Consider the following 542,399-nt stretch of genomic DNA (forward strand, 5'->3'; position numbering starts at 1 on the left):
TTTAACCCACTGAGCCACCCAGGAGCCCCTGACTCTTGATTTCTACATTGTGAGCTCAAACCCCACACTGGGTGCAGAGATCACTTAAAAGTAAATTTAAAAAATAAATAAAATAAAATAAGGGCACCTGGGTGGCTCAGTCGGTTAAACGTCTGATTTTGATCTCAGGTCTTGATCTCAGGGTCATGAGTTCCAGCTTGTGTTGGGCTCCTTGTGTGGAGCCTACTTAAAAAAATAAATTAATTACATAAAATATGTCATTATTTAAAAAATAATAGTACTTCAGAATTACTGTGGGAAAGTAAAAGTAATTTTTGTAAACATCTTTAAAATGCACTTAAAAAATAATAAAATGAAAAAAAATAAAATGCACTTACTTACAGAGCCTGGGTGGCTCAGTTGGTTAAGCATCTGCCTTTGGCTGGGGTCATGAACCCAGGGTCCTGGATCTAGCCCTGCCTCAGGCTCCCTGCTCAGCAGGGGAGTGCTTCTCCCTCTCCCTCTGTTGCCCCCCATACTCTCTCTCAGATAATTAAATAAAATATATTTTTTAAAGATTTTGTGTTTTTGACAGTAGGAAAGGGAACACAGGCAGGGGGAGAGGGAGAGGAAGATGCAGGTTTCCTGTCCAGTAGGGAGCCCATTGCCAGGCTCCATCCCAGGACCTTAGGATCATGACCCCAGCTGAAGGCAGATGCCCGATGACTGAGTCATCCAGGCACCCCAAAATAAATAAAATCTTTTAAAAAAATCCACTCATTCTATAAAAGACAGATATATTGGGGCACCTGGGTGGTTCAGGCGGTTAAGTGACTTTTTTTTTTTTTAAGATCTTATTTATTCATTTGAGAGACAGAGAGAGCACAAGCAGGGGGAGAAGCAAAGGGAGAGATAGACACTAACTCCCTGCCAAGTCAGGAACCTGATCCCAAGACCCAAAGATCATAACCTGAGCAAAAAGCAGCCACTTAACCATCTGGACCACCAAGGCACCCTAAGTGTCTGACGCTTGATTTCAGCTCAGGTCCTGATTTCAGGGTCATGAGTTTAAGCCTCACATTGGGTTCCACGATGGGCATGGAGCCTACTTAAAAAAAAGACAGTTATGCTAACATCCTTTAAGGAAATACTCATGTGTTAAAGGAGGTCTTTGACCATCGAAAGTTGGGTACAAAGTTGAAGGGTAAGTGTGTTCTATTCTTTTTTTTTTTTAATTTTTTTAAAAGATTTTTATTTATTTGACAGACAGAGATCACAAGCAGGCAGAGAGGCAGGCAGAGAGAGAAGGAGGGGAAGCAGGCTCCCTGCTGAGCAGAGAGCCTGACTCAGGGCTCGATCGCAGGACCCTGGGATCAAGGCCTGAGCCGAAGGCAGAGGTTTTCACCCACTGAGCCACCCAGGTACCCCCAACTTTTAAAAAAATTATTTATTGGGAAAAAATTACTTAGGGGGACACCTGGATGACTCAGTGGGTGAGCCTCTGCCTTCGACTCAGGTCATGATCTCAGGGTCCTGGGATAGAGCCCTGCATTGTGCTCTCTGTTCAGCAAGGAGCCTGCTTCCCCCTCTCTCTCTGCCTGCCTCTCTGACTACTTGTGATCTCTCTGTCAAATAAAATCTTTAAAAAAATAATTTATTGTATTATATTTATTTAAGGGTGTTCTTTTCTTAATAGAATATTAATTCTAGGGTGCCTGGGTGGCTCAGGGGGATAGGCCTCTGCCTTCAGTTCAGGTCGTGATCTTAGGGTCCTGGGATCAAGCCCCACGTGGGGCTCTCTGCTTGGCGGGGAGCCTGCTTCTTGCTCTCGCTCTACCTGCCTCTCTGACTACTTGTGATCGATCTCTCTGTCAAATAAATAAAATCTTTAAGAAAAAGAATATTAATTCTATTAATAGAATAATATTAATTATTCTAGGTAATGCGGTAGGTCTTTCTACTTCCCAAACTATGGAATTAACAGAACTAAAATAATGTATTCCAAGAGGAAGGAAGATAATTTTTTGCCTGCTCCTATTCTTCCTGCTTCATAGAGCCTTAATGTCTCCTCTGTATTAATTTCCTAGTATTGCTCTAAGATAGTACCACAGAGTGGGTGACTTAAACAACAGAAATCTATTTTCTGACAGTTCTGGAGGATAGAAGTCCAAGATCAAGGTGTTGGCAGGATTGTTTTGTTTTTTGTTTTTTTGTTTTTTCCTGAGTCCTTTCTCCTTGGCTTGTAGTTGGCTATCTTCTCCCTTTGTCTTCACATGGTCCTTCTTTTTTCTCCCTCACTCATGCTGGATTACTGCCCACACCAATGACCTCATTTAACCATAAGCACCTCTTTGAAGACCCTATCTCCAAATACAGTCACATTCTGTAGTACTAAGTTAGTATTTCAGCATATGAATTCGAGGGTGATGTAATTCATCCCTTAAGTTATTACAATCATGTCTTGGATTCCTTTCTTAGGGCATACAACTTTTAGTACTGCTCTAAATATTTCATTTGAACATTTTAAAAATCATATAAGACCTGAGTAGTAAAGGTAATTTGAGGGGTACCCGGATGGCTCAGTCATCGGAGCATGTAATGCTTGATTGTAGGGTTGTGGTTTTGAGCCCCACATTGTAGAGATTATTTAGAAATTGGGGTGCGTGGGTGGCTCAGATGGTTAAATGTCTGCCTTCGGTTCAGGTCATGATCCTGGGGTTCTGGATCGAGCCCCATGTCAAACTCCTGGCTCAGTGGGGAGCCTGCTTCTCCCTCTCCCTCTACCTTTCCCCTGCTTTTCTCTCTCTCTCTCAAATGAATAAATAAGTCTTTAAAAAAATAGAAATTAAATCTTTATTGGGCGCCTGTGTGGCTCAGTCTGTTAAACATCTGATTCTTGATTTTGGCTCAGGTCATGATCTCAGGATCATGGGATCAAGCTCTGCATGGGTCTCCACACTCAGTGGGGAGTCTGCCTGGAATTCCTCTCTCATTTCCTTCTGACCCTTCCCCCTGCTCTCTTTCTAAAATAAATAAATCTTTTTTTTTTTTTCGTTTTTATTTATTTATTTATTTATTTGAGAGAGAGAGAGAGCACATGAGTAGAGTTGGGGCAGAAGGAGAGGAAGAGGGAGAAGCAGACTACCCGTTGAGTGGGGAGCCCAATCTGGGGCTTGATCCCTGGACCCTGAGATCATGACCTGAGCCAAAGGCAGATGCTTAACGAACTGAGTCACCTAGGTGCCCCTAAAACAAATAAAACTTTTTAAAAAAATTTTTTAAAAGGCTCCCGGCTCTGTGGGAAGCCTGGTTCTCCCTCTTACAAAGAGTCTCCCTCTTGTGTTCTCTCTCTTGCTCTTTCCATCAGATAAATAAATAAAATCTTTAAAAAATTTTATTTTTAATTTCAAAGATCTTATTTATTTATTTGTCAGAGAGAGAGGGCACCTGGGTGGTTCAGTAGGTTGAGTTTCTGACTCCTGGTTTCAGCTCAGTTCATGATCTCAAGGCTGTGGAATTGGGCCTCCAATCAGGCTCCGGCCTGGGTGTGAAGTCGGCTTCAGATTATTTCCCCCTTCTTCTCTCTCTGCTCCTCCCCCCTATTCATGCTCTCTCTCTCTCTCTAAAATAAACAAATAAATACAACCTTTTAAAAAATAAAATCCTTAAAATACAATAAAGGTAGTTTGAAAATATGGAAGTGAAATGGAAAGATGTTACCTATAATCCCTTTATCAGTACATGGCCCATATTAATATACTTTTTTTAAAAAGATATTATTTATTTATTTGACAGACAGAGATCACAAGTAGGCAGAGAGGCAGGCAGAGGGAGATGGAGAAGCAGGCTCCCTGCTGAGCAGAGAGCCCAATGCGGGGCTCGATTCCAGGACCCTGGGATCATGACCTGAGCTGAAGGCAGAGGCTTAACCCACTGAGCCACCCAGGCGCCCCATAATATACTTTTTTTTTTTTAAAGATTTTATTTACTTATTTGACAGACAGAGATCATAAGTAGGGAGAGAGGCAGGCAGAGAGAAAGAGGAGGAAGCAGGTTCCCCGCTGAGCAGAGAGCCCGATGTGGGGCTCGATCCCAGGACCCTGGGATTATGACCTGAGCCGAAGGCAGAGGTTTTAACCCACTGAGCCACCCAGGCACCCCTATTAATATACTTTTGATGTATTTTTAGTCTTTCTTTCTTATGCATAGTGTTCTTACATAGTTGTACTCACTCAGTGATTTGGTTTTGGCTTTTTATTCCCAATGGTATAAAACAAATGTCTTTCCATGTCCTGGGAATGCAAATGTTATTTATAAAAGCTGTATAATATGAAATCTAGTAAGAATGACATTATTTGCTTAGCCATTTCTCTATAGTCAGACATGTAAGAAGCTTCCTACTTTTCTTTTTTTTTTTTAAGATTTTATTTGTTTATTTGACAGACAGAGATCACAAGTAAGCAGAGAGACAGGCAAAGAGAGAGAGGAGGAAGCAGGCTCTCTGTTGAGCAGAGAACCCAATGCCGGACTTAATCCCAGGACCCTGAGACCATGACCTGAGCTGAAGGCAGAGGCTTTAAACCACTGAGCCACTCAGGTGCCCCAAAGCTCCCTACTTTTACCATTATAAATAAAGTTGTGAAAAAAAAATAAATAAAATAAATAAAGCTGTGAGGGGCGCCTGGGTGCCTCAGTTTGTTAAAGTCTCTGCCTTCGGTTCAGGTCATGATCCCAGGGTCCTGGAATCGAGCCCCGCATCGGGCTGTCTGCTCAGGGGGGAGTCTCCTTCCTTCTCACTCTCTGCCTGCCTCTCTGCCTACTTCTGATCTCTGTCTGTCAAATAAATAAATAAACTCTTTTAAAAAAATAAATAAAGCTGTGAGAAATGTTCTTTTCTGCAAAACTGTTTTTCCTTATTTAAAATTATTTCCTGGGGCAGATGGCTGGCTCATTTGGAGGAGCATGTGACTCTTGATTTGGAGATCATGAGTTTGAGTGCCATGTTGAGTGTAGAGATTATTTTAAACAAATAAATAAACTTTAAAAATTTGAAGTAGGGGCACCTGGGTGGCTCAGTGGGTTAAATCCTCTTCTTTTGGCTTGGGTCATGGTCCTGGAGTCCTGGGACTGAGCCCTGAATCAGGCTCTCTGCTCAGCAGGGAACCTGCTTCCAGTTCCCTCCCCCACTTCACACCCTCTGCCTGCCTCTCTGCCTACTTGTGATCTCTGTCAAATAAATAAGTAAAATCTTTCCAAAAAAATTGAAAAAAAAATTGAAGTATATGTGACACACAATGTTACATTAGTGTCAGGTGTACAACATAGTGATTTTAAAAAAGACTATTTATTTGAGAGAGAATGAGAGAGAGAGAGAGAGTATGAGAGCGGAGATGGTCACAGGGAGAAGCAGACTCCCCATGGAGCAGGGAGCCTGATGTAGGACTCGATTCCAGGACTCCAGGATCATGACCTGAGCCAAAGGCAGTCACCCAACTAACTGAGCCACCCAGGCACCCACCACATGGTAATTTGACAAGCCTATATGTCATGCTATGCTCACAAGTGTAGCTATCATTTGTCACCCTACAATGCTATTACGATAACATTGACTATTTTCCCTGTACTAGACATTTCATCCCCATGACTTATTAATTCCATAGTTGGAAGCCTGAATCTCCCACTCCCCTTCACTCGTTTTGCCCATGCCCCCATCCTTTCCTTACTCCCTACATACTTTTAACGATTATCTGCAAGACAAGAATCTGTGTTCTTAGGAATGGACAGTGAGCACACTACTGTCATGGTGGCAGATGTTTTTGAGGTCTAGCTTAGACTATTAATATTTTTCCTTTCCCTGTGGGTCTTTTCTGAAGGTTCTTTCTGATATCTTAATGCTAGGAAGTTTATATTATGAAACTGGGATATTTCAGCCCCAATGTTTTAGGCATAACAACTTGGACAGCATGGAAATACAGTTGTAATGTACTATTTTAACCCCTTGAATCAGTGTCTCCTTCCCACTTTAAGATTTTATTTATTTATTTGACAGAGAGAGACACACAGTGAGAGAGGGAACACAAGCAGGGGGAACTGGAGACGGAGAAACAGGCTTCCTACTGAGCAAGGAGCTTGATGTGGGGCTCCATACCAGGACCCTGGGATCATGACCTGAGCCTAAGGCAGACGCTTAATGGCTAAGCCGCCCAGACGCCCCTCTCCTTCCCACTTTAGCCTGGACTCTTTACTCTTATTGGTACAGATAGTTCATGACAGTCTGTCTTGAGGTCTGCGTATAGTCAGCCACTAACAGCAAGTATCTGGTTTTTTAAATTATTTTTAAACTTTATGTATTTTTAAAAAATATTTTATTTATTTATTTGACAGACAGAGATCACAAGTAGGCAGAGAAGCAGTTGGAGAGAGAAGAGGAAGCAGGATCCCCACTGAGCCTTGAGCCGATGCAGGGCTCTATCCCAGGACCCTGAGATCATGACCTGAGCAGAAGGCAGAGGCTTTAACCCACTGAGCCACCCAGGCGCCCCAAAAGTTTATGTATTTTTAAGTAAGCTCTCTGCCCAACATGGGGCTTGTGCTCATGACCCCAAGATCAAGAGTCCCGTGCTCTACCAATTGAGTTAGGCAGCTGCCCCCAGGGCAAGTCTCTTTTGAACAAAAGAAAAAGAAACTGGAAGAAAAGAAAAAAAAAATTTTTTTAAAGGTTTCATTTATTTATTTGACAGAATTCACAAATTGGCAGAGAGGCAGGCAGAGAGAGAGGGGGAAGCAGGCTCCCTGCTGAGCAGAGAGCCGGATACAGGGCTCGGTTCCAGGACCCTGAGATCATGACCTGAGCCAAAGGCAGAGGCTTAACCCACTGAGCCACTCAGATGGCCAGAAAAAATTTTTTTAAAGATTTATTTATTTATTTGAGAGAAAGAGCAAGCATGGTCAAGTGGGAGGAGGGGCAGAGGGATAGGGAGAATTCTCAAATAGGCACCACACTGAGCACAGAGCCTCAGTGGCTCTATCCCAAGACCCTCCTGACCTGAGTCCACATCAGGAACTGGATGCTTAACCAACTGAGCCACCCTCATACTCCACTGGAAGAAAATTAACAATATGGGATATTGATAATAGCTAATATTTATTGTCCATTTACCATGTGCCAATGTTCTTAGCTTTTTACTTGTATTAATTTAGTCTTTTTCAATCTGAAGATTTAGATACATTAAAGAGTCAAGCAGTCATGGGGCACCTGCTGGCTTAGTCAGTGGACCATGCTACTCTTGACCTTGGGGTTGTAAATTTGAGCCCCATGTTGGGTGTAGAGATTACTTAAAAAAAAAAATCTTAAACAAAAATCTTAAAAAATAAAAAAGAGAGGCACCTGGGTGGCCCAGTTGGTTAAGTGTCTGCCTTTGGCTTGGGTCATGGTCCCAAGATCCCAGAATCGATCCCCACATGGGGCTCCCTGCTCAGCAGGGAGCCTGCTCCTCACTCTCCCTCTGCCTGCTGCTCCCCTTGCTTATACACTGTCAAATGAATAAATTTTTAAAAATCTCTAAAAAATACCTAAAATAATCAGTTTAGTGGGTTGTGACCTACTGGTTTTTTTAAACTTATTTTGAAATAATTTTACACCTAAAGAAAAGAGAATTTCCATGTACCTTCATCTTGCTTCTCTGAATGGAAGAAATCATGGTAAGAAATGAATGCTAGAAAAAAAAAAAGAAATGAACACCAGTACAAAACTTTAAACTAAAACTTTATTTGCGTTTTTTCATTTTTCCCATTAATATCCTTTAAAAAAAAAAAAATCCCAGGTTCCGGACGCCTGGGTGGCTCAGTGAGTTAAGGCCTCTGCTTTCAGCTTGGGTCATAGTCTCAGGGTCCGAGCCCTGCGTTGGGCTCTCTGCTCGGCAGGGAGCCTGCTTCCCCGTCTCTGCCTGCCTCTCTGCCTACTTGTGATCTCTCTCTGTCGAATTAAGAAAATAAGTAAATAAAATAAAATCCCAGGTTCCAAATCAAGAAACCACAGTGCATTTAGTTTTCATGCCTCCTTAGACTCTGTGATCTCCCTCAGTTTCTGTTTTCCTTTTTTTTTTTAATGACTTTTGACTCATTTGAAGAGTCCCTTAGTATAATGTCCCTCAGTTTGAGTTTTTCTACTGTTTTCTCCTGATAACCCTCAGATGGTAGATTTTTTGAAAGAATGTCACAGAGGTGAGGTGTCCTTTGCATTGCTTCATATCAGGGTGTTCATGATACCAATATGCCTTCTGCAGTTAACTTTGATCATTTGGCCAAGGTAGTGTCTGTCAAGTCTCTAAATTATAAGTTATTAATTTTTCTCATTCCATTCTCTATTTGTTAGACTTGAGTTATTAAGTGCAGCCCACATTTCAAGGTGGAGGGGAATTAAGCTCCAACTACTGACGGAAGTACCAAAGAACCTTTTCAAACACCATACTAGTTTCTTAAGACACATTTGGATTCACTGAAAAAATTTAAAGTAACAACAACAAACCCACCGTAGTAATTCATAGATATTTTGAGGGATATAAAATTTCTCCTCAAACTTTTGTACACTTGTCCAGGCACCTGGGTGGTTCAGTCATTGGGTGTCTGCTTTCGGCTCAGGTCATGATCTCAAGGTCCTGGGATGGAGTCCCACACTGGGCTCCTTGCTCAGTGGGGAGTCTGCTTCTCCCTGGCCTGTTGTCCTTCCCCCCTTCCATTTATTTATTTTATTTATTTGACAGACAGAGATCACAAGCAGGCAGAGAGGCAGGCAGAGAGAGGGAGGGGAAGCACGAGCAGAGAGCCCAACACAGGGCTTGGTCTAAGGACCCCAAGACCATGACCCAAGCCAAAGGCAGAGGCTCAACCCACCGAGCTACCCAGGTGCCCCCTCCTTCCATTTATTTATATCAGTATTGACTCATGGATATTTATGCTTTGAATCAATCAAATGCTATCATTATTTTGTTGCTCAAATTGTCCCATTTTTGGCCATTCAAAACTCTATTTAAAAAAATGTTTTAATTTTGTTACAGAAATTAGCCAATTTGTTATAGGCTAGCAGTGTTTGAAATGGTGGAACTCGGGGCGCCTAGGTGGCTCAGTCGTTAAGCAACTGCTTTCAGCTCAGGTCATGATCCCAGGGTCCTGGGATCCAGCCCAGCATCGGGCTACCTGCTCCATGGAAAACCTGTTTCTCCCTCTCCCACTCCCCCTGCTTATGTTCGCTCTCTAGCTGTGTCTCTGTCAAATAAATAAATAAAATCTTTTTTTTTTTTTTTTTAGATTTTATTTATTCATTTGACACAGAGAGAGATCACAAGCAGGCAGAGAGAGAGAGAGGGAGAAACAGGCTCCCTGCCGAGAAGAGAGCCCGACGCGGGGCTTGATCCCAAGACCCTGAGACCATGACCCGAGCCGAAGGCAGAGGCCTAACACTCTGAGCCACCCAGGCGCCCCTAAATAAACAAAATCTTAAAAAAAAAAAAAGAAAGAAAGAAAGAAAAAGAAATGGTGGAGCTTCTACTGGTCTTTCGATTCCTTCAATCCTCTGATGGCTGACTTTACTATGAGGGCAGAAGTGGTGTTGTAGTGTCCAGGTACCACTGGTGACGGTCTTTATGCAGGAGCCACAGTGCTCGCTCGCTCTTTCTTTCTTCGTTCCTTCCTTCGTTCCTTCCTTCCTTCCTTCCTTCTTTTCCTTCCATCCTTCCCCTTCTTCCTTCCTTCCCTCCCGCTCGTTTGTTCTTTCTTTCTTTCTTTCTTCCTTTCTAGAAGATTTTATTTATTCATTTGAAAGAGACAGAGAAGGCACAAGTGGGGGAGAGGTGAAGGGAGAGGGAGAAGCTGACTGCGGTGAGCTGGGAAGCTGCCGTGGGGCTTGACTGGAGGGACTGGAGATCATGACCTAAGCCTAAGGCAGATGCTTAACCATCTGAGCCACTCTTGAGCCCCACAGCTTGTCTTTTCATCTTGGTTTTGCCACAGAAGGAGCAGGTGTACTTGGGCTCCTGGCTTATTTCAATTTTCTTTATCTTCCTGAGGGAGGTATCATGACAGGTCCCCTATTAACCCATGATTCTGACCTTCTTGGTGCGTTTAGCCATGTTGCCACAAACTAGGTCTAAGCCCCTATTTTATTATTATTATTTTCAAAGATTTTATTCATTTATTGGCAGAGAGAGAGAGACACAGCAAGAGAGGAACACAAGCAGGGGGAGAGGGAGTGGGAGAGGGAGAAGCAGGCTTCCTGCTGAGCAGGGAGCCTGATGCAGGGCTCAGTCCTAGGACCCCGGGATCATGACCTGAGCAGAAGACAGGCACCGAACAATTGAGCCACCCAGGTGCCTCTATTTTTTAATTTTTTATTTGAATTCCAATATGGTTAACATACAGCCTTAGTTTCACATGTAAATATAGTGATTCAACAATTTCATACATCACCCAGTTCTCATCACAAGTCTACTCCTTAATCCCCATCAGTTATTTCACCCATCTCCCCACCCACCCCCCTATCTATTTTTTAAAAACAGAAATAGAGGGGCGCCTGGGTGGCTCAGTGGATTAAGCCGCTGCCTTCGGCTCAGGTCATGATCTCAGGGTCCTGGGATCGAGTCCCACATCAGGCTCTCTGCTCCGCGGGGACCCTGCTTCCTCCTCTCTCTCTGCCTGCCTCTCTGCCTACTTGTGATCTCTCTGTGTCAAATAAATAAATAAAATCTTTAAAAAAAAAAAAACAGAAATAGAAAAAAATGAAAAATATCAGGTTCATGTGCCATGATTATGTAAAATTGTAACATCAAGGAATGCTACATGAAGGTATACTGAAACACTCAGAGTAAATAAATATATGAATAGGTATTGGTTTGTGAAACATTTTCAGTTTTATATATGTATGTATGTATTTCCTCTTGTAGGTTTTGTAAATTACAGTCAAAAAGGATTAAAATAAAAGACACAAGGGCACCTGAATGGCTCAGTCAGTAGAACATACAACTCTTGATCTTGGATCATGAGTTTAAGCCCTATATTGGGTGTAGAGATTACTCAAAGAAAAAAAATCACTTTTGAAAAAAAAAAAAAAGATTCAAACCCCACATTATATTGAACTTTTTAAATCTAGCATTGTGATTCCCATTTTGGATTTGAGAAAACTAAGATAGGATGAGATTAAGTAGCTTGTCTAAGGTCACTCAGAATCTTCTAGAACAGGGATTGCAAACTTTTTTTATATATATATTTTATTTATTCATTTGACAGACAGAGATCACAAGCAGGCAGAGAGGCAGGCAGAGAGAGAGGAGAAAGCAGGCTCCCTGCTGAGCAGAGAGCCTGATGTGGGGCTCCATCCCAGGAGCCTGGGATCATGACCTGAGCCGAAGGCAGAGGCTTTAACCCACTGAGCCACCCAGGTGCCCCGGGATTGCAAACTTTTGTGTGAAAGGCCAGACAGTAAATATTTTAGGGTTTCTGGGCCACATGGTTTCTGTTATAGGTATTCAGCTCTGCTACTGTAGCGTGAAAGTATCCATAGACAATACATGAGTGAATAATTGTGAATGAGTTACAATGGAACTTAGTAGCCTAAAATTTGAATTTTGGGTAAGTTTTGTGTGCCATGAAATATTCTTCTTTAGATTTTGGGGGGCATTTATTTTTTATTTTTTTATTTTTTAAAGGAAAGGAATTTTTTTTAAGAGATTTTATTTATTGGGACGCCTGGGTGGCTCAGTTGGTTAAGCAGCTGCCTTCGGTTCAGGTCATGATCCTAGCGTCCTGGGATCGAGTCCCATGTCGGGCTCCTTGCTCGGCAGGGAGCCTGCTTCTCCCTCTGCTTCTGCCTACCTCTCTGCCTACTTGTGATCTTTCTCTGTCTCTCTCTCTGACAAATAAATAAAAATAAAATCTTTAAAAGATTTTATTTATTTATTTGACAGAGATACAGTGAGAGAGGGAACACAAGCGGGGGATTGAGAGAAGGAGAAGCAGACTCCCCATCAAGCAGGGAACCGAATGTGGGGCTCAATCTCAGGAGCCTGGGATCATGATCTGAGCCGAAGGGAGATGCTTAATGATTGAGCCACCCAGGTGCCCCTTTTTGCACCATTTAAAAATGGCTAATAAGGGGCTCGTGGCTGGCTCAGTGAGGGGAGCATGGAACTTGTTTTTTTTTAAAGATTTTATTTTTTTATTTAAGAGAGAGAGAGAGAGATTGAACGCATGTGCGCAGGAGCAGGGGAGAGGGGAAGAAGCAGGCTCCCCAATGAGCAGGGAACCCCATGTGGGGCTCCATCCCAGTACCCTGATCATAACCTGAGCATAACCAAAGGCAGCTGCTTAACCCACTGAACTTCCCAGGGACCTGCAGCATGTGACTCTTGATCTTGGGGTCAAGAGTTCCAGCCCTACATTGACTGTAGAGTTTACTTTGAGACAAAACAAGGGGTGCCTGGGTGGCTCAGTTGGTATCAGGGTCTTGATTTTGGCTCAGGTTATGATCTCCACATCAGTCTCGGTGGTAGGCATGGAGCTTGCTTAAGATTCTCTCTCTCCTTCTCTCTCTGCTCCACCTCCCCCAAACAAAACAACAACAACAAAAAAACATTCGACTTTGGGGCATCTGCTTGGCTAAGTCAATGGAGAATGGGGCTCTTGATCTCAGGTTTGTGAGTTCAAGCCCCACATTAGGTATAGAGCTAACTTTAAAACAAAAACAAAAAAAAAAAAAAAAAAAAAAGAGGGGCACCTGGATGGCTCAGTGGGGGTAAGCCTCTGCCTTCGTCTTGGGTTATGATCTCAGGGTCCTGGGATTGAGCCCCGCATGAGGCTCTCTGCTCAGCAGGGAGCCTGCTTCCCCCTCTCTCTCTCTGCCTGCTTCTCTGCCTACTTGTGATCTCTGTCAAATAAATAAATAAAATCTTTTAGAAAAAAAAAGAAAAGAAGAAATGGCTAATAATTCTTAGTTAAGTCTTTGTAGAAAAATAGGAGATGGGCTAATTTTGACCTATGAGTTGTAGTTTGCTGACCCTTGTTCTAGAATTCAGGCCTTCCAGGATTCCTCTAGAACCCAAACCTCAACCACTGACTTGGTTTATATAAGCATTGATGAAATCAAATAATGGTTTTCATGGTAGTAATAGTTTCTTAGGATTCTTAAATTCCAGTTATTTTCTGAGGACTTTAATAGGCAGTGTCTTGCATGAACTCAGCAATGCCATGTAAAATAAGCAGAATTTCACTACTTTAATTTTTTTTTTTTAAATTTTATTTTATTTGACAGATAGAGATCACAAGTAGGGAGAGAGGCAGGCAGAGAGAGAGAGAAGAGGAAGCAGGCTCCCTGCCAAGCAGAGAGCCCGATGCGGGGCTCGATCCCAGGACCCCGGGACCACGACCTGAGCAAAAGGCAGAGGCTTTAACCCACTGAGCCACCCAGGCGCCCCCCGAATTTCACTACTTTAAAGATCTATTTATTTATTTGAGAGAGATAAAGAGAGAGAGAGCGAGCTAGAGGGTTGGGGGGAAGGGCCAAGGAGAGAGAGAATTTCCAGCAGACTCATCACTGATCAAGAAGCCTGACATGGGGTTCTTATCTCACAACCCTGAGATCATGACTTGAGCTGAAGGCAAGAGACAGACGCTTAACTGACTGTGCCACCCAGGTGCCCCTTGTTTATTTTTATTATTATTTTTTAAGTAAGCTCCAGGTTCAATGTGGGGCTTGAACTCAGAACCCTGAGATCAAGAGTCTCAAGCTCCACCAACTGAGTTAGCTGGGCGGCCTGAAAAAGCCAGATTCTCATTAGAAGGTTGCTCCTGACATGAAACGTAGGTAGGGGAATCCTGGATGATTTTTATGGTTAAGAGTCATGGATCAGGGGCGCCTGGGTGGCTCAGTGGTTTAAGCCTCTGCCTTCGGCTCAGGTCATGATCTCAGGGTCCTGGAATCGAGCCCCGCATCAGGCTCTCTGCTCAGTGAGAAGCCTGTTTCTCCCTCTCTCTCTGCCTGCCTCTCTGCCTACTTGTGACCTCTCTCTCTGTCAACTAAATAAATAAAATATTTAAAAAAAAAAAAAAAAGAGTCATGGATCATTCATCTCTATCTGCTAAAGAGAGAGATCTGCCAAAGGGACCAAAATGTTCTATATGCTGGTGGTCAGGCTACCCTTTTCCCTCCATGGTGTACATTTTTGCTTCTTAAGGGTTGTTTTTTTTTTTTTTTAGATTCTGTACAGACCATTCCCACTCAGTTATCACATTCTTCTGCAGGTATAATGCATATGATTATGATCACTTACTTTGAGTCAGGAGATTAGACTTGAACTTAATCAGTGATTAGATTTGGAGTTTATAAATTTTGATTTTATTTTCCTAAATCTCAGCTACCCATTACTGATTCTCTCTGAGATGGACTTCATCTGGTTTCATCCACCTTCTTTATTGTCTGCCATGTTTACAGACTTAAAAGCCCAGGCTTCTGAGGATTTTTCCAGTGTATTTTCCATCACATTATGCTCTTACTGTAGTCCAGCCAAGGATATTTAAACAAAAACTGGTAAACTGGATGGTGATGTTTTTTGCAGTCACAGGATGTGAAATAAGTTTCAATGTATCTGAGTCAGGCTGGGTGGGCATGGGTGGTAGTGATATCCCCTAGGGGAGCCTATTGGGAGAGGATAGTTCTATTACATCCAGGAGGTAATAACTGTTATCAGTGAGGTTTTAGGACTTTGATGCCCTTATTTATATCTCTGATCCTAGATCTAAGGTGGGACTTCACCCTTGATAAATGATAATTTATTGAAAGTCTCCAGCATAGTGTGCCTGGTACAGAAGAGACATGTTTTTGAATATAACAAGAGGAAATTGAGGGACTAGAAAGGTGACGTATCTTGTATCAGTCACAGAACTAACCCATCTCTCTCTCTCTTTTTTAAAGATTTTATTTATTTATTTGACAGAGATCACAAGTAGGCAGAGATGCAGGCAGAGAGAGAAGGGGAAGCATGCTCCCCGCTGAGCAGAGAGCCCGATGCGGGGCTCGATCCTAGGACCCTGAGACCATGACCTGAGCCGAAGGCAGAGGCTTAAGCCCCTGAGCCACTCAGGGGTCCCTCTCTCTCTCTCTCTTTTTAAATATATATTTAATTTATTTATTTGAGAGAGAGAGAGCACAAGCAGGGGGAATGGCTGGCAGAGAAGCAGGCTCCCCGGTGACCCCGACTTTAGCCAAAGGCAGGCACTCAACCAACTAAGTCACCCCTCTTTTTTAATTTATATATTTATTTTTAGGAAAATCTATACTCAACCTGGGGGTACAACTCACAACACTAAGATCAAGAGTCACATGCATGCTCTTCCAACTGAGCCAAGCCAGGCACACTGGCCTCTCTTTTCTTTTTCTTTCTCTCTCTCTCTCTCTCTCTTTTTGGTCTCTCTTTTCTTAATGTTTATCTTTAATTAAAAAACCAGTACTTCTTTATGCAAAAATTAAAATGTTATAGATTAGTCCCTTTTTACTAGTACCCTCGATCACAAACCCTCCTTCCCACTCTACAGAGATAGCTCCTGTTACAACATTTTTCAGAATTGTTCTCTTCCACTTTTTTCCTTACAGCCTTTGCTTCTCAAGGGTGGTTTTATCTTTGACTCTCCCACACAGTTCTATAAAGCAGGAATACAAAGAGGAGGAAGACTGAACTGACCCTGCGCAATTCCAGCTCACTGTAGAAAGGGAGAGATAAGATACATCTACACATGAATGGTCGTGGTAATTTTTGTTTCAGTCTGAGCATTCTTTGATCAATTCAGATGTATAACAAAGGCTTCCCCTGAACTGAGCAGGACTGTTAAGGTTTCAATTGTTATTCATTAAGTAATTTAACCTACAACCGTCTATTAGTAACTAGGGTGTTAGTTGATAATTAGCATAGTGTCCTGCATAAAGATCAGTGTATGCTAATTCCCTTCCCACCTTACTTTAAAAAAAATTTTTTTTTAACATATCATAGAACTCACCATAGCCACCTTATTTTTAAGTATTTATTTATTTGAGAGCAAGCAAGCCAGAGAGAACAGAGATTGAGAGGGGGAAGCAGACTCCCCGCTGAGCAGGAACCCCCCCCCCCCCCAAGGGTTCCATCCCAGGTCTCTGAGATCATGACCTGAGCCAAGGCAGACGCTTAACCCACCGAACTACCCAGGCTCCCCCCGACCCCCACCCAACCTTTGTTTGTTATCTGCTGTGCCCAAAGGGTACATACTGGGTGTGAAAGTAATTACTACTGCATATTGAGGATTTAACTATGTGCCAAACAGGTACTTTACATGACCTCATTTATTTATTTGTTTTAAATATTTCCTTTATTTATTTGAGAGAGCACCAGCAGGTGGAGCGGCGGGTAGAGAGATGGAGAAGCATGTTCCCTGATGAACAGGGAGTTCAATGCGGGGCTTGTCCCAGCCCCTGGAATGATGACCTGAGCCAAAGGCCGTTGGTTAAACAGCTGAGCCACCCAGGTGCCCCTACATGATCTCATTTAATTTTCACTACCTGGTGAAGTGGTGTTATTGCAAAGGAAAGAAGCTCAAATTGAGGTAAGGCCAAAGTCCGTGTACCTAACCAGCCTGAGATACTGCCTTTGAGAATTAACTAGGTCAGTAAACGAGGAACTACTTTAAACTCCAAAATACTGGGGCGCCTGGGTGGCCCAGTCTGTTAAGCTCCGCCTTCTCTCAGATCGTGATTTCACGGTCCTGGGATGGAGCCCCACACTAGGCTCTTGGTTCAGCGGGAAGTCAGCTGCTCCTGCTCCCTCTGGCCTCCCACCCTGCTCCTGCTCTCGCTCTCGCTCTAATAAATAAATAAAATCTTAAAAAAACACACAAAACTCCAAAATACTATGCCACAAGTATAAAGTATTATCTCTTCAATTATGCTTAATACCTGGAGTTAAAATAGATCTGAGAGGAGGACTATTGTTTGGAGACAGAAAATCTGGTTTGGTTCTCTTCAGCTAGTAACAACTCAACCTCTCAACCTTTTTATTTTTTAAGATTTTATTTTTTAAGTAATTTCTGCACTCAAGGTGGAACACGAATTCACAACCCCAACATAAAGACTATCATACTCTATCTACTGAGTCAGCCAGGTGCCCCTAAGCCTTTCTTTACAGGGAGCAATCCCTGCCTCAAGGGGTTTAAGATTTAGTAAAAACTGTTGTATTGAGGGGCACCTGGGTGGCTCAGTGGGTTAAGCCTCTGCCTTCGGCTCAGGTCATGATCCCAGTGTCCTGGGATCGAGCCCGCATCGGGCTCTCTGCTCAGCGGGGAGCCTGCTTCTCTGCCTATCTGTCAAATAAACAAATCTTTTAAAAAAATCTTTTAAAAATTGTATTGACATGCAGTAAACAATCAATAAATGTTAATCAATTTACGCATAAGAGACTTGGTAAAAGAATTCAAGGCCCACATTTAATAAGACAGAAGCCCCGAGGCCCATCTGCCCTGGGTAAGTTTCTACTGAAGCCTGCTCCACGATGCTGCACCTGGGGTAGCCGTTGGCGTTTTCCCGCGCAGAGGGCGGAGCGGAGCGCGAGACTGGGAACCTAGTAGCGGAACCCCATCCCCCGCCGGGACTACATCTCCCAGCCGGAACCGCGTTCAGCGCCTGGCAAGCAGCGTCCACTGGTATTAGTCTCAGAAGTCAGTACTGTCCGTTTTCCCTCACGGCTTTGCCTCGGCACTAAGTCATAAATGCAAGGTCTATGAACCCGCGAGGGAAAGGCTGCGGTGGTAGGTACTTTCGCTGTGCAGCATATTGGCGATAGTATTCCCCCCTCCCCCCGCGCAAGGGGAGCTAGGCCTGTTTTGGATGGTTGGACCACGTCACGTGATGAGAGGAAGGCGGCTGCAGGGGAGCTACTCGTGGTGCCTTATGAGGTCATCACAGCGCGACAAGCTGCAGTTGTGGGCATTCTGGATACGGTATGTACTAGCCTCTTGACAACTCTGAGTACGAGAAATTTTATAAGATCTCCCTTATTTGCTCCTTCCCGGTGCCTAACCGCACCTCGGTGTTGTTGGCCTCTCTAGATGGCATGCGGGAGGCTGGAGGAAGCAACATGCTCTGTGGGCGGGCTGATGGGCCGGGAACGAGCGTCGCGTAGTGGCTCCTCCTTCGCGCGTGACGCAAAGGTCACGTGACGAGCCGGGGCGCCTCTGCCGCCGCCGCCGCTTTGTAAGAGGCACATTGGCAGGTAACGAGCGGCGGCGGCGGAGGTGGTTGGTCCCGAGTCCAGCGAAAACAGCAGCGGTAATTGGCACCCTCTCTCTCCTTTCATGTTCCAGAACCCTGAGTGTGGCAGTGTGCGTTTTTTAGTCCTGGGTTTAGCTCTTCTTTCCTTGAACCCTCTTGATACTGCCCCAGCGCCCACTCCTGAAGACCGGGCCAAAAGCGTCCCTCGTCAGCTTCAGGCGTCCCCAGTATGCCCAGGCCCGGCGCCTTCCTTCCTCTCTGTGCGGGCTGTCCTGTGCTTCTTCCTGCCTACCCCAGTCATAGTCGGCCTGGCCCAACCCAACCCCAGGGGGCGCCTTCCTCTCCCCCCCCCCCTTCGGGTTTCTGCCCTAGAGGGTGTGGTTTTCTCCCACCTCTGTCCCCGCCTGCCTGTCCGCTGGAGCTCCCGCGCCGCGCTGATGCTTCCCATCCTGACCATCTTTCCGTTTTCACGCCTGTCGCTAGTCTTGGGATTGGGCATCTTAGAGCCCAACTTCTGCGTACTGTAACCTTTCTCGGTTTACCCGGAGGAATAGTTAGATTCTACTCCTTTTTATTCTGGGAGGTTTTGGTGTTAACTGAGTCTTGGGGACTCAGTTTTTCTCTTCAGTCCCGGTCCCTCTAGTCTGGTTTTATCATAGTTTTTTAATGTAGTTTTGAGAGCACCCTGTAAACCAAAGTTCTGTGTTATTCTCTCTTTAGTGAATTACATTTCCGTTTCCTTTGCCTCTGAATCACTTTCCCACTTGGCTTTTCCACCTCTTCCCCTCGGTTTTCAATCTTATTTTTTTGCCAGGGCATCTTAAGTGCTGCCACTCTGGTCTCCTATCCTTGCTCTCTAGGAGTTGATCCCTCCTGTTTGACATAATCTTGTAGCTTCACCACTACCTTTGTTGGATATTGGTTTCTGCTTATATTCGAGGTATATGATCTGTTAGTATTTGGGCTTATTATCTTTAGCCCTTTTGTACAATAACAGTTGAGAGCTTTCGATAGTCTTTTTAAGGTATCCAAACATCTTTTATTCAAAGGGCATATAATTAACTTCTTGGGTGAACCCAGGCCTTTTATATTTTCTCTTCAGTTATGGTATACTTTTAATTAATTATTAATTAACGTTTATGGTGTACTTTTTAAACCAAGAGTTATGTCCGTAGTGTATTCCTCACTTTTTCTCATGCATTGTACGTCCTAATTTTTAGTGTCATTTTGTCTAATACAGGTGGAGGGAAGATGGACCTAATACCTAAGTTCTCTTGTATCCTCGGTATTGGGTGCCTAGATTGGCATGGTACTTAACTGTTTCAGGAAAGGGAATAAATTCCACTCTATGGAGACCATAGAGTTTTATAGTCCACCAGTATCTCTTATGTACTTGCAGGACCCCTTGGCTGGATCTGTCATCCTTCTGTTGCTGTGAACACTTACCTTTAGGCAGAACTGATTAGTCTCCCACATTGCTCTTCTACTTATCTCCAGTATGTTCCATGTGATTTTTCCTCATTAAGGCTGGTTCACATGGGTGATGAGATTTCCCCCATCTCTGTCTTGCTAGTTTTCCACAGCTCTGATTTCCCATTTGCTTCCATGTTGCTTCTGACCCTCAGAAATGAAACAGTTCAGAGACGGGAGTTTTTTTGTTGTGTATGAAATACAGCTGGAAATGGTGGCATGGAAATGAGGCCATGGGAAAGGGTTGTGATAATTGCCTCTCCTGCCTGTTTCCTGCTGTTCTGGTTTCCTCTAGCCTCTCTCTCTTTAAATGTGGGCTGTGCCAGCAGCAGTCACATGGAGCTGCCTTTAGAACAAGGCTAGAACAACAATAACACCTCATTTCCCTTTCCTGGTAACTGATGGCAGCCTGTGCGGTGCTCACCAGCAGTGTCTCTTGGTATTAGCCTGAGTGACTTTTATTGTTTAGGGAGAAATGGTAGAAAATGAAGAAACATGGTTAATTTCAGTAGGCCCTTGTGTTTTCATGGGAAGGAACTGGTTGCTCTCTCTACTCCTTTAACAGTACACTACATGTAGAAAGTATAAACCAGTGTTGAAGTTTTGAACTGGTATGAAGTGAAGCCTTCACTTTGGAAGTGTTAAGTCTTGAAGTATTGATTCCCCAGTCCTTTTTATTTTATTTTTGTAAGGATTTTATGTATTTATTAGAGAGCTTGGCTGTGTGCAAGTGGAGGAGGGGGGATGAGATGGGAGGGAGGAGCAGAAGGAGAACTAGTAGGCTGCTGCTGAGTGTGGAGCCCCACCCATGGTTTGATCCCACAACCCTGAGATCAGGACCTGAGCTTAAATGAAGAGTTGTATGCTTAATCCACTGAGCCACCCAGGTGCCTCAAGTCCCGAATCCTTTTTTTTTTAAATTTTTAAAATATTTTATTTATTTATTTGACAGAGATCACAAGTAGGCAAAGGGGCAGGCAGAGAGGGAGGAAGCAAGCTCCCTGCTGAGCAGAGACATTCCCCCCCCCCCCCCCATGCAGGCTCATTCCCAGGATGCTGGGATCATGACCTGAGCCGAAGGCAGAGGCTTTAATCCACTGAGCCACCCAGGCGCCCCCAAACCCTTTTTAAAAATGGTGACTTAGGATGTGCTGTTGTTATAAGACACTTTTTTTTTTCCTTAAAGATTTTATTTATTTGAGAGAGAGCATGAGAGGGAAGGTCAGAGGGAGAAGCAGACTCCCTGTGGAGCTGGGAGCCTGCTGTGGAACTCGATCCGGGGATTCCAGGATTATGACCTGAGCTGAAGGCAGTTGCTTAACCAACTGAGCCACCCAGGCGCCCTACTTTTTTTGGTTTTAGTGTAAGTCTGTTGAAGAGGTTTGAGGAATGCCTGCTCAAAAGGAGTCTGCATGAATTCACAGATTGTGAAGTTGCTCTTTCTTACATCTTATTTTGTTTATTAATCCTGTGAGGTCATTAGTTGGCTCTTCGTTAATTGAGTAAATGGAGTGTGGCGTGTATGGCACTGGTTGTGTTGACTGGTAAGGTGGTGGATCACTGATAGGTGTTACTCCCCCCACCCCCCCCCACCCCCCGCTCCCCAACCCGTAGGAGAGTGAAGATGTGACTTACACGAAGGCAAAGAGAGGGAAGACTTAGAGGGAATATCACGACATAAGCCTGGGGTTAGTTCTGAAATAATTTTGACTCAACTCAGGTATTTAGGAATGGAATCTTTTTTTTTTTTTTTAAAGCCCAAGAACGAAATGAATCAGGTTTAGGTGTTGTTGTTATTGCTGTTGTTTTTAATTTTTAAAAATAAAACTTTTTTTTTTTTTTTTTTTTTTTTTAATAGAGGATGTGAGTGAGGAGAGGGGCAGGGGTGGAGAGAATCTCAAGCTGACTTCAGGCTGAGCACAGAGCCTGTTGCAGGGTTTGATCTCAACCTTGGGATCATACCTGAACCAAAGGCAGATAGATGCTTAACTGACCTAGCCATCCAGGTATCCCCAAAATAAAAAATGTGGGGGGAAAAAGGTAATTTATTTGAGGTAAAAATTTTTTTGTCATAGATTTTTGAAGACCAGGTTTGTGAATTTGTTGCTGACATGGCATGTATGCTAGAGTGAGTTTTAATTTTCACATAACTCATTTTCTTCCTTTCTTTTTTTTTAAGATTTATTTGACAGAGACAGCGAGAGAGGGAACGCAAGTAGGGGGAGTGGGAGAGGGAGAAGCACCACGCCCTCCCCCCCCAAGGGAGCCCAATGGAGGACTCCATCCCAGGACCCTGGGATCATGACCTGAGCTGAAGGCAGGCGCTTAACGACTGAACCACCCAGGCGCCCCTGGATAACTCACTTTCAAACTGGGTGATAAAATCAGTTGAATTGGAACTTAGTATCTATTTGGAATTTATGAAATGGGGCTTAAAGGAGTAGATGTTTCATTTAAGACTATGCAGAGTTCTTAGAAAAGTTGTTAGGAATGTGTGGCTTGTTTTTCTTCATTTGGAACTCTGAAAGCAATAGAACTTATATTTGAATGGGTCTAAACATAAAATTTTATGAGAAGATTTTCATTCATAGAGGAGATCTTTCATTTGGATTTAGTTCCAAGTTACCGTTGCTGCAGCCTTGTTTCTTACTATTAACAGTTGTTATTATTAATCTGTTTTTACCAAGATGTCACATAGGAACTTTTTAAAAAATTTTTTTATTAAATTTTTTTTATTTTTTTATAAACATATAATGTATTTTTATTCCTAGGGGTACAGGTCTGTGAATCGTCAGGTTTACACACTTCACAGCACTCACCATAGCACATACCCTCCCCCATGTCCATAACCCCACCCCCCCTCTCTCGGCCCCCCTCCCCCCAGCAACCCTCAGTTTGTGAGATTAAGAGTCACTTATGGTTTGTCTCCCAATTCCATCTTGTTTCATTTATTCTTTTCCTACCCCCCAAACCCCCCACATTGCGTCTCCACTTCCTCATATCAGGGTCACATAGGAACTTTCAAGTTATACTGTATGGGGGCACCTGAATGGCTCAGTCTGTTGAGCATCCGACTCTTGGTTTTGGCTCAGGTTGTGTTCTCATGGGGCCAGGGATGGAGATCCTGTTTCTAGCTCTGGGCTCAGTTGGGAGTCTGCTTGAAGATACTCTCCATCTGCTCTCCTCCCCTGCCCTCACTGCTTGCACAGCGCATGTGTGCACTCTTTCTCTCTCTCCCTATTTCTCTCTCTCAAATAAATCTTTTTTTTTTTTAATTTTATTTATTTATTTGACAGAGATCACAAGTAGGCAGAGAGGCAGGCATAGAGAGGGAGGCAAGTAGGCTGGGCTCCATCCCAGGACTCTGAGATGATGACCTGAGCTGAAGGCAGGGGCTTAACCCACTGAGCCAGCCAGGTGCCCCTCAAATAAATAAATCTTTAAAAAAAGAATAAAGTTACATGGTGTGTCCACAGTCCAGTAATACTCAGAACATTACTCTAAATTTTTTACATGTAATCTCAATCTTATCAGGTCACTCTTAGATATTTTAGGAGCTCAGAATTGTTTCTTGTTAATGGTGTTTTTCTCCCTCTCTGTCTTCTTTAATTCTCTCCACTTGCTCCCTCCCTCTTTCTTTTTAAAATGTTTATTTCTCTTCCCTTTATTTTCTCTCCATTTTATTTTTCTGCTTCCTTCTGCCCTTTCATCCCCATACAAAAAAACTCTCAACACTCAGTCTCGACTGAGGAGGTTGTAGACCTTCTGCCAGCACTTGCCACGTAACATGCTGCTGTCATGGCAGGCAGATGAAAACCTAAAATATCTTTGCAACCTCTTTTCATGGGCTTGGGCAAGGTGCATAGTGCTGTCTGTGTTGTGTCTACCTAGCTGGAACATGCGCTCTTTGAAGGGTGTGATCTTTAATTTGCTAAGAGTGTTTGGTACTGTCAAATCATTAAGCAAGAGAATAAGTGGGCTTAAAAAAAATACAGGTTTAGGTGAAATAGGGTGTAGGGGAAAAAAAAAAAAGACTGGCTTTAGGATTGATTGACAGGCATTCCATTACATTGTTTTTAGACCAAATCAGTTTGTTCCTCCTCTTTTGAAATTTCCATCTTATGGAAGTTTTTTAGGGTCAGGCTGTCTGTTACTGTTTTACCTAAGAAAATACATTTTAGAAAATCTGAGAAAATCAAAAGATAAAAATGACTTAATCATGGTTTAACATTTTAGTAGAAATTCTTTTTTTAATTTTTTAAAAGATTTTATTAATCTGAGAGAGAGAGAGAGCGAGCAGGAGCAGTGGGGAGGGAGAGGAAGAAACAGACACCCTGCTTAGCAGGGAGCCCAATGTGGGCTTGATCCTAGACCTTGAGATCACAACCTGAACCGAAGGCAGACAGCTAACTAACTGAGCCACCCAGGCGCCCTTGAAACCCTTTCTTTCTTTCTTTTTTTTTTTTTTAAAGATTCATTTGTTTTAGAGAGAGAGAATATATGAATGAGGGAGGGGAGGGGTGAGGGGTGGAAGAGAGAATCCCAAGCACGTGCCAGAGTCCGACTGCGCTCCATCCCATGACCTTGAGACATGACCCTAGCTGAAATGAAGAGTTGAGATGCCACGCAGGCGCCCCAGAAATCTTTTTTTCTTTATGTAAAGTGTATATTTTAAAAAAATGTAATAATATTTTTATACTTAATGATTTTTATTGAGAAATAGAGAATACATACCCAAAAAGTTGTATGAGGAATAAAAACACATGTAGAGTTTTCCAAAACAAGAATAAAATGACTAGCCAAGAAGTAGAGTATTACTATTGCTGGCGGGGGGCGGGGGGGACACCTGGGTGACTCAGTTGGTTTGGCGCTTGCCTTCAGCTCAGATCCCAGGGTCCTGGGATCCAGCCCCGCATGGGGCGCCCTGCTCAGTGGGGAGGCTGGTTCTTCCTCTCCCTTACCTTTTGCTCTCCCTGCTTGTGCTCTCTCTTTCAAGGAAAATCTTTTTCTTCTTCTTTTTTTTTTTTTTTTTTAAAGATTTTGTTTATTTGACAGACAGAGACAGTGAGAGAGGGAACACAAGCAGGGGGAGTGAGAGAGGGAGAAGCAGGCTCCCTGCAGAGCAGGGAGTCTGATCAGGGTTTTGATCCCAGGACCCTGGGATTATGACCCGAGCCAAGGAGACACCTAACGGCTGAGCCACCAGGTGCCCCTCTTTCAAGTAAAATCTTAAAACAAACAAAATATATATATCTTTTTTTTAAACATTTTTTAGAATTTTTTTTAAGGTTTTGTTTGTTTATTTGACAGACAGAGATCACAAGTAGGCAGAGAAGCAGGCAGAGAGAGATGGGGAAGCAGGCTCCTCGCTGAGCAGAGAGCCCGATTCGGGGCTCCATCCCAGGACACTGGGATCGTGACCTGAACTGAGCACAGATGCTTTAACCCACTGAGCCACCCAGGTGCCCCCATTTTTAGAATTTTTATTCCATAAATAATACATAGTTTAATATTGCCATTTTCAGTCTTGAACTGTTCAAAGTAAACTCTACTCACAATGTGGGGTTCAAACTCAAACTCTGAGGTCAAGAGTCCCATGTTCTACCAGCTGAGTCAGCCAGGCCCCCCTCAATCTTGTTTTAAATGGAATTTTTTTTTTGATACTTATTTGACTGAAATGTTTTAGATTCATTCATGTTGATTCTGTCAGTCATTTTGAGTAGTGTGGTACTCCATTGTAAGGATATGTTACATCTTACTCTATTGTGATTGATGTTTGCATCATTTCCAGTTTCTTGTGATTAGAAATTTTTACTTGTCTCTTTGTGAACATTTGTACAACCTGACCCTCCCCCCAAAACAAACTGATTTCTTGAGACTGTGTAACTGGGACTGGAGCTTTTGGGTTGTTTGTAGTATGTATAACTTTATTAGGTGATCCCAAGCTGTGTTGTATAGTCATTTTTAAAGAGGGTCTTCATCTTAACTACAGAACACAGAAAATTGATGATTTTTTCAGTTCTCTTGAGGGTGTACATAATTGATACCATTCTAGAAGCCTAGGGAAGAAGTTTAATTCATGCATACAATGAACACCTTAGACATTAGTACTTAATTCTCAAGAGTGAGTTGATAAGAGTTCCATGTCCTTATCTAAATTGGGTATTGCTTTAATTTTTAAATGTTTTTGGCAATTCTAGTGGGATATTTTAGATAAACCTTTTATGAACACCACACAGCTGGATTTTGCTTTGCTGCTATCTCCTGCCAAATTCTCTTTCAACTGGAGCATGAAGACTGTCATTGTTGATTATAATTTCAGATATTTTGTATATATTTTTTGGCATCAAAGTCTTCGCTTGCCTTGTGTTTATTATTTTTCTGTTCTTTTTGCAGTTTTGATTATTTTTTTCTGTTTGGTTTCCTTCAACTTTTTAATATTTTTCAAATCTATGAAAGCTGAAAGAATATTATGAACACATGTATACCTTTGACCTGGAGTCCCTACTTAGTATTTTGCTACATTGACTTTTCTTTCTACTACCCACATTATCTTTTTTTTCTTTTCTTCTTTTTTTTTTTTTTTTTTTAAGATTTTGTTTATTTGTCAGCGAGACGGTGAGAGAGGGAACACAAGCAGGGGAAGTGGAAGAGGGAGAAGCTGGTTTCCTGCTGAGCAGGGAGCCTGACCAGGGGCTGGATTCCAGGATGCTGGGATCATGACTTGAGCTAAAAGCAGATAGACGCTTAACTACTGAACCACCCAGGTGCCCCTCTGCACATTATCTTTTGAGGCTGAATGTTTTGAAAGTAAAGTGAAACATCTTAACATTTATGCCTAAATATGTCCTTAGGAAGTACCTCTTTACAAGAAAGAGCTTCTCTTAAAAATAATAACGGGGGGTGCCTGGGTGGCTCAGTGGGTTAAAGCCTCTGCCTTCATCGGGCTCTCTGCTTGGCCGGGAGCCTGCTTCCCTTCCTTTCTCTCTGTTTGTCTCTCTGCCTACTTGTGATCTCTGTCAAATAGATGAATGGAATCTTTAAAAAAACAAAACAAAACAATAATCTAATTCTGCCTGGGAAAGTGAATAATTATTTAAGAATATATATAATGAATAATATCAATAGTACTTGATAAAAATTCACGTTTAGATTTCCCAGTTCACAAAATGTCTTTTTGTAACTTGTTAGTATCCAGAGTTTCTGCTTTCCCTTATTTATGTATTGTCCATGAAGAATAATCTTGAATGATAATCCATTTAAGTGATTATTTTGTCATTTATCAGGCATAATTGCCAGTCAGAGTATCTGATAAGTAAGATAACTACTGCTGGCATTTAGTTTTTTGTTTTTTTTTTTAAGATTTTATTTATTTGACACAGAGAGATCACAAGTAGGCAGAGATGCAGGCAGAGAGAGGGAAGCAGGCTCCCCGCTGAGCAGAGAGTCCAATGCAGGGCTTGATCATGACCCAAGCGGAAGGCAGAAGCTTTAACCCACTGGGCCATCCAGACGTCCCTATTATTTATTTTTTTAGAGATTTAAAAAAAAAATTTTTTTTAAAATAATCTCTACACCCAACGTTGGGTTTGAAGTCACAACCTTAAGATCAAGAATCACATGGGGCGCCTGGGTGGCTCAGTGGGTTAAAGCCTCTGCCTTCTGCTCAGGTCATGATCCCAGGGTCCTGGGATCGAGCCCCACATCGGGCTCTCTGCTCAGCGGGGAGCCTGCTTCCTTCTCTCTCTGCCTGTCTTTCTGCCTACTTGTGATCTCTGTCTGTCAAATAAATAAATAAAATTAAAAAAAAAAAAAAGATCAAGAATCACATGTACAGGGCCACCTGGGTGGCTCAGTGGGTTGAGCCTCCGCCTTCAGCTCAGGTCATGATCTCAGGGTCCTGGGATCGAGCCCCACATCGGGCTCTCTGCTCAGCGGGGAGCCTGCTTCCCCCTTTCTCTCTGCCTGCCTCTCTGCCTACTTGTGATCTCTGTCTGTCAAATAAATAAATAAAATATTAAAAAAAAAAAAAAAAGAATCACATGTACAGACTGAACCAGCCAGAAGCTAAGTTATTCTGTTCTGTTTATTTATTTCCAAGTGAGGTCTGTTCCCGGCATAGGGCTTGAACTCATGACCCTGAGATCAAGAGTCGCATACTTCTCTAAGCCAGGCAGGCATTCCAAAGTTACTCTTATTGTAAGTTTACTCACATTATTTTCTTTGGGTCAGCTTTTAGTAGTAACTTATTGAATGTCTCAATTTTTCCCCAATCAGGGGCTCATTTCATTTTGATTCGAAGTTTCTTGGTGAAATGCTTCTTTGAATTGCTGGAGACCAGCCTGCTTCCTCCTCTCTTTCCCTCTCTGCCTGCTTGTGATCTCTGTCAAATAAATAAATAAAATCTTAAAAAAAAAAAAAAAAGAAAAAATATAGGCCTTTCACTATTTTATTACCACAGAAGAGGTTGTGGTTTTGTTTTTTTTAAAGACAGTCTGTGCTATGTAATTGTTCTTTATTTTTTTAATTATTTTGTTTATTTGAGAGAGAGAGAGAGAGAGAGAGGGAGAACATGGAGAATGAGAGGGAGAAGCATACTCCCCACCCGCCAAGCAGAGAGCCCAACACACAGGCCTGGATCCCAGGACCGGGAGATCATGCCCTGAGCCCAAGGCAGATGCTTAAATGACTGAACCAACGAGGCACTCTATTTAATTGTTTTAATATAAAAAAATCCCAGCTGTAATAGTACATAGCTAGCATAAGATGAACCAGTTTATATACTCTGACAGTCTAGTCATCTGTGGGACAAAGAAATGACCAGTGTCACAAAGGATTTTATTGGAGTGTAGTTGGCCTTTGGTGATATTTGTATAATTGGTAAGTACTGAAAATCATTGAATTTGGCGTGCCCATGTAGCTCTGTCGGTTAAGTGTCAGTTTTTGGCTCAGGTCATGATCCCAGGGTTCTGGAATCAAGTCCAGCATCAGGCTCTTTTCTCAATGGGGAGCCTGCTTCTTCCTCTCCCTCTGCTTGAGGCTCCCCCTGCTTGTGTACTCTCTCTCTCTGTTGAGGAAATAAGTAAAACCTTTTAAAAAAAAAAAATTGAATTTTACACTTAACAAGGGTGAGCTTTATGTATTTTCTATACCTCAGTAAATTGAATAAATAGGCAGTATTTTGAGATTGAATACTGCCTATTTATTCAATAGGCAGTATTAATATCTGTTGATATTAAATCAACAGAAACAAATGTGGTCAGTGAACATTAATACTATAGTCACTGGTATTTATGGTAGCTATTAAGACCTAGCCTAAGCATTTGAGGTACCTTATTCTGTTTGGGGGTCCTCCCAGGCTTGAGAGAGTAACGCACTTGGTCAGGGTTACCTAACCTAGTAATTTGTAGAATGCAGGCCTTTGTGACTTCCAAAGCTTTGTTCTTCATCCTCCTTCCAGAACTTTGTTCTTAATCACAAAACTGTACTACTTCACCTGTCTGAAATACTACTCTCTGGGAATATAGCCAAGTGCTGGATGAAAAGTAAAACAATGTCCACATTTGTGGTACATAAACCTGGGCGTTTGCACTGGATGGGAAATGACGGGATGGAGATGCAGGTGGCACCCTTGAATGCCAGTGCCTGGTTACACTAGGCCCCACTACACTTTTATGCATTTTTATCTGTTTATCTAATTATGTAAGCTCTCCGTCCAGCATAGGCCTTGAATTCAGGACCCCAAGATCAAAAGTTATATACTCACTGAACCAGCCCGGAGCCCTGCTTTTATCTATTTTATATGTTGGAGTTTAGTCAGGCATTTAGTTGGACTTGGTTTCTGTGGATTTAAAAGAAATGCTGCCTCTGCTTTGGTTATTCACTCTGATTTTACTAGCTGTTTTAATCGGCATGGTGAGCTGATCTCTAAGCCCTTTGCCAGTTTAGGTGCATTCTGTGAGGAGGTCAGGCACACAGCACTGAAAAGTGGCAATTGATAACACTGTGAGAACTGAGTCAGAGGAAAGGTATAAAATTATATGAAAATTACACTTGAGGACTCAAGCTGCTGTTAAGTAGGCCTAAAATGCCCTAAAATTCCATGGAGTTATGGACATCAAGTAGAGAGTAATTGCTGTTTATGTTAAGGGACAGAATATAAGAAAATGGGGTATGTTCAGTATGCTGTTGAGAAAACATGCCTGTGGAAGGTGGAGGGCCAAAAAATAGGTGCAATTTGGGAGGATGGCAAGGCCAATTTTGACCAAAGTGTAGGAATCAGAAAGGATTAAAGAGGTTTTTATTTGTTTTTGTTTGTAAGATTTTATTTACTCATTTGAGATTGAGATAGCATGGTGGAGGGAGAGCAGAGAGAGAGAGAGCGCGAGGGGGAGGGAGAAGTAGACTCCCTGCTGAGGCTGGGAGTCTTATATGGAACTCAAGCCCAGGACCTCGAGATCATGACCTGAGCTGAAGGCAAATGCTTAACCATCTGAGCCACCCAGGTGCCCCAAGAGTTTGTATTTTATCAAGGAGTTGTTTTGTAAATAGATGATGGGTTTTTGCAGTGTTACAGAAGATTAAACAGGCCATTTTCTCACAGTTTCACAATTCAGATAGTTCTGACAAGTATACGAAGTTTCCGTGAGCCAGAGAGGAGGCAGTTACTAATAATATAATTGATGAAGTTACCTTATAATTGCTGGGTTATATATGTGACACTGGCATATCAGAAGTAGTACTGGACAAGGGCTACATGACTTATTCCTAGAAGACAAGGCGGCTTTAAATACACTGACATGTAATTCAGGCACTTACACTGAGTTGATGACAGACAGAATTGTAAAGGAAGGCATAGATATAAGGTCTTAAAATTTTTTTAAAAATTTGTCAGAGAGAGGAGAGACAGAGATTAAGCACAAGCAGGGGGAGCATCAAGCAGAGGGAGAAGCAGGCTCCCTGTGTAGCAGGGAGCCCGATATGGAACTCGATCCCAGGACCTTGGGATCAAGACCTGAGCCAAAGGCAGCTGAGCCACCCAGGCGTCCCTAAAACTTTCTTAAAAATTTTTTTATTTAATGTAGAGCGAGAGCATGCGTGAGCGTGTGCACAGCAGGGGGAGCAGCAGAGGGAGAAGCAGACTCCCTGCTGAGCAGGGAGCCCAGTGTGGGGCTCAGTCCCAGGATCCTGGGATCATGACCTGAGCCGAAGGCAGACCCTAGCCAACTGAGCTATCCACGTGCCCCAAGGTCTTACATCTTTTGTGACTTAAGTGGGTTTGAGAAGAAATGGTGACATTAAAAGAATGATTTAATGGTTTTGAGCTCTGGAATACCAAAAAATACTGGAAAATTTTGCCAAGTCTTCAAATGAGGTGCTTTTGGATGAATTCCATAATGGGTTTAGATATCTAGTAGGCAGTTAGATGTGTGCTGAATCTTTGGAGAAACACAAGGTCTTTCACTTTAGCTTTGAAGTTGTAGGTAATTCTTGATGCCAGAGCATAGAATTTCTGTGGGAAGGGAGAATGTGCTCAAGAATTGAACAGTTTTAGCAGTCAGGGCTGGGAGAAGGATATAATGCGGTTGAGGATTTGGGGAAAAAAAGAGAACCGTGTGTTGTGTCTGAGAAATCTAAGGAAGGGAATAGCAGGGTAAGGGTGAGGGAAACCAGACTAAAAGGGAGATGTTTATCGAGGAAGTGGAGGCAGTGAGTGTAATCTTTTTGAGATACTCAGCTTAAATAGTCATTGCTTACAAGATAGAACATGTGGTTTCCCAGAGTGCTTGGATGGTAAGCCTTTGTTTTTGAGATTAATGTGGATGTAGAGAATAGTTAAGCAGGTTTTTATACACATACTTGTGAGAAGGAAAAGGATAAGGAATATTTCTCAATAGTAGTGGTGGAAGATTTCCTTATTAAGGACTTTTGTATTTGGTATTTGAATGAAAACTGATCCTGGTGCCTTGTCCGGGCGGCGGTGTTCGCGCAAGGAGAGCGTGTTCCGGTCGCTTGACATGGCGGCAGCGGCGGCGACTGCAGCGACGAAGGGGAATGGCGGGGGGGGGCCGGGCCGGAGCCGGCGAAGCGGGCAGTGCTCGGAAAAAGAAGGGCCCAGGTCCTCTGGCCACGGCGTATCTGGTCATCTACAATGTGGTGATGACGGCCGGGTGGCTGGTTATAGCAGTTGGTCTGGTCAGAGCATACCTGGCTAAGGGTAGCTATCATAGCCTTTATTATTCCATTGAAAAGCCTTTGAAATTCTTCCAAACTGGAGCCTTACTAGAGATTTTACATTGTGCAGTAGGAATCGTTCCATCTTCTGTTGTCCTGACTTCCTTCCAGGTGATGTCAAGAGTTTTTCTGATATGGGCAGTAACACATAGTGTCAAAGAGGTGCAGAGTGAAGACAGTGTCCTCCTGTATGTTATTGCCTGGACAATGACAGAAATTATCTGTTACTCCTTTTATACTTTCAGTCTATTAAACCATCTGCCTTATCTCATCAAATGGGCCAGGTACACACTTTTCATTGTGCTGTACCCAATGGGAGTGTCGGGAGAACTGCTCACAATATATGCCGCTTTGCCCTTTGTCCGACAGGCTGGCCTGTACTCCATCAGTCTACCTAACAAATATAATTTTTCCTTTGACTATTATGCATTCCTAATTCTGATAATGATCTCCTACATTCCAATTTTTCCCCAGTTATATTTCCACATGATACACCAGAGAAGAAAGGTCCTTTCTCATACTGAAGAACACAAGAAATTTGACTAGCTCCTGCTTCCTGCGTACCCCCAAAAAACAAACTTTTCAATGACAAAAAATGCTGCAGACTTTTTGAGTTCCCAATACGTTTCTTAGGAAATAAGTAAGAACTATTTTTAAAAATATTAAAAAAATAAAAACCAAAATCCAGTGTCACACAGGCCTGGGATTTTATTTAAAACAACAGTAACAGCAACAACCACCACAGCAACTCTTACATAAAACATCCTGACCAGTCCATTCCAGCATGCTCTTTGAGCCAGATGTTCCCAGTATTTCTAAAGGCGCTGGAAGGGGATCTGGCCGTTGTAGAGCTGCCTGGTTCCTCCATGTATGTGATTAGTAAGATCTGTAACACTAACTACCTGAGAGTTACAGTCGGAGTGAGGAAGTTGGACCCACCAAATGCCCACCTCACAGTAGAGTTCCGTTCCAGTCTGCAGTGTGTTTCACATTCCCTTTCCAAAGTGCTTGACTGCATGCTGGAAACCGTATTTTTGAAGCGGCAAACTTTGTTCTCTGGAATGTTAGGAAGTTCTGGCTGGGACCTCTCCCCTCCTACCTAGTGAATGAATTATACCACGTATATGTCTGTGAAGCTTTGGGGTAGTACCTGTAACCGGAAAACAACTAGAACACTTTTGTTTGTTTTCAGTTGAGTCATTACTGCCTGCCACTGAGGAACGTGCTTGAATTTATTAAGTATGTGTACTTCGTAGAGAACCTGTCTTATCTAGGGCTCAGTCTCAATCATATTTTAACCCAGTGACAGTTCTCAGAAAAGGAAGGCTCACTTGCTGGTAAATGACAAGTACCTTTCACCATGTAGTCCTTCTCAGAACGACTCTGAGTATTTACCCATAGCTCTTCTCCCTTAGGGACCCAAAGCCAGGCAAGTCACATAAGGGGTAAAGAGTTTGTAATTGAAAGCACATGGAAGGTGTTACTTTAGAAATACAGACCTGAAGAACATTTAGGAAAAGGTTTCTACACCCTTATTACTTTATTTTTAGATTTCATTCAACTCTTCTGTTAGGATACTTTGCCTAATTATGGTCCTGTGTAATTCCCACCAGGCTGTAAGTCCAGAGCAGTGAAGTGTTCCAGTTGGGCAGACATGAGCTAAAAGCAGTATCATCTCCATGTGTTGGAGCTAAGAAATACTTGAGTCATGTGGACCTTGTCTAATTACTGTCATGTTTTCATACCATTTAATTGCTCAACTGTGCATTTAAGACTCTTCAAGAGAGAGCTGATGAAAATGTAAAGCCCAAGTTCAGATGTGCATTAAATTTTAAACACAGAAAAAAAAAAAAAGAAAAAAACTGATCCTGGTGTGTAAGTGACAAGTGTGTTAACATTTGAATGGATTGCATGACTATGTTTTGAAAGATACATTCTTCAGGTAACTGACATTTTTAAAAAAAGTTGCTTTGGGGTGAGTGAAATGGTAATAATGTTGCCATGAGAATAAAAAATACATTTTATTTATTTGTTTGTTTATTTATAAAAAGATTTTATTTATTTGACAGAGAGCACAGGCAGGGGGACCAGCAGGCAGAGGAAGAGGGAAAAGCAGACTCCCCACTGAGCAGAAGAGCCTGATGTGGGGCTCATTACTGGGGCCCTGGGACCATGACCTCAGCCAAAGGCAGAAGTTAACTGACTGGGTACCCACGCTTTTTTTTTTTTTTTTTTTAATATTTTATTTATTTGACAGAAATCACAACTAGGCAGAGAGGCAGGCAGAGAGAGAGGAGGAAGCAGGCTCCCCGCGGAGCAGAGAGCCGGACGTGGGGCTCGATCCCAGAACCCTGGGATCATGACCTGAGCCAAAGGCAGAAGCTTTAACCCACTGAGCCACCCAGGCGCCCCACGCTTTTTTTTTTAAAACAAACAACTCAAGACTATATTCTGGATTCATGAGGAAGGTTGGAGAACTGTAATGAAAAACTGTGGGTCTGAAGTACTTAAAAATCAGTATTTATAGTTTTGGCTTAAAGTAATAGCTACAGATTATATAGCTGCTTTGGAATGGTTTGATAATGGGTATACTGAACTTCTATAAATCAGTTGTGAGATAATTTGTATTTATAACAATTGTCAAATGTTTAAATGGTTCATGCATAGATGTGAAAAATGAGAATAACTTGAAATCATTCTTGCTTATCTGTCTTCAGCTGAGAATTGGAGATTTGTGGGGCACCTGGGTGGCTCAGTGGGTTAAAGCCTCTGCCTTCGGCTTAGGTCATGATCCCAGGGTCCTGGGATCAAGCCCCACATTGGGCTCTCTGCTCGGCGGGGAGCCTGCTCCCCCCCCCCACCCCCGCTGGCCTGTCTGCCTACTTGTGATCTGTCTGTCAAATAATAAAATCTTAAAAAAAAAAAAAAAGAATTGGAGTTTGTAAAGTTTTGTCTCCCGTGAAAGTATGGTTGGGATATAATCATTTTTAGCAGTAATATCTAATTTACTATATGAGAATGGTTAGTAGAGATGCCACTTTATCCAAAACCAAAACAATAAATTAATGTGAGGTATGAACTAGAACTTTCAAGTGATTATGAATTGAACAAGGTAACGTTTTTGAGTGTTGTTGTATATGGGATTTCTTGATGTTCTTTTCACAGCTTGGATTTCGGAGCTTTTCCTTTGTTGACCATTGTTTTTTGGCTTTTCTGTGCTTGAAGATAAATGAGTTAAACTGACATTTTGGTTTGGGTGATGTTTTGGCTTAGAGTATCAAGAATAAAATTCTTGATTTTTGGTATTAGTTGTGGTCAATATAACTTGATTAAAAGAAATATTTGGCTCCCAAGGATAGTGAGGTCAGTTAGCCTGTGATTTGACATCCTTCTTTCCCTTTTGATTGGGTCTTAGGAAGAGGAGATAAGCCAAAAGGAGAAGCCATCTCCCCTGCATACCTTTTTCCCTCAGAAGGCCTTGGGACAGAGCCACTAGTGAGAAGTTAATCTTGCTCTGATGGATGTGGAGTTGGAGGGTTGGGATGGAATGGGACTGAGGGTGTGAAGACAAAAAAATTACAAAAACATTTCTGTCTTTGGGCGCCTGGTTGGCTCAGTTGGTAGAGCATGTGAGTTCAAGCCACACGTTGGACATGAAGCCTACTAAAAATAAAAAAAACATGTCTGTTTTTATTACAGACTAAACTGCTATTGGTATTGTCTGTCCTTTTCTAATGACTCTTTTGAGACTTCACTTGATTCTCTCCAGAGAGGATAGGTAGGACTAATGTAACTGAGCCTGGTTGGGAAAAAGGCACATTAAAGTAGGATTAGGGACAGGAGAATTGGAGATGTGGCCATTCACCTGGCAATTTATTACCACTATTTTGTTAATACTTAGGAAGTAGGCACTCTTTTCCTTCCTTTCCTCCCTCCCTCCCTGGTAAAATGCATGCTGACATAAGTAGTTGCTGGCAGGTGGGTAAGGTGGTCTCTAGCCTAGAAGTCATTATGCAAAGTGCTGAAAATCAAGGTTTGAGGGCTTAAACTACTCAAGGGCTTGGTGGAAAGCCTCCCTCACCCCAAATAAAACCCATGAATGAGTTAAAAATAATGCAGTGATTTTATTTCATTTTATTTATTTATTTATTTATTTTAAAATTTTTTTATTTTTTAAAGATTTTATTTATTTATCTGACAGACAGCGAACACAAATAGGCAGAGAAGCAGGCAGAGAGAGGAGGAAGCAGGCTCCCTGCTGAGCAGAGAGCCCGATGCGGGGCTCGCTCCCAGGACCCTGGGATCATGACCTGAGCCGAAGGCACAGGCTTTAACCCACTGAGCCACCCAGGTGCCCCTCATTTTATTTTTTTAAAAGATTTTATTTATTTATTTGTCAGAGAACACAAGCAGGGGGAGAGGCAGGCAGAGGGAGAGGCAGCCTACCCACCTAAGCACAGAGCCGGTACTATATCCCTGGACCCCAGGATCGTGACATGGACGGGAGGCAGACACTTAAGTCACCAAGCCACTCAGGCATCCCAGGATGATTTTATTTATTTAATTTTTATTTGTTTTAAAGGAATGAATGAATGCATTTATTTAACGTGAGCAGGATGAGGGAGGGAGAAAGTGAGTGAATCTCAAGCAGACTCCATGCTCAGCGTGGAGCCCCACAGTGGGCTTAGTGTCATGACCCTGAAATCACAACCCAAGCAGAAATTGAGTCAGATGCTTAACTTAGCCACCCAGGTGCCCCACTGCAGATGATTTTAAAAGATTTTATTTATTGTGGTGCCTGGGTGGCTCAGTGGTTTAAGCCTTTGCCTTCGGCTCAGGTCATGATCTCAGGGTCGTGGGATGGAGCCCCACATCGGGCTCTCTGCTCAGCGGGGAGCCTGCTTCCTCCTCTCTCTCTGCCTGCCTCTGCTTACTTGTGATCTCTGTCTGTCAAATAATAAAAACAAAATCTTGGGGAAGAAAAAGATTTTATTTATTTGACAGAGCACAAGTAAGCAGAGTAGCAGGCAGAGGGGGAAAGAGAAGGAGGCTCTCTGCTGAGCAGGGAGCCCGATGTAGGGCTTGATCCCAGGACCCTGGAATCATGACCTGAGCTGAAGGCAGCGGCTTAACCAACTGAGCCACGTACCACGTGCCCCTGCAGATGATTTTAAAGTAACAGTTTGAGACCTTGTGTTGAGTGCCTGGATGGCTCAGTCATTAGGTATCTGCCTTCAGTTCAGGTCAAGATCTCAAGGGTACTGGGATTGAGTCTCGTGTTGGGCTCCCTGCTCAGGGTGGAGCCTGCTTTTCCCTTCTCCCTCGCTGCCCCTCCCTCCGCCCCCCATGTTCTCTCTTGCTTTCTAAAGAGGATTTTATTTATTTATTTGACAAAGATCACAAGTAGGCAGAGGAGCAGGCAGAGAGAGGGGAGAAGTAGGCTCCTCGCTGAGCAGAGAGCCCAGTGCGGGGCTTGATCCCTGGACCCTGGGATCATGAGCTGAGCTGAAGGCAGAGGCTTAACACACTGAGCCACTCAGGTGCCCCAATAAATAAAATCTTAAAAAAAAAAGAAGAAGAAGAAGAAGAAGAAGAAGAAGAAACATTGCATTGTTCTTGGGTTCAGAAACTATTTTTGGAAAAAAACAAAAAGCTATCTTTGAAAGTAGTCATACTATGCTGCCCAGAAGTACAGATATGTAAATAGTGCCACTTTAGAGAAAGAGGCCAAGGACAGGAAAGACAACGATAGGATTGATTATTTAGGAAAGCAAGTTCGTAGGTATGTCTTGGAGGAGTTAGAATAGATTGAGACTGGGGCGCCTGGCTGGCTCAGTTGGTAAAGCATGGGACTCTTGATCTTGGGTCATGAGTTTGAGCTCGATGTTGGGTGTAGAGTTTACTTAAAAAAACAAAAACAAAAACGAAAAGAATAAATTCAGACTAATTTCCCACATTACTCATCACATGATTACAATAACTGATGCAGAATCAGAAGTTAAATCATGTGTGTTGTACTGTATTTCTCAAGGATGGGAAGTATGTGTCACATTTTAGAAGGTACCATCCTTGCTCATAAGGAGTTTTCTTTCATAGTCCCATAATACTGAATTATGCAGCTGAACAGGATAATTAAGGTGCTATGATTACAGTGCTGTCTTGCTTTTACGTAGTTGTTTATATTCCAATGTTCTGTGATAAAAGCATGATACAGCCAATTCTAGTGGATGACAGTGATACAAAACAAATAGAAAACACTGAAAGGGGGTCTCTGGATGGTTCAGTGGGTTAAGCCTCTGCCTTCCGCTCAGGTCACGATCTCAGGATCCTGGGATGAGCCCTGCATTAGGCTCTCTGTTCAGCAGGGAGCCTGCTTCCCCTTCCCCCTCTGCCTGCCTCTCTGCCTACTTGTGATCTCTCTCTCTGTGTCAAATAAATAAATAAAATCTTAAAAAGAACACGAAAGTCTATTCACTAACCTATTAACTAGATTTATTTTATTTATCTTAAAGATTTTATTTGTTTGATAGACAGAGATCACAAGTAGGCAGAGAGGCAGAGAGAAGAGGAAGCAGGACCCCTGCTAAGCAGAGAGCCCGATGTGGGGGCCGATCCCAGGACGGTGAGATCATGACCTGAGCCAAAGGCAGAGTCCTAACCCACTGAGCCACCCAGGTACCCTTTATTTATTTATTTAAAAAATATATATTTATTTTTTATTTGGCAGACACAGAGAGAAAGGGGAGAGGGGCAGAGGGAGAAGCAGACTCCACACTTAGCAGGGAGCCTGACTTGGAACTCTGTCCCAGGATCCTGGGAGCAGGACTTGAGCTAGAAGGCAGACATGTTTTTTTTGTTTTGTTTTCTTTTTTAAGACTTATACAGAGAGAGAGCAAGAGAGATAACACAAGCAGGGGGAGTGGGAGCGGGAGAAGCAGGCCTCCCCTGCCAAGCAGGAGCCAAATGCCAGGCTTGATCTGAAGACCCTGAATCATGACCTGAGCCCAAGGCAGACAGTTAACTGATAGAGCCACCCAGGAGCCCTGAGAGAGTTTTTAATTTAAAAAAATTTTTTTAATTTTTAATTTTTTAAAAAGATTTTATTTAGGGGTGCCTGGGTGGCTCAGTAGGTTAAGCGTCTGCCTTCGGCTCAGGTCATGATCTCAGGGTCCTGGGATTGAGCCCTGCATCGGGCTCTCTGCTCAGCAGGGAGCCTGCTTCCCCCACTCCCTCTGCCTGCCTCTCTGCCTACTTGTGATTTCTCTCTGTCAAATAAATAAAATCTTAAAAAAAAAAAAAAGATCTTTTATTTATTTATTTGACTCTGGGATCATGGCTTAACCAACTGAGCCACCCAGGTGCCCTAAAAAATTTTTTTTAAATTGAGATATGTCATATACTGTAAAATTCATTCTTTTAAAGCATACAGTACAGTTTTGTTTTTTAATATATTCACGAGGTTGTGCAAACATCCCTTTGTAGTTTCAGTTTCATCACTCCCAAACAGCAGTCATGCTTATTTTTCCCTGCACTAATCCCTGGTAATCACTAATTTACCTTTGTCCCTGGATTTGCCTATTCTGGGCATGACGTTTAAATGGAATAATACTGTGTATACACACACAGTCTTTTTCTGTCACTTAGGATAATGTTTTCAAGGTTTGTCCATGTTGTTGCATGTATCAGAACTTTTTTCTTTATTTTTTAAGATTTTATATGACAGAGCACAAGTGGGGGGGGGCAGCAGAGGGAGAGGGAGAACCGGGCTCCCTGCTGAGTGGGGAACCCCATGTGAGGCTTGGTCCCAGGACCCTTCGATTATGACTTGAGCAGAAGGTAGACTCTTAACTGACTGAGCCACCCAGGTGCCCCTTAATTCAACTTTTAAAGTAGGCTCTGTACCCACTGTGGAGCTTGAACCCACAGCATAAGATCAAGAGTTGTATGCTCCATCGATTGAGCCAGCCTAGCACACCAGAACTTTGTTTCTTTTAGTACTTGAGTGGTAGTATGTTGTATGGTTATCTTCATTTTGTCTATCCCTTCATCATTTGATAGGGCATTTGGGTTGTGTCTGCTTTTTGTCGTAATGCTGCAATGAACATTCGTGTGCACATTTCTGGGCAAACATGTTTTCAGTTCTCTTGAGCATATACCTAAAAGTGGAATTGCTTGGTCATATGGTAACTCTTTAACTTTCAGAAACCAGTGGGAGAACTTTAAAAAAGAATATTGATATCTGGGTCTTGTTTTGAGTGGCTGTAATTTTCTTTCTTGCTTGCTTTCTTAAATTTTAATTTTTTATCTATTTGGTTTCATTTTTTAGAAGTTGCCTAAGTGATTATAGTGTGCAGCCAGGGATGGTGATGAATAGTGAACCAGTATTCAAGATTCTTTTTTTTTTTTTTTAATTTTATTTATTTATTTGACAGACAGAGATCACAGGTAGGCAGAGAGGCAGCCAGAGAGAGAGGAGGGGAAGCAGGGTCCCTGCCGAGCAGAGAGACCCATGCGGGGCTCGATCTCAGGACCCTGAGATCATGACCTGAGCCGAAGGCAGAGGCTTAACCCACTGAGCCACCCAGGCGCTCCCAGTATTCAAGATTCTTAAACTTTCTTGGACAATGAGATGCTTGGACAATTGATGCTTCTGGAGATACTCCTGTTAACAGTTGGACATAGGCAGAATGGCATATTTAGCTGTGAGTATACTGACAAACCTGGATTGAGACTTTCTAGTGTTTCAACTGGAGTTGCAGTTTTTCTGTGCTCCTTCTTAACTTGTTTCGCCATTCTCCAGGTTCTTCAGGCCCACTGTAGAACTACATGGTCAGAAATGGCAAGAGTTAATAGCATCCAGTAATTCCTTGTTGCTAGAGCCTGTGAGGAACTTTGAAGGTTTCAGAAGTGGATACTGAAACAGAAAGCAGACTGTAGATGTGCCCTTGTATATGTGGGTAAAGTACAGACTCAGGGGTGTGTGTATGTTGGGGGGGGGGTACCAGAGAGTAATACATAAGAAGGTAAACAATCTGATATTGGTAGAGCAAGATAAAAGTGATTTTGTATGTGTCTCTATTTAAGAATTACTACTGGATTTTTGAGGAAGGCATTATTAATATTTTGTGCTGGTAAAGGGATGATTTGTATTTATTTTATTTTTTTTAGGGGAGTTTTAGAAATTCTATTTTAGCCTGGTTACAGTCTTTCTTAGAATTAATAGAATTTTTACTTTATAAAATAGACCCTTTACTTCCTTGGCTGTGGAGTAGTAACCCTCTAAAGGAAGGTATTGGTTTGGTATTTGGGGGGGTGCTTGTTTGAATGTAATGTAAATTAAGAGAATAGTCTTTTGTTGTTGTTGTTGTTGTTTTTTTTTTTTTTTTTTTTTTTTTTTAATACTTTTTATTTATTTGACAGAGAGAAACCACAACCAGGCAGAGAGGCAGGCAGAGAGAGAGGAGGAAGCAGGCTCCCTGCAGAGCAGAGAGCCCGATGCGGGGCTCGATCCCAGGACTCCGGGACCATGACCTGAGCTGAAGGCAGAGGCCTTAACCCACTGAGCCACCCAGGCGCCCCGTTGTTGTTGTTTTTAAGGATTTTATTTATTTGACAGAACACAAGCAGGAGGAGCAGGAGAGTGAGAGGCAGGCTCCAGCTGAGCAGGGAGCCCGATGCTGGGCATCCATCAATCTCAAGATCATGACCTGAACCGAAGGCAGACGCTTAAGAGACTGAGCCACCCTGGCTCCCTGAGTATATACTTTTTTCTAAGAGTGTACTATTCTTGGGGCGCCTGGGTGGCTCAGTGGGTTAAGCCTCTGCCTTCAGCTCGGGTCATGATCTCAGGTTCCTGGGATCGAGCCCCACGTTGGGCTCTCTGCTCAGCGGGGAGCCTGCTTCCCCCTCTCTCTGCCTCTCTGCCTACTTGTGGTCTCTGTCTGTCAAATAAATAAATAAAAATCTTAAAAAAAAAAAGTTTACTATTCTTATAATCTAATACAGGTCTTGTGAGATCCTATGTAGTATAGCAGAAAGTGCTATTAAAATAAGAGGTTAAGATTGGTCATGAATAGGGGCGTCTGGGTGGGTCAGTGGGTTAAAGCCTCTGCCTTCAGCTCAGGTCATGATCCCAGGGTCCTGGGATTGAGCCCCGCATCAGGCTCTCTGCTCAGCAGGGAGCCTGCTTCCCCCTCTCTCTCTGCCTGCCTCTCTGCCTACTTGTGATCTCTGTCTGTCAAATAAATAAATAAAATCTTAAAAAAAAAAAAAGACTGGTCATGAATAATCAGAGACTTTAAGATTTTTTTCTTTCCTTTCCTTTCCTTCCCTTTTCTTTCTTTCTTTCTTTTTTTTTTTTTAAGGTTTTATTTATGTGAGAGAGAGAGAGCATGAGAGGGGAAGGTCAGAGGGAGAAGCAGATTCCCCGAGGAGCAGGGGGCCTGATTCGGGACTCTGATCCTGGGACTATGGGATCCTGACCTGAGCTGAAGGCAGTTGCTCAACTAACCAAGTCACCCAGGCACCCAAGATTTTTTTTTTCTTATTTATTTCAGAGAGGGCGAGAGTAGGGTGAGGAACGGAGGGGGAAGTAGACTCCCCACTGGGCAGGGAGCCCAGTGTGGGGCTGGATCTTGGGACTTCGTGATCATGACCTGAGCAGAAGGCAGCCATTCAACTGACTGAGCTACCCAGGCACCCCAGTTAGAGACTTCAAGGGGTGGTAATAAGGTAGCTGCTGAGCAGGGTTCTGGGTAAAAGACAGGGTTTAGAGCTGAGAAGTAAGCAGCGTAGGAATGGGACAGATATATGGAAGCAGCGGTAGATAAAATTACTTTTTCCTCTCTGACCTTAGGTAACCTGAAAGAAGAAATATAACTTAACATATAATTTTTGATGTCCTGTAGTGTTCAGAGTTCACAAGTACGTATCTTTTCCATGGGCGGATTGTATGCACAGAATAGCAGAGAATGTTCTTCTCTGTCAGTGGAGCTTGGGTGTATGGGAGTAAACCTTGTTCACCAGCTGCTTGAGGCTTGACCCTGCCCTCAGCAGCTGTGGAGAATAAAAGTATCAACTTGGTCAGCTCCTGGCATGTGGGGCACAAGCAGTTATAGTTGTATAGAGTTGGGTCTCATACTAGAGTGTTTTGGTACCCTAGTTTGTCTTACTGTCTCCTGAGTTGGGGATGTAGAGTTCCTCTTGTTTGCTGCTCTGGGGCTCCCAAATGAGTTGAAATACTTTTTTTTTTTTTTAAAGATTTTATCTTTAAGTAATCTCTATACCTAATATGGGGCTTGAACTCACCACCCTGAGTTCAAGAGTCACATGCTCCACCGACTGAGCCAGCCAAGCACCCCAAAATATATTTAAATTTATTATTATTATTTTTTCCAGTAATGGCTATATCCAAGGTGGGACTCAAACTCAGGACCCTGAAATCAAGAGTCACATGCTCTCTTGAATGAGCTATCTAGGCACCACTTTGAAGTTCTCAATATAAAACAGTCCTGTTCTTGCAGGAATGAATAAATGAATTTCAGTTGTTGAAAAAAAAAATGAGAGAAAAAGAAAAATGTTGAGAATAATGGCACCACACCCAGTGTGGAGCCCAGTGCTGGGCTTGAACTCAGTACTCTGTGGTCAAAACCTGAGTGGAGGGGCGCCTGGGTGGCTCAGTGGGTTAAAGCCTCTGCCTTTGGCTCAGGTCATGGTCCCAGGGTCCTGGGATCGAGCCCCGCATCGGGCTCTCTGCTAGGCAGGGAGCCTGCTTCCTCCTCTCCCTCTCTCTGCCTGCCTCTCTGCCTACTTGTGATCTCTCTGTCAAATAAATAAATAAAATCTTTTAAAAAAAAAAAAGAAAAAAAGAAAAAAAACCTGAGTGGAGATCAAGAGTCAGATGCTTAACTGACTGAGCCACCCAGGTGCCCCAATGGGTATTTTCTTTTCTTTCTTTTTCTTTTTTTTTTTTTTAAAGATTTTATTTATTTATTTGACAGACAGAGATCACACGTAGGCAGAGAGGCAGGCAGAGAGAGGAGGAAGCAGGCTCCCTGCTGAGCAGAGAGCCCAATGCGGGGCTCGATCCCAGCACCCTGAGATCATGAACTGAGCTGAAGGCAGAGGCTTAACCCACTGAGCCACCCAGGCGCCCCCGGTTTTAGGCTTTGGAGAATGAGTGAATGAATCAGTTTTTTTTAAGATTTTATTTATTTGACAGATTGAGATCACAAGTAGGCAGAGAGGCAGGCAGAGAGAGAGGGGGAAGCAGGCTCCCTGGTGAGCAGAGAGCCCGACGTGGGGCTCGATCCAAGGAACCCAGGATCACGACCCGAGCCGAAGGCAGAGGCTTTAACCCACTGAGCCACCCAGGCGCCCCTCAAATTTTTGTATAAATGAAGAACCGCTTTTCCTTGCCAGTCTAAGATATTCCCAGCACCACTGGTCTCAGGACTGAGTGAACAGCATCTTTGAGCGTTCTTGACAGACTTGCTTCTTGAACACAAATGGTGTATTTTGTTTTTAGTAGTTGAGCCCCTTAACTGAGTAATTCATGTTGCCTTGAGTTAGTTACATTCTCTTTAAAAAAGAGACATTCATTTTGCTGTTTCTGGAATGTAGATTTTTTTTTGAGTAGATGAAATATCCCCCACCATTATGTGAGCCTCCTGGTTTTAGAATGATCTTCCATTGCTGACACTTGGTGATACTATCTTAAATAAAGCACTTTGGCGGTTGGTGCTTTCAGCAAAATCTTCATAGTTCTCAGCATGTTATCAAAACGTATTCTGTAATTTCTCAGAATGATCAAATGTGCCCTTGCTTTTCTTTTAGGATATTACATGGTTTTTAGATAAATTTCTGCCCCTCCCCCTCTTTTTTGGCTTAAAGTTAGGGTCCTATTAGGATGAATTTATGGTATTAAGTTTCAGTAGAAGTGCAAGTGGCTGTTGTTAACCATTTTCAGGGCATTCTAAACTCTAGAATCACTTTAAAATGCCACTGTTTCACCTCGTTACCTTTTCTTTTAAAAAGTCCTTGAAAAAAATAGCAGTTAATAAAACATTTTCTAAAAATGTCCATTCTACAGAGGAAGTCTGTAGTTTAATCAAGTTAGTTTATTCTCCTGGATTACTTTCCTTATATAACAAATAATTTAAACTATGCCTACACTTGAGATAATCTAGGAAGCTTTATATGGTATTTTGCTGGCAGTGTTTTTAAGAAGTTAAATATGTAGCAGTTGTTAATCTATCCCATCTTTAGTTTGGATGAAGTCAGGTAAATAAGGGTTTTAAAATTCGATTGGATAGAAATAACCTGGTGTTTCCATCAGTTTAAGAACCTGAGATACGTATGTTTGAGTTTCTACTGGATTATTTTTAGAATCTCTTGCTCTTGTCTGTTTCTATTCTAAGAATTCTCTTGGAACCTGTTTGAGGGTAGTAGTTCTTGTGGGTGGAGAGTGATAGAGGGGATGGAACACAAGTGTAAACTGGATTCCTTTGGTCTGGCAACTGGGGCTTATTACAGAAGCATTCCTATTTACTACACATAACTCTGTTCAGAAGAAAGGACAGAATTTCTTCATGTGACAGTATGTTAAAGTTGTAGCTTTTTATAGTCTGCTTTCCTTGCCTTGTTCATTTTACAATTCACTGGTGGTAACAGTTTTGAAGGGTGTTGATAATTATTTTGATAACTTGGCTTTTATTTTGATTTGTGAATTCACTGTCTCCAGAAGTTTTATGTAAAATTAGTATGAGAAAGTTTTTCGATTCATAACATCCTGTTAATATATTTTCTGGTCTCTTTCTCCAACACCCCTTTTAAAAAGGATTCATTTATTTATTTGAAAAGAGCCAGCATACAAGCAGGGGGGAGGGGCAGAGGGAGAAGCAGAAACCCTTGCTGAGCAGGGAGCCCAACTCTGGCTCAATCCCAGGATGGGGGGCTCATGACCTGAGTTTGAAGGCAGATGCCCAACTGACGAAACCATCCAGGTGTCCTTGGGCTGTTTTCCCATAGGATTCTGTAGCACTTTTTTTTGTTTTTTTTTCCCCTCTGTAAACTCCCGGTTTTATCTTTGGAGGTTTTTTGCTGGACATTTGCATCATTAAGTAAAATTCTTTAAACTTCTAGTTTTAAAAGTAAGTTAGACCCAGTGTGGGGCATGAACTCATGACCGTGAGATCAAGAATAGCATGCTGTACCAGCTGAGCCAGTCAGGCATCCCAAGACTTTTTTTTTTAAAGATTTTATTTATTTGTTTGACAGAGAGAGAGAGAGATCACAAGTAGGCAGAGAGGTAGACAGAGAGAGGGGGAAGCAGGCTCCCCGCAGAGCAGAAAGCCCTATGTGGGGCTCTGTCCCAGGATCCTGAGATCATGACCTTAGCCGAAGGCAGAGGCTCAACCCACTGAGCCACCCAGGCGCCCCATTTTAATTTTTATTTATTTTTAAAATTTTTTTTTTTAAAGATTTTATTTATTTATTTGACGGAGAGAGAGATCACAAGCAGGCAGAGAGGCAGGCAGAGAGAGAGGAGGAAGCAGGCTCCCTGTGGAGCAGAGAGCCCGATGCGGGGCTCGATCCCAGGACCCCGAGATCATGGCAAAGAGCCTGATGTGGGACTTGAGCCTAGGACCCTGGGATCACCACCTGAGCTGAAGGCAGATGCTTAACCAACTGAGCTACCCAGGTGTCCCCCAAGATTAAAAAAAGAAAGATTTATCTGAGAGAGTGAGTAAGCAGGGGTAGGGGTTGGGGGGAGAGAGAGAATCTCAAGCAGACTCCCTGCTGAGCACGGAGCCTCCTGGAGGGCTCAGTCTCATTACCCTGAGTTCATGACCTGAGCTGAAATCAAAAGTTGTATGGTTGGGGCGCCTGGGTGGCTCAGTGGGTTGAGCCGCTGCCTTCGGCTCGGGTCATGATCTAAGGGTCCTGGGATCAAGTCCCGCATCGGGCTCTCTGCTCAGCAGCGAGCCTGCTTCCCTCTCTCTCTCTCTGCCTGCCTCTCTGTCTACTTGTGATCTCTCTCTGTCAAATAAATAAATAAAATCTTAAAAAAAAAAAAAAAAGTTGTATGGTTGGATCCCAGGCTCAGTTGGTGCCTTTGGCTCAGGTCACTGAGTCCCACATTGGGCTCCTTGCTCAGCTGGGAGCCTGTTTCTTCCTCTGCTTGCTGTTCACCCAGCTTGTGCTCATTTTCTCTCTCTCTCTCTCTCTCTTTCTCTGACATAATAAATAAAATCTTTAAAATCTTTAAAAAAAAAAAAAAAGAGTTGGTTGCTTAATCAACTGAGCCACCCAGGCACCTCAGACTTTTTTTATGAACAGGAATACAGCCATTCTGACACTTCAGTGTTAGTGTGGATTGCGGTATTCACAGAAATTAATCTGGTCTGAATTTGTTTAAGCATCCTTAGAAGCATGTGCTGGAGTCACCATTTTTTTTTTTCTTTTAAGTTTTTTGGGAAGGATTGTATTTGTAATGTTGATGCCAAAAATCTTTTGTAGTAACAATTTATATGTATAGAACGCATAGTAGTAAACCTTAAAGGAGAAATGTGGTTATTTTCAAACAACAATATGTAAACATACTAGCAGTGTACTTTCCATGTTTCACAAAGCATATAATTCTGGTTCAGCCATGGAACTGAGGACATTATAGCCTAATTACATCGAATGTGTATTGAGGATTGATGTTTGAAATGGAGAGAAAAAATCTTAATGTTTATACTAAGGCAGTGAATTAGTAAAATTGTAATAGTTTGAAACCTAAAAAGTTAATGGTTTTCCTGGTTGACAAATGAGGATTCAGGTATATTAAATCAAAATGTTTGGCTGTAATAGCAAGGCTGTTAAGATTTAAAGTCTTTTTTTCGTAAATCAAAAAATCTATCTCAGCATCCATTCCATTTAGCATAAGTTTATTTCTGTACATGCAGATTTTTATCACCAGATGGCACTCCTGTAAGAAGAAACTCTCATTTTGTTATATTTAATGTATCTAGTTTATTTTCATAAGTGAGAGCACAGAGGAATGAATAGTTCAAAAGATGAATGAGAAAAGATTCACATAATTCAGTAGAAAAGCAACTGTTGGAAATCTGTAAGTAAACTAAAAATGACTCTTTTTTTAAAGTTTTACTCTAGGAACACCAGTCAGATTTTGACTGTTTAATTTTAGATACTTAAGATAGAATTATACAGTGCTCTGAGGTGATTTTAGAAATAATCAGGTAATCCCTTTATTTCAGAAATACTAATACATATGCATATATGTGTGTATATATGTACATGTATACATATACAAATTTTAAAGGTTTTATTTGTCAGAGGGAGCACAAGCACCAGGAGAGGCAGGCAGAGGGAGAAGCAGGCTCCCTGCTGAGCAAGGAGCCCGATGGGGCACTTGATCCCAGGACCCGGGGATTGTAACCTGCGCTGAAGGCAAATGCTTAACTAACTGAGCCATCCAGGTGTCCCAGAAATACTAATATGTTTTAACATGTGTTGGTACTTTATGGTTAAAAAAGTGTATTTGTTCATATGTGTTTATTCATATTGGGAGAACACTAAACTCAGAGAAAGCTCTAAAAATAGTCATGGCAAAACAGTTAACCTTGTTCCAAATAATACAACCAAAACCATAAACCCAAACCAACCAAATACCAAAATGGTTCAATTCATAAAAAAGATTCAAAATGTGTACTGATATTGACAAAGAGGCAGATTGAAATATAGCAAGTTTTGGGGTGCCTGGGTGGCTTGGTTGCTTAAGTGTCTGACTTGATTTTGGCTCGGGTCATGATCTGATGGTTGTGGGATGGCTCAGTGAGAGTCTGCTTAAGGTGCTCTCCCTCTGCTCCTCCCCCCCCCCCCACGTGTGTACACTCTCAAATAGTAAATCTTTAAAATTAAAAAAAAAAAAGACATTATTTTAAGTCAGCATATTTGGCATGTGATATATTCTGGTTAATTAGGTATTTGCTATTATAGTTTCTGTAAAAGGCAGTGTAGTAATGTCTGTGGCCTTTATCTAGCATTCCAGTTAAAAGAGGACCTTTTGGGGCGCCTGGGTGCCTCAGTGGTTTAAGCCGCTGCCTTCGGCTCAGGTCATGATCGCAGGGTCCTGGGATCGAGTCCCACGTCCGGCTCTCTGCTCTGAAGGGAGCCTGCTTCCCTCTCACTCTCTCTGCCTGCCTCTCTGCCTACTTGTGATCTCTCTCTGTCGAATAAATAAATAAAATCTTAGAAAAAAAAAAAAGGACCTTTTGAGAAAATTAGTAAATAATATTAGGATAGCTAACTTAGAAAAAGCTTATCAGATCTTTTCTAGCTAAAATAATTTTCAGGGACAATTTTCCTTGTGGATACATGAATTTGTACACTGAATTTCAGTTAGTCTCCTTTATTTTAAGATACACAGGTCAAAAAGATACCTAGAAATGCTAGTATAGTGTTACTTCATTAACCTGAGATGTATAAGATTACAAATAGGGGAACATTGTTCCAAATCATATGAATGCTTGCTTTGAGGTCTTATAACTGATTTTTCTAGAAAACACAGTTCCATTTATTGTTCTTTTTGGAATCATTGTCTCTGCTATGATTTGTTCTTTCTCAAGTCATTCTTAATTTCTAAGTTACCAACTTTCTATAGCATGTCATTTCAACAGACTTATCAAATGTCTCTTACATTGGTAACTACTGAGTAGTGAAAGGAACAAAACAAATTTCTGGTATTGTTTATGATACTATGATTAGGAAGGCAAGTAAATTTAGAGAAAAAGAGAGCATAAACTAAAATACAAATTGTATATAAGTACTGTTGTATTTAAAGGAAAGCTAGTATATTAAAAGCATTAGGAAATACAATTCTAGAAATCAGTAGCCTGTTTTGGAATATTTTAAATGGACTTTGATAGGAACTTAAGGGCTTGTTAGTGTGATCTATCCTATTTGAATTATTTGCCTTTATAGTTTGGGTCACTAGGCCAGAAATGTAAATGATCATGAAACTTTGCATTTTTTCTTTTTAAGATTTTTTTTTTTTTTATTTCTTTATGTAACAGAGAGAGAGAGATCACAAGTAGGCAGAGAGGCAGGCAGAGAGAGAGGAGGAAGCAGGCTCCCTGCTGTGCAGAGAGCCCGATGTGGGGCTCGATCCCAGGACCCTGAGATCATGACCTGAGCTGAAGGCAGAGGCTTAACCCACTGAGCCACCCAGGCGCCCCCGAAACTTTGCATTTTAATTTTGCATGTTTGTTTATTAGGGCAGATTGTTCTTTTCTGATTCACTGTTTTTCAAGTATATATTACTTTACATTTTTATCAAATACTGAGAATATAGAATAGAATACTTAGATATTGCTGATTGTGACATGTATCGACTTCAGAGATTTTATGTGAAGAAGTATATAATCAGTGATCAATATTTTTAAAATACATAAATATGAAGAACAAAAAATAATCATGTACCATCACCTAGTTAAGGAAAACATCGTTATCTTTTGAAATTCATGTTCTGCTACTTTCCAGTTCCAACCTGTGAATTAGGTAAAGTGAACCCCTATCCAGAAATTTGAGTTTATACTTTCCTTGCTTTTCCTTATAATTTTAACACCTTTTTACAAACAAAATTAACGATATATTTTTATGTTTCTTGAGTATTTAATGTAACCATAGTATATATATTCTTCAGTCACTGTATTTTCTTTTTCAGTTTCCTTCAGCGTATGTTACTAAGACTCAGCCAACATGTATGCGGCTGTTGCCCGTTTTTGTTGCTTTGTAGTATTTCTTGGTAGGAATATATTGAAAATGGTGTTTGGACTATTGTCTTGAATGTACTAGTTACATGTTTTTTGGTATAGGGGTTTATATATATCTTGCGGAGGGGGTATATGCCAGGAAGTAGAATTGCTAAATCATAGAGTATATAATTGTTCACCTTTAATGAATAATGCCAGACTGTTATACAAAGGGGGTCTTGAATTTAGAACCCTGAGATCAAGAGTCTTCTACCCTTTTGACTGAGCCAACCAGGTGCTCCATAGTATTTCATTTCATTTCATCTCATCTCATCTCATCATTTCTTTCTTTCAAATTTTACTTATTTATTTATTTGAGAAAGTGAGAGGGCACAGGAGCAGGAGTAGAGGGAGAAGCAGACTCCCCTTCTGAGCCGGAAGCCTTCAGGGGCTCAATCCTATAAATTTACAATCAGCTAGTCAGGTTTTTAGACAATAAAACCTTATTAGAGGGATGTGTGGCAGGCGCAGTCAGAGGAGTGTCTGACTCTTGGTCTCCACGTTGTGAATTTGAGCCCCATTTTGATGTAGAGGTTACTAAAAAATGTAAATAAACAAAAAAACACACACAACCTTGTTAGAATTTCCTTTTTTTCTTTAAGATTTTATTAATTTATTTGTCAGGCAGAGATTACAAGTAGGCAGAGAGGCAGGCAGAGAGAGGTGGAAGCAGGCTCCCTGCTGAGCAGAGCACCTGATGCAGGGCTTGATCCCAGGACCCTGGGATCACGACCCGAGCTGAAGGCAGAGGCTTTAACCCACTGAGCCACCCAGGTGCCCCACTTGTTAGATGGGAATTAAGTTAAATCTGTAATTGAGGGAGACTTACCACTCTTTTTTTTTTTTTTTTTTAAGATTTTATTTATTTATTTGACAGAGAGAGATCACAAGTAGATAGAGAGGCAGGCAGAGAGAGAGAGAGAGAGAGGGAAGCAGGCTCCCTGCTGAGCAGAGAGCCGGACGCGGGACTCGATCCCAGGACCCCGAGATCATGACCTGAGCCGAAGGCAGCGGCTTAACCCACGGAGCCACCCAGGCGCCCCGAGACTTACCACTCTTACTGAGTGAACCTTTTATTTTATTTTATTTTTATTTATTTATTATTTTTTTTAATTTAATTTTTTTAAATTTATTTTTTAAATTTTAAATTTTTTAAGTTTATTTTTAAATTTTTTTAAAATTTAATTTTTTAAAATTTAAAAAAAAATTTTTTTTATTTGACAGAGAGAGATCACAAGTAGGCAGAGAGGCAGACAGAGAGAGGAAGGGAAGCAGGCTCCCTGCTGAGCAGAGAGTCCGATGCGGGGCTTGATCCCAGGATGCTGGGATCATGACCTGAGCCCAAAGCAGAGGCTTTAACCCACTGAGCCACCCAGGCGCCCCGAACCTTTTAAAAGCATTGGAACAGGTGTGCCTGTGTGGCTCAGTGCCTTAAACATCTCCCTTTGCCTCAGATCATGCTTCCAGGGTCTTGGGATCAAGCCCAGAACTAGATGCTTGCTTATTAATTAATTTATTTATTTAGATTTTACTTATTTATCTGACAGAAACAGACACAGCAAGAGAGGGAACACAAGTCGGGTGGGAATCAGAGAGAGGTAGGCTTCCTGCCGAGCAGGGAGCCTGATGAGGGACTCCATCCCAGAACTCAGGGATCATGACCTGAGCTGAAGGCAGACACTTAATGACTGAGCTACCCAGGTGTCCCCGAAACACATCTTTAATGAAAAACATTATTTAAGGGGCGCCTGGGTGGCTCAGTGGGTTAAGTAAGCGTCTGCCTTGGGCTCAGGTCATGATCCTAGGACATCCTGGGATCAAGCCCGAATCAGGCTTTCTGTTCCATGGGGAGTTTGCTTCTCGCCCCTCTGTGCTTACTCTGCTCATTTTCTTTCTCAAGCAAATAAATAAAATCTTAAAAAAAAAAAAAAAAAGGAAAAATATTATTTAAATGTGTTATTTTTACCTTTAGTGAGATGTGAATCTTGCAGCCAGGATTGTAATAAGCTGTAGAGCCTTTTTAGGCCTTTTAGCCTTTTCAAATTTATTGATGCTTATGAGAAAGGGCCCTGATGTTAGAGGTGGGTATAAACAGCTCTTCACCTGGCGACATCATCTGCATCATCTATGCCTTGAATAAATGGACTCTAGTTTAAAATCCAAATTCTTTTTTCTTTTTTTTAAGATTTTATTTAATTGACAGAGAGAGAGATCACAAATAGGCAGAGAGGCAGGCAGAGAGAGAGGGGGAAGCAGGCTCCCCGCTGAGCAGAGAGACTGACTCGGCCCATCCCAGGACCCTGAGATCATGACCTGAGCTGAAGGCAGAGGCTTAACCCACTGAGCCACCCAGGTGCCCCCAAATTCTTTTATTTTGTGGGATATTTTAATTACCGCATGGTAAATTTTAAAATTTTATTTGTCAGAGCATAAGCGGGGGGAGGGGCAGGCAGAGAGAGAAGCAGGCTCCCTGCTGAGCAAGGAACTGGATGTGGGACGCATCCAAGGACCCTGGGATCAAGCCCTGAGCTGAAGGCAGATGATTAACTGACCAAGGCATGCAGGCATCCGTTTGTGGATATTTCAGCAAGGGATTTATTCATTTTTACCCACATCTCCCTTGATTATTCAGGTAAGTTGTGATTCTGAATTTCTGTCATTTGATTTGCTTTCATGGTAACGTGTAGATTACAATGCCACTATATGTGTATGTTCAGGATTTCTGCTTTCAGTTGGGATCCTCCATGTTACTCCTCAATTCTTTTTACTTGTTTTCTATCAATTTCCCCTCATAATCATCATAGTAACTGTCAGACATAACTGTCACACATCTTTGCCATTTCTTGGATTCCTCTGTCTACCCCCCATCTAGTATTCCTTCTCTGCAAATGTTTTTGTCTGTTTTACTAATAAATTAAAGACCAGTACAACAAACTGTATTGATTATCTCTCCTAATCATAAAAATGTAGCTGCTGTTACGCTTCTCTTTTCTTCATTATGCTGGGCATGGGGATGGATCCCTCTTGTCCAAGTGGATCATTTTATCTTCACTGTTGTCTCAATGTATTACCTCTCAGTTACCTCCTCTTCAGCCCATGCATATGTCTGTCTCTCTCTATTTTTTTTTTTAAGATTATTTATTGAGAAAAAAGTGAGAGAGAGCATATGTAGGCTGGGTGGGTGCCAGAGGAAGAGAGAGATGCAGGCTCCTCGCTGAACAGGGAGCCCAAGGTGAGGCAGGGCTTCATTGCAAGACCTGGAGATCATGACCCGAGCTGAAGGCAGCCACTTAACCGACTGAGCCACCCAGGTACCCCCTCTCTTTTTTAAGTTTGCTTATTTATTTTTTTTTGTAATCTTCGCCCCCAGTGTGAAGTGCAAACTCTTGACCTGGATATCAAGACTTGCATATTGTACACACTGAGCCAGCCAGGTGCCCCTAGGTCTCTCTTATTCAGTAAATACATATTAATTGTGTGCACTGCCCATGTTAGGCCCCAGAAGAACAAGGGTGCTGGGACAGAAATAAACACTGTCCTCAGGGGACTTTCTGTATATTAGACTTGCTCAGTGTCCCCCCCGCTTTTTTTTAAAAGATTTTATTTATTTGATGGTACAAGATGGGGGAGGGTCAGAGGGAGAAGCAGACTCCCTGCTGAGTGGGGAGCCCAGCGCTGGGCTCAATCCTGGGACTCCAGGATCAGGAACTGAAGACAGACACTTATTTTTTTATGATTTTATTTATCTGTTAGACAGCACAAGTGTGAGGGGCTGCAGGCAGAGGGCAAAGTAGGCTCTCCACTGAGCAAGGAGTCTGGTGCGGGATTCGATCCCAGAACCCCGGGATCATGACCCAAGTTCGCTTGGCAGATGCCCAACAGACTGAGCCACCCAGGCATCCTGAAGGCAGACACTTAAAAATGACTGAGCCACCCAGGCACCCCAGTGTTCTTCATCCTTGGAAAACTCTGCTTTGATGCTCTATGTCTCGTAGCTACCATCTCTTTCAAGTATGTTTAGTTTGCTGTCTCTCTTCCTCACTCACCTTGGCTTTTTCCTCATCAGTATCGAGGCTGTATTGGTAGTAGTCACCAGTGACCTCCTAGTTTGAGTTCCAATGGACATTCCATTCAGTGATTTAAAATTCTTGAAATTTAAAAGGTTTTTCTTTCATGTTACTTTAAATGGTAATTTTCAATGTTGCTATTTTTCTGAGTGTGTATAACTCAGGAAAAGTTAGGGAGATAGTAAGGTGTGGTACAGATGGACTTTGGAGCTCGATGCTGTGTCTTACTTTCATAGTTAAGACTTCTGTCTCTTCTAGCCTGCCCTCTTGAAACTCTTCCTAGTTTAGGATTATAAAGGCAATGGTTATTTCATAATATAGTACATAGTTTGGTTTGTAGGCTGTGTACCCCAGGAAATAAGCCTGTATTGCATCTTAATGGTCTGTGTAGAACCTTTCTGATGAGCTTTTCTTTTCTTTTTTTTTTTTTTTTAAGATTATTTATTTATTTATTTGACAGAGAGAGATCACAAGTAGACAGAGAGGCAGGCAGAGAGAGAGAGAGGGAAGCAGGCTCCCTGCTGAGCAGAGAGCCCGATGCGGGACTCGATCCCAGGACCCTGAGATCATGACCTGAGCCGAAGGCAGCAGCTTAACCCACTGAGCCACCCAGGCGCCCTTCTTTTCTTTTTTTTAAGATACTTTGTTTATTTTAGAGATGGTGCAGGATCGAGTGGGGGTAGGAGCAGATGTAGAGGGACAAGCAGACTCAACATTGAGTGCAGGTTTGAGGTGGGGCTCGATCTCAAGACCCTGAGATCATGACTTGAGTGGAAATCAAGAGTCGAATGCTCAACCAACTGAGCCACCCAGGCTTCCTGAGTTTTATTTCTGATTCTTAAGATAGGGATTATGCCAAGTTCTGTAGAGTGCTTTTGAGGATAACTGGGAGTAATGTATATAAAAATATTTAACTTGGTAGTCAGCACATAGTAAATTTGAAAAAAAAGTTTTGTTGTTTTCAACATGTTCAGTATGTCCAAGGTAATCCTTTTCCTTGTTTGGACTTACTCCTGAATCTCGCTCTCCAGAAGCTGTCATTTCAACTCTTAGGTGTTATGCCTCCCCTTTTTTTCTGTTTATATTTACACTTCTCTTTTATCCTCCCAGTATTATATAGTAATTTTTTTTAGATTATTTATCTAAATAGATAACAGATTACAAGTAGGCAGAGAGGCAGGCAGAGAGAGAAGGGGAAGCAGGCTCCCTGCCGAGCAGAGAGCCTGATGCGGGGCTCAATCTCAGGACCCTGGGATTATGACCTCAGCCGAAGGTAGAGGCTTTAACCCACTGAGCCACCCAGGTGCCCCTATATAGTAATTTTTGGTTAGATCAGTATTCACTGTCCATATTATTATAACCATATAAATATTATAGTTGAGCCATATTGCCTTTTTTTTTTGACTTAATAATTGTTTTTTTCCCATAGCCTTAGATTTCTAGGTATTCACAACTGATGATCCTCTATACTTTCTTTCATATGTGCAAATTAACTTCTAAACATTCTCAAAAACATTTTCTTGGAGGCATCTCTGGTAGCACTTTCTTGTCCTCTGATTAGATTTCATTGCTTCAAGGCCTCCTAATAGCTGTATTCTTGATCTTTTTTTTTTTTTTTTTAAGATTTTATTTATTTATTTGACAGAAAGAGATCACAAGTAGGCAGAGAGGCAGGCAGAGAGAGTGAGAGGGAAGCAGGCTCCCTGCCGAGCAGAGAGCCCGATGCGGGACTCGATCCCAGGACGCTGAGATCATGACCTGAGCCGAAGGCAGCGGCCTAAACCACTGAGCCACCCAGGCACCCTATTCTTGATCTTTGTTCACTGTCATTTGTGTGAGCCTCCTCCTGTGTTGGACCCCTTTGTTATCCTCCCCCCCACCCCCCACATCTTGGTAACCAGTCATCTGTTTTCTCTCACTATAGTTTTGTCTTTTTCCTAATGTAAAAAAAAAAAAGAATCCTATTGAATCATAATGAATTGGAGGCTGGATTCTTTCACGTACATATTTGAGGTTTATCCCCAGCAAGTTTATCAATAGTCCATTCTTTTTTATTGCTGAGTAATATTCAGCTATGTGGTTGTGTTACAAATAATTCAACCTTTGAAGGACATTTGGCTTATTTTCCCGATTCGGGGGATTGAGTAAAGGTGCTGTGAATATTCAGATGGTTTTTCGGAAGGTGGCCCATGGTCATTCTAAGGTATAAGGGAGGCTGTGAAATTATGTATTGAGCTTTTTGCTCTCTTCACAAGAGGATCACAGGGAGAAATACTTTGTTGTGAGTAGATATTGGTAGGGAGTTCATAGTGTTAATTGTAGATAGCTTCTCCTTGATTTGTTCGTTCCTGGAGTGTCCTGGTTTTCTGAGTTACTGTGTATGTGTGTACAACTTGCTTCTGTCTTTAAATTGATTTTTTTTAAGTTTTTTTTTTAAAGATTTTATTTATTTATCTGACTGACAGAGATCACAAGTAGGCAGAGAGGCAGGCACAGAGAGAGATGGGGAAGCAGGCCTCCTGCTGAGCAGAGAGCCTTACACGAGTCTTGATCCCAGGACCCTGGGCTCAACCTGAGCTGAAGACAGAGGCCCCAACCCACTGAGCCACCCAGGCGCCCCAAAGATTTTATTTTATTTATTTATTTATTTTTTAAAAGATTTTATTTATTTATTTGACAGAGAAAGATCACAAGTAGGCAGAGAGGCAGGCAGAGAGAGTGAGAGGGAAGCAGGCTCCCTGCCGAGCAGAGAGCCTGATGTGGGACTCGATCCCAGGACCCTGAGATCATGACCTGAGCCGAAGGCAGTGGCTTAAACCACTGAGCCACCCAGGCGCCCCAAGATTTTATTTTTAAAGAGAGGAAGTGAGTGTACAGGGGCAGGGACGAAGGGAAAGAGAATCCTAAGAAGACTCCTCGCTGAGCACAGAGCCAGACATGCAGCTTGATCTCATGACCCCAAGATGATGACCTGAGCTGAAATCAAGAATTGGGGCTTAACCAACAGGGTCGGTCACTTAACGACTCAGGTGCCCCTGATTGGCATTTAAAAATTTTTATGGCATTTAAAAATATTTATTTTGGGGTGCCTGGGTGGCTCAGATGGTTGAGCATGTGCCTTCAGCTTAGGTCACGATCCTTGGTGTCCTGGATCATCCCGTATCAGGCTCCATGCTCGGTAGGGACTCTGCTTTTCCCTCCCGATCTCTCTCTCACGCTCTCTTTCTCAAATGAATAAACAAAAGAATTACCGGGGATATAACTTTTAAAAATTTATTTATTTTCAAGAGAAAGTATATTCGTGCAAATGGGGTTGGAGGGGCAGGGAGAGGAGAGAGAGAGAATCCCAAGCAGATTCAGTGCTCATCACGAAGCCCAACGCAGGGCTGTCCCACAACTCCAAGATGGTGACCTGAGCTGAAATCCAGAGTTGGATGCTTAATTGACTGAGGCACCCATTTAAAAACTTAAAAAAAAATTTTTTTTTAATTAAAAAAAAAAAGTCCCCATTAAAAAAAATTTTTTTTAAACCTCTTCTTTTTTTTTTTTTTTTTTTTTAAAGATTTTATTTATTTATTTGACAGAGAGAAATCACAAGTAGGCAGAGAGGTAGGCAGAGAGAGTGAGAAGGAAGCAGGCTCCCTGCCAAGCAGAGAGCCCGATGCGGGACTCGATCCCAGGATCCCGAGATCATGACCCGAGCCGAAGGCAGCAGCTTAAACCACTGAGCCACCCAGGCGCCCTTAAACCTCTTCTTAATCTATTTTAGAGAAAGAGCGTAAGAGAAAGAGAGCAAAAGGGAGGGGCAGAGAGAGGAGGAGAGTCTTTAAACAGATGCCATAGAGACCTTTGCAGGGATTGATCCCATGACCCTTGAGATCACAACCTGAGCTGAAACCAAGAATTGGGACGCTCAATCATCTGTGCCACCCAGGTGTCCCCTGATTGGTATTTTTTAAACATTTATTTATTTTTAAAATTTTATTTATTGACAGAGTGATTACAAGCATGGGGAGTGGCAGAGGGAGAGGGAGAAGTAGGTTTCCTATGAGCAGGGAGCCCAACGTGGGTCTTGATCCCAGGACCTTGGGATTATGACCTGAGCCGAAGGCAAATGCTTAACTGACTGAGCCACCCAGGTGCTGTGCCCCTATTATTTATTTATTTTATTTTTTAAAAGATTTTATTTATTTATTTGACAGAGACAATTTATTTATTTATTTGACAAGTAGGCAGAGAGGCAGGCATAGAACTAGATGGGGAAGTAGGCTCCCTGGTGAGCAGAGAGCCGGAAGTGGGGCTCGATCCCAGGACCCTGGGCTCAACCTGAGCTGAAGACAGAGGCTTTAACCCACTGAGCCATGCAGGAGCCCCTATTTATTTTTTTTAAAGTGGGGTCCTTGCCCAGTGCGGGGCTTATTAAACTCATGAACCTGAGATCAAGAATTGGATACTCTACAAACTGAGCCAGCTAGGCACTCTCCCCACCCCATCCCCCCTTCTTTTGATTTTATTTATTTTTTTAAAAGATTTTATTTATTTATTTATTTATTTGAGAGAGAGAGAGAGAGAGAGAGTGTGTGTGTGCACAGAAGCAGGGGAAGAAGGGTCATAGGAAGAGGAAGAGGAACAAGTAGATTGTGCTAAACCTGATGTGGGGCTCAATCCCACAACTTAATGAAATCATGACCTAAGCCAAAAAATCAAGAGTCAGGGACACTTAACTGACCCAGCCAGGTGCCCCTGTATAATCATGTTTTGATGGCATATCATAGTTGGTTATATGCTTGGCTCTTGTAACTATTCAGTATTTGTCAACTGAATAAGGGAGAATGATATGCACAATTGTTTTTGTCTCCTTGGAAGATATACTATTTGTAAGTGGGTTTTGTCATTAGATACAGCTTAATCCTGGACAGCACACATTTTGAATTGGATTATTGTCAGATAAAATCTTGGCTGGATACATGTTGCCTTTGGGCTCAAACAACCAAACAACCAACAGTAAATGGAAAGAGACAAGAAACTACATGTAGTATTAACTGCATTTAGTGGTTAAATAAATACTTATTAAGAACAATTGGTGATATTTGAGATTTTTGTTCGGAATTGCTATAATCATAAACCATAGACTTTCATTTTTTTTTTTTTTAAAGATTTTATTTATTTGACAGAGATCACATGAAGGCAGAGAGTCAGGCAGAGAGAGAGGGGGGAAGCTGCTCTCTCTCTGCTCTGCAGAGAGCCCGATGTGGGGCTCATTCCCAGGACCCTGAGATCATGACCTGAGCCGAAGGCACCCCTATTTCTTTATTTTTAACATTTTATTTTTATTTTTATTTATTATTTTTTTAAAGATTTTATTTTTGGGGGGAGCCTGGCTGACTCAGTGGGATAAAGCCTCTGCCTTCGGCTCAGGTCATGATCTCAGGGTCCTGGGATCGAGCCCCGAATTTTGGGCTCTCTGCTCAGCAGGGAGCCTGCTTCCTCCTCTCTCTCTGCCTGTCTCTCTGCCTGCTTGTGTTCTCTGTCTGTCAAATAAATAAAATCTTAAAAAAAATTTCTTTTTTCATGAGGGTCAGAGATGCAGAGGCAGAGGGAGAAACAGGTCCCTTTGGAGCAGGGAGTCTAATGCAGAACCTGATCTCAGGACCCTGGGATCACAACCTGAGCTGAAGGCAGATGCTTAACTGACTGAGCCACCCAGGCACCCCTTTATTTTTAGTTTTTAAAAAGATTTATTTAAAAAAAAAAAAAGATTTATTTTAGAGCACAAGTGAGTGGGAATGGAGGAATATGAGAGAGAGCTTTAAGCAGACTCTGTAGTGAGCACCGAGTCCACATGGGGCTCGATCTCACAACCCTGAGACCATGACCTGACCTGAAATAAAAACTCAGATGTTTAAAAAAAAAAAAAAAAAAAAACCTCAGATGTTTAACCAACTGCACCACCCAGGTGCCCCTAAGATTTTATTTTATTTTTTGTTTTTTATTTGAGAGAGAGAGTATGCTCAAGAGAGTGAGTGAGAGGGGTGCCTGGGTGGCTCAGAGGGTTAAAGCTTCTGCTTTCGGCTCAGGTCATGATCCTGGGGTCCTAGGATCAAGCCCCACATCGGGCTCTCTGCTCTGCGGGGAGCCTGCTTCCTCCTCTTTCTCTGCCTGCCTCTCTGCCTAGTTGTGATTTCTCTCTGTCAAATAAATAAAATATTAAAAAAAAAAATGAGTGAGAGAGAGCTTGAGCTGGGGGAGAGGCTGATGGTGAAGGACAGACAGACTCCCTACTTAGCAGGGACCCTGATGCAGGGCTTGATCCCACAACCCTGAGATCATAACCTGAGCCGAAGGCAGACACTTAACTCATTTAGCCACTGAGGCACACCTAAGATTTTATTTTTAAGTAATCTCGGCACGCAATATGGGACTCGAACTCACAACTGTGAGATCAAGAATTGCATGCTTCACTGTCTGAGCCAGCCAGGTGCCTCAACCATCGACTTTTAGATAGCATTAGTAAAATTGGCTTGTTACTAGTAAAATACAAAATCCTAATAGGTCGTTTCTTGAGAATTTGTGTTTTAGAGAGCTGTTAGGTTTTGTCTTGTATTTCCTCCATATTCCTGAATTTTATCCTTGCGTTTTACTATGGTTTTGAAGTTTTTGCTTACTACCATTCCGGCTTTCTTGCAGATTTTCTATTTTGTACATACGTTATTTTGTATATACTGTATATGATGACTTCGGTGAGCAGTGACCGTTCACGAGGTGCTCGGGAAAAAACACAGATTTCAGCGACACAGGCATCACAACTACAGAAACAAGTAGTACAGGTAAGTTTTTGTGGACCTCTTGTTTTGTATAGAGTTATGTTAATTAGAGTGCCCAAACTCTCCTTTATTGGTACCGTAAGATTTTGAATCTTGTTTTTCAAAAGTAGGTTGTATTCAGTGGGAAAGAGAAAATATCATGATTCAGGTACTGTTGGACAATGTTTCTTATCTATTTGATTGTGAACTTTTTTGTCTCCCTATTAGCATCCAGGCTATCTCCTTTTTCTTTTCCTTTTTTTTTTTTTTAAACGATTTTAAGTAATTTCTTTACCCAATATGGGGCTCAAAGCTAAAGCCCCGAGGTGAAGAGTCACATGTTCTACATTTTGAACCAGCCAGGCACTCCTCCTTTTCTTTGTTAACCTAGGTATGTGCCTGAATGTAATATGGAAATCCAGGATATATGGAGAATTTATGCTCTGAAGTAGAGAAATAGGTGAATTATAAGAGATTACGAAAAGCTGCTTTTTCTTTCAAGCATTGTTAGCTGGGGAAAGTCAGTTACTATTAAGATGACTTTTAGTGGGGCACCTGGGTGGCTCAGTGGGTTAAGCCGCTGCCTTCGGCTCAGGTCATGATCTCGGGGTCCTGGGATCGAGTCCCGCATCGGGCTCTCTGCTCAGCAGGGAGCCTGCTTCCCTCTCTCTCTCTGCCTGCCTCTCTGCCTACTTGTGATCTGTGTCTGTCAAATAAATAAATAAAATCTTTAAAAAAAAAAAAAAAAAAAAAAAGATGACTTTTAGTTAACAAGGTCAATATAAATAAAACATTTAATGTTAAATAGTCCCTCCTGGGGTGCCTAGGTGTCTCAGTCAGTTGAGTGTATGCCCCTTGATTTCGGGTCAGGTCATGATCTTAGGGTGGTGGGATTGAACCCCACATGGTGCTCTGTGCTCATGGTGTGTCTGCTTGAGATTCTTTCCCTCTCCCTCTACTGCCCCTAAAATAAGTAAATAAAAGAAAATCTTAAAAAACAAATAGTCTCTCCTTCTGAATTTGTTTATATTATTACTTTAAATGATGTGAGATAAGTTAAATAAAATGTTAAGTATAGTGCCTGATACAAGATTGAGCGTTTTATAGATATTGAGTAGATTTGCAAACCTTTTTTCAGACGTCCATCATAAATTTCAGATTGATGATTTGACCATTTATGATAGCTAATTACAAGTACTTTTTTTATAATCAGTCATAACCAAGTGCCCTGTGGACGTTAAGGGACACAGAGAGTAGACTATTTTTGCTTTACATTTTTCAGTATAAGATTAGTCTTAAATTTTGCTTCTGTCAGTAGACTTACAACTCTGCTCTTCAGTGCTTATTTCTAAATACGTTTATCCCGATAGGTAATTATTCACAACTGATACGAAAGATGACTTTTTTTTTAAGATTTTATTTATTTATTTGACAGAGCAGGAGCACAAGCATGGGGAGTGGCAGGGAGAGGGAGAAGCAGACTCCTTGCTAAGCAGGGAGCCCAATGTTGGTTTTGATCCCAAGACTCTGGGATCATGACCTGAGCCGAAGGCAGACACTTAACCGAGTGAGCCACCCAGGTGCTCAAAAGACGACTACTTGTTGCAAAAATTTTGACTATACTACACCCTCCTTTTGTAGGTAAATGCTTATGAGGCTGTTCATGAAATTTTTCATATCAAAGAAGATACAAGTTAGGAGTAATCATAGATGCAGCCCTGCTTATAATCAAATAAATGTAAATTAAGACAGTATTTTATTGTTTTTATCAAATCAGTCAAAATTTAAAGTGTAATCTTTATATGGGGAAAAAAAAGTGTAATCTTTTAGGGATAACTGGCTGGCTCAGTTGGTTGAGCATGTGATTCCTGATCTCAGCGTTGTAAGTTTGAGCTTACAAGTTTGGATGTAGAGAATACTTCAAAATAAAAAAAAAAAAATTTTTAAGTGTAATCTTTTAGGGGTGCCTGGATGGCTAAGTCAGTTAAACATCTGCTTTTGGGTCATGATCCCAGGGGGATCATAGTTCTGCCTTAGGTCATGATCCCAGGGTTCTGGTATGGAGCCTTGCATTGGGCTCCCTGCTTAGCAGAGAGCTTTCTTCTCCCTCTTGCCCCTGCTTGTTCTCTCTCTCTCAAATAAACAACATCTTTTAAGAAAATTAAAAAAAAAAAAAAGTTTGATCTTTTAAAGAGGGCCAAATGAAATGTTGAGAATGTAAATTGTTTCCATCTCCCACCCAAGTAGAGTCCTTGGGCTGATTTCCAGTGAATCAGAGTCTCCAGACTGTTCTCCCAAGGGTTGTTGTCACAGTTAGTTTTCATGGTCCCTTTTGGGGCAGCTCATTTTATGTAATTAGATAAAAAACTGCCCACTGAGCTGTGGGAAGGATTCTTAGACTCTCAGATTCCTAATTTCCCTTTTTATCAGACAGTGTGGATAACATTGTTAATGTTCGTTTATCTCATCTAAGACCATCTTAGATTCTGAGTAAAGTGGGTCTGTCACTTTACTAACTAAATGAATTACTTAAGTGTCTTTGAACCTCACTTAAAAACAAAACAAAACCCAAAAAACATGCTTTGAGATTTATAGGAAAGAGTAGTACACATAATTCTTGAATCTCCTTTGTTCAAATCTCCCAGATACTAACATTTTTACCATGTTTATATTTTCTCCTTTCTACAAAGAAGAAACTATATACAGTTTCCCTCCCACAACCTTTGAGAGTTATATACCACATCTGAATACTTCAGTATTTTTTTTTCAAGGACATAGTTATAGAACTGTTATTAAAAAATCAGGAAATCAGCTCATGTAATCTACAGACTATATTACTCTTTTCCCAGTTGTCTCAGTATTGTCCTTTTTAGCTAATTAAGTGCTTTATCAAACGTATTTAGATGTTCGTTATCTTCAGTCATTTTTAATGTGGAACTTTCTTTCCTCTGTTTCATAACATTGACCTATTTGAAGAATATAGGCCAATTACTTTGTAGAATATCTACCAGCTTTAGTTTGTCTGAGATATTCCTCATGATTAGAATGGGGTTATAAGATTTATTTTATTATTTTTATTACTTTTTAAAAAGATTTCTTCTTTTATTTGGAGAGTGTGTGCACACAGGCAGGGGGGTGGGGCAGAGGGAGAAGCAGACTCCGCCCTGAGCAGGGAGCCTGAGGCAAGACTTGTTCCCAGGACCTCAGGATCATGATCTGAGCTGAAGGGAGATGCTTAACCTACTGAGTCACCCAGGTGACCCAAAGATGTATTTTTTTTAGAAGGCGATTGAGTGTGCATGAGCGGGGGAAGGGACAGAAAGAGAGAATCTCAAGCTGACTCCCCTGCTTGAGTGGGGAGCCTGAACTGGGGATTGATCACATGACCTTGAGATTGCAACCTGAGCTGAAATCAAGAGTTGGGCTGCCCAACTGACTGAATTAGCTGGCCTCCCCAAGTAATGCATTTTTGGTAGAAATACCACAGAAGTGATGATCTTTTCTTTTTCTTTTTCTTTCTTTTTTTTTTTTTTTTTTTTTAGATTTTATTTATTTGACACACAGAGAAATCACAAGTAGGCAGAGAGGCAGACAGAGAGAGAGGGGGAAGCAGGCTCTCCGCTGAGGAGAGAGCCCAACGCAGGGCTGGATCCTAGGACCCTGAGATCATGACCTGAGCTGAAGGCAGAGGCCTAACCCACTGAGCCACCCAGGCGCCCCATGATGATCTTTTCTTGATGCATCGTATCATGTTGTTCAGGACATAGATTTATACTATATGCTGATGGTCATTTTTATCATCTGTTTAAAGTGGAGTTTCTTTAGTATTTTATAAAAAGATAACTCCAGGTTTTAATTTTTACTAATTTATTTATTAAAAATTTTTTAGAAAGATTTTACTTATTTATTTGACAGAGAGAGACAGTGAGAGAGGAAACAGAAGCAGTGGGACTGCGAGAGGGAGAAGCAGGCTTCCTGCCGAACAGGGAGCCTGATGTGAGGCTCGATTTCAGGATCCTGGGATCATGACCTGAGCTGAAGGCAGACTCTTAATGACCAAGCCACGCAGGCGCCCCAATTTTTTTATTTTTAAAAGATTTTGTTTCTTTGTGTGAGAGACGGGGGGGGGGGGGGGGGGGGGGGAGAAAAAGCACAAGGAGGGAGGGTCAGCAGGAGAAGCAGACTCCTCACTGAACAGAGAGCTTGATGGGTGACTACATCCCAGTATTCTAGGATCATGACCTGGAGCTGAAGGCAGATATGCTTAACCGACTGAGCCACCGAGGCGCCCAGATCTCCAGGTTTTAAAAATGTGATATGAAGGGGCGTCTGAGTGGCTTAGTTGGTTGAATGTCTGCTTTAGGCTTGGGTCATGGTCTTGGGGTCCTGGGATCCACAGCATCAGTCTTCCTGTTCAGCAGGGCTCCCTCCTCTGCCCCTTCTTCGGCTTGTGTGCTTCTCTGTCCCTCTCTCTCAAATAAATAAATGGTTAAAAAAAAGGATGTGGGGTATAACGTTTACTTTTCAGGATGGTTGTAAGGAATTAGAAATGGTATATGTTATATTCAGGAAGCGATAACATTTACTCATTGTATATTCCACCCAAGTTATGAAGTGATTATGATACTGTTTGAAATTATGTTGGAAAATACCTGGCTCCTGATCAACTGAGACAGGACCCAAAATTACAGTATGGAAAAACTGTTAAAACAAGAAAAAAAAAAAGTAGACTATGTTAATAATGTTTATCTTTGGGTGGTGAACATAACGATTTAAAAAATTGTATTTCATTATGTTTCCAAATTTTTGGGGTGGCAGATACAACAGAAAAATATTTGGCTTCCATAGGAAAGTTATCAAGACATTCTTCAGGGTAAAAGTAGCTTAGCTCTGGAGTGCCTGCCTAGCTCAGTCATGGAGCATGCAACTCTTGATTCCCAGGTTGTGTGTTCGAGTTCTGTGTGGGCAGGAAGTTTATCTAAAACATGAGGAGAAAAAAAGTGAAAGTAGCTTAGACCATTATAAGTCAAGTGAATGGAAGAGAGACTCAGAGGAAGAGAATTAGTACTTCTGCTTTTTCAGTCTGACAGTTGGATGGTGGATGTCACTAATAGTTGTAGGGTAGGGTGCATTCACCTTAACTTCAAATATCAGTTGATTTTGCTTTTTCCTTTGATTTTTCAAGTTGTACAGATTTCTTGACATTTCCCAGAGGTTGTCCTGACAAGTTTCCTGTCTTGAGTTTATGTTTGGGGTTTTCTTTATTTATTTTTTAATTATTTAAAAAAATTTATTTATTTATTTGACAGAGAGAGATCACAAGTAGGCAGAGAAGCAGGCAGAGAGAGAGAGGGAAACAAGCTCCCTGCCGAGCAGAGATCCTGATGCGGGACTTGATCCCAGGACCCTGAGATCATGACCTGAGCCGAAGGCAGTGGCTTAACCCACTGAGCCACCGCACCCCTGGGGTTTTCTTTATTGCATATTTAACATAATTTCTTTGGCTAGGGTAATCAACAAAGGTAAAAAATATTTAAAGTTCTGATGTAAATTGCTTTTTATTTCATTAATATCACAGGCTAGTATTACAGTACTGTAGTTGTTAGAACAGCTGTTAAGTGCATCAGGTCTCTTTCCAAAGTTAAGTTTAAATGGCTCTCTTAGGAAGAATACAGATGATACCACTGAAGAGAAATGCAAAGAATATTTGAGTCCTAGTGCTTAAGCTGAGAAAATTAAGTCTCAATAAATTAGCACTTGGTATTTACCTAATGTATGACTTTACATTTTATTTTTTATTTTAGGTATGTAGGTGTATTTTTTTATTTTATTAACACATGTATTATTTGTTTCAGGGGTGCAGATCTGTGAATCGTCAGGCTTACACACTTAACAGCACTCACCATAACATATATCCTCTCAGTGTCCATAATCCAGTCACCTTTCCCTAACCTCCACCCCCCAGCAACCCTCAGTTTGTTTTGTAAGATTAAGAGTCTCTTATGGTTTGTCTCCCTCCCCATCTGTATGTGTATTTTTAACGTAGGCTCCACACCCAGTATGGGGCTTGAAGTCATGATTCTGAGATCAAGTTGCAGGCTCTCCTGAGCCAGCCAGGGGCCCCCTAACTTTACATTTTAGAAATTTGGGGGTGAAACAATATAAGATGAAAATGTAAAAAATATGTGGAAGCCCTAGACTGTTGCGTGTAGCAAAATGCTATTATCAGTAACTGTTCTTACTGTCTTTAGTGAAAGTTAGTTCAAGTGTTTTCTTGTTTATACTTTGTAAGATAGTTTAATAGAGTCAGGGGAAGCATTTTTTACTCTCTGTAACTTGTGTACGATAAGGAAGCACAGGCATTCTCAGGCACCTTTTCAAGTTTAAATATTGCTGCTTTTAGATCTGCTATTGGTGACTGTTTTCCCCCCTGTCCTAATACTTATCATCCCCCACCCCTTTCAGAAAGATACTACAGCCAGAATCCTTGGTTTTAGCTGTGTCTTGTACTCTGCGTCATTGCTGCATGCTGTATTTTCTGTCTGAAATGTCTTGAACCAGTCACATTCTTTTTTTTTTTTTTTTAATTTAATTTTTTATTTGTCAGAGCATAAGCAGGGGAAGTGTGACAGGCAGAGGGAGAAACAGGGTGAAGTGTTGAAATTTTTTCCCCCCTAACTTTTTTTTTTTTTTTTTTAAGATTTTAATTTATTTATTTATTTGGCAGAAAGAGAGAGAACAGACACAAGCAAGCAGAGTGGCAGGCAGAAGGACAGAAAAGCAGGCTCCCGGATGAGTAAGGAGCCAGATGTGGGACTGGATCCCAGGACCCTGGGATCATGACCTGAGCCAAAGGCAGCTGCTTAACTGACTAAGCCACCCAGGCATCCCTCCCCCTAACATTTTATTATGAAAATGTTCAAATACAAAGAGTCATTGTAAAGAGTTGTATGGTGAAGACCCATACACTCAAAATTAGCTTTTTTCTTTCTTTTCTTTTTTTTTTTTTAAAGATTTTATTTATTTATTTGACAGACAGAGATTACAAGTAGACAGAGGGGCAGGCAGAGGGAGGAAGGGAAGCAGTCTCCCTGCTGGGCAGAGAACCCGATGTGGGGCTCAATCCCAGGACCCTGGGATCATGACCTGAGCTGAAAGCAGAGGTTTTAACCCACTGAGCCACCCAGGCGCCCCCCCCTTTTTTTTTTTTTAAGATTTTATATATTGTTTTGAGATAGGAGACAGATAGCAAGAGAGAGCACAAGCAGGGAGGAGAGGGAGAAGCAGGCTGCCTGCCAATCAGGGAGCCTCATGTGGGGCTGGGATTGTGACCTGGGGTGAGGACAGGCACTTAACTGACTGAGCTATCCAGTTGTCCCAAAATTGGCTTTTTGATATATTTGCTTTATTACATCTGACTAGCTATCCATTATTTTATCTTATTTTCTTGATGCATTTCAAGGTAAATTAAAGTCATCAATATACTTTAGTCCCAAGGTCTTTAGTATATATACATATATAACTAGAGTTTGATACTTCTTTAAGTCCCTCTTCTTTTTTTTTAAAGGTAAAATTTATATACAGAGACATTTTAAGTGTTATCAGATCATTTTTTGTTGGTTGCATGTACCTATATAGCTCAGTCCTCTCTCCAAATACAGAACATAAACTCATCCCAGAAGGTTCTGTGGATTTTATTATGTTTTCTTGGTGCAGACATCCTGCCTTTTAGGGTTCTGGTGATTTTCTTTATGTACTGCTGCTTTCTTTTACCTTGCCTCTAACTCTCATTTTATCTTTCTGTGTGCCTCTTTTCCCTTCAGACTCTGAAGTTTTCCCATAACTAATGTGGACTGTGTTCTCCCAGTTTTCTAGTCCTTGCACACATTGTAGTCCTTTTCCTCAGTCTTTAAGTATTTTCAAGAAAAAAATATCCTCTCCCTTTACATCCCTTCCTTCTTATGGTAACCACACTAACCACACTAACCTAGACCCTTATTACTATATTCTTAGAATGGTAAAATACCTTTTTCCCTAGCTTGGAGGCAGTATGATTGATACACTGGGCACTACGGACCTCGGGTAGTTAGGAGCCCTGTGGCCTTTAACAACCAACATAAAGTGTTAGTGAATTGCTTAGGGGTACACTATGGAGTTGAACTGTAATACTATGTCTAAGATCTTTGCTGGCGATAAAATTGAAGCTCCACTTCATGATTTAATAATTTTTTTTAAAGATTTTTTTTTACTTATTTGACAGACAGAGATCACAAGTAGGCAGAGAGGCAGAGAGAGAGAGAGGGAAGCAGGCTCCCTGCCGAGCAGAGAGCCCAATGTGGGGCTCGATCCCAGGATGCTGGGATCATGACCTGAGCAGAAGGCAGAGGCCTTAACCCACTGAGCCACCTAGGCGCCCTGATTTAATAATTTTTATAATGGGAACTTTTTTGGTCTTCTGGAGGGATAATGCTTTAGGGATGAAGAATTTCATGATGCTTGCTTGCTAGATTGCTGTTAGCCCTTTCCTGTATAACAGTTTCAATACGTTTTCTGAAGTTTGCATGCATATTGTAAGGGTATATATTTGGACATTTTCCATCTTTCTTCGTATAGGTATCCCCCTACTTTCCTTGCTTAATTGCCATAGGACTTTTCTTGTCTAATTGCTTTAATTAGACCCTCCAGTACAAAAGGTTAGGACAGACACCTTTTTCTGTTCTTGATCTTGGGAAAGCTTTCAGCTGTCCTTCAGTATTAAGCATTTTGTTAGCTGTGGTTTTTGTCGTTGCCTTTATTAGGTTGAGGAAGTTCCCTTCTATTTCTAATTTGTTAAGTCTTTGTTATCATGAAAGGATATTGGGATTTTATCCAATGCTTTCTCTATGTCTTTTGAAATATTCATGGGGTTTTGTGACTATTAATGTATTACATTGTTCAGATGTTAACCTTGAATTCTTGGGATGAAGCTTACTTGGTAATAGTAGTATATAGTCCTTTTTTTTTCTTTTAAATTGGAGTTGAATTTATTTATTTTTAAAAATTTTTTTAAAGATTTTATTTATTTATTCGACAGAGAGAGATCACAAGTAGGCAGAGAGAGAGAGAGAGAGAGAGAGGAGGAAGCAGGCTCCCTGCCGAGCAGAGAGCCCAATGTGGGACTCGATCCCAGGACCCTGAGACCATGACCTGAGCCGAAGGCAGAGGCTTAACCCACTGAGCCACTCAGGCGCCCAGTATATAATCGTTTTTGTGTGTTGCTGGTTTGCTAGGATTTTGTGGAAGATTTTTCATCCATAGTGGTATTTTTGTGTAGTTGTTTTTTCTTGTGATGTTTTTAATTTTGGTATCAGGATAATAAAACCGACCTTGTAGAATGAATTAGAAAGTGTTCCCTTCTATATTTTTTGGAAGAGTTCGTAAAGAATTGGTATTGGTGTTAATTCCTTCATCATGTGGTAGAATTTACCATCTGGCCCTGGGTTTTTCTCTGTGGGAACTTTTTATTTAAAGTGGGCTCCACACCCAGTAGGGTGCTGAAATCATGACCCTGAGATCAGGCGTCGCATGCTCTTCTGACTGAGCCAGCCACATGCCCCTGTGGGAACTTCTTGATGGCTTATTCAGTCACTTGTTAAAGAGTTTTTATTTATTTTGACACAGTTTCAATAGTTAACTGTCTTTTTTTAGAGGTTATACAATTTGTGTCATACATTTGTTCATGAAATTCTCTTATAAACCTTTTTATTCCTCTAACATAGGTAGTAATGTTACCTATTTCGTTCCTAATTTTAATGACGTCAGTCTTCTCTCTCTTTTCTTGATGGATTTAGCTAAAAAGTTTTCAGATTTGTTGATTCCCCCCCCTCCAAAAAATCAGATTTTTTCCCCTCTTTTCTACTCTTTTTTTCACTTATTTTTACTGTTTTCTGTTGTTTCCTTCTTTAAAATTAAACTATTTTTTAAAAAGATTTTACTTATTTATTTGTCAGAACGAGAGAACAAGCACAAGCAGGGGGAGCAGCAGGCAGAGGGGGAGGAAGCAGGCTCTCCCCTGAGCAAGGAGCTTGATGTGGGACTTGATTCCAGGACCTTGGGATCAGGACCTGAGCCAAAGGTAGACACTCAACTGACTGAGGCACCTGGGCGTCCCTAAAAAATATTTTGAAAGGAGTGCCCAGGTGGCCCAGTTGATTAAGTGTCTGCTATTGGCTTAGGCCATGATTCCACGCTTGTGGGATTGAGCCTCCATTGGGCTCCCTCCACAGTGGGGAGGCTGCTTCTTCCTCTCAGTCTGTGCTCCCCTCTCCCGCTGTGCTCTCTCCAAATAAATAAGTCTTTTTTTAAGATTTTTATTTATTTATTTGACAGAGAGAGACCACAAGTAGGCAGAGAGAGAAGAGGAAGCAGGCTCCCCACGGAGCAGAGAGCCCAATGTGGGGCTCGATCCCGGGACGCTGGGATCATGACCTGAGCAGAAGGCAGAGGCCTAACCTACTGAGCCACCCAGGCTCCCCATCAAATAAATAAGTCTTAAAAAAAAAATCTCTTCACCAAACATGGGGCTTGAACTCTCAACACTGAGATTACATGCTCTACCAAATGAACCAGCTGGTCACCCCTTCTGTCATTACTTCTTAATTTTTTAAAAATTTCTCCCTTTAACCTTCTATTTCTCTTGAAGCATTAACTGTTAAAAGTTTATTTTTGTGTTCCTTCTTTGTGTGTAGTCCTCACTTTTATTTCTGAGTAAGAAAAAGACCTAATGCTATTTATATATCATTTTCTTTATGCTCAGTGCCTTTTTAAAAGATTTTATTTATTTGAGAGAGAGAGCATGAGCAGGGGGAAGGGTGTTCTGAGGGGTGGGGATGGGGAGAGAGAAGCAGCAGACCCCTCTACCCTGAGATCATGGCCTGAGCCAAAGTCAGACCTTTAACCAACTGAGCCACCCAGGTATGCACACTGCCTTTTAGTTTTGTTTTTTTTTTTTTTTTCTAAAGATTTTATTTATTTATTTGACAGAGAGAGATCACAAGTAGGCAGAGAGAGTGAGAGGGAAGCAGGCTCCCTGCTGAGCAGAGAGCCCGATGCGGGACTCGATCCCAGGACCCTGAGATCACGACCCGAGCTGAAGGCAGCGGCTTAAACCACTGAGCCACCCAGACGCCCCTGCCTTTTAGTTTTGAGACAGAAGATAGCCTTATTCGCTAGGTAGGGTGGGGGGGGGGGGTGGGGTGGGGGTGTGTGTGTGTGTGTGTGTGTGTGTGTGTGTGTGTGTGTGTGTGTGTGTGTGTGTATTCATTGGTTATTGGAGTATTGCCTTACTCCTTATTGTTTTTCTTATAATAACTTTGTATGGGATTTGACCATTATTTTTCTGTCACTCATTTTTTTTTTTTTTTTTAGATTTTATTTATTTATCTGACAGATAGCACAAGTAGGCAGAGGCAAGCAGAGGGTGGGGGGGAAGCAGGCTCCCCGGCAATCAGAGAGCCGGATGCAGGGCTTGATCCCAGCACCCAGGTGCTCCTCTGTCGTTCATTGTTACGTGCAGTGAGTTTTCTTTTGTACTTTCAGATGGCAGCATGGTTCTGAGTTGCTTTTCTAATTTAAGAGTTTCTTTACTATGTAATTATGTTGGCTTACTTTCTGAGATTTCCTGACCCCACCCCTCCCCCAGTGTGGACCTTGTTTACTTTCCTCTATATGTGGTTTAATTTTGATTCTGCTAGTCATTTTCTCTTAATGAGCCCTGGATGGTTAGTTTCAAGAGTTGATAATGGTGGGGCACCTGGGTGGCTCAGCAGGTTAAGCTTCCCACTCTTGATCTTGGCTCAGGTCATTATCTCGGCTCATGTCATGATCTTAGGGTCCTGGGATTGAGATACTATATCTGTGGGTGGTTTTTCTTTACATGTTTGTATTTGGAGGCTTATGAGGGATACTATGTCATCTAGTTTTATGATAATATTGTTGTCCATGGGATTTTGATTTTGCTCTAAAGTTGAAGGAGTAGTTTAAAGAACTCTTCTTACATACTCTTTTTTTTTTTTTTAAAGATTTTATTTATTTATTTGACAGAGGGATCACAAGTAGGCAGAGAGGCAGGCAGAGAGAGAGGAAGGGAAAGGCTCCCTGCTGAGTAGAGAGCCCGATGTGGGGCTCAATCCCACTGAGCCACCCAGGAGCCCCTCTTGTTACATTCTCTTAATGAGATTTTTTTTTTTAAGATTTTATTTATTTATTTGACAGAGAGAGAAAGAGATCACAATCAGGCAGGCAGAGAGAAGGGGGGAAGCAGGCTCCCTGACGAGCAGAGAGCCTGATCCACGGGGCTCGATCCCAGGACCCTGAAATCATGACCTGAGCCAAAGGCAGAGGCTTACCCCTCTGAGCCACCCAGGTGTCCCTTCTAATGAGATTTTTAACATGGTGCCACTTTTGCTCTTTTATTTCCTTCTATATATTTTTTAAATTTTTTATTAATTTTTTATTTTTTTATAAACATATAATGTATTTTTATCCCCAGGGGTACAGGTCTGTGAATCACCAGGTTTGCACACTTCACAGCACTCACCATAGCACATACCCTCCCCAATGTCCATAACCCCACTCCCTCCAGCAACCCTCAGTTTGTTTTGCGAGATTAAGAGTCACTTATGGTTTGTCTTCTTCTATATTTTATATCTGTATACACATGTACATAGTATACATGTATTAATATATACATTATTTTTAGTTATTTCAGTATTCAGTTATTCCATTGTCAGTTTCTGGTAATGTCCCTTGTAGCATGTTTCCCCATTCTAGTATAGTATCATTACATACCCCTTTGGTTTGACCTGTATCTTTAGTCTAGCTAACTCTTAGCCTTTGTCTTCCAAAATTCTGGCAATTTAGAAAAAGAAAATAAGCCAGGTTTTTTTTTTTTAATATTTTATTTATTTATTTGACAGAGAGAGAAAGATCACAAGTAGGCAGGGAGGCAGGCAGAGAGAGGAGGAAGCAGGCTTTTCACGGAGCAGAGAGCCCGACGCGGGGCTCGATCCCAGGACCCTGGGATCACGACCTGAGCCAAAGGCAGAGGCTTTAACCCACTGAGCCACCCAGGCGCCCCAAATAAGCCAGTTTTAATATAAAATATTCTTTGGGCCTTCTGGGTTCCTCAATCAATTAAAAGTCCAGCTCTTGGTTTTTGGCTCAGGTCTCTGGGATCAAGCCTAGTGCCCAGCAGGGAGTCTGCTTCTCTCTCACCAACCGCTCCTTACCCTGCTCATATGCTTGCACTCTTTCTCTCAAATAAATAGATAATTTACATTATCTATTTGACAGTGAGAGATCACAAATAGGTAGAGAGGCAGGCAGAAAGAGAGGGGAAGCAGGCCCCCCGCTGAGCAGAAAGCTGGATGCGGGGCTTGATCCCAGGACCCTGGGATCATGATCTGAGCCAAAGGTAGAGACTTAACCCACTGAGCCACCCAGGCCACCTCTAAAAGAATAATTCTTTAAAAAAAAAAAAAAAAAATTCTTCAAAAAAAAAAAAAAAAATTCTTCAATGTGAATTTGTTTGATACTTCCTCATGATTAGATTTAGGTTATAGAACTCTGATTGGAATACCACACAGGACTTTCGAGTATTTCTCAGATTATGGTGGGTGGAGTTATGTCATATCTATCTGCCCCTCACTGAAGATGTTGATTCATTCAGTCCAGAGTTGCTGTATTTCCTCTAATTTATTAACTATGTTTTACTTAGCAGCTAAAAAGCAATCATGTGGGGACACTTTGAGACCATGTGCAAATAGTACGTTCCTCATGCAACTTTCCCCTTAGAATTAGCTTTTATTAATGATTACTGACTTAACTAATCTTTACTATCTTGCCACATGAAGATTTTCCAGCTTGGTAGTGTTTTTATCAATGTAACATTACTAAGTATATGTTAAAAAGATTACCCTTATTTAGTGACTTTAGAAATAAAAATTAGACTAAATAGAGACCATTTTTCATTGATTAAATTGGACTTTTTTTTTTTAAGTTGGAAAGATTTTGAGGAAACAGGCTGTTTTATTCTGCTGATGGAGAATAAATCTTTGTAGCTGGTGTGCAGAGAATTTTTGAACAGATGGTATGAATTGTTTTTCTTTCTTTTTTCCTTTTTTTTATATTTAAATTCAATTAGCCAACATATAGTACATCATTAGTTTCAGATGTACAAAACATTTTTCTAGATACTTCTTTGGTCAGCAATTTCACATCTTTGTATTTATTGCAAGAAATCTATCATGGATATGTGTACAAATTATAAGACTAGATCTTTGTAGTGTTTGAACAGAAAAGTTGTTATTAGCTCCTGGATTTTTTTTCCCTTCATTCTCTATGCTGATTCATTAATTTAAATGGTTTAACTTTTAAAATATTTATGTTGGGAGTTAGTAAAGGTTTTAGTTAACAAGGGTAATATTTTTACTTTATTATTATTATTATCATCATTATTTAAAGATTGTATTTATTTGAGAGAGAGAAAGTGAGGTAGTATGAATGGAGAGGGAAGTGGGGAGAGAGGGGAAGAAGGCAGCTCTCTGCTGAACAGGGAGCCCAACTCAGGGCTCCATCTCTGGCTCCTGGGATCAGGACCTGAGCTGAAGGCAGACACTTAACTGACTGAGCCTCCCAGGGGTTATATTATTTCAGTAAATTTTCAGAGTAATTTTAGGTTCATCGGAAAGTTGCATGGAAATAGTACAGAGAGTTCCTATATGCATGTTCCTCAGTTTCCTGTTACCATAATCAAGATACCTTTGTCAAAACTAACAAACCAAATTGGTATATTACTAAATAGCGCACAGAATTAATTAATTAGTTAATTAATTTAAAGATTTTATTTATTACTTGGTAGAGGGAGCACGAGTGGGGTGAGGGGCAGAGGGAGAAACAGATCCCTGTCGAGCAGGTTTCTGCTAAGCATAACCTTAAGTATGTAGGAAGGTAGATGCCTAACCAACTGAGCCACCCAGGCACCCCTAAAAATAGTATTTATTTAGTAAAATACAGATTTGCTCTTCAGAGCTGACCAGGATATTTTTTTTTTTTAAGATTTTATTTATTTATTTGACAGAGATCACAAGTAGACAGAGAGGCAGGCAGAGAGAGAGAGAGAGGGAAGCAGGCTCCCTGCTGAGCAGAGAGCCGGATGTGGGGCTCAATCCCAGGACCTTGGGACCTTGATCCCAGGACCCTGAGATCGTGACCTGAGCGGAAGGCATCGGCTTAACCCACTGAGCCACCCAGGCGCCCCAGACCAGGATATCTTAAAAGAATTGACAGCAGTGTTTTTTTGTTTTTTGACAGATATGCTGGTTCTAAGCCTGTGTCCTAGCAGTCTCCACTGTTTACTGTTCTTCTAATTTTCTGTTGTTCTTACTTACTCCATTTCCCCAGGGCAAAGAACATTTAAATGAGTCACATGGCCAGTTAAGATGAGTAATAACTAGGTCATTTGACCAAAAGAATGGGACTCTTATGCCATTTAATTTGATGTTTATTTGGCTTTTGGAAGCAGGTTGTAAACATTTGAGAGCTCTAATCACTGTTTTTGTTACCATAGCACTGTAGTACTTGACCTTTTTATCTTTTTGCAGGAGATTTTGGCATCTAACTTGTATTTTATGTGCTGAGATCTTTTTAATAATTTTGTGTGTACTTTTCAGGCAACAGCTGAACAGATGCGTCTTGCTCAAGTGATCTTTGATAAAAATGATTCAGAATTTGAAGCTAAAGTTAAACAGGTATGTTTGTGGCAAAGGATACTATTATTTTGGTAGTAAAATCTTCCTAGTCACTAAAATGTTACCAACAATGAGCTAGACATTGTGGAGAAGCACATTAACCTTGTCTGTACCTGTGTATAGAACGTACATTAAATATTTGGCAAGTTCTCAGAAAGTTTTGTTTAATGTTAAGAACCGAATTGCCTTCTCCAAAATTGGTGATGATGAATCCAAACATATGCTGGAAAAATATAACATTAAATTTTAGTTTGATGTCTTCATTTACAACTCCAATGAGAGGCTTTTTTGGTAATAAAAATTTCAAAGTCTTCTTCCCTGATAAGGCTGCTTTTCCTTTCAAGATTCTAGAAATCAAGCTGTATAACCCTTACCTCGGCCCAGACCCTGGTAGAGGTCTATAAGTAATTGCTGGAATGACTGTCCCACAGTGAACTTGTTACTGAGAGTTAGCTGGAAAAGGAAAGAAACCTTGGTTCTTTTCACTGCTACTGTAAAGAATTACAGAACAGCAGAATGAAAGTGAACAGAGTTTTATTAAAGTACATCCCAAGGGAGAAGCTGGCTAGTCAAGAGAAACAATGGCCTTGGAAACTTGGTAGTGTGGCCTTTTCTTTTGGGCAGCCCTAGAGTTGCAACAGTTGAGTGACAGGCCTGGATTATATAATAATTAGCCAGCTACCATATTCTTTCCCAAGTTGTATTCAAAATGCCTGCATGGGATACCAAACTGCAACATTATTTCTATTTTAGAGATATTAGGTCAAATAAGGACAAGCTACTGCTTTCTGCACAAGTGCAACAAGCACAACAAATGTAGCTCTTACTCCTGCCCAGGATGTTGTAACGACAAACCCGCTGCTAGATGGGTAGAATGGGGCGGTACCCAGTCTTCCTCATTTGGGGCTCTCCATCTTGATATCTAAGGTCCATCATCCTGTTGCTCATGCCTAGCTTCCTGCCTAACTTTTTAGCCCTTTACTGTGTAAACTCTTTGTTAATAATTACAGTTGCTGGGGTGCCTGGGTGGCTCAGTTGGTTAAGCGACTGCCTTCAGCTCAGGTCATGATCCCAGAGTCCTGGGATCGAGTCCCACATTGGGCTCTCAGCTCCATGGGGAGCCTGCTTCTCCCTCTGACCTCCCCTCATATGCTCTCTCACTCTGTCTCTCTCTCTCTCAAATAAATAAAATCTTTAAAAAATAAATTACAGTTGCTGTCATTAGACTAATTATAATAATTTTAGAGGGCCACAAAAAGGATTTATTAAAAATGATAGCACTTATTTTCCGGAATGAAATTTATGTATAGTTTGAGACCTAATTCTGCATATCATATTGTCTTTTATCTGACTCATATAGCAGATACACAAAAAGGAGCACTGGTCCAGGAGTTCAGAGTCTTATGGTTAAATTTCAGTTTGATCTCTTACTATTCCAATCACTGGGGGGTAATTTTGATATTTAATGTGCATCTTATTACTGGTATATTACAGGCGTTGGGTTAATAGAGACACTGATAAAAACTGACACTAGTTGATACCCAAAGACCAAAGGACTGGAAAGCTGTAGAGTGTGTAGAACTTTCACCATGATATGGCAGGGCAGAAAGCAGAGAGCGTGGTACAGTGCAAAGAGTTCTATTCATGAGATCAGGATACGTGGATTCCACATAGGCCTTCCTGTTAATTAGTTCTTTGACCACAGAGAAATCACTTCAGATGTTGGTGTCAAACTATTTTGAACAGGTGGTATACACTAAAACAGTTAAATATGTGTAAAACACAAGAGATATTTAAATCATACATTCGTTTGCTGGTAATTGAGAAGCTTGTATATTGTATCTAATTTGTGATTGTACTTGTGATGAAAATGTTAAAATAGCTTAATATCTCCTTTTTTCTTTTTTTAAGATTTTATTTATTTATTTGACAGAGAGAGAGAGATCACAAGTAGAGAGGCAGGCAGAGAGAGAGGGGGAAGCAGTCTCCCCACTGAGCAGGGAGCCCGATGCGGGGTTCGATCCCAGGACGCTGAGACCATGACCTGAGCTGAAGGCAGAGGCTTAACCCACTGAGCCACCCCGGCGCCCCTTAATCTCCCTTGTTAAAGAGAGTGTACCAAGGGGCTTTCTTTGATTACTTCAGCTTGAAGCTGCTTGCACAAGTACTATGTCTAGGAGTGAGTTTGTGAGAGCTGTAGAATTGCACTTGTGAGATCTTTGGGTATTGTCACTTACGATGTATATGGAGTCTTCTAATCCAAGCAGTGATAAACCACATAGGGAATGTTTTCTTTGTATAACATAGTTGGACTAGATGTTCTGTTATGGTGGCCACATATACTTTGAGTATTTCAGAAATTTGGGAATATACTTAGAGTAGTTCAGAATTTTGGGAATCCTAGGCCATTGAACTAAGTTGGAGTAGTCAGAGCTGATCCTGAGTATGCTGAGAATGTTGATGTATATATGTGTATGTGTGTACTGCTCATTAATAATCTGATACTTAGTCTTCTTGGAGGAGAGTTGATTTGTTGTTTGACTCTCTGTATTGATGAAAAGACAAGTGATGGTCACAAAAAGCAGGTAAACCTGTAAACCTGGAAGGAGGTCGTTTTCATGTGGAAGGATTGTGTAATTTCTATTTTTAAATAGAAAAATCTTAAAATTGGTATGCAGTGCCATTTTAAGGTCTCCTTAACCATTTTATAATTTTAACAGCTTATGGAAGTGACGGGGAAAAATCAGGATGAATGTATAGTGGCCCTTCATGACTGTAATGGAGATGTGAACAAAGCTATCAATATATTGCTGGAAGGGAATTCAGACACGGTAAGAATTATTAATAACTACTGTTAACTGATTTGCAGTGCTAAGATTTATCTCCAATTCCCTGTTGCATTTTGGACTTATCTTTTTGGGGGGGGGGAGGGCATTATGGGTTCCACTCCATGTTTAAGACCAGAAAGAACACTCACCTGAAATGACTGTTCTTGTTACACATGGTTTCTTCATGAAGTTGTAGAATCTGAAGACTTGAAAAGGAACTTGGTGATCTACCCCAGCCTTACATAGTTTCCAAATTCTCTGGGCCTGTGGACATTTTCACCATTTGAAAAACTTCTCTTGGTTTCACTGCTCATGTTTGTTCATCTCAGTTGTCATCTTTTATTACTCCTTATATCTCTAGACTAACCAAAAACCAGAGTTTGCTGTATATCTGTTTGCTTATGTGTGAATATTCTGTAGACACATTTTCATGACCATTTGACAGATAAAATAAGAAAGAAAGGTATTGTTGTTTTAAGCCTAGTAAATTTTTTTTTTTTTTTTTTAATTTGACAGAGAGAGAGATCGTAAGTAGGCAGAGAGAGTGAGAGGGAAGCAGGCTCCCCGCTGAGCAGAGAGCCGGATGTGGGACTCGATCCCAGGACCCTGAGATCATGAACTGAGCCGAAGGCAGCGGCTGAAACCACTGAGCCACCCAGGCGCCCTAAGCATAGTAAATTTTGAGGACTGTGCAGGCACACTAAAGCTTAGCCCTTTTATTTTAGGAAGGATACAACTAAAGCCGCACAAGGCAGTGTCAGCCCTAATTTCTTGATTCTCCATGGAGATTGCACTATCTTGTCTTGTCTCTTTTCTTTTCCTGTTTTTTTTTCTTTTCGTTTCATTTCTTTTCTGTTCTTTTCTTCCCTTTCCCTCCCTTTCCCCTTCCCCCTCCCCTGCTCTCCCCTTTTCTTTTCTTCAATTTTATTTATGAGATAGAGAGAAAGTGAAGGGAGGGGTAGAGAGGGAGAAGGGGGGGTCCCCGCTCAGGGCTCAGTCATAGAACTGGGGTATCATGACCTGAGCTGAAGGCAGCTGCTTAACCAACTGAGCTATCCAGACACGCTGCGCAGTGTTTCATTTTTGTTTTCTTTCAAAATTAATTAATTAACTAATTTGAGAGAATGAGCAAGGGGAGGGGTGAAGGGAGAGGGAGAAGCAGGCTCCCCGCTGAGCAGGGAGCCCAATGCCAGGCTCGATCCCAGGACTCTGGGATCATGACCTGAGTCAAAGGTAGATGCTAACTGACTTAAACCACCCAGGTGCCCCTCATTTGTATTTTCAGATCACCATTTCAAAACAGATTAAAACAAATAATGATTCTCCTTTAGATGGGGTATAAGGATGAACACAACCAGCGTGCCTTCCTTGTCACTGTTCGGGTTTAATCAGGTTCTCATTTTTTTTTTTTTATTTTTAAAATACATGATTTATAAGTATTTAGAAGTCTTACAGATAATTTAGATAGAACAATAAAATAAAACCCCCTCTAAACATATTACCCCTATATAAACATTTGGTCTCTCTGTCTCTGTCTCTCTTTCCTTTTCTCTACTTCCACATCTATTTCTCCATCTCATCTACCTATCTGTATTTTTAACATACATATTTTTTCAGGTTCTCATTTTTAAGGATAAGGTTGTATTAGGGACAGGCTATATAAAAATTGAACTGTTGTGACAAGCTCAGTAGTAAAATGATTATCTTTATTTAATATGAAATAAGCAGAATGAGTAATGTAAGAATGAGGTGTTTGGGATAGTATTTCACTATCTGTGTATAAAAGTATCTATGGGTAAAATTCCATGCAAGATAACACTAGTCTGTCAGTTTGTTGGGTAAATACATTATGTTAAGTGTCAAAATAAAAAAATTTTGAATAGTTTTTGTTTGCTGATACTTAGGCTTATATTTTCTGGGTTTATAAAATATGAGGAATGTGTTTACTTTTTTTAAAAGATTTTATTTATTTATTTGAGAGAGAAAAAGACAGTGAGAGAGGGAGCACAAGCCATGGGAGAGGGGAGAAGCAGGCTTCACGCTGAGCAGGGAGCCTGATATAGGGCTCCATCCCAGGATCCTGGGATCATGACCTGGGCCACAGTTACCACTTAATGACTGAGCCACCCAGGTGCCCTGGGAATGTGTTAACCTGATTGCTAATGGATGCAGTATAGAATGGCTCTTAATTTTTGTTTCTTTGTGTTTGTCTTGTTTTTGTAGAGAGGGAGAGAGATTGGGAGAGAGACATAGGGGAGAGGGGGAGACAGAATCTTAAGCAGGCTACATACCAGTGTAGAACATGACTCAGGGCTCTATCTCTCAACCCTGAGATGATGACCCAAGCCAAAGAGTTGGACATTTGGGTTGCCTGGGTGACTCAGTGGGTTAAGCTTCTGCCCTCGACTAAGGTCATGATCTCAAGGTCCTGGCATCAAGCCCTGCATCGGGCTCTCTGTTCAGCGGGGAGCCTGACCCCCACCCTGCCCTGGCCTATCTCTCTGTCAAATAAATAAATGAAATCTTAAAAAAAAAAAAAAAAAAGGTTCAAAACTTAACTGACTGAGCCACCCAGACACCCCTAAACTACCTCCTTTATACATATTTTATATATATATAATCGCTGTGAATAAATGAAATATTGCCAAATTGTTTATTGGAGGGCCGATTTTTTTTATATGTTTAAGTTAGGTTAGAATACTACTTTGTGTTGTCCTTCCTTTAGCTCTAGCTGACTTAATTCTTTCTCTGGTGGGGGGTGAATTTTCAAGCCCCCCCCTTTTTTTAAAAGATTTTATTTATGTATTTGACAGAAATCACAGGTTGTCAGAGAGGCAGGCAGAGAGTGTGAGGGAAGCAGGCTCCCCGCCGAGCAGAGAGCCCAATGGCGGGCTTGATCCCAGGACCCTGAGACCATGACCTGAGCCAAAGGCAGAGGCTTAACCCGCTGAGCCACCCAGGCACCCCTGAATATTCAAGTCTTAAATAAATGTCCAGTTCTCTGTGTTTTATTGAGTTTTAACTTCTCACACTCCTTTGGGACTGAATTCAAAGGAGGTAGTTCTGGGTTGAATGGTGAAGAACATCTTTGGTTACGTTGAGTGTGGAAATTACATAGTGAGGTTGGATCTAGTTTGGTTTCTTTATAGATCAGAAAACATCAAATTAGGGCATGAATAACAGACACAAGAGGCGTATACTGGTTGAGAGACAAGAAGGCTGTGGTAGAAACGGAGAGCCAGAGTGAAAGTCCTTTTGAAATTCTGGTTTGTTTAGGATCATTCTTCCATAGTGTTTGTCTTGTTGCCTACCTGATTGCTGTCTCTAGGAGCCATGACTAACCAGCTGTAAGGAATGCCTACCTTCCCCTGACTAGGATAGAGTTTATTGGAGTGGAGTTGCTAGAGAAAATAAACACGGTAGGGTTGCAAGAATGTTTAAAATAAACCATGAAAGCGAACAAATCTTGTCCTATTGACTAACCGTATTTTGTGCCAGGATCTTCTGAAACAAAATTATTATTTTAAAGATTTTATTTATTTATTTGAGGGAGAGAGGGAACGAGAGAGAAGACAAGCAGGGGAGGGACAGACGGAGAGGAAGAAACAGGCTACTGCCTAGCAGGGAACCAGATGCAGGGCTCACTCCAAGGACCCTAGGATCATGACCTGAGCCAAACATAGACCCTAACCAGGCACCCCTGAAACAAAATTATTCTTTGGTGGGGGGAGTTAGGTTGAATTGTCCCTAGTAATTTTTTTCCTTTTTTTAAAGATTTTATTCATTTATTTGATGGATTACAAATATGCAGAGAGGCAGGCGGTGGAGGAGGGTGGGGAGCAGGCTCCCTGCCGAGCAGAGAGCCTGATGCGAGGGGCTTGATCCCAGGAGCCTGAGATCCTGACCTGAGCTGAAGGCAGAGATTTAACCCACTGAGCACCCAGTTGCCCCTGTCCCTGGTAATTTTAAGAATGAGTTTGTTTTTCTCGAGGAGGAGCTGTTAAAATAAAACATTCAGCATGATCATAAGTACTAATAAAGCTTTTATTTCATTATAATGCTGTTTTGAGTGACAGAATCATTATGAAATATCAGTCTCTTGCATTAATGTACCCTTTTTTTTTTTTAAGTAATTTATTTGTGTTGTGTGGGTCCTGGCAAATAGGAGTTGGGGGAGTGATTTTTTTTTTTTTTTAAAGATTTATTTATTTGACAGAGATCACAAATAGGCAGAGAAGCAGGCAGAGAGAGAGGAAGAAGCAGGCTCCCCGCTGAGCAGAGAGCACCATGTGGGGCTCGATTCCAGGACCCCGGGATCATGACCCGAACCGAAGGCAGAGGCTTCAACCCATTGAGTCACCCAGGCGCCCCGGGGGAGTGATTTTTAATGAGCTGGCCTGGAAAGCTACCTTTCTGATTACTAAATGCAGTGTCTGGGAGGACCATTCTTCCTTTTAGAGTTTCTTCAGACCTATTCTACAAGTAGCCAAGTACAGATGACAAAGGTTATCAGAAGTTCCATTTATGTTGAAAGTTTGTGTGCATCCTCACAGACTGTTGTGCCAAGTGTGCGATACTTTCTTTAACATTTACAGTGGCATTAGACCAATTGCCCCTTAAGTTTGCTCTCCTTACTTTCCCCCACAAATAAGTTCTTGTCAGTCTTAGTAGATTTCACAAGCCCAAGACTTACTTGTGGCCATTGTTGGCTTAATGAAATGGGTTAAGATGTTTTTCTCAAATGTTTCACATACAGGGGCACCTGGATGGCTCAGTCGGTTAAGAATCTGCCTTTGGACAGGTCATTTTCCCGGAGTTCTGGGACTGAGCCTCTCCATCAGGCTTCCTGCTTAGCAGGGAGTCTGCTTCTCCCTCTGCCCTTCACCCTGCTTGTGCTTGTGTGGGCACTCTCTCTCTCACAAAAATAGGTAAATCTTTAAAAAAAAAAAAAAAAAAAGACAATGGAAATTGTATACATATACACCTGTGCTGACTCTACCATGTGTAATTTTTCTAGGTCTTCTAGAATTTACTTTTTGTCATGTTAACCTAAGAGGACAGGATTTTGTCTTGCATAGGTGCCTTGTTTATTCATATTAGCAAGCATAATTGAATTCATACAATTATTTCTCTGGAATAAACAAGCTTTATTATTTTCTCTATTTAAAAAGCAATGCAGAGGGATGCCTGGGTGCCTCAGTCAGTTGAGCAGATTTGCCTTTGGCTCAGGTCATGATATCAGGGTTCTTGGATCGAGCCCTACATTGGGCTCTGTGCTTGGTGGAGCGTCTGCTTCTCCCTCTCCCTCTGTGTGCATGTGCGATCTCTTCTGTCTCTCAGATAAATCTTAAACAACACCAGTGTGGAATGATAAATTAAATTCAACATCCTCATTTAGATAACTACTCCTTTCTTCAGTATATATATATATATATGTGGGCTTTTCTTTGAACTAAAAAATATAATCCTATTTTATAAACTGTTGTTAGCTTGCTACACTTATATCATGGATCTCTTTCTGTGTATACCTGGATAACTTTTTTTTTCCCTAAAGATTTTATTTATTTGAGAGAGAGAGTGTGCATGCATGCGCGAGAGCATTAGCAGAGGGGAGAAGAAGGAGAGGGAAAAGGAGAGAGGGAGAAGCTCAGTGCTGGCTCCATTCCAGAGCCTAGGGTCCCAGGATCATGACCTGAGCTAAAGGCAAATTGTTGACCTATTGAGCCACCGATTGAGGCACCCAGGTGCTCCACCTGGATAGCTCTAAGTGGCTACATACTGCTCCCTTTGTGCATGTTTTAGAGTATAATCTCTTAAGGTAGACATTTGGAGAATCCCCCATCCTTCATTGTAACGATTGTCTGTGTATAAAAGCTTGCACAATTATAAATTTAATAGAATTGCTTGGCTAAAAGCTGTGAACTAACTAAAGTTTGGGTATTATTCCCAGGTAGACTTGTAGGAAGATTAGAATAGATGGGTATTCACCAGAAGTGAATATGCCAGATTATTCTGCGAAACTGCCAATTGTTGATTTTTAAAAAAATATTGATCAAAACTTAAAGTTGGAAAATAACTTGTTTTAATTTTTATTTTTTTCACATCTTATGATTTTATCTGTAACTAAATACATGGGTTCAGTAGAGGTTTGTAGATGTCAAAAAAATTCTTGCCAAAAAAGCGTTGTAAATCTGGCCTCCACTGTTTTGAAAGTAATTCAGCTATGTTTCTTTAATTTTAATTAGTTTCTAGTGCTTATGTTGATTTGGATATACAATATTAGTAATTTCCTTTTGTTCCTGAGAATTTTTTTTTTTTTTTTTTTTTTTTATTTGACAGAGAGAGATCACAAGTAGACAGAGAGGCAGGCAGAGAGAGAGAGAGGGAAGCAGTCTCCCCGCTGAGCAGAGAACCCGATGCGGGACTCGATCCCAGGACCCTGAGATCATGACCTGAGCCGAAGGCAGCGGCTTAACCCACTGAGCCACCCAGGCGATTTTTTTTAAGCTTAAAATAGTTCTTGCTCTTATTTTGGGATTGAATCACTTCAAATCCCTTGTGAAATGAGGTAGATGATGACAAAGTAAACAGAAACAAATGGGCCAGTTTGGGGATTTCTCAGTAATGTAACTTTATTGATATCCTAATACCACTTATTTTTACAAGGACGAAGTGTTCTTTTCTCAGCAATTTATATATATATATATATATATAATTATGATTTCAATTACCATTAGAATTAGAGGAGAGGCAGAGAAGGGAGGTTATATAAATTATTTGACTTTTCATTAGAAACATGTCTTTTTATTTTTTAAAAATATTTTTATTTATTTATTTGACAGCAAGAGAGGGAACACAAGCAGAGTAGAGGGAGAAGCAGGCTTCCTGCTGAGCAGGGACCCCCCAACCCCCATGGGTTGATCCCAGGAGCCTGAGATCATGACCTGAGGCGAAGGCAGATGCTTAATGACTGAGCCATGCAGGTGCCCCGGAAACACATCTTTGTGGTTGAAATTTGGAGTACTTAGTTTAAAAAACAAAACAAAACAAAACCCAAATTTATTTGCCTACCTTTAAATTTTTTTAGGTTGTTACTTTGGTTAACTGAATAGAGCAAGTTATTGCTGAGGTTTTAGGGAAGCATTTTAATGTAATTTTGTATTCTTTGAGCTAATTTACTTATTCATATGTTTAAGGCCATTGCTTAGGTGGAGGTGGCATAGTCTTGGGGAAATGACCTTTATTTTTAAATCAGCATAGGAAAAGGCTCTGGTGGAACAACGTACAGTGTGTTGTTAATTCAGTTAGTTGCTATACTCTTCTGTGCTGTATCTGGCAACAGGAGCTTAGCAAGAGTTTTGCTGTCTTTATCATCAGAAAGTAGAAAGATATGGATAAGAATTAAAATGGTAGGCAAATGAGCTGCAGGGCATGGGTTATTAGGTCTGAAAGCACATATGATATGCACATATCCTTGATAATTATATACACTTTGAATGACAACTCTGGCCACTCTTGTCTTTGGTAGACTTCATGGGAGACTGTAGGGGGAAAGAAGAAGAATTTTGGAAAAGAAAGTTCAGAAAACAAAGAGAATAGAGAGAAGAGAAGTGAGAGAGAAATAAATCGTGGACGTGGAAACAACAACCGGAAAGGAAGAGGTGGCAATCGCGGGAGAGAGTGTAAGTACATTTCTCCTCAAAAATTTTTTTTTGAAAATTTTTATGCACACTGAAAAGCTGAAAGAGTGGTCCAACGAATGCCCATAAATCTAGTTCCTCAATGCAGTGTTTGTTATTATAGGTAACACTTAATAATGAGCTAACTGCATAGTTTATTAGAGCTGTAACCGATGCAATTTCATATTAGCATTTACCTGGGGTGTAGATAGTGTATTGTGTGTCTTAAGACTGCCTTCTGTTATGTATCAAGTACACCCTCTAATTTTAAAGTGAGGTTTTCATTCACTGATAGATAATGCTGTTTATTCTTCCCACTTAATGGATACTCATTATAATAGGTAAGGATTAGTTTAAGAGGGAGATTGTCAAATAGGGAAGATTTTTCTTAGTCCTTTCATTTGACCCGTATTTTGGCATCATTACCTATACACTACCTTCTGGGCAGACATACTGTCTTAGGGACTTTTGCTAGTTTATTTATTCCACAGATGTTTACTGAGTACCTACTCTGTGGCAGGTACTCTAATAGAGCAATGAATAAAACAGATCTTTGCTTTCCTAAAACTTTTAATGAAGGTAGAATGAGATGTGACAATAAGAAAGAGAAGTAATATGTTTTACAGTAATATGATATTTTAATGTTATATGTGAAAATTAAGCCACTAGATTCTAATGGGAAATTCTAATGGGAAAATTCTAATGGGCAAAACAGAGGCAGCAAGATGTTGATTTTAGGGAAGAGTTTGGCAAATTTAAATGGAGTCGCCATGGCAGTTAGGCCCTTAGAGAGATGAGGAGACCAAGCTGTGCTCAGAATTTATGTATTATATGGAGTCATTAATGCCATTGTAGGGGTGAGGAGAAGACAAGACTCTGCTGGCATATACTGGATAGCATCTTAGGAAAACCTGTCTCCCACACTAATTTTTTCAGCAACTCATTATTTCCTTGGTATTGCTGTTTTGCTGCTCTAGGCCTTTCCAGGCTTTGAACCTAACTAGTAAGCCAGTTTTGTTGTGTATTATACATAGCTGCAGAACAAATGTTTTTTGCAGCAAACTTGGTTTAGGGAAGGGCAAGTCCAACTAGAAGGAAGAAAAAAGTGGGTACCTAGTTTTAATTTCCTTACAGAATTTTCATCTACAAATTAAGTGAGCTGTGCTCTCAGTTTTTGAGTCACTTTTATTTGGTTTTGTTTTTACTGTTTTCTGATCCCTCTCGTTAAGTTTTAGCCTTTTAAAAAATAGCCTTTTTGTCCTTGCCTTTGATAGCTCTTACGTACAGTGATGTACATGAGGTGCTCTTTTCTTCCATAGTTAGAGGCGAGGAGAATGGTATTGATTGCAGTCAAGGGGACAAGCCTTCAGACCGTGGCAAGCGAGCTCGTGGCAGAGGTAAGACAGAATAAGGGGGAAGGAGATGAGGCAGGCTGTTGGTGTATGTACTTCATCAAGGCCTGGCAGTGTGCTCTGGGAGAAGAACTGATCTGCAGTCTTTGCATTTGTTCACTGATGGCTATGAATGAAATGTTTGGGTTTATGTAAGTTTGAGAAAACTTACTGGTTGGTTTCACCCAAGCTGAGAAAGGCCTTTTAATGAATAATTTAAAATTTGAAGCTCTGATCAAATAGTCATTAAATTCTTCTCTGTTGTGTTTTACCCATATGATACTGGTTTTAAAATGAAAAGTATTTGCCCATTCATTAGCTCTTTCTTATCCCCCAGTATTTTTTATTAGTGATCATTTTTTAACATTGATGAACTTGGGATGTCATTAAGCCACTTTAATAATGTAATTTCATGTACTTCAGAGTCGTGACTGAATTTTCTCAGGGTCATAAAATCAAGATACACGATGTAATATGCAGATCCTGCTTTGTTTCAGTGGATGAGCTACCTTAACTTTTTGTTTGATCCATTTTATTTCATTTTTCTTTTTAAGATTTTATTTTTGAGCAATCTCTGTACCTAACATGGGGCTTGAACGCACAACCTCACAACCCCAAAGAACAGGAGTCTCAGGCTCTCCAGACCAAGCCAGCCAGGAGCCTCTCTTTGATTTATTATTATCGTCATTATTATTATTATTTTAAAGATTTTATTTACCTATTTGACAGAGAGATCACAAGTAGGCAGACAGGCAGGCAGAGGGGGAGGAGGAAGCAGGCTCCCCACTGAGCAGAGAGCCCGATACAGGGCTCGAACCCAGGATCCTAAGATCATGACCTGAGCTGAAGGCAAAGGCTTAACCCACTGAGCCACCCAGGTGCCCCTCTTTGATGTATTATTAAATGCAGTTGTGTCTGCTCTCTGCAGAACAGTTCATAGTGGCAGAATTTTTTTTACCAGAAATATTATTATTTTTAAAGATTTTATTTATTTATTTGACACAGAGAGAAAGAGAGAGAGATCACAAGTAGGCAGAGAGGCAGGCAGAGAGAGAGGGGGAAGCAGGCTCCCCACTGAACAGAGAGCCTGTTACGGGTCTTGATCCCAGGACCCTGAGCTCATGACCTGAGCTGAAGGCAGAGGCTTAACCTGCTGAGCCACCCAGGCACGCTTTACTAGCAATATTATTAAGCATAGAAGTAATGCAGGCACTGTATGTTAATTACCTAAAATTAAAATTAAAAAAAGAACGTAGGCAGTATGCATACTACCAACTCCATTGGCTGTTCATTCATTCAACAATCATTTACTAAAATACTACATATGCCAAAGGTAAAACATTATCCAGAGATTAGAGAAGGCAAAACTATGTACTGATTTGCCAGGCAGAGGCAAAATAAGATTAGAATTACTTACTTGACAGAGAGAGGGAGAGAGTATGGAGTATACAAGCAGGAGGAGCAGCAGGCAGAAGGAGAGGGTGAAAAGTAGGCTCCCTGGTGATCAGAGAGCCTGATACAGGGCTAGATACCAGGACCCTGAGATCCTGACCTGAGCCAAAGGCAGAGGCCTAGCCAACTAAACCACCCAGGCCCCTATCTAACCAATTTTAATTGTAATGTCCTTTTCTAGCCTTTTAAAATTATGATCGATTTCAAATTTAGACTAAGTGGGGAGAATAGTCAGATGAACCATATGTCCCCTCCTTCTTAGTTAACAACACTTAAAGATTTCAGCCATGTTGGTTTTATAGATCTCCTTCCTACCTTCTCTGCAGAAATATATATATATTTTTAAAGATTTTATTTATTTATTTGATAGACAGAGATCACAAGTAGGCAGAGAGGCAGAGAGAGAGAGAGAGAGAGGAGGAAGCAGGCCCCCTGCTAAGCAGAGAGCCTCAGAACTCTGAGATCATGACCTGAGCTGAAGGCAGAGGCTTTAACCCACTGAGCCACCCAGGCGTCCTCTGCAGAAATATTTTATTTTACTTTTTATTTTATTTTTTAAAAGATTTTATTTATTTATTTGACAGAGATGACAAGCAGGCAGAGAGGCAGGCAGAGAGAGAGGGGGGAAGCAGGCTCCCTGCTGAGCAGAGAGCCTGATGTGGGGCTTGATCCCAGGACCCTGGAATCATGACCTAAGCTGAAGGCAGAGGCCTTAACCCACTGAGCCATCCAGGCGCCCCTGCAGAAATATTTTAAAGTAGATTTTTTGGGTCACTTTACCTCTAATTTCTATGGTAAGCACCTCTGAAAAAGGTAAGACACTTTCATATATAACCATAATGCTATTTTAGCAGTTCAAAAAGTCATAGTAAACTTTTGGTATCATCTAATATTTAACCCATGTATAAATTTTCCTGATTATTTGAAAAAATGTCTTTTCATGGATTTCTTTGAATCAGGATTGAAACAATACTTATATATTACGTATTTTGATTCTCTTTAAAGTATAGTCTTCTAACTTATTTCTTCCTCCTTTTTTTCTCTTTACTGTTAATTTGTTGTCCAAACCATGTTACTTTTCCTTTAGGATGTCATGTTTCACACTATGCATTGATTTTTTGTTTCTTGTGGTGTCACTTAGTTTACTTCTTTAGCCCCCTTATCTCCTGTAAATGTAAGTTAGCTTTAAAGATTTGAGTCAAGGTCAGTTTTTAAGTAAGCATAGAGGAGGTTATGTATTCTATATTGCACTGCATCTAAAAACATGTTTATGTTTTCCTTTTAATTTCTTTAGTGGTGTTTAGGTTAATGAATGAGTTGTCCATTTTTAGTGAATTTATTTATCAGTAGGTTTTAGGTTAATTGGATTTCTGAACATAATCCCTTATTGGTTTTTATGGTTTAGTTTTTATTTTTTTTTAAATTCATTAAAAATTTTTTTATTTGAGAGCATATGCGAGCAGGCTGGGAGTAGGGCAGAGGGAGAGGGAAAGATTCCTAGCAGAGTCGGTGTTGAGCATGGAGCATGATGGGCTCTATCCCACAACCCTGAGCTGAAATCAAGAGCTGGCTGCGCAACCGACTGAGCCACTCAGATACCCAATGGTTTCATTTTAAAAAGAATTCTCTTGGCATTCAAGATGAGGATTGCAGTATGTGTAATTCCATTTTTTATTTTCTTTGTGACAAGAGTAGTCTGCTCAGGGGAAGCATTGGGCCTTGCTTGGTCTCTCCAATGTTGAGGGCTATAGCTAGGCTTGTTTTTGTGGTCCTTACGTAAGTCTTTAGAGTTGCCTATCTACAGAATGATGTTCTCTTTGTGAGTTTTACCAAAGTGGAATAATTAATAATAGTTGATACTCACTGTGAGTGCTTTATTGTGTAGTAGGCCTTTTACTTGTAATTTACATGTATTTTCCTTTAATCCCCCAGTAAAACTCTGAGGATTGTCTGTGCTGCTGGTGGTATTCTCATTTTACAGATGAGAGAACTGAGTCTTTTTTTTTTTTTTTAAAGATTTTATTTTTTGTTTGACAGAGTGAGTGAGCACAAGCACGGGGAGTAACAGGCAAAAGGAGAGGGGGAAGCAGGCTCCTCGTGGAGCAAGGATCCCAGTGTGGGGCTCGGTCCCAGGACCCTGGGGATCATAACCTGAACTGAAGGCAGACACTTACCTGACTGAGCCACCCAAGTGTCCCTGGAACTCACATTCTTCAGGGAGATGAAGGGAGGAAGGGAGAGTGTCACAGTGGATAGTAGGCTGGTTATCTATCTTCTTGCGTCCTTCCTTCCTTCAAGGACTCAGATTTATTTATTTATTTTTATGGTTTTTTTTTTTTTTTTTTTTTCCGAGTATTAGAGGTAGACATAAATTGCTTTTTTTTTTTTTTTTAAAGATTTTGTTTGTTTGTTTATTAGATAGAGATTACATGTAGGCAGAGAGGCAGGCAGAGAGAGGGAGAGAGGAGGAAGCAGGCTCCCTGCAGAGCAGAGAGCCTGATGTGGGGCTCGATCCCAGGATCCTAGGATCATGACCTGAGCCGAAAGCAGAGGCTTTAACCCACTGAGCCACCCAGGCGCCTCTAAATTGCTTTTCTTTATGAAAAGATGGAAAGGCTTAATTAGGGAGTCCTCTGAAACCATGTCTGCTTGGAACTGTTGTTAGACACTCTGGATTGAGGGATCCAAAGCAAGTAAAATCTGATAGAATGATGATACTGGCTTGCTTTGAAATCCCTAATTCAATACCTGATCTTTTGCTTTTGGTTTTTTTTTATTTTCTTTTCTTTTTTTTTTTTTTATTTGACAGAAAGAGAGACAGCAAGAGAGGGAACACAAGCAGGGGAGTGGGAGTGGGAGAAGCAGTCTTCCCGTTGAGCAAGGGGCCTGACGTGGGGCTGGATCCCAGGGTCTTGGGATCACCACCTGAACCGAAGGCAGACTCCTAACAACTGAGCCACCCAGGCACCACCCCATCTTTTTTTTTTTTTTTTTAAGATTTAATTTTTTAAGTAATCTCTACACCCAAAATGGGCCTTGAACTCAAAACTGTGAGATCAAGAGCCACATGCTCTACTGGCTGAGCCAGTCAGGCACCCCAATCAGTACCTAATCCTTTTTAAGAAAGATGTAAAGTAGTGGTAAAGGACTTAGACTGACCTTTTATAAATCAAGTTCAACTTAAAAAAAAATTAGTCTGGTCTACCCCAACATGCTAACTTACAGGAGTTATAATTTATTTATTTATTTGAGAGAGAGAGAGAGAATGAGAGCACAAGCGGGGTGCAGATGGAGAGACAGAATCCCAAGAAGTTGCCATGTTCAGTGTGGAGCCTGATGGGGCTGGATCTCCATAACTGACTGAGCGACCAACTGCGCCGAGTTAAAATTTGTTATCATTGTTTTGTATGTATGATTTTAATTAAACTTTACTTTTTCAAAGAAATAAATTGTTTTGTGTATAGGATTTTTCAGTTTAACTTCACTTTTTCTGTGTCACCTGGGTAGCTTAGTTGGTTAAATGTCTGACTCACAGTTTTGGCTCAGGTCATGGGCTCACAGTGGTGGGATCAAGCCCTGCATTGATCAGCCTCTGTGCTCAGTGAGGGTCAGCTTCAGATTCTTTCTCCCTCTCCCTCTGCTTCCCTCCCTACCTCAAATAAATTAATACATAAAACTGTTTAAAAAATAAACTTTAAAATTTACTTTTTTTTTTTTAAAGATTTATTTATTTGACAGAGAGAGATCACAAGTAGATAGAGAGGCAGGGAGAGAGAGAGAGAGAGGGAAGCAGGCTCCCTGCTGAGCAGAGAGCCCGATGCGGGACTCGATCCCAGGACCCCGAGATCATGACCTGAGCCGAAGGCAGCGGCTTAACCCACTGAGCCACCCAGGCGCCCTAAAATTTACTTTTTGAAAAAAAAAAAAAAAAAAAATTTATAACACCTATATTTAGGTATATTTGAATACATTCTTGAAAGGATTGTGGTCCGTTTTGGAGATTTCTTTGAATTGCTTTGAATTCGACATCCAGCACAGGGCAAGAGGGGTAAAATATTCAGTATCTTACATGCTCAAAACCACAATTATTTATAAGTTAATAGTGGTGCATGACAAATAGTTTGTTACTTTAAGAGATAAATGTGTCTTTTGTTTTATATAATATGTCACTTTTCAGATTACTTGTAAGTCCTTTAATGTCTTAATTTGCTCTCTTATAGTCTGTTTAATTAGATTTTTAAAGCAGTTCGTTGAGGGGTGCCTGGGTGGCTCAGTTGGTTCGGTGACTGCCTTTGGCTCGGGTCGTGGTCCCGGAGTTCCAGGATCGAGTCCTGCATTGGGCTCCCAGCTCCATGGGGAGTCTGCTTCTCCCTCTGACCTTCTCTGCTCTCATGTTCTCTCTCAAATAAATAAGTAAAATCTTAAAAAGAAAAAAAAAAAAGAAACAGTTCATTGGGGGCGCCTGGGTGGGTTAGTTGGTTAGCAGTCCTGGGATTAATCCCAGAATCTGACTCCTTCTCAGCGGGGAGTTGGCTTTTCCCTTTCCCTCTGTGCATGCTCTCTCTCTGTCTCTCTCTGTGCATGCTCTCTGTCTGTCTGTCTCTCTCTCTCTCACTCTCTCAAAATAAATCTGTTTTTTTTTTTTCTTTTTAAAGATTATTTATTTATTTGACAGAGTGAGATCACAAGTAGGCAGAGAGGCAGGCAGAGAGAGAGGAGGAAGCAGGCTCCTCGCGAAGCAGAGAGTCCGATGTGGGGGCTCTATCCCAGGACCCCGGTATCATGACCTGAGCCAAAGGCAGAGGCTTTAAGCCACTGAGCCACCCAGGTGCACTCCCCACCGCTTTTTAAAGGATTTTATTTATTTGAGAGAGAGTGTGAGCACAAACCGGGGGAACAGCAGGCAGGAGTAGCAGGCTCTCAGCAGGGTGCCTGATGCAGGACTCAATCCCAGAACCCTGGGATCATGACTAGAGCTGAAGGCAGAAACTTAACCAACTGAGCCACCCAGGCATCCTTGAAATAAATAAACCTTAAAAAACAAGCAAACAAATAAAAAAAGCAGTTCATTGTTCTGTTCCTTTGCAGTTATTTTTGGTTTATTGGGTAGTATGCAGATTTTAAGGGTATACTTAAAAAATAAGTATATGCCATAAAGTATATACTTTAAAAACAGTTCTTTAAAGTCTCCATTGCATTTATTCTTTGATTTTGACCGTACTTGTGAGCTCCTCTTGCTGACTTCCCGTTGGCTCTCCCTTAGAATACTGATCTACATTTGTGATTAAATTTGCTAACATTTCGGGGCGCCTGGGTGGCTCAGTGGTTTAAGCCGCTGCCTTCGGCTCAGGTCATGATCTCGGGGTCCTGGGATCGAGTCCCGCATTGGGCTCTCTGCTCAGCAGGGAGCCTGCTTCCCTCTCTCTCTCTCTCTGCCTGCCTCTCTGCCTACTGTGATCTCTCTCTGTGAAATAAATAAATAAAAATCTTTAAAAAAAAAAAAAAAATTTTGCTAACATTTCAAATTGCTGCGTAGGTGACTGAGTCAGTTAAGCATCTGACTTTGGCTCAGGTCATGATCTCAGGATTCTGGGATGGAGCCCCACATCGGGCTCTCTGCTCAGTGGGGAGCCTGCTTCTCCCCTTCCCTTTACCCTTCCCCCCACTCATGTGCTCGCTCTCTCAAATAAAATCTTAAAAAAAAAGCTCAAATTGCTAATGAAACTTTTCTTCCTTATTTTTTGCCTTACCTGCATAGTATTGGCTTAAAAATACTATGAAACAGCATAGGTTTAATATGCTAATCTCTTAAGTTTTGGGATAATTTATATTATGAATTTGATAGCATAAAAAGTAAGATAGAATGAAAAGATAGCATAATAAGTATGAACTATAGCAAATGAAGTAAAACTAAATTTTCTCTATATTGTTTCCATACCATTCACTGAATGTTTGCTCTATAGTCAGAGGAATAGGAGTCAGTGTGATACGTACAACAAGTAGATTTTCTGTACTCTGCTTAAAAGTTTGTAGAGAAGTAACTTATGAGTTGTGTGTTATTTGTGAGAAAACAGTAGCCTCTTTGGAGGAAGGAAGTAGCAATTGTGCTGGGCCACTTTCTTCAGTGTCCTAGACTTTGCATTTTGGTGTCAAAATGTTTGGAACTATATAAATGGTGACTGTTCAGGGGTAATTTGGCCATCAAATAATACTGTGGTTAGTGTACAAAATGTGGAATTTAGTTGGTAGGTATTAAATATCTACTGTACGACTGGAAGTTCTCCTGAATGATACTTACTAAATCTTGAATTTAGATTGAAGATCATGTTAATATGTGAGATGTGGAGTATTTTGGGTAAAGTTTTTTTATCATGGGACATGAAATAATCAGTAAAAATTGTAATTCTGTGTTTGAGAAGCTTGTACTGCTTGTTAGTATTGTATATATTTAGGGATAAGTTTATATGGAGTAAACCCCAAGTTTACCATTGAAACAGTGAGGTTAGAAAGATGGTGAGGAAGATAAGTGGCATAGTGCCTTGAAGTACCCATCCTGGGAGAGAAGGAATATAAGAACAAAAAGAACAGAATGAAGTGTTTTTTTGTTTGTTTTGTTTAAAGATATTTATATATCTGTTTGTTTATCAGAGAGAGAGAGCATGTGCACATGCACACAAGCAGGCAGAGTAGCAGGCAGAGGCAGAGAGAGAAGCAGGCTCCCTGCTGAGCAAGGAGTCCGACATGGTACTCTATCCCAGGACCCTGGGATCATGACCCGAGTCGAAGGCAGTGGCTTAACCGACTGAGCCATGATGCGTGCCCAGAATGAGGTTTTTGACTACTAAACTTTACTATGCTTATGGGTCAGGGTACTCAAATAGTGTAATACCAATGTTTTGTGTCTGATTACTCCATACCACCCTGTTGTAATTAGAAGATCATTGGAAATTCCTTTGTTTGAAGATTTTAGGAATACAGAAGAGCTGGGGTGTCTTATCTGGGAGAAGTTTCTCTTTTCCAGAGTATTTGATCTTTGAGATGCTTCCCCTGGAATTAATGTGCTTCTTAAAGAAATGATCAGATATTCATGACTGAATTCCCTTTGTGGCACACTGGAACCCTTAGTTTTGGTCCTTCGAGAATAAAAATCAAGTCTGAGAACTTGCTTGGTTGGTTACTTAGGGACATATTTAAAAATAAAAGGCTGATTGAATGCTGACATTCAATTCTTGTTACAAATTGAACAGATTTATTGTTATAAAAACACATCCTAGGGAACAGCCAGTGAGTTGGAAAGCAGGGAGTGTATGTGGGAGTAGGATTGGTTAGTTTTATTACCTTGAGGTAGAGTTGATATATTTACTTTGGTTTTATTTAGGCAGATAAAACTGAAGTAAACAAAACTTCATAGACCAAGTAAAATCACCGTAAAATTTTACTTAATCATAACTGTCACATCTTCATGTTCTTTTTTGGACTGGTGATTATTCATACAGTTTTCCCCATTGGCTGGTAAATTTAACAGTGAGTAAGAACAGAATGCAGGCAATAAAAAATACAGTCCATGTGAATGAAGTGTGTGTGTAGAAGAATTTATTTTTTTTTAAAGATTTTATTTATTTATTTGACAGAGAGAGATCACAAGTAGGCAGAGAGGCAGGCAGAGAGAGAGAGAGGAGGAAACAGGCTCCCTGCTGAGCAGAGAGCCCGATGTGGGGCTCGATCCCAGGAACCTGAGATCATGACCTGAGCGGATGGCAGCGGCTTAACCCACTGAGCCACCCAGGTGCCCCCATGTAGAAGAATTTAAACTTAATTTTCCTGGTCAAAGTCTTTCACAATAGCTAGATACAAAACCACCTAATGAAACCAAACTTTTTTTTTGGCCTTTGTTCTTGGCTACATTAGCAGACCTCACTAGATAGTACGTTTATACAAAAATGAAGAGCAGCCAGATGTGACTTGAATCTCCTGGAAAATTATTCCTATAGAGTGGGTTTTTTGTTTTTTGTTTTCATAAGACTTTTAGGTATTGGAGGGGCACCTGGGTGGCTCATTTGGTTAAGCATCTGCCTTTGGCTCAGGGTTATGGTCTCAGGGTCCTGGGATTAAGTCCTACATCGGGCTCCCTGCTCAGCAGGGAGCCCGCTTCTCCTTCTGCTCCTTCACCTGCTCATGGTGTGCTCGCCTGCTCTCTCTCTCTCTCTCACACACATAAATAAAACTTGGCCAAGGATTTGGGTTAAAGCTGAATTACTGAAATGTCAGGCAAGTATGTGTACCAGCAGGCCCTTTAATAGCTTTTCATTAGTAAAAGGTTGACAGTCTTGCTGACCTTTCCTAGGACTTCTGGAACTACATTTCAAGGAATGTTCCTTGTTGGTATTGGCCATTTATATTCACAGGATGAGGGAGTAACTAATATTGTGTTTCTCCAACCACTCTGAAAAGCAGGCAAGAGATAACTAGAGAGGAGTTTATTGTTTCATAGAGAATAGTATATAGGCAGTATTTTTTGGAGTCTGTATTAGTATATTTATGTATTTTATTCACTCATTCATTTATTTTTAAAGTAAACTCTATGCCCTATGTGGGACTTGAACTCCTGTATGTGTGTGTGTGTGTGTATACGCATATATATATATATATATGTGTGTGTGTGTGTGTGTGTGTGTATATATATATATACACACACATACATATATACACACATCACATCTTTTTTTTTTTCCCTACACACCACATCTTTATCCATTCATTTGTCAATGGACATCTGGGCTCTTTCCATAGTTTGGCTGTTGTGGACATAGCGGCTATAAACCTTGGGGTACATGTGCCTCTTCAGATCACTATATTTGTATCTTTGGGGTAATACCCAGTAGTGCGATTACTGGGTCATAGTTTCAACTTTTTGAGGAACCTCCGTTACTGTTTCCCAGAGTGGTTGCACCAGCTTGCATTCCCACCAACAGTGTAGGAGGGTTCCCCTTTCTCCACATCCTTCCCAACAACATCTGTCCTTTACTGACTTGTTAATTTTAGCCATTCTCACTGGGCCATTTACTGACTTGTTAATTTTAGCCATTCTCACTGGTGTGAAATGGTATTTCATTGTGGTTTTGATTTGTATTTCCCTGATGTTGAGTGATATTGAGCACTTTTTCATGTGTCTGTTGGCCATTTGTATGTCTTCTTTGCAGAAATGTCTGTTTATGTCTTCTACCCATTTCTTGATTAGATTATTTGTTCCTTGGGTGTTGAATTTGGTAAGTTCTTAATAGATTTTGGATACTAGCCCTTTATCTGATATGTTATTTGCAAATACCTTCTCCCATTCTGTTGGTTGTCTTTTGGGTTTTTTTGTTTTTTTGTTTTGTTTTGTTTAATGGACAGAGATCACAAGGAAGCAGAGAGGCAGGCAGAGAGAGAGGAGGAAGCAGGCTCCCCGCTGAGCAGAAAGCCCCACGTAGGGCTCGATTCTAGGACCCTGAGACCATGACCTGAGCCACCCAGGCCCCCCTGTCTTTCGGTTTTGTTGACTGTTTACTTTGCTGTGCAAAAGCTTTTTATCTTGATTAGGTCCCAGTAGTTTATTTTTGCCTTTGCTTCCCTTGCCTTTGGCGATGTCTTTAGGAAGAAGTTGCTGGGCCAAGGTCGAAGAGGTTGCTGCCTGTATTCTCAAGGATTTTGATGGATTCCTGTCTCACATTAGGTCTTTCATCCATTTTGAGTCTATTTTTGTGTATGTATAAGGAAATGGTCCAGTTTCATTCTTCTGCATGTGGTGGTCCAATTTTCCCAACACCCATTTGTTGAAGAGACTTTTTTTCCGTTGGATATTCTTTCCTGCTTTGTCGAAGATTAGTTGACTGTAGAGTTGAGGGTTAATTTCTTGGTTCTCTGTTCTGTTCCCTTGATCTATGTGTCTGTTTTTTTGCCACTACCATTCTGTCTTGATGATTACAGCTTTGCAATAGAGCCTGAAGTCCAGAATTGTGATGCCACCAGCTCTGGTTTTCTTTTTCAACCTTCCTGTGGCTATTTGGGGTCTTTTCTGGATTCATACAAATTTTAAGGATATTTGTTCCATTTCTGTGAAAAAAATTGATGGTATTTTGATAGAGATTGCATTAAATGTATAGACAGCTCTAGGCAGCATAGATATATATTTTTTTTAATTTTATTTTTAATTTCTTATTTTTTCTATAAACATATAAAGTATTTTTATCCCCAGGGGTACAGGTGTGAGAATCGCCAGGTTTACACACTTCACAGCACTCACTATAGCACATACCTGCCCCAATGTCCATAACCCCCCTCCCCCTCTCCCAACCCCACCTCCCCCCAGCAACCCCCAGTTTGTTTTGTGAGATTGAGTCACTTATAGTTTGTCTCCCTCCCAATCCCATCTTGTTTCATTTATTCTTCTCCTATCCCCCTAACCCCCCATGTTGCATCTCCATAGAGTTGAAGGTCTATTTCTGGGCTCTCTATTCTGTTCCATTGATATGTGTGTCTGTTTTTGTGCCAGTACCATGCTGTCTTGATGATGACAGCTTTGTAATAGAGCTTAAAGTCCAGAATTGTGATGCCACCCACTTTGGCTTTCTTTTTCAATATTCCTTTGGCTATACGAGGTCTTTTCTGGTTCCATATAAATTTTAGGATTATTTTTCCATTTCTTTGAAGAAAATGGATGGTATTTTGATAGGGATTGCATTAAATGTGTAGATTGCTTTAGGTAGCATAGACATTTTTACAATATTTATTCTTCCAATCCAGGAGCACGGAACATTTTCCCATTTCTTTGTGTATTCCTCAGTTTCTTTCATGAGTATTTTATAGTTTTCTGCATATAGATTCTTAGCCTCTTTGGTTAGGTTTATTCCTAGGTATCTTATAGTTTTGGGTGCAATTGTAAATGGGACTGACTCCTTAATTTCTCTTTCTTTTGTCTTGTTGTTGGTGTACAGAAATGCAACTGATTTCTGTGCATTGATTTTATATCCTGACACTTTACTGAATTCCTGGACAAGTTCTAGCAGTTTTGGAGTGGAGTCTTTTGGGTTTTCCACATACAGTATCATATCATCTGCAAAGAGTGATAGTTTGACTTCTTCTTTGCCGATTTGGATGCCTTTAATTTCTTTTTGTTGTCTGATTGCTGAGGCTAGGACTTCTAGTACTATGTTGAATAGCAGTGGTGATAATGGACATCCCTGCCATGTTCCTGACCTTAACGGAAAAGCTTTCAGTTTTTCTCCATTGTGAATGATATTTGTGGTGGGTTTTTCATAGATGGCTTCGGTAATATTGAGGTATGTGCCCTCTATCCCTACACTTTGAAGAGTTTTGATCAGGAGGGGATGCTGTACTCCTTGAAGTTACTACCCTGCACTTTGTAATTAATAAATACTTTTTGGGGCGCCTGGGTGGCTCAGTGGTTTAAGCCGCTGCCTTCGGCTCAGGTCATGATCTCAGGGTCCTGGGATCGAGCCCCGCATCGGGCTCTCTGCTCCGTAGGGAGCCTGCTTCCTCCTCTCTCTCTCTGCCTGCCTCTCTGCCTACTTGTGATCTCTCTCTCTGTCAAATAAATAAAATAAAATCTTTTAAAAAAAAAAATAAATAAATAAATACCTTTTTTTTTTTTAAATTTATTTATTTGACAGAGAGAAATCACAAGTAGGCAGAGAGGCAGGCAGAGAGAGAGGAGGAAGCAGGCTCCCCGCCAAGCAGAGAGCCCAATATGGGACTCGATCCCAGGACCCTGAGATCATGACCTGGGCCGAAGGCAGAGGCTTTAACCCACTGAGCCACCCAGGCGCCCCAAAAATAAATACTTTTTGAGGGGAGTACTGAGACTATAGAAATATCCTTTTTTGTATGTGTTTTCTGTCCCTGGATTCAGTAATGCCTATTCCTCAAACTACCCCAGTTATATAAAACGAATTTTGTCTGTCTTGCATTAGCTAATTTGAATTGGGGTTTTTCCTTGAACCGTCCTGAACAGCCCTGCCTGTGATGGGGCTTAGAAGAAATTATCTTCCAGTTGGGGATTTTTTTTTTTTCCCCTAAAGATTTATTTGAGAGAGCACAAGCAAGGGGTGGGGGAGAAACAGAGGCAGAGGGAGTAACAGACTTCCCTGCTGAGCAGGGAGTTGCATGTGTAAATGCATGTGGGACTTGATCCCAGAACTCTGAGATCATGACCTGAGCCAAAGGCAGACACCTAACCAACTGAGCCACCCAGGTACCCCCTATGTGGGAATTTCTAAAATTGTCTCCACAAGGGAAGGGAGGGAAACATAAAATATCAAATCAGAGAAGGCTACAGACCATGTGAGACAACTATAGGAAACAAACTGAAGGTGCTGGAGGGGTGGTAGGTGGAGGGATGGGGTAACTGGGTGATAGGCATTAAAGAGGGCTTGTTATGTCACGAGCACTGGGTATTATATAAGATTGATGAATCACTGACCTCTCCCTCGGAAACCAATAATACACTATGCGTTAATTAATTGATTTTAAATGAAATTTTAAAAATTAAAAAAATAAAATTGTCACCATAAGAGGGGAAGCTTACTCAGTCCAAAGGGGGTGGGGGTCTCTTTGTGGAGGAGGAGATGGACCCAATCAGTCCCTGCCAAGCAGGATGCCTGGCATCTAGGGTATGGCTCTTCAGTGTACTAACACCTTCAGCTAGTGGCAGAGTGGGGTGCAGCACCAAGGGGTTGGACAGTCAGCTCAGAGTATTTCTTAAATATCCTTTAAGAAAAAAATCAGACTCTTAATATACTAGTTTTAGAGTCCATTAATTCTTGAAACATTTACTGTAATACCTTTATTTGTTATTTTTTAAGTGATTTAGGTATTGTGGTGCCTTGGTGGCTCTTGATTTCCACTCAGATCATGGTCTCAGGGTCATGGGATTGAGCCCCATGTCTGGCTCTGCGCTCAGCACAGAGTGCTGGGAGCACGGTGCTGGGGGTGGGGTGGGGACAGGGAGCAGGCAGAGGGAGAGGGAGAGAGAAGCTCAAGCAGACTCCCTGCTGTGAATACAGAGCTTGACTGGGGCTCATTCTCAGAACCCTGATGACCTGAGCTATAATCAAGTCTGCCCGTCAAATGACCGAGCCACCCAGGTATCTCCATAACACATTTAGAATCAGACTTCTTTGCTAAGGACAAGCTAATATATGTGATATGAGGGTGGATTCTAAGCTTTATTCCTCACTGAATCCCAGGGAGATTTTGCTATTACCATTTAACTTGTTTATGCTGCTTGAAGGTTGGAAAGGCATATTGCTGTCTGAGAATATAATGTAGGGACAGAAAGGCAGAACTTGCTTGACTCCCAAGTCTCTGAGTCAGGCAAGCCCCAGAGATGCCCTGCTCTTGGTATGGGCTGAATAGTTCTCTGGGCCTGGAGGCAGCTCATAGTCAACATGGCAGCTGTATTTATCATTGAACCAGTCATGAAAATTTGGAAATTTTTGTCTATACAAAAAGCCTTAGAACTAGTCAGGACCTTAGAGATCTTTCATGTCATGACTCAAGAGTGTGTAGTAATAAATTCAAGATGACACAGTTTCTGGCACATTTGACTGTTAGCAAAGTTCTCCATATAGTCTTATGGGAATGAGGGAAGGGGATTGCTTTCTGTCATCTTAGATTAGGATCACTGTCCCTCTTTGCTTTTATTTAGGTCACACATGTTAGGTACTGGGGAGGTGGGGAATGTCTGCAGCTAGGGTCTGCCTCCACTAGAGGCGATTGCGTTTTCTGTGTTAAGGCTTTTTCAAGGGAAATGAGCAACTTTTCTATTCAGGCTTTCAGGGTAAAAAACATAAATACTAAACAACTGAAAACTTGAGCATTCAACAAAGATGTGATGCAGAGTCCCTAGAGAGACCTCTAGGGGAAAAGATAGCATGTATCCCAATACTGGTTTATTCTTTTTGATAATATTCTTTAGTCTTGTGTTTTTGTTTTTGTTTTAATTAAAAGACCCCAAATCTTTATTATGAGCTATTAGACAGAAATAGCTGCTTGTACCAGATAACAGTGTAGGGAAATCATATATACACGGAAAACAATGTTACCCGTAGTGTTACTAGCCAGGTAAATAGGAAAAAAACAATTTCGTTACCTTGCAAAAATTTCTGGGAATAATGGATTTGACTTTATAAAATCTACTTGGATATTTGGCATGTTTGTGGTCAGTACTTGGGTGCAGCTTTTGATCTTTAGAGACAGAGATATGCAGTTGATAACGGACTTTTTCCAGGGTACTTGTAAGATTTCTTGAATTTTTGCCAAGGCTACGTGTTTCTTGTGTAAATTCCTTTTTCTCTTTCTCATGAACAGCTTGCTTTTTGGCTCAAGTATTCCAGGTTTGTTTAATAATTTCTGAGCAGCATCCCCCTTTAAGATCTTGCCACTATTTTCTTAATATTTAACCACGATAAGTGCTTTTTGGCACTTGTATGAATTTGAAATGAATTTTCTTTTTTTACAAAGGGTATGCATGAGTTCACCTATCAAGAGCAGTTGTGTTTTTTTTTTTTTTAAAGATTTTATTTATTTATTTGACAGAGAGAGAGGTCACAAGTAGGCAGAGAGGCAGGCAGAGAGAGAGGAGGAAGCAGGCTCCCTGCAGAGCAGAGAGCCCGATGCGGGGCTCGATCCCAGGACCCTGAGATCATGACCTGAGCCGAAGGCAGCGGCTTAATCCACTGAGCCACCCAGGCGCCCCAGCAGTTGTGTTTTTTTCTCCTGCTTTCTTTCTTGGTAACTTTAGAGCAAAAATAACTTCTTGAGTTAGAATTCGATACCGTATAGTTCATATGAGCGAGCAATGCAGGTACCTCATTATCTTTTTTTTTTTTTGAAGATTTTATTTTTAAGTAATCTGTACACCCAGCATGGGACTCTAACTTAAAACCCCAGGACCAAGAGTTGTATGCTCTACTGACTGAGCTAGCTGGCACTCCGATATAGTGTCTTTTTTTTCTTTCCTGAAGATTTTATTTATTTGTGAGAGAGGTAGGGAGCACAAGTGGGGTGGGGAGGGGCGGAAGGAGAGGCAGAGTCCCCACTGAGCAGGGAGCCCGATGTGGGGCTCCATCCCAGAACCGTGAGATGGTGACCTGAGCTGAAGGCACACACTTAACTAACTGAGCCACGCAGGGGCCCCTATAGATGTCTTTGATGCACAAATCTAATGTCTGTTTGTTTTGCCTGTATCTTTGGTATCCTATTTTAAAAAATCATTACTGATTCAGTGTCATGAAGTTTTTGTGCTATATTTTCTCCAAGAGTTGTATAGTTATAGCTCTTGCATTTATGTCTTTAGTCCACAGCTTGGGATGTTAAGAAAAACTGGAGAGTTGCTGAATAAAATGGTCTTTTTCCTTTTTTTAAGAGTTTACATATTTGAGGGAGAATGTGTGTGTGCATGCGCAAGCCTGAAAGGTGGGTTGCAGGGTGAGGAGCAGCTGGGGAGAGATAACCTGACTGTGCTGAGCACAGAACTGACACGGGGCTTGATCCCACAACTCTGAGATTATTACCTGAGCAGAAACCAAGAGTTAGGATGCTTAACCAACTGAGCCACTCAGGCACCTCTGAATAGTTAGTAACGTAAGCTGCCTGTGTTAAGCTGCTGCATATCACGAGTACTATACAAGCAGAATTAAATCCCTTCTGTCCTTTAAAATCAGTAACTGTGTTTTATAGTTGTGTCATTAGGGACCGGCAGATTGGGTGCACTGGATAGGAATGTTGGTGCTGTTAGGGACAATGACAGTGGTGTTTGGGTGGGTGCATAAGAGAATGAAGTTGGTACAATTATGATTGCGTAGGACATAAATACTATTTAACAGTACTATTTTGTTTTTAAGGATTTGGACGTGGAAGAGGGAGAGGGGCAGGACGATTCTCAACCCAAGGCATGGGGTAAGTCTGAGCCATCCTATATTTATAGTTACTACTCTATCTAGTTATTACTCTCAATGTTTTTCTTCCTCTGTCCTGTACCCAGTTTATTTATCCTGGTAAGTCTGATGTTAATTCTATATTAAAAAGAGGAAATAGTGAAAAAGTGAAACAGTACAAATAAAATAGTATCACAGTGGACTTTAGTGCAGAATTTCTGTCCTTGGCTCTGTTGACATTTTAGATTTAATAATAGGTTGTTGAGGTGGTGCGGTATCCTTTACATTATAGGTTGTTTAGCAACATCCCTGGCCTCTCCCTACTAGATGTCAGTAGCACCCCTCCTCAAGTTGTAATGATGAAAAAACGTCTTCTGATATTGTTAGATGTTCCTTGGGAGGGAGGTGCACAATCACCCCTAGTTGAAGACCACTGCCTAAGAGTTATGTTGATAAATCCATTAATTTTCTTTGAATGGTGAGTAAATACAATGTTTATATATGTAAAAGTGATAGTCTCCCCCCCCCCCCCCGTAGGTAGTGTAATCTGTTGTTTTTTCATAATTTCTGGTTATTCTTCTACCTTTTGCTGCTTCTAAAACTTAAGCTTCCCTTGGAATTTTAGGGAAAGTTTTTAAGCTTCTTGTAGAAGCCATCTGTATATGACAGTTAAGAAAGGAAGGGAATTGGTTCTAGCAAAACCGTTTTGTCTCTTCCCTAGCTCCAGAGCAGCTTTGGGGAGGTGTTCGCTGACTTAGTGATATCTCTTGCCATTTCTGTTTCTTGAATAAGCTCATCGTGGATGAAGGAAGGATGAATACATAGGGCGCAGACTTGCTGGAACACTTTAACATACTGTATGTGCCCAGCCCAGTCGCTTTAGACTATTTAGTAGATTTTGTGGTTTACTTTCAAAAATATTCTTTAGTGATTTTTTTCTTTGTCAATGATAATCTCAGTAAATCTGAAAAAAAATTTAAATTGTGTTCTGAAATTTTAGAAATAGTATTAATTTGGTTTTAGTTAGACTTCTGAATCATGGGTGTTTAGAATTTTAATGGGAAAAAAAACCCTGAATGGAGCATTTTCTTCAGATGTACTAAAAGAATCTAGCTTCTGACTTGGGAAGAAAGACTGTTTAAGTCTGGCCTTAGTTTTTAAGGGAGCTTTTCATTAGTACCCTTATTCTTCCTAATACAATTATAGTTGTGCATATCTGTTTTAGGATGCAGAGGGCAGCAATTTAGGGAAATAAGGGCGTCATACAAAGTGTATGGAAGGTCCACAGTCAGTCACTGCTTTTCAGAAGATCTGCATCCTGATGGCCAAAAGATATAGCCATAATTAAATAGGAGAAGGAGTGTGAAGTTTCTTAAGGTGGCTTATAGAAAGGACAGGGTGTTTTTTGGGTGTGGGGGAAGATGATGTATGGTTGACTTTGTGACTTTGGCAATTGTTGCATTTACCGTAATTCTTTATTTTTTTCAAATCCAAGGACATTTAATCCTGCGGACTATTCAGATTCTCCCTCTGTAGATGAATGTGTTACGAAGCCAGTAGTTTGGGAAGCTACTCATAATGGTGCAGATGAGGGAACTGGTAAGTGTCTGTTGTTAAAGATGTGTTTTTAATGTTTGAGTCTTTAACATACAAAGGTGTGGTGTGCCTGTGGAGGAGAATGAAAAAACAGGCTGCTGTCCTACCTCTGAGAGTATTAGCTGGTTCTTAACCTCCAAAATCTCACTTAAAAATCTCATTGACCATAAAGTTTTTTTTTTCCCCTTCTGTACTCTGAGGGAGAGCCTTTAATTAATCTGTGTAAGTCAGTACAAAATCACACTCAAATCTCATTGTGTCAGAGAGATATATAAGTTCTTAGGGGAAGACTTGTTACTGAAAAGTACCATCCATGGTGGATAGAAGTTTGGCCACATAATGTGGTGGATGATAGGTGAGTTTGGGCATCAATTGCTTTTGCAGATTTTTTCTGTAGCCTGATGTTTTTGGATAATTTCATTTTGGAAATTCATGGCTAAATACTTGGTAATTGGCATGCTTATTTAATAGAGCTCCTGGGATTTTTTTTCATGATAACATATATATATTAGCTCTTGGATTTATAAAAACCTGTTTTGACAATTCATGAATTCTTTTTTTTTTTTTTTTAAGATTTTATTTATTTATTTGACAGACAGAGATCACAAGTAGGCAGAGAGGCAGGCAGAGAGAGAGGAAGGGAAGCAGGCTCCCTGCTGAGCAGAGAGCCCGATGTGGGGCTCGATCCCAGCACCCCTAGGATCATGACCTGAGCCGAAGGCCAGGCTTTAACCCAATGAGTGACCCAGGCACCCCGACAATTCATGAATTCTAACCACAAATATAAAAGTATGGTTCAATAAATAATATAAAAACAAACTTCCATGTAATACCTATCATGGTAAAAAAAAATAGAACTGTGCCACCACCATAGAAACAAAATCAGTGAACTAGAAATCAAAGATATTATAGAGAGGATCATCAAAAGTTATAAAAATGGTAATTTGAAAAGACTAGTAAAATTGGTAAGCTTACTCTGATACTTATCAGCAGAAGAAGAAGCATACTTAATTGGTTATAGGAGTGATAAAAGGGATATTGATATTATAATTATAGTTATTATAATTGTAACATGTGTTCTGTATAATTTATATTTTACTATAATTACAATAGTAATTATAATTGTAATATCAGATATTAAAAGATTGTAAGATACTTCATGTCAGTAAATCTTGTGCTAACATTTGAAATTGCAGGTTAATCTCTCTCTTCAACACAGATGTAAAAATTTTAAGCCAAAATACTGGAAAACCATTCAGTAAGATAAAAAAGGATAATAACCTCATGGCATGTTAAATGTATTTTTGGTAGTCAAGTTTCTTTAACATTAAAAAAACCAGTCACCTCCTAGATATATACTCAAGGGAATGGAAGACCTAGCTTTATGTAAAAACCTTGTGTACAGATGTTCATAGAAGCATAATTCATAGCAGTCAAAAATGTCGAAACAAATGTCCTTCAGTGGGTGAATTAATGAGTAAAATGTGGTATATTATCCATACAATGGAATGTTCATTCTACTTATAGAAGGAATGAAGTGCTGATATATACTGCAACGTGGATGAATCTTAAAGACATGCTGAGTGAAAGAAGCCAGGCATAAAGGACCACATACTTTATATTGTGTGATTTCTTTTGCATGAAATATGCAGATTAGGCAGATAAACAGAAGTAGACTATTTGTTGCATAGGGTTGGGAATGTTTGGGAAAAATGGGGAGTGCCTACTAATGGGTTCAGATTTCTTCTTGGGAATGATGAAAATATTCTGGAATAGATAGTCATGATTGTTATGCAAATTGTAAATAAACTAAACGCTCCTCAGTTGTGTACCTTGAATGAGTGGATTTTATGCTATATGAATTATATCTCAAAAACAAAAATAAGTATTATTCATACTTTTTTTAACAGTCTTTTTTTTTTTTTTTTTAAGATTTTATTTATTTGACAGGGAGAGAGAGACCCCAAATAGGCAGAGAGGCAGGCAGAGAGAGGGGGAAGCAGGCTCCCTGCTGAGCAGAGAGCCTGATGCGGGACTGGATCCCAGGACCCTGAGATCATGACCTGAGCTGAAGGCAGAGGCTTAACCCACTGAGCTACCCAGGTGCCTCGTGTTATTCATGCTTCAACTGAGTAAAGCTAAACATTCTTATCATTTCAATAAGGAAAAGCATTTGACAAAACCCGATATCTTTTTTTCTGATTTTTTAAAAAACTGGCAAATCTGGAATACAAGGAAATTTCCTTAATCAGGTAGGGGATATCTACAAAACTTACAGCAAGTGTTATGGTTAATGGTGATGTGTTGAATATTTTTTCTCTACTATTCCTTTCTTTTTCTTTTTTAAAGGTTTTATTTATTTGACAGAGAGAGATAGCAAGAGCAGGAACACAGGCAGGGGGAGTGGGAGAGGGAGAAGCAGGCTTCCCTCCAAGCAGGGAGCCTGTTGGGGGGCTCGATCCAGGACCTTGGGATCATGATGGCTAAGCCACCCAGGTGTCCCTGTTCTTAATGTTTCCATATGCCAGTATACTAGAGGTTGTAATCATTGCACTAAGGAATGAAAAAAGTCAGAAGGGTTGGAAAGAGAGGAAAAACCTGTCATTCCTGGCAGTGATATAAAAATCTAGTTAAATATTAAAATAAGGGAATTTTTTTTTTTTAAGATTTTATTTATTTGTTTGACAGACACAGCGAGAGAGGGAACATAAGCAGGGAGACTGGGAGAGGGAGAAGCAGGCTTCCCACTGAGCAGGGAATCCAGTGCGAGGCTCGATCCCAGAACCCTGAGATCATGACCTCAGCTGAAGGCAGATGCTAAACGACTGAGCCACCCAGGCACCCCAAAATAAGGAAGTTTTAAAAGGTACTAGGTAGAAGTTCAGTAGATATATCTCTACAAACCATCAACAAAGAGAAAATGGAAAAAATAATGAGCCTCAAAAAACATCAAATGCTTAGGAAGGAGTCTAATGATAAGCAGGATGATAAGACTTATACCTATGAAAATGTAAAATGTAAAATCTTATATTTAAGATACATGATCAAAAGTTTCAAAAGAGGGCGCCTGGGTGGCTCAGTGGGTTAAGCCGCTGCCTTCAGCTCAGGTCATGATCTCAGGGGTCCTGGGATTGAGTCCCACATCGGGCTCTCTGCTAGGCAGGGAGCCTGCTTCCCTCTCTCTCTCTCTCTCTCTCTGCCTGCCTCTCTGCCTACTTGTGATCTCTCTCTCTCTCTGTCAAATAAATAAATAAATAAAATCTTTAAAAAAAAAAGTTTCAAAAGAAATAAATGGAAGGATATACCATTTTTATATATTTCAACTTTCACTGTTGTCAAGTTTGGTTTTTACTGACTCTGGTTGTATTAATTCGTGGTAGTGCACCTTGTGAAAATTTTTCTTGCTGGTTTTTTAAAATGTCAGGTTTGTTGAGATATATTTCATAGGCAATAATATTTCTCCTTTTTAAAGGGTCCAAGTAGGTGAAGTCAAACAAATGCATATACTTGTGTGACCACTCCTAAAATCAAGATTCTGTTTCTGTGCTAGCAATGAACAATTGCAAATGAGTATTAAAAAGGAAAAAAAGTACCGTTTATAGTATTACAAAACCATGAAATACTTATATTAAATCAAAGTGTGTGCAGTATTTGTATGTTGAAAATTATGCATCTTCGGGCGCCTGGGTGGCTCAGTGGGTTAAAGCCTCTGCCTTCGGCTCAGGTCATGATTCCAGGGTCCTGGGATCGAGCCCCGCATCGGGCTCTCTGCCTGCTGGGGAGTCTGCTTCCTCCTCTCTCTCTCTGCCTGCCTCTCTGCCTACTTGTGATCTCTGTCTGTCAAATAAATAAATAAAATCTTTAAAAAAAAAAAATTATGCATCTTGATGAGAAATATCAAGTCCTGGGGCGCCTGGGTGGCTCAGTGGGTTAAGCCGCTGCCTTCGGCTCAGGTCATGATCTCAGGGTCCTGGGATCGAGTCCCACGTCAGGCTCTCTGCTCTGAAGGGAGCCTGCTTCCCTCTCACTCTCTCTGCCTGCCTCTCTGCCTACTTGTGATCTCTCTCTGATAAATAAATAAAAAATCTTTAAAAAAAAAAAAAGAAATATCAAGTCCTAAGAAAGGAGAGAGATACTCCTTATTTATGAACTGGATCGCTCAGTATATCATTAAAAAGTTACTTTTTCTCAAAGTGGTATTTGGGTGCAGTATGAATTTAATAAAAATCTTAGCAGGGACGTCTGGGTGGCTCAGTCTGTTGGGTATCTGCCTTAGGCTCAGGTCATGATCCCAGAGTCCTGGGATTAAGCCCCATATTAGGCTCTCTGCCCAGTGTGGAGTCTGTTTCTCTCTGCCCCTTTCCCGCTTGTGCTCTCTCTCTCTCAAAGTCTTTAAAAAAAGAATCCTCTCAGATTTTTGTAGTGTAAATGGACAACTTGATTTTAAAGTTGTTGTAGAAGAGATGCCTGAGTGGCTCAGTTGGTTAAGCCTTTGCCTTTAGCTCAGATCATGATCCCAGGATTCTGGGATGGAGTCCTGCATCAGATTCCTTGATTAGTGTGGGGCCTGCTTCTCCCTCTGTCTACTGCTCCCCCCTGCTTATGCTCTTGCACACATGCTCTATTCTTTCTCTGGCAAATAAAATGTTTTTATTTTTATTTTTATTTTTTTTAAAGATTTTTATTTATTTATTTATTTGACAGAAATCACAACTAGGCAGAGAGGCAGGCAGAGAGAGAGAGAGAGAGAGAGGGGGAGGCAGGGTCCTTGCTGAGCAGAGAGTCCGATGCGGGATTCGATCCCAGGACCCTGAGATCATGACCTGAGCCGAAGGCAGCGGCTTAACCCACTGAGCCACCCAGGCGCCCCAATAAAATGTTTTTAAAAATAAAAGTTTTTATAGAAAAATACAGGAACTGGCATAGCCCAAAGAATTTTGAAAAGGAACAGCAAAGCTTAGATCATACTCCTTGATTTCAGATGTTACTTTACTTATTTATTTGACGGGGGGAGAGGAGCAGAGGGAGAGAGAGAATCATTTTTTGGGGTGGGGGTGTGGAGATAGAATCTTAAGTAGGCTCCTTATGCGGCATGGAACCCAACATGGGCTCTCTCTTATGACCCTGAAATGATGACCTGAGCCGAAACAAAGAGTTGGAAGCTCAACCCATTGAGCCACCCAGGTGCCCCTTAAAATGTTAATCCAAAGCTACAGTGATCTGTGGATTTGGCAAAGCATTGAGGCTGATCAATTATGTAATAGCATATCTAGAATAAACCCACAGATATATGGCTAATAAATTGATTTAGGACAATAGTTTCAAGGCAGTTCAGTGGTATGTATTATACTGTCCTACACACAAAAAAATAACATCAAGTAGGTAATAGTTGTAAATGTGAAACCTGAAAGGACAACTTCTGAAGAAAATACAGGGGCAAATAAATCTCAGGTCACCTTGGGTTAGGCAAGATTTCTTACATAGGACACAAGAAGCACAACTTACGAAAGAAAAACTTGGTTCTTGAGAAGAAAATAAGATGAAAGGACAAGGCATAGTTTCGGAGGAAGTATTTATAAAACTCCCATTTTTTATATTTTATTTTTAAGTAATCTTTCCACCCAACATGGGGCCTGAACCTGCAACACAGAGATCGAGTCACATGCTTTATGGACTAAGCCAGCCAGGCACTCCCAAGCCCCCATTTGAAAAGGGATTTGTACACAGAATATATAGAGAATTCTTAAAACTCATAAGAAAACAAGCAGCCCGATAAAATAAATGAGCAATTAAAAATAAACAAAAAATGAAAAAGTTGTGGAAATGGATAGTAGTGTTGGTTTGTATAACATTGTGAATATACTTAATGGTAATTAGTTCTACTAAGAAGGATTAATATGGTAAGGTGTTTTTTTGGGGGGGGTGTATTTTAAGGTTTTTTTTTTTTTAAGATTTTTCTTTATTTATTTGACAGAGATCACAAGTAGGCAGAGAGAGAGAGGACTAAGCAGGCTCCCTGTGGAGCAGAGAGCCTGATGTGGGGCTCAATCCCAGAACCCTGGGATCATGACCTGAGCCAAAGGCAGAGGCTTTTTTTTTTTTTTTAAGACTTTTATTTATTTTTTTGACAGACAGAGATCACAAGTTGGCAGGGAGGCAGGCGGGGAGGTGGGGAGCAGGCTCTCCACAGAGCAGAAAGCCCGATGCAGGGCTCGATCCCAGGACCCTGAGATCATGACCTGAGCCGAAGGCAGAGGCTTTAACCCACTGAGCCACCCAGGTGCCCCTTAAGTGTATTTTACCAAAATAAAAAGACCTGGAATCGTACACACACTTTGTATCTATGCCAGTTGTTGTTTTGTTTTGTTTTAATATATTTGACAGAGAGAGTACAAGCAGGTGGAACGGTAGGCAGAGGGAGAAACAGATTCCCCGCTGAGCAGGGATCCTGACATGGGGCTCTGTCCTAGGACCCTTGGGATCATGACCTGAGCTGAAGGCAGATGCTTAACCGACTGAGCCATCCAGGTGCCCCTGTGCCATTTTTTTTTTTAAATTGTTGTGCTATTAATTATGGGGCATGTAATCATTAGGTTGATGGATAACTTCTAGTGAGTCTGTAGTTATTTTCAAATAAAAAGTTATTTAAAAAATTTGCAAAAAGTTTGAACAGATACTTCAAAGAGGAAGATAAAAATGTGCTCATTATTATTGGTTGTAGGAGAAATCAAAACATAATAGGTGGCCACTTTTCATTAATAAAAATGGCTTTAGAGGTGCGCTTGACTGGCTCAATCAATAGAACATGCGACTCGATCTTGGAGTTATAGGTTCATGCCTTGTGTTTGGTGTAGAGGTTACTTAAAAAAAAAAAAAATCTAGGGGTACCTGGGTGGCTCATTAGGTTAAGTGTCTACTACCTTCAGCTCAGGTCATGATCCCAGGGTCCTGGGATGGAGCCCTGGGATTGGGCCTCCTGCTGTTTGGGGAGCCTGCTTCTTTTCCTCTTCCTCTGCCTGTTGCTCTGCCTCCTTGTATTCTCTTTCTCTCCCTCTCTCTGTCAAATAAATAGTCTTCTTAAAAAATCTAAAAAAATACATGGCTTTAGAAGGAAACTGACGGTACCAGGTGTTAGTGAAGGTGGCAGAATAACTGGAACTCATACACTCCTGGTATGAAAGCATACAATTACAATAGTCTTATAGTCCCAACCCTTGTTTTTTATTGAAGAGGAATGAAAACATAGCCACACAAAAACCTGCACAGAATGTAAAGTAGCTTTATTCATACCATTTACTGATTTTGAAATCAGGTGTTAAAACAATGTTGAATTAGTTGATTAACTTAACATTTTTTTCTCATTCTGCTTCTGGTTCTTTTCCCTTTTGTCTTGTCTCTATCTCTTCCCCTCCCTTCCCCTCATTTTCATTTAGGTTAGCTGATTCCTTGCTAGAAAATAAGCAAAAGCGTTTAATGCAGAATATAGTTAAAGGATTCTGTTGATAGAGCCTGGCTGTTTCTCTAGGGGCATCATAGAGTGGCATTGTCTTGTTAAAAACAAGAGAGTTCTAAGTCTGGCCCTCAGCCATAATTATAGGCTCAGAAACCTGACTTTTGACAGGATAATAGATCCATTCCTTAGAGCAGACCTCCATTAACCAAAATAGACTGAAGGGTAGTCAGAATGCTAGTTTACTAAATGTAAACATACTAAGTATAACTTGCTAAACATTGGAATGCTCTTGACAAGTGGGAAGGGAGTTTGATGAAGGGTAGTTGATGCAATTGAATGTTCAAAGGTCATCTGGCTAATAGGATTTATACTTGAGTCACAGGGCCTGTAACTTCATGGATTGCAGGAAGTTTTTCTTCTCTGATGCACAGTATGGACTTAGCTTTGATGCTTGACTTTCTCTAAGTTGCTGACTAGTTTTTTCTTTTGATGAATACCGTTATTAATATGTTTAAGACCTTCCGTTGTACCTTTGTAGAACTGGCATCAGATGTTCATAATGTAGCTCAGGATCTGCCAAACAAAAATTCTTATGGACTCAAAGGTATGGTTGTTTAAATTAAAAAATTTCCCTGAGTTATGAATCTTCCGAAATGGGGGCGCCTAGCTGGTTCAGTCCATAGGACCTGTGACCTTTGATTTTGGGGTCGGGTTTAAGCCACATGTTAGGCACAGAGCTTACTTTAAAAAAAAATCTTCTAAAATGCTTATAATATCTTCCATTTTAATCAAGGCTAGCTAAGAAAATTTCATATTGATATGAATAATTGTAAAAACTGTATTTCTACAACTACTTGATTAAATATCAACTTTTTATTATAGAAGTGTTTTACAGATTGACTATCAGGACACCATAGGTTTTTTTTTTGTTTGTTTGTTTGTTTTACGCCTTTTGTTTAGGTTTATTCTAGGGAGACTTTGGGAACAGAAGGAAGGATGTGCTTTTTCAGGACACCATAGGTCTTTGACTTAATTGTTTTCCTTTTTCCTATGTCACTTCCTTATATGTGCTTTTGATAGAGGGCTAACATCAAGTTGAGTTGAACCTAATGCATGCACCTCAAATTTATCATTATAAGATGAAAATAAATTAATGTTCCTGATGTTTTCCTGTAGTTTGAGGTATAGGTTTATAGGTCTGTAATGGGGACCAAAGTCTTAGTGTAAAATTCTAATATTTCACAGTAGGCTTAGGGCTAGAACTTAACTTCATCTATATATAATGTCTCATAATTTTTATACTACGTATTTAGAGTGGGTACTGCAGCATTTGGCCCTGATTCTGATAAGGGGCTATGCCCTGTGTTGCCTGACATAAGCACTTTACTATGTTGTGCTTCTGCTTGTGACTACATACATGGTCTTCTGCCATTTATTAAATGTACTCAGGTTCTGACTGTATTCTCTCTGTCTAAATTTGTGTTTTAATTGTTTTCAAAATACCCTTTCTCTTAAGTGTTAGGCCATTCTCTTTACATCCATGTATATGAAAGTGTGCTTTAACTTAATACTACTGAGTACATTTAAAAATGATCACAATAGTAAATTTTATGAGTATTTTACCACAACTTAAAAATTTTTTGAAAAAATATGTTGTAAACTTTAGGATACTTTAATATTTTATGTAGAGGGCTTTCTCATTCTTCATCGTTATTTTTCTCCTTCAGAGTATCCCTTCTTCATATATATCTTTCTAGCTATTTTCCAACTTTCAAGGTTTTTTTCCCCCAAGATTTTATTTTTAAGATTTTATTTTTTTATTTGACAGAGTGAGTTAGAGAAAGAGAGAGAGAGCAAGCACAAGGAATGGCAGGCAGGGGAGAAGCAGGCTCCTTGATGAGCAAGGAGCCTGATATGGGGCTTGATCCCAGGACTCTGGGACCATGATCTGAGTTGAAGCCATTTAACCAAATGAACCACCCAGGTGCCCCTAACATTTTATTTTTAAGTAATCTCTATACCGAGGGTGGGGCTTGAACTTACAACCCCAAGATCAAGAGTCCCATGATCTACTGATGGAGATAGCTAGGTGCCCCTGTTTTCTGTTTCTTGCTTAGGAGGTTCCTAAAACTGCTCAGGTTGAGCCTCAGCTTTTCATAAAATTTATTAATCTTTAGAATACTGTCTCCTATGATGAATTTGACAGCATGATCATATAGTAGATTGGATGAAGGTGGCACCAAGAGCACTGTGTACTGGCCATCCTTTAATTGTGTCCTTTTAAAACTATACATTTACTTAGAGAAGTCTTGATGTATTCAAAGATTGGAGATTATGTATTATTAGTACGTAGAAGAAAGGCACATTGTAGAAGGAATATAAGAGTGGAGAGTAGGTAGATGGCTTGCCTTAGATTTATGTAGCTTTGTGTACAGGGAGATCTCTACGAAGCCTGTGCAGAGGTCTTAGAGAACAAGTTTTCAGTACTGATTTCTGACTGGGACTAATTGCACCTTTTGTTTTTTCACTTAAACTATAACTTTTTTCTAGTTTTAAGAAAATATTTTAATGCAGCAAGATGTTTTTAGACCATGTAAATTCATATTTGTTTCATGATATTTATGGAGAAATTATGGAAATCATTAAAGGTATGATGAATGAACCAGTACAAAGGATCAGATTGTCAGTTCAGATCTTTCTCTCTGAATCTTTACAGATATTTCAAGGATACATGCAGTTGAGAGGCACAGAAGAACAATGAGTACCTGTATCCACATTTTCCTTCCTATAATATATATGTGCCATGATCCACAGTAATAGATGAAGTCTGTCAGTGATGTGTGTAGGTTTCTCACAACAGTGAATATTTTCAGATTTGAAAAATCTTCCATGTAGTAGCATATCTTAGGTGATATTTTATAGGGAGCCATACTGCATACATTCATCAATTCTGTGGTTGCCATAACCAGTCCTAAACTGGGGACATCCAGTCAGAAGCATTCCAATGAGAAGGACTCTTTTCCTATGAGGCAGTTGGTTATTGGGTTATTGACTTGATTCCAAGGAGACTAGCTCTGGGTACCTGCCTTTTTTTCTCAAGAGTGTTGCCTTTCTTCTCTTCCCTTTGTCCTCTCTACACACAGACCTCATTATAGGTCAGATGCTCAGCTCATTTCTTCCGGTTGGAAGGAATGAAAACATCCACAGTCTTCCTGTTGTAGTTATAGTTGATATCTTAATATATTTTCTTTTAAAAACCATTTTCTTGGGACGCCTGGGTGGCTCAGTTGGTTAAGCTGCTGCCTTCAGCTCAGGTCATGATCCCAGGGTCCTGGGATCGAGTCCCACATTAGTCTCCTTGCTCAGCGGAGAGACTGCTTCTCTCTCTGCCTGCTTGTGCGCTCATGCGTGCTCTCTCTCTCTCTGACAAATAAATAAAATCTTTAAAAAAAACTTTTTCTCTGGGTGTGTATTTGCATGTGTAGTTTAAAATAATGGACCTGTACTTAGAGAATTTCTGAATACTAAAGTCAGTATTTCTGGACACAAGTGCTTTTTTTTTTTTTTTTTTAATCTTTAAAAAAATTTTTTTAAAGGGATTTTATTAATTTGAGAGTGAGCGAGAGATAGAGGAGGAGCAGAAGAAGAGACAGAGAGGGAGGGAGAAGCAGACTCTCGCTGAAGAGGGAGCCTTACTTGGGGCTCGATCCCAGAACTCCATCTGGGATCATGACTGAGCCTAAGGCAGACTCTTAACCGACTGAGCCACCCAGGTGCCCCCACAAATGCTTTCTTTTTAAAACGCTTAATAATTTGATAGCTGTTTGTTCTGTAACAGTTGTTTGAGCAGATCCTCTCTACCCAGTCAGGAGTTACAGCACTGTACTTCATGTCAGCAGGACTAACTTTTAGGAAATCATAGAATGGAACAAATATCTTACAAAAAGGAGGTGTCTTTGAATCTAGTAATCTACATGAAATTAGGGTCCAAGGCAGACCAGCTTCACAATTAATTTTGTTCTGTTTTAAATTTTATATATCATAAGGATCTCATTGTATTTGTGTTGTGGTCATACTTTCTTGCTCATGGCAGAATTGGTTGAATATGATCTACACTGATGCAAAATAAGTTTGAGAAATTGCTTTGAGTTTATGTGCATAGTAGCTAGCTAAGTTGGTATTTGACAACATGACATTTTATTGAGAATAGATCTGAAGCTTCATATTTCTTGGATTGTAAACTAAATTAATGAGATACATGACACATCTTGTGCAGTATACAACCAAGAACTATTTGGAGTAAGATAATATTTGGCTTTGTGATGTAAACTGTGATTATTGTCAACAGGAGCCTGGAAGAATTCTGTGGAAGAGTGGACAACAGACGACTGGACTGAAGATGTAAGTATTTAGCATCAGATTAGATTTGTCTTCCTTTTGGTTTCAGATAGGGGCATGCATTCCTTGAAGAAAGCTGGAGACATACTATTTGTTCATGGTTCCTTTTTAGGTGTCTGTGATTATCATGTTTTTTAGCAAATGCTTCTCAGAAGGAAGTTGGGGTTTTGAGATTTTTAAGAAACTTGGTTTTAAAGCACCCACTTTGGAGCGCCTGGGTGGCTCTGCTGTTAAGCTGCTGACTTCGGCTTAGCTCATGATCTCAGGGTCTTGGGTTCAAGCCCCACATCGGGTGCCCTGCTCCATGGGAGGCATGCTTCTCCCTCTCTCACTCCCCCTGTTTGTGTTCCCTCTCTTGCTATGTCTCTGTCAAATTAAAAAAAAAAAAAAAAAAAAAAATCTAAAGCACCCACTTAAAAATGACCAGTAGTAAAACAGGATTGAAATCATTTTTTTTTCGCTTATTTTCTGTTTTGTTTGTTCTTTTTAAAAAGTTTTAAATAAAAAATTTTTTTTTTAAATTTTTTAAGATTTTATTTATCTGAGAGTGAGAGAAAGTGCTCAAGCAGGGTGAGGGACAGAGGGAGAGGGAAAAGCAGGGTCCCTGCTGAACAGGGAGCCAGATGTGGGACTTGATCCCAGGACCCTGAGATCATGACCTGAGCCAAAGTCAGATGCTTAATCACCTGAGCCACCCAGGCATCCCGTGTTTGTTCTGATAATCATCTAATGTTCTGATAATCAACTGATAGTATTTTTTTTTAAAGATTTTATTTATTTATTTGACAGACAGAGACCACAAGTAGGCAGAGAGGCAGGCAAAGGGAGAGGGAGAAATAGGCTTTCCACTGAGCAGGGAGCACGACGTGGGGCTCAATCCCAGGACCCTGGGATCATGACCTGAGTCAAAGGCAGCCAGTTAACCGACTGAGCCACCCAGGTGCCCCTTTTGTTTTTTTATAGAAAATGAACACCTACTGTCTACACTGCCCCTGCCAGAATATTAATATGTGAGACAACCTGATTTTTATACAGTGTTTCAGAGTTCTGAGACTGTTAGAGTTGATAAGTATTATAGCAGTCTTTGAAAGAGATTTTCTGCAGTTTCTCACATAATCTCATTAGGTCATCATTTTTCAGCCTTTGAAAACTCATACTTTGAAAACGTGAAAAGAGCCTACCTTTCAATAATGCGAGTTGAAGTTTCAAAAAATTTTATCCTGGGTGCCTTAAAACTTAAAAGGGCATTTAGACAATATGTATAAATCTAAAATAATTGTATTCACTGAAAAAAGCCAGACCAAAAAAACCTGCATATTTTAAAATTCCACTTAAAATTCTAGAAATTACAACTAACTCATCTGTGGTAACAGAAAGCACATCGGTGGTTGCTAAGGTAAATAGTAGGAGGGATTGCTTACATAGGGACAGGAGCAAACTTTTGGGGTCGTATGTTCATTGTCTTGATTTTGTGATGATTTCATGGGCATATTCATATAACAAAACTTAAGTTATTTGGTCTGAGCATTAGCAGATTTTTGAATGTGGTATAACTTCGAGTTGTTTCTGTATAAAAATGGAAACCTATGACTTAATAAAAAAAAGAAATACAGATTTACTAATAACGAAAATACTAAAACCGTCTGTTTTGGGGGAAAGAAAATGTCAGGGTTTTTTTGCCTTTCCAAATATTGGGCATTTGTGGTGGTTTTATTTTGTGTATGTCGTTTTGTATTCTCATTTTGTTTAATGTCAAATAGAACCCTAGTATTCTCATTTTGTGTAATGTCAAATAGAACCCTGGTCTGACTTAACTTCATTCTTTACCTGATGTGAAATCCTTTTTATGGGTTTGCCAATCTAAAATTACCTTCACCTGAAGAATATTACTTGTCATCATCACTTAATGTATTTCCTTTCTTTAGACTACTTTTTGGGTGAAGTGTAATAAGAGTACCGTTGACTGAAAATTGTCAGAAATTTGATACATTTTTAGTTTCATGTTCTATAAAATAAAAGCAAAGTCTTTTTTAAATTCCTTTCCATACAGCTTTCTGAAACAAAGGTCTTCACAGCCTCAGCTGTTCCAGCAGAGAATCATGTCACATCTGGGCAAAGGTAAACAATTTTTGTCACCTTTTGTTTGTTATTCAAAGCATAATTTAAATTTCTTGCTCAGGAAATTTGTTTTGGGTATTACTAGGTCTCTCTTTTTTCTTTCCTGGAATCTCTTAAGTTTTTAACTTTTTCCTTCCTAAGATTTCATTTTATCCCTAACCTTCCTTGTGAGCTGAGAGAGCCTCCATCATTTTCTAATTTATTATATTCTCTGATGAATTAAAATAGTGATTATGTTTGTGACTTGTCATCATTTGTGATAGAGATTATGTTAAGCCTTTTTTATTTAACTTAAATTATTTTTAAAGACCTTTTTATTTTTTTAAGTAATTTCTACCCAGCATGGGGCTCAAACTCAAAACCCCAAGATTGATAGTTGCATGCTCCACTGACTGAGCCAGCCAGACTGGCTTAATAATGTTAAGCGTATTTAATAATGTTAAACTTCTTTAATGGTTCTTTTTTACTTTTGTAAATAATACGGTTTTTAAAAAATTAACATATAATGTATTATATGTTTCAGGGGTACAGGTCTGTGATTCATCAGTCTTACTCAACTCACATCGCTCACCATATAGCACATACTCTCCCTAATATCCCTCTCCTAGCCACCCAGTTCCTCCCACCACCTGCTCCCCCACCCCCACCCCCACCCCGCCAGCAACCCTGTTTGTTTTCTGAGATTAGGAGTCTCCCTCTCTGGTTTCATCTTTTTTCATTTTTCCCTCCCTTCCCCTATGATCCTTTGTCTTGTTTCTCAAATTCCTCATATCAGTGAGATCATGTAATAATTGTCTTCTCTGATTGACTTATTTCACTTAGCATAATACAATATATTGTTTTTTGACAGATGAACCTAATACAAAATATCCTTTGGTTTCTATATATAATACCATTTATTTAGATCTTCAGAGGCTAATACAAACTTCTCATTTTACATGGGCTCTACTAGTTTTAATCTAGCCTCCTAGATTACAGAAAAGGAAGGAGTTTTCAGAAAAATAGTAAGATTAGAATGTGCAGAAATGAATTTTTTTTTAAGATTTTATTTATTAGAGAGAGAGAGAATGAGTGAGAGAGAGCATGAGAGGAGAGGGGTCAGCAGGAGAAGCAGACTCCCTGCCAAGCAGGGAGCCCAATGTGGCACTCAGTCCCGGGACTCCAGGATCATGACCTGAGCCGAAGGCAGTCGCTTAACCAACTGAGCCACCCAGGCACCCCAGAACTGAATTCTTAAGAAGCATTTATTTACATCCTAGTTTCTACAATAACTCAAAAAACCTTTGATTATGGTTTCAAATGCGATGATCTAGGAGAATGAAAGCCTTTCTATATATGACTTCCGAAAATTGAAGGAAATTTTGAATCTGACACACTTAATTTCGTGCTAAATGAGGTGGTTCTAAGACTTCATTATAGGGAAATAAAAATGAACAAAGGTTTTTTGAATTGCTGGGAATTTCTTGTTAAGTGGATATAACTTCCTTACTGTATTCGTTACTCAATTTCATAGGATCATTTTCATTAAAAAAAAAAAGTAGAAGAAGAAGCAGCCTCCTCCCCTACTCAGTGAAGTAGGAGGGAAAAGATGGGATCAGAGGTCATGATTGGGAATGGGAGGGCATTAAAAAACAAAACAAACACAGCTGACTGGAAACTGGCCTTTGAGAGTGTTTAATGGAGTAAATTACTATGTGCGTTAATCCTGAGCACCTTACAGGTTCTGTGGAGAAGAGTTAGTAACTCACTTACATGTCAGGTAGTATAAGTCTAGAAGATTATTTCTTACTCATGCTTTTAGGTTTTCAGGCCATGATTCTCAGGTTGGAATATCTGTTCTTCTGGGGACATTTACAAGAGTTGTAGCTAACAGGGTATTTGTGCATTTTTTTATATTTTGCACTTTTTTTCCTGAATATTTTTTCTTTTAAGATTTTTGAAATTCATTTGACAGAGAGCGGGTGCAAAAGCGGGGGAAGTGTCAGGCTTGATGTGGGCTTGATCCCGCTTGAAATGTAGGCAGATGCTTAACAGACTGAGCCACCCAGGTGCCGCTTCCTGAATTTTTAAGAGAAAATTATTGGAATTTTATATAAACATAAATTATATTATAGCTTAGAATGTAGAACTCACAGGGGTATTTATGATAAATGGGAAACTACTTGAATTGTCTACCATGACTGTGGTTCTCATTCCCCCAAAACAGGGATTCAATCTCCTTGAGGCAAGTCTAAGAAACATTGGTACTGAGTTATGAATGGGGCAAAATATTTTACAGAAAATGAGCCAAACTTCATAAAATTGTTTATTTACTCGTTTGCTCCAAGTTTTCAAATCATTTGTTATTGTGCTGTTTCTGTGGAGCTGTCTTGATGCAACTTTTCATTTCTCTGCCAAGTCCTGCTTTAGTCTCTGTGGCTTTGTATGCTTTTTTAATTTATGCTGTCCTTTGGCTCCTTTAAACTCCAGTTTCCAAAGGTTTTCCTCACTTAAATATTTTTAACTTGAATTTACTCTCTATTGATTCACTTCTCAAATTCATTATTGATAAGATTTTCTTTTGACTCGTTCCTCATTTGCTTTTGTCTGCTTAGCATTGATCTGGTAGCCTTGCTCCAGAAGCCTGTTCCTCCCAGTCAAGCCTCAGAAGTCAACTCCTTTGAAACTTCCCAACAGCAGGGCTTTGGTCAAGCCCTTGTCTTCACAAATTCTCAGCACAACAATCAGATGGCACCAGGGACTGGCAGCTCCACTGCTGTCAACTCCTATTCTCCTCAGAGTCTGGTAACTCATTTTTATTTTAGTATGGGATTTGAAGAAATGTACCCGTAAGCAAATGTATTCTAGGATGACACTTGCCTTATAATTATTTTATGAATAAAAATATATCTGCAGTAGATATCAGTCCAGAAAACAATGATGTGATAATTTCCAAGCACATATCTGATGTTGCCATGTGGAATTCAGCTACTCTGAGTTTTCTGGACAAAGATTAAAAATATTCTTCTTTGGGGGGGCTAAAGATTTTATTTATTTGACAGAGAGCGAGATTGTAAGAGCAGGAACAAAAGCAGGGGGAGTGGGAGAGGGAGAAGCAGGCTTCCTGCTGAGCAGGGATCCCTATATAAGTCTTGATCCCAGGACTCTGGGATCATGACCTGAGCTGAAGGCAGATGCTTAACAACTGTGCCACCTAGGTGCCCCCCCAAATCCTTTTTTACAATTATTTGAAATCTTAAGTCGTAATCACTCAGGCATTCTTCTTATTAGTAATTTTTTTCTTGGATTTGGTTTGAAAGTCTGTCTGTACTTATGACATGAAAATTTTCATTTGTTTTCCAATTAAGTTAAATGCAGGTGTTTGTCAGAATTGGCTTGCTAAAATCATGCTAAAACATTTCTAGGTGCTTATATTTTTTGCATTTTTGTTTTGTTATTCGTAAAATTAGTGTACGTTTTCTTAACATGCCACTTTAGCGGAGGACCTTGTAATATGGATATGTTTTCATTAAAACAGGGGTATCTACTGCTTGCATATCTGGCTTTAACTTCCCATGAAAATTTAGCTCCTGTCAGAAAGGACTCCAGGAACTGGTAGAGAAGGATATGAAGATAACACTGATGGGAATAAAATCTTTATTTTAGCATAGAATATTTTAGCATAGAATGTCAAAGAATGTGGCTGCAGAATGGTGAACTGAAGGCCCTAACTGTGGGTAGCTCTCATTTGGCAGTGGGGGGCTAGGGGGGTTTGGAATACAGATCCACAGCTTTCACTAGTGTTAATTATTTTGGTTCATTTGCTGTGTTTTACCTGAACTCTGTGGTTGAGAAACAGAATTTCGTATGAATATGGTATCTTGTCCCCTTACTTGAAAATCATTTGCTGAACCCTAATAAAATAGAGACTGAAATATGTAAACTTTTCATTGCTGTCTTCTGCTCTGCAGACACATCATGTCATGTATAACTGGCTTGGGACTTGGCATTTTAGTGTCATTGATGATTATGTATGAGAGGGCGTCAGTGCTTGAAATAGGATAGTCCAAGGCATGATGCTGTCTCTGTTTTGAGAGGGTCTAATAATACCCTCAAGTTTTGCTTTTGTTTTTTTAATTTAATTTTTTTTAAAGATTGTATTTATTTATTTGACAGACAGAGATCACAGGTAGGCAGAGAGGCAGGCAGAGAGAGAGAGAGGAGGAAGCAGGCTCCCTGCGGAGCAGAGAGCTTGATCCCAGGACCCCGGGATCATGACTTGAGCCGAAGGCAGAGGCTTTAACACTGAGCCACCCAGGCACCTCTAATTTAATTTTTTTAAGTAATCTCTACACCCAGTGTGGAGCTCGAACTTGTAACCCTAAGATCAAGAGCCACACATTGCACCAACTGAGCCAGCCAGGGACCCCGGTGCCTGGGAATTGTAATTGAACCATTCCTGTCCTTTTCTCTTTTTGCCTTTCCATCTGCTACTGGTATGCTGATGTAATATCTAGGCTGACCTGCCGGAATCTCAGCCAGGACACTCATAGGTAGAACACAAGTAGTGTTTTTTGTTTTTTAACAGTGCCTTCAGGTGTGTTGCCTTTCATAATGAACAGCACCTTGAGAAACGAACAGGTATTGTTTAGCATATTACAACAAAGGTGCTCAACCTACTGTACTTTTATAATCAATGGGGAACTTGAGTAAATAAAAGTAATAATAGTAATAATAATAATAAAATAATGCCAGAGTCCACATAGACTAAATAAGTCAGAGTCTTGGGATTGCAAGTTGGGCACTTGTGTATGTTTGTGTACATGTGAGTGCACACATATTTGTTTATCAATATACACATTGTTAAAGCCCCCATTGATTAAAATACAGGTGAAATTGAGAAGTCCTGTGCTAAGTGTTAACCGGAAGCAAAGCGTTAGTCCTTGATTCAGTGATTTCATTGTGTTGCAAAACACACAGAAAGTGCATTTGATAATATTTGATGGAGGATAGAGATCAGAAGAATAGAAGCATCATCCTGGAGAAGCCTTTACTACTTGTTGTGGTAGATTTGTAGCAACATAAGACGGGTGTTTTGGACAGCATGAGGAAGGACTCTGGAGTAGTGATAAATAATGTTAGCGGATTCTGTTATTCATGTGCAAAATTGCTTACAACCTAATGTTTCGCTCAGATTGGAGAACTTGAATTTCCTTAAAACAGCTGGGATACTCCATGCCTTTGGATAGTGTTAACAGAAATAATAATTTCAACTTTCTATATCTTATCTCTTCAGAGAATGCAAGTCATTCCTGTTTTTGACATTTTAAATGTTTCAAAAAGTTTATTTTTTTATTATTCTTTAGATTTTATTTATTTGAGAGAGAGCAAGCATGAGGGGGAAGGGGCAGAGGGAGAAGCAGACTCCCCACTGAGTGGGAAGCCCAATGTAGAGCTCAATCCTGGGACTCTGGGATCATGACCTGAGCCAAAGGTAGATACTTAACTGACTAAACCACCCAGGGGCCCTTAAAAAGTTAGTTTTTGATAAATATCTTTTTAGAAACTGAAGGATCTTGATATGTGAAAATGCAGTTGATCTGCCATTGTGTTCACGAGTCCTAGGCTTTCATTCTCCTTGTGTTTTTTTTTCTTTTCTTATTTTGAAGATTTTATTTATTTATTTGACAGAGGGAGATCACAAGTAGGCAGAGAGAGAGGAGGAAGCAGGCTCCCCGCTGAGCAGAGAACCCAATGCGGGCCTCCATCCCATTACCCCGAGATCATGATCTGAGCCGAAGGCAGAGGCTTAACCCACTGAGCCACCCAGGCGCCCTCTTTTCTTATTTTGATATAGTCCCAATAGTTTATTTTTGCTTCTGTTTCCTGGCCTTAGGACATATATCTAGAAAAATGTTGCTGCAGCCGATGTGAAAGAAATTACGCCTATGCTCTCTTCTAGGATTTTTATGGTTTCAGGTTTCACATTTAGGTCTTTAATCAGTTTCTAGTTTTTTTGTGTGTTTTGTGTTAGAAAGTGGTCCAGTTTCATTTTTTTACATTGGCTCTTGGTATCTGACCTAATAGGATAGATGAATGAAGATGGATAGAGGAGGTGTAACATTTTCTTTTGGATACTTACTAAAGGAGCGTATTTGGTGTTCTTAGTCATCAAAACAACTTGAAAGAAATGCAGTGATGTCCAGGGTATTTGCCCAATACACAGATAGCTCATGTGTAATTCACTGTCTGGTTTTAGAATATTAACTTTTTAAGTAAGTGCTCTAGCCTGCATTTAATTTTGCAGGATGACATGGCTGAGCCATTCCGTGATCAAACTTAATAAGTATGATTACTGTTGTTTCATACATTAAGAAAATACTGTACTTTTGTTTCTGAAGCTTGTCTTTGTCATTTAATTCATGGTATTTATCTTTAGTTTAAAAAACGATAGTATTTTGTGAATTTGTGGTATCACTTTTAAAAAGAAAGCAATGTCTTTCTGTTTTTTAAGATTTCATTTATTTGATGGGGCACCTGGGTGGCTCAGTTGGTTAGAAGCCACTGCTGCCTTCTGTTTAGGTCATGATCCTGGGGTCCTGGGATGAGGCCCGCATCAGGGAGCCTGCTTCTCCCTCTCCCTCTGGCTGCTGCTCCCCCTACTTGTGCTCTTTCTCTCTCTGTCAAATAAATAAATACAATCTTGGGGGGTGGAATTTATTTGCGAGAGAGAGAGGGAAAGCATGAATGGGGGATAGGGGAGCAAAGGGAGAAGGAGAGGGAGAAGCAAGCTCCCCAACATGGGGCTCAACCACAGGACCCTGGGATCATGACCTGAGCCGAAGGCAGTGGCCTAATCAACTGAACCACCCACAGGTGCCCGCAACAAAGCAATGTCTTAAAATCCAGATAAAATATTCCCCTTCCCTTTAATTTCTTTATCAGAATCTGGACGGATTGCTGGATTTAATCAGATTTTGTTCTGTAGTAATATTTTCATGTAGTATTTACTCAGGGGAATCTTACTGACTCAAATGTTCTAGGTTATAATTTTTAAAATTCTTGTTAAAATACCTGATGTATTTAAAGTCTGGAGTACAGTTTTGTTTTGCTGAGGATTTTTGCTTTTTTTTTTCCTTTTAAAGTCATCCGTCCTTGGTTCAGGATTTGGAGAGCTTGCACCTTCCAAAATGGCAAACATCACCAGCTCCCAGATTTTGGACCAGTTGAAAGCTCCAAGTTTGGGCCAGTTTACCACTACCCCAAGTTCACAGCAGAATAGTACAAGTCCCCCCACAACCACTTCTTCTTGGGACCTCAAGCCCTCAACTTCCCAGTCCTCGGTTCTTAGTCATTTTGGTAAGTATACATTTTCTCTGGTGGTTTGCCCGTAGTGGAACATGCTAAACAATAGCAGAGTGTGTTGACTTAGGAACACTAATGCGGAAGTTGTGCAGAAATGTTTCTTTTTAGTAGAATTTCTGTGGCATTTGTGAATTTTTAAAACATTTCATTTATTTGACAAGGACAAAGCAAGAGAGGGAACACAAGCAGGAGGAGTGGGAGAGGGAGAAGCAGGCTTCCCGCTGAGCAGGGAACCTGATGAGGGGCTCATCCCAGAACCCTGGGATCATGACCTGAGCCCAAGGTAGATGCTTAACGACTGAGCCACCCAGGCACCTCCGCATTTGCCAATTAAATCAGATAGCTTTGTATTGTATAAATACCTGCATTTATTTGTTGTTATCAGTAGTGATAGTAGTACATATCTTGATGAGATGTGCAAAAGCATGGTAAAGCCATACAAATATAAGGAAATACCACTTTGAGTAAATGCCTGGACAGAATTTTCTGAGCTCTACTAAAATATGGTGGGGACAGAATTAGGATGTGGAATTTTAAATCACACCCTCTGGGTTGCTTTCTCATTCTAGTATTTATATGTATTTATCATGGTTTGTGCCAGCCTTATTGTCAGTGGTTTATAATATAAAAGGTCCATGTATAAGTAGAATGTTTTCTAAACTGTACTCTCATAGGTTTTGTGACATTAAAACACCCCCATTTCCCACCAGCATACACACTGATGCCTGTGTACACTGGATTACTCTGTGGCCAAAAAATGAAGTAGCTCTTCACATGTGAATATGGCAGTTTTCAAAAACCAAATGGTTTGTGAGGAAGCTCTATATATAATGCGTGTTTCTCTGCTGCGTATGTGTGTTTTGAAACAGTATCTCTGAAGATACTCAGGAAACAGTACAATGTCTGCCTCTGTGGAAGGAATCTGGGGATAGGGTTGAAAGGGTGATTTATAGTCATCATACACTTTTTTTTTTTAACCTTTCAGAGTTTGTAGTATCACGTTAGTTACTGAAAAACACATTTTTTAACAGTTCTGTTAAAAATCCATAAAGCAACAAAAATATGATTCTCTCTTAGCTGAACATGTGTAGCAGCTCCAGTTCTTTTTGCCCATTCCATATGTCTTAATGTAAACCGCATTTCTCTGCTTTAAAAATTATCTACAAATCCATTGAGGCATCCTTTTGCATTTATCATATATCAGTTTTAATACATCACACACGCCCTCAACTTACAGGATTCAGGTAGAAGGTTGTTGGAAGAAATAGGTGGTAACTACAGCCTTTCACTCTCAGTCATCGTGGAAGAGGGAGCTCTAAGCCCGTGTTCCTAAATAATTGATTATTGCTTGTTTTCCCCCCTCCTTCTTTACATATTTCATAGACTTCAAATCTCAGCCTGAACCATCCCCAGTTCTTAGTCAATTGAGCCAGCGACAGCAGCACCATACTCAGGCCGTTGCTGCTCCTCTTCCTGGGTTGGAGTCCTTTCCTTCCCAGGTAAAACTGCGAGAGTCAACACCCAGAGACAGTACCTCCACTGTGAACAAGCTTTTGCAGCTTCCCAGCATGACTGTAGAAAACATTGCTGTGTCTACCCACCAACCACAGCCTAAACATATCAAACTACCGAAGCGGCGGATACCTCCAGCTTCTAAGGTGTGTTCTCCATCAAGAAGTCACAGGTCCAACGGTGGATTGTATTTTAACATTTAGCTCAAGGGTTGGGTTAGTAAGTCTCAGAAATGGTGATATGGTATTTTTTTTAAACACATAGCTTACTACTTAACAAGGAATCGGCCATTTCTGAGCGGCTTGGCTAATACTAGAGGGAATGGTTTCGTGTTAGAGACAGAGACTGTTCATTTAAATTATAGGATCTGGGTCAGAGAATCCTGGTCTTGTATAATTTACCTGTGTCTTGTAGATAGAATAAGATAGAGAATAAGGTCTAGTGTATTGACCTGTGTCTCATAGATGGAGAATCTTTGACTAGATAGTGCTTTCAGCAATGGCCTGCTCTCTTCCCTTCACTCACGCATCACCAACCTGCCCACACCCATTTCTTCAGCCTTTGCCCTAAGAAGCAGTTGGTGGCATTGACCATTTTGCTGTTAACTTCTCATTTTTCTTTTCTGTTCTCTTTGTTTTTGAAGTATCCTATGCCTTTACCTTCTTATAGACATCTTGCTCATTGTTCTTCCAGGGTGCCAGTAGTGATTTGGGAAGCTCGTACTCGTTTGGCTGTTAGAGGCCTCTGGGATGTGAAATCTCTCATCTCTGTTCCTGACGTGATGGCTCTGCTTTTTCAGATCCCAGCTTCTGCAGTGGAAATGCCTGGCTCAGCAGATGTCACGGGATTAAATGTTCAGTTTGGCGCCTTGGAATTTGGATCAGAACCTTCTCTCTCTGAATTTGGATCATCTGCAAGCAGTGAAAATAGTAACCAGATTCCCATCAGCTTGTATTCGAAGTCTTTAAGGTACACAACTTCTTATTTCTCTGGCTTTGACTAAATTAAGTCCCTTGTTGGGAAAGTAAAACAAAATAGAGTCTAAGAAATGACCTGGTAGAGACCATATACCCTGTGGTAGTGGGTTTGTGCACCCGTGGCTAGTACCTAATTTCAGAACTTTCCTTCCATCACCCTAAAAAGGAACCCTGTGCCTGTTCGCCATCACTCCCAATTCCCCCTTCCTTCATCACCTGGCAACTAAGCCTCTGTCTCTGGATTTGCCTATTCTGATATTTTATAAGGCAAGAATCATGCGAGATGTGGCCTTCTGTGTTTGGCTTCTTTTACTCGGCATAGTGTTCTCAAGGGTCATCCATTTGTAGCCTGTATGCATTTTATTTCCAAATAGTATTGCATTGTGCAGATACGTCATATTTTGTTGATCTGTTCATTAGTTGATGGACATTTGAATTGTTTCCACTTTTTGGGTATTAAGAATCATGGTGCTGTGAACATTCATTTACAAGTTTTGTGTACTTTCAGTTCTTCTGGATATAGACCTAGTAATTGCTGGTCCTGTGGTAACCCTTATATTAACATTGGAGGAAGCAGCAAACTTTTCCCATAGTAGCTGCAGCATTTTACATTCCTGCCAGTAATCTCTGAGGGATGCAGTTCTCATGCATCTTTGCCAACATGTATTTTCCTTCAGTGGAATGTTTCATAAGTAGAAAATCCCAGATTTTAGATTTTATTAATTTTTCTACTCCCCAGAGCTAAAAGCTGGTATTTGTTGTTCCTGAAAATGGTTTCAGGACGCCTGGGTGGCTCAGTTGGTTAAGCGGCTGCCTTCAGCTCAGGTCATAAGTCCAGGGTCCTGGGATCGAGCCCTGCATGGGCTCTGCCCAGCAGGGAGCCCACTTCTCTCTCTCTCCCTTTGGCTACTTTTGTGTGCCCATTCTCTCTCTCTCTTTCTGTCAAATAAATAAATAAATAAAATAATCTTTAAGAAAAATGGTTGCAGACTTCTGGTTTCATTACAGATTCTTAAGGATTCTTAAAGATGTCCCTCTACCTATCATTCAAATTAGGTGTGTCTGATTGGGAGGGGAGGGGTGTTTTGAATATTCATCTTTAATACAGTTAAAGAATTCAGTAGTACAAATGTGTAGGTACAGATGTGTTTAATATAGTATGGCAGTAAATTGATGAACTAGTTCTTGATGAACCCATGTAAAGTGACAAAAATTTATGTCTAAATCTTTTTATTCTTTCTAGTGATTCTTTGAATACCTCTCTACCAATGACCAGTGCAGTACAGAACTCCACCTATACAACTTCAGTTATTACCTCCTCCAGTCTGACCAGCTCATCTCTGAGCTCCACTAGTCCAGTAACAACGTCTTCCTCCTATGACCAGAGTTCTGTGCACAACAGAATTGCATACCAAAGCTCTGTGAGTCCATCGGAGTTAGCTCCAGGAACCATCACGGTAATTGGTCTTTCAGGTTTCTACTTGCAGGAAATCCTGTTTGGATGGCCATTGTTTAGTTTGAGGGTTTTAGATGAGATTTTCTTTTAGAAATGGGCTAACCTTTTTAAGACTTTATTTTATTTCATTTGAGATTTTATTTTTATATTTGACAGAGAGAGCACAAGTAGGCAGAGCAGCAGGCAGAGGGAGCTGAGCTGGGAGCCCGATAATAGGGGTTGATCCCAGGACTCTGGCATCATGACCTGGGCAGGCAGATGCTTAACCAGCTGACCCACATAGGCGCCCCAGGGTTTTATTTTTAAGTAATCTCTCCACCTAACATGGAGAGCGAACTTAAAACCCCAAGATCAAGTTGCATCGTCTACCAACTGAGACAGCCAGGCACCCCCTAGAACATTGGCTAACCTTTTGAATAGAATCCTTATAGTTTGTTGAGTTTACTGATATGGGCTGTGGTGTGAAATCTGTATTTTAAGCAACTATACATCAGGAGTGTATGAATGAACCGAGAATCTTAGTATAAGGATAGCATAAGGATACATCCCAAATTGTCCCTAGTGCTTTTGCATGGGGTTTTGGGGTGGGGATGGGGGAAGACACAATGGACCTCTATTCTTATTTGTAATATTTGATTTCCTGAATGGCAGAGATGTTCAAGCATTACTAGTGAGAGCTACTTTTTAAAAAAATTATTTCGGGGCTTCTGGGTGGCTCAGTTGGTTAAGCAACTGCCTTCGGCTCAGGTCATGGTCCCAGAGTCCTGGGATCAAGTCCCACATCAGGTTCCCAGCTCTATGAGGAGTTTGCTTCTCCCTCTGACCTCCCTCCCCTCTCATGCTCTCTCTCAATCTTTCTCTCTCTCTCTCTCTCTCAGAATAAATAAAAATCTTAAAAATAAATAAATAAATAATTTATTTCAATTTTTAATTTAAATTCTGGTCACCATATATGGTAAACTTCTGTAGTAGTTCATTAAAATTAAATAAACATTTACAGTTTTAGTTCCTCAGATATACTAACCATATTTTAAGTGCTCAGTATCGAGGCACCGGAGTGGCTCAGTCAGGGTGCTAGGATCAAGTCCCAAATTGGGCTCCCTGCTCAGTGGGGAGCTTGCTTCTCTCCCTCCCTCTGCTGCTGCTCCTTCTGTGCACTTTCTCTCTCTCTCTGTCAAATAAACAAAATCTTTATTTTTAAAAAATATTTATTTATTTATTTTTAAAGATTTTATTTATTTGACACAGAAAGACACACAGTGAGAGAGGGAATGAATACAGGCAGGAAGAGTGCAAGACGGAGAAGCTGGAAACCTGATGCAGGGCTCCATCCCAAGACTCTGGGATCATGACCCAAGCCAAAGGCAGACGCTTATCGACTGAGCCATTCAGTTGCCCCAACAAAAGCTTTAAAAAGAATAAATGCTCAGTATCTATAGTGGCTACAGTATAGGAGACACACATGTCTATACAGAATATGCCCTTTATTGCAGAATGTTTCCTGAGCTATAGTTTCTAAAACATAAATCACACAGTGTGCTATCCAGGCTTAAGGGTATGTCATCTGCTCAACTTCTCCACTCCAGCTCGAATTCACCTGCTATGTTGCTTGCTCCTGTCATTACTCACCTCATTCCTTGGCTTGGCTAGGTGAACTAAGACCTTGCAGATTTCTGATTTCTCTTGACCATTTGGTATTTCTTTACTTTTGCTCCCACCATTCTTCTGCCTAGAATGACCCCCACCCCAAGTATTGTAGTTCCTGTGTTGTATCAGTTTCTCCATTGTGATTTAAAAGTGATTTTCAAGGTGGAATAAAATATTCCTAAGGTCTGTTGGCTGTTCATTTTCTGTTATCCTTTTTTCAATTCTTTCCATTTGGTGTAGTTTTGAGAATACTTCTTTTGCATGTCACCATTTGTGCTGTTTTGGATGTACATGCTCAGTGTTACATCTGTGTATTTAGTGCTTAGTGAACCCTAGTTTAGAGGGAGGCAGAGAGTAGAATTTTGATTGTTCTCTCCCTGTCTGTATATATTGTTAAGATGTATTGTGTTTCCCTTTACCAGACCTGTCTTTTTTTCTAACTCATTTTTTTCTCCCTCTCAAAGTTCTAATCTTTTATAGTTTACATTTCTTGTAAATAACTTCAAATTGCTTTAAGAAAAAAACGTGGGGGCACCTCGGTGACTCAGTTTTTAAGTGTCTGCCTTTAGCTCAGGTCATGATCCCAGGTTCCTGGGATTGAGCCCCATATTTGGCTCCCTGCTTAGCAGGAAGCCTGCTTTTCCCTCTCCCACTCCCCTGCTTGTGTTCCCTCTCTCACTGTGTCTCTCTGTCCAATAAATAGATAAAACTTTCAAAAAAAGAAAAAGGAAAAAAATACTGTAAATAACATTTCTTCAACAGAAATTGTACTGGATTTTTGTTAATACAGAGGTAACATCTATAAGGTTTGTCTTTTTCTTTTCTTTTCTTTTTTTTTGGTTAAGATTTTTTATTATTTGAGAGAACGATAGCAAGAGAGCATGGGCAGGGAGGAGAAGGAGAAGCAGTCTCCCAGCTGAACAGGGAGCCAGATGTGGGGCTCTATCATGACCTGAGGCGAAGGCAGACGCTTAACTGGCTGAGCCACTCTTGTGCCCCATTCTTTAGGAGGTTTGACATTGGTAAGAAGGAAATCTCTATCAGCTTCCTTTTCTTAGCCAGGGACAGTATTTGAGTCTTCTATGCTCCACTGTCATTCTCTTTATACCTGTCTCCATTGCTTAGTTCGTGGAAATTTTCCTTGTGACCATGCCTCCTCCTGTGTAGAGGTTCCAGGGAAATGCCTTACGGTCAAAACCATCTAGTTTTCAGATTCTGCTCTGTTTATTCATTGCCACACTCTGCTAACCCGCTCTTTACCTACCCAGTCAGGGAAGCTCTGTTTCAAAGTAACATCTCTTTTTCTCTGAGAACCATTTTCCATTTTATTTGGAAACTTTTTTTTTTTTTTTGCATGACTGGTACTCAGGAGACAGAATGTGCATGATAAAGAAAGATGTGGTGATTTCAGTATAGTAACTTCCTAAGTTTTTTGTACTACTTAATTTTTAGGACTGCTTCATTGCTTCCTGTGATTTGAGTCTTATGTTTTGTCTTTGTTAGTTCCCTAAATACCCAGTCTGGTTTTCAAAAATGTCAGCTCCTTGGGATTTTTTTTTTTTTTTTTTGCATTTATTTATTTGACAGAGATCACAAGTAGGCAGAGAGGCAGGCGGAGAGAGGAAGGGAAGCAGGCTCCCCATGGAGCAGAGAGCCCAATGCAGGGCTTGATCCCAGGACCCTGGGACCACGACCTGAGCCGAAGGCAGAGGCTTTAACCCACTGAGCCACCTAGGCGCCCCATCCTTGGGATTTCTTAAGAATATGTTATTACCTGTCCTTTTATTAAGAAACAAAATAAAACCAGACATCGTTTCTTGACTGATCTACACTTCATATGTTTCTGGCTAAATTCCAATAGAAATTCAGCTAAGTTGTCATTTGACTTTGTGGATTTACTTACTTTCTTTTCCTTTCCTTATAGAATGGACACGGTGGTGGTCGAAGTCAGCAGACAATAGACAGTAAGTATATAACTAACCACTCTTGTTTTGGCTGGTCGAAATCAAACAGAAAAAGAGTATAGCCAATATGATGGAGAAAACCGTGGCCAGTGACTAAGTCTACAAAAATAGTCCTTTTGCATTTTTTCTGATAGTTACTTCTGATCCATCACATTGGCATCCTTTCTTTGGCAGGGTTTACAAGTTCAGCCAGAGGTTCCTGTGTGAGTAGGTTGTAGCTGACAGTATTGAAAGCAATGTCAGTACTGCAGCAAGAAGGAGGTGATAAATGAGCCTCATATCACTCTGTTCTGGTCGCCTGCACCCCAGGTATAGGGTGTAGTGTGGATTCAAAAGATGCTTTGAGATACAGGTTCCAGTATCTTCATAGAGCTCTCCAGTACTGGGAAGGACTTTTAAAGCAAAAATTTGGTGTGCTAGTTCAGGAAAGACATGCTCGTTGCCTTCAGGATCTAGTGGACTGTTGTGAAGAAAAGATTCAAATGCTCTCTAAAGTTGGTGCAGGTGAATTACTGTTAGTTGTTTCTTTCCTTTTTTCTTGGCTTGGTTATCTGTGATTGTTAATGATGATTTTCATTATTATTCAGTAAGGCAAATAGGCATCGATATTGGGTAGAGAAGCCAGAAGGACTTTCCTTTTCTCTCTTTTTTTAAGATTATTTATTTACTTATTAGAGAGGGAGAGCGAGAACAAGTAGGCAAAGTGGTGGGCAGACGGCGAGGGAGAAACAGGCTCCCTGCTGAGCAAGGAGCCGGATGAAGGGCTCGATCCCAGGACTCTGGGATCATGACCTGAGCTGAAGGCAGCCACTTAACTGACTGAGCCACCCAGGTGCCCTGGGCTTGCCTTTTATGTAAGATTTTTGGTAGTGTGGACATGGAATTTCATCAGTTGAAGAGGGACCTCAGTTGGAATTAAAGCGACACATGTGATTTATGCAGAATTGGTTTTGGTATTGCTGGGCTGCCGGAGCTGTTTGGAGGTACGTTGATAGCTCCGAGAATGTTACATCAGAGGACATTCTTTTTTTTTTTTTTTTTTTTTTTAATTTTATTTATTTATTTGAGAGAGACAGTGAGAGAGAGCATGAGCGAGGAGAAGGTCAGAGGGAGAAGCAGACTCCCCATCGAGCCGGGAGCCTGATGCGGGACTCGATCCAGGAACTCCGGGATCATGACCTGAGCCGAAGGCAGTCGTCCAACCAACTGAGCCACCCAGGCGTCCCTATATCAGAGGACATTCTTATTCCACAAGCCTTGGTGGCAAGTTTCTTTAGTACAGGCATGAGATGGAGAACTCATAGAGGTGTTCTAGGTTATTTAGAGATTCTTTTTGTTTTGTTTTCAGTTATCTCTATACCCAGCCTGAAGCTTGAACCCACAGTCGTGAGATCAGGAGTCACGTGCTCTACCAACTGAGCCAGCCAGGTGCCCTGATTATTTGCAGATTTTAATTAATTTTTTTAGAACTCAGGGAGGGGCGGGGTTGGTGGGGGTGGAGAATCTAAAGCAGCCTCCATGCCCAGCTCACAACCTAGTGCAGGGCTTGATCTCACAACCCTAAAATCATGACCTGAGCTGAAATCAAGTGTCAGGCCCTAAACCGACTGTGAGGCACCCTGGCACCTCTGTTTGGAGATTTTAAATGAGATAATAAAATGTGAAATGTCTGGAAAACATCGTGTGTGTTTTAGATGGGTTTTTAGCTCTATATCTGTCTACTCCCCATGCTCCCCCTCCCCCCATTCTGTACGAGGCTTCTTGTGAACTTGTTATCATTGTGACCCGAGACCTAGGGAGGTAAGTAATGGGGTCTGAGTTTCGGGACAGGGGCCATCTGTGGTATTTTCATCAGTATCTGTAACAGCAGGTATTGTGTTTGGAATAGACTGTCAGTAAAAAAACAAGCCTCTAGACAGTAAGGACTCCTCCAAGAATGGGCCAAGTTGTGTGCTGACTCCTGTTGCTACCTGTGTTTGTTTTAAATTCGTCCTCCTTTTTAGAAACTCGCATGTTTTCCTGTGGGTAGGTAGAGGTTTACTGTTCTTCCTAACTGGGAAAGACAATGATGCTTTATATCCAAGCACATATCTGAGTTATATGTGTGGATAGAACTAAAACTGAGTCTTTTCTACAGCTAGGATTGATCATATTTATGTTCTTCTGGAAGCCAAATAAACTCCTCTGTGTGTCCTGAGGGTTTTGTTTGTTCAAGGAAATGCTCACTGTGCATGTGAAAGTGGCTGTTGACAGTGGCTTTTAGGCATCTGTAACACTCCACACTGTATGTATCCTGTGCTCTCAACCCCCATTTGCCCTGAATTGAATGTGAGCTTTCCCAGGTCAGCCTGATTTCATACTGACTTGATCGAAGCAAAGAACTACCCCTTTTGATGGTCTTGCCTACCAGATCTGTACTATCCCTTGTGCCTTTTGAAATAAGTTTGTCTCACATTCTAATCCTGTGTGTCCGTCTCAGAGCCTGTTGCCCTTTCTAGTGCAGCTCAGAGTTGGGTTCCTTTAGTTAGGAGATGTATGTCCACGTTACAGAACAGTTTAGGGTTGGTTATAAAGGTCTCATTTCTTCTTACTCTTGGCCAAGTCCTGTTTGTCTTACCTTAACATGTCATTTTTATTAGTTACATTGGACAGAAAATGCTGTCCCCTGGGGAATATAACTTTATGTTTCTCAAACTGATCCTGAAGTGTCACAAGACACTGAGTATATTTTAGGTACTTAGGATTGGGTCTGGAGCTAAACCAATCTGTTTTTTACAGCTACTACATCCGTTCCAGCTCCAAAGACAACAGACCCTCCTTCCACCCTCCCATCTGTGGGCTCCCTGCCCAGCACCACTTCCTGCACTCCGCTTCTGCCCTCTGCGTCCCAGCACACTGCCACTTTGCCCTCCATGTCCCAGCCTGGTGACCTCTCCAGCAGCCCCCTCTCTCAGCTTAGCAGGTATGGAAAAAATATGAACCCAAAAAGAGAGGCACAGTGGGGCGAAGTCCTGAACCCTTACAGAAAGCAGTGGCAATGAACAAAACCCTCTCTTTGCCCCCACCATGTTGGCCTGGTCTTTAGCAATAATGCGGCAGTGCATAGGCTTTGGCTGGGCCTGGTCTCAGAAGCACTAGGTGTGTAAAACTTGCCTACTTGTAATGTCCCTGCTGTCGCAGGCCCCTGGGGCCCTTGGGAATGGGGTGGGGCCAGCAGTCACTGCTGTTACTCTTCTTGGACCCCTCAGGAGTGTGCCCTGAGCCTGGCCTCTGAGCTCTGGGCTCAAGTCACTGCGACGCGAAGTGAGAATTACGTTTGATTTTTGAGCAGGTCTTCTACTTGCTCTTGTTCTGGCTTTAGAGATTGAATTATTAGAACAGGGTGTAGGACAGTGGATTTTGTTTGATCCTCATCCTGTATCTTTGGAGTAGGATATACCTCTCTGCCATGCCCCTCCCCCACCAAGCCAGGAATAAAAACCTTTATTTGTATTCTGGATTTGAAGGGAAGTCAGGCTTTGGCTCTGGTATGCGGGGTTGGGGGTTTGAACAGGAACTTTCTTCCCTCACACACAGATTGAATTGTGTCTCCGTGGCTGGCAGTGTTCTTAGTACAGTCCTTTTCTTACTTTTTACGGTCTAAAGAGTGAATGTTGGTAATTGGCTGAAGCTGGCTCTGGAGGTGTCCCAGGCCATGCTGTCCCAGATCTCATGATGAATGACCCTTTAGATCATTTCTCAACATCCCAACAACTGGTCTAGGCCCCAAGGTGATGATGAGTGATGTGTGTGAAGCCAGGGCTCCCCTTGGGGGGATGGGGCAAACTTACATCTAGCCCATCTGGGCATGGGGCCTCTGCTGTGGGGTGACTCAGTGGGGTGGACACGTGGTGCTCTGTTTTGTCTTCTAGTTCACTCTCCAGCCATCAGAGCAACCTCTCCTCCGCACATGCAGCGCTCTCCTCCAGCACAGCACACACAGTAAGTGTCTTCTCGTTCCCATCATCTCTCACGCTGCTCAGCGAGCTTGGAGCTTCGTCCTATGTGGGTGGGGCTTTGGTTTTTGGGTTTTGAGTGTCTAAGATATCCTCAGGTGTATTATCTCAGTCTAGGTATGTGGTTTGAGCTGTTGCTTTTCCTAGGTACCATGGCCGACCTCTTGCTTCTTAAACTGGTACTTCGGTGGAAGAATTGCTTTTCCAGAGTTGATCTATGATCGGAAGGGCTGTTGGGGGCTGGATTTGTTCCTGAGCGTTCGCTGAGCTCCCTTTTTGTTAAAGGAGCCTTTTTTTTTTTTTTAAAGATTTTATTTTTTTATTTATTTGACAGAGAGAGAGAGAGAGATCACAAGTAGGCAGAGAGGCATGCAGAGAGAGAGAGGAAGGGAAGCAAGCTCCCTGCTGAGCAGAGAGCCCGATGTGGGACTCGATCCTAGGACCCTGAGATCATGGCCTGAGCTGAATGCAGAAGCTTAACCCACTGAGTCACCCAGGCGCCCCAGTGAGAGGAGCCTTTTGAACCTACTCTGAGGTTGGTCGTGTTGAGGTAATGGCAAGCTTTTTAGAGCAAAGTAGGCTCATTGCTGACTTAAGCTTGTGCTCCACCAAAAGTCAAGTTGAATGAAGAGCGTTGTTCTAGGTTATCTTCTGTTCCTTTGGGAAGGCCATTGTAGAGAGAATGTTGGGAGGGAAAAGGGAGAACTTGGGTAAGGACTAGCTGTCTTCCGCCACATGCACATGCCCATGTCTCTCTGAGCCTCCCTAGCTCTTAGCGTTCCAGTGTGTGGTCGTGCAGACTTTCCTCGTCATGGCATCAGGTACTCTGTCCCTTCCTCCTTCATGCCATCCCAGACCATCCTCCCCAGCTCAGAGGCAGACTTTGGGAAGGTTGATAGTGGAGAGGCAAACCTAGAAGTCCCAAGTTGGCAAGTGTCCCCGTGTGCTAAAGAGATGGTTACTGAAGTGTGGCTTCTCCAGGTGCAGAGTTGGGGCGCAGTTTCAGTGGTGGTCTTTGTAGCTTGTGGTGGGCGGAGGAGTGGAGGTGGCGAGATGGTGAAGAGGCAGGGAGGTAGCAGGGTGCTTCACTCAGACTAGGGGACCCTGAGCAGAAGGGTAGGCAGACAGGTACGGAGAACAGATAACAAGAGATGGATCCCGAAGCAGGGAAAAAGTTTGGGGTACAGATCAATAGGAGAGGTTAGAAATTTGGGGAAATTTGTGTTCTCTGAAGAAGAGGTCATTTTCTGCAGAATGGAGTGATGGTGGAGTCAGCTCTCTCCTTCCATCAGGATGTGGCTAACATTGTGGGTTTCAAACTCCAGTTTTCCTAGTGACATCTTGCACATAATTCTTTGTCATAAAATATGTAGATCACCATCATTATAGCAGAGCACAGTGTGGACACCTCTGCCCGTGGAGTAAGTTCCCGGTCCCGTGCCTGTGCCCACTGTTTGGTGGGTGGGAACTGTAGCTGGTCACCGTCCCGAGTGTGGAGAGCTGGCGCCCTGGTCCCCAGGCCCTGGTGTGTTGGAGTCTGTGTTCTTGCTCACATGGGTTTGGCGCTTTCCGTGTCCAAACTGCCACAGTCAGAATGGCCTCATCCAGGGAGTCCCGGACCTTGCCATGTGCCAGAATTGCTACATTGCCAACACAGTTAAAAGGTTCAGTAATGAAAAGTATGAAGAGATAGATACTCAAGTGTTTTTCTCTATCATGTCTGCTTGGTTCTACCCCCTCTTCCTACTATTTTCTTGATCCACTGGAGTTTTTTTAACCCGTAAATTAGGAAATGCATACACAGTCACTTTCCCTCTGCCTCTTGCCCTTTGCTTTCATTTTTTCCCCTGTAACATATATGGGAGTGTTCCCTAGATAGTGTCCTTCAGCATTTCCCCCCATGTAACAGTGATTCTCTGAGATACTTCTGTGCTGAAACCTAGATTCTGTCTTCTTTCCCATAGCTCTACTACATCACATTAGTAAATCACTCTTTCACTGATGGAGCTGCAGGGCCATTTTCTGTCTTGAATACGAGAATACGATAAACATTGTTACATTCGATAACTTTCTACCTTGCTTTGTCTGCAGGGGCAGTCCTGGAGGTTGAATCCCCAGCCATTTGACTTTTATACAAATTGCCGAATTGCAATCACTGCACAGTGATTCTGGCCTATTTACCTCCCACTGGCCAAGAAGGAGATGGACTGTTTCCCCACTGCCTCCTGAAATTGTGTTACCAAATATTTTTATGTTGTCCATGTGTTAATTGAAAAATGACCTGTCAGTACAGTGTTTTATTGAATGAGATTGAACATCTTTTTTTTTTTTTTTTTTTTTTTTTTTTATATGTTAGCCATTAAATTTCCTTTTCAACGAGTTCTTCATATTCGTTTTTCTGTCAGGTCCTTGGTGTCTCTTTCTAGGCAGTCCATATTCAGGAGACTAGAAAGTAGCCGTTTGTGATGGGAGGTGCAGATACTTTGCTCAGGTTTGTCATTTTATTTTTGACTTTTGTATAGTCAGATACATCAGTCTTTTCGTACTCTGTCTTAATCAGTTCTTTCCCCCTTGAAGTTTATGAAGGAAATCTCCGTGTTTTCTCCTGTCCTTTGTATCGTTGTGGAAGGGTTGGTGTCCTTTTTGCGGAGCTGGCTCCACTGCCCCATCGGAGCCACTGCCTGAGCTGTTTAAGTGGAGTAGAGGTCAGTTAGGCCAGCCCCTTGCTGCCCTCGCAGATCGGAGAGGTGAGGAACAGGGACAGGAGCCCTGTCAGGTTCTTTCGGAGGTAGGAGAGGCTTACTGGATGACTTTGAGTTCCTTTCAGCAAGTCAGGAACTAATTTTCTAGTTAGCTGCTCTTGTAGATTCCCCCTTCCCCCAGACTGGGGAATAATAATTTTTTGTCCTGTGGTTAAAAGAGTTGAAAAGTTGTATGACTAGTGACATGTAGGCACAGTGGTCAGATCTGTTCCTGATTCTATAGCAGTTGGTCAGCCTGGCTCTATGCAGAGGAATGCGGAGCGGGTGCTGGGACAGGCTGGCCTAACCTCCCTCTACCCCTGGGGCTCTCCTCACCCAACTTCTGTCAGTCTAGACCAAGGGAGCAGAGTCCTGGGGTGCCCCAGGAGATGATGGTTTTGCCTATCTTCACCTTGTTGAACTGATTCTGGATGTCAGGACCCTAAGGTCTGTGCTCAGCTGACCTGGGTAGCACAGTCTGTGAGGCTGGGACCTACACAGAGCTGTCTGTGTGGTGTAAGATAGGGTACGTGGTTGTCCCCCTTCTCCTGGGGCTTCCTGTTCCTGAGGCTTCTCCTCCAGGAATTTCCAGACTGCTTTGTTCTGTACATGCTCTGGTTTGAAGTCTGGTCTCAGTCTTACAGAGTCTTTTCTTCCCTGTTTGGGCCTTGCTGCCCAGCCAGGTGCATCTCTTTCACCCACCCCTGAGCCCTTGAAGTGCTTTTTGGTATCTTGTTCCTCCTTGGAGTTGAACATCTGGGCAGGATTCCTGGAACTCCTTAGAGCTTTTGTTGGGTTTCACCCTTCTTCCCTAGGTGGGTTGTGTTGAACAGGCAGAGACGCAGGCCATGCCCTTTTAGGTAGGTCCCAATGGCCTACCAGGTTCTGGAGCAAAGGCCTCTCTGGGCACCCTGTGATTTCCATATCAGAATAGTTAGGAAGCCTAGTAGAAGCCAGCTGTTCTCAGAAGGCTCTGATTTGGGCCAGGCTGCTTGTGGTGCCATGATTGACTCTCCTGAGACTGCTTGCTCTTCTGTGAGGTGGGATCTCACCTCACATTCTGATGGTCTGTGTTCACATACGACCTAAGGTTTACGTGGGGTGTCTGTACCTTATTTCAGATAGCAAAGCTTGAGCAACGATTTTTAGTAGGAGGGTGTTGGTCAGTAAACTCAACTTTAATTATGTGATACTCAGCTTATGAGTTGTGTCCTGATGGCCTCATCTAGCTGCAGTGTGAGCACAGAGCCCCTCAGACCGGTCTTCAGAGTGCAGACCCAGATGCCAGACCAGTCCTCTTGTGCTCTTGTGTTTTGCCACCAGATCCATGTGTCCTCGCTTTTCTGTTTTGCCAGCATGCCAGTGTGGAGAGCACCCCTTCCCTTCAGTCCTCAGCCACCTTTTCAACGGCAGCAACCTCTGCCTCGGGTGCCACGTCCTCAGGGCTCAGCCTGCCGAGCAGCATGAACACAGTGAACAGCCTCTGTCTGGGCGGGACCACTGTGAGTGCCCCCAGCAGCAGTGCCAGGGCCACGCCCTTGGTGACCTCAGGTGTGTGCTCCCCAGACCTTGCCTATCTATCGCCCGCCCCTAGAAGGTGATGCTTGGTTTCCCAGGGAAGATGCCTAGAGGTGGCTGCAGGGCATGCTGGGTAGCTACAAGCATAGGCTGGTCTCCCTCCAGCCCTGCCATTGCTCCCTGGTCCTCTCTGTTCCACTGACTTCTTGAGTCCCAGTCCTTCCAGCAATGATGTGGGGATGAATGAAACCAGTCTTCTGGGTGGGCTTCCCCTGGGCAGGATTCCTGGTAGCCTTTGTGCTTGTAGGTCCCCTGTCTTTTCTGTCTTCCTCTCTGGAGCTGAGATGGCCTGGTGACATGAATGGACCATGGAACAGCTCTATTGGGCTCCTTCTGGCCGCTTAGTGTGACTGATTGTCCATCAGCAAGGCTTGGGCAGTCTGTGTGGACCAAGCAAACTGTGGTTTGGTAGAAGCTGCTGAAAGCTACCTTGGACACAGCCTGTCCCCCTCTGCTGGCACCGCCCAGCCTTGGTTCTGTTCTGAAGAGGCAAATTGTTCCTTATGTTTAGGTTTGCTCAGTGCTGTGTTGACAGGAGTGGGTGAGGGGTGGTGTTTCTGTCTGGGCAATGAACCCTCTGCTATGGAAAGAGCCTGAATGTGGTGTCACATGCTTTGTCTCCTCTACTCCCTGGCACAGCCTTCTGTGTGTCTCAGCTGCTGCCCTCTTCTCTTGGTGGTGGCCCCATGTGGGGCAGTACTGTGACTGTGAGCTCAGCGCCCACTCCCCCACAGTAGCTGCGACCTTGCGCTGTTTGTGGTGACGTCACTGCTTGTTTGATTTTTGCTTTCACAGGCAAAGCACCCCCTAACCTGCCCCAGGGAGTACCTCCCCTGCTGCACAACCAGTACCTCGTGGGCCCCGGAGGACTGCTTCCTGCCTATCCGGTGAGTGCACGGTGTATGGCTTCTGGCTGCCCAACTCCTGTGGTCTTAGAGGTTGACACCTGGCAGGACCTGGTGAGGCGGGGCTTGGGCTACTGCTTTCCCTGGTATTTCTCCCTCATCTGGACTCCATCAAGATGTCTTTTCACAGCAGATGGTCTGAGTACCCATGTCCCTTCTCCCCAACCTTGTTTAGACCCCTACATGGGCCTGGGCTTCCCAAGGGATTGTACATGGTCCCTGACACCCTTTTTCATCCTCACGCAGATCTATGGCTATGATGAGCTCCAGATGCTGCAGTCACGTCTGCCAATGGTGAGTGGGATGTGGTGGGGGATGGGAGGACTCAGGCTCTTTCACAGGTCCTTCCTCGCCACCCTGCTGAGAAAGCTGCTAACATTTGGGGGTTGGGCCTCATGTCGCTGTAGCTGGGCAGGAATGTCCTGTGCTTACTGCTTGGGAACTTGGAGACCATTGGGACCTGGGGTCCCAGGAGGCAGTGCCCTCTACTACATGTGGGTCCTTCTCGTCCTTCAGGCTTGCCCCCACTGCTCCCCCACCCCCTATTCTGAACAAGAAAAACCATATGACGTAAGACATGGGGTTGCTTGACTGACTCTAGTTTTTTTCAAGTTGTGTTTTTTGAAGTGCCATTCAGTGTCTTTGGCCTCTGAAGTGGCCATCAGTGATGCTTGTGATAGCCGCACGGCTCGTCTGTTCCCAGCTGAGTGACCGCCGGAACTGACACTCTTGAAGGGTCCCTGTGGATCTGACTTGCCATCGCTGCTTACAAGTGTGCTGGCCCCGGGGAGTCCCTGGTTCTGCAGCTTCACTCTGAGGCCAGGATTGCTGCTACTTTCATCCAACCCTTGCTGCCAGGCTGAGTCCTCTGGCCTCTGTGGAAAAGCCTGCAGTGGGGAGGGTGCCAAAGGAAGTGTGTTCCCTGCCTGACAGGCCTGTAGGCTGTTGCCCCGCCCCTCCTTCCTTGGTCTGGCCTTTCCCAGACTCCTGATAATTTTCAGCAGCCTAAGGCATTGGTCACGTTGTTGGTAAGGAGAGGGCTGTTTGAACACACCTGCTCGATGTGATCTTTCCTATTCCCTGAGGGAGAGGTTTTCCCCCCAATGTGGTGTCCTTCCTTAACTCTTTCCCACTGGTTGCTTCCTGCTCTGCTTGCCTACAGAGTAGCTCAGGGAGCTGCAGGTATCCCCTCCACCTCCCGGGCCAGCAGGCCAAAGCCCTTGTCTCTCAGGAGAATGCTTCTCAGCTGGTGAAGTCTTTCCAGAGGCAGAGGTGGGTGGCTAGGTTGCTCTTCCCCCTGGGTGCTGACAGCAGCCCATCATCACTGCTGGGGACCCCCCTCTGGGTCCCCAGAGGACCCAGAGGGGATGTTGAAGACACGATAGCACATTTCTAGGGTGGGCAACAGAACTTAGGATTTCTGGGGAATGCCTAAGCCTTAGGGCTTTGCAGAAGAGGAACTGGAAGTAGCCCTGGCCCTCTTAACTATCATGAGGAAACCTCATACCCACCTGACCTAGGAGCCCCAGGCATTGGAGTGTCCAGGGGGGTTCTGGTGGGGGACCCCAAGAGGGACTCAGTGGGATCCCAGCCCTGGGAGTCATCCTGCCTTGTTTTCTTTGTATCATTTTGTGCCTTAGAAGAAATCACCTCTGAGCCCACCTTTTGAGATAAGTTTTGTTCATTTTTCCCCTTTGTTCATTTACTAGGGTCCGGTACTTTTGTGCCTAGTTCCTGCCTTTGATTTTCCTGTGAAAGAGCACCCCCTCCTGGGCTTCCTCTAGGCCTGTCTGCAGTTGTGTTCTTGCTACCTCTGGACTTCCTGGTCCTGCCTCCTCCTGGGGTTCCAGGCTGAGGAAGCTAATGGGTTTCCTGGAGGTTAAGTGGAAATGAGGCTGGGGGAGGGTAGAGGTGCCATTCCTAGCTGGGATGGCTCCTGTCTGGTTGTGACAAGGCACTGTTGGCCCACAACAAAAGCAGGAAGGCTTCCCATGAGGCCTGGAGGCCAGGGGACCACGTGTCTAGTACTGGCAAAGCCCTGGGTGGTGAGTAAGGCCAGGTCAGGCCTCCCCTTCCCCACAGAGCTCCAGTTTTGTGTTCTTGGTGTCCACCCTTGCCCTGGCTCCTCCATGGTCCGTGTTGGCATGACAGCATGGGTGGTGAGGAGCCAATTCGGGACCTTAACTGGGGTCCTCTTGGACCCTTGCCTGCTTGGCATTGCTTCTCTAACAGCTTTTAAATCCTCAGGCACCCCCTCTCCTGCTGGTTCTTTTTCAGGGTGCTATAATCCAGTCAACTTTCCTAGCTGCTCTGTAGAATCTGTCACATAGGAAAAGCCAGTAGAGTTGGTTTGACCTGTGGCATTTACCAGCGTCCACCTGCACCATATATTACCCGTGAGACTGGTCCAGCAGTAGCTCTGCCTGGCGAAGGCTAATGGTCTTTTCAGTGTGTCTTGCACGCTGTGTGGCTGCCACATTGCACAACGCTGATGGGCACCATTTACTTTGAATTTGAGTGCTGCCCTCTGGAGGTCAGCCTGTGTCCCTGCAGTCCAGCCTGTCCGGAGAGCAGGGCGTCACCTGGAGTGCCTGGACTGCCTGCTGGGCGGGTTCTCCTGGGACTGGATGGAGGCCATTCTGCTGATTGAGCCTTGCTGGTCTCTCCTAGGATTACTATGGAATTCCCTTTGCCACGCCCACAGCCCTGGCCAGCCGAGATGGGAGCCTAGCTAATAACCCGTATTCAGGTTAGTCTGCTCAGGGCATGAGGAGTCGGTTGGGGCGTGGGGCATGGGGCATGTGACTGGTCTGCAGCAAATCCCAGGCATTTGGAACCAGCAGCACAAGGGCTGAGAGAGGCCTGCTAGCAACCTCTTGAGCCGGCTGCCAGAGCCTGTTCCTGTTTGCAGGGCCAGTCTGGCTTTTTTCCTGGTTGGATGAGGGTGGGGTAGGGGCAGTGATTCGAGTCAGTGTTCCTCTTCTCCTAGGTGATGTCACAAAGTTTGGCCGAGGTGACTCCGCATCCCCTGCACCCACCACCACACTGGCTCAGCCGCAGCAGAGCCAGTCCCAGGCCCACCACACAGCCCAGCAGCCCTTCCTGAATCCTGCGCTGCCCCCTGGCTACAGCTACACTGGCCTCCCCTACTACACGGGCGTGCCTAGTGCCTTCCAGTATGGGCCCACGATGTTTGTGAGTGTTGGTGGGGTGGGGTGGGGATGTTACTCCAGTTCTGGAGACTAGAAGCAGGGCCACGAGGTGTTAGGCTACTTTCCCATGTGCTTTTACAGGTAGTGCAGGTCGCACTACTGAACACAGGTCCTCTGTGGTTGTGCTGCCTGGGACTAAGCCAGGGGATACCTGACCTGCTCCCTCTGCGTTGTTCCTGCACTGACGCCTCTCCTGCTTGCTCCGCCAGGTCCCTCCGGCCTCAGCCAAGCAGCATGGTGTGAACCTCAGCACCCCTACCACCCCTTTCCAGCAGGCCGGTGGTTATGGCCAGCATAGCTACAGCGCAGGTGAGGGGTGCTCCTGGCACAGAGAGATGCGGGTGGGACAGGCTTGCTTGGCTCACGCGTGCCTCTTGTACCCTGCCGTGCTAGGTTATGATGACCTGACCCAGGGGACAGCAGCGGGAGACTACACCAAGGGTGGCTATGGTGGATCATCGCAGGCACAAAACAAGTCTGCAGGTTCTGGGCCTGGCAAAGGTAGCGTCTGCCCCTCCTTTCCAGGATTGAGGCCCAGAGTAGTTGTCTTCTACTGACTCTTTCTCAGGCAAGGCTACCCCAGAGTGCCCCTGGAGGTGGGGGAGGCTGGAGCTGGGCCCAGTGGTGGTGGGAACAACTGCTTTCCCTCCTAGGAGTGTCCGTGTCCTCAAGCACCACTGGCCTACCTGACATGACCGGTTCAGTCTACAACAAGACTCAGGTGAAGGAGGATTTGGGTAGATGGGTCAGCCGGTGGGAGGTGCTGCCCAGGCTGGCCCTTACCATGGTCTCTTTATCCTGCAGACTTTCGACAAGCAGGGATTTCACGCAGGGACTCCTCCACCGTTCAGCCTGCCCTCAGCCTTGGGTTCCACTGGGCCCCTGGCCGCTGGAGCAGCCCCTGGTTATGCGCCCCCACCGTTCTTACACATCCTGCCTGCCCACCAGCAGCCTCATTCACAGCTGCTACACCACCACCTGCCACAGGATGCCCAGGTGAGCCCCGTGATGGAGGCAGCCACCCTGCCCTGGACTGGGGGTCCTGCTCCAGCCCTTACAGCCTTTTCTCCTCCTCCTCCTCCTCCTCCTCAGAGTGGCTCAGGTCAACGCAGCCAGCCCAGCTCCCTGCAGCCCAAGTCGCAAGCCTCCAAGCCCACCTACGGCAACTCTCCCTACTGGACAAACTGAACCTTTGAAGAGAGGGGTGGGCTTGGGCAGGGCTTACCCTGGGCAGGAGAGAACACACGGAGCCCATTTCTAGGAGCCCAGCACCCTTTCCTAGATTCCTGAGACGTGTAACTGTGTCAGCCGAGCCTCTGTGGGGAACCTGCCTCCCAGACTCGCTGTTGTATGTAATGTATTTATGTATGTATTTGTAAATGTGATAGAAGTCTTGGGGTGTAGGGGTACAGCTGCTACTCTTAGCCAGGTCTGCAATCCCGATTCAAGCCCCTTCTCACCATAGCAAAGAAGCCCTTTTCCCACTCCTGCCTTCAGGCCTTCTTTGTAGCCTCCCAGCCCCACGGGCAGTTGGGAGCAGTGTCTGGAAGGGCTGCTTCAAGGCAGTTTGGGGACTGGGGTCAGGTACCAATGAAGAATCACGACTTAATCTCACTCCCTTGTAAGCCATTTTTTGAGTTTCCTTCCTTGTGTAATTACTTTAGCCCTCTCTTTGAGGAACAGACATTTTTGTCATGTTCCTCACCTACCAAATCTTGATCTGGGAATAGCAGCGATATCCTTTCTGCCCAACATGAAAGTGGCACCTGTTTGTCTTCATACCGACCAGAGGCCTCTGCTTCTGGTCTTGTCCCCAAGAGACTTGCCTTCCTCTGGCTGACTATTTTTTTTTTTAAAAAACGTCTGAAGTTGTGCTCAGAGATGTTCAGTCAGTCTGCTCCCTTAAAAAAAAAAAAAAAAATCAAAATCCAAGATATGCCTTCACCTCAGTGAGAGCACGTCTCCAAGCAAAGGCTCCTTTATCCCATTTGTCCTGAACAAGGTGGGCAACTGTTTCAGGGGTTTATCTCTCTTTGCCCAATCTCCACCTAATAAAGTTCTGAGAGCATGCACGGTCTCTGTGTGGTGTGACTAAAGGGTAGGTCAGGGCAGAGGCTGTCTTCATGATTGTTCTGGGCATTGTGGACTTCACATTAGAGCCGAAGTAACAGTCACGTGGTCTTCTGACAGTACGTTGTGAGGGCTTAAACTGGCATTCCTTCTTTTGCCTGGGTCAGCCTCCAGGGAGCGGAAAGGTAAAGGATGAGGCTGCAAAGCCCACTTACCCACGTACCCTCCTCACAGGGCACAGGCAGTGGTTATCAAAGTTCACTTTGATAAGGCAATTTCTTACAGGGCCAAGCCAGTCAACAGGAATACCAGGGCAGGGTCCTTTCATTTCCGAATGTCAGCAGATATTAAAATCTGAAAGGTAAGAGCGGAGGATGTGTTTCTCATGACCGAAGAGAGAGGAAGTTTGATCGGCTCACCCTCTCTATCCTTTGTTGTTCTTCAACCAGACAGAATTTTGACTGGTAAGGGGTGGGGTGGAAGAGAAGACTAGCCAGACAGGGTGGTATGAAGTAGGTAAGGGGGTCCTGGGCAAAATACTTGCTCCAGAAAGTCCCAAGCAGCCATTCACTTGGGCCAGGATTCCGGTGCAGCTCCTTCCTCCTGCTCCCAGGCCACCGGTCGGGGAGGAATCAAGGCCATCTACTAGCCCTGTGTGGCAGGAGGCAGATCGCCCCACAATTCTGCAGCACAGTTGCGCTCCAATCTCCAGGTGTTGACCAAGGCATTACAGCCTCAGTCTTAACCCCTCAGACTAGGCTAAGTAAGCAACCAGAATGGGGCATCAGATACTGGTCAAGTTGGTGTGCCAGAACCTGGGGTCAGTCTTCACCTTTTCTGCTTTTGCCCTCTAAAATCAGTGGTCATTTCATCAAATGGGGCCCCTGCTGCTGGTGACCCACAGCTTGAGATCCCTGCCAGAAAAAACATTAAGTGTTCACATAAAGGGACTTCAAATGATCTCTTGCCTGTTTTCCTGCTTATTAATAAGCAGCAGGAAGTTCAGAAGACAAATGATGAAAACAAAAGGCTCACCTCAGGAGGGCAGTGGAGCACCCTCATCCCTTCACCGACCTACTTGTACTGGCAGATTGTGCCCTACTTAAGAATTAAGGTTAACAAATGGCTGTCTCTTAATAACCTTTCCTAAAAGTTAGTACAGACTGGGAATGTGTATTCCATGAGGAGATGAGTTGAGCAGAATATCCTAAAAGATCGGTGAGATTTGGTTTCGGGTTTGTTTTTTTTTTTCAGCTGAGTCATGGGCGTAATCGGTGAGGCAACAGTGGAAGTACTGAGACCACCTTTTAGTTTTCTTTAACACAAAGAAAGAAGAGGGTCATCCCATGGGGAAGTAGCAATACAGGTATATTTTATTTCACATTTTATTAGTAGACAGATGGGCAGAAAAAGACAAAATAAACCACTATAGGGGAAGTTCAACACAAAAATGCATCAGATAATCTTTTCTCATAAGTTAAACTGAAGAAAAACATCTACAATTTCAGCTAAGAAAACTATTAAAGTCAGGTGTGTCCTGCTGGTTTCAGAATAGTTGAAAATTGCATCTGAATCTTTTTGTAAATGTAAACCATTTTTATCAGAATGGGAGGGGTGGGGAGTTAACTTTCAGTGGAGAACTACACTTTTCCCTACAGTCTCCTACTGTGTGTGTCCCAAACATAAGGAAACCAGCAAATAAAGAAGCAAGTAATTTGAAGGGAAGAGGAAAGAGGGGACTACAAAAAGAGTCTGCCTAATAGAAAAGAACTCTGGAATGGTATGAAATAGAGCGGGAAGACTTTGAGAAGCAACAACGGAATCGTGGTATTACTTTCTCCACCCAGCCTCAAAACACACAGACCTGAAGAGCATCCAGAGAGGCCTCCACTAGCATCAAAAGGAATCTAAAAATGCAGGATTCTGAATTCATGTTAACACCAAATAATCAGCACAACTGTACTTACAAGGTTCTGGTCTGACCCTGAGACCTCTACTCCCAAAACAAAAAAAAAATTACATGCTCAAGTTTTATTTTGCCACAGGATGTGTTCTCAGGACAGAGCTCTGGAACCAGCATCTGGGTTTTACAGGTCAGTCTGAGTTACCAGAAAGTCCACCTGCTAGCCAATCAACACATAACCAGTCTTTTCTGGAACTGATTGTACTCTTATCAGAGGCAAAGCCAGCCCTCACTAGTAACACCCCAAAGGGCTGAGAGGTATGACTTCCACCTGGCTCTCTGGCTCCCTGAGTCAACGTGCAACAGAGGCCAACAGGGCCTAATGGGACAGGGCTGAGCAGCCCAGCACCTTCCGCAAGGCCAAGGTGCCTGGCCTGCCCTGGCAGAGAAATGCTTTTATGATAAGGGAAGAAAGAAATGCCTTAATCTTAGGGCTGTGAGAGAGAAGACCAAGCTACTGGCTGTAAACGTGTATGGGGGTGTTTAGAGGGGAATCAGCATTAGGAGAGACTTTGGACTCCAGAAGATTTGCAGGTTATCCAGAAGCATTACTTAAAAAGCATGGGTTGTAAAAAGCTAGTTCCGACAACCTTCTATGAGAATTTTCGGCCAGTGTTTTGTCACAAAGAGCTCTTCTGTTCTCGGAATCTGACTGGAATCACTAGATTCAGGGGTGCAAGCAGTCCTAGCCCCATGGGGATTGGACAGAGATTCTGGGACCAGGCTCAACACTGTCCCATATGAACCTTTGCATGTTAAGGTTTCCACTTAATACCAGATCAAACTTTAGAGGCCAGAGAGGTCTGCTGGGCATTAGCCAGCTAATGTTTGGAGTTTGAAGCGAATGAAAACCCTGAGATCAGAAAGGAAGGAGGAGCTAAGGAAGTAAGCATCACCTACTCTGTTCTAGGATCCATCCTACCCCTGTCCCTCATCAACCCTTTGGTTCTTTCTGAGCTATGATCTGAAGAAAAGACGTTGACACCAGTACAAAGGGATCCGGAGGAGGATTGTAACCAGTCTCTGCTCGTTTTCTTTCCTTCCGAAGTCTGTAATTTTACATTATAATGATTTTCCCCACTGAAAGAACACTGCCCTCCTATGAACTGGCCCACTCTCAAAGAATAATCACCACCAAGTTCTGAAGTCCCTGGCTGGTGAAGGCTGATGGATCTCAATATTGATTGAAGTAACACGTCATTGAGACCAGGGAAGTCAGCTGCAGCCACTGCACAGTTGGAAGATCCAGCCGTTGCCCAGACACCACCTGCAGCCAATTCCCTCGGCCCTGCCAAAGAGTCAGAGCAGCCCAGGGCAAGCTCCATGCACAACCTCTGCTTGCCCTCCACAGCCAGCATACATTGAAAGGAGAGAAAAGTCCAGGTCACATCCAATGAGGAAAGTGGGAACTGGTCACCCATGTCTCCTATCCACAGCTATCACTATTGGCATAAGCAGCTCAATGAAAACCAAAATCTTAACACATGCACCTAGGAGTAATACTGAGCAATTAAAACTGGCTACTTGCACTCTCACCATGAGGATTTTCAAAGTATATTTGAGGGAAAGGCCATGTTCACATAAAACAGATGTTTTCTCACCCAACAGTGGTCACCAGTAGTTTTGACTTTTCTTTCCCCAGCAGCATCAACCAAAATTGGCATAGTGATTTTAAACTCCTTGTTCCCATCACTAAGACTCCACACATACACACACATACACACACACTAATCTCCACTCTCTCCCCACTCCCTTGGGGTGGGGAGGGTAACAACTCTGTCTTTTTAAAATAAATAGCAATCAAGTGCTCAGTTCTATGTAAAGTATGAATATTTATTTTCAGGCTTTAGATCCCAATCGATTTCAAAAAAACAAAATCTGATCTCTCTCCTCAGGGTAGCTGAGACCCCCTGTGTTAAGATGATGTCCTGGAGGCTGAAGGGGCTCTGTGCCCTTAGAAACACATTTTCATCAGGCTTAGCACAAAGTCCCTGATGCCCACTGTATCCCAGCCTTAAGAAGGGAAAGGAAACAAAATTCACCACCATGGGGCTGATCGAATGCACACACACTAAATGAGCAGCTAAACCTTGGCAAATTTGCTTTTTTTTTTTTTTTTAAAGTTAGTTTTGTGGGGTTTTTATTTATTTTTTTTTCCATTTTCTTTTGCTACTCAGCATATGCAGCACTTGTGAACTTCCAATGGGTTCCCAGCTTTAAACACATTAAACGTCTTGATGAAAGACTATTTAATTCAAGAATCTAAAAACAGACCAAACGTGTTTTGCTGTGAACACTCTGTAGAGACGAAGTGAGGCGAGAGTTTGGGTTTAAAGAAGAAGAAAAAAAAGAATCAATACAGTGATGGAAGGGTAAAGAATGCAAGAATTCAGACATTCTGTGGAGGATACTTTCTCTCCATTAAGAGGTCCATAAAAAGGAGCAAACTGAGATCCATAAGGGGAGTCAGCAGGAGCCGTGTTTGTTTTTCCCACCCCCGGTGATAGGTTTTTGCTGAGGGGCCACTGCTAGGTCCCCACTTGCTCCCCTCCCTTTGGCCTGAGACGGCAGGGCAGTACGGGGCACTGAAGGAGCACGTCACGACTCCTCATTTCCAGAATCATCATCATCATAGCAGTCGGCATCTTCCTCCTCCTCATCTTCATCATCAATGTCGTCGTCGTACAAATCGTCATAAAGCAAATCTGAGCTGTTGTCATTGGAAGGCACTTTAGTTTTGATGCAGTATTCCGCCAGGGTTGTGGGGACCTTCACTCCATCCTTTTCTGCTTCGGCTTTAGTGGCTGAAACCTGTTTCCTGAAGGGAGAAAGTTTGTGTAAGTCTCTTTGTTGGAAGATGGATTTGCAACTGGCCTTTCTTAATAATCAGGATTCCATATTTAAAAAAAAAAAAGACTCATTATGGCTCAAGGTTTCTCAATTTCAGTGCCTGCTTAAAAGTATCTGACAGATACTACACCAAAGGTTCTCAGCCCATCAGGGTAGTGTTTTAAAGAACACTTAATAATGACCTTTTGACCTTTGAAGGGTATTTAAAAGCAGTGGGTCTTAGATGTTGGTTAACCAGAAATGACCTCAGAGGTTTTTACTGGCAGTCCCAACAACTCTTAATTCAATAATCCTGTCATTTACACTTATAAGTAGGGTTCCAATGTCACATGACACACCTGCCTCCCACTTCATTCTTGTCACCCAAAACATACAAGACATCATGGTCCTTTTCTTCTTTAGTACCTTGAACAACGCTTATTTTTCTGTGTGGCTCAGAACTCTACTGATTTTACACATGACTGCCTGCTTATGCCACTCAGATCTGAACTTTGAAACAGCCTGTTCTGACAACCCAAGTTAAAACAGCCACCTAGTCACTCCTTCACATTATGCTACTTAACCACTAATCATTTCTCCTATGATCTTGCCCATTTGTTAGCTTTTCTGTCAGTTTTTTCCAGTTCCCTGATGCCTAGAATACAGCCTGGCACATACAAAGCTGTGCAAAAAATTACCGACTGGACAGATGGAAGGGTGAAGTTTCCTTCAAATGCAAAAATTGACCGTAAAAAAAACAACCACCAACCTCATGATCTTCCTTCTGCTGGCTCTAATTAGATGGTTCCCCACTGATATTGCTGTCTGCCTTACTTTGCCAAACCTGACAGCTTGGTGTTGCTCATATACCCCGGCTTGACGCTCTTCCCTCTCTGTCTCTTCCTGGGTCATCTTAGTCATTCCCATGGCTTTTGCCACATCCCCTTCAAGCTGAGAGCTGTCAAACCATCAGGATCCACCCCCCTTCTGGGCTTACTGAAGACATCCAAAGGGATGTCTCCACCCTGATGTTCCACAGGGACCCTAACTCTGCAAGTCTGCAACTGTAATTTTCAACCTCTGTGGCCAGCTTCTCCAATTTTTCTTCTAAGAGTATTCCTAAAATCATAAACCTCACTCCAAAGCTCTACTTTCAAATCTGTTTTCTCACTGTCCCTGCCTCTGTTTAGTCTTCATCTTGGCTTCTCTTTCCTTTTTCAGCCTCTTTGGGTCAACTAGGGTTCTTTCAAAACTCAAATATGATTTCCCCTTCCCTTCCTTAAATCTTTAAGTGATACCCCATCACTTATAAGATTAAGGACAAAAGCCTTATCATGGCTTCAAATGTCTTTTAAGATCTGATCCCTCTCAAACAAAAAAAACCACACAACAAAAACAGATCTGATGGCTCTCTGAATTTCCCATCAAGCAATGTAAAGCTGCTTATAGTTCTCTAATCACACCATGCTGTTAGCTACCTGTTAGCAAATCTGTTTCTTCTCTGAAAGGGTTCTTTCCCTTACTACTTGAAAAAATCTTGGTTATGAGGCATTACCTCTCCTAGGAACTCCACAGCAATATATATTCCTTCCACTGTATCTTGTTTATGCTTAAAGAGTATATATTTGCTCTCATCTCATTACATGGTCATTTGTTCAGAAATTCTTGCTAATAAGTGTGACCTTCTCAAGGAGAGACTGCCTTCATGACCTAACAGAGTGTACCTGACATGCAGCTGCTGTATAATAAATGTGGAAAGAATTAAAGAAAGAGATAAACCCTTAAATTAGGAAATAGAATAGATGCCTTAGGGATATTAATTCTTCACTTACGAAATCCTACCCTTCCTTAAATCCTGACTATATTATGAAGCACTCCCATCTTTCAAGCTTCAACCTACTCCAGCTCCTCTAAATCTCTAGGTCCTTACTATTTATACCAATTACCTTCAATCTTTGGTGTACACCAGTCACCTAGGTGGATGGTAAAAACAAAATATAGCTGCCTGGCTTTTACCCTTGTAATCTCACTAAATGACTATGGTTATGGAAGGGGGTCTAAAGGTGATTCTAGTTGGCATAAAACATTGAAAACTGATGTATATATTATTCAGCTTTATTTCAACGCAGTTTTTCCTTTCTGTACATCACATGGCATCGTGCTGACTAGAGTTATAAAGAGGGACTTTGTATAAATTGTAGTGCTTACTAAACTATGCCAGAAAACTGTCCTTGGGGCTCTATTTTTAACGGTATAAGAGAAAATGAATTTATTGCAATACAAGTATCAGTTGTTGGGTACTGTTAAGAAAACCTTTAAGTCCTACTTAGGATATGATCAAGAGATGAATGGTTCAGTCCCGATACCTCCTACTTTTTTCCCCTGTTACACAGATGGAAAAACCAAAGCCTCAAAAAATTAACTGATAAAAGGTACTATAAGGGGTGACAGAGCTAGGGGTAGATTCCAAGTCTCCCACTGAGAGGAAGCTTCTATGGCTCTATTATACCATATACTAGTGTTGCTGATAATGATGATACCTAGAAGATACTTGCTACTATGGTCAAAAGGGCCAATAAACTATACGGCTTCATTAAAATTTTTGAAAACAAAATACCTAGAATGCCCAGAATGCTCTTGGTGTTTGCTACACTTATGGGACATACTGAAAATCCTGAACAGTGTCCCTAAAAGGATTGAGAGGCAGAGTCTACAAACTTTATTGGTTCAGAACCTGAAGTTTTGGTTCCCAGGAAGTAAGATCTACTGCAGCATTACCTCTCAAAAGCCATGCTCTCTCAAAAGCCAAACAAACTCATTAGGCTCGGGCAGAAATCTCTTCCCAAATAATAAATCTAACAGAGAACTGGAGTAGATACTTTAAGTCTGATTTAAAGCCATGGTTCTAGGATATAGTTTAGTTCTGTATAAAGACTTGAAGTAATCAAACGGAAGGTAAAACAAAACACCTTACCTAATGATTTCAGCATATTCTTTGTCTTTTCCTTTACTGTCCCTCCATTTCCTGAACATAACTGAAGCATCCACATTGGCTGGGGAGAAGGTGTTGGGCTCATTGAGCAATGAGATTACACTTAACAGGATAGTCCTAGAAATGGGGGTGGGGGGGAAAAAGGGTCAGCTATAAATATTCATATTTACAGGATCCATAAATACTGTGCTTTTAAATTTAACATAATATTTGAGACCTTAGGGGAATAGAAATAGAATATAAAATTTTATTTTCAATACTCAGCTGGTTAGGCAGAATAAAGTTGCTAACTAAGAGACAAAGGAAATCTGTGAGCCGAGCATAAAGGTCATGTTGCAGGGCCTGGTCTCAAATGGCTGCATGTTCCAATCTGCAGAAAGTGGAAGCCTGAAAGCTTTTTAAGTAACAAATTTTCAAAACTGTAAATTAAGTACAACAGGAAAATGCAAAAGCCATAGGAAAAAAATTAGCTTTTTGGGGAGAGGTTAAAAATGGTCATGCTCCACACATCCACGTGGTTCTTATCATGGCTGCTTAAGAGGATCTGAAAAATGATATTACAGGCAAATGTATTTGTTTTCCATACTTCAGAGGGAAGAATGACACTTAAGCAGGAGAATGGAGGAAAACAGTAGCCCAGACATGGAAGAACTAGTCTCTGAATAATGGAAATCTTTATTCAAAAATATTATTAAGTACTTAGTGTGTACCAGAGGCACCAACGGTGATGCTGGATGTACAACAGTGAGCAAGTTAGACGCCATCCCTTCTCTCCCAAGGTTTATAAGAATTGTGGGAGATAAAAACAGGCAATTTTTGCCCAAAGATAAAACAAAAAACAGACACCTTAATGACAAATTTTTCTGTTAGAAAAATAACTAGAACAGGTTCCAAAAAGATTTCAAATTATTACCAAGCTTCTTTTCCCTAAAAGCTCTGTGCATGTATGTAAAGAGAAAAATTAAATTTCTCTACCTTTTCTCTTTGGTGCGAGGTTATAGATTGTGTTGTTGCAAAATAGCCTTTTGCTCCTGCCCCAAGCAAAAAATAAAGGGAGGGAGCCAGGCAATTAGATGTTTGATTTGATGAAACCTTTTCCTAAAAAGGGTAGAGAGTTTCTGTTATGTGATTATACAAGATTATGACAAAGGCACTTTCACAGACAACCTTCCCATCTAGTTAAAATCCATTTATAATAGACACACACATCCCTTTCTTTTAGGTTAAGAATAACTCCTTGCCCCTCCCCACCAAGATCCTCCTGGATTTCTTCAGTAATTACGTTATAAAATAAAGATTAAAAGAAACTCCTCATTGCCAATGATGGGAAATGGACTGACATAAATTCCAAGGGGCTGCCACAGAAGAAAACATACAGAACCTATTAGATAAGCAGGATGGGACAAAGTGTGGTATTGGGGGGGGGGGGGACAACAACAAATCTTTATTGGTCTAGATCAGCACTGCATAAAACTTTATGTGATTATGTAAATGTATAATCTGTATTATCCAATACGATAACCACCAGCCACCCCATGTGGCCACTGAATACTCTGAACGGTAGCTTCTACAACTGAAGAACTGAATTTATGCATTTAATTTTAATTAATTTACATAGCTACATGTAGTTAGTGGCTACCGTATTGGACAACTGTTACAATACTATATTAGAAAATATAATTTTTAAAATGGTGAATTATCAAGGTGCATGGGTGGCTCGGATGGGCATCTGCCTTCGGCTTAGGTCATGGTCCCAGGATCCTAGGATCAAGCCCCACATTCTCCCTCTCCCTCTCCCTCTCCCTTGGCTGCTCCCCCTGCTTGTGCTCTCTCGCTCTGTTGAATGAATAAATGAAATCTTAAATAAAATCATGAATTATCCATTTCTATCAAAATAAATCACTTTTTTTCTAATTTATATTCAATTAGCCAACATATAGTACATCATTAGTTTCAGATGTAGAGTTCAATAATTCATTAGCTGCATATAACACCCAGTGCTCACAAAGAACTTACTTATAACACCATGTATTTCCACACTGAAATCCATGATACTTTCACAAGTGATGTCAGGTACTACAGTGGACTGTGCAAATAGGTGACCCAGTACATTTTCACTTCATCCCCTCCTCTGGACTGCAGGATCTTTTTTGGGGGTGTGGTATGGGGAACCCATTTTGTTGGTTCTGGTGGGGTTGATCTTCCTCTGCTATCATGCCACACCTTCATACACACAACCTACCTAACCACAGCAGCAGATATACCACCAAGTACTGGCCACAGTTTTCCATCCATCTAATCATGAATGGTTTGGGGGATATGCATGTAACCCAAGATGGGCCAATCAGAACCCTGGTAGGAACTATGATGTTCTAATCTAATAGCAGAAAGGCATTTACTTTTTATTCTTGATTAAACTGACAACTGTGAGAATAAGGAAAGTCTAGAGCAGGTGGCCATCTATATCACCAAGTGGTTAAGATTCTGCCTAGTAACAAGGCCAATACAATGCAAGGCAGAACTGAGACTTTATTATCTTAATCAAGGTTCCTGATGTAATTAAGACACAAGACCATATTTAAACTTTCCCAACCAGTGGATGAGTTATATGTGAATTATTTATTGATTCTTGTAAGCAACTGGGTAGGTGGGACCTGGGATAACCTGAGCCTCTGCAACGACTTCTAGTCAAAGCATCTCCACAGTTTATTATGCTGTCATCTACAAGTACAGTAATTGCAATTTTATCTATGTATCATGACTGGAAAAGGTCTGGAAGTAATGTCATACATAGTTTAAACTGTCCAGCATTTGTACCAAAATAATTTAACACAGGCATTATACCCTGTAGCATACTGTAGACAACTCTGCAAGGTAAGTATTACCCTATTTTTTAAGTTAATTTATTTTTAAAAAATAATCTTTACACCCATCGTGGGGCTCAAAGACAAGACCCCAAGATCAAGAGTCATATACTCTTCTAAGTCAGCCAGGCACCAGAAAAGAAAAAATGAACTGCTAAGACAATACTAATAGACTAGACTATACAACACAGAACTGAATACTGCAACTATTCCAATGGTTACATTTTTTTATTGCTATCTTTTGTTGCTAGTTTAAGTATTTGAAAATCTTTATTCATTTATTGTATTTTTTTCAGAAGGAAAAAAGCAGAAGGTGGAAAGGGTTAACAATAGGTGAAAGAAAAGAAAGACCCAATAACGAAACTATCAATATAACACAATGAAGAAGTCACTCATGTCTACTGAAAGGATTGGTTTCCTTCAGATCATGAACAGATGGGAAAGGGTTCAGAAAACAACTACATACATTCTTTCTTATTTTGTCTATATAAATCCACAGTTCCACAGGAACCTTTGGTTTTTTAGTAGTAACATGGAGTTGCACTACATTAATACAATCTTGTAGCATTTAGACATAAATTTCTTGGACTAGCAAAACAGACTTTTGAGAACCAATCCCCAGACTCTCACTTCCTACAAAGAATAACACTATGCCCCTCTCTACTGCATATTTGGAGGGACAGATGGGTCTGGTTGTCCAAATTAAGCAGTATAAGAGTTTAACATACCTTAAAGCAGACCTAATCCAGTAATAATTTGGGATAAAAATGAAGAACAAAGAGTTCTTACATGTTTTCAATTATTGCACAATTCCCAGGACCACCACCATTCCTGGATTTAGAGATACTCCCAAGAAGCAAATGTGCTCCCTCCACCCCTGCTGTAAGCCAGGCAAGGGACTATGGTAGGAGTTTTCAACATAGGGAATCTAGACCAAAATAAAGAAATTCTCAGAGGAGAGAGAAGTGCAGGCAAAAGGATAGTCAAAAGCACTCCACCACTTTATATAATAATCTTCATTTTTTTTTCCCAGTTCATATTTCTGATCTTTTTGGTTGTCTCACAATCTTTGTTAGATTTGGCTACCCTCTTTTGCATAAAAATAAGTTTGTAGGGCTGCCTGGGTAGCTCAGTTGGTTAAGCAGCTGCCTTTGGCTAGGGTCACTATCCCAGGATTCTGGGATCGAGTCCCGCATTGGACTCCTTGCTCTGTGGAGAGTGTGCTTCTCCCTCTGCCTGCCACTCCCCTTGCTGTACTCTCTTTCTCTCTCTGTACCCTCTAACAAATAAAATCTTAAAAAAAAAAAAAAGTTCGTAAATAGTAAAGACACCGAAAGAAAATGAAAACCAATTAATCACATTCACGCACGCACACACACACACACACACTCTCACACACATATAGACATGAGACAAAAAGCAAACTAGAAAGTTGTGAAGTTCACAGAGCTCAGACATGTTTTAAAAACATCAAAACTATGGGGCACCTGGGTGGCTCAGTGGGTTAAAGCCTCTGCCTTCGGCTCAGGTCATGATCCCAAGGTCCTGGGATCCAGCCCCACATCGGGCTCTCTGCTCAGCAGGGAGCCTGCTTCCCCCTCTCTCTCTGCCTGCTGCTCTGCCTACTTGTGATCTCTGTCAAATAAATAAATAAACTTAAAAAAAAAAATCAAACCTAAAGTAGTATTTAAGGGAGATAAATCAGAATTAGGGCACCTGGGTGGCTCAGTTAAGCTTCTGCCTTTGTCTCAGGTCATGATCCCAGGATCCTGGGATGGAGCCCTGTGTTGGGCTCCCTGCTCAGTGGGGAGCCTGCTTCTATCTCTCCCTGTGCCACTCACCCTGCTTGTACTCTCTTAATCTATCAAATAAATAAAATCTTAATAAAAAAAAATCAAAAGTAGACATCTATGACCCAGAGAGTAATACTGTTATCTGTCCCTTTTCAACATACAGACAATGGTCAGTGAGTTGGGTCTGCACCTACCCGCCCCCGTCCCGCTTTGTTACAGTATGCTCTACACCCAACATGAGGCTTGAACTGATGTGAAGATCAAGAGTCACATGCTCTGCTAAGGGAACCAGCCAGGTGCCCCTCAACCCCAGTTTCTTAGCTACTTTGCTAGCTACTATGTTACTACAAGTACAACTTTAGGAGGGCAGGCATAAATCTGGCTCTAGCACAACAAATCCTGGTTTATGAGTACCCCTGGAAACTAAGCAGGCAGAGTTTGGAATTTTGCAGGATTAAAGGCTGGCATTTTTCTTCCATGTTATACAAATACCTCCAGGCAGTGTGAGGTAGAAAGGGTTCATTCTTAAAACCCTAAACTTACTTTGACTCTTAAAACATACACATACACAGAAGAGAAATAGAATGACTGATTGAGGTTCTTAGGTTTTACAGGCATACCCCTACTTGATGAAAATTGACTGTCAACTGTGAAGAAGTGAAGCTCAATGCCTGACTCTTCCACTTAACCCAGGTCCGTTTAATCTCTCATTTATACCATTTCAAAAGATGGACCCGTAATATCCAAAGAGGACATCATGGCAAAGAAATCTGTTATGAGTGAGAAAATGTGATAATTTTAAAAAGATTTTTAATTTTTACTTATTTGAGTGAGCATATGCACAAAAGGGGATGGGATGGGGGGAGCAGAGGGACAGTGAGAAGCAGACTCCCTGCTGAGCAAGAAGCCTGACACAGGGCTCCATCCCAGGACCCCAGGATCACAACCTGAGCCAAAGTCAGAAATTTAACAGGCGCCCTGAAAATATGATTGTTTAATGAGTCATATGTTACAGTTTTTCTTTATGCCTCTAAAGCATCTAATAAATTTAATACTTCATCCTGTGCAATCCTGGAGCTGCTGCTGACAGATCCTTGAAAACACATGACAGGAATGAGGGTCTCAGATTAAAATACACAGAAACAGAAAATCACTTGTGATCTCTGTCTGTCAAATAAATAAAATCTTTAAAAAAAAAAAAAAGGTCTGAGAAGGTAACTAAAGATTCCAGTGCATGGGTAGCTGGCTGGCTCATTTGGTAAAGCATGAGACCCTTGATCTTGGGATTGTGGGCTTCAGTCTCGTTTTGGGTGTAGAGATTAAGTAAAAGAGAGAGAGAGACAGATTCCAATCCAAATAGCTGTTAGTAGATCTGTGTATGAATATCAAAGGGGCAATCTGAAGTTAACTAGTCCTCATTGTGAAGCCTCTAAACGAAAAAGCATAAAAGCAGAGAAGGCAATCTCTGAGATGAAGTCTAAGAAATGCTTCTAAACTGGGGCTCAAGTGACCTGGGGGCCTAGAGAGAAAAAATGATGCCGGTACCAAAGTGCCAATTTTAGATAGGCAAATTTAGTAATTTTAAATAGGCAAATTTAGTATAAAAAGGAGTTTCCTATCCCCAAAGGACTAAATCAAATGAGAAACAGGCCTACCTTCAAAGAAAAGTGTCCAAAAGATTTTAAGCTGAGACAAGGATAATATAGGTATATTTATGCAGGAGAAGTAAAGGTAAAAATCTTGAATTCCTGTGGGTAATGGCAATAGATTATCCATTGAGGCAGCACGAAAATACAATGAAAAAAAAAAAGTGTTTGGGGCTTTGTATTATGAAAAAGGGAAAGCTTGTTTTCTCAAAGGGGGACAAGCCATGGTAAGCATTTGATTCAGCATTCAACCTCCAAAACCAAGAATCACCACTAGTACCTTAGCAGCTAACACTTCCTTTTGACTAGGATTACTACTAGCCCTGAAAAATAAGCACCAAAGTCAAACTAAAAGGATAACCCTGCATTTTTTGTTCAATTTTTCAATAAAATCTTCCAAAATACTTACTGCCCTTTTTTTTTTTAAGATTTTATTTATTTGACAGACAGAGAGAGAGAGGGAAAAGAAGCAGGGGGAGTAGGAGAGGGAGAAGCAGGCTTCCCGCTGAGCAAGGAGCCCAATGCGGGGCTCGATCCCAGGAGCTCGGGATCACAACCTGAGCCAAAGGCAGATGCTTAATGACTGAGCCACCCAGGCGCCCCATACTTACTACCTTTAAATATACTGTCAGTTTAATTATATTTTGATAATATGTTTCTTTCGAAAACCTGACAGTCTCTTGGAAGAGCTGAGAACTCTGGTAGCCAAACTCTTCCCACCAACAACAAATACAGCAGAATAATGTCTGTACTATCCTCAAGGAAAGAAAGTATGGCCCTGAAATCTTATGCCCAAACTGCCATTTGAAGTACCATGGCAAAAACACATATATATACACCCATACACACAAGTATTTTATCATTTTTTGTAAAACTTTTTAAAGATTTCATTTATTTGAGAAGGTGGGGGGAGGGAAAGAAAGAGAGAAGGAAGGAATGCAAGTCACAGGTTGATCCCAAGACCTTGAGATTATGACCTGAGCCAAAGGCAGATGTGTAATGACTGAGCCACCCAGACACCCCAAGCATATAACATTTTGAACATCTTAAGAATTCAGGGAATATAATATGGCTCCAAGGAACATTTTCCTGGAGAAATTACTAATGGACAAATTCAGCCAATTAACAAATCAAAGGGAAGTAAAATAATGGACAGCAAACAGTGAATTCATTTCATAGTAGGAATAAGAAATTTTAAAAACTAGGATTATGTTACAAAACAGTGCAGACTATAAATGTTATAACCCTGACAATAAACAAATATATTTTTAAAAAGATTTATTTATTTGAGAAGAGATCGAGCAAGTGTGCACACAAGCAGTGGGAGAGGCCAGGGGAAAAGGGAAAGAATCTCAAGCAGACTCCCTCCTGAGCACGGTGCCCACATGGGGTTTGATCTGATGACCCTGAGCTGAAATCAAGAGTCAGATGCTCAACCGAGCCACCCGAGCTCCCCAATGAACAAATATATTTTTATTTATTATATATACACACACACATATATTTTGGGGAGGGGAGCAAGAATGTGCACACGTGTGAGTGGGATAGGGAAGGACAGAGGGAGAGGGAGAGAGAGAATCTTAAGTAGGCTCTACCCCCAGCGTAGAGGTCCATGTGGGGCTCAATCTCATGACCCTAAGATTGTAACTTAAGCTGAGATCAAGAGTCGGACACTCAAATGACTAAGCCACCCAGGTGCCCATATAAACAAGTATTTTTAAAAGTTAGGAAGAAAAGGGGAGGACAGGATGGGAAATAGAATATGTATGCTGATTTCCTTTTCTTTCACTTAGCTCTGTCAATACAGGTTAAGGCTGAAAAATCAAGTAACAGGGTAAGTACAGGTTAAAGGTACAAATAATCAGCTATAACTGTGTGGTGTAAGGGATATGAGGGATGAAAAAGTAGAAATAAAATATCCTGTGTAAAAGAAGTGGTCTTTAATATATTCATGCACCTGTGGGTATATAAACTATCAGATTAATTCCCCTTTCCAGCCTCCCTTTTCACAACTGCTCTTTACAAAAGGAATGCATACCTTCTACACATCCCAAATATTCCTCAGGTACTGCCCAGAGGTAATGAAACATAGGTATATAAAAGAAAAAGAAATTTACATATAAAGCCAACTGTTTTCCCTTTCTCAGAAATAATTTTTTTTTTTTTATTTTTTAAAGATTTTATTTTATTTATTTGACAGAGAGAGAGATCACAAGTAGGCAGAGAGGCAGAGAGGCAGGCAGAGAGAGAGGAGGAAGCAGGCTCCCCGCGGAGCAGAGAGCCCGACGCGGGGCTCGATCCCAGGACCCTGAGATCATGACCCGAGCCGAAGGCAGCGGCTTAATCCACTGAGCCACCCAGGCGCCCCTCTCAGAAATAATTTTGTTTAAAGTGTAGAATGGGGGCACCTGGGTGGCTCAGTGTGTTAAGTCTCTGCCTTCGGCTCAGGTCATGATCTCAGGGTCCTGGGATCGAGCCCCACATTGGGCTCTCTGCTCAGCAAGGAGGTTGCTTCATCCTCTCCTCTGCCTGCCTCTCTGCCTACGTGTGATCTCTATCAAATAAATAAATAAAATCTTTAAAAAAAAAAATAAAGTGTAGAATGGGGGCGCTTGGGTGTCTCAGTAGTAAGTTGGGCATCTGCCTTCAGCTCAAATCATGATCCTGGCATCTTGGGATCCGGCTCTACATTGGGCTCCCTCTGCTTGGTGGGGGGCATGCTTTGGGTGGCTCAGTGTGTTAAGTCTCTGCCTTCGGCTCAGGTCATGATCTCAGGGTCCTGGGATCGAGCCCCACATTGGGCTCTCTGCTCAGCAAGGAGGTTGCTTCATCCTCTCCTCTGCCTGCCTCTCTGCCTACGTGTGATCTCTATCAAATAAATAAATAAAATCTTTAAAAAAAAAATAAAGTGTAGAATGGGGGCGCTTGGGTGTCTCAGTAGTAAGTTGGGCATCTGCCTTCAGCTCAAATCATGATCCTGGCATCTTGGGATCCGGCTCTACATTGGGCTCCCTCTGCTTGGTGGGGGGCATGCTTTTCTCTCTCCCACTACCCCTGCTTGTGTTCCCTGTCTCACTGTATTTCTGTCAAATAAATGAATAAAGTCTTAAAAAAAAAAGTGTAGAATGATGTTTAAACAAAGTATTTCGGTATGTGATAGAGTACAACAAATTCAGGTATGTATAGACTGGGGCTGCTGGAATTACATTTTCATTAAAAGGAACTTACCAATTCCATCTCTGATTATTATTAAGAAATGCATTATCCCTGAAGGAGAATCCCATAAAGTAAAGCATAAAGTACAGGGAATATGTGGTAATCCTGTATTTCATAGACATTAATAAACTTATGGCAAAGTTCTATGCCTAATCTATCTGTGAATTAGAATTCAAAAGCAAGATGATTGCCAAGATGAGGTGTATCAACACATTATTTGAATTAAAAAAGGGAGACACTTTTTTTCTGATTTAAAAAATATATGAACTAGGGGGTGCCTGGGTGGCTTAGTGGGTTGAAGCCTCTGCCTTTGGCTCAGGTCATGAACCCAAGGTCCTGGGATCAAGCCCCGCATTGGGCTCTCTGTGAAGCAGCAAGCCTGCTTCCCTTCCTCTTTTTCTGCCTGCCTCTCTACCTACTTGTGATCTCTGTCTGCCAAATAAATAATAAAATCTTAATATATATATATATATATATATATATATATATATATATGAACTAGATGTGTTGAAATCCAAAATATATCTATTTTTTCAATTCTTTCTAAGTATACTGTACTGAACAAGACACCTAAAGGAATGAGTAATCAGCATAATCAACAGTAATTTGATATGCTTGAACAGATTCTTTGGTATACACTTCCCAGAAAGTGAGAAGAAACGAACTTGGTGAACACTGGTAAGAAATCCTTGTGTAGGGGCGCCTGGGTGGCTCAGTGGGTTAAGCTTCTGCCTTCGGCTCAGGTCATCATCTCAGGGTCCTGGGACTGAGCCCCCAAATGGGCTCTCTGCTCAGCAGGAAGCCTGCTTCTCTCTCTCTGCCTACTAGTTATCTCTCTGTCAAATAAATAAATAAAGTCTTAGAAAAGAAAGAAAGAAAGAAATCCTTGTGTAAGTCAAGAAGCTTCCAACTTTTCTTTTTTTTTTTTTTTTAAGATTTTATTTATTTATTTGACAGAGAGAGATCACAAGTAGACAGAGAGGCAGGCAGAGAGAGAGAGAGGGAAGCAGGCTCCTTGCTGAGCAGAGAGCCCGATGCGGAACTCGATCCCAGGACCCTGAGATCATGACCTGAGCCGAAGGCAGCGGCTTAACCCACTGAGCCACCCAGGCGCCCCCAACTTTTCATTTTTAACAAAAGTAGAGTTCCTGGGGCGCCTGGGTGGCTCAGTGGGTTAAAGCCTCTGCCTTCAACTCAGGTCATGATCCCAGGGTCCTGGGACTGAGCCCCTCCATTGTGCTCTCTGCTCAGCGGGAAGCCTGCTTCCCTTCCTCTCTCTCTGCCTGCCTCTCTGCCTACTTGTGATCTCTGTCAAATTAAAAAAAAATAATAAAAAAAAAAAGTAGAGTTCCTGAGTTACTAGCTTTTCAGATCATTAAAAATGACTAATAAAGGGGCACCTGGGTGGGTCAGTCAGTTGAGTATCTGGTTCTTATTTTCAGTTCACGTCATGATCCCAGGGTTGTGAGATCCAGCCCTGCTTTGGGCCCCACACTGGGCATGGGGACTGCTTAAGATTCTCTCTCTCCCGGGATGCCTGGGTGACTCAGTCAGTTAAGTGTCTGTCTTGGGCTCAGGTCATGATCCCATGGTTCTCGGACTGAGTCCCACACTGGAATCCTTGCTCAGCAGGGAGCCTGCTTCTCCCTCTCCCTGACACTTTCCCTGCTTGTGCACATGTTCTCTCCCTCTCTGACAAATAAATAAATAAAATCTTAAAAAAAATTCTCTCCCTCTCCCCCTTTTAAAAAAGAGACTAACAAAATGACTGAATCAACAAACATATATATACATACGTATATACACATTTAGGTATTGATTTTAATCACTCTCCTGTGCAGAAGAATTTAAATAATTTATACAGATATCTCAGCCTCATGGAAGTGTAATTCCCATTCCTTATGTGTGGGGGCTGCACCTATGACTTCCTTCCTTCGAAATAGTACAGAATAGAAAGGGTAAAAACAAGGAACTTTACATGGGAGAAACCTAAAATCTGAGTCCCAACTAGGTGATGAATGTTAACATCAACAGTGGTAAGTCATGTTGATATTTTGTACCCTTAATACAAGGTGATGACAATATATTTTACCTCCATGGTCTGAGGTCTCTCTGCCCAGTACTCATCACCCTACTCTAACAACCAGGAAAACATAGGAAAAATCTCAATTGGGGGACATTTTTACAATACCTGATCAGTACTCCTTAAAACTGTCAAGATCATCAAAAACAAGGAAAGTCTGAGACTGTTACAGTTGCCTAAGGAGTCATGCTTATTAAATATAACTTGGTATCATGCATGGAATTCTAAAGAACTTTCTGTACTAACTTCACAATTTTCAAAAATCTAAAATGGTTCTGGGGCACTTGAGTGGCTCAGTGGGTTAAAGCCTCTGCCTTCAGTGCAGGTCATGATCCCATGGTCCTGGGATTGAGCCCCACATCGGGCTCTCTGCTCAGCAGGAAGCCTGCTTCCTTCTCTCTCTGCCTACTTGTGGTCTCTGTCTCTATCAAATAAATAAATAAAACCTTTAAAAAAAAAATCTAAAACGGTTCTAAAATTTAGAAGTCATTTAAAGAGAAAACATCAATAACAAAACCATAACGAGATACCATGTCCCCCCACTAGGATGGTTATAATAACACAGATAGTAACAATTGTTAATGAAGATGTGCAAAAACAAATTCTCAAACACTGTTGGTAGGCATGTACTATTTAGTGCAGCCATGTTGGAAAACGGTTTGGCAATTCCTCAAAAAGTTAAACAGTGAGTTATCATATGACCCAGCAATTCTATTCCTAGGTATATACCAAGGGAATAAAAAACGTATATATGCAAAAACTTGTACATGTTTATAGCAGCATGATTCATAATAGCCAAAAAATGGAAACAACCCAAAGGTCCACTGAATGAAGAATGGATAAACCAAGGGTGGTTTAAGCATTCAATGGAATTATTATTCAGCCCAAAAAAAGGTATGGAGTACTGATTAATGCTATAACAAAGATGAACCTTGAAAAAATTCCAAGTTAAAGAAGCCAATCACAAAATACTACATATTGAATGACTCTACTCCTACAAAATATCCAAAAAGGTAAATTTCTAGAGACAGAAAGCAGACTGGTATTTTCCTAGGGTTGCAGGTAGAAGGGTGGAGGTTGAGGGATAATGGGAGTATAATGCTAAGAGGTATGAGTTTCTTTAGAGGTGATAAAAATGTTCATGGGGCACCTCAGTGGCTGAGTCAGCTTGGTGTTTGACTCTTGATTTCAGCTCAGGTTTTGATCCTAGGGTTGTGAGTTCAAGCTCTGCATTGGGCTCCATACTAGGCACAGAGCCTACTTTAAAAAAAAAAAAGCTCTAAAATTGATTGTGGGGATACTTGTACAGCTTTCTACTTAAAGAACAGTGAATTGTACACATAAAATGGGAGATTGTTGGGTGTGGGAATTATATCACAATGTTTTTTTTTTTAAGACAATAGATCGCTATGATTTTTGCAAATAATTCAGAAGGAATTAAGACGATTTAGTTTCACTGCCATATAAAATGTTATTCCATTATCATATATAAATATGGTCTCTTAATCATTGCATCTAATACGTATGTTATGTATGTTAGTCCTCACGTATATGTATACATACGTACATATGTATATAGATGCACATAGTCTTGGGTGTGTATATTAGTATATATAATGTATATTCATACATTATGTATACACATGAAATTGCAACTGTATTTCTGACTCAATCTAACAATGTAGTAATTATTCATGGCTCCATGATCTACCTGAAAACAAATGTCGATCTACCAGATTTAAAATGTACTTCTAATAATTATTAATAATAATGTAAAATGTAAAAGAATATTGAAAGCATAATTGATGTACTGCTTTTAATCAACTACATAATAAACTAACTCAACAGAGTAATCAGTTTTGTCTTGTCACAGCAATTAAAGTACAGATTTTTCTTTCAGAAAAATATTATAGGAGGGGCGCCTGGGTGACTCAGTGGTTTAGGCCACTGCCTTCGGCTCAGGTCATGATCTCAGGGTCCTGGGATACAGTCCCGCATCGGGCTCTCTGCTCGGCAGGGAGCCTGCTTCCCTCTCACTCTCTCTGCTTGCCTCTCTGCCTACTTGTGATCTCTGTCAAATAAATAAATAAAATCTTTAAAAAAAAAAAAAAAGAAAAGAAAAATATTATAGGATAAATAAAATATATAAGGCTATCAAACATAAAAATTTGGGGTGCCTGGGTGGCTCAGTGGGTTAAAGCCTTTGCCTTCGGCTCAGGTCATGATCTCAGGGTCCTGGGATCGAGCCCCACATCGGGCTCTCTGCTCAGCGGGGAGCCTGCTTCCCCCTCTCTCTGCCCGATTCTCTGCCTACTTGTGATCTCTGTCAAATAAATAAATAAAATATTTTAAAAAAAACACACATAAAAATTCCAAGTATTAAGATAAAACTCAGTAGGGATAGTAAAATGGAAATTCAAATGCAAGCAGAAAAAATGTATTTTTTAACTACTTATATTTGAGATGTTTTTAAAAACTGACCTAAAAAACAAAACACCAAAATCTGTACCTAAATACATGCAACAGTGGGAGCACCTGGCTGGCTCAGTCAGTAGAGCATTCAATTTTTTTTTTTTTAATTTCTTTTCAGTGTTCCAGAATTCATTGTTTATGCACCACACCCAGTGCTCCATGCAACATGTGCCCTCCATAATACCTACCACCAGGCTCACCCAACCTCCCACCAGCCTCCCCTCCCAAAATGCTCAGTTTGTTTCTCCGAGTGCAAGCATGCAATTCTTTATCTTGGAGCTGTAAATTCAAGCCCCATGTTAGGTGTAGAGATTACTCAAAAATAAATAAATGAATGAATGAATGAATGAATGAATGAATGAATGGCTAAAAAAACATTCCACAGTGTAGTTTTCCAAAAATTTTTTAAGAGTTAGGTAACCCACTCCTGAACACTACTCTAAACAAATGGTTAAATAACCATCCATTTACAAAGATAGTTCAACAGATCAATTAACAGATGAATAATCTTAATATTGCACTGTATGTTAACTAATTAGAATTTAAATACAAATTTGAAAAAAAAATAGATGGATAATGAAAGGGAATCAAAAGAAATACATAAGCCCTTCAAATCATTAAGAAACATTCATACACATATAAAACAAAATAACAACAGATAATGGAAGCTCTTTTAAACACAGTGAGTATATAAAGTCAATTGAGTTTGTAAAGACTTAGATTTTTCTGCAAAATGTATTAAGAATCCTGGATTAAGAAAACAACCAATTCAAACATGGATATCATGAGATCCAAAGATGCAGATGGAACTTAAGATAATGTAACAGGAAGAATTCAGACTAAGATGCATATAAAGAAATGAGTAACAAATGCAATTACTGCTCTGTAAGTATGACTCTTAAAAATGATGCATACATGTTACTTAAAGCTCTAGCAGAAGACAAAACCACCATGTACAAAAAGCAGTCTTTTGCACTTGTTATAAAGATAACATCCAATCTTAAGAACCACTGAAAAACTAGATTATTCCTTATGTAACTCCTTACCTGACATTCTGAGTAGGATTCCACCTTTCAGAGGGCAGTTCTCCACTCTGTGGGTCATCTACAGGCGGATGAAGAATTGAAATGCATACATCTCCATTCTATGAGACACAAACATTAGATTTAGTAATACTCAAAAATATGATGTAAAAAGGGACATCAGTTCTGCTGAAGTTTCTTTCATTCCTAGAAAATCTGCCTTCTCATCATTAGGGGAGAAAACAATTCTTTTTCTTCATGTTTGCAATCAATGCTGAAGAATCTTTTTTAAAGATTTAAAATATTTGTTTGTGTGTGTGTGAGAGAGAGCGAGCGTGCACTAGAGGGAAAAGGGGAGAGAGAGAGAATCTGAAGCAGACTCTGCCCCGATCCCAGAGCCCAATGAGGAGCTCAATCCCATAACCATGAGATTACGTCCTGAACCAACACCAGAAGAGTCAATCGCTCAATCACTGAGCCACACAGGCACCCCAATGCTGAAGAATTATTAAACATTTTTTACATTATGGGGGCGTCTGGGTGGCTCAGTTGTTAAGTGGTTGCCTTCGAGCTCAGGTCATGATCTTGGGATCCTGGGATGGAGCCCCGCATCGGGCTCCCTGTTCAGCGGGAAGCCTGCTTCTCCCTCTCTAGCTTTGTCTCCGTCAAATAAATAAAATCTTTTAAAAAATCTTTCTGAAAACTCTTTTGTACTATAAATATTAGTTCTGACCAATCTGTAAGATGTATTTCTTTAAAAAGAAGCAGTATGTTTATAGCACCATCCTTCTAAGAAAAACTCATTTAAATCTGAGAGGGGCGCAAAAAAATAAAATAAAATAAAATAAAATTGAGAGGGGCGCATGGGTGGCTCAGTTGGTGGAGTGTCTGACTCCTGATTTTGGCTCAGGTTATAATCTTGGGATTCTGAAATCAAACCTCACATTAGGCATTCTGCAGGGAGTCTGCTTCTCTCCCTCTCCCTTTAACCTTCATCCCCCATGCCCCACTGCTCATGCTCACGTGCTTGTGCTCTCTCTCTAAAATAAATATAGCTATTAAAAAACAGACATATATAATATATAATAACTGAGATTCAAGAGTCTTGAGGAGCAACCAAGTAACTTTATTTTCAGACACATCTGATTCTAAAGTACATAAAAAGAAACAACCCCTCCCAAAATTTGACCTTGCTTAAAATCTATCTAGAGAGATGCTATAACCATCTTTAACATCCATGGTTTCAATTAAGTATCGTTTATATAAACTGAAAATATGCCTCCCAATAACTTAATTTTAATTCCCCCATAATATGTATAAAACTGACTACTTTTTTGGGTAAGATTTTATTTATTTATTTGAGAGAAAGAACGCAAATGAGCATGAGCAGGGAAAGGAGCTAGAGGAGAGGGAAAAGCAGATTCCCTGCTGAAATAGGGAGCCTGACACAGGGCTTGATCTCAGGACCCTGGGATCATGACCTGAGCAGAAGGCAGATGTTTAACTGACCTAGCCACCCAGGTGCCCTTTGGTACATTAAATTTAAATTATAGGACCTAATCCACATGTACATTTAGTTTAAGCCAAATACATATGGATTGCTTACCATATGCATCACAGACTGTCATTCAATAGAAAAAAGACTAAGATACAGTCACCAATCTTAGTCTAAAATGAAAGATTCAAAATTCTAAATAGAGATATAACTAAAATATAAAAATCTTACATATACACAGCCCAAATTTAGATATACACACAAAATACACAACCATGTCAAGATAATAGAACATTTTTAAAAGGAGAATAAAATTTTTAATAAAATACCAAATACTAAATTCTAAAACTTGTTAGATGCTATGAGGGAGGTTAAAAAAAAAAAGGCGGGTGCCTGGGTGGCTCAGTAGGTTAAAGCCTCTGCCTTCGGCTCAGGTCATGATCTCAGGGTCCTGGGATCGAGCCCCGCATCGGGCTCTCTGCTCAAGCAGGGAGCCTGCTTCCTACTCTCTCTCTCTGCCTGCCTCTCTGCCTACTTGTGATCTCTGTCTGTCAAATAAATAAATAAAAATTTTTATTTAAAAAAAAAAAAGGCACAAGAGAAACAAGGAGAAACCAGGGTATATTTGGATAGAGGACACCGGGCACATGGTATGAAAGACAAACTATAAAGGCTTAGTGTTTGAGAAAGCTTTGAGATGGGTCTTGAATAGTAACTATAGTTTTAACAACCTAAAAAGGAAATTTAGACATGAGTTAGCCCAGAGAAATAAACCAACATTATAGGGGCGCCTGGGTGGTTCAGTGGGTTAAGCCTCTGCCTTCGGCTCGGGTCATGATCCCAGGGTCCTGGGATTGAGCCCTACATCGGCTCTCTGCTCAGAGGGAAGCCTGCTTCACCCTCTCTCTCTGCCTGCCTCTCTGCCTACTGTGATTTCTCGTCAAATAAATAAAATCTTAAAAAAAAAAACACAAAAAACCAACATTATAAACAGAATATGCTAGGGTAGTTGTATTTGTTTTGCACTGCTACTGTAACAAATCACCACACACTTAGTAGTTAAAACAGCAATTTATTGTTTTATACTTTTGTAGGTTAAAATCTGACACTATTCTCACAAGGCTAATTCAATGTATCAGCAGCAATGTACTCCTTTCTGAAGTCTCTAAGGAAAAAATCTCTTTCCTTGTCCTTTCTAAGCTTCTAAAGGCCACCCACATGCCTTTGCTCTTGGTCTTCCTTCCTCTAATCTTCAAAGCAAGCAATGTTGCGTTTCTCTGGGCCTTTCTCCCATAATCACATCTCTCACTCTCATTTCCTGCCTACCTCTTCCACTTGAAAGTTACAGTGGGCCCACCTGGGTAATCCAGAATAATCTCTTTATTTTAAGGTCAGCTAATGATAAGCAACTTTAATTTTTCTTTAACATATAAGCGAACATAACACAAGTTCCAGGGATTGGGATGTGGACTCTTCTGAAGGACCATTATTCTATCTACCACAATGGTAAAGAACCCACCTGTAACGAAGAATAGATTATATATAAGAATTAGACCAGAAAAATATGTTACTTTGTTCTGAGTTTAATACCTATATACATAAAAATTTCTGAGCAGTGGAATGACATACGTAGATTTGTACTCAGAAATAACTTATTAAAGATGGGCATCTCAACTGATGCAAAGCATTTGACAAAATGGAACACTTTTTCATGATAAAAACACTAAAAAAATTATAAATAGAAGGCAAGTATCTCAACATTGTAAAGGAATTAAAAAAAAAAAAAAAAAACTCAGGGGTGCCTGGGTGGCTCAGTGAATGGGTCAAAGCCTCTGCCTTTGGCTCAGGTCATGATCCCAGAGTCGTGGAATCGAGCCCCACATCCGGCTCTCTGCTTGGCAGGGAACCTGCTTCCTCCTCTCTCTCTGCCTGCTTCCCTGCCTACTTGTGATCTCTATCAAATAAACAAATAAAAATCTTACAAAAAACAACAACAACAACTCACAGCTAGCATTACACTAAATGGTGAAATCTTTTCTCCTAAGATCAAGAACAGGACAAGGATAATCATTTTTACCACTGCTATTTAACACTGCCCTGAAAGTTCTAGCCAGAGCATTAAATAAGAAAAAGCAATAAAAGGCATACAAACTGGAAAGGAAGAAACAGAATTATTTCAAAAATGACAAAATTTCAGGGGCGCCTGGGTGGCTCAGTGGGTTAAAGCCTCTGCCTTCGGCTCAGGTCATGATCCCAGGGTCCTGGGATCGAGCCCCACATCGGGCTCTCTGCTCCACAGGGAGCCTGCTTCCTCCTCTCTCTCTGCCTGCCTCTCTGCCTAGTTGTGATTTCTCTCTGTCAAATAAATAAAATAAAATAAAAAAAGAAACATGGTTTACTGAGCATTAAAAAAAAAGACAAAATTTCAAAGAACTCATAAGATAGCTACTAAAGCTAATAAACAAATTCAACAAAGTTTTAAGATATAAGATCAAAACTCAAAAATCAGATTTACTTCTCTATACCAGCAATAACCTAAACAGGATAACGTAAAAAGGATATTGTGAAAACAATTCCATTTACAATGGCATCTAAAAGGATAAAATACTGAGGAATAAATCTAACCAAGGAGGTGAAAGATTTGTACACAGAGAACTATTAAAACACAGCTCAAAGAAATGAAAGACCTAAGTAAACAGAAAAATATCCCCAATTTGATCTACAGATTAAATGAAATCTTCATCAAAATCCTAGCTTCCTAGGGCAACTGGGTGGCTTAGTGGGTTAAGCCTCTGCCTTCAGCTCAGGTCATGCAGGGTCCTGGGAGCCTGCTCCCCACCTTCTCTCTCTGCCTGCCTCTCTGCCTACCTATGATTTCTGTCTGTCAAATAAATAAAATCTTTAAAAACAAATCCTAACTGTCCTTTTCCAGAAATTGAAAAACTGATTCTAAAATTTATACAGAAATTTAAGGTACCCAGAAAAGCAGAAACAATCTTAAAAAAGAAGAGTAAATGGGGTACCTGGGTGGCTCAGTTAGTTAAGAGTTCTGCCTTCGGCTCAGGTCATGATCCCAGGGTCCTGGGATTCGGCCCTGAATGGGGCTCTCTGCCCAGCTGGGAGACTGCTTCTCCCTTTCCTCCCCATTCATACTCTCTCTGTCGCTACCTCTACCTCAAATAAATAAATTTTTAAAATCTTAAAAAAAAAAAAGTAAATAAAGGGAAGCATGGGTGGCTCAGATGTTTAAGCATTTGATCTCAGGGTCCTGTTGTCAGGACCCACATCAGGCTCTACACTCAGTGTGAAGTCTATCTGTCCCTCTGCCCCTCCCCTGTTCATGCATGCTCTCTCTCTCAAATAAATAAAATATTTTTTAAAAAGAGTAAAGGGGCGCCTGGGTGGCTAAGTCGTTGAGAGTCTCCCTTCGGCTCGGTCATGATCCCAGGACCCTGGGATCCCGGGACCACACTGGGCTCCCTATTCTGTGGGAAACCTGCTTCTCCTCCCACTCCCCCCTGCTTGCGTTCCCTCTCTCGCTGTGTCTGTCAAATAAGTAAGATCTTTTAAAAAATTAATAAATAAAATAAAAATTTTAAAAAAAGAGTAAAGTTGGAGAACTCACACTTCCTGTTTTCAAAACTTAGTATAAAGCTAAAGTCAACAAGACAGTTTATAGGACTGGCTTAATGATAGACCTATAGACCAACAGACTAGAACTAAGAGTCACCAAATAAATCCATACATCTACGGTGAAATGATTTTTGACAAGGATCCTACGTCCATTCTATGGAGAAATAAGTCTCTTCAACAAATGATGCTAGGATAACGGAAATTCCAAAAGCAAAGGCATGAAGTTGAATTCATACCTTATACCATGTACAAAATTAACTCAAAATGGAACAAAGATCTAAGAGCTAAAATCATAAAACTCAAGATTTATTTTTATTATTTTATTTATTTGAGAGAAAGAGAGAGAATGAGAGGGGAAAGGTCAGAGGGAGAAGCAGACTCCCCGCCAAGCAGGGAGCCTGATGTGGAACTCCATCCCAGGGCTCCAGGACCATGACCTAAGCCAAAGGCAGTGGCGTGACCAACTGAGCCACCCAGGCGCCCCATAAAACTCTTTAAAAAAACAAAAACAAAATGGGGGTGCCTGGCTGGCTGAGTTGGTTAAGCAACCACCTCTTGATTTCAGCTCAGGTCATAATCTCAGGGTTATGAAATCCATTCTGGCTTTGGGCTCCTGCTGGGCCTGGAGCCTGCATAAGATTCTCTCTCTCTTCCTCTCCTTCTGTCCCTGTCCTCTCCCTCTCTAAAACCAAAACAAAACATAGGGGTAAATCTTCATGACCTTCAATATGGCAATGTATTCTCAGATATGACACCAAAAGCATGAGCAACAAAGATAAACCAGACTTCATCAAAATGAAAAGCTTTTATGCAAAGGACATTATCAACAAAATGATTTTTAAAAGCCCTATAGATTTGAAGGAAATATCTCCAAGTCATATGTCTGATAAGGGTTTAATATCCTTCATTAGACAGAACTCCTGCAACTCAAAGACAAAAAGATAAACCAGCCAACTGAAAAATGGGAAAAGGACTTGAACAAACATTATTAGTCAGTAGAGAAATGCAAATCAAAACAACAATAAGAAATCACTTAACATCACCTTGTGATGGTAAGAATTAAAACGAAAATTACAAAATAAGCATTAGTGAAGATGTGGAAAAACAGGAACCCTCATACATTGTTGGTGGGAATATGAAATGGTTCATTTGCTGTAGAACCGTCTGGTCGTTCCTCTAAAAGTAAAACGTACACAATTACCCATTTGATCTTGTAATTCCACTCCTAGGTATATAAGCAAAAGAACTAAAAAAAGTACTTAAGCAAGACATCTATACACATGGTCACAGCAGCACTATTCACATATCCAAAAGGTGAAGAAGGTCCAAATGTCCATCAATGGATGGATACTATGGATATCATCCTGCCATAAGGATAAATGAAGAATTGGGGCCCATGCGCCATGCGTCATCAGTCAAGCAGCTGACTTGTTTCAACTCAGGTCATTATCGAACAGCTCTGAGACTGAGCCCTGCATCTGGCTCTGCGCTTGGTGTGGAGTCAGCTCCAGATTCTCTCTCCTTCTCCTCCAGGTTGCACATCCACCTTCTCTCTCAAATAAATAAAATCTTTTTTTAAAATGAAGTACTGATACACAATACAACATGGAGGAACTTCCAAAACATTAGACTAAGTGAAAGCGAGAGACAAAAGGTCCATATTGTATGATTCTCTTTATAAGAAATATCCAGAATACGGGGCGCCTGGGTGGCTCAGTGGGTTAAAGCCTCTGCCTTCAGCTCAGGTCATGATCCCAGAGTCCTGGGATCGAGCCCCACATCGGGCTCTCTGCTCCACGGGAGCCTGCTTCCTCCTCTCTCTCTGCCTGTCTCTCTGCCTAGTTGTGATTTCTCTCTGTCAAATAAAAAAAAAAAAAAGAAATATCCAGAATACATAAACACAAAGAGATAGAAATTTGGGGGCATGGCTGTCAGAGACTAGTACTAGGGTGAAATGGGAATGGGGAGAAAGTGTGTTATAGGTAACGTATTATGCAGGAGTGATGGAAATACTTTACAGAGGTGACAACTGAACAACACTGGGACCACATATTAAATGTCACTGAATTATGTTTACTTTAAATGGTTCATTTTATGTATGTGAATTTTACCTCAATAAATTACTATTATTTATTATAATTATTATTTTTAAAGTATAGGGGACGCTTTGGGTCTCCATAAATGCATTTTTAAGCTTTTATTTATTTGAGAGAAAGCATGCACACAAGTAGGGAGCAGTGGAGGGCAGAGGAAGAAACAGACTCCCCGCTGAGCAGGACTCTGAGCAGACGTTTAGCTGACTAGAGCCACCCAGAGAGTTCTAAATGTAAAATTAAGGCTACCTAGCCTAGGCCCCTTCCAAATCTAATTAAACTGAAATCTCCAGTATTCTTTATTTTTAACAACTTCTCCCCAGGATTCGGATTTGCGGCCAAACTTGGGCATAGTACTGCCAAGGGAAACCTTTTCCCTGTACCTTAAATTTAGAGAGAATGGATAATATCTGCAAATCCATGAATATAACTACATAAATATATATTAAATCCTGCTTGTCAAAGACTAATTACAAACCAGAGCCCAGCTCTACAAAAGGACAAATTTGGTGGCCTAAATACTACGTTTTCAATAGTGGCTAATGTACCTATACTTAAATCCTTCAAGTTTGTATACCCTCACAGAGCAAACTAGTGTCCTTATTTTTTTTTTTTAATTTGACAGAGAGAGAGAGAGGGATCACAAGTAGGCAGAGGGTCAGACGGAGAGAGAGAGGGGAAAGCAGGCTTTCCGCTGAGCAGAGAGCCCGATGCGGGGCTCGATCCCAGGACCCTGAGATCTTGACCTGAGCTGAAGACAGAGGCTTAATTAACCCACTGAGCCACCCAGGCGCCCCCTTATTTAATTTAAAAAAAAAAAAACAAACTATAAGGAAAAATGAAAAATCTAACTAAAACATAACAAACTCAAACTTTAAATAATGTTTATTATTAAATCGCATTTGCTAGGTAAAATCTCAACACCCAATCAGAATCAAAATCATCTGGTTTCTGGTGACTTTCTTCACCTTACTCTGTAAGGGCCAGAGCAGCCCCACCCCAGTTGAACTATCATTTTGTTGTAAAACATGGATTGACAACAACCCTCCGCCCCAAGGGGAACTTAACTTAAGTCCTGGAAACCAGTCCCAGGTAACAAAGTCCAAGTACAAGGGTGGGTAAGGCCAGGTGGAGACATTCAATCAGTGGGGGCGCATACTGTCTCCTAGCTACCAAGGTGATGGGCTAGTTTCCATGGCTACTGAGGGGTGAATTGTAATTCAATTAGCCACCTGTGTGTGACCAGGCCCAACCACGGGGCCTTTGCTCTATAAAAGTTAGTCTGGAAAGCAGGGAGGGGTCGTCCTCTGTAAGGGGTGACCCCAACGGTCTGTTTGACAGTCCGTCTGATTCCTGATGCTTGGCGCGAAATAAAGCTTTGCTTGACCTTTGCTTTGTATCAGTCTTGCTCCTTTAATCACGGACCCATTACTGGGGTACCCAATTTTGGGGGGACCCAACAACTCCTTTGTTCATATAAACCAAGATGACAGTCACACAGCGATTTTGACAGTTCTACAGGAACATTCCACGAACTTTTCCCTAATGATTTAGGACTAAAGAATCTTTTTTACAAGTCAAGTAATGAGTTGTTTTAATGGAAACAAAAAATATATATATTTTACTGGGTACAAAAGAAAAGTTACATCAATTTATCTTAGTAGTTAAAGCAAACAAAATATAGGTTACCAACTTCTGATCACATAAGAAAGCATTCATATTCATTTGAAGAATCTTTTTTTTTTCTTAAAGATTTTATTTATTTATTCGACAGAGATCACAAGTAGGCGGAGAAGCAGGCAGAGAGAGGTGGGGAAGTAGGCTCCCTGCTGAGCAGACAGCCTGATGGCTCATCCCAGGACCCTGAGATCATGACCTGAGCCAAAGGCAGAGGCTTATTAACCCATTGAGCCACCCAGGTGCCCCTCATTTGAAGAATCTTTAAATGAATTCAAAGAGAAATGTTCTGGGTTTTTTTTGTTTTTAAGATTTTATTTATTTATTTGACAGATCACAAGTAGGCAGAAAGGCAGGCAGAGAAAGAGAGGGGAGGAAGCAGGCTCCCTGATGCAGGGCTTGATCCCAGGACCCTGAGATCATGACCTGAGCCAAAGGCAGAGGCTTTAACCCACTGAGCCACCCAGGCACCCCAAGAAATGTTTTGTTCAAGTCCATTTTTTAAAGACCACTGACCAAAATTATGTAAATTTTTAATGTTCATCAAATGCACTTTTTAAAAGATTTTATTTATTTGAGAAAGAGAGAGAGAGAGAGGGAGGGAGGGAGAATGAATGTTGGGGGTAGAGTCAGAGGGAGAAGCAGACTCCCCACCAAGCAGGGAGCCTGACCCAGGACTCAATATGGGGACTCCAGAATCATGACCTGAGCCAAAGGCAGTTGCTCAAACAACTGAGCCACCCAGGTTCCCATCAAATAAATGCACACTTTAAAAACTGATAATAAATACTGATAACATTTTAACAAGCACTCAGCATCTTTATGTGGATTAAGTTCAAGCATGTTTCTGATGATTTACCAACACAATACAGAAACAGAATTTGTCTCCCCTCTACAGAGGAACAGAGAGCAGCTATAGACAAGTAATAAATGTTTTAACTTCCCCATTCCACACTTTACTCCAAATAAAGTCTATACTTAACAGTATTGTACCAAAGTTAATTTCTCAGTTTTGATGAATGTACTATTCTTGCATAAGATGTTAACATTAGAGAAACCTGAGTAGAAGTTATATGAGAACTTTCTGTACTATTCTGCAAACTCTTAAGTCTAAAATTATTTTTAAGGAGTGGATTTATTTTATATTTTTTAAAAGACCGTGTATGTGTGTATGCGTGCGTGCGTGCGCACACGCGCGCTTAATTTTACTTGACAGAGAGAGAGAGAGCACAAGCAAGGGGAGGGTCAGAGGGAGAAGGAGAAGCAGGCTTCCAGTGAGCAGGGAGTCAAACTTGGGGCTCTATCCCAGGACCCTGGGATCATAACCTGAGCTGAAGGCAGAGGCTTAACCCACTGAGCCACCCAGGCACCCCAAAAGTGGGTTTAAACTTCACATCTTTACTATATTTATAACACCTAGACATTGAAATGAAAGCATTTTAATAAAAATTATAAATGTTTGGGGCGCCTGGGTGGCTCAGTGGGTTAAAGCCTCTGCCTTCGGCTCAGGTCATGATCCCAGGGTCCTGGGATTGAGTCCTGCATCGGGCTCTCTGCTCAGGAGGGAGCCTGCTTCCCGCCCCCCTCTGCCTGCCTCTCTGCCCACTCCTGATCTCTAACAAATAAATAAATTTCTAAAAAATATATATAAATATTATAGAATTTTAAAATTTTATATTTAAATTTTATATGAAATAAGTTCAATAATAATGAACTTAAGCAGTTTATCCTAGCATTAAAAAATCATCAGAGAATATATTATCACTTTATTTGTAATCAATTCTAATATGACTTCTTTTGTTTTATTATTTGATTCCTGGGAGGAATAACAAAGTAAATTCCCAGAGAAACCACAGAAAAACCATAGCTCTATTAGATAATTCCACCAAAAAAAGAAAAGAATAATTTAATCAAAGAGAAAGAAATGTACATTAAATGAGCAAAGGAGATAAAACAGAACTAGGTGAGGTATAATTTGTTGCATTATCTAACAATTTTACTGAGTGTTATCAAATAAGAAGGGAGTAAGCCCTTATTTTAAAGCACCCTGCTATCTAAAGGATTCAAATGAATTTCCTAATTATCTCGCTGTGAATATAGTGGTGTACACAGAACACAGAAGACCATATGTGGATGGGAAAGGAGGAATGGGTGGAAAAGATAGGTAACCAGGATGGTTAAATTTGTCAACTTGACTCGGCTAAGGGATGCTCAGACAGCTGGTAAAACATTACTTCCAGGTGTGAAGATGTTCCCAGAAAAAATTAATATTTCTATCCGAAGACTAAGTAAAGAATATCCACCATAATGGGAACAGAGATCCTACTGGGGAAAGCATCATCCAGTCCATGAGGGCCTGAATAGAACAAAAATGCAAAGGACAAATTCAACTGAGCTGGAACACTGTAACTCTGGGTTTTGGGGCCTTGGTACTCTAGGATTGCCACCAGCAGCTTCCTAGTTTCCAGGCCTTTGGATTCAGTCTAAATTATACTCCCAGCTTTCCTAGTTTTACAGCTTGTAGAGATTGTGCAATTTCTCAGACTTGATAACCATGTGAGCCAACCTTTATAATAAACCTCCTCTAGTATTTATCTCTATATATGCTCTAGGTTCTGTTTCTCTGGAGAACCCTAATACAGTATTACTACTGCTTTTACCTAGTCTTTTCTGAATAATAATTAAAATATAATTTATGATTACAGGGCGCCTGGGTGGCTCAGTTGGTAAAGGAACTGCCTTTGGCTTAGGTCATGATCCCGGAGTCCCAGGATTGAGTCCTGCATCAGGTTCCCAGCTCCTTGGGGAGTCTGTTTCTCTCTCTGACCTTCTCTCCTCTCATGCTCTCTTTCTCAAATAAAATCTTTAAAAAAATAATTTGTGATTACAGTTTTATTGTAGAGGACTCTTGACATACACAGTTCTTTCAATTTCTGAAAAGCTGATAATGGCATACCATCCAACTAAATTATTACAACGATCATAAACTATGTGTAATTAGGCCCATTCACTACTAAAGCCCTAATTTTATTATTCCAAAAAGTTATGGTTCTGTAGACTTGGCAAAAACACTTATATGAGATACCAGAGAGCTAGCTCACTCTCTACTCAAGCCTTGGTGAGGACACAGATAAGCCACAAGAGTCTTCAGAAACCAACTATGCTGGTACCCTGATGTTCTAGTTCTAGTTTCCCAACCTGTGAAAAAATAAATTTCTTCTGTTTAAGCTATTCCCTGTATACTATTGTTATGGTAGCCCAAGATAAGACAACATGTCTTGGGAATAGCCTATTAAAAAAAGCAGAATCTAACTGTAATCATTATTAAAACAATAATATTTAAAAATACTATAGCCTAAAGATAATCAAATACTGTGTTTTCTATTCAATTTTGCAGTGAACCTAAAATTACTCTAAAAAAACGGTATATTCTAGGGCACCTGAATGGCTCAGTTGGTTAGGCAACTGCCTTTGGCTCATGATGCTGGAGTCCCAGGATGGAGTATGGCATCAGGCTCCCTGCTCAGCAGGGAGTCTGGTTCTCCCTCTGACCCTCTCCGTTCTCGGGCTCTCTTTCTCTCTCTCAAATAAAAAAAATTTTTTTACTTAAAAAAATAAAATATCGGGAGCCTGGGTGGCTCAGTGGGTTAAAGCCTCTGCCTTCGGCTCAGGTCATGATCCCAGGATCCTGGAATCGAGCCCCGCATCGGGATCTCTGCTCAGCAGGGAGCCTGCTTCCCTTCCTCTCTCTCTGGCTGCCTCTCTGCCTACCTGTGATCTCTGTCTGTCAAATAAATAAATAAATAATCTTTAAATAAAATAAAATACCAGTATATTCTTAAAAAATTTTTTAAAGATTTTAGTTATTTATTTGACAGAGAGAGAGAAAGAGCACAAGGAGGTGGAGCAGCAGGCAGAGGGAGAGGGAGAAGCCCGATATGGGGCTCGATCGCAGGATCTAGAGATCTTGACCTAAGCCAAAGGCAGATGACCATATGAACCACCCAGGTGTGCCCCCCCAATTTTTTAAATAAATGATAAAGAACAGGGAGATTATGAGTTGCCATAGCTGTAAAGTTCATAGTGAATCACAGTATGTATTAAAAACCTGTTTTTAATACATGGTCCATGAGGCAAATGGGGTTTGTTGGTTGTCTACATTGAAAGTTCCATTACCTATATAACCAGGAAACTGTATTTTTGAGCTCACTCAACATATTACAAAACTGACAGAAGTAGAATGACTGATGACAAATTCGTATTAAATTTCTTTTGTTCTCCAAGTTTCCCCTTGATATTTATAAATTTCACAAACTTGGCAACGATAAAGGAAATGTTAAAACAATTAGGTTCACTCATATAACACTGCAATATTTACTACTTTGGGGCTGCAGTAATGTGTCCATGGATACATTTAACAAAACTGTAACTAAGGTGTAGTGATTTTTAAAACCTGACATAATAAACTATTCTCTAACAACAACAGTCTTTACAATATTTATTTTTATTCATTCATTTACTCATTCATTTATTTAGTAGCCTCTATGCCCAGTGTAGAGCCCAACAAGGGATTTGAACTTGAGACCCTGAGATCAAGATCTGAACTGAGATCAAGAGTCAAACACTCAACCAACTGAGCCACCCAGGTGCCCCTAATACATACATACATACATACACGTATGTATGTATGTATGTTTGTATACATATATACACACATATTATATGTATATAATGGTATATGTATATGATTTATACATATATATAAATTAATTTAAAATTCTATTTATTTGTCAGAGGGAGAGGGAGAGAGACAGCGCATACAAGCAGGGGAAGCTGCAGGCAGAGGGAGAAGCAGGCTCCCAGATGAGCAAGGAGCCTGATGCGGGGCTCGACCCCAGGACACTGTGATCACAACCTGAGCCAAAGGCAGCAGCTTAACAGACTGAGCCACCCAGGAGTCCCCCCACCCTACAATACTTATTTTTAATGCCCATGAAGTTAATATATCAAAAACTTTTTTAAAATAAAGATTTTATTTATTTATTAGAGAGAAACAGAGAGCAGAAGTAGGGGAAGCGGAAGGCAGAGGGAGAAGCAGGCTCCACGCTGAGCAGAGAGCCCGATGCAGAACATCCCAGGACCTTGGGATCATGACCTAAATTGAAGGCAGATGCTTAGCCAGTTGAGCCACCCAGGAGCCCCTATCAAAAACTCTTTCATCAAGTCCCTTTTTCTGGAATTTGAGTAGTCTGCTTTTGTTTTCTGATTCGATTGTTTCATTGTCCCCCCTCCCCTGCAGTTCTATTATAAGTAACTCCACAGTAAACGTTTCGGTGATGAGAGCAATTTGACACTGAGATCCACTATGTGTCCACCTTAAGTAGACAACACAGGTGGGTGAGTAGAGAACCACCACCAAGAATATCCCTTCGGCCAAAACGCAAGAGTCCTATTCTCTAGAAGCACAAATACTGATATAGGCCCTCAAAAAGCTCAATTCTGGGGAGCCTGGGTAGTGCAGCTGGTTAAGTGTCTGACTTTGAGGTTAGGCTCAGGTCATGACCTCAGGGTTGTGAAACTGAGCACCCCCTCAGGTTCCATGATTAGCATGGACTCTACCTGAGATTCTCTCTCCCTCTCACTCTGCCCTTCCCACTCATGTGTGCTCTCTCTCGCTCTAAAAAAAAGTTCAATTCTGATTCCATTTCTAAATGTAGCAAAGATAACTTATGTGAGAAGAGTCTCATGACCACCAGGACTACCTCAAATTAAATTCCTAACTGACTTATCACTTCTTTTAAAAGAAAACTTTTATAGCATGGAAAATAAAAATGACTATTTGTAAGATATGTATGCATTATTTTACCACCAAAAATATTTTTATGAATATGAAAAATACTTTTAAATAATGATCCAATGCTAAATATTAAAGAGACAGAACTAAATTGCCTACCTTAATAGTGTGAAAATAGGGGCACCTGGGTGGCTCAGTGGGTTAAGCCACTGCCTTCGGCTCAGGTCATGATCCCAGGATCCTGGGATTGAGTCCCACATTGGGCTCTCTGCTTTGGCAGGGAGCCTGCTTCCCCCTCTCTCTCTTTGCCTGCCTCTCTGCCTACTTGTGCTCTCTGTCAAATGAATAAATAAAATCTTAAAAAAAAAAAAGTGTGAAAATAGTGGAAAGGTGAGTTCAGTGACATTTTATTCCTTCAGTTTTCAATTCCTTTCCTTGTTTTTTGTTTCTTGTATGAGAGGGGTTTGGGAATTAGATAACTTGAGATGGAAACAAGTGAATATACCGCTTTAAGGTAAATTAGTTCTCAATAGCAAAACAAAAGCTTATTTTCTCACTTCTCTCTTGCTATCTAAAATCTATCTATAGGGGCGCCCGGGTGGCTCATTGGGTTAAAGCCTCTGCCTTCAGCTCGGGTCATGATCCCGGGGTTCTGGGATCGAGCCCCGCATCGGACTCTCTGCTCTGCGGACAGCCTGCTTCCTCCTCTCTCTCTCTGCCTGCCTCTCTGCCTACTTGTGATCTCTGTCAAATAAATAAATAAAATCTTTAAAAAAAAAAAATCTATCTATAAATAAATAAAATATATATGTATATACATACATATATATATTACATGGACAGAGGCACAAAAGCATTTCTATGTGTATTGAACTCACTTTGAATTTATGAAACAGCAAATTGCTTCCACGTCTCTCTCCTACAACGGGTAACTTAGTTATACAGATAATATAAGGTAATTACTACTGTTTATTCATATTATGATTATGTCAAATACTAAAGATACTATTACAATATTCTGGGAGCTTATTTCTGGAAATGTAACCACATATCACCTTTTGAACACCAGTTTGTTCTGTTTAAAGAAGAAAAGAGGGGTGCCTGGGTGACTCAGTCAAACATCTCATTCTTAATTTCAGTCAAGATCTCAGGGTTGGGGCACCTGGATGGCTCAGTGGGTTAAAGCCTCTGCCTTTGGCTCGGGTCGTGATCCCAGGCTCTTGGGATCGAGTCCCACATCAGACTCTGCTAGGCGGGAAGCCTGCTTCCTCCTCTCTCTCTCCCTCTGCCTGCCTCTCTGCCTACTTGTGAACTGTCAAATAAATAAATAAATAAAATCTTAAAAAAAAAAAATCTCAGGGTTGTCAGATTGAGCCCCACGTGGGGCTCCTCGCTGGCAAGGAGTCTGCTTAAGATTGTATGTCTCCCTCTACCCCTCCTGGCTTCTAAAAAAAAGCGGGGGAGGTACCTGGGTGACTCAGTCAGTTAAAGCGACTGACTTTTGATTTCAGCTCAGGTCACGATCTCAGGGTTGGGGGACTGAGCCCTGTATCAGGTTCCATACTCAGCTGGGAGTCTGCTGGGATTCTCTCTCTCCCTCTGCCACTTCCCAAACCAACCCCCAACACAGATTCTCTCTCTCTCAAATAAATAATAAATAAATAGAAAAGGGCGGGGGGGAAGTGAAGATATACACTTCAAAGAAAAAGCAAGTTGTGAAAAACACTAAGGCTGCTCCAGTGTGCTAATTTATACAGATGGAGATCCAAATTCAGGACTCTAGAGAAAGTTCTTCATTACTTGCATACAAGCGAATCAAAGACGACGCTGCTCTGTTTTTAGTGCAAAGGAGCCTCCCAATATACACCAGGCCAATAAAAGGAACTACATAACTAATGCTGCAAATTTTAAAAATCAATTTTCTGTTTGGGCCACAGCTTCAATAAAATGAAACCACCTCAGAGCCTTATTACAATGAAAAATATTACAGAATGGTAAAGGAGTGGACTCTAAGGATATTTTACAGGATCCTGACATAAGTATCCTGAGAAACAAAATGCATCATTCTACCATCCTTACAGATTAGCCCAAGGCTAAGTACATTTCATCAACAAAACTAGAAATGATTCCCTCAGGCTGTGAATTTGTCCAAGAGAAAAACCTCACCTTGGATTCATTCTCAGATTCTCAACTGTTCTGCAGCAATTCCTAAAAGTAGGCCAGTCCAAACATAGTAGGATAAATTCCCCTAAAGTGCTAAATTTCTGATCATGGCAACAGGTGACCATAACTGTGATGCTAGAGGATAGGTACACAAATTAATTTGTATGACTTAATATACTAATTTTTCTTAAATGCAAGTCTTAACACTAGGCTTTATAATTCCAGCAATAAGGAACAAAGGTTTAAAACTGTATTGTTAAATATAACATACACTGGTAAGATAAAACTACCCTCAATTTTGAACAATTAAACTAGAGATTACTAAAAGTGGGGAACCATGAATACTCCCTTGTGGCTACAGACTAACCACAGCATATGGAGATATAAAGGTTATTTTAAAGGACTGTATCTAAAAAGTAAATCTTCAGAGAAATTCACATCATATGTCTCTTACCTCATAAATGTTGGGGTGCCACATTTTGGTCAAGAATCTGAAGGTAGGTGGTGAATATGGGTAGTCAATAGGAAATTTAATATGCGCCTGAAAAGAGAAAAAATGAAATGCTAATAAATCAGACTACAGGTTTTTCACGCCTAATAATTCACCTTACTATATCCCAGTGAAACAAAACTCCTTTCTACAGAATAGATTCTTAGGATTAACAACTGCTCATATGTATTTTGTTAGCCCCAATGTCAGAGTTATTAGCACATTCTTACAAATATTTATATTTATATGAGCTTATGTTAATCACCAAAATTCAAAAGCCATTCAATTTTTAATTAAACTCATATGAGTGAAGAACAGTATAGGTAAAGATGTGTTGCACTAATTTTACTGCACTTTATCACAAAAAATAATTAACACAACCTTATAAAGGTACATAATACAGAACAAAGATAATTTTTAACTCACCTAACTACCACCCAGAAATAATAAATGCTACCATTTTTTTTGATCATGCATTATCCTTTATTAACATAAATGTATTATTTGTTTCAGGGGTACAGACCTGTGATTCATCATTATTACACAACACATAGTGCTCACCTTAACACATACCCTCCCCAATGCCCCTCATCCAACCACACCACCTCTCCCGCCCTCCTCCCCTCCAGCAACCCTCAGTTTGTTTCCTGAGAGTCTCTTAAGATTTGTCTCCCTCTGGTTTTGCCTTGTTTCATTTTTTCCTTCTTTGCCTATTATCCTCTGTCTTGTTTCTCAAATTTCACGAATCAGTGAGATCATATGATAACTGTCCTTCTCTGAAATGCTACTATTTTGATACAGCTCCTTCCAGCAGTTTTTTTTGGTGTATACATGTTTATTTCCTTACCAAACTTATTTTCAAAAATTCAAATATACTGCATTTTATACTCTTCTCCTGTCTATAATCATACATTTTCCTATAAAACGGTCTCTGAATACATAGCTGGTAGTGACTATGTAACGTTCCATTATATGAATATATAGACAAATCATTTTAAAAAATGATTTCTGTATTTTGAAACACTTAGGTTGTTTTCACTCTTTTGCTATTATAAATAACTGCAGTGACTGTCCTTGGCAGTACCCCATACTTCAAATACGAAAAACCCAAAAAGATCCTCATCTAACAGTATACTAAAAGAGCCTGTGGAAGAGACAGAAAGGACAAGCTAAGAGTAAATAAGTTAAAACCAACATGGCATGTCAAGACACTTAAAATTTCTTTCTTCAATAAAAGCAATGAGAAAATTGGCAAGAATTTAAAGGTCTGTAGGAATTCAAAGAGCATCTATTTAAGAAAAAGAGCTAACCCTCAATAAGAACAGTGAACATTGTGGTGTTTTAACTTGCCCTAGTCCCATGCCTGCCCTCCAGAGCTATGGTAACCTTAAAACTAACAAAGCACATTCAAAGTGAAGACAAGCAGCCACACGTACTGAAATTTCTTCAAAGCCTTAATCTCCAAGAAATGTCACTTATCTGACCTTTTTAATGGTTCCCTAGAAAAATTCACTTGCAAGATTGTCTATATTTGACCTGATCTGTAGCTTGGACGGCGTGAAAATAATTTTCTTTGGGTGTGTTTGTTGACAACGATAGACGAATACTGAACTTCAAAGCTGCCTGTTAGGCTGACAATAGACTAACCAAAAAATTTAATAAGGGCTTTGAAAAACTCTAACAAATTCTTAAAGAATCTAGAAGACTTGGCTCATGTGCAGTGCTATGCATATGCCCAGGCTATACACACGCTCAGGAAAAGTCATGAGAATTCATTAGAAGGTCCTAAACTAGTATCTTTGGCTGAACCTGAAGATCTGCACAAGGAGGAACTAAAGGCTAAGGCAGAGTTCAAAACTGCCTAGGTGAGTGTTAAGGCATGCTTCAACAGCTGCTCTACAATGCCCAGGGAACTTCTTGGTTCCAGGAAATCAAACCAAACTAAGGAAATTGCTGTTCAATCATTAGCTCATCGCTTAGCTAACCAAGTGGAGACTTTACTGGCCAAACAAGAATATAGACAAAACAGAATCAGGTCAGAAAACTAATTAAGGAAGGAAACAGTAACAAAAAAAAGTCTGTTGCCTCATTTTATTACTTAAATATCTATCTAGTTTTCAACACACTACTACAGAACATGGGGGGGGGGGGGACACCTTACAAACTATGGCCCATACACAGGGTAAAAAAACCAATCAACAGAAACTGGAAGCCCACTCCCTCTCCCAGTGCCCTTGCTTATGTTCCCTCTCCCCTTGTGTCTCTGTCAAATAAATAAATGAAAATCTTTATTATAAAAAAGAAAGAAAAGAAAAAAGAAAAAGAAACTGGAAACCCAGATACTGAATTTACCAGAGAAGCCCTTAAATCAGCTGAATTAAATGGTTAAAGAATTAAAGGAAACCATGGCTAAAGAACTAAGGAAAGTATGAGAAAAAAGATATTTCAGCATATTGCGAAAATCAATAAAGAGAAATTACAAAAATTAAACTGAACAGTTTTTTGAGGAAAAATACAAATATGATTTTGTGGGGTGCAAGAATACAATAACAACAACAAAAAGCTAGAAAGGCTACACAGTAGCTCTGAATAAGATGAAAAAAGAATCTGTGAAACTGAAGGTAGGTCAATTTAGATTATTCCATCTAAAGAAATAAAAACTGTAACTTAGAAACCAATATATGCATTACTGGGAATCCCAGCAGGAGAGGAAACAAATGTACCCCGCCCCCCGAAAAAAATCTGACAAAATAATGACCCCAAACATCCAAATTGAATGAAAGACATTAAGCCTCATAAACAAGAAGTTCAACAACTGCCAGTAGACTAAACTCAAAGAGATCCACATCTATATATATCATAAACAAACTGTTGAAAGCCGTAGACTATCTTGAAAGCAACAAGCGACACAATCAATCATACACAAAGTATCCTCAATAAGACAGTTAACTTCTAACCAGAAGCCAGAAAACAGTGCTGAAAGAACAAAATTTATCAACCAAAATTTCCATATCCATTAAAACTATTCCTCAAAAAATGAAGGTGAATTAAGACATTACTAGACAAATGAAAACTAAGAACTCATAATTAGCATACATTATAAATATTTTTGTTTTATAACTTTTTCTCCTATCTGATTTAAAAGACAATTACATACTATAATAATTATAAATCTGTTGATGGGCACATAATGTATCAAGCTATAATTTGTGTGGCTATAGGGAAGGGATCAGATCAAAGAAGCAAAATCTTCAAATTTTTATTTTTTAATTCCAGTATAACTAACATACAGTTTTATATTAGTTTCAGATGTATAACCCAGTGATTCAACAATTCTATATATTACCCAGTGCTCATCTCAGGAAGTATACTCTTAATTCCCTTCACCTTATTTCATCCAACCACGACCACCTCAGGTAACCACCAGTTTGTTCTCTACATTTAAAAGCCTATCAGTGGGTTAAAGCCTCTGCCTTCAGCTCAGGTCATGATCTCAGGATCCTGGGATCGAGCCCCACATCGGGCTCTCTGCTCAGTGGGGAGCCTGCATCCCCCGCTCTCTCTGCCTGCTCTTCTGCCTACTTGTGATCTCTGTCAAATAAATAAATAAAATCTTAAAAAAAAAAAAAAGCCTACTTTGTTTCTTAAATTCCACATATGAGTTAAATCACATGGTATTTGTCCTTCTTTGACTTATTTCACTTAGCATTATACCCTTAGATCAATCCACGTTGTTACAAATGGCAAGTTTCATTCTTTCTTATGGTTAAGTAATATTCCATTGTGTATGCGTGCGCACATGTGTGCTCATGTATATGTATATACACACACCCCACATTCTTTTTTTGTGCACATGTATATGTATATACACACATTCTCTCTCTTTTTAAAAGATCTTTATTTATTTGTGTGTGAGAGAGAGAGCGCTTATTTATTCGGGAGAGAGAGAGCGTGCACGCGCTGGAGAGAAAGGCAGAGGGAGAGGGAGAAGCGGGCTCCCCGCTGAGCAGGGAGAACCCTGCTTAACCAACTGAGCCACCCAAGCACCACACTCTCTAATATCCATTCATCTTGGATGGACACATGGGTTGCTTCCACATATGGCTACTGTAAATAATACTGCAATAAGCCCAGGGGTACATATTATTTTCTGAGTTAGTGTTCTCATAGTCTTTGGGTAAATACCCAGTGGTGGAATTATAGGATCATATGGTGATAGAATGTATTTGGGGACCTGGGTGGCTCAGTCGTTAATCATCTGCCTTTGGCTCAGGTCATGATCCGAGGATCCTGGGATCAAACCCCATATCTAGTTCCCTGCTCGGCAGAGAGTAGGCTTCTCCTTCTCTCACTCCCCCTGCTTGTGTTCCCTCACTCACTGTATCTCTGTCAAACAAATAAAATCTTAAAGAAAAAAAAAGATTTTTTTTATTTATTTGAGAGAGAGAGAGCACAAGCAGGGGGAGAGGGAGAAGTAGGCTCTCTGCAGCAGAGAGCCTAACAGAGACGTGGGGCTCAATCCCAGGACCCTGAGACCATGACCTGAGCCAAAAGGCAGACAGACGCCTAACCAACTGAGCCACCCAGGTGCCCCATTTTTAATTTTTTAAGGAACCTCCATAGTGTTTTCCACAGTGGCTGCACCAGTTTGCATTCCTATCAACAGTGCACAAAGTTTCCTTTTTCTCCATAACCTCTCAAACACTTGTTCTTTCTTGTGTCTTTGATTTTAGTCATTTTGACAGGGTGAGGTGGTATCTCATTGTGGTTTTTGGTCTGCATTTCCCTGATGATTAGTGATGCTGAACATCTTTTCATGTTCTGTTGGCCAACTTTAAGTCTAGAAGCAAAATTTTTGTATACTATTGAAATTAAGATGGTATTAAGTGATCTACTATAGTTATAAGATGTTGACTGTAGTCCCCAGGACAATCACGAGAAAGTAAGTAAAAAACTGAATATCCCTTCATGATTTAATACAAGGTAAATTCCTCAATTTGATGAAGAACATTGATTTTAAAAACCCTAACTAACATTATACTTAACAGTGAAAGACTGAATGCTTTTCTCCCAATTTCAGTAACAAGACATGGATGTCTGTTCTCTTCTGTACTTTTGTTCAGAACTACACTGAAGATACTAAGACAACTGAGCAAGGGAATGAAACAAAAGGCATCTTGGTTGAAAAGAAAGTAAAGTTATATGTATTTGCAGATGACGTGATCTTGTATATAAAATATTCAAACAAATCCACTCAAAGTTACTAGAACAAGTTAACAAGTTCAGCAAGGTTGCAAGATAAAAGATCAATAGATCAGTATCAATTATATTTCTATACGGTAGCATTTAAATAAACTGAAAAGAAATGAAGAAAATGCTATATACAATAGCATCAAAAACAATACTTTAAAAAAAATTAACAAAAGTAGCACAAAACCTATACTCTGTAAAATATAAAACACTGTTGAAAGAAATTAAAAACCCAAACAAATGGAAAGAGACTGCGTATTCATGGATTGCAAGACTTAATACTATTAATATAGCAATCCTCCCCAAACTGATCTTTAGGTTCAACATGATTTAATGGAAATTGCAGCTTCCTTCCTTATAGAAATGGAAAAGCTGGTAATAAAATTCATGTAAGGTGGTAATTCAGGGGACCCAGAATAGTCCAAAGAGTCTTGAAAAAGAACAAAGTTAGACAAGAAGAAAAAAGAGGAAGAGACTGAAAAACTCTTGTGGTAAGTTCACAATCCAGAGGCTGAAACACTGAGCCCTGAACACAGTAGAGAATGCTCTCCTCTCCCCTAACATCTTACCACCGTATTACTAAGACCTATTAACAGAGTTCCTTACATCTGGGTATATCATATCCAGCTATCCAAAAAAAAACAAAAAACAAAAACAAACAAACAAAAAAAACCCACAAGGCATACAAGAAAGAGATATAAGAAATAAATAGAATAGGGGCGCCTGGGTGGCTCAGTAGGTTAAAGCCTCTGCCTTCGGCTCGGGTCATGGTCTCAGGGTCCTGGGATCGAGCCCCGCATTGGGCTCTCAGCTCAGCAGGGCGCCTGCTTCTTCCCTCTCGCTCTGCCTGCCTCTCTGCCTACTTGTGATATCTCTATCAAATAAATAAAATATATAAAAAAAAAGAAATAGAATAATCATCACAACCAAAAATATGGCACATATTTTGGAATTATCAGACTGGGAATTTAAGACTCTGATTAATATTCTAAATAAGGATTTTAATGAATTAGGTAGGCAGCATACAAAAACAGAGAGCCAATGTAAGCAGACAGTTGGAAGTCCTAAGAAAGAACTAAAGAGAAATGCTAGAGATTAAAAAACACTGTAACAAAAATGAAGGATGCCTCTGATGAGCTTATTAAGACAGGACACAGCTGAGGAAAGAATGTCTGGGCTAGAGGTTATATCAAAAGAATTCATGAAAACTGAAAAGCAGAGAGATCAAAGACTGAAAAAACCAGAATATCCAAGGACTGTGGGACAACTACAAAAAGGTGTAACAACATGAAATAGGAATATGAGAAGGAACAAAAGACACACACCATAAAGAAAATGAAGAAAAAAAAAAACACCCACAGAATGAGAAAAAAATATATTCAAATTATTTTTCTGGTAAGGGATACGTATCTGGAATATGCAAGGAATGTTTATAATTAGAGGCGCCTGGGTGGCACAGTCAGCTAAGCATTGGACTCTTGATTTCGGCTCAGGTCACAATCTCAGGCTCATGGGATTGAGCCTTGCATCTGGCTGTGCGCTCAACAGGGGTCTGCTTGGGACTCTTTCTCCTTCTGCCACGCCCCCCACCCGGCCCCCACACTGGCTCACCCTCTCTCTTTAAAAATCTTTAAATCAGGGGCGCCTGGGTGGCTCAGTGGATTAAGCTGCTGCCTTCGCCTCGGGTCATGATCTCAGGGTCCTGGGATCGAGCCCCGCATCGGGCTCTCTGCTCCGCAGGGAGCCTGCTTCCTCCTCTCTCTCTGCCTGCCTCTCTGCCTACTTGTGATCTCTCTGTCAAATAAATAAATAAAATCTTAAAAAAAAAAAATCTTTAAATCAGAGACACCTGGGTAGCTTAGTCATTAAGCATCTGCCTTCCACTCAAGTCATGATCCCAGGGTCTGGGATCAAGCCCTGATGCAGAGGGAAGCCTATTTCTCCCAATCCCACTCCCCCTGCTGCATTCCCTCTCTTGCTCTCTCCCTCTTTCTCTATTTAAAGAAAAAGAATGTTTACAACTAAACAATAAAGAAGAATACAAGTATCCTTTGCTTTTCCAGAAGTTCAGATCACACCACTTTTCTTTCATAAAAGAACATTAGTACCTGTTTTCACTAACAGAAAAAAAATGCACTGAAGAGGATTTTCACTTCTGTGAAAGAAACACAAAAAGTGAAAATGGAATTCAATGTTTGTTTTGCAGCAAGCTGTTAATAGAAGCAGTGTACATACACCCTGAGCAACAAATGTAAGCACTGCCAAGCTCCTTCGGCAACTCACCGCCATAGCTTTGAACTGTGTCTGTGAGCATCTGAGCTTTACCTGGATTTATTTTGTATATCTGTTAGCAAGATATGCCCTAAAGTATTAGAAAAGCCTAACAAGTTATGTTTTGGGTTGAGGAACACTCAAATTTTTTATAAGCCAAACACTTTGGCTTATAAAGTTTGTTGTTTTGTTCTTTTTTTTAAGATTTTATTTATTATTTGACAGAGAGTACAAGCAGGGAAGCAGCAGAGGGAGAGAGGGAAGCAGGCTCCCCTCTGAGTAGGGAAGCCTGATGTGGAGCTTGATCCCAAGACCCTGAGTTCATGACCTGGAGCTGAAGGCAGATGCTTAAGTGACTGAGCCACCTGGGCATCCCTTATAAAAGTTTTCATAGGAACACTCTACTTTCAAAGAACAAGGGGAACCTGTAACTCGATTGAAAAAAACGGGCAGAGCGCCTGGGTGGCTCAGTGGGTTGAGCCGCTGCCTTCGGCTCAGGTCATGATCTCGGGGTCCTGGGATCGAGTCCCGCATCCGGCTCTCTGCTCGGCAGCGAGCCTGCTTCCGTCGCTCTCTCTCTGCCTGCCTGTCTACTTGTGATTTCTGTCAAATAAATAAATAAAATCTAAAAAAAAAGAAAAGAAAAAAACAGGCAAAGCATGTCAATAAACATTTCCCAGAAAAGATAAACAATGGCCAATAAGAATAAGAAAAGATGCTCAACATCATTAGCCTCAGGGAAATGCATATCAAAAGATAATGAGATACCACTTCAAATCCACTAGGATGGGTATAAAGACAGCAAAAACAGTTCTAAGAGGGAAGTTTATAGCAATACAGACTTATCTCAAGAAATCTCAAATAAACAATCTAAACTTGCACCTAAAGGAACTAGAAACAGAAGAATAAACAAACCCAAGGTTAGTAAAAGGAAGGAAATAATAAAGATCAGAGTGCAAGAAAGTAAAATACAGACTAAAAACAATAAAAAAGACTAATGAAACTAAGAGCTTATTCTTTGAAAAGATGAACACAACTGATAAACCTCTAGCCAGAGTCATCAAAAAGAGAAAAATCACAAATAAATTCGGAAATGAAATGGAAGTTATAACTAATACCACAGAAAGCCAATCTTAAGAGACTACTATAAATAATTATATGTCAACAAACTGGGTAACCTAAAAGGAATGGATAAATTCCTAGAAACATACAATCTTCCAAAACTAAATCAAGAAGAAACAGAAAATCTGAACAGGGGCATGTGGGTGGCTCAGTTGTTATTAAGCGGCAACCTTTGGCTCAGGTCATGATCCCAGGGTCCTGGGACTGAGCCCTGCATTGGGCTCCCCGCTTGATGGGGAGCCTGCTTCTCCCTCTGCCTGCTGCTTCCTCTACTTATGCTGTCTCTCTCTGTCAAATAAATAAAATCTTTTAAAGAAAGAAAAAAATGAACAGACCAATTACTAGTAATGAAATTGAATCAGTTATCAAAAAATTACCAAAAAATAAATGTCTAGGACCAGGTGGATTCACAGGCAAATTCTACCAAACATTTTAGAGTTAATACCTACTCTCTTCAAACTATTCCAAAAATAGAAGGAAAGCTTCCAAATACATTCTACAAGGCCAGAATTATCCCGATACCCAAACCAGACAGAGAGAGCACCCAAAAAAAGAGAAAATTATAGTCAATATCCCTGACAAACATAGATGCAAAGACCTGCAATAAAATGTTAGCAAAGCAAATTCAACAATACACTGAAAGGCTCATATACACCATGATCAATGTGGATTCATTCCAGGGATGCAAGGATGGTTAAACATCTGCAAATAAAGCAACAAGGATACACATTAACAAAATGAAGGACAAATGATATATTCATTTCAAAAGAAGCAGAAAGAGCATTTCATAAAATGTGACACCCATTTATGATAAAAACTCTTAACCAAGTGAGTAGAGAGAGAACACATCACAACATAATAAAGGCCATATGTAACGAAGCTACAGGTAACATCATAGTTAATCGTGAAAAGCTGGAAACTTTTCCTCTAGGATGAGAAACAAGAAAAGAATGCCCACTCTTGACACTTTTATTCAACATAGTATTGGAGGTTGAATCCACATCAATAGGAAAGGAAAAAAGGAAAGGAAAAGGAAAAGGGAAAGAGAGAGACGCCTGGCTCTGGTCATAATCCCAGGGTCCTGGGATCAAGTCCCACACTGGGCTTCTTGCTCAGAGGGGAGCCTGCTTCTTCCTCCGCCTGCCACTACCCCTGCTTGTTCTCATGCTCGCTCACTCTCTCTCTCTCTCTCTCTGTGACAAATAAAATCTTAAAAAAAAGAAAGAAAGAGAGAGAGGGACAAAGGGAAAGAGGGCGGAGGAAAGGATAAAGGGAGGAAGGGGAGGACATCCAAACTGGAAAAGAATAAGTAAAATTGTCATTATTTGCAGATAACATGATACCATATACAGAAAACCCTAAAGACTCCACCAAAAAAAAAAACTATCAGAATCAATTCAGTAATGTTGCAACATAAAATTAATATACACAAATCAGTTACAGTTCTATATGCTAATAAACTGTCAGAAAAGAAACTAAGAAAATGGAAAACCATTCCATGCTCATAGATTGGAAGAACAAATACTGTTATTTGCTAAATAGAGCAATCTATACATTCAATGTAATCCCTATCAAAATACCGTCAACTTTTTCACAGCAGTGGAACAAATAATCCTAAAATTTGTATGGAACCAGAAAAGACCCCAAATGGCCAAAGGAGTGTTGAAAAAGAAAACAAAAGCTGGTGGCATCACAACCACAGATTTTAAACCCTATTACAAAGCTGTAATCAAGACAGAATGGTAGTGGCACAAAAACAGACACAAAGATCAATGGAACAGAACAGAGAACCCAGAAATGGACCCTCAACTCTATGGTCAACTATTCTTTGACAAAGCTAGAAAGAATATCCAATGTTGGGGGGAGTCTGTTCAATAAAAGGCTGCTGGGAAAATTGGACAGCCACATGCGGAGGAATGAAGCTGGACCATTTTCTTACACCATACACAAAACAGATTCAAAATGGATGAAAGACCTAAATGTGAGACAGGAAGCCATCAAAATCCTTGAGAACAGAGGAAGCAACCTCTTCAACCTCAGATGCAATTTCTTGCTAGACATGTCTCCAAAGGCAAAGGAAACAAAGGCAAAATGAACTATTAAGATTTTGGCAAGTTAAAAGCTTTTGCACAGCAAAGGAAACTCAGCAAAACCAAAAGGAGAAGATACTGGAAACTGACATATTTGTTAAAGGGTTAGTATCCAAAATCTATTAAGAACTTATCAAACTCAACACCCAAAGAACAAATAATCTGGTTAAGAAATAAGCAGAAGACATGAACAGACATTTCTGCAAAGACATCCAAATGGCCAACAGACACATGAAAAAATGCTCAACATCAGTCGGCATCAGGGAATACAAATCAAAGCCACGATGGGATACCACTTCACCCAATCAGAATGGCTTAAAATTAACAAGTCAGGAAACAACAGGTCGTTGGCGAGGATGTAGAGAAAGAGGAACCCTCTTACAGTGTTGGTGGGAATACAAACTGGTGCAGCCACTCTGGAGAACAGTATGGGGAGGTTCCTCAAAAGGTTGACAATAGAGCTACCTTACGACTCAGCAATTACACTACTTGGTATTTACCCCAAAAATACAAACGTAGTGATCCGAAGGGGCACGTGCACCCCAATGTTCACAGCAGCAATGTCCACAATAGCTAAACTATAGAAAGAGTCCAGATGTCCATCGACAGATAAATGGATAAGAAAGATGGTGGGGGTGTATACATACACACATACAATGGAATACTACTCAGCCATCAAAGATACAACACGGAAAAATTTAAAAAAAACAAAAACAGGGCGCCTGGGTGGCTCAGTGGTTTGGGCCGCTGCCTTCGGCTCGGGTCGTGGTCTCAGGGTCCTGGGATCGGGTCCCGCACCGGGCTCTCTGCTCCGCAGAGAGCCTGCCTCTCTGCCTACTTGTGATCTCTCTCTCTGTCAAATAAATAAATAAATAATCTTTAAAAACAAAAACAAAAACAAAAAACACGACATGGATAGAATTAGAGGGTATTATGCTAAGCAAAATAAGCCAATCAGAGAAAGACAATTATCATAGACCTTGCTGATATGTGGAATTCAGAAAACAAAACACAGGATCATAGGTGAAGAGATGAACAAAATAGAAGACCAAATCAGAGGGAGACAAACTGTAAGAGACTCTTAACCACAGGAACAAACTGAGGGTTGCTGGAGGGGAAAAGAGTGGGAGGGACAGGGTAACTGGGTGATGGGACACTGAGGAGGGCAAGCGATATAAAAGCACTGGGTATTATATAGCCTGATGAATTACTAACCTCTATCTCTGAAACAAGTAATACATTATATGTTAATTGAATTTAAATTAAAAGAATTTTTTTAAAAGGAAACCAAGAAAAACAATGCTATTCACAATTATATCAAAAAGAATAAAATACCTAGGAATAAATTTTTTTTAATATTTTTATTTATTTGACAGAAAGAAATCACAACTAGGCAGAGAGGCAGGCAGAGAGAGAGGAGGAAGCAGGCTCCCTGCGGAGCAGAGAGCCCGATGTGGGGCTCGATCCCAGGACCCTGGGATCATGACCTGAGCCGAAGGCAGAGGCTTTAACCCACTGAGCCACCCAGGCGCCCCCCTAGGAATAAACTTAACCAAGGAGGTGAAAGACCTGTACTCTGAAAACTGTAAGAAAAACACTGATAAAAGAAACTGGAGTGGACACAAACAAATGGAAATATATACTGTGCTCATGGAAGAACACAGTTAAAACGTCCATAGTCCCAAAGCAATCTACAGATTCAACCCAATTCTTATAAAAGTACTTTTGACAGAATTAAAATAATCTGAAATTTTCTATGAAACCACAAAAGACCCTGAATAGCCCAAACCATCTTGAGAAAGAAGAACAAAGCCAGAAGCATCACATACACCCTAATTTCAAACTACACTACAAGGTATAGTAACCAAAATAGTATGGTACTAACACAAGTGCAGACACACAAATCAGTAGAACAGAACAGTCGAGAAATAAACTCACTTATATGGTGTATAAATGTTTAAGGTTAAATTATAAACTTAACTTATATGGTTAATTAATCTTTGACAAGACAAGAATATACAATGAGGAACAGTCTCTTCAATAAATGGTGCTGGCAAAACTGGACAACTACATGCAAAAGAATGAAATTAGCACCTTCTTTTACCATATTACAAAAAAACCTCAAAGAGAATAAAAAGTTAAATGTTTTTAAGAATGGAAACCTAATGTGCTATGGTGAGTGCTGTGAAGTGTGTAAGCCTGACAATTCAGAGACCTGTACCCCTAGGGCTAATAATACATTATATGTTAATAAAAAATTAAAAATGAGGGCGCCTGGGTGGCTCAGTGGTTTAAGCCGCTGCCTTCGGCTCAGGTCATGATCTCGGCGTCCTGGGATCGAGTCCCGCATCGGGCTCTCTGCTCTGCAGGGAGCCTGCTTCCCTCTCACTCTCTCTGCCTGCCTCTCTGCCTACTTGTGATCTCTGTCAAATAAATAAATAAAATCTTTAAAAAAAAAAATGAAAAATGAAAAAAAAAAGAATGGAAACCTAAAACTCCTAGAAGTTCTAGAAAACATAGGCAGTAAACTCTTATACATCTCTCTGAGCAATATTTTGGGGGGATCGATCTTCTCAGGAAAGGAAAACAAAAGCAAAAATAAGCAAAAGGGGCTACACCAAACTAAAAAGCTTTTAACATAGTGAAAGAAATAAACAAATAGGTAACCTACCAAACAGAAGAAGGTATTTGCAAGTGGTATAAAAGGGTAATATCTGAAATAAAGAACTCACACAACTCATTATCAAAAAGAGCAAACAATCCAATTAAAAAATGGGCAGAGGACGGGAACACACATTTCTCCAAAGACATACAGATGGCCAACAGACACAGGAAGAGTCAACATCACTAATCATCAGGGAAATGCAAATCAAGCCCACAAAGAGATTATCACCTCATACCTGTCAGAATGGCCAACATCAAAAAGAAAAACAAGTATTGGTAAGGATATGGAGAAAAGGGAACCCTTGGCCACTCTTGGTGGAATGCAAAATGGTGTAGCCACTATGGAAAACGGTATGACGGTCCCTCAAAAAATTAAAAATAGAACTACTATACGATCAAGCAATCCCACTTTGGGTATTTATCTGAAGAAAATGAAAATACTAATTCAAAAAGGTATATGCACACCCATGTTCACTGCAGCATTATTTACAAAAGCCAAGATACAGAAGCAACTTAAGTGTCTTTAGACAGATGAATGGATAAAGAAGATGTGGTGTGTATGTGTATGTATATATATATATATATATATATATATGTGTGTGTATATATATATATACACACTTGTATATATATGTGTATATATATATATATATACACACATACACACACACAATGAAGAATTACTCAACTATAAAAAAAGGAACGAAATCTTGCCATTTGCAACAACATGGACAATACCTAAAAGGTATTATGCTAAGTGAATTAAGTCAGGCAAAGAAAGGTAAATACTGAATTATTTCACTTACATGTGGAATCTAAAAAACAAAACAGAGACAGAAAAAGATTCATAAAGAAAAAGAGCAATCTAGTGGTTGTCAGAGGGGAAGGAGGCAGAAGACAACATAGGGGAAATGGATTAAAAGGAACAAATCTCCAGTTTAAAATAAATAAGACAGGGGCACCAGGGTGGCTCAGTCATTAAGTGTCTGCCTTCAGGTCAGGTTATGATCCCAGGGTCCTGAGATCAAGCCCCACATTAGGCTCCCTGCTCAGCAGGAAGCCTGCTTCTCTCTCTCCCACTCCTCTGCTTGTATTCCCTCTCTTGCTGTGTGTCTCGAGATCTCTCTCTCTCTGTCAAATGAGTAGATAAAATCTTAAAAAATAAATTAATTAAATTAAATAAGTAAGACATGGGGTACAATGTACAACATAGGGAATATAGTTAATAATACTGTAACACTTTTGTACAGTAACAGATGGCAGCTGGATTTACTGTGGTTATCACTTTGTAATGTATATAGATGTTGAATCCCTACCTTGTACAGATGAAACTAATACAATATTGTATGTCAAAGATACTTCAATAATAATTTAAAATAAAAGATGAATGCCCTCAATTCAATGATGTAAGCTTCTGCTTAAAAAATTTAGAAAACTGGGGCGCCTGGGTGGCTCAGTGGGTTAAGCCGCTGCCTTCGGCTCAGGTCATGATCTCAGGGTCCTGGGATCGAGTCCCACATCGGGCTCTCTGCTCAGCAGGGAGCTTGCTTCCCTCTCTCTCTCTCTCTGCTTGCCTCTCTATCTACTTGTGATCTCTGTCAAATAAATAAATAAAATCTTAAAAAAAAAATTTAGAAAACTAAGAAATTAAACCAAATGTTAGCAGAAAAAAACTGAATTAAGATAAAAGTGGAACTCAATGGAACTGAAAAACGTGAAAACAACCAGAGACATTAATAGAACCAGAAGCTAGATCTCTGAAAGGTCAAGAAAACTGACAAATCCCTAGCTAAACCAATAAAAAATAGAGTGTATAAATACGAGTATTAAGACCAGAACAGGTGACAGCACCACTAAGCCTACCAATATTAAAAGAATGATGAGAAAATATTATATATAACTTTATGCTCACAAAATTCAACAAATTCTATGAAACAGACAAATAATTCAAAAACACAAAGTACCAAACCTACTTAAGATGAAATATATAACCTGAATGGTCCCATATCTATTAAAAAATTGAATTCTGGGGTACCTGACTGGCTCCGTTGGTGGAGTATATGACTCTTGATCACAGGGTTGTGGGTTTAAGCCCCACACTGGATGCAGAGATTACTTAAAAATAAAATCTTTAGGGGCACCTGGGTTGCTCAGTGGGTTAAAGCCACTGTCTTCAGCTCAGGTCATGATCCCAGGATTCTGGATCGAGCCCCGCATCGGGCTCTCTGCTCAGCGGGAAGCCTGATTCCTCCTCTCTCTCTGCCTGCTTCTCTGCCTACTTGTGATCTCCGTCTCTCAAATAAATAAATAAAATCTTAAAAAAAATAATAAATAAAATTAAATTAAATCTTTTAAAAAATTTAATTTTATTTAAGTCTTTACAGAAAGAGGTCTCCTGAGCCAGACTGCATTAATGGCAAATTCTATCCAGTATTTAAGGAAGCAATAACACTAATTTAAATAAACTCTTATAGAAAATGCAATAAGGAGAAATAATTTCCAATTCATCCTATGAGACTAGCAATACCCTGATACAGAAACCAGACAAACACATTTTAAAAAATTAAACTACAAACCAATATCCTTTATGAACAAAGATATAAAAAACCTCAACAAAGTACTTATAAATGGAATCCAGCAATATATTAAAAAGAATAATAAATCATGACCAAGTGTGTCTTATCACAGAAATTCAAGACTTTGAATTTAACATTTTAAAACCATAAATCATTTTACACTGTGTAAAATGTCTAATTTAACAGATTAAGCAAGAAAAAACAGAGGATCATCTCAACAGGTGCAGGCAAAGCATATGAAAAAGTAAACACTTAATTCATGAATAAGAAAACAAAAACCTGTCAGCAACATAGAAATATGATATTTCTTTAACCGGATAAAGGTTATCTACAAAACCCTACAGCTAACATCACACCTAATGGTGAAAGACTGAATGTGCCCCCCTCTGAGACGAGAAGTAATGCAAGGATGTCCACTCCTATCACTCTTATTCAACACTGAAATGAGGTCTTAGCCCATGCAATAAAGAAAGGAAAAAAGGGCATACAGATCACAAATGAAGAACTAAAACCAGATGACAACAGATGACAACTATCTATGAAGAATATGCCAAAGAATCTATAAAAAAGCTCCTAGAGCAAATATATGAGCTTAGGAAGGCAGCAGGATGCAGTGTTAATATACAAAAATAACTATTTCTATATACTTGCAATGAACAACTGAAATTAACAATAAAGTAACACAGCACTTTGAAACAATAAAATACCTCAAACAATATATGATACTATATATGAAAGCTTTACAAATTATAATTACCACAAAAATAAGTTCTTAAAAATGTTTCCTATAAATGCCTTAAGGAATTCTTGGTCAGAAATTTTTAGCATACATACACAAGAAAGATAAGCCAAGGTGCTTAGGTAACCCATTTTCCTGCAGCTCTATCTACATAACCAGAATCCCAGATAACATTTATAGCAAAACTTAGTATTTGTTTTTAAATTTAGCAGGCCAACCAGAGAGACTTAAAAATAAAGTAAAATCCTCCCAAAATGCTAAGTGGGGTCCAAAAATTTCAAGTGCTCTTTTACTAGGAGTTCATTAAAAGACCAAGGAGCTGGGCACCTGGGTGGCACCATCAGTTAGGCCTCTGCCTGAGGCTTGGGTCATGATCTACAGGTCGTAGGATCAAGTCCCTCACAGGGCAATAAGTAAAATCTTTAAAAAAAAAAAAAAAAAAGAAAGACCAAGGAGCCAACTGCCAATCACATTTTGCCCAAATTTGTATTACTGAATGGTTTTTCACTCCGTAACAGGACAAGTCGTATCACCTGTTCTCAGTGCTACTGAAATACTAAACTTGAGCTTAAACTCAGAACCAGCAATTAAATGAGAATTAAAATTCTTACGTTGAAAGCACTGAAGTAGCAAAAATAAGTATAGAAATCTAGATGCTTCTTCCTGGCTATTTTGTATTATATGCTTTTTAAATTTTTCTATTTGTTTTGATCCTAGAGCTCAGCATTCATGAATGAGCAAAACAGGGCTAAATAAAACCCTTTCTGATTAGCTCTGAAATCTTAAGGAAGCAAAGTAGTTAAACTAGTTACACAGTCATGCATTCCTGGTACTTGAGAGAAGAGAATAGATACAGATGTTCACAACTGCTTCCTTTACAGAACAGTCTCTCCACAGACAAGCATAAGAGGTATGGTGTGAAGGGGGGCAGTTTGATCACTCTTAAGTTCAGTTTCTATTCTCCGCCTTAAACATTTTCTGTGCCTGAAGATTCCTAAGATCCAAGGTCAGGAAAATTCTGGAATATTCAGTGGGACTCAAAAAGATAAAGTTTAGGATATTCTCAAACTACAACTAAGAAGTATTAAATAAGAAATCATGTGCTGGTTTCCAAATGACCAAGCAGCAGTAGGTGAGCAAAAACAAATATACATACATATATCTTGGACTGCCTCCCACCAAAAGTAGTAAAATCCCAAATCAGTTCTTGAAAGTTAAAACGTAAATAAGCCTATTTTCACATTATTCATTCAAAATCTTATTCAGCATTTTCAGGTTGGATATTGAGGACCTAGAGGTGAAAATAATCTCACCCACACCCCACCCCAAAATCCAACTAAGAAAGAATCATGTTATAACACTTAACAATATGTTGTTGGTTTTTTTTAAGAGATTTTATTTATTTGACAGAGAGAGAGAGTGATCACAAGTAGGCAGAGAGGCAGGCTCCCTGCTAAGCAGAGAGCCCAACGCGGGGCTCCAGGCACCCCAACAATATGCTCTTATGTAAGAAAAGTGATCTAGTCTGCTGAGCAAAAACAGGAAAGACTTCATTTGTTCAACGTTTACTGAGTGCTGCTATGTACTGGTACTGGAGTTAGGTGTTGCCTGAGTCGTTCTCTGGTAGATACAAGCAGAGGAAAAAGCCTGAATAAATGTGGTGCAAAGAGTGACTGCTAAGGATATAAGGATACAGATCGGGTATGGCTAGTGGGATGCATGCTGGTAACTACAAGAGATAAAACAAGACTGAGTGAAGACAGGTTGAAGCCTTGTTTAGGTGATAATAGTAGATATATAATAGTAGTAGACAACAGAGAATAGTATTTAATTTTAAAAAATAACTGCAAGATGTATATTTTAGAAAAACAGTTCTGAAAAGCACTGAAAAGGTAGGCTGGACAGAATAAAAGAGGTTAAGTTAGGAGACATTTCCTATCTTGTCCATTTTTTTTTTAAATATTTTATTTATTTATTTGAGAGAGAGAGGGAGAGATCATGAGCAGAGAGGAATTATAGAGGGAGAGGCAGACTCCCCACCAAGCAGGGAGCCGGATGCAGGACTTGATCCCAGGATGGTGGGATCATGACCTGAACCAAGGGAACTAACTGAGCCACCCAGACGCCCTCTTATCTTGTCCATTTTATCAATCTCATCTCCAAAATCTGTTTGTACTTTAGAAAGTTTTACTAATGATTATATAGTTATATAATCAATATCTGGCTAAGACTGTGAAAATTCCATTAATAAGCTGGGAATTTCACAATAAGTTGAAAATGTAACCTCCTCTATCACATTTCTATGGGGGAAACTAGATTGTCCTTTCTAGAAACAAATAATAAAATTTAAAACTGTCCGTGTAGCCAAATGTTTCAGTCTCCCAGAATAAGTCTTCCTAAACTACTAAATATATTAAAAGAAATCTTTGCAGAGTAACTAAGTATACTTGCATTAAAAATTTTTTTTAATTTTATTTGAGAGAGTGAGTGAGAGAAACCATGAAAGGGGAAGGTAGGGGCAGGGAGAGAGGGAAAAGCAGACTCCTACTGAGTGAGGAGCCCAACATGGGACTCAATCCCAGGACCCCAAGATCATGACCTGAGCATCACCCAGGCATCCCCAGTTGCATGAAAATATATAACATATGATATGCAACAATATGAAAAGCAGCATGGAAGGGGAGCCTGGGTGGCTCAGTCAGATGAGCATCTAACTCTTGGTTTCAGCTCAGGTCTTCATCTCAGGGTCATGAGTTCAGGTCCCTTGTTGGGCTCCAAACTGGATGTGGAGCCTACTTTAAAAAAAAAAAAAAAAAGCAGCACAGAAGAGGGATGGTTAAGGATATCCACTCAAGAAGCTAGACTGCCTGGGTTTGACTCCCAACTCTGCCACTCATGAGCTATTATCTCAAGCAAGATAATTAACTTGTGTCTGTTTCCTCATTTGCAGAATCAGGTTTATAGCACTTATTAAACAGCTTGGTTTGAGGATTCAATGAGTTAATGGTTGTAAAATGCATTAGGACAGTGGCTAAAACATGTCAGTCAGCTTTGTTGACTGAATATTATGGGATTACTAACTTTTTCAGCTATAATAACAGTATTATGATTACTTTTTAAAAGGTAACCTTTATACCTTAGAAATACATGCTGAAATACTCAAAAAAGAAATATTGTCTGAAATCAATGACAAAATAATGGACAGGAGTGGATAAGGTACATATAAAATAAGATTTGCTATAAGTTAATTATGGAAACTGAGTAATGGATATGCAGGAGTTTATTATACTCCTATTTCTACTTTCGTATTATGGAAAATTGCAAACCTACAAAAAGCTTTAAAAAATGGGTGACTGGGGCGCCTGGGTGGCTCAGTGGTTTAAGCCACTGCCTTCGGCTCAGGTCATGATCTCAGGATCCTGGGATCGAGTCCCACGTCTGGCTCTTTGCTCTGAAGGGAGCCAGCTTCCCTCTCACTCTCTCTGCCTGCCTCTCTGCCTACTTGTGATCTATCTCTGTCAAATAAATAAATAAAATCTTTAAAAAAAAAAAAAGGGCGCCTGGGTGGCTCAGTGGGTTAAGCCGCTGCCTTCGGCTCAGGTCATGATCTCAGGGTCATGGGATCGAGTCCCGCATCGGGCTCTCTGCTCGGCAGCGAGCCTGCTTCCCTCTCTCTCTCTGCCTGCCTCTCTGTCTGCTTGTGATCTCTCTCTGTCAAATAAATAAATAAAATCTTTAAAAAAAAAAATGGGTGACTAATACACAATTATTTTTTAAAAGCGTTAGGGTTCTTTGCATAACCAGAATAATCATACCATTATAATAGCAATACATACCACCACTAACCAAATGAACTGGTAGAACTTGGCAAGGTGATTATAAAGTTCATGTAAAAGAGAAAATGTATGAAAATAACACTGTTTCAGACAAAAGCCAGTAATGATGGGACTACCCCCCTCCAGACAGAAAAGCAACCTAAAAAGCTGTAATAATTAAAAGAGGAAATGAATCAGGTCAATTATATAGACTGGAGTTAAGAGAATAATAGACAACATTTCAAATAAGTAGGAAAAGGATTCAACACAGTAAAGTTGGGGAAAATGACTCTCCCCTTTAATGAAGGAATGAAGATGCTTACAGGCACTGGAATTTAAAATCAGACCTCAGTTTCAAAGAGAGAAAGATCAAACCTTATCTTTTTTTTATTTTCATTTTTAAAAATTTTATTTATTTATTTGAGAGAAAGAGCATACAAGCAGGAGGAGCAGCAGAGGGAAAGGGAGAAGCAGGCTCCCCACTGAGCAGGGAGCCCAACACTGCACTCAATTCCAGGACCCTGGGATCATGACCCGAGCCAAAGACAGAGGCTGAACCAACTGAGCCAATCCAGGTGCCCCCAAACCTTAACTTCAGGAAGAATCAACAACACTGTTAAAGATCTCACCAAGAATAAAAAGTTCATATATCAGTAGCAAAAGACTGATTATTCTGTAGCCATAATAAAATTGCCCCTAGACAGTTTTAAATTGTTTAATCAATACCTGACAGTTGTACAGGTATAGAACAAGAACTAATTTTAACCCAGATGAAAACAACTTGTCTTGGTGACTATGTTTTTATAAGCCAACCTGTCAGTGACAGGCCTTTGCTTCTGAAAGTCAGCCAACGGGGCACACTTCAACAAATACACTTCAGAATACCAACCAATCATTAACTGTCTTATCCAACTAATCTTCTTCCACTGTTGATGCCAACCCACCATGGCTGCAAAAAATAAACTAAGCCCTAAACTTTACACTTCTCAAAACCATGTAAGTTATCAGTAATCTGCTCTACTTGGACAGACTGTGATTGACCAGTAAAGCTCTTAAGCAAGTAATAAACTCAGATTTGTGTTTTTTGGTTCAAATACTAAAGAGTGGTCTACTCCTCTGATACATTGTTCTGTAGCTATTACAAAAGATTAATAAACCAATATACACCAAGAGAGAAAGATACCCAGAATATGTTAAGTAAATGACAGTATATAGGTTGATGCTACTTAAAAATAATATATATCATGGGGTGCTCGGGTGGCTCAGTTGTTTAAGTGTCTGACTCTTGGTTTCGACTCAGGTCATGCATCAGGGTCATGAGATTGAGCCCCACATTGGGCTCTGCACTCAGTGGGCAGTCTGCTTGAGATTATCTTTCCCTCTCTCTCTAAAATAAATACATCTTTAAGAAATAAGTAATACATACCATATATAATGTAAAAAATAATATGTGAATATTTGAGAATTATATATATGTATATAATACATTGAAAAAGACTTTAAAGATGTAGTTCTCTCTATTGACGGGTTATCTCTGGGGACTAGAGTAGTGGTAGAAATAAAGCCTAATTTCTAGATGACTGATACATGGACATATATTACTTCTGTAAATTAAAAAGAAAAGATTTTTATCCATGATTTCTCTATACATTTCTATATATCTGCTTTGCAATGGAAATTGACATGTGAGGGGCCCCTGGGTGGCTCAGTTGGTTAAATGCCTGACTCTTCACTTGGGTTCCGGTCATGAACCCAGTGGGATTAAGCCCTGCATAAGGATCTGTGCTCGGCACGGAGCCTGCTTCAGATTCTCTCCCTCTCCATCTGTCCCTCCCCCTGCTCCCTCTCACACAACACACACTCTCACTCTCTATCTAAAATAATTAAGTAGGGGCGCCTGGGTGGCTCAGTGGGTTGAGCCTCTGCCTTCGGCTCAGGTCATGATCTCAGGGTCCTGGGATCGAGTCCTCATCGGGCTCTCTGCTCAGCAGGGAGCCTGCTTCCTCCTCTCTCTCTGCCTACTTGTGATCGCTCTCTCAATCTCTCTGTCAAATAAATAAGTAAAGTAAAATCTTTAAAAAAGGAAAAGAAAAGAAATCCGACATTTGGAATGATAAACTCAAAGGCCTGGATAAAATATACAAATTAATACAGAAAATGTTTAACAAAAAGACACAGTGGGTCATCTTAATCTTCAATTATAATTTTTACCTACTAAGTTTTTACTTATACTTTTATAGTATATTTTTCTTTCTAAAATGTGTAAATATGAAATGTATGAACTTTAGCTAAATATTCCTTTGGAAATCTGATATCCTTAGAGGATCTTGTGGGTCACATGTGGAATGTGACACATTGAAACATCTTTATTTTGCAAATTATATATTGCATATACAAGTACCTGGTTCTTTCTGCAGAAATATTTTCCTAGTTATCAATAAGCTTTTGCTAAGTCATACTATCTATATCTGTTTACCCTGTAAAAATGGAATAGTTCCTAGCACCCAAAGTTAGTTGCCCAGTTCTTTATTACCCAGAAGATATTTCACCACTGTTGTGCTAAGGAATGAAAACAAAATAAACTAAGTAAGTAAGTTAATGAAATCATGACCAGAGCTAAAGGCAGACACCTAACCAACTGAACCACCCAGGTGCCCATTATCCACTGATTTCTGAAGCTGTTAAATAAATGTACTAGATAGAGTGTAACCTTTAACCAAGTTCATATACACACACACACAGTCTAGTTCTAAATATCTCAAGTTTACCCTTTACAATTTTTTTTTTAAGATTTTATTTATTTATTTGACAGACACAGATCACAAGTAGGCAGAGAGGCAGGCAGAGAGAGAGAGGGAAGCAGGCTCCCCGCTGAGCAGAGAGCCCGATGCGTGACTCGATCCCAGGACCCCGAGATCATGACCTGAGCCGAAGGCAGCGGCTTAACCCACTGAGCCACCCAGGCGCCCCTACAATTTATTCATGAAGTACAGTTTTTAAATTTGACTGGTATATGGCGTATGTCAAGAAACAAATCTGAAAGGTCACATTTTTGTTATATACATATATATAGAGAGAGAGAGAGTGTGTGTGTGTGTCATATTTTCGTTAGAGAAGTAATTTAAACTCTGAGAGACTCTTTCTCGGGCAACTTCTTTTATCTTTCTTGACCAACCTACAAACTCAAAAGGACAAATACCTCTGAAATAGTTTCTGTACATATGTCTTTTCTAAAATGCTCAGGCCATTCCTAACTGTAACCTCAATGATATCAATGAACTCATCAGACATCTATTTTTAGTTATTCAGATCCCTGAACATTTATGTTAATATTTTCATTTACTCAACATTCAACAACATATTACTGAACACTAATCATGTTGCCAGGTACCAAATATAGGAGGTAGGAAACAAAGATATTTATAACACTAATCCTACCCCTGAATGGCTACAGTCTAACTGAAAAGACAGATAGGCAAAGAAAGAATTAAAAACTAAAGGACCTTAAATAAGATATCTATTAGGTACTGAAATGATTAGGGGGAGATTTATAGAAGGGTGATACCTGAGGTAAACTGATGCCACAGTGGAAAGGGACCTTAAAGGCAGAGGGAAAAGAATGTAAAAAGGCTTACACATGAAAACAAAGGCAGAGACAATAGGAAAGAAGACTTAGTTTAAGACATTCAGGAAGTACAATCAATGAGACCTAGTGACTGATTTGATTTGGGGACCGAAAGGAAGGGAAAAACCATGGATGACTATCAAATTTCTAGACTGAAGAAATAGGTAAACAATGATAAATGGCAGTAGCGATTAAATAATACTTACAAAGGCTTATTAAGGGACAGGCATTGGACTAAATGCTTTATATGCATCATTTCATCTCACCATTCAGTTGTGAAATTAAAAGATAAGTAAGTATAAGCCACAAATGCAGAGGACCTTATTAAACAAGGAACAGATTCTTTTTTAGTCCACATCTCTGACTACCAAGAAGCATTTCCTCACGTTTAACATTTTATCTTCCTGAACCATTTTATTTCCTGGGCTTCTGTAATTCCACTGTCTCCTCATGCTCTAAGCTTTCTGTCCACACTTTCTCATACTCTTTAGGTCCTCCCAAGATCTTTTTAACTTAATATGCTCTCACTGTAACTTTCTCTGGCCCTCTATTCTCCCTTCCAAAATGCGAAACCATGTGGTGCCTGGGTGGCTCAGTGGGTTAAAGCCTCTGCCTTTGGCTTGGGTTGTGATCTCAGGGTCCCGGGATTGAACCCCGTATGGGGCTCTCTGCTCAGCGGGGAGCCTGCTTCCCCTTCTCTCTGCCTCTCTGCCTGCTTGTAATCTCTGTCAAATAAATAAATAAAATCTTTTTTTAAAAAAATGCAAAACTTAACAAAAACCAAATATTTCTGGGCAAAGAAAAAGAGGCCTGAAGATGCATAACCAAAAATTCAAAAAAAAAAACCATTAATATATATAAATAAAGTATACACTGTCTTGGTACAGAATTTTTATAATTCCCAATGCACATATGTCAAAGTAATTTTATTATACCACCAATTATTTTCATATGAAATTTTCACCATGATTAAAAGAAACAATTAAGGGGGCGCCTGGGTGGCTCAGTGGATTAAGCCGCTGCCTTCGGCTCAGGTCATGATCTTAGGGTCCTGGGATCGAGCCCCACATTGGGCTCTCCTCCTCTCTCTCTGCCTGCCTCTCTGCCTACTTGTGATCTCTCTCTCTGTCAAATAAATAAATAAAATCTTTAAAAAAAAATTAAATGTTTAATAGTGAAATATATTTCAATTATTCCTGCTATCCTATTATTAAACATATCATTAAACAGGTTAAGAAAAAGATTCCCAGTCCTAACACAACTATACTTGGTAATAGCTCAGCTGACAGCAAATGAAGAGTGTTTACTGTTGCATTTGGATTAGTGCCTGGAGTTAGTGTGAAATGAGGACACTCCCACTGCTGAGTTTTTCTGCTATGTCATCATCTCACATCTGCTATAGGATATGTTTCCAACATAACAAAAAGCAATCAAAACATGTTTTCTTATTAACTTGCTGAAAGTTTCAAGTCTGCCAGTGACCAACACAAATTTTTAAACTGTTCATTAACAGTATGTGAAAAATAAAGTGAGCAGCTATACCTAATGATGTTATAATAGGTACCACAGGCTTTAAAGTGAAGAAAGGATGAATCTTTATTGATTAAAAATCCCAATCTAAAAAGTTTAATTTAGAATTGTTATAATACTTAATGAAATTATCCTAAAATTAAGATGAAATATTAAAAAAAAAAAGGAAATCCCTGAAGCTCTTACTAAACTCTGAAAAGCAAACTTCAGGGGCGCCTGGGTGGCTCAGTGGTTTAAGCCTCTGCCTTCGGCTCAGGTCATGATCTCAGGGTCCTGGGATCGAGCCCCATATCGGGCTCTCTGCTCAGTGGGGAGCCTGTTTCTCCCTCTCTCTGCCTGCCTCTCTGCCTACTTGTGACCTCTCTCTCTGCCAAATAAAATAAATAAAATATTAAAAAAAAAAAAAAGAAAAGCAAACTTCAGACATTTCAGAAGTACCTTTCAATATTAATACTAAAAGCCCTTTGTTTTTTAATTAACAGTAATAAACTGCTTCTTTTTTTTTATTTTTTAAACTTTTTTTTTTTTTTAATTTATTTGACAGAGAGAGACCACAAGTAGACAGAGAGGCAGGCAGAGAGAGAGAGAGAGAGGGAAGCAGGCTCGCCGCCGAGCAGAGAGCCCGATGCGGGACTCGATCCCAGGACCCTGAGATCATGACCTGAGCTGAAGGCAGCGGCTTAACCCACTGAGCCACCCAGGCGCCCCATAAACTGCTTCTTTTAGCTTGGAAAGTAAAGCCTTTTATTCCCACAATAAATGCTACAGAAACTCACAGCACCATCAGCTGGGTTAATGTTAAGCATAACAGCAGAAAAGACATTTGGACTTTTGGTTAAAATTGTGTGTCAACATGTATTATTTACAGCTGCTTCCATACAAATTACTAAGTTTATAAACTTTTTATTTTTTAAAAAGTCATAAACCTAGAAGGCCAAATGGGAGAAATAAAACAACAAAATTTTGAAAGCTGGAAACCAGAAGGGTAAGTAGTAACTAACTTAGAAGACCAGAGAAAATTTAAATCCAGACTTATGGTCAGAAGGCCAAAGGAGTAGGCTTACTTCCTCCAGTGAATCATGGAAAAACTCAGAAATTTGAGGCACCAAGTGCAATTGGTACTGAAAATAGGAAGACCAGTCAAAACTCTATATAAACAGTATTCAGACCTCCGGAACCTCTCCCCCATGCTCATCAGTGACTAGCCCACACCACACCAATAGAAGGCTGGAGGTTTGTTCTCTGACACGATTGAACTGAGTAGAACTGAGTGTGAAGAAACCAAACTGAAAACTGGGAAAATCTCACTAAGTGAATGGTAAGATCCTGGACTTTCTTTTTTCACCTGACTGGAATGAAGACTGGCAACCAGGCCGATGCATGCAAGATAAAAGCAAGCCTTCTTCTCTGAAGTAGATGACCACCCCTCACCGAAGAAAAACAATAAAGGTCAATTATATCTCAGTAAATTAGTTTAAAAAACAAAACTGTAAAGATACAACAAATGGGGGGGGCACCTGGGTGGCTCAGTGGGTTGAGCCTCTGCCTTCAGCTCAGGTCATGATCCCAGAGACCTGGGATCCAGCCCCAAGTCGGACTCTCTGCTCAGCGGGGAGCCTGCTTCCCGCCCCCACCCCCCCGCCTACTTGTGATCTCTGTCTGTCAAATAAATAAACAAAATCTTAAAAAAAAAAAAAAAATACAACAAATGGGGACTCCCTAAACTAGCCCAGCCAGATCACCGTACTGTAACATTTAACAGGTCACTAGTTTTGCCCTTGTGCACCAAGCAACATTTCCAATCTGCCTTTTATTACTTCACTCTTAAATATGAGTGGACAAGATTGGCAGACTTTTTTTTTTTTTTAAGATTTTATTTATTTATTTGACAGAGAAAGATCACAAGCAGGCAGAGAGGCAGGCAGAGAGAGAGGAGGAAGCAGGCTCCCCGCCGAGCAGAGAGCCCGATGTGGGACTCGATCCCAGGACCCTGAGATAATGACCTGAGCCGAAGACAGCGGCTTAACCCACTGAGCCACCCAGGCGCCTGATTGGCAGACATTTAAGGTAAGCCTAGAGGCAAAAACAAAAAGGGGGAAACCCCTCAAAAAACAACTTAAAGCAAAAGAAAACCTCAAAAAATTATGATTAATATTCTTAGAATGTTAAGATATGGCATCCATAAAATAAGAACAGGAGGCCAAAAGGGGGGGAAAGGACATTGAAAAAAAAAAACAAGATAGGATTTAAAAAAATTAAAACTATGATAGCAAATATATGCACATATATGGGCTATAAGAACTGAAGATCTCGCTCAGAAATTAGAGAAAAATATACATGAAAAATAAGGAGGAAAGAAAAATGAGAAGACCAGTTCAGGAAGGTCAATATTCATATAATCATTTTTAAAAAGAAAACAACAAAGACAAAACAGATGGGAGAAACCAAGAAAAATTTCTACAACTGAAGGACACAAGTAGAGTTAATCTACAAATGCACAACACAATGGAATGAAAAAAAGTTACACCAAAGTTTCCTATCATTGTGAAATCTGAGAACACTGTGGAGAAAAGGAAGATCCTGTAAGATTCCAGAGTCAGGGAACCCCAGTGGCTCGGGTTAGGCTCAGGTCATGATGCCGCCCCACCCATCACCCATCACCCACCCCACCCCCCATCAGGCTCCCTGCCCAGCAGGGAGGCTGTTTCTCCCTCTCCCTCTGCCTTCAGCTCCCGGTTTGGGTGCTCCCTCTCGCTCACGTTCTCTCTTTCTCAAATAAATAAATAAATAAATATCTTAAAAAAAAAAAAAAATAAGAAATAGAAGTGCCTGGATGGCTCAGTGGGTTAAGCCTCTGCTTTGGACCAGGTCATGATCTCGGGGTCCTGGGATAGAGCCCTGCATCCAACTCTCTGCTCAGCGGGGAGCCTGCTTCCCCTCCTCTCTCTCTGCCTACTTGTGATCTCTGTGTCAAATAAATAAATAAAATCTTTAAAAAATATAAATAAAATTTTAAATAAAAATTTAAAAAGTAAATAAATTTTAAAAAAAGATTTCGCAGAGTGCTAACACAATGTTATACGTCAATTATATTTTAATAAAGCTGGGAGAGGGGCGCCTGGGTGGCTCAGTGGGTTAAAGCCTCTGCCTTCGGCTCAGGTCATGATCCCAGGGTCCTGGGATCGAGCCCCACATCGGGCTCTCTGCTCCTCGGAGATCCTGCTTCCTCCTCTCCCTGCCTACCTGTGATCTGTCTCTCTCTCTGTCAAATAAATAAGTAAAATAAAAAAAAACAAAAACAAAAAACAAAAAATAATAAAGCTGGGAGAAATTAAAAAAACAAAAGACTCCACAGGGGGGAAGAATCTTGAGACTTCTCAACAGCAACAGTGGAAGCAAGAAAACAATGCCATCAGAATTCTGAAGAAAAATGCTAACTCTAAACTTAGCAAAACTACCACTCAATTATGAAGATCAAGTACTTGGCATATGGGGTCTCAATATTACCTACCAATGGTATCCTTTATCAGAAGCTACTGACAAGATGCTTAATCAAAAAGAAATCCTAGGGCACCTGGGTGGCTCAGTGGGTTAAGCCTCTGCCTTCGGCTCAAGTTGTGATCCCAGGGTCCTGGGATCGAGGCCCCTGTTGGGCTCTCTACTCAGCGGGGAGCCTGCGTCCCCCTCTCTCTGACTGCCTCTCTGCCTGCTTGTTATCTCTCTATCAAATAAATAAATAAAATCTTTAAAAAAAAAAAAAAAACAAATCCTAGGGGCGCCTGGGTGGCTCAGCGGGTTAAGCCTCTGCCTTCAGCTCAAGTCATGATCTCGGGGTCCTGGGATCGAGCCCCACATCTGGCTCTCTGCTCAGCAGGGAGCCTGCTTCCCACACCCCTGCCTGCCTCTCTGCCTACTTGTGATCTTTGTCAAATAAATAAATTAAATTTAAAAAAAAAAAAGAACATAATCCAACCTTAAAAAAAGGAAATCTTGTCATTTGTGAAAACATGGATGGACCCTGAGGGCACTGTACTAAGTGAAACAAGTCAGGAAAAGAAAGATAAATACCACATGATCTCCCTTAAACAAGGTATTCAAAAAAACCCCAAACAAAACAACATGAAACAAAACAAAAACCATACAGAAAACAGGCTGGTAGTTGCCAATCTACCAAGAAACAGGGGTGTGGAGGTAAGGATGGGAGGGAATGGTGAAGGCAGTCAAAAGGAACAAATTTTCAGGAACCTAAGTTATAGCATGGTGACTATAGCTGACAATACTATAGTATACATTTGAAAGTTAAAAGAGTAGATCGTAGAAGTTCTTTTAAGAAACTGAATTCTGTAACTATGTGAAGTGATGGATAACTAAACTTATCTGGTAATCATTCTGCAAATATATACGTGTATCTAATCAAGCTGCATGTCCTAAACTAATACAATATTATATCAATTACAGCTCAATAAAACTGGAAAAACATTACCTAGGAATAATTCTATAGGAAGATGTATGTTATCTGTACACTGAGAACTATAAAACACTGATGAAAAAAATTAAAAGACCTAAATAAGTTGCGAGATACAACACATTCACTTACTGAAAGACTTAGTTTTAGTATTCATTGTCCCCAAATTGATCTACAGATTGAATGCAATTCCAATTAAAATCCCAGTACGTTTTCCTACAGAAATTCACACGCATGGGGTGCCTGGGTGGCTCAGTGGGTTAAAGCCTCTGCTTTCGGCTCAGGTCGAACCTGCTTCCCTTTCTCTCTGCCTGCCTCTCTGCCTACCTGTGATCTCTGTCTGTCAAATAAATAAATAAAATCTCAAAAAAAAAAAAAAAAAAAGAAAGAAATTCACATGCTGATACTAATATTTATGTGGAAATACAAAGGACATATAATAGCCAAAACCAGTCTGAGAAGAATAAATCTGGACATGCACAACTAGATTTCAAGACTTACCATATGCTACAGTTATCAAGATTGTTGCTGATACAAGGCTAGATAGAAAAATGGAAGAGAAGACAGTCTCCAGAAAGACATATATAAGATCACCTACTTTATAACAAAGCAATAGTACAATTCAGTGGGGAAAAGGGCTGTCTTTTCAATAAATGGTATTAGAGAAACTGGATACTCACATAGAAAATTAACCTTGATCCTTGTCTCGCACTATTTACAGATGGATCCTAGACCTAAGTGCAAAACTAAAACTATAAAGATTCTAGAAGAAGGGGTGCCTTGGTGGTACAAATGATTAAGTGCTCAACTCTTGGTTTCACCCCAGCTCATGTTCTCAGGGTCTTAAGATGGAGCCCTACATTGGGCTCTGGGCTCAGCACAGAGTCAACTCTGAGTTTCTCTCTCTCCCTCTGCCCTTCCCCCAGCCTCACTGTCTCTCTTAAATAAATTATCTTTAAAACAAAACAAAACAAAAAAACTCTGGGGCACCTGGGTGGCTCAGTTGGTTAAGCATCTGCCTTTGGCTTAGGTCATGATCCCAGGGTTCTGGAATAGAGCCCTGCCAGGAGGCTCCCACCTCACAGGGGAGCCTGCTTCTCCCTCTCCCTCTGCCTGTTGCTCCACCTTCTTGTGCTTTCTCTATCAAATAAATAAATATTTTTTAAAAAAGATTAAAATAAATCTTTTTTTAAAAAATTGTCCGGGGCGCCTGGGTGGCTCAGTTGGTTGAGTGACTGCCTTCGGCTCAGGTCATGATCCCGGACTTCCAGGATCGAGTCCCGCATCAGGCTCCCAGCTCCTTGGGGAGCCTGCTTCTCCCTCTGACCTTCTCCTCTCTCGTGCTCTCTCTCACTCATTCTCTCTCAAATAAATAAATAAAATCTTTAAAAAAAATAAAATAAAAAATTGTCCAAGCTGGAAAAAAAAGTAAAATTCTGTTTGTGGACAAAATGATTTCATAACTGAAAAATTCTGAAGATTCCACACAAAACACTAACTCTTAGAATAAATGAATTCAGCAATGTTGCAGGATACCAAATCAATATCCAAAAAATCAGTTGCCAAAGGAAAAAAAAAAGTACATTTCTACACAATAACAATGAATCCCAAAAAGGAAATTAAGAAAATAATCTCACGGGGCGCCTGGGTGGCTCAGTGGGTTAAAGCCTCTGCCTTCGGCTCAGGGCATGCCCGCGTCAGGCTCTCTGCTCGGCAGGGAGCCTGCTTCCTCCTCTCTCTCTCTCTCTCCCTGCCGCTCTGCCTATTTGTGATCTCTGTCTATCAAATAAGTAAATAAAATCTTTAAAAAAAGAAAAGAATCTCATTTACAATAGCCTTAAAAAGAAGAAAATACTTAGGAACAGACTTAACCAAGGAGGTGAAAGATATGTACACTGAAAACAACAAAATGTTGGTAAAAGAATTAAATGTAACACAAGTAAATGGAAAGCTAACCTGTGTTCATGGATTGGAAGGCTTAATATTGATAAAGATGCATACCAGTGAAAAATGAGGGTACACAACATATAATTCAGCCAAGCAGAGAGAAATGAATGACAAGCAACAAATTTATCAAAGCAAGAAAAAGAATTTAATAGCACTCTATCTATATTCTATCTTCTACTCCTGCCTAACTAAACACCAGGTAAAAACACTATGTTCTTGAGGATGAGACAGAAATAATGAGGGAAGTTTTCAATAAGACATAATAAGCATGACAGCAGAAGAGGGTAAAATTAACTCACCAGATAGAAGTCTAGATTTTTACAATGGCAATGACAAAGGATAAAAAGGAACAAACCTCTAACTCTTGGCTCTGTTTATTGTATTAAACACAAGTAATAAAGTTTTATCACCTAAGATGAAAACAGATCCGCAAATGATAGTGACAATCATTTGAAGAAACAATTGGTTGAAAAGACTTACAATTCCTTTCTTCACTAATCCATATTTTACCGTCAAACAATATTAATGCTTAGCATAAATACTTGTCAGTCTTTTTTTAAAAATAAGAAGTTTCTCAGACAGAGAACAGGTCCTCATTAAAACTGCAGAGGACTGGGGGACCTGGGTGGCTTAGTCATTTAAGTATCCAACTCTTAGTTTCAGCTCAGGTCAGGATCTCATAGGTTGTAAGATCAAGACCCATATAGGGCTCTGTGCTCAGCAGGGAGTCTGCCCAAAGATTCTCTCCCTGGACACCTCCCCCTCTAAAATAAATAAATCTTAAAAAACAAAAACAAAAACAAAAAAACTGCAGAGGACTAAGATCTTTTCTTGCATTAACTATTGCTGAAGAATAGCTTGTCAAAACCTCATACACAGACACACACACACACACAATGAGAAGTCAACTCATGTTCTTTTTTACATCACCCCAAAAAGTGGAGAAAAAAAATGTGTCAGACATGCCAAACAAGTCAAAAATGGAAATCTGATGTTATACAATCACGGATCTGTGAAAACTCTGATTTCAAACACACATGAATTCAAGAATGAACAAATGTAACATACAAAAGACTCATTTAGAAAAGGTATTGGCAGTGGGCGCGTGGGTGGCTCAGTGGGTTATGCCGCTGCCTTCGGCTCAGGTCATGATCTCAGGATCCTGGGATCGAGTCCCACATCGGGCTCTCTGCTCAGCGGAGAGCCTGCTGCCCTTCCTCTCTCTCTGCCTGCCTCTCTTGTGATTTCTCTCTGTCAAATAAATAAATAAAATCTTAAAAAAAAAAAAAAAGGTATTGGCAGTAATGTTTTTGCTTAATTTGAGTGGTAGATCACAAAGCTATGGATTATTGTGCCATGCCACCATCATAAGATGTGGCATCCTCATGCTTTCAAAAAGTTACTTGCAGTTTGCTACCTAATGACAGAAAATGTTAGGAGACAAAGAAGGAAGGGAGGGAAGGAGGAGGAAGGAAGGAAAGAAAATGTTAAGAGGAAGCCATTAGGAATCAGAAGGAAGGGGGAAAATACCAAAATAGTACAAACTTATACCAAAGGCTAAGATGTCACTAGAAGAGGAGGCTTATGTATCAATATTTGGCCTGTCAGGAAAGCATCACATCAAATCAAGAGAATTTCCTTCTGCAAAATTATTTGGAAAATATGTGTTCCTAAAATACAATTATATTAAAATAAAATAGCTTAGACACCCATAAAAATTATATGTCAGATACTAAATCTACGTTAAATAACCAAATTGTATTTTACTGAATCCAAAATCATTCTGGAGGGGTGCCTGGGTGGCTCACTGGGTTAAGCCTCTGACTTCCGTTTGGGTCATGACCTCAGGGTTGTCCTGCAGGGAGTCCTGCATGGGGCTCTCTACTCAGCACAGAGAGCAAGCCTGCTTCCCTCTCTCTTTCTGCCTATTTGTGATCTGTCAAATAAATAAAATCTTTAAAAAACAAAACTAAACTAAAATCAATGTGGAAAATAAAATAAACGTAAATAAGGCCTCAAATCTTCTATGCAAACAAAATCATACGTAAACTTTTTTTAAAGATTTTATTTATTTGATAGACGGAGATCACAAGTAGGCAGAGAAGCAGGCAGAGAGAGAGGAGGAAGCAGGCTCCCTGCAGAGCACAGAGCCCGAAGTGGGCCTCTATCCCAGGACCCTGGGATCATAACCAGAGCTGAAGGCAGAGGCTTTAACCCACTGAGCCACCCAGGCGCCCCCATACGTAAATTTTTATTTTGGGGGCACCTGGGTGCCTCAGTGGTTAAGCGTCTGCCTTTGGCTCAGATCATGATCCCAGGATCCTCGGATCAAGCCCAGGGCTCTCTGCTCAACACAAAGCCTACTTTTCCCTCTCCCACTCCCCCTGCTTGTGTTCCCTTCCTGCTGTCTGTGTGTCTCTGTCAAATAAATAAATAAAAGATTAAAAAGAAAATTATCTTTGGTTATTGAGAGGGGAAAAAGTCCTACTTCTAGTAGGTTTTCCAAAATAAAGATGTAAAAAGAAAAACTATCCTAAGAGTCCATCCTAGTGTTAAGATTTTAGGAACCATTTTAGTAAATCTCCATAAATCATTTTTGTGGCATTTTGAAAATATGACCTTCATATTAAAACAGGGATATTCCCAATCACTCTCACTATCGGGCAGGAAAGGGATTCTAAACTAAACTTGGGTAGTAACCCTAAACAAATTTAAATATAAACTGTCCTTCCTAGCTCAGCTTAGTTTTCCGGAGTATCCAAAAGTGTCAGCTCATGGCAGATATTAATCTAGCAAGAGATGAAACAGACAAAGGAAAACTACAGTCACAATTACAAACACTGATGAGATCAGTAACATTTTCATTTATAAAGGCTAAATGGTTTTCAAAGTATTTGCACTGCTGCTCCCAAATACAGGAACCATAATTCATAGTACATTTTAAAAAGATATTAAGGGGCGCCTGGGTGGCTCAGTGGGTTGAGCCTCTGCCTTCCGTTTGGGTCGTGATCTCAAGGTCCTGGGATGGAGCCCCGTGTCGGGCTCTCTGCTCAGCTTGGGGCCTACTTCCCCCTCTCTTTCTGCCTGCTGCTCTGCCTGCTTGTGATCTCTCTAGCTCTAATAAACAAATAAATAAAAATTTTTTAAAAAGATATTAAAATGAACTCTTCTATAAACAGTCTATATTATATGACCTACAGATACTCATACTTGGGGGGAATCCCTGTTAAAAGGTCCCAATTTGGGGCACCTGGGTGGCTCAGTGGGTTAAAGCCTCTGCCTTCGGCTCAGGTTATGATCCCAGGGTCCTGGGATCAAGTCCCGCATTGGGCTCTCTGCTCAGTGGGAAGCCTGCTTCCCCCTCTCTCTCTGCCTACTTCTCTGCCTACTTGTGATCTGTACCAAATAAATAGAATCTTAAAAAAAAAAAAAAAAAAAGTCCCAATTTGTCATCTAAGCTTGTTGAAACCCACTAATCAACAAGGTGCACTCACACACTCGCAGCTTCTTTGGGGTTGTGGGAGCGAGAGTATCATAAGCAGGCTCCACACCCAGTGAAGAGCCTGCCAGGGGGCTCAAAATCACAACCCCGAAATCATGACTTGAGCCAAAATCAAGAACTGGATGCTTAACCAACTGAGCTACCCAGATGCCCCCCACCCCCGCACTTTCCCACTTGCAGCTTCTTAGTGACTCACTTTTAAAAATGAACCAATCAGGGCTCAGTGAGTTAAACATCTGCCTTCAGCTTGGGTCATGCTCTCAGGGTCCTGGGATCAAGCCCTACATGGGCTCTCTGCTCAGTGGGGAGCCTGGTTCTCCATCTTCCACTCCTCCACCCACTTGTGCTCTCTATGTGTGTCAAATAAATAAAATCTTTAAAATAAATAGGGCACCGGGACGGCTCAGTTGGTTAAATGACTGCCTTCGGCTCAGGTCACGATCCCAGAGTCTCAGGAATGACTCCGGCTTCCGGCTCCTGGCTCCATGGGGAGCCCGAAGAACTTCTACCCTCTCATGCTCTCTCTCTCTCTCCCAAATAAAAAATTTTTTTTAAAGATTTTATTTGCCAGAGAGAGAAAGTACACATAAGCAGGCAGAGAGGCTTGCTGCAGAGGCAGCGAGAGAAGCAGGCTCCCCGCCGAGCAAGGAGCCCGATGCGGGACTCCATTCCAGGATGCTGGGATCATGACCTGAGCCGAAGGCAACGGTATAACCAACTGAGCCACCCAGGCATTCCTCAAATAAAATCTTTTAAATAAATAAGTAAGTAGATAGAAAATAAATTTATAAAAAATAATAATAGTAAGAGTTAGGTATGAAAGATGCCTGACAAAGAACACAGTAAATTTAAAGTAACAGGGAAGAAAATAATAAAAGGCAGAAATCAATGAAATATATAAACAATAACAAATAAGAAAGAGCATGACTAACAAAACTAAATAGTTTAAAAAGAAACAAAATACAGGGTGCCTGGGTGGCTTAGTTGTTGGGCACCTGCCTTCAGCTCGGGTCATGACCCCAGGATCCTGGGATCAAGCCCAGCATCAGGCTCTCTGCCCAGCAGGAGGCCTGTTTCTCCCTCTCCCACTTCCTCTGCTTGTGTTCCCTCTCTCACTGTGTTTCTATCAAATAAATAGAAATCTCTAAAAATAAATAAATAAATAAATAAAAAGAAACAAAATACACAGAGCTCAAGCAAGATTAAAAAATGTGGGGAATAAAAAATAAATAAAAGAAATTTTAAAAAATTAAAAATAAATAAAAATAAATTCTAAAATATGGGGGAAGTCATAAATTTAAAAAATATATACAAAATGATGTATAGATATAACAAGACTAAATGAAAATAAGAGAAAAATTCTTAAAACATTATGAATAATATGATGTAATTACTTGAAAACTTAGATAAAAATTAAAGAAATATTCAAAAAATATAAAATGACAAAACAGGTACCAAAAAACAGAGAACTCAAACAGACCAAGAACTCAAGAAATTAACTGGTAACAGAAAACTTCTTTCCCCAAAATCCCCTAAGATGATTTCACAGTTAAGATCTAAACAACTTTCAAGAAAAAGTTGCCAAAAAAAGAAAAAGTTGCCTTGTATTACATATATGAATCCAATAGTGTTATTTTCTTTTAAGATTTTTATTTATTTATTTGACAGAGAGAGAGAGAGCACAAGCAGGGGGAGCTGCAGAGGATGATACAGAAGCAGGTTCCCCGATGAGCAGGGAGCCCAATGCAGGGCTGGATCCCAGGACTCTGGGATCATAACCTGAGCTGAAAGCAGCCACTTCACCAACTAAGCCACCCAGGTGCCCCGCCCAGTAGTGTATTTTTTTTTTTTAAATGCATCATTATCAAGGCGCCTAGATGGCTCAGTGGGTTAATGCCTCTGCCTTCCGCTCAGGTCATGATCCCAGGGTCCTGGGATCGAGTGCCGCATCAGGCTCTCTGTTCAGCATGGAGCCTGCTTCCCCCTCTCTCTCTGCCTGCCTCTCTGCCTACCTGTGATCTCTCTCTGTGTCAAATAAATAAAATCTTTAAAAAAAAAAAAATACATCATTATCAGTAAGCTTTTTCCTTAAAATGCAAGGATGGTTCAACATCAGAAAAAATTTATAATGTAAGTGACCATATAAAGAGATTGTGGGAGAAAATAGGTATCTCTGCTCAGCAGGGAGCCTGCTTCCCTCTCTCTGCCTGCCTCTCTGCCTACTTGTGATCTGTCAAATAAATAAATAAAACCTTTTTTAAAAATTAAAAATGGAATTACCATGTGATCCAGGAATACCACCTCTAGGTGTATATACTCAGAAGAAATGAAAGCAGGGTCTCAAATAAGTAGTTGTACACTCATGTGCACAGGAGAATTATTCACAATAGCTAAAATGTGGAAGTAACCCATCTGTCCATCAAAACATATGACTACATAAGCAAAATGGTATACAAATACAATAAAATATCATTAAGCCTTTAAACTTTTTTTGTTTGTTTTTTTTTTTAATATTTTTTATTTATTTGACAGAGAGAAATCACAACTAGGCAGAGAGGCAGGCAGAGAGAGAGGAGGAAGCAGGCTCCCTGCAGAGCAGAGAGCCCGATGCGGGGCTCGATCCCAGGACCCTGGGATCATGACCCGAGCCGAAGGCAGAGGCCTTAACCCACTGAGCCACCCAGGCGCCCCATTTAAAAGATTTTATTTATTTGACAGTCAGAGATCACAAATAGGTGGGGGGGGGGGGCGGGTAGACGGGGAGGAGGAGCAGGCTCCCCACAGAGCAGAGAGCCCAACCAGGGGCTCGAGCCCAGGACCCTGGGCTCATGACCAGAGCTGAAGGCAGAGGCCTTAACCCACTGAGCCACCCAGGAGCCCCTCATTAAACCTTTAAAAAGAAGAAAATTCTGGGGCACCTGGGTGGCTTAGTTATTAAACACCTTCCTTCTGCTCAGGTCCTAGGATCTCAGGGTCCTGCATTGGGCTCCCTGCTCTGTGGGAAGCCTACTTCTCCCTCTCCTACTCTCCCACTCTGCTTGAGTTCCCTCTCTCGCTGTCTCTCTTTCAAATAAATAAAATCTTTAAAAAAAAGGGGGGGAGGGGAAGAAAAAGAAAATTCTACATATGCTACCGCGTGGCAATGTGAAGACATTTTGCTAAGTCAAATAAGCCTGTCACAAAAAGGCAATTACTATATGATAGTATATGATATGATACTATATGATACGATATGATACCACTTATATGAGATAATTACAATAGTTAAAAATCATAAAGAAAGAAATTATAATACTATCTTCAGGGACTAGGGGAAGAAGAGAATGGGCAATTACTGTTTAATGGGTACAGAATCTCAGTTTTTAAATTTTATTAATTTATTATATAAAGTAGCTAAGAATTATGTATTCTTGGTTAACTTAAGAATTCTATCTAAAAATCTTTAAACCCTGGGTGCCTGAATGGCTCAGTAAGACTTCAGCTCAGATCATGATCTCAGGTATCAAGTCTCACGTTGGACTCTGCTCGCGGAGAGTCCGCTTCTCCCTCTCACTCTCCCTCTGTGCTCTCCCTGTCTCCCTCTCTAATAGATAAATAAAATCTTTAAAATATCTTTAATACCCTAATAAAAAAGGGAAATATTCCTTGTTAATTCTCTCCTAAATTGACCTATAAATTCAATATACAATCCCAGTAAGTGTTCCAATAGTTTTGTTTAATTCGGGGCACCTGGGTGGCTCAGTGGGTTAATGCCTCTGCTTTTGGCTCAGGTCATGATTCCAGGGTCCTAGGATCGAGCCCCGCATCTGGCTCTCTTCTCAGCGGGGAGCCTGCTTCCCTTCCTCTCTCTCTGGCTCCCTCTCTGCCTACCTGTGCTCTCTCTCTGTCAAATAAATAAATAAAATCTTAAAAAAAAAAAAAGCCTCTGTTTTCGGCTCAGGTCATGATCCCAGAGTTCTGGGATCAAGCCCCGCATCAGGCTCTCTGCTCCACGGGGAGCCTGCTTCCTCCTCTCTCTCTGCCAGCCTCTCTGCCTACTTGTGATCTCTGTCTGTCAAATAAATAAATAAAATCTTTAAAAAAAAAAAAAAAAGGACAATTAGGTTAAAAAAATTATTTGATTACATCAAATTTGTTTCTCTTTATTCAAGGAGATTACAAGAAGACATTTCATGGGGCTCCTGGGTGGCTAAGTCATTTAAGCATCTGCGTTCAGCTAAGGTCATGGTCCTAGAGTCCTGGGATTAAGTCCTGCATCGGGCTCCCTGCTCAGCAGGGAGAGTCTGCTTCATCCTCTACCCCTCCCCCCTGCTCAGGATCTCTCTCACTCTCTCTCACTCGAAAAAAAACTAATAAAATCTTTTTAAAAAGAAGAAGAAATTTCATAAACAAGGAACCCCGTAACTCAAGAAAACAAAACAGCAGTGCCTGGGTGGCTCAGTCAATTAAGTGTCCGATTTTTTTTTTTTTAAGATTTTATTTATTTATTTGAGAGAGAGACAGTGAGAGAGCATGTGAGGGCAGAAGGTCAGGGGGAGAAGCAGACTCCCCATGGAGCTGGGAGCTCGATGTGGGACTCGATCCCGGGAGTCCAGGATCATGACCTGAGCCACCAAGGGCCCAAGTGTCTGACTCTTTGATTTTGACTCAGGTCATGATCTCAGGATTGGGAGATGGAGCCCCACCTTGGGCTCAGAGCTCAGCATGGAGTCAGCTCAAGATTCTCTCTTCCACTTCCCTCTGTCACATGCAAAGGCTCTCTCACTCCCTCTTAAAATAAATTAAAAAACAAACAAAAAAACCAGTAACCTATTCCAAAAATATGAGCAAAAAATTATAAAGACACTTTGCTGAAGAAGAAACACAATCAAGCATGTGATAAGATGCTAAAACCAATTATCAGAGGACAAAATTTTCAAATATGAAATATTCTGTATCAGATTAGCAAAATTATAAAAGTACCATATTACCAAGTGTTACATAGGATGCAAAGATAAAGGGAAAATATCATGCCCTGACAGTTAAGAGTGCAAATTAATTTCTTCCTTATTCTACTCCCTACACTATTCTAGAAAACAATCTTACCATACTTGTCAAATTAAAAACACATTCCCCCATAATCCAGCAGTTCTGCACCTGGGTCTATATTACAAAGAAATTCTCATAAGGGTATATGATGGGACCCATACCTGGATGTTCACTATAATACCGACTCTCAATAAAGTGAAGATGAAGACAACATACTGGTCAGCACTGAGAGTAGACAGCTAAACTGTGATGGAAGCATACTACATAATACCATATAACAGTCATAAGCAATTAGGTGTACACAGAGCAACATGGATGCATTTTAAAAATATACTGCCTGGGAGAAAATAAAATATGAATACTTAAATTACATAAGGTAAAATATATGTACACAGAATAAAACACATTTTGTAGAAACAAATACAAATAAAAAGTACACATTAGAGGGTGCCTGGGTGGCTCAGTGGGTTAAGCCTCTGCCTTCAGCTCAGGTCATGATCTCAGGGTCCTGGGATCCAGGCCCACATTGAGCTCTCAGCAGGGAGCTTACTTCCCCCCACCCCTCTCTGCCTACATGTGATCACTCTCTGCGTCAAATAAACAAAATCTTTAAAACAAAAAAAAATTTTTAAGTACACATTAGAATGGTTACCTATGACAGGAGAGAAATGAACGTGCAGTATGAGGATAGTATATGTGCTGCCGAAGCAAGCACGTGCAGTATGAGGATAGAAGGAAGGACGTAAAACAAGCAGGACTTTGCATAAACCAGTGGTAACAAGGGCTATAAACAGGATTATGATTAATTTTAAGATCCAAGAAGAAAATGTTAATTGGTGGATAAAGAAATCCGCAGAAATCTGAAAATAATACAGAAATGGTGATAATACATAATGGGATTGAAATAGAAAAATTAAAAAGACAAGACTTGCTTTGGAAGAAAGAAACTTTTTACACACTCAGAATAAGTCCTGATAACAGGCCTTAAATAAGTACTGCTTGAAATTTTCTTTGACGTGCTGGAAACGGTTCCTACATAAATCACCTACTTAATATAGTTTCCTTTATGCCTGAGAGAGTTGAGCCTTCCATCTTTTTGTTTGTTAACAATCTTAATTTTCATTAAGGCTTTATTAACACTGGGGCACCTGGGTGGCTCAGTCGTTAAGTGTCTGCCTTCGGCTCAAGTCATGATCCCAGGGTCCTGGGATTGAGCCACACATGGAGCTTTCTCCCTCTCCCACTCCCTCTGCTTCTGTTCCCTCTCTCATTGTTTCTCTGTCAAATAAATAAATAAAATCCTAAAAGAAAAAAATACACACACATTAAAAAAAAAGACTTTACTAACATTTCATGCACATTAATTTGGAGAAAAAGTACAGAGTTTAAAAACAGAGAAAATAAAAATCACCAATAGTACAGTAAACATATCCACCTACCAATCACCCCTATTCTGACAGAGACAGGACGAGAAAAAGAGGCCACCCATCTTAGAAAAGTAAAGAGATAGAAAACTGGTCTTCTCATTCCCAGTATTCACCTGCCCCAATTTCCCAGGATTGTATCCAAGAACCTGGCAATAACTAACCACGCCTACAACTGCTATCAACACATAAAACTCCTAACCAGCCAGATTTGTCCCCATTTATATTATACTGAAGTGGACAAATGCCACCAGGTGGCACCAAACTGCAATCAGGACCATGTCAGAATGGGATCAAGCAGATCCATCCCTGTAACTTCAGGCCACCTAGAAACAACACTAAACTTGTATTTTGTGTGATTAAATTTTTTGAACTCCACCTGTCTCCTAAAGCAGAGTTTTACTTACCACCAACCAGACTTAGATCACATTTTAACACTTTAATATACTATATGTTAAAATAAAATCAAATTGTATCACTTATGCCAACATAATATACATGCATATAACATACATGCATATAGTTTTATATCTGAATGTGTACCATCATTACCCACTAAATAAAATAATAAACTATGAATCCATATAAACATACAAATTTATAAATTGAAAGTTGAGTAGGAACTGAATGTTTATATACCTTCAAAATAGCTTGCCACAAAATACTAACTACAAAGAAGCAGTATAACTTTATAGAAACCTGGCAAATGTCTTCTAAATAACCAACCAAAGTGGACATCATCAATAATGAGGCAAATCAAAATCATGTGCCCTCTGAAATAAACATGAGGAAACATTACTAACTCAAACTGAGGGATACTCTACAAAATAACTGTCCCGTAACCATCAAATCCATCAAGGGCATTAAAGTCTGGAAAAAAAAAACAGGAATGAGCAGAATCTGAAAGAGACTATAGAGACAGAGGATAAATAAAAACAAAAGCAACACATGGTTCTCAATTCAGTTCCTCTAATACAAAGAACAGTATTAAGAAAATATGCAAGGGGGGCACCTGGGTGGCTCAGTGGGTCAAGCCTCTGCCTTCGGCTCAGGTCATGATCCAGAGGGCCACATTAGGCTCTCTGCTTAGCAGGAAGCCTGCTTCTTCCTCTCCCACTCCCCCTGCTTGTGTTCCTTATCTCACTGTGTCTCTGTCAAATAATAAAATCTTAAAAAAAAAAAAAAAATACTCAAGACAGAAGGGCCCTTGAGGATTAGATGGCACTAATGTCTCAATAATAATTTCCTAATTGTTGATAGTTACACTGTGATCTTGTTAGTAGGAAATAAACTCTAAAATATTTAAAGAAATGGTAGGAAATCAGAGATTGGCAACTTACAATCAAATGGTACAGGAAGAAAGTTTTTGGAATTTATCTCTAAGTCTGTGTTTGTTAAAAATTAATTAATTATTTTTAAAGTAGGCTCCAAACATGCTGCTTGAACTCACAACCTTCAGATTAAGACCTGAGCTGAGGGGGTGCATATGTGGCTCAGTCCTTAAGCATCTGCCTTACACTCAAGTCATGATCTCAGGTCCTGGGATAGAGACCCAGATTGGGCTCCCTGCTCAGTGGGACGCCTGCTTCTCCTTCTCCCACTCCCCCTGCTTGTATTTCCTCTCGCTGTTATCCTCTCTGTGTGTCAAATAATTAAATTTTTTAAAAAAAGACCTAAGCTGAGGTCAGGAGTCAGATGCTTAACCAACTAGGCCACCCAGATGCCCCATTAAAAAATTTTTTTAAAAGATGATTCTTCCCTGAAATAAATAATACATTACATGTCAATTAACTGAATTTAAGTTTATACACACACACACATATATATACATATGTGTGTATATATATATATGTGTGTGTGTAAAATAATTCTTGGGGCACTTGGGTGGCTCAGTCAGTTGGGCATATGCCTTCAACTTAGGTCATGATCCCAGGGTCCTGGGATCAAGCCCTGCATCGGGCTCCCTGCTCAGTGGAAAGCCTGCTTCTCCCTCACCCACTCCCCTTGCCTGTGTTCCCTTTCTCATTGTGTCTCTCTCTGCCGAATAAATAAAATCTTAAAAAAGAAGAAGATGATTAAATTTAATTAAAAGGAAAAAAGCAAGTGTCAAATCAGTAATGTGAAGGTAGTAAGGAATCTGGACTAGCAGGATTTGGAAGGGCAGGCAAATTTTAAGAGGTGAAGAGTAAGCCAGAAGTCAGGAATCCAGACAGGCAGGTCAGTTACGTCATCAGCCATCAGGACACAGAAGAAACCTGTTATTGCAAAGAGCATCTAAACCATGAGTTCAATAATTCATGACGCCAGCTACTATCAGGGCACAGCTGTCTAGTATCATGAGATGAAGAGTAAACACAAGTGATTGAGAAACGAAGTAACCAATGCCAGCCTCGTTACCAGTTTCTGATGTAATTGTCCTTGCAGCTATTGCCACTCTCAACACCCACAGAATCAATACATCCCTAACAATTCTAACTTGATGACTTGTATTAAGACCTCCACCCTCAGACTCCACTGAACCCTGAATGGTCTAATTACCAGACTTCAACCTCTTTCCTCCAGCTCAAATGCCAATGTGTGCCCCAACTCTAATTCTGAAGTTCTTGTTCTAGAAGTGTATTTCATTTCTGTTTGCTGTGTCAGTACCTTCCTGAAGGCTGTACTCGGTTTCAAACTTCAGTAGCAGGGTTAGTCCTCTCACCAGGCAACTTCCTGACAAACCATCTTGTCTGAATATCCAACTATCCTGCTTTAGGAGTCAGGGCAAAATACAATTAAGGCAGACAGACTTAGCTACAATATCAGAAATGCAGACTAATCTGCATAACCTTGGATTACTAAATACTCTGTGAGATTAGAGACTTAGTTTCCCCACTTACACAGAACTGGTTCAGGGCACCTGGGTGGCTCAGTTGGTTAAATGACTGCCTTCGGCTCAGGTCGGCTCAGGTCATGATCCTGGAGTCCCTGGATGGAGTCCTGAATCAGGCTCCCTGCTCAGCAGGGAGAGTCTGCTTCTCCCTCTGAACTTCCCCCTCTCATTCTCAAATAAATAAATAAATAAATAAACTTTAAAAAAAAAAAAAAAAAAAAAAGGAACTGGTCCAGTAATACACCTCATGGACTCATGGAAATATGGGAGTGGGGGAAGAAATACAGTAGTAGCAGGTCTGAGTGCTTACTACGTACCAGGCACTGTTCTAAATTCTTTACATATGTTAATTCATTTAATTATTTTTTTTCTTTTAAAGATTTATTTATTTGAGGGGGCACCTGGGTGGCTCAGTGGGTTAAAGCCTCTGCCTTTGGCTCAGATCATGATCCCAGGGTCCTGGAATCCAACCCCGCATCAGGGTCTCTGCTCAGCAGGGAGCCTGCTTTCCCCTCTCTCTTCTGCCTGCCTCTCTGCCTACTTGTGATCTATTTCTCTCTGTCGAATAAACAAATAAAATCTTTAAAAAAAAAAAAGATTTATTTGAGAAAGAGAGAGAGAATGCATGCGTGCATGAGCAGGGGGAGGGGCAGAGGAAGAGGGAAACAGAATCCTCAAGCAAACTCCCCACAGTGGGTGGAGTCCGACTGGGGGCTGGATCCCAGGACCCTGAAATCATGACCTGAACAAAATCAAGAGCAAACTGCTCAACTGAGTCACCTAGGCGCCGCAATTCATTTAATTCTTAAAACAACCCCGTGAATAGGTGTATCATCAAACTCATACTATAAAGAGGAAAACAAATACAAAGAGTTTTAGAAACTTGCACAAGGTCACACAGCTAGTAACTAATGGAGTCTAGATACCACATATATATATTCCCCTTAACACAAGGCAGGGCACATGGTAATCACTTAATAAAGAGTAGCTATTGTTATCTTTGTTAATTCTCTATGGAATGTGACAATTTTCTCATTTTTTTAAAGATTTTTTTCTTATTTATTGGAGAGAACAGAATGCAGGAACATGAGTTGGGGGAGGTGCAGAGAGAGAAAGGGAGAAGCAGGCTCTCTTCTGAGCGGGGAGCCTGATATATGGCTTGATCCCAGGACCCTGGGATCATGACCTGAGCCGAAGGCAGGAGCTTAAATGACTGAGCCACCCAGGCACCCTGGCATTTTCAGTTTAGATGAAGACTCCTTAGCCTGAAAATTGCCTGACCCATTAGACTGCTTCTTTTTTTTTCTTTCTTTTTTTTTTTTTGGACAGAGAGAGACACAACGAGAGAGGAAGACAAGCAGGGGGAGTGTGGGAGAGGGAGAAGCAGGCTTCCCGCAGAACAGGGAGGTCCATATGGGGCCTGATCCCAGGACCCCGAATCTGACCCGAAGGCAGATGCTTAACGCCTGAGTCACCCAGGCACCCCATGGACTGCTTCTTCTACATGTGTGAGGCTGGCTACGTAACAGGCAGTCATACTTCAACTACTAGGCAAATCTAGACGCTCTTCACCTTCCTTATCTGGCTCTAAACAGGAAACATACACTCTCAGATCACAGTATTTTGCAAGCTTAATGATGAATAGAGTAAAAAAATCATATGATCATCTCCATAAGATGCTGAAAAGGCATGCAAAAGAATTCAACATCCATTCTTGACCATTAAGGGGGGGGGGGGGCAGATATTTCTATAACATGGTAAAGCATATTATAGCTAACTCAAACCCAACATGATGTTTAGTAAATGCCAAGGGCATTCTTAGTAAGGTCAGGAAAAAGATAGGGATATTCTTCATCATTATGGTTATTTAATACCATTATTCTGCATATACCAGCCAATATAAGAGAAATAAGAAGATAAGAGAGATAAGCATAAATAAGAGACAGGAAAAGTATAAAAATCACAAGAACTAAAATTATCATGATTGTCAAATTATCTATTTTACATGGAAATCTAAAAGAATCTTTACAAACAGTAACCATTCAGTTGGGTGCAGATGCAAATTAACACAATAAATTCAAAAGTGCTCCCACAAAGAAATATCTACTTAGAAAAGAGAAGAAAATATCTGATTTGAAATGCCACAATAAAGATCAATTACTTAGGGGCGCCTGGGTGGCTCAGTGGGTTAAAGCCTCTGCCTTCAGCTCAGGTCATGATCTCAGGGTCCTGGGATCGAGCCCCACATCTGGCTCTCTGCTTGGCGGGGAGCCTGCTTCCTCCTCTCTCTCTGCCTGCCTCTCTGCCTAGTTGTGATTTCTCTCTGTCAAATAAATAAAATATTTAAAAAAAAAAAGATCAATTACTTACAATAAAACTGAATGCAAGGTTAATAACTGAAGAAAAATTATGAAGATACTCTTTAATGACAAGGAAAGTACATATTAAGTGAAAAAAGGGGTGATACAAGTTAAGAATGATACCATTTGTGTGAAAAAAGGTATCTAGACAAAGACATTACACTCTTCACAAAAATTAACTGAAGATCTAATGTAAAACACAAAACCATAAAATTCCTAGAACACAGTAAAAAAATCTAGATGACCTTTGATTTGGTGATAACTATTTAGACAATGCCAAAGGCAAGGAAGAAAGAACCTGATAAGTTGGACTTCATTGAAATTAAAAAGAGCTCTGTGGATGACACTGAGAAGAGAATGAAAAGAGAAGTCACATCATAGGAGAAAATATTGGTATAAGACACATGTGCTAAAAGACTTATCTAAAATATACATAAAAGTCAACAATAAGAAAACAGACATGATTTAAAAACAGGCAAAAGATCTGAACAGACCTCTCACTAAGGAAGATAGACATCAAATAAACATATGAAAAGATTTCTCAACAATACACACATTAGAATTGCAAATTAAAACAATGGGATTCCACTATACACCTATTAGAATGGTTAAGATCCAAAACACTTGACAAAACCAAATGCTGATGAGAATGTGGAACAAACAGAACTCTTATTCATTGCTGGTGGGAATGTGAAATAGTATAGCCACTGTGAAAGACAGTCGGGCAGTTTCTTAAAATATTAAATATACTCTGATACAATGCAGCAATTATGTTCCTTGGTATTTAAAATCCAAATCAGTTAAGAACTAATGTCCACATAAAAACCTGTGCATAGGGGCGCCTGGGTGGCTCAGTGGGTTAAAGCCTCTGCCTTTGGCTCAGGTCATGGTCTCAGGATCCTGGGATCGAGTCCCGCATCGGGCTCTCTCCTCGGCAGGGAGCCTGCTTCCTCCTCTCTCTCTCTGCCTGCCTCTCTGCCTATTTGTGATCTCTGTCAAATAAATAAATAAAAATAAAATCTTAAAAAAAAACCAACCTGTGCATAAATGTTTATAGCAGCCTTATTAATAACTGTCAAAGTTGGAAGCAACCAAGATGTCCTTCAACAGGTAAATGGAAACAAACTATGGTACATCCAGACAATGTAATATTACTGAATGCTAATAAGGAATGAGCTGTCAAGCCACTATAAGACATGGAGGATCCTAAATGCATATTACTAAGTAAAAGCCAATCTGAAAAGGCTGCATACCAAGATTACAACTATATGGCATTCTGAAAAAGACAAAACTATAGAGACAGAAAAAAAATCAGTGGCTGCCAGTGGTTCGGAAGCAGGAGAGATGAACAAAAGAGCACACAGGATTTTTGGGACAGTGAAAATACTCTATGTGATACTATAAGGATGGATGCCAGTCATTACACATTTTTACAAATGTACAAAAAAATTACAAATGTGCAATGCTAAGAGTGAACGTGAATGTGAACAATGGGACTGTGGGTGATTGTCATGTGTCAGTGTCGGTTCTTCAACTGTAACACATGTATCACTCTGGTGGGAGAAGCTGATAATGGGAAAGGCTATGCAATGTGTGGTGTCACTAGTATGTGGGAAATAATCTGTACCTTCTTCTCAATGTTGTTATGAACCCTAAACCGCTCTAAGTCTTAAAAAAATAATAAAAAAAAAAAAAAACAGGGATAAACAGGGATGCCTTGGTAGCTTAGTGGGTTAAGCCTCTATGTTTGGCTTAGATCATGTCAGGGTCCTGGGATGAGCCCCCCATCAGGCTCTCTGCTCAGCAGGGAGCCTACTTCTCCCTCTCTCTCTGCCTGCCTTTGTGCGTATTTGTCATCTCTGTCTGTCAAATAAATAAATAAAATCTAAAAAAAAAAAAAAGTAGCATTTCAAACCAGTAGAAAAAAATATATTCAGACTAACTCTTTGCTGTAAGTACCCTTTAATACCTTACGAATTTTATACCACGTTACCTTTTTCTAGTGTTACAGACTGAACAGTAACAACTATTTTTTGCTCACCCTCAAACCCACTTCAAGTGAAAACATAAGAATTTTTGTTTAAAGCATACACCTACAAGGACAAAGGCAATGGGCAAAGAGGCAAAGCAATTAAATTCTGGACAGTAGAAAGCAGATGGATAAGAAATTATTCCAACTGATGAGAGAAAGCTGTCTTAAACTGGTAATAGAAAAGCAAAAAACCAATATTATATATACAATACCCCCAAAATCTTGAGAACTGGAAGCATCAAGTAGCTCTGGAAGTGGGAAGAGAACAGAGCTAAGAGGAAGAAGAAAGCCTGAAGATTTCTTCACACAGCAGTTGGCTTCTTAGGTTCTCCCTCCTTGACTTATGTAGCTGGGTGCTCATTCCAGAAGACAAATACCTTTATTCTCTGGAGAAGGTAAAAATCTTTGAGTTGGGCAACATGAGGCTCAGTATTGTGCATTAACTCCATGCTGCAAACAGACAAATGGAAATTAAGGAAAAGATAATGTGGTAAAAGTTGACAATCCTAGTCCTTTTTTCCAGGTGTCTCACAGAATGCTGGTAATTAGTCCCCTACTCTCCAGATAGAAAACTATAAAAGTCTCCACTGGGGAAACTTAGAGGCCCAAAAAAAGACCTAAAGATAGTGATATTAAAAGGTTCCACTAGGAGGGCACCTGGGTGGCTCAGTGGATTAAGCCGCTGCCTTCGGCTCAGGTCATGATCTCAGGGTCCTGGGATCGAGTCCCGCATCAGGCTCTCTGCTCCGCGGGGAGCCTGCTTCCTCCTCTCTCTCTGCCTGCCTCTCTGCCTACTTGTGATCTCTCTCTCTGTCAAATAAATAAATAAAAATCTTAAAAAAAAAAAAAAAAAAGGTTCCACTAGGAAAAGGCCAGCCAGATACAAACTTGCCTGCCATCCATGCATTCAGAATTTCATCAGCTTTTTGGTCACTCATATTAAGTAGAAGACAATACTGCTTCCAAGTAGGATATACTAGGTCAAAGCAAACCAATGCTCTCTCTGAAATAATGCAAGGCAGCAGTGAGGAGAAAGGTTTACAAAATCCTATTTTGGGAAAGACTATGGAAACCGATTAAAGTAACAAGAACTATTTTAACTAAAATCATAAAAAAAAGGAAAGTCCTTCTTTTATGAGCCAGAAATTGATGGCTATTTTCTTCATTTTCTTTTTCTGGGGGGCACTGTGCCACTTGGGTTGGAGGAGAGGTTGAAAAATAACAGTGGACATAGAGTGGACATCTCTAAGAGAAAGAGAAATCAGTTTTTGGTGGTCACACAGGGCTGGAATGAAAGACAAGAAGTGCTTAAAACATGGCCAATTTGGGGGCACCTTGGTGGCTCAGTGGGTTAAGCCTCTGCCTTTGGCTCAGGTCATGATCTCAGGGACCTGGGATCCAGCCCCGCACTGGGCTCTGTGCTCAAAAGGGAGCCTGCTTCCCCCTCTTTCTCTGCTTGCCTCTCTGCCTACTTGTGACCTCTATCTGTCAAATAAATAAAATCTTTAGGAAAAAAAATGGCCAATTTTCCACAAGGGAAATTTGTTGGCTCTAGGGCATGGACACAACACAACCTACCTTCAGATTTTATAGCTGCACCCTGTCAAAGAGGAAAAAGCTAACTCAGAACTTCTGAAGGATAGAATTCAATCTCCTTGTAGTCATGCAACCCTGAGGAGACACAGATTCAACTCTTTCAAAGAAAAGTCCAGAGGAGCACACCAGAAACACAAGAGCAACCAGAAATGGACTGATTCTTACTAAAACTATAACCAAGCCCCCACCTAAATTAATCCTTGGCTCACTTGAAAGGAACAGCCCCACAACATATCTTCCTAACAGAGGGAAAGGGGAAAACACCTTTCAATGAAGGTATTATCTCAGTCTTTCTCTTTCTTCAGTATGCATTCTCTGACATAATTTAAAAAACTGATATATAGTGAAGCAGGCTAAGGACTGATAATCAAGAGAGCGAAAAACAAATCCGCATAGGGTGCCTGGGTGACTCAGTTAGTTAAGCATCTGACTTCTGCTCAGATCATGATCTCAAGAGTCTTGGGATGAAGCCCGGCATCCAGCATTCTCCGGGAACCTGCTTCTCCCTCTCACTCGCCACCTCCCAACCCTCACTCATACTCTCTTTCTCTCTCAAATAAATAAATAAAATATTAAGGAAAAAAAAAAAGCTCAGTGAAATAAAATCAGGATAAATCCAAAGAAAACCACATTTAGGCACACCATAAAATGCCGAAAACAAAGACAAAGAGAAAATGGTAAAAGAAGCCAGAAGAAAAAAGACATTACCTTAAAGTACCAATAATAGTATTGACAGCTGACTAGTCAAAAGGAATTAAGGAAGCCAATATATATACACAAAGGGATATTATTCACCCATAAAAGAAAATCCTGCTGTTTGAGACAACATGGATGAACACTGAGGGCATTATGCTAAGTGAAATTAAGTCAGACAGAGAACTACAGATACTGTATTACCTCACTTATTTGTGGAATCTAAAAAAGCCAAAGTCATAGAAACAGAGAGTAGTAGATTGATGGGTGGCCGCCAGGGACTTAGGGTCGGGGTGGGGATGTTGGTCAAAGGGTACAAACTTCTAGTTATAAAACGAGGAAATTCTGGGAATTAAATGTATAGTATGGTGACTATAGTTAACATCAATGTACCATATACTTGAAAGTTGCTAAGAAAGCAGATCTTAAATGTTCTCACCATCATAGCATAAGTAATTATGAGAGACGAAGGACAGGTTAACTAACCTTATTGTGATAATCATTTTCCAATATATATGTCTATCAAATTATTGCACTGTACGCCTTAAACTTGTATGTAACTTCAAGTTCTATGTCAATTTTATCTCAATAAAGCTACAGAAAAAAGAGAAATTAAGGAAGCCAGAAAACAATGAAATGATGATTTTAGAATACTAAAACCACCAGCAAAACAAACAAACAAACAAAAAACACTTCAAAAAATAAAGATGTTTTCAGGCAAACAAATGCAGAAAGAAATTTTTGCCAGCAAACTTACACTACAAAAATTATTGAAAGTAAGTTGTTTAGGTTGAAGGAAAACATCTAAGATAAAAGTACACTGCAAGAAGCAATGAACAAACAGTGTAAAAGGAAATATGTGATTAAATATAGAATATCTGATACCTAAAAACATAAAATTCAAATTCTAATATCTATAAAATAAAGTTTTATTGGAATACCATCACACTCATTTGGTCCTGGTTGTTCTAATGTTGCAATGCTAAGTTAAGTAGTTGCAAGAGCCCCCATCACTTCATACTGCTGCATCATGGTGCACTATAAATTGCAGTGATATAGTTATATCTGACAGCACTGAATGTCACACATACTGTTGTACATGACATTTTATTTATGAGTGCATAACTCATCCTGTCAAAACAAGAAACTGCATTTCAAATGCCACACATCGAGGCACAGAGGAGTGTGTTTTGTCATCAAATTAGATGGCGGGGCGCCTGGGTGGCTCAGTGGATTAAGCCTCTGCCTTCGGCTCAGGTCATGATCCCAGAGTCCTGGGATCAAGCCCCACATTGGGCTCTCTGCTCAGCGGAAACCTGCCTCTCTGCCTGCCTCTCTGCCTACTTGTGATCTCTCTCTCTCTCTAATAAATAAGTAAAATCTTAAAAAAAAAAAATTAGATGGCAAGGCACAGTCTTTATCATGTAATCATACAATAACTATGCTAAGGAGTACAACATACATAGACACTACCAGATAGTAATCATCACAGTAGTTCCCAACTCACAGGAAGCATCAGTCAGAAAAATGAAAAATTTTAAATTGAATTATCTTGTAATTATTTCTTCATAAAAATAAAAAAATGAAACTCACCAAACTAGGTGTGTGAGTAGCCCATTTGTCAGTCTAGCAAGGAAAGCCATTTACTGACGGTGAGTTAATTAAATAGTGTTTGATTATAGCAGTCAAAGAAATGTGTCCAGAGAAAACAAACTTGTCTAAGACTATTAGCCTTTTAGAGAGAATAGTTGTTCAACCAAGCTGAGGATACTGGGATCAATAGCCACAGTCAATTAAAAAACAAGGCAAATGATTTCTAGTGGGTTTCCTTGACTATAGATGAGTCAACAGATGTTGCCAGGTACTGATTAGTTGTTCATTTGAGCAGTCAATACTGCTAAAGAATTAGCCTCTATGAATGTCTATGTGAAACAACTATAATAAAGAATATTTTCGGGGCACCTGGGTGGCTCAGTGGGTTAAGCCTCTGCCTTCAGCTCAGGTCATGATCTCAGGGTCCTGAGATCGAGCCCCGCATTGAGCTCTCTGCTCAGCGGGGAGCCTGCTTCCCCTCTCTGCCTGCCTCTGCCTACTTGTGATCTGTCAAATAAATATCTTTTTTTAAAAATATAATATCGGGGCGCCTGGGTGGCTCAGTGAGTTAAAGCCTCTGCCATCGGCTCAGGTTGTGATCTCAGGGTCCTGGGATCGAGCCCCACATCGGGCTCTTTGCTCTGCGGGGAGCCTGCTTCCTCCTCTCTTTCTGCCTGCCTCTCTGCCTGCTTGTGATCTCTGTCTGTCAAATAAATAAAATCTTAAATAGATAGATAGATAGACAGATAGATAGATAGAATATCAATAACACAGAGGTGAGCAGAACAGACTGAAGTTCAATTGTTATATGGTTCTTGCACTTTTTGAAAAGCACTAACTTACTTCAACTTAACTGCAGTAAATTAAGAATGCAGATTGAGGGGCACCTGGCTGGCTCTGTCAGAGGAGTATGTGACTCTATCTCCAGGTAATGAGTTTAAGTCCCATGCGGGGTGTAGAAATTACTTAAGTAAATAAATATACTTAAAAAAAAAAAAAAAAGAGGGACACCTGAGTGGCTCTGTCGCGTAAGTGTCTAGAGTCAGCTCACATCATTATCCCAGGGTTATGAGATCGAGCCTGGCATTGGGCTCCCTGTTCTCCCTCTGCCAGCTGTTCCCCCTGCTTATGCACAGTCTCTCTCTGTCAAATAAATAAATAAAATCCTTTAAAAAAAATAGATTGAAATATTCAGGGCAGTGGTTTTTTTTTAAATTTTTTAAGATTTTATTTATTTGACAGAGAGGTCACAAGTAGGCAAAGAGGAAGGCAGAGAGAGGTGGAAGCAGGCTCCCTTCGAGCAGAGAGCCCGAAGGGGAGCTCAATCCCAGGACCCTGAGATCATGACCTGAGCCGAAGGCAGAGGCTTAACCTACTGAGCCACCCAGGCGCCCCGAGGGCAGTGGTTCTTACCCAGGGACAATTTTACACCCCAGGGGACATCTGGCAATTCCTGAAGACATTACTGCTTGTCACAACAGAGGGACAGACAGTCGCTTCAGGTACCTCACGGGCAGTAGCCAGGGATTCTACAAAACATGGGTCAGCCACCAACCCAACAACAAAAAATTATTGGCCTCAAATGTCAACAGTGTTAAAGTTAAGAAACTCTGCTTTAGAGGCACCACTAAAAAGAATTATAAGAATGCATAACAAAAAGGGGGGGGTGGAACAATTTCCCTTACATGAAGTTGAAAAACAGGCAAAATACATTATGGTGATATAAGTCATCAGAATAATTAGTGGTTATAGGCTTTTTTTTTTTAAATAATAAGCTCTACATTCAGTGCAGGGCTTGAACTGACAACCCTGAGGATCAAGAGTTTCATGCCCTACCAACTAAGCCAGCCAAGCATCCCTAATTGGTGGTTAATAGGGAGTGACTGTATGGACTTGGAAGTGGTACAATGGTGCCTTCTGGAGCATTAAGAATGTTCCCTCTTGTTCTGGGCAGTGAATACATGAGCCCATAGTAAAAATTCATTAAGCTGTACATTTAAAGATACACTTTATTGTATATATGGTATACCCCAATGGAAAAAAAAACCAAAAAACTACCGAGCAGATAACCAAACATTATCAGAGTTGAGGTGAAGTCTTTAACATGAATCATTCTTATTAAAAACAAGTAACTGGGGTACCTGGGTGGCTCAGTGGGTTAAAGCCTCTGCCTTCGGCTCAGGTCATGATCTCAAATAAATAAATAAGGTCAAATAAATAAATAAAATCTTTAAAAAAACAAAACAAGTAACAACCTGGAAAAACAGTCTATGAGGGAAAAGTAAGCTTAAAACAAAGAAACAGGGGTGCCTGGGTGGGTTAGTCAGTTGGGCGTCTGCCTTCGGCTTGGATCATGATCTCAGGGTCCTGGGATCAGGCTGAGAGTCGGGTTCCCTGCTCAGTGGGGAGCCAGCTTCTCCCTCTGTCTCTACCCCCTGCTCGTGCTCTCTCTCAAAAAACAAACAAAAACAAAAAAAAAAAACCCTGTATCTATATATAAACATATACAATATCTTCAGCAAGTTCACATTGACACTGGAACCATGCCTCAAAAACAATGTTATTTTAAAAAATCAGATATATTGGGGCGCCTGGGTGGCTCAGTGGGTTAAAGCCTCTGCCGGCTCGGGTCATGATCCTAGGGTCCTGGGATCGAGCCCCACATTGGGCTCTCTGCTCAGCGGGGAGCCTGCTTCCTCTCTGCCTACCTGTGATCTCTGTCTGTCAAATAAATAAAATCTATATTTTAAAAAAAAATCAGATATAAAGGGCATCTGGGTGGCTCAGTGGGTTAAAGCCCCTGCCTTCGGCTCAGGTCATGATCTCAGGGTCCTCAGATCAAGTCCCGCATCAGGCTCTCTGCTCAGCAAGGAGCCTGCTTCTCTCTCTCTCTCTCTCTCTCTCGGTCTCCCTCTCTGCCTGCCTCTCTGTCTACTCGTGATCTCTCTCTGTCAAATAAATAAGTAAAATCTTTTTAAAAATCAGATATAAAGACAGAACTCTTTGAAATTAATTAAAACAACAGTGGGGCACCTGGGTGGCTCAGCTGCTTAAGCTGATGCCTTCAGCTCAGGTCATGATTTCAGGGTTCTGCGATCAAGCCACATGTCAGGCTCTCTGCTCAGCAGGGAGCCTGCTTCTCCTCTCTCTCTGCCTGTCCCTCTGCCTACTTGTGCTGTCAAATAAAATCTTAAAAAAAAAAAAAAAATTAAACCACACACTTAAAATCAGTATATTTTATTGTATGTAAATTATACTAAAATACACTACATTAAAAAAAAATGAAAAACTCCAAAGAAGGGATGAAAGACGAAAGTGAGCTAATTATTTTTAGCATTTTATTTTTTTTAAAGTAATCTCTGCACCCAACATGGGACTTAAATATACAACCCTGAGATCAAGAGTCGCACCTTCCACTGACTGAGCTAGCCAGGCACCCCAGGTGAGGTAATTTTTTATTTAAAATGAAAACATGGGGTGCCTGGCTGGCTCGGTTGGTAGAGCATGTGACACAATCTTGGGGTACTGAGTTCAAACCCCAAGTTGTGAGTAGAGATTACTTAAAAAAATAAAAAATAATTAAAAATGATGAGCTTAATTCCAACACATACCAAGCAACACTCTTTTTAATTACATATTCTTAAAAATTAAATGTAGCTAAGTAGAACATGGGAAGTTAATTGCTAACGGAAAGACAGGAAATTCAAGTATAAATGATTTTTAGTCACTGGAATTCTTTTGCAACATTTGACAAACTAAATGTTGAACAAAAAGCCCACTCCAATACACGACCCTCCTGAACATTTAACATTTATGACTAGAAGGTTAGAAGCTACCAACTCCAACTGCCCTAATAAATATGAAAATGTGGAATTAAAAGGCTCATGTGTATAAGTACTGAATACTGGGACACAGTGTTGCTTTTCAGGCTATTGGTAATCCTTTAGTAAGAAGACAAGGGACAGACCTTTAGCTGCTTTTGTGTCTTACCAAATAATGTGTGGGTGGGTAGCAAACCCCACCATAGAATTAAGACCTATGAAAATAGACTTTATTTTTCTAGGGCCCCTTCTACGTAAAATGCTTCCTGCAGGCACAATCTTCAGGTTAAAAATCTATAGCTTCTAAAAAAGTAGTAAAATAAACAAAAAAAAACACAAAGAAACGAAAATCAGAGAAAAATAAATTTTAAATTAGAGATTAATCCAGGCAATCCAACATCCAGGTAATAGGCACTTCCAAAAGAGAACAGCAAAAATTTATAGGAGAAAATATCACTAAAATAATTCAAGAAAATTTCCCAATGCTGAAGAATGTGAGTTTTCCAGATTAAAAGTACCCATAGCAATGTGAAATTTCAGAATAGTGGGAACACAAAGAAGATCCTGCAATTTCCAGAAGAAAACAGTTCACATACAATGGACAGGACTGAGAACAGTTTCGAATTTCAAATAGCCCTTCTGGAACCAAGAAGACAACAGAGCAATAGGCTCAAATTTCTAAAGCGACATGATTTCCAACCTAGAATTCTATATTCTTCCAAGCAATTCAAGTATAAAGATATAGTAAGAGCTCAAAAATTCACCTATTATGCACACCTCCTCAAAAACATCTACTGAAGTGTAAGATACACCAAAACAAAAGAATACACCAAAACACAGAGGATAAGGTAAAACAGCCAATCCAACACAGGTAGGAGCATGAAACACCCAGGATGATGGTGAAGGGGGTGAATGCAGGTAAAAGTTGTAAACAAGGTAAAGAAAGCAACCATGCAGAAAGAAGAGTACTTCAGGAGACTGATGAAAAGTAAAATGAGCGGGCACCTGGGTGGCTCAGTGGGTTAAGCCGCTGCCTTCCGCTCAGGTCATGATCCCAGGGTCCGGGATAGAGTCCTGCATCGGGCTCTCTGCTCGGTGAGGAGCCTGTTTCTCCCTCTCTCTCTGCCTGCCTCTCTGTCTACTTGTGATCTCTCTCTGTCAAATAAATAAATAAAATCTTTAAAAAAAAGAAAAGTAAAATGAGCAACACCTGGGTGACTCAGTCGTTAATCGTCTGCCTTCGGCTCGCGTCATGATCCCAGGGTCCTCAGAATGAGCCCCATATCAGGCTCCCTGCACTGTGGAAAGCCTGCTTCTCCCTCTCCCACTCCGCCTGCTTGTGTTCCCTCACTGTGTCTGTCAAATAAATAAAATAAAATCTTAACAGAAACAAACAAAACAAAACAAAAAAACGTAAGGGGGCGCCTGGGTGGGCTCAGTCGTTAATTGTCTGTCTACCTTTGGCTCGGGTCATGATCCCAGGATCCTGGGATTGAGTCCCACATTGGGCTCCCTGCTCAGCGGGAAGCCTGCTTCTCCATCTCCCACTCCCCCCTGCTTGTGTTCCCTCCCTCACTGTGTTCTCTGTCAAATTAATAAATAAAATCTTAAAAAAAACAAAGTAAGCAGTGAAGATCTATAATTATAACCGTAGGGAGACTGAAGGACTATATATGCAAGTATGTGTGAAATGTATGTGCATGTACGTCAAAGGGAAAGAGAAGGCAGTGAAGGAATTTAAAAAGAAATCCTTATCTCCCATGGTGGGCAATCATAGAGAATGAATAAATATTAAAAATCAGGGGCACCTAGGTGGCTCAGTGGGTTAAGCCTCTGCCTTTCGGTGGGGTTGTGATCTCAGGGTCCTGGGATCTAGCCCTGCATCGGACTCTGCTCAGCAGAGAGCCTGCTTCCCTCTCTCTCTCTCTGCCTCCCTCTCTGCCTGCTGCTTGTGATCTGTCAAATAAATAAAATATTTTTTTAATTAAAAATCAAATAGTAGTAATAGAAGCACAATATTAAGGAGGTAAATACCAAAATAATTAGCTATAAGAATTAGAGGTTCTTTCTCATGGAGTGGTAGAAATGGGGAGGAGCTGTCTGGAGAACTATTTTAAGAAATAACTTTTCTTAAGAGATTTATTTTATTTAAAAGGTTTATTTATTTATTTATTTGAGAGACGGGGAGGGGGGATTCCCCAGGCAGACTCCCAGCTGAGTGCCAAGCCCAAGGGGGGCTTATTCCAGGACCATGAGATCATGACCTCAGCCAAAATCAAGAGTCCAAGGCTTAATTAAGTGACTGAGCCATCTAGGCACCCCCATTTATTTAGAGAGAAAGAAAGCACGCATGTGCTTGAGTAAGGAAAGGGCACAGGGAGAGAAATCTACAAGCTGACTCCTGCTGAGCATGGAGCCTCACTAAAGGCTCAATCATATGACCCATGAGATCATGACCCCAGCTGAAACTAAGAGTCAAGACACCCAACCAACTGAGCCACCCAGGCACCCCTATGAAATAACTTTGTAGAACCCATTTGATTCTTTAAACTAGAGACAGGTAAAACTTTGATTTCTAGGGGCGCCTGGGTGGCTCAGTGGGTTAAAGCCTTTGCCTTCAGCTCAGGTCATGATCCCAGGGTCCTGGGATCCAGCCCCACATCGGGCTCTCTGCTCAGCGGGGAGCCTGCTTCCTCCTCTCTCTCTGCCTACTTGTGATCTCCATCTGTCAAATGAATAAATAAAATCTTTTAAAAAAAAAGAACAACTCTGCTTTCTAAAAAAATGTTTAACTCAAGGGTTATGTGGGTGGTTCAATTGGTTAAACATCTGCCTTCAGCTCAGGTCACCATCTCAGGGTCCTGGGATGGAGCCCCACATTGGGCTCCTTGCTCAAAGGGGAGCCTGCTTCTCCCTCTCCTTGTGATCTTTCTGTTAAATAAATAAAAACTTTTTTAAAAAGTTGTTAACTCAATACAAGAAATCTAAAAGCCTAGAAACTATTTGAAAATTGGGAGGATATACAGCAGAGGGGAAGTAGATAGATGGTATTTCTGATCATCTTTCACAGCAAAATCAGACAGCTTTTATAGTACAAAAGTTAATGGTATTATGTACTAAACTATACACTTAAAAATGGTTAAAATGGTAGGGGGCACCTGGCTAGCTCACTCAGTAGAGCATAAAACTCTTGATCTCAGGGTTGTGACTTTAAGCCCCATGTTGGGTGTGGAACCTACTTAAAATTTTTTTTAAATTATTAAAATGGGAAACTCTCTATATAGAGAGAAATATATTTATTTAAAGATTTTATTTATTTATTTGACAGAGATCACAAGTAGGCAGGCAAAGAGAGAGAGAGGAGGAAGCAGGCACTCTGCTGGAGCAGAGAATCCGAGGTGGGGCCCGATCTCAGGACTCTGGGATCATGACCTAAGCCAAAGGCAGAGTCCTTAACCCACTGAGCCACCCAGGTGCCCCGGAAACATATATATTTCTATACATACTTCTATATACAGAAATATATAGAAACTATATATATATATATATATTTATAATTCTTAAAATATTTTTTTAATTAAAAAAATAAAAAAACAAAACACCTCTACGAAGTACAACCAGGGATATGGAGAAGGGTAGTAGGATATTCAGCATATAAAATTTTTTGGCTTTTTTTTTTTTTTTTTTTTTACCTTGTGTATGTTATTACTTATAGAATTAAAACTCAAAATGGGGAGCGCCTGGGTGGCTCGGTCAGCTAGGAATCTGCCTTTGGCTTGGGTCATTACCCCAGGGTTCTGGGAAGGAGCCCCACATTGGGCTCCCTGCTCAGCAGCAGGGAGCCTACTGCTCCCCTTTCTTGTGTGTACTCTGTCAAATAAATAAACAAAATCTTAAAAGAAAAACAACTCAAAATGGTATTGCTAACACTAACAGCAACTAACATTTACTGAATGCTTTTTACATAGCAGGCACATTCTAAGTATCTTTACATGTACTAGCATTTTTTTTTTTCACATAAAAGGGATTTATTTTTATTTTACTTGATTTTACTTCCAGTGTTCAAAGATTCATTGTTTATGCAACACTGTACTAGCATTTTTAATTTTCACAGTATTCCTAACAAGGTAGCTGCCACATTTCCTCCTATTTTACAGAAGAAACTAAAGGCCTACAGAGGTTAAATAATTTGCTCAAGATAACAGGCTTAGAACCAGAACCTAGCCATCTAACTCCTTAGCCCACATTTTTTTTTTTTAAAGATTTTATGTATTTGTTTGAGAGAGAGAGAAAGTGAGCAGGGGGTGGGGGGGGGGGTTACAGAGGGACAAGCAGACTCCCTGTTGAGCATGGAGCCTGACTGGGGGCTCAATCTTAGGACCCTGAGATCATGATGTGTGTGCCAAAGGCAGATGCTTAACCATCTGAACCACCCAGGCACCCCCAGAGCCCATATTTTTAACCACTATATTACAATGCTTCTCTACTAACATTAAGGAAGAATAAGGTTTAGCACAATAAAGCTCAAAGGATCACTAAAATATAAATGCTTACTCTTTAACCCCACTAAGAAATAAACATTAATAGCTTTTTAAGTTTTAACCTTAAATCTATAGTCTCTAAAGTCGTTCGTAGGCACTAAAATCACACCCAATAAGAACCCAAGAAATTAGTTGCACTAAACAGTGCTTACCAAAAAAACAAAAAAACAAAAACAAAATCAAAAAACTTTACTAAAGTTTTCTTTACTAAAGAAAATAAACTCGGGGCGCCTGGGTGGCTCAGTGGTTTAGGCCACTGCCTTCGGCTCAGGTCATGATCTCAGGGGCCTGGGATCGAGTCCCGCATCAGGCTCTCTGCTCGGCAGGGAGCCTGCTTCCCTCTCACTCTCTCTGCTTGCCTCTCTGCCTACTTGTGATCTCTCTCTGTCAAATAAATAAATAAAATCTTTAATAAAAAAAGAAAATAAACTCTTTTACTCACTGCCTTCTACTTGATTAACTCATGAGAACATACAACAAAGAATAACACTATTCTTGAACTCTCAAGTAAGATCTTCCGTGGATCCTCATGGTTGGTTAGCTCTATTGCCCTCTTTATGATCACATTCCAAAAGTCACATTTCTTCAGAAATATCTAAAAATGTCATATACAGGGGCGCCTGGGTGGCTCAGTGGGTTAAAGCCTCTGCCTTCAGCTCAGGTCATGATCCCAGGGTCCTGGGATCGAGCCCCGCATCGGGCTTTCTGCTCAGCAGGGAGCCTGCTTCCCTTCCTTTCTCTCTGGCTGCCTCTCTGCCTACCTGTGATCTCTGTCAAATAAATTTTTAAAAATCTTTAAAAAAAAAATAAAAATAAAATAAAAAAAAATAAAAATGTCATATACAAAAAATTTAATACCCTCTTCCCAACTTCAGGACCTACTTCACAATTTCACTCTTTTCTCCTTAGCACTTTCTCCTTAACCACTTTCTAAGATGTCATGTATTTTTTTGTTCATTGTCTATCTCTCCCACTTAAAACATAAGCACCATGAGTCAAGTGTTTTGTTCATTGTATCCTCAACACCTACAATGGTGCCTGATTAGAGGAAAAACTCAGTACTGGTAACCAAAAGTATACATAAATAAAAATGACAAACTTTAAATGTGCTCCATGTTTCTGAAGTTAATACTAATAGCTTTAATTATATGAGAAAAACATAATGATTATTTACTTAGGCCCCAAATCCTTCTCTAAATGTTTGTAAAGCATTACATAAGAAGCTAAAATATTCAGTTTAGCAATACTTTTTACTAGTTTCTCATTTACTAAGTAAATTTATTATTGCCTCAAATATGTTATGAAGTAATTTCCTTGTCTGAACAAAAATCAGAACTATTTTCCTTGTTAGAACTAAAATCATCATATACCAAAAAAAAAAAAAAAAACAACCACACACACCAAAAACAAAAAACCCATCATATACAAAAATCCTTAGAGTAAAATTATAAAAGTTATTAACATAAAAATTCCAAACCTTAAAGAAAAACTTGTTAGGGGCGCCTGAGTGGCTCAGTTTGGCTCAGGTCATGATCTCAGGGTCCTGGGATCAAGTCCTGCATCGGGCTCTCTGCTCAGCAGGGAGCCTGCTTCCCTCTCTCTCTCTCTGCCCGCTTCTCTGCCTACTTGTGATCTGTCAAATAAATAAATAAAATCTTAAAAAATTAAAAAAAAAAGATTTGTTATAATTTCACAGGTGTATCTGTGTCATGGTTGCACTGGAAGATGGTATTTAATGGTAAAGAAGCACATAAACATAAAAAATTTTTAAATGCCCCCTTTTTTTGACTGATAAAAAAGTGTATGTATCTCTGGGACATAAAGGTATTTTAATCATAAAATAAAGCAAAACAGGGGTGCCTGGGTGGCTCAGTGGTTTAGGCCACTGCCTTCGGCTCAGGTCATGATCTCAGGGGCCTGGGATCGAGTCCCGCATCGGGCTCTCTGCTCCGCGGGGAGCCTGCTTCCTCCTCTCTCTCTGCCTGCCTCTCTGCCTACTTGTGATCTCTCTCTGTCAAATACATAAATAAAATCTTTAAAAAAATAAATAAATAAATAAATAAAATAAAGCAAAACAGAATTATACCGAATATCAAGAATAGGAACCAGAATCAGGAATCAGAATCACCTGGAAATGCCCACCAGATTTCCATGTCCCTCCCAAGAACATTCTGATTCCTTTCTCAGATATGTGTTGTACAAAAGCATTATCCTAGTTCATGGCTTTTCTTTTCCTTCTCTGATCTATGTACTTGATAGAAAATAGTTTTAAATTTTGATGAGGCTCACTTCATCAGTCATTTCTTCCAGAGTTCATATACCTTTGGTGCTGTATCTAAGACCTCTCTGCCAAACTCAAGGTCAAGAAGACTTTTTCCAATGCTTTCTTCCAAGTGTTTTACTGCTTTATGATTTACATTTATGTTTATGATCCACTTTGAGTTAACTTTTGCATATGATACGATTAGGTTGAGCCTCACTTAACATACAGATGAGCAATTTTTCCAGCACCATATGTTGAAAAGACTGTCCTTTTTCTTTAGTGAATTATGTTTGTACCTTTGTGAAAAAAATCAGTTGACTATATCTGTGTAAATCTATTTTTGGGTTCTCTATTCTGTTCCTTTAGTTCAATATACCACACTGTCTTGATTAGCATTACCTTATTGCTTCTTAAAACTGGGTATTGTGAATACCCTAAATTTCCTATTCTTTTTCAAAATTGTTTTGGCTGCAGCATCTGTGTGGCTCAGTTGGTTGAGCTTCCAACTCCGTTTCCACTCAGGTCATGACCTCGTGGTTTGTGAGATACAGTCCTGCAAAAGGCTCTGTGCTCAATGGAAAGTAGGCTTGAGATTCTCTCCCTCTGCCCCTCACCCTACCCACACTCTCAAATAAATAAAATCTTTTAAAAAAATTGCTTTGGCTTATCTGATTCCTTTAATTTTCCACATATAATTATTTAAAACCTAGGCAGAGTAGCCAACTCTTTAATGGTATCTTAGCCCTACAAAAAACTAGCATTTTTACTATTGCACCTTATCTTGTCAAAACCAGTTCAAGGGGAGCCAGGGTGGTTCAGCCAGTTAAGCCCTCTTCCTTCAGCTCAGGTCATAATCCTCTGGATGGGGCCCCAAGTCCCATGTGTCAGGCTTCCTTCCTGCTCAGTGGGGGAGTCTGCTTCTCCCTCTGCTCTCCCTGCCATGTTCTCTCACTCTCTCTCTAATAAATAAAATCTTTAAAAAAAAGAAAAACAGTTCAAAGTATCTTCTCTACAGGTATTATGGAGATGTTCATACCTTTTGACCCGATATACTTGGTACCAGAAACTTACGTGGAAAACACACAAATACAAATATAAAAATTATATTCAACATAGCATTGTTTAGAAAACAAAATAAATCTCCAGGTCCAACAAAAGAGAAAAGGCCAAACAACGGATAGCTGGGGAAATATTCTAAATATATTAAGTTAAAAAAAATGAATACACAGTATCTAATTTTTTAAATGAACAATAGCATATTCAGAAGAAAATGTATTAAACGTAATATCTCTGAAAGTATTCCTTTTTTTTTTTAAGGTTGTTTTTTGTTTATTTGACAGAGATCACAAGTAGGCAGAGAGGCAGGCAAAGAGAGAGGGAAAAGTAGGCTCTCTGCTCAGCAGAGAGCCCAATGCGGGGCCAGATCCGAGGACCCTGGGATCTTGACCTGAGCTGAAGGCAGAAGCTTTAACCTGCTGAGCCACCCACAGGTGCCCCTAAAAGTATTATTTCTAGGGGTGCCTGGCTGTCTCAGTTGCTGATCTCTGCAGTTGTGTGTTCAAACCCCACGCTGAGCAAAGAGTTTACTTTAAAAAAGAAAGTACTTTTTTTTTTAAAGATTTTATTTATTTATTTGACAGATCACAGGTAGGCAGAGAGGCAGGCAGAGAGAGAGGAGGAAGCAGGCTTCCTGCTGAGCAAAGAGCCCCATGCGGGGCTGGATCCCAGGACCCTGAGATCATGACCCAAGCCGAAGGCAGAGGCTTTAATCCACTGAGCCACCCAGGCGCCCCCCCCCCCAAAAAAAAGTATTTTTAAGTAGCATCTTTACAAGTGATTATCTTCATAGGTTCAGGAACTTTTTTTTTTTTAATGGAAGATGATTTTTTTTTTAAGATTTTATTTATTTTACAGACAGAGATCACAAGTAGGCAGAGAGACAGGCAGAGAGAGAGGAGAGTGGAGGAAGCGGGCTCCCTGCTGAGCAGAAAGCCCGATGTGGGGCTCGATCCCAGGACCCTGGGATCATGACCTGAGCTGAAGGCAGAGACTTTAACCCACTGAGCCACCCAGGTGCCCCGGTTCAGGAACTTTTAAAGTTTCTACAATAAACGTAAAAGGGAGATTAGTATCTTTTTAACATTTTACTTTTTATAAGGTGTATTTTCACAGTAAAATACACAGATAACTCTGAATCAGCCTGTACCTTATTTGTATCAAGTTTGTTTCATAGGATATGAATCATTCACATGACAATGTTTTACAAGAGCTTACTCTAAACCCTACAAATTCTTCCATCCTACTGTCATGAGAGGGACAAACAATTTTCTCCGTGCTTGTCTTCATGTTTAACTTGGGCAGAATTGTTTTTTGTTTGTTCTTTTTTAAGATTTTATTTATTTATTAGAGAGAGAAAAAAATCACAGGTAGGGGGAAAGGGTGGAGGGAGAACCAGGCTCCCTGCTTGGAGCCCTATTCAGGGCTCCATCGGAAGACCATGGGATCATGACAGGAGCCAAAGGTGACACTTAACCCACTGAGCCACCCAGGTGCCCCAACGCGGGCAGAATCATAAGCACAGTATTTTAAATTACATCATTCATAAATGACACATAGGGAAAGATATTGCAACAAGCAATACATCTGACAAATGATGACCTTCTTTATGTAAACATCCTTTATCCTTTGTAAAACAAAAACAAAACCTAAAGAAAAATGGGCAAAGGACAAGTATAAATAACTTACATATATATTACAAATAGCCAATGACATGAAAGTGAAATTTCATTCACAGTTAAGGGAAACAACCATCATTAAACCTGATTTATCAGAACTGCCAATTTTATAGTTTGATAATACCCATATACATTATATAATAAAAATTAGTATTTCTGAAAAATTGACTTTCTAGTAAAATTTAAATACATCTATCTTTAATCCAGCAAATCTATTTACAATATAGATATGTAAAAGTGTCCCTTTAAAGGACTCCTGGGTGGCTCAGTTGGTTAAGGGACTGCCTTTGGCCCAGGTCATGATCTTGGGAGTCCCCGGATCGAGTCCCCCATCAGGGTCCCTGCTCAGCAGGGACTCTGCTTCCCCTTCCACCCTCCCCCTTCTCATGCTCTCTCTCTCTCATTCCCTTTCTCTCAAATAAATAAAATCTTAAAAAAAAAATAAAAATGTCCCTTTAAGCTTTGCTTATAAGAGTAAAAAGCTAGAGGAGCCTGGGTGGTTTAGTTAAACATCAGGTCTTGATCCCAGAGTCCTGGGATTGGGCCCACGTCAGGCTCCTTGATCAGCAGGAGCTGGCTTCTCCCTCTCACTCTGCTTGCTGCTCCCACTGGCTGCTCGTGCTCTCCATCAAAGTAGTAAGTAAAATCTTAAAAAAAAAAAAAAAGTTGTCCAATAGTGTAAGAGGGTTCCCCTTTCAGGTACATCCTTTTGAATGAGCTGATGCATGTACCATTTGCTGCCCATCATGACCCCCCTGGAGCCATCCCAAAGCCCCTGGACCAATCCCTGGATAGATTCTAACTGCGACACTGCCTGCTGCCCCATTTCAGCAGGAAGCAGCCAAAGAAGTCATTGTCCCACTCCCTAATGGCAGTTGGGGTTACTATTCCAGGGGGAGGAATGAGTAAGAGATAGGAGGAGCTACACAGGAAGAGATATACAGGGGGTTAAATGATCAGGTTCACAGAAAGTGTGAGGAAACAAGAGAAAGAGGACAAATCTGACCACCCTACTCTAGGAGAATGAGGTGGGGAACCACCCTGCCCTACCTGTGGGGTGGGTTGAGTGGGATGGGTATCTTTATGATTATCACCTGTGACCAACAAAAAATAACCAGCCCCTAAAAAAGAAGTCAGTCATGGGGGCACCTGGGTGGCTCAGTGGGTTAAACCTCTGCCTTCAGCTCAGGTCATGATCTCAGGGTCCTGGGATCGAGCCCCACATCGGGTTCTCTGCTCAGCAGGGAGCCTGCTTCCCCCTCTCTCTCTGCCTGCCTCTCTGCCTACTTGTGATCTCTCTTTCTCTGTCAAATAAATAAATAAAATCTTAAAAAAAAAAAAAAGTCAGTCATGGATTCTATTATCAATAGAAATGTTAAAAGGTTTATTTGAGAGAGAGAGAGAACATGCAAGCACATGGAGGAGCAGCAAAGAGAGAAACTCAAGCAGGCTCCCTGCCAACTGGGAAGCCCAACTTGGGGCTGGATCCCACATCCCCAAGATCACGACCTGAGGTCGAAGTTAAGAGTCAGACGCTTAAATGACTGAACCACCCAGGCATCCCTAAATATAACCATATTTATAGCTTAAAAATGCAGGTATGTTTGCATATGCACAGAATATTTTCTAGAGGATTAAATGTCTAACAGTTTAGTGATTTTCAGAGAAAGACTTTCATGCTGCTTGAATTTTTTCCTAGAGAAGTAACTTAATGCCCTTACTAAATGTCCCTCATTACATCATTAAATATGTATGAAATTCCAATATAAATACCACATGTTAGATTTCACTCCGAAGAATTGAGTATTCTTCTCCACCAAATCTACTAATCTAAATTTAGTTGCATGAGATATGAGAAGGTAAGATATGACTAGATTCTGCATGGGAAGTTTTACAAATTAAAGCAGAGAAGAAATAAAGCAGAAAAAATATGCAGCTAGGTAAATTTGGAGCTAGAGCTTTCCATGATTATGTCTGGTGACCCCCAGTGTTAGAAACATAGTAAACTTCCATTACTCTTATAATTATTAAAACTTCCTTAGTCTGTCATAAAATATAATTATCACTTCGGGGCACCTGGGTGGCTCAGTGGGTTGAAGCCTCTGCCTTTGGCTCAGGTCATGATCCCAGGGTCCTGGGATCGAGCCCCGCATCGGGCTCTCTGCTCGGCAGGGAGCCTGCTTCCTCCTCTCTCTCTGCCTGCCTCTCTGTCTACTTGTGATCTCTCTCTGTCAAATAAATAAATAACATCTTTAAAAAAAAAAAAAATATATATATATATATATATGTATGTGTGTGTGTGTATATATATATATATATATATATATATATATATATATATATAATTATCACCAGTCCAAAACAGTTCAGTAGTTAAATACAGGCAACTGGCAACAAATAAGGTTTAAAGATTTTTTTTTTTTTTAAAGATTTTATTTATTTTTTGACAGAGAGAGAGCGATCACAAGTAGGCAGAGAGGCAGGCAGAGAGGAGGGGGAAGCAGGCTCCCTGCTGAGCAGAGAATCCCATGCGGGACTCGATCCCAGGACCCTGGGATCCTGACCTTAGCCGAAGGCAGTGGCTTAACCCACTGAGCCACCCAGGCGCCCCAACAAATAAGGTTTAAAAGAGAAAGATAAAGTATTGGGGAAGATGTAGAGAAAACAGAACCCTCACAGACATTGCTGGTAGGAATGTTAAAAGGTGCAGCTACTTTGGAAAACAGTCTCAGTTCCTCAAATGGTACACTGAGTTCTCATATGACCCATTAATTCTATTCCTAGGTAAATACCCAAGAGAAATGAAAACATAGGTCCACACTGATATCTGTACATAAATGTTCATATCAGCATTATTTTTATTTTTTTTAAAGATTTTATTTATTTATTTGACAGAGAGAGATCACAAGCAGGCAGAGAAAGAGGAGGAAGCAGGCTCCCAGCCGCGCAGAGAGCCGGATGCGGGGCTCGATCCCAGGACCCTAGGATCATGACCCAAGCTGAAGGCAGAGGCTTTAACCCATTGAGTCATCCAGGCGCCCCTCAGCATTATTTTTAATAGCGAAATAGTAGAAAACAACTCAAATGTTCATAGACTGAAACATTATTTAACAATGAAAAGTAATGAAGTGTTATGATAACTTGCTAACACAGGAACTTTGAAAATGTTATGCTGTTAAAGAAGCCAAGACCATTATGTTATATGATTCCATTATATGAAATACAAACCTGTATATTTAAGGAATAGGCAAATATATAGTCATAGAAAGTAGACTAGTTGCCTAGAGCTTGGGGAGAAATGAGGAGTGACTGCTAATGGGATGGGACTTTTTTGGATGAAGAAAATGTTCTAAAATTGTCATGGTGACTGTAAAACTGAATATATTAAAAAACACTTAATTGTATTTTTTTTAAAGATTTATTTGACAGATAGAGATCACAAGTAGGCAGAGAGGCAGGCAGAGAGAGAGAGGAGGAAACAGGCTCCCTGCTGAGCAGAGAGCCAGATGTGGGGCTAGATCCCAGGACCCTGGAATCATGACCCGAGCCAAAGGCAGAGGTGTTTTGTTGTTGTTGTTGTTGTTGTTTTTAATATTTTATTTATTTATTTGACAGAGAGAGAGGTCACAAGTAGACAGAGAGGCAGGCAGAGAGAGAGGGAGAAACAGGCTCCTCACTGAGCAGAGAGCCCAATGCGGGGCTCGATCCCAGGACCCTGAGATCATGACCTGAGCCGAAGGCAGAGGTTTTAACCACTGAGCCACCCAGGTGCCCCGAAGGCAGAGGTTTTAACCCACTGAGCCACCCCGGTAACCCTGAATTGTACATTTAAATAATTATATCTCATTAAAGCTGTTATTTATTGGGTTGGGCCGCGATCTCAGGGTCCTGGGATCGAGTCCCGCGTCGGGCTCTCTGCTCGGCGGTGAGCCTGCTTCCCTCTCTCTCTCTCTCTCTCTCTCTCTCTCTCTCTGCCTGCCTGCCTCTCTGCCTACTTGTGACCTCTCTCTCTCTGTCAAATAAATAAATAAAATATTTTAAAAAAAAAAAAAAAAAAAAAAAAGAGAACATGATGACGAAGATGAGGGGCACTTGGGTGGCTCAGGCGGTTAAATGTCCAACTCTTGATTTCAGCTCAGGTCATGATTTCAGAGTTGTGAGATGGAGCCCTGCATCAGGTTCTGCACTGAGCATGGAGCCTGCTTAAGGTTCTCTCACCCTGTGTTCTCTGGAGCTCCATCTCCCCCAGGAAAGGAAAGGATAAAACAAAAGAAGGAAAAAGGAAAGAAAGGAAAAAGGGGAAGGGAAGGGAGAAGAGAAGAAAAGAGTTATCAATTAAGAAAACCTTAAGAGGAGCACATGGGTGGCTCAGTGAGTTAAATCTCTGCTTTCAGCTTGGGTCATGATCTCGGAGTCCTGGGATGGAGCCCCCCCCATCAGGCTCTCTGCTCAGCGGGGCGCCTGCCCCCCTCCCCCCGCCAAATAAATTAAAATCTTAAAAAAGGGGTGCCTGGGTGGCCAGTGGGCTAAAAGCCTCTGCCTTTGGCTCAGGTCATGGTCCCAGGGTCCTGGGATCGAGCTCCATATCGGGCTCTCTGCTCAGGAGGGAGCCTGCTTCCTCCTCTCTCTGCCTGCCTCTCTGCCTACTTGTGATCTCTCTCTGTCAAATAAATAAAATCTTAAAAAAAAAAATTTTTTTTTACTTAAAAATTTTTACTTAATTTTGTGAAAGATGAGCAGATACCTTTTTTTTTTGGTGGAGATAAGTCAGATTAGAGCTTTAGAAAGATTACTCTGGCAGCATCACTGAACGGAGAGGTATAAGACAGCAGAGAGGCTATCGTCACAGTCCAAGTGAGTGACAACTGAGTATAAACTTACATGGTAGCAGCAGGAATGAAGAGGAGGGGCTGAACAGAAGAGACATAAGGTACTAAAAATAACTGGATATGTAGACAGAGAAAGCAGAAATCATCTTAACTTATTTCCAGCTTCTAGATTTGTGTGACTAGGCAGACACTGTCCAATATCCGGGAGACTGAATATAGAAAAGGCTTATTTAAAAAAGGTAGAGTACAGTTCAGTGTTTAAGTCTTTAATATAAATACGACATAATTTAAAAAAAAGGGCCATACTAGTAGAAATGTCTAACAGGCCTCATCAGAGATGTACACTTCAAGACATACTTGGTAGCTCAAACAATAACCCAGGAGAGGAGAGCTTGTTTATAATTCACACAGAAATTTAACTGATTAAAAGTTCCCTGCCTACTCCACCTTGTTAATAATTAATTCGGTCAAGGTATATGTGTAAACAGTACAGGCAAGATGCAGTTAATTTTTTATTTAGGAGACTTTATATTTGGGGGGGAATGCATACACATTTGGCTGAACTTCACCAAAATTATTCCTCAACATACACGGGGCATCTCAGTGGGTTAAGCCTCTGCCTTCGGCTCAGGTCACGGTCTCAGAGTCCTGGGATCAAGCTCCCTGTGGGCCAGCTCTCTGCTCAGCAGGGAGCCTACTTCCCCCTCCCCCTCTGTCTGCCTCTCTACCTACTTGTGACTTCTCTGTCAAATAAATAAATAAAATCCTTAAAAAAAAAAAGGAAAAAAAAATATAGACACACACACAGAATATTATCAAAGCATAAATACAGCTTTAAAAATGTGCTTTTTGGGACGCCTGGGTAGCTCAGTCGTTAGGCATCTGCCTTTGGCTCAGGCCGTGATCCCAGGGATCCTGGGATCGAGCCCCGTATCAGGCTCCCTCCAGGGAGCCTGCTTCTCCCTCTTCCTGTTGCTCCCCCTGCTTGTTCTCTCTCTCTCTCTCTCCAATAAATAAATAAATAAAATCTAAAAATAAAAAAATTAAAATGTGCTTTTCTGGGGTGCCTGGGTGGCTCAGTGTAACTTAAAGCCTCGGCCTTTGGCTCAGGTCAGGTCTTTGGCTCAGGTCAGGTCGTGAGATCCAGTCCCCCCATCTCTGCTCAGCAGGGAGCCTGCTTCCTCCCCTCTCTCTCTCTCTCTCTGCCTGTCTCTCTGCCTACTTGTGATCTCACTGTCAAATAAATAAATAAAATCTTTTAAAATAAATAAATAATAAAAATTATTCTGATTTTTTTAATGTATCAAGAACCTCATTAAAATATTCATAACATTTACAGTCACTACTTTAAAATCCTCCACTTTAGGGTACCTGGGTGGCTCGGTTGGTTAAGCCATTGCCTTCAGCTCAGGTCATGATCCTGGAGTACCAGGATCGGGTCTCCAGCATCTGGTTCCCAGTTCCTCAGGGAGTCTGCTTCTCCCTCTGACCTTATGCTGTCTCATGTTCTGTCTCTCTCTCAAATAAATAAACAAAATCCTTAAAAAAAAATAAAATAAAATCCTCCACTTTATAAGAAATTCTAAAACAGGGAAACAAACTGAGGGTTTCAGAGGGGAGGGGGATGGGGGTGGGGTAACAGGGAGATGGATATTAGGGAGGGCACAAGTTGTGATGAGCGCTGGGTGTTATATGCAACTAATGAATCGCTGAACATAACATCAAAAACTAACGATGTACTATACAGTGGCTAACTGAGCACAGTAACAAAATAAAAATAAAACATCTAGTTTTAAAAGATATCTTCTGGGCGCCTGGGTGGCTCAGTGGGTTAAGGACTCTGCCTTCGGCTCGGGTCATGATCCCGGGGTCCTGGCTCTCTGCTCCGCGGGGAGCCTGCTTCCCTTCCTCTCTCTCTGCCTGCCTCTCTGCCTACTTGTGATCTCTGTCTGTCAAATAAATAAATAAAATCTTTAAAAAAAAAAAAAGATATCTTCTGATACTCTGAAAAGCAGGCTAAAACAGAACTAGGTTACTTTAATTTCATTAAATTTTCCAAGTGAAGTGTAACAATCTTTATCTTCATGGGACTACAGGGGTCCAGGCTGCTATGGTTGAATATATGGGTAATGTCTCTCACCATCACTGCTCTAAAAATTTTAACTTCTAAATAAGTTTTCTGTTATTTTTTAAAAGATTTTATTAGATAAGATTTTATTAGATATTAAATAAGATACTTGCTTGCCTCTTTCTTACTGTAAGCAAGTAAGCGCGCGCATGTGCACACGCACACCCGGGGTGGGGGTGTGTACACGGAGAGGAAGCAGAGACACCCCACTGAACAGGGATAGGCAGCTCAGTCCCAGGACCCTGGGATCAGGACCTGAGATGAAGGTGAACACTAGATTGAGTCACCCAGGTGCCCCAGTTTTATAGTACTTAAATTACAAGAGGAACCCTACACAAAGATCATAATTTGCTGTATTACTATATAATCAATATTTCAATCTTAATTTTTAGTTAAAACTTTGGTCATCAAGAACATGAGATCTAATTCAGAGAAAAAAGTAACTATAGATAAAATGTCGAAACTAAATAAAATGCAATTTCCCAAAAGGGAAAAGCGTAACTAGAGTAACTAAGCAGTCTCAATATTTAGCCACTTTAGTCTACCTCATATCCTAGACTAGGAGTTGACCATCTAAGGTCTATGGAAAAAATTTAGAGATCAGTAATTCCTTGAAACTGCATGCATTAGGAAGGAAGGGGGCTGTCATTCTCAAAGGATGTGACTCCCCCCAAAATAAGTACTTACTCTTATAGGTCCTCTGCCAAATGCTAAGGAAATTCAGTGGCATTTCTTAAACGAGCACATAATCTAGGAGCATTTAGACTCACACACTACTAGATTTGGTCACAACAGAAAAAAAAAGATTTCCTTAATACAGTACTTACCTATCCTCAAGTAACTTTTCCAGTTTTAACACTTATTAGCACCATTTTTAATTTAAGGAACCTCTCTGAACCTAATTTATTCCGTACTTTACCATTAAAAAATCTTCAGAAAAAAGTTACATAAGATGGAGATTTAATTAAAAACTCAGGAAGTGCTCTCCTCATTTTAAAGCCCTCCCTTTTTAAAAAAAAGGATTTAGAGAGAGCACTAACCCAGAGACAGACAGAAAGAGGACACAAGCAGACTCCCTACTGAGTACGGAGCAGGAAGTATGGGGATTCCAGGACCCAGAGATCATGACCTGAGCCAAAACCAAGAAATGGGTGCTCAACCAAATTTAAATTTAAATCTTTTTTTTTTAAAGATTTTATTTATTTATTTGACAGAAAGAGGGAGATCACAAGTAGACAGAGAGGCAGACAGAGGGAGGGGGGAAGCAGGCTCCATGCTGAGCAGACAGCCCTATGTGGGGGCTTGATCCCAGGACCCTGAGATCATGACCTAAGCCAAAGGCAGAGGCTTAACCCTCTGAGCCACCCAGGTGCCCCCAGTTTTAAATCTTAAATCTAAATTCTACAGTAATTTCCTTATCCATCAGTAAGACATTTCACTCTTCATCTAGTAAATTTTCTGTCATGCTTATTCAGGGTAAATGCTGAAATATGATTAACAAATTCCAAAGAACTCCAGGTAGGACCCCTGAGAACATATTTATATATATCTATATATCGATATTTTATTTATTTATTTATTTATTTTTTAACATTAGCATGGAGGTTTTTCCACAGGGCTTAGTCTTAGCAGCCTGAACACATCATTATTCCTATTTAGCCAATGGGGGGAAAAAGCAGTTGAGTGATTAAGATCAAGATGGGTTTAAAAGTGTTTGTTTGGGGCGCCTGGGTGGCTCAGTGGTTTGGGCCGCTGCCTTCGGCTCAGGTCATGATCTCGGGGTCCTGGGATCGAGTCCCGCATCGGGCTCTCTGCTCGGCAGGGAGCCTGCTTCCCTCTCAGCCTCTCTGCCTACTTGTATCTCTCTCTGTCAAATAAATAAATAAAATCTTTAAAAAAAAAAAAAAAGTGTTTGTTTGTTTTTCCTAATCCAACTACCAGAATTCAAATGACCTTTGCCCCCTTCAAGCAAATGCCACAGAAGGCTGGCCATACCCTCACTCAAACAGTGCTACACCCACACTGCTCAAAACAATTCAGAATTCTTTTGAGAACTGGCTTCAGAACCTATTGTCTAACTTCTTAATGTTCTTATTAGTGGCAAATCTTTTCCTTATTTAGTGTGGACTTTTGTTTCATTTAATATTCAAAACTGACTCAGATTCAACTTGGTAAGTAAGGTAAATAATCTGAGTAATAATATTTTTCAATCAAAAGTGACCTGTGAATATAGGGACGCCTGGATGGCACAGTCGATTAAGTCTCTGGCTCTTGGTTTCAGCTCAAGTCATAGCTCAGACTGGTAAGACAGAGTCAGGTTCTGCTCTGCACAGTCTGCTTAAGACTCTTTCTCCCTCTGCTTCTGTCTCTAGAAATAAATAAATTTTTTAATGACATATGAAAATAAAATATTACACACTAATTTTACCTGTGTCTCTGCCAACAATTTCAAAAGAAAAGTTTCAAATTATATGAAGGATACTGTTTTGAATAACAAAACTTATTGTTTTGTCTTATTATATATATCAGGTATGACTATAAGTAAACTTAAAAATCTTATTCCTAGGGGCGCCTGGGTGGCTGAGTGGGTTAAAGCCTTTGCCTTCAGCTCAGGTCATGATCCCAGGGTCCTGGGATGGATCCCCCATCAGGATCTCTGCTCCGCGGGGAGCCTGCTTCCTCCTCTCTCTCTGCCTGCCTCTCTGCCTACTTGTGATCTTTGTTTGTCAAATTAAAAAAAAAAAAAATTTAAAAAAAAAGGATTTTATTTATTTATTAGAGAGAGAGCAAGCACAGGCAGACAGAGTTGCAGGCAGAGGTAGAGGGCAAAGCAGTCTCCCTGCCAAGCAAGGAGCCCGATGTGGGACTTGATCCCAGGACGCTGGGATCATGACCTGAGCCGAAGGCAGCCGCTTAACCAACTGAGCCACCCAGGTGTCCCAATAAATAAAATCTTTAAAAAAAAAAAATCTTATTTCTAGGGCACCTGGGTGGCTCAGTTGGTGAACCATCTGCTTTTGGCTCAGGTCAGGATCCCCGGCTCCTGGGATCAGGTCCCACAGAGGCTTCCCTGCTCAGCAGGGAGTCTACTTGCCTCTCTGCCCCACCCCACTACTGCTTGTGGAGTTCTCTCACACAAAAATGAATAAAGAAAATCTTAAAAAAAAAAAAAACTGATACCAAAAACTAACGATGTACTATATATTGGCTAATTGAAAATTAAACAAACAAAGTTATTTCTACAGGAACCTCAGTGGCTGAGTCAGTTAGGCATCTGACTTCAGTTTGGGTCAATGTCTTGGGGTCCTGGGATTGAGCCCTGCTGTCTGGCTTCATGCTCAGACAGGAGTCTCCTTCTCCCTCTACTTCTCCCGCTGTCCCTCCCTGTGCTCATGTTCTCTCCCTCTCTCAAACAAATAAAATCTTTGAAAAAAAAATCTTTTTTCTAAGTTAAGTCTTCTGTTTCTACAAAGGATTACTACATATTGCCCCAACTGCTGTAACTTTGCCAGTTTTTTTTTTTTAAATACTTTATTTATTTGACAGAGAGAGAGGTCACAAGTAGGCAGAGAGGCAGGCAGAGAGAGAGGGAGAAACAGGCTCCCCACTGAGCAGAGGGCCCGAGGCGGGGCTCGATGCCAGGACCCTGAGATCATGACCTGAGCCAAAGGCAGAGGCTTATACCACTGAGCCACCCAGGTGCACCTACTTTGCCAGTTTTTAATATCTTATAAATGGGGGCTATGGTTATCTTCAACAAGATAGTAATCATTCAATATTTACAATCTGAGTGACTATGTATGTTACTGAGCCACATAATCCAAATTATTCCATAGGATTCATCCCTTAAATTAAATATCAGCTGCCTATGCAGAAAATACAAGACAGATAAATAATGAATTATGAAATTTAGAAATCTAGATTGAAACTATGGCACTGGGCGCGTAGATGGCTCAGTGGGTTAAAGCCTTTGCCTTCGACTCAGGTCATGATCTCAAGGCCCTGAGATCCAGCCCAGAATAAGGCTCTCTGCTCAGCAGGGAGCCTGCTTTCCTCTCTCTCTGCTGGCCTCTCTGCCTACTTGTGATCTGTCAAATAAATAAATAAAATCTTTTAAAAAATAAAATAAAATAAAACTATGGCACTGATCTAAAGATGCTATAATAGAGGTAAGAGTACCATATAAGAGTACCACTTTAACAGACTCAGCTGAAAGAACAACAAAAAGGCTTTAACATTAAAACTACTCAAGTTTCCTATGACACTTAAATTTACTTGAAAAAATATTAAGGCATTATTATTTTAAAAGCATAAACCAATATCACATTAAGAATTTACACCCCCCATCATCCTCCCACAGTCATTTCTATGAGAGATGTACTCATTTCTAATTTCAAAACTAGTTTTCTTAAGACTTCTATTTCTCAACACTAGCACCAACCCACTCCCCAAGTAATGAGAAAAGTTGCTATTATATATGCCAATTAAAAAAAAAAATCTTTCTGCAACAGGATTTATCAATCTCTAATTCAAGAAGTCCAAAAACAAAAACAAAAAATCCATTTTTTCCAGTGAATTTAAGATATAAACTGAAGTCATCATAACAATCTCGACCTGTAATTTGGAGGAACAGATAATAATTACCCTTGGGACCTTTAAACTTAAGTAAAAGAATTTTTTTTTTAATTTGGTCAGAGAAGAGAGAGTGTAGGAACAGGGTAGAGAGGCAGGAGGGCAAGGGAGAAGCAGGCTCCCAGCTGAGCGGAGAGCCCAATGTGTAGCTCAATCCCAGGACCTGGGATCATGACCTGAGCCAAAGGCAGATGCTTAACTGACTGAGCCACCTAGGTGCCCCAAAGATTTAGTTTTAAATATGACCTTTCAAGCAAGATGGAGTTCTGTAGTCCTAAGCCCTGAATTTCTAATGCTTCCTCACTATTTTTTTTTTTTAAAGATTTTATTTATTTATTTGACAGACGGAGATCACAAGCAGGCAGAGAGGCAGGCATAGAGAGAGAGGAGGAAACAGGCTCCCTGCTGAGCAGAGAGCCCGATGCGGGGCTCGATCCCAGGACCCTGAGATCACGACCTGAGCCGAAGGCAGAGGCCTCAACCCACTGAGCCACCCAGGAGCCCCATGCTTCCTCACTATTATTTCCCTATAATAGATTAGCAGAGGTGTCCCAATTTGTTAGATGGCTTCCTTTATTCACTTGTCTCCAACAAGACAGGTTCTTCTGGAATCAAACTAGGAACAGTAATGCTAAGTTGCAAAAATGGAATAGAAGGTTTTATCATGATATACTATAGTTATGTTGACAAATGCTCAAAGTTTAAAGCTTTGGGGAGTACGCTCAAACATGCCCGTGAGCTAACAGGTAAGGAATTTAAAAAAAAAAAAAAAAAACCTTTAAAGTTTGATTTAAATTATCATTTACAAACACCTACCTAACACCTACGCTTCACATTTCTGTAAAGTCTGCACAAATGTTTTTTATTTTAAAGATTTTATTTATTTATTTGATAGAGAGAGAGAGAGATCACAAGTAGGCAGAGAGGCAGGCAGAGAGAGAGGGGGGAAGCAGGCTCCCCGCTGAGCAGGGAGCCCGATGTGGGGCTTGATCCCAGGACCCTGGGATCATGACCTGAGGTGAAGGCAGAGGCTTAACACACTGAGCCACCCAGGTGTCCCTGCCCAAAGATTTTTAAGAAGATCATTCATAAAAACTCTATGGTTACCAATGTCCTAATACTTTCCCTTACTATAGCCATTCTTCATACAGCATTTTGCTTTTGGAGAGTACTCAGTAAAAATTATTTACTAACACAAATCTCTGAAAAACAGGAATCAACATGCTGCAATCAAGTATTAACTAGGGCCCAAATCTTTCATTCAAAAAGAAACAATACTTTATCGAATTTAAGACACTGATGCTGGCATTCAAAAAAAATTTATTAGAAGATTTCAGTGGAAGGTTCTCTCACAACTAGGTCTCAAGTGCCACCTGGTTGATGGCAATTTTAAGGCACATCTCAATTTCCAACATGTTAAAAACTTAAATTAAAAAAAAAAAAAAAAGGGCAGGGCGCCTGGGTGGCTCAGTGGGTTAAGCCTCTGCCTTCAGCTCAGGTCATGATCTCAGGGTCCTGGAATCAAGTCCCGCATCGGGCTCTCTGCTGGGCAGGGAGCCTGTTTCCTCCTCTCTCTCTCTCTCTGCCTGCCTCTCTGCCTACTTGTGATCTCTGTCAAATAAATAATAAATTCTTAAAAAAAATTTTTTTTTTAAATTTTTTAAAAAGCATTTTGGAATCAACAGGATAAAAGAATATTCTATAAAATACTGAGGTGCTATACTTTTACCATGGGGGGGCAGTGGGGGGGGCACTAAAACTACATTTACAGTAATGCCCCAAACCACTGGACATTAACTATGTTTCCATTTACAGTGTTGCCTTAGTTCACTCCCCACTCAAGCCAAGTTCAGCTTCCAGAAAAGGTTACAGCTAAAAGCTCTAAGAGGTATTCTCAGAGAGACTGAGGAAAAATTAAGAAATAAGATAGCTTTAATTTACAGAAAGACTCATTATACAATTATTTTTTTAAAAAGCACTATTTTTATGATTTTAAAGTTAAGTTAGATCCAAATCATTTAAAACCGGAATTCTTAACCTGTCAGTTAACCCTCTGAAAATGTATACAAACTAGTTTATATGTGCCAATGTTTTCCTAAAGAAAACTGTTTCTCAAAAGAATCCATATTAACAAAAAGACTAAGAATCACTTTTTAAAAATAACTGTTTCAACTCTATCTTAAGAATCAGAGTCACAGGGGCGCCTGGGTGGCTCAGTGGGTTAATGCCTCTGCCTTCGGCTCAGGTCATGATCCCAGGGTCCTGGCATCGAGCCCCCCATCCGGTTCTCTGCTCAGCAGGGAGCCTGCTTCCTCCTCTCTCTCTGCCTGCCTCTCTGCCTACTTGTGATCTCTCTGTCAAATAAATAAATAAAATCTTAAAAAAAAAAAAAAATCAGAGTCACAAAATAGAGTATGCTATTGCCAGGCCCAAAGGTTAATTTTCGTAGGGTTTTGGGTTGGGTTTTTTGGGGGGGGAGGGAGGGCACCAGAAAATACAGAAAAGATTCATTTTATTCCAGAACAAATGAAAATAATACATATCCATTATTTTTTAAAACTATTGAAGAGTTTCTTTAATATAAATCAAAGTGGGGACTCCTGGGTAGCTCAGTTGTTAAGCATCTGCCTTTGGCTGGGGGTCATGATTGCCGGGTTGGGTCATACATAGGATAGAGTCCCACATTAGACTCCTTGCTCAGCGGGGAGTCTGCTTCTCCCTCTCCCTCTGCCCCTCCCTTTATCCCACCCCTTGCCCATGCATACGCTCTCTCACTATGAAATAAATTAAAATCTTTTCTAAAAGATGAATAAGTAAATGAAAGTGTTAAGTGTGATAAAGAAGCTTTGATTAAGGAAAACTTACAGTATATAACAAACACTTTCCTAAATTATCAATTTGAAATTTTCTAAAAATGGAAAAACCTGTATTTCACTCTCAACCACATTATTGAGTAAAATCAACCTATGAAAAGTTAACTGCAATATTTTAAGTCTTCTGTATCATTTAAACTTTTAAGTTATGAACATCATGAAAAATACACTCTTTCCTTGTTTTTTTTTAATCTCTCCACCCAACAGGGGCCTCGAACTCACGACCCTGCAATCAGGAGTCACATGCTCTACCAACTACTGTGCCAGCCAGGCACCCCTAGGCACTCTTCACTTTCTGATCTCTAGACTCACTGCTACCACGCTTTCAGATACATAATGCAGGAGCTCCAAAGAGTTCTATAACAAAGCAGCCATACTAAGTCATGATCACTAGCAGAAGTACCTGAAAAGATAGTGAACTTGTTAAGTCATTATTAACTGCTCACTTGATCAACAATTTATTTATCCAGTAACATAATAAAATTCCAACTTGCTCCACAGCAGCAAAATTAAGTTCAGAGGTGTTCTCTGTTCCAAGTCATCTCCTACTTTGTGTTTTTTAATGAGTGACCCCTAGAGGAAAAAATAGAAGCAGCAAAGACGTTACTCGGTAAGTCTTAAGAGATCAAGACTGGGCAAAAATCAAGGCCAAAAAGATTTTATAATAACCAGAAAAACAGGAACAAGAAACTACCTATACCCATCACAATTCTACCCCCAAATCCCAGAGCTAAGAAATGCACAACTTGAGATTTTTTTTGAGATGTTTAAAAAACAAAAGCAAGATGAATAGAAAAAAATTTGTGAAACACGAAGTCCCGGTTTCTATCACAACAGATGCCATAGTTAGACTGGAGCCAACTATTTCATGGTGAAAAAGATCAATAAGAAGCCTATTAATATGTAAAAGTAAAAGAGTAACATTATGAAAAATTTAAAGAATGAATGGCGGTCTCACTGCCTTCAGAAACTATTATACAAAATAAGAGAATTTAACTTGAAAATAAATTATACTAAATGTTCAAGAACTATCATTTGATATGGGAGAATAGTGGTAGAAAAAGGTCTGTGCACTTTTAACTGCAGCTGTAGAGGAATACACTAAAAGCCTTGTTTTATGACAAAAGCAATGAAATAAAAAACAATGGCTTTAGACCTGTCACCAGTATTAACTGCTCGTGACTATAAATTTGCCTTTTTACTTTTTTTTTTTTTTAAGATTCTATTTATTTATTTGACAGACAGAGATCACAAGTAAGCAGAGCAGTCAGAGAGAGGAAGAGGAAGCAGGCTCCTTGCTGAGCAGAGAGCCTGATGCGGGGTTCGATCCCAGGATCCTAGGATCATGACCTGAGCTGAAGGCAGAGGCTTTAAACCACTGAGCCACCCAGGCACCCCTTGCCTTTTTTCAACAAAAGACTTTTGGGATAAAAGGCCATACGATAAGGAATAAAATATAAGAAAACAAAACTGACAGAATTCTCACACAAAACTAAAACATAAAACCTGTCTAAGAATTTTCATACATTATTAAATGTCCTAATTAAAGGTAAAAAAAGATTGGGTTGCCTGGGTGGTTTAGCCCGTTAAGTGTCTGCCTTTGGCTCTGGTCATGATCTCAGGGTCCTGGGACTCAGGACCCCTCTGAGTCTTCTCCCTCTCTCTTTGCTTCCCCACTGCTCATGCTTGCTCTCTCGCAAATTTAAAAAAAAACAAAACAAAAAAAACTTTAAAAAATAAAATAAACGGGGGCGCCTGGCTGGCTCAGTGGGTTGGGCCTTTGCCTTTGGCTCAGGTCGTGGTCTCAGGGTCCTGGGATCGAGCCCCACATCGGGCTCTCTGCTCAGCAGGGAGCGTGCTTCCTCCCCTCTCTCTGCCTGCCTCTCAGCCTATTTGTTATCTCTGTCTGTCAAATAAATAAATAAAATCTTAAAAAAAATAAAATAAAATAAATGTAAAAAAATTAAGAAATCTAACATATACAAAGAAATTCAACCATTCTTTCTAGTAGGACTGAAATTACAAAGCACTTAACTGAAATCAGTGTTTGCCACCGTAGGGAATCCTCTTCCCATACTCCCTATTTCAAACTGAGAGGATTCTCCACAGTCCTTTTCCTGCTTCTTAAGCAAAAATATTGCAATATGCACCCATTATTTCCTTTCACATAGTTTTCAAAACACTGAAACAGAGATTATTTTTTTTTTAAAGATTTTATTTATTTATTTGACAGAGAGAGAGATCACAAGTAGGCAGAGAGGTAGGCAGAGAGAGAGGAGGAAGCAGGCTCCCCGTGGAGCAGAGAGCCCGATGCGGGGCCCGATCCCAGGACCCTGAGATCATGACCTGAGCCGAAGGCAGCGGCCTAATCCACTGAGCCACCCAGGCGCCCCGTCAGAGATTATTCTAATTAGTACCCATTCACCTTGACTCTCAACTGTCCCAAATAATGACACTTTATGGAAATTAAACTTTATGTCACTAAAGTTAGCCAGCAGACAAGCCAATACCTTCTCCAATTTGTCACTAATAACTTGTTCGTTAATATCTGCATCTAAAAGGTATAGTGTATGATGACAAGACATTAAGCATATAGTTGGTAAGAGAACTGCTCTTACACAATTTTCTAAAAATGTGTTTTCACTAGGTATTCACAGACTATCACAGACGTGAATATTTAACATCTCCCTGTCAATTCTTCACATTTTCTACAAAGTTGACCCAATTTCAAAGCTGACACTGAAGGTTCTACCTTAAGGACAGAAAAACAAAACTGGGTAGTCCTAAAAATGTACATCATAACTACATGACTAAGACACTCATTTAAAACTTATGCCAAGATAGCCCCTCCCTTCAAAACAAACTAAGATTGACTCACTGCTCTATTTTACTTACTTTTGGAAATAAAATTAAATGGATTCCGTAGCATTAATTTCCTGTCTCTGCCTCCACTATTTAAAACATTCCACCTTCAATCTATGATTCGTCCCTATAAAAATGATAAAAGAAAAACAGAAACAAACAAAAAAACCCCAATAAATCCCAATATCGCCAAGTTATCTTAAAATTTTAAAAAAATGAAATTTTAAAAAAAGAAAGAAAACCACTGGATTCAGAATATCATGATAATAACCACTGCGCTAAAATCATGGGTGCCTAAGGAACAGTCCTACTCAGTGAAATCCTCTCACCTCAGATACTTTTCATCTGTGAAACCACCCCATTCGCTAGAGCTAACCACCTGAGTAAAACGTTTCACTTCTGTCTCCCTGAAGTGGGAAACTATCAATCTCCCTACATAACATGTTCCACCGTATGCAGATATTCCTACATGGGGGGGTGGGGGGGAGCCAGTAAAGTTGGTGGCAGGGTGAGGACAAAGGGCATTTTGAAATACCACTGAAGTAAACAGAGAATGAGAACAGAGAGGGGGCTAAATTAGCGTTCCCTCAAGTAGAGAAAGGCAAGGAAACGCAGGCACCCTTGTTTACCACCCCTAGGGTCCTATTCATTACCGCCTACTGGAATGCGAAGTTGGAACTACCACCACGCAAGAAGCCCATCAAATCCTCAAAGTGTCAGGTCTCTAGGCAGCCTCTGAAATGACAGACTAATACCCTTCCCCCACCCTCACCCCCCAAAAAAGAAAGATCCAATCCACTAAGCGCAGGTCACTCTGCCCTCTGGGGCAGTTCCAGACGGCGCGGGGATGGTTCTGATGCGAAGACAGACAGGAAAGACCACCTTTCTTCCCACACACCCTCAGCTGGGGAAACAAAACAAAGACAGCCCTCCTCCTCCGGTAGCCACTACCCTAGCCAGAGAGGCTTTCCTATTTCCCGGTGCAGTCTGGCTTCCAGCCCCCGCCCCCATGACAAAGAAAAGGCACTTGGTGAGCAAGGCCTTCCTGCTTCCACGGATGGGGGGAGGGGGCTGCCGGGGTGAGGAGCCCCCTCTACACACTCGCGCTCACACTCTTGGCTCCACAAGCGGTGGGGAGCGGAGGCCTCCGCCTGGAGAAGCCTGCTCTGGGAGGGGGTAGGGGTACCTTGAAGTAGCCGCCTTCGTAGAGGGTGTTGGGGGGTCCGAAGATGGCAACCTCCCAGTTGTAGAGGTCGGACTCATCCACCAGGGTGATCCGGAAGCCCTCCACCGGCTCCTCCTGCAGGGATTTCAGCTCGAGCATCAGGGCCTTCTGCGAGCTGGTCATCTGCTGCTGGGCCATCGCGGCGGCGGCGGCGGCGGCGCCGGGCCGGAGCCCCAGTCCTTTCGCACCGGCCGGGCCGGACGAGGCCCCTCCCCTCCGCTCGCCCTCTGCCGGGCCGCACTGGGCCCCTGTCTTCACACACCCGGCGGGCCGGACCAGGCCCCAGACGGCCCGTGGGCCAGTCCGGATCCTCCTCACACACGACGCGGGCCGGGCCCGGCCCTTTTCCTCACACTCGGGCCAAGTGGGGGGAGGGGCCGAGGGAGTTAGGGGAATTCGCTCCCGGTCCCGGGCCTCCCCCCCCCGGAGGGGGCCTCAACTTGACGGGGGGGGGGAGGGAGAGGGGGTGGAAGCGGAGGAGGGCGGCGAAGGGCCGGCGATGGTGAGGGGAGGGGGCCGACCCGGCCTGGGAGCGCCGCGCTCGCTCGCCCTCTCGTTCTCCTCAGGGGCTGCCGGGCCGAAGGGCGCGCGGGGCCGAAGGGCGGGGAGAGCGCGGAGCGCGGGGGTCTCTCGGCGGCGGCGGCGACGGCGGCAGCGGCTGCGCGGGGGGAGGGGCGACGACGGAGGAGGAGGAGGAGGAGAAGAGCGAGAGCGCCTCGCGCCGCGGGAGCGACGGAGCCCAGAAGAAGGAGGGAGGGAGAGAGGGAGGAGGGGCGCGCGCCGGGAGGGAGGGCGGCTCTCGGAGGCGGGAGGCCAGACGCGCGTGCGCACGCCCCTCCCTCCCCCTCCCTCCTCGCCCTCCCCCTCCCTCCTCGCCCTCCCCCTCCCTCCTCCGCTCATTTCCCCGCCTCCTTTCTGCCACCCGGCGCGGTGGCGGCGCTTTGTGACGCCGACGCGTGTCCCCCGCCCTTAAAGGGCCAAGCTGCTGTGCGGAACGAGCGTAGCTACAGGGGATGCCCTTGGCCCCGAAATGACGGTGTGCGGCTGCACGCCGCGGTTCCTAGGGCACTCCCAGGAAGGGACCACTGGTCCTAGAGCTCTCAGCGCCTTCCCTTCCACTTCCTATGCGTAGGTATCCACAGGCTTCCACAGCCTGTGGAAGGACTCTTCCACAGGGTCCTCCGTAGAACGCTGGTCCTCCTCAGGCCCCTCCCGTGACACAAAGTCGGCCGTCCCTGCACTCAGTAGGTGCTTCAAAAGTATATGCTGAGTTTATGAATCTTATCGATGGGAACAAGTGTCCCGACATATCTTGTGCAGGGCCCTCAAGCCCGTGTGTCCTTGGAGAGCAGCGTGTCACCCACCTGGGTGGGGTGGGGTGGGGTGGGGTGGGGTGGGGGAGCAGACTCCCATCCCAGAAATGGGGAAGGCAGATAGGCCAGCTTCTACTTCTCTTCTTAACTACAAAGAGGAAGTTGTGGGAAATGAGAAGTAGTAACGCAGACTAAACCTGGGTTCTTGGTCCTTCCCTGTGATTTGGGACAAGTGCTCTAGGCAACCCTCAGTTATTTGTAAAATGAAGTACTATGGGAACACCTGGCTGGCTCAGTCCCTGAGCATGCGACCCTTGATCTTGAGGTAGTAAATTCAAGCCCCACCTTATGTGTAGAGATTACTTAAAAATAAAATCTTTAAAGAAAAAAAAAATGTATACACAAACATACACACACGCACACGCTCAGTGTAGAACTTTCACCCCTATAGATTTTTTTTTTTAGGTATTCACTTACTGTGAGTCTTTTTTTGTTTTTGTTTTTTTAAGATTTTATTTATTTGGGCGTGCCTGGGTGGCTCAGTGGATTAAGCCGCTGCCTTCGGCTCAGGTCCTGATCTCAGGATTCTGGGATGGAGCCCCGCATCGGGCTCTCTGCTCCGCAGGGAGCCTGCTTCCTCCTCTCTCTGCCTGCCTCTCTGCCTACTTGTGATCTCTCTCTCTGTCAAATAAATAAATAAAATCTTTAAAAAAAAAGATTTTATTTATTTGTTTGACAGAAATCACAAGTAGGCAGAGAGGCAGGGAGGGGGGCGGGGGGAGACAGGCTCCCTGCGGAACAGAGAGCCGGATGCTGGGCTCTATCACAGGACCCTGAGATCATGACCTGAGCTGAAGGCAGAGGCTTTAACCCACTGAGCCACCCAGGCGCTCCCCCCCCCCGCCCCCCATAGATCTTTTAACTGGAAGGTTTGACTTGGAAGTGAGGGACTTTTAAGATAATCATAACTGAAGTGAGATGAGGAGACAGTCTTAAATCCTCATGATTTAAAGTAGCCTGTTCTCTTGAGAAGGCAGGTCCTGTGATAACCACTGAAACATTTCCTTAGAAAAGTTGGGATACTGGGGCGCCTGGGTGGCTCAGTGGGTTAAAGCCTCTGCCTTCGGCTCAGGTCATGATCTCAGGATCCTGGGATCGAGCCCGGGTCGGCTCTCTGCTCAGCAGGGAGCCAGCTTTCCTTCCTCTCTCTCTCTCTGCCTGCCTCTCTGCCTGCTTGTGATCTCTGTCAAATAAATAAAATCTTAAAAAAAAAAAAAAGATTCTTCCTCTCCCTCTCCCCTTCCTCCTCCTTATCCCCCATCAGCTTACATGTACTTGTGCTAAAAAATTGTAAAAAAAAAAGAGAAAGGGGCGCCTGGGTGGCTCAGTGGTTTAAGCCGCTGCCTTCGGCTCAGGTCATGATCTCGGGGTCCTGGGATCGAGTCCCGCATTGGGCTCTCTGCTCAGCAGGGAGCCTGCTTCCCTCTCTCTCTCTCTCTGCCTGCCTCTCTGCCTACTGTGATCTCTCTCTGTGAAATAAATAAATAAAATCTTTAAAAAAAAAAAAAGAGAAAAAGAAAAGTCGGGATACTATGATAGTTCCACACATTTAGAATTTGAAGATCAAAAAAATCCTAAGTTCCAACCCTAGCCCCACCATTTACATCATCCATTCCTTATTCATCAGCTTCTGTAATAAAGGGTTAATTACACCTAACTTAAACTATTGTAAATATTAAATGAGATCATCTATATACAGCATTTGACACAATTACTAGCACAAGGTAAATGATCCATAAATAGGAACTTTAAAGAAAGAAAAAAAAATTGAAGACATAGCTGTATTCTGGCTACCAGCCCTCAACCATTCTGACTTCCCTTCCTCTACCATTCAATTTAGGGACAAAAGATTGCTGATCTGGGAATGTGGGAGATGATGTTGACACCTTTAATAACAAGGATGTGAGTAGACAAATAGGCAGAAAGTTCATCTTCAAAGCATTTCACCCTCATAAACTCATCACAGTCCCACCCTGACCCAGAAGATGGTAGATCCCCAGTCTAACCCACTGTAACATACACCTGACAGCCAGACCAAAAGCTGCTCCCTGAGTTCAAATAAACTCACAAATTCCTAGTTAACATCTGCAATGATCATGGCCCTAAGGTAGAGGGCTAATAAAGATGTATTTGTTGAAGGCTCATAACCTAATGTGATAATGAAGTGTGTACTAAGGTTCTCCATTCTCAGGTCAGAGGAAATTACTAGAATTTGTCTCATGCCTTTTTATCCTAGCAGGTAAGACATTGTTTATTAGTAGGTGGCAAGTGTGTCTTATTCATGCCTGGAATCACAGCAACCAGCACATTGCTTGAAACAGAGTAGACACTAAGTAATTGTTCTCGTGGGCTTACAGCCAAGAGCAGGAAAACAATCAGTAACAACAACAACAAATTGAACCCCACCCTCCACACCCATGTCTAATAGGACCTCTCAGACACATAGTAGGTGCTCAAGATTATAAATTCCATAAGGATGACAGATCTTGTTTATACAAGGTTCTTTCTTATATACAAGCTACTACAGTGTTTGGCACGTAGTAGGTACTCAAAATATATTTGTCAGACGAATGGATGGCAGAAACAGCTTCCTAGAGCTTTCCTATAGTGTTTTGTAATGACAGGTAAAATGACTTGACCGATTGGTGCCCTCTGGTGGTAAAGAAAACAGGACACTTACCTTTGTCTGTATGGCATCAGCTGATGCTCTTCAACTAGGGCTCTTTTTTTTTTTTTTTTAAGATTTTATTTATTTATCTGAGAGAGAGAGAGAGAGAGGAGCGCACAGCACACAGCAGGGGGAGGAGCAGAAAGAAAGGGAGAAGCACTCTCCCCTCTGACCAGGGAAGCCCATCATGGGGCCCATCCCAGAACCCTGAGATTACCATCTGACCTAAAGACAGACATTTAACTGGCTGAGCCACCCAGACACTCCTCAACCAGGGCTCTTCTGAAGAACTGATTCTTTCTCCCAAAGAGAAAAGATACGGAAATCTTGGAAGATAAATGAGGGGTAGGGGTGTTTGTTTTAGAGAGATTAATTCTGACCTTATAGAATGACACATTTTAGGGGACCAACTTTTTTTTTTCATTCTGTGTATGTTAACACATGTAAGTCAAATAGTGCTCTTAAGGAGCCACAATCTTTCTTTAATAATAATAGCTAGAAAAAAATAGCTAGCATTTACTGTGCATCAGTATGTGACATGTTCTTTACAAGCAGTATCCTGTTTGTCAAAAAATCCATGACATCCATACCAGAACATCTGTTTTCCTGAGTATAATAACTTTTTTTTAAGATTTTATTTATTTATTTGACAGAGAGAGCACAAGTAGGCAGAGAGGCAGGCAGAAAGAGAGGAGGAAGCAGGCTCCCCACTGAGCAGAAAGCCGGATGCGGGGCTCAATCCCAGGAATCTCAGTCCCTGAGATCATGACCAGAGCCACCCAGGCGCCCCATTCCTGAGTATAATAACTTTTAGAGGGGAGCCTGGGTGGCTCAGTCGGTTAAGTGTCTCTCTCACTCTCTCTTTGTCAAATAAATAAATAAAATCTTTTAAAAAAAGATTTAGAAAGGTTAAGAAAGTTACCAAGGTCACCCAGTGTATAAATGTTAGAACCTGGAGTTGAACCTTGGCCATTCCACTTAAGCATGTCTGCTTTTAACCAAAGTACTATAATATTCCTAATCTGACATGCCCATAACAATCTGTTCATATCATATCACTGCCAATGCTATATTGCAATTATTTGTTTACATCTTTCTCCCGGACTCTGAGGAGCTCTTAAGAAAGAGCCACTCATTCATTCAACAAATATTTATTGAGTGCCTGCTATGTGACAGGCCCTATGCTAAATTCCAAGGATGCGGTAGTGAATGAGATGGAAATGATTTAGTCACACCCTCATGGAGCTTACATTCTACTGGCTGAGACTGAATCACACAAAAACAAGTAATTACTAGATAAATAATATCATTGCCAGTTTTGGTGAGTACTAATGAAGGTGATTAAAGTAGGGTCTAAAACTGAAAATGCTGGGGTGAATGCAATTTTACTTTTCACTGTTCTTTTTTGGGCAGGGGGTGAATGCAGTTAAAAAAAAAGATTTTATTTTATTTATTTATTTTAGGGGGGTGGGACAGAGGGAGAGAGAGAATCTTTAGCAGGCTCTACTCCCAGCACTGAAAGTATTACAGGGCTTGATCTCACAACCCTGAGATCATGACCTCAGCCAGAATCAAGAGTCAGATGCTTAACCAACTGAGCCACCAAGGTGCCCTTTAAGATTTTATTTTTAAGTAATCTCTACTCCCAATGTCACCTCAAATTCACAACCCCTGAGATCAAGAGTTGCCAGCTGTACCAACTGAGCAGCCAGGTGCACCAGGGGTGAATATAAATTTTAAATGGAGGCAGGAGAAAGGCAGAATAAGCCTCTTTGAGGTTACATTTAAATGAATACAGGGGCCAATGGCCTTCATATGCCCACCCTCTGCCCCAGATGGTGGATTATATGCAGCTGTGGTGGGAGGACAGGGAGTCCTAGTGTATTTTTCTTTGTTTAAGAAAAAGTTCTAAATCAATAAAGTGAGTTTGTTTCTTTGGTTGGTTGGTTGGTTTTGTATTTTTCTTTTTTAAAATGAATCAATAGCAACATCCAGTTCTCCCAGGCTCTCTCTGCCTGCACCTGAGGTGGTGGCAAGCAGGATCCTGGGGCTAAGGCTGTAGCTCAGGGCAAAGCAGGAATAGATGTGGGTTTCCACATTTTCTTGGCCTCAGGGCTGGCAACCAGATCCTGGAGCAACCCATCTGGTCTCTCGAATAAAGGTCAAAGCTAGATTAAAAAAAAAAAAAATGAATAGAAAGACTAGCCTATAAAATGGGAGGGCAAGATCATAATTCCAGATTTTTGACTTGTGATCATCATGTCTTATTTATCTCTTCATCCTTGAGACTGAACACAGTGCTTGCCTTTTCTTAAGTGGCAACCAGTGTGGAATGAGTGGTTGACCTAGCTCTCTGATCTTCCTCAGTGCTTGATCAGATTTCAACAGTGCTGCTGCTTCTACTCAGTCAATTCAAACCCAAATTATGCTTCAAGACTTAGCACAAACCCATCTCCTCCAGGAAACTTTCCTTAACCATCAAAACATTCTTTATCCATAAAGAAGGAAATTCTGCCTTTCGTGACAGTATTGATGAACACTGAGAGCATTAGTCTAAGTGAAATAAGTCAGATAAAGACAAATGCTGTATGATCTCAATTATATGTGGAATCTGAAAAAGCCAAACTTACAGAGAGTAGGTTGTTGGTGCCAGGAGGTAAGGGTAGGAGAAATGAAGAGATGTTGGTTATAGGATACAACTTCCAGGTATAAGAGGAATAAGTTATGGGGATCTAATGTACAGCATGGTGACAGTAGTTAACAATACTGTATTGTGGGGGCACCTGGGTGGCTCAGTGGGTTAAAGCCTCTGCCTTTGGCTCAGGTCATGATCCCAGGGTCCTGGGATCGAGCCCCGCATTGGGCTCTCTGCTCAGCAGGAAGCCTGCTTCCCTTCCTCTCTCTCTGCCTGTCTCTCTGCCTGTCTCTCTGCCTACCTGTGATCTCTGTCAAATAAATAAATAAAATCTTTTTTTAATTTTAAAGATTTTTATTTATTTATTTGACAGAGAGAGAGATCATAAGTAGGCAGAGAGGCAGACAGAGAGAGTGAGAGGGAAGCAGGCTCCCTGCTGAGCAGAGAGCCCGATGTGGGACTCGATCCCAGGACCCTGAGATCATGACCTGAGCCGAAGGCAGCAGCTTAAACCACTGAGCCACCCAGGCGCCCCATAAATAAAATCTTAAAAAAAAAAAAGAACAATACTGTATTGTGTACTTGAAAGTTGCCAAGAGAATAGACCTTAAATGTTCTTACCATAACAACAACAACAAATGGTAATTATGTGAGATGAAGGATGTGTTAAATGTGTTAACTAACCTTACTGTGGTAATCATTTTGTAATACATACATGTAACAAATTATCACCTTGTATACCTTAAACTTAAGGTTATCCAACAATTATATCTCAGTAAAGCTGGGGTGGTGGTAAAAACATCAAGCAAAAAGGATAGCAAGTTCAAAGGCCCAGAACAGAAAAGCAAGATAAGCAGGGAAACTCTAATAGTTCGATGGTAAGAGAGAATATTGGAAGGTTGACAGTGGCTACATCCATTCACTCATTCATTCATTCATTCAGTAAACATTTATTGAGTATTTACAGTGTGCTAAATATTGACTATGTAGACCTGGTCCTTGTTTTCATGAATTTACAGTCAAGGACTAAGAGACAATTGATAAACAATCAAAAACTATTAAAAAAAAGAAAGAAAATAATGGTATCACAAGATAAGGGAAAACATATTTCAGATTAGATGGTCAGGGAAAGCCTAATTAAATAGGTGATACTTATCTTGACAACTGAAGGATGAAAAAGAGAAAAAGACAAGAAAAAGCATTCCAAGCAGAGCAAACAGCTTGCCTCAAGTTTCTGAGATGGGAAGAATGTGCTATAACCAGAGAATTGAGAGGCTTATTTTGCTGAAGCTAAGTGAACAAGGGGTGGAGTATCAAAAAAAAGTTGAATGGGGTGCCTGGGTGGCTCAGTCGGTTGAGCGTCTGACTCTTGATTTTGGCTTAGGTTGTGATCTCGGGGTCCTGGGATTAAGCCCTGAGCCCCGGTTGGGCTCCCTCCTCAGCTGGGAGTCAACTTGTCTCCCTCTCCTTCTGCGCCTCCCCCTGTTCTCTCCCTCTCTCTCTCTCTCAAATAAATAAATAAATCTTAAAACGGAAAAAAAAAAAAGGGATGGCATAGCCAGTAAAGTACTTTATATAAACTCATATCTCATCCTAAGTACATTTGGGAGCCACTGCTGAGGTTTCACTTTTTGTTTTTTTGCTTTATGCTGGCTCCGTGCGGGGCATGGAGGCCAACATTGGTAATGAAGGATAGTTGGAAGGCAGGCAGGTGGGGATAAGGCCCTCCCACCAAAGAAAACCACCCTTAAAAGGATTTTACACACACCCTAGAAGGAGCCCTCCACCCTTTCCCATAGGACAAAAACCTGATTGGATAACAGGCACAGGGAGGGTTAATCAGATTAAAACAGCTTGCCAACAAGCCCATAAATACCCCTACACTTAGACATTCTGGTGGTAACCGTTTTGGGTCCCCTCCCTCCTTGGGAGCCTTGTACAATCACTTTGCTATCACACAATAACCCTTACTTTGGTGCCCATCACTCTCTCAGGTTTATCTCTTCATTCTTCAAAAGTGGCGTGATCAAGAACCAAAGGAGAGAAAAATTCTGCAACCGGGGGATTGAACTCGGGACCCTGAGATCAAGACCCAAGCTGAGATTGAGTCAGACTTTTAAGTAACTGAGCCTCCCAGGAGCCCTGGAGGGGTCACTAGTGAATTTTTAAGAGGAGAATGACATGATAGAGTGATAGTTTTGGAACACTCATTCTGGCAACCACATGGAAAATGCCTGAAGGAGGACAAGACCACTCTTGTGAAAAATTCCTTTAAAAGCTATTGCATAAATTAATAAATTATTCTGTGCTATTAGAAGTCAGGGTAGTAGTTACTGTTGGGGCATAATGACTAGGTGGCAGAATAAGGGGAAATTCTAAAGGTTCAGGAAATGTTCTTATCTGGGAGCTGGTTACATAGGTATGTTTCATTTATGAATATTCAAGCTACGCCCTTATGTAATTTTCTATATGTATATATGTAATTATATGTATATGTAATCATATGTTTATATAATTATATGCATAGATATAATTCTATATGCGTGTGTATATATGTAATTTTTATGTATGTCTATTGTATATCACTTGTAATTACATATACACATATATACGTATATATGTATACTGTATGAAAAAGCTATTGAATGAAACTGTCCTATACTCTTCAAAAGTGTTGTCATGAAAGACCAAGAAAGGGAGAGCTTGCAAATGTTCTTAGATTAAGACAGAGAAAGGAAACATGACAACCAAACTGATGCATGATATTGCATCAGGAAATAAAATGCTACTACTATGTAAAGGGCATTATTGGGATGATCAGTAAAATTTGAATAGTATAGAATCAAGCTTAAATTTCCTGAATTTTATAACTGGACTATGATTAGTCCTTGTTCTTATTGCATATAGGCCAAAGTATTCAGGGATGTGTGCAACTAACTCTCAAGTGGTTCTGCAAAATAGTATGTAAATACATAAAGACAAATTTGACAAAAGTTTTTCTTTTAATATAAGATTTTATTTATTTGAGAGCGAGCGAGCACGCAACACAAAGTGCACAAGCAGGAAGAGGGGCAGAGGGAGAGGGAGAAGCCAACTTCCCCTGAGCAGGGAGCCCCATGTGGGAATTGATCCCAGTATCCTGAGAGCAAGACTTGAGCAGAAGGCAGATGCTTAACCAACCGAGTCAGGCGCCCAAGACAAACACTAAGTTATGATGGGTGGGTGAAGGATATATGGGAGCTCACTATATTATTATTACAATATTTTGGTAGATTTGGAAAATTTAGGCATAAACTGGAGAGAAAGTATTATAATTTTATAATATATTATAATAAATTATGTATTATATATTATATTTATAATATATTATTATATATTATAATTGGGCTAAATTTATATTTTTATTTACTTATTTAAATTTATATATTTATTTACTATATTTATAACTTGGACTAAATTTGACACTAAGCACAGAAAAGAATGAGTAAATTTAAGGCATATTTTGAAGGTAGAACTGACAAAACGGCTATTTGATAAGATGTAGTAGACAAAAAAAAAGGACAGAAATCATAAGTGTAAAGAGTCCTCAGCGCCCAAACTAGCTCCGCCCTTCGCCTTTCGACGCAACCTGCGGAAGTGAGGAAAAGAGAGCGACTGGTAAACTGCAGGCAGGCTTCCGGTCTGGCGTCGCAAAGAGACCGTAAATGGGAGAATCCAGTTTGGCCCCTCCCCCATGATGGGCGGTCCTGAGGAGTGACATATGCCAATGGCCAGCGATTCTTCCGGCACTCACCCAATGGCTCTGGAACTGGGCGGAGTCCTACGGCACGAGGCTTGTCCCCACGCGGTGCGGGGAGTTTACCGCAAACCTTCGGCAGTTCTGTTGCCAGGCTTCTGTAATTCTGCGGAGGGCTTGGGCACTTCTGCTAACGTGGGAAGAAATTGTGCAGAGTACGTGGGCTTTGAATCCGAAGTGCTGGAGCAAGACCTGGACCAGAGTTATGGGGCCGGCGCCCGCGGGAGGGCAGGATCGCGGAGCTGCTGGGGAGCCAGAGGTGGGTGAGCTGTCTGGGAGGAAAGAGGACTTTCCACGTGCCAGAGGTGGCAGAGACTGGCAGTTCGCTGGCGAGGGGCGCGAAGGCGGTCCCTTCTGGAAGAGCCTTATTCCATCACGTTTCCAGTCTGGGGCACCGAGACCGTCAGGGGAGACGGAACCTAGCGTTATTTGGATAGAAGCAGTAAAGCTTATTAAGCTTACTCCTTCGAGAACTGTGCACTTGGAAGTTGAGACCAAACCAGGTCATTTTCCTAACCAGGTCTTCCTCGTCATTGTGTGAGATCTAACCTCTTGTGCCCGGTTATGTGCTCTCCGCTGTAACAGGGCACAAGGTGGTGCTTCTGGAACCCTTCAGTAGAGCTCTCACCCGTGTGGGACCGTGGAGTGGGGGCGGGGCCCAGGGCTGTAGGGCAGAAGGTTTGGGATCCTGCAGACCAGGCTGTGAAGCCTGCTTACAGCATATGCATACTAACTGTGGAACCTTGAGCTCAGGGGCTCCTTTTAAGTGTGTATTTTCTGTTGGGATTACTGAGGATTGGGTGACTTACTGAGTATATTTTACAGAGGCCACTTATACTGATGTAGTCTATAGTCAGGGCTTCCTGGCAGGGGTAGAGCCTGAGCAAGAGTGGAGGTGGCATTTGCAGATTCCCAGGACTAACTGAGCAGAAGAGGAAGCTCCCTGGTGCATAGTACTGAAAATACAAGGAGCTCAAGCATTGCTTAGGCTCATTCAACTACTAACCCTAGGAAATCCAGGCAGGGCTCCATGCTTGTGCTGTCACATACACAAGGAGCCCTCAACTCAAGGAGTTTTCAGCCTAGAGCTCAGTAATATTCTTCTAAGTAATGATAATCCTGAGTTTTACAGTCGGATTCCCATTCAAAAGAGTGAACAGGAGCCTGTGAAGATTCTGCCCACATTCCTATCATGGTGGCACTTCAGGCAGTGGATGCTAGACATCTGTGACCTTACAGTGTCTTCTCTCCTCATTGGCCACAGGAGATGGAACCAGCTCCAGAAAGCACAGGCAAGGAGGGAAAGAAGGAGTCAAAGAAGCGTACCTTGGCAGAGCCTCCAGTGGAGGGCCTCCTGCAGCCAGTGAAGCTTAGCCGGGCAGAACTGTATAAGGAGCCCACCAATGAGGAGCTGAATCGGCTTCGGGAGACTGAGAGTCTCTTCCATTCCAGCTTGCTTCGCTTACAGGTACTACTGGGTGGCTGGGGCTTTGGTTAGAGGGTGGGCCCGGGACCCTGATGCTGAAGGACTCTCCCCTGTCTGTTTTTTCAGGTAGAGGAGCTACTAAAGGAAGTGAGGCTACCAGAGAAGAAGAAGGAGCGGATTGATACTTTCCTACGGGAGGTCAACCAGCGGGTCCTGAAGGTGCCCTCAACTCCTAAGACAAAGGTAAGGCAGGTAATGTGAAGAAATGGAAAGCCCTGGAGAGGTCCTCAGTGTGGGCATTTGAAACAGGGCCTCCTCTTCTCCAGAGGGGGTGGGGTGCTAGGGAGCTCATTTTCGCTGCCAGGAGGCTCAATTGGAAGTCCAGTCAACCATGTGTTCATTTGTTCAGCAAACACTTAGTTCCTTGCAGTACTTGTATTAGGATACATTAGTGAACAAAGAGGTCTGTTTTCTAGTGTTGGGCTTATAGTAAGTAAGTATATAAGTATATATACTTGTATATATATAAGTATATACTTATAATACCTTATAAGGTAGTAAGCATGGCAGGTAAACCATGTGGCAATGTTAGAAAGTGATAAGCACTATGGGCAAAGGAGAAAGTAGGGCAAGGTAAGGGAATTGTGGGGATATCAGAGGATGGGAATGGTCTGCAGCTTTAAATAGGGTGGTTCAGGTAGGCCCCTTTGAAATGACATTAGTGTGAAAACATTAGTGTGAAGAGTCAGCCATATAGATACCTAAGGGAGGAAGAGCATGCCAGGAAGGGGAAATAGTCAACACAAAGGCTCAAATGTAGGAGTAAGTCTGGTATATTCCTTGGATTGAACGAGGAGAAAATAGGAGATGAGTTCAGAAAGGCAATGGAGGAAGGAGGCATTTCATGCAGGGCCTTGTACGTAGAAATAAGGACTTTGGCTGTTGCTCAGGGTGAAATGAGAAACCACTGATGGGACATTTTTGGTAGAGCAGTGATGTGATCTAATTTCATTTTTATTTTTTATTTTTTTATTTTTTAAAAGATTTTATTTATTTGACAGAGAGATCACAAGTAGGCAGCGAGGCAGGCAGAGTGAGAGGGGGAAAGCAGGCTCCCCGCTAAGCAGAGAGCCCGATGTGGGGCTCGATCCCAGGACCCTGAGATCATGACCTGAGCCGAAGGCCGAGGCTTTAACCCACTGAGCCACCCAGGTGCCCCTAATTTCATTTTTAAAAACGTTCTCGGGGCGCCTTAGTAGCTCAGTTTGGTTAAGCCACTGTCTTTGGCTCAGGTCGTGATCCCGGAATCCTGGGATTGAGTCCCACATCAGGCTCCCAGCTCCGTGGGGAGTCTGCTTCTCCCTCTGACCCTCTCCCCTCTCATGCTCTCTCTCACTCTCTCTCTCAAATAAATAAGTAAAATCTTAAAAAAAAATAAAAACATTCACTCAGACTGTTGTGTTAGTAGAATGGAGAAACGCCTGAGTGGCTTAGTTGGTTAAGTATCTGCCTTTGGCGCCTGTTATGATCCCAGGGTCCTGGGATCCAGTCTCGCATCGGCCTTCTTGCTCATCAGGGAGCCTGCTTCTCCGTCTGCTGCTCCCTGTGCTTGTGCTTTCCCTGACAAATAAAATCTTTTTTTTTATTTATTAGATAGAGATCACAAGTAGGCAGAGGTAGGCAAAGAGAGAGAGGAAGGGAAGCAGGCTCCGTGCCAAGCAGAGAGCCCGATGCGGTCCTGGGCTCGATCCCAGGACCCTGGGATATGACCTGAGCCAAAGGCAGCGACTTTAACCCACTGAGCCACCCAGGTGCCCCTCACAAATAAAATCTTTAAAAAAAAAAAAAGTAGAATGGCGGAAGATAAAGGTAAAATCAGGGAAACCTATTATGTGGTGATCCCCTAGAAAGTGGTAGTATCTCAGACTAGGATGGAGAAGTAGAGAAGTGGTCAGTGTCTAGATGCTCTTGAAAGTGGAATGAGTGTTCTTTTTTTTTTTTTTTTTAAAGATTTTATTTATGTGACAGACAGAGATCACAAGTAGGCAGAGAGAGAGAAAGGGAAGCAGGCTCCCTGAAGAGCAGAGAGCCCAATGTGGGGCTCAATCCCAGGACCCTGAGATCATGACCCGAGCCGAAAGCAGAGGCTTTAACCCACTGAGCCACCCAGGCGCCCCGGAATGGGTGTTCTTAATGGAGATGAGTGAAGGTGATTTAAATGTTTTGGGCTTGAACAACTAGTGTGAAGTTGCCTTAATGAGGAGGACGTGTTTACAGAAAGACTAGGAGTTTTCAAATATGTTGAAGAGTTTAATTTCAGATGTCTACTAGACATCAAGGGGGGGGAAATGTCAGAAAGGCATTCAAATTAATATGTATCACTGTCTCTGTCCCCACAGCTGACTGACCAGACCTGGCTCCCAGCTGGGGTTCGAGTACCCCTCCACCAAGTGCCCTATACCGTGAAGGGCTGTTTCCGCTTCCTGCCTCCAGCCCAGGTCACTGTTGTGGGCAGCTACCTTTTGGGTACCTGCATCCGGCCGGACATCAATGTGGACATGGCAGTGACCATGCCCAGGGTGAGGTCCAGTATTTGGGTGATGAGGGGCCTGTTCCAGAAGAGTAGCGCAGCGGAAGCGTGCTGGGCCCATGAGGGGCCTGTTCCTTGACTACCTGCAAATTCCTGGGTCCCTCTTTCTTTCCAACCTGCCACTTGCCAGGAGGTTGAAATCTGAACTGGAAAAAGGGGGTGTGCCTGGGTGGCTCAGTTGGTTAAGTGTCTACCTTCGGCTCAGTCATTATCCCATGGTCCTGGGATTGAGCCCCACATTGGGCTCCCAGCTCAGTGGGGAGCCTGCTTCTCCCTCTCATTCCTGTTCATGCTCTCGCTCTCTCAAATAAATAAAATCTTAAAAAAACAACAAACAAACAAAATTTGTTCTTTCGCTATCTTCTTGAGGGCAGCTTAAATGTGCCCTTGGATCAGTTTCTGCTGTTTGGAACTTTGCCTTCCTTGTCTGAGAGCTAAGTATGTTGTTGTTAGCCCTGGTTCAGATACTCTGGCCAGGAAAGATCCCTGAGGTTTCTTTTCTTTTTTTTTTTTTCTTTAAGATTTTGTTTATCTATTTGGCACGGAGAGAGAGATCACAAGTAAACAGAGAGGCAGAGAGAGAAGGGGACCTTGAGACCATGACCTGAGCTTGAAGGCAGAGGCTTAACCCTCTGAGCCACCCAGGTGCCCCAGAGATCCCTGAGGTTTCTAACTGTGACTCACCCCAGCTCTCTAACAACTAGCAGTTAAGTGCCTGGTCATCTCTCCCTTCTTGTGACCCTCCCCAGGAGATCCTACAGGACAAGGATGGGTTGAACCAGCGCTACTTCCGCAAGCGCGCTCTCTACCTGGCCCACTTGGCTCACCATCTGGGCCAAGACCCCCTCTTTGGCAGTGTTCGCTTCTCCTACACCAACGGCTGCCACCTGAAACCCTCACTGCTGCTTCGGCCCCCTGGTGAGAGGCACACACTGGGCCGAAGGCACAGTCTGGGATGACAGATCCAGTGGGGGAGGTGTGGGGACCTCAAGTCCAAGGTGAGTGGTTTGGGCCTCAGGTTTGAAGGGGAAGGTATAAGGACCTCAGATTCGAAGGTGGGAGGGCATGGGCCCTCACGTAGGAGGAGGGTGGTAAAGGGCCCCACCTGGCAGGATCTCAGCACTCCCTGTCTCCCCCAGGGAAGGATGAGCGCCTGGTCACCGTACGTCTGCATCCATGCCCTCCACCTGACTTCTTCCGCGCCTGCCGCCTGTTGCCGTCTAAGAACAATGTGCGCTCTGCCTGGTACCGAGGGCAGAGTCCCCCAGGGGATGGTAAGCAGGCATTGGTATCAAGGTAGAGCTGAAGGGAAGGATGTTGTGGGGATTTCTCCTCCCGAGGCTTCCCCTCTCCCACAGGTAGCCCGGAGCCTCCCACCCCCCACTATAACACATGGGTCCTGCAGGACATGACCCTTGAGTCCCATATGCAGCTGCTGTCCACTGTGCTGGGCTCAGCTTTTGGGCTGAAGGATGGTGTGGCACTTCTGAAGGTCTGGCTGCGGCAGCGGGAGCTGGACAAGGTGAGTTGGGAGTGGCGCAGCTTCCCTGCCTCACTGGGTGGCGGGCTGGCCCTAAGCTTGGGCCTCTCTCTTCCATCTCATTTTCAGGGCCTGGGAGGGTTCAGTGGGTTCCTTGTCTCCATGCTGGTTGCCTTCCTTGTGTCCACACGCAAGATCCACAGCACTATGAGCGGCTACCAGGTCCTGAGGAGCGTCTTGCAGTTTCTGGGTAAGGTGGCTAGACCCCGAAAGGCCAAGGGTTCCACTCTTCCTGTGAATCCTCTCATCCTACCAGGGATCATTCAGTTTGTTGCCACCACACAGTTGAACAAACTGAATTCTGGAGGCAGGCAGTTGTAGCCACCTGACCAGAGGGGACAGTGTCATTAGGTCTGGGTCCCCTGGGAAGAAGATACCATCTGATACACCCATCTTCTCTGGCTCACTTCAGCCACCACAGATTTGACAGTCAACGGGATCAGCCTGTGTCTCAGCTCAGATCCCTCCTTGGTGAGTGGGGCAGAGTTGGGTCTGGACAAGGAGGCTTGATGGTAAGGCCCCAACCCTGACTGGCTTCTCTCTGTGTCTCCAAGCCGGCCCTGGCTGACTTCCACCAGGCCTTCCCTGTTGTCTTCCTGGACTCCTCAGGCTTTCTCAATCTCTGTGCTGATGTTACTGCCTCTACTTACCACCAGGTACCAATCCAATCGTCTCCCACTCCTGGGTACCCCTCATGTCCCAGTCCAGATTCTGTCCCTTCTGCCAGCCCCAGAGCCCCAGAAACTCCTCTCTAAAGAGCTTAGGTCAGGGTGTCTCTTGGTCTGAGCCCTCAGGTCAATGAAGAGAGGGGTAGAGTCGTGATAGTCTCACATGTGAGTTCCCTGTTTATCCTGTGGCCCCAGGTACAGCATGAGGCACGGCTGTCTATGGCATTGCTGGATAGTAGAGCTGATGACGGATTCCAGCTTCTGTTGATGACTCCCAAACCCATGATCCGGGCTTTTGACCATGTCTTGCAGTAAGTTTGGGGCTAGCAGGCTATGTCAGTGGGTCCTTTTTCCCTAGGGCTGCAGTGATGGGGCAGATGTGCTCAGGCAGGTGTTTAGATCTTCCTTGTTTTGGGGGGGAGGGTGGTCTTTGGGGTCAGCAGCACCTCATTCTGTCTCTTTGTCCCTCTGTGCCCCTCTAGTATCCATCCATTGAGTCGCCTACAGGCAGCATGTCACCGGCTAAAGCTGTGGCCAGAGCTGCAGGATCTTGGTGGGGACTATGTTTCTGCTGCTTTGGGCTCCCTCACCACACTTCTGGAGCAGGGCCTGGGGTCCCGTCTGCACCTGCTGGCCCATTCTCGGCCCCCAGTGTCAGAGGTGAGGTGCTGTGGGGGTGGGGAGTTTGTGGGCTTAAGAGGGACTAGATCCAGAGTCCCATGGGATACAAAAGACACCATTTCTCTAGCTAGATCTACTTACCTACCTACCTTTTTTTATTTCTTCTTTCCTTTTTTTTTTTTTTTAAATATTTTTTATTTATTTGACAGAGAGAAATCACAACTAGGCAGAGAGGCAGGCAGAGAGAGAGGAGGAAGCAGGCTCCCTGCAGAGCAGAGAGCCCGATGCGGGGCTCCATCCCAGGACTCTGGGATCATGACCTGAGCCGAAGGCAGAGGCTTTAACCCACTGAGCCACTCAGGCGCCCCTATTTCTTTTTTCTTTCTTTATCCATTACAGAGAGAATGTGTGTGTAAGCAGGGGGAGGGTCAGAGGCAGAGGGAGAAGCAGGCTCCTCACTGAGCGGGGAGCCCGATGTGAGGTTTGATCCTAGGATCCTGGGATCACGACCTAAGCTGAAGGCAGACACTTGACTGACTGAGCCACCCAGGTGCCCCTAGATCTTTATATCTGGGTTTCTGATCAAGCTGGGGCATTCTTGAGTTGAGCTAGCCTTTTTACACCCTTCAGTGGGACCTCAGCCAAGATCCACCGAAGCACAGAGACTCTGGGACCCTGACCCTGGGATTGCTCCTCCGGCCTGAGGGGCTGACCAGTGTCCTTGAGCTGGGTCCAGAGGCCAACCAGCCCGAGGTGAGGAGCCGAGGGGTCTGGGGATTTGGGCCTGTCTTGAGAAGTCCAAGCCGTGCGCTGGCAGAAGTGTGGATTATCCTCATGCCGCTTAGATTGCAGCCTTTCAGGGGTTTTTGACAGAGCCCATCTTTGTTGATTTCTCCTACCACCCATTGCCTTTCCTCAGGCTTCTGACTTCCGCCAGTTCTGGGGATCTCGCTCAGAGCTTCGGCGTTTCCAGGATGGAACCATTCGGGAAGCTGTGGTCTGGGAAGCAGGCTCTATGGCCCAGAAGCGCCTTATTCCCCACCAAGTGGTCACCCACCTCTTGGCACTGTGAGTCTTAGCATCTAGATGCTGGGAAGCAGCCATGGATTGGGGAGCCTTTTAGGAGGGTCTGGCCCAGGCTTTGGGCTGAGCAGCTCAAGTCCAGTCGCTTATTCCAGTAGCCTCAATGCCCACACTGAGTCTGTGCTATGCCCCTTTCCCAGCCATGCCAACATCCCAGATACCTGTGTCCACTATGTGGGGGGCCTTCTGGACGCATTAATCCAAAGCCCAAAAGAGGTAAGGGTTGTGTGTCAGGGCTCACCCTTAAGGTGAGGGGGGGTGGTTGCCGAGCAGCCTGTGCTGTGGAATTAGGTAGCAGGTGGAGGGTGCTTGCTACCTCAGCCAGACTGCACTTCCCGTAGTGTCCAGCAGAGGGGATGCTGACTCTATGGCAGCCTTAGCTGTGGCAAAATCCCAGGTGGTGGGGGTGGAGTGGGAGAGGGGGAATGGGTTCGGTAGGGTCCTGGTCTCCTGACTGTGTTCTCCTTCTTAGACCTCCAGCACAGGTGAGGAGGCCCTGGCAGTAGCTGTGCGTTGCTATGATGACCTCAGCCGCCTCCTGTGGGGGCTGGAAGATCTCCCGCTGACTGTGTCTGCTGTGCAGGGAGCTCACCCTGTGCTGCGGTATACTGAGGTGAGGTGCAAGGGGACAGGGAGCCCTTAATGCTTGGTGACCCCTTGCCTCTGGCCCACCCACCCAGTATTGCCCCTTCCAATTCCCATGTTCACTCTCCCTGTCTCAGGCCCCTTCCTTAGCCCTACTTCTTCCATAGGTGTTTCCACCTACCCCAGTCCGGCCAGCCTACTCCTTCTATGAGCAGCTTCGAGAGCGGGCCTCGCTGTTACCCCGGCCTGACAAGCCCTGTCCAGCCTACGTGGAGCCCATGACTGGTGAGGAGCCTCTTGGGAGGGATGAGAGGAAATTTTCCCACTCCAGCCCACAGTCTCGGGACCTCTTACCTTTCTTCCTAGTGGTATGTCACCTGGAGGGCAGTGGTCAGTGGCCACAGGACGCTGAGGCCATACGGCGGGTCCGAGCTGCCTTCCAGCTGCGCCTGGCAGAGCTGCTGACACAACAGCATGGGCTGCAGTGTCATGCCACAGCCACGCACACAGATGTCCTCAAGGTTAGCCTGGTGCAGGGTCGGGAGGTCCCAGGGAGGGAGGAGATGGGGTGTGAGGGTGCTCAGGCTGACCCGCATCTCTCACTCCATACGCTCTTTTGCCAGGATGGGTTCGTGTTCCGGGTTCGTGTGGCCTATCAGCGGGAGCCCCAGATCCTGAGGGAAATGCGGAGCCCTGAGGGGATGATCTCCTTGAGGGACACACCTGCCTCTCTCCGCCTCGAGAGGGAGATGAGGCACTTGCCCCTGCTCACCAGCGCCTTGCATGGGTATGGCCGCCTGTCTGAGAGGCCAGATGTTATATTACGGGTAGGAGTTATGGAGTCAGGCAAATTCTAGAACCCTCGCCCTGTCACCTCACTGGCTGTGTCCTTTTGGGCAGGAGGTCCCCCCTGCTCCGGCCTTATTTCTCATGTGTAAAATGGGAATTTTGTAGGACCAACCTGTTGGCATTAGATAGGGGTATGTGAGATTCTGTATAGAATGTGTTAGCACAGAGGGAGACTTCGGGGAAAGGTTGAGTAGAGAGTGGTGGTGGAGATGCAGTACTGTTCTTGGGCCCTGATGGCCTGAGGCTCATTGCCACTACTGTTCCCCATCCACAGGCTCCAGCAGCAACACCCAGCCTTCTCAGGTGTGGCGCGGCTGGCCAAGCGGTGGGTACGCGCCCAGCTTCTGGGTGCGGGGTTCACGGACGAGAGCCTGGACCTGGTGGTTGCTGCTCTTTTCCTGCATCCTGAGCCCTTCACCCCTCCCAGGTGATTCTCTCCATCTTTACCTTAGACAGAAAGTTCCCCTTGGGGCCAGCTTTCATCCCTTAGGCTATACCTTCAGTCCAAATGGGAGAGGGTAGCTGAAACAGGTGACAGAAGGGGTTCTGAGACACTCCCCCACCACCAATCCCTGCCAAGGGGTCTAGGTTGTCTAGACCACTGGGTGAGCCCTGGGATGTGTGGTTGGGCTCAAACTCTTTGCTCACTCTTTTTTCTTAGCTCCCCTCAAGTCGGCTTCCTTCGGTTCCTTTTCTTGGTGTCAACCTTTGATTGGAAGAACAACCCCCTTATTGTCAACCTCAACAACGAGCTCACTGGTAAGTGGTAGGACTGGGGTTAGACCACCGCAGGAAAGACTGTTTATAGATTGCAGAGTAGGGCATGTGGGGTTCTCCCTGTCAGTCTGTCAGGTGCCTTTATGTGTGTGTGCCTTAACTTTCCCGGATATTTGTGCTTGACCCCAGTGGCCTTGGCGTGGGGGAATTACTAGGAAGAAGAGGCCCAGTCCAAGTCTTTAGGGAGTTCTGAGGCTGGAGAGGTATGGTTTGCTTACATGATGATCAGAAACAGAATGGGCTAAGGGTGGTAAGCAGGCTACCTGGTGGGGGCTGTGAAGGGAAGAAGGGAGTAGAAGGGGGACACTGAATGCTGGGTTAGAAGTCTTGTGTGGAGCAGGAAAGGGCCCAGATTAGATGCCCAGACCTCTTGGGGAGTAGGGGTGATGATTTCCAGTTGTAACATGAGGAGCTCCTGGTCCCAGCAGAGAGGAGGGTGTCAGCTTCCTAATTCCCCAGGTGTGTGGGAGCATAGGGTGGGAGGGGGTCAGGGGCAGGCCTCAGCTTGTGCAAGCCCGGAAACTAGACTGGGGTGCCAGGCAGTGGAAAATTCTGCCTCTGGGCTGAGCTTGGGACTTTAGCGCCCCACCCAACAGGGCAGACATGGTGTCCTTTTCATTGCTTTTGTCTGTTGGGGGAGGGCCATCAAAAAATCCCTGCGATGGGCCAGCAGAAGACCTGGGGCAGTAGAGCATGTCGGGAAAGGAGCAGGCTGACCCAGGACCCCGTCTTGTTCACAGTGGAGGAGCAGGGGGAGATTCGCAGTGGCTTCCTGGCAGCTCGGACACAACTCCCGGTCATGGTCATCATTACACCCCAGGATCGTAAAAACTCTGTATGGACACAGGATGGACCCACGCCCCAGGTGCAGTGCCATCCCTACTTCCAAATTTGTGTTTTTCTTCCCCCAAGGAAAAAGTAGGCCCAGTCCGACCTCAGAGAGACCCACCGTTAGGTCTGATCTGTTTGCTGTATTTGTATCCCCTCTAGATTCTACAGCAGCTTGTGGTCCTGGCCGCTGAGGCCTTGCCTGTCCTAGAGAAGCAGCTAATGGATCCCCAGGGGCCTGGAGACATCAGGGTAAGCCCCTGACCATGAGTGGCTCTGGGGTTCTGGCGAGTCTGCCTTTGAACATTGGAATTCTGGAGGTGTGGGGGCCTGGCTCTCTCCAGGCTGCATGCCTCTAGCCTCTGCTCCTCCTGAGAGGGTGAAGCTGACCCCAGCTGGGGCTTCGTGTTCCCACCTTCAGATGAGCATTTGGGCCTCTAATGGGGGTGGGTGGGCAGGCGTCAGACAAAAGAGAAGGAGGAATCCGAGGTGGGCATGTAGGAGGCTTTGTGGTCCACCTCTCAACTCGCAGTTGGCACTGCTGACCTACCTGTCCTACCCTTCCTCAGACAGTGTTCCGGCCGCCCTTGGATTTGTATGACGTGCTGATCCGCCTGTCTCCCCGCCACATCCCCCGGCACCGCCAAGCTGTGGACTCGCCAGCTGCCTCCTTCTGCCGTGGCCTGCTCAGTGAGCCAGGGCCAACTTCCCTGATGCCTGTGCTGGGCTATGATCCTCCTCAGCTCTATCTGGCACAGCTCAGGGTAGGCCCTAAGGGACTGACTAAACCTGGGGAGGGGACTTCCAAGTGAACCTGGGGCCATGGAGGTGATTCTCAGGTGTCCAACACCTGTAGTCTTTTTTTTTTTTTTAAAGATTTTATTTATTTATTTGACAGATAGAGATCACAAGTAGGGAGAGAGGCAGGCATAGAGAGAGAGAGAGAGGAGGAAGCAGGCTCCCTGCCAAGCAGAGAGCCCGATGCGGGGCTCGATCCCAGGACGCTGGGATCATGACCTGAGCGAAAGGCAGAGGCTTAACTCACTGAGACACCCAGGCGCCCCCAACACCTGTAGTCTTATCTGTGTCCTGCCCTTTCCTAGGAGGCCTTTGGGGACCTGGCCCTTTTCTTCTATGACCAGCATGGTGGAGAGGTGATCGGTGTTCTCTGGAAGCCCAGCAGCTTCCAGCCCCAGCCCTTCAAGGTGTGCTGGCTGGTGATAACCGTGTATTCGTGAGTGTGTGCTTGCAGTTCCATGTGGGCACGCCTGTCTGTATGTGGCGGCGTGCTCTCTGAGTGACCGTGGGTCAGGTGTGGAGCACGTGTCTTGCATGTCTGTCTCCACTACTGCTGTTCCTCTCCACCGCTCGCATGTTGTCTCTGGTGTACCTTTGGGACACTCAGTCCACATTTCTCTGCTTCCCCTAGGCCTCCAATGTGAAGGGGCGCATGGTGACGTCTCAAGGTGGGGAGCTGGTGATGGTGCCCAATGTGGAAGCGATCCTGGAGGACTGGGCCATCCTCGGTGAAGGCCTGGTGCAGGCCGTGGAGGCCCGAAGTGAGAGGTGGACCGTGTGATCTCCATCCCTAGGAGCAAGCTGTAGGTGACAGCAGGACTTCAAACTTCTGGAATGGCATGACCTCCACCCTTGCCACGTATGGATCCTTCGTGGAGTACCTGCCAGTCTGAACACACTGAGATGTTCCCCCAAAGAAGCCCTGCCCCAATTTTCTGTCTGATGCTTCAGCACTGGGGCAGGGGCCTGGGATCCTAGAGAGTTCCCTGGGTCTGTCTGAACTCCCAGAAGAGGAGGGTGAGCCAGCTCAGAGAGGGAGCTAAATGAACCCAGAAGATCCATCTACCTGTCAGCCCTGGCCTAGGCTTCTTTTTGTCTTCCTAGGATGTTTCTAGAAGCTTGGAGAGGACGACATGTGCCCAGGGCTGAGGCTTTGTCTCCTTCCTATTGCCAGGATATGTGCCTAGACCTTACAGTATGCCCTTCGGTGTAGGGTCTGAACTTTAAATAGGGCCCAGAGGAGGTGAGATACTTGCTGACGGTCCCAGAATTCCCACATTGAGAGGGGTGCTGCTGCTTTCCAGGGTGGGATATGGAAACGGGACAGAGGGCAGAAGGGGCTGGCTGGGTGAAGGGGTGAGAGGGACAGCTGGTCCTTTAGTCCAGGAAAGCTGCAGAGAGCACCTGTGCTGCCCTGGCTGCTCAGTGTCTCAGTCCCTCTGGCTCCGTGCCTCTGCCTGTTCATGTCACAAATTGCCCCCACCTTGTCCCTGCAGTGGGCATGCAGAAGAGAGCAAGACCCTGATCCTGCTCTCCAGGAGCTCTCCATATCAGGGTGGGTAGGGGGGTTGCTGCCTCCTTTCAGCCCGGTACACACCTCTCTTCTGGCAGCCTCTCCCTTCTCTGTCTCCCCTAATCCTGGATGTTTTACAGACTCAGCTCAAATAGTACTTCCTCCAACCCTTCCCACACCCCCAGCCTGAGGTGCTCTTTCTCTTCTCTGAAACATTGGAGCAGTTATTGTCTGTTCAGCTTACTTAGTGGTCACATTCAGTGGCATGCACCCTTCTGTTGTCTTAAACTTGGATTTTAAATTAAATTAGTTACTTTTGGGGCACTTTGGTGGCTCAGTCATTAGGTGTCTGTCTTTGGCTTAGGTCAGGATCTCAGAGTCCTGGGATCAAGTCCCATGTTGGACTCCCTGCTCAGCAGGAAGCCTGCTTTTCCCTCTTCTGCTCCCCCTGCTTGTGTTCCCTCTCTTGCTGTGATAAAATCTTTAAAAAAAAAAAAAATCACTTACTTTCCCCATGTTCTTGGCTCTTCTGCCTTCACATGGTGTTAACCTGGTCTTCTACAGCTCTTTGGGGGCACATGACACGTAGATTTCTTGGTGCCTTTGTGGCACTGAGGATAGTGCTGTGCTCAAGCAGGATACAGATGTGTACAGAAGGGCTGATGGGAGCAAGCACCAGACTTAAGGAAAGAGAATCATAATTTTTACCCTGCCTAGAACGTGCGGGGTGGTGATGGTGAGTGGACGGTCATAGAAGGCTCAGTAAATGCCGGGTGCTATTAGGTTTTTTACATATCTTCTGTGTGGGAATGTGCTCACACGGTAATACCAGCCCCATGAAGTATGTGCTTTGACTTCTCATCTGAATGAAGGAGCAGGTTCAGCAGCAGGCAGGCCCTTGGCTGCCTGGCCATCAGGCTTCATCCTCAAGATGATAAGCCACCTATGGGAACCCTGATCTCCTTTTGCCCCCATTTTGTCAGTCTTCGTGAACCTATGCCAGTCCCTAGCTGTCACTGTCAAGGGATTAGAAATGGGCATAGAGAATATACCGATGGGCTGTGTGAGCTGGAATTGGCATTTCCCCACGCCCCTGATGCACAATCCCCAAACGGAAGCACGCAAGGCTTCACTGTCAGAGTAAGAAACACCTTTCAGGGGGCGCCTGGGTGGCTCAGTGGATTAAGCCGCTGCCTTCGGCTCGGGTCATGATCTCAGGGTCCTGGGATCGAGCCCCACATCGGGCTCTCTGCTCCGCAAGGAGCCTGCTTCCTCCTCTCTCTCTGCCTGCCTCTCTGCCTACTTGTGATCTCTCTGTCAAATAAATAAATAAAATCTTTAAAAAAAAAAAAAGAAAAACACCTTTCAGTGCTCATGGACCTTGGGTGTGTGGTTGTCCTTGGCTGTTCCTCACTCACTTTTCTCCACAGCCCGTCCCTGAGGCTCTGAGGAGGGACAGTGCTGGCCTACTTCAGGCAGTCCTGCTTCACGCAAGGGTCAGCTTCAGTCCTTGGCTTCTGGCCTTTCCACAAAGCCAGTTCTAGAGGATCCCAGTGCAGGAAGGAACAGAATCGGCTCCTAGGGGAAACAGCATATGGCTCCGAGAGGGGCAGACAGTGGTCTCCACTCGGGAGATGAACCCTGGCCCTGCTCCCTCCTCATGTGTCCTCGGGCAGGTCACACACCCTTGCTGGGCTCAGCCTTCCCACCTTGAAAATGGGCATGGTACTGGCTCTTAAAGGTGGCAAGGGAGGAGGCCAGAGGACTCAAACTCAAGAAGCTGGGCCATCCTTTCTGCACTCCCTGCTTAGTTTATTTTATTTTATTTTATTTTTTAAAACATTTTATTTATTTATTTGACAGACAGAGATGACAAGTACGTAGAGAGGCAGGCAGAGAAAGAGAGAGGAGGAAGCAGGCTCCCCGCTGAGCAGAGAGTCCGATGCGGGGCTCGATCCCAGGACCCCGGAGATCATGACCTGAGCCGAAGGCAGAGGCTTAACCCACTGAGCCACCCAGGCTCCCCACCCTGCTTAGTTTAGAGGGTGAGGTGTGGAGAGTGTTGGAAGCCCAGCCCCCAATCTCAGTTCCTCATACTGCAGCCCCAAGCTGTTTTCCTCATATCTCTGGGAAGTAGGTGAGGAGGCCGGTGTGGTCTAAGATGATCTGGAAGTGGGGGTGGCCTGAGGAGCTGGACCTTCATTGGAAGGGAAGGAGAGAAGACTAGAAGGAACTGTGTAAGTGAGGGTGTAGGTTATAGCTCCCTGTGGGTACGTCTGCCTCTGTGGGCTTCTGCATTTAACTTTGCAGGTGGATAGGGATGGGGTGGGAGTCTGTGTCTGATGTATGGATTTGTCTGCTCCGTGTTGGCGGGCGTGGCCATGTCTGTATGCTCCAGTCTGTGTGCACATTTTTGCCTCTAGTTTTGAGTTGCTGTAAAAGGGGAAATGTTTTTTTTTAAAGATTTTATTTATCTATTTGCCCGAGAGAGAGATCCCAAGTAAGCAGAGAGGCAGGCAGAGAGAAAGGAGGAAGCAGGCTTCCCGCTGAGCAGAGAGCCCAATGCGGGGCTCGCGATCCCAGGACCCTGAGATCGTGACATGAGCTGAAGGCAGAGGCTTAACCCACTGAACCACCCAGGCGCCCCAGGGAAATTTATCTTTTTGAACAGCAAGTTGGAAAAGAGCTCTCAGATAAAAGGCAAAACCTCAGTTTTTTCCCTGTGGATTTTAAGGCTTTAAACAAAAGCCTTTTCCTTGGGGCTTTGGTTTCTCCAGTTCTGTCAGACTTTTTTTTTTTTTTTTTAAGATTTTATTTTTATTTATTTGACAGAGAGACACAGCAAAAGAGGGAACACAAACTGGGTGAGTGGGAGAGGGAGAAGCAGGCTCCCCACTAAGCAAAGAGCCCAATGCGGGGCTCGATCCCAGGACCCCGAGATCACGACCCCAGAAGCTTAACAAACCAAGCCACCCAGGCACCCCTCTGTCAGACTTTCTAAGCCTGTCTACGTAGTTAGATTTAGTGAACTCTCAAACGGTCTGCTCTTCTGCCTGTGGTATCACCACCTCCTCCAAACCAGAATCCTTTTGGGGCTTTTGGGTGATGCAGTCGGTTGGGGATCTGACTTGGTTTCAGCTCAGGTCAAGATCTCAGGGTCATGGGATCAAGCCTTGGGGCAGACTTCATACCAAGCTAGAGTCTACTTGAAACTTTCCCTCTCCCCCTGCCCCTCCCACTCATGCTCTCTCTATCTAAAATAAACAAATCTTTAAAAAAAAATTAAAAAGTATTAAACCAGAATCCTAGCTGAAGACCTATTTTCCTCTGCCCCATACCTTACTTTGGAGTAGAAGAGCAAGACCCTTGGGGTCCTTGCAGCAGGTTACATTCAGTGAAGTCCTGAGAGCTGCTGAGATTTGGGCTAGTCAGAGCGCCCCCACCCCAGTAAATAAACATGTAACCCCCCTAACATCCGGTACTTGCTTTGTGAGTCATAGATTAATCCAGGTGAGAGATAAAGGGGCGGGAAGCCTGGGGCACGTGAGTCACCCCTACCCTACTCAGTAATAGGCTAGCCTGCTTGCCTATCCCTCTGCTGTGAAGAGAGAGGAGGGAGTGTGGGGGGAACAGGACTCTTAGACTGCCCACGGCACTAATGGGGACCAGGGTGTTCCAAACCCAGAGGGAGACTCATTTCCCTTTCCCACTTAAGCTTCTGAGAGCAGGATGGGGAGGATAATTTTTTTGATTTGCACGAGGCCCAGAGAGGTGTTGGAACTTGTCCGGGGTCACACGGGGCTAGGGGTGGAGACCCAGAGAACCCAGGCATCCTGGCTCCAGGCCTTGCTGCTGAGCCTGGGCTTTCCTGCCGCCAAGGGCTGGAGTGAGGAAAATAAAGGAATGGAGAGCTGAGTTCCAGATCTGTGCAATGGGGCAGAGAGGAGTGCAAAACCTGGCTCCGTCCCCTGTTGTGGGCCACCTGACAGCCTTGCTGCTTTCCGTCCACCCAGGGCAGTTGACTGAAGCTGTTAGCAAGACCTAGAGGAGCAGAGTCAAGGAGAGAGGAGGGATGGGAGTGTGCACACTCTGGTCCACCTTAGCTCAAGCCTAAGTCTGTGGTATTATAATCAACGAACTTGCTAAGAGACTAGACCTTAATTATTCCAGCCACTTAAGAAAGGACAATTATGTGATGGACATCTAATTATCGCTACAATGGCAGTCATATTATATGGCATAGAGATATGGCATCTTGGCCTTTGTCTTATCTGTCCCCACACAATCCCCGTTCCCAACTCTCAATCCATGGGGTCTCCCTGGAGTTTGGTTCCCACTGATTCCAGATCGAGCCATCCTCAGGAAGTCATACTTGAAGTCTGACAGCAGAACCTCCTGCTGGAGCCTGTCCCCCCTCCCTTAGATCCTTCCCCTTGTGATGCCTCTTCCCTGGGGGCAGGCAGCTGGCAACTGCCCTGTAATTAGCACCCAGACTTGGCTGGGATGAGGGGAGAGAACACTGGGTCTCACACATGCCCATGACATTTCTGGAACACCAGATGGAGCCTCCTTCCACCACCTGTTCCCCATCCTTCCCTCTTCAGACCACAGGCATCTCAGAGAGCAGTTGTCCTGGGCCCCATCTCAGGTTCAAGTTCCTGTCTTCCCAATTCTGCTCGCCTCCAATTTTAGTTCCTTGCCGCCCTACCCTCTTCTCTCTGCCCCCTAAATGCTCAAATCGAATCCTCCTCACTCCCCATAGCTATTGCCCTGCATCTGGCCTCTTTCCCTCCTCCATGGCTTCCTTCCAGGCCTCCTGGCCTCAGCCTCTCCCCTCCACCATATCCTCCACTTCACAGCTGGAGGGATCCTTCTAATGCCTTCCGTTAACTGACAGATGGAGACCATACCACTCCCCTGCTTTAAACCCTCAGGTCTCCGATCAGCTTTTATTCTTAGCAGTGAAATATTTGTCAATTATCATCCTGTTTAGGACCCTGATATAACATGGTTAAAACACGGTGCTTGAAGCAGGAGGCAGGGCCAGGGCTCTGCCTCCTTGGCATCCCTCTCCCCATTTCCAGCGGCAGAGTCACTTCGAGAACTCCCTCAGAGCCCTGGGGATTACAGAAGCACAGTTTGAGTATCTCTGGATCCTCGAAAAGGTCCAGGTCCTTAGTACAGAACCCAAAGTCCTTCCCCAGTGTCTCTCCTTGGCTTTACTACAAGTGCTCTCATCATGGCCTGGCCCAGCAGGCTCTCACCTGGAAGACCCTCCTTAAAATCCCCAGCCAAATGTTTCCTCCTCCAGGAAGCCCTCTAGTTGCCTCAACCCTGCAAGAGCTCCACGCTCTCTTCCTGGCCTCAGGGGCCAGGCAAATGCCAGGCCCTAATTCAGGCCCCCCAGGAAGCCCATGAGCTTTTCTTTCTCCTAAAATTCTGGTAATCCCCTCATTCTCTGAGGCACCTATCCTTGTTCCAGAAGTTTCCTGCTAGTAAAGAAGGAGATAGGAAAACAGAAAACCCAGGGGTTCCGAGGATCTGATCCCTGAGATGTGAACCTGAGCCTTCCAGACACCCTAGGCCTGTTCACAGGGATAGCCTGGTCTGTGTCAGCTCCATGTCATTAACTCCCCTCCCCCAGGCTGGCATGGGGCATGCCCAAAGTCTCCAGACTTCTCAACAGATCCCCATCCCCTATCTCTGGTTTTTGTAAACACTGGACCCAGACCCACAGCCAGGCCCAGGCAGGGACACACAGATATCATACAGAGCCCCTGGGACACACAAATGCACACGCAGGCCCTCATGGATACACACACGCATGCATGGACCCCCATGGTTGTCCACGTGTCCATGCAGGCCTCCATGGATACACACACACAGTCAAGAACACACAGGGACATGTGTGCATATTCATGTAGGAGGACATGTGGCTCTGATTAAGGAGGCAGCTTCTAGAATGAGCCTTTCTTTCTATGTTGACTACATAATACAGTTTTTAAAGCCTGAAGCACCCACAGTCTTGTTTGGTTCTTACAGAGCCCCTGGGTTGGGGGATGGGAGGACCCCATCTGGAAACTTCCAGGTGACTGATAAAGAAACTGACACTCTGAGGGCTGGGAGAAGAGAGTTGTCTCTCTCTTCTCCCAGTGAGAAGTAGCCAAGCCAAACCTGGAGCTGAAATTCCGGGTCTGTGAGAGGCCTCTGTCCCATCAGCCTAGACTTTCTGACTCTGGGCCCTTCCTCAGCAAGGATTCTAGGCCTCTGCCCCATCCCTCTGTCTCCTCTAGGACTCTCTGCTGTCCCCTGTCCCCAAAGAGTGCCAAGGGCACCTGAGGGACACCAGAAGGTGAACCCACAATCTCCAGGATATGGGTCTAAAGGTAGATTTTTCTCAGGTTCCAGCTGGACGTCTAGCTGGAGGTGCCAAGGGGGTAGTTTGTGTTTATGGGCTCTCTGCCACCTTGTCTGGAGATAGGGGGTGACTGTTGGTGCAGTGGGAGGAGATGCTTGCCCTCCCTCCAGTCTAGGGACGCTCATAATAAGATGATTCATCTCTGCTATCCTCTCCCAATTCCAGTCTGGAGCCAGCCCCCAACTCTTGAGACCTAGGAGCAGGAATAATGTCCAGCAGTGGCCTAAGAGTGGGACACATTCTAGAAAGGGAGCTCAAGTGTGGAGAGACTTAGTGGGTTCTTGTGTTCTGGATCCCCACTCCTCCTATGCCTCAGACCTGTGGCTCCCTGGCTTCTCTGCCATTCTCTACCTCTCCTCCTCATCCCCATGGGGTTTGAGAATCCCAGCTCAACACTTAGTGGCTGAGACCTTAGCAGGTAACTTTTTTTCAAACCTCAGTTTTGTCCTCTGTGAAGGGGGGAGGATACACTCACTTTTGGTGTTGCTTTGCCAATGGGGGGATGTGCTTTCTAAACTTGAAAATGTCTGTATGTCTGCTTTGGTCTGCACTCCCCCCATCCACTCCAATGCTCTGGAGGAGACTAGGGGTTTGAAGAGGCTGGGGACACTGTAGCATGATTTGTTTTCCAATGTCTACACTCTTCTCTACCCCACTTGCTGACAGCAAGAACCATGTATCTTCTGATGGTTCAGGCTGCTCCTACTGAAGCAGAAAGAGTCTGGGGGGCAGGAAATGAAGGGTGTGCCACCACATCCCTGCCCCCTTACAGGGCCCCAGCCGGCCCCTCTGGTCCAACAGGCTGGGACCTGCATCTTTAGCCCTTCCCTTGCCTGGGAACCCACTCCCCCAGCTCTGACCTCAAGGAGTCACAGCCTCCCACAGGGTGGATGGGCTGTCAAGGCCCCTTCCTGGGCTCAGCCCTCCCGCCCAGGTGAGACATAGACCTTGCTCAAGCTGCCCTGGGAGGAGATGGTGCCTCATCTGCATCCTCCCAGAGCTCCCAGGTGGGCTGGCTTCTAGCCTGCACTTGGCACTGCTTTTCCTTCTCAAAGCACAGGAGGGAGCCCAGAGGGCTATAAGTAAGCTATGTGACTCAGAGCCAGGCCCTACTAAGCAAGCTTCAATCACGTGAAGACATGCTTCTTTCTATCTTTTGCCCCAGGGGGCGCCATTGACATTGAGGTCCGTCTTCAGCCGCCAAACTCAGGTCAGCCTGGCACTTCTAGACAAAATCCCCAGGTCCTGATTCCTCTTAATCCCACACGAGGACTTATAGGAATAAGGGACCCTTGGAAGGAATTGTATCCTTTTCCCTCTTTCAGGCCCACTAAGAAGCACGAAGCCCCTACCCATACTGTATTTTCTTAGCTCTGACCCAAAACATCCCAATGTGCGTGCATATGTATTTGTATGAACGTGTGTGTCCACAGGAATTTTAGATAGGGGTGAGTTCGATGGGAGCACTTGGTGCAGCACACGTGAACACCTATAAGCTGAGTACAAACACGCGTGTTTAGGGGCCTTGTGTGTGCCTGCTGGTGGCAAAGCTGCCTCTGTCTTTCTCCTGTGCTCTGCTTCCAGGCCAGGCTAGGATGGGCCACGGTGAGGATGAGGTGCTATGGGCTGGCGTTCCTTACTTTCTTCTAGTGCTGAGGAGCTCCTTGCCAGTTCCTGTCCTTTGCAGCCCCTCTGAGGAATCGAGAGGCTGAGAAGCACAGCACATGATGGGGAGAAGAAAGGGCAGCACCGTGGAGGGTGCACCCCATTTCCATAGTCTGGGCTCTGGCATCAGGAGTCTAGGGTTTCATCTTGAGTCACAGACTGGCAGTGGGGCTGTGGGTAAACACAGTGATGTGCCCCTGATTCACCATGGGGCCTCCCAGCCCGTGGGGGCCTGGGGAGTGGGGGCGCTTCTCCTTGGGCCTTGGGGAGACCTCTTGTGTGGGTTACATATATGTTTAAGCCCATGGCAAGGCTCTCACGTGAATGGGATCCCATGAGCATGTGAACAGAGCTCAGTGTTTATAGGTGAGAGTGGCTGCCAGCTTTAGGATGTGTGTGTGTGTCTGTGTGCATGTGCATGTGTGTAAATTTGCCCAAAGTGTGTTGCTAAATCTCTGGGCATGAATCATCTCTGGAGCCCTCATTTCTGACAGTCACTCCGCAAGGGATAAGTCCCCAGGGGACTTAGACCACCTGGATTAAGGGCCTCTCCAAAATGTGGTCTCCTCAGTCCCATGGAAGAACAGCCCAGGCAACCACACCTCAGTTTCCCAATTATTAAATGCACTATGGGGGGGGCGCCTGGGTGGCTCAGTGGGTTAAGCCGCTGCCTTCGGCTCGGGTCATGATCTCGGGGTCCTGGGATCGAGTCCCGCATCGGGCTCTCTGCTCAGCAGGGAGCCTGCTTCCCTCTCTCTCTCTCTGCCTGCCTCTCTGTCTATTATGACCTCTCTCTGTCAAATAAATAAATAAAATCTTTAAAAAAAAAAAATAAATGCACTATGGGGAGCAACAATGGCCTCATCAGATGGCACCTCAGACGGCCTCATCAGATGGCACCCCACCTCAGATGGGGCCGACAACCCTCACAGTTTAGCCAGCTTAACCTTTTAAAGGGTCAAACTTTCCCTGGTTGGGGATCAGTGAGGAGTGGGGGAAGGGAGGGTTAAAAACAGTTGGGACTCACCCTGCTGGCAAGCATATGGCACGTGGTGTGTCAGGACAACTGCCGCTAGGCCTCTGGAGCCATGTGCAAAACACAGGCAGGTCCACGTGTGGCAAATTGAGTTAAGCCAGCCAGGTTGGACAGGCATACGCACAGCCATGAGAAATGTCCAAGTGCAATCTGGTACACAGGTCAGACGTCATGTGTGGACACAGCTGTGGACAGAGCTGGTCAGGACATGCAACATGGGACAAGTAGTCAGCACAAGGAACCACGGCCCGTGAACGCTCAGTATATGTTCTGTGAGCCCACCCAGGTCCGGACTAGGAGAGGGTCTCTTCACCCTTCCGGGCCCACAGCCTCATCCCTCCAGCCCCCCACTGAGGAGAGCTGGAGCCCCGCTATCCTGTAGAGCTGGGTGGGGCCAATCCTTTCCTTTCCGACCTGTCTCTCTCACTGGCGCGGTCGTGCGGATGGCTGTGGGGCGCCAAGGTCTCTAGTGGCGGCTGCATGCTTCCCAGCCACGGTCCCGCACCCGCCTACACCCCACCATTACCTCTCGGACCCGCGCAATCGCCTCCGCCCCCAACACGCCTCCTCCCCTAAGTGCCATCCCCGAGCAACGTTGCCCCTAAAGCTCCTCACAGTCCCCTGCCGCCCCCTTCCTTCCTCCCCAGCTTCCCCCAGCCCAGCGTCCCTACCAGCTTACCCAGGCAAGCCTTGGGGGGCTGCCGCCCACACCTCCGGCGGGCTCGTGGCTCAGCGGGCGGGGCTGCGGGGCGGGCGGGCGGGGCGCGTGCCTCCCGCTCGTATAAAGGGCGCCACCCGGGGCTTCGGGCCACTGCTGCTGGCCCGCTGCGCTTGAGAGTTAGTCCCGCCCGCTCCGGTGCAGCTTGTTGCAGCTTCAGCCATGGGTCGACAGAAGGAGCTGGTGTCCCGCTGCGGGGAGATGCTCCATATCCGCTACCGGCTGCTACGCCAGGCTCTGGCTGAGTGCCTGGGGACCCTCATCCTGGTGGTGAGTGGAGGGACCCGGAGAAGCCCTTCTCTCTCCAGCCCCCATGCTTCCCGACCCCTCTGTTCACACTGGAGGCGCTTTTTTTCAAGGCAGGTGCCACCCCTCTCCCAGCTCTACTCCTCACCTTGACGCATTCCAGAGTGGTCTTACCCTTGCTCTAACTCCATCACGGCACTTCTGACTCTTGCCAGAATGTCAGCTCTTACTCCCACTGTCAGCTCTGATCAGTGGCCCTCTCACCAGGGCCCCAGCCCACCAGTTGGGGGCAGTGGTCTCCCCTGTAGTCTGAGACTTCCAGGGTCCTCTCCTGGCCCTCACCTTCCCAGGTTCCCCAAGTCTCAGCCCTGGAAGGCAGTGGAGGCATTGGCAAATGGGCCAGTATTAGATTATCTGGATATCTGGCTCCTAATGAATAATTAAGCTCCAGAAAGTCCAAAAGTTCCTGTGATGTGAGGACAGTTTGCCATGGGTGGGGGCAGAGGGCGGAGGCCACACAGAAAAGAGCAGAGCTGGAAGAAAGGAGGATCCACAAGATGAGGCGGCTGTGGAAGGCAGGTAGGTGGGCCCTGGACACACTGTATGTGGTGTCAACTAAAGTCACTCTTCTTGTCCTGAGTGGCTCCCAGACCAGACTGCCCATCACCCAGACAGATGCTATCATTCTCTGTGCCCAAGCACTCTGAGTTACTCCCCACGCTCCTACTCAACCTCTGAGTTTGTGGGTTCTCTGAGTAGGTCACTTCACAGCCTTGGTTACTCTCCAGTCCATTTACTCCCTGGTTATACCACTTTTGTCTCTAGGTTGTTTCTGGGTGACTTTGTTTGCATTTCTTGGGTCTGACAGACACATTACTTAAAGTCTCTTGTTTCCTGTCTCACCTGCTCTCTGATTTTCAGCCCCTCATGTGGTTACACCTGTTTTCTTCTAGGTTACTTCTGGGTTCAGTTGCCTTAATGGGGTGAATGGGGTTATTCCTTTCCTTGCCCTGGCTCCAGCTGTAGGTACTGTAGACCAGCCAGCACTCTGTGGACTAGGAGCTTAACTATAGAGGCAAGTAGGTAGGACTGGGGTGGCCCAAATGGGTAGTGGTGGTGGAGCAGGCTCCATGGTGAGAGGAGGTTTGTTTGTTTGTTTTTTAAAGATTTTACTTACTTGACAGAGATCACAAGCAGGCAGAGAGGCAGGCAGAGAGAGAGGAGGGGAAGCAGGCTCCCTGCTGAGCAGAGAGCCCGAAGTGGGGCTTGATCCCAGGACCCTGGGATCATGACCTGAGCCGAAGGCAGAGGCTTTAACCCACTGAGCCACCCAGGCGCCCCATGAGAAGAGGTCTTAGACTCAGCTTTGGCTTCCAGGAACAGCAAGGGAGAAGCCAGGTGGGGCACTCATCCACAACCCCTCACAGGGCTAGTGGCCCTTACCGTCGTCATCTTCCTTCTCTCCCCCTGCCTAGAAGGGAAGAGGAGCAGGTGCTTTTCATTGTCCTGTCCCAGAGTCTTGTGTCTCTCACTCCCTATCTGATTGATGGTCCAGGACACCTTACCCAAGAGCAGCCAGGACAGGGGAAGTCGTCTTCCTCATTCATAGAAGGGCCCCCAGAACCCCTCTCACATCTCCGTTAGCCTCTCCCACAAAGGAGCAATCAGACCTTTCTCTGAGCCCCAGGATCATTTGGCTTATCCTCAACCACAAAAGGAGAGTGTTATTTCTGTGAAGGCTTTCGGGCTCAGGTGAGTGTAAGGCATCTGGTGTCAGTGAAAAACAGAACCTCAAAGGCTGCCTAGAGAGGAGGGGCTTAGGCCTGGAGACCCCAGAGTGGTGGGTGGGGGGCTTTCCTGCATAACTCTGTGGGCTGGGGACCCAGAGCCTTGGTGGCAAGATCAGGGCTGGCCTTGGGATGAGGGGAGCCCCTTTCTCTAGTGTACCTAGCAAGGCAGGGAGTGGGGGAGGAGGAGGAAGAGGAAGATTAGCCCCAAGGTGGTGGAACTGGCTCTGACAGCTTTTCCCTCCAAGGTCTCCTGGGATGAAGCCAGGTTTGGGCCTCAGGCAGGAAAAGAGCTGAGGCCAGGGCCTGCCAAGCCAGGCAGGGTGCCCTGGACCCCCATGTGCCCTCCTACATCCCCCACATACTCATGGTCTCTGATCTTTGCTCTCACCTGCCTCCACACCTTTACCTTGCATCACTGCCGCTGGCTTCCCCACTATCTCTTGGTCGTTCTGAGGAATGATAATCAAAATGCTTAACAGCTCAGTACAGCAGGACACTGACCCCATCCGCATGGATAAGGGCCCTTAGCACAAGTCTTGGGAACTGCCCGCTGGCTAGGCATAACACTTAGTTATGGGGAAGGAGAAGAGGAAACCTAGGGCAGGGGCTGGAGTAAGCGTTAAGGAATACTCTTCAAGGCTCAGGGCAAAAAGCTCTTTGTGGCTGGTGCAGAAGCATTTTTACATTTAAAGATTTTTTTTTTTTTTAATTTGACAGAGATCACAAGTAGGCAGAGAGGCAGGCAGGCAGAGAGAGGGGAAGGAAGCAGGCTCCCTGCTGAGCAGAGAGCCCGATGCGGGGCTGGATCCCAGGACCCTGAGATCACGACCCGAGCCGAAGGCAGCGGCCTAACCACTGAGCCACCCAGGCACCCCACATTTTTACATTTAAATAAGAGGAACAAGCTGTTCTATACTTGTGGGACATCAGGGACCTTAGTCCTCTTGAATCTACCCATCACTGCCAGAAACCTTAGAACCAGTCTGCCCACTTCCACTGCCCTGCTGCCTCTAGTGAGAGGGGGCACTGGGATACTGTCTTTAGGACCTCCACATCTGAGTAGGGAACCTGGACCCCTAAAGGTCAGGGTGGGTGGAGAGAGGAGGCTCTGGTATAGGAGCAGGGGCTCTGACATTCCAGATTCAGGCCTAACTTCTGGCCTTTTCCCTATTTCTCTGTGCCATACGACAGCCTCCCCCTTTACCCCTAAGCTCTTTGGGACAAGGATGGAGGCGTGTGTAGGTGGGGGGTTAGTGAGCCGGGCCTGGTGGACTGCAGGAGAAACTGCTAGGGTGAAAGCTGCTCCCCTGTACTCCACTCCTACGGAGATTCCAAAAAAGTCAGAGAAGATGGTCCAGCCATTTTTTGGGCTCCCAGTTCTAGACTCTGCTTCCAGTCCTTTCCATGGGGCCCTGTTAAAGTTTGGGCATTGTGGGTGGGAGGGCATGTCTCCTTACTCTGCCAGTTGCTGCAGGAGGGGTGTGGGTTGGATTCCCCTGGGAAGGGCTTCCCCAAAGTCTTCCAGATGACAGCTGGTGGAGGTAGGTGGTGGAATTCACCTGTTCCTCTGGAATGAGAGCGGCTGGGCCTCACTCTGCCTGCCTGGTTCTGTTTCCTGATACAGATGTTTGGCTGTGGTTCTGTGGCCCAGGTGGTGCTCAGCCGGGGCACCCACGGTGGTTTCCTCACCATCAACCTAGCCTTCGGCTTCGCTGTCACCCTGGGCATCCTTGTGGCTGGCCAGGTATCGGGTAAGGACTTGCTCCCCCTTCAGTCTTTATCCTCAAATGGCATTCCCACAAGGAAGCCAACTGGGGAAGGGGGTGGTGGAAGACATTCCCAAGGACAAAGCATAGCTGTGGGCTTAGCTTTTTGAGCCTTTGGAAGAGGAGCATGGAGAAGGAACCCGATACTTTGAACCTTTGACTCTCACCTTGGAATCTGATGATTGGAGGTTGGTCTATTACATAGTCCAGCCTATCATCTGGTACAGGAAAACCTTCTTTGCACCCATGCTTACAAGGGCCAGAGAGGGGGACTATGGAGGTTAGGGATCCTGGCTTTCCCACTGTGGCAAGCAAGCTACAGTGACTAATAGGTCCCATCTCCCTCTGCCCAGGGGCCCACCTGAATCCTGCTGTGACCTTTGCCATGTGTTTCTTGGCGCGTGAGCCTTGGATCAAGCTGCCTATCTATGCCTTGGCTCAGACGCTAGGAGCTTTCCTGGGCGCTGGGATTGTTTTTGGGCTGTATTACGGTGAGCATTCCCCACCCTGCCACCCTCCACTACCTCCCTCCCTCTGCTTGGGACCTGTTGGCATCAGGCCTCTTGATGACAGACAGCTGGGACCTGCCCAAGCCCCAGGCTCTTGACTCACTCACCTCCCTCACGGGCTCAAGGTGGAGGGCATAAGGGGAAAGAAATAAGTTGGGCAACAATAAGAGTCCCAGGCTGTCCACCCCCCACCCCCTGCCCCTCCACAGATTCCTGAGTAATACAGCAGTGATGTACCTCACTTGTGATCCCCCAGGAGGGTGGGTCAGCTTCTGCCTTCACTCACTCTGGGTCTGATCTGTCACCAGATGCAATCTGGGACTTTGCCAAGAATGAGCTCGTGGTCTCGGGCCCCAATGGCACAGCTGGCATCTTTGCCACCTACCCCTCTGGACACTTGGACATGGTCAATGGATTCTTCGACCAGGTATGGGCCAGGGAATTGGGAACACGGGGGAGGATCAAGCTGCTCAGCTGCTCATGGGTGGCAGGAGGACGGGACTCCTTGTTTACAGAAGAGTTTCTCAGTTGGGGGTTGGGGGACACCTGTCTCACAATCATGGCGGCAGGTACTTAAAAAACAGGAATTGGCATCTTTAGCCAGTTCTCCAGGGAATCCCTTTTGCTCAGTCACATTCTAGCACCCCTGCTGGAAAGAGCTGAATATGGGAAATGGTAAGACTCTGGGAGCCCAAGGACAGAGGAGGGGACCAGATGGTGGGATGGGAGTAGCTCCTCACCCTGTTCTCCCTACACTCCCCAGTTCATTGGCACCGCCTCCCTCATCGTGTGTGTGCTGGCCATCGTTGACCCCTACAACAACCCCGTCCCCCGCGGCCTGGAGGCCTTCACCGTGGGCCTGGTGGTTTTGGTTATCGGAACCTCCATGGGTTTCAACTCAGGCTATGCTGTCAATCCCGCCCGGGACTTCGGTCCCCGCCTTTTCACCGCCATTGCTGGCTGGGGCTCCGAAGTCTTCACGTGAGTGCAGCCCCCACCCAGCCTGCCCTAGCCTGACACCCCTCTGCTGCCCTACCCGTCCCCAACTGCCTCTGTCTGTCCCCAGGACTGGCCGCCACTGGTGGTGGGTGCCCATCGTCTCTCCGCTCCTGGGCTCCATTGCTGGCGTCTTCGTGTACCAACTCATGATTGGCTGTCACCTGGAGCAGCCTCCGCCCGCCACTGAGCAGGAGAATGTGAAGCTGGCCCATGTGAAGCACAAGGAGCAGATCTGAGTGGGCAGGGGCCCCCTCCCCACCCCCTCCCTTGAGCACCCACAGACTGTGCAGGGGCTGCTGCCTAGAAGCCTTCACGGCCCCCTCCCAGATGGGAGAAGCTCCTGGTCTACTCCCACTTCAGTGGACAGCCCCCTTGGGGATTCTCCCCAGGACCCTCCCCAAATAGGCCGTTAGGTCACTGTCTTTAAGCAGTGGTGGGACAGGGAGTAGGGCCAACATACCCTTTGTTTCCCAAAAAGAGAGAACGGGCGGTGGGTGGGGTGTGTGTGTGCGTGAGGTTTCTTAAGACACTCAGGGCAAGGGACCAAGTGGAAAGGATACTACCTGTGGGGGGAGCCCAGAGGAAGGGGAGGGTCCATCTGCGGTGTGTCTGTCCCATCAGTGAGTGAGGAAAATGCGAGAGGTCTGCATGTTTTGGGGGTTCCATGTGGAGAAGGGTCCAGATATATGTGTGAGTATGGGTGTGTATGTGCCCTTTTTTCTAAGCAGGGGGCTTCTCTAGATTTTAGGGAGGCAGGGTGGGAATATGGGAGGAGGGAGGGGTGGAGGAGGCCACAGCCCAGGTGTGTGTGGAGCTCGGAGCTCTGGCTGTATATAAGTAGGAACCGAGAACATAACATAGTTCTGTCATAAATGGAGGCATGAGGGTGGTGGGGTGAAGTCCTGGTTGTAAGTTTCTTGTCCTTGACTTTTTTTTTTTTTTTTTTTAAATACAGCTGATGTTAGTTCTAGGGATGGGGATTGGGAGACTCTACTTAAAATAGGGTCTTTACTCCTTTAATCCTCCACTGAAAAAAAGTACTCTTTCCTCCTTTTATATAAAAAAACAATAAAATGTGTGTCTAAAACTGCCAGTTGTGCGAATTTCTCCCAGCTTGCTCTGCTGCTGTTCTGGGGCTAGGTAAGGAGCTTCACTGTGTCCAGCCACAGACACCAGCCAGGGCCCCTGCTTGGTGTTTCACCTGGCCAGGGCACCAGCCTAGGGCTAATACTTGGTGGCCCCTGCTCGTGGGGTCAGGGGCAGGAATCAGTCCCACAGACAGGTCAGAGCCTCTTTACCAAGCCTTTCAGTTTGAACTCAGTGGCCCCACACTTCCCCCAAGCTTTCAACCTCTTGCACCCACCCCCATCCCAGGAAGGCAGGCTTGAATCTGGCCTAGAGAAAAACGTTTTCTCGGGTAGAGCTGGCCAAAGGGGAGGACTGCTGTTCAGGAAGTAGTGAGCTTCCTGTTGCTGGAGGAAACCAATCAGACCATGGCCCTGAATCATCATCTATAGCTTGCTGTTGAGGCTCTATCACCTCCACCCAGACCTTGGCCACAGCCCCTTTAGCAGCCTTCCTGGCTCTGGGCCTGCCCCAGCCAGACTCTATAGGAGCAATGCAGGATCTTTCTGACACCATTGTTGAAGTAGGCTTCTATCCGTGGCTCTGCCCGCTCTTTAGACACAACCCAAAACACTCCTGCAATCAGCACCCCCATGACCTGGCCCATGGTCCCTGTTTGTCCTCTCACCACGCTCCATCGCCCCCAGACTCCTCCGTGCCCTTCTGTGCCTTCCTCCCTTTGGACCTTTGCTCCAGAGTGCTCACCAGAAAAATCCTGGTCTTCTCTAGCGTCTCCTCCAGAAAGTCATCCTTGCTCTTCCCACCCTTCCACCATTTTCTAGAGTCAGTTGTCTGAACTCAGGGACCACAGCTACTTTAATCCCGCCTCCCTCTTTTCAGTTCTTCAGTCTAACACTTCTGCTGCCCGTAAGCCTGGGATGGGATCCACTGACGCTGGTATCTTGACTGCCCACAGGGAGGAAAGGGGCTCTGCACACCTGAGCCCAGGAAGCTCTGTGAGGAAATCATGTGCTCCTTCTCACCTTCTCCTTCCCTGCACCTCCCCTACCAGATGCTCTTCAAGTTTCACTGGGAATAAAAGGGAAGGCGGGCTCCAAGCTTAGCTCTCCTGCAGAGTTAACTCCATGGCAGCCAGAGGATCTCTGGGTCTGGCAGGAGAAATGTGGCCTTTAGAGATTAAGCTGGTGATCCCCAACCACAACCACATCATAGATGAGGGGACTTGGTCCAGAGAGGGTGGGTGGCAAATGCAGTACCACACAGCCAAGACTCGGGGGGAGGTGGCTATGGGAGAACGCAGTTCCATCTCAGGTCTCCAACCCCTCCTTGTCCCCAGCTCCCAAGAGGTGTGTCTGGAATGTTGGAGAGACCTGAGCCAGAGGGAGTGTCCCCTTCCCAGGCCCTCGGGGGAGGAAGGGCCACCCTTGGGAGGGGAATTGTGGTTTCAGAATTTCATTCCAGCCACACCAGTACTGCCTCTGGTACCCCTAACCTGCCGTCCTCCCCAGCATGCCCCAAACCTTCTCAAATCCTGCAGCTGATCTGGACCAGTCAGCCCGGAGAGTGGCAGGAGGCCCTCTGGTGCTGTGGTTAAAGAGTGGTCAAACCTGGATTCCAGGCCCAGCTTGGCTTCTCTTTAGCAGTTTGACTTTGGGATGGTCATTTTTTCTTTCCCTGAACCTCAGTTCCCATGAATTGGGAGATATCGAGTCGAGGAGGTAGCGAAAGATAAGTCATGAAAAGCCACTTAGCAGAGTGACCAGCAGAAAGCAAATAGTCAATAAATGTCACCTTAAGATTTTTCCAGCAGAATTGGGGAGGAGGGGATGGCAGTGGTGGAGAGATGCTGAAGGCTGTTTTTTAAAGGTCACTGAATTCAACATCCTCTTCCGCCTCAGATTCTTTCCACGGCTTCTGAATTTCCTGAGACGGGGAGGAGGAATGGGGGTGATGGTTTGCTGTGCCCTGACTTGAGGGGCCTTTCCAAGAAGGATCAAAGGGAAACACAAGAGGGTCGCATGCATAGGTGAAGGGGAACAGGCAGCCCAAGGAACGTGTTAAACGGAGGAGGGTCAGACCGCCTGAGAAGGGGTGGGGCCTGATCAGGTCCGGAGCAGGGGAGTCAGGGCAGGGTCTGGTAGTGACAGAATCAAGGAGCAGTGTGCGACCCCTCCAGGCGTGGGAGAGAAGCTTCCAGCCTCCCCACTCAGTCCAGGCTCTGCCTCTAATTAGTAGTTCTAGCTGATAACAAGTCAAAGAAATGTCATCAACTCGTTTAGGAAAGTATTTTAATCCACTTTCCAGGGTGGGCTTGGAGGGAGTATCACCTTGCCGGAGGGTAGACAGCGCACACCTCAGCTCTGTCCTTCCCTTCTCGAGTCCTTTGAGCCCTCTCCACCGCTCACTTTGGAGTCACCTGTGTTTCTTTAAAGTTCTAACTTGTTTGTATAGAAATCAGCCTCCCTGAAACCTGAGCTCGGTTCCTGTTTCCTTGTGTGCCTGCCTCTGTGTGTGTGTGTGTGTGCACGTGTGCGACTGTGCATTTCTCAGTGTCTGGGTGTGGCTGGCTTTCAGTATCTTATTATGTCTCTGTGGGTCTGTGGCTCTGGCCGACCACATCTCTGCCCCTTTCTGTATCTGTCACTGCCTGGCTCTTTGTGTCTGGGTCTTTCTTTGTGTACCTCTAAGTGAACATCTCGTGTACCTCACCCCTTCTGTGCACAGCTTACTTAGGAGTGACTCTCCTGCCAGCCCAGTCCCGCTCTTCTGACCCCAGGGCATGCCTCCTCCTTAATTCTTGGTAATGAGCTCCCTCCTTGTTGCTAACTCTTTCCCCTTGATTTTGTTTGTCTGAAAACCTGGGTGGGGCTCCCCCAGGCTTGGGGAAGCATGGGTGGGGTAGAGTTGGGTGGGGTGGGAAGGGGAGAGTAGGGATGACTCTACCCCAGGCAGAGACCCCAGAGGCCAGAGGTGCCCTTGATCTTCCAGGGAAGGGTCTGTGGGGGTGCTAGCCTAGGCAAGGCCCTGAAAAGCCTCACTGGGAGGAGGGAGCCTGTCCTGGGGTGGGTCCCCAAGTTGTGGGCCAGGGAATGCTGGTAGTGCAAAGAGAGGAGAGGCTGAGGCACTGGGGCCCTCAGGGAGACTGAAGGGGGCTCACTGTAGAACACCTCTGAGTCCTAAGTGGGCAGCAGCTGGGGGTGGCCTCCTTTGGGACTCAGTATTGCCTGAGGCCTCAGCCTTTGGCGCCAGGTTTATTTGAGGTAAAGGAGAGAGTGGCAGTGGGAACAGAGGCTCTTTCTGGTCTCTTGGCTCCTTGGCTGTCCTAGAGTGGCATGAAGGGGAAACTGAGACCCAGAGTCTCACTCGGGATCTCAGAGCAGTGTGGCAAAGCCTGCATTAGAAGTCTCCTGCCCCTAATCTGGATGCCTGCAGCCCCTTTCCCAGACAGCACTTTGCAACAGCTCAGAGAGCAAGGCTCCGGGTCCAGCTCCCCAGCCCTACCAAGCTGTGGGACCTTAGGCATGTGGAGTTCACCATTTCCCCCACATCCAGTCTCTGGCCTGCTCCATGCCGAAGGAGGCTAGTATCTATGGAGCGTACCCCCTGGGCTATCTTGCTGCTGGCTTACCTTGGCTTTGGCAAAGTGGAGGCACAGGCAGGAAACCAGAGGGCAGGGCGGGTGGAGTGAGGGGAAAGGTCAGGGCCTTCTCATTTTTTCCTGAGCTTTCACTGCATCCCAGTAACACTGCTCTGTTTGGCTGCCTGCTCTCAGTCCTCAGGCTTGTTTGTTCCTGTGACCCTGATGGTGCCTCTGTATGTCGTCCCATCCACAAGCTCACGTCAGTGAGGCCCTCTGAGGATACATTGTTCTCACTGGATCCCTGACAGAGTCCACCCCTCTGCTCTTCAGTTTCTTCATCGGTACAATGGGGATAGTAATAGTCCCTCACTGGGTTGCATGAGGTAAGGATTAAGTGAGTAATGTCTGTACACAACAATGCCAGATGCAGAGGTAAGTGCTACAGAATATAAAATAATATTATTACTGTTATTGTCATGCCTCCTTGTGAGCTCCCTGTATACTGTGGGGAGAGAATGTGTGAAGCCAAGGTTGGTTTGGAGAGAAATGCCTGACTCTCCAAGGTCCTTTCTTCCAGCTCCAGGCTGTTAGCCACTTCTGTGGGGCCTTAGTCAGCCAGGGGTCTAGCCCCAGTCCCTCTAACTCACTTGGACCCAGCTTTCCCTGAGAAGTCTGGGGTGAGGGGAGATAGAAGCCAGAGCCCCCTTCCCACCCCGGCTCTTCTCCCAAAAACTCAGGCTCCTGAGAAACAGAGAGGTGACTTTCTCCACCATCTTGTGGGGCTTCAGGAAGCTGGTAAGGGTTGAGAGTGGTTGTAACAATGAATTAGGGGATCAGAGGGTGGTATATTTGGGATCAGGGAAGAGAGTCAATCCTAGGGAGGTTGAATCCCAGGGGGAAACAAAATCCCGATTTGTGTTTCCTAGTCTTGTCTCACAGCCTTATCAGGAAGTCCCACCTCAGGTCTCACTGCTAGGTTGCTTCAGCTAATCAAGAATGAGGCAGGGCACTTGGGTGGCTCAGTGGGTTAAGCCTCTGCCTTCAGCTGGGGTCATGATCTCAGGGTCCTGGGATTGAGCACCCCCCCCCAATCGAGCTCTCTGCTCAGCAGGGAGCCTGCTTCCCCCTCCTCTCTCTGTGTGCTTGTGATCTCTTTGTCAAATAAATGAATAAAATCTTAAAAAAAAAAAAAAAAAAAAAGAATGAGGCAGACCAGGACAATTAGCATGATCATGGGGGCCCTTTGCTAGCTCTTACCAGCACACTGGGAGTTCCAGCAGCTTTGGGAGTATAGAAAGATTCTTGCGTATGGTCAAAGCCCAGCAGGCCCCAGGGGTGGGGGTAGGGAGGCACCAGTGCGGAGGGCACTGGCCAAGGTTGCCAGTGGGATGAGGTTATCAGCAGGCTATAAACGGACTCACCTGATCCCTCTTGGGGTCCCTTCCCTTGACCATATGTTCCCTTCATTTGTCAGAATGAGGTTTGGTGTGGGGTAGAAAAGGGGTAAGTGTTACCTTTCCCATCCCTAGAGCTCTCTGGGGACAAAGCCTTAAGCTAGATTTAATCACCTTGATCAGCTCCAATTTCTTGCTGTGGTGTATTCCCACCATCCTCTAGACTCTGTGTTTTTCTGGAAGCCTTAGACTAGTGGTAGGCCTTTGCCAGGCTTCCTCACTGCTCTCAGGACCAAGGAGGCCTCTCTGGGAGAAGCTTGGTGAGGGGAGAGAGAACTCTGAGAGCGCCGATAATCATCTGGACATGGTCCACCTCTTGTCTCTATGGAGACGCCCCCCCCATGGCTAAGGAGGCACCTGGAATGTCCCGCCCACCGTCCTCATCCTCTGCCTCTCTGCTCAGGGTCACTGCGAGGGCCTGGCCGGAAATGGGCTGAGGGAGGGGAGGAGGTGGCCTGGCCCAAGTTGGGAGGCAGGCTGCTGGTCAGACGGAGCTCTTTTCCTGGTAGAGGCAGCCTTTAGCGGAGGATCCTTAGTTCCATGTCAGGAATGGAAAGGGGAGAGGGACCCCTGCCTGTGGATAAAATCTTCCCTTTAGGGGTGCCTGGGTGGCTCAGGGGGTTAAAGCCTCTGCCTGCAGCTCAGGTCATGATCCCAGGATCCTAGGATCGAGCCCAGCATTGGGCTATCTGCTCGGCAAGGAGCCTGCTTCCTCCTCTCTCTCTGCCTGTTTCTCTGACTACTTGTGATCTCTGTCTGTCAAATAAATAAATAAAATCTTAAAAAAAATTTTTTTTTCTCTTTATGGGAGTAAGGGTTTGAACGCAAGCTACTTTGGGCCTTTAGACGTGCATGTGTGCCCACAAACACATGAAGGTATGTCTGCTGTGCCTGGGGAAGACAGGTGTGTGTTTACACTCACTCAAACACCTTTATACCCTCACTCACCAACACCCCCCCACTCAATCCACACTCAACCCATCTATACCCATGCGTGTACACTCATACTCTGACACTGATTCACACTCAGCCAGGCACTCAGGTGCTCAAACACACTTAGAACCACTTACGTGCACTCACGTATACACATAATCATATGGACCCCTTATACTTCACACACACTCACAGTCATGAATGCTCACTCACTCTTAAACACACACTTACCAACACTCACACTCGAATACACTCCTACTCGTAGGTCTCCAGGAGCCACACACCTATGGATGAGGGCAGCAAAGGCAAAGGATGCATTTAGCAGCTGGAAGTGTTGGAGGGCAGGGGTGGTGCAGAGACGGGGGATAGAGAGATGGGGGTCACAGGATGTGGGGTTGGTCCGGATGTGGAGTTCAGAAGCCTTTAGGTTTTGGGGTCACAACCCAGATTTTCAGAGCCAAGGGTCAGGAGGCAGGAGGTTTAAAGAATGTGGCTGAGAGTCCCAGTGTGTGGGCAGGGCACACAGTAGCTGTTGACAAACACTGGCTGAGTAAGAGAACAGCAGAACTGACTAAAACTCTCCATTTCTAGCTAGTAGAGCCGCCTGTCCATCTCACTGAAGTTTAGAATCCCAGGCAAGGAGACAGCGAGATGGAGATGGCCAGGGCCATCTCACCCCCAGCAGTCAATGGGCCCACATCTTCTCAGGCAATCTACACAGCAGGAGGCTGAGTATAGTTGTGAAGGCTCCTCCACACTGCAAGATGACTCAAGTACAGGTGACTTGGACAAAGCTACTGCATAAGGCAGTGGCCAGCCCAGGCAGGGGTCCCTGGTCTCAGAGTACAGCTTCTTCTTTTTCTTTCCTTTTTTCTCTCTCTCTCTTTTCTTTTTTTACAAGCTTTATTCATTTATTTTTTTTAAGATTTTATTTATTTTTTAATTATTCGACAGAGAGAGAGATCACTGCAGAGAGGCAGGCAGAGAGAGGTGTGTGTGTGGGGGGGGGACTGAGCAGAGAGACTGATGGCTCCATCCCAGGACCCTGAGATCATGACCTAAGCTGAAGGCAGAGGCCCAACCCACTGAGCCACTCAGGCGCCCCTATTCATTTACTTTTTAAAGTAAGCTCTGCACCTAATGTGGGGCTTGAACTCCCAACCTCAAGAATCACATGCTCTACTGACTAAGCCAGGCACCCTTAGGTTCTAAACCCAGAGAGACCCAACTGCAGACAGAAGCCATAGCAGACCCATCTGCCTGGGGATAAACAGAAAGTGACTAAGCTCTGGGCTGTCCCAGAGATTTGAGCCTATCCAGGAAAGAGGGAGACCTGTAGGAGTCTCTGGAGGTGTGCGGGATCAGGGAGACCCGTAGAAACTCTGCTCAGGGGCTACTGGAACCATCTCGTGTGTAATGTAGTGTCTCTGGTGTTTCTGCCAGAGGTCTTGGGTTTATTTCATTCATTTGTTTGTTTATTATTTCATCAAATAGTTGTTGAGGATCTTTTTTGTGCCAGGTTGTGGAAGGTACCAAGAGTGCTAGAATGAGCACGATGTATATGATACCAAGTAGGAAGTGTCTGGATGCAAAAAAAGTGGAATTCTGACTCAAAGTGGCCTAGGCAACAACGCTAACGCACTGGCTTACGTAACTGAAAAGTCAGAGGAAACTTCAGGTGAGGCTTAATCTAGCACCCAGGTCCTTTCTCTCTCCCACAGTATCAGCCTCACTGGAAGCCTTCCAGCAGGGAAGAGGGAACATGGGCCTTGGCTTCTCCACGGTGGCACCTCTGTCCCAGCTCCTCATCCTATCCAGCTCCCTGGCCTTTGGCCACATCCCTGGTTTTCTTTCCTTTCTCATCTCTCCTCCTCACTTTCTGCCCCTTGGCATACGCTCAATTTTGTTTTGTTTTGCCCAAGTATTCAGCTGAGCAAATGTCAAAAGGGTCACCAGCACAGGGCCTGAGGTTTCCTTTAATGGGACCCACTTTCCTCAGGTTTTGAAAAGCAGTTTGCAGCCCCTTCCCCACCCCAGCCCCCATCACAAGGGAATAGCACTCTCTCTTGATGATGATGATGACTGCCATTGATGTATCTATTCCCCAGACCAAGCTTCATGGAGACAGGAACCGAAGGTCTGGTTGTAAAAGCTAGTCCCTGGTATGCTGCAGGGGGCTCAATAAATATTTGTGGGATAAGTGGATGGAATTATTCAGACACCCCCATCTTGAAGCCCATCTTCCTTTCTCTCTCTTTCCAGGGAATGGTTATGACAAAACATTAGAAGCTCCAGAAACTTTTAATGGGGTCAGCTGTGGCAGATTCTAGTGGAATACACCTGGCTAGGGCACTTGTGGCAAAGTTGTGTTCTCCAAGGAGAGGAAGGTTAGTTGTTCTCGGTGGACCTCAGATTGGTATGGATGTGAACCCAGGGGGGAGGAGGCAGAGATGACGCTAAGGTTCCATACTTAGGTCCCTTGATGGGCCTGGACATGGCCAGGGAGGGCATCCAGCCAGCCCCTTTGGCACTGGCTATGCCCGCAAATCTTATCTGGGATCAAGCTGCTGTGTGGTACTGAGTCATTGGACTTGCGGCCTAGGAAACAGTTCTGGTGTTGAAATGGGCCCAGAGGAGGGAGTGGAGTGGGTGTCTCTAGTTTGCCACCCAGCAAAGACATCATCACCACTCATGCTTTCTGTCATCCCTGGGTCACCTTCATGGTCATCACTCATCTCTGACCTTGTCACTCATTTGTCACCCTCACTGTCACCCCTGCGTCACAACCACTGGCCCTTTCTTAACCATGCTGCCACTTGACCCAGTTCCCATCCCTGTGTTAACCTTCTTTAGCAAGCCACCATCCCGGTCCCCTCCTGGTTCTCAAGGTTCTTGATATCTGAACCAACCCTGTCTTCTTTATCAACTGTCTCTACCCCAAACCTGTTACTGGCTAGTTCCACTCCCATCTCCCCTGTCACCTAGATGTCACCACCTGTCCCTGTCATCCTCATCACCTTTGTCACCACACCCTCCACCACCTGTCCCAGTTTTGCCCATTACCTTTAAGTCTTTGGACTATAGTTGGCTCCCCTGTCCCCTCTGTTGGTTCACCAGCACTGTCCATCTCTGCCTCCCCACTGTCGCTAATCAACATCCTTCTTCTCTCTAGCTCCTCTTCTAGGTCCCCAGATGGGCTTTCCCCTCTGGTATAGACATCCTCAACACGTGTGTCTTGGAGCCTTTGCCCCGGCCTTTCCAGTCTCCAGCCTCTTCTGGGCATCCCTAGCTGGGACTGCCACGCTGCTTCCCTGAATGCTCTGCACTGGCACTCGGCTTCATTTCACTCCTAGGGTAGCCAGACCTGGGGGCCTGGCACTTATTCCTAGGGTATCAAAAGCATACTGTCAGGAGCCTTGCCAGGAAACCCTGATTCTTCTCTACCTGCACCCATGACATTTGGCAATGTTTCCACCCAGCCTGGACATAAAATTTCCATTTATTAAACTGATTATTATTTCCCTTTTAGAGTTCCCTGTTGCCCCCTCAGACTATCACCTATCCCCTTACAATACACTCTCATGGCCCCCCAGTACCTTGTTATATCACACTTAGGATCAACCGCTTATTTGTATAATCAGAAGGCTGTCTTGCCCACCAGAGGACGACACTCTGGGAAGGCAGGAACCTTGTCTGTCTAGGCTGCTGCCAGTCCCCAGAGCCTGGCACAGTGCCTCACTTCTGGTAGGGGCTCAGTGAATGTCTGTTGAGTGAATAAATACTATTTATGGAGTACTTAACAGTACCAGATACAGTGGTAACTGCTATATACATACTAACGTTCATTCTCTGCCATGGTTTGGTCTCCCTTTTTTTTTTTTTTAAAGATTTTATTTATTCATTTGACAGAGAGATCACAAGTAGGCAGAGAGGCAGGCAGAGAGAGAGGAGGAAGCAGGCTCCCTACGGAGCAGAGAGCCGGATGCGGGGCTCGATCCCAGGACCCTGAGATCATGACCTGAGTCAAAGGCAGCGGCTTAATCCACTGAGCCACCCAGGCGCCCCTTGGTCTCCCTTTTCACTTTATTTGCTTTTGGGCATTTCAAGGGCTTTTAGCTGATTTGGCACAAGCTATTTTGACAAAGTTCAAGCAGAGAAGCACATTTCCAGTTACTCATCAGAAAGTGAGGACACTTAGAGAAAGTTAGTTACTCACAGAACAAGGAAAAACACTTCCTTGTAATTAGGGCAAAGAGAATTGCAACTTGTAAGGTAACCTCTTGATTTCATTCTTCTGCTCTCTGAGGGAGGTAGAAGAAGCTGGGGGCTAAGGTGAGGGGGCCAGGAGGTACCTGAAGAAGATCCCTTCTCATCTCCGGAAAGCAAGAATTAGATCCTCACCTTACACCATTAAACTAATGTGTGTGGTTTTTTTTTTTTTTTGAAGATTTATTTATTTGGGGCGCATGGGTGGCTCAGCTGTTGAGCGTCTGCCTTTGGCTATGATCCCAGGGTCCTGGGATTGAGCCCCACATTGGTTCCCTGCTCAAAGGGAAGCCTGCTTCTCCCTCTCCCACTCCCCCTGCTTGTATTCCCTCTCTTGCCGTATCTCTCTCTGGCAAATAAATAAAATCTAAAAAAAAAAAAAAAAAAAAGATTTATTTATTTATTTGAGAGAGAGAGAAGGGGAGGGGCAGAGTGAGCGTCTTAAGCAGACTCTGTGCTGAGTGTACAGCCCAATGTGGGGCTCAGTCACAAGACCCTGAGATCACCACCTGAGATGAAACCAAGAGTCAGTTGCTCAACCAAATGGGCCACCCAGGTGCCCCCAAACTGATGATTTTTTTTTAAAGATTTTATTTATTTATTTGACAGACAGAGATCACAAGTAGGCAGAAAGGCAGGCAGAGAGAGGAAGGGAAGCAAGCTCCCTGCTGAGCAGAGAGTCCCATGTAGGGCTTGATCCCAGGACCCTGAGAACATGACCTGAGTCGAAGGCAGAAGCTTTAACCCACTGAGCCACCCAGATGCCCCCAAACTGATGATTTTTAAGAGATAAATAAAGAAGTGTTAAAATAAAGCTGGATGTTTCTTATATTCTTTGTCCCAGTTATTTCATCCCTGGGAATTTATCCCTGGGAAAATAACTGGAGACGTATACGAAGCCTTTGTCCAGAAATCTTCATTGCAATGCTGTCTATACCACTGAAACATTGAAATACAAATATGTATTTATGAATGAAAAATATATAAAATTTAAAAGCTGAAAAGACAGATGAAATAAAGTGTGGTCTGACTCTTAGTTACTGAAATCATGGTTTTGAAGAGCTAATTATTCTATGACCATGGCATTCAGTGAAAAGAGCATCATATGAACAGGCATCCGCAGAACGGTTTTCAGTTATGTCAACAGAGTACTCAGAAAGATCAAAGCATGAAAAGGAGTGAAAGGATTAATAGGTATTGTGTGGTTTCTGAATTGTGAGTAGTTTATTTTTATTTCTTGTAGTTTTTGCCTATCTATGGTTGTCATTATCACTTTGATAATAAAACTTAACACATTTGTAAAAATAACAAGGGGCACCTGGGTGGCTCAGTTGGTTGAGCGGCTGCCTTGGGTTCAGGTCGTGATCTTGGGATCCTGGGATCAAGCCCCTGGCTGGGGGCTCCCTGCTCAGCAGGGAGTTTGTTTCTCCCTCTCTCTCTGCTCCCCTGCCCCCCACAACTATGTGCATGTGCTCTGTTTCCAAATAAGTAAATAAAATCTTTATAAAACAACAACAGCAAGGAGGCAAGAATAATGTTTTATGTGAAAGTGTCAGTAGTTTATAGCCCCGTATTATTTTTTTATTTACTAGATTGTCAATCCCAGGAGGCCAGGCTACTTGTCTATTTCTCAATAGCAGGCCTGAAGGAGAGAATGACTGGTAGAGTGTGATGGAGTTAATGAAATGTACTTTTCTGGGGCCACATCTCTCACTAATTTTTTCCTTTTTTTCTATTTTTAAAGATTCTGTTTTTACCTGATCTCTACACCCACCATGGGGCTTGAACTCACAACCCCGAGATCAAGAGCGGCATGCTCCGCCAACTGAGCCAGTTGGGGGCTGTGCACTAATTTTCATTTTAATTCTTCAGAATAACCCCTTCCTACCCAGAAAGAGTGTTTTGGGGGCTGCCCTGATCTGCAAAACCAAAAACCTTCACACACGTGACGTGACGGCACATTGAAAAAGCAATGCGAATTTGAGCAATTCTTATCAGAAATATGAAAACAAGACTGATTATGCAGTAAACCTGCCCCTCCTTCTTTGTTCCTGGTTCAGAGCAGGGCACTACCCAGCCAGAAACCCGGAGTCACCCACACCTCCTGCTCCCGCACTCCCACAGTCCATCACGCTACAGCACTTTGCGGCAGCCTAAACCCTTTCCCATCGTTAATGCTGCTTTCCCCGTTGCAACCGCGGCTTCTGCCTCCATCAAGCAGAGCCACCTCCCGACCAAGTTTCTCTGCTCCACTCTTGCTCTTCCCACCCAAATTCATGCCTTACAAGCCACCGCCATGCTGAGCTTTCTAATACTCTGATCCACCCTGTCATCCCCCTGTTTACAGCCCTTCAGTGGCTTGCCATCACTCTCAGGAACAAGTACAAGATGGTTCACAATCTGGTTCAGGCCACCGCTGTCATCACCATGCTTTCCCCCATCTGGCCACACAGAATTTCGCCGGGTGAAAGTTCCTCCGGACCTTTGCATGAATTGTCTCTTTTCCTGGGGAAAATGATCCTTTCTGTCCCTCACTTCCCTGCCTGGCTAACTCCTTCTCACCTCTCAGTTGTTAAAGTGGATGTCCCTTCCTCCACAAAAGCTTGCCTGATGCCACCCTGCACTCGGTTCTGTTCCCCTCTTCTCAATTCCCACAGGCTTCTGTGCTTTGCTTACTGCCTCTGATATCTGCATTGTACCTTCTTATTTTACTCACCATCTTCCCTGTGTGCCTTGGAATCCTTCCAGCTCTGGGACTGCGACTAGCTCTCCGTTGCAAATAGGCACCTCACCTTGGTGGTGCTTCCATGGCTGTTGATGAATGAATGAATGACAAATAAATCAAATACTCTTGTAAGAATTGGTTAATATTTCTAATATGCATAGAAACAGACATTCAGAAAAAGATGTCCTAAAAGGACCCATAAATTCTACAAAGGAGGTGAAACTGTCTTATGATCAAAGAAATACTGTCGATTTGATACACCAGAATTCGAGGGTGAATCTGTATTTAGGAACAGTGGGAGGGAGCATTGAGAGTGGTCCACCCTATCTGGGAGAAGTATTTTATTACTGACATTGTTTTAGGATTACTGTTGATGGTGATGAGAAGCAGCAAGATTCCTTTTAATCGGTTTTACTGTTTTTAAATTGTCTGCTGCTGATACACCCTTCCTGCTTGTCCCCAGGTCGGACTGCTTCCATCCTGTCCCCATTTAGTATGCCACTGGTAAGAAACCCTGTTTACGGAGTGACCCATCCGTTGATTTTCCTTCCTTCCTTTATTTATTTATTTATTTTTAAAAGATTTTATTTATTTATTTGACAGAGAGAGATCACAAGTAAGCAGACAGGCAGGCAGAGAGAGAGAGGGGGGGAAGCAGGCTCCCTGCAGAGCAGAGAGCCCGATGTGGGGCTCAATTCCAGGACCCTGGGATCATGACCTGAGCCGAAGGCAGACTTAATGACTGAGCCATCCAGGTGCCCCTGTTTTCCTCCCTTCAGCTCAGAGCCGGGAGTAATTTCAGAGATGTCCAGCCTCTCAAAACTCTGCTGTTGTCCTTGACCAGAGTTGGGACCCTTCTGTGACTCCTCTGGAACCCAGCTTCCTCAGGGGAACCCTCTAAGTCTGTGACAAGGAGGCAGAGATGGAGGACTGTGCATGGGGTCCAGCCCCAGATCGAGCCCTGTCCTTCCACAAACACCCTTGAGGCCTTGGGCTGGTCTCAGGGCCCACATTCTCTAGTCCTTCACGGCTTCACTTTGCTCACTCATAAAACTGGGGCATTTAGTGACCTGGGCCCTGGGGTCCTTTGTGAACTTCCCAAGCTGAGAAAGGGATGCCAGCTATGGGCACGACGGGCAATTGCTCCCTCAGGCTCCCTCTTTCTGTTCCTCTCTCTAACTTGAGTGAGACATTCAACCACAGGGGACTCACTGGTTTGGGTGTGTCACCTCGCAGGATGGCGAGCGAGTCTGGACAGGTGGACAGTGGAGCCTGGGCTCCAGGATGGGGTGTGTGTGTGTGTCGTGGAGACTGGGTAGATGAGGTGTATCCCAGGCAAAGGTCAAGGATGGGAGAGGTGGCTCCAGCAGGCCGGCTGCCCTTTCTTGGTGACAGCCTTCAGGAACTGCAGAGACAGAAGCTGGGTTGGGCCAGGCCCTGGCTCTGCCATGTGGCTAGGGGGTGGAGATCAGCCCTTTAGTGAGGTCACTTCTAGGGTGGAAGCCAAGGGCCCTTTCTGGGAAGGAAAGGTGATGTCATGAAAGCAGAAGGGATTCAGGTTAGACTGCAGGAGGGGCAGGTGATGGTGGATCAGGGAACGTGAGGTGCCTTTTTAATTAAGCTGCTTCCCAGAAGGGAGGGGAAGAGCTGTACTATCTAGCCCCTCCACGGGAGAGAGGACTGTCTTGTCAGTAGGCAGGGGAGGTGGACAGGATGAGCTGGCAAACAAGGTAGCCTGTAGCCCTTAGTCAGGTTTGGGGAATTCATAGCTGAAGAAGAAGTCCTGGGACATCTAGGGCTTGGGTCAGACCCCTGCCAGCCCTGGATCTCAGTCGTTCCTCAGTGAAATGGAGAGAATCTTCTTGGTCCTTGCCTACCAAAGACAAAGTGTCCTCTAACCTGGTCACAGAAGACCAGGGATCTCTGTTATAAGTTACTTGTGAAGTCCTGGGAGCTAAGAGAAAACTCAGCTGAAATTTGGGCTAAGTAGGGTGAAGATGGAGGAGCCTGGACCTTCTGGGGGCAGAGTGGTGCTTTTGCATGCAAGCACCTGCAAGCTCCACGATAGCTAGGGAACATTCTCACCCTGTCTTCCCAGACATTCTGAGCCCCCGATGAAGTCCCTGTCATCACATCCCCACTTCCCTAACCCTGTCTCTTTCCCGCAGTGTCCCTCTGCAAGGCTCCTCAGCCCCTCCTGGTTGCACTCCATGAACATTTATTGAGTGCCTTCTATCTGCTAGGCATTTTCGAAGCCCTAGGGATTCAGAGGTGAACAAGATTGTTGGTCCCAGTTCTTGTTCCCTCCCTCTGCCACCCAGAGGGAAAAAAAGCCAGAAAGTGAATGAGGTAGCTTAGCCCTCACTGGTCATGAAAGAAAGAAGCGAACATGGGGGATCCCAGAGGAGGCCCCACGTCCACCCTAGGAAAGGTCGGGGCAGAGGTCTAGAAGTCTAGAAGGACCAGCTGGCCTTTGCTGGGGAGGCTGTGGGGGATGGGCGAGACAGAGGTTCTGGAGCCGTCCCAACAGGCTCACAAGAGTGGTTCCAGGAATTTTTACAAACTACTTACTAAACACAGCTGTTATTAAACATTAAATTATATAAATTATTTATTTTTAATATTTAATTTTAAAAAAGATTTCAGTGAGGGAGAATACATGAGCATGAGCAGGGGAAAGGGCAGAGGGAGAGAGAGAGAGAGAGAGAGAGAGAGAGAGGATCTCCAGCAGAGTCCCTGCTGAGCATGGAGCCCAACATGGGGAAGGACTCGGTACCAGGACCCTGAGATCATGACCTGAGCCAAAATCAAGAGTCAGATGCTCAACTGCCTGAGCCACCCAGGCATTGCTTAAGATTTTATTTTTCAGTAATCTCTACACTCACTATGGGGCTGGAACTCACAAGACAGAGATCAAGAGTTGTATCTGAGCCAGCCGGGAACTCCTAAATATAAATTACTTAAAACAAAGGTAATAAACTCATTGCTTTCTAATTGTTACTGCATTGTACTATTGTGTATGCTCTTGAAGTTATTTACATCAGCTGTACTTTTTAAAAACTGTATTTACTTATTCATTTAAAAGATTTTATTTATTTATTTGAGAGACAGACAGAGAGCACGAGCGGGTTGAGGGGCCGAGGGAGAGGGACAAGTAGACTCCAAGCTGAGCGCAGAGCCCTTAAGTAGGACTCGATTACAGCACCCTGAGATCATGACTTTAGCCAATTCAGACACTTACCCAACTAGCCACCCCAGCGCCTCTTTACTTATTTATTTTTAAGTAATCTCTACACTCAATGTGGGGCTCAAGTTCATGACCCTGAGATCAAGAGTCGCATATTCCACAGCCTGAGGAAGTCAGGCGCCACTGTTTACATCAATTGCATCTTTAAGATGGAGAAGCCGTACAATGGTGCGCTGCTACTCACGTCTTCCCAACTCCTTGTTCAGTGATTCATGTAGGCAGAGGAGGCAGCTGAGGCACAGAGAGGTTAAAGAAGCACCAAGCGGCAGAGCTGGGATTGGAACGCAGGAGTCTTCAGAGGCTATCCCTCATCCACTAGAGGTCACATTTTCAGACTAGGAAAATAATGAGACCTAGAGTAATTTTGTTTTTGTTTTTTTTTAAAGATTTTATTTATTTATTTCACAGACAGGGAGATCACAAGTAGACAGAGAGGCAGGCAGAGAGAGAGGGAGAAGCAGGCTCCCCGCTGAGCAGAGAGCCTGATACGGGGCTTGATCTCAGGACCCCGAGATCATGACTTGAGCCAAAGGCAGAGACTTAACCCACTGAGCCACCCAGGCGCCCCTAGAGTAATGTTTTTTATCTTAATGCACACACAAAGTTGACCATATATTCACAGACACGCCCGGAATATAGTAGGACCTTGAGAACAGTCTTCAGAGCAGCGGGACTTGAGTTGGTGGTGATAACAGATTATGAGAAGCCAGGGAGGGGGGCATTTACTAGGCTCCCCCATTTGTTGGGTGATACACTCACATGCGCCACTCTGCCCTTCTGGTTCTCTGTTTGTGGACTGTGCCTCCATCCTCAGGGAGCTCGAATTCTCAGGGACAGATCTCCTGAGCAGGAATACAAAGGCGGTGGTCACCTGGTGGCTCGTTGTTAAGCGTCTGCCTTTGGCTCAGGTCAGGATCTGGGGTTCCTGGGATGGAGCCCCTCATCGGGCTCCCTGCTTGGCAAGGAGTCTGCTTCTCCCTCTCCGTCTGTCCCTCCCTCTGCTTGTGCTCTGTCTCTCTCTCTCAAATAAAAAAAAAAAAAAAAATCTTAAACAACAACAACAAAAAGGAATACACAAGTGGGAGAGGGCAGTGAGACTGCCCAGGCCCAGAGTGGGGCTCTCAGCTCAAGTATATACAAGCTAAGAGGAGCGAGAGGTGTGAATTATTATTATTATTATTTTTTAAAGATTTTATTGATTTATTTGTCAGAGGGAAAGAGCACACACGCAGTGGGAGAGGCAGAGAGAGAGAGAGAGAAGCAGGCTCCCTGCTGAGCAAGGAGCCCCATGTGGGACTCGATCCCAGGACACTGGGATCATTACCTGAGCTGAAGGCATCAGCTTAACCAACTGAGCCACCCAGGTGTCCCGAGAGGTGTGAATTATGATGGACAGGGAGGGTTTCTGTGGAGGGGCATAGATGGAAGGCTTGGGTTTGGACAGCGGAGAGGAGAGACAGTAGGTCCTGCTACCATCTTGGTTTTTCCCACCGTCTGTATGGCAGAAGTTCAGTGGTAGCCTTTGAGGCACAGTGACAGACAACTCAACTGCAGATATATATATATATATATATAAATGTTATTTATATATATATATACATATATAAAGTTGAAATTTGAAAGGAATAGAGGTGTTTTCTGGGGAAATGGGGGATTGGGGTTTGCTGGAGGCAGGTGGCAGGGCGGACCCCACGCAGGGTGTTGGTCCCTTGAGGCCACATCTGTCAGCTTGGGGCTTCCCATTCTGCTGGCTCAGCAGGTCCCACAGGTTGGCAGGTGACTCACGGCTCACCCTCATACGACCTTGGTTCAGGAAGGGGCAGGGGGTGTATGGAATGGGGCCCCTGTGTGCTCCTGTGTGTAGGGCATATGCTGTGTGATGTGCTTGTGTGTGAGATGCGTGCCCATGTCTGATTATGTATATAGGCTGGTAAGTCCCTGGGCACACAGCCATGGGAGCCGCACAGAGATGTGGGCCATAGGTGCGGAGAGTGGGCACAGTATGAGGCAGGGGTGATGTGGGGGAGCTCATAGGTCTCCCTAGAACACATGTGCATGGGTGCAGCTCTCTCCCTGAAAGAGAAATGCAGCTTCAGAGCCTGGTGAGCCACCAGAGGAGGTTTGGGTGGTTGGCAGGTGAGAAGGGTTCTCTGATGACAGCTCATTCACACCGAGGAGGGCTTGGCGGAGCCAGCTGGCAGGGCCGGGCAGTCTAAGCCCATGGTGACAGCAGTGGTTTTCCCTAAGCTTATCCCTTAAGCCCCTGGCTGCAGGCCAGGGTGGCTCCCCCCATCTTAACCCTGAGAGGACATGCACACCCTACATGCCACACAGGGAGGGCAGGAGCAGTGAGTGTGATGGGTGGGCGCTGAGCCAGAGCTTTCTCTCATCCTCTGGGGGCAGGAAGGACAGAGGGTCTGCGTGACATCTGCTCTTTTGGGATATGAGGAAAGCATGTCATCCCTGGGCTGCCTGTGCCCCTGGTTTGGGTGGCACTGTGTGTACCAACATGCAGTGTATGTGCGTACCATGTCTGGGTGTGCTGGCCCCTGCCCCAGTGCCCGGGGCCTTGGGCCGCCTTCCCATCATGCTCCACGATCTGAGAGATGCTTCAAGTGGGACAAAGGCCCTGAGCTAGCACCTGGGAGGCCGGGGTTCTCCTCCAGGTTTTCTCATAGTGACTTCGGAGAGGTCCCTTTGTCCTCTCTGGGGCTCAACTTTCTCATCGTAAAGTGCAGAGGGGCAATAATCCCTCCAGGGCCACCTCTCGAGGCTGAGGCTGCCAGGTGACAAAAAGATGGGTTGGAAAAGTTTGGAAGGCCTGGTCCAGGGGCTTCACAAGGGGAAGGGCAGCATTCCTTGTGTCATTCAGCTGTAGGACTAGGGGGTGAAAGCAGGTAGTGACCTCTAGGGGACCTGCATTCTGCCCTACCAGGGGTGTTCAAACCTCCTGGGGAAGTGAGGTCTTTAGCGTTCCGGGGCTGAGCTTCAAAACCAATTAATGTTACAGGCTAAGACCTGCCCTTGGTGAGGCTGGGAAAGTCTGCCTACCCATCCCTGCACCTCCCAGCCCTGCTTGCCTGCTAAGGGAGGAAGAGCAGTGCCCCCTAGATGGAGGTTGGAAACAGCTCACAGCTCACCCTCTCTCATATTCCATCCCTTCTCTCCACTCCTCCCCCGACCCCACACCCAGTCCCCACCCCCAGCTTGCTGTCTTTCAGGTTCACGCTTCCTGCATTCAGAGTTTTTCATCCTGGGGCTGTAGGCTTAGCCAGAGCAAACAGATAGCACCAAAGTCAACAACACAAAAAGGAAGCTGCACAGGAGATACGGAAAAGAAAACTTGGAAGCCACAGTGAAGGTGTGCAGGCTGGGCAGGCTGGAGCCATGTGTCTCCCCTCCCAGCAGCACCCCGGGGCTAAGGCTGGTCCTGCCAATCTCTTATGGGATATCTGAGGAGGAGGCTCATGGGGGTGCTTCCAGGGGACCCAGGTCAAAGAAGTGAGATGAGTTCATCAGCAGGGGGTTCTAGTGCCCAGACTAATGAGGGCTATAAAAAGGATGTGGTGGTTACCTCACCTCAGGGCTCAGGATCCTGGAGCCACATTCCCAGGATTCCCAAAACATGCTCCCTTGCCCCACCCACAGGCATAGTCACCCTCCCTGACAACCTATTCCTCTCCACTCAGGGCAGGTGGAGCTCAGTTCTCTTAACATACATTTGTTGTGCACCTGCTAGGCACAATATGCTATCAGGCTGGGGCATCCCCAGCAGGCGGCCTGCCCCAGGCCCTGTCACGCCTGGATCCCCCAGATGCCTGGGAAGCTGACTGTTTATTGATGGAGCTAGTGATTGTAGGGCGCCTGAGGCAGCCCCACCCCTGGACCGGAGAGGGCAACCAGGGAGTTGCTGAATGGCCAGGCTGCACTGGGAAGGGCGGAGAGACCAGACTCACCTGGCTGGAGCAGCCTGGAGTCTGGGTGGAAGTCCACGGGCTGTGGTCTTGCTGTCTGTGGAATGAGGGTCGTGTACTCCGCGCTCAGCCTTTCTGGCTTGGCTCTGGCATCAGGCAAGAGTTGGTCAGGGCACACGGGTGGGGTGCAGGGTCCCTCTCTCAAACAGGCATCCTCTCCACCTCTCCACAGAGTGATTATTCTCTACCAGGCACTTGTCACTCCACCAACTCAGTCTATTCTCCCAATGCCCCTCTGAGGGGAGGAGTAGTAGATCTCCATCGCACAGATGAGGACACACAAATGTCTTCCTCAAAGTCTCCCAGCTCCAGTTAAGAAGCTGGACTGGAGGGGTGCCTGGGTGGCTCAGTCGTTAGGCATCTGCTTTGGCTCGGGTCATGATCCCAGGGTCCTGGGATCAAGCCCTGCATTGGGTTCCCTGCTCACTGGGGAGCCTGCTTCTCCCTCTTCCACTCCCTCCATGTGTACTCCCTTTCTATCAAATAAATACATAAAATCTTAAAAAGAAGAAGAAGAAGGAGAAGAAGAAACTGAACTGGATTCAAGCTCAGGTCTGCCCAGGTATAAAGCCTGACCCATGAACCATAACTTACCACCTGGATCGGGGAGGCCCCCCTCAATAGCCAAACCCCAAACCAGCCCCAGACTCAGGCTCCAGAACAGGAGGTCCCTTGTTTCTGCCACCACCTCAGTCTTTCACCCTTCTCAAAAAGCCTCCCTGATCCTGACTCCCCTCTTCATTCTAATTAAGCTGATACCTGACACCCCACCATTATTACACCCCCTTCTTTTCTACTGTGGAAGGATTTTGAAGTTGATTTAGGTAGAAATGAAAGAATGAAACTAGAAGGGGAATGGTTGAGGGGGAACTTGACAAAGGAGGGATCAGTCTGCTTCTGTCTGGACCTACTGACTGGTCAGCCTCATTAAGCAATTGGACATTATCTCTGAATAGGACATGAAAGGAAGCACAGAGTACTATCGACAGGATAAAGGATCCTCTGCCCCTCTGCCTGCCCTTGACCCTAAATAAAATCACACCGTTAAAACTAACTTCCTGTAGGGGCGCCTGGGTGGCTCAGTGGGTTAAAGCCTCTGCCTTCGGCTCGGGTCATGGTCTCAGGGTCCTGGGATCAAGCCCCACATCGGGCTCTCTGCCCATCCTGGGATCAAGCCCCACATCGGGCTCTCTGCTCAGCAGGGAGCCTGCTTCCTCCTTTCTCTCTGCCTGCTTGTGATCTCTGTCTGTCAAATAAATAAATAAAATCTTAAAAAAAAAAAAACTAACTTCCTGTATATTCTACAAAATGCAGGGGATGGAGAAGTTAAACGGCAGCACAAAAAACCAACAAACAAAACCAGAACGTGGACTTCCCATAGAACCACATTTACTCAACAAGTCAGTGACGTGAACAAATCAGAGGGAGACGGGGAGCAGCTGTTTAAGAGAGACCTTAACCCAGTGTAACGTGTGACCTTGTTTGGATCCTGACTCAAGCCAACCAACAAATTAATGCATAGAGACATTTTGAAATAATTGTGGGGACTCTGTAATTCCATGGACTTGTTCATTTTGTTAGGTATGGCATTGTGACTATTTAAGAAAATGTTCATAGATTTTAGAGATGAATATTGAAGAATGTAGGAGGAAAATGACAACATGGCTGGAGTTTGTTTTAAAATATTTCATAAAAATGGGGTGCTTGGGGCACCTGGGTGGCTCAGTGGTTTAAGCCTCTGCCTTCGGCTCAGGTCATGATCTCAGGGTCCTGGGATCGAGCCCCGCATCAAGCTCTGTGCTCGGTTGGGGGCCTGTTTCTCCCTCTCTCTCTCTGCCTGCCTCTCTGCCTACTTGTGACCTCTCTCTCTGTCAAATAAATAAATAAAATATTTTTTTAAAAAATGGGGTGCTTGGGGCACCTGGGTGGTTCAGTCAGTTAAGTGGCTGCCTTTGGCTCAGGTCATGATTTCAGGGTCCTGGGATCAAGTCCCACGTCAGGCTCCCCGCTCAGTGGGAGGTCTGGTTCTCCCTCTCTCTCTGCCTGCCTCTCTGCCTACTTGTGTTCTGTCAAATAAATAAATAAAATCTTTTAAAAAACAAAAACAAAAAAACCGGGGCACCTGGGTGGCTCAGTGGGTTAGGCCTCTGCCTTTGGCTCAGGTCCTGGGATTGAGTCCTGTGTTGGGCTCTCTGCTCCATGGGGAGCCTGCTTCCCCCTCTCTCCCTCTGCCTGCCTCTCTGCCTATTTGTGATCTCTGTCTGTCAAATAAATAAATAAAATCTGTACAATAATAAAATATTACATAAAAGAGAAACTGATGAAACTAGAATGGACAGACTTGGGAGAAGTTTCGAGGAGGCTGGACTGAAGCTGGTGAAGGTAGACATGTTTATTAGAGGAACTGAAAAGAACAAGAGAAGGATGTTAGAGCAGTGGGGTGACGTGGGCAGGCAACAGGCCTGGGGAGATGGCAGCATTTGTGTGGTGGGAGAGGACACTGGGGACGTTTGGGGCTGACTTTTCCATTGGACACAGAAGGTGCTGTGCCTGCCAAGATACTCTATTTAAGGGCCCACAAAAAAGATGTTTTGTTTTAAAATTTAAAAAATGAACTCAGTGGAAGCAAAGGTTTTAATACACAACACTGATATATTTGTCTTTACAGCAATGTGTTTGTAATATATAATTTTTATTTTTTATATTTTTTTAATGGAGGAAGGGGCCCGAAAAGGCAAGGCGGCAAGGGCATATAGGTCAGAATGTGGCCACAGGGTGGGAAAGAAACTGCCCAGAGATGGAGTCTCAGGGAGGCAAGAAGCCTCTAAGTCTGCACTGTGGGGAGCATGCACCGTCCTGGGAGTCCTCCTTCTCCTGGGAGTCATCCTCCTCCTCTTGTGCTCCATCTTTGCCTCTCCCAAACAGAGATGCCTTAGGACATCCTCAAGCTGGGCTAGGCACCAGGACACCTGGGTTTGAATCACTCTGGACCCTGGGCTGTGCTCAGAGCAGAAGACACTGTCTCTGCTTGTCGAGCCCAGTCTGGCCCAGCCTTCACTCCGGGAACCAGGGTAGGGTTGGGAAGAACCTCCACTGACACTGGGAGATGCCTGGGAACTGGGAGGCCCCACCCCGCCTGGGGTCTCCGTGTTCCACTGAGCCTTCCTGACTGAGGCGCAGTGCCTATGGGTGCCTGTGCCCTAGGCCTTGCCCACATAGACTTATGCACAGGCTCTTTGCGCAATCACTGTGTGCCCCAAAAGCTGTAAATTAAATCCCTCCTTCCCACACGCTAGCTCAGTCATTTTCAAAGCTACTTTCCAGCTGAAGCGAGGGGACCCTGTGGGCATTTCCTTAGGGTCTCCACCCTTGTTTGTCCTCAGTGGCACGTCTGTGTGTGGACAGGCCTCAGGATTTGGGCAAAGGTGAGGGAGGCAGGAGGTAACTCAGGGAGCAGCTGGCTTTACCCTTCTGGAGGCAGGCAGGGAGGATAGGGAAGTCATCTCACATTGGAGCTGCCTGGCCTCTGGGCCTGACTCCTTTCTCAGGCGGAGCAGGAGAGTGGAGAGAGAGAGTAGCTTTCTCTGGGAGAGCTGAGATGGGCTCCCTGCCACCCCGAGCCCCCTGTTCCAGGCCCCCAGCTCCTAACCAGATCAGATAGGGCACGTTCCTGCTGTGAGCTGCCTGCTGACTGGGACTGGGCTGACGCAGGCAGGAAAATATTAACCCAGTGGAATGGGCACTTGTAAATGTGTGCATGACTCCATGTGTTTGTGTGTGCATGTGTGTGTATGTGTGTACCCACAGAGGTTTTCACATGCAAGGCCAGACACAGATATGTAGGTACACATACACACCTGTCCATTAACACATATAGATGCTCACATACAGACATACACAAAAACACAAATGCTTCTCACACATGCAAATTCCCTCAGGATCATCCTCCAAATTCTGTCAGTGAGATTGCCTCCACTAACAAGCCCTCCCTGATAGCTCTAGCTCATACTGGAAAGTAGCAGGCCTGAGCTCTGTGCCTGGTTTCTGATGCTAAATTAGGCAACATGACATAGGCCTTAAAGTGGAACAGGCTTGTTTTTGAATTCTGGTTCCTTGTTTGTCCTTGGGCCAGTGGCTGTGCCTCCTGGTCCTATCTTCCCCGGTCTCTGTCCTCTCTGTCCTGGACACCCACATATGACTCTGAGAAGGATGAGAGGCTGGGCTGTGGGAAGGGGAGTCTGGTCTTTGGAGAAGGTCAAGGTTACATACTGTCCTGGGTCCTGCTTGTGCCCCTATCCCTCCTCAACCTAGCTCCTGGTTCTCCTAGATAGGAGGCCCTGGCCTCCTAGGGCAGGGGACAGAGCCCTGATCTGGATGTTCTAGGTCTGGGTGATCTTGAGCAAGTTGTTACCTTGCTCTGAATCTCAGTTTCCCTATCTTAAGAGTTTGAAAGGTGACACTTACTGGGTGAGACTTAAGGGTCCTTTCTTTTATGAGCAGAAGGAGAATCTTTATGACTTCAGGTGATTTCAGAGAGACCGGGGTCCCTTGAAGAACGTGCGTTGTGTTCCCACGGCCATACCCGCTCCTTCAGCCAGAGCATTTTCTTTCTTACTGATTGATACACAGGCTCCTAAGTTATACACCGTATTCGGTGGCTCAAAAGAGTCTGAAAAACCCCAAGTGTAAAACAATTTGGTTATTTTTAAAATAAAAAATATATAGTAATATATATATGTTATATATATATATATATAATCTATAAGATTTTATTTATATATTTGACAGAGAGATAAAGAGCACAAGTACAGCAGCAGGCAGAGGGAGAGGAAGAAGCAGGCTGTCTGCTGAGCAGGGAGCCCAATGCAGGGCTCAATCCCAGGACTCTGGGATCATGACCTGAGCCAAAGGCAGATGCATCACGGACTGAGCTACCCATGCACCCCTTAAACAATTTGACTGAAAGTAGTTTGTGTGATAAGTTAATCAAATAGAATATTGGTTGAAACAAATAATTAGATGAAATGATTAGGTTTTTTACACATCAACACTTTGGTGGATATTTGGGGGAAAGTTCAGAGAAGTTTTAGCATCTTTTGGCAGTTTTCTTTCCTTATTCTGATTTTTAAAAATTTTTATTTGCATTTTCATTCCTAATTTTGGATTTTGGCCTCTTGTGTCTGCCCCATGCTGTTCCTAATAGGGAGGAATTGGAAACATTTAAAATAGGGGACAGTTGTGTCCTGTATAGTCACATACAAGATATGGATATAGACCCATTAGCATGGAAAGATAGTCTCAATAATGTTGGAGGGGAAAAACATCCTTTACAAAGTAAGTTTCATTCTACTTATTATTGACCAAGTAGGGAGGGGATATGTGTACATGTAAAAGGATTAGAAGGAAATCTATCAAAATGTTAGTAATAGTTGTCACAGAGGGAAAATGGGTCTTTTAAGGTTCCTTTGGCTTGTTTGTATTTTAATTCAAAACAGAATAAAAGAAAAGGATCTGAGATTCTTTTTATTTGTTTTCTATTAAAAAATTTCCACTCCGATGATAGACAACTATATCTGCTCGACTTGCTTGGCTATGTGTTCATAAATATTTAAATTTTCAGTTAGGTTGAACATTAATGTCCCCAATTACCAATTCACATTGTAAGATTTTTAGTGTAGTGAGTAAGAAACACGAGGTGGAGAGGCACCTGGCTGGCTCAGTTGGTAGAGCATGCAACTCTTGCTTTTGGGGTTGAGTTTGAGCCCTATGTTAGTTAGGCTTAGAGCATACTTTAAAAAAAAAAAGAAATAGAAGGTTGATGAGCACTGGGTTATTTCCAAATTTTCACTAGCAAAAGAAAAAATGTATTGCAGACAAAATGAGAATAAGAAAACAATTTCTTCAAGAGGGACTAAATGCTGAGAGGTACATCAACGTTTGCACAACTTGCCCTGTAGCACACTAGTATTACCACTTCATTTTCAACCCATTTATCATTTCCACTAAATTTGTTTTTTACTTACTGGGCCACTGTGCCTCCATAAACCTTTTCTTGGGCTTGGGTGGGAGGGACCACATATCCTCCCACTCCATTTCTCAGGTGAGGAAACAGAGGCCCAGGGGCAGGACGGAGCCACTTCTCTAGACCTCTGCAAGCCACTCACAGAATGTGTTATGTTTTCTCACAACCACTCCGGGGTTCAAATGGCTTCATAGAACCACCAGCACCACCCCCTCCCTCGCTCACCTTGGAGCACTCAGCTTCCCTGTCATCTCTTCCAGATGATTCTTGCCTCCCTCCAGGCTGGCTTAGCTGCTGCCTATGTTCCGTCCACCTTATCACGGCGTCTCCTATGTCACCTGCTGTTTATCCATCTCTTCCAAGAGACAGACAGGACCGTGTCTTCTCTACATCTGAGTCTCCAGTACCTCGCCCAGTAAATGAGCCAGGCTCTTGATCCCTGACTAACCAACATCGATCCTGAGTCCCTCCTTCACCAACTTGATACCCGCCCAATCCAAGTCCACCCAAGCACTGCCCTCATCCGAGACCCCAGCTTCACTTTTGACCCTTACCTTACTCTGACCCTGACAGTGCACACACCAGAAAGAAATAAAGGCAGGTGTCTCCTATGTCCAAAGGTTACATCTCTCCCTTCCTGAAAGAAGCAGTTATTATCCTGAGCCCACCTGAGTCTGCAGAGTGGAGTGAGGGGGGCAGCAGTGGAAGAGTTTGCTCCTTAAGGACAGCTTCTGACCGGGAAGCCCTCAGATTGCAGCCTGCCCCTGCCTCTCCCTGCAGAGTGACCTGCAGGGCAATTTGGGGTAAGGACACGGACAATGTGTGTTCAGACCTGGCTTGGTCTATTGGCACCCTCTAGAGGACAGTTCTGTCACCAGAGCTAGCTTTGGGCAACCCAATCCTATATGGCTTCCCCACCGGCCTCAGTGCTCCCAGGACTTACTGCCCACCGCCCACCACTCCCCCAGGCAGGTCTCCTCATAGTCTGCAGACCAGCAGCCACTCTCTGTGTCTCAACCCGAGTCACCTGCTCAAACACCACATTGCCCCATCCTTGGAGGCCCAGTAATGCCCTGCCTCCAGAAGTCCACTCAGATGGCAGCTAATCCCCTAGCTCACTCCTGACCACACCTTAGTCACAAGGTTTCTGCAGCTCTGCTCTGGGGCCACATACTCTGGTCCAGCTTTGGCCCCTTCACAGAGGTCTTGCTTGCTATTCCCAAGGGAGGTAGTTTGCTGAAGATGGGGCATAGGTTTTCCCTTCCCCTGCTCAGATGGGGGTTCCCAGAGGAGGAGACCCAGGCTTCTCTCTGCCAATAGACGAGGGACCCCAGAAGACCAGGCTTGGCTCTGTCTCCCTTTTTAACCTTGATCTTGTATTTCTTTCTTTCTTCTTCTTCTTTTTTTAAGATTTTATTTATTTATTTAACACAGAGAGAGGAGAGAGAGAGAGAGAGAGAGGGAACACAAGCAAGGGGAGTGGGAGAGGGAGAAGCAGGCTTCTGGCTGAGCAGGGAGCCCGATGTGGGACTCAATCCCAGGACCCAGGGATCATGACCTGAGCCGAAGGCAGACGCTTAACGACTGAGCCACCCAGGCGCCCTCTGTCTCCCTTTTCAGAGCAGGGTTTCCCTACCAACATGGCTTATGTGTCCTCCTTCCCCTAAGATGGGAAGGGGCCTGAATTTCCCTTTCCTTCTCCAGAATGGGGTGTCCTGGGGACTGAACTAGGTCTCCTCCCCAACCCCTCCTCCAGATCTTCCCATCTCCAGTCCCCATTCTGCACAGCCTTTCCCACAGCCAGGGGCTCCAGAGCCTCTCTGCCCTCCCTCAGGTCTGAGGCCCCGGGAGGACTTGCTCTGGCTTTGGGGTGGACACCCGGTTTGGAGGACAGGCCCTTCCTCTGGGACCCATCTTGAGCTCTACCTCTGACCTCACAAGGGCTGCCTCAGAACCTGGTCTCCGTGGCGCCGTTGGCAGGAGAGGGGATGCTATTTTAGGCAGTGTGTCTGGACTTGGCCCAAGTGGCACGGGCCAAACCCCTGCCCCACTGACCTCTCCCCTGGAGGAGCAGAGCAAAGCAGCGCGTGGGGCCACCCCAAGGGGGGGCCGAGAGGCAGGCTCTAGACTGGGGACACAGGGACAGTGGAGTCCCAGCCGGGGGTGCAGCCAGAGCCTGGGCAAGTCATGGAGGAACAAGACCAAGACCTCCTATAACTGAGAAGCCCCCAGGGTGGATGCTGAGGAACATAAGGCCTTTCAGTAGAGTGAGTTGGGTTCCAGGCAGGGCCGGAACAGGGGGCCTCCCCTTCGGCTCAAGCCTGAGTGCTACTTTCTGGGGACCATATGGTTGGGGGGAGAGATGACCATGGGAACAGCTGGGGAAGGAACTTCAGCTGGGAGTTAAAAGCCAAGATGCTGGTTCTGGTTTAGTCCTGAGTTGCTGTGTGACACAGGCATGTCCCATGCTCTCTCTGGGCTCTAGTTTCCTTACCTGGAATTTGACTATTGGGAGGAACAGCAGTGCCTCAGAGGCCGGGAGGCTGTGTAGGGCTGCTGTGTCAGGAGAGTGCTGGCAAGGAAGGAGGAGAGCAGGCAGACCAGACCCTGGACCAAAGCCGAAGGCATGCAGATCAGAGAGATGGTTGGATTGCTGGCTTAGCTGGAGTGGTTTCTCCCCTGGGAGTTCCCTCCTGAGAAGCTGGGGCTGGGGGTTGCAGGGTCCTGCAGTCAGGACTAGTGATGTGACCTTGTGCTGCAGCTACAGGGAATCTGGCTAAGAACCAGGGGACTTACAGAATGGGGAAACTCAAGGGTTACCTCTGTGTGGTCGTTTGTGTGGACAATGGGAATACGCTGGGGAATTTTCAGGAAAGGTAAGAGGGTAGACTTTGTTCTGAGGTTGAACTATGGACTAAATGAATTCTCAGGACTTCACTTGTGTGTGTGTGTGTGTGTGTGTGTGTGTGTGTGTGTGTGTGTGTGTACGTGAGGAAAAAGCCCTGGAAAATCAGAATTTAAGTCAGCAGCAAGAGGGCTTGAGGTTAGACTCAAGGCAGTAATACCCAGATATGTGAGGGTGGCACCACGGAGGGGAGGCTGTGGGCATCTCCACTGTCCAAGCTGCCACCTGGGGAAGTCAGGAGGACCTGTGAAGGGCCTGGTCCAGGGGTCCCGAGGCAGGCAAGGGTAGAGGGGGTGGGACTCCAGGGCCTTTCTCCATTGGCTGAAGCACAGCCACACCCCTCCTTGCCAGCTTGGCTGGTTGAGAGATTAGAACTGGCAGGACCTGTCCCTGTGTCTTCTCCGCTGGGAGGCTGAGGTCTGATGAGAATGTGGGGCCAAATTCTGTGCCCCCCAGCCCTAATGACCTGTCTTTGGCTCTGCAGCATCTAAAAATCTCAAAGACGGAACATGGCTCGAAGAGATAAGAAGAAGCGGTAAGTACCCTACCCGTTTTCCTCCTCCAGCCTCTCATCCCCCACCCACCTGCACACCCCTACTCTCTGCCTCTCCCTCATGGCAGCTGACCCTCCCCAACCCCCCCTCCCTCCTTCCCATCCCCCACTGGGTCAGGAGGCTCAGAAGGGCCTCTCCCTCCTGGGCCCTAAGCTGGGCCCTGGGATGACAGAAGGCTGAGAAAGAACTGGGTGAGGGCCAAGGAGTTGGTGAGTGGGTTCCAGCTGCCTTTATGTAGGTGGTGCTCAACAGAACTGAACTCACCGCTTCTCACCCTCACGGGCTTAAGTCTCTTTGGGGTACAATAAAAGCCAAGGTCCTTGCAAGGGCCCAGAGCCTGCCCTTCTAGTCCTGGTTTCCTCTCTGACCTTCCCCCACGCCATCCCTGCTGTCTCCCACTCCAGTCACACTGACTTCCTTTCCTTTCCCTCAGATATGCTCAGAATCCTTCAGTGACTTCCCCCTCTGCCTGCAGTGCTCCTCCCTCACCTCCTCCTGTCTGTCACCTTCTCAATGAGGCTTTCCCCAACTGCTCTACTTAAAATCATACCCCACCCCGTTTCCTTGCTCTATTTTTCTTCATAGGCCATACCAACTTCTTCCTCCCTCCCTCCCTCCCTCCTTCCTTCCTTCCTTTCTTTCTAAGATTTTTAAAAAATTTATTTATGAGAGAGGGACAGAGAGCACAAGTGGAATGGAGGGAGGGGCAGAGGGAGAGGGAGAGGCAGGCTCTCAGCAGAGCACCGACGCTGACACCGACTTGGGATTCACCACCTGAGTCGCTTAACTCACCGGAGCCACCCAGGCCCTACCCCCATAGGACACAAATGTACTTGCTTATTACATTTCATCGCTGCCTGCCAGCTCTGTGTGAGCAGAGAGTTTTGTCTGTGCACTCCTGGACAGACAGAAGGAATGGCTCCCCTTTGTGCTGGACTCTCTCTGGGGCCTTAGACACTGTTTCCAAAGATCCACTGGCATCCCAGTTCAAAACAGCCTCCATACCCCAAGCCCACTCCTCTTCCCAGGACCTCAGCTCAGCCCAGGATCCCTTTCTCCACTGCTCAAGCCAGAAGTCAAGACCCTGTCCTTGACACTTCTGTCTCCCCATGCCTCATATCAGGTCACATCTCCTAAAATATCTAGACTGTGCTCACTCCCACCATTCTTTCCCCCTCGACCCTCCTCCCTCACAGGCACATTAGGCCACCACCTGCCCACTCTTCAGAAGTCTTTGCAGGCCTCACCTCCCACCCCTGGCTTCTCGGCTCTCACGGCTCTGCCGTTAACCATCAGACCCACTAGATGAGTGATCCAAGGGTGGAGACTCGGTTTATACACTGTCCACTGGGGCCCGGCTGGCTTACAGGTGGCTGGTTGATTAGGTCATTAAACGAGCTGGGGAATAGGAGACTCTGTTAACTGGCCAAGTTGCTAGATAAGTAGTTAGTTGAAGGGTTGGTTGGTGAGTTATTAGCTATTTAGCTCCTTCGTAGGCATGTACTTAGATAATTATCAGGTTGGCTGTTAGCTTCTTGGCTTGTAGGCTGGTTTTTCTCATTCTACACCCTTTCCTTGAGCTATCTCATCTCTGCCCAAGGATCAAATGACCACCTGTGACCTCCGGACGTGTGTCTGTAAATAAGACACTACCAGCTGCCTCCGCATTACCGGCCATCTCCACCTAGATGTCCAGGAGGCTCTTCAAACTCCACACAGCCAGAGGGACTCCTCATGCTCTGCCTAAGCCTGCAGCTTATCTCCTCTGCTCGATTGTCATTCTGCTGTTCTGCCCAAACCTGAGGACATCACTGACCCTTCCCTCTCCATTTCCCTCTTCAGCCAAACACCAAGTGTGTCATTTTGACTGTCTTCTGGCCCTGAGGCTTTCTGCCATCTGGCCCTGTGCCCTCTCTGCCCACCTCACGCTACTTTCTCTCTCTCTCTCTCTTGCCAGCCCATTCTTGGGGAGTCCGTCTACACATCACATGCTGTCTTAGTGGCAAGCCTCTGCCATGCCATTCCAAGGCCCAATTTCCCCTGACTCCCCGGATGCTCCTTCATCTGGCCAGCCTTCCATTCTCAGCCCGTTTCCTCTTCTCTGGGTGACCTTCCCATGCCCCTCCTCGAGGTCGTTTGTTTCCTCCCTGCAATCCAGTGATGCCCACCTTTCGCCTGTGGCAACACTCCTCACGCTTTATAGTGATTACTTCATTGTTTTTCTTCTTGAGAGTTTTTCTTCCTGAGAGCAGGGGTCCTGACAATGTTTTCTATGACAGTGCTTGATTGCAGCAGGCATTTGATAAATCTCTGGGTGAGAGGCTGCTTGGTGATTTCTTGCTTACTGTGTCTCACCTGCTGTGTGGTGAGGAGGAAGGGGCCACGGCTGGAAAGTTCTCTTGGTGTTTTTGGCTTCCTGCTTTGTATTCCTCTCCACTACCTCCGTGTACTTTCCCAGGACCATCTTGGGTAACTGCCTGCCTCAAGCTACTCACAGGCCCTTCTTCAGGGCGGAGAAGCTGGTAACAGGGGCAAAGAGACCCCCCGCCGTGCCCCACCATGATGCTGCATGGGAGCTGGAGTTGGATGGACATTGGCAAACTGTCCCTTGACTCTATATACCCCTCCATATGCTCAGCCCTTGGTTTGTTTTCCTGGGATGAGGACAGAGCAAGGACCAGGGTGGTTGAGATTAAACACAGGATCTCAGCCAGGAAAATGGAAGGTGTTTTATTCATGCCTGATTTATGATTCTTACTCCCTTTACTTATTCTGTGCTGCTGTAGGGCCGGGGAAATCTCAGGAAGCCTGGGGTGCGGTGAGGGTGATGTTGCCATCCCAGGAGGAAGAGGCAGTTGAGGGGCTGGGATCAGCTTCAGGCATTCAGCAGGGGCCGGGTCACCAGTCTGAGCAAGCACTAAGGCCACACTTAGAGGGTTCTGTAGCCCTCCTCCTCCTCTTTAGCCTCCAGACCTCATCTCCTTCCCCAAGCCAGAACTCTCTACCCCACCCCAACAGATGATGGGACCCGTAACTGATTTTTTGGTCTATCTCTTCATCCAGCCAAGTATTTATTAAACATATTTGTCAAGCATATACCATGGGCCAGGCCCTGTAGGAGATTCTGGGGATCTAGTGGAGAGTACAACAGATGAATTCCCCAGTTTTTATTCAGTGGACAATATCTACTGCACACCTTCTCTGTATTCGGCCCTGTGCTGGGCAGCGAGCATACAACAGAGGGGAAGACCCAGTCCCTCCTTACCTCCCTCCCTCCTCTCTCTCATTTGTTCACTCCTTCATTCGCGCACAGAAGTCTGTTTGTGTCAACCTGGTTGCCGAGCCCGCTGTACTTTGCAGATACTTTCCCCTCTGGCAGAACCTGATGCAAGTTTCAGGCCTCAGAGTTTATGGAGCCCTGAGCAGACTCTGCCACACCCTGTGTTTGCAAAGTGCCTCGCTATTAACAGGCCCTGCCTGATGCCTGGCCTGTGTTCTCAAAGCTGTGGCTCCTGCAGACAGGCAGGCAGACAGACTGACGGGCAGCTGAGCCCCCTCTTCTGCCTGCCCTCTCCCATCTGCTTCTCCTCTGGGACCCACTGGCACCGCAGATGGCACTTTTCAGCTCCCCATTACCTTCTCTGCAGAACGACCTCTTTAATGCACCCTTCCCACTGGTCCAGTCCCCTCCAGAACGAAGGGACCTAGCCTGGCTATCTAGCACCAGTCCCTCTCCACATTCCTGTGGCTCTCAGTCATCTCTCATCCCAGCTCTACCAGCTGCCCTGGGCAAGAGAAGGTGTGTGTGGGTAATCCCTGGGTTACCCATTAACTCAGTCATGACCTAAAGGGCGATGGCAGCGAGTACACTCGAGTCTCTTTCCTGCCCATGGGCTTGGGCTGCTGCTCCATGTCCACCCGCAGCTCCAAGATGGTCTCATCGCCCACGGTAATCACAAGGATGCAAGCAATCATGCAGAAGGAGATGGTGCGAGAGTTCCTGGCCGAGTTCATGAGCACGTATGTCATGATGGTGAGTGGGTAGGTGGCACAGGGTGGGTGGGTTCTGAGGGAGGGACAGGAACCTCAGGACCTCAGAAGGGTGGGGCTCAGTGAAAGCAATCCATGACCCCCTCCCCACCCCTGACCCCTGGGTCACATTATCCCTTCTCCAGCCTTGGAGCTGGGCTCCTGAAGGAGAAGCATAAGAAAGTAAAGAGAGAGCTCTCTTTTTCTGGCTGTCTTTTTGGGAAAGAAAGAGATCATCATATGTGGGGAAAGAACAAAACCATGGGCTGGGGTGCAGGTGTTGGGGGCATGGTTGGAACTGGAGAGAAGGGAAACTAAGAGTACAGAGATTAGAGAGAAGTGTCATTGAGCACCATGCTTTGAGAATCCTGAGAGCCATGAAGAGGTACGGAAGGTTTTCAAGCTGGGGAGTGATGTGTTCACATTTGGATTTTAGAAGGTGTCTGGGGTGCAGTGTGAGCCTTAGCAGAACTGGCAGAACTGGTGGGAGGAGAAGCAATTAGGAGGCTGTTGACCTAGGATAGAGAGAGGGTGATGACTGGTCCAGGGATGGAGGAAAAAGCACACAGTTGAGGGAGCTGTGGAGGAACCAAGACTTTGCAAGTTTAAGATGAGGGTAAGTGCTGAGAGGCCACTCTGGAGCCCAGGGCCCACTTCAGGGGGAGAAGCAAGGTCAGTTTGGGTGTGCTCAGGTGAGGTACCAGTGGAGATGTCTGGGAGCTTGGATATAGAGGTCTGGAGCTCAAGAGAAGGACCTGGGCTGCAAGTAAGGAGTTAGAGCTCATCAGAATATGGATGGTGGTTATAAAAGTGTCCGGTGAGAGTGCAAAGAAAGAGAAAAAAATAAGCTGAGGACAGAACCCTGAAGAGGAGCACGCAAAGAAGCCTGAGGAGGAGTGGCCAGAAAAGTGGGAGGAGAAGGGGGGGCTGTTACAGAAGGGAGGGTCCACAGGGAGGGAGTGGTCAGCAGTGGGGGGCTGCAGACAGGCCAGAGAAAGTGGCTGCTGGCAAGGGTCTATAGGGATTAGCAACACGGAGGTCACCGGGGACCTCGACAAGGGCTATTTTACTGGCTGATGGGACAGAAACCAGACTGCAGGTGGGATGTGAGGTTTCTTAGAAACCTCCCCCCCCACCCCCACTCTCCACCTACAGCAGTCAGCCTCTGCCCTGAAGCTGTAGCCATCCCTGTCTGAATCTCATGGAGGCCCCAAGTCCATGAAAAGAAGGGGCAGCTCTGGGAAGGAAAGCCAACATGGAAGTGGGGGTGAGAGATTATGAGAGTGCCTGAGTGCATGTGGTTATGTGTGTGCACAGGAGGGAGTATTACCGGTTGTATGTGTGTGAGTGTGCATTGAGCCACAGTGTAGGAGACACCGGACCTAAGAATCCTGATTCTGCCACTGAGTCACCAGCTGGACCTGAGCAGGTCTCTCTGCAGCTGAGTCTGTCTTCTCAGGTTTTTTTAAAATTTTCATTTTTAAAAGATTTTATGTGTTTGTCTGTTTATTTGAGAAAGAGAGAGAGCATGAGCAGGGTGCAGGGGCAGAGGGGGAGGGAGAGAGAGAATCTCTCAGCAGACTCCACCCCTGAGCTGGAGCCTGATGCGGGGCTCGACACCATGACCCTGAGATCATGATCTGAGCCGAAAGCAAGAGTCGGACGCTCCACTGTCTAAGCCATCCAGGCACCCCTGTCCTGTCAGTTATTAAGCATGTTGTTGAATCGGACCTTTATGGGCTGTGGAGCTGTCTGAGTCCTGCTGTCTTCTCAATGTGTGATCTTTTGCAAGTGTCTTGACTCTTTAGAACTTTAGCTTCCTCATCAGTAAACGTGACACTAACATCAAGCTGGCAGACATCCAGTACACATGCAGGACATACATACGTGCTGGTCTCTGGTCATGACGCGTGCTCTCAACTGCCCTCCCCTCCCCGCCTCCTGTGCTTTTCCCTTTCCCCGTTACTTGCCTTCCTGTTTTGACTCCTGAGCAGTGAGGACAGCAACTGGATGGTGTCCAGCCTTAATCCAGGGCAAAGTCATTCATTTATGACAAGACATTCCAGCCTCGTGAGGGCTGTTAAACCTTGGAACCATGGAGGTGGGAGGGCACCTCCTCAGAGAGCTCTTAGGGGAAGCCGGCACCACCCACATGCACTGTAGGCTCCTGCCATGTCCCTGTTTCTCTTCCTTTTCTTGAGATTATTATTGAGCTGTATGCCAGGCACGATGATGCCAAGCCCCTTACATATAGTATCTTCTCAAATCCACATAGCAAAGCGTTGTGCTCCTCCTACGAGGGAGGGTCTATTATTATCCCCATTTCACAGGTGGGGAAACTGAACCTCCGTGAGACTAAGTTACTTGTCCAACGTCACATTTTAAGTTAAGATCAAATCCAGTCCAACCTAATATTACAGCCTTGACCCTTAGTTTCTATACTCTCTATCCCTTAGTTTAACTATGGCAGGATTTACAACACTCTGGCTTGTTCATTCTCCCCCAGCTGAGGTAAGGCCCTTACTTTCAGGCTTTTGGTCTCTGGGCCTCAATTTCCCCATCTGTAGAACAGGAGCAGAAACATTTGCCAGGCAGATTTGCTGTGAGGATGGAAGGGAAATAACACTTACAAAAGAACTCTGAGGTTTAAGCTCATATAGGACATTGTGTTGCTGTTTGCAGTTGTGGGGCCTGTGCCGAGAAGTGGGGCCTTTTTCGGTTATAGGAAGCTCAATGAGTCATCAGGGTGAAGCTTTTGCCAGAAAAACTAGTGTGACCTTGGGCCCCATTTACTGCAGCCAGGATGAGGGAAGTGGACTGTTCTTCCGGAGCCTCCCGGAGTGCTGTGCTCAGGACTAGCCTTGCGGCGATGGGGACTGGAATGGGCTGGGCCACATCCACCCACCACGGAAAGGAGGAGTTGGGCCATTAGGGCCCTGGAAAAGCAGTTGTCGACAGGAACCAGAGAGGGAGGAGTTGCACATGTACACGCCATGGGGACCAGACAGTGAAGTCAGAGTGGTGAGGACTGTGGCAAGCAACAGAGGGCTGGCCTGCGCGAAGGCATCTCTGCCACCAGCCCAGCAGACTGTCACCACACAGGGCGGGACGCAGGCCAGCATTGCCCGGGCTTCTGATTTTTCAAGAGAGCCTAAAACTTCTGGTGGTCAAAACCAAGGTACCCAAACAAAACCTGTGTTCTGGATAGACTGGCTCATGGGCTGCCAGTTGGCAACCTTGACACAGGAGATCTGTGGGTTTAGTGACTCATTCATTATTTTTAGCAAATGGTTTTGAGCTCCTGCTTGGAAGTGTGGACACTTGGTCTTCAGATCCTCCATGTGTGCTCCAGCCTCTGCACCTCCTGTCAGCCCGTCCTGCCCTCACACCCTATGCCCTGCCCCATCTGTTCCTGTCCTCTTCTGCCTCATCCCACCTTTGGCCTAAGTTTTCCTGTGTCTGGGCTCCCCTGCACCTGTCCTGGAGCCCTTGGGGGACCTACGTGGCCCTGTTCAACTGTCTGTGCCCTACCCTATGCAGGCAATTCCACTTATTCTCAGGCTTTCCCAAAGCTGCTCTGTACTCTGCCACCCCCCTTTTTTAAATCAACAAATGGCTGGATTGCTAGCTTGACAGAGAAAACCATCATGCAGGCTTCCTGCGTCTGGCTCCTCACCCACCTGTCCCTGCAGCATCAGGCTCCACTTACCTGTGCATCCACATATCCCCTACTTGGCGAGGGCGGGGTGCCTCCTTCATGGAGGACCCCCCACTCTGGCACCTGTCCCACCCTCCAGTCCACTCAGGTACTTTGTTCCATCCTGAGGCAGAGCCTCTCCTTCTCTCAGCCTTACCACACTGAAGTCTCTCTACTTAAACCGGCACAACGCAAAACATTCCTTCCTTCCCCCGTGAGCCCCTTCAATGATCATGCTCTCCCTCCCTCCCTCCTCAGGCGGTTCTCAAAGAGATGTCTGCACTGGTACCCTTCAGCTCTTCTTCACCACCTACTTACCTCTCAATTTCTGGGACCCGGTTTCTGTTCCCATGGCCTGATGATGCCGTGCTCAGCACATTACGAAGGACTGCTGGATTGTCACACCCAGAGGGATGCTTTTCAGGCCTTCATGCACTTGACCTGGAAGCTGCCTGTAGCCTTGGGGACCACACTTTCCTGGGAATCTCTGCTGCTCTCTCGTGTCCAGGGCACATTCTCCCTTTGTTCCTCTCCCATTTCAACACCTGCTCCATTTGGGGTTTCTGACGCCAACCTACATGGGGCAGCCCACAGTCGACCATACTCTTACCTTCATCCTCCTTGAAGGCTCAGCTAGAGCTCCCATGTCCACAATTCTCTAGGCTTTCTTTTTCGAAAACACTAGAACAGAGCTGTGCAAGGGAAATACAATATGAGCCACATATGTAATTAAAAATGTTCTAGTCCCCACATTAAAGAGGTAAAAAGCAACAGGTGAAATTAATTCAAAAAATTAGTGCATTTAATCCATATAGCCAAAATATTATTACCAGTTCAACATGTAATCAATATAAAATGATTAATAAGATATTCTACATTCTCTTTCTCCTACTAAGTCTTTGAAATCTGGCATGTACTTTACACTTAGCGTGGATCTCAATTTGGACTGGCCACATTTCAAGTACTTACAAGCTGCCTGTAGCTAGTGGCCATCATATTGGAGGATGAATCTAGACTTCCATTTCCAGCAGCCTTGATATCTATAGGTCCCTCAGAGACAGCATATCGAAAGCACATGGAATTTTCAAAGGAGGTGCCTTCCAGGTGTGGCTTTAGAGAAACGAGTTTTCAGAATCTGGGATCTGGAACTCCAGACAGAGGGAACACACATGCAAAACCACAGAATCATTCGAAAACAAGGCATGCAGGGAGCAATGTGGTTGTTTGGTGTTGAGGCTGTTTGGCACTAGCCGACTGCTTAGATTCAAATCCTGGCTCACCCTCTGTGGGCTGTGTGCTTTGGACAAGCTGCTCAACTTCTCTAGGACTTGGTTAACAATCTGTCAAATGGGGAGAATAAGAGCACCTAACGCACAAGCTGGTGTGATGATTAAAGGAGGTGATAGATACAACTTGCTTCCAAGTGCCTGACACACAGTAAGTGATCAATAAGTGGTTATTATGGTTTAGTAGTAATACTACTGCTGAACGTAGAGAACACTGGAGCAGATAGGAAACTGAGAGGCAGAAGGGATAAAATTATACAGGGTCTTAAATGGTGCCCTACTGAGTTTGGACTTTATCCTAGAAATGGAGGGGAGCCAGTAAATGTTTCAACAAGGGCAGACACGATCAAATTTTTCCTGCTAGAAAGGTCACTCTGGCTGCAAGGAGGATCCTGGGTGAGATCTGGATAGAATGAAGGCAGAGCTGACTAGTGTGGGGGGCTGGGGGGGGTAGGAAGCTCTCACTTGTGACATCTAAGTTTCTGGCTTGGCCAACTGGGATGGGGAAAATAGGATGAGGATCATGCTTTCTGGGAGATGGTGAGCTTTCAATATAGAACCTTTGAAAAACCCATAGATGCCTTTGAAAAACCCAGGCTCCCAACAGGTATTTGAAGATAGGGATTTAGCTCCTAGGTGGAGGTTTTGGGCATTTTAGTGCATCAGGCATATCTGAAGCCATAGACTTGGTAAGAAGGCCCAGGAAGGGTGACTGGAGAGAGACATGAAAGCGGTCAAGGATGGAGCTCTGGAGTCATCCATATTCATGAGGCAGATGAAGGAAAAAGAATGTGGGAAGGAACTGCAGAGAGGGAGGCTGCGGAAGTAAGAGAAAACCAGGAGAAACAGAGATGTCGTGGAGGCCAAAGAGGGACTTCCCAGAAGCCCAGAGTGGTTAAGAAGGTCAAAGTTAGCAAAGTCAAGTAAGACAATCTCTGAAGGGATTGTGAGGAAATCAGGAGGCTGGATCCCTTGGGGAGACCTTTGGTGTCTGTGACATGTGGAAGCAGGAGCCAGACTGAAGAGGGAGATCCAGGGAAGGGATCAAGGAGCCAGCCAGTGTGTCTTTCCTAGACCCTGGCCCACACAGGGAGGGGGTGTCCAGGGGTCAATGGCAGGAAGAAAGAGACCCGAGCCTCTGGGAGCTGTCAAGGGGAGGGTGGAAGATACAGGCAAGAGGGAAGTGACTGGAGAGGGATAGAGCAGCTGGGCACAGGACCAGAGCTAAAGGGGAAGGTGGATATAGATTCCAGTGGGAGCTGCAGGACGTTAAGTGAGGGCCTAGCTTCAGGCCTCTAATCTCCCTGTGAAGGGGGTCGGTAGGGTTTATTTTCTGAGGCGATCCAACAGTCATGGATGGGCAAGGGCAAGAAGTTCAGAAATGACACCCAAGGGCACTGAAGGCAAAGGAGGTAGAACCTCACTGGGCTCCCGGGGCCACTATGTGTGTAGGGGCTGGGGTTCTGGCAGAGTCCAGGCCAGAAGTTTGAAGATCCCCTGAAGAAACTTCCTGCAGGTTAGGTTGAAGTACAAGATACTCTGAGGGGTTCAATCCACACCATGCCCTCCTTGAAGCTCTATCCCTACCCTGAACATCAGGTGGGCTTGGGGTCTAGGGGCCTGGATGTGTCCTTAAGAGCCCCTCACATTGCCACTTTGTTCCCAGCTCCTTGTACAGCCCCACTCAGCTCTCACTGCTGTGTCACATCGTAAAGGAAAGTCAGGGAGGAAAATTTCTGGAGGAAGAGGGCATGACAGAGGGTCTCTAGCGGCAATACATGGTGGCCTGGAGCATAGGGGCAAGGAGCCCAATCTGAGCCCGAGCCCTCCTGTGAGGTTGGGGCTTCTGTGCAGGTGATCTCCTCAGAGGCCCTCCCTTGCAGGTGTTTGGCCTTGGCTCCGTGGCCCATATGGTTCTAGGAGGTAAATTTGGGAGCTTCCTCGGTGTCAACTTGGGTTTTGGCTTCGGAGTCACCATGGGAGTGCACATGGCAGGGAACATCTCTGGTGAGTGATCCCGGGGCCCCATCTAATCAGCAAGGCCAGGTGTCCCCTGCAGGCTCTTCCTGCCTACCTCTAGGCAGCCCCCTCTCCAAGTCCACCCAAACCCAATACTCACTGGCCTGTGGGGAGGGAGAACACCCTGAACCCCTTTCTTCTGACCCTCTCTGCCCAGAATCTAGAATCTTCATAAGCATCCCCAGGCCCCACATTTTTACTAGCTGGGTCAACTTTGGCAAATTAACTTCTGTCTCTCACTTTCCTTAATGGTGAAATGGGGATGGTAGTCCTTGCCTCGTGGGGTCTTTGTGAGGATTAAATGAATCTGCTCCATAAATACTAGCTGTTATTATTATTATTAGGCTAAGCAGGGAGCCTGATGCAGGGCTCAATCCCAGGACCCCAGGATCATGACCCGAGCAAAAGCAGACGCTTCACCGACTGAGCCACCCAGGGGCCCTGCTCTCATATTGTGCGTTATTTTTTTTTTGTCTCTGTTCTCACACCTCTGACACTTCTGCCCCTCCCCGCAGGGGCCCACATGAATGCAGCCTTGACCTTCACCAACTGTGCACTGGGCCGCATGTCATGGAAGAAGTTTCCTGTGTACATCCTGGGTCAGTTTCTGGGTTCCTTCCTGGCTGCTGCCACCATCTACTGCCTCTTCTACTGTGAGTGCCCTGCCCTGGGTTGTCCATCTCTGGCCTCAGCCTCGCCCTCTGAAACATGGGCAGATCCAACCCCAGTGTCCTCGTCTGTGAAAACATCTGGGAGAGAAAGCCTTGGAGGTGCTCCCCATCCCTGGATCCTACAGCCTTAATCCTGGGACTCCAGTGGGGTTTAGCTGGTGGCAGGTTCACACTCAGTCTGTGTCTCCACAGCTGCCATTATCGAATTTTCGGGCGGACGTCTGACAGTGACTGGCCCCATAGCCACCGCCAGCATTTTTGCCACCTACCTTCCTGACCACTCAACGCTGTGGAGGGGCTTCCTGGATGAGGTCAGTGGCCCAGTGTGGATTCCCCTCCTCAAGCCCTCCCCACCTAGCAGGCAGCCCTCACAGGAGGAAGGACAAGAAGTCTGGTTGGGCTCTCTGCTCGTGGGTTGGGGCTAGGGGCACTGCTGAAGCTCTGTGGTTTGGCTAGGGGCCCCATGGGTCTACCACGGTCTCTGCTCCCCAGGTGCTGGTGACAGGGTTGCTCCAGCTATGTCTCTTTGCCATCACGGACAAGGAAAACAACCCAGCACTGCAAGGGACGCAGGCCCTGGTGATCGGCATCCTCGTTGTTGTCATTGGCATATCACTGGGCATGAACACAGGATATGCCATGAACCCATCCCGGGACCTGCCCCCCCGCTTCTTCACTTACATTGCTGGCTGGGGTATACAGGTCTTCAGGTACTGCCCTGCCCAGCCCATTCCTGCACGTTTTCTTGTGGGTGCCCTGCATGCAGGGTGGTGGGGGTGATGTGAGGAGCAGCACGGGAGAGTCCTGCCCAGCTCCCGGGTGGCCTGGGGAAACAGGTGTGGGCCCCCCATTTCCCCTAGATGAGCACCAGTGCAGATCCTGCTCTTAGACTGAATGTCAGTCCTGCCCCAGGACAGGCTCAGGGGCAACTCTAAGGCTAGAATGGGGGTCACTCCTCGACTCTCAGGCCCTACTCTCTGTCTCAGCCTGAGTGGACATGGGTACTGTGCTGGGGATCAGTGCCTTCAGCAGGCCTCTGCCTCTTGCCTGCAGGGCCCGGGACTGGTGGTGGGTGCCGGTGGTGGCACCGTTCCTAGGTGCCTACTTAGGTGGCATCATCTACTTGGTCTTCATTGGCTCCACCATCACACGGAGGCCCCACATATTGGAGGACTCCATAATGTATGAAGACCGCAGAATACCTGTGTTGCCCAAGACCATGCCAAACCCAGCCATGACCTCTCCCCTCCCCCCTGTCTCTGTGTCTCCCACAGTCCGAACTGTCCCACCCTTAAGTGACCCCATCCTCCTAGAGCAATTCTAAGAAAGATTATTTGTGACCCTATCCCCCCACTCCAATAAAGAAAGCCTTGTCCAACACAGCGGCACCCCCACTTCCTGGGTGCCTCCTGTGGTTGGGCTTCCCTACTGGATTCTTCCAGGAACTCCAGGGTTATGCAGTAACCTAAGGCTGAAACACAGAGCTGAGGGGTTTCTAACTCCTTCCAGCTTTGGGAACTGGGGTGGAATGGGGAAGAGCTGACCTATGGCCTCAGTAGGAACAGGAGATTAAAGGGTGCCAGACACAGAATGGTGGACTTCGAGGCATAGGGTAGGGAAGGGATGGTTTTGGGGAAAGGACAACAGCTAGCTGGAGGTAAGCTCTGGGGATACTTTGAGCTTCCCTGGGATGGGACTCCAGACTCCCTCAGTTCTGGCTAGTCCTAGACCAGACAAAGCAAGGCCCAAGCATGTAGATCAGAGTTTCTCAACCTTTTTTTTTTTCCATTATTGCTCCCCTCAGAAGTCTTTTAGACATTTTCTTTCTTAATCACATGGTATTTTAATACCACAGATATACTATACGTGTTTAAGTACTGTGTATATATGTGTGTGTGCTTTATACAAAATAGAGTAAGATTTTTCCATCTTCCTCTTCCAAGAATCAATGTTCTTACCTTTGGAGGAAAAAACTACCCCCCACCTTGAAAAGGTCTAATGTAGACTGAAAGTAGGTGAAGGGTTGGATTCCTCTTTTTGCTACCAGTGCCAGAGCTCTCCCACACTAAGTCTTTCTGGAGTCAGAAGGCAGATGCAGAGAAGGAAGTTATTCCAAAAGATGCAGAGATAGAAAATGGCTTCATGGGGTTCAGGGGACAGGCACAGAGGCTGGGGAGTGGCAGCCAGCATCCCCACCCACTCTGGGATCAAGCAGGAATTACCCTGCTTTCTGGAACTCAGAAAGCAACACTCATGGTTCCTGTCATTGTGCATTCAGCCTTTCAACAATTCCTGAGAACCTCCTGTGTGCAGGCCCTGCCTGGGCACTGGAGATGTTGAAGTGGATGAGGCTGAGCCTCTGCCTTCGAGGAGCACAGGCTGATGAGGATGGGTAATCATGAGGAAGGAGCTAAGTGGCAGAGAGGGGGCTGTGGGGCTCAGAGGGGGCTCACCATCTAGCTGTGGGGCAGAGGCAAGGGATGGCTTCCCAGAGGAGGAGGCAGAGCCAAGTGGAGGACAAGTGTTGTCCTTTCTGGGGTTGGTTGCTGCACTTGGCAGTTTGAGGAGTTGGAGGCGAGGAGGCTGGGCTTTCTTCCGGAGCTGGGGATGTGGTGAGATGAGATTTAGCAAGCCTGGCTGAGCTGCAGTGTGCAAGCTGCTGGGAAAGGGGGAGATTGGAGCTTGCGAGGGAGTGTGGTGAGAGGCAATAATCCAGGAGGAGCAGCAGATGGGAGAAAGGGGATTCACCAGATACGGAGGAGGTAAAGCCCACAGGACTTGGGCTTACATTGGGAGGAGTGGGCAAGGATGCGGTGGGGATCAAGCTGACTTCAGTTTTTGGGTTGGGCCTGGGGCACTGGAGATGTGCCACCTGAGTGTTCATGGGAGACAAACTGATTTGGAGAGGAAGATAAGTTACATCGTGGGCATGTTGAGTTTGAGTTGCCTGTGGGACTTGGGGGTAAGAGGTGTGTATCTTGAGCAAGTTATTCCACCTCTCTGGGCTTCTGTTTTCTCATTTGTAAAAGGGATCGTGTATTACCTACCATTTGTGTTGCTGTGAATATTCAGTGAAATAAAATGTGTACTATGCTGAGAACAGTGCTTGGCACAGAATAAGTGCACAATAAACAATTATGCCTTTTATGTGGTCTGGAGATCAGAAGAGAGTTGAAGAGGGCGATTGAGGAAGTCATGGTTGTGTGGATACCACGGGGGGCATGGGAGAGTGAAAGGAGTGTCAGTGAACCGTCCTGGGAGCATGGCTGGGAGGTGGCTGGGAGGTGTGGAGTGGGCACCTGACTGAGGAGGCGCACAAGGTGGGTGATCACCAGGCCCTGCAATCAAAGACAAATGTCCATCAGGAGGGGAGCAGATACTTACCTTGCCGTACAGTCACAGACAACAGGACATGATACATCAGTGAAAACTGAGGCACAACAGCTTCCTGTAACAACACGGACAAAGTGTGGAAGGCATAAACAGCAATGCAGTAGACTATACAATATACAATATTGTATATTGTATATATTGTGTATATATATATATACAATATTATATATAATATTGTATATAGACTATACAATATACAATATAGACAATGACACCAGGGGTATCATTGAAATACAAGCCAAGAGGAATATATTCTTTGGGCATACACGTGCGATAAAACTACTCTATTTTTTAAGATTTTATTTATTTTTGCGAGGGAGAGCGAGCACGAGATAGGGGAGGGGCAGAGGGAGAAGCAGGATCCCTGCTGAGCATGGAGCCTGACATGGGGGTCGATCCCAGGACCCTGGGGTCATGACTTGAGCCAAAGGCGGATGCTTAACCAACTAAGCCATCCAGGCATCCCCAGATAAAACTACTTAAAAAAAAAAAAAAAGAAGGGATAGGGGTGCGTGGCTGGCTCAGTCTGTGGAGGTGTGACTCTTGGTCTTGGAGTTGTGAATTTGAGCCCCACATTGGGTTAAATAAAATCTTTAAAAAGAAAAACAAAACAAAATCTTAAGAAAAAAAAAAGGGATGGTTCGTCCAGGGAGACAGAAATGGGAGATGAAATGGGGAAGAGCTTTGGGTAGTACAAACTATTAGTTTTCTAGTTCTGGAGTTGGAGATCAATTTATCGGTTTGTAAATGATTGTGCTTTGTAACATATAACTGATATATATTCATTTGTAGGTATCCTATGTTTTAAAAGATGAAGAAATAACCACAGCATGAGAACAGGTTATTGGAAGTGATAGGTATGGAAGGTGTTGATGACAAGGGGTCCAGGGATGAAGGGGAGAGGCTTGAGTATGTCTGACATCTCACAGTGAGAGGAGCTGAGCCAGCGAACCAGGCCTGGGAGTGACCAGGGAAGGGTCCACAGCTGGAAGTCCCAGCTAGATGCCTCCCTCTCTCTGCCTCAGTGGCCTAGTGAACATAAGGGTGGCCTTTCTCATTCCTGGCATTCCAGAGCAGAGTGACCCTAAGGCGTCAGTCACAGGTGGGTGTATGTGGGTCCAAGGGCTCTGGCTCCTCCTCTCCTATCCCCCTTGCTGACCACTTCAGCCTTCTGCCACCCTCATGTCCCAGGGAGGTGGCCTTGGAGGTAGGACAGTCAGTGGGTCCATCTAGAACCTGCCTGCTGGCTACCGCTCTGCACAGACATGCACTAGGCCCATTATCCAAAATACCCTGCAGATTCTGATCCTGATGTCAGGCTCTGATGAGCCCTGACCGTGGTCACAGAGTGTTTCTGTGCACAGATCCCTTTCATTCTCTTGGCAGAAGTTGGTTGAAATTCTACAACATGCCAGACACCATTTTGGTGCAGAGGATATAGGCACAAAAAAAGAAACTAAATTTCTTGTTCTCATAGAACCAACATTCTGTGCAAGACACATGGTGTGTTAGTGATATATACTAAGGAGGAAAAGTAGCAAAGAGGGATAGGAAGCATGTGGGGCTGTAAAGACCAAAGACATCAGTGAGAAGGTGACTCTGCATAAAGACCTGAAAGGGGAGAGGGAGTGAGCCATGTGGACACCTGGAAAGGGAGCATGCCAGGCTGAGGGAAGCCACTGAAAGGTCCTCAGGAGGGAGTGGGGAAAAGGGAAGAGTGGAAGAAGATAAGGTCAGACAAGCAGGTTAAAGTGAACTGAGGCCAGGCCCAGGGGAGAGGTAAGGCCAAGGCCTGGCGCAGAGGTAAGGGAAGTCTCTGGAATAGAGAGGCAGATAGGCAGGCAGGCAGGCAGAAGTAGGATGAGATGGGGTGGGTATCACAGTCCCTGTGGATCCCTGGCTCTTAGCTCTGCTGTCTGACAGACAGACAGACACACACACACACACACAAACACACACACACAGAGTCTTGTAAACACGCCCTGGCTTGGATCCAGGAGACACAACTGTTTAGTTCTGAGCCAGGTTGGGATATGAGTCATGGAAGACCTCTCTCTGCTGTCATTCTCCTAGGTGCTGGCCCAACACAGACTGGCTGTGTGACCTGGACAGAACCCCTCCCCTCTCTGGGACTCAGTTTCCCTCTCTATGCATCGAGGCTTGGATTTGTTGGGGTCTGGGGGGAGCCCCACAGCTCTGACTTCTTCCAGTACTTTGTAGTCTCATGTCATGACCTCACTTCCCTTTCTCCCACCCCAACTGAGGCTGTGGTTGAAGGGGGGACGGGGTAGGGCAAGAGCAACTCCCAGCCCCAGACCAAGCCCCTCCAGGACTTTGCAGATGAAGGTTTGGTCCTCAGCCTGGTGGTCCTGGCTTTGGGAGGGAAACTCACTCCCTGTCCTTCCCTGCCCTCCCACTCCCACTCAGGCCCTCCAAGGGACAGGAACTCACAGACAGCATTCCATTCTGGCTAGTCTGTCTGTCTCCCTCAGATGGGGTCCTGCAGCCCAGAAAGAGATAGGAGCAGCCATCTCGGGCAGGTTGGGGTGCCCCCCAGTGGGAGGAGGCTGTGGCCCCTGAGAGCTGTGCACCCTGACCATGGCTAGGCACTACCTCTTTGCTGACCCTGAAGTGGGAAAGAGGAATAACCCAGCTCCCCTGGGTGCCACAGGGCCTATACTGTGGCCCCCGAGAGCACAAAGAGGGCAGCGAGCCTGGATGCAAATGCTGGCTCTACCACTCACTAGCTGGATGACTTTAGGTAGGAGAGGGTAATCACAGCTCCCACCTCACAAGGCCACTGGGATGAGAAAACGAGCCCTGTCTGGCACGTGGGCAGTGTGTTTGCTGTTACCATTCCATACCCTCCTGGTCCTCACATCATAATGCCCATCTTACATCCAAGGAAGCTGAGGTCTGGGGAGATTGGCTTGGTAAGGAGTAGACAATAGGGATTCCAGTGCTTACCAATATGGGCTTGGCTACTTTTTTTGTTTGGTCTCTAAATTGTGAAATACATCCTATAAACATGCATATATAACATACAGGTACAGTTAAAATAATGAAAAACTCAAAACACAAAGACCCCTAATGAACAAATAACCCCAAACAGTAAAGTTCCCTCCACTGAGCTTTGGCATGTTTTTGATCTCTGGGCCTCAATTTCCTTATCTGTAAAATGGGGATAATGAAGCTCAGAGGAGTGAGGTTTCAGTTTTGCCACTGTCATTTTGCTGTGATGAAGTAGGGTGAGGAAGAATGTGCCAGAAGTCATGGTCTCCCCTTGTGTCTGTGCTCAGGAGTCAAGGGGTGGGTGGGTGCTGGAGGGTGTGTGCAGGGGTTTTGGAGGGGATGCTTAGGCTCTGGGCCCAGTGGGGGATCTTGATGAAGGCAGCTGGAGCTTCACAGGCTGGGTTGGGGCAGAGAGAGAAGGCACACAGCTCAGAGCCAGGTATACCCTGGCACACAGATGAGGTCATAAATCTAGGATTGATACTTTGAGCCCTCCAGGGACCCAGTGAAACCCCCATTGGCTGATGAGGATTCCTCAGATGGGGGTCACAAATGGCCCTTGGCATAGTTCAGCCAGGGCTAGCAAGAATGTGTTCCTGTCCTCCCCACTGCCCCAGAACCCCACCTCTATTCTGGCCTCTGGCCCCAGGTCAAGAACATTAGGGGGAGGTTGAATTTGTGAGGCTGACTCAGTGCTGGGATAGGGAAGACTGGAAGGTAGTGGATATACTAGGAGACAGTTTGGAGGTTGGACTTGCTGAACTAGAGGTGCTTGTGGGATGGGCACAGGCTGGGCTAGAGATAGATAGAGCCTTTAAGCCCAGAGTGGCAGGTAAAGGCTTGCAGGTGGATGAGGTGGCCCAGGGAGAGATGATGGAGTTCTGGGGAGCACCCATGTTTAAGAGATGACTAAAGGGGAGGAGGCAGCCAGGACCCTGATCACTCCTGGCCCCAGGAACCCAAATACTCTGGTGCCTTAACTGACTTGTGCCATGGGGCCAGTCCCTTCTCTCAGAAGATTCCAATGATCAGGGCAAGCAAGAGAAGCCCCAACTCTCCTAGGCAATCAGGAGGAAAACTCCAGAGACCTCCACCACACAGGACTTCCCTTTAGCACTGAGTACTCCAACTTCAACCCCCAGCTCTGGGTCCAGAATTCTCAGACTCCTGCCCTGTTCCTCAGCTCCCTGGCCTCTAAATGATGGAGCACCCAGGGCCTGGTCCTTGGACCTCTTCTCTTTCACCTTCCTTCCCAATGTGACCTTACCAGGCTGTAAATATTATTATATGCCAACAGCTCCCAAATTAGATCTGCTGTCCAATCCTGTTTCCAGGCTTTAGACTCCCATGTACAACCACCCACTGGACAGATTTTCATCCCTCAAGACTGTTCCTCCCACATTCTTTCTTATCTCAGTAAATGGCAAATTCAATCTTCCCGCTGCTCAGGCCAAAATCTTTGAAGTTGTGCCTGACTCCATTCTCTCTCACACTCCACCCACATCCCAGCTGTTAGCAAACCCTATAGGTGTTACCCGCAAAATTATCTAGAAACCAACCCCTTCTCATCACCCGACCACCATCAGCAGGTTGGAGCCACTGTCACGTCTCTTGGATTACAGAAGTGGTCTTCTGATTATCTTCCAGCCTTTTTGTTCTGAGTCACCCTTATAGTCTCAAGACTATTGGAGTATTCCTTTCAAAAAATAAGCCAAATCATAACTTTCACTCCTCTTCACTCCTAAGCCTCCCAATGGCTTCCAGGCACCTGCTTCTCTCTCCTATTCATTCCCATATAGCTGGATGCCTTTGCTGTTCCTTCAAGGTACATAGTATGTTTCCACCATGGAGCCTTTGCAATGGCTGTTTCTTCTGCCTGGGATTGTTCTTCCTTCAGGTATCTGCGTGACTTGTTTTTTCCCGTGTTTACATGGTTTATGTCAACAACAGAAAACTGTATTTTAAAAAATGGGGAGGTGATAATAAAGATACTGGTTATAAACTCTACTAAAAAGTTTTAAGGGGCGCCTGGGTGGCTCAGTGGGTTAAAGCCTCTGCCTTTGGCTCAGGTCATGATCCCAGGGTCCTGGGATGGAGCCCCGCATCGGGCTCTTTGCTCAGCAGGGAGCCTGCTTTTGCCTGTCTCTCTGCCTACTTGTGATCTCTGTCAAATAAATAAATAAAATCTAAAAAAAAAAAAAAAAGTTTTAAGTAAGAGGTTTTTTGAGGCCAAGAGGAAGCACTTACCCCACCCCTTCCCAGGCTTCTGGTTTGGGGATACATACTGCCCCCTCGTGGCCATTCTAGGAAAAGTACCATTTTCAGGTGGTTGCCGGCATTCTCTACATTAGGACACAGTATAGACTTCCATCCCACCTGTCCTGATCTGCCAGACATTGCAGTCTCAGCGACTCCAAGGTAAACAGTGTGAGCTGTCCCTGTCCTGTGTATGCAGTGGAGGACACAGGTGTTGGAGTCTGGCCTTACAGGAATTTCAGATTCCCAATTATTTATCGGCTGATCTTGGGCAAGTGACCTAACTTCAAACTTTAGTTTCCCCATTGGTAAAAAGGAGATAGTAATATATACTTCAGGGGCACCTGGGTTATGCCCTTGGTTGAGAATCTAACTTTTGGTTTCGGCTTAGGTCATGATCTCAGGGTAGTGGGATTGAGCTCTGTGTTGAGCTCAGTGCGGAGTCTGCTTCAGATTCTCTCCCTCTCCCCCTCCACTTGCATGCATGTTTTCTCTCTAAAATAAACATTTGGCTCTCCAAATATATATATATGGATGCCTGGCTCAGCTGCTTAAGCATCTGCCTTTGGCTCAGGTCATGATCCCAAGGTCCTGGGATTGAGTCCTGCATTGGGCTCCTTGCTCGGTGAGGAGCCTGCTTCTCCTTCAGCCTGCCAATCCTCCTGCGTGTGCTCTTTCTGACAAATAAAATCTTTTAAAAAAATTTAAAAATATATATATACTTTAAGGGTCTTTGAGGAATAGATGATCACAGTGCTTGGTGCATATTAAGTGCTCAAAAGCTATTACCCACTATCAGAAGAGATTCTTGGGAAATTTTGGGTGTTGAGTGCTTTGGACTCTCTCACCCTTGCATCAAGCCTGGGGTGACTGAAAGTGGGGAGGTGACTGAAAGGCCCAGCCCTTACCAGAGCAGCTTCACAACTGCTCTGTTCCTTCCCCCAAGCAAACTATCTTCTGAGATGGTCCTGGGATGGACTGGAGGCTTGATTATGCTAAGATGCCACATGACACTGGGAGACTCTCCCAGCCCCTCAGATCCTGTCTACCATTGCCCTTCCAGTGGGTTGGGACAACACACGGGCAGGAACTATTACTGATGTGACAGATGGGGAAACCAATGCCCAGACACTGGAAGCAAACTGCCCAGGGTTCTGAGTTGAGGTAGCCAATCAGGCATCCTAGCAGTTTGGCTGGCTTCTATTCAGCCAGGTCTCCCAGGAGGATATGCCTAATAGTACCCACATAAAGCCTGAGGCTGAGGGTAGCCTGGGCCACTGGGAAGGACTCCCAAGGGAATTGTTTGGGGAACAGAGTTTCCTTTCCTTGAGGACTCAGACACTTCCTGACCTAGAGGCAGTTCTAGGCTGTGAGACCTGAGGCCTGGATTCCAGTCTTGGCCTGGCTCACAGAGGGACGCCACGGAGCTTTGTCCCTTCTGGGCTAGGCCTTTGTAGACTGAGGGGTTGGGCTAGCTTAGAGCTCTCTCTGGGGACTTGTGGGCTCTAAAAATCCATGAGAGATTGTTTGGGATATCCGTACTAACATCATGTAGGGAGCTTGGAAAGAAAAAAATTTGCCATGGATATGGCAGGGCATATGGGAGGATTAATAAAGAAGAAAGATCTATGAAGGTGACCATTCACACCCCAATTTCAGAAAGAAGGCAACACTAGCAGGCTCCCCGTTAAGAGAACAAGGTCTGCAGGCTTTCAGGCATGAAGCAAGAAGGCTAATACCATGCTGGAAGGATCCCCTCCCCCAAACCTCAATCACAGGACCCACTGTTTGAGACTTTGAACCTCTCCCACAGGACTGATATTCTTTCTTCCCCTCCCATGGTCTATTCTCTGGCCTGTCCAGGACAGGATCCAGAGTTGCTTCACACAGACCCTGTGATCAGGAGGGCTGCTTTCATCTCGAAGCCTGAAGACAACCTCCCACTGCACCTCAGACTGGCACCACCGCTGAAAGGAGACAGCCCTACTGGACAAGCCAGAGGGAATTCCAGAGATAAGAACTTGGGTCTCTGAAAAGCTCTGGCCCCATAAGTAATCTCCTGCTGAAGGAGGGTAGGGCTGAAAGGGGAAGGGATGCTATCACCTGATTCTCAGGGAGCAATAATGTGGGGTCGTGGTGCCCATGGGATTCCTCCATGAATGGCTCCCTTTAGTCCACTCACGTAAAATCTTGCCAAGGCCGTTACTCAGTGGAGAATCCGCCAAACCCTTGAGAAGCAGTTTCCCCTTGCTGAGGAGGTCTGGGGCCCCTTTAGTGACCCTAGGGGTGTTAGCTCCCTGCTGTCCCCAAGCATCCAATCTCTTGAATCTCTTCTCTTTGCAGCACTAACTCCCAACCTCATCTTTCACTTGGATCACTCCCTATAGCTGGGTCTCTTGCCTCCAAGTTAATCCTCCAATTCCTTCTTTACACTCTGCCGAGAAACTGCTCTAGAAGAGGGTGGGCAAATTAAGATGCTTGGCCAAATCCAGCTTGCTGCCTGTTTTTGCACAACCCATGAGCTAAGAATGGTTTTTACATTTTTTAATAGCTGGAAAAAATATTATTTTGTGACACATAAAAATTGTATGAGATTCTAATTTCAGTATCTATAAAAATAAGGTGTTGCTGGGACAGCGTCATGCTCATTTGCTTATGTATTGTCTGTGGCCATTTTCACAGCATGATGGTAGAGTTGGATAGCTGCAATAGAAACTCTAAGACTCACAAAGCCTAAAATATTTTCTATCTGGACCTTTACAGGAAACATTTGCTGATTCCCACTCTGGATCAAAAATCCAGTCATGCCATTCTCTGCTTAGGACCCTCCAGTGGCTCCTTGAGGTTTTCCACAGCTGACCCCTTCCTTCCTACCTGTCCAACCTCATTACCTGTCCTTCCAGTTGTCTGTCCACTCTGGACAACTAACCCTTCCTCAACCGCACAACCATATCCCTGGGCTTGTCTTTTGCTGTTTACCCTTTCTTGGCAAGCTTCTCTTCTCCTAATAGCAGTCTACATTAAGACTCAGCCCAAATGTTTCCTCCAGTTTCCCTTCTCCCAACCATGAGAGAGATACCATTCCTACCATGCCACAGGAAATTCCTTTCATGGCTCTACTCAGCTTTTAATAACAGACCATGGACTTATTTGTACCAGACCAACTAATTCTATTATAATTATTTATTCAGTTATGTGTCCTCTGCTGGCTCACTATGAAAGAACAGGCCATAGCCCTAAGCACAGGGCTGTATGAGATAGGCACATACACATTCACCAGAAGGGGCCTGTTTAGCATTCTGTACCTTCACTAGGCTAATAGTATGGAGGAAGAAGATGCTTATGTATTTTCTAGATATTAAATATCTTTTTTCTTTTTAAAGAGAGGGAGAGGGAGGGAGACAGGAAGAGGTGGGTGGAGGAGGGCAGAAGGAGAGGGAGAGACAGAATCTTAAAGCAGCCTCCATGCCCAGTGTAGAGCTCAATCTCACAACCCTGAGATCATGACCTGAACTGAAAGAAAAGAGTCAGAAGCTTAAGGGACTGAGCTACCCAGATGCCCATTTTTTTTTTTTTTAAATAAATTCTACACCCAACATGGGGCTTCAACTCATGACCCCAAGATTAAGAGTCAGATTCTCTGCCAGCTGAGCCAGTTAGGTGCCCCCAAGTATCATTTATATAAACTTTCAGCATTCATGACAGATCAGGAACCTACATGTATCGCAACTCATTTAATCCTTACGAGGCAGGGGATACCTCCATTCCACCAAGTGGCAAGCTATGTGGCAGAGCTGGCAACGAGATTCTGTTTCCTGCCTCCTGAATTCTGAGATGTTCTCCATGAGCAATTCATTCACTGAACCACTGCTTCAAAGATGTAACAGATGCTCGTGGGCTTCCTGCTATCTTCACGGCCACTGACCCTTTGCCAAATGGGTCCAGAGAGAAGGGGTTTTTAGTTTTCCATCTCCTCCCTCCAGTTGCTTCTTCTTGCTCCTGTACCTGCTGCCTCTCAAGGTAGACTATCTGGGTCAGGATCAAAGAGTGACCCTGCTCTTCCTATGAAAACCAAGTGCCAGTTTCATGATGTCACTTCTGAAATCTCTTTCTCTGGGGCTCAGGCTTGCTCTGGACAAAGAAGTTGTTGGAAGTCTGGCCTCCAAGCTGAAGAGGTGCCAAGGCAGAGATGGCCAAACTAATGCTAACTGTCAATGCACCTGCCTTAACAAAGACTCAAGAATGTCTCCAAAGGGCTGCTGGGAAAAGTCCTGGATTGTCCACATACTTCTGTGATTATTTAAACTGAAGTTCAAAGCTTGGAGACAAGGAGAGCCAGTACAGCTTCTCCTGGCCTGGGAGAAAGCAACACAGGAAAGGTCAATCCACCTGAAACCCTTTCTCAACCAAAAAGGAGTTAGGGCTAACTGGTCAGTACACAGAGGCCACAGTGTGAACCGGGCAGGAGGAGGAGCGTACTCTCTGTCCTCTACCATCATGGCATATCTAGTTAAACTGTCACAGGACAGGCCCAGTGATGTAGTATGAACCACGCCCCTGAGCTCCAGAAAATGGAATTCGTAAAGCACCCTAACTCCTTTCCTAGGTCTAGAACTGATGGCATTAAGAACCCCCAAGCTAAATTCAGCCAGACAGACCTATGAGAGTTTTTAGTTAAAGACTCAGATATGATGGGGGGTGGGGGGCGTTTAACACAACACGTGTGATTCTGGATGCATCTGGTATTTTGGACTAAGAAGTTCACTTGTGCTTTTCCGAAGATTGTGATCAGTTTGGATTCATCCAAAAAGTGAGGCGCAGCTGATGTTGCATTTTTTAAAGAAGAGTATGGAGAATTGGAACAAGTGAATCTATGACTAAATACCACTTTTAGGCTGAAATTCTGGTTTGTTCAAATCAAACCCAATGTTCCCCTGGCCCTCTGAGCAATCACAGTGATGGTGGAGGCTCTGCAAATACATAACCGAATCACCAGTGACCATCTAGTCAGAGATCTGGCCGTACTGAAACACTTTATACACACAGAATAGAGGACATGGAGATTTCTGACACACTCATGCTTTGGACGTATCAGTACAAGACAGTATATGAGACTGTGTGTAAGTCCACCGGGCAGTTAACTGGGAATAAGCATGATTTATCTGCTGGCAAACGAGTCTCCATCACACCTAATCATTCTTTTATCTAAGTGCATCTTGATCTTCTCAGTCCTGGACATCAAAGTAGTCAATTACAGGTTCCTTGGCTATTTTCTGTAAATTACTGCTTGCAGGATTTCTGAAAAGCAAACAAAGAATAATCAATCTTTTCTTGTTTGGGGGAAATTGAAGTCTACAGAAAGTTAAGGATCAGCTGATTTACCATTTGCAAAGCTTTGATAAGACAGTGGGGCCCACCTGAGCTGGGAACTGTTTAAAATTTGGTGATGGGTACACATGGGTTCACTCTATTAACACTATTGTCTTTACTCTGAAAGTTTTCCACAATAAAGTTTTATACTAAAATAAAGCAAACAAAGGAGGAAAAAAGCATGGCATGAACAGGCCAAAGATTCCACATGGTTATGATGAGGTGGTACTGGACACAGCTGTGGAACAACATGTGGAATACCTTCATGTTCCCCAACCACTGCCCATGTGGATACAGAGCTGAGCTGACTAGAATCCATGCCTTCTGCTCTCCAGGGGTGAAGCAGGGCTGATTCTGGGAACTACGTTAATCTAGACAATCCCCATTAAGGTTATACCCAGTGGGCAACACCTAGCTGTCCTGTCCAGTCCTCGGGAACACAGACTGCCAAGGCCACATGGTGACCCTGTAAAACTGCCCTTCCCGCCCTCCCGGAGGTTTTGTATAAGAGGTTCTGGTAGGGCTGCTGTGTGGAAGGCTAGAACAGCATTAGGGGACCCTGCCTGGTTTCAGAGCAACTTTCGGCAATGCTGCCTCAGTCACAATAAGGGAAAAAGGGATGGTGCTCCATCCCTGCTCCTGAAGTCTCCTGCTTGCCAATGTGGTTTTCTTTTCTCTTTAAATTATGAATACATGTTTTTGTTGTAAAAATTATTCAAACCATATAAACGACAGATCAAAACACAAAAGTCTCCACCTTCACTGCAACCCTGACCCACTATCTGACTTTCACCTCCAGAATAACTTTGTGAACCATGTCATCTTCCTAAATCCTCCACTGTGACAGACTGAATCCACTTCCCAGTGTCACCACCTACACCACAGAAGTTATGTCCAGCGACTTTTCCCCAGAGGGGAAGTGGGCACTATGAACATCAAACTTGGGAGCTCTCTGGCATGAACAAATGTCTGACATTCCAGTCAAACCTGACTTATTTGAACCAAGCACCTCAAGGTCAGGCCTGAGAGGCAGCCAATGGCTAGTGGAGTGCTGGACAGTTCAGCCCCTGCTGTCTCCTCTGAATACAGGGCCTTTGAAAAGCAGCTGAAGGATCCTTACTTGTCGGTCTGATGTCTGTGATGAGGAATTGGTGGTGGAGGCCGTGACTGCATTTCCCTTTCAAGGATACCTGTCAGCGTGGTAGGAGGACAAATGGACTTCCCTCTGATAAAAGTCAGAACACAAAGTATTGAAAAGTGAGAATTGTTTGTGCAGACAGGCAGACCGCTGGAAATCCAGTCATGACTTTCAAATGTGCTGCTGCTGAGTGCTCCGATGTGACCCATCTCCTCTCAGGCATGGTCACCTTCATTTAACCCTCATCCTTCCACCCACCTCTCCCTGGGCCTGTTATCTGCTCCCTCTGGTCCCATGCTTAAGTTTTCTTCATTGATAAGGACCTACTCTGTCAAGTTCTGACAGTGATCCTAGATCCTATCACTTCCTGGCTCACACTACAGCCTTAGTTTCCTCTAATGGCAAACACTGTTTACAGGGGATGCCCTGAATCAGAGTCCAGCAGTTTTTGTTTTCATCATGCCAGAAGGACAAAGGACAGATAGATGTGATGGCCAGGCACTCAAGCCAGGCCCTTTTGGTCTGTTCCCTGTGCCTGGCGAAATGCTACCTCCAGTGTTGCTACCTCCAGTGTTGCTCATAAATTGGGCAGACAAGAGGCTTGAATGTCTTCAGGCATGTCTGTCCTGTGGACTGAAACATGGGCTTTGCTCTGTTTCAGACTTCTTTTTTTTTTTTTAAGAGATTTTATTTATTTGACAGAGGGCATGCACAAGTAGGCACAAACAGGGAGAGGGAGAAGCAGGCTCCCTGCTGAGCAAGGAGCCCAACATGGGGCTCAATCCTAGGACCCTGGGATAATGACCTGAGCCGAAGGCAGTTGCTTAACCGACTGAGCCACCCAGGTGCTCCCTGGCTCAGACCTTTAGATCAGACCTTTTGATCATGTCAGAGTGTCTAGCCCTGAAGCAGATTTTCTATCTATTCTTCTAGGAGAGGAAGTAAGGCAAGCAAATGTTGATAGACCTTGCTTCCGAGGTCCAGTTTGCGGCAATGAGCAGTTCCTCCTGTGACAGAAAGCTCAACCCACCTGACTGCAGTGACCACGACATTGCGCTTTGGTTCACTGTCATAGCTCACGCTCTCCAGGCCATACACTTGCGCCAGGTCATGGATGATCCGGCGATGGTCTCTGTTCATGGGAGGGAAGCAGTGGCTCTTCTTACTATTCTTTCCCTGTATTGAGGGAAAAGATGACGGATTGATAAAACTATCCTGAGAACAGAATATACTTACAAAGGTCCTTCCCACCACACCAAAACAGCTGGGTTGACCAAGAGGTGGCTGAGTTTTAGAGCACAGAGTATTCTGCTGGCTGCTAAGCAAGCCAAGGAGTCTGGGAGGATGAGGTCTGATGCACTTCCTTTATCTATTCTGTGAATCACAACAGTAGCAGCTGGCCGGGATTAGGGATCAGGGGAAGTGAAAAGAAACTAAGAGGACAGTATAATGGTTCCTCCTAATGGGCTGGTAACTGGGGAATAGGTGATATACCGAAGAAATGACTAAATAAATTGAAGACATAAAACAAGACAGTCTCATTTTTTATAAAAATACGTTCTACACTAAAAATTTTTAATGTGCGGGTACACTGGAAAGCAGGGAAATACATTAGCGTAGGTTTGCTAGTTAGGAGAGGAACAATGATTCCATTTTCTCCTTCATGTCAGTATCCACGGAAATGGGAACAGAAGGAAGGGAGAGAGGAAGGGCAGGGGCTAAGGGAGAAGGCAGGAAGGAACTCCACCTTCATTAGATATGGAGCTAATACAGGCATCTCATCCTCACTCAGTCTCCACAGAATAAAGAGAGAGCCACCCAGGGGTTGGCTGCTTCTGACTAAATTCGAGACTTTTCTCCTTAAAGCTACCTCCAGGACAAGGGCTTCACTATCTTGAGGGAGTCTATCTCACTACTCTTCAGTTCTAGTCATTCAACTTTTGATCTTTACCCAAGGGTTTTTAGCCTGCCTTGGAGGTAATAAAGCCCAAGTGTGCCCTCTCATACAACAGCCCCTCAGAGATCATGTCTTCCTAAGTACCTCACAATCATTCAGCTGCCACTACTAAATGCCCCCTGTTGTCCAGAGCTTCTTCACCCAATCTTAGGCATTGAGCTAAGATTTATTTATGCTGAATTTGATCGAGAATATTTTTGCTGAACCAGGACAAGGCTTCCATGGATGTTATAATGGCTGTGCTTTTGGGGAAGATAGGGATCGTCAAGAAGTTGTGCCTTTTTCCTATAACTACTCTACACTGATGGTGTTTCTGGGACTTGATTTTTTTATCAAGCTGGCCTTAGAGACATGTCCAGTTGGATGTTTTGACTTCAACCTTATTCACGGCCTCCACAAGGGCTTCCATTTCTTTTTCAATGTCACTGACAAACTTTAAATCCTTCCTGAAATGAGAAATCATCACAGTTAATTTCATCTGTTTCTGTTCTTTGAGAATCCCTTCCACCCATGTTCTCTGCCCATAATCTGCAGACAATAATGGGCAGAAAAATGGCAACGGGCAAGAACTGTCAGATAACAGAAGACTGACTGACTTAAAAAGGAAGAGAAAAAGAGAAAACAAGTATGGGAGAGGAGAAGACAGAGGAGAAAGAGCTGTCTGAAGAGCCAGGAGACAGGAGGAAAATAAGAGCTGTTACTGCCCAAGTGAGGGCCCATGTTGGCAGCCCATCACTCAGTTCAGGCTAGTCCAACTGGGCCCTAGGGAGGCCCAAACTTCTACTACATGGTCCACACACCCACAGCCCCCACGGCCCAGGCACAGTTCTTCAAGGGGACAACTGTGAGAATCCAAGAAAGGATTTTTATTAAACATCGTAATCTCTTAAATGTATAAACTTCAACTGGCTCAATCACAGAGAAGTACATATTAGTTACTACATCTTAAAAGACCAAACACTCTTGCAAACCACAATTAAGAAAGCTGGTAACAGGGGAGTTAAGGTGGCTCAGTTGTTAAGCATTTGCCTTTGCCTCAGGTCATGATCCCAGGGTCTTGGGATCAAGCCCCACATCAGGTTCCCTGATCAGCAGGAAGCCTGTTTCTCCCTCTCCACTCCCCTCACAGTCTCTCTCTGTCAAATACATAAATAAAATCTTAAAAAAAAAAAAAAAGAAAGATAAGAAAGAAAGAAAGAAAGAAAGCTGGTAACAAGTTACATACCTGGCATCCTCTTTTAAACTGTCACTGAATTTTGACCCTGAAGAACGTACATTGAAAGGATCAGAATCCTCACTAATATGAAACGCCTCTGCTAACCGCCTGAAAATAAGAGAGAAGTAAGTAAATAAAAGGAAAAGGGCATGAAAACTTTTTAAAGTAAGACAGAGATCCCACCATGTCCTAGGTTCTTAATATACTAACGATGCCATTTCAGCAAACATAATTACTAAGGAAGGAACAGCAACAATTTGGGAGAAGATATGCTTTTGTCTTCCTAGAAGAAAATAAACAAGACAAATCTATGTGGGTCTGAGTGAACCAAATGGGCTGATACTGGCAACTTGGGTTATCTGGTGAAGAGAAGGGGGGCAGGAAATGAGAGCACTGGGAGTGCAGTGGAGCATGGCAGTCTCTGAGATTTCACCTAAACATCACATACATACATACACATAAGGTAGACATGTTCACATTAAAACTAGAATCATCTTACAGAAAATGTGGAAAATAAAGAGAAGAATTCCATTAACAACCTAAGCACAAAATTTTAGTACACTTCCTTTCAGATTTTTTTCCCTTTAAGTCCCTTTAAGTCATTGTGATTAGTGTTTATAAAACTTGGCATCTGGGGCACTTGGCTGGCCCAGTCAGTGGAGCATGTGACTTGTGATATCTGGGTTATAAGTTCAAGTCCCACAGTGGGTGTAGAGATTACTTAAAAATAAAATCTTAGGGCGCCTGGATGGCTCAGTCAGATGGGCATCTGCCTTCAGCTCAGGTTGTGGTCCTGGGATCGAGTCCCGTGTCAGGCTCCCTGCTGGTGGGGAGCCTGCTTCTCCCTCTGCCTCTGCCCCTGCTTGTGCTCTCTCTTTATCACTCTCAAATAAATAAATAAATAAATCTTAAAAAAGAAATAAAATCTTAAAGGAACAAAACTAAAAAATCCCAATTTGGCACCTTTTTTCACTTATCATCATATGATTGGCATTTCTCATATTATATTTGTTTTTCACATTTACTGTTTTAATAGCTGCATAATCTTCTAATTATGTATTTACCAGAATTTACCTAAACATTCCCAGTTTCTTTAACAGTTCCCCAGTTTCTGAATATTTTAAGTGACATGATATCACCGGGCAAAAACTTTTAGGGTTATTTCACTGGAAAATATTTCCAGGTGTGGGATTACTGGATAAGATGGTCAGACTCATGACGGGGCACCTGGGTGGTTCAGTGGGTTAAGCCTCTGCCTTCGGCTCGGGTCATGGTCTCAGGGTCCTGGGATCGAGCCCTACATCGTGCTCTCTGCTCAGCAGGGAGTCTGCTTCCCTCTTTCTCTCTGCCTGCCTCTCTGCCTACTTGTGATCTCTCTCTGTCAAATAAATAACTAAAATCTTTAAAAAAAAAAAAAAAGATGGTCAGACTCATGAGCAACATAGTCTGAGAGCTTTCCACAGCCATTTGTGTTTTGACTGCCAGTGAACGGATCTCATGGCATCTCAGCAATACCCAGTTATGTCTTTTCTTTTGTAAAGAGAGATAAAATTCAGGTTAGCACTTAGGACAATTTTTGTTTACACTGAAATAGGGGTCTCTTGCAAGTTTAATGCCCATACATATGAATCTGATTTAAACTTAATTCTAAAAATTTCAAGAGAAATTTTCGAGAGTTTTGATGTTTTGATTAGTCGGCCAAGAATTAAAATTTAAACACCAATAAAACATATCTGTGGGCTGAATTTGGCCTGCCAGTTTTTAATTTCTGCAACAGGATATATGTTTGCAACTTGAGATGGTATTTTTTAAAAATTTAATTTTTTAATTTTTATTTTTTGGAAGATTTTATTTATTGATTTGACAGAGAGCACAAGTAGGGAGCAGCAGGCAGAGGGGAGAGGGAGAAGCAAGCAGCCAATGCGGGGCTCAATCCCAGCACCCTAATCATGAACTGAGGTGAAGGCAGACGCTTCACTGACTGAGCCACCCAGGTGACCCTAAGATTTTTAATTTTTTTTTTTTAAGATTTCATTTATTTATTTGACAGAGAGATCACAAGTAAGCAGAGCAGCAGGCAGAGAGAGAGGAGGAAGCAGGCTCCCCGCTGAGCAGAGAGCCCGATGCGGGGCTCGATCCCAGGACCCTGAGACCATGACCTGAGCCAAAGGCAGAGCCTTAACCCAATGAACCACCCAGGTGCCCCAAGATTTTTAATTTAAGTTTTTTTTTTTGGTTTGTTTTTTTTTTTAGATTTTATTTATTTATTTGACAGAGAGAGACACACAGAGAGAGGGAACATAAGCAGAGGGAGCGAAGAGGGAGAAGCAGGCTTCCTCCCGAGCAGGGAGCCTGGTGTGGGCCTCGATCCCAGGACCCTGGGATCATGACCTGAGCCGAAGGCAGCTGCTTAACAACTGAGCCACCCAGGTGCCCAAGATTTTTAATTTTTAAAAAATAATCTCTACACCCAACATGGGGCTCAAACTCACAACACTGAGATCAAGAGTCGCATGCTCTACTGATGGAGCCAGTTGGCACCCCATATATTTTTTTAAATTGGCATTTCTTTTTCTCCTAGGTCAGTGGGTATTAAAGAATCTCTATATAGTGAGGACCATCATAGTTCATCACTCTAAAATGGAGGAGAAATTCAAAAACAGAGAGCCAGTTATTTTTCTTAAAAAGATTTTATTTATTTGAGAGAGAGAGAGGCAGAGAGAAAGCACAAGTTGGGGAGAGGGAGAGGCAGGCTCCCTGGATCCCAATGTGGGGCTTAATCCCAGGACCCTGGGATCATGATCTAAGCCTAAGGCAGACGCTTAACTGATTGAGCCACCCAGGCACCCTGAGAGAGCCAGCTCTAATCAATAACTAAATTTACTGAGGATAACTAATAATTTAATCCTTACAACAACTGTGGAAGGTACATATTGTCACTGTTTCCACAGATTTTTAAGAAAATTAAAGCTTCAAAAGAGAACATGACTTGCCAAAGGTTACATAGCTAAGTGCTTTGTGAAGGCAGGATTCAAATTCAGGCAATCTGACTCTAGTCTACTACATAAACTGTCTCTCAACTACACAAAGGTGCATTTCCACGCTTTAGAGGCCTTCTGTGTATTCACTACAGCATTTCTGAATACTCATGCCTCAGTTCATATTCTGTAACTGAGAATACTTCGGCTGATGGTTCCTAAAGGTCAAGAGTTTGAACAGCAGTTATTACAGAGTTCACCAAAAGGGTCAAACCAAGGGAAATTTGGGCAGCACTATTACTTATTATATACTTCCTATGCATTTAGCCACTTAAAGAGGTACTTTTTTTTTTTTAAAGATTTTATTTATTTGACAGAGATCACAAGATAGGCAGAGAGGCAGGCAGAGAGAGAGGGGGAAGCAGGCTCCCCGCGGAGCAGAGAGCCCGATGCGGGGCTCAATCCCAGGACCCTGAGATCATGACCTGAGCCGAAGGCAGAGGCTTTAAACCACTGAGCCACGCAGGCGCCCCAAGAGGTATTGTTAACAATAGTGGAAAGTCAAATTTCAAGATAAAACAGGACTATACTTTGTCTGTACTTGTCCGTTTTTGTTTAACTAACATGAGAAATTTTCAAAGTGACAAAGTATTATCTTATAATGATAAAACCATCATAAATTCAAAATATTGTAAGTCAAAAATGCATTTAATACATCTAACCTACCAAACATCATGGCTTGGCCTAGTCTACCTTAAATGTCCTCAGAACATTTACCTTAGGTACAGCTGGGCAAAATCATCTTATACAAAGCTCATTTATTTTTTAAGATTTTATTTATTTAAAAGATTTTATTTATTTATATGGCAGACAGAAATCACAAGCAGGCAGAGAGGCAGAGAGAGAGGAGGAAGCAAGCTCCTCGCTGAGCAGAGAGCCTGAGGTGGGGCTCGATCCCAGGACGCTGGAATCATGACCTGGGCTGAAGGCAGCGGCTTTAAACCACTGAGCCACCTAGGTGCCCCAAGATTTTATTTATTTTGAGAGAGAGTGTATGTGTGTGCTCAAGCAAATGCGAGAGTGGGGACAGAGGGAGAGGGAGACAGTCTCAAGCTGACTCCCCGCTCAATGCAGAGCCTGACATGGGGCTCAACCTCACGACCCTGAGATCATGACTTGAGCTGAAACCAAGAGTCAGATGCTCAACTGACTGAGCCACCCAGGCACCCCACAAAGCCTACTTTATAATTAAGTGCTTAACATCTCATGTAATTTACTGAACACTGTATGGACGTGAAAAACACGACGGCTATATGGGTACAGAATGGCTGTAAGTGTATGGGTTGTTTACCCTTGTGATTGCATGGGTGACTGGGAGCTGTAGTTTGCTGTCACTGCCCAGTATCATAAGAGAGCACTATACTGTATATTGCTAGCCTGAGAAAAGATCAAAATTCAAAATTTGAGGCATGGTTTCTACTAAATGTATACTGCTTTTGCATCACTGTGAATCTGAAAAATCGTTAAGTCACTAAAAGTTGGGGACTGTCTGTATACCAGTTCACCTAAATTTTCCAATTGTTAACATTTAAAGGGCTATACCTTTTAATCAATCTCTGTTAGAACCAGGAAGTCTGCTGGTCACTGAATAAATGCCCCTTAATCTAATAAAGAACATCCTCAAATGACTAACAGAAAACATCATATTTAGTGGTGAAATATTCAAAGCTGTCTGATATCAGTGATGTCTATTATCACTACCTCCTACTCAACACTGTACTGGAGGCTCTAGCCAGTGCAAAAAGGCAAGAAAAAGAAAAAAGTTAAGAACTGTAAAGAAATAAAACTACTATTATTGGAAGAGGGCATGAAATAGTGAATTTAGAAAGGTTGTGAATACAGGTCTACAAACACCAATTCTATTTATATACAGCTGCAATAGGCAATTAGAAAATTAGGTTTTCTTAAGAAAATTAAATTTTAAAAGTGATACAGGAAGGGAGAGGAAAGGAAGTAGCTGAGCAAAAAGAAAAAAGAAGTGATACAAGAAAAATTACCATTTAAAAAGGTGTCAAAGGATATGAAATAGCAAGGAACAAATCTATTGCAAGATGTACAAAATCTGTATACAGAAAACTATAGAGTATTATTGAGAGAACCCAAAGAAGACAGGAATAATTGGAAGGATATACTTTGCTTATGGATTAAGAGACTTAACACTATAAAAACATCAAATCTTCCCCAACTGATCTATAAATGAAATACCAATTCAATAAAAATCTTAGTAGTTTTTTTGGCAGATATTGATAAACTCTGAAGTTTAAAAGGAAATGCAAATGCTCATGAATAGCCAAGTTAATCTAGAAGAACCATGCTTAAAGAGATACACTAACGGATTTTTTTTTTTAATTTTATTTATTTATTTGACAGAGAGAGATCACAAGGAGGCAGAGAGGCAGACAGAGAGATAGGGAGAAACAGGCTCCCGCTGAGCAGAGAGCCCGATGCGGGGCTCGATCCCAGGACCCTGAGATCATGACCTGAGCTGAAGGCAGAGGCTTAACCCCCTGAGCCACCCAGGTGTCCCTATACTATCAGATATTAAGACCTTTATTGTTATAAAGGTACAACAATTAAGAGAGTGTGATACTAGTGTGATGGAGGATAAGGAGTTCAGCAATAGTATGAATACGTGATTTAAGACAAATGGCATTGGGGCGCCTGGGTGGCTCAGTGGGTTAAAGCCTCTGTCTTCGGCTCAGGTCATGATCCCAGGGTCCTGGGATCGAGCCCCACATCGGGCTCTCTGCTCAGCGGGGAGCCTGCTTCCCCCTCTCTTTCTGCTTGCCTCTCTGCTTACTTGTGATCTCCATCTGTCAAATAAATAAATAAACTATTAAAAAAAAAGACATGGCATTGGAAAGACTGGGAAAAGGACATCTTGATAACAGTATTGGTCACATGAATATGCGTATGGAAGAAAACTGAATTGTGAACTCTCCTTAAACCATGCTCAAAAAAATCAGTCAACTGTAGCTCTAAATGTGACAGGTAAAATGATACAGCTTCTAGACAATAACAGAGTATCATCATGACCTCAGGATAGACAAATACTTCTTAAATAGGACATAAAAAACATCAGTCTAAGGAAAAGACTAATAAACTGGACTACATTAAAATTAGAAACATCTGCTTATCAAAAGATACCATTAAGAGAGTGAAAACTAAAAGCATGAAGTACAGGAAAATACAATATATAAAACCAGCAAAGGATTCACATCCAAAAATATAAAGAACTCCTAGTAATCAATATAAAAAAGAGAACACAATTACAAAATAAGCAAAAGAGCTGAATAGGTACTTCACAAAAAGGGATACCCAAATTGCCAATAAACATATAAAAAATATTCAACCTTATTAGTCAGTCATCAGGGAAATAGAAACTAAAAGCTCAATGATATCTGGGTATACATTCACAAGAATAGATTAAAATTAAAAAGACTCACAATTCTATAAAAGTGTAGAGCAATGGGAACTATTACCCTGGTGGTGGGAGTATAATGTGACACAATCATTTTGGATACTGTTGCGTAGAGCTGAATGAAGTTGAACTATGAATACTGTTAATCAGTAATTCTACTCCTAAGTTTATAACAGAAATGAGTATGTATATACAGCAAAGGGAACATATGGATACTCTTAACAGAGCATTATTTGTAACAGCCCAATAGGGGTAACCACACATGTACCTATTAATGGCAGAATGATAAATTATATTATCTTAATACAATAAAATATCATGGAGGAATGCAAATGAACAAAGTACTGCTACATGCAACAAGAGGAATACCACAAATGTCATAAAGTCAGACAAAAATGCAAACTTTAAGATTTAATCATTTATATAAAGTTCAAAATAGACAAAACTAATCCAAAGTGTTAGAAGTCAGGATAGACATTTTAACTTGGTGAAGTATATGAAAGTATTCTGGTAATTTTCTATTTCTTGACCTGGGTGCTGATTACGCCACTGTATTTACTTGTGATGACTCACTGATCTGTACACTTCCAATATTTCTATATGTACGTTATACTTTAACATAAAAGGTCATTAAAAAAATTTTAAGCTTCTTATCTCCACTGGAATCAGGAAGTCTGCCAGTCAGTGAGTAAGTATGCTGTGGCATGTGATGTTTATACCATGCCCAAAACCAACAAGCTCATGTTTCAGAAATATGCTGAAATCACCTAAGTGGTTTATCCTTATATATTTGTATTTCAGTTCCTGATGATTGAATTTCTCTTGATCTCCAACAGCAGCAAAAGACTCAGAGCAGGTGCTGAGTGAATGCTTGAATGGTTGCTCTTTCCTATTAATTTCACAGAGCTCAAGAATAAGTAGATAAAAAGCAGGAAATGACTTACTTTTTCCTTTCCAAGGCTAAACACTCCTCATCACACTCCAGCCTTGAGAAACAAATGAAACAGATAAAGTCAGGGCACAGATTTTCACAACTCCTACCCAGCAGTAAGTTCTTTGTCAACCTGGAAACAGAGCAGACTCTGGCCAAAAACATGATTGCATGAGGTCCCTCTCAAGGACAGGTTGGGGGGCCTCTGGGTTATGGGACTCGAATCTAGTAGGAGTCCTCAGAAGGGCCTCAAAGTGTCTCCAAAACATTCCTAATGACCCCCTGACAGCCTCACCACCCTCCCTCCCCTTTTTAAAGATTTCATGTATTTATTTGACAGAGAGAGAGATCACAAGTAGGCAGAGAGGCAGGCAGAGAGAGCAGGGGAAGCAGGCTCCCTGCTGAGAAAGCCCAATGCGGGACTTGATCCCAGGACCCTGAGATCATGACCTGAGCCGAAGGCAGAGGCTCAACCCACTGAGCCACCCAGGCATCTCCCACCTCCCTCTCTTGACACAGCTGGTTCTCTGTGGGTTGGACTGGACACATCTAGGTCTCTGCTCCCTCTGGCTACTGTTTGAAGAGAGGCCTAGAAAAGTCTCTTCTAGTCATAACTATATCCCGAGTAAGATTTGTGGCATTGGAGTGAGTGTGGTCTCTTAACATCAAATGTCTGTTGAAACACCTGTGTGTACAAGGCTTTGCTGTGGGAGACAGAAAAATGAATGGTTCCGCCCTCTGGAAATGAATTCTAAAGGAATTTTTTTTTTAAAGATTTTTTATTCATTTATTTGACAGAGAGAAATCACAAGAGAGGCAGGCAGAGAGAGAGGAAGGGAAGCAGGCTCTCTGCCGAGCAGAGAGCCCGATGGGAATCGATCCCAGGACCCTGAGATCATGACCTGAGCCGAAGGCAGCGGCTTAACCCACTGAGCCACCTAGGCGCCCTGGAAATGAATTCTAACACAACACATACATTTTAAAAATTACCTGGCTTGGTGAATTTCCTTCTTAGTAATTAACTTGCTGATTTCCACTGAATCGCCAAGCTGCATGTCTGTTATTTTAGAGGCCATGGAAATAGCAGCTATTCTGAAGTATAAAAAAGAAAGGAAGAAAAGGCATTGCAGTTTCACAGGAATGTCCTAATACTAGGTATATAGAAGACTTCAAATCGAATTTATGCTGGACAATTTGTGGGGCTCAGAAATCTACGTACTATGAACTACCCACACGCTTCTGTCCTGTCTCCTCAAATTCTAAGTAGTTCCATTAGAAGCAATGAGACAGTCTATTCAATCCCCTTGCATATCCAGGCCAATGCCTGGCATTCAGTCAGTATTCAAACCACTAATGTCAAAGCCACTCTTGATGTCTTCTTCTTACTCCAAAAATCCTATCTCCACAACACATCTCTGCATGTAATCAGAAACACACACAACCACCCATCCCTAACATCTTCATTTCCTTACTGAGATCCCTTTCTGGCCACCCAGTCCCAGGATTTAAGGAGGCTGTAAAGACGATTCCGAGAATAGTCAGAAACCCCCCACTACAGAGGAGGAGCACAGGACTTTTCCTGGCTGTGCCACCACAAGTGGCGGGATGTTAAAGCAATTCATGAAACTTCAGCACATTTTCCCTTCTGATCCTATGGTATAATAAGACCAGAAGGGAGAGAGACAAAGAAAGAGGAGGAAAAAGAAAAAGGATATATACAAATGAAAGTTAGGGAAGGAAAGGGACACAAAACAGTACTTTTTTCTTTGAACCAGAAAAAGTAGATTCAGGAAATTTTATTTCACTAATTAATTATTTTTAGAAAAATTTATTTTAGGGGGCGCCTGGGTGGCGCAGTGGGTTAAGCCACTGCCTTTGGCTCAGGTCATGATCTCAGGGTCCTGGGATCAAGTCTCGAGTTGGGCTCTCTGCTCAGCAGGGAGCCTGCTTCCCTCTCTCTCTCTCTGCCTGCCTCTCTGTCTACTTGTGATCTCTCTCTGTCAAATAAATAAAAATAAAATCTTTAAAAAATATAAAATTAAAAAAAAAATTTATTTTGAAAAACTTTTCATGGGGCACCCGAGTGGCTCAGTCAGTTAAGCATCTGATTCTTGATTTTGGCTCAGGTTGTGATCTCAGGGTCATGGAATTGAACCCTGTGTCGGGCTCTGCACTCAGTGGTGAGCTGCTAAGAGTCTCTCTCCCTGGGGTGCCTGGGTGGCTCAGAGGGTTAAGCCTCTGCCTTCAGCTCAGGTCATGATCTCAGGGTCCTGGGATCGAGCCCTCTCTGCTCGGCAGGAAGCCTGCTTCCCCTTCTCTGCCTGCCTGCTTGTGATCTCTCACTCTCTCTCTGTCAAATAAATAAATAAAATCTTAAAAAAAAAAAAAAAAAAAGATTATCTCCCTCCACCCCTCCCACCACCCCCAGCTTGTGCACAAACTTTCTTTTCTATTAAAAAATATTTATTTATTTGAGAGAGAGAGCTAAGGAGCACATAAGTGGGAGGGAGAAGGAGAGAGAATCTTAAGCAGACTCCACGCTGAGTGTAGAGTCTGATTCGGGGCTCTATCCTATGTCCACGAAATCATGATCTGAGCTGAAACCAAGAGTCGGATGCTTAACCGACTGAGCTAACAAGGCGCCCCTGCACAAGCTCTAAAAAAAAAAAACAAACTTTCCAAACTTGACAAAAGTTCCAAGGACTTGACAATAAACACATGTATACACATGTGTACCTTCTGTAAACTGAGATCCACCACTGTTAGTTAACATTTAAGTAGCACTAACCTTTGATAAGTACTGGAAGCTTCGGAGCAAATCATCATCTCTTTTCTTCGTCCACATTCACACTGCAGCTCTATCTGCAATAAGATTAACATGGAGGGACTTTTAGCACATGGAAACCACAGGAATAGGCAGGTTTCACTCTTATTTTTTTTTAAAAGATTTTATTTATTTATTTGAGACAGAGACAGTGAGAGAGAGCGTGAGAGGGGAGAAGGTCAGAGGGAGAAGCAGGCTCTCCATGGAGCTGGGAGCCTGATGTGGGACTTGATCCCAGGACTCTGGGATCATGACCCGAGCTGAAGGCAGTTGCTTAACCAACTGAGCCACCCAGGCACCCGGCAGGTCTCATTTTTAAAGCCTCTCTCAAATCAAACCATGGCAGAGGATACAATGAGTATCTACCATTCAGGATGGAGGAAGCTAACCATGCATGCAAACTGATGTGGTAGTTGACATGCTAGGAGGGAACTGTTTATTCTACAGTGACTCTTTCTGGGAATTACTGCCGGCCTTAACCCGACCTGAAGGGGCAGGCCTAGAATGAGCTTTTTAACCACTGAACCTGGCCAGGACCATCCAAAGCCTAATCAAGTCCACCTCATCCGTCTGCTTTCATCTCCTCAGGGAAGCCTTGCTTAGATCCCTCGGAACAGACTAAATTGACCACTCCCATGTTCTTACAGCACCCTCTACAAAGGTGCAATTTCTTGTTCACCACAGTCATATTTCATTATCTGAGTAAGTAGGCAGTATTTGTCCCAACTAACAGAAGCAAGCATGTGTTTCCTGTTTATTGGTGTAACTCCAGCACCTGCAAAACATCTTGCACAAAACACTTATATATTTGTTGAATAAACAGAGCAGGCAATCTGAGTCTCTCTTCAGAATCTGCTCTAAGGGAGAGAGACCAGGTCAAGTGGCAGTGGGTACCTCCTGAACTAAAAGTCCATTTCAAGCTGGGCACAGAAATCTGTGTAATTTACTCCACTTTCCTCTTGCTAACTTAACTTGTGGTTCCTTGCAACCAGTGACTTCTGATTAGAACGTGGGCCCAGGTGCCTCTGCAAGCAGTTCTGGACTCACTAGCAGCCCTAGAAGCACAGTCAATGCCCTATCTGGAGCCAGAAATACGCACCTTGGCTTTACAAGCAGTCATGGGGCAGGGTGAGCTGGGGTGGCAGGGCGCCATACACGGGTGGCCACAGTCAGCTCTGGGGGTGGTGCAGGGCTGCTTGCAGGCCTCGTCCACAAGACACTCTCCTTTGTGACAGAGTCTCTGACACTTGTGCATCCCACATGGTAGCGTGGCACTGCAGGGTAATCCGCAAGAGATATCAGCCAGGTGACAGGGGATGTTGCTTCGTAACTAGGAGAAAGAGAAGTAGCCAGATTCTTATCTCCATGTAGGATTTGAGATGAGTTTTAACTTTGTATTTAAACATTTCTGATTTTCAAAAAGTTACTTTTATCTGAAAAAAATTAGGCTGATATTCAAAATTTGAAAGGTTAGCTTGAAAATAAATCTGAACCTTATTTAGTAATACTTGTTATGATCCAAAACAATCTGTGCTAGAAATCAAGTGTGACTTAAGACATACACTTCCCAGGGTGGGTAACAAGTGCATGACACCAGGTAACTAGGGACTAGGGAGTATCTGAAAATGCTATGACCAACTGAGAGGATCAGAGGATTCCCCGCCCCCCCCAACCCCCCTACAACCCTGTGCAAACAGCTAGGGTACTGAGCTGACACATGAACCCTGAGGGTTGGGGACACCCTCGACGCAAGGTTTCAAGACTGCTGGCAGGACCATTTTACATAAATACATCATCAACTCTCCTCACATCTCCTGACTCATGGTCTCCATAGCTTTAAGCAGCTTTGTCATTTAAAAAATTAAGGGGCAACACGCCATGAAACCCCAAACTCATTTTTTAAATCTTCCAGGATTCCTTCCTCCAGGAAAAAGACGCTGGAATTTTATTTCTGTGGGAACAAAGCTTACTCTTATATATTCACTCAAATTCTTCTGAGAACCCTCAAAATGAGGACTATACTTTGACTGTAGTGACACATACCTTTTACTCTTGAAGAGGCGTCCAAAGTCTAGGACATACATGCTTCTAATTGCTTTAGAACCATTTTAGAAGTATTTTGGTAGACTGTAGTTCCCAATTACTAAAAACCTACTTACACTACTGCCAGGGTCTAGAGATAATTTTTGCACATGCTATATCCTCTGTTGTCCCCTCCCCTCATTACTTGCCTACCTTCTCATTATCCTTTAGGAGGTCACTTCCTCTACAAACACCTTCCCTGGGTGTGGGATCCTTCGATCCTGCTCAGTAATTTGTACTTCCCCTGCCACTGCATTTATAATTTACTGTTTAAACGCTGCCTCCTGACCCACAGAGAAGGCTCTAGAAGGACAGGAGTCACACCTATCTTGTTCTCTTCTGAATCACTTGAACCAGGCCCGTTATGCCTAGGACTTAGTAGGTATGCAATAAATATGTCACATGAAGTCCAAATGAGCCATCAACACAAAGGTAATGCACGGATGTCTTAGAATGGGTACTCTCAAAGGAAGTGAGATTTACAGAGATTTATAAGGACTATAAGATTTATAAGAACTATGACTTGAGAACCACTCACAGGAAATAAGGGGAGAAAATATGTCCATCAAGATAAAGATACTGAAAGCATGTTGTCATAGATATTAAGAGTTTCCAAAAATGTTGACTAACATGTTATGAAGTAAAAAGGTTACAAATAGGGGCGCCTGGGTGGCTCAGTGGGTTAAGCATCTGCCTTGGGCTAAGGTCATGATCTCAGGGTCCTGGAATCGAGCCCCGCATTGGGGCTCTCTGCTCGGCAGGGAGCCTGCTTCCTCCTCTCTCTCTCTGCCTGTCTCTCTGCCTACTTGTGATCTCTCCCTCTCTGTCAAATAAATAAATAAAATCCTTAAAAAAAAAAAAAAAGGTTACAAATAGTATAATCTTATTATTTTTTTTTTTACACGTAGGCTCCTTGGTGGGCATGGGTCTTGGAACTCACAACCCTGAGATCAAAACCTGAGCTGAGATCAAGAGTTGGACACTTGAGTGAATGAGCCACCTAGATACCCCATAAAAACAGTATGAACTTAATAGAGTATGAGAAAGTGTGTGTCACATATGCCTGATAATCTAGGCACAAGAATGTTAAGAGTATTTCTTTCTGGACTGCAGAACTGTATATTCTTAATTGTCTACAGTGAATATGCATTTTTTAAAATAAAGAATTTTTAAAAAGTGCTTCCAAGGGTCTATAGTCAATGGTGCCAAATAAGCTTACAAGTTGAGAATGAGGATGAAAGTCCTTCATAGTAGTGGCATTGCAGAGGCGTAGATGAACCTGGAAGAAGGTGTTTTGATCCAGTGGCCAGGACAGGAAGCTGCACAGGGCATAGAGAAGGAACAGTGGCAGCTGGTGGAGAGACCACCTCCACTCCTGGGGTGCTCTCACTGTAACACCTTTACCCAGGCTAGCAACCTCTTCCATGCTAGTTAACCTAAAAGTTGTCTCTGAACACAGCCCACATTCTCAAGGCCAATGACTTTCACTTGATTGCAACCAGAGTAAAAATGATAGCAAAGAGGCTCAAAATACTACCCACTGCATGATTTCATTTATGTGATACTCCGGAAAAGGCAAAACTACTGGGACAGACAGATCACTGGTTGCCAGGGCCTGGAGACAGAGAGCAAAATAACTACAGAGACATGAAGGAATATTTGGGGGTGAATGAACTATTCTACATCTTGACTGTGGTGGCAATTCCATGACTGTATTAAAGTTTTTGTCAAAATTCAATGACCTGAACACTTAAAGAAGTAAATCTTCATTTTTTTTTAGACTTGTTTATTTTAGGGAGAGAGAGAGAGAGAACAAGAGCATGCAAGCGAGGGTAGGGGCAATTGGCCGGGGGGAGAGCTAGAGAGAGAAGTAGACTCTATGCTGAGCGCGGAGTCTGATGCAGGGCTTGATCTCATGACCCTAAGAGATCATGACCCGAACTGAAACCAAAAACTGGATGCTCAACTAAGCCACCTAGGGATCCTGGATTCTTCTATTTCTTCAGCGAGCATTTAGCCACAGTGTGGTGGTAGATAAATTCTATTTTATGCAAATTACATCTTAATTTTTAAAAATAAAGAAAAAAGTGGCAAAAGCAAAACTCTACTTCTTGGAGTGTATTTCTACTTTGAGAAACAATAAGACTAACAATTCCAAAAGTAATTCAATCATAAATCTCTAGCTGGAACAATAAACAGTTGAGAGAGAAAACTTACCTCATGTTTTCCCATGCACCATTTCTGAGTTAGGAAAGTACAAGGGGGACACTTCTCTTCACTATGACAAGAATGATACACTGTTAAAAGAGAAAGGAAATTAGGAATTATATTTAGGAATAATGTTCAAATAAAGCCACATAAACTGGGGCATCTCAGTGGCTCAATTGGTTAAGCATCTGACTTTGGCTCAGGTCATGATCTCTGGGTCCTGGGATTGAGGCCCACTTCGGGCTCCCTGCTCAGTGGAGAGTCTGTCCCTCCTCCCCAACCCCGGTTGTGCACACACTCTTTCTCTTTCTCTCAAATAAATAAATCTTTAAAAAAAATAATAAAGTCACGTAAACTATTATGTATAATGATATATAACATGGAACTTGAAAGTTTAGAAGCTGGGAGTACTTTTTATTTTATTTTATAAAAGATTATTTATTTATTTGTGAGAGAGAGAGAGCACGCGCGTGTGTGCATTAGAGCAGAGGGGGAGGGGCAGAGGAAAAAAAGCCCGATGTGGGGCTCAATCCCAGGATCCTGGGATCATGACCTGAGCCGAAGGCAGATGCTTAACCGACTGAGCCACCCAGGTGACCCTGGGAGTACTTTTCAAAATGGAAAATAGGAAAGTAAAAAGTAGGTGCTTTAAAATATTGAAGGATGAGCATGAGTGAGAAAAAAAAACCTCCACTGAGGCAGGACAGACACATGAACAGAGAAGCAGAGAGGGAGGCAGTTTCTCCACTCATCTCCTTCGGCACAGCCTGTGGTCTCTACTTTACATGGCAATTACTCTTTTTTTTTTTTTTTAAGATTTATTTATTTGACAGACAGAGATCACAAGTAGGCAGAGAGGCAGGCAGAGAGAGAGGGGGAAGCAGGAAAGCCTGATGCGGGGCTCGATTTCAGGACCCCAAGATCATGACCTGAGCTGAAGGCAGAGGCTTAACCCACTGAGCCACCAAGGTGCCCTGCAATTGCTCACTTTTGCTTAGCTATCTTTACTACTCATTCCATCTGACATGCTCCCGATTTCTCTCAATTTCCTTGCTGCCTGTAAGAGACAGTTCATCTGGGGGTGCCTGGGTGGCTCATGGTCATGATCCTAGGTCCTGTGATCAAGCCCCATGTTGGGCTCCCTGCTAAGCGGAGAGCCTGCTTCTCTCTCTCCCTCTGCCTGCCTCTCGGCTTACTTGTGTTCTATCTCTCTGTCAAATAAATAAATAAAATCTTAAAAAGAAAAAAAAAAGAGTTCATCTGAACTCATCTCCTACAACAAAGCCTTCCTTGGCTGACCATACCTGACCTTGAGCTCTCTTATACTCCCTGATGTCTGAGATCTTTTGTAGATGGTTTGCTACCATATTATCTGGCCCATTTTCACGTATGGTTGGTTATGTCATGGGCATGTACCTACCACCCTCTTCCTCTTGGGAATAATGTAAGAATTTCTAGGTCATTAGCTACTTTTTTCTTCCTCTAAACTTCTCTGTGTCTGATGCTATGTTGTATATACAACACTCAAAGACCAGTTAAATGAATGTTGAACAAATGCAGGCTAAAACAACACACCTCATAAATGGTTAAGTTCTCACTATGGACATTAACCACCAGGATGTGGACTTCATCTGTATCATCTGCAAGTGAGTGTAAAGGAGGAAGTGGGTAAGTACTGGCTTGGGCACTTAATTCATGCTGGTGTGAACACTGAAGTACGGGCTTGCGAACTAAGTTGGGAGGGCCATCCTAAGGTCCCCAGGAGAGGAGGGACTTTTTACTTCATGAAGAATTCACTCAAAATTCTATTTTACTCTATTAACTTAAAAAACAGAACTGGTTGCCTATTTGTCAGTCTGATTCATATGGAATCTGGTGACTGAAGTTATTTCAGGTTTGCCTCTGGGACTTGGTAAAATGAAATGATGAGCCCAATATGGTCCCAGAGGAAAGCCAGTAACTAGACTGGACAGAAAATGGATGATGTTAAGTAGCTACAGGCCTGGTATCTCCAGCAGTTTATGAGAGAAGATTTGGAAACAACTTAATTGTCCAACAACATGAGACTAAGTTATGGCCCATCCATGTAACAGTGCACTCCCTTAACTATTAAAAATCTATACTGTAGAGGGGCACCTGGATGGCACAGTTGGGTGAGAGTCAACTCTTGGTTCTGGGTTGAGATTGATCCCCGCATCACATCGGGCTCCACACTAAGCAGGGAGTCTGCTTAAGATTCTTCCTGTCCGAGGTGCCTGGGTGGCTCAGTGGGTTAAGGCCTCTGCCTTCGGCTCAGGTCATGGTCCCAGGGTCCTGGGATCGAGTCCCGCATCAGGCTCTCTGCTTGGCAGGGAGCCTGCTTCCTCCTCTCTCTCTGCCTGCCTCTCTGCCTACTTGTGATCTCTGTCAGGTGGATGAATAAAATCTTAAAAGAAAAAAAAAAAAAAAGATTCTCCCTCTCCCTCTGCCCCACCTATTCATGTGTGCCTTCTCAAATAAATAAATCTTGAAAAAAACCTATATTGTAGAAAAATATTCATTGTTAAGAAAAGAGATTCAAAATACAGTAAGAGGGGAAAATCTAGTTAAAATAAATACAGTAGGATCTCACTTTTATTTTATGCAAAGGAAAAAAAATGTAAATATATATTTTTGCCCATGGAAAAAGAGCACTGAAAAATACTAGTATATAGTAAGGTGTAATTCCTGCAAGGTGGGATAATAGATCGTTTAATTCCAATCTTTTGGCTTTATTGACTTTATCTCACTCTCTTTCTTTTTATACAATAAACACAAATTACTTCCATTAACAACGTCAACAACAAAAAACAAGTAGCTTTCAGTTTTGCAAAAAGATGCTCAACCTTGAAATATACATCCAAATTGGAGGCAACAAGAAAAGAAGAAAAGTCCCTGAAAGGTGAGACCAGCTGGAGATTCTCCCAGCTTTTCGGGTGTGTGTGACATCCACTGAGTACAGATATGGAGGGCACTGTGATTCCTAGCTGTGGCCCAGATCACACACTCACCTTCACAGCACCAGCCCCTGAGAACAGGGAACAAGGGGTGGCAATCACAACATGACCTCAGAGCAGTGAAGACTGTCATGCTACCTTGGAAATGACACAGTGTGTGCAGGCCGTGAGGTGCGGAGGAAGGAGCTGGGACCCACCTGGATGGTCACATTCATGGACTCTGGCGCAGGTCTGGGTACACTCAGGGGGTCTGGTACCACAGGGAACTGGCGGGTAGATCACTGATGCACCACAGTGGCAGGTTAGTTCATCAAAACCTGATGGAGAGGTTGGTGAAACAAAACAATCTTTCTGAGTTTGGGATGTGCACACATATGTTCACACAGACACAAACCACACACTCTTTTATTTTTGGCCTTTTTTTTTAGGGGACTGCTTTTTTCACAAAAGGTTTTTATTTTATTAAAGTTGAGCTGGTGCCAAAGGAGCAGAAACATTTGTTACTTGCAACAAACTTTAAGTCCATGAATAACCCAGGACACTTTCACATGTATTTTATAGACAATAGATCTATAAACCATCTGTTTTTAGAGAATAGGAGACTTCTACTAAAGATATAGTGGTTTTTTTTTTTCCCAAACTCCGTTGGTTAGAAAAATGGATAGATTATGAAAGCCATAGATAATTAGCAAACACACAAAAATATGAATTTGAATAGAAACCTCAGAGACACTGAAGCCATTAAAAATTTTCTTTTAATTTAAAGATTTTATTTATTTATTTAAGAGAGAGAGAGAGAGAGAGAGAGCGTGGAGAGGAGCAGAGGAAGAAGCAGGTTCCCTGCTGAGCAGGGAGCCTGATGTGGGGTTTGATCCCAGGACCGCAAGATCATGACCTGAGCTGAAGGCAGACGCTTAATTGAATAAACCATCCTGGCGCCACCCCGCCACAAAATTCTTATAGGTATAATCAACATGTATCATGTTAGAAATATGAAGTTGAGGGCGCCTGGGTGGCTCAGTGGGTTGAGCTTCTGCCTTCGGCTCAGGTCATGGTCTCAGGGTCCTGGGATCGAGGCCCGCATTGGGCTCTCTGCTCAGCAGGGAGCCTGATTCCCCATCTCTGTCTGTCTGCCTCTCTGCCTACTTGTGATCTCTCTCTGTGTGTCAAATAAATAAATAAAATCTTAAAAAAAAAAAAAAAAGAAAGTCCTTGATGAAGCAGTAAAGAAAAAAAAAACCTAGCCTCTCAAATATATGTCTTTTCCATTATCTGTGAAACAGAGTGGGAAATCTGCATAAAGCACTTTTGTTACATACTAAAATATAACCTGGTTGTTTTAAAGAACTGCACTTGTTGGAGTTGTGAGCTAGAAAGCCATTTTTACTCAAAAGAATGACTGACAAGCTATGGTTATTTAGACGTAGGCATTTGGCATACTTTTAGATTTTATTTATTTATTTGACAGACAGAGATCACAAGCAGGCAGAGAGGCAGGCAGAGAGAGAGGAGGAAGCAGGCTGTCCGCAGAGCAGAGAGCCCGACGCGGGGCTCGATCCCAGAACCCTGGGATCATGACCTGAGCCGAAGGCAGAGGCTTCAACCCACTGAGCCACCCAGGCGCCCCCATTTGGCATACTTTTATCAAAAATTACCAAAGTGAGCCTATCATATCAGGAAAGCCAACTTTGTTGTTAGTGATAAAAGCTTTCAAGCTTTCAAGTGAAAACAAATTTTGGAAAGTATCTATTTACCACTATGAGCTTGACAACTTCCTAATACTTTTTCCAAGACCTTTCTGGTAAGATTGGTAGTTATATTAATGAATGCAAATGCTTAATATTGTAACATAAAATTTTTCACCAATTCAAAAATTTGCATAACACAGTGAATAATTCATTTCCAAATGATCAATATATGATGCTATCAAATCGTGCATGGGTAAAAGACCCATTCAAAATACAAGAAAAACCAATGAATTTTAATGTGACAGAGAACAAAAACTAAACCCCTGACTCAAGTCCTTTCTGAAATGAGGCTCAGGTTTGGTGTAATTTCAAAAAAAAAAAAAAGAATATTCACCATTGTTACACTTTCTTTTTCCACTATATATCTATGTGAGGCCAGATTATTTCATTTCCTTCAACTCTATACTGCAATAGATTAATGTAGAAACAGATATAAGACTCCAACTATTATTAAATCAAGCATCTGTTCTTATTAAAAAAATAGTTTTAAAAATATGTCACTTAAGGGTGTCTGGGTGTCTCAGTTGATTAAGCATCTGCCTTCAGCTCAGGTCATGATCCTAGGGTCCTGGGACTGAGCCCCACCCATGTTGGGCTCCCTCCTCAGTGGGGAGTTTGCTTCCCCCTCGGCCCCTCCCCGATGATGCAAGCTCTCTCTCAAATAAATAAAATCTTAAAACAATATATAGTCATTTATGTTAATATGCAATGAATATATTACCTTTTTTCTTTTAATTATTTTTATTTATTTATTTGTCAGAGAGAGAGAGAGAAAACAAGCAGGGATAGCTGCAGGCAGCGGGAAAAGCAGGCTCCCCATTGAGCAAGGAACCCGATGCAGGACTCGATCCCAGGACCCTGAGATCATGACCTGAGTTAAAGGCAGACACTTAAATGAATGAGCCACCCAGGCGTCCCTATATTACTTAATTTTTTTTAAAATATTTTATTTATTTTTTGACAGGCAGAGATCACAAGTAGGTAGAGAGGCAGGCAGAGAGAGAGAGAGAGAGGGGAAAGCAGGCTCCCCACTGAGCAAGGAGCCCAATGCAGGACTTGATCCCAGGACCCTAAGATCATGACCTGAGCCGAAGGCAGAGGCTTAACCCGCTGAACCACCCAGGTGCCCCCCTATATTCTTTTAATATTTGTTTAGGGCTGCCTCCTGGCCCACCATCTTTCCTTTTCTTTCAAAAATACTTTATTTATTTACTTTGACAGAGATCACAAGTAGGCAGAGAGGCAGGCAGGGAAGAAGGCTCCCTGCTGAAGAGCCCGAGGGGAGGCTCTATCCCAGGACCCTGGGATCATGACCTGAGCTGAAGGCAGAGGCTTTAACCCACTGAGCCACCCAGGTGCCCCATATTACCATTTTAAAAAAGATTTTATTTATTTGAGAAAGTGAGAATGAGTGGGGGGAGGGACAGAGGGAGAAGCAGGATAAATAAAACCCTTAAAAAATTTCTCAGTTTTGGGTGCCTGGGTGGCTCAGTGGTTAAGCCTCTGCCTTCGGCTTAGGTCATGATCTCAGGGTCCTGAGATCGAGTCCCTCATCGGGCTCTCTGCTCCGCGGAGAGCCTGCTTCCTCCTCTCTCTCTCTCTCTCTCTCTGCCTGCCTTTCTGCCTACTTGTGATCTCTGTCAAAAAAAAAAAAAAAAAAAAAAATTCTCAGTTTTAATTTCTAATGTGGTAAACAGATATAAATCACATAAAAAGAGCTCTTTGAGGGTCCTTGAATTTTTTTTTTAAAGATTTTATTTATTTGACACAGAGAGAGAGAGAGAGAGAGAGGGGACACAAGCAGGGGGAGTGAGAGAGGTAGAAGCAGGCTCCCTGCTGAGCAAGAAACATGACCGGGGATGGGGGGGGTGTGGGTGGGCGGCAACGGGCACGCTTATTCCTGAGCCAAAGGCAGACGCTTAAAGACTGAGCCGCCTAGGTGCCCTGTGAGGGTCCTTGATAATTTTTAAGAATGCAAATGATTCCTAAAACCAAGTTTCCAAACAGCTGCTAACAATATAGAGAAAGAAGACTATCGAGGAAAGAATCTGTCAATGATATTTAAGAATAACCCAGTAATGAACCAGATCTCAGCATTGTTGCTGTATCCCAAGTTTTGTACATTCAGGGAAGACAATTCAGCACTAGAATAACTTTTTTTAACATCTCAACATATCTGAGATACTTAGGCTTAGTTCAGTATCCCATACCAAGTTAAGTAAATCACTCCCTCAAAATTTACTATGCCTGGGGGCGCCTGGGTGGCTTAGTGGGTTAAATACTCTGCCTTTGGCTCAGGTCATGATCCCAGGGTCCTGGGATCGAGCCTGGCATTGGGCTCTCTGCTCAGCTGGGAGCCTGCCTCCTCCTCTCTCTGCCTGCCCCTCTGCCTACTTGTGATCTCTGTCTGTCAAATAAATAAATAAAATCTTTAAAAAAAATATATATATATATATATATACTATGCCTGAACTTCTAGAAAACTCTTATAATAAAGCATACAGTGAAGACACTCACTGGCTTGCCAGCATGACTGGCAGTTCCCGCGATGACAAGGTTCTTCACATCTATGAAGGCCACAACGGAGTTTCCTCCCACAAATCAAAGGACACTTGTGTTCCTTATCCTACAAAGAGATTCATATTTGTTTGTAAAATTATCTCCATTTATATTTTCCACAAACAACAAGAAGAGTAATAGGCTCTCCACATTTATAGTGGAATGATGTCTGGGATTAGCTTCAAAATAATCAGAGGGAGTAGGTGCGGATGTGGATGAAATAAGATTAGTTAAGAGCTGGTCATTACTAAAGTAGGATGTTGGGTATGTGAGACTCATACTAATCTCTCTGCTTTTGTATATGTTTGAAATTTTTAATAAGAGGAAGTCTTTAAGCCTTTAAATACTGATTTATAAGTAAGTCTTGATACGTTTTTCACTCTTGATATCTTGTCAATATGTAAACTTTAAAAATAACAATTACATACAATATACATATATAGGTGAGTGTACACATGCACTACTTTGGTACTGGCACTGTGTTATCTTGTTTATACACAAAACACACATACACAACATGGTAACACATTACTGCTGGGCAGTGCTTTCTTTATTTAGTTCCACATAAGTCAATTATTCAGATAACTGAAACTTGCTCCTTTCAAACTGCCCTACTCATTTTGCCTACTGACCTGATCCATATTATATGTGAAACCCAAAGCCTGACTTGCTAAGACAAGCCCAGTCTGTATGTTGGGACAGCACATAATCTCCTGTGGAGGACTGTGTGCTCATCTGGTGATCTTGGGTTCTGGAGCCTGAGGCCTTCTGCCTTTCTTCTTTCTGTTTCTCCCATATTACCACAGGCTGACCTGGCTAGGACCTAAAATGATCTGTCTCTTTGGGCAACTCTCTTACTGTTGCGCAGGGGCCCCTCCCAGTGATTTCTAAATCTGGGCTACATTCCAGATGGCTGAGGATTCTAGATGCCCAGCCCCTCGATGAATGCAATCTGACTGTACCTAATGACAGGTCCACTTACCACACAGCAGATCTCATTACATTTATGCCGTCCACACAACCGTTTCTTGTTACACCGCTTATCACACATAAATGTAGCATCTGCTGTGGCCAATTAAAAAGAAAAAAAAAGGGCAAGGATATGAACATTCATTCAGCAAATATTTGAGTGACTACACGCTGAAGAAATACAAATGTAATAATGTAAATAAGTTAGTTATGGTGAAATTACATATAAAAAGATACTTTTCATTTGTCAGTCTGTCAAAAAAAGACAATGGAAGACTGAGTAATATTCATTATGGGTGAAGGTATAGAGAACAAGACACACTCAGTGGATAGGAGTATAAAGTTTTGGGGTACATATGTATCTATCAAAAATTTCAGTGGAAATTCTATCTTAAGGAATCATTCCTACATATATACTTTCAAAAGTGGCTAAAAAAAAAAGTGGCTAGAGCACCAAAAGCACAAGCAACAAAAGAAAAAAAAATGGGGATAGATCAAAATTAAAAGATTTTGTGCACCAAGGACACCATTAAGAAAGTGAAAAGACAGCCCACATAATGGGTGAAGAGATTTGCAAATAATCTATCTATAAAGGTCCAGGATCCAAAATACATAAAGAACTCTTACAACTCAAAGAGAAACTACCCAATTAAAAGACTGGCAAAGGACTTAAAAAGACTATTTTCCGAAGATTACAAATGGCAAAGTACATAAAAAAAATGTTCAACGTCACTAAGGAACAAATGAAAACCATAATGACATATCACTTCATATATATTTAGGGAAGCTATAATAAAAAAAAAACAAAAAACACATAAAAACCAAAGCCAAAATAAAACAAAAAATAAGTGTTGGAGAGAATGTGGAAAAACTGAAACCCTCATACATTGTTGAGGGGAATGTAAAATGATGTAGCTGCTATGGAAAACTACTATGGCAGTTCTTCAAAGAATTACACACAGAATTACCATATGATCCAGCAATTCCACATGTAGGTACATATCCAAAAAAATTTTAAACAGATATTTTATTTTTTTTTAAAGATTTTATTTATTTATTTGACAGAGATTACAAGTAGGCAGAGAGGCAGGCAGAGAGAGAGGAAGGGAAGCAGGCTCTCCGCTGAGCAGAGAGCCCGATGTGGGGCTCGATCCCAAGACCCTGAGATCATGACCTGAGCGGAAGGCAGAGGCTTTAACCCACTGAGCCACCCAGGTGCCCCTAAAAAGATATTTTAACCAAAACTTGTGTACAAATGTTCACAGTAGCACTAATCATAACAGCCAAAAGATCAAAATCACCCAAATGTCTGTCCACAGATGAACTGATAAATAATTGTGATATATTCACACAATGAAATATTATTCAGTCATAAAGAGGAATGAAGATCTGACATGTGCTACAACATGGAAAATCTTGAAAACATGCTAAGTGAAAGAAGCCAGGTATAAAAGGTTACATATTATATGAGTACATTTATGTGAAATACTCAGAATAGGTAAATCCAGAGACAGAAAGCAGATCAGTGGTTCCCAGGGGTTTGAGGGATGAGTGAGTGAGGAGTGAAAACTTAATGAATACAGGGTTTCCTCTTGTGGTGATGAAAATGTTTTGGAACTAGACAGAGGTGATGGCTGCACACAACACTGTGAATTTACTACATGCCACTGAATTGTATACTTTAAAATGTTCTGTTCTATGGTATGTGAATTTTATCTCAATTTTAAAAATGGGCTAGGTACTGAAGTGTTTATGGGTGAAATAATGTTCGAGATTTGTTTTCAAAGTACTCTAGTGAAAATAAAAAGTAGAGAAGGAAGGGATGGGTGAAACAAAAAAGGAAAAAATGCTGATAACAGATGATGGGTAACAGGAACATAGGGGCTTATTATACTAACCTTTCTACTCTCACTTATGGTTGAAATTTCATCATAAAGTTTTAAAACGTCAGACAAGATGGCTACTGCATTATCTGTAATGGGGAAAAACTGAAGACAACCTGAATGACCAACCAAAGGGCAATGGTGAACTATAGGGCGGCATCCCCATATACAGAATAGAGAAGGTGGCACCTGGATGGCTCAGTGGGTTAAGGTCTCTGCCTTCGGCTCAGGTCATGATCCCAGGGTCCTGGGATCGAGTCCTGCATTGGTCTCTCTGCTTGGCAGGGGGCCTGCTTCCCTTCTTCTCTCTCTGCCTGCCTCTTTGCCTACTTATGATCTCTGTCAAATAAATAAATAAAATCTTTAAAAAAAGAAATGAATAGAGAAAAAGATCTAGACCCACACCCAAGAAACTACTAACTGTTTCATCAGGAATGTGAAACTAGGAGGGGAAAATTGGGTTAGGGTATATTTTCACTCTTTATATTGTATTTATTTTTTTACTTTAAAAGAGTATTAGTGTTATTTTTTCAAATTGTGTCTTTAATAACCAGAATTTTGACTGTGGGCTTAAGGCGTATATTTCTAGTCTCCTCCCAAACAGCCACTAATTTTGTTCAGAAATTGGGTGCCCATTTGTTCCTCAGTTCAAGATGGCTACTGCATTATCTGTAATGGGGAAAAACTGAAGACAACCTGAATGAATAGTCTATCTACCCTGTTAATTCCATTCCCCCTGTTAATATCCGGTTTAGGCAGGAACATGTGATACAGAGTATACTAAGAGCCTCTTAGGACTGTTTTCCTTGCTGGTAAGAAGGAAGGGAAGCTTGGGGCACCTGAGTGGCTCAGTCAATTACACATCAGACTCTTTTTTTTTTTTTTTTTTAAAGATTTTATTTATTTATTTGACAGAGAGAGACCACAAGTAGGCAGAGAGGCAGGCAGAGAGAGTGAGAGGGAAGCAGGCTCCCCGCCGAGCAGAGAGCCCGACGCGGGACTCGATCCCAGGACCCTGAGATCATGACCCGAGCCGAAGGCAGCGGCCTAAACCACTGAGCCACCCAGGCGCCCCACACATCAGACTCTTGATTTTGGCTCCAGTCATGATCTCAGGGTTGTGAGATCAAGCCTCAAGTTGAGTCTGTACTCAGCGGGAAGCCAGCTTAAGATTCTCTTTCCCTCTGTGCCTCCCCACCTCACTTGCTCTCTCTTGGGGGGAAAAACGAAGAAAGGGAAGCTTAAGAATCTCTTTCCTTTAGATGTTGTTGGGTAAGATGTGTGGATTTACTGTAGCTAACTTAAACCCATGAGGAGAAAACCAAAAAAATCAGAGAGGCTGACTTGGTGTCCTGGAATCAGTGAGGCTGGAACTACCCAAGCCTGGACTTGTTCTGCCTCTATACTTCCTATTATGTAAAACAGTAAACTCCCTTACTGCTGATGTTACTTTTCCCTGGGTTTTCAATACCTGCAAACAAAAGCATCCTAACCCAATACAGCCTTCTTCCTGGCCAGAATAACAGCTTTTATTTTGTACACATTTAACTTCTATCACTTTTCCAAGAAGGTTTTCAGGTGACCTAAACAAAAGACTATGAGATGGTTAGCAAAGGACAGAATCATAATGGTATGGAATGTCAGATCAAGGACAGAGGAAAAAAGAAAATGGTAGTCCTCAAGGCTAAAAAGGCTGCTGGTTGAGTATCTGTTCCAGGTATACAACAGTCATATCAAGCCTTATGGGGATCAAGCATCAGAGTTAGTGTGTAAAAAGTTTACTGTATTAGGTATTATTCACTTTCACTCCTACTACCATCATTTTATTATGGAAAATTTTCAAACATACAAAGAAGTTGAAACAACTTTACAGTGACTATCCACATGCCCATCACTGAGATTCTATCACTACTTTTTCACATATCTACCATTTTATTTATCTTAATATTTGATGCATTTCAAAGTCAGCTGCAGATATGAGTACACTTACACTACCCTAATTTTAGCATTTCATTAACTAGAATTCAATTTATGATTTTTACTTTTCTTTTGAGGTAAAAGTTATATACAATGAAATGCACAAATCTTAAGTGTACCTGTACTGAGCTATGACAAATACATAACTCAAACCCCTTTCAAGATAAAGAAAATTACTTTTATCCCAGAATGTTTCCTCTTGTCCCTTCCCAGTCATACCTTCACTTTTGAGACTGGTACATGGAAGCTCCTATGGAAAAAGGAAAAAATAGATAACAGTAACTCCTTTAGGAATAAATGAAACGACACAACTATAATATAGTGCTAAATGTAGCATGTATATCCTAAATATCCTGTACTTCTCTGGCAGTCACTTATCGACTATCTATCTGGAACTAGGTTAGCTCAGTCTCTGTATTAATATGCTTTACTCACAACAGGGCCCCAGATTTACTGACACTTCATGCAAATATAATTGTATGATCTTTGTGGTCTGGCCTCAGAGAAGGAATTATAAAATCTGAATGGAAAGAGGGGCTGCTAAAGGTATACAAAGCAAAGAAAAATAATTGCCTGGCAAGGGTAGACAGAAAAAGCCATAAAAAGCAGAAAATGTGAAAATATGTAATAATGTGGTACTAGAAGCAAATAGCTCAACACACCTGAGAGCAGCCCTGACATTGCTGAAAGCAGCAAAGAAGAATATAGTAGTCGTCTGGCATTCGAAGTATTACTGTAGTAATTATGTATGAATGTCCCCAAAGATCACATGTAACTTGCTGAGGCATGATCCCAAGTAATAGGTGTGGAGAGGCAGCTTTGTGGGAGCAAGTCAGTCATCTGGGGGAGAGGGAGCCTGGCTGCCTACCATCTACAGCTGAATTTGTCTTTGATGTCACTCACAGGTTGCTATGTACTCAGAAACTAGCAAAATGATAAAAATATGCTTAGTGAAAATGACCCTGAAAAAAGAGGCAGCTACTAGAGTTGAAAACAGAGGTAAAAAGGTCTAAGAAATGGAAGTTTCTGCTAGAAAGATGTTTTAGATAAATTCGTTGGCTAGGTTGGATGGTAAGAAAAAGTTCCCAGTATGTTTTCTAGAATCCTGAGTAGCCTCATGAAAATTGCTTGAGTAAATGTTCCAGTTAATGCAAACACTGGATTACAGAGTAGAAATGACATGCTAGAGTGGTATCTATAATTGCAGGGAAAGGCAGAGATCTTATAGATTCCTAAAATCAGAATGAATTACCAATAAAAACTTAAATACAGTACTTTTTGTTAAGAGATAGGTAGTAAGATATAGCATACATTTTTCAAAGACCCCCACCAAAGTGATTAAAAGAAAACCACCATTGAAGCTTTAAGAAATAAGTTTCATTTATCGAGAGAACTCACTTCCAGGGGCGGGGGTGGCTCAGTCAGTTAAGTCATGGGTCATGATCCCAGGGTCCTGGGCAAGAGCCCTGGAGTTGGGCTCCCTGCTCAGTGGAGATTCTGCTTCACCCTCTCCCTCTGTCTCTCCCCTACTCATGCCTTCTCTCGCTCTTTCTCCCTCAAAATAAAATCTCCGTTTAAAAAAAAAGGAAAAAAGAAAACTTACTTCTAATAGAAAAGCCCATTCCATTACAAAAGACATTTCATGAAAAATTTGGCTAAACAACGCAGCAATAGCAATGATCAACAGTTTCAAAGACATTTTTCACTTTGTCAAAAGGTTTCAACAGAATTCATACTAATAGTGAGTGGCTCCAGCAATTTTAGAATAAAACTTATTTGCAAAAATTCTATTTACATGGGGTGCCTGGGTGGCTCAGTGGGTTAAAGCCTCTACCTTCGGCTCAGGCCTGGGATCGAGCCCCACATCGGGCTCTCTGCTCAGCAGAGAGCCTGCTTCCCTGCCTACTTGTGATCTCTGTCAAATAAATAAATAAATAAAATCTTTAAAAAAAAATTCCATTTACACACAGCTTTTTCATGAGCACACTCACTGCCATGGGATCCACTATTAGAGGGAGTGAGGAAGGACAGTGAATAAGAAGCAAAAAAGCAGAGAAATGGGATTGCAGGGGAGAAAGCAGCAAAATGACAGTAGCCATAGCTAGCTCACACACCCCAAACCTGCCTGTACGTCTTGGTCATAAAGAGCACCTCTGCGCATTACTAAAATTGTGATTACTACATCACAGTCAGTACTTCACAGTCTTCAAGGTGCTGTAGCTGACCTTCAAAATATCTCTACTGCCTCATGTACTCTGCAGTTTCTTTCGGAAAAGAAACACAAGGGGCGCCTGGGTGGCTCAGTCAGTTAAGCGTCTGCCTTTAGCTCAGGTCATGATCCCAGGGTCCTGGGATCGAGCCCCATATGGGCTCCCTGCTGAGCAGGGAGCAGTTTCTCCCTCTCCAGCTCCCCTGTGCTTGTGTTCCCTCTTTCACTATCTGTCATAAATGAATCTTTATGAAAAAAAGAAAAGAAAAGAAACACATAACTTTTGCCACACGTAAACCGCATTATTTTTACATTTTTATCCTAAAGCTTACCTAATAAGCTAGCTCCCAGTTTATGGACTATATCCTCAGAATCATTTGCAAGTCAGCAGCTACCCAGACCTTGGGCTTAGTAGCAGTGACTATGCACTGAAAGTGAGTCAGAAATGACAGACTGATACTTGGTATGTTCTCCAAGTTGGATTACCCAAAGACTTCCACAGCAAGGTTCCTGCTTTTAGTTACAAGCAAAGGAATGGTAAAAATGGTAAGATATCCCTTTTCTAACAAAGGGTCCAATAAAAACTGCCCTGGGCAGAAAGTAGAAATTGACTAAACAGTTGTATAGTTAAGAATTAACCTTCCTCAAAGGATGGTCTGGCCTTTGCCATTGGCTTCAGGGAGGTAATCTCTAAGCCCTTGGAATATCATGCCTGATAGGAGAAGTGGCACTGTTTGCCTGAGGCCTTGGGTCGTCATACAGTGTAACATAATTTAGGGTACAGGCTGGCTATACTGAAAAATCTTAAGGTGGAGACTGGCTACATCACGAAGACCAATGATGTACTTCACGGTGGGACTTTGGGTCATACAGTAACCGTAGACCTCTGGTGACACTGAAGATTGAGATCAGCCACATGGGCAGTCAACCATGTGTATGCAATGAAGTCTAAGTAAAAACTGCACACCCAGGCTCGGGTGACCTTTCCTGGTTGGCAAAACTCCATGCATATTATCACCAACTGATGTTGAGAAAGTAACATTGTCCCAACTCCACAGGGAGAGGACAATTAGAAGCTTCATACTTGCTATTTCTTGGACTCTGCCCTGCATGTTTCTTCCTTTGGGTGATTATTAATCTGCATCCTTCTCCCTTAATAAACTGTAACCGCAATTATAACAGCTTTCAATGAGTTCTGCTGAGTCCTTTTAGTGAATTATCAAACCCTGAGGGTGGTCTTGTGGACACTGGACTTGCAGTTAGTATCAGAATTTAGGGTGGTCTTGTGGACTATTCTAATTCAGCAGTTGTCTAAACTCTTGCAGTGGGTATCATAAATGAGGGTGATCTTGTGGACTGCGTTCTCTCCAACTTCTTAGTTAGCTAATTCCTTGTAGTAGTGATTTTGCTCTATACCAGCATCTAGCATTATCACCACTTGTATTTGGTAGAGCTATCTGTATACTTGCTTAGCCCCATTACTTGTCTCTGAGCTTGGAATGCTACTTCCCCCTACCCCCAATACCTACCCTACAACTGCCCCTGGATGCTGTCAGCATATACTGGCTGGACTGAATGAATCATACATAGTATGATAGGAATAAAATATTATGATGTTATATTGATTCCTCCCATCCCATAATCACTAATTTAAAAGGTATGGGTGATAACTCTTAACATTGTTTATGATTTACCTTTGTTTTGAAAGAGCATCTGCAGGAAATAACTGACGTACGAGAGCATGGTCCACAGTCTCCTTCATGGCAGAGTTTTTCGCAGGTATGAATGAAATCTTTAAAAAAATGAAAAGACCTAGGAATGAACACCGCAAGTACTCATTTTCAGACTCTCAAGTTCACTAGCCGCACTAGTCTTCTAATTCTATGCCCCGCAACTCCAGAATCAGAGTTGAGGAAAGAAGAATGTGGTCAATGCCTCTTCCCCTTATCTTTCCTTCATCTGGCAGGCTGGGCCTTTTACTGCAAAGGCAGCGCTCAGAATTAGTCACTGGAATAGCCTCTGGAATGCATAATGCTTTGCCTAAGTCAAAAATCAGTTCTGACTTTCTTTAGGCCTCAAGCCTCAAGGCTAGACTTGAGAATATCCTTAAAATTAGAGCCAAGGATGACTTTACTGAAGTACTCTCGACTCTGAAAATCTGGGGATCATAAACAATCAGAAACCATGATCCATAACCTCATTGACTCCAGCTCTGCGACTACCTGATGGTAAGAGGTCCACCATTCATTCTGCTAAACTGGGTTTAGGACAAATCCTGTTTCAAGAACCCCTCGGGGATCAGCCACAGTCTCTTATGGCTGCCATTTAAATGTGTTTCTTTCCATCCTTTTATTTTTCAGCCTAGTTTTATTTTTCACTCTAAAGTCAGTTTTCTAAAGATACCACACAGGATCTTGAGCTTTTAAGAAAATTTTGGTTGGACAGCCTCTGCTTTTTAGTAGTTTAATCCATTCACATTACTGTTGTTACTGATACAGTTGGATTACATCTGCCATTTAACTTTTACTTTTCTGTATGCCTCATGTTGTTTTTGTTACTCTAATCCTCCTTTACTGCTTTCTTTGGCATTAAGTTAATATTTTCTAATATAACATTTTTTCTCCTTTAATGGTATTTTTCACTATTAAGGGTTTTTTTTTTAGCTTTTTTAAAAATTATTTTTAACATATAATGTATTATTTGCCCCAGGGGTACAGGTCTGTCAATCATCAGGATTACACATTTCACAGCACTAACCATAGCACATACCCTTCCCAATGTCCATAACCCAACCACCTCTCCCTAACCCCCCCACCCTCCAGGAACCCTCAGTTTGTTTTGTGAGATTAAGAGTCTCTTATGGTTTGTCTCCCTCCTTATCCCATCTTGTTTCATTTTTAACTTCCCTACCCCCCAAACCCTTGCCCTGCCTCTCAAATTCCTCGTATCAGAGAGATCATATGATAACTGTCTTTCTCTGATTGATGGGGGTGCCTGGGTGACTCAGTGGGTTAAGCCTCTGCCTTCAGCTCAAGTCATGGTCTCAGGGTCCTGGGATCAAGCCCCGAATCAGGCTCCCTGCTCAGCGGGGAGCCTGCTTCCCCTCTCCCTCTGCCTGCCTCTCTGCCTACTTGTGATCTCTCTCAAATAAATAAATAGTCAAATAAAAAATAAATCTTTTAAAAAGTTGTCTTTCTCTGATTGACTTATTTCGCTCAGCCTAATACCCTCTAGTTCCATCCATGTCATTGCAAATGGCAAGATATGGTTTCTTTTGTATTCCATTGTATATATATACATCTTCTTTATCTATTAATCTGTTGATGGACACCTAGGTTCTCTCCATAGTTTGGCTATTGTGGACATTGCTGCTATAAACATTTGGGTTGTAGGGTAGCTCTATTTTCAACTTTTTGAGGAACATCCATGCTGTTTTTCCAGAGTGGATCCACCAGCTTGGATTCCCACCAACAGTGCAGGAGGGTTCTAGGGGAGTTATTTTATGAATAGTTGTTCTAGGGCTTACCATACACGTTATCAGATCTACTTCAGATTTATACAAATTAATTCCAGTGAGATATAGAAGATTTATTCCTAGGTAGCTCTATTCTCGCTTTTTTTATGCTTTATTGTTGTATATGTCTACATGTTACAAACCCACAAATACATTATTAGATTACTTTCTACAATTTCTATTAAAGCTGAAAAAAGGAAAGCAAGCATATATTCATGGTTTGTTGTATTGATCATCTTATCTGGCTTTCTTCATTTGTTCCTACTGATCTGAGGTACCACTTGGTACTACTTCCTTCCTCCAGTACAACTGTGGTCCCATCCACACCCTTTGTGCTCTTACCGTCAGATGTATTTCCACATCTTATAAGCCTAACAATATAATTACACATTATCTTATACAACTGCTTCTTAAATCAGTTGCAAAGAGAATATGCATTTGCACTGTCCTTTAAAATTACGCAATTACTGTTACTCTTTGATTTTTCCTATGAATTTTTTTTTTTTTATTTTATTTATTTGACAGAGAGAAATCACAACTAGGCAGAGAGGCAGGCAGAGAGAGAGGAGGAAGCAGGCTCCCTGTGGAGCAGAGAGCCCGATGTGGGGCTCGATCCCAGGACCCTGGGATCATGACCTGAGCCGAAGGCAGAGGCTTTAACCCACTGAGCCACCCAGGTGCCCCCTGATTTTTCCTATGAATTTAAATCTGGGTTTATTTGCTTTTATCCTGAAGAACTTCCTTTAGTATTTATTATGAAATGATCTACTAGCAATAAATTCTCTGTTTTTCTTTTCTTTTCTTTTCTTTTTTTTTTAAAGATTTTATTTATTTATTTGACAGAGAGATATCACAAGTAGACAGAGAGGCAGGCAGAGAGAGAGGAGGAAGCAGGCTCCCTGCGGAGCAGAGAGCCCAATGCGGGGCTCGATCCCAGGACCCTGAGATCATGACCTGAGCCGAAGGCAGCGACTTAATCCACTGAGCCACCCAGGTGCCCCTTTCTGTTTTTATTTTCATTTTTGGAAGACAGGTCTGCTGGACAGAAGTTTCTCGGCTGGCAGTTTCCCGCGCACCCCTTCCTCTTTGAATAGTTCATTCCAGGTTCTTCTTATTGTGATGTAGTATTCTCCATTGTTCTGATGAAACGTCTGCTGTAATCTTATAGGCGTTCTCTTGTATGAGACGAATCCTATTTCTTTTGCTTTCAAGATTTTTTCCTTGTCCTTGGCTTTTAGCTTTTTACTTGTGTCTAGGTGTGAATCTCTTTGAATTTATCTTATTAGGTAAGGTGAGCTTCTTGGATACACAGATTAATGGTTTTTAATAAACTTGAAAAGTTTTCAATTATTCCAATACTTCTTTTGCCTTCTACCACTGTGATATTCCCATTATACATATGCTTATGGGCTTAAAAGTGCACTGCATTTGTATACGGTGCCATTCACTTTTCTTCATTCTATTTTCTCTCTGTTGGGCATAAATTGCTCAGCGCTCTGCTCCAATGAAATGTGGATAGGCGTAGTCTTTGAGTCAAGTCTGTGAAGTTTGTTCTGACCTCAGAAGGGCTCCTCTTAGCTATCTCTTTCCCTGGTTCTTTCTGCTGAACTAGCTGACTTACATTTTAGCTTACTGTCCTTACTTAAGAAGAGGTATTATTTTCTAAAAGTCCTTAAGGTCTCAATTTCGCCACAGTGTTTCAAATTAAGGTCTATTCCTTTGGGGGACTACTTTGTAGACTTTTGGAAAAAGTCTCAGTCACTTACTCTAGATGCTGAGTGGGACAGTAGCCTCTGGTTTTCTTGGCTTGTTTTTCCAGCGTGGAACATCTGCTCTAAAAAGTGAGCCGTGTTGAAGATGACTGGGGCCCCAACAGTCTACCCTGTAGTGACTGGGGTAAGAACTGACTTATGGGTGGGGCTGTATGGAAAGGAGCCCCCGACCCCTCAGCTGTGCTTACCAGAAATTTAGCCTCTTCAACTTAGAGTTAGAAGGGATGAAAAATGCTGACAGTCTGCTCTTCCCAGTGAGATATGTTAACCCTTGACTGGGAGCTTAGGGGTAGAGGCAGTCTCTTCTTCCTGGCACACCTATCCTGAGTAGAGCTTTTGTTAAGTTGAGCTTGGGGAGGAAGGAAGGGAGTGGACTATGACTTAAACGACAAAGACTCTTACTGTTCTTACTGAATTTTAGATTTTCTTTAATAAATAACTTCTTCATTTGATGTATGCTCATAGGACAATTTCCAGAAACTTTAAATGATTGCTTTGTAATAATTTTCCCTAGCTTTGCTTGTTTTGCTGGGGAGTATGTCCATGTAGCTCATGTTCCCATCCTGAAAGCAAAACTCTCCCTAGTGTCTTGTACCTGACTAGGATAGAAATTCCTATTGAGTGAGCTACTAAAAGATCTCCGCAAGCTTTCTACAGATAAGCCAGATCTGAATAAACTTGACATTCATTGTTTTCACTAGCCACAGGCTTGTCTTTGAGCTTCTCAATCCAACTCAGCCTAATTCCTTACAAATTTTCCATGATTAAAAACTTGTTGAGGTACAGTGGTTACCCTCAAACCCCTTCATCTGGTCTTGTCCCACTCCTGGGCCTGTTTATACGGACAATTACTATCTTTCTCTTGGTCAAGTCCCCATGCAATACCCAATTCACATTTCCTCTTTCTCTCACTGCCAATATATCTTAGCCCCACAGCGGATTTCTGGTCATCATATATGAAATCATTATAAAACTGACCCATGAGCTTTCTGAAAAGGGAAGACCCTTACCATCCTTGATTTTGAAGCCATTTGATCTCCATTTTACAGAGCTTATCTGAAGATACATTTTTATAGTAGGCAATGAGAACCAACACACAACTGATTTTCCCAATGCAGTAAATATATGTATTAAAATATAAGAAAAGAGCATTTCTCCCCTATACATAATTTAAAAGTCACACTGAAAAAAAAAAATAATTAGGGTGTACCTACCAGTTTTTGCTGTTTCTGGAAAAAGTACAAAATCCCTCTTTTCGATAAACATGGAAACCAAACCTAAAGATTTCAGCTTCGGTAATTAGTTATAAAACACCTCTCTTACATAAACTCCATTGCCCACGCCCATTTTACACAGCCTTTGAATACTCACCCAAGAGAGAGAAGGTGCCAAGTCATTGTAAAACTATACAAGTATTTTCCCAAAGGACTGCTTCAGAATGTCTCAGAACTCAGACTATTACTTTAAGGCTAATTCCAAAAAAATTTTTTTGGTTTCTATATCCAAGTAATCAGAAGCCACAAGTCAGAAAAAAGGGAGAGTCACTAGTGGTAGGCAGACAGACATACTAAAAGCAATGACAGGAAAATAAACAACCAAAAACTTTAACAAGTAGATAAAACAATTCAAACCGCACATTGGTGTAGGGAAATTGCCTGAGAAACCTCAGCAGGCCCTAAGGGCATCACTGTACCCAGCATACTACAATAACTGAGGTTCAGGAAAATGATGACTCTGGGTCAATAAAGAAGAAAGAAATTATCTTCAGTAATCTCTGTTTAAAGAAAGAAAATGTAAATTTTAGAAAACCATCCTTCCAAAATAATGCTTAGGAGGTCTTTTCCCCCAACTAGATGGGAAACTTACCTACAGAGGAAGTATTTCTTGAGTACTCCAAATGGCTAAAGTTTTATTGTACTTATTAGCATTTTAGTTCTTAAATATTTTACCCATAGTAATTTAACATGTTCTTATTATATGAAAATGCCTTTAAACACTCACTGACCCCTGGACTGGCAAATGGATATGTGGTGTTCATACTACGGCAGGCTACTAAGAGAAATTATAACCCACCCACCCCTACCCCGCCCTGCCACCTGACATGGGATAGTATCTCACAACTGTCCTGAGTTAGTAATAAAATACCTGAAGCAGAAGGAGAGATCACTTGGGCATATTTGAGCTTTTACAAGTATACTTTGAGGAAGAAAGGAAAAATGCCCACACAAATTTGATCATTAGTATTTTCAAAAGCCTCTGATATTATAACTGAAATTTAACACTATTCTGCTTATACAGTCACTGCTGCCAAACATTTCCATTCACATTGTTAAAAACAGCTTTATGCCTACTGGTTACCTAGGGAACCACATGGCAGAGGCTTGCCACACACTTTTCCACATGAAGGGACAGGATCCATGCAAGTTTTCCGACCACTACTTCCAAGTTCTAGCAACTGGCTGAGAGGAGTTTGGCCACAAGGGCAACATCGCACCAGCTGGGGGAGCCGTGGGCATGGCTGGCAGGGCTGAGGGTGGCACACTTGAGAACATGTATGGTTCCCACATTTCAAGTCCCTGTTGAGAAAAACCACAGACTATTATATAACTGTTGCATAAAACATGGCTCTATTCTATCTGAGAAAAACATAAAACCTTACTTGCCACATATCTTTAAACAGCCAAAGTCGCCAAATCCATCAGACTTTCCTACATCTGTTCCACATAACACATCTCGGGAAGTGCTGCCACAGTAGCATACTTGAGGACACAGTTTCAAAAACAAAGGTTAGTAAACTGTATGGGTTCTTAAAATATTCCAAACAATCTATAAGAACCTAGCACAAAATGCTATTCATTAGTGGTGGTCAGACCTGATGCAGAAACAAATGTGGCTTCTACAGCAGCTCTAAGGACCAGCTAAGAGGCTTTATCATAGGAAGAAGTAAAAAAGGCCTTGTAAGACTATCGGTATCCCCTGGTGCCTCTGTAGCACATCCCCAAAACAGCATTAAAGTGAAGCAACCTTCTAAATTAAGAGACTACTATTTGGTTCATAAGGCCATGGCTGAGAACCATCCACCCTCAGGCTCCCTGGGGTCCTCTGGTTACAGGAGATGAAAGCTAAGCTGGTGACAGTTGTGGAGTGAGTCGAGTGAGGACTGGATCCCCATAATTTTCACTCCAACCCAAACAGCACAGATTTAGTACTTTATATATTGGAGTACACATAAAATGCTCAGAAAAACTTTCTATTGCTAAAAAGGAGTAAGAAAATCAGTGTAATATAAAATCCTTAATAATCTGTATTCTACTACCATTGAATTTGAAGTAATCATGTTTGAGTATTCACACTGAGTAGAAAGCTCAAACTCTAAGACGTTTATTAGATAAAGAACCCCATCCAACATCCATAGATTTTCCTGTGGGTTCAAGAAATAATGAGTTCCTTTTCTTTTTTTTTTTTTTTTGAGTTCCTTTATTTCTTAATGTTAGCAATAAATATGTGTTATATTTAAGGAGTTAGGTTTCTGATGTATTACTATGTAACAAAGTGTAATAAGAATTAATTTTCATCAATTTATATGATTTTTTACAAGTGTCACTTCACATTTTCAATTTATTTTTTTTTTTAAAGATTTTATTTATTTGACAGATAGAGATCACAACTAGGGAGAGAGGCAGGCATAGAGAGAGAGAGAGGAGGAAGCAGGCTCCCCGCCAAGCAGAGAGCCCAATGCGGGGCTCGATCCCAGGACCCTAGGATCATGACCTGAGCTGAAGGCAGAGGCTTTAACCCACTGAGCCACCCAGGCGCCCCCACATTTTCAATTTATAATAAAAAATTTATCTTGATAAAAATCAATCTGTGCAAATATACTTGGCCCGCATAATAGATGCAGACCAAAAGTGTAGAAACTAATTGAAATCTTGCAGACTTAATGATGCTCTCCTTCATTCTCAGTATAACTTAGATATCTACTTGCACAGAAAATCAGTATCAAAATAAATGACATCTTAAAACCACACATTAGTAAAAAATAAAATAGAATACTTCTAACTTCAAACATTAGAAATGTTTATAAATAAAACACTGTCGTGAACAGACCAAAAACTTTCAGTAAGACACGAGAAGCAGGAAAGCCTCAAATCAATAACCAAGATGCTTGATTTTTAAAATCTACATTCTACCTTCCAGTAAGTACATTTGCAATTTCATCTCCTGTCCTGAAACTGATTCATTTATTCAATAAAGATTTACTGGGTGAATACAGATGTAGGAAATACAACCAATATTTATGGAATCAACGAACTGGTAAATAAACCCTAGTAACTGGGAATTTCTGCAAGGAGGCTTTTCTTTGTTAAGTTTCTGCTCAGACAGAAGAGAAGCGCTTTTTTGGGGGGGGTGGGTTATGAGCAGGCAGCTGTGAACAAAAGAACTGAGGGTCAGAAATAAACCCACACATATGGTCAATTAATCTATGACAAAGGAGGCAAGAATATGCAATGGGGAAAAGAGTCTTTTCTGTAAACGGTGTTAGAAAAAATTAACAGCTACATGTAAAAGAATGAAACTAGACATTTTCTTACACCACACACAAACATATCCTCAGAATGAATTAAAGACATATATGAGAGACCTGAAACCATTAAACTCCTGAAAGTAAACATAGGCAGTAATCTCCTGGATACTCCCCTTAGCAACATATTTATGGATATGTCTCCCCAGGCAAGGGAAATAAAAGCAAACATAAACCATTGGGACTACACCAAAATAAGAAGCTCTTACACAGCAAAGGAAATCATCAACAAAACAAAAAGGCAATCTAATGAACAGAAGATATCTGAAAATGAGATGTCTATGAGGGGTTAATATCCAAAATATATAAAGAATTTATGTAATTCAACACCAAAAACACAAATAATCCAATTAAAAATGGGTCAGAAGCCAAACACATTGCTGACAGATGCACAACATCACTCATCATCAGGGAAATGTAAATCATAACCACAGTATCACTTCATGCCAGTCAGAATGCCTAGTATCAGAAAGGTTAGGATGGGGCACCTGGGTGGCTCAGTGTGTTGGGCGTCTATCTTCCAGTCAGGTCATGATCCTGGGATTCAGCCCCACATTGGCTCCCTGCTCACGGGAGCTTTGCTTCTCCTCCTCCCCACTCATGCCTTCTCTCTGGCTATTTCTGCCTCCCCGCCCCAAACAAAGAAATAAAACCTTAAAAGGACAAAAAAAAAAAAGATAAGGACTAACAAGTGTTGGTGAGAATCTGGAGAAAAAGGAACCCTTGTACACTGCTGGTAGGAATATAAATTGGTACAACTACTGTGGAAAACTGTATAGAGGTTCCTCAAAAAATTAAAAACAGAAATACCATGATCGAGCAATTCTACAACTGGGTCTTTACCCAAAGAAAACAAAAACACTAATTCCAAAGATACATGCACCCTATGCTTGTTGCAGCATTATTTACAACCGCCAAGATATGGAAACAACTCAAGAGTACAAATAGATGAATGGATAAAGATGTGGTGTATATATATATATATATATATATACACACACACACACACACACACACACACACACACACACACACACACACACATATATATACATACATACACACACACAATGGTATATTACTCAGCCATAAAAAGACTGAGACTCTGTGGGAAGCCCAGGTGGCTCAGTTGGTTGGGCGACTGCTTTCGGCTAGGTCATGATCCTGGAGTCCCAGGACTGAGTCCTGCATTGGGCTCCCTGGTCAGTGGGGACTCTACTTCTCCCTCTGACCCTCCCCCTATCATGTCCTCTCTCTCAAATAAATAAATAAAATTCTTAAAAAAGGAAAAAGAAAAAGAAAAAATAATAAGACCTTGCCATTTGTAACTATATGGATGGACCTAGTGGGTATTGTGCTAAGTGAAGTAAGTCTGACAGAGAAAGGCAAATACCATATGATTTCACTTTTATGTGGAATCCAAAGAACAAAACAAATGAATCAACAAGCAAGCAAAAAACCAGACAGACTCTTAAATACAGAGGACAAACTGGTGGATGCCACAGGGGAAGTGGGTAGGGGGGGATGGATGAACCAGGTGAAGGGGATTAAAAGGTATAAATTTCCAGTTACAAAATAAGTCATGGAAATGAAAAGGACAGCACAGAGAATATAGTCAATAATACTACTACAATAACGATATATGGTGACAGTCTACACTTATTGTGGTGAGCACTGAGTAATATATACAGTTGTCAAATCAATATGCTATACACCTCAAACTAATGTAACACAGTTAATTCAGCTCAGTAAAAAAACAAAAAATCAAGGATCAATAAAACCAAAATTGAGCCTCTGATCAATCAGGAAATAACCTAAGTACAACATTAAACCCTGTTATGTATGCGAAGGCACAAGAGACAGCAATATGAGCTGGTGACAGAAGAGTTGGGTGGTCACTGCTGGTTGAAGATTATTAGAGAACCAAAGGCAGTCTGGAAGAAGGTCTCTGCTGCCAGCTTTAGCCTATTCAGCATTTTTGTCAATACATGAATGAACCCCTGGGAGGAATGCTTATTAAATCTCTAGATAAGGCTGAAAGGGATCCTAGAAGAATTACAAATGAAGAGGATAAATAAGTATACTTGTGGCCGTAATAACAGTCTCCTAGATATTTACTGCAGACAAAAAAAAAGTTTTCAACTGGGTTTGAAAAATCACCTACACAAAAACAGAAAAGGCAGAGACTGGGATCCATACAAATTCGTACAAAAAAGACCTGGGTGAGTTAGCTGAGAAAAAGCACAATATGCATCAAGAGCTAAATATGGGGGCTCCTGGGTGGCTCAGTGGATTAAGCCTCCGCCTTCAGCTTAGGTCATGATCTCAGGGTCCTGAGATGAAGCCCCACATCCGGCTCTCTGCTAGGCTGAAAGCCTGTTTCCCCCTCTCTCTTTGCCTGCCTCTCTGCCTACTTGTGATCTCTCTCTGTCAAATAAATAAAATCTTAAAAAAAAAAAAAGGTGGTAAATATGATCCACAAAGGGACTCTCCCACCCCATAGTCTATACTGCTAAGACCAAATGGACAGTATATACTTCAGTCCTGCCTTATTTCAAATGGATCTGGGATAGCATATAAGGATATATGAAATAAAACAAAGGAATATAAATTTAAAGATGTGAAAAGTAGAACAATGACAAAGATATAGAGTAAATTATAGCTTAAAAAAAAGTACACTATAAAGACAAACATTAGGTCTGTTACCCAGGGTTCCCAAGATAAAAAGATCAATCATCTTTGAGGAAAAACAACTCGTCTTGGAACTAAGGCCAGACAGGAATTTCTCCCAAGAGGACCCATAAAGAGGACAGTTAAGTAATATACAGCACAGTTCCTTAACACGAAATCCTCACAGTACACAACATAAAACACTTCATAGAGCTGTTACTTATTTTAACTGCCAACATAGATCAACAGCATCACACCAAAGTAAAATTTAATAAAATAAAACTCTATAGGGCACCAATACGTGGTAGTCCATGATCCCTGCAGATCAGGCGCTACTGTAAAAACAGAAGAATCACACAGTATCTGTTTCTTTGTGGCTCACTTCTCTCACATAGCATTATGTTTTGGAGATTCACCCACTTCACAGCATATATCAACATTACATTCCTTTTCATGGGTGAATAATAATCTGCTTTATAGTTACATTTGTTTATCCATTCATCAGGTGAAAGACATTTTTTTGGTCTTCTTTGTTTTAAAGATTTTATTTATTTTATTTTATTTATTTATTTTTAAAGATTTTATTTATTTATTTGACAGAGAGAGATCACAAGTAGGCAGAGAGGCAAGCAGAGAGAGTGAGAGGGAAGCAGGCTCCCTTCGGAGCAGAGAGCCAGACACGGGATTCGATCTCAGGACCCTGAGATCATGACCTGAGCCGAAGGCAGCGGCTTAAACCACTGAGCCACCCAGGCGCCCCGATTTTATTTATTTTAAAGAGAGACAGAGAGAGTGACAGAGATAATGAGAGAAGAGCATGAGCACAGAGGGAGAGGGAGAAGCAGACTCCCTGCTGAGTAGGGACCTGACATGGAGCCCAATACCAGAACCCCAGGGGTCATGACCTGAGCCAAAGGCAGACACTTCACCCATGGAACCACCCAGGCGCCCCAGGTGATAGACATCTGAATTGTTTCCACATTTTGATTATGATGAACAGTACTACTATCCACATGCATTTACAAGTTTTGTGAGGACACATACTGCCCTTTTGGTTATATGACTAGGACTAGAAATGCTGGGTCATATGGTAAAATTCTACATTTAACCTTTTAAGAAACTACCAGACTGTTTTCTAAAGTGGTTATACTTTATTACTCTTATTGTGGTTTTAATTTACATTTCCTTAGTATTTAAAGGTTTTAAGCAACTTTCATTGTCTATTGGTTATTTATATATATGTATATTTTAAAGATTTTACTTATTTCAGAGAGAGACAGAGAGCACGAGCTGGGGGAAGGGTACAAAGAGAGGGAGACGCAGATTCCCCGCTGAGCAGGGAGCCCAGTGTGGGTCTCAATCCTAGGACCCCGAGATCATGACCTGAGCTGAAGGCAGACGCTTAACCGACTGAGCCCCCAAGGCGCCCCTATATGTTTTCTTTTGTGACGTATCTGTTCAAGCCTTTGCTCATTGTTTAAGTTGTTCCTTTTTGTTGTTGTTGTTTCATAGGAGTAATTCAAATATTCTGGATAAAATCTGCAAGTGATCTGTTCATTTTGTGAATGGTATCTTTTGATGAATGGAAATTTTAAATTTTGATTAAAGCTCAATGTATCGGGATACCTGGGTGGCTCAGTCATTAAGCATCTGCCTTCAGCTCAGGTCATAATCCCAGGGTCCTGGGATTGAGCATCACATCAGGCTCCTTGCTCAGCAGGAAGCCTGCTTCTCCCTCTCCCACTCCCCTGCTTATTTTCCCTCTTTTGCTGTCTCTCTCTGTCAAATAAAATCTTTAAAAAAATAAAGAATAAAAAATAATGAAGTTCAATGTACCAGTTTTTTTCTTTTATGGTTAGTATATTTGTTGCTCTGTCCAAGAAATCTTTACCTAACCCCAAAGTTGTGAAAATATTCTCTTATAGTTTATTCTGGAAGCTTTGTGTTTCTGGGTTTTTACATTTAAGTCTGTGATCCATGTAAATTCATTTTTGTGTAAAGAGTAAGAGAGAGGTTGAGGGTTTTTTCCTGTTTGTTTTTAGTTATTAATTGACAGAGAGAGAGACAGCGAGAGAGGGAACACAAGCAGGGGGAGTGAGAGAGGGAGAAGCAGGCTTCCCGTCAAGCAGGGAGCCCGATGTGGGCCTCGATCCCAGTACCCTGGGATTGTGACATGACCTGAGCTGAAGGCAGATGCTTAAAGACTTAACCACCCAGGCGCCCCAAGAGGTTTGTTTTTTCTTATATATACATCTAGTTGTTCTAGCAACATCTGTAAAAAGACTCTCCTTTTCCCACTGAATTAACATTGTGGTTGAAAATCAACTGACTATACATATGTGGGTCTCTTTCTGAACTTTATTTTCTTCCATTTATCTAGGGAGATACCAATAACACCAATAACTGCACTGTCATGATTACTGTAACTTTATAAGTCTTGAAATCAGATAGTTTAAGTCTTTCAACTTCATTCTTTCTCAAGATTTTTTTGGCCATTCTAGATCCTTTTTTCTTTTATTTCTTTTCAGCATAACAGTGTTCATTGTTTTTGCACCACACCCAGTGCTCCATGCAACACGTGCCCTAACTAATACCCACCACCTTGTTCCCCCAACCTCCCACCTCCGCCCCTTCTAGACCCTCAGGTTGTTTTTCAGAGTCCATAGTCTCTCATGGTTCACCTCCCCTTCCAATTTCCCTCAACTCCCTTCTCCTCTCCATCTCCCCATGTCTTCCAAATAAGTGAAACCATATGATAACTGACTCTCTCTGCTTGACTTATTTCACTCAGCATAATCTCTTCCAGTCCCGTCCATGTTGCTACAAAAGTTGGGTATTCATCTTTTCTGATAGAGGCATAATACTCCATAGTGTATATGGACCACATCTTCCTTATCCATTCGTCTGTTGAAGGGCATCTTGGTTCTTTCCACAGTTTGGCGACCGTGGCTGCTATAAACATTGGGGTACAGATGCTTCATGCCCACTATGGAGCCCAACACAGGCTCTCTCTCAACCCTGAGATCAAGACCTGAGCTGAGATCAACACTAGGGGCGCTGGGGTGGCTCAGTCGGTAAGCGTCTACCTTTGGCTTAGGTCATAAACCCAGGGTCCTGGGATTGAGCCCCACGCTGGGCTCCCTGCAAGGTAGAAAGCCTGCTTCTCCCTCACCCACTCCCCCTGCTGTGTTCCCTCTCTTGCTGTCAAATAAATAAAATCTTAAAAACAAACAAAAAAGAGTCAAACACTAAACCAACTGAGCTACCCAGGCACCCCTCTAGATCCTTCTCAAGAAGTTTCTTTTTAAAACAATTTCCCAAACACTTACTTTTATTTTTATTTTTTTAGTTTTTTTTTTAAGATTTTATTTATTTGACAGAGATCACAAGTAGGCGGAGAGGCAAGGCAGAGAGAGAGGAGGAAGCAGGCTCCCCGAGGAGCAGAGAGCTCCACGTGGGTCTTGATCCCAGGACCCTGGGATCATGACCTGAGCCGAAGGCAGAGGCTTTAACCCACTGAGCCACCAAGGCACCCCTATTTTTATTTTTTTTAAAAGATTTTATTTATTAATTTGACAGAGAGAGATCACAAGGAGGCAGAGCAGCAGGCAGAGAGAGAGAGGGAAACAGGCTCCCCGATGAGCAGAGAGTCTGATGTGGGGCTCGATCCCAGGAGCCTGGAACCATGACCTGAGCCGAAGGCAGAGGCTTAACCCTCTGAGCCACCCAGGCACCTCCCCCAAACACTTACTTTTAAACAGCATTTCAAAATCTACTGTCAAAATTCCATAGGACAAAGGCCTATACTGGTATTATGAAACTAAACACTGAAATTAAACACTACAACTAAACACTGAAACCATCTAAGCATTAATGTATCTTCACTTCTCTCTACCCAGGGTACAGTGCTACTAGAGACCTTGTAACTATAGGCTTGAGGCCAATCTATGTCATCAAGAAAACTATAAATAAGGTTCTAGAAAACACACAAGTATCGCTGGCTGGTGTGCCCACCACTTACCCTGGTTCAATATGATCCGACAAGGCTGGCACTGACCCCCATGGCACAGCTCAGCACAGTGGTGCTGACCACAATTCAAAAGATTCTCACATGGATTGGAACAGTGGACTGAGGCAGCCTGACCACAGCGAACTGTGTGCCTGGAAAGAAAACAGATGTATAGATAGTGTTGGTCTGATGCTGGACAAGTTTCTGCTGGATAGCTAAAATAACAATGAAGCCCAAGGTTTACCTCCCAAAACTATGAAACCTTTCTCTTGACCCCCTTTCCCTCACTTTTCTGTTTACCTCCTTTAATCTTTATTTCCTTTAATTCCTTAATAACTCTCCTCCCCTCCACTCTTTTTTCTCCTGCTTTGCTTTCCTTATTTCCCATCCTGACTTTCTCTCTTCCTATATTCTGACCAGTGAAGAAATGAAGTTCCTCTCTGTAGACTTCTTCACTGAGTTCCCATGAAGTAGCATACAGAAGGGGAAAGAGACAGGAGCTCCCACAGTATCTTATAGATGGAAGTAGGAAAGCTGGGCGCAGGGTGGAGTGGTGAAGGGTTAGTTTTAATGTATACACTAAGACTGGAAGTACAATGGCATTCTCCTGGGATCTGGTACTCCAGCATTTTGTGTAGTTATAATACTTAAGAACTATACTGTATATGACTTTGATTTAGGATGGGAAAATCATTCTGGCTCTGTTCCAATAGGCATCCTAATTTAATTTTGCTGACTTAATGGCTAGAGAAGGATTTTTGGACAACTATCTTCAGGTTTCTTTCCAAGGTAGTGGTTTAGAGCTTGGAGTCTACTCTCCTACAAGATGAGTTTTATTCTATCCCCTCCTTTCATCTCAACTACGTATTTTGTTTTAAAAAGTCATTGTTACATACATAGATGATGTTTCCAATGCTTAGCATCATGGCTAACATCAACCCCTGGAGGTGAACACTATTATTTCTATTCTGTGATTTAAAAAATGAGGCTTGGGCGCCTGGGTGGCTCCATGGGTTGAGTGTCTGCCTTCGGTTCAGGTCATGATCTCGGGGTCCTGGGATCGAGCCCCACATTGGGCTCTCTGCTCAGCGGGGAGCCTGCTTCTCCCTCTCTGCCTACTTGTGATTTCTCTCTCTCTGTCAAATAAATAAATATAATCTTTAAAAAAAAAAAGAAAGAAAGAAAAATGAGGCTCAATGAGACCAAGCAACTTGCCCCGGTCAACAGCTTATTAGTGGCACAGCCCAGAACCTGGTCTTTCTGACCCAGAGCCCTTACATGTGATTCTCAGGCCACACTACTATCCTTGTAAGTTCAGACAAATGTGATTCACTGATAATTGGCTGAATCCCATTTTGTCTTGTGGTTCAGAAATCATATGGGTCTTACTGGGCCTCAGAAACATTCCATAACTATCAGTGATCCTTGCCCTGATGACGGAGAACTTCTATTATAATGAAAAGAGGATGGGCTCTGGGGTTACTTATTCGTTCATTTAACAATATTCATAGAAAACCTCGTTGGTGCCAGATATAATGCTAGGTACAAGTAAATGGTCCCTGTCTCCTGAACCTTAAGAGGTCTGCATTTATTATTTTTTTATTATTATTTTTAAAGATTTTATTTATTTATTTGAAAGAGAGAGAGGTCACAAGTAAGCAGAGAGACAGGCAGAGTGAGAGAGGGAAGCAGGCTCCCCGCTGAGCAGAGAGCCCGATGCGGGCCTTGATCCCAGAACCCTGAGATCATGACCTGAGCCGAAGGCAGAGGCTTAACCCACCGAGCCATCCAGGTGCCCAACAGATCTGGGTTTAATCCTGATTCTTTCAATCACAGACAAGTTGAGAAAAAAGTCCCTGTCATCTTGGCATTCAACTGAAATGGGTAATCTCACTATGCAAATAACTTCTTAATCACTTATAAGACTGCAAAGGACTAGGGCAACAGAGTAAACTAATATTTACAAAAAAGTACTATTTAAGGGTGTGTAGCTGGCTCAGATGGTTGGGCATCTGTCTTCGGCTCATGTTGTGATCTCCAGGTCCTGGGATTGAGTCCCATGTCAAGTTCCCACATCAGTGGGGATTCTGCTTCTCCCTATCCCTCTGCCTCTCCCCACTTGTGCTCTCTCTCTCAAATGAATAAATAAAATCTTAAAAAAAAAAAAAAAGTACTATTTATGCCCACCACTTATTTATATCTACCTACTAATTCTTTCTTTAGAAATTCACACATAAATCATCAATGTGAAAACTGAAGTCTTTAGAGAGCAGTTCTAACTTTACCTGGTTCGTCCACATTCGCATGTTTTAGTCATAAAGGCAGGGCAGGGTGGGCAAGGTCCAGGATGGCAGAGCCTAAAAGAGAAATGCTTAGATTAGTAAATCATACTCATATATCCAAACCTGAACAAAGTTACTCCTACTGGGTCTTATTGGGAATGTGCCAACAAATAAGCCTACCATGAATGTTTTTGCTTAAAGTTGATTAAACTATTTAAATGGAAATATCAACAATGTTTTCATATAGGAAGAAATGATGGCATTATCATCTTAGAATATTTAACCAGGGGGTGCCTGGGTGGCTCAGTGGGTTAAGTCTCTGTCTTCAGCTCAGGTCATGATCTCAGGGTCCTAGGATTGAGGCCCGCATTGGGCTCTCTGCTCAGTGGTGAGCCTGCTTCCCTCTCCCGCCTTGGCCTGCCTCTCTGTCTACTTGTGATCTCCCTGTGTCAAATAAATAAATAAAATCTAAAAAAAAAAAAGAATATTTAAACAGAAAAATAAAGCCCAAGTCAAAATACTGGTTTTATTTGGTTTTGACATTCAAAGATGACATTTCCAAATATGGTCTTAGTCCATTTTGTGAGATGTTTTAGGGCCTCCTTTCCCTTCAGACATGGTGTTGACCACCTTATCTGCATAACTTTAGATGTTCTCTGGTAGTCATGACAGGAGGTAATTTCTGCAAAAGTGTTCAGAAAGAGTGTTCATGCACAGGGATAATTTATTATTGAATCTACCTAAAATGTCAACTGAAGGAAGGAACAGTTTAAACAGATGAGTGCCTGGGGTTTGAGGAAGGACCCATGGAAGGAGTAAAAGCAGGCAGCAGGCCAGGTTGTGGAGCCCCTTCTGGGCAGCTCTCCTATCACAGGCAATTCCCTAGCACCTCCCCCACATCCTGACCCACAAGGCCTCTGGCCCAACATTTACCCCTGCTCTGAGCAGCAGAAGCACCAAGGTAACACTTTGACATCTGTTTTACTTTTAGATTTGGGTAATAAAAACAAGTTACCATTACTTGACCATTTACCATATGCCAGATTCTGTACCAAGCCTCTTAGATGCATTAATTTAATATTCATAGAACTCTGTAAGTACTGATGCTCATATCATTATTATTTTACAGATGCAGAAAGTGAGGCTTAGAGAAGTTAAGTAACTAGCCCAAGGCCACACAACTGTTAAACGACTAGACCCCAGGAGTTATACATTGGTCTGAAGTCAAAGCTATAGAAATTTGTCCTTTGTAACTAATCAACTGTTAGTATTGGGTATTCCTCTTCTTATTTAGAAGCTGACTGGATACACTGTAAAGCTGGCTATTTATTGGATAGAAGGGATTCACGACCTAAAAACACTGTGCAACAGGACCCTACACAATTGCCTTTTCACAGACAGAAGTCTGTCCTATTCCCTCTTTTGGACCTGGATATCACTGGGGGATATTTCTTCTTAAAAGCCAGCAGTACAGTATCATGGAAATCCCATCTCCACCATGTCCTAGCACTATGACTTTGGGCAAGATACTTGGCCTTTCTGAGCCTCATCGGTAAAATGGAGATGATAAATATTTATACATCACTAGGGTGTTGTAAGGATTCAATGAGTTAACTTTTTTTTTTAAGATTTTATTTATTTATTTGATGGACAGAGATCACAAGTAGGCAGAGAAGCAGGCAGAGAGAGAGGAGGAAGCAGCCTCTGCTGAGCAGAAAGCCTGATATGGGGCTCAATCCCAGGATCCCGGGATCATGAGCTGAGCTGAAGGTAGAGGCTTTAACCCACTGAGCCACCCAGGCGCCCCTCAATGAGTTAACTCTTGCCGACTGCCTGACCCAGTGTTAAGTGTTCAGTAAATGGTACCATACTGCCCTTCACCCCATCCTGCTACACGCTAACCAAAAGATATAGGTACTCAGAGCCATGAGCAAAGTGTGTCTACCAGGAGTCCCCAGGGGTCTAGTGTTCCAACTTACAGGTTACAGGAATGTGGGCAGTCCTGGCCAGGCTGTTTCTTTCTACAAACCTCACCACAACTATGTGGAATTTCATTTCTGCTCCATTCAGGATTCTTCACCTTGCCTAAAACATATCAGATCAGAGAGTCAATGGTATAAACTTCAACTGCATCTTAGACTTTAATGAAACACAATATAGCTAGACAGCATGAACTTCAGTGTGGTTTTCATTAGTGTGACAAACAGATCACCCCACATCCTAAAATAAAAAGATGACTGTAATGCTACTCATCAAAAGCTTCACTGAAAACAAAAACAAAAACAAAAAACAAAAGCTTCACTGAGTATGATAAATCCTAAATTCTGGATTACCTGAAAAAGAGAAATAAGTCATTTTTACTTTGACTAACTTTGACTAACAGACATATTTAATCTAAAACAAAAAACCCCACAACTTTTGTAAATGGACCCATGAACAGATATGGGAACATCTGCCATAAGGATTTGAAAGAAGAAATAAGGGGGGAAAAAAAGAAAGAAGAAAGAAAGAAAAAAAGAAATAAGGGAAGAGAACAATGGGGTGGGAGATGGGGGAGCACTAAGAGATGGAAAGGACAAAAATCCCCCATACAGTAGGAACTTGCCAAATCGAAAGCTATGAAGTAGGCATAAGAGGGCTATAATTTTATAATTTGTGTATATCTGGAAATCTTTAGTGACTCCCATGAACTTAGCACAGAGGCAGGAAGTGTAAACCTGAGGCACGGGACTCCTCCATGCCCTTGAGGAACTCATCTTTACTTGGGCAATTTATACCCAAATGATGGCCTGTCCCCAATGTTTGGCCTCTGCTGCTCTATCTTGTTTCTTTCAGAAGCCTTATTCATGTTGAGAGGTTTGTTATACCTAATTTGGGGCCTATGTGCCCCAAATCTACAATTTTTTTCTTTTTCCTTTTTCCCCCCAAATCTACACTTTCTACACTGCCCTGAACCCTCAGTTCTGGCCCACTCTGTCCAAACATCTGCTGAACATCTCTGTGTGAGAAGTCACAGTCACCCCAAACTGTCTACATTTATAGTCAAAGTTAGTATCTTCTCTCTGAAACCCCTCCTTCTTCAGTGTTCCCTATTTCTGTCAGCAATACCATCACTGTTGGAGTTACAGACTTAAAAACTAGAGTCATCCCCAACTCCTCTTTTTCTTTCCATAATCTACTTAATCACCAAATCTTAATTTCCCTACACAGTGTATCTCACCTCATCTCCCTTGCTACTTTTACTCTTTGTCTATTTGCCAGACTCATCTTTAGTCTATTAGAAAAACTTCCCTACGGGGCGCCTGGGTGGCTCAGTGGGTTAAGCCTCTGCCTTTGGCTCAGGTCATGATCTCAGGGTCCTGGGATCGAGCCCTGCATCGGGCTCTCCGCTCAGCATGGAGCCCGCTTCCCCCTCTCTCTCTGCCTGCTAGTGATCTCTGTCAATTAAATAAATAAAATCTTAAAAAAAAACAAAGAAAAGAAAAAAAGAAAAACCTCCCTGCTTCTGTGCTTTCTTGCTTTAATACAGTGCCCTGGTTTCCCTCTACCATCTTTCAATGGCTCCACCTCTTTTCCCTGACTCTAAATGATGTTTTGTTTTTCTTCTTGCTAGCAGGGTTCTGCATTAGACTCTTTTCACTCCTTACCCTTCTATCCACTACTCTCAACAACTATCATCCCTAAGTCCTCATCTCTCTTTAAATATTCTTAACTCCCAGGGAACCTGGGTGGCTCAGTCAGTTAAGTGTCTGTCTTCAGCTGGGGTCATGATCTCAGGGTCTTGGGACTGAGCCCCATATCAGGCTCCCTGCTTAGTGAGGAGTCTGCTTCTCTTTCTCCATCTGCTTCTCCCCCAGCTCACGCTTTCTCTCTCAAGCAGTAATATAAAAAAAAATCTCTAAGTTTTTCTAACACCACCTCTTACTGGATGCCTTGTTCACTCATCCCATTCAACATTTATAAATTGAACTCACTGTCCCCATCAGTCCTGGTGTTCTTAACCTGCCTTTTTCTGTCCTTAGTATCATCATTTCCAAAAGCATGAAACTCTGGAGCCACATTTGGGTTCTTCCCTTTCCCACTGTTATTAATTCCTATTTACCTCTGAAATCTGGTACCCCCTTTCTTTCTCACCCATTCTAACACCCATTATAGACTTTTATTATTTTCCACCTGGGTACTTACAAAACCCCCAAATGTTTAGGCCCCCAAACACTCTATTCACTCCCACCAGACTAATCTTTATAAAAAAATCACACTGACACCCTCAGTGGCTTCCCACAGCCTGCCAAATGAAGTCCCTGAATCTAAGCCTGGCATCAAGAAGTCAGCCCTGGGGTGCCAGGGTGGCTCAGTTGGTTAACCATCTGACTCTTGATTTCGGCTCAGGTTATAACCTCAGGGTTTTAAGATCCAGCCCCACAATGGACTCTGTGCTGGGTGTAGAGTCTGCTTAAGATTCTCTCTTTCCCTGTTTCTTTTTTTTTTTTTTAAAGGTTTTATTTATTTATTTGACAGAGAGAGAGAGAGAGAGAGAGAGAGAGAGAGAGAGATCACAAGTAGAGAGGCAGGCAGAGAGAGGGGGGATGCAGGCTCCCTGCTGAGTAGAGAACCCAATGTGGGGCTCGATCCCAGGACCCTGAGATCATGACCTGAGCCGAAGGCAGCGGCTTAACCCACTGAGCCACCCAGGTGCCCCTCTTTCCCTGTTTCTGCCACCCTGCTGCCCTTGTATACGCTCACGGGATCTCTCTCTCTCTCCCAAGAAACAAAACAAAACAAACAAAAAACCAGTCAGCCCCGCCTTTCTAGTCATTTCCCATGCCTTCACTTTTACAGATCCTGGGCTCCATAACCCATGACTCTCGTTCTCTTAAAAGATCCTAAGCCTTCTTATTTTTAAACTTCTGCTTATGCTACTCTTCTCAACAAATCTTTCTCCTACCAAGATTTTATCTAGTTTTCAAGCTCAGTTGAATTGTACCTCTTTTAAGGATCCCCTAAATCACGTAGCCCGAAGTGAGAATTCAACCCAAAGATCTCCCATAGTTCTTTGGACTTACAGAACATCAAGTTAATTGTGTCTTAGCTCTTAGACTGTAAGCTCTGGGAAGTCAAAAACAGTCTTATTCCCCTGTTTCTTCATGATGTCTGCTACTAAGTTCTCAATGAAGTATATTATATTAATGTCTCCCAAAAGAGCAAAGTGACGCAGTTATTAGGTAAATTTAAGACCATTATTTGCATTCCTACACCATTTTACCTTACTCAGATCATCTTGACCTTCAGCCCTCATTCTTCTACCTTCTTAAGGCCTCATATATAATTCGTCAGTGAAGGCTTTAACAAGATTTTTAATTCCATTGTGGTGCTTTTATGTTTAAAAATCCTTTAAAATAAGGTAATTAAGCCTTGGTATTGGTCCAATTTGTATAGATTTACATGGATTTCTTGCTTCCAGCTTCATGTTGCCTTCCAACAATACATTCCAAAATACTCATCCCTTCAACAAATATTATTTTAGTATCTTTTAAGGCTCAGATTTTGGCAATAAAACATAAAAGATCAGCAAATTCCAAATAAAAGAGTGGCCAAAGTGGGAGAGGGGATAAGAAAGGGAGGCTTCCTTTGGAAAACAATGTTTGGAGTCTGATGTTGAACGGATGAGTCAGTGATGGAGATTTCAAGATGGGAAAGAACATTCTAGATAGCTGAGCTCACCAAGAGACTGAGTCTAGAAGTTGAAGACTTCATGACCAACTTTTAGTGAAAACTGTTAGTTAAGTAATGGGAAAGAAGAAATAGAAGCAAATTAAAGCTTACAGAAATAAACAGGAAGAACTAATCATTTCAAGAAAGGAATGGCCAAAAGCTCCAAGAGCTACTGCCGCCAAAAAAGTTAAGAACTTATAAATCAGCCCTGGATTTGTCAGGAAGGGGCCACTGATGACTTCTGAAAATAGGTGCAGCAAGGTGATGAGGACAGAAGCATAAATGCAATGGTCAAGAAGGGTGACAGATGGTTAAGAAGCAAAATTTGAAAAAAATCAAGAACTATATGAAGGTTAGCCATTAAAAGGCAGGAAAGGAAAAAAAAAACATGTAAAAGAAAAGACATGCAGAAAACAGACTAGCAGCAAGAATGGGTATCTGGACTGCAGAAAGTTCTCCCTAACACATAGGGTAATTGAGTTATTCAAAAACAGGAAGAAGTATTCCATAAAGAGAGAGGATAGAGTTTGTAATGTAAAAATGTAAAAAGAAAATTTTCCTTTATTTTAAAGACCCCAATGACTGATTTCCCAGATTAAAATAAAGTATTTTCCAACACCACTCTTTCCTCATACTGCTCAAATCTGGAGTATCAAAACTGTTACAGTTAAGAGTAAGAAAGAGCCTCCACCATCTGGTCAGCTCTGGTCTAAAGGTAAGATCAAGGAGACCAGAACCACAGCTCCGAAGTCGCATTAGCCTGGTGGGCATGATGAGAAGGTCAGGTCCAGAACAGCCTGCCAAGAGCACAAAGGCCTGTGACTCTGGCTGTGTGATGGACCACAGGCAGATGATGTTGGTAGACTCCTGAACTTTTAAGTCTTATTAGGAACTTCTAAAACATGCCTGATACATCACTTCTTCTGGGCTGGAAAATGAGTTACAATGCATGAAGTGGAAGAGACTCAAGTGAAAGCAAAAAACTCACCACAGAAACAAGTGTAAGTGTTAGGAACATGTGCAGAAACATTCTGACAGGCAGGGCATCTCCAACCACTTTGGCCATCTGTCAAGAAAAATAAGAGGAAACCAAAATAATTTCCTTACAAAAGCACATGTAATTTAAAAAAATTTAAACCTAAAAGAAGCCTTAATATTTAAAAAACAGCAGTCATTTTATGTTAAAAATATCAGATATTAAGGATATCAGGATTTTTTAAAAAAGATTTTATTTATTTATTTGACAGACAGAGATCAAAAGTAGGCAGAAAGGCAGGCAGAGAGAGAGGGGGGAAGCAGGTTCCCCACTGAGCGGAGAGCTCAATGCAGGGCTCAATCTCAGGACCCTGAGATCATGACCTGAGCTGAAGGCAGAGGCTTAACCCACTGAGCCACCCAAGCGCCCCAAGGATATCAGGATATTAAGAAACAAATTCACAATACTGAATGCTCTGCTTAAATATTACATTTGGGCTTATATTTATAAGGGCTTTAAATATAGTAATCAAACAGGTACCCATTTTTTAAATGTCAGTTGAGATATAACTGACATATAACACTAAGGTATACAACATGCTGGCTTGATACATTTATATACTATAAGATTATCACAGTCTCATTAGCTAACACCTCAATCACCTCACATGATTATCAATTTATTATGTGGTTCTAGTATTGAGGTAAACATTAACTAAATCTTGGCTTGAAAAAACAAAAGGATAAAATATGTGAGTACAGGGGCACCTGGGTGGCTCAGTGGGTTAAAGCCTCTGCCTTCGGCTCAGGTTATGATCCTAGGGTCCTGGGATCGAGCCCCTGGTCGGGCTCTCTGCTCTGCAAACAGCCTGCTTCCTCCTCTCTCTCTGCCTGCCTCTCTGCCTACTTGTGATCTCTGTCTGTCAAATAAATACATGAAATCTTTAAAAAAAATTTTTTTTGAGTACATTCAGGAAAACCCAGATGTCTTCTTTTTTTAAGAGTTTATTTTTAAGTCGTCTCTACACCCAACACAGGACTCAAACCTGTGTGATACCCTGAGATCAACAGTTATATGCTCTACTGACTGAGCCAGCCAGGTGTCCTCAGATGTTTTAAATTAGAAGAGTCACAGATCAGAAAACATGTTATTTTTTCTTAAAAGGAAATTTTAAAAGATTTTATTTATTTCTTTAAAAAGCTTTTATTATTCACTAGAGAGAGAGCGTGTGTGCAGGAGCAAGCGGAGAGGCAGAGGGAGAGGAACAAGCAGACACCTGGCTAAGCGGAGTGTCTAAGGCAGGGCAACATTCCAGGATCCTGAGATCATGACCCCAGCCAAAGTCTGAGGCTTAACAGAATGTGCTACCCAAGTGCCCCTATTTTATTTATTTATTTTAGAGAAAGAGAGAAAGCATGAGCTCAGGGCTGGGGGCAGGGGAGGCAGGAGAGTGGGAGAGAGATAATCTTTCATCCAGACTCCACACTGAATGCAGAGGCTCAGCTCTTCAGGGCTGAGATCTCATAACCTATGAGATCATGACCTGAGCTGAAATCACAAGTTGCCTGTTTAAACAAATGAGTCAACCAAGTGCCCCAGCAACTGCTTTCTATAAATTTCTAAAGCAAACTATACAGGAAATGTTTCTGTAATTGATACCTGGGTATCAATAAATGTGACTGATTTTTTAATATTCCAAATATACTTTGGTATTGTTAGGTTAAGCTGTTTTTAAAAATTTCCTTCTTTAGGGGTGCCTCGGTGGCTCAGTTGGTTGGGCAACTGCCTTCAGCTGGGATCATGAACCTGGAGTCTCGGGACTGGGTCCCACATCAGGCTCCCTGCTTGGCAGGCAGTCTGCTTCTCCCTCTGATCCTCCCTCTTCTCATGCTCTCTCTCAAATAAATAAAATCTTAAAAAAAATTATTTGATTTCATTTTCACTTTTTAAGTAAGCTCTATGCCCAACGTGGGGCTTGAACTCATACCACTGAGATCAAGAGTTACATGCTCGGGGCGCCTGGGTGGCTCAGTGGGTTAAAGCCTCTGCCTTCGGCTCAGGTCATGATCTTCAGGGTCCTGGGATCGAGCCCCGCATCAGGCTCTCTGCTCAGCAGGGAGCCTGCTTCCCTTCCTCTCTCTCTGCCTGCCTCTCTGCCTACTTGTGATCTCTGTCAAATAAATAAAATCTTTAAAAAAAAAAAAAAAAGAGTTCCATGCTCTACCAACTGAGCCAATCAGGCGCCCCTTAGTTCTTTATTTAAGATCTACAGCTTCATACTAATCATCTGAAACACATGTTCAAGGAAACAAGCAGATAAAATATTCAAGAGGAATTAGTTATTTTTATTATTATTATTATTTTTTTAAGATTTTATTTACTTATTGGACAGACAGAGATCACAAGTAGGCAGAGAAGCAAGCAGAGAGAGAGGAGGAAACAGGCTCCCTGCTGACAGAGAGCCCGATGTGGGGCTCGATCCCTGGACCGTGTGATCACGACCTGAGCAGAAGGCAGAGGCTTTAACCCACTGGGCCACCCATGTGCCCCAGTTATTTTTATTATTTTTAAAGATTTTATTTATTTATTTGACAGAGAGAGACACAGTGAGAGAAGGAACACAAGCAGGGGGAGTAGGAGGAAGAGAAGCAGGCTTCCTGCTGAGCTGGGAACCCGATGTGGGGCTTGATCCCAGGACGCTGCAATCATGATCTGAGCCGAAGGCAGACGCTTAATGACTGAGCCACCCAGGCACCCCAAGAAATTAGTTATTTTTAAATCTAGGCTTAAGGGGTGCCTGGATGGCTCAGTCAGTGGAACATGTGACTTGATCTCAGTGTTGTAAGTTGGAGCCCCACGTTGGGTATATTTAAAAATAAAATCTTAGGGATCCCTGGGTGGCTCAGTTGGTTAAGCATCTGCCTTTGGCTCAGGTCATGATCCCAGAGCCCTGGAATTGAGTCCCACATTGGGCTCTTTGCTCAGCTGGGAGACTGCTTCTCCCTCTGCCTGCCACTTCCCCTGCTTGTGCATGTGTGCTCTCTCTCTGACAAATAAATAAAAAGAAATAAAAGAAATAAAATAAAATCTTACCAAAAAAAAAGCTTAGCTTAAAACCTGAACATATCAAATGAGTGAGAATAACTATTCAGAAGAGAGAAACAACCGACCTGCTTGAGATGCTGGAGACCTTGCCCATTTCTTTATGCAGTTCAAATGAAACACATGATAACAGCTCTGACAACTCCACACTGGCGCTGTGACACGAACCAATTCACAGCACACCATGCACTCATATTTTTCTGTAGTTAGCTGTTCAATTAGAGAACCTGTTTAAAAAACAAATAAATTAATTCAAACACAGAAAAACATTCCTTACTTTAGTCAGCCAAGGATCAGCAAAGCATTTAAGGGATATCTCCAAACACAAAGGTTTTATGTCTGGTTCTGAGTAAGGTGGTTGTTCAGTGCTTGGGGCAAAGAAAGAACAGGAGTATGCTGAGGAAGAAGACTTAGGAAGTGGACATTTAGGTGGGGATTCGCACAACTGAGGAAACAGTCCCAGGAAACTGCCAAGGAATTGCCCAGAATAGCCAAATGCCCCTTATAACACAGCAAGTTGCTTCTGTTCCTCAAAAGCAGCAACTGTAGCACCTTGTCCTACCTCCTATGAATCTGATCCAGATCCATGGAGTCAGGCTGGGAAAAAGCTCACGAAACTGCAGTGATCAACTGAAAGAAACCTAAGCCTGGATAGGTTCCAACAACCCAGAGTGGTAACCTCTTTTCTAGTAGTTGCCATGAAAGTCTCACCTCAAAAAAAAAAAAAAAAAAAAAGGAAGAAAAAAAAGTCTCATCTCCTCTAGTAGTTGCCATGGAAGTCTTTAGTTGATCTACTCAAAAAAGATGTTCTTGGAAAAAAAAAAAAAAAAAAAAGATGTTCTTGGTGTTTACCATAATGCCATGGTAGGGTTACTAGACTGAAGGGGACACAGACCCTGGTTCCAGAAGACTAGCATCTGGTGAAGGAGACCAGCATCATTAGGAATCCTCCCAGATGGATTCCTTAATACCTTCACAGACTTCCAGATTTTTCCTCAAACACGATCTCAGCAAAGCCTTTCTAGATCCGAAGTAGAGTCAGGTACTCTCAGATATATGTATGTATGTATGTATGTATGTATGTATGTGTGTGTGTGTTAAAGAGAGAGAGAGAGAGAGAAAATTTCTTCTGACAGGGAGCCTGACATGGGGCTCAATCCCAGGACCCCAAAATCATGACCTGAGCTAAAGGCAGACGCTTAATTGACTGAGCCACCCAGGCATCTCTTTCAGTCTATACTTACAGCATTTATTTCATAATACTATTTTATTTGTTATTGGGTCCAAATAGGTTTTAAGAATAAACTAACTAACCTTAAATACAGCATGCCAAGTGCTGTGCTTAAGCACTTTACACATATTTAATCTTCCTAACAAGGTTGTAATATAGGTACCATTTTATAGATGAAACTGAGGCTCAAAGTAGTTCAATCACCTACCTAAGGTCACAAAGCTCACATTTTAATCATTTTAGAATATTAGCTTTCCTAAGATTACTTTCTGTTTGTCTAATTTAATGGCAAAAGAAATATAAAACCCAAGAACTATAAGGTCTGTGAGACAGGGTCAGGGCCTTGTCTGCCTTGCTCACTGTTGTATTTCCAGTGCCTAGCCATTAGCAGGTGCTCAGTAAATATTTATTAAATGAATGGATGAAGAAATAAATGAGTATCATCTCTCTCCCTTGAAAGTTTCAGGCTTCAGTAGTTTCTATCTATTTATTTATTTGACACACAGAGAGAGAAGAAGCATGAGAAGGGGGAATGGCAGAGGGAGGGGGAGAAGCAGGCTCCCTGCTGATCAGGGAGCCCTATGCGGGACTCAATTCCAGGACCCTGAGATCATGACTCAAGCCCAAGGCAGCTGATTAATGGACTGAGCCACCCAGGTGCCCGTAGTTTCTGAGATAGCAATTTTGTTCTGACAAAAGCCCGGAATAAAGATTTTGTGTGGTTGATAAAGAGAAATCTACTTGCTTTAGGTAAATGATAAACACATCAAAAAACTGAATTGTATTGGGGCGCCTGGGTGGCTCAGTGGGTTAAAGCCTCTGCCTTTGGCTCAGCTCATGATCTCAGGGTCCTGGGATCAAGCCCCGCATCTGGCTCTCTGCTCGGCAGGGAGCCTGCTTCCTCCTCTCTCTTTGCCTGCCTCTCTGCCTACTTGTGATCTCTGTCCGTCAAATAAATAAATCTTTAAAAAAGAAAAAAACTGAATTATATTTAAAAAAAACCTAAAGAACCAGACTTAGATTCTTTCTTAAAAGCAGGGACACCCTACCCTGCATTGGTTAACACCTCTGAATAACAAAGTTAATTACATTCCTACCATTTAGTATGCTACATATGAAAAATTCTGAAGGAGTAAGTTAAGTAAGAGAGAGCTCATTAAGTAAGAGAGAGCTCTCATTCCCTAATGAGATTATGAGTGAGTCATCTACATACAAGAGCCTGACTGTGCAGAGGAACAGTCTGTGAGAATTACATTGGAAATAAACTTTGTAGAAAGTGCCTATTGACTATTCTAGGATAGAACTGAGTTAGAAGTGAAGGACACAAAAAAGTAAGTGAGGTTGGGAACATACACGAGAACCCAATGATCGACTGTTGTTTTAATTTTTGCCCTGAAGGTTGTCTTTTTATTTTATTGTTTCTCTTATTCATTAAGTTTATGGCTTGTTAATAAATAATTATTGTTTTATATGTGATGTTTCTAAATCTAGTCACAGTGAAACCGACCACTAGGATGCACATACATATAGCAATGTGGGAACAACTGCCAACTTTGAATAACCCACAAAGCTCTACTAAGCCCTCTCCGAAGGCTGTTTACTCTCACATCCCACTTTGAATCTGACAGTAAATCCTGCTAGCACTATCTTCAGAATTCATCCAGAATCCAACCCCTGCTACTATTACTATGGCCCAAGCTACTATCTATTCACCGAATTATTAAAATGACCTCCTAATTAATCTTCCTACTTCTGCCCTTGCCCTACTTCAGTCTATTCGCACCACAGCTGCCAGAGGGAGCCTGTTAAAATGCAAATTAGATAATGCCACTCAAGTCCAGAACTTGCCATGGTTCTGACTTCGCATGTCTATAAAAGCCAAAGTACTCACAGTGGCCTTCATCCCTTCCAGTCCCCACCTGCTATTTCTCTTTCCCTAAGTCACCACTCTAAGAACACACTGGCCTCCCTCCTGGTCCCAGACTGGCAGGCAGATTTCTGCCTGAGGGTCTTTACAACTTGTTGCTCCCTCTGCCCAATACTGCTCCCTAGACATTGGCATAGCTCAGTCCCTTACCATCGTCAGGTGTTTACTCAAAATGTGATCTTCTCAACGAGAAGACTGGCCTTGGCCATATTTTAAAAAATTGCAACCTGCTCCCCCATCATTCCCTATCACTTTCCCATACTGTATTTTCCTCCACACCACTCGAATCTTATAGATCATTTATTTTCTCCACACCACTTATATATCCTGTCTTATATAGCATATATTTTACTTTTTTCATCTTATTTCCTAACTCTATACATAGAATGTACACTCCTTTTTTTTTAGAATGTACACTCCTTTTTTTTTAGAATGTACCCTCCTTGATGGCTGAGGTTTTTACCTACAGTGCTGGTTGGGACATAGTGGGTACTCAAAGATACTTGTATGAATGAATGAATGAAAAGAAATAAAAATATAGGGGTGCCTGGGTGGCTCAGTGGGTTAAAGCCTCTGCTTTCAGCTCAGGTCATGATCCCAGGGTCCTGGGATTGAGCCCCACATCGGGTTCTCTGCTCAGCGGGGAGCCTGCTTCCTCCACCCTCTCTCTCTGCCTACCTCTCTGACTACTTGTGATCTCTATCAAATAAATAAATTTAAAAAAATGAAATAAAAATATAGCAAAAGTTTCCAGAAAGACCTAGGAAGAGAAACAATATAATCCTTTCACCAATAATACTTCAGTTTTATTAAAACATGTTTAACACATGTAAAATATGGTACTGTCCCAGAATAGCTCTGTCCTGGTAAACTATCACATTTCGGGCCCAAGACACTTGTCTGCTGGCTGCCAGCCCTTGCCTGACCACTGGCTTTTCTTCAATCTTAAATTCTCTTCCATTAGGGTTTCTCCATAATTACTCAGTCATGACTATGTCTACTCTATACTTCTACTTTGAAAGCATGTCAGTAAAGAGGGTGATGTGCCCACTGAAATAATCAGAGGAGAACGGAGTGAAGTGTTAACTGACTATAGACTTCTCAGATGTAACAATAAATAACTGTCAAAAAAAACCCAAAAGCAATCCTGCTTTGAAGAATCAAAGAGAACACTGTGATTAAGTAAAGAAAAAAAGAAAGAAAGAAAGAAAGAAACAGCCATTTAAAAAAACTGATGTACACTAAAACTAATCTGATATCTGGAATTTAGTTTAAAATCAGCAAAAATAAAAAATAGATAAAAAATGGGAGACTGTGGGGTGCCTGGGTGGCTCAGTCAGTTAAGTGGCTGCCTTCGGTCCGTGTCAGGATTCCAGGGTCCTGGGATCAAGCTCCGCATTAGGCTCCCTGCTTGGCGGGGAGCCTGCTTCTCCTTCTCCCTCCACTGCCTCCTCCTTCTCTGCCTGTCACTCTGCCTATCTGTGCTCTACCTCTCTGTCAACTAAATAAATAAAATCTTAAAAGAAAAAAGGGAGATCGTTCAAATATTAATGCTTATCTATTTTTATTGCATATTATATGTTTAGAATAAGGTATAAGGATTTCCTAATGAGCACAAGCAAAAATGAACATAAGCAAAAAATGAACACTGTTTATATTACATGATTTCAACAATGTAAAACTGAGCATTGGAAAATTCTGTAGGAAAATAGAACAAAAGGTTAAAGCTGGTTACATCTGGATGGTGGGACTAAAGGTGAGTTACCTACTAAACTGAGTTTATTAAGTTACCTCATTTAACATGAGGCAGCTGTTTTTAAAAAGCTAATACATGGGCTACATGCTCAGTGCGGAGTTTGCTTGAGATTCTTTCTCCCTTTGCCCCTCTTGCCCGTGTGCTCTAACTCTCTCTCTAAAGTAAATAAATCATTTTTTTTTTAAAGATTTTATTATTTATTTGAGAGACACAGCGAGAGAGAGGGAACACAAGTGGGGGGAGTGGAAGAGGGAAGCAGGCTTCCCATGGAGCAGGGAGCCAAATGTGGGGCTCCGATCCCATGACACTGGGATCATGACCTGAGTCAAAGGCAGCTGCTTAACGACTGAGCCACCCAGGCGCCCCAAGTAAATAAATAAATCTTAAAAAAAAAAAAAAAAAGTTAATACAATATAAACATGGTAAACATGTTCAACATGGTTATGCTGAGAGACTCCTGGGTGGCTCAGTTGGTTAAGCATCTGCCTTCCATTCAGGTCATGATCCTGGAGTCCTGGGATCAAGTCCTGCATCTGGCTCCTTGCTCACTAGAGAGCCTGCTTCTCCCTCTGCCTGCCTGTTCTCCCTGCTTGTTCTCTGACAAAAAAATAAATAAAATCTTTAAAAAAAAAAAGATGGTTTTGTTAGTATGATGCATACATCAGATACCACATTTATTTATGTGAGTCTGAAGTTTGTGGCAGAGCTTAGGGACTGGAGGTAAAAGTTTAAAAGTCAGCATAGCACAGAGGCAGTGGCTAAAAGAAATGGAACCAGTTGTAATCTTCCGATGAGACCTTAATCAAGTAAGAAGAACAGAGGGCTAAGATAAAGCCCTAGGAAACACCAACATTTAAGAAAGAGGTGGAAGGGCACCTGGGTGGCTCAGTGGGTTAAAACCTCTGCCTTCGGCTCTGGTCATGATCCCAGAGTCCTAGGATCAAGACCCACGTCTGGCTCTCTGCTCGGCAGGGAGCCTGCTTCCCTCTCTCTCTGCCTGCCTCTCTGTCTACTTGTGATCTCTGTATCAAATAAATAAATAAAATCTTAAAAAAAAAAAAAAAAGAGGTGGAGGAAGAGAAACTTGAAGGACACAAGCAGGAATAGCCAAGGAGAACAAGGAGGATCAGAAATGTGTAATATCAAGGAAGTAGCATTTCTCAACGGACTCCTTTGCCTAAAACTCAAAGGGAAGCCCAGGATAAGGACTGAAATAACACCTGTCTGACGGGTGTGACAAATAGGAAGGCATTAAAGACTTATCAGTAGCTGGAGTCAGGTGGTGATGATGGCAGAGGACTGAGAAGTGAACCAAAATAGGGAAAAGGAAATAGAGTGATGATTCTTGATTAGACTGGAATGGAAGGAAACACGGGGCGGCGGGGGGGGGGGGTTGTGTGTGTGGTAACAACGAGGGGGGCATATGACAGGGAAGCTTTTTCTTTCAGAGTGTGTGACAGACTTGGGAAGAGAGCTTCAGGCTGAGAACTTGGAATGGTATGTGTGAAAAGGCTGCTGAAAGAAAACAAAGGAGATTTCAGAATGGGTGAAAGAAAAGGAGGATAGGCACAGATGTCTCTGAGTTTCCATTAAAGGGAGCAAAAAGCTGAGAAAATTATGCCTGATGGATCTCCCCTTTCTGAAGAGGCAAGTAGTCCATTGAGTTTGAGGGAGACGAATGGCAAGAAGGTCTGAATAAGACTGGAAAAGATTTGGAGTAGTCTTAGACGAAAATGAGAAGGGCAGCTGACCAAGGTCATATAAGGGGAAATGTGCAGTACTGAAAGTCAACTGAAGTTGGAGAATCACAATTAAAAATGTTTACTGAGGGGGCACCTGGGTGGCTCAGTGGGTTAAGCCTCTGCCTTCGGCTCAGGTCATGATCTCAGGGTCCTGGGATCGAGCCCCGCATCAGGCTCTCTGCTCAGCGGGAAGCATGCTTCCTCCCTCTCTCTCTGCCTGCTTCTCTGCCTACTTGTGATCTCTGTCAAAAAAAAATAAATAAAATCTTTAAAAAAAAAAACACAAAAAACTAAACAGCTTTAAAAAAAAAAGTTTACTGAGAACCTACTGTGTGCCAGGCATTATTTAAACACTAAGAATACACGGTAAACAAAGCAGACAAAAATCTACTGCCCTTAGGAAGTTACTACCCCGTAGGGGAAGGGAAACAATAAATAAATAATGAAAAGTTATTGAAATTATATGAAAAAGCATATCCATAGATAGTACGAATTCAATTCATCATTGATTAGTGATAAGTGCTACGGAGAAAAATAAATCAGTAAAGGATAGGGAATGCTGGTGGCGGGGGAAATACTAGAGTTCTAAACAGGGGGATCAGGAAGACTTCCCTGAAAGGGTGAATCTGCAGAAGCACCAAATCTGTACTATCATATGATTTCCTAGAACAGCATTCTGTTAGTCAGATGGAGCAGAAAAGGTAGACTGCAGTATCAACCCAGGGTGGGGATTCTGCCAAATGGCTTGGCAGAAGGATAATACTTTAAAATTACATTAAGGCCCAGCCTGAGGAGGGAATAAAGAATGAGAAACAGCTGATGATACAGTTAGTGGGTGGAATAGACTCAGAGTGCCAGAGGACAGGAGGTTATGGTCAGAAAGTAGTAGTGGGTGTGGAGGGATAATGAAGGTGAAGGTCACTGTGGTTGAGAAGATCAAAGAAAGTGAGAATGGTATAATCCATATGATCACTAAAGTCTTGCAGATTAATAGCAGGACTTATGGTAAATCTGGTTCTCAAAACAGAGTCACTTGGAGGCTTGATAAAAAATAAGACTACTGGGCCCTACTCCCAGAATTTCTATTTGTTAAGTCTGAGGTGAAGCCCAAGAATATGCTTTTCAGCTGCTGGTCTGAAACTATACTTTGAGAATCACTGTGGAAGAGGAAAGATATAGGCAGGAGACATTAATAAATGACACTAGGGCTGGGAGACTGGAGGCTAAAACATGACAAAGATAAAGAGACATGGGAGGTGATGTAGCCAAAAAGTGATGCACTGGTAGGTTCAAAGGAGCAGGGATTCTGAAACAAGGTAGAAATATAATGGTTCAGAAAGGATACTGGGAGAGGAGCATGCCTTTCCCATCTTCCCGAAACTAAGGCAAGTAGGATAAAGGAAAAGAGCATGCTCTGAACAGGCTGGAAGGAAAGGGGTGAACTTAAGAGAAGGCCACAGATTAATTAAAAGCAGGAGCAGAGCAGAAACGGACTAAGGATATAGGGGATCCTGGTACCAGAGAAAGAGGGATCCAGACAGCTTGGGAGAACAGGAGCAGTGCTAGTTACTCTTGATACAGAATAAGAGTAAGCAAAGACCAGTCTCAAGCAGCCAGGGAGACTTTTATCTGGGGTCACCCTCTCTTTCCATTCTAATCAAGCTTTCACCTCCACTATTTCACCAAAACTGCTCTTATCAAGACCAATAACCTTCACACCACCAAATCCAGCAATCAATGTGAAGCTGTCCTCTTGCTGGATGCATCAGCAGCATTTGGCACAACTGATCCTTCTCCTTGGCATAACTCCCTTCTCCTTGAGCTCTTTTTTTTAGTTTTGTGTTTAAAACATGGTTAACTTCTGGGCCCCTGGGTGGCTCAGTGGGTTAGGCCTCTGCCTTCGGCTCAGGCTCATGATTTTAGGGTCTTGGGATCGAGCCCCATATCGGGCTCTCTGCTCAGCGGGGAACCTGCTTTCCTTCCTCTCTCTCTGCCTACTTGTGATCTCTCTCTCAATCTGTCAAATAAATAAAGCAAGCCTTCGGGGTGCCTGGGTGGCTCAGTGGGTTAAAGCCTCTGCCTTCGGCTCGGGTCATGATCCCAGGTCCTGGGATTGAGCCCCACATCAGGCCCGCTCAGTGGGGAGCCTGCTTCTCCCTCTCTCTCTGCCTGCCTCTCTGCCTACCTGTGATCTCTGTCTGTCAAATAAGTAAATAAATAAAACCTTTAACAAAACAAAACAAGGTTCACTTCTGTGATGCCTGGGTGGCTGGGTTAAGTGTCTGCCTTCGGCTCCTGTCATGAACCTAGGATCCTGGGGTCAAGCCCTGTATCGGGCTCCCTGCTCAGAGGGCAACCTACCTCTCCCTCTGCCATTCCTCTTGTTTATGTTTTCTCTCTCAAATAATAAATACTTTAAACAAACAAACAAAAACATGGTTCACTTCCTAGTTCAATTCCTACTCATTCCCCATCTCTTTTGATGGGTCCCTATCTTCTAACCTTGAAACAATGAGGTATAGAAAGGCTCTACCCTCCAACCTTTCTTCTCTAACTATGCTCACAGCTTAGGTGACCTCTAGTCTGTTAGAGGACTCAGTGCAAAGTTCCCAAATTTAAATCTCCAGCCCAGATCTCTGCCTGAATTTTTAACTCCCTAATTCTCTTAATTTTCTAAACAAGGAGCAGACAAAACAAAACATATCCAAAAACATCTTTTCCAACAAGGGAAGATTAAGAAAACCTTTCCAACAAAAAGACTAAGAAAGACTGAGAGGAGATCAAAGAGACATGATGGATGACTAATTTCAACATGGTATCCTGGACTGAATGCTGGAACAAAAAAGGATGGTAGTGGAAAAAATGGCAAAATCCAAAGGAAGTCTACAGTTTAGTTTATACCAGTGTTAATTAACCAGTGTTAATTTCTTAGTTTTGACCAAGGGCCAGAGTTGGTTATATAAGATATTAACATTAGACAAAGCTGGGTGAAGGATATATGGGAATTCCCAGTACTATCTTTATAACTTTTCTATAAATATAAAATTATCTCAAACTAAAGAGTTTTCAAAACAAACACCACCTTTTCTCTCCCAGCAGTTTTACCACTTCAGTATCTGGCAATTCTGTTTTTTTTTAAAGATTTTATTTTTAAAATAATCTCTACAGCTAATGTGGGGCTCGAACCTATAACCCAGAGATCAAGAGTCACATGCTCCACAGACTGAGCCAGTCAGGTGCCCCAGCAATTCTAATTTTACATTACTCAGACACAAAAGCCTTGGCTTGGTCCTTGACCCCTCTCATTCTCTTGCAGCCAACATCTTGTCTATTTGCAAATCCTAACAGTTTTATCTTCCAAATACATCCAAAGTCTAACACTCTTACCTCTTCCAACACTACTACCCTAGTCCAAGTCTCTATCACCAACCATGTAAATTACTGCAACAGCTTCCTAACTTGTCCCCTTGCTTAAGAGCCAATTCTCCAAACAGCAGGCTGAGTGATCGTTTTAGAATGCTAGTAATATCACGTCATCCTTTTCCCCCCAAACCTCTAGCTGCTTTTCATATTCTTAATCAGAACCAAGTCCAAGGGCTTCACATGATCCAGTCCTTGTGACTTCTCTGACCTCCTCTACTGCCTGCCTCTTCCGTTGCTCACAATGTCTCCCCTCCCACCCAAATCTAAATTTGATTCTCCCTCTACTTGGGATACTCTTCAGAGAGCCACATGGCGCGCTGCTGCATTTCCTTCTGGTCTCTATTCAAGTTGCCTCCTCAAACAGATGAACCTAGTTAGACAAGTGTTGCTGTTACTGTCCTTTTAACCTGCTTTATATTCTCTTTAGCCTTTACCCATCAACTGGCATATTAAATATAGGTTTAAGAACTTTCTGCCTGCCTTCCCTACCAGAATGTGAATTTTACCAGTACTGTACTTCCAGTACTGAGAACAGTGCTTGTACATAATATTTATTCAATAAATGTGAATAAAATATTCTCAAAAATATGTGGGGTATGTGAGGTCAAGAGAGATTTCTTAGGCAGAACTCTAAGATGGCCTCTGAGATTCCCATATGCATACAGGTGTGTGTGCCCTGTATAATCTCCTCCTCTTGAGTATGGGTGGGGCTGATCTAATCAGGCAAATCCTTTTTTAAAAAGAGTCTAGGGATCAAAGAGAGAAGTCAGAGAAATTTGAACAATCTGCAGCACCTGTGTTCTGATAGACCTTGAAAAAGAAAAGTACCATGTTGTGTAGAGGGTCATGTGGTAGGAAATTGCAGGTAACCTCTAAAAGCTGAGTGACCGCCCTCCAGTCAATAGCCAGCAAGAATATGGGGGCCTCATTCTACACCCATAAGGAACATATCTTACCAAAAACCAGTGAGAGGAGAAGAGAATCCTATGACTCAGATGAGATTGCCTCCCTGGCCAAATTCTAGTCCTGGGAAGCTCTGAGTAGAGAACTTGGCTAACCCCTAACCAGGCTCCTGACCCAAAGAAACTGTGATATAATAAATGTGTTCTCTTAAGCCACTACACATGTGGGAATTTGTTATAAAGCAAAAGGAAACTATTAACCAGACTTACGAATTCAAAAACAACTCTGTATATCATTACTTTGGTTCACATACAAGTTGAGGTCCCAAGAGGAAGAAGTGCCTAACAAAGCAAATGAGAACTAGAACTATTAAGCCAGTGTGAAAACAGACCCAGGCAGGAGGTAACTTCATGTGTTGGGCTGGGCTATGTACATTAAACTGGAGGGAGACCAGATGGTGAAGATCCATGAGGAAGAGCTACTGGAATGAAGATGGTTAGCCTAGATGAAATACATACCTAGGGCAAAATGAGAAGTGACTTCAAATACCACAAAAAAGTTTATTTGCAATCGGGGGGAGGGAAACTGTGAGGAGAGAGACTGGTTGCTGTGTTGCTTCAGAGGGCAGAACTTGAACCAGGGCATAGAAAGTATTTACTGGAAAGAAGTTTTCAGTTCAATGTAAGGAAGAACTTTCCAATAGCCAGAGCTGAGTACTTAATACGTTCTAAGAGCTATGTTAAGCAACAGGGATATAAAAATGAAGAAAGAGGGGTGTCCGAGTGCTCGGTTGGTTAAATGTGGGACTCTTGATTTTGGATCAGGTCATGATCTTGGGGTCATGAGATCAAGCCCCGCATTGGGCTCTGTGCTCAGCGGGGAGTCTGCTTGGGATTCTCTCCCTCTACCCCTCTCTGCCCTCTCCCGATGCTGGTGCGACAGATGGACTAAGAGAAAGAAACTGAAGATGGCAAGAATAGTCAGGACCTCCTACAGATAAGCAGACAAGAGACAAGTTCCTTGCAGGCTGGAACGAGGAGAGGTAGTGGAGATGTCATCATCCCCTACCTGTGCTTTCATGATTAAAAATAAAAAATCTTGTAACCAAACATCTGTAAGACCCATATCGGCATTTTAAAAAACCCTTACTAAATTTCTTTTTTTTTTTTTTTTTCATTTTATCCCTTACTAAATTTCTTATCTGTTAAGAAAAAAAGTTCCCTATTTGTATTTGCTTATGATATATATAAACTAAGTGTTTACATACTGGGGTGGGGAGCAAGTGGTGGCAGGACCCAGGCAGATGATGAACAAGGATAAAAAGAGCTGTTTCACTGTGATTTCTGGTTCCTCAACTGTGTGAATTTATTATCTATTAAAAATAAAACAAAACAAAATATTTCCACCCTCTAGATAGATTTACCTGTGTGTGTTTCCACATTCTTTAGCACATGGTTCTGTTTGCCTCGGGGGAAAGATGTTACTTGAGGATCCTGCCTCCTTACAGCACATTTTTCTGGGTCAACCCTTCTGGAAGACTTGTTGACGACTGCCAAGTTCCCATTGTCACAGGCAGATTTTGCTGGTCTTTCATTAGGATTATCCTTTGGAATGGGGGCCATGTTGTTCCTGGGTCCGGCATTTGTAAGTCGTTGGCCCTCTTGTTTTGGTGGATTCCTGCCTGGTCGTGGCCTGGCCCCTTCCACTTCCCAGGGAGGCCTTTTCTGTGGGAATCTTCTCTGCTCGTTGCGTCTGGCTGCATACCCATCCAATACTCCTTTTTTAAAGGATGTATCCAAAGAGTCAGGGTGCATAACCCCCACAGGTTTGGTATTTTCAGGTCCAGCATCCTCGGATTTTGGATTCATTCTGTTACCCCACTCACATTTGAGTTTTCCCTTGACTTTTGGTCCTCTACCATAGCTGTACACAAATTGGGCTGCTTTTTTGGGTTTTGCTCCCCTGGGATCTGCACCAACAATTTCCTTCTCATTCTCAGAAGGGCTGTGTTCTCTGGGGTTTGTCCCACTCTCTGACCTACCCACACTTTCTAAGCCAGCTGCATCTGAGGTCTGGTCAGTGAGATTCTGTACTTTCTTGACTTTGATATGCTGCTTTTCATTCCTCAATTTCTGCCAAGGTTGGTTCTGAAGGCCATGGTTCTTGAGTGATTTGTTAGAAGCAGAGGACTGAAAAGAAATCTGTTGACTTTTAGGTTTGCTTCCCAAAGGATAACCATGCTGATGAACAGCAGAGATGTCATCATATGGGACTTGCCTGGAAAGGTGACAGGGAGGTGGTGAACTATAATTTCTTCTACCAGTCCTATTAGAATCTAGTCTCCTTTGACTCCCACAACTTAGACCAGAATTTTTTCTCTCCTGAGGAATAAACTCAGCAGCATCCGTGTTGAATTTAAAAGTACCTAGGATATAAGAAAATAGACATGCCAGTAAAGAAATTAATCATCACCCACAAAGCCCAGAAGGCTCTAAGTCATTATCTAAACATCATTTTCCTAAAGACTTGTATAAATACAACAGGCTCTTAGTGAAGCCTATGTTTCCTGTAAATATGATGGGTTCAAGATGCTTGTGGAACGCTGACCAGTAAATGTCCAGTAACCTCACCAATAGCCACCGCTAAGAACTACTAAGTAAAACTGCTCACCAGGGTGACCAAGCATTATTATTATCATTTTAAATGTAAGCTCCATGCCCTATATGGGGCTTGGAATCACAACCCCAAGATCCAGAGTCGCATGCTGTGCCGACTGAGCCAGTCAGGCATCCTGATCAGGCATGATTTATGTATCTACTTACTTTATCAAAAAATTTCAAGTCGGCAAACAATTTGGGGGTGAGAATCAATGAGCAGATTCCACGTGGTCTTTCAAAACTCTTAAGGTAGCATTACATAATATCAAGTAAACAGGTTTTGGAGTCAGCCAAAATCAGTTTGAAGTCTGGCTCTCCAATTGATGATAGGAGCTTAGGAATATCACTTGATTGCTTTTAGCCTTCATTTCCTCATCCTTGACAGAAGGTGATACTATTTCAAAGGGCTGTTGTAAAGTTTAGGTAAGACTTCATATAGATAGTACTTGACATAATATTAGTTCCCATCTCTTCCCCCAACCCAGGAATATATTTTAGGTTTTCCATATATAACCTCTATAATATAGTCCAGAATCCGAGTCTCAAAAATTAAGTATATGCCTCTTCAACCCACTCATTTCCTTCCCCCAATGTGATTCTTTTTTTTTTCCCCTGAAGCCCAAAGAGTAAATGATTTGCCTAAGGACACACTAGTTAGTAGAAAAGTCAGAATTATGTGTAACATATGGATTATACAGTTGACCTCTGAACAACACAAGTTTTAAACTATACAAGTCCACTTATATGTCAATACAGTACGTCAAGTACTGTAAACATATTTTCTCTTCCTTATGATTTTCTTGATAGCATTTTCTTTACTCTAGCTTACTTTATTGTAAGAGTACAGTATATAATGCACATATCATGCAAAATATATGTTACTTGACTATGTTACTGGTAAGGTTTCTAGTCAATAGTAGGCTGTTACTTGTTAAGTTTCTGGGGAATCATAAATCATCACGCAATGTTTAAGGGTCAACTACACTATGAATCAGTGGGGCTTGGAAGACATGGGTTTATGACCCTGCCATCACTTGTGTCTTTATGCAAATGACTTAACCCAAATTTTCTTATAAGGAATGGAGAAAGTAACAATCCCTACATCAGAGAGTTGCTATGAAGAATAAAGCAAATTAGTAACATACGTGAAGTGGTTAAAATGGTGCTTTATTTTTGCAGTTAGAACTACAGACTATCTAAAACACACAGACCTGACCTCAGATGGGTGCAGTGCAGAGTGTGGGTTTCAGATTTAATAATAAATGCTAACATTTATTAGGTAATTAACATGTGCCAGGCACTATTCTAAATACTTTGCATCTGTTAACCTATTTAATCCTTACATTCCTGACGAGAAAGGTGACACTGAGAAATTTACTTGCCAAAGGCCACAGAGGTGTTCCAAAGCAGACTCAGGATTCCACCCCAGGCTACATGGCCCTAGGGACCACACTCTTACACAGCACTGTCAGAAGCTGGGAGTTGGGTACCATAGAAACATATACTGAAGAAATGAACGAAATCATAAAGGTCATAGAGTAACCTCTCACTCAATTCAGGATTTGTCCTGAAAGCATTCACACAGGCAATTCTGGGGACTGGGTGGAAAGCCTTACAAAGCAAAGAGGATTATAAAGATTCAGAAGGTGGCAAAGGAGATGTTCCAGAAACATAAGAGAGAACATAAAGGTGGGAATGGGTAGATTAGATCAAGTGGATGTCATATAGTCTGCTCCTTCTTGAAGAAACAAAGTTGTAAAGAGGCAGAAGAAAAGTCAGTTAAGTTGTCCGAATAGCCTAGTAAAGGATGGGAAGAACGTGTTCCATGCTAAGCAAGGAGTCGATGCAACTAGAGAGTCTAAACAGGGGAGCACTATTCAAACACGGTACGGTTCCATTAGACATGAGGTAGTTGGTAATGCCTTCAGAAAGACCCTTGAGAGATAGGAGGAAGGGAAAAAGGGCACATAAATCAGGAATCTGCACCAGAGACACAAAGATGTGAGATACCTTCTTTTCCTCCTCAGTATTTTAAGTAGCTAGAAGTTACTCAGTAAATAGGATATAAGTAGTACCCTAGATCGAAGATAACACAGCAGCGTAGTAAGTGTCCAACAGGTGAGAGGAGAAGAATAAGGGGGAAATCCAAGAGATTATGAAGTCAAGAAACAAAGCTGGCATTGGAGAATCTTCCCATGGGCAGAAAGATATACCTGGGGGGCACCTGGGTGGCTCAGTGGGTTAAGCCGCTGCCTTCGGCTCAGGTCATGATCTCGGGGTCCTGGGATCGAGTCCCGCATCGGGCTCTCTGCTCAGCAGGGAGCCTGCTTCCCTCTCTCTCTCTCTGCCTGCCTCTCTATCTACTTGTGATCTCTCTCTGTCAAATAAATAAATAAAATCTTTATTTAAAAAAAAAAAAAGAAAAAAAAAGAAAGATATACCTGAACCTGTTACTGAGGACAGGAGTGGGCAAGAGAACTAAACCCTGAGTGGAGATGGAGGTGTGGGCTAAAGATGATGCTGAAATAAGAGCATGGAATAGGAACCAAGGCAAAAGCAAACTAAGGGGGACACCTGGGTGGCTCAGTTGGTTAAGTGTCTGCCTTCGGTTCAGTTCGTGATCCCAGGATCCTGGGATTGAGTCCCACGTGGGGCTCCCTGCTCAGAGAGGAGCCTGCTTCTCCCTCTACCTGCTGCTCCCCCCACTTGTGCTCACTCTCTCATTTTTGCTCTCTCTCTGACAAATAAGTAAATAAAATCTTTAAAAAAGAAAAGAAAAAAGTAAACTAAGGAACAGGAGAGGGACTGGAGAGGTCTCTGGACGAGGGAAATATGCCATAGTAGATGGGAGGGGGCGGGTAGTTGGAACCTGGGGCACAACAAGGAAGGTCAAAACCATACCTCACAACTGGCCTCACCCAATCCCGCCTCAAACACTGAAGAGTGTAGAAATGGGCCAGAAGTGAGCCTGAGGATGGGAAGATCAATGGATCCAGTTTAGAAGATCTGGGGGGAAAAATGGGTGGGAGAATAACAAAACACCACACTAACCTAAAAGATTCCCATCCTGCAAGATTTAAAACCTTTATAAATCAGGACTAGGGTTTGGCAAATCCAACTTTTCTGACCAAGACCCAAAGTGACAAGTACATTTTAGTGGCCACCCAGTACACAAACACACTCTTCTTGGTGCCCCAACACCGGTAAGTGGCAGAACTAAGACTAAAATCAATGTTTACAAACCACATGCTGCAGACTGCTGTCCTGTTTTTCCAGAAAGAGTGGGTCCTGAAATGAAATCAATGTAGTGGGTTGTGACAAGTATTTCTTCAAAGAAAACAGAAAATAGAGTGTATTGCAATTAGTAAGAAAAAGCATTACTTCCTAAAACTTTTGTTTCTTTTTTATATTATATACATATGTGCACTAAATCAGATATAAAATGTTTCTTTTTGGTGTCTGCCCAAAAGTCTGGAGAACAAAGACCTAAAGTACACCTTGAAGGAAATGGAAATGGATGCTACATGAACAGGCAAATGAAGCTGTTCTACACATAGAACCAACCCCAAAATAAGTGAGCTAACAATTACGGAACAGGTATGGTACAGGGCGGGAACCTTCACAAGAATTGACTTATTTACCCCCAGCCGATGGATGAGGAAACTGAGACTCAGCCACACTGCGTGGCAGTCTGAGAATGAAAGCACTGATGTTCGGCTCGCGCTCGCTCTACTGCCCCAGGACGCGCCAACCCGCCACGCATCGAGAGCCCGCCACCATCACGGGCGGTGACTCGGCCGACGCCCGCCTGTTGGGAGATTAGTGCGGCCTCCGCCCCAGTAGAGCCGGGCTGAAGGCGGGACGCCCACATCGATTCACTGGGCGCCGGGACAAACCCGCTCTCCCTGGAAACCCAGCTGCGGGGCTTCACAACCCAGTGGAGGACGGTCGTCTCGGTACCCACGACGCGCGTGGCTTGGCCCTTCCGAGCCACTATCCCGAGCCCTGGTTCCCACTATCCCGACCGCCACTCTCGCGGTATGAATGGCCGGAGCCCTAGGAGTCGCCACTGACCCAACTTCCGTTCCCCGAGAGGGGCCCAGTCCCGCGCGGGCCAGGACAGTACCTGAGACAGGAGGCGCCTCCGCCATCCCGTGCCGCAACACCTAAAGCGAGCTCTGCAACCTAGAGAGGGCTGTCACCCGGTCACGTGTCTTTGACTTCCGGCGCCACAAGAATATTCACATCTGCGCGCGGGGTGGATGGCCACGGAGGTTGCGCGGCCTAAGTGAACTGGGAGGTGCGTCCGTGACGTCAGACACAAGCGCCAGGCGCCGGCCTGGAGGAGGGGATTAGAGGCTGGCTGTAGGTGGGGAGGATCACGTTTGTGTGCTGGCAGGAATTTGCGTAGTCATTGTTTTTCGCTTTGAGATTCACGGTGTTTTTTTGCTACTGTGCCCTTTTGTCCTGGCACCCAACTAACTTCACCTGGCCTTCCGCAGTTAACTCAGACGTCACTTTCTACCTGGAGTAGTTTGGCTTTGGGGTTAAAAAACAACAAAAAACCCCGCTAGGTAGTCAAAGGGGAACCTGAGTGAAAATACGCGCAAAACAAACAAACAAAAACCGATAAAGGGCTAATATATGGAGAATGCTTAAAAATCAGAAAACGATAAGTCAAAAGAACCTAAAAAAACCCCCACAAAAAATCCCGATTAACCATGGATTAGAAATGGTAAGGAACTTGAACGGGCAGATGACAATAAAATACAGATGGATACTGAACGTGAGAGGGAAACTTTGGAGGCACCAATAATTTCTAAAGTAAAATTTTAGGGGCATCTGGGTGGCTAAGTTGGTTAAGCGTCTGCCTTCGCCTCAGGCTAGCTGCTCTGCGGGGATTCTCCCTCTTCCTCTGTTCCCCCCGCGCCCCCCCCCCCGCCCCCTCATGTTCACTCTCTTAAATAAATAACAAAATAAGATCTTTAAGAAAAAGCAACAAAATTTTATTTGACAGAGAGCTGCTGAGAGAGGGAACACAAGTGGAGGGAGTGGGAGAGGGAGAAGCAGGCCTCCTGCTCACTAGGGAGCCCGATGTGGGACTAGATTCCAGGACTCAGGGATCGAGACCTGAGCTAAAGGCAGACAGTCACCTCAAAAGTAACAAAATTTTAAATGAATGTATGTAGTTTGTTATTGCATTACTAAATAGAGCACAACATGTAAGCGTAAAGCATGTGTATTTGTAACCTAATTCACTGGTCCAGACGTCCCCCCAAATACGAAATAGATTCATTTATTCATATGTGTTTATTTATTTATTTATTTTTTTTATAAACATATAATGTATTTTTATCCCCAGAGGTACAGGTCTGTGAATCGCCAGGTTTACACTTCACAGCACTCTCCATAGCACATACCCTCCCAGTGTCCATAACCCCCTCCCCCTCTCCCAACCTCCCCTCCCCCCAGCAACCCTCAGTTTGTTTTGTGAGATTAAGGGTCACTTATGGTTTGTCTCCCTCCCAATCCCATCTTGTTTCATTTATTCTTCTCCTATCCTCCTAACCCCCCATGTTGCATCTCCTCGTCCTCATATCAGGGTCATATGTGTTTTAATGCATACTCTCCTAGGCATTGCTTTAAGTGCTGGAAGTAAATGGTGAAAAAGACAAACATGGTCCCCACCCCCGTGAAGTGGATTGTCTAGTAGGGGAGATTAAGAACTAAGTAATTTATATTTACAAATTAATTATTTTTAAATAATTTCAAATTATGTTAGCATTGTGAAAGAAAAAACACAAATCATTAATTTTGACAGATCAGTTCACCAAACCAACCAACCAACCAACCAACCAACCAACCAACCAACCATATAGTCACCTTTAGAAATTATCAGATGTTGGGGTGCCTGGGTGGCTCAGTGGGTTAAGCCTCTGCCTTCGGCTCAGGTCATGATCCCAGAGTCCTGGGATCAAGCCCCACATCAGGCTCTCTGCCCCACATCAGGCTCTCTGCTCCTTGCGGAGCCTGCTTCCTCCTCTCTCTCTGCCTGACTCTCTGCCTACTTGTGAGCTCTGTCTGTCAAATAAATAAATAAAATCGTAAAAAAAAAAAAAATTACCGATGTATCAGTGTGGGTCCAATCAGGTGAGAGGAACCACACAGTTATTTGAACAGAGAAGATCTGATTATTTAAAGACTTACTAACTATAAGAGAGAATTGGAGTAATAAGGAATTGAATAGGGGCGCCTGGGTGGCTCAGTGGGTTAAAGCCTCTGCCTTCCACTCAGGTCATGATCCTGGGGTCCTGGGATTGAGCCCCACATTGGGCTCTCTGCTTGGCGGGGAGCCTGTTTCCTCCTCTCTCTCTCTCTGCCTGCCTCTCCGCCTACTCGTAATCTCTGTCAAATAAATAAAATCTTTTTAAAAAAATAAGGAATTGACTAATAAAAAAGTAAAAAGAACTCAAATAAAATAGGATTAGCAATATAAGGAACAGCCACTACCTCTATGGTTAAGATAAACTGTGTAATGAAGATCACCCCAGAGCTGAAGTGCAGACCTTGTCAGAGAGCATGTGGCCCTGGCTCACTAGATGCAGGGAAGTGGCTATGGTGCTGCAGGAGCAGAAGCTGCCAGAAATCTACATTGTAGATTTCCGTAGGGAAAGTCATTCTTGGGTAGGTGTCTCAGAAGAGGCACTCTACTACAAACCACCTGAGAGGGTGCCAAGAGAAGTTTCTGGCTGTTTGCCACCATAAACTGAAAAGGCCAGGTGCTGAAGAAGCCCTGTAAGTTGCAGGAGCCAAATACTGGAGAAACTGCCCACAGCCCAAAAGCCTGCCTAACTGAAACATTAGAAACAGGAAACAAAACCTTTTCCTCCTGCAATACCTCTCTGGTGCCCTCTTCTGACAAATCTTAATATCTGCCAGCTGATAAGGATAAATTAAAAGGGTGCCAATCATTTCACAGAGCAGGCAAAAAGCATAAATTTGGAACTGAATGGCAATATTCATAATTGGAATACTAGGGAATCTTCTCATTATTTTGAAAACATATAAAAACTGGAAGCGAACATTTATCCTGTCTTTCCTATACAAACAGAAATTCATACAATATACCAAAACTTATGATATACTTGCATTGAAAAACAAGTGCAGGGGCTCCCCTGGTGCCAGAACTTCTGGCCAGTGTGGCCATTTTGGCTTCCCGACCTTGGGCTACTACTACTGGTCACTGTCTGCAGCCATTCCATGTGGCCATATCTGTGCCTACACCGAAGCTGCTGAGGGACCTCACAAGCTTCACCTAGCGGCTCCCCTACAGCATGCCCAGATCCATTCCAAGCCACTGCCAGAGGAGCTCGGGACCATGGATGTCGCCATTGGGATCACTGCCTGCTTCCTTTTTCCTCCTGCCATCAGGCTGGGGCCTGTCACATATGGAGTGCTATAAGCAGCAGGAGTGAATGGGGGTGTCCTGTCCCTCACCCTGTGACCTGACCACCCCTGCCCTCTCCTGATCATGTCTACTGCATTCCTGGCCAGCCGTCCCTGGATCATGTCTTTCAATTACAGTGACCTCTTCTGCAATCATGAACTCTCAGTTTCTCCATGGTCACATTCTCAGACCACATATATTGGTGTATAAGGCCCTACTCACTAGGGCTCTCCTTGTAGCAATAAAGTCTATTTTTTAAAAGATTTTATTTTTATTTATTGGACAGAGAGAGACACAGCAAGAGACGGAACACAGGAGTAGGAGAGGAAGAAGCAGGCTTCCCACCAAGCAGGGAGCCCAGTGCGGGGCTTGATCTAGGATCCTGGGATCATGACTTGAGCCGAAGGCAGCCACTTAATGATTGAGCCACCCTGGCGCCCCAATAAAGTCTATTTAAACCAAGGGAAGAAAGGGCAAAAATGAACTATCGGGACTTCATCAAGATAAAAAGCTTTTGCATAGCAAAGGAAACAGTCAACAAAACCAAAAGACAACTGACAGAATGGGAGAAGATATTTGCAAATGACATATCAGATAAAGGGCTAATATCCAAAATCTATAAAGAACTTATAAAACTCAATACCCAAAGAACAAATAATCCAATCAAGAAATGGGCAGAAGACATGAACAGACATTTCTGCAAAGAAGACATTTGCTCAACATCACTTGGCATCAGGGGAATACAAATCAAAACCACAGTGAGATACCACCTCACACCAGTCAGAATGGCTAAAATTAACAAGTCAGGAAATGACAGGTGTTGGTGAGGATGTGGAGAAGGGGGAACCCTCCTACACTGTTGGTGGGAATGCAAGCTGGTGCAGCCACTCTGGAAAACAGTATGGAGTTTCCTCAAAAAGTTGAAAATAGAGCTACCTATGACCCAGCAATTGCACTACTGGGTATTTTACCCTAAAGATACAAATGCAGTGATCCGAAGGGGTACACATACCCCAATGTTTATAGCAGCAATGTCCATAATAGCCAAACTATGGAAAGAGCCTGGATGTCCATCATCAGATGAATGGATAAAGAACATGTGAAAACACACACACACACACACACACGAATATTATGCAGCTATAAAAAAACACAAAATCTTGCAATTTGCAATGATGTGGATGGAACTAGAGGGTATTATGCTAAGCAAAATAAGTTAATCAGAGAAAGACAATTATCATATGATCTCACTGATATCAGGAATTTGAGAAACAAGACAGAGGATCATAGGGGAAGGAGGGAAAAATGAAACAAGACGAAACCAGAGTGAGAGACAAACCATATGAGACTCTAAATCTCAGGAAACAAACAGGGTTGCTGGAGGGGAGGAAGGTGGGAGGGATGGGATGGCTGGGCTATAGACATTGGGGAGGTTATGTGCTACGACGAGTGCTGTGAATTGTGTAAGACTGATGAATCACAGACCTGCACCCTTGAAACAAATAATGCATTATATGTTAATTTTTAAAAAGGAAATGCGGGGCGCCTGGGTGGCTCAGTGGGTTAAAGCCTCTGCCTTCGGCTCAGGTCATGATCCCAGGGTCCTGGGATCGAGCCCCGCATTGGGCTCTCTGCTCTGCTGGGAGCCTGCTTCCTCCTCTCTCTCTTTCTGCCTGCTTCTCTGCCTAATTGTGATCTCTTTCTGTCAAATAAATAAATAAAATCTTAAAAAAAGGAAATGCAAAAAAAAGTCTATTTAAACCTTAAAAAAAAAAAAAAGTCCAGAGGTGCCTGAGTGGCACAGTTGCTTAAGCACCCAGCTCTTGACTTCAGCTCAGGTCATGATCTCAGGGTTGTCAAACTGAGCCCATCATCAGGCTCCACACCCACCAGGGAGTCTGCTTAAGATTCTTTCTCCTTCTCCCTCTGTACCCCTCCATAATAAATAAGTCTTTAAAACAAATAAAAATAAATAAAGTCCAGACACTGTAGTATTATTCACTACTAAGAAGAAATGAGCTGTCAAGCCATGAATAACACATGGAAGAAATATAAATGCGTATTACTTAGTGAAAGAAACCAATCTGAAAAGGCTATATTATATATGACTCCAATGATATAACATTGTGGAAAAGGCAAACCATGGACATAGTAAAAAGCTCAGTGGCTTCCAGGACTCAGGGGGAAGGGAAGGATGAATGGGCAGAGCAAAGAGGATTTTGGGGGCAGTGAAACTATGCTTTATGATACAATGGGGTTACATTGTCAAAATCTATAGAACGTACACCAAAAGTAAACTCTATGTAAACTATGGACTTTGGGTGATACTAAAGTGTCAGTGTAGGCTCATGGATTGTAACAAACGTACCACTGTGGTGAGGGATATCTATAGTGGGGGAGGTTGTGCATGAGTGGGGACCCGGCATATCACACGGCATATCAATAGCTTAACTTTCTACCTTAAGAAAGTAGAAAAAGAAGAACAAACTAAACCAAAACAAGTAAAAGGACGGAAACAATAAAGGTTAGAACAGAAATAAAATAAAAATAGAAAACAATCAACAAAACAAAGTGGTTCACTAAATGACGAGAACAAAATTGACTTACTTTTAGCTAGACTGACAAGAAAAAGAAAGAAAAACTCAAATTATTAAAATTAGAAATCAGGGGCGCCTGGGTGGCTCAGTGGGTTAAAGCCTCTGCTTTCGGCTCAGGTCATGATCCCAGGGACCTGGGATCGAGCCCCACATCGGGCTCTCTGCTCAGCAGGGAGCCTGCTTCCCCCTCTCTCTCTGCCTGCCTCTCTGCCTACTCTGTCAAATAAATAAATAAAATCTTTTTAAAAAATTAGAAATCAAAGAAGGGACATTATTATTGACCTTAAAGAAATAAGAATTATAAGGGGGTCCTATGAACAACTTTACGCTAACAAATTAGATCACCTAGATGACATGGACAAATTCCTAGAAATATACAAACTACCAAAATGGACTAAATAAAAACAAACCAACCCAGAAAAATTTGAATGCACTTATAGCAAGTAAAGAGATTTAATTAATAATAAAAAAGCTTCCCTCAAAGCCCAGGCTCAGGTGGCTTCACCAGTGAATTCCACATATATTTAAAGAATTGACACCGATCCTTCACAAAATCTCCCTAAAAATAGAAGAGAAGGGAATATGTCCCAACTCAGTCTCTGGATGAAAACTGCCTTAGGGTAATCAGTGCCTAGCTCTCCATTTGCAGAAAATGATGGCAACAGCCCAGACTGCTTGTCCATGAAAACAGAGTCAGACTGATCAGGCATCCTAGGGCAGTGGTTCTTATTTCTGGCTACACATAAAAACAACCTGGGGAGCTTTTAAAAATCCAAGTGCTCACACCATATTCGGAACTATTATACTAGAATCTATGGGGAGAGAAAATATAAAAGGAAAACTATGGGATATGAATAGAGGCTGAAGTGCCAAACTTTTACTTTCTTACAGGATCATTCCAATCTCCTCCACCTTGCTAAAGCTGACAGATTACAACTTAAGGAGACTACTTGCACTCAATTCTGCTTCAGAGATGCTGACTGGTAGCAGCTATAGGATTCATCAGCAGAGACTATGCTGTGTCTGGGACTGACTCTATCACAGGAGTCATCTTCTCCACTTTCCTTAAATTCACTAAGACTGACACAGACCAAGGCCTGGCTTTTGGTCTTTTCCAAGTACAGCAAGAATTAGCAGAATGATAAAGGTGTTAAGGAATCTCCAGGGAAAGATATGGTTAGAGGCAGGAAATCATGACTTTATGATGGAAGTGGGGGAACTGGAAGCAATTAGTACAGCATAACAATGAAAAGTGGGACATAGCACAGAGAGAGGCTGCAGAGAAATTTTTGCAGATCTTTATTGGCAAGTGACAGGAACCCAACTCCAACTAGTTTAAGCAGAAGAAGAGGTTTGCTAGCAGAATTTTCACAGGGTTCACAGAATTAAAGGAAGAGTTGCCAAGAGTTGGAGCCCTCTGGGAGTCTCAAGGATCAGAAGTCAGGCCTCAGTGCCATGAGGATTCTTTCATTTGGCCTCTCATCTTGTCTCCTCTCTTGCCTCAATATCTTAAGCTTCTCATACTGACAAAGAATTTGGGAGGTAGGGGAAGAAAGTTATTTCCCTTAAGTTTCCATTTAGAAAATTCAAGGGGGGGGGGGGGCGCCTGGGTGGCTCAGTGGGTTAAAGCCTCTGCCTTCGGCTCAAGTTATGATCCCAGTGTCCTGGGATCGAGCCCCGCATCAGGCTCTCTGCTCAGCAGGGAGCCTGCTTCCCTTCCTCTCTCTGGCTGCCTCTCTGCCTGTGATCTCTGTCAAATAAATAAAGAAAATCTTAAAAAAAAAAAAAAAAGAAAAGAAAATTCAAGGGAAGAACTTCCAACAGGCATAGCTGGGTCACAAGCCCACTCTCACGGCCTGGAAGAATAAGGGTCGGGTTACTCTAATTGGTATTTTTGCAATAATCACGTGGTTATATTGGGGAGGCAGTTCTGTAAAAGAAAAGAGAATGTTGGGGCACCTGGCTGGCTCAGGCAGAAAAGCATGTAACTCCTGATCTCAGGGTCATGAGTTTGAGCCCTACACTGGGTGTAGAGACTCCTCAAATGAATAAATAAAAAATTAAAAAGAAAATATCTCCATCTTAAAAAAGTGAATGTATTTTTTTAAAGATTTGTTCATATGAGAGAGAGAGGAAAGAGAGAGAATGAATAGGGAGTGGTAGAGGGAGAAGAACATCCAAGCAGACTCCCACTGAGCATGGAGCCCAATGTGGAGCTCAGTGCTAAGACCCTGAGCTCATGAACTGAGCTGAAACCAGGAGTTGGATGCCCAACCTATTGAGCCACCCAGATGCTTATTGTTTTTTTTTTAAGATTTTTTTTTTAAGTAATCCCTACATCAAACATGGGCTCAAACTTACAACCTCAAGATCAAGAGTCACATGCTTTACCAACTGAGCCAACCAGGCACCCCAGAGAATCTTGTTCTGAAAAGGCTAAGCAATAAACTATTACAGAGAGGTAGGGGCCAAGTCACAGGAAGCTTTATGTGTCTTGCTAGAGGTGTCAGCGAACCATAAAAAACTTTAAGGAGTAACTAGATCAGATTTGTATTTTAAAAAGATAAATGTAACTGTAATGATGAATGGACTCAAGAAAGGAGACTATGCATGAAGAGAAAGCAAGTCATTAATTCCAAAAGACACTTAGGGTTAAAAGCAGGGTTTGATGATTAATTGATTGTGTATGGTGAGACAAAATATAGGCCTCAAGGATAACTCAAGAGCTTTCTGTTTTGAATGATGGAGAATAATGGTTCCATTAGCTGAGACAGGGAAAACTGGAGGAGGAGATTCAGGTCTGAGGGAAAGGTAATAGTTGTCTTAGCCATTTGAATGTCATGTGTTTGTTGGCTTCAGAAACCTCCAAATAATTGCTAGGCAAACAGCTGCGTGTGAATAGGATCCTGAAACTCAGGGGCAAGATCTGGGATAGAAGTATAGATTTAAAAGTCAGAAGTTAAAGCCAAGAGAATAGTTGAGCTCAGTAAGTATCAGTGATCAGAGAAAGTATGGTGGATAAAAGTTAGAATACTAAAAAAAAAAAAAAAATTAGAATCCTGTGGAACACTAACATTACGGATCTGGAGAGATGAGGATTTCAGAAAGGAGTCTTAGAGAAAATAGAAGAACAGGAAAACCAGAGAGTGTTGTAACAAAAACCAAGGCAGTGGAAATCTTGTCAGAATGATTGCTCACAAGTATCCAATGCACTAAAGAGGTCTAGGTGGAGGACTAAATATTATCCACTAAAACTGGCAATATATGGCACACTGATAACATTAGCAAGATAAGAAATAGAGCGGGAGGGCGCCTGGGTGGCTCAGTCGGTTGAAGCCTCTGCCTTCGGCTCAGGTCATGATCCCAGGGTCCTGGGATCGAGCCCCGCATCGGGCTCTCTGCTCCGTGGGGAGCCTGCTTCCTCCTCTCTCTCTGTCTGCCTCTCTGCCTACTTGTGATCACTGTCTGTCAAATAAATAAAATATTAAAAAAAAAAAAAAGAAATAGAGCGGGAATATTTGCTAAGAGTGAATTCCAAGATGATAAGCTTAATTTGGATGTCAGATTTTTTTTTTGAATTAAAAAAATTTTTTTAAGATTTTATTTATTTATCTGACAGAGGGAGAGATCATAAGTAGGCAGAGAGTCAGGCAGAGATAGGGGGAAGCAGGCTCCCTGCTGAGCAGAGAACCTGATGTGGGGCTTGATCCCAGGCCCCTGAGATCATGACCTGAGCTGAAGGCAGAGGCTTAACCCACTGAGCCACCGAGGCGCCTCTGGATATCAGATTTTAGATAATGGTGGAACATTTAGTTAGTAATGCCCAGGACTGAAAATAAGAATGAAGAAAGAGGTCTAGGCTAGTGAGAGTTATTTTGAGTCCTTAGGTACAGGTAATATTTAAAATCTTGGATGTGATATATTTCAAGGATATATCTTTTGATAAATCTCAAATCCAAGATTGAAACTATAGTGGAAGAATTATTTAAAGAGCTGAGTGAGAAACTGTAGAGAAGCCAAGGAAGGTTTCAAGAAGTTAATGATGAACAGGCACAATGTTCGATCCCACTGGAAGGTTTCTTGTGAGGGTGAGATTAGTCCCCACTAATGGATCATTAAAGACCCTGAAATTGGGCAGGAGTTTGGACTGGCTGTAGCACTTCTGGAAACTTCCAAGAAAAGAATGAAGCCCCTATTTTTTTGTTGTTGTTGTTAATAGCCCTCATATGAGAACAGCAAGTTGCAAAGTACCGTTAACACATGAACAACGTGGGGAATAGGGCATAGTTGAAAATCTGCAATAACTTTTAACTCCCCCCAAACTTAACTACTAGTAGCCTACTGTTGACTGAAAGCCTTACTAATAACATAAACAACTAACACATATTTTGTATACGTATTATATACTGTATTTTTACAATAAAGTAAGCTACAGAAAAGAATGTTATTAAGAAAATCACAAAGAAGAGAAAATACATTTACAATCCTGTACTGTAAAAAATCCATGTAGAAGTGGATTGTGTTCAAACCTGTCAACTATACTCATGACCATCACCTCAATTATTCCTCATAAAAGCCTTCTGAGGTAAGCATGATTGTACTAATAAGGAAAAAGAATTTTAACGAAGTGTGTAGGCTGCTTAGAAGTTATTAGATTGTAGATCAGGGCCCAGGCCTGGATTGTTCTTTGTTCCTTCCTCTGATGCTAGCACTTAAACTTGATTACTATAGTGGAGTTTTTAGGTGAATCAACACTGAAACTATGTTAAGTTTTTTTCTAGAGGTTGTAGGCTGAAGTGATATTATTAAAATTGTATCCTTTTGAAAAATATTTATTGAGTATAAATAAATGTCCTATACATTAAATATCAAGAAATAGTCATTATTGATTACAAGTCAGGCTGTAATACTGAGGGAACCACAGAATCAAAATATCCACTCATGATACAGTAGTGATAATTCCATTCCAATATCAGACATAGTAATGATTTACTCACAAGACACAACAAAACCCATCAAAAAAGGCTATTACTTTAACCAACCTATAATACCACAATAGAAAATGGTTTGAATCATAGTATGAACCATCCCAATAATCTCATCTTTGTCTTATCAATTTGTAAGGTCAGTTTGAGATTGTGGAGTTACACTATCGCAGAATTTAAAGATTTCCTTTCCTTGGTTTTATTTCAAATTATTATTAATAAATGAAAACAAGTTATACATAGTCACTGATACTTTTAAGTAAGTTAGTCTTTCACAAGAGAAAGGAAATAAAATTTTAGTATGAAGAAAGCGTCCCCCAAACAATGAATCTTTTAACGGAAAAAAATGAAGAGCAATGTAATTAAACTTTCCTTTGAAGAAAGGAAAGAAACCTAAATCTGTTATGGTAATTTGGAAAGATAAATATTTCCTAGTCCCACAATATGTGTTTATTTTACACGATGTACTTGAATGATGCAAGTCTATGAAGCAGGGATCTGTGGCAATCCAAATTCATCCACCAGGACTCCATCCTGTGAAAAGAAAGCAATGTTCAGTGCCGCTGTTTTTCAATTGATAGAGCAAATGATTACAAATATTTAGTAGTCAAAACTCTTTTCTGAGTGTGTAACCAATGAACACCAAAATACCCCTAAGAAGATGAAAAAGCATTTTCATGAAAGGTAAAGGGGGAAGTGATAAACCAAGGAAAGACTGGACAAGCTCAAAATGGGTGGTTGTTTGCAGGGTAAAGGAAGAGTGAGAGAGAAATAGACTTAAGAGTAAACCAAGGCAGGGCACCTGGGTGGCTCATTGGTTAAGCATCTGCCTTTGGCTCAGGTCATGATCCCAGGCCCTGCATCGGGCTCCTTGCTCAGCAGGGAGCCTGCTTCTCCCTCTCCCTCTGCCTGCTGCTCTCCTGCTTGTGTTCTCTCACTGTCTCTCCCTCAAATAAATAAAATCTTAAAAAAAAAAAAAAAAAAGTAAACCTAGAAGGGGAAGTGGGGGCTGGGAAGGTCTGGGAGGAAAGGCTGAGGAGTTAGTCCCTGCTTCCAGATTCCTGTTTTCACTCTGATTCCTAAAGTGAACCACGACCTTTTGTAGCTTTCCCAATCTTTAAAGAAGCAGTGCCCTAGGATAGGCAGTTACTTCCATATCATACTTTACTACAAACTTACAGGCAGTGATACCACTATCAATTAAGAAATCACATCTCAGGGCGCCTGGGTGGCTCAGTGGGTTAAAGCCTCTGCCTTCGGCTCAGGTCATGATCCCAGGCTCCTGGGATCGAGCCCCACATCGGGGGCTCTGCTCAGCAGGAAGCCTGCTTCCTCCTCTCTCTCTGCCTGCCTCTCTGCCTACTTGAGATCTCTGTCTGTCAGGTAAATAAATAAAATATTAAAAAAAAAAAAAAGGAAGAAATCACATCTCAACAGCACATTTAACTCAGGAATCTGTGACAAATAGAAGATGGAAATATAAATGACTGAAAAGGTTGAGTTGTGGTAGGCAGCATTAACAAAAATTATTTCAGATATGCTGAGAAAAAGCAACCTATGCTCCTGGAACCTTGAAATGTCAGAGGCAGGGGTAGGGTGGGGTAGATGGGTAGTAGAGAAAGGCAAGATTACTCTAGACTCAAGAAGGGAGAAGTACAACAGGAGAAGACACACATTCATAGAAATTAGCTAGAAGGGACCTGAGAAACTACCTACTCTCTACCTTTTGCTCCGCACATTCCGTAAGTGGGAAAAACTGACAAGGTTCAGACAGAAAACAAGAATTTCTAATTTGCTCCAAGTCAGGGCTCCTGGGTGGCTCAGTTGGAGGCTGCGCATCTGACTTCTGGTTTTGGCTCAGGTCATGATCTCAGGGTTGTCCAGGTCTGTGCTGACGGGGATTCTGCTTCTGGATTCTCTCTCTCTCTGCACTGCCCCCACCCCCCAACCCCACTCTCTCTTTCAAATAAATATATATATATATACACATACACATGTGTGTGTATATATATATTTTTTTTCTTTCTTTTTTTTTTTTTTCCTCCAAGTCACACAGTGAATTAAAGGCAGAGCTGAGGAGACAGGCTCTCACTCAAGGATTCTGTATACTCAGTGTGCACACTGGGAGATAATGCAAACACAGGACAAATGGCAATAGAAAAAAATGACATTTATACCAGGAACTAAGATGGAATGAACAGGATTTCATAAGTAACAAAAGTTTATCTGTTTATAATAATGACAACCATGCAGCTTTGGACAGGGCTTTCAGTTCGCCAAGTCCTTTTAATTATAAGGTCTAACTTGGGTCTATACAACAGTTATGTGAGATTATTATAATTATCTGCATTTTAGAGATATAAGGAACAGAAGAATTCAAAACAGTGATTTGCTGAGGCCTCACAGTCAGTCACGGGGCTGAGACTTAAACTCTGGTGTCCTGATTCTTTACCTTTTTAAATAAGAATCTTTTGACATTAAGTTTTATATTTAAGTTATTATTATTATTTTTAAAGATTTTATTTATTTATTTGACAGAGATCACAGGTAGGCAGAGAGGCAGGCAGAGAGAGAGGGGAGGAAGCAAGCTCCCTGCTGAGCAGAGAGTCCCATGCGGGGCTCGATCCCAGGACCTCAGGATCATGACCTGAGCCGAAGGCAGAGGCTTAACCCACTGAGCCACCCAGGCGCCCCTATATTTAAATTCTTAATCCTCATTTAAAAATTTCACCCTACAACTAAGCAGTGTGTATGGAGGACAGACTCTCCTTGCCATGACCTAGAATGGTTCATGTGTTAGTGATACTACTCCAGGAAACGCTGTCTAAAACCTATAAATGGAACCCAGTGCAAGCTCATAAGGGTAATTATATTGATTATACAAATTGTTAATGTATAAAAACACTCCTGGGCCTCAGTGACACAATGTACACAGCCTGTCCGCAGTTTAATGCAAAGGGTCCCAAAATAATGACTGAGATAGTCTTTCCTTGCTCTAACTTAAGACTACCTTGTAGATTCCCAGACTGGTGACCAAGCATAAAACCCTTTCTTTTTTGCAGATCTAACGAAAAGAGAAAAAGCTTTCACCTTATTCTTTGTGTCAGTGGGAACGCCTTCTGGAATTGCAGGTGCAGAAGCTGCTTCATCCAAGTAAGAGCTGTCTTCATCGGCCAGAAGCTCATCACCCAGGGCATCCAACTCTGAGATTGAAATAGTCAACATGTCAGTAAAATTTACACAAGAAAACTGGCAGCTAATGTTAAGAAAGTTAGCCAAGTTATTTACTATAAGACTAAAATTTCAAAACAAAGGGAAAAGGATTATTAATTTCTATTTTCAAAATAAAAGATGACTGGGGTGCCTGGGTGGCTCAGTGGGTTAAAGCCTCTGCCTCTGGCTCAGGTCATGATCCCAGGGTCCTGGGATTGAGCCCCGCATCGGGCTCTCTGCTCAGCGGGGAGCCTGCTTCCCTTCCTCTCTCTCTGCCTGCTTGTGATCTCTGTTTGTCAAATAAATAAATAAAACCTTTAAAAAAAAATAATAATAAGTAAATAAAAAATAAAAGATGACCATTACAAGAAACTTTCAAGGGAACTGATGTGGTAAAATCTATGAGAAACAAAAATCAAAATAAAACAAACAAAACAACCATTCCCCACAGGTTTAAAGGCCCTAGTCTTCATGAGAAGATTCTATAGCTATCACTTGGCCAATTCAAATTAGAACATCTGGACAACAGCAAATATACAAAATTCTCTCTCATTTATTGATGAACTTGAAAGGAGGCAGTAAAAGGAAGCAAGAGATTGTTGTCTACTGATAACCATCATATAAAAACACGTCTACAGTAGGGGCGCCTGGGTGGCTCAGTGGGTTAAAGCCTCTGCCTTTGGCTCAGGTCATGATCCCGGGGTCCTGGGATTGAGCCCCGCATCGGGCTCTCTGCTCAGCAGGGCGACTGCTTCCTTGGCAACCCCCCCCCCCCCATCTCTCTGCCTACTGTGATCTCTGTGTGTCAAATAAATAAATAAAATCTTTAAAAAAAAAAAAAAAGAAAGAAAAAAAGAAAAGCACGTCTACAGTAAAGTGAGTTGGAAGTGACCAAGAGGAATGACAATACCAGATAGAGATTCATCAGGGAAATCTCAGGATGGGAAATAAAGAAATCAATGGGAAAAAAAAAATACTGCAAAAACAGAATTGGGGAAGAGAAGGAATGGGGTGGGTGAGCGAGGGGGGAGAGAGAGAGGAGGAGGAGGAGGAAGAGGAGAACAACTAAGACATGGGTATCATGTGACAGAAAATCCAGTGTGAGGTGCTTTTGCCATCTACCTAGTTACTCATGCTAGACACTGACATACATCTTTGACCTCCCCCTCCTTCCACATCCACTTTTCTGTTTCTGCTATCACCACCTTAGTCTTAACCACTATCATTTTTTTAGATTTCTAATTACTTTTTAAATTCCAGTATAATTAACTGTTACATTAGTTTCAGGTATACAATATAGTGATTCAACAATTCTACACATTACTCAGTGCTCATCATGGGTAAGTGTACTCTTAATCCCCTTCACCTATTTCTCCTATCCCCCCACCCACCCCTCTAGCACTTTGTTCTCTATAGTTAAGAGTCTGTTTCTTCGTTTCTTAAATTCCACATATAAGTGAAATCCTATTTGTCTTTCTCTGTCGGACTTATTTCACTTATTTGCACTTACTTGGGCTGTTTCCATGTCTTGGCTATTAAAAATAATGCTGCTGTAGATATAGGGGTGTAATGGATTTTTTCAAATCAGTATTTTCGTTTTCTTCGGGTAAAGATTCCTCTCCCTGAGGCCACTCAACAACGCCTCCCATTTTTTCCCTGCTATTCCCTACTCATCCTCAGGACCATGCCTGTCTCCACTCCAACCAGGTTAAATTGCCCAGCTATGTGCTCCACAGTACCCCATAATTCTCCTTCCCAACAGTTTGTGTTCTTCCTATGAATTACTTGAAACAAGCAGTTTCTTATCCTTCGCTAGAGAAGCTTCATGAATGCAGGGATTGTATCCGCTTTTTTCAATGTTAAACCCCTAGCACATAACATAGTAACTAGCATTCGGTAGATGCACACTAAGTATTTGCCGGTGACTATTTCTTGATCTGCTTTGCTGTTCTAAGGGAGAGGACTCTAATAAGAGGGAGAATAAAATACAAAGAAAAATGGCAGAGAAAGGCAGTATTTAGATATCAAGAACCAGGTCAGCAGAGACCTTTGCCCCGCCCTACCTCTGTAGCTTTTCTTCCTGGAGTTGTTGGTGAGGCACGCAAATCTGACAGGCCTACCTCCCAAGCTCTTTGCCCAGAGACTGTGCCGTAAACTAACTCTCACAGAACCATCACAGGAATTTTCTCTAGCATTTGGGAAAAGGTCCCCAGAAGTCATTCCTTTCAGACTCCGAAACTTTCCCCCCCTAATTGCTTTTCCCACAACATACCTGCTTCCAGGTCATCTTCATCTAATTCTGGGGTGCCATAACTACGGCTCAGCGCTTCTTGGATTTCATTGGCATCTTCCATCATGTCTTCTAGCTGGTCTTGTAAATCCTTATAGAAATACACATGACGGCTCTCATTCATTTCTTTTTTTTTTTTTTAATATTTATTTATTTATTTAAGAGAGAGAAAGCACAGAAGGAGAGTGAGAAGGAGAAGCAGACTCCCTGCTGAGCAGGGAACCCAATGTGGGGCTCAATCCCAGGACCCTGGGACCAGGACCTGAGCGGAAAGCAGACACCTAACTTCGACTGAGCCACCCAGGCGCCCCCTTCCGTTCATTTCTTACTATTTTCCTCTAACTACCCCTCCACCCTATTCTTTCCTCTGAATCTTAGAAACAAGCAATTTTTAAAAAGATAATGTGCATAAAATGCTGAGCACATATCAGTTCTTAATAATTGTTACTTCCCTTCCCTTACTCCAGTCCTTGCCTAGTGATTCTTTCTAGTCAACAATGGAGCACGTGTTCCTCTAAAGGATGGGTCTCAGTAACTCCTGAAAAAGTATACGAGCTTAATAAAAGCTCTATATAAAAAAATCATAAAACTGAAGATTCCCCTAACAATAACTGTGAATGCCAATGATCCACATAATCCTTTTTAAAAAATTTTTATTTATTTATTTATTTGACACGGAGAGAGAGATCACAAGTAGGCAGAGAGGCAAGCAGAGAGAGAGGGGGAAGCAGGCTGCCCGCCGAGTAGAGAACCTGATGCAGGGCTTGATCCCAGGACCCTGAGACCATGACCTGAGTTGAAGGCAGAGGCTTAACCCACTGAGCCACCCAGGTGCCCCTTTTTGGTAATAATCCTCCTTTTTGATAATAAAACATACACTCAAAAATAAAAAAGAATTAAATTGGGGCACCTGGCTGGCTCAAAGAGCATGTGGGTCTTTGATCTTGGGGTTTTAGGTTTGAACACCACTCAGGTGTCTGAATACCACCCTAGGTATAGAGACTACTATAAAAACATAAATAAACTTAAGAAAAATAATTAAATTGGTGATCTTGCATTTGAATTTAAGGTGCCTCATGGAAATCCAAAGTCCTCTTGCAAAAAATGGGTGCGTATCAGCACTCTGTCACTACAGAAAGTTTACCTAGAACGTTAACTCCAGCAACATCTACACTATCAACATGTTTCCAGTTTATGGAGAAAAGCAGGTAAGAGAGACAAGCAAATTAATCTCAAGTCAGCTAAAGACTGAATACACTGTACAGGGGAAAAATACAGTAGTGGAAACAACTGGGTGGTACTAAAAGTTCTACCAGGCCCACCCTGGGTGGAGAAACAGAAATGGAATCGGGACAGGCTTGATATCAGAAACCAGGCTGGTGAAAATGACTGAGAGCATAAGTCATCTGTGAATGATCTACCCATGATTAACTGGAAGACTGCAAGGCCAAAAATAATGTAAAACCAATCGGAGAAGTGCTACAGCAAAACACTGGGCAGGTAATATAACGGTTAGGAGCACAGACTCTGGAATCAGTCATATAAAAGCTCAAATTTTGCCTTACTTAATGAGAAATAAAGTCTCTAAGCCATAGTTTTCTCATCTGTAAAATGAGATTACTAATAGGCGTACCTCAGAGGGTTCTGTAAGGCTTTACTGCAGTAATACATGTAAAACATAAGCACTTAATACTACGTATCTTCCATTGTATTAAAGATATGCAGAGAGGAGCGCCTGGGTGGCTCAGTTGATTAAGCGTCTGCCTTCAGCTCAGGTCATGATCCTGGGGTCCTGGGATCGAGCCCCATGTAGGGCTCCCTGCTCAGCGGGGAGTCTGCTTCTCCCTCTCTCTCTGCAGTTCCCCCTCTGCTTGTGCTCTCTTTCATGCTCTCTCGTTCATGCTCTCTCTCAAATAAATAAACAAAATCTTTTTTTTAAAAAAAGGATATGCAGCGTAATAATGTGCTTGTCATAAACTTAAATTTCCACAGAAAGGTAACAGATTAGTGTTGATAATGCAGAAAGTCCAAATAGGCAGCATTTATCCTTCAGAATATTTAGAGCAATGCAAAACATCTGAGAACACCTCCTGGCCCCCAAATTGGAGGTTTGTTTTTCCATTTAAAGAAGAAAAGACAGAAAATAAAATTAAAAACACTTAAGAAAAAGAAAACAATATGCTTTTCTGTGTTTTCAAGTGCCAAACTACCACACTGTACGCATGTGACATTCTGCTGTACAGAGAAGCACTGGCTGAAACAAAACCACACAAAAGTGAAAACACAGAGTACGCTAATCAAGTCAGTTTCTGCCACGCTATCACACATCAGGACAAGTATCCTTGTGGACAGGATTCCTCACAACAGACTCTGTGAAAGACACACACACACACACAATTATCACACAAAGAATTAACAGGTTCAGTATTGGATAAGTAACACAAAAGTAGTATGAACAAATACAAGCAATAGACTTGATGTGCAGAAACTAAAAAACAGGGAGGCTAGAAACAGAGAACACGGGCAAAATCCAAAAACATGAGAATTATAAAACAATGAAAATGTTTTATAAAGTATTTTAGGAAAGCAAATGAAATTCAAAAGGGATAGCCCATCTGACAACACACAAAAACAGACACACAGGCCAAAAGGGAGAGAAAGGAGCTCTCTACCTGCCATATGGGCAAATCTACAAGGAGACAGGAAAAGAATCATTAGATAGGGAACCAGACAGACAACTATAGATAAAAGATGGAGAGACGTACAAAAACCCCAGAAAGACCACAATTTCTATCTTGCTGACATTAAATAGCTCTAATTAAAACATAAAGAAATGTACGGGGCGCCTGGTGGCTCAGTTGGTTGGGCGACTGCCTTCGGCTCGGGTCGTGATCCCGGGGTCCTGGGATCGAGTCCCGCATCGGGCTCCCTGCTCCTTGGAGAGTCTGCTTCTCCCTCTGACTTTCTCCTCTCTCATGCTCTCTCTCATTGTCTCTCTCTCAAATAAATAAAATCTTAAAATAAATAAATAAATGTATAAACAGAAAACAAAATTCAGTTTCATTGTATTATTAAATAGTATTGTACAAATAAGACAAATGTACTTGGAACATTTTCTCAGTCACTGAGAAAATGTCACTGAGTTTAACTCCGTGTAAGCAGAGACTTGTGGAGGATTAAAGAAAGACAGCCACGGGCAGTCCAAGGCAGGGTGCTCGAGAAAAGTAAGACGGGAGGAATGCCCTCACTTCCACTAGATCCGCACTCTCAGAGACTACCTCTTCAGAGGCAGTAAAATCCCAGGAAGATAGTAAATAACCAACAAATAAAGCTTGAATCAGGTAGGACTGCTTTAGCTCCTTTAATAGTCTCTTGTTCATTTGTTCATCATCCATCAAAAGCTTTCCAAGCACCAACAATGGCCAGGCATTGTTCAAGGCATGACAGTGAACAAAATCAAGTCCCTGCCTTCATAGAAAGAGACACCTTACTGTAGTGGGGTGGTAAAGTAAAGACCACCACCATTCTGGCAGAAAGGCCTCTTTCCTCTGATCAGTCCCGCTCACTCCCTCTTCTATCCCTGCCTGCCATCTAGGCTGTCCACCTGACAGAGGTGAGGAGCTAAGCGCATCGGGCTCATCTCCCAGGTAAAGCATGATCTAAAAAGACATGTTAATTTTAAGAACCTAATGGTGTTATTATTAAATATCTAAAGAGAATTACTAGAAAAGGGAACTAGCTCTGCTCCAAGAACTGTGTCAAACACCTGACATATACATCTTCAATTTAATACACGTGACAATCCTGGGGGATGGGTAGCAACATCACTACTTTACAATTGAGGAAGCAGACTCAAAATCATTAAGTGAGTTAGAAGTAACAGGAAACTAGTAGCTTATTTACTGAGTGTCTATTATTTACTAGGTATTGCGTGCATAGACATACCAGCTCATTTATTTCATCCTCATAATAACCATATGTGGCATTAGGATCCTTGTGTTAACAAGGAAACAGAGACATTTGGTACCCTTTCCCAAAGTTACTCTATTAGTAAATGGCAAGTCCAAGATTCAAATAGTCTTCTGTGTTCTTTACATCACATACACATTCATTTAGACTCTTTCCAAACTCGTGTACATCCTTGCAGAAACCAGTATATAACTCACCTCAATCTGGTCGATTTTCACTTGCTTGTATGCTTTCTTCATTTCCTTTACTCCCAGTTTCATAGCATCAACCTAAAAAAAGATAAAAGAGAACACAATGTCTTCAGAAGCCATGTTGGTGAAATTACCTTTTAAATACTGTGGGAAAAGAACAAGAGTAAGAAAATAAAATAAAATCATGGGAAAAGGTGCTATGGAAATACCGTGGTCTTGGTGTCCTTCAATGACTGGATGGTGTAATTGGCTTGTTCCATGTTAAATGACTGTTGGGCAAGATTGTCCCGCTGCTGCTCATACCTTTTCAGAATCAATTAAGAATGGTAAATGTAAGAAAGATAGAAATCCTATATCTAACACTAAGTAGGAATTTTCTTTAAAAAAAAAAAACTTAAAAAACTTAAATACACAGAAAAACTAGCAAAAACAATGTGTTCACTCTAACACAAATATCATTTCATGTACCCTGGCAGTCTTTTGTCTTTGTATCTTAATTATGAGACTATTTTCCACTTAACATTATAGCCTTTGCTGTTATCTATGTTACTACATAACCTTATTGTGTCTTAATGTTTCAAATGATTTCCTATGATCAATCTGCAAAAGTGGAATTCTTGGGGCACAGGGTAAGATGATTTTTTTAAAAAAGATTTTATTTATTCATTTGAGACAGAGAGATAGAGAGAGCACAAGCAGGGGCAGAGGCAGAGGGAAGGGAGATGCAGAACCCCCTGCTGAGTAGGGAGCACGTTGAGGGGATCAATCCCAGGACCCCGGAGATCGTGACCTGAGCCAAAGGCAGATGCTCAACCGAATAAGCCACCCAGGTGCCCCACGATAAGATAAGATTTAAGGCTTTTCATACACATGACTAAACCAGTTTTCCAGTAGACTGAAGTTCTTGAGGATAGGTATTATTTTTTATTAATCTTGTATCCATAATTAGGTAATTCATCCGGCTTGATGTAATACATGGTGCTCAAATTTTTTTTTTTTTAAAGATTCTTTCTTTATTTATTTGACAGAGAGAGATCACAAGTAGACAGAGAGGCAGGCAGAGAGAGAGAGAGGGAAGCAGGCTCGCTGCTGAGCAGAGAGCCCGATGCGGGACTCGATCCCAGGACCCCTGAGATCTTGACCTGAGCCGAAGGCAGCGGCTTAACCCACTGAGCCGCCCAGGCGCCCTCAAAATTTTTTTTTTTTAAATAAAGTTTTAGGGTTGCCTGGGTGGCTCAGTGGGTTAAAGCCTCTGCCTTCGGCTCAGGTCATGATCCCGTCCTGGGATCGAGTTCCACATCGGGCTCTCTGCTTAGCAGGGAGCCTGGGTCCCCTCTCCGACCCCTGCCTGCCTCTCTGCCTGCTTGTGATCTCTGTCAAATAAATAAATAAAATCTTAAAAATAAAATAAATAAATAACAAAAATAAATAAAATAAAATAAAGTTTTATTTATTTTTTATTTTTTTAAAGATTTTATTTATTTATTTGACAGACAGAGATCACAAGTAGGCAGAGAGGCAGGCAAAGAGAGAGGAGGAAGCAGGCTCCCCATGGAGCAGAGAGCCCAATGTGGGGCTCGATCCCAGGACCCTGGGATCATGACCTGAGCCAAAGGCAGAGGCTTTAGCCCACTGAGCCACCCAGGTGCCCTAAAATAAAGTTTTATATCAAAGTATGATACTACTCAAAAGATTTATGTCAGTATGGTCTTTATACAATATTTGGAAACCATCTAATTATCCAACCAGAAGAAAACTGGTCAATTCACGGTGCAGGCAAATGGTAGTAGAATTGTCACCACCCTATTAAAGTTTCCAAAGAATGTATAAAAGGAGAGAAATGCTCACGATATAATATGAAGTGGAAAGGGACAACTTATATTTACACAGTACAATTTTTCTTCAAAAAAGCTATATGCACAGATTCCACGCATGCACAAGCAGAGAAAGAAACTAAGAAATGGTTATTTCTGGTAGTAGGAATCTAGGTAAATGTTCTTTTCTTCTGTTCATGTTTTTGTATTTTCCAAGCATCTATGATGAATATACATTCCTTTTGTTAAAAAAAGTTACTTAAATATTGCAGTGCCACCTACTAAGAACAGTTTTACCATACTCTCACCATTATCATTTTCTTTTTCCAATTTTGTCTAATTTAGAAGGAGGAAGGTGGTTATCTGATAAAAAAGCATTTTAAAAATAAAAATAGGGGCACCTGGGTGGCTCAGTGTTAAGGTTAAAGCCTCTGCCTTCGGCTTGGGTCATGATCCTGGGGTCCTGGGATCAAGTCCCACACTGGGCTCTCTGCTCAGCAGGGAGCCTGCTTCCCACCCCCCTCTGCCTGCCTCTCTACCTACTTGTGATCTCTGGCTGTCAAATAAATAAAATCTCAAAATAAAATATGAATAAAAATAGAGATATCAACAGCCTTTCTGGCTCCTTATAAGCCGCTTACAGCTGACCCCTGCAAACCTGCAGAAGGTCTCATCAGCTTACAGGGCCAAAGATGCTACTTGACTTCTGCTCAAACACTGAGACATAGTCACCTAAAATAAATTAAGGACCCTTAAATCTATTCTGGTTGGGAGGGAACAAGTATTCAGGATTCTCAATTTTACAGACAAACAAAAAGGCATACTGTAATTAAATAAATAATGGGAGAACGCTATAGATCTGGGTGGTTTAATACAGAAGCCATTAGCCACATATGGCTACTTAAAGTGTTTATTAAACATTTTTCAAGTGCTTAAGAGCCACACGTGGCTAAGAGCTACTGTACTGAACAGCATAGACACCGAACACCTCTATCATGGCAAAAAGTTCTGTTTAGATGGACAGTGCTGCAACAAATAGTGCTGAACATGCAGGGGGAGAAAAACCCAGCTCACCAGATATATAAACGAAATTTGCAACTAAATCAAGAATGCTTATAAAATAGTATGAAAAACTGAAGAATAAAAGACCATTTCCCTTTTAGTTAAACCTGCTGGAGGAAAGGACGTCACACTTATAACTTACATCCGCTTTTGCTTTAAAACTCTCAAGGCTTTCTGTTTGACCATATTCTGGGGAGAAAAAAACAGATTTTAATTAAAAGAAGTAGAAAACACACATATAGTAAAAGAAATCTCCCATATTCTTGGACTTACATATCTACTTTCTTCTTCAAAGTCGTAGACAGAATAGCTCCTGGACTCTTCTTCACCTCCCAAGCAGTCTTTAAGCCTCAGCTCGTCTCTGTATCCCACATCTCAGGGTACTGAATTTACTCCCTTTAGTTCATAGTTGCTCCATGGTGACCCCTAATCCAGTTGCCTTAGGGAGATTCTCAACTTGGACATCTTGCTATTCACTCAAATGCAACGTGCCCGAAATCCTCAACCTGCTCTCACCAATATTAACAACGGTCCCACCAATCTTTCCCTTTTCTAGGTTAAGCAGCTTTGCATCAGACTTGTTTTTCCTCTGTCTCTTCATGCAGCATTCTTGTTACTGATTTTCAGAACTCACTTGCAAACTGATTTTCCTGTCATTTTCCTGACTGCCACCATAATTTAGGCTTTCATCTCAAGTCTAGATGAGCTTACCTGCCTCTGGTCACTCTTCATTCCATCCAACTAAGAAGGCTGAAAAAAGCCTCTTGTCACTTCCCTTCCTACACTGTTTCATAAATCATTTTATTTGTCTCCTCCAGTGAAAAAGGAAAAGCAGATATTTTCTCACAAATGATGATAATATCAAGCATTTATTATTTATGAATGTTTCTATGTACCAGACACAGTGCTAGGTGGGTCACATGAATTACCTTTAATCTTCACATTATAAAGTAGGTGTTATCCCCATTTTACAGATAGGGAAATTGAGTTTCAGTGACACTAAGTAACCTAGCTCAAATAGTTAATAAGTTACAGAGATGGGGGAAAAAAGAAGGTAGTTCTATATCCACAGTCCATGCACTTAAGTATGGTAATCTCTGTTTCTACCTAATAGAAGAGGAAAGTAAGGTATTAAGTGATTTATGATGGCTACAGCTAGTAAATAGTGATGGTGTTATTAATAAAACACTGGTCTCCAGAAGCCTAGTTGAGTGATTTTCCCAGCACGCCATTCCTTAACCAGCTTATTATACCCACCCAACCTGACCAGCCTGGCAATACACTGTTCTGAGATTGCCACCTTCTCAGTAGAATGTATTAATTCCCTGTACATGCTTCTGGACCAATTGTTAGCAACTTCTCTCCACCAGACTAAACCCCAGTCTTCCTCTCATATCAAGATGCAAACCCTCCTCCTTGAAGGATACACCTTCACATGTTTTCTCCTTACCAGACTACTAGTGGGCATTACTTCCAGAGGTGCTCAAATTAGGCTACTGCAGCAACTTTTGCAGCTGCCGCTTACTTTACCTTGGCAGGACCCTCTCTCATCTTCTTGATCTGATCCTTATACTTCACAAGCTCAGCATCCAGTCGAGAAATCTTCTTGTCAATGGATTCTGCCCTGCTGTCCACCTTGAGGAAACAGAAGTAGTAGGACAATACACTTAGATGAGAAGGGGCAGGAGAGGAAAGAAGGATGGGAAGGTGGTTCCCAACCAGGGGGAGATTACTAGTCAGAAACACGGAGAGGCTTTATAAACTATACTCCACTCCTCAGATTCTCACATTTTAGGGCCCCTTTCAAGAGTGCTTGAGCAGAAAAGAATTCAGGAACCACTGGGCTGAGGGGCCATTCTTCTACAATCAGGTACTAGTCAGGCTGGGGACTCAACCAGGTGTGTGAAATGGGCTAGGGCTGTAAATCTACTGCTGTTCGCTTAAATAAAGGGTGGTGGCTTAATGTGAGGGGCCAGAGTCCTGAATTTCCTGTTATTGAGATCCAGGATTGAGGTACGTATACGTTGACCTAGGATATCAAGTTGAGGATCCTGATCTGGGCGAGGGATGAAGGACAAAAGGGGGGGAAGGGTCGGGCTGGACGAAATGGAAAGGATGTGGGCCTATGGCTGGTTGGGGCAAAAGGAAAAAGCGAGTAAACACGGCAGCGGGCCTCAGAGGGGGTTGGGTGCAAGCGGGTTAGGGGGTCCCTGGTTTGTGGCGTCAGGAATGACCTGGGTAACAGGAACGAAGATGAGGTGGAGAGGCCCGAGGTGTCCGGCACCGAGAATGGAATGGACGAGTAGGAGCCTGGAACCGAGGGTGGGCGGGGTGGGGAGTGTCAGAATCCCTGGGTCTAGTTATGTGTGGTCAAGTGCCCACCGTGCCAATGCAGTCAGTCAGGCTGGGCGGCGGAGCCTTGGGTTTCGCTTTCCCGAAGAATCGGTTCATCTTGGGCGGCCACGAAGAAAACCTAAACACTGGAGCAAAACTAGAAACGGAAGCAGAGTCACCTCCGCCTCCTCCTTGACTTCCGGGCCCCCCCTGCGCAAGCGCAATGTGCTTATTGGCGTTTCCCGACTCTTTTTCCGGGTTTTCAGGGCGGCCTTCCGGGGAAGGAGAGCTCGGGGACGTTGGAGCCGGCTGACAGTGAACAGGGGCGTGGCCTCGGTGAAGGGCGTGGGGCGGGGTTCCAGATGAGTGGGGCGGGGCCTCGGTTGAGTGGGTGGGGCCGGGGAGGCTTTGGCGGAATACAGCTGGGTGAGAGCCTGGCCTGCTCTGAGGGGCGGGGCCGATAGGCCGGGCGGGCCGGGGCGGGCCGGGAGCCAGGCGGAGTTGCAACATCCCGAACTCAGCGCCCTCCGCTGGGTGGTCAACAAGCGCGGGTCTGGCGGAGCGCGGTGGTGCTGGGAGACCGCGAGGCGACCGGGGGCGGCTGGGCCCCCGGGGGCGCGGCCCTCGGCCGGGCCGGGAGCCACGCCAGTCGGTGCCCCCGGCGGAGCGCGGTCCGCCTCGCTCTCAGCGAACATCCATCCGAAGTGCGGCCGGCGGACATGCCAGATCCACCAGGGGCGCCGCCGCCGGCGCTCGAAAGCCGCGGATGAAGAAAGTGCGGCCTCGCTCGGCCCGGAGCGAAGAGGTGGCCCGGAACGAAGAGGTGGCCCGAAGTGAAGAGGTGGCCCAGAGCGAAGAAAAGGCCGGGAGCGAAGAGGTGGCCCGGACCGAAGAGGTGGCCCGAAGTGAAGAGGTGACCCGGACCGAAGAGGTGACCCAGAGCGAGGAAATGGCGGCAGCCGGGCTCAGCGTGACCGTCACCCACAGTGAGCTCGGACGACCGGGTGGGCTCCGTGTCGGGTGGGCGCGATGCGAGTCTACCAAAGCCCGACGGGGGTCTGTGGGTTTGGCCACGTGTCCTCCAAAAGGATGTGTTCTTGTATTGGTCCTGGTGTTCGGAAGTGTGGGGTCTTGTATCAGCACACCTGTCCAGTGGCCACTGTATTCTGACTCAGGCCATTTGTTTTATCCTCTATGTCCGTGCTTCATGTCGTCGTCCTGGTTGTATGCGTTAGTGTGTGCCTGAGCAGTTATTGTGGGTCTTTGTATCAGGATTGTATTTGTTCGTGTCATATATGACTGCTCTGTGTCTGGACACTTATGTGTGTGTGGAGCCTAAACTCACCTCCGTTGTTTGAGTGGGCTGTGGATCCAAGCATACGCTCTGGGCACCCTCTGGGTCTGTCTAATGTTGGACTTGACATCGATCTAAACAAAGTTCTCTCAAGAGCTCTTCAGGACTAGCGGAGACCCGGGGGCCTCAGAATCTGAAGGCCAGCATTCTAGATCCTTCAGTTTTGAGTAACCTTGGGATGTCTCCTTTAGAGGCTTCTGGTTTCTTCCCTGTGAAGTAGAGTTGGTAGCACCTGTCCGACTAACTGCATGTGACTCTTGTGCAGGCTCAAGGCTTGGCATAAGCTCTGGCATGGGCTATCTCCTCACTGTCCACATACCTGGAAAAGAATTGACACTTCTGGTCCAAAAAAGTTTTTTGCTGTTTGAGTTTACGTACTTGTTGTCTATTTACTGAGCACCAACCATGTATGTGCCCAGGTGTGCCCAGTGGGAGAGACTTGGTTGGAGGAATCCTTTACTCATGACAGTAAAGGAGACAAGAACATTACAGAGTACAGGGCAGTTAGGCCACAGGAAGCAGATGGCTTCTGATGAAAAACATGGCCTTAGGAATCTGATCTGAAGTCAGGTTTTTACTCAGTTGAGTCTCCAGGGGCAGGTCTTAACTGAACGGAACTTAGTTTGCTTATCTGTATATGGGGTTGTTCTGAGAATTAAATTAGATCATGTTTGAAATGAGCCTCGTCAGTCCTTTATGCATGTCAAGTGCTTAAAATGCTAGCTGATATCACTAAATTGTTAGTTATTATTATAGAGGAAACAAAAATTCTTGGACAGGTCACCAGACAAAGCTGGGAAGATTGGGGGTGGGGGGTGGGTCAGGCTGTTTGGAGTAGGTGGCAAATGAACTGGGCCTTGAAGGCTGGGTAAGTAAATATAATAGTGTCAGCCTGTAATGGTTTTTGTGAAAGAATTTTCTTCATTGAACACTCTTCTCTCTCTCCAGGCAATGAGAAGCACGATCTTCATGTTACCCCGCAACAGGGCTGTAGTGAGCCAGTTGTCCAAGACCTGGCCCAGGTTGTTGAAGAGGCCACAGGAGTCCCACTGCCTTTTCAGAAACTTATATTTAAGGGTAGGCATTTCTCTTTCAGCTTTGAGTCCTTATGGCTAAAGGACCTGTTTAAAACTACTTAACCTTATGTAATGATAATTCTTAGTTTTTAAACTGGGATAATTCTTTTTTTTTTTTTTTTAAGATTTTTTTAAGATCCCAGGACCCTGAGATCATGACAGAGATCACAAGTAGGCAGAGAGGCAGGAGAAAAGAAGGGGGAAGCAGGCTCCCTGCTGAGCAGAGAGCCTGATGTGGGGCTCGATCCCAGGACCCTGGGATCACGACCTGAGCTGAAGGCAGAGGCTTTAACCCACTGAGCCACCCAGGCGCCCCCTAAACTGGGATAATTCTTACTTGCTTGTTTATTCATGCATTTCTTCAACACATTTTATTGAGGACCTACTGTGTACAGGACACTTTCAAACACTTGAACCGGTGTTAGAATTGAAGTCCCGTGAGGATGGCAGAAATCTTACCATTCTGGATAAAAGCACATGGGTAGTCTTCCCTGGCTAAGTTAGATCCTCTTCCCATCATATGTGCCTATGGCATTTCCTATCACTTCTGCATAATTTGTATTGAAATTACTGTTAAATAATTGTTTCCAGGGGCGCCTGGGTTGGCTCAGTGGGTTAAAGCCTCTGCCTTTGGCTCAGGTCATGATCCCAGGGTCCTGGGATTGAGCCCCGCATCGGGCTCTCTGCTCAGCAGGGAGCCTGCTTCCCTTCCTCTTTCTCTGCCTGCCTCTCTGCCTACTTGGGATCTCTGTCAAATAAATAAAATCTTAAAAAAAAATAATAGTTGTTTTCATAGTTGCTGAACATCTTATTTCTCTGTTAGAATAACTAACTCTTTGAGGGAAGATACTCCTGTGTCCAATGCTCAGCATAGTGCTGACACAGAGAAGATGTTGAACAAACTTACCAGGGGTGGATGTGGCAAGCCCAGTGGATGATGCTGATTTCTACGAGGACCCCACTCCCTTTTTATCCCTAGTCTTTCTTCCCATTCCCATGGGAACTCATTATGGTACCTGATGGGGCCAAATTTATGCTATTTGGTGCCAGTTATAATGGTGCCAGTTATAAAGGATTTAGTGAAGGGGGTGGAGTGGCTTAATCAGTTAAGCATCTGCCTTCCACTTATATCATGGTCCCAGGGTCCTGGGATCGAGCGCAGCATCTGGGCTCCCTGCTCAGAGGGAGCCTGCTTCTTCTCCCTCTCCCTCTGCCCCTCTCTCTGCTTATGCTCTTTCTCTCTCTCAAATAAATAATATCTTAAAAAAAAAGAATTTAGGGCGCCTGGGTGGCTCAGTGGGTTAAGCCACTGCCTTCGGCTCGGGTCATGATCTCAGGGTCCTGGGATTGAGTCCCGCATTGGGCTCTCTGCTCAGCAGGGAGCCTGCTTCCCTCTCTCTCTCTGCCTGCCTCTCTATCTACTTGTGATCTCTCTCTGTCAAATAAATAAATAAAATCTTTTAAAAAAAAAATTTAGTGATGGGAAGCATTTTTATTTATACATCATAGTGCAACTCCCTGTGTTTTCTTTTTTTATTTTAAAGACTTTATTTATTTATTTGAGAGACAGAAGTCACAAGTAGGCAGAGAGGCAGGGGGAGAAAACAGGTTCCCTGCTGAGCAGAGAGTCTGATGTGGGGCCTGAGCCAAAGACAGAGGCTTTAACCCACTGAGCCACCCAGGCACCCCTTGTGTTTTCTTTTTAAAACTCTTTATTATGCAATTATAAAAGGCAGTAGAAACCATGTTTCAAAATAGAGGAAAGCACAAAGAAGAAAATGTTCTCCTGGATAAAACCCCTCATCATATTTCAGGATATTTCTGTTCATTTGTACAGGCATCCTGAAGTGTGGGTTTGTGTGTGTGTGTATAGTTGATAAACTGAGATTATATTGACTATACAATTTTTAATTACTTTTTTTTTTTAAAGATTTTATTTATTTATTTGACAGAGAGAGAGATCACAAGTAGGCAGAGAGGCAGGCAGAGAGAGAGGAGGAAGCAGGCTCCCTGCAGAGCAGAGAGCCCGATGCGGGGCTCGATCCCAGGACCCTGAGATCATGACCTGAGCTGAAGGCAGCGGCTCAATCCACTGAGCCACCCAGGCGCTCCTAATTACATTTTTCTAATAAAACTGAGCCATCAGGGGCGCCTGGGTGGCCCAGTGGGTTAAAGCCTCTGCCTTCAGCTCAGGTCATGATCTCAGGGTCCTGGAATCGAGCCCCGCATCGGGCTCTCTGCTCAGCGAGGAGCCTGCTTCCCCTTCTCTCTCTCTGCCTGCCTCTCTGCCTACTTGTGATCTCTCTCTGTCAAAATAAGTAAATAAAATTAAAAAAAAAACCAAAAAACAAAAAACTGAGCCATCAACATTTATTATGGCATTGAAGTTTCCTGAAAAAATTAGCTTTAATGCCTACAAAGTCTTCTGTTGTACTGATGTATAGTTAATTAGCTCCCATTCCTAAATGTTTGTCTCTTTCTAGTTTCTCACTATTATGATTAAGCTTGCATTGAAAATTATTTTATAACACTTACTGTGCAGGCATATGTCCACTTATTTGTTCAGGAGAAAATCTGAAGTGAAATTACTGGATCAAGACACCTGTGGAAAAGGTTATACCAATTTATCCTCTTCTCATCATTAGTGAACACACTTGTCTATTTCCTGTAACCTTGGTGAAATCTATTTTCAGTGTTGTATAGTTGTTACCACTTGGCATATCTTCTCTTTTCAGGAAAATCTCTGAAGGAAATGGAGAAGCCACTGTCAGCACTCGGAATACAAAATGGTTGCCGAGTCATGTTAATTGGGAAGAAGGTAAATTGCTTTTTCTACCAGAATACCCCAGAATCAAATGACTAAGGTCTTCTATACATATTTAGAAGGCCTAATTGGGGACCCACATTCTACATTAGTGAAATGATTCTCTCTAAACAGATGTAGTTCCATTTATTTGATATGGCCAGGTTTGTTATTCTCATGCCCTCTGGCTCCTATTGGTTATGGCTTTTGCTCTGGGAATCATGAACAATTATGCCATGTCAGTAACATAGCTCTTATGGTGATGGATCTCAATCTGGTTAAAATGATGCCTGAGTCAGGTCTTACTCACATGGAGGGGATTTATAAGAGAAACTTCTATTAAAATAACTCCTCTGCAAATTTCATGAATCTCTCCCTTTAAACACCCTTTCCACTAAAATCTTCCACAAGGGAAAGCCCTCTTTGGCTAGAAAGAAAGGTTCAGACTAAAGAACCAAGGGAGGAAGGGGTGCCTGGGTGGCTGGGTGCCTGGGTGCCATTAGCTCGTCATGATCCAGAGTCCTGGGATTGAGCCCTACATTGGACTCCCTGTTCTGCAGGGAGCTTGCTTCTCCCACTCCCTCTGCCTGCTGCTCCTCCTGTCTGTGTTCGCTCCCTCTGTCAAATAAACAAAACCTTTAAGGAAAAAAAAAAGAGCCAAGGGAGGAAAAGAGCCAGTTGGTGAGGACAGTAGCCCCTGGGGTGATGAGAGAGGGTTATGGCCAGCCCTGCATTGTGACACAGTAAAACTGCTGGTCATAGGAAGTTTCCTTACTTTTCAGCATGGAGAGGGGACAGAGATTAGCAATGTGGAGGCAAAGAAGATCTAGTCTAGCCGCAGAACAGCCAGGAGTCTGGCACTCAGGATTTGGCCACAAAGAAGAATGTGAACAGTTTGGGGTAGTGTAAAAGCAGGAAGCTGCTGGCCCTGACTACCATTTGTTTAGATGAGAGAAGGGGAAGTGTTCTAGATTTCTTGCTCAAGGGTCAGGGAGAATAGTTCTGGGTGATGGGCAGAAACTAAGGGTTGAGTCTGGAGAAATTATAGAACCCCTAATTGGAGTTGCCCTGGGGTGTGTGAAGCCAAGTCTGCTTCAGGTGTCAGTTCTACCTCGTTTGGATGTGTGATCTTACGTTACTTTATATTAAAGCTCAGTTTCATCATCTAAAGCACTACCTTCCTCACTGGCTTGTAATAAGGCTTAAAACAATAGTACAGAAAAAGTGTTTAGTATAGTGGAGGGAATGCCCAACGAAGGTATTCATCATTATCATCGTCTTAGTAAATGGGAGAGCTCAGCTGGTGGGTGACACTAAGGAATTCATTTAAAGGAATGGTGGGATTCTTACCTCACAGTTCCTAGTCTCACCGTTCTGGACTCCTCACAGGTGTTCACTTTCATCTGTTCCCCCAGAGGCTTCAGTCTGGAGTCAGCTGCCCCAGCCTCATGTTGACTCTGGCACTTGGTTTGGCTCCTTTCTCTCAATCCAAGCTGTCTGGGTCCTTGCAGAATGTTTACCTAGTGTCTTCTTTCTAGTCTAGAGTGTTTGTAGGTAGGAAACCTCCATGTGTAAACCCTCCAGCTTGCTTTCCAGGGAGCAGCAGAGTTAAGGCTATTTTTTATAGGTGAGTGGTTTAACCCAGTTGTGGTCAGATTTATTTTTTTCTTTCCAGTCAGAAGCCACTATTCTTGGTAATTACTGACTTCATTTTATTCTTTAACATTGTAGAACAGTCCAGAGGAAGAGGCTGAACTAAAGAAGTTGAAAGGTTTGGAGAAGTCTGTGGAGAAGATAGCTGACCAACTGCAAGAGTTGAACAAAGAGCTTACTGGAATCCAACAGGTCACTGTCTCTGGGGAGATACAAATGTGTGGTTGTGAGGCCAGGCTTTCTAGTCTCCCTGGGTTCAGATCCTGGCTTTACCCTTTCTGCTACTGTGGGCAAATTTGCCGGGTCTCAGTTTCCTTAAAAGGGAAAAATGATGGTACCTCTTCTCAGGGTTGGTGTGAGGATTAAATGATGCAGTTTGAGGGGCACCTGGCTGGCTCAGTTGGTAGAACATGTGACTCTTGATTTTAGGGTCGTGAGTTAAGCCCCACTTTGGGCATAGTGCTTATTTAAAAAAAAAACAACAACAAACTGTAGTTTGAGTCTGATGCATACTAAGTGCTTTAGAAGTGTTCTTGTCATTGCTGTTTCCAAACCCCAGCCAGCATTCATTTGTGCTCCTAGGAGAGCACCTGCCATTCCAGGGTCACATATTGTCTGAAACAGAACAGGTAGCTTCTCTCAGGCCCAGCTGTGAGAATGTGTTTAGCAAGACAAAGAACATTTTTTTTTTTTTTTAAAGATTTTATTTATGTATTTGACAGACAGAGATCACAAGTAGGCAGAGAGGCAGGCAGAGAGAGAGGGGAAAGCAGGCTCCCCGCCGAGCAGAGAGCCCGATGCGGGACTCGATCCCAGGACCCTGAGATCATGACCTGAGCCGTAGGCAGCGGCTTAACCCACTGAGCCACCCAGGCGCCCCGACAAAGAACATTTTGTTGATGCATATAAGGTCCAAGTTGAGCTTGATCTTAGCAGGTAAGGTGGGGGGTGGGGGGGTGGTCGTCATCCTGTTCAATTCCTTGTATTAGAGAAGGGATACTAAAACTAAGTAAGGGGGTGCCTGGGTGGCTCAGTCAGTTGAGTGACTGCCTTCTGCTCAGGTCATGATCCCGGGGTCCTGGGATCGAGCCCCACATTGGGCTCCTTGCTCGTGGGAAAAGCCTGCTTCTCCCTCTCCCTGCCTGCTGTTCCTCCTGCTTGTGCTCTCTGTCAAATAGGTAGATGAAATCTTTTTTTTTCTTTTAAGGATCTTATTTATTTATTTGACAGAGACACAGCGAGAGAAGGAACACAAGCAGAGGGAGTGGGAGAGGGAGAAGCAGGCTTCCCGCCAAGCAGAGAGCCCGATGTGGGGCTTGATCCCAGCACCCTGGGATCATGACCTGGGTCGAAGGCAGACGCTTAACAACTGAGCCACCCAGGCAGCCCCCTCGCCCTTGTTTTTAAGGTCCATCCATGTTGTTTTGTATACATCAGGTGTCCATGGTGTTCATCCAAATTGTTAGCACATGTCTGTGTCAGGAATTATATTAAGAGTCTGCTTATGTTTGTCTTTATCCTAATAGTAACCCTCTGGGGTGTGTGTATCATAATCTTCATTTTAAAAATGAGGACATTAAGGCTCAGATGGGTTAAGCAACTTGTTCACGATCACAAGCCAGTAAATGGCAGTTAGAATTCAACACTGGGCCTGTCGGACTCTACACCCTGCATTCTTAATGTCTGCCTCTTAGGTGTGGGTATACGTTGGTGACTGGAGCTTCACCAGAGCCAGGCCCCAGGAAGCATTAGCAGCCCCAGTGGGCCATGAGAGCTAGAGTGGCCTGTAACCTATTGTGGTGCAAGGGATGGCTCTGTTTTCTCCAAGAGATGAAGTTGTGGGCCTGAGGTCTGGCCCAAACTATTGGGGGAATGTGGGCTCAGGGTGTGGCTGCTTCATCAGTGCCTTGGCCTGGAGTTTTCTGTCAGCCTCAATGAACCCTTGCAATAATGCATTATTCCTGCACAGGGTTTCCTGGCCAAGGATTTGCAAGCTGAAGCCCTCTGCAAACTTGATAGGAGAGTAAAAGCCACTATCGAGCAATTTATGAAAATCTTGGAAGAGATTGACACACTGGTAAGTACATATTCAGCCGAGAACTAGTTTGCTTTGACTGTGTTTCAGTCAGTTTCACTCTTTCATTAATGCACTCTTATTTTCTGAGCGTACTGGGCGCCTGCCGTGTGACAGACACTGGCCAGCCCTTGCTGGGTACACAGAAAGACAGGATCGTTCCTGATTTTTATGCACTCGCATCCCACCAACATAGGGCTTTTGTCATTTTTATTTATATATGCTAAAAGCATCTAATCCTCACAAAGTTGGGACCCAAATGGACTGTGATTTTATAGGGCTTCATGCTACTCATGTGACCGGTACCCCACTGGGCTCATTACCTGAACAGAATTCAGTCAGACCCGCTCTTGTGAGACTGTTGAGAGTCATCGACTCTCATGTTCCCTGTTATAGAATAATATGATATTTCTAGCCTGCTGCCTCATTTTTTAAAAGATTTTATTTATTTATTTATTTTTGAGAGAGAGGGAGCACAAATGGGAGTGGGTGGCAGAGGGAGAAGCAGACTCCCCACTGAATAGGGAGCCCTATGTGGGACTCAATCCCGGGACACTGGGATCATGACCTGAGCCGAAAGCAACTGAGCTACCCAAGTGCCCTGATGCCTCATTTTTGAGGGTGAATTACTCTGCCTGGGATTCTGAGGGAGTGTGGGCGGTTAGAAAGAAGCACAGGGAGCTCATGATGTGGCCAGGACACAGTACCTGTACATAGGGAAAGGACAAAGTCCATGTTATACATCAGTTTCCATGGCCCAGACCCTGAGAACAAAGGATAGGGGTAAGAGCCATGGTAAGGGCCACATAGGATACAGATCAAGGAAAATCATTCCTGAACACGCACGTCTCATTCATGTTGGTGGACTGTGGGTATTCTGTCATGTTATGTCACTTTTATTGAGATGATTTATGTGTCAACTTATTCTTCCACAGATTCTGCCGGAAAATTTCAAAGACAGTAGACTGAAAAGGAAGGGTTTGGTGAAAAGGGTTCAGGTGAGTTGTGTGGTGAAGCATTACAAAGTTTAATGTCTTGGTGTGTGTGTTTATCTGTTCAGAGTAGGATACAGAAAAGGTGTGCTGTGTGGTGTGGACTTTCTTTTGATTGTGATTTTGTGAGCCCAGAACATAAGAGAAGAGCTCCTTTCATGTCCCTGTAATTATATTTGGATTTAAACTCACTGGGAAGTAAGATCAGTGGAGAACAGTTATGATGCCACATTACATAATTCCAGGAGGCACTATTCATGTGAACACTGTTCCCTGAAATTGTGTAGTACAGTGGCAAGGCTTCCTGTCCTCACCACCTTTCTGGGGGGTTGTTGTCAGAAATCCTGGTCCTGTGCTGTGCTCTGCCTCCCTCCCCTTACCTGGGAGCCCAGGCTAGCTCCATCCCTCCCCGTGGGTTCCCCATAATGGTTGAGCAAAGAACCTCGCACAGGCAGGGAGAGGTTAGCCCCAGGTGGTCCCTCACTGTCCTGCACTCGTGTTTTAGGCATTCCTAGCTGAGTGTGACACGGTGGAACAGAACATCTGCCAGGAGACAGAGCGGCTACAGTCCATGAACTTGGCCCTGGCCGAGTGAGGTGAGGTGGAATGAGGCAGGGCTGCCCGAAGAACAGTGCCACCAGCTCTGCCCTCTCTGGGCCAGAAGTGACCTGATTTCTCCAGGGCTGCTGGGGACAGTTGGCCACTTCACAGTTTTCCTGCATCTACCCTGTTACCGATGAACAAGTATTCTCTACAGTCTGCCTGTCTTGTTTTCTCATTCTGTCTCCATGTGGCTATGCCGTTTGGCAGCCCACCTTGTCTGGGGGATGTTTCCTGCCAATCTTGCCAACTCTTTCAACCTTGGGGTGCTTTCCTTGGGCTGGGGAGACCTCTCCTTTGTGTTGGAGTAATTCCTATAGGCCACCCCTGTCTTCAGATTCATGAGGCCTTTTTGCCCTTATGATTCCGTAGCCTGTCGATGTAACCCAGAATCACCAGGAGGTTACATCTAGGGAGTGGCTCAGAATAGGTATTTGGCTCACAGGGTGGTCCAGGTATCCCTCATTGTAACCAAATTCTAGAACAGGTGGCTGGGTTGTTGGTTCACAGACCTTGACCTCACTTCCCAGTAACCCTGCCCAGCCACAGGCCACGAGACCTCAGACCCATTCCTGGGGTTGGGCTTGTATTGATGTGTGGACTTCCTTGTGCTTAAGTAAATCTTTAGAAGGTTAGAACCTAGTAATGACCAAAGCTCTGCTTGAAACCAGGTCACAAGTACAGAGTGGGGGGACAGAGAAAGGAACCACAGTGAGGCAGGTGGCAAAGGCAACCATAAATTTCTAAGGCGTTCCTCAAAGGCATTTCTGTTCACTGTACCCTTCTGAGGTCAGTGTTTCCTTCAGGGTTGTTCCTGTTTGTTTTGTGGCCCCCTCCACTGTTATAACATTTTTTAAAAGCAGTTTATGTATCATCAGCAAACAAAAGATGTTTAAACCTTTTTTGATTAAACAGGAGAAGCAAAAGCCTTCTGTGGTTCCAGCTGTAATTTGTGTTGAATAAGTCAAGAGTGCCCCTGTATGCTACAACTCTTAACTGAGTCAGCTGCTGTCACCCCATTTTTTCCACACAGTGCCTGGGAGACAGGCTTCCAATAGGCCACTCTGAGGCCAACCTTATTTGGCAGAGAGGAGTCACTGAAGTCCCAGGAATTTAGGCCTGTGTGGGTAGGACCTAGGACAGGGGTGGATAAGTGGATGAGGTTCAGCCTAGCCCAGCCCACTCCCCATTTTAATCAGCAGTTCAGTGTTTATCTGATAGTTTTTATAGGCTAGCTGTGTGGTGCTGGACCAAAGCGTGTAATGAGAGGTCCCTGTGTGCGAGGTACTGTTCTGAGTTCTTCAGGTATATTAGTCATTTAATGCTCATACATTCTAGGAGGCAGACAGATACTGTCCCCATGTTAGAGGTGAGGAAGCAGAGAGCTTAGGTAGTTTCTCAAGGTCGTAAGTGGCACAGCCAGGATATAAAGCTGGTAGTTTGACTCTTCACTGTACTTCCTCCCCACAGCATGGGCCTGCTGGCTCTTATCTCTCTCCCTCTCCGTCCCTCTCCCTTGTTGGTCTCCACTTCCCCTCTGGCCTTCCAAAGAGCAGCTTCCCTACAGAGCAGCCGGAGTGGCCATAAAGTGCCAATCTTAGCATGTCAGGCCCCTGAGGATAAAGGCCATAGTCGTTATCCTATGTGCTCTCCCTTTTATCCCCAGCCACTGGCCTGTTTGCTGTCTGCTGGTAGGCACGCTGGTCTTCCAGATGCTGTGTGCCTTCTCCTGCCTTGGGGTCTCTGCATATGCTGTTCCTCTGTTTGGACAGCTCCTCACCATCTCTCTCCGCCCCCACTTCCCCGACCCTTTTCCTGAGTAACTCCTGTTCATCCATTGAACTTAACTCAAATGTCTCTTCCATGGAGAAGCCTCATCTATTGTCAGGGAACATCTTAAACCCCCAGGTGATATCCTTTCACAATTTGCCGTAACTTCTCTTTATGATAAGTAGCATGATAAACCATGATTTATTTGTGGAATTATTTGATTAATATTTACCTCTAACCCTAGACTCTAAGTTTCTTGAGTTAAGGGGCTTCTTTGTCTTGTTAACAGCATATTTCAAGCACATTGTCTATTTAGAATAGGTGCTTAATAAATATTTGGAGAATGAATGAATGTCAGATGCACACATCCACAATGATATTTCCACAGCTGCACTCCGTCAGCGCTGGAATTTACTGCATCAACAGCCGTTGTTTGATTAAAGGGTGGAGAAGAGAGGCCCTGCGCCACTGGGGACTGGACACGTGTGCAGGGTGGTGACTGGAGCCTGTGCACAAGCCCCCCCACTCCTCTGCCCCCAGATCTGCACATCCACAGGGTGTCTCTGCCAGTGAACAGGGAAAAAATACTCCTCGACTGCCCACTTTTCCTGGCACATGGTCAGTCCTACTACAAGGGGAACCAATGGGGCTCTGTGATCCCATAAACATCCTCAGCCAAACAGAGCTGGAAGAATTCTCCCACACATAATTTTAGTCAACAATTTCTACTTGCTTTAAGACTCAACATTAAGTGGGGTGCCTGGGTGGCTCAGTGGGTTAAGCCTCTGCCTTTGGCTCAGGTCATGATCTCAGGGTTCTGGGATCAAGCCTCGCATCGGGCTCTCTGCTCAGCAGGGAGCCTGCTTCCCCCTTTCTCTCTCTGCCTACTTGTGATCTCTCTTTGTCAAATAAATAAAATCTTAAAAAAAAAAAAAGACTCAGCATTAAGGTTACCTTCTCTGAGACACCCTTCCTGCTCTGGTATTCAGGATTCTTTTAACTGAAAGCACAAGAAACCAAATTCCAAAGAGATTGTTGAAACAGAAAATGTACTGGGGCACCTGGGTGACTCAGTCGGTTAAACATCTGACTTTTGGTTTTGGCTCAGGTCACGATGTCAGGGTCATGAGATCGAACCCCACCTGGGGCTCTGTGCTCAGCAAGGAGTCTGCTTGAGATTCTATCTTCCTCTGCTCCTCCTCCTGCTTAAACTCTCTCTCTCTAAAATAAATCTTTTTTTAAAAAAAGGAAAGAAAGAAAATTTATTGGCAGGATGTCAAGTGATCCCACATAGCTTTGGGGCGTTTAAGGGCAGTTGGGCTTCAGGTATTCAAACACAGCCTGGAATCAGTCTCTGCATCTCTTTGCATGCTGGCATCATTCTCTCAATCCTGCTTCTTCCACAAAGTAGGAAACGTGGCTGTGAGCAGCCCCCACATCACACATCTTGCAGCTTCACTACCAGAGAGGAACTGCCTGTTTCCTTATTTATGATTCAGAAAATCCTGGCGGAGAATTTTTTTTTTTTTTTAAGATTTTATTTATTTATTTGACAGACAGAGATCACAAGTAGGCAGAGAGGCAGGCAGAGAGAGAGGAGGAAGCAGGCTCCCCGCGGAGCAGAGAGCCTGATGCGGGGCTCGATCCCAGGACCCTGAGATCATGACCTGAGCCGAAGGCAGCGGCTTAATCCACTGAGCCACCCAGGCGCCCCAGTGGCGGAGAATTTTTTGGCTGATCGGTAATGGCCAGGGCAGGAGGGTCATGTGCCATATATAGAGCCTTTGGGGACCCACGGTTATGTTTCCAGAGACAGGGCCAAGTTTCCACATCTGTAACATGGGGAATTAGGTATTTCTTCCAGTGTTGTACTTAGCACCTGGGCATATTGTACAGGTGTGATCTTTGGGATCCCTCATCATGGCTGTGGAAGCCTGGGAGGGGAGGGTCACCGACAGGAAGCTTGGCTGAGAAGCTGTGCCCCCTGAGTGTAAGAGGGGCTTCCCTCTTACACTTAGGGCAGAGGCTTAGAGATCACCAACAGTCACTCCTATAAGTGAACTAATTTCCACCTTAGCACGTGGCTCACCAGATAACAGTTTTTCCCAGTCTTCTTGTGCTAGCATGGCCAAGAGACTCCATTTTAGGCAATGGGCTGTACACACAGTGTGTTTGTCTTATGGGGAATCATCTTCAGAGGCAGTAGAGTGCCCTTCTTTACTTAGAGCAGCTGTCATGTACACTGAAGGGGAAACTGATGAGGATAGCAGAGTAACTATACAAGGAGCATTAGCACACTGCAGAAGTCCATGTGTGAGGAAAATGAACTGTTGAAGCCATTGTTATTTTGGCATTTGGGTTTCTCACAACCAAACTCAATACTGCCATCGTTCCTATGCAGGAGAGGAGCAAAAGTTTCTGTTACCAGTGGCAGTAAGTAGTAGGGCCTGTAGATGACCTTCTACCTGCAGGTCTATTGCAACAATTCCTGTCCACGTCCCCATTTCAGTTGTCTGGGGAATGCTGGTTCCTGCCTTCCCTGCCCTGGCTTTCTTCCCAGTGTATTTTCCCACAGCACATTTCCTGCTCTGTTGGGCTACCCTAAAGCAGGAATCTGAGTCCAAGTGACCCTGCTTCTATTGGCCAGGACTTGTCTCCACACTCTTTTACTCTGCCACCATTATCAAGTGGCTCCTTCTATTCACTTTGGCCAAAAGAGAGTTATTTGACATGGACCACAGGCTAGGGCCTCTGTGGTGGGATTTCTGGATACTGTGTGTTTTCGTGAGCCATTGTATAGGTACACACGTGGTGTGTATGCCTGGACTTGTGTCCAATGCCAACATCAACAGTCAGAATGGATGGTGACCAGAAGAACAGAGCAGGGTCTGGATGTCGTCCTGCTGTGGGTGGCCAAGGTGCAGGGGGACACTCAAAGGCTTGGGGCAGCTATTTTTAACTGTTACAGACGTAGGTCAGTAATTTAACAAGTAGTTTAGATATATTGTGTACACTATCTAAGTATCAGTATCAGTGTGTGTGTGTAAGACTTAAGACTTGGGGTTCCGGGGCGCCTGGGTGGCTCAGTGGTTTAAGCCTCTGCCTTCGGCTCAGGTCATGATCTCAGGGTCCTGGGATCAAGCCCCGCATCGGGCTCTCTGCTCAGTGGGGAGCCTGTTTCTCCCTCTCTCTCTGCCTGCCTCTCTGCCTACTTGTGACCTCTCTCTCTGTCAAATAAATAAATAAAATATTAAAAAAAAAAAGACTTGGGGTTCCGGTACAACCCAGGGAGAAGGCCATGAGGCACGTAGGACTCTCCCAAAGGCTGGGTCCTGCTCTCTGACAATGGGAGAGAGTACAGAGGTCACCCAGGGTTCTTGACAAGCAGCTGGGGCAGACAAGCATGCTGGGGACAGGGGCTGACCTCTTCAAGAAGCAGAAGAGACCTGGGACCTCTAGGGGAGCATGTGACAGTGTTGAGGAGTGCTGGAGGTTCATAGTAGGGAGGTCAGGGCAGAATCCCTACCACACCCACCCACCACCAACAACCACCTCATCAGAGTCCCCAAAGACACTGGCTCACTTGGCTGAGTTGGGCTGGATCTTTTATTCATGTCACATCCTTCACTCCCAGCGCTGTTGTCTAGCCCAAAACTTCATGGCTTAAGAGGCTGCTGTGGGGGTCAGCATTTGCCATCCTTCATGATCTGGATGTCCTGTTTGGTTTTCCTAGGATCACAGGAGACAAAGATGAGTCCCATCTCATCAGGGACTAGGACAAACCCTTCAGGGACCCTACCCTGCCTCTCTGGCCAGAATGCTGTAGCTGCTGCTGCTGCTGCTGCTGCTGCTTTTTTCTTTTTAAAAAGATTTTATTTATTTGACAGAGAGAGAGAGAGAGAGAGAGAGAGAGATCACAAGTAGGCAGAGAGGCAGGCAGAGAGAGAGGGAAGCAGGCTCCCCGCCAAGCAGAGAGCCTAATGTAGGGCTCGATCCCAGGACCCTGAGACCATGACCTGAGCTGAAGGCAGAGGCTCCCCAGAATGCTTCTGAATGCTTCTGAAGACTGTCTTCCATGATCCTGATTAGCTCTGGCCCAGCTCAAAGGTTTTATTAATGAAGAAAGGGGATTAAATAGGTGATCAGACATACCAAGGTCATGTTCTGGCCCTTCTCACCTCTTAAGACTCATTTCTTGCCTCTTCCCACTTGTCCAGTGTATCCAATTTCTTACATTTTCTCAAATACAAACTTTTTTTTTCTTTCCTTCTAGACATTTTCCAAACTCATTTCACTACTTGAAATTACCTTTCCTTGTTCCTTTTTTTTCCAAGCTAATATCAGCTTATCTTTCAGAGCCGAGCTGGAAAGTCTTCCCTGCCCTTGTCCTTGCCCTGCACTCACAGAACCCTGAGTGCCCCAATCTGAACCTTGAGCATTCTATGCTACAGTTGGCTGACCATTAGTTTGACTTCCTCCTTAAACTACTACATGCCCCAGAAGGCTAGGGATGTTGTCTAGCTTATATCCTATTGTATCCCCGGTGCCTAACATAGTAGACACTCAATAAATAATTATTGGTTGGAGGAATAAATGAACAAATGAAGTCAACTAGTTGGTCAGGGGCAGAATGAGGGAAAGAACCCAGGGTTTCTGCACCCTCCCCAACCCCCTACCAGCTGAGGCTTTGTACTTGGAACCACGTGCCTTCTTTGAAATATACTTGTGCTCATTCTATTAGGGGCAATTTCGGAGGACTCTTCTCAAGCCAAGGTGTGTGCAGGAAGAGGCAGGTCAAGTCTTGTTCCTTTCACACTTGAATGCACTGGAGTTGGGGCCCACCCAAGCAAGCTGAGGGGAAGGTATGGGGTGGACTTACAGCCGGATCAAGCAGATCTGACACTCATTGTCATACGTGACACCATCAGTGCCACAGACCAGGTTGGATGTCTGGGAACAGACAGGAGACTCCTCCATGTGCTCACAGATGGGCTGTGAAAGAGAGGAAGGGAGGGAGGGCACTCAGCACTTCAGAGGCAGTGAAGAGGGACCAAGGGACTTTGCTTGGAGTCAGGGGCGCTAGGGAAGAGCCAGATTCTAGAAGGCCCCAGTGTTGGTCCAGCGGATATGAAACTAACCACTCAGGGCCCCTTGGCATGTTTGCTTAGGTGTGCATGCATGACTAGGTATAGGGCTGTGCCTGTGTACACAAGTGTGTACCTGTGTCTGCTGAACCCAAGTCTGTGGGCATTCGAGTGTGTGTCAGTGTGTCTGTGTGTCAGGTGAGTTTATGCCCTTAAGCTCCTCAGGATGGGTTCACACACTTTTCAGAGGGTCTAACTAGAACCTCTGCTACAGGTCCCGGTGAGGAACCCAGGAGACAGAACCACCAGCATTCCCACAGGGCCTCTCCTCACTGAGGGCTTCTCCACTCACCCTGGCTGACATGACCCATCAGGCCGCTGGTGCTGGAAGGCTGAAGAAATGGGACAAGGCTTGGGTCTTAAATGAGGCTAGTCTGAAAGAGTTTTAGGGCAGGCCCGAGGTCAGGGTGGAAGCTGGGATCAGAGCGTGGGACAGGATGGGGTGAAAGAGGCAGTCTGGGGTGGTGGTCATAAGACCAAGAGTCTGACTTCCGCGCTTATGAGTTGTGTGAAGTTGTAAGAGCCATCTCCACTCTTGGACCCTTAGTTTCCTCCTCTGCATACACTGTAAATGAATAATAGTATTCTTCTCATGCAGGGTTAATTGAAATCATATATGTAGAAGTACTTGACTCTTTGGCCCAATAATAGGCCTGGGTCTGATAGGCTGACAGTGGAGATGCCGAGGCTGCTGGATGGGAAGGCGGCTTTGAGCCCCCTTGGTGAAGGCCGGGTTGAGGGTCTCCTCAACCTAAGCCAGCACCACTGCCTTAGGATCCCTGCGGACATCAGGCCCAGGGCCAAGGTGGAACCAGGATTCAGGGACAACTTGGTGTCTGTCCTCCGGAGTGAAGGGATGGATGACCGATGGGGTATGGTTGGGGGAGGCTGGCACAGACCGGGGGCACTAGAGTACCTCTGGCCTGAACCCCGTAGCCTGTCCATCTTCACTACACGAAACAGAGTGCATGCTTAGTCCCTCTGAGCCCAGGCAGGGGATTTCGCTGGGTACCAGGTTGGGGAGATCTCTCGAGGTCCTGGAAGCCAAGTTTGAGACCTTGGCAAAGGGGCTGGGCCAACTCAGCCTGGAAGGGCAGCCCGGGGAGCCTGCAGGCTCAGGAGGCTACCTTAGCCACCTTGGAGCCATCAGTTACTTGAGCAGGAGTATAAAGAAGAAAAATGCTGGTTTCTTAGCATGGATGCAGAAGGAAGACCAGACAGCAGCCCTGGAGCCCAACTTGGAAGGGGCTGCCTTACCATTCTTGGGGATATCAGGCTTGTCGCCGACACGGGTGTCTCTGAAAGGCAAAAACACGAGTTAGGTGATGGTGTCTCTAGGCGCGGGTCTGGCATCTGGGGACTGTTTCGGGAGACCTGTTCCAGCTACTACCTAGACCTAGTCTGGAATTCCTCAAGGAGAGGTATTGAGTCACCAGACCGTGGGGAATCTCAGAAAGCTGCTGTAACCCTGGGTTGCTAGAGCAGAGACAGAAAATCTAGTGTTAGGGAGGTGACAGTCCAGCCTCATCTTATTAGTCAATCCCACTGGGATTGTTATATCCCATATAATAATGAAAGTAATTGAATTAGCATGAATCAAGCATGGAGAACACATGATCTTAACTCCTCTTCACATCTCTATCACTGTCGTGTAACAGGGAGGGAAGGATGCCACGGTCTGCTACCCACATCCCACCTGCAGGCCAGACTGAGGTGCTCATTTCCTCAGCTGCTGGGAGTATTGGCCACTCATAGCAAGTCCCTTCCTAGAAATGACTCTCAGAAAACAGAGTGCCTCACCCATGGTCGCATTCCCTACCCAAGAACAGGCCATATCCAATGACAGTTCAATGTTGGTACAATGGCCAGAACCCTTCATTTCTACTAAACAATGTGGAAGGGCCACCCCAGCTCCAAAGCTCCCTGTGGGATCGTTGGGCAGAGCTAGGGCCGCACACAGGTCTGTCACTCCCCAGCCTGGTTCTTTTCATACGCACAGTTGTGCCTCTTCGCTCTTAAAGGTCTCGATGCCCTGCTTGCAGGACATGAACAAGCTGATGTGAGTGGAGAACGTGACAGGCAGATGAGGGAACGGAGCCACATCTAATGCCACAGGTGGAAGGAAGGGTGTCTATGTAAATTGGAGAAGGGCAGGCTGCTTCCTCAAATCTCTAAAGGGCTATCCCGGGGCCAAAGGAGAGAGGATCTCTTTTCAGCCTCACAGGCAGAGCCCATTCATGCGAGGAAGCTGTAGGGAAGCAGGTTCCAGAATTTTCTCTCAGTGGAAACTCTGCCAGAGTGAAGGAGGCTATCTCCAGAAGCAGAGTTCTCCCATCACTGGAGGTGTGCCCACCACTGTGGTTTTAGCTTTTCTTGGGGTTGCTATTATAAGAGATTTCCAAGGTAGACAGGGAGAAGGGAATTGAGGTGAAGTGACCCCTGAAATGCTGTTTAAGCATGGCACATTAAGATGCAGACCCAGCACCACACTGCTCAAAATCACAAAACATGTGATTGTGAAACTAGAAATGAGAAATTATACAAGTGTCCTTCAACAGAATGGGTAAACTGTGATACATACATACGCTGGGATACAACTCAGAAATAAAATGAGCGAACAATGATTATGTGCAACAACATGGCTGAATCTCAAAACATTGAGCAGAAAAAGCCAGACACAAGGCTACAGACTACACGGAAGGGGCACCTTAGGCCAAGGTCAAGGGCAGTCTGGGGATAAATACAGTTTTCTATGTGACATTCTAGAACAGGCCAAACTAATTTGTGGTGGGGGGAAAAAAGCAGTGGTTGACTCAAGGGTTGGATAAGGGAGAGGACTGACCAGCATGAGGGAAGTTTCTGGGGTGTTGGAATTTTTTTTTTTTTAATTTTTATTTTAAGTAGGCTCCACACCCAACATGCGGCTCCAACTCATAATTCTGAGATCAAGAGTCTCATGTTCTACTGACTGATGCAGCCAGGTGCTCCAGAAATGTTTTGTATCTTTAAGATTTTATTTATTTGTCAGAGAGAGAGCATGAAGAGGGGCAGAGGGAGAGGGAAAAGCAGGCTCCCTGCTGAGCAAGGAGCCTGATGTGGGACTCAATCCAGGACCGTGGGATTATGACCTGAGCCAAAGGCAGATGCTTAGCCAACTGAGCCACCCAGGCATCCTAATGTTTTGTATCTTTTTTTTTTTTTTAAAGATTTTATTTATTTGTTTGACAGAGACCCAGTGAGAGAGAAAACATAATCAGGGGGAGTGGGAGAGGGAGAAGCAGGCCTCCTGCTGAGCAGGGATCCCTATGTGGGACTCAATCCCAGATCCCAGATGCAGGGCTTGATCCCATGACCCTGGGATCATGACTTGAGCTGAAGGCAGATGCTTAATGACTGAGTCACCCAAGTGCCCCTAATGTTTTGTATCTTGATAGAGATTTGGGTTACACACGTATGTGCACTGTCAAAATTCATTGAATAAGATTCACTGAGTGATAAGAGTTGTTTATTTCATGGCACATAACTGTTAGGGGACAAAAAGCATTAAAAAATTATAAAGGCCTTCTTCCAAGGCTCCTGTGATCTCAGAGCTCCTTTATCTTAAGTTTAGGACCCTATGTGAGCTGATCGAAAACTTCCTCCTAGACTCACTTCCTGGGACACCTCCCCATGTTTCTACGCCTCAGCTATTCCTGTCTGCTCATTTTTCCAGGACAGGCTCTGCTTTGGCTTGTACTGTTTCTGTCTAGGTGAAATGTCCTTATCTCCCTTCTACTGATTTTGTCTTTATTTTAAGGCTCAGATGCTACTTCCCAGGGAATCCTTCCCTCATGTCCCCCAGGGTTTCCTGAGGAGACCTGGATTTAGCCTCCAGTTTTTGTCCAGTTTTGTCTATTGTCCGTTTAGCTGCTAGAACAAAATACCATAAACTGGGTGTCTTAAAAACAAGAAACATTTGTTTCTCACAATGCTGGAGGCTGGAAAGTCATAAGGTCATGGCCCCGGCAGATTTGGTGTCCAGCCCTCTTCCTGCTTCAGAGCTGGTGCCTGCTTACTGTGTCCTCACGTGGTAGAAGGGGCAAGGGAGCTTTGCAGGGTCTCTTTTGTAAGGGCATTAATCGCGTTCATGAGGGCTGGATGGACCCTTATGACCTAGTTGCCTCCTAAAACTCCCACCTCCCAATACCATCACTTTGGGGATTAGGATTTCAGCATATGAATTTTGGGGCCACAGACATTCAGGCCACTTTCATACCACAGGCTGTCCCACTCAGTGCGTCACTTGCCTCCCACGGACCTGAGTTCCTTGGGGTTCCTGTGCTTCTGCCCTCATGTGGCAATGCGCCCCACAACTAAAGTGCATCGTGGGGGGTGGAGTGCAGAACTCTGTATAGAGCTTCTTCCTGGAGGGTGTGGGAAGAGATTGAACTTACTCTCAGGGTGCTTTTGAACCCCTTCCTCACCTGGCCTAGGCAGGAATCTGAAATGGGCACAAGGACTCTTTTCCCGACAGGCCTCCCCAGTGTTCCCAATGGGAAAACTGCTCAGGGAACAGATGCTGGGAGTAAGCAGAGCCCCCAGATCCATACAATGGGACTGGCCATGAGGTCAGTGGTCTTCCAGAAGTGTCCTAAGTAGTCTTCCTGCTTCCCCCTTTAGTCTGTTCTCAACACAGCAACTAGAGTGATCCTTTTAACACACAATTTTGCTTGGGGTGCCTGGGTTGCTCAGTGGTTAAAGTCTCTGCCTTTGGCTCGGGTCATGATCCCGGGGTCCTGGGATCGAGCCCCGCATCGGGCTCTTTGCACAGCGGAGAGCCTGCTTCCCCCCCTCTCTGCCTGCCTCTCTACCTACTTGTGATCTCTCTCTCTGTCAAATTAATAAATAAAATCTTAAAAAAACAAAACAAACAAACAAAAATCCCCACACAATTCTGCTCAAAATTCTTCCCATTTCACCCAGAGGGAAAGCCAAATTCTCACACTGGCCTTTAAAGCCTTACCCAGTATAGTTCCCAGTTGCCTTTATCATCTCCTCTCCCATTGCTCTGCACCCTGCCTCTCATTCCCTTCCTGCCACACTGGCCTCCTTGCCAAGCCTCCAACACTCCAGCTATGCTGCTCCTATCTCAGGGCCTTTGCACTGCCTGTCAGCACTGTCTGAAAACTTCTCCCAAATATCCACATGGCTTACTCCCTTGCCCCTTGGAAGCCTTGCTGTAGGAGAGAACCCCCTGATTTAACATGGCAACCCCCTCTTCAACCCAGCCAATATTTTTTCTTTAGCCTTTATCACCTTCTAATATTGCACCTATCTTGTCTATTCCCTTCCATCCTACCCCCATTGGATTTAAGCTTCATTGGGGTAGTTCTCTTTCTGTTTGCTCACTGATATGTCTTATCAGGCCCAAAATATGCCTGACACATGGCCGGTATGAGACCACATACTCTAAGCCCTGAGAAGGCTCCACTCCAGCATGTGTCTAGCCCAAGAAAGGGGCTACCCTTGGCTCACACAGCTGCCATCCGTCCCCCACGCATCACTTGTCACAGCAAACTGGAGCTCAGAGGACCCGGGCCAGGCTTCCTTCAGCACCTGCTACCTTGCAGCCAGCAGATTTACCTGTCTTTCCCTCGGTAGGCCTGCTCCCTGCTGCTTCCCACATCTCTTGCCAAGGAGTTGCTTAGAGCAGCTTTGAACCAGAAAGACATCCTGTGCTACAGCTGGAGAAACAGAGGCCCCAAGAGAGGAGGGGTTTTTGCAGTTCTGGGCCAGAGCCAGGTTTTGAACCCAGGTTCCTTTTCTCCTAACCCAGAGCTTTTCCCAACCACAGTGGAGAGGTACAGAAAGAAGGTAAATGCAGAAAACCGAGGCCTCACAGGATTCTTCAGGGCCTGTCTCTGCACCCACCACAAGCTCATCTACCATCACCAAGCCACAGAGAGTTCAGGCTCTGTTCACTCACCCCTGTCCACAATGAGGAGGGCAGCCACAGCCAGGGCAACCATCCACGGGCGGATGGCCATGCTGATCCTGGGCTGATGCGTCTGAGCTAGCTGGGGTCCTGGGCCAGGGGAATGATTGGGGCCTGTTTATAGGGCTGATCTCCACCCTTATCTTATCTAGGGTCAGATGGAGAGACTGGGAGCGGCATCCACAGTTAGGTACTTGTACCACAGCACCGGAGATGCCAAACCTGGGGCAGCCTGGGGCTGTGCCTGCAGAGCTGGCAGATTTCCAGAATGAGGTGAAGTTTGGACAACCTCCAAAGTGGCTACCAATCTGAGGGCTGGAGCATGGGAGGGAGGAAAATAGAAGTAGAAAAACAGAGACACCAAGTCAGAGAGACTGAAGGAGGAGAGACAGATCAGAAAGGAGGGAGAAAAAAAAAAGCAGTCACTGAAAGGGAGCAGGAGGCAGAGAAGAGAGGTTGGAGCTATGGGCGCCTTTGCTGGGGTCTGCACCAAGCACCTCTGCAGTGGCAGAAAAGACTTTCCTTCCTGAGGCCTGTTTACCCACATGCACCACATGGAGATGGCGGTTCTGACTCTGTCTCCCTCCTGGGGCTGCTGTGAAGAGGACAGTGGGGACAGCAGATGGGAAGACATCTTGCAGAGGGTGATGCAAGATGTAAATATAAATGAAAATGGTTCCTTTCATTTCTTTTTCTCTTTTCCCACCATGAAAGGGCACAATTGATATGGCGGGCCCTGGGGAAGGGATGTGGGGGGCGGGATAGGGCATGGAAACTGCTTGAGATTCTCTCTCTCCCTCTCCCTCTGACTGCCCCCCCCCAACCCCTCACACTCTGTCTTTCTAAAATAAAAAAAAAGAAGATGCCCTCATGTTTGGGATGTATTATGTTCTATTTGCATTTTAGTGAGTTAAATACAGACAAGATTCTTTTCAAGAAAAATCAGTATATAAAAACCCCCAGGCTCAGTCAGTTAAGTGTCTGCCTTCAGCTCAGATCATGATCCTGGAGTCCTGGGATCAAGTCCCACATTGGGCTTCTTGCTCAGCGGGAGTCTGCTTCTCCCTCTCCTCCCTGCTCGTGCTCTCTCTCTCAAATAAATAAATAAATAAAATTTTAAAAAATAAAACTAAGATAAAAAAAACAGTAAAACTCCCCCATACTTATACATTTACTTATACATATACACTTAAACTTTATACACTTTATACACTTACAGATACACTTTACTTATACAAATACTTATACATACAGTATATGCATACTTATACACTTAGATATGAATGAGATATTTGGTTATCTGCTTTCAAAGAATTTCTGATTTATAAACAATAATAAAATTTTATTTATATATGCATTTCTCAAATTAATTTAGATTAGTCATTTTTTTAAAAAAGATTTTATTTATTTATTTGACAGAGAGAGATCACAAGTAGGCAGAGAGGCAGGCAGAGAGAGAGGAGGAAGCAGGCTCCCTGCCAAGCAGAGAGCCCAATGTGGGACGCGATCCCAGGACCCTGAGATCATGACCTGAGGATTAACCCACTGAGCCATCCAGGCGCCCTAGATTAGTGATTTTTAGTTCCATCTACAGATTCAGTTTTCCTGGGGAAAATTTAAAAGTACAGGCGTGAAAACTCTTTCCAAAATACATAAATCCAAGTTTCAAAAATTTTAAAAATTCCTTTAATTTTGAAAGATTTCAAGGCTATAGGTAAGTTGTAAGAAAGTTAAATGAGTCAATGGGAAGGATTCTTTTTTTTTTTTTTAAAGATTTTATTTATTTATTTGACAGAGAGAGAGATCACAAGTAGGCAGAGAGGCAGGCAGAGAGAGAGGAGGAAGCAGGCTCCCTGCAGAGCAGAGAGCCCGATGCGGGGCTCGATCCCAGGACCCTGAGATCATGACCTGAGCCGAAGGCAGCGGCTTAATCCACTGAGCCACCCAGGTGCCCCAATGGGAAGGATTCTTAATCATGATTAGCCCCTTTGGGGGCTCTAGGCAGCCAGCCAGACAGTAACCCCTACAGGCTGATAGGGGCCCCAGATGTGCAGCCAAGCCTATGACTCAGCTTCAAGATCCTCCTGCCCCTCCTCAGGAAACTCATAGCCCCAAGGACGCCCCTGAGGCAGGTGGCAGCTATCCTTACATTGCTTAGCCAGGCAGAACAAATATTTAATGATGATTTCCTGCCCTGAAGCAAAAACATCTCATAAAGTGTGGGAGGTAACTTTCAAGGTCATCTAGGTCCTGTCTATCATCTTCCTCTCAGACCTTCTGGCAACAGCCCCACCACGAAGTCATTCAACCTTTAGGGACAAGGAGCTCATGACCTACCAGTTTCATTGTTGAATGGCTTTGAGCTGAGTCCTTCCTCATATAAGAGGTCCACTTCCCCGAGACTCCTTGCTGTGGTCGGAGTGGGGTGGGGGGGTGGTTCCCAGCTCTGTCTCTAGCCTCCTCCACTTGCATGAACCCCAGGTGAGCACCTCCGGGCTAAGTAGGTCCAGCCCTTTGCTGGCCCCCACACTTGCGCCTGAGGAAGCTCTTGGACCTCTGCATTTTTCTTCTGGCTCCCAGGTCTGTCTGCCTGTGATCCAGGTTAGAGTGAGATGGGGACAGGAGGAAACAAAGGAGTTTGTCACCTCCCTTGTGTTTGGACCTTACACCTTTATCAATGTGGTGGGAATGTCTACTGATGGTTCTAGCTGCTTCAAGGGACCAAGAAACTTGCATTCTGGATCCTTTGAAGTTCAGAGGAAAATCTAGGGCAGCCTGTGGGGTGTGGAGCCCACTTACTATGCTCCTTATCCAAAGTCTCTTTCCCCAGACAAGCACCTTCTAGATTCATTTATAGTGACAAACTTCAAATCTGTCCTTCATCAAAACATGAGCCTGACTCCTATATCCAATTGTTGTTGGAAAGCACCCCTATGAATGTCAATATATCCAAATAAACCTCATTCATTAATCCAGAATCAACTCCTTCACTCAAGAGGAGTTTAATAAGCAGTTAAGCTCCATGTGTTTGGACATAGCTGGGAATAAGTCAGCACAATAGCTGCCTCAAGCAGCTTGTCATTAAGTGGGAGACTGGTACCAATTTGGGGGGGCAGGGCTATATCATCACCACTGGAATAAGTCCCACAAATGAGACACACTCAGGGCTTTGGGAAGATCCGAGAGTGACCTATCCATCTGGGAAGTCAGAGAAGGCCAAGGGGAGAGTGCTTGGGGCAGGCCATAGCAGAGTGGAATAGTGTTACAGACAGAGGAAACAGAATGTGTGAGGGCCCTGAGGCAGGAAGAAGCTTTGCGCATCCAGGAAACAGGAGAGGAGCATGCAGTGAGTCTGAAATGGTCAGGGAGATCAGATCACTGCTCCCCACCTCACATCCCACCTTCCAGCAGTGGAATCCAGAGGCTGACTCTGTGACCCTGTTTGCCTTCCCACTGAGTATACAGGTTCTGCTTCCTAAGCAGCTGTTGAATCATGTAAGCAAGAAGGAGTGAGATCTAGGGTAAGGGTCTGCCAAGAGGAGGAACTACCGGGCCAAGGCCCTGGGACAGAAGCTAGCTTGATATGCTCAGGAAGTAAATACCAAGGAGTTAATTGTGGTTAGAGTAGAATGAACATGGAAGTGAGTGACAGGAGGAAATGGCCAGCTCATACTCCCGGCCCAGCCCAGATCAACTTGTTGGGGTTTACTTGAGTGCATCCCTTCCTCCCTTTGGGCTTGTGCATGTTCTCCCATCTGGGAAATGGGCCCATTGACATTTCGTCATCAGCATGATTTCCAGGGCAGCTTTGAGGACCCCAAAGAGGAGAGTGTGTGCACTCCTTATCCCAAAGAGGTGAGATGTGTGCAGACACTGTGATGCCAAGGAAGCAGCTTGAGTGTGGATTCCTGGAAGTAGAACAGAGGCCAAGCGCTAAAAGCCCTAAATACCTATGCATGTGCTGGGATCAGTACAGTAAAGACAGAGATGCCTTAAAACAGGGCTCTGGCAGGGGAGCTGGTAGTTCCTCCCTGTCTTGCCCCAGGTCAGGGTGAGAGCTGGGATATGTGTGCTGGCTGAGCTCACAATACCCAGTCTCGTCCAGCAGCCTTCATGCTTCCTGCCAAGTCTCTGACCGACGCCTAAGGAATACAGCCCCTCCTTGGTGACGACAATGCAGGATCCATTAGCTCTGAGTCACCAGGCCTGCCAATGGGTGGAGGAAACGATGGCCTTGTTTGGTTCAAGGCGGGTGAACTGACGTCAAGCAGGTCTTGGGCCTGCCAGATGGCATGCTCTACACGGCCACCTTGCCCCTGTGTTTCCTGGCCCCTCAGGCCACGTCCTGCTCCACCTTTCTCCAACCTCAAGTGCCTCCCCCCAACCCATCTATCTGTGATGAGCAGCCCAGGTATGGGCTCCCAGGTGTGGGTTCTAAACCAAGCCAGCTCCATAGCCTGTCCTGTCCTGGGTTCCTGAGCCACCCGACTCCATGTCCCAGTTCTGGCCACTTCCCATTCTGCCTGGTCCAAACTGAAGGCCTCCACAAAATGGCGGTGAAAGGAAAGGGTACCCCTCTATTCCTTTATTTTTTTAAAATACTAACTTTATTTTTTTAAAGGTTTTATTTATTTATTTGACAGAAGGAGAGAGAGAGAGACAGTGAGATAGGGAACACAAGCAGAGGGAGTGAGAGAGGGAGAAGCAGGCTTCCCGCTGAGCAGGGAGCCCGATGCAGGTCTCCATCCCAGGACCCTAGGATCATGACCTGAGCCTCCTGGGATCATGATCTGAGCTAAAGGCAGACACTTAATGACTGAGCCACCCAGGCGACCCCCTTCCCTGACTCCTTTAACAGGAGATTTCATCTACTTGTTCGGGATCTGATTCCAAGGAGGACTCAGTGATGGCAACAGACTGATGTCATTCCTCTGTGGGGGCACCAGCCCTACCATTTAACCTTATTAAGCACGTATTTTTGGGCACGAGTCATTGTGCTATGTCCTGGGACCACAGAGATGTAGGATAAATGGATCCCTAGGGTCAAGAAGCTTGCAGTTCACAAGTAGTGGAGGTAGAATGGACACATGGACACTGAGCATTTATAAATTTATAAAGATGTTTATAAAATGCTGTCATCAGGGCAGTGATGGAAATGGTGGTAGATATATCCCATGGACCCCTCACTCAGTATGTCCAAAAGTCAATTTGCCATGTCCTCTCCACCCAGAGATAACCTATGTCCCCATGTCTCCATCTGGGTGCACAGCACCGTTATCATCCAGGTGCCCTAGGCAGACCTGGGCATTCCCCTGAACTCACTACTACTACTACTACTACTACTACTACTACGACTACTACTACTACTACTGCTGCTGCTGCTGCTGCTGCTGCTACTACTACTACCTCTTCTTCTTCTTCTTCTCTTCCTCCTCCTCTCCTCTCCTCCTCCTCCTTTTTTTTTTTTTTTAAGATTTGATTTATTTGAAAGAGAGAGAGTACAAGCAGGGGGAGGGGCAGAGGGAGAGGGAGAAGCAGCCTCTCTGCTGAGCAGGGAGCCCAATGTAGGGCTCCATCCCAGGACCCTGGGATCATGACCCAAGCTGAAGGCAGAGGCTTCACCCACTGAGCCACCCAGGCGCCCTCACCCTGACTTCTTCATTATTACTGATCTCACCTCTTCCCCTCTCTCATATATGTCACCTCCTCTGCATTTCCTCTAACTCATCCTCCATACTTCTTCCAGAGAAATCTTTCTGAGATGCAAAAATGACCACATAATCCATTGCTTAATACTATTCAATTATGTTCAGTTCATTCAATTAATATTATTCAGTCTCTATTGACTCAAGGATGAAAACCAAATTCATTGGCACGGCATACACATTCTTCCATGGCCAGACCTTTGCTGGCCTCTCTACATCTCTGGACACTTAACCCTGACTCCATCCCACAGAACCACCCAGTAGGCTCTTACTCCTCCAGGCCTTTGTTCATGCGGCGCCTCTGCCAGGATGCCCCCTGACCACCTCCCCTGGGCTCTCTTCCTGGGAGCTCAGCCCTCCCCGGTTTGGGCCCCTCATCTGTACAGACATCTATCCCAGCAGCACGTGTAATGTCCCATGGTCCTTCCTTGCTTATGTGACTATGTCCTATATTTCCTTAGAAATAGGAATGGGAGGACATCTGGATCACCCCATGTCCCCAGTGCTCTGTGCAGGGCCTGGCACCTGTGTGTTGACTATATGAATACATCCAAGACTGGAAGCAACTTCAGGACAGCAAGGAGCCCAGTTCCAGATTCTGTCAGCTGGGCTCGCGGGCTTCTGAGAGCTCTGAGGACCAGGCTGGGCTGCATTTGACCCAGTGGGTCCAGCCACTGTCCACTCTATGCCGTATCCATATGGGGACAGAGGTGGCACTCTATTCCAAGGACCACGTTTTTCTAGTTCTTGGCCCACCTGTTGGGGCCCCCAAGAACTCAGCTTCTCTTCTAAGACCTAGATGTGGTGCTTCAGTCCAAAAGCTGTCCCAAGCCCATCTGCAGGACTCAAAATTAGTGACCCAGTACCTGCTTTCTCTTTTGGTGTGTGGGATCCTGGCTTGATTATCATCAACCAAGAAGAATATTTAGGTCAGTCCTTACTCTAGAAGTGGCCTGGGGTCACAAGAGACCTGGTGTTCTCTGGTTATGTGCCATCCAAGGAATTCCATTCACACAAGCATAGCTCAGAACTCCAGTTTTCTGAGCTTACATATGAAAGACAAAGTGTCATGAGATCCTCTTTTTCCCATTTCAGAGCTCTGATGGTCTTTAGAAAAAAGACTATTTTGCTAAGTGAAATAAGCCAGTCAGAGAAAGGCAAATACCGTATGATTTCACTCATATGTGGAATTTGAGAAACAAAACAGATAACCATAGGGGAAGGGAAAGAAAAATAAAATAAGAGGAAAACAGAGAGAGAGGGAAATCATAAGAGACTCTTAACTACAGGCAACAAACTGAGGGTTGCTGGAGGGATGGTGGGGGGGGGTAACTGGGTGATTAGCATTAAGGAGGGTACTTGATGGAATGAGCACTGGGCATTATATGCAACTGAGGAATCACTAAATTCTACCCCTGAAACTAATAATACACTCTATGTTAACTAAATTGAATTTAAATTTTTTCAAAAGATTTTATTTATTTATTTGAGAGAGAGAGAGCACAAGTTGGGGGGTGGCAGGAAGAAGGAGAGGGAGAAGCAAACTCTATGCTGAGCAGGGAGCCCTACATGAGGCTTGATACCAGGACCCTAGGATCATGACCTGAGCTGAAGGCAGACACTTAACTGACTGAGCCACCGAGGCGCCCCACTAAATTGAATTTAAATTAAAAAAAAATTTTTTTTTCCCAAAAGACTATAGGGGGCACTTGAGTTGCGCAGTTGCTTAAATGTCCAACTCCTGGTCTTGGCTTAGGTCATAATCTTGGGTCTCGGGATTGAGCCCTGCGTTGGGCTCTGCAACTCAGTGTGGAGGCTGCTTGAGATTCTCTCTCTCCTTTTCCCTCTTCTCACCCACTACTTGTGCTCTCTCTCTCTCAAATAAAAAAATAAATCTTAAAAAAAAAAAGACTGTAGGTTATTATGGCCAAGTGCAGTATCACATCCCTCCAAACCACTGTTAATTCTGATAGGATCCATGACTTGCAAGCAACAGAAACAGATTCTTGCCAACTTGAGCAGAAAATAGAAATTTTCCAGAAGAGGATGTAGTTTTTTTTTTTTAAGATTTTATTTATTTATTTGACACAGAAATAGAGATCACAAGTAGGCAGAGAGGCAGGCCAAGGTGGGAGGAGGAAGCAGGTTCCCTGCTAGGCAGAGAGCCCGATGTGGGCCTCGATCCTAGGACCCTGAGATCATGACCCAAGCCAAAGGCAGATGCTTAACCCACTGAGCCACCCAGGTGCCCCCAGAAGAGGATGTAGTTAACTTATGTTGAACTCACTCAGGAGCAGACCCTGAGATACTAAATTCCAAGTAGTTTTCCAAGACAATACCGGGAAGCACCGGCGGAGGAGTCAGGATCAATAAGGTGGGGAGAGAAGAGAACCAGTTGTGTGCATCACTGAGATTATCGCTGTGGAAAACCAGGCCTCAGTCCTACCAGGGATGGATGGGACACTGTGTGAAACCCCTTTCAGTTATCCCCACTGAGGGGCGAGGGAGCTGGGGTGCATAGCCACCAACTCCCATCCGTCACTGACTGAGAACGCTAGAGCAAGGTCCTTAACTCCCTGGCACTAAGGGGCTGCCTCTCTCATGTCTCCAAACATCCAGAGACAGCCAGCAGCCAACGGATTGCAAGGGTTGTGGATGGAAATGGGGGTAGGCAGGAATGGTGAATGCCAAGGAGATGTGGGGGGGGGTGCTGTATAATTCCATGTACACAAGGTTCTACAACAGGCAAACCTTATTTACAGTGACAGAAACAGATCAGTAGTTGCTTTTAGGGTAAGGTGCAAGAAAGGGCAGAGGGAACTTTCAGGAGGGATGGAAATGTTCTCTATCTGTTTAGAGTGATAATGACACTGATGTACACAATTGCCAAAATTAAGGAGTTAAACATTTAATGTCTGTGCATTTCATAGCAAATAAATTATGTCTTTTAAAAAAAAGTCATTGAGGGGCTCCTGGGTGGCTCAGTGGGTTAAAGCCACTGCCTTCAGCTCAGGTCATGATCCCAGGGTCCTGGGATCGAGCCCCACATCGGGCTCTCTGCTCCGCGGGGAGCCTGCTTCCTCCTCTCTCTCTGTCTGCCTCTCTGCCTACTTGTGATCTCTGTCTGTCAAATAAATAAATAAAATCTTAAAAAAAAAAGTCATTGAAACAGACCCGTAAGTACAGAGAACAAAAATGATGGAAATAGGGGTGAGGGGATAGACAATTTGGGTGAAGTAGCGTGGGAGATACAGGCTTTCGGTCATGGAATGAGTAAGTCATATGGACAAAGGATGTACCATAGAGGATCACCTGGATGGTTCAGTAGGTAGAGCATGTGATTCTTGGGGTTATGAGTTTGAGCCTCACTTTGGGTGTAGAGTTTACTAAAAAAAAAACTTTTAAAAAAGATATGGCATAGGGAATGTAGTTAAAATTTGTGATAGGGTTGTATGGTGACAGATGGTAGCTACACTTGTGAGCATAGTATGATGTACAGAGTTGCTCAATCACTATGTTGCACACCGGAATATAATGTAAGACTGTGTCAACTATACTTCAATAAAACTTTTTTTTAAAAAGACTTTATTTATTGACAGAGAGAGCAAGAGAGCACAAGCAGGAGGAGTGGGAAGCAGTCTCCCTGCTGAGCAGGAAGCTCGATGCGGGGCTCTATCCCAGGACTCTGGGGATCATGACTTGAGTCAAAGGCAGACGCTTAACCGACTGAGCCACCCGAGTGCCCCTATACATCACTAAAAGTAAAAAAAAATAAAGCTATGTGTGATATCACCACACACTGGCCAAGATGGCTAAAACAAAAAAAGACAGGCAATATCAAATATTGGCAAAGATTTGGAGCAAGCGGAATCCTTAAAAAAAAAAACAAAAACAAAAACAAAAACCCAAACCAAAAAACCAAACTGAATTATGCCTCAATTTTGAGTTGCTCCCACCAGGTGGCAGTGTTGCCCAATTCCTAAGAGTTCAGCTGTAAAGCTTGTGTAATGAGTAAGATCTGAGAATCATTTTATTTTATTTTTTTAAAGATTTTATTTATTTACTTGACAGATAGAGATCTCAAGTAGGGAGAGAGGCAGGCAGAGAGAGAGAGAGAGGAGGAAGCAGGCTCCCTGCCAAGCAGAGAGCCCGATGCGGGGCTCGATCCGAGAACTCTGGGATCATGACCTGAGCGAAAGGCAGAGGCTTTAACCCACTGAGCCACCCAGGCGCCCCATGAGAATCATTTTATTTGTGAGTATTCTTGAAAGCATGAGACATTGTTTTGTGGGCATGTATTTTTTTTTTAAGATTTTATTTATTTATTTGACAGACAGAGATCACAAGTAGGCAGAGAGGGAGGAAGGGAAGCAGGCTCTCTGCTCAGCAGATGCGGGGCAGGCATCTGATGCGGGGATCGATCCCACAATCCTGGGATCATGACCTGAGCTGAAGGCAGAGACTTTAACCCACTGAGCCACCCAGGCGACCCTTGGGCATGTATTTTTAATTTCAATCAAGAGTATCCTGCTGGGGGCGCCTGGGTGGCTCAGTGGGTTAAAGCCTCTGCCTTCGGCTCAGGTCATGATCTCAGGGTCCTGGGATCGAGCCCCCGCATTGGGCTGTGTGCTCAGCGGGGAGCCTGCTTCCCTTCCTCTCTCTCCACCTGCCTCTCTGCCTAGTTGTGATCTCTGTCTGTCAAATAAATATTTAAGAAAAAAGAGAGAGAGTATCCTGCTGGAGGTCTCTTTCTCTTCCTTACTCTCGCTCCCCACCCCCCCCCCCCCAATTCAGCACTGTGTTTTATTTTATTTTTTAAAGATTTTATTTATTTATTTGACAGAGAGAGAGCGCCAAAGAGCACAAGCGGAGTGAATGGCACAGGTGGGAGGGAGTAGCAGGCTCCCCACTGTGCAGGGAGCCTAATGTGAGGTTCAATCCCAGGACACTGGGATCATGACCTGAGCTGAAGGCAGATGCTTACAGATTGAACCACCCAGGTGCCCCAGGACTGTGTTTTAAAGATCTATCTACACTGTGTGTATCTGGTTTATCCGTCCTTACTGTGATTGAATATTCCAGTGACGGATGCCTCACCGCATCCAGCCCTCCAACAACCACAAACAATTTTGTGTTAAAGTATCTTCTTATATGTCTCTTCACGCACTTGTGCAAGAATTTTTCTAATTATATGGCCAGGAGTGGGATTCTCCTCATCTCAACTCATAATACTTATTCATTTGCATCTCTCTTTATCTCCTTCTACTTAGTAAATTCCCCTGAATTTTTGTGTTGAAACAGGGTAATCTAGGTAACAGCCTAAACTTTTAAAGGGAAATATTTGCTGTGAGTCATTTTATTTCTATAGCTCCTCGCAAAACATATCCTCTTGTTTGTGATGTGATTTCACCTTACAAAATAGTATTGTTGCTTCAGATTTGGACTATCATATTGATGATCATGGATTTTCTTCTACCAAATAAACTTTCCCCAATTCTTTGCTGTAAAACAGCTAAATTTAAGCAACATCCTAAATTTTATTTTATTTTATTTATTTTTTTTAAAGATTTTATTTATTTATTTGACAGAGAGAGATCACAAGTAGGCAGAGAGGGAGAGAGAGAGAGAGAGAGAGAGAGAGAGAGGAGGAAGCAGGCTCCCTGCTAAGCAGAGAGCCCGATGCGGGGCTAGATCTCAGGACTCTGGGATCATGACCTGAGCTGAAGGCAGAGGCTTTAACCCACTGAGCCACCCAGGCGCCCCAACATCCTAAATTTTAAATAAAAGGTGGAATTTCAGAAACGGTTTCTGAAATATTTAAAGCACGGTTTCTCATTGGGGGCACTGTGACATTTTGGCCTTCTGATTCTTTGTTATAAGGAGCTGTCCTGTGCATTAGAGGATGTTTAGCACATCCCTAGTCACACTCACAAGGTGCCAAGAGCACTTCTCCCCAGTTGCGACTACCAAAAAACATCTCCCGACATTGTCAGATTCCAATGATGGGGACAAAGTTGCATTTAGTTGAGAACTACTATTTTAAGGTAAATGAACTCCGGGATTCACTTGGGGGGACTTTTTCTAGAATCTCCCTTTCTTTTTTTTCCAGTTTATTTCAATCCTAATATCAGCTACAGACTTGCTGTATGTGATCCCTTTTAAAACCTCCCCCCTGGGGCACCTGGGTGGCTCAGTGGGTTAAAGCCTCTGCCTTTGGCTCAGGTCATGAACCCAGCCCCGCCCCCCCCATTGGACTCTCTGCTCAGCGGGGAGCCTGCTTCCTTCTCTCTCTCTCCCCTGCCTGCCTCTCTGCCTGCTTGTGATCTCTGTCTGTCAAATAAATAAATAAAATCTTTAAAAACAAACAAACAAACAAAAAACCCTCCCCCCTTGCTTCCTGGCTACAGTAAAGCTCTTCCTGGAGATTCTTGATTCTTACTGGAGCTCTTAGCCTTTTAGGGGACTGACCTCTAAGCAGTTGGCCAGGTACTCTTTTCTCTAGGTTTCTTCACCTCCATCTTAGCCACTCCCGAGCATCAGAGAAAGAAGAGGGAGTTCCCTCCCTGGGAATCCAGAAGAGGAGGGACTGTCCCACAGTGGCTGATAAGACCTTAGAAGTTTGATGACTCAGTCTGCAAGGGGCACAGATAACAGGAGTCTCTCTTTTTGGCTCTCGTATCCTCTCTTCCCACAAGATGCTATTCTCTCTAGCTGCCCCATGTAACTTGATTTTATTTACAATCCTTTATCTACAATCTAACACCCAGAGTGATGACTGTCCCCTATATTCCTCAGCACCTTAGACCTATAAGATGCTTCTGAGGAAACTTTTCTGTGGTCAAATAAATAATGGTAATGTTGCCTACTGGATGTCTCTCTTGGACACCAGCAATGAGCATCAGTTTATTAAAGGCTTTGAGAAGCTCTTCAAATGTCTATTTTTTCCTAAAGATTTTATTTTTAGGGGCGCTTGAGTGGCTCAGTCAGTTGAGCATCTGACTCTTGATTTTGGCTCAGGTCATGACCTCAGGGTCGTGAGATCAAGCCCCACATGGGGCTTGTGCCCAGCATGGAGTCTGCTTGAAATTGCCTCTCTCTCCCTCTCTCTCTGCCCCACCCCCTCTCATTTGCTCTAAATAAATAAATAAATGAAATATTTAAAAAGAATATCTTATTTTTAACTAATCCCTACACCGAATGTGGGGCTCTAACTCACAACCCTGAGATTAAGAATTGCAGGCTTTACTGACTGAGCCAGCCAGACACCCCCAGATGTCTATTTTTAGTTCAGTACTTCCCAGACGGACTATAGAACCTTTCCCCCATACCTACCACATCTTTTAACCACCATCCCCCACCCCCAGCCACCGCATAACTAGTATCCCAAGGAGCAGAGTTTGGGAAATGTTGTCCTAGCTATTAATGACCTCCATTTTTTATAAGCTGCCTTCAAAAGCCATTAATGTGTTCCTTCATTTATTCAAGAAACAGTTGTGCACCCACCATGGTAGGTATTAGGGTTACAAAGATTACCTGTCCTAATGGCCCCTCAGGCTGGCAGGGGGACAGAGAAGTCAGGTCAGACTGACGGTTAGGAGATATGTCAAGGACGGAGCCAGACATTGGGGGAAACAATGGAGCCCAGTGATGAATTCTGACACTGGGGTTCTAATAGTCTTCACAGCCCCAAGCAATACCTTGCTGAGTCTAAAACACAAGACCAGATCCCTTACATCCTTGCAGTATCAGGAGCTTGTTAGAAAGGATCTTGGGCTCCAACCTTGGAGCTACCAAGCCAGACCTTGCTTTAACAAGATCCCCAGGTACTTGATTTGTACACCTTACTGTTTGAGAAGTGCTGCCTTAAAATGAGCATTCTTTTGGATAAGAATGTCAACACAACCAAGATGTATTTCTGAGTGGTACCCTGGCCAAAGGCTGACCTAGTGGTTTCCAGGCCCAGCCAGACAGATAGACTAGGAAGGGAAGACTGGTACGGGCAACGAGTATCTTCTCTTCTCTCCTTGCCATCACGTAGCAATAACTGATTCACCAGGTGAAGTTGTAGGATATCATCAGGGAGCAAGAACAGATAATGAGGCCATACCTGTGGTCTTTCCTGCCTCGATGTCTGCCACAACTAGGTAGATGTAATGGCGAGGACCGGGAAGAAGGGAATGAGCAGGGGTCGGATGGGGAAGGGATATTTGCTGTTCTCTTCCCAGAGATACCAGCTCTGCTCTGGACCAGACAAAGGGCCAGCCACACAGCCCAGCATTCAGGGCCCTGTATGGAGAACTTTTAACTTCTTCCTCTTGATCCCCAACACTGGTAGAAGGAGGAGGTACAGTGAGGATTGATGGCAGCCTGACCCATCAGCAAGCAAAGGTGTTCAGGGCGAGGGCACCCAGCAGCTGAGCCAGTCCAGCTTTAGATTCTCTTCCCCTCTTAACAGGTCATGCCCTTGTCTGGGTCTGGCCCTGAGTGCTGCTGGCATGAGATCTACTGGCCACAGGGAGAATGCAGGTAGGCTGGGCCTTGGCTAGAGGCCTTGTTGAGGACCTGGGGGAACACTCTTCCCATAGACTTGGCATTTGATGATGGAGGGTGACTAGCCTAGGTGGGTGGGCAACTATAGGAAGGGAAACTGAAAACCACAGCATCAATGACCACAACAAAGGGTGGCAGAACAGGCCATCCCCAAAACACACCACTTTGGGGTTTGATTACGTTGACTCATAGGCATTTGAAAAGCAGCAGATGTAGAGAGAGCCTTTCTCTAAATTCTTACCTGCCTAAACATGGGTCCTCCAAAAGGAACTTATTTATCATAGATCCCCTCCCCTGAGGTATCATCCACCAGGGAAAATTGTCTCATAACAGGAGAGGGGAGTAGAAGCCAATACTACACCCAGAAGACAGATTTTGTCTCAAACTATTATACCTTCCATCTATTCTGATGGCCCATCTTTCCTAAAAATCAGTTTCTCTCCTCTCAGAGGCCTATATTCCTCCTTCCCTTTTCCTATTAAGATTGTATTTAATCTTGGGGCGCCTGGGTGGCTCAGTGGGTTAAGCCTCTGCCTTCAGCTCAGGTCATGGTCTCAGGGTCCTGGGATCGAGCCCCACATCGGGCTCTTTGCTCAGCAGGGAGCCTGCTTCCCCCTCTCTCTTTGCCTACTTGTGATCTCTGTCTGTCAAATAAATAAATAAAATCTTTAAAAAAATTTAAAAAAAAAGCTTGTATTTAATCTTGAACTCTAAACCACCTCAGGGACCTACTGGATATCTCCATATCTGGGTATCTTCTATGTACACATGAGGTATATATGTTAATAAACTCGGTTTTTCCCCTTGTTATTCTGTTGTTTCCGGGGTCTCAGCTTAAGAACTGAGAAAGGTAGAGAGAACATTATTTTTTTCTCCTCTATAACAGCAAAACAAAACAAAATATCGATATACCTGCACAGCCCTTCAGCATACTTCTGCCCCATTCCAGAAGGCCTCATGTTTGATTCATCCCACAGCAGGGGGCACTGTCTGGACTCTTCAGAGGGTTAATACAGAGCAGCCAATGCTTCAATTCATTAGGATGAAGACTTCCTGCTATTCTATCTACCTAGATACTCAAGGATATGCAGGAATCTGGTAGACAGAGATGGGATTTCTAGAAGAAGGAAAGGCCCACTTGAGGGCCCAAAGCCAGGACCACATTCACCTGGGTGGGAAAAGGGACATTAACTTACATGTCTCTATCCAGTCCTGAGTAAGCTGGCCTTACCATGTTTTCTGTGCTCCACGGACACTATTCATAGTCTGTGCATTTCCCCGGGGGTAGAGTCCCATGTTTGTTCCTTAAGAATAGGGCTAGTTCTGGTTCAGCTTATTTCCTGGCAGTCCACAAGAGGTGGCCCAACCCAACCCTGACCTGAAGACTAAGAACTTCTCATATTTCCACAGCAAGTGCTCAGGACAATTGGATCCATTGTAGCAACCCCATTCCTACAGGTAGACCTCATCAGAACGGTCCCTGCCTTACCGCCTCCTACTCTTTTCTGAAGAAAGAGTTAACTCAGAGAGTTGTTTGCTGAGGTTCCTGACACTAATCAGGCCAAGGCATATCTGGAGGCAAATTCCTTAGCTGGGACTTGCCAGGGTCAGTCTGATTTGTTTCTAATAGTGTGAGTAGAGCATGATGTATACGTTCTCTTAAAAAAACAAATAAAATTCTGGCTACAAAAGTATTTCATGCTCATTGCAGAAAAATTAGAAAATAAAGAGAAATGTAAAGGAAAAAAGAAATATTAACCCTAATTCCACTACCTAAAGGCAACCTCTTTACATTTTGGTGAATTCTTTACAAGTTTTTTTATTTTTATGTATATATGTACATATTTAACACAGTTGAGATCAAAATGACTCTAAGTTTCATGCCTTACTTTTTCATTTGGCAACAAATTATAGGCTCTTATCAAAATTTGCTGTGGGACTCGATCCCAGGACCCTGAGATCATGACCTGAGCCAAAGGCAGCGGCTTAACCCACTGAGCCACCCAGGCGCCCAAAGCTGTGATTTCTATGGTCTTTAGCTGATGTAGCCTCCTGTACAACTTCCCACCCACTTAGTAGGGAAAATTAACCATGAGTCTAACTAAAGAATATTATAAGAAATAACCTCTTTTTTTTTTTTTTGAGAGAAATAAAGGGGTGAGGGGCAGAGGGAGAGAGAGAGAGAATCTTAAGCAGTCTCACAACCCTGAGCCAAAATCAAGAGTTGGATGTTTAACGTACTGAGCTACCCAGGCACCCTAAGAACCAATTTAAATAGCCTGCCTTTAAGGCTTTTATCTTTTTTTTTTTTTTTTTAAGATTTCATTTATTTATTTGACAGAGAGATAGAGAGCACAGGCAGGCAGAGCGGCAGGCAGAGGGAGAGGGAGAAGCAGGCTCCTTGCTGAGCAGGGAGTCTGATATGGGACTCGATCCCAGGACCCTGGGATCATGACCTGAGCTGAAGGCAGCCGCTTAACCGACTGAGCCACCCAGGCACCCTAAGGCTTTTATCTTAGAACATGATCCTATTTTTCAGGGCAGAAACCTCAGTCTTCCCCTTTGCAAGCCCTGTAATAAATTCTAACCCCTGGTCTCCCCTCCTTCTCATGGATGCTGAATCCCCCAAGGCTCAGCAGAAAACAGATGGTTTACTCAATGTGTCACTGAAGAATTTAATGGAGGGACTATTTACAAAGATTCCAGCAAGGCTCAGGTAACAGATAAGAAATGACAAAGCACTCAGGACTAGAGATGTAGGAGGGCATTACCACCCCTAGTCCTGAAGGAGAAACAGCAAAAGCTTTACCTGCGGGAGAGAGACTGCCCAACAGGAATTTTGGTGGAGGAGCACAGCTATTGGCTCCCCATGCTCTGGCTGAAAGGGACCCAGGGGAGTGATCACTCTGACATCTCTCCACCTGCCCTCAGATCTCTTCCCAGTGCCTTCCATTAGCTGAACTGAACTGGAAGGCAGAAGAATAAATATTCCACAAGGTCAGCCTCCCAGCACACAGAGCGGGTAGGAAGCGATGGACAGTGGATTTGAAAAGATAGATGGAGGGGTGCCGGGGTGGCTCAGCGGGTTAAGGCCTCTGTCTTCGGATTGGGTCATGGGATTGAGCCCAGCATTGGGTGCTCTGCTCAGCAGGGAGCCTGCTTCTCCTCCTCTCTCTCTGCCTGCTTCTCTGCCTACGTGTGATCTCTGTCTGGCAAATAAATAAATAAAATCTTTTTTCTCTTTCTGGCAAATAAATAAATAAAATCTTTTTTAAAAAACATTATTTATTTATTTATTTGGCAGAGAGAGAGATTACACGTAGGCAGAGAGAGAGAGAGAGAGGAGGAAGCAGGCTCCCCACCAAGCAGAGAGCCCAATGCGGGACTCGATCCCAGGACCCTGAGATCATGACTGGAGCTGATGGCAGAGGCTTACCCCACTGAGCCACCCAGGCGCCCCTAAATAAAGTCTTAAAAAAAAAAAAAGAAAGGACAGATGGAGATAACCACCCCAGTGATTTGTGCAGAAGAGGGAAAAGATGAAAGAAACATGCACATTAGTAATTTTCAAAATGTATCTATTATTGGACTTTTAAGTCTCATTTTCACTTTTATAAATAATGTTTCAAAAGGGGATATCTCTCGAAATGTTCTAATGAAATTAATATGAGAGGAGGTGCAATGTCCTTCAGAGTCAGATTGTCTTAGTTAAATCTCTTTAAATGGAGACAGAGTGTCCGGGGCAGGGCTTCCCACCCCCACTCCCAGAGCTGTGATCTAGACCTTGTCAGAGGGGGTGTGACTGTGGTTCATTGGACAGCAGAGACATCACAATGGTGCTGCACTGGCAGAATGTGCTTGGGATGCATTCACTGGTATCATTGCTCTACAAAAGGGAGTAGAGGAGAGTGCCAGGGAAATCTGGGGGCCTTTGGACAATGCTGGCCACCATGCACTGCAGGAGCTGATGCTGAAGACACCATCTGTCCTGCAGGAACTTGATGCTAGAGAAGTCACTTGCATTGCAGGAGCTGGATACTGGAGCAGCCGTCCACGCTGTAGGAGTCAGGGCTTGCTGAGCAGAGCACACCTGAATCAGGAAAGAAAATTCCTCTTACAATGTCTCTCCAGTGCCCTCTACTGACAAAGCTTTGCATTTGTCAGCTTACAAAAAAAAAATTTTTTTTTTTTTTTGAGGTCCTCTACTATATTTTTGTAGAGTAGATGATGAAGGCTAAATTTGGAGCCAGGGGAAATGGATTAATAACTAGCACAATCCCAAGTCTGTATGCCCAGAGAAGGGACGATGATTGGTAGAGCCGATGCCATGCTGGATCGGTCAGTTACTTGTGCTGAGAATGGAGCCGCATTCATTAAAAAGAGAAGCAGCAAGGTGGAAAGGCAGGTGCAAGAAAGCAGACCACTCACTGAGCAGCCCCTGCTCTCCCAGGAAGAGAAACTCACCATGGCTTGAAAAATAGTCCTCAAGAATACCCATTTCCTTTTATTCAGACCTGCACCAAGAAATCCTCTGATTTTTCTTACAATCTACCCCAGTATCAGCTAAGGGGCAGATCTTGGGTAGTGGATACATGTATTTTGCTGTTTGGAAAGGGATGTCATCCACTGTGATCTAATAAATTGGCCTTTGATGGTTATATAAGCCTTTGGTGGTATTAGTGAAAATCTGTTACCAAAACTCTACTCTTAGCTGGTGCACTAAGAAAAGTCAGGTTCTGATTCTGAGAAGCTGAGAACCAGGTTTTGGACTTGGGGGACCCAATCAGGTGCTCTCCTAAAGGACCTGTAGCCTGCACCCCAGACAATTATTGCTGCCAGCGCATCCCCCAAGGAAGAACTCTGCAGAACACATAATTGGGCATGTATAAATAGTATTCTATAAATGTCTGACCAACAACCATTCTGTAGTTGCTGGACTTACAGGTATTTTTCAGTCTTTCACTATTACATATAACATAAGGATGAGTATCTTTGTGATTAGTATTTGTGATCAGTGTTCTTTTTGCTGTTCTTTTGTGTGTTTTTGTATTTCAAATGATTCCTTTAGGATTGATGATCAGAATTGGAAGTAAATTGATGTCAAATCACAGCTTCCTTTGGGGTATGTGTGTGTGTGTGTGTGTGTGTGTGTGTAGAGGAATGTGTAGAGGAAGCATGAACTTTTTATTAGGTTTGAAGACCTATTGCCCAATGATTTCAGAAATGTACCAATTACAGTTCCACTTGAGACAATTTCAGGACATCCTGATTCACACAGAGTATTACATTCTAGTGTGTGTGTGTGTGTGTGTGTGTGTGAATGCACATGCCCATATACATATGAAATCTTGCTTTCTGTAAATTTCTTTAGTTAATACTAATGTTAGATATTTATGCTCACAAGAGATGGTCAATCCTTTTGCCCTCTTCTGAGAGTCATCTGTTCAGATCCTTCACAATTGAGACGAATTTTATTTCAATCTCTGGGGAGTTTCATGTGCCAGATTCTTCATTCTGTCCTCTTTTAGATGGAAAGGAGCTCTTCTCCCACCTCTAACTCTTTTGGAAATTCCTTTCTGAATTCAAGTGTCTTTGCTGTAGGAGAGCTGGGCTTGGGTGGCCACGAGCTTTGATGAGAATGGATGCAAGTATATGGAAGTCTGAACCCTGCAAAGCAGGTCAAGTTTCATCCCTGGGTGGAGAGTCCTCAGAGGGAAGGAACTGGTCTGTATATGGCTTTCTCTTCACTCTCCATTTTTAAATTCCACAGAGGGATCCTGGGTGTTTTTCTTCTCCTTAGTTGACTCAAATTGAGTCTTTAAATAAACCATACTTCTTGTAGGAGCCTAAGACACATATTTAGAGGAAGTGTGTCATTGAAAGTGCTATTTTGAAGTCATGTGGTAAATTACCAGAGGAGGAATCTCCTCACCCCATCTGAGCTCTGTGCCTTCTTTGGCTCTGGGGGTTAGAGAAAAACTTTCTTTTCTTCCCTCTCCCATTCCTTTGCCTTCTAAAACTGACACAGAGAACATGGCTTGCCCTGAAAAACTTGCAGGTGGTGAGCAGATGGCAGGTATGAGGCAGTTGTGTGTTTTGAAGTAAGTGTGGGATGTGTGTGTGGGAATGCAAGAGGTGACAGTAACTCATTCATGTGGGGAGTGGGGCTCAGCAATGGTAATCAAGGGAGCTTTGGGGAAGATGGGCCATTGGTGGTCACCTTAAATGATAGACAAGGTTTGGAAATATAGCAAAGGAGTCGGCTAAGTTTCTGTTAGTCTTCACTCCCGTCTCACTAGTACCACCAGGAATCCTGGCTCTCCATGTTGCTGCCAGAGACAGTCATTCATCCATGCATACATACATATATACATAAATCTGACAGTTCATTCAGTCATTTATTCCTTTTCCAATGGCCTTTCTATCTTCACATCTATTTTACACTATCTGTGAAGGCTCTCCTGTCTGCAGCACAAATATTAATAACACAAGATTCTAGCTTTCAGGGCACACATAGTCTAGTAGTTAGCTGAACAACTTAAAAACAGGTTAACAAGGGGCACCTGGGTGGCTCAGTGGGTTGGGCCTCTGCCTTTGGCTCAGGTCATGATCTCAGGGTCCTGGGATCGAGCCCCATGTTGGGCTCTGCTCGGCGGGAAGCCTGCTTCCCTCTCTCTCTCTGTCTGCCTCTGCCTACTGTGGTCTCTCTCTGTCAAATAAATAAATAAATAAAATCTTAAAAAAAAAACCACACAGATAACAATACAATACAATATGTGTTTAAAGTATGCCTGGGTAAATGTCTCTTTTACCTGAAAGGCCTTACCTGATCACCCAGTCCGAAATAGGTTCTAGTCATTATTCTTTTTCATAATATTCTTTTTATTTTCCTTTAGAGCATTTATCACAATGTGTTATTATATACTTAATAGTATGTATATTTGCTTCATATCTCTCTTCCCCCATTGACTGGAAGCTCATGGGGGTAAGTTCTATGCCTGCTTTGCTTATTCCTGAATACTCAACACATGGCCTATGTGCAGCATACTGCAGGCCTGTAGGAAACGTTCACCAAATGAATTAATAAATAAGCACTGATCTTACCCAGGAATGATCATTTCTTTCACTCAACCAGTGGTTCTCAAAGTGTGATCCTGGGACCAGCAGCATCACTTATCTAGAAATGAAAATTCCTAAACCCACCTGTTGGTTCACAAACTGGCCTTGTACACAGAAGGCAGAGAAAGAGACCAAAGAAAGAGGCAGGCCACTCCAGATTGGTAGGTGGCAGGTTTAATGAGCAAGGGAACTTACTTAAAGGACTTGGCTTTTGTGGCCACAAGAGAAGTGTTATCTCTGCACCTACCCACCTCATCTTAAATGTTTATATAGAAGCCTTAACTGGGTTCAGCCATGTCTTCAGTCCAGGTGGTCTCAACAGCACCTTCTTCTCTCAAAGCTACATCCTTGGAATGACTTCCACTGGGGGATCAGTAGGCAGAATATACATTCCAAGGACAGGTGAAGGAATGAGGAGCCTCCCATTGCCCAGGTCCTGCTTGAGAGTTGACAAGCAGTCATGTCCTCTCAGTTACCTCCTCTAACACCACCCACCAGAATTAGAATCAGAAACTTAGAAATCAGCAATTCACATTTTAAAAGCCTCATTGGGTGATCCTGATGCATGCTAAAGTTTGGGAACACTGTACTAAATTAATAAATGGCAATTCCAGTCTACCTTCGACATCTATAGATTTCAGTGCAGAGACAAGAGTAATTGTGTCTGGGGCGCTTGGGTGGCTCAGTCGTTAATGGTCTGCCTTCAGCTCAGGTCATGATCTCAGGGTCCTGGGATCGAGCCCCGCATCGGGCTCCCTGTTTGGTGGGAAGCCTGCTTCTCCCTCCCCGACTCCCCCTACTTATTTCCCTCTCTCACTGTGTCTCTCTCTGTCAAATAAATAGGTACAATCTTAAAAAAAAAAAAAAAAAAAAAAAAGAGTAATTGTGTCTGGACTGGGGAATACTTCATGGAGAAAGTGATATTTTCAAGGAAGCCTTGAGCTAGATGAGTCAGAGAAAGGCAATTAAGGGCAGAAAACTCTCAGGCAGAGAACTGTATAAGCAAAGGTATGGATTAGCCTGGCTTTTGAAGTAGTCTGCATGGCAGGGAATGGCATGAGAGGAGGATGGAGATGTAAGCCAGGGTCTTGAATGCCAGGTTTCAAGTGAGGAGGTAACATGTACTCCATTCCCCCACCCCCCAGCTGTCCAGACAGGCCTGAGTCAGATTTCCCTGGACTCACCCCTTCCTGCCTTCCTCCTCCCTCCTTCCCCTCCTTCCTCTTCTCTCATCTCCTCCCTTCCCCTGGGGGTGAGACTGCTTGGCTCCCAGGCCAGCCCCACCCCCGCTGTCCCCTTGCCAACCCACTGATGTCAGTTTGGTGGGGTGAGTCTGGCTGGAGCTTTGGAGCCAGGCCTAGCCACTTGCCTCACAGCTCCCAGCTTTGTGGGAAAGCCCAGGATGTGGATACGCACTAGCTGCTCATTGAGGGCTTCCAGTACTCAAGAGAAAGAATCTCTTCCTCTGGAGACATCATACTCTGGGGGAGGAACAGTGGTGTCAGAGCCAGGGTTTCTCAGGACCCAGGCTTACGTCATTCCAGCTCCAGGGGACTGGCTCCAGGCCCTCTCCTTGCCGAGTGACTCACAGCAGGCCTTGTCTCCAGGGTCCTCAATCCAACTATGCTTTGAGGTGATGAAGCTGGTAATAGCCTTAATGCCAACAGGTGCTATGTACCCAGCAGCTAGCGTGTTGGCGCTGTGAGTTACCTACACCTTGTAGCTCTCCACTTTATGCAACCCGATAATATTTTTCAATTCTGTTTTATTTTATTTTATTATTTTAAGATTTCATTTATTTATTTGAGAGAGAGAGTGAGAGAGAGAGCAAGTGAGAGCGTACAAGCAGAAGGAGAGGCAGAGGGAGAGGGAGAAGCAGGCTCCCGGCCGAGCAGGGAGCCTGATGCGGGACTAGATCCCAAGACCTCAGGACCACAACCTGAACTGAAGGCAGATGCTTAACTGACTGAGCCACCTAAGCGCCCCTTCAATGCCATTTTTAGCATTCTTAGATAACATAACCAACCTGCATCACAGTTTCATAATATGAAACAAACAAACAAAAAAAGCCACAATTAACTTAAAGGAGGAAATAAAAGGTATTTTTAAAATATAAGAATATATAGTCTGTGCTTGCTTGGGCAGCACATACACTAAAATTGGAATTATACAGAGAAGATCAGCACAGCCCCTGTGCAAGGACAACATGCAGATCTGTGAGGCGTTCAATACAGAAATGCTTGGACAGACCACGACTGGCAGGTTTAACGAAGCAGTCTTTCTCCGTGAACTGCCAACAACTACGAACACATATTGATACAGGTACATTCCCTTACTGGTTCCAATACTACCAGCACTGTCGCCATTCAATTATGATTTCAGCAATGGTGAACTCTTCTGCTAAAGTTCCAAATAAAACAGGGTTCAACCTTTCCTTAATTGACATGGTAGCCTGCTGTCTTTTGTTGGCCCCTCCAGATCCATGTCCCCCCTGCTCTTCTCTTCCCTGCTCTTGGCCTTGGGAGCCTGACACATCAACCACACTCATGTCCTCTGATTTCCTGTTGGGTTTGGCCAATGAAAGCCCTGAGAGGAGACGGGGTGAGGGAAGGAAGGGAGATTGGGGTTTTTATTTCTGCCTTCCTTCCTGCCTATATCCCTCATCCTAAAGTCATTGCTGTTCTCAAGGTAGCTAGAGTGGGTTGAATGAGAGCCCCCGAAAGCTGTGTCTGTGGAGTGACCTGATATGGTGGAGGCTGGCACAAGTACTGAAAGAATTCACCCCAGGCCCAACAAAGGAGATAGAAGCTTACTGAATACACTGCAAGGGAGCAGCGGGCAGGGCAGCAGAGGAGAGACGGTCTGCCAGAAGGCAATGGTGGGGAGCTATTGTTGAGGGGGGAAGGTGAGGAGGTAACGGAGTATGTGGAATTTTCCTTTTTTGGTATCTGTGCCCAGTTGTAAGCAGCCCATTGGTCAGCTAGGGCTTGTGGATATTTTGAGGTGGGTCACCTAATGGGCCTGTTTGCATTCAGGCCAGTGGTCACTGTGCGCCTTTTTACCTTACTCGGGTTTCCATTGCTCAATCAAGAGTGTTGCCTAAAAGTGGCCTATACAATGTTCACATTCTAACTTCTGGAACCTATGGATGTAGCCTTATTTGGAGAAAGGATCTTCGCAAATACAATTAAGGCTCTCGAGATGTGATTGCCCTAGATGATCTGGGTGGACCCTAAATTCAATAAGTGAAGAATAAGTGTCTTTTTATTTATTTACTTATTTTTTTAAGAATAAGTGTCTTCATAAGAGACAGAAGAGAAGACACAGAGAAGAGGAGATGGCCATGTGAAGACAGAAGAAGGGAGGTGCCTGGGTGGCTCAGTTGGTGAAGCTTCTGCCTTTGGCTCAGGTCATAATCCTGGGGTCCTGGGATGGAGTCCCACTTAGGACAGGGTGTTGGGGGGTGGTCCCTGGTCCCTGCTCAGCAGTTAGCCTGCTTCTCCTTCTCCCTCTGCCACTCCCCCTGCTTGTGCTCTTTCTCTGTCTAATAAATAAATAAAATATTTTAAAAAATTCAGGAGCACCTGGTTGGCTCAGTCATTAAGTGGTTGCCTTCCGCTCAGGTCAGAGCGAGGAATGTGCTTCTCCCTCTCCCGCTTCCCTGCTTGTGTTCCCTCTCTCGCTGTGTCTCTCTCTGTCAAATACATAAATAAAATATTTTTTTAAAAATATTTCTCTCTGTCAAATACATAAATAAAATATTTTTTAAAAAATATTTTATTTATTTGACAGAGAGAAACCACAAGTAGGCAGAGAGGCAGGCAGAGAGAGAGGAGGAAGCAGGCTCCCTGTGGAGCAGAGAGCCCGAAGTGGGGCTCGATCCCAGGACCCTGGGATCATGACCTGAGCTGAGGGCAGAGGCTTTAACCCACTGAGCCACCCAGGTGCCCCATAAATAAAATATTTTTTAAAAATACAGAAGCAGAGACTGGAGTGATGCAGCCACCCAAGGAAGGCTGGGAGCCACCCGAAGCTGGCAGAGGCGAGGAAGGATTTTCCCCTAGGGTCTATGGAGACACTGTGACCCTGCTGCTGCCTTGATTTCAGACTTTTGGCCTTGAGAATTGTGAGAATAGATTTCTGTTGTTTTAAGCCACCAAAGTTGCAGTAATTCGTTGTGGCAGCCAGGGGATCTAATACTCTCAGCAATACTTCTCCCCTCTCAGGTTCTGGTAATCTCACCTCTGCTCATACCTTGGATACAGTAGTGGTGACAGCTGTGCTGCGGCTGGACCTGGGTCTCTGCCCTTTCCTGTCTGGCTTCCTCACACCTGTCCACACCTTTCTAATTAGTCATTTTGCAAATCAACCCCTCCCTGAATTATCCTAACTTGAGTGCGCTGATTTCCTGTCAGGGCCCTGACAGTTACACAGGGCAAATGCATTCCTGGAACATTCAATAGATATTAAAGCCATGCAAAAATATGTTGTGATTCTTTGTAAAACAAAGTTTCGTGCCTAGGCTCACAAACTGCAACGTCAGATAGATGAATGTCCCGTGGACCATATGAAAGTCGTGGGGCAGGAGCGACAGCTTGTCACCGTGTAGGAGTGTCCCAAGCATCACAGGCCCCTAGCATCTCTAGTTAGAAGGGCTCCATAACCAAACATTACCTTACAATTTCTGGGACATCATTCTGCTGAGAAGCACTGATTATGTAATATTTTATTTAAACCCCACAATGGCATTTTGACTGGGTACCATCTCTATTTTACACATGTGGAAATAGGCTCAAAGAGACAAAGACACCTGCTTGGGTCTGTCTGGGGGTGGGGGTGGGATCTGGGGTACAGTCTCAGGGGCACCTGGGTGGCTCAGGTCATGATCCCAGGGTCCTGGGATCGAGCCCCACATCAGGCTCTCTGCTCAGCAGGGAGCCTGCTTCCTCCTCTCTCTGCCTGCTTCTCTGCCTACTTGTGATCTCTGTCTGTCAAGTGAATAAATAAAATCTTAAAAAAAAAAAAAGAAATCAGACTCAGATATGACTGGATTTAAGGCCTGTGTTCCTAATCACAAAGCTGTACTGCCCTTTTGTAGTTTGGGTCTTTGTCAGGGTCAAAGGGCAGAGACAGTGCTGGAGGCAATCAAGTCTAACTCATCATGGGGGCACCTGGGTGGTGCAGTCAGTTGAGCATCTGGTTTAAGCTCCTAATCTCAGGATAATGAGATCAGTCCCTGAGTGAAGTCTCCTTAAGACTCTCTCTCCCTCTACCTCTGCCCCCCCTCATACATGTGCTCTCTCTCGCTCTCTCTGAAATAAACAAATAAAAAACTTTTTAAAAAGACTTAAAAAAAAATCTAACTCATCATTGAGGGGCTCCATCAAAGATGAGCCAGTCTGGGAACGCTATGCTATATATAATAATATATAACTTCAAAATCTCAGTAGCTTCAGACACAGTAAAGATTTCTTTCTTGCTCCAGGAAAATCCTATGTAGATCTTGGTAATTTCTGAGCAGCTTTCCTCCAAGCAGTGAAATCAGAGATTTGGTCTTCCTCCATTAGGAAGCTTTATCACTCAGAGCCTTTTGTTTCCAGCCTCACAGATAGAGGAGAGAGGGTGTGAAAGATAACCGAGGACATTTTATGGGCAAATGTGGAATTTCTTCTACTTTCCTTCTATTGGCTGAACTCAGTTATATGGTCCATACTTAGGTGCAAGGGGGCCTGGGAAACATAGTCTGTGTCTAGTGAACACAGCACTGTCTCTGCAGAAGAGTTGTCAAGCTCTTCTAGTCCTTATATCAAAAGCATAAGGAAGAGAGACTTAAGTTCAAGTGTTGTCTTTGCTATTGATCTGCTAAATCACCACCTTCATCATATCCTGTTCCTTTATAGAGAGCCTCAGCTACCTCATTTGTCAGACGATTTTGGAAGCTCATCTCTCAGAGATACCTGATGGCCAGATGTAAGAGAAGTAGAGTGCTGGTTGGAAGAAATCCTGGAGAGAGCTGCTCCCACCAGAGTTCTGACTTTGTCCAACAGCTCTCCCAAATCCACTTTCCACATTCTGCAGCAAGAAAAGCTTGGCAGATTCTCCTGGCTGTTGAGAAGGGCCTCCCTGTGAAGCTCAAGTGCCTGTGGTATCTCTGAACGCTGGTATTGTTGGGGAAGAAGGGGTTTTGGGGGAATGAATAGTGTTGGAACTAGATACAAGAATCTACAAGAATCTAGATAAAAGAGAACTCTGGCAATGGCCCTGAAGACCAGTAGAGACCCCAGAGATCTAGGCATAAATTCAAGGAGATGATGGAGTTGTGGCTGAGGGGGTGGGGCTGTGTGTGTTGGGAAGCCAATGCTCACCCCAATGGACATCCACTGTTGGTTCTGCCCCAAACCTCTCTTCCAGGAATCAACTCCTCCATGCCCAAAACTTCAAGGTTGCAGTGGGAACTGCTATGTTTCTACAATATGACCTTGATCCCTGGTCACTTGATTGGTCCAGGTCAGGCACCTGACCCATACTGGAACAATAATTTTTCTTTTTTAAGATTTTATTTATTTATTTGTGTGTGTGAGAGAGAGCACAAGCAGGGGGAGCAGCAGGCAGAGGGAAAATCAGGCTCCCCACTGAGCCCCTAGGGAGCCCAGTGTGGGACTCGATCCCAGGACTCTGGGATCATAACCTGAGCTGAAGGCAGATGCTTAACTGACTGAGCCTCCCAGGCTTCCCAACAATAATTTTCTGCTAGGAATTTTGAAGAGATAGAGATGAGAGAGGAAGAGCTATTTTAACTTCTCTCCAGCTGATTGGTCCAATAACATATAACTCTGAGTTTTTCTTGACAGCTATACTTTCCTCACTGTGCGGAACAAGCAGGAGAACTGGTCTGATGAGAGAGAACAAAAGATGAGGAGACTCCCAGGGGCATCTGAATTTCTGGTTCTGCTCCATTCCTGAGGACTCCTTGTCTCTGTGACGTGCCCCTGTATCATTATAATTAACCTTCTCCTTGATAGTGCAAGTGGATGTTTGTTATTCACAATCCAAAAAACCTAAGGAATAATATGAACTTTTCTTATCAGATATATTTATTCATTCAAGTGCATTCTTCTGGTGTAACTACTATGTTCAGTTACCATGGAAGGTGCTGGAAATCCAATGATGAATAGGATAGACATAGTACCTACCCTAAGGGACCTTATACTTGGAGAGGGGATAAAAGGCTAGGGCAGGTGAGACCTGGAACAAGTACTATACAGGTAAAGTCCAGGTTTATGAGAACTTATAAGAAGATAATAAGAACATACAAGCTGAGAACTGACAGACTGAGCAGGAGTTGAGTGAAAGGAGTTTGTAATTAGGATGTAAAGGAAGGAGAACATCCCAGTCAGGAAGAAGAGCATGAATGATAACTCTCTCATGAGGTCAGCATCCTCTGGAAAGAAAGCAACACTTCAGTTAAGGGTCCTGGTTTCTCACCTACCCCTACTTTGGGCCCCCAGCTAATATGCTGGTTAGAAGACTCTTTCCTTTGGCCTGAAAACGGCCCAGCAGGGACAACCCTCTCTTGTCCAGACTCTTCTTTTCCTTGAGATATTGCAAGGGGAGAAACACAAAACTCTCCCTTTCATTCATTCCCCTTTTGGTAGAGAATTGCTAGATTTCATCTCAATAGCCATTATCCTCACCTCCCTAACTCCTATGTTGGCAGCAACGTGGCTGGCTAATAAAACCACATTTCCCAACCTTCGTTGTAGAGGGGATGGCTAATGGGAAGTCAGTGGAAGTGACTGGGTAGGGTTTTTAGAAAGCTGTTTAAAAGGGTTCACTTAGCTAGCAAGCAGCCCTTTGTCCTTTCCCCTGTTCTTGCTTATTTGTCCCTGGGACATAAACATGAGGGGTAGAGGCCCAGCAGTCATTTTCATCTGTGAGTTGAAGTCATGTGCTAAGGATGGCAGAGCAGAAGATAGGACTCCAGCTTCTTTTTTCTTTTTTTTTATTTGAAATTTATTTATTTATTTTTTTCAGCGTAACAGTATTCATTGTTTTCGCACAACACCCAGTGCTCCATGCAATACGTGCCCTCCCTATTACCCACCATCTGGTTCCCCCAACCTCCCACCCCCACCCCTTCAAAACCCTCAGGTTGTTTTTCAGAGTCCATAGTCTCTTATGGTTCGCCTCCCCTTCCAATTTCCCTCAACTTCCTTCTCCTCTCCATCTCCCAATGTCCTCCATGTCATTTGTTATGCTCCACATGGACTCCAGCTTCTTAGACTTATAGAGTCCCCATACCATCCTGGTCTACCTGAAGACGGTTTATCATGTGAAAGGAAAATAGGCCTCTATCTTATTTAGGCCACTGTTATTTTGGATCTCTCTTACTAATGGCTGAACTAAAGTCCTCATTGGTGTAACCCTAAAAGCCCTCTCACAACTCAGTTTCTCTTCACTAAATAGTCCCCAAGTCATTCATTCAATCATTTACTCATTCATACTCAAACACTCTCTGATTGAAGAAAACTATCCCATATTCTGAAATGAGATGAGATTACATGGGCATAAAAGGGTGTTGTAAATATCAAAGCGTTAAAGCACATACTAAGTTGTGTTACTATTATTTTATTAATATTATGATTTTTTGTTATTCAAGAACTCAATTAAGAAGTTTTAGTATGTAGGGGCGCCTGGGTGGCTCAGTCATTAAGTGCCTGCCTTTGGCTCAGGTCATGATCCCAGGATCCTGGGATCAAGCCCCATGTTGGGCTCCCTGCTTGGCAGGAGACCTGGTTCTCTCTCTCCCACTCCCCTTGCCTGTGTTCCCTTTCTTGATGTGTTTCTGTCAAATAAATAAATAAAATCTTAAAAAAAAAAAAGAAGTTTTAGTATATAATATGCAATTTGTTGGAGGGAAACTCCTGTTAAGTGGTGTGAATTACTGAAGTCCAGTGCTATGCTATTTTGGTAAAGAAAAGATGTGGGGTGCCTGGGTGGCTTAGTTGGTTAGGCATTTCACTTCGGTCAGATCATGATCCTGGGGTCCTAGAATCAAGTCCCACACCAGGTTTCTTTCTTGGCAGGGAACCTCCTCCTCCCCCCTTTGCCTGATGCTCCCCAATTGCAGTCTCTCTCTCTCTCTCTAACAAATGAATAAATAAATAATCTTAAAAAAAAAATTCTCTCTTTCTCCCTCTGCCCCTTCCCTTGGCTTGTGCTCTCTTTCTCTCTCTCTCAAAAAAACCAAAAATTAAAATTAGGGGTGCCTGGGTGGCTCAGTGGGTTAAAGCCTCTGTCTTCAGCTCAGGTCATAATCCCAGAGTCCTGAGATTGAGCCCTGCATCAGGCTCTCTGCTCAGCAGGGAGCCTGCTTCTTCCTCTCTCTCTGCCTGTCTCTCTGCCTACTTGTGATCTCTGTCTGTCAAATAAATAAATAAACAAATCTTTTAAAAAATAAAATAAAAATGATATCCCATGCTTCAGGTTATCTTTATCAGGTCTTTGATTATTTAAGAAAACTCTATTAAAAGTTTTTAATAGTTCTCTAAAAAAATAGCTAAGGTTTTTTTTTTTTTTAAAACCATGTAATTTTCTATATTTGCTTTTGAAACCTTTCGAAACCTAAATCTTTAATTATCACTCTATCACTTAATTATTCCATAGGATTTCTGGAACATCTCAAAAGATTTGTTCTTTCTCCTTATAAAAAGAGAGACTAGGTTTTTCTGACATGTTAAATTACATGGGAAGGATTGTCAAAAAAGTTATGTGCAACCCTCTTAGGTTATTTGTAAGGCTATATGTTCTTAATATGTGTTCAAGTAATTGTATGAAATTCATAGAATCTGACACATCCTGGTATAATGTCATCAGTCACAACTTCAGTTATCATCTTAAAATGTTGTGTGTCACAGAGATCATCAAATTTCCTTGTCAATTGCATTTAAAGGAACTATAATCGGATCTTTAATCATGACAATTTCTAAGTCTTTGGTCAGTCGATCATTCTTTTATTCTGCGATTGTTCTAAAGGCTTTTGTAAGCAGCAATGATCCAAAAATGCTTTATCTTCAGAACAATTCATGGAAGGGACTCTGACAAGTTCTCTAGATTTCAGGTTTCTCACAACTTTAAGGTTGACCATCGACCAGGGTAAGAATTTCCAGAACTCTAATGAAAAAACAAAATGTTTCACAGAACTGCTAACTCAGAACCAAGCAAAACAAGAATTAACTACATGGGACTGAATAAATTGATGAAGATGATTACAATTTTTATGACTTTTTGTTTGAAACATCACTGGTTCTTTGACATCTTGTTTCCAGATTTAAGGAGACTTTTCCTCTTTTTTCTTAAGTAATCCGTGACTGGCTGCAAGTTGGTAAAGTATACCTACATGAACAGAATTGAGGCATTTATCTTTTCTCCCTACCTGATCCTGCTAGAATTCAGAAACTCTTGAACATTCTTATTTTCATGGCAATATACCTATCTGCCTAAGTTCAGTAAGAATCTTGTAATAGGACACAGTTGGAAATATTGGTGATTTTATCAAGGCTTTGACTGGAATGTCATATTTGAGAGTGATGAGCACAGATTAAGATATAACCAGAGAGCTTTAAGGAAATAAGGTTGCTATTAAGGGGCCAATGCTTATTAAACCCCTTTTTGAGAAACCACCTGGTACCTTTCAGGGTTTCCTGTCTTAACCAGGTTAAGTCCTGGCAGACTCAGTCCCCTCAGGATATTTTTGGGACCTCAAACAGAGAATTCATCCAAGTGTATAGATATTCATGTGGAGTTTGATAGTGAGTTCTGGTGTGGCTTCCTAGCCTTGAGAGGCTTTTTAAAAAGTTCATTCTCGGAGGGAGGAGTCAAGATGGCGGAGAAGTAGCAGGCTGAGACTACATCAGGTAGCAGGAGATCAGCTCAATAGCTTATCTAAACATTGCAAACACCTACAAATCCAACAGGAGATCGAAGAGAAGAACAGCAATTCTAGAAACAGAAAATCAACCACTTTCTGAAAGGTAGGACTGGCAGAGAAGTGAATCCAAAGCGACTGGAAGATAGACCGCGGGGGGAGGGGCCGGCTCCCAGCAAGTGGTGAAGCAACAGAGCACAAAATCAGGACTTTAAAAAGTCTGTTCCACTGAGGGACATTGCTCCAGAGGCTAAACCGGGGTGAAGCCCACGCGGGGTCAGCGTGGCCCCAGGTCCCGCAGGGTCACAGAAGGATCGGGAGTGTCGGAGTGTCGCAGAGCTCCCAGGTATTAGAACGGGGAAGCCGGCTACAGAGACAGAGCCGAGGACTGAGCTCTCAGCTCGGGGTTACCTTGAACCGGTCGCAGGCTGGGTGAGCTCGGAGCGCGGTTGGAGGCCGGGGATACGGGAGTGATTGGGCCCTATTCTCTGGGGGCATACTGAGGAGTGGGGCCCCGGGCTCTCGGCTCCTCGGGGCCGGAGACTAGGAGGCTGCCATTTTCATTCCCGTCCTCCGGAACTCTATGGAAAGCGTTCAGGGAACAAAAGCTCCCAAAAGCGAACCCGAGCCGATTACTTAGTCCGGCCCCCGGTAAGGGCGGTGCAATTCCGCCTCAGGCAAAGAACCTTGAGAGTCACTACAACAGGCCCCTCCCCCAGAAGATCAACAAAAAATCCAGCCAGGACGAAGTTCATCTACCAAGGAAAGCAGGTTCAATTCCTAGGACAGCAGCGGAATTCCAGAGGAGGAGAAAGCAAAGCATGGAACTCATGGCTTTCTCCCCATGATTCTTTCGTCTTGCGATTAATTCAAATTTTTTTTCTTCTTCTGCTAAAATTTTTTAAACTTTTACCTTTTCTTTTTTAACGTTTTTTGACTAGTTTATCTAATATATATATTTTTTTCTTTCTTATATTTTTTCTTTATTTGTTTTCTTTTTTAAATTTTTTTCTTTTTTTTTTCTGAACCTCTTTTTATCCCCTTTCTCCTCCCCCCCATGATTTGGGGTCTCTTCTGATTTGGTTAAAGTGCATTTTTCTGGGGTCTTTACCACCCTTTTAGTATTTTATTTGCTCCTTCATATCCTCTTATCTGGACAAAATGACAAGGTGGAAATATTCACCACAAAAAGAAGAACAAGCTAGGTCCCAACCGAAGGCTAGGGACCTAATCAACACAGACATGGGTAATATGTCAGATCTAGAGTTCAGAATGACAATTCTGAAGGTTCTAGCCAGGCTCGAAAAAGGCATGGAAGATATTAGAGAAACTCTCTCTGGAGTTATAAAAGCCCTTTCTGGAGAAATAAAAGAACTAAAATCTAACCAAGTTGAAATAAAAAAAGCTATTAATGAGTTCAATAAAAAATGGAGGCTCTCACTGCTAGGATAAATGAGGCAGAAGAAAGAATTAGTGATATAGAAGACCAAATGACAGAGAATAAAGAAGCCGAGCAAAAGAGGGACAAACAGTTACTGGACCATGAGGGGAGGATTCGAGAGATAAGTGACACCATAAGACGAAACAACATTAGAATAATTGGGATTCCAGAAGAAGAAAGAGAGAGGGGAGCAGACGGTTTATTGGAGAGAATTATTGGAGAGAATTTCCCTAATATGGCAAAGGGAACAAACATCAAAATCCAGGAGGTGCAGAGAACCCCCCTTAAAATCAACAAGAATAGGTCCACAGCCCATCACCTAATAGTAAAATTTACAAGTCTTAGTGACAAAGAGAAAATCCTGAAAGCAGCCCAGGAAAAGAAGTCTGTAACATACAATGGTAAAAATATTAGATTGGCAGCAGACTTATCCACGGAGACCTGGCAGGCCAGAAAGAGCTGGCATGATATATTCAGAGCACTAAACGACAAAAACATGCAGCCAAGAATACTCTATCCAGCTAGGCTGTCATTGAAAATAGAAGGAGAGATAAAAAGCTTCTAGGACAAACAAAACCTGAAAGAATTTGCAAACACCAAACCAACTCTACAGAAAATATTGAAAGGGGTCCTCTAAGCAAAGAGAGAGCCTAAAAGTAGTAGATCAGAAAGGTACAGAGACAATATACAGTAACAGTCACCTTACAGGCAATATAATGGTGCTAAATTCATATCTCTCAATAGTTACCCTGAATGTTAATGGGCTAAATGCCCCAATCAAAAGACACAGGGTATCAGAATGGATAAAAAACCAAAACCCATCTATATGTTGCCTACAAGAAACTCATTTTAGACGCGAAGACACCTCCAGATTTAAAGTGAGGGGTGGAAAACAATTTACCATGCTAATGGGCATCAGAAGAAAGCTGGGGTGGCAATCCTTATATCAGATCAATTAGATTTTAAGCCAAAGACTATAATAAGAGATGAGGAAGGACACTATATCCTACTCAAAGGGTCTGTCCAACAAGAAGATCTAACCATTTTAAATATCTATGCCCCTAACGTGGGAGCAGCCAACTATATAAACCAATTAATAACAAAATCAAAGAAACACATCAATAATAATACAATAATAGTAGGGGACTTTAACACTCCCCTCACTGAAATGGACAAATCATCCAAGCAAAAGATCAACAAGGAAATAAAGGCCTTAAATGACACACTGGACCAGATGGACATCACAGATATATTCAGAACATTTCATCCCAAAGCAACAGAATACACATTCTTCTCTAGTGCACATGGAACATTCTCCAGAATAGATCACATCCTAGGTCCTAAATCAGGTCTCAACCAGTATCAAAAGATTAGGATCATTCCCTGCATATTTTCAGACCACAGTGCTCTGAAGCTAGCACTCAATCACAAGAGGAAATTTGGAAAGAACCCAGATACATGGAGACTAAACAGCATCCTTCTAAAGAATGAATGGGTCCACCAGGAAATTAAAGAAGAATTGAAAAAATTCATGGAAACAAATGATAATGAAAACACAACAGTTCAAAATCTGTGGGACACAGCAAAGGCAGTCCTGAGAGGAAAATATATAGCGGTACAAGCCTTTCTCAAGAAACAAGAAAGGTCTCAAGTACACAACCTAACCTTACACCTAAAGGAGCTGGAGAAAGAACAAGAAAGAAACCCTAAACCCAGCAGGAGAAGAGAAATCATAAAGATCAGAGCAGAAATCAATGAAATAGAAACCAAAAAAACAATAGAACAAATCAACGAAACTAGGAGCTCGTTCTTTGAAAGAATCAATAAGATTGATAAACCCCTGACCAGACTTATCAAAAAGAAAAGAGAAAGGACCCAAATAAATAAAATCATGAATGAAAGAGGAGAGATCACAACTAACACCAAGGAAATACAGACAATTATAAGAACATACTATGAGCAACTCTATGCCAACAAATTTGACAATCTGGAAGAAATGGATGCATTCCTAGAGACATATAAACTACCACAACTGAATCAGGAAGAAATAGAAAACCTGAACAGGCCCATAACCAGTAAGGAGATTGAAACAGTCATCAAAAATCTCCAAACAAACAAAAGCCCAGGGCCAGATGGCTTCCCAGGGGAATTCTACCAAACTTTTAAAGAAGAACTAATTCCTATTCTCCTGAAACTGTTCCAAAAAATAGAAATGGAAGGAAAACTTCCAAACTCATTTTATGAGGCCAGCATCACCTTGATCCCAAAACCAGACAAGGATCCTACCAAAAAAGAGAACTACAGACCAATATCCTTGATGAACACAGATGCAAAAATTCTCACCAAAATACTAGCCAATAGGATTCAACAGAACATTAAAGGGATTATTCACCACGACCAAGTGGGATTTATTCCAGGGCTGCAAGGTTGGTTCAACATCCGCAAATCAATCAATGTGATGGAACACATTAATAAAAGAAAGAACAAGAACCATATGATACTCTCAATAGATGCTGAAAAAGCATTTGACAAAGTACAGCATCCCCTCCTGATCAAAACTCTTCAAAGTGTAGGGATAGAGGGCACATACCTCAATATTATCAAAGCCATCTATGAAAAACCCACCGCAAATATCATTCTCAATGGAGAAAAACTGAAAGCTTTTCCGTTAAGGTCAGGAACACGACAGGGATGTCCATTATCACCACTGCTATTCAACATAGTACTAGAAGTCCTAGCCTCAGCAATCAGAAAACAAAAAGAAATTAAAGGCATCCAAATCAGCAAAGAAGAAGTCAAACTATCAAAAAAAAAAAAAAAAAAAAAAAAAGAAGTCAAACTATCACTCTTTGCAGATGATATGATACTATATGCGGAAAACCCAAAAGACTCCACTCCAAAACTGCTAGAACTTGTACAGGAATTCAGTAAAGTGTCAGGATATGAAATCAATGCACAGAAATCAGTTGCATTTCTCTACACCTACAACAAGACAGAAGAAAGAGAAATTAAGGAGTGAATCCCATTTACAATTGCACCCAAAACTATAAGATACCTAGGAATAAACCTAACCAAAAAGTTCATTCTGAGATTCCTTATGAAAGTTCCAGAAAAGCAATTTTTGTAAAAGGTTTTATTCACTTACTTTTGCAAGAGAGAGTGCACACAAGCAGTGGTTGAGGGGCAGAGGGAGAAGACTCTCTGCTGAGCAGGGAGTCTGATGCAGGACTCAATCCCAGGACGCTGGGGTGATGACCTGGGCTGAAGGTAGACTCTTAACAATGGAGCCACCCAGGTGCCCCACAGATTGTGAAACTTCTCGAAGAATTTTCAAAGGTGGGGAATGAAGGGTAGCAGAAAGGTGCCATGCCAAAATATGATAACAGGAGTTCAGGACATGCTACCCCAAAATATGCTGCTTTGGGGTGATGATTGTTTTGAGCTGTAGACACTTGAAAAATAGCAAGTGCCCCGAAAGTGTTCTCTAAATTTCCCTTATCTGCCTAAAGACAGATCCCCCAAAAGGAACTCAACTGTCATAAATCCCCACCCCAGGAATTTCATAAGCCAGGGAAGATTGATTCTTGTCATAGGAGAGGAGACGAGAAGTTAACACCACACTCAGGCCGACTTTGTCACAAAACATCCCGTCTCCCATCTATTCTTCTAAAGACCCATTCATCTTTCCTAAAAATCATGTCCTCTCCTCTAGGAGGCCTACATCCCCCCTCCCTTGTCCCAATTAAGATGGCATTTAATCCTGAATCCTAAGCCACCTCAGGAGCTTACTCATTTCCCCTTGGGTATCTCCCATGTATACATGAGGTATACATGTTAATAAAGTTCTGGTTGTTTTTCTTTTGTTAATCTGTCTTTTCTCTTTTTTTAGAAGTAGGCTCTACATCCAACATGGGGCTCAAATTCATGACCCTGAGATCAAGAGTCACATGCTCTATGGACTGAGTCAGCCAAGCAAACCTAACCTATCTTTTATCACAGTGGTCTCAGCCAAGAATGCAGAAAGGTAGACGGGAAGTTGTTTTTCCTTCCTGGCGCCTGGGTGGCTCAGTGGGTTAAAGCCTCTGCCTTCGGCTCAGGTCATGATCTCAGGGTCCTGGGATCGAGCCCCGCATCAGGCTCTCTGCTCCGCGGGGAGCCTGCTTCCTCCTCTCTCTCTGCCTGCCTCTCTGCCTTGTTGTGATTTCTCTCTGTCAAATAAATAAAATATTTAAAAAAAAAAAAAAAAGGTTTACAAATTTTAATTTGCTCTCACCCTTACCTCATTCATTCCTATCTATAAATTAGTCAGTTAGTTCTCTATCCTGGGTGCCAGGGATTGAAAAATTGAGTAAGACACCAAAGGTGGGGGCAGGGGTAGATAGATATATTTAAAAATACTTTTAAAAAAAGTACAGAAGGAAGGAAGGAAGAAAGAAATTACCATACGGTATAATAAATGCTATTAAGAGAGACAGGTTTAGGGACCTATGAGAGTTCAGCAGAGTGGTACATCACTCAGATGACCAAGAAGATGGGATAAGAAGATGGTACCTAAACTGCCTCTTTAAGAATGAATAATTATTGGGGCAGGGGCACCTGGGTGGCTCAGTGGGTTAAGCCTCTGCCTTTGGCTCAGGTCATGATCTCAGGGTCCTGGGATCGAGCCCCGCATCTGGCTCTCTGCTCAGCAGGCAGCCTGCTTCCTCCTCTCTCTCTCTCTCTCTGCCTGCCTCTCTATCTACTTGTGATCTCTCTCTGTCAAATAAATAAATAAAATCTTTAAAAAAATAATAATTATTAGGGCGCCTGGGTGGCTCAGTGGATTAAGCCGCTGCCTTCGGCTCAGGTCATGATCTCAGGGTTCTGGGATCGAGCCCCGCATAGGGCTCTCTGCTCTGCAGGGAGCCTGCTTCCTCCTCTCTCTCTGCCTGCCTCTCTGCCTACTTGTGATCTCTCTCTCTCTGTCAAATAAATAAATAAAATCTTTTAAAAAATAATAATAATAATAATTATTGGGGCACCTGAGTGGCATAGTCAGTTAAGTGTGTGACTTTGATTTAGGTTGTGATCTCCGGTCCGATCTTGGGGTCTGATCTTGGGGTCCTGGGATGAAGCCTGGAGATGGACTCCACTCAGTGGGAAGTCTGCTACTTTCTCTCCCCCAGCCCCCTCACCTCTAAAATAAATACATCTTTAAAATAAAAAAAAAGAATAATTGTTAATTATATGAGAAGAAAAGAGGAAAGAGAAGGATAGATGAAAGAGGATGCACGAGATTGCTTAATAAAGCCAATTATATCTTCAAAACAAAACAAAGAATGATTTCAGGTAGCTTGGGTGATGGACAAATACGGTGCCAGTTGTGAAGACAGATAAGACCAGAAAAGGGACAGATATAAAAGAAAAGGGATTGATTAGGTCTCGGACATGTTGAGTCTCAGATGCTTGTAGATGACCAACAGCACTTCCAAAGTGTGTTCTAGAAACCTGAATTCCAGGAGAAAAGGGGAGGAGGAAAACTGTGGAAAGCTGTTTTAGCCCAGATTCCCTGGGAAACAGCTGGCGTCAAGAATTATATGCTGCTACCTTTTATGAAGGTGCAAAACCTAAGCCTCAAGAAGAGGTAAAAGAAGTGAGGCCAGGAGGGATGGGAAACAATGCAAGATGCAGGGAGGAGCAGCTGGTGAACCATACAACTATACTGTTGGCTACAGTTTAAGAAAAGCAAAAGGCTAGGGGTCCAGGCCTCAGGCAGTGGTAGCAGAAACTGAGAAAACACATTGTATCCAATACAGATGTCAAATAAGTTTAAGAGGTATTGGGTATTATATGCCCCCTCTTGGAAATCTGTTATGAATTTTAGCACGTTAACAGTTCTAGAAGTAACTCAGCAAAGAAATAAATTTCATTTTATTTAACACAGTATTTACCAAACTTATATGACCACAGAAGCTTTCTTTCCTGCCCTGCTTATCTGTAGAATTCAGTTCTGGTCTGCTGTGGATACTGCAATTTGGAGCAAAGGAGATAGTATGGATTGGATGTAGGGATTTGAGAAGCATATAGGTAGTGTTCGAAGGCCAGAGGATAGAGGAGATCATGCAGGAAAAGTCTGTAGAATGATCCTAAGCCAGGGTCATGGGTTACACCAATATTAAGGGACAAACACAGGAAGAAGATCCCTTAAGAGAGAAGGAAGAAACAGTGACAGAATTTGGATAATCAGAAACCATCACCAGGTAAAGCAGAAAGGAATTTATGAACAGGTATAGGTGAGCAGAGGATACCCTAGGACTGAGTGACTCAAAAATCAATCCTAAGCATCAGACACTATGCAGGAGCTTGTTAGAAATGCAAAATCTGAGGTCTCAGTCCATATCTACCTGTACCCTTGGGCCATTCACTGAACATTAAAGTTTGAGAAGCTCTGGCTTACAGCATTGCTGCAAGGAGTGGAGGAGTAGACCAAAATGGAGCTTCCAGAGATACCTGTAAACCCTCAGAGTCACCATGCCTCTGCCATCATGATTAAGAAAGAAGCCACAGAAACACTAGTGCTGCAGGAAGCTGCGGACCTAGGAAGCTGGTGATCATGAAGCCAGCGGGCCTCTATCCACACCAGCAAAATTGATGCCTTGCCTGCTGCTACTCCCCTCTTCATTCCAGGATCAAGTCTCATGTAATTTCATTTAATTGGCAGTTCATAAATCACATGCCAGCTGCAAGAAAGTCTAGGAAGTGTAGCTTCCCAACCATAATGTCCTAGAAGGAAGAAGAAAGGGTGAACCAGTTAACAGGATCCATTCTTGGACGCACCTGGAAGGTATGACAGGTGCCGATAGCTAACCCCCAACATTCATTCTACCCTTCATTCATGGTTATAGGATCTTCAGTTTGGCACATGCCCAGAATAAGGACATCTCCCAGCCTCTCTGCAGATAGATATTATCATGTGACTAAGTTCGGGCCAATAAGGTAATGGAAATGTCACAAACCAGCTCCCAGGAATCTTTGAGAGACAGGAGGAGTATACGCTTTACACTCTTCCTTTTCCGTTACCCTCCCACGCTGCTTGGAGCATGAGATGATATCACCTTGGACTATGAGGCTGAGGGCTATATCCTGGGGTTGGCAGATCCAAGCGTGAAAGAGCCTGAGTCCCTGAGGACTTCCTAGGTGAGAGATACCATCCTTGCTCTGGCGAGTTTTATCTTTATCCATGAAAGACTAATCAATCAACCATCGTTTTTTTGGATCATCCCTGGAGGAACCTAGTCCTAGATAGCACAGATGTCAAAGGCACTGGTTCTTAGCACTGGCAATTCATTGATTCCTTTGAGAATGTAATGAATATCCTGGGCCATCCCCCTAAAAAGGTGCACATCTGTACAACTCTTTGTATGACATTTCCAAGGACTGCATGTTGTTTTTTTTCCTAAAGACAGTCTAAGGACTCATGGAACCCTGGTTAAGAACCCCAGAGTGGAGATTTTCAAGAAGAAAGGATTATAATCAAAAGGCAAATGGTTCA

The 542,399-nt window shown here is 43.3% G+C and overlaps 10 protein-coding genes and 3 non-coding genes across 30 annotated transcripts; 9 read left to right on the forward strand and 4 right to left on the reverse strand.

Moving 5' to 3' along the window:
• Positions 1–17,932: 17,932 nt before the first annotated feature.
• Positions 17,933–151,687, forward strand: UBAP2 (ubiquitin associated protein 2). 5 transcript variants are annotated; one of them, XM_046022437.1, is made up of 28 exons: positions 17,933–17,985; positions 61,533–61,672; positions 77,359–77,436; positions 80,157–80,267; positions 87,793–87,946; positions 89,263–89,340; positions 106,689–106,743; positions 108,217–108,320; positions 120,119–120,171; positions 122,219–122,286; positions 124,881–125,070; positions 129,411–129,624; positions 131,014–131,288; positions 131,942–132,111; positions 133,363–133,576; positions 137,147–137,186; positions 139,965–140,148; positions 141,098–141,167; positions 145,278–145,473; positions 146,296–146,387; positions 146,652–146,699; positions 149,076–149,154; positions 149,395–149,600; positions 149,827–149,926; positions 150,011–150,118; positions 150,271–150,338; positions 150,422–150,613; positions 150,710–151,687. In XM_046022437.1, the coding sequence occupies exons 2-28, from the start codon at positions 61,574–61,576 to the stop codon at positions 150,803–150,805; spliced, it is 3,342 nt and encodes a 1,113-aa protein (XP_045878393.1). In that variant the 5' UTR covers positions 17,933–17,985; positions 61,533–61,573; the 3' UTR covers positions 150,806–151,687. The 5 variants fall into 5 exon arrangements, with proteins under 5 accessions (XP_045878393.1, XP_045878392.1, XP_045878395.1 ...); XM_046022436.1 differs by lacking the exon at positions 17,933–17,985 and adding an exon at positions 18,232–18,313; XM_046022435.1 differs by lacking the exon at positions 17,933–17,985 and adding an exon at positions 22,066–22,101.
• LOC123952858 (very-long-chain (3R)-3-hydroxyacyl-CoA dehydratase 2-like) lies at positions 31,729–32,650 on the forward strand. The gene is given in 2 exon segments (XM_046022441.1): positions 31,729–31,790; positions 31,792–32,650. Coding segments are annotated over 2 exon segments (762 nt in total). The 5' UTR covers positions 31,729–31,743; the 3' UTR covers positions 32,507–32,650.
• Positions 125,191–125,273, forward strand: LOC123953701. The gene has a single exon (XR_006820953.1). It is a non-coding gene; the product is annotated as a small nucleolar RNA SNORD121A (small nucleolar RNA).
• On the forward strand, positions 139,240–139,321 carry LOC123953702. Its single transcript, XR_006820954.1, has one exon. It is a non-coding gene; the product is annotated as a small nucleolar RNA SNORD121A (small nucleolar RNA).
• Positions 151,688–155,458: 3,771 nt separating the features above from the next.
• On the reverse strand, positions 155,459–277,659 carry UBE2R2 (ubiquitin conjugating enzyme E2 R2). Of its 2 annotated transcripts, XM_046022875.1 has the most exons (5): positions 276,977–277,654; positions 191,877–191,963; positions 174,592–174,689; positions 159,454–159,588; positions 155,459–156,468 (listed from the first exon to the last, which is right to left on the reverse strand). In XM_046022875.1, the coding sequence occupies exons 1-5, from the start codon at positions 277,151–277,153 to the stop codon at positions 156,249–156,251; spliced, it is 717 nt and encodes a 238-aa protein (XP_045878831.1). In that variant the 5' UTR covers positions 277,154–277,654; the 3' UTR covers positions 155,459–156,248. The 2 variants fall into 2 exon arrangements, with proteins under 2 accessions (XP_045878831.1, XP_045878832.1); XM_046022876.1 differs by lacking the exon at positions 159,454–159,588 and having other exon boundaries at positions 276,977–277,659.
• Positions 277,660–287,514: 9,855 nt separating this feature from the next.
• NOL6 (nucleolar protein 6) lies at positions 287,515–301,279 on the forward strand. The gene is made up of 26 exons (XM_046022873.1): positions 287,515–287,746; positions 288,752–288,955; positions 289,040–289,156; positions 291,313–291,492; positions 292,253–292,421; positions 292,643–292,777; positions 292,862–293,025; positions 293,113–293,233; positions 293,456–293,514; positions 293,598–293,699; positions 293,907–294,022; positions 294,194–294,371; positions 294,963–295,085; positions 295,252–295,400; positions 295,556–295,631; positions 295,888–296,028; positions 296,168–296,285; positions 296,367–296,521; positions 296,624–296,787; positions 297,124–297,276; positions 297,511–297,608; positions 298,367–298,491; positions 298,617–298,706; positions 299,024–299,218; positions 299,558–299,659; positions 299,884–301,279. Exons 1-26 carry the CDS (start codon positions 287,693–287,695, stop codon positions 300,031–300,033), a joined length of 3,438 nt encoding a protein of 1,145 aa, XP_045878829.1. The 5' UTR covers positions 287,515–287,692; the 3' UTR covers positions 300,034–301,279.
• A 9,409-nt stretch (positions 301,280–310,688) lies between these two features.
• AQP3 (aquaporin 3 (Gill blood group)) lies at positions 310,689–317,005 on the forward strand. The gene is made up of 6 exons (XM_046022874.1): positions 310,689–310,872; positions 314,263–314,389; positions 314,758–314,895; positions 315,222–315,340; positions 315,677–315,894; positions 315,980–317,005. The coding sequence occupies exons 1-6, from the start codon at positions 310,765–310,767 to the stop codon at positions 316,146–316,148; spliced, it is 879 nt and encodes a 292-aa protein (XP_045878830.1). The 5' UTR covers positions 310,689–310,764; the 3' UTR covers positions 316,149–317,005.
• Positions 317,006–346,455: 29,450 nt separating this feature from the next.
• On the forward strand, positions 346,456–361,507 carry AQP7 (aquaporin 7). Of its 4 annotated transcripts, none has more exons than XM_046023491.1 (7): positions 346,456–346,639; positions 350,583–350,691; positions 357,554–357,677; positions 358,205–358,288; positions 358,553–358,671; positions 358,853–359,070; positions 359,414–361,507. In XM_046023491.1, exons 1-7 carry the CDS (start codon positions 346,614–346,616, stop codon positions 359,682–359,684), a joined length of 951 nt encoding a protein of 316 aa, XP_045879447.1. In that variant the 5' UTR covers positions 346,456–346,613; the 3' UTR covers positions 359,685–361,507. The 4 variants fall into 4 exon arrangements, with proteins under 4 accessions (XP_045879447.1, XP_045879446.1, XP_045879445.1 ...); XM_046023490.1 differs by having other exon boundaries at positions 346,460–346,639; positions 358,205–358,342; XM_046023489.1 differs by lacking the exon at positions 346,456–346,639 and having other exon boundaries at positions 350,533–350,691; positions 358,205–358,342.
• A 10,415-nt stretch (positions 361,508–371,922) lies between these two features.
• Positions 371,923–451,988, reverse strand: NFX1 (nuclear transcription factor, X-box binding 1). Of its 6 annotated transcripts, none has more exons than XM_046022455.1 (24): positions 451,911–451,988; positions 446,551–447,552; positions 434,214–434,372; positions 431,056–431,133; positions 426,335–426,440; positions 424,359–424,430; positions 422,086–422,225; positions 413,472–413,571; positions 413,171–413,388; positions 407,221–407,318; positions 403,537–403,567; positions 399,471–399,550; positions 398,447–398,555; positions 394,379–394,498; positions 391,216–391,295; positions 388,016–388,246; positions 386,881–386,954; positions 385,083–385,184; positions 384,106–384,147; positions 376,712–376,810; positions 375,866–375,932; positions 374,560–374,705; positions 373,512–373,616; positions 371,923–372,319 (listed from the first exon to the last, which is right to left on the reverse strand). In XM_046022455.1, the coding sequence occupies exons 1-24, from the start codon at positions 451,933–451,935 to the stop codon at positions 372,247–372,249; spliced, it is 3,357 nt and encodes a 1,118-aa protein (XP_045878411.1). In that variant the 5' UTR covers positions 451,936–451,988; the 3' UTR covers positions 371,923–372,246. The 6 variants fall into 6 exon arrangements, 5 of the variants coding, with proteins under 5 accessions (XP_045878411.1, XP_045878409.1, XP_045878408.1 ...); XM_046022453.1 differs by having other exon boundaries at positions 399,471–399,553; XM_046022452.1 differs by having other exon boundaries at positions 403,495–403,567.
• Positions 451,989–462,644: 10,656 nt separating this feature from the next.
• CHMP5 (charged multivesicular body protein 5) lies at positions 462,645–478,010 on the reverse strand. Its single transcript, XM_046022615.1, has 8 exons — positions 477,735–478,010; positions 476,883–476,987; positions 475,495–475,541; positions 472,686–472,779; positions 472,483–472,554; positions 468,299–468,407; positions 465,904–466,016; positions 462,645–463,347 (listed from the first exon to the last, which is right to left on the reverse strand). The coding sequence occupies exons 1-8, from the start codon at positions 477,801–477,803 to the stop codon at positions 463,297–463,299; spliced, it is 660 nt and encodes a 219-aa protein (XP_045878571.1). The 5' UTR covers positions 477,804–478,010; the 3' UTR covers positions 462,645–463,296.
• Positions 478,011–478,301: 291 nt separating this feature from the next.
• BAG1 (BAG cochaperone 1) lies at positions 478,302–529,078 on the forward strand. 5 transcript variants are annotated; one of them, XM_046022620.1, is made up of 8 exons: positions 478,302–478,672; positions 479,989–480,117; positions 482,852–482,934; positions 484,651–484,764; positions 486,542–486,649; positions 487,582–487,644; positions 488,144–488,234; positions 528,401–529,078. In XM_046022620.1, the coding sequence occupies exons 1-7, from the start codon at positions 478,453–478,455 to the stop codon at positions 488,231–488,233; spliced, it is 807 nt and encodes a 268-aa protein (XP_045878576.1). In that variant the 5' UTR covers positions 478,302–478,452; the 3' UTR covers position 488,234; positions 528,401–529,078. The 5 variants fall into 5 exon arrangements, with proteins under 5 accessions (XP_045878576.1, XP_045878577.1, XP_045878572.1 ...); XM_046022621.1 differs by lacking the exon at positions 528,401–529,078 and adding an exon at positions 501,279–501,944; XM_046022616.1 differs by lacking the exon at positions 528,401–529,078 and adding an exon at positions 490,330–490,905.
• On the reverse strand, positions 493,597–501,242 carry SPINK4 (serine peptidase inhibitor Kazal type 4). Its single transcript, XM_046022622.1, has 4 exons — positions 501,118–501,242; positions 496,410–496,450; positions 494,888–495,000; positions 493,597–493,737 (listed from the first exon to the last, which is right to left on the reverse strand). The coding sequence occupies exons 1-4, from the start codon at positions 501,176–501,178 to the stop codon at positions 493,692–493,694; spliced, it is 261 nt and encodes an 86-aa protein (XP_045878578.1). The 5' UTR covers positions 501,179–501,242; the 3' UTR covers positions 493,597–493,691.
• Positions 524,630–524,736, forward strand: LOC123953659. The gene has a single exon (XR_006820922.1). It is a non-coding gene; the product is annotated as a U6 spliceosomal RNA (small nuclear RNA).
• Positions 529,079–542,399: the final 13,321 nt, after the last annotated feature.

This window comes from Meles meles, chromosome 11 (assembly GCF_922984935.1).
Source record: "Meles meles chromosome 11, mMelMel3.1 paternal haplotype, whole genome shotgun sequence".
In the NCBI taxonomy this organism is placed as follows: domain Eukaryota; kingdom Metazoa; phylum Chordata; class Mammalia; order Carnivora; family Mustelidae; genus Meles; species Meles meles.

Excerpts from the sequence above, each read along its gene's own strand:
- UBE2R2 (XM_046022875.1), bottom strand. The coding sequence starts at position 277,153 with ATGGCCCAGCAGCAGATGACCAGCTCGCAGAAGGCCCTGATGCTCGAG. Across the intron at positions 174,690-191,876 it reads GGCACCCCAACATTTATGAG|AATGGAGATGTATGCATTTC; the intron begins GTAAGAGACATA and ends TGTGTCTCATAG. Across the intron at positions 159,589-174,591 it reads AATCCTACTCAGAATGTCAG|GACTATCCTGTTAAGTGTAA; the intron begins GTAAGGAGTTAC and ends CCCCATTTCTAG.
- BAG1 (XM_046022620.1), top strand. The coding sequence starts at position 478,453 with ATGAAGAAAGTGCGGCCTCGCTCGGCCCGGAGCGAAGAGGTGGCCCGG. Across the intron at positions 478,673-479,988 it reads CAGCGTGACCGTCACCCACA|GCAATGAGAAGCACGATCTT; the intron begins GTGAGCTCGGAC and ends CTCTCTCTCCAG. Across the intron at positions 484,765-486,541 it reads AGCTTACTGGAATCCAACAG|GGTTTCCTGGCCAAGGATTT; the intron begins GTCACTGTCTCT and ends ATTCCTGCACAG.
- CHMP5 (XM_046022615.1), bottom strand. The coding sequence starts at position 477,803 with ATGAACCGATTCTTCGGGAAAGCGAAACCCAAGGCTCCGCCGCCCAGC. Across the intron at positions 472,555-472,685 it reads TGAAGGACACCAAGACCACG|GTTGATGCTATGAAACTGGG; the intron begins GTATTTCCATAG and ends ATCTTTTTTTAG. Across the intron at positions 468,408-472,482 it reads TGAAAATCGACCAGATTGAG|GATTTACAAGACCAGCTAGA; the intron begins GTGAGTTATATA and ends TATTTCTATAAG.
- AQP7 (XM_046023489.1), top strand. The coding sequence starts at position 350,548 with ATGGGCTTGGGCTGCTGCTCCATGTCCACCCGCAGCTCCAAGATGGTC. Across the intron at positions 350,692-357,553 it reads TGAGCACGTATGTCATGATG|GTGTTTGGCCTTGGCTCCGT; the intron begins GTGAGTGGGTAG and ends CCTCCCTTGCAG. Across the intron at positions 359,071-359,413 it reads TGGGGTATACAGGTCTTCAG|GGCCCGGGACTGGTGGTGGG; the intron begins GTACTGCCCTGC and ends TCTTGCCTGCAG.
- AQP3 (XM_046022874.1), top strand. The coding sequence starts at position 310,765 with ATGGGTCGACAGAAGGAGCTGGTGTCCCGCTGCGGGGAGATGCTCCAT. Across the intron at positions 314,896-315,221 it reads TGTTTTTGGGCTGTATTACG|ATGCAATCTGGGACTTTGCC; the intron begins GTGAGCATTCCC and ends ATCTGTCACCAG. Across the intron at positions 315,895-315,979 it reads TGGGGCTCCGAAGTCTTCAC|GACTGGCCGCCACTGGTGGT; the intron begins GTGAGTGCAGCC and ends GTCTGTCCCCAG.
- UBAP2 (XM_046022437.1), top strand. The coding sequence starts at position 61,574 with ATGATGACTTCGGTGAGCAGTGACCGTTCACGAGGTGCTCGGGAAAAA. Across the intron at positions 61,673-77,358 it reads TACAGAAACAAGTAGTACAG|GCAACAGCTGAACAGATGCG; the intron begins GTAAGTTTTTGT and ends TGTACTTTTCAG. Across the intron at positions 87,947-89,262 it reads TGGCAATCGCGGGAGAGAGT|TTAGAGGCGAGGAGAATGGT; the intron begins GTAAGTACATTT and ends TTTCTTCCATAG.
- NOL6 (XM_046022873.1), top strand. The coding sequence starts at position 287,693 with ATGGGGCCGGCGCCCGCGGGAGGGCAGGATCGCGGAGCTGCTGGGGAG. Across the intron at positions 289,157-291,312 it reads CCTCAACTCCTAAGACAAAG|CTGACTGACCAGACCTGGCT; the intron begins GTAAGGCAGGTA and ends CTGTCCCCACAG. Across the intron at positions 294,372-294,962 it reads CTCGGCCCCCAGTGTCAGAG|TGGGACCTCAGCCAAGATCC; the intron begins GTGAGGTGCTGT and ends TACACCCTTCAG.
- NFX1 (XM_046022451.1), bottom strand. The coding sequence starts at position 451,935 with ATGGCGGAGGCGCCTCCTGTCTCAG. Across the intron at positions 447,553-451,910 it reads GGAGGCGCCTCCTGTCTCAG|GTACTTTTAAATTCAACACG; the intron begins GTACTGTCCTGG and ends CTTATATCCTAG. Across the intron at positions 385,185-386,880 it reads GCTTCCAGTACTTATCAAAG|AATAGCTGCTATTTCCATGG; the intron begins GTTAGTGCTACT and ends TTTATACTTCAG.
- SPINK4 (XM_046022622.1), bottom strand. The coding sequence starts at position 501,178 with ATGGCCATCCGCCCGTGGATGGTTGCCCTGGCTGTGGCTGCCCTCCTC. Across the intron at positions 495,001-496,409 it reads GCCTGATATCCCCAAGAATG|CCCATCTGTGAGCACATGGA; the intron begins GTAAGGCAGCCC and ends TCTCTTTCACAG. Across the intron at positions 493,738-494,887 it reads CAGATCTGCTTGATCCGGCT|GAAAACCAAACAGGACATCC; the intron begins GTAAGTCCACCC and ends CTGTGATCCTAG.